The following is a 562,236-nucleotide window of genomic DNA, read 5'->3' as shown; positions in this document are numbered from 1 at the left end:
AAAAAAATCCCTAAAATTTTGAACATTTGACTGGGTTCCAGATTGGCACCACACAATTGATTTTTGAAAAGATTTTTATTTTATTTGGCAGATTAGTTAAAGCTTTTAAAAGCGTTTTAATTGTGAAATTGTGACAAAAAATGTAGCTTAAAAATATATGGAAATTTTAAGCAATGATTTCAAAATAAAATTAAGCGTTTTAATTGCAGCTGCAGTTCATTAAAAAAAATCAAAATTTGGGCTAAGGGTTCCTTAACCAAAAAAAAAGGTCATGCATTGCTGCATAAGTTTCAGTGCTTAAATATGCTTAAATTACTTTTTTCCAAATAAAAAATCGCTCTGTTTTAAGGTGACGACTTGCATCATTGCACAGATCCAGTGAAATTTTGAAGCTTTGGTGTCTCCAGAAGAGTTGTTGCAAATAAGGCGGGGCAACTTTTGGTTTGGTTGAAAATTAGGGTGTTTCACTACTAGGGTGATTTCCAATATCTAACTTTTCAACAATACTTTTGGAAATATTTTTGTCTCCTTCGAGATCGAGATTTTCCTGATTACGATCTCGGCGGAGTCGCTGGTAGGCAGTTGGACTCACAATCAAAAGGTCGTCAGTTCGAATCCCGAGTGGATGGAAGCTTAGGTGTAAAAAGAAGTTTTGCAATTGCCTCAACAATCAAGCCTTCGGACACCTAGTTTCGAGTAGGAATCTCGCAATCGAGAACGCCAAGGCAATATAGTGAATAATTTTATTTGATTTTTTTTGTCTCCTAAAAAGTTGTTAGGCTTGCCCATCCAAGCAACATTGAAGAAGACACCAAAATTTTATCTCGTAATCTACGCCTTCTAAAACCAAATTTAGAGAAAGCATCTGAGCAAACTTTCATAAATAAGTTTTTTGAGCGTAGCAATTCAGAGCCAAGTATGAGAGAAAATTGATAATCGGGGCACTTTTAGAGCTCTCACACGGTGGGTAAGAAGGAGATTATTATGCAACTTGCATGCACCTTAGAAATTCCGCCAGGATGTTGTTGTGATCTACCGCTATCCAGGCGGAAGCGTTACCACTAGGCTACTTGGCTCGTTCAACCTGGAAACCCCAAGGATTTTTATAAATTTGTCTTGACTTGGCTAAATTGTATATGCATTAGCAATTTCATCTAATATCTTACCGAATTTTATCAAAAAAAAGGGGGCAAATAAAGGTCAGGAACAAGTAAATCAAAAGAGCGGATAAATATCCTCCATTCCACTGTTTGGAGAAAAAATAATATCTGGCGAGTTATTATTTTCTCTCGTTGTTTGTGACGAAAGTGCTTACTCATTTTGAAGTTATATCATTTGTCATGCTGATTCATCAGTAACTTAAGGAGGAAGTTATCAGAGACTCTCTAGCTCTCCATCATGTGCAGCAGGGGGTCAACCACCACTCACTATAAAGTCGATAACACACGAGGAAGTGCATTCGTTATAATGCTAATGTCTAAGATTTCTAGGGTAATGAGGGTGAATGGGGCTTTAACAAGTTTGAAAATATATTATTGGAAAACTTTCCAGAGAATGATTGATCTAGTTTCAACTTTTGTTTCTCATTCCATTTTTTGTTGATTTTTTCGTGAACAGCTCTACCCTGCTGATCTTCCTGTGCAACATTCTCCCGTTGACCTACATATGTTATATGTATAACTAGCTGGCTAGTTCCTTAAACCGGTTCCCACACGTTGCATCTACGTAATCAAGACTAAATTCTATACCTTGAACTTCACGTTTGCTTCCGCTTAAAGTGCATTGCACATGCAATTGAACTGGTCGATGTAGCGTGATTTCTACTTGTATGCAAGTTTTGCAATTGTAAAGGTGATTTCATTTATGTGAACAACTTGTGTGCAAGGTTGCATTCAACTTCAGTCCAAATTCAAATTTGAAAGTCACATGGTTTAATTAATACTAATTTAATTTTTAATCATATTATATTTTCAGCGGCAAAAATACTCTTTACAAAACTGATAACGGATGGCAACCGGATACCTTGCGACAGTGGTAGCGGAGCAGATATTGAGCTCAAACTTCCTCAGTGGTACGATGAAGCAAAGTTTAAAAGGTGAGACTTTTTAAATTGTTTTCTTCAAATCACTTACAATTTGAACTTTTTGTAGGGGCCAGAAATACTTCTTCGATAACCGTTTCGGCATGATGCAGTCAAACTTTGTCGGACTCATCACACTGCTCGCCGAACCGAAGGGATTGACGATTTTGCACAACACCGGGCGATCTAGTACTCCGGAAACGGCTCGTAAACGTTACATTTCCACCACGCTGCACATGCTGTCGTGGTACGAGATTGACCTTTCACCAGGATCCAAGTGAGCATAGGGGCAGCAGTTGCGGGATGATCGGGTAACTTTGATTGAATGATTTTTTTTCACAGATCCTGGGCTTCGCTGAATCGGGTTCGTAAAATGCACAAGAACGCTTCAAATCGATCGGAGAAGAGCAAAACTGGGATAATTTCGCAAACGGAGATCGCGTTGACCACGTTTGGATTCATGGGATATGCGTTGGTTCGTCCGCATTTGCTTGGGATTAAGTACGACAGTGAGGAGGATCGAGAAGGGCTGGTTCATTTTTGGGCCGTGATTGGTTCATTATTGGGCGTAAAGGATGAATACAATATCTGTCTACCAAAGCTGGCAGTGGTGGAGATGATTTGTCAAATGTGCATTCGATATCTTTTCATACCTCTGCTTCAATTCGAATCACCACTGTTTAAGCAAATGGCATCAGCGGTTGTCGAAGGTTTAGGAGAGTTTACGCCATTCAACTCTTACGATAGTTTGATGTACTTTGTTCGGCGAGTCGCAGGGATTCCAGGTTACCAGTTCAACGTAGATATGGAGAAAGAAATTATCTGTCGTCGAATCTATAGTTTGGGAGAGCTGCACGATTTTAAAAAGCAATTTACGGATGTTGAAGGCTACGAGTACATCGAAAATGCTATTTTTGACGAAAAGGTGATGCTCTACAATGTGGTTCAAGTATCGGATATTACAGTCAACGAAGCCACACTTGCCAACGGAACCGTTACTGGGGTTTACAACGAGCTAAACGAAGATGGTAACAAAAAGAAAGCGGCTTTGGAAGATTTGCTACAGCTCAAGCACAATGAACAATTGGTGATAACTACGGTAGAAGATGAGTCCGAATGGAAAAGTTACCTCAACGACTCGAAGCTGAAACAGTTGTCCAGTAAGGATTTGGGATATTTCAAGTTCAAATGTAGATTATCCGAAAGCTGTTATTCCAAAATTGGAAATTTCATCAACGAATCAGTGCTCAGCCTGATGCTGTATCGCATGCGAAAGGCTCATGTGTAGTTGCCAAAATGTTTAGTACAATCTGACCAAAGTGGAATCTGACTAAAGTGGAATGCCTTACTTAGTAACTGTGATGAAGTCATTGTAAATGCACACGTGTTTAAAAGCAATAAAAGATTTCCTTTTTGTTTAAGTTATCAATTTTCTTTGTTTACGTTCATCCTAAAATCCTGGAAACTGATAATAATTTCTAAATAATTTTCTCTGACGTTACTTAAAAATTAACAAGAATAGAAGCCATCTGATATTTATTTGCTTATAGGGGAAATATACCCTTTCTAATCAAACACCTATCTTCGTCATATGGAGAGTTTGATGCTCGATTAAAGCTCAAAAAAAAAAAAATTAGGCTTTAAACTTACCAGCAACAGCACCGTCTCGAGTAAGCACGCAAATTTATTCCACTTACTGGCCAAAAAGATCAAATTTAATGCACTTTTGATCATGATATCTATTATGCGAGACCATTTCTCATCATTTTGTTGGCGCACACATCCTTACGCAAGATGAGAGCTTAACTGCTTAACGAAAGTCGTCATTAATATCTTTTAACTTGCGCTAACGTTTTCAAAGCGCTTAAGATATGAAATTGCTTCCAACTAACGGCAACATGTTTTTTTGCACATTAGTTGGTCACTCACTTGAAAAATAATCCCGAAACATGTAAATAATTAGCAAGCGCCATAAAAAAACAAACGCGTCAAGTCTCTTGACGTTGGAATTTTGACGACCCATTCCAATCGAAGGCTGAAGAAAACCGAGCGAGAAGCAAAGGAAAATAAAGAACAAAGGGTGGCCACCAACTCCACCATAGAGTAATCTACGTGCGTATGTATTGCGTGTACGTACACTAAAAAAAGTGAGGTTAAATTTTGTCAGCCAGCAAAATCAAATGGTGCGCTAGAGTGCGTACGCGAAACGTCATAAAGCTCTATGCAGCAGCGCCTGTTGGAGTGAGCCAGTGATGTCAGGAAATTTTCTCTATAAGTTCTACTTTTCGTGAGTGTTCGCTTAAAATTTCATCAATTTGTGCAGCACTAAGCAGACCCAAAAAAGCGCTGGAAGAAAAAAGAACTAAGCTGAAAATAGGAAAATGGGCGTGGCCCAATGCATACCTTTGGGAAATATTTTTTTTAAATGCTTGAAAAAGGAATAAAATAACTTTAAGTAAAAGTAAAAATAAACAGAAATGTTCACAAAAAGTTGCTCTAATCGTTGGTTTACTTGGTTTTAGTAAATTTCAAGAAACGCTCCAGATTATCCAGCATCATTCGAACACGACCGCTTATTAGGCTTAAAATGGGTATATTTCCCCTAGATGATACAAAATTGGAATATATAAAAGTTAGACATAGTAAGTAAACTGGTATGTTTAAGGTTCAATCATAGCCGATTTGTGTTACAATGATGAAAATTAACGAATATTGAGTATAAATTTCTAAATTAAACTTTAGATCATTACCGTAATCTGGGGTCAATTGGGTCTACAGTCTGAAAAGGGACAGCAGTTTTTAGAGCACTTAAAGCTTTTAAATTTGGAAATGGATGTACAAATCTTGTTGGCCAGAGTCTGTTCTAACCAAAACCAACCAGAAAAATCAAAATATTGTGCTCTAACATGGTTAAAACTGCTGTCCCAATTCACCCCATGTGTCCCGATTGACCCCAGTTTACGGTACTACATTTTTAACAACGAATTTAGCCTAGCAGGATTTTTTAACCGGAACGATACGATACTGTTTTTCTACACATTTATAACAGCTCCGTATTGACCTTCAATAAATTCCTCCAAAAATCGTTTCTTTCTTCATTAGGATTCCGGACCATTCGAGACGGTACATTAACCTCTAAGCAGTCAAAGTCAAATGATTCCGAATCTCGACGCACTGGTGCTACTGGATTCCACTTGAACCCAAGTTCGCTCTCATCCGGGGTTGGATCGTTGAATTTGGCAAAGTTGGTCAACAGTGTAATGTAAACTTCACGCATCTTGTTTTCGACACTATCCTTTGCTAGTTTTGGCAGAAAGTTTGGGCTGAAAAAAAAACAATATTAATATGATGTAATATGTGAAAATTTGTTCAAAACTTACGAGAACAAATAGAAAACATCATCACCATGGTCAACGCCATGCACCTCACTCATATTATAAAGAATTTTGAAAAGGTTTAAACGCCCTTCAAAGGTGAAGAAATATTTGTAATGCGTCACATTCGGTTGATATTTTGCAATCCATTCTGCGCTCAAGTTGGAAGACCCAACAAACGTTGAATCTGTCATCAAATCACTCGTCTCATCTGCAGTATTCCATCCGATCTTGCCATCGCCAACAAAGAATCGCTTTATCTGCTCGCCAACGGCTGTGCGGTCCAATTTCGCAGAATATCCCATAAATCGAGGTACCAACCAATCGACGTGTTTGTTGTAATCATCCAAATTATTTCTGTTCAGTAGCAAGGTGAGCAATCCTTCACTGCTCACATTTCCCGACATTATGGGCATTTGTAAGGAGTCGTAGCACTTTAGAATTTGTTCAGGCAATTGCGTTATGAAACAGTCCTCGACGGATTCATGTTCGATAACGGGTTTGAACAAAAACACTCGCAAAGGGTCGCCATCTTCTAGCGGGTTCTGCACTTGGGACTGGAGTCTGACCAGAGACTTGGCCGATGCTTTCATAAGTGTTTCTGAAAATATGAAAAAAATAACTGAGAACAGTCAAACACTATAAGGTTTTTTGTTTGCTATTGAATCTTTTCCAAACAAATATGTAAAGTATTAACATATTAACACAACCAAAGTTATGGTTTCGATCTGCCACCACCTTGATCTGTCATATTAATTTAAGTACGACTCCTTCCCTAACTATCATCTTGTAGTATTTTCACTTTCTTTTTTTTTCATTTTACTCGATCCATAAAGCGCAAGTAAACCCTTTCTTACACTTCAAATAACATTGGACTCGTTCGTTATCGATATTGAAGGGACCGTCGAGAAAGGGAGTTATCAAGTTATAGAACGAAAAATCAAAGCAATCTTCTTGAAGGGACTGAAAAATTTATTGACAGCTGGAGCAATATTGAAATCGAGAAGATCGACAGCCAGAGAGTTCACTGTAATATAAATTAACAGTTGAAAGGTAGTCCATATCTCATTTGATGTTATGCTAAAGCATCCCAATAAATAAAAAGAAACTTAACATTGTTTATTGAGAGTTTTTCCGTCTTTGCTAAAAATGAGCCAATATAGAAAATTTATGTTTTTTTTTGCTTGATGGATGAATATTGAGAAAATTTATTTGGTTGTGCTAGATTTTGATCACTGTAGTGTTATCATCATTTTAGATACATTCTTGTGACCACATTCGTATTGAGCGACCCACAAACAAGACGAATTTGTGTGTGTTAAATGCCTATTAAATAATCTTATTATTATTATCAGTTTCACCACCGTAAAATTGGAAGCCATACATATTCCAAAATCATTTCACTAATGTATAATGTGTGTGATTCATCGGATATTCAAACATTCATATAATCAGATAGGGGAAATATGCCCAATCTAATCACTCTAAGCCGTTTGACCAATTCTCATCACTTTTGCCGTTTTCCGCTATTAAATCAACATTTTCAGATGCATCAACAATGAAGAGTTGCTTGCTCACTTTGGTTTGAGCTAGTTATTACTTTGGAACAGTCAAAAACACTTTATGAAAGCTGTAATTCATGATCAAAGTGCTGATAGGCCGATAACAGAAATAGGCTGAGAAAGGGTATAGTTCCTCTAATATCAGTGTAAAGAGTGAAGTCTTTTAAAAAGCATAAATGGAGCCTAACATTTCAAAAGGGCACAAAACTTCGAAACAATAGTTTATCCCTTACACTCAAATGACAGTTTGCATAAGGTGTGAGAGGGATACACTCTTGTTTACAAAAGTTGTGTACCCTAATGAAATGGAAAGCACGAAATGTAGCTTGCAATCATACACAGAAAAAAAACATGGTAATATTACAACTGGGAAGGGGTACATTTTTTATGTCAGAAAAATTAAACAATTTCATAGGTTAAAATGTGTAATTTTACCACTTTTCTGGTGTAATATATCTTTTTCAGTCTAAATTGAGGCAAAATTACATCATAAAAGAGGTAATATTCAACCTTCAAAAATTACACCTTCGAAATTTACATTATTTTTTACTGTGTATATCAAATACCATATTGTATCAGTAAAAAATTTTGATTGATGTCACCAACACACAAAAAAACTTGCTGTGGAGCATTTTCTAGTTTTCATTCCATCACTTAATTACATGTTGTTACCAGTTATTAATGCAATGCAATAATTACCATATCCAGTTTTAAGCATGTTTCGTAACGTTACTTGTGATTTTCTACATCAGGTGGTGGTAATAAATGGAAACGGAACTAACTCTTTAACTCTCTAACGCCTATGGTTACTTTTGAGCACCACTTATTTGTGTCTTAAAAATTTAACTTCTCTGCATCCGTTTATTCCATTTACATTGGTTCACATACAATGATAACTTATAACCATCAAAATGTCATTCAACTTTTTCGAACTATGCACAAATTATGTAGGAAAACGTAAAAATCTAAATTTTATGCATATCGATACTTTCTAACAACTTACCTAAAACTTCCTGGTCCGTGTTTCCTCTACATCCCAGTAGTTGTGCCAGTTTCCTTGCTTTTCCCTCTGGATCAACTTGGAATGCTGCCTCCGAGCAGGAATCGCCACTTAAGCAAATTACCCGTTGGAAATATTTCCTAAAAAGTAAAGATTCATTGCTTAAATCATGCAAATTTTCGTCATAACTCGGTGAAGAGTCCTACCGTGATTTTGGCGACAAGTAGTGCAGATAAGTTGACCAGCTGCCAGCACTTTGCCCGAAAAGGGTAACATTTTCAGCATCCCCGTTGAACTGGCCAATGTTTTCGTGAACCCATTGCAGGGCGAGGCGTTGATCTTTGAGTCCCATGTTGCCACTAATTCCCGCGCTGGGCAGACTCAGAAATCCCAACGGACCAAGACGGTATGACATGCTGACCACTACAACACCCCTTCGCACAAGGGACTTGGGCTCGTACAAAAATGAAGTTGGGGATCCATAGCGGTAGCCACCCCCATGAATGAACACCATCACCGGATATTTGGTATCATTTTCGTTGGGCAATCCAGGTGTGAAAACGTTCAAGTAGAGTCCTTCTTCGGAGCCAAAAACTATCCTGTTGATGACCACGTCAGGTTGTATAAGGTCCGGCCTGTCGTAGCTACAATTGAGCACCGGCTGGCTGAACCTCTCCAGAGGAACCGGGGACTGGAAGCGAAGCTTCCCAACGGGAGGTTTCCCATAAGGAATTCCTTTAAAATAGTGATACTTTACGCCCCCAGGTAACGAACTCGTAATCCCACGCACCTTTCCTTGGCGAACTTCAACTACGGGTCGTGTAATGCCAGGCCAGAATCGAATTAGGGAATTCCCGATGCTGAACCGAATAAGAGAAAAACTAACTTTGAAAATCAAAACAATTGATTTCCACATCGTTCACGTTGGCGCGCTCACTTGTCGAAGAAAACATCAAACACGTTTTACCATCTAAACTAAACTGATCGAAACGAACAGTGTGTAGTTATATAAAGAAACGTGTGTTCTGTTGCTAACGGTTGGCGGTTGGCTCAGTTAGAATCTGGACTGTTTATTGGTAAAGGTAACTTTTGGTAGCATGGAAACTTGGCATTACAAGAATAATTCAAATTCGCTAAAGATTCGCATAATAGTGCGAATAATCTAGACATCCTAACAAATCACTGCAAATAAGAATCATCTTGATTGGTTGAGTTATGCCCGAGAACCATTGAGTTGAAGTTACAGTTCCAACTTTTTTGGAGCCTTGGGCGTTGGAATGTTAAAAGAACCGCCCATCCTCACCGCCTTTTTTGGATGCCTTGTTGGAGAAAAGTTTAAATTTCAATAAAAAGGTATTGAATAAATTTTACGAACTCAAACAAAATAATTCTGAAAAAGTAAAATTTTCAGCGAAGCAATCTCTAATTTATTAGCATCAACTTTGTTGCACGCGAAATTTTCTATACTGCACAATACAGTGAGTGATTGTAAGACTGTGATGGTATAGTGTCGGGAAAAGCCGTTTGTACGTGAGTGGGTTCATTTTCTTACTCGTTGTGTGAGCGTTATGCTCGGTGAACGATTCGCCGGTAAGTAGGTATGTTGTTGTCATTAGTTTGGTGCAGCAAACGATATTTTTGCGTGTCTGGTCAAGCGTTAAATAGTTAATGGGGTATCGATTTGTCGGTGGGTTATTAGTGCTATTTATAATGATCGTTATGCATTGTTAATTTATGTAAATTTTGTTTCTTAGATTTTACAAAGTGATAAGAAGACGGAGCATAAACGTAAAATGTGTTGTGATATTTATAAAACTGTTAAATTTCAAGAGTAGCAAAAACACTTTTAATCATTGGTTCAATTACAACAAGTTAGTGTGTTTTTTCAGCATAGCTCTCCAAAACTCTTTTCTTTCTTGGCTAGGATTTCGAACCATTCGGGGTGGTACATTCAGCTCCAAACAATCTATGTCAAACGATTCCGAGTCACGTTGCGTCGATGCAATCGGTGTCCACTTGAACCCTAGCGTTCTTTCGTCTGGAGTAGGATCGTTGAATTTGGCAAAGTTAGTAAAAACATCGATGAAAATGTTTCGCATTTTGGCCTCATCGCTAGCATCCGACAATTCGGGGAGAACCTTTGGGCTGAAATTTGAGTCGTTACACTGTGTTACTTAAAAGATCATTAATTACAAACCTAAACAAGTAAAAGTTATCATCGCCGTGGGATGCTCCGTCTACTGCGCCGACATTAAACAGGTGCTTCATTATGTTCATTCGTCCAACAAAGTTGAACAAATAGTGGAAATGCTTCACATTTGGTTGATACTTGGCGATCCATTCGGCACTCAGGTTAGTTGTCCCAACGAAAGTAAAATCCGACAAGAGAGCACATGATTCATTGATCGTCGCCCAGCAAACATCCTTATCTCCCAAGTAAAACCGTTTTACTTCCTCAACAACAGCCTTGCGATCCAATCCCTCCGAGGAACTCATAAAACGTGGAACCAGCCAGTCCTCGGCATATTTGCTAAACTTCTCCAAACAGTACTTGTTCAAATTAAGCGCAAGAACTCCCTCGGCGCTTGTAACGCCCGACATCATTGGCATTTGGAGTGTGTCGAACGATTTCAGCAACTGTTCTGGCGTTTGCGTAATGATGCTGTCCTCGGAGAGCTTTTGCTCGATCACAGGTCGGAAGATGAAGCGCATCGCGCAGCTCTTCTCTTCCGGGGTGATGACATCGTTTTGCAGCTTTGCGAGCGAGCTTGCAGGAGCCTTCATTAAGGTGTCTGGAAAGAGAGTTAATATATTTTGCATTATTTTGGAATATAGCTTATACTAGTGTATAGTATTCTTAGCATACCTACATTAGTGTGACAATAAAAAAAGACAAAAGAGACACCGCTTTTTTGGGTCGAATCGGTTAAAGTTTAGGAGTAAATTTTGGGTCAAATCGGTTAAAGTTTAGGGGTCGCTGTTAAGCGTTGAACTTTGTATGAGAAAAATCGCGAAATGTAACAGGAAAAACATTGCTTAAGAATTGTGCCATCAGGTGGCGCAGGTCGCACCCAAATTTATCCAAGTGTAAGATTCTTGTGAAAAATTAAATTTTCTACAACTTTGTTTAATAGTGCGTAACGATCCGAGTTAGTTACAGATAATATTAAAAAAAATGGATATCGTTGCATTCATTGAACATAAAGCACCATGCGTCTCCAGCGAAATGTAAGGGGGAAGATCGATGAAGAAATCATTAAACAATATTTTCTGCTGTAAGTTCTTTGATTCCGACACCTTCAAATCAACAAAAAATGTTTTCATTGTGTGTGTGTGTGTGTGTGTGTGTGTGTGTGTGTGTGTGCAACCAACCAAACGGGACCACGCGGCCGCTTCTTACAAATTGAATTGTTTCCATGTATTTTTAGATCTACATTCTATACATACAAATAACTCGCATAGGCATTTGGAAGGTGTTAGCTCTGCCGAGCTTCGGTGACCCATTTCTACGCTGGCTAGCCGAGCGCGAGGTACTTCAGCTTTATCGACAAGCCCCGCCCTGAAGAACGTTTGCACCAATCGGGTTCAAACGTTATTTAGAACTTCCGAACCCTTGTCAAATGGACAAGGACCCAGCGCGTATATAGTTGATAGATAGCAACAGTATTCCTAATTCCAGTTATAGCTCACCAAGTCGCGATGGCCTAGTGGTTAGCATTTTTGCTTACCAATCCAAAGGACGGGGGATCGAACCCCGACTCGAGCGACTTTGATTTTTCGTTCATGTTCAGAGTTTCAAGATTTATATTTCCTATACTTTCTCGTTGGGAGCAGATGGGAATCGAACCCAGGACCGCCCCAGCGAACAACGTAACCAGTCAGCCACGGCCGCTCCTCAACAAAAAATGTTTTCATTTGATCTAAATATAGCAGCATTTTTTTTTTAAGTCTTAGTATTTTTCAACGCAGCGAGTTAGAATAGGTTCAGCCGTTAAGGAGATATGATGTATGAGACATTAGGGTGCCCAGAATATAGGACTTTTCTCAAAACCTCGCTCCACAAGCTGAATATTGTTCCTTGAGCTATTTTAGGACTCTGGGCCAAATATGAGCAAAATCGGTCAACATTTACCCATTGATACTCGAAGGTGAAGTTTGTATGGGAAATTCGAAAAACTGTATGAAAAAAAACAATTTTCTTACGGTTTGGTCTGCACGTTCCGCTTTTTCCATCAAAATATTCCCTAAAAGGGAGATTCTTATTGGAAATTTAATGCTCTACAACTTTGTACAACAAACCAAAGTTGTAAAAGCTGAAAAGTTATTAGCGATTTAAAAAAGTCATTTTTGTATGAAAAACATTTTTTTCACCAACTTTTGGCTCGAGTATCAATGGGTTAATCTCAACCAATTACGCTCAAAATAACCCAATAAACCGTTTTCCGCTTGTGGAGCAGGGGGTCGTTTTTTTCTGGGCACCCTAGTGAGCACTTATAGCCTCTCGTGTCTCTTTACTTAATTTACTTAATAGGGGCTGTTTATGAGCCATAAATTTAATGCGATGGTAGGAATCTTATTTAAATAGATCGTGCTGGGCTGTATCATTTTGAAGTGTGAGTTTAACTCATAGTGTAGTGTTGATAGGCCAGTTACAGAAAATTTTGTTGAAAAATTTGGAATTGAAATAAATTAAATCTATGTCATTTTTTATATTGCATTTTAAAACGAGGTATCATATGTTACTAATTATTCTAGCACTCCATAAAATTTTCCATGCTTGACCCTACGCACACTAGTACATTCAAATTTCATGAATACGCAATGCTCGAATACATTAATATTCCTATTGGCCTTACCTAAAACATCCTGATCGGAGCTTCCCCAACATCCCAGCAATTGAGCAAGCTTTCTTGCCTTTCCTTCTGGATCTATTTGGAACGACGATTCCGTGCACGCGTCTCCACTCTGGCAAATCACGCGATGAAAGTATTTCCTGCGATTATAAAGGTTATAAAATTGAATGAAGCATTAATAATTATTCAATGTACCTAGAATTGGGTGACAAGTAGTGCAAATAAGTCGACCAACTTCCTGCACTCTCTCCAAATAGTGTAACATTATCTGCATCACCTCCAAATTTAGCGATATTTTCTTGTACCCACTGGAGAGCTAGGCGCTGATAAAAATAATGATTAATTCAAAAATATTGAGTGCACCAAGTTATGCAAATTCTCACTTGATCTTTGAGACCCATGTTACCATTGATACCAACGCTGGGTAGACACAGGAATCCCAGCGGACCAAGTCGATAGAACATGGTGACCACTATCACATTTCGTTGCACAATATGCTTGGGATCGTAGATGAAGGAACTAGCTGTTCCGAAACGAAGTCCACCTCCGTGGATGTAAACCATGACGGGATATTTGGCTGCATTTTTCTCTGTCGGTAGTCCAGGCGTGTAGACGTTCAAGTACAATCCATCTTCAGAGCCCACAACTGGCCAGTTAAGTACAATATGCGGCTGCACAAAGTCTCCCTTATCAGAGCTGCAGTTGAGCTCGGGTTGATTGAACTTCTCCAGTGGTACCGGTGGCCGGAAACGTAGCTCACCTACCGGTGGCTTTGCGTACGGAATTCCTTTGAAGTAGTGATACTTTCTTCCATTCGGAAGCTCACTGGTTACCCCTCGCACCTTTCCCTGGCGCACTTCCACAACAGGGCGTTCGAAACCGGGCCAAAAACGAATTAGTACATTCCCGATACCGTGCGATACGAACGATAAGGCTAATTTCAAGATGATAACAAGATACTCCCTAGTCGTCCACCACATTGCCACGGAACTCTCGACCGAGTACACGTTACGCCTCGAACATCAAATTCAAACTGATTATGGAAACTCCCTCCGGTTCACTTAATTACTTGAATCACAGTAGTATAATGTACTTTGTGTTTTAACTTTTAATCGTCATCGCGGCGTGCGGCGTGAACTTTGTGCTCCAGAGTAGCAACCACTGTTGCCGATAAGGTTAAGTGTATGTAATAATCGACGACAGCGCACATTGATTAACCGTTAGAACTCGAAGAACAATTTTTCGAAATGTTTCAAACTCGAAATTTGTGAATCGCTCTAACCGGATTTCACATTGCATATGCATGGGCACATTGGATAATCATAAAGCAAACTAAACTGTAAACGCAAGAAAAGTGTAATCTCGTTTCTAATGGGAAACATCAATCAATTGTTGTTAAACTTGGTTATACCTCGAAATGTAATACCTATTTGTAATGGGATGAATGTGGAACAGTTTTAAATGCTTATTTTTTAAATGAATCTTAATAATCTTATTTTAAGTTGGGCACCTACACAATCTTGCTTTCTTTATTAAAGATTAAAGATTAAAGAAAGGCTACTCAGTTCCAGAGTTTTTTTTAAAGGACCTATAAGTTATTGCATTTTATATGTTTATAGGACCAACAAAAAACTAACTTAATCCACCTATGTGGTTGATGCCTTCCTCACTATTTACCAACAATTAGTAAAATGATGGGTTTGGACACAAATTTCATCTATTTTTTAAGATCCGGAGAAAAATATACACAAATCACTTAAGTGGTCATAACTTGTGACAGGGTTGCCAGATCATCAATGTTTTGAACTCGTTGGACAGATCTTTCGATTAGCTAACCAACGATGGGTCAGATGATAGATCTGGACATAGTTTACATACATTTCATTAAGATCCGGCTTCAAAATGTACATAAATATCACTTAAGTGGTCATAACTCGGGATAGATAGATCTGGACATAGTTTACATACATTTCATTGAGATCCGGCATCTCAAAATCGGAATGAAAAAGGAACTCAAAACCAAGGCTTTTGCGAGGGCCACCTGGCCGGCCGGCCTTATCGTTCGGGAATTCGAGGACCGTACGGCTGGACAATTTTGGGATCCTTCTACCGATACGCCGACAACCTCTCCCGACCTGCTGAACTCCGTGACTACAACGCCGTTGCGTCCACAGACTTCACCGGCTGGAACGGATGCTATGTCGGAATAGGATGCATGATCAAGCACATTAAGGAAATCCCCTCTCTCTCCGCTGCGGCTTCAAATCGCTCCGCACCTGTTGTTAGTCATCCTTACCCGGCGCACGGAGATCGAGCTGGGGGTTTCCGACCTGGCTTCTCAGGCAAGTACTCATGTTGTCCCAGTAATTTCCCACTTGATAAAAGTTTGGTTTCCAGCAAATCATCCTCACGCCAGCCACTGCAGAACTCAATCCTAGGGATTCCATCAGCCCGGTCGAAGTCTGTACGCAACTTTTCGGATTACGGGGGAGCCCTTGCCCCCCCTACCACACTCCAGCTATCCGGCCCGGCTATTGTCAGCAACCTTATCGTCAGCGCGGAAGTCACCAGACGCATCTCTGTTGCACCGAATTCCATCGACGAGACTGCTTCTCCAGGACGGTTCTTGCTAAGTACCGTGGGAGCCCTCAACTCTCCCGCCGCAGCCGATACCATCGCAGAGCCAGCCATATCGAAGACCCAACATGCTGGCCATTTAAGTCGTCCTGGTGATGTGTGCGAGTACGGGGCGAGGGTCTCCCAAATCGTCAGCACGGGCAAGTACACACGTTGCGGAACCTTTTCTCTCGTTGATGATCACCCGCATTCCAGCTCCGACCGAATACATTCACCCGCTCGCGCTACTTCACTCGGGACGCGTGATACAAAGTCCTGTGGAAGCCCCCCGAACGACCCGTCGCAGTCCTGCCGCATGTCAACGCTCAGCAAAGCCGTCCCGAACCTGCGTACGGCCATCGTGAGGGGGTCTTCCAACGGCAACTCTCAGGCGAGTACCCCGTTCTTGAACATATGTCCCGCGCTGATGATCTGTTGGTTTCCAGTACCTCCCTGAGGACTACATCAGCGGCTGAAGCTCCTAATCGGTTGGACACGCAGCGCGCTCTGAGCTTTTACTATCAAAACGTAAGGGGACTTCGTACAAAAATCGACGATCTATTCCTGGCTGTGATCGATTGCGATAATGATGTCATCGTTCTTACGGAGACCTGGCTAGACGATGAAATCTTCTCGCCCCAGTTGTTCGGGACTGGCTATGTAGTCTACCGCAACGATCGAGACACTGTTCGTACTGGAAAGAAAACTGGCGGTGGAATCTGCATCGCTGTCTCGAAAAAGTTTGATTCAACCGAATTTCCTGTTCCGACGGATGCCAGCAGCCTCGAACAGCTTTGGGTTGTCATCAATGGCGTCGCAGATCAGAAGCTGTACGTCGGCTCCGTCTACATCAGCCCGGATCTTGCCAGAAATTCAGCAGTTATTGAGTCGCACTTTAACTCGGCCTCCGCTGTGGCCGAAGCGATGCGTCCGAACGATTTGCACCTGCTTCTCGGCGATTACAACCAACCTAAAATAACTTGGGCAAAATTCAACTCGAGACACGCGCACCCCAGTTCTTCGTCTGCATCTTATCCGCTTTCCAGTTCTACACTACTCGACGGCATGGCACTGCTTGGAATGAAACAGTTGAATGATGTTAGCAACAACTTAAATCGCACACTTGATTTGGTGCTCATAGATGACGATTCTGTAAACTACTGCTCTGTCACTGAGGCCCCGGAAGCGCTGCTTAGAATCGACCCGCCACATCCCCCACTGGAGGTAACTGTTTCGCTGAGGGTGCCAGTGCCGTTCATCGACGAACCTGATACTCGATCTTACAACTTCTATAAGGCGGATTTTCCCGCCCTCAATCGCGCACTTCTCGGAGTAAACTGGAATGCCCTCAATGAAACGCAGAATGTGGATGAAGCTGTGGCATTCTTCAACTCTACACTGAAAACCTTCTTCAGAGATCACGTCCCAACTCGTGCACCCCCTCGGAAACCTCCCTGGTCCAATGATCGCATGAAAAAACTGAAACGACGGCGTGCCGCTGCTTTGAGGAAGTATTCAGCTAGACGGAATCCTGTAACCCATCGCGCCTTCCGTCTCGCCAGCAAACGTTACACGCACTACAAAAGACACCGTTATGGAATCCATGTTCGCCGTACTCAAGAGAATCTGAAACGTAATCCAAAACTTTTCTGGTCTTTTGTAAACGAGAAACGCAAAGAAACCGGGCTCCCAGCTAAAATGTTCCTCGGCGAAGCTAACTCTACTTCCACGGAGGAGACGTGCAACTTGTTCGCTCAGCACTTTTTGAGCGTATTTCGTCCATCGCCTGCAACTCCGGATCAAGTGCGCAGCGCACTCCGCACTGTCCCCGCAGACGCACTTCACCTGAGCGCTGTACCAATGGCGACGTACGAATGGCGATCGCAAAGCTGAAGTCCTCATCGTCTGCCGGACCTGACGGAATCCCATCAATTGTGCTGAAATCCTGTGCTGTCGCCGTCACAAAACCGTTGCAGCGAATTTTCAACCTGTCCATACAATCCGAAACCTTCCCGAATTGCTGGAAATCATCGTACATGTTCCCAATCTTCAAGAAAGGGGATAAGCGGGACGTTTCCAATTACCGGGGAATAACATCTCTTTGTGCCGGTTCCAAACTGATGGAAATCATCGTAAACACGCTCCTGATAAACGCAACGAAGGGTTACATCTCAACAGCACAGCACGGGTTCTTTTCTGGACGCTCGACAAGTACAAACTTAGTCGACTTCATCTCATTCTGCAAACGAAACATGGAAGGCGGAGGACAAGTGGATGTTGTTTACACCGACCTTAAGGCTGCGTTCGACAGGATCGACCGCCGCATCTTACTCGCCAAGCTCGACCACCTCGGCGTTTCATGCAAAGTCGTCAACTGGGTTGCATCGTACCTGACTGGCAGAACACTCTCGGTCAAAATCGGTGTTTCCGAATCAGTGCCGTTCTGTATGACGTCTGGCGTTCCTCAAGGGAGTAATATTGGACCAAGCTTCTTCTCTGTCTACTACAACGACGTTACCTTTGTGCTCCCACCCGGAAGCAGAATTCTCTACGCCGACGACCTAAAGCTTTACCAGCCAATTCACAACGTAGACGACTGCCGGGTGCTCCAACAGCTGATTGAGTCTTTTACTCAGTGGTGTGATTCAAATTTGTTGTCAGTAAGTTTCTCTAAATGTTCTATTATCTCTTTCACACGCAAAAACACCCCATCTGCTGGCCTTACACCATCGGAGACCAACCGCTGGAGAGGGCGACCGTCGTTAAGGATCTTGGCACACTCCTCGATGAAATGCTGAGCATTTCATCGAGGAGTGTCTCTCCGCGGAGTGCCTCTCCGCCCACTACAACGCCGTTATCTCCAAAGCAAACCGCAATCTCGGGTTCATTTTTCGGATCGCAAACGAGTTTCGTGATCCTGCCTGCCTACGAGCTCTTTACTACGCACTCGTTCGTTCTCACCTCGAGACTGCTGTGGTGGCTTGGAGCCCGCACACAGATGAATGGGTGACTAGAATCGAGTCGGTACAGAGGAAGTTCACAAGATTCGCATTGCGCTTCCACTCATGGCCTGATCAAGTTGTAGCGCCATCCTACGAACAACGCTGCGAGGCTCTAGGGATGGAAACACTCTCTAAGAGAAGGCAGTTCTTACGGGCGGCTTTCGTGGGGAAACTGTTATTAGGTGCCATCGACGCTCCTAATATCCTCGCCAGGATCAACTTCAACGTCATCCCGCGGCCGCTCAGAACGTGGAACGCGCTCCGCCTAGACTTTCATCGTACTCAATATGGACAGCAGGAACCTATCCGGGCGATGTGTGACGTTTTCAATGATTTTGACGATTTATTTGATTACTCGATGTCTGTAGATTTTTTTATTTATAACTTACGCCGTACTATTTTTGTTTAGATCTAAGTTTATATTGTATCTCGTGAAATTTATTGACCATGTTTAAAAGACGGTGGGTTTTGTGCCTATTCGAAAGTGGCGAATTTAGCGATCCAACTCGAACGGGTTTTTACCACCTAGTCCATTAAGACAGATAAATGTCGGATGGACAATAAAATAAAAATAACAATAACAAATATAAATATCTAAAAGGAACATAAATGAGCATGAGCATGAGCATGAGCATGAGAGACCACCCATGGTTGAAATATCTAAAAGGAACATAAATATCACTTAAGTGGTCATAACTCGGGACAGGGTTGCCAGATCATCAATGTTTTGGATTCATTGGAAAGATCTTTTGATAACCTAACCAACGATGGGTGGGATAATGGATTCGGACATAGTTTATATACATTTATTGAGATCCGGCTTCAAAAATGTACATAAATATCACTTAAGTGGTCATAACTCGAGACAGGATTGCCAGATCGTCAATGTTTTGGACTCATAGTTTACATATATTTAAGTGAGATCCGGGTATTTGTGAAAACACAATTTTATACATAAATTTTGTAGTACTTATCAAAACTTCAAATAATTCAATAGCGACTTATGGGACCCTAAACCAAGCCGAATGCAACTGGTTTGGTCAAAATCGGTTCAGCCAGTGCTGAGAAAACTGAAAAGAATTTTGGTCACACCCATACACACACACATACACACTAGCCTGTCCCATTTTGAGGTCATGTCGAGGAATTTCAGGTGCTCACTTCTTAAATGATAGATTATGATGTTAGGAACAATGTTTTCTTAGACAAGAAAAAATAATAAAATACTTTCTCGCACCCCCTAGTCGATTTACTGAAAAAAGTCACTTTTTTGAACAAATTTTCTAAAATCGCTTGGAATCAATACAAAAACTGTTTCGATCAGGTGTGTATTATCTTCAAACGATAGGTTTTTGTCCATAGATTAAGATGCACTATCAATATTGGACCAAAATTTAAGTTTTTGGACTCTCCCAGGCGGATTTGTGTCGAAAAAATCGCATTTTTTCGAAACTTTTTTCAGAAATGTTCATTTAATTTAGGGTAGCCTATTTTTCCCAGTGAAACTAATAGATGCAGCTTGTAGGAAATTTCATGGCGAACATTTTTCCCTCTGAGAAAATGCAATTTCGACACTCCAGAGCCGAGATATTTGAGTTTTAGTGAGGAAAAAAGTGCCAATTTTCAAAATTTCTCAGAATTCAGAAGCAAGGCCTACTAATTACACGATGTAGCAAGCATATGTCTCAAAGGTCAGGGTATGCTTTTTTATAGTAATTTTGGCCGCTGAATCCGAATCTGAAATCAAATTTCGTGTAAACAGTGATGTTTTGGAGCTACACCCTTTTGGAATGTTATTTGCGTGTTTAAGAGGCAGTTTTTGTAAATATTGCTCGGTTTGTTCTAGAGGTCGTATCGAGGTGCTCCGATTTGGATGAAACTTTCAGCGTTTGTTTGTCTATACATGAGATGAACTCATGCCAAATATGAGCCCTCTACGACAAAGGGAAGTGGGGTAAAACGGGCATTGAAGTTTGAGGTCCAAAAAATATATAAAATCTTAAAATTGCTCGCATTTCCGTAAAACTTCATCATTTCCAACTCTCTTAAATGCATTCGAAAGGTCTTTTGAAGCACTTCAAAATGAGCCATAGACATCCAGGATTGGTTTAACTTTTCTCATAGCTTTTGCAAATTACTGTTAAAAATGTTTTTTTTTTAAAACCTCAATGTCTTTTTGCAACAGCCTCCAACACCCATACTTCCAGAGGTCAAAAGTTTGGTAGTTTCATAGACTATAAGCCTACGAAAATAACTTTTTGGCCAATGCAGTTTTTCTCATAGTTTTTCGATTTTTCTATAACAAACATTTTACAACGTTAGTTATTGTCCTGCATCCATAGCGGCACTTTTTAGTCTCACTTTTGTCATATTCGAAATCCTCGGAAAATTCAAACTTCAATGCCAATCCTGGATGTCTATGGCTCATTTTGAAGTGCTTCAAAAGACCTTTTGAATGCATCTAAGAGAGTTGGAATTGATGAAGTTTTACGGAAATGCGAGCAATTTTAAGATTTTATATATTTTTTGGACCTCAAACTTCAATGCCCGTTTTACCCCACTTCCCTTTGTCGTAGAGGGCTCATATTTGGCATGAGTTCATCTCATGTATAGACAAACAAACGCTGAAAGTTTCATCCAAATCGGAGCACCTCGATACGACCTCTAGAACAAACCGAGCAATATTTACAAAAACTGCCTCTTAAACACGCAAATAACATTCCAAAAGGGTGTAGCTCCAAAACATCACTGTTTACACGAAATTTGATTTCAGATTCGGATTCAGCGGCCAAAATTACTATAAAAAAGCATACCCTGACCTTTGAGACATATGCTTGCTACATCGTGTAATTAGTAGGCCTTGCTTCTGAATTCTGAGAAATTTTGAAAATTGGCACTTTTTTCCTCACTAAAACTCAAATATCTCGGCTCTGGAGTGTCGAAATTGCATTTTCTCAGAGGGAAAAATGTTCGCCATGAAATTTCCTACAAGCTGCATCTATTAGTTTCACTGGGAAAAATAGGCTACCCTAAATTAAATGAACATTTCTGAAAAAAGTTTCGAAAAAATGCGATTTTTTAGATACAAATCCGCCTGGGAGAGTCCAAAATCTTAAATTTTGGTCCAATATTGATAGTGCATCTTAATCTATGGACAAAAACCTATCGTTTGAAGATAATACACACCTGATCGAAACAGTTTTTGTATTGATTCCAAGCGATTTTAGAAAATTTGTTCAAAAAAGTGACTTTTTTCAGTAAATCGACTAGGGGGTGCGAGAAAGTATTTTATTATTTTTTCTTGTCTAAGAAAACATTGTTCCTAACATCATAATCTATCATTTAAGAAGTGAGCACCTGAAATTCCTCGACATGACCTCAAAATGGGACAGGCTAATACACACACACACATTTGTTCAGTTTTCGATTCTGAGTTGATAGGTATACATGAAGGTGGGTCTACGACGTTTCTGAAAGAAGTTCATTTTCCGAGCAGGATTATAGCCTTACCTCAGGTGTGGAAGGCAAAACTCTACAGTTGTTCTTTAAATAAACTTATTTTATCTACAAAATAATGTAAATTGGTCCAAATGGATTTGAAAACATTATTTTGCTTATGATTCAATTATCCGAAGTTCCAAAGAAAGCTTTGCATAATCGAGCTTCGGATAATCGAAACTTCGGATAATCGCGACTTCGGATGAACGAGTCTAGACTGTACTTAGGAAATTCCAAATAAATTCGACCAAAAACTTAGTGTTTCTTTGAGCCATTAGGGTGTAATAACAAAATCGATTTTCCAGCACAGCAATTTTTCAGTTCCTTTTGGGGCCCTAAACAACTCCTCAAAGTTCATCACATTCCTTTGTGGACCACCAATCAGTGAGGTACTCCTCGATATTAGCTCCTGAAAAGTGCAAAAAAGTGCAAAAAATGCCTAACGGCAAGAAAAAGAGGCGGTCCTCACTAGCAGGATCGGCAGATTTGAAGGAGCTAAAGAATGCCGAAGCGCTACCTGCAAAGCCAGGCAGTTTGAGCAAGGACGCTCAAAATTCGTCTGGAAACCAGTTCGCTACCCTCCCTGTGGACGTGAGCGAGAAAGAAGAATTTGAACGACGGGAAAAGTTGCCACCCATTTTTGTGAAAACATCGTCATCGGATTCGGTGCGAAAGTGGCTGACCGGGTTTATCAAATCTGGTGCTTTACGAGCTTCCATTCGCCTGTGTGCTGATGGACTCTAAATTCTGCTGTGGATTTTCCTGCTTTGGCGTCACCAGGAGCGGGATCTGCTCGCGTGGTTCGAAATCTGCAGCCATTGCCGTTGAATCAGCGGCAAAAAGTTGCAGAGAATACAACACCTCCAGGCTTCAGTCAGCAACCGAAGGAAAACCAACCAGCATCAACGGGCGAAGGCAGTAGTCAAGGGTTTCCAGAAGCGTTTATTACTTGCCAGTCTGCCAATTAATTACTCAAATTACTGGTCCAAAATGGTTAATTACATAAATTACTTAATTACTTTTCACTACAATAAAAACATTTAATTTAAATTCAAGTATTCATTTCTACGGCTCAAAACTAAATTCTTTATAAAAAGCTCATTCGATAGCTCTTTCAAAAATAATGCTGTTTGTTTTTTTTTTTTGTACCAATCTGGATATTGTGAATTTTGCGTATAATTTTTATTGAAAATAGCTATAGGCGATCAAACGTCAAAAATGACCCGCACTAGAGGGCGCTGAAGCTTTGGGTGATGTTTACATAATATCCTACAACGAGTTAATTGGTTTGAAATTTGGAATTGTTTTTTTTATTATAATATTGACATTAGTATTTAATTATACCATTTTCAGGTAAAAAATAAGTTGCTCAATTGATATGAACAATAATATTTGCTTTATGGCCAATTTAACCTGGTCATAATCTGATTCGAAATTCCATTATGTTTCACGTTTTAATCAATCGTACCCTTATCAATCAATTGCAAAAGATGAAAAAATACTGTACTGCTTTACTTCAATATATGAATTTTAATATAATTAATTAATAATTTAAAATTGTTTTCAGTTTATTGCAAGCCAAATGCCATTAACATATAGAAGTTGTTTGAAAAAAGGCCCCCTGATTTTTCGAGCCAAAAAAAAAGCTTTGACAAATATTTGCAGCAGCTCTTCATGAAAATTGTGAAATTCATCAAAATAACGTTAAGTTTTAAAATGTTCTTCAAACATTGGTTTGACATTACTTTGCATGTTTTTTTTCTCAAGCAAATTAAAAAAAATCCGTTACTGAAAATACGAATAATGTGAAATGTGACATTTACATTGGATTTAATTGCTGCATCGATTTTGATTTCGCTGAGTTTGATTTTTAACATTGAAACATTTGTCTCAGAAATATTAGGAAATTTTTCGGGAAAATAACATAGCTCTTAATAGAGAGATATTACAGAACTGTCAATTTCTGCAGATTATGAAAAAATATAAAATACATATTTTATTTTTATGATTTTTAAATGGCTATCACTTGAAATCTTTGTTTTTATCAATGATAATTAGGTACATTTTGGTTTTAAATATTTGATCCACATAAACTTCAAATAATTTTGACTGCCTATCAGAAGGAAAAGCATAAAAAAATAATCAATTCTAATGTAGCACCAGCAAAAAAAAAAAAAACATATTTTTATAATTACTGAATGAAAATGAATAGATTTCGGTTTCACAAAACATTTTTCGCTGGGTAATATGTCATGGCGTTGCCTTTTGTTGTTAGTCAGCTTCGATAAACAACATGATAAAAATAAATTTTAGGAGAGTTTTAGGTGAATAACGAGGGGTAGTTCACTTCCACCTTGACCGAGCGATAAAGCTGCTTTTACAAGACCTTTCAGTATTCGTTCTTCTTATTTCGCCTTCTCTGACCTTTTCTTGTGCTAACGCGCGTTAGCTCGCCTTTTCTGTTCCCTTTGGTCACCTTTTCTCATCAAACTGCTCGATTTTTTTTGACAACAAGAACTGTCAAGTGCAACTGACAGTTCTCGCTGTCAAATGATTCAAGCAGTTTGTTTGGATAGATTTTGTACCTTTTCACAACTGTATTTCGCGAAACGGATTCTTTTTCCGGAAAAAGCAACCTTTGCGTGAAGAAGCGGTTCACAAAGCGCCTCTACCGAAGAGCCCTCACACGGGGTCGCTTATATTTCATCGCAGAAGACCAACACGTTTCCGCTGGCCCTAAATGGCATAATGCCGGAGGAAAACTTAACGATTCTGAACGGAACCAGCTCTCACATCTCCGTGTCCTTGATCTGCAACAACGCAAGTTCCACAAATACGACTCCCTTGCCGATCGCGATAACATCGTCCAGCGCAACCGCTGCGGCCGTTGATACAAACTTTAAATCCTCGGGAGCAGCACCGGTGACTCTGAACGCACTTGCTCCTAAGCCCGGAATTAGACGAGCTGTCTGTTTTGAGATTCTTTCCTCCTTCTCACCCACTTTACCGGGACCACATGAGCCACTTCCGGTAAAAGTGAAATCGCAAGAAAAACGGTCCGCCAAGCGCTTCTATGTCCGGGGCTGCAGAACTGTAGCCCGGAATTGACGTGGTTTTCGAAGGATAACGTGACGATTCCAAGCAGAGCAAAACTGTTAACAGCCGGTCTCGCAGCCGGTGCTTTTTCCGGCGAAAAAAGCTCTAGGCTGAAAGGTGTCTGAATTAGCAGTTCCGCTTCATCCTCCTTCGCAGAGAGCCTCCCTCGTCGGTCAAGACGGACAGCCAGAACAGAGCGGCAGGATTCAAACCATCGAAAATAACTCCGAAACAGCGATCTGTTTTCGGCGAAGCAATCCCGGACGCCCCATTCTAGGAAAACTCGACGTTGGACGTCAAACCAGCTCCAGAACCGCATTCTGGTGCTGGAATGCGAACTTTCCCAGTAGGGTAAAGTGGACTTTTCCCGGTTGGCCCGATTGCGGACGCCACCATCACGCCAACATCCCCGCTCCAGCTTTAGTCGGCGACGCCATCAGAATATGGCAGGTGGCCAGGAATCTCCGGCTATGGTATAGTATGTGTAATTAATAACAATTGCCCAATTTCCCCTCTGTTTTCTAGTACAGTTCTTCCAGCGTCTTCGATCGGGAACCTGCCGTTAGGTCATTCGACAGGTTTCACAAATTCTCCTTCCGCACACGTCCGCGACGGAACCCCGACAACCCTAAGCAACCACACCACCGCTCATCAACGACGATACCAGCTGAATCCTCTGACGGAGCATGAAACGCTTGAGGACAAGTGCCTAAAGTGCAGGATACGACTTCGGAAATGTTATAAATAGAGAACAAAATAAAATAAAGAACAGTTTCAAACAAACATGTAATGATAAAAACAACACTTCCAGAATCATACTTGAAATCAGTTTATTTTACGATTTAAAAATAATATATATATATATATATATTGCCAAATGTGGGCAAAGGAAAGATTTCTGGTCGGTTTTGAGAGGTTAAACGGCTCCCTGACTTCCCTCACTGCGGAGTCGATACCAAGCCTCACCTGTGTCATCCTCCTATCGTTCAGGACATCAATGGCCAACAACCATAACGCCAATATCCACACCGGAAACCGCAACTTTAACCCCTCCGTAGGTCTCCGACCTGGCGTGCCACAACACGTTGCGCGCCTTCCTCAGTTTTAACCCTCACCAACTGGGCCAAGCCAAACCTGATGATCACGTAGCTCGCTATCCTTTACGACCCGACGATCAAAGTAGCCAGGAGACTGGCCAGCTGGTAGACGCTCTTTCGCATCGCATGACCGCGTCGATACTGCAAAAAGAAATTCCTTTAAATTCTACCAATTTATGCTGTTTTATCTCAAATATTTACCCTCCAAAATGGTTATCACCACCAGCATCATCCCGCGAGGGCCCCACGTCTTGGTGTGCTGTTATCATCAGCTGCTCCAAGTCGGACGTGTGGCCATTAATGTCGTAACTCCCGCTGCCTACAGGTTATCTTTAATGGAATCGGTTCCATTTTTTCCCTGCCACCGCTCTTCTGCCTACTTCCGAAACCATTCCTCTTGGACTCGACCGTCGCCGCAGTCTACACTCCGGAGGCTTGTCCACTTCGGGGACCTTTTTGGTACGCACGCACTATCGGAACTGGTCGGTCGGAACCTTTCTGGGGAACTTCCATCACATCTATCTCCCACACGGCCTCCGGAAATCGTATGTTTTTCAGCTGCACACCATCGCACTTGTTTTTGCACCTTCAGCAGAGGCCGCGGTCAACGCACCGCACCGGTTTCTGCCTACCAGTCCAGTTCCGGCACGCAAAAGCACAAGTTTTGAACACAATATTGTTTTTTTTTCGTTGTGCCCAGGTTGTGACATTTCAACTGCTTGAAAAAAATCAAAACAAACGCCGGGTTGCCAAAACTAGGGGAAAACTGCTCGATCTGTGATGACAAGGTTGCAAGATCTTATCTCGCAGCTCTTCATTCGAGCTGAAACAAGCCGCCCTATGAGCGCTAACGCGCGTTAGCTTGCCTTATCGTGCCTTCTCAAGGCGTTGTGCTGCGTTCTTGAAATTCGAGCCAGTTTTGGTGCGTTTTCTGTTTCTAACGCGAAGTGAGCTACCCCTCGGTGAATAAGGCTTTCGACATACAGAACCAGTCTTTTTTAATCTTTGTGTTTCTTTCTTATCTGAAATTAATAAAATACTGTTATAATAGATTATATCTTGACTTTTTTTTGATAAGGTCCTATAAACAAATGTAAACATTGAGTGTATCCCTTTCACACCTTATGTCAAAGTCCATCAGAGTAAGCGGGATACACTCAATGTTTACATTTGTTTATAGGACCTTATCAAAAAAAAGTCAAGATATATAAAAAGTAAATAGTTTCGTTGTAGAAGCACAATTTAAAAACTTTACTTTAATTACTCAAAAATTACTTTAAAAACCAATTTATTACTTAAAATTACTCTGATTACCATGAATTACTAAGTAATTAAAGAATTACCTAATTACCAGTTAAAAATCAAAGTAATTATTAATTACTTGCCAGTCTGAGGCTTTCCTGGAAACCCTTGGCAGTAGTGACCTGTTTTCACCACAAGAACTTCTGAACATTTTCATCGAGATGACAACAACACTGCGTGGTTGCAAAACTCGTGCGGGACAAGTAAGAACGCTTGGAGCATTCATCTTAAAATACAGTTCGTAGTTTACTCGTTCTAATGATTTTGAATATTTCAATGAATATATTTTTTTTAGTTTTAAGTTAGGATTAGTTTTCAAAGTGATTTTTTTCTTTTTTACCCAAATGTATTCGATTCAATGCAAAAATGTAAAACAATTTGAAGTAAATAAATGAATGTGAACAGTTAATAATAAAACGAAAAGTACAACACAGATGAAGAGCATTTAGCCATACCACTTAGCATGTAAAAGAAATGTAATTATTATAAGAAAGTTCAATAAAGACATATTTAATTTCAAAAATTTCAACTCCCCAAAGTTTGAGAAAGATTGGTTAAGTCCTCATATTGCGCAAAGCGATTCAATTTTCCATTCTAAAACGTGATTTTCGAGCAAAAAACACGTTTTAGACGAGTTTTGAACACGCTGTATCTTTTTTAGGAGCAAGTTAGCACCATACTCTCTTCGGGAAAGTTGTAGAGCACATTCCAGAGCAACCGAATATGAATCCGGTTTTGATATAGCGTGAAACGTGGAGTTTTAAAATATCAAAATCCAAAAAATGGTTTTCCTCATACAAATTTATATGGAAAATTGAATCGCTTTGCGCAATATGAGGACTTAACCAATCGTTCTCAAACTTTGGGGAGTTGCTTAGGACCCCAATAGGAACTGAAAAGTTGCTGTGCTCACTAAATTTGAACAACTTTTTTCCATACAACCATATTACACCCTAATGAGCCATGTACCAGTGCATTGAATTGCAAACCCCTGAAAGAAGGCCTGGACCGCAAGCGTACACAGAAAAAAAATGATGGTAATATTCATCAGGAAATGGTGACAGATTTTGTATAAAAAAAAAGATTAATTTTACCCCAGAAAATTATGAATTTTCAACAGTTTTTGATGAATATTCATCAGGTTCACATTTTTTACACATTTTTTATGTAATATTACTCAAAAAAGAAGTAATATTCAACCTACCAAATTTTCAACATTCCAAAATTCAACTTTTTTTTTCTGTGTAGGCCACGTGCTTATTTGTGTATAGGAAATCCTAAGTTTCATTTTTCGATAGCTGTTTCTCGGCAATGTTTGAGATATTCAATGATTATTATGTAAAATTTTCCGAGGAACACGATGGTGATCCGATAAAAAAAATACAAAAATAGGGAATGAGTCAAAATCACGATTTAAACATAAACGGCTAAACAATGTTGGGTGGCATTTGAGGGTAAATAATAACTTTTCAGCGAACAATGTCTTGGGAAAAGTTTTTTCCAAGTTTAATAAAGCTTCTACATCCGAGAAATGGTAGGAATTGGATAACAATGGCGCCCTCCCAGCTAAAATAAGTAAAACAGTGGCTTTTCTCCATACATTTTAACGATTTTTACCAAACAAACTTCTAGCGATTAGAGGGAGGGGTTCCCGTGGTCAGAATAAGCTCAAATTTGGAATTCAGGCATTAATGGACCAATCTTTGATTTTAGGGGTTTGTCCCGAGGAAGCCCGGATTTGGTCCACCCTAATAAATATGTTCAAAAAGGTATCCAGATCTATCATCTATCCGTCCACGAATGAAGTTATTGGAAGAATCAAAGAAATATGTATAAAAAGTGTGGTTAAATTGAAAGAAGAAATTTCAATTCTTAACTCCCCCCCCCCCCTGACTTATTATTTTGGAGTCTGAAACAAAATTCATGTTTAAGATTTATTTCTACAATTCAACAATTCAACGTCAAACCTGCAGATGACTCAACTCAAAATAATAATTAGGTTTATTTTGATACTGGGTGTTTCATCATCGTAAAAAAAGAATGGCAATAATTGTAGTCCTAGCAAAGTAAAGGTGAAAGTTTTGAGAGATTTTTGCAAAAAAGCGTATTAAGGGTCTTACCTTAAAAAAGATATTTTTGATTTTGTTCATGTTGCTATCTTTTATTAAATACAAATAAATTCAAACTGCTTGAAGGACGGGCAGTTTTGTAATCTCCTGCAAATATTTGTGAACTAAAATGTGGTAACATGATCTTAACAATGTGTTTTAATTTTTTGAATAATTTTCAGTTTCGATATTCAATCTTTGCATTTATTGAAAGTGTTGGCACATAATCGATGAGATTCTTAAGTTCCTTTAATGATGCTGTAAATTTAAGCTCAACAATGTTCTTCCTTATATTTTTGCAACAGATTCCTCCAAAAGACTGTCCGATGCTCAGAGGGATTCCTAATGACTGCTGTTTCTGTATCAATTTGCAGACAATCCAGATCGACTTTATCAGCATCAGGTCCCACAAATCGCACTTCGGGCCACATTTCTGCAGTCGCAGGTTTCGATGGAGTTGGGTATCCATATTTGGCAAAATTGGTCCACAATCGAATAAAGTTGTTTCGCACTTTGAATTCCTTGCATCCTGGTGAAACCGAGGGCAGCATTGGAGAGCTTGTTTTAGAAAAAGAAGTCATAACAGATTTAGTATTTAGTGAAGAAAGTGTATTAAACAAGACTCACTCAAAAATGTAGAAACTATCATCCCCGTGGCTAGGTCCTTCCATGTCGCTCTGGTTGAACAGCCCTTTGAACAAATTAAACTGGCCACTGAACGTGAACCGATAATGATAGTGCCGTACGTTGGGTTGATATCGGGCCAGCAGCTCAACGTTAATCATCGCCGGGGTAATGAAGGTGCAGTCCGACATGAGGTCACACATTTGCTGCTTCGTGCGTTTAGTGAAGTGCTGATCGCCAAAGTAGAACCGCTTAATTTGCCCACCAACTGCCTGGCAATCTAGCTTAGGGTTTTCCTTCAGAAAGCACGGAACAAGTCGCTCAACTTCTTCGTCAAAAGCACTCATTTGACCGTTGTGCTCCATAAAGTACAGCGAAAGACATCCTTCGCCGGTGTTGCATCCCGTGATAAGTGGCATTCGAATGGAGTCGAAATCTTTGAGAATATCTCCAGGGGATTTGGTAATTATGCTATCCACTGTTTCCACTTTTTCGATTACCGGTCTGAAGACGTAGTTCATTGCTAGTTTGTTCTCCTGGTCGCTGGCCATTTTACACTGGTGCTTCATGATCAGGTGGGCAGGAGCGCTCATAAGTGTATCTGAAATAGATTGCGAAAAACAACAAATGATTTCAATACAGGGGAACAACATCTAATTCCATACACCCTTCAATGTTGGCATATCAGCATTTAGACGTTCAATTGCAGCTCATAAAAAGCGTTTACAACTGAAATCGAGTGATAAATAGCTCAATATGAAGTGAGCAATCTATCAACAGTTTTAGAAATTTAATTATTTAAATAGTGGAAATCAGCAAATTAGATCAGGTGCTTATCCTGCCAAACATAGGACAGTTTCCCCAATTATTTTTTTTTACTAGTGCAGTGCCTTAAATATTTAAATTTCGATATAAAATAACCCTTCAATGTTTGCGTTTATTCTCCTTACAACCCACATAATTGCACTTACCTACAACACCCATATCCGAGTCTCCTCTAAATCCAAGAACCTTCGCCAACTTGCGAGCTTTGGTCGAGGGTTCCACTTGAAAGAACGACTCTGTGCAAACGACGCCACTCTGGCAGATCGCCCGATTGAAGTACTGTCTGAAATTCATTCACACACACCTTAAGAATGGTTTACAATAAGCATCAAGTACTCCGTCATACCTGGAATTTAGCGAAAGATAATGCAAATAAACAGACCAACTTCCCGCGCTCTGTCCAAACAGAGTTACGTTGTTGGGATCACCTCCGAATTGGGCAATGTTCCTCTTAACCCACTTAAGGGCCAGTAGCTGAAACAAATATATGAGGTTAAGTTTAGTTTAACTTAGTAATTTTTATTTTATTGTTACTTGATCTTTCAGCCCAGCATTTCCAGCAATTCCCATCTCGGGAAAGCTCAAAAATCCCAACGGACCCAGTCGATAGTTCATCAGAACCACTATCACATCTTCCTGCAATAAGTGGATGGGGTCATGCAGGAAGGTACTTCCGGACCCACTCTCAAAGCCACCTCCGTGAATGTAAACCATAACCGGAAACTGAGGGTTAGTGTTCTGGTCCGATGGCAGCGTTGGAGTGTACACGTTCAAACAAAGTGGTCCCTCTTCACCAATTATACGCCACCGGAAGTACAAATCTACCTGGGTACAGGGCTCACATTCCCGCGCACAATCCACTACCTCAAGGTCAAATTTTTCCACCGGGACCGGTGGAGCAAACCGAAGCTTTCCAACGGGTGCTCTTGCGTACGGAATCCCCTGAAAGCTGTGGTATTGTTTTCCATTGGGTAGATTTACAGAAATTCCGCACACTTTGCCTTCACTTAGGGTCACAGTAGGCCGATCAGATAGGTGGCCTACTTTCTTGGTTCGCTGCAGGTAAGCATACTTCGTAGTACCGACCAGTAATCGATAGACTGCTTTGATGAATTCGAACATGTTGAACACGCGCCAACTTCTCACCGCCGCTGCCGGGATCGAACTGAAAAAGAGATGCTTCTTCTTCAGATCGAACCGAATGAAACATGCATTGCTCAGTAGAATGACTCTGCAAAATTTGTATTGTATAAAATTTTTCTGTATAGTCATTTATCACACTGTATTCATTCACAGTCTTCCAGAGTTTGTATCGGGATTGAGAAGGTAAATTTTGCGCTAGTAAAAAAAAATACGCGCATCTTGGAAGACCTCAACGAAAAAATGCTATTAAAGTTGGCTGTGACAGGGGAGCAAATTTTGCCATTAATTTTAACCTTTGAGAAGTCACTTCTTTTTACTACTCACACCAATATTTTTTTATAAAAGAGCAAATCTAACACCGCAAGATTAACAAGAGTTTATAGGCAATTCAGAAATTACGTACATAATTTGATGCTGATTTTTTTCATATATTTTTGATAATTTCTGGCATGGTTGCATTTTGAATCATCTTTTAATGATATTTTTTTATTTCTCTTATTAGCTTATGATCATAATTTCATTTCATACATTTGAATCAATTAATATGTGCACAGAACTAAAAAATCAGGGTAATATTACATCTGGGAAGGGGTGACAGTGCGTGGCCGAATGGTTACGCTGTTCGCTTTGTAAGCGGATGATTCTGGGTTCGATTCCCATCAGCTCCAACCTTCCATCGGATGAGGAAGTAAAATGTCGGTCCCGGCCTTGGTTGTTAGGCCGTTAAGTCATTCCAGGTGTAGGAGTCGTCTCCATGCCATAAGTACAAACAACACACCAAACCAATTCTACTCCGGTGGAATCGCTGGCGGCGGTTGGACTCGCAATCCAAAGGTCGTCAGTTCAAACACTGGGGTGGAAGGTTCCTTGGAGTAGAAAGAGGTTTGGGTGCTCTCCCCATTCAAGCCTTCGGACTCCTAGGTTCGAGCAGAAACTTGCAATAGAGACCACAAAAGAGCTGGGGGTCGTTAACACTGGAACGCCCAACGCATGTCAAACTTACACGGACGCCCAAGCCTCCTAAAAAAGTTTGAACGGTTACTTCAACTTGGTGGTTCTCGGGCATTAATCAACCAATCGGGACGATTCTTGTTTCCAGTGATTTGTAAGAATGTCTAGATGATCCTAAAATTTTGCAGAACTTGATTTGAACAAATCTGTAATTTCTGCGACCGAAAACATCGTTCCACCTTTTTTTTAATAACTGCCTCCGCGGAATTTCCGGCGAATTTTTTTTTACACGCAAAAAAAAGGTGGAACGATGTTTTTGATCGCATAAATTACAGATTTGATCAAATTAAGTTCTGCAAAGTTCTAGAATCATCTAGACATTCTAACAAATCACTGGAAAAAAGAATCATCTTGATTGGTTGAGTAATGCCCGAGAACCAGCGAGTTGAAGTTACCGTTCCAACTTTTTTAGAGCCTTGGGCGTTGGAATGTTAATGTGGATGGTTTGATTTTTTTGATTTTTACATCTGGGAAGGGGTACATCTTTTATGTCAGAAAAAAGTGTAATTTTACCTCTGAAAATGTGTAATTTTACCACTTTTCTGTTGTAATGTCACTTCTTCAGTCTAAATTGAGGTAGAATTACTTCATAAAAGAGGTAATATTCAACCTTCCAAAGTTACACCTTTCAAATTTACACAATTTTTTACTGTTTAGCAAGCCTACATAGTTTTTCCTTTGTTTTTCTTTATTACTTAATTTCACTAAATTACAAATAGCCTTTCCTGAAAGTTTGAAGGTATCTTCGCCATAGCTGAATGCGGTTCGCGCAGGGATTTCGAATCATTTTCGGACTCACATCGATTTCTAAACAATCAACATTGAACTCCTTCGATGCACTTTCGAAAAATCCGATTGGTTTCCACTTAACAGAAAGTAGATCATCATCGACGTCTAATTCGGGAGTGGGGTCACCGTATTTGGCAAAATTGGTCCACAATCGAATCATTATGCTTCTGATCCGATATTCCTCACTGTCCATCCGTAGATTTGGTAGCATTTTAGAACTAGAAATAAGAGAAAAAATGAGGATGATTTCGTAGAATCTAAACTGTTATACATACTTAAATAAGTAGAAAATGTCGTCGCTGTGGCACGCTCCGGGCACATGACTTAAATTAAACATTCGCTTGCAAAAGCTGAGCCGTCCATCGTAGGTAAACCGATAGTGGTAATGTTTAACATTTGGCTGATATTTTGCCAACCACTCGGCGTTGATCATAGTGTTGGTGATGAAGATATTGTCCGACATCAGATCGCACATTTCATTCAGAGTGTGCTTATCGATTTTCTTATCGCCGAAATAAAACCGACGAATTTCTTTTCCAATTTTGTGTTTGTCATCCGGTGAGAGCTCTCCCATCAATTGTGGCACAAGACGTTCCACGTTTTGATTAAAACCATCCAATCGCTTCAGGATCATCCGTAGTCCCAATATGCCCTCACTGTTGGTACATCCATTTATTAGCGGCATCTGAATGGTGTCGAATGCTTTGAGAATCTTTTCGGGCGTCTCGGTTATGATGCTGGTTTCAGTAACTTCTTGCTCTATCACCGGCCGGTAGATCATTTGCAATGCAAGGCTTTTCTCGTGATCACTCATAACTTCATGACGATGCTTCATCAGTAGATTTGCTGGCGCTTTTGTTAGTGTTTCTAGATTTTGACGAATTGAAAATATTAGTTGAAGGAAATATATGTTATTATTTCAAAATGTACCTAAAACCCCGTAGTCGTCGTCACCGTTGTATCCAAGGACCTTAGCCAGCTTTCGAGTCTTATCAGCGGCATCCAATTGGAAGAAAGATTCCGAGCAAGCTACTCCACTTTGGCAAATGACGCGATGAAAGTATTTCCTACAAAATAAAGAAATGGCATGAAAACTGAATCATTTACAAAGCAACTCTTAACGGTGTTTTTCAAGAGTCATTCGGGTCTGAGAAAAATAAAATATGAAGCTTTAACAATGGAAATTTGGCTATGTTTGATTAATGTTAGCTGTTAGTTTCAAGTTTTACTCAATACTGTGGAAAAAAGTGAAAATAAACTTTATTTTTAACTTAAATACCCCGTCAAAAAAAAATTAATAAGAAATTTACATAAAGCTAAAATTTTACAAAATTTAAGTGGAAATTAAAAAATAATTGGCTATAACCGAATATTTTAATCAAGGGAAGATTCTGAAATGAATAAGAATATTACTGCTCCAACCTACCTGGAATTTGGGGAAAGATAGTGTAAATATGCGCTCATACTTCCAGCACTCTCACCAAATATTGTAATGTTTTCAGGATCACCCCCAAAATTAGAAATATTTTCCTTCACCCATTTGAAAGCCAGTTGCTGCAAAAAATACACATTTCTTAAAAAATTCCTCAAATCCCCAATCGCGAGACTCACCTGATCTTTAAGCCCTGCGTTGCCCTCAATCCCTGCTTCGGGCAAGCTGAGAAATCCGAAAAGCCCCAACCGATAGTTCATGACAACCACCACCACTCCGTCCTGGACGAGATAGATCGGATCGTAGATAAAGCTGTCCGCCGATCCGCTGATAAAGCCTCCCCCATGAATCCACACCATAACCGGGAGATTCGCGCCATTTTCTTCGCCACCGTTCGGCAGTCTTGGCGTGAAGACATTCAAAAACAGCCCAGCTTCCTTCCCGAACGTGAAGCGCCCAACCAGCGGTTGCAAACACGCACTTCTATCAACGAGACAGTCCACGATCGGGTGGTAAAACGAATCAATTGGTACCGGAGCACGAAAGCGAAGCTCCCCAACGGGTGGCTTTGCGTACGGAATGCCCTTGAAGTAGTGATACGGCGTCGTCCCGTCCGGCAATGTTGTTGTGACGCCTCGGAGTTTGCCCTGGCGTACACGTACAACTGGACGCACCGCGGGGGGAAACAACTTCAGCAACTTGGTCTTCACCAGCCCCTTGACTAGGGCCGCAAAAAACGCGGTAAGCGCTTTGATAAAATCTAACATGATACAATACAAAACTCAGCGCGTCGTTTTACGACACACGATCAGTCGCGCCGTGAATTAACAGCCGGAGCGAACGATGCGGTATAATTAAGCCACTTTAAACATCGGGCAGGTCACTGCGCGAGTGCCGGTGACAGACTAACTTAGTCGACGAGTGATTACCGAGCGAGCACTTAAACAGCGTGTAAGTGTTGCAGTAAGTGATGCTAGTAGTGTGGGAAAGTTTGATGATAAGGGAGTAGGGTAGACGGTCGATTTACGACCATTGGTAATTTACCAATAAAACAACAACTTTCCGTGCGCGGAAACGGTTCTTTTCGGAAGCTAAAAACTTTTCAGCATAAATCCTAAAAATATGGTGTCTTCGGGAAAGTGGTTCAAAATTTAATGAAGGTCCTACATATGAGAATTGATAAAGATTGGACGACAATTGCGCCCTCTACAGGTAAAAACTTGAAAGTTGAAACAGTTGCTTTTCTCCATACATTTTGACGATTTTTCCTCTACAAACTGCAAGCGATTAGAGGGAGGGGTTCCCGTGGTCAGTATGAGCTCAAGTTTGGAATTTAGCCTAGTGATGTGTCAATCTTTGATTTCAGGGGCTAGCCCCGAGAAAGCTTGGATTTGGACCACCCGAATGTGCACCTATCGATAAAGAATCAAAAACTTAACAAATTTCTGTCTGTGTGTAATATACTTTATTCAAAAATAAATTATAAAATACAAGTGAAATCGACTAAAACCGTTTTCCATATACATGATACTTGTTAAAATACGATTGTCTTCAACCGCAAAAAGTTAAATCACTCCTTGACCTTGAACAAGGGATTCAAATTCGTTACAAATTTTGTAACTGTCTGACCTGTTTTTTTTTGGTTTTGTTGCTTGAATGAATTTCTACTTAATACCTTGTTGGAGCTTATCAGCTTTTGAATAAAAATGTTGGAAAAATGTAATTTTTCCTATTTTCTAAGATTAGAAAGATGAAAATGTCCAACAAATACATGAAATTTATAAAAAAACTTCAACTGAAAGGGGTGTTTTTCTAGTCTTACACTAAAAAAAATGAGTTCGCGTAAACGTGAACAGAGTTCATGCCAACGGGAACCAGGAAGAAAACTGTTCACTTTCATGGTGCAATGCACTATAAAAGTTGAACAGTTTTCTTCCTGGTTCCCGGTGGCATGAACTCTGTTCACGTTTACGCGAACTCATTTTTTTGAGTGTATGAATGGAAATAGCGTAATTTTTTTAAATAATTTTCCACATTTGGCCCACAAGCTCATGCGAGCTTCAAATTTTGCCCGCCAATCAAATACTTTGAGCATCCCAGGTTTAGGGTCGCTATTGAATTGTTTGATGTTTCGATAGTTAGTTCATAAGTAATGTATAAAACAATGTGATTTCGCATAAAACTGGATGTAAGAAAAGTGCAGGGCTGAGCTGAACGATACAGCAACAGTACGAGTATGAATCCCCTATTCGGAAAGGTAATCAATTTTCATACAAACATATTTCATTTAAAATCAACATTTTTCTATCTCAAAATTACATTGAAAACTTTATCAAGTTAACATTACTGTACCGTCAGTTTGTGTGACTATGGGTCAAAAAACGATTCAATTCTCATTACTTCTTACGAACAAATCTAATCTAATCTATCTAATCTAATCTAATCTAATCTAATTACTTCTAACGAACAAAAGCTATTTAAATGATAGCGAAAAAGGGAGGATTGATCTTAGATAGTTTACCAACATTTTCCAAAAATATGATGGAATTTGATGAATCATTTAAAAATTGAAACTAAAATAATGCTCTAATACGAAGCAATGATCAAAACAAGTAACTCAGCAGTGTTACTCTTTCAAAGGAATCGACCCATTTCAAAGAACATATTAAAAGGTTGATTTTTTGAAAAAAACATTTTTGGTGAAAACCGTACACCTAAACGGCGGTCGCATGATTGTGATGCATGGCGGCATGAAAGTATATCAGAATCTGCATGAAAACTGTCCTCATGCATTTTTTGCGATATGGGGGTATGACATTTTTGCCCGTTACCGACAATTATCGACATTACCGACGGCTTTTTGGTTGTATTCCACAAAAAAAAAACACTTAACAAAACGAGGATTGAACCACTAACTTCTTGGTTATTGATCCGACACGCTACCACCGCGCCATGGACGCTTGATGAATAGTGAGTGAAAGAGCAGTGCTTCTCTTTGGAGTGTTGCTCGGGGACGGGCCAGCGTTATATGTGTTGGTGAGAACTGCAGATCGCTGAAATGTTTACACGCGGGCAAAAATCTTGACTTTTTTTTGATAAGGTCCTATAAACAAATGTAAACATTGAGTGTATCCCGCTGACTCCGATGGACTTTGACATAAGGTGTGAAAGGGATACACTCAATGTTTACATTTGTTTATAGGACCTTATCAAAAAAAAGTCAAGAAATGATCTAGGGGCTTGCTGCAAAAAATGTTATAAAATATGATATTTTCTGCAGCAAATCCACTGTTGCAGATTTTGAGATATATTTTTCCTTTGAGTGTACCCCACATATATAAAGCTGCCAAAATCGCGGGTTTTGTTCTTGGAATGTGACATTTTCAGCAAACGTTTTTTAGATGTATCCTACTCTATCCTTTAAACATAATTAAGTTTCATTGAAAAGACTGCAAATTCCATAGAAAAAATCACTTTGACCCGATTGCACCCCTGCTAAAGGTAATTTTATTAATGATTTGGCAAAAAATAGCTACTCCAGCCGCAATAAATTAAATCATCGCAGCGAACAAAAAATGTATATTTCAATCACAGATCAGACCCTGATATACCATAACACCGGTCATTGTATGCTAGCGATGCATAAAACGAACAGTGTGAACAGAGCGAACAGCAACGTAGCAGCATCTAGAAAAAGGAAAGAATCATCAAAACGGAACACGTTGAAGAGCACTGCTAGTTGATTCAAAACAAACGCGGCAGCGTTTCGCGGCGCAACTTGGCAAAATGCAAAGTTTCTCTTGGGCCCTGCTGAGGGCGCCAAATGGTTTAAGGAGGGCGACATTTTTGTTAAAGAACTTGTTAGTCGACGACTAACCTCGACTAACCTACAGCTCAGCCCTGGAAAAGTGGCCAGAAATTGACTCAAATACCATCATATTATAAATAGCTAAATAGGTAATTGAAAGACCATTCCAACGAGTTCAAAAGATTGAAGAACTGGAAACCCTGACTCAATTTTTTTGAGTGAAATAAAATAAACAAAAAGTATCACAAAATGTTTTAAACATTTTTACAGTTGTGCTACTGTAAAAAAAATGAAAACTTCCACTAAATTCATGAAAATATTTTTTCCACAAAATACCCATCGTTAAAGAACCGGCTATTATCCACTTTTGAATATTCCATAACTTGAATTTCACTGAAAAGTGGTTAGTTTTGGCTGCCGATGCGAAAAAACGAAAGGAGCGTTCTTTTATTACGTAACACAAAATTTGGAATTTTTGAACCCCCTCCCCCTTTTGGTAACAAATTGTAACAGATGAGCCATCCCCCACCCGCCATGTAACGCTTAACGAAAAGTCTTTTTGCTTATTTGCATGATTGCTTACATGAAAATTTAGCGTTTTTTTTATCATTCCCCACTCCCCCCATTGAAATTGCCTTGCATTGGCTGATCTTAAAATATTAATTAAATAATGTTTATATTCAGAGGGATCAATCAGAAATGATCAGGGCCCATTTCAAACTTATATTTATTCATTAAAAGATTTTATAAAAGATCATCAACAATTCAGCTGTGATTTTCCCTGCTCGTACAAATACCCATTTTTATACTTTTTGAACAGTCCTCGCCATAGCTCAACGCGTTCTCTGTTAAGATTTCGCACCATTTTGAGATTTTTATCGATCAGCAAGCAGTCCATGTCGAAACCGTCGGAGCGCCGGTCACAACTTTGAACGGGAAGCCATTTCAGCTGGCTGGGTTCAAATCCTTGCGCCGTTGGATCGTCGTACTTGGCAAAGTTGGTCAACAGTTTTATGAACGATTTTTGAATTTTCATTTCGTCGCTGTCTTCGGGGATTGTCGGCAGGAAGTAGGAGCTGTCGGCAAAGGATGGGAGATTAATCTGTGATTTCTTTTTTTGATTGTCGATGAATACTTGAACATGTAGAAAACATCCTCGATATGACAGGCTCCATCAATTTGAGGCACTCCGAGCAAATGTTTCATCAAGCTCCACCTGCCACTGAAGGAGAACAGATAGTAGTAGTGCCTAACTCTGGGTTGATTCCGAGCGATCCACTCTGCTGTAACTGCCTGATGGATCAAGAAGTCAGCATCAGTGCTGAGATCACTAAGCTGTTGAATGGTGCTTTTGTCAATGTTACGCCCTCCAAAGTAGAACTGCTTGATGAGCTTCCCGAGCCCAACTCGGTCCGGAATCTCCGCATCGTCAAGTAGAAGGGAAATAAGCCGTTCCGGATGGCGATCGAATTCCTTCATGCGACCACGCAACATGAAGGCCGTCAGGGAACCCTCGGCGGTATTGCCACCGGTCATGATGGGCATCGTCATGGTGTCGTACCGCTTGACGATATCTTCCGGACGATCGGTGATTATGGCGTCTTGGGCATGTTTTACCTCTACAACTGGTCGGAAGTAAAACTTGTACGGTTGGGATTTCTCCGCCTCGTTGTGGACAAAGTTTTGCAGTCGGACGATTCGTCGAGCAGAAGCCTTCATGAGCGTTTCTGGAAGATTTTATATTGTATAATTGGACGTTTGAAAGTTTTGGTTCTTAACATACCGTAGCAATCCTGACTAGAGCTTTCCTTACATCCTAACAAATTTGCCAACTTTTTTGCTTTCTCCTCTGGTTGAACTTGAAAGTATGGATGTGTGAAGCCACTAATACTTTGACCAATTACTCGATGGAAATATTGTCTGAAGTTTAAACGCTACTTATCAAAAATCCTGCACTAACCCAGAAGTGACCTCACCTGGACTGTTCCGACTGGTAATGCATCTGAACGGATGTACTTCCGGCACTTGCGCCAAATACTGTAACATTGTTCGGATCTCCACCGAACTGAGAAATGTTTTGCTGTACCCATCTGAATGCCATTCGCTGATCCTTCAGTCCCATGTTACCGTAGATTCCGGCTTCAGGCAAACATAGGAATCCCAAAGGACCGAGACGATAGTTAAGCGTAACGACAACTACGCCTTCCTCAAGCAACGGTAAGGGATTGTACACGAAACTATCTCCAGCTCCTTCCTGGAAAGCTCCCCCATGTACGTAGATCATCACTGGCAGTCTCTTCGTGGATTCAATTTGATCACCAGGTATCTCCGGCGTATAAACGTTCAAAAACAGTCCATCTTCCGATCCCATAACGATGTTCATGGGAAATGTCAACTGCATGCACCAACTTCGGTGAACGGAACAATCCAGCATCGGTGCGCCAAATCGCTCCAACGCAACAGGGGGCTTAAATCGTAACTCTCCGACCGGAGGCTCAGCGTACGGAATGCCTTTAAAAAAGTGGTACGGTTTCCCATTGGAAAGCCGTTGACTCAGCCCTCGCAGCTTCCCAGCATCGATCTTCACCACCGGGCGGGCAAACACGGGACAGTACTTGTGCCACAAACTTTCGATGTAGTACTGAATCAGGTGAATCGCGATCAATACACTCGCCCTGATGAAGCTCGGCGACAGAAATCGAATGCTCAAAAGGTGCTCCTTCAGAATCATTTTGGTCAACACTAAACCAGCACAGTTTTGGTGCTCTTGTTGCTGGTCATATTTCATACCAAACTTACGGAACTGTGACATGACACGTGCCCTGCTACGTGCAAATATTGTACCTTCAAAGACAAATATTTACTGTTGGCCATTTCAAACCATAGTGACAGTGATAGCCGTAAAATTATAAAAATCAAATGCTACGCTCATTAGCTGGCAGGTTGGCCGGAAAATTAGTTGAAACATGAGCTTTTGGCTGTATCGCTAGAACATCGAATCAACAACTTAAAACACCATTGTTTTTTTGGGGTCGAGAATATACCCTAAAAATTAAGACCGATTTATACAAAGCGATTTAAAAAGTTTGGAATTTGGTATACTAGGAGTAATCTACGCCTGAAATTTTTCAAGTCTATTAAACTTTTTTTTTCATTTGTTGCCCCTGACTCAAAATGGTTTTACACCCATAAAGCAAAAAAAAAAATATTTTGTTTATTTTAATTATTGAATTTCACCAAAAGTACTTTTTTGTGATGCTTATTAGGAAAAGGAACTACAAAAATTTTCGGATATTATTGCTTTTGTAGTTGAACATGTTTCATGTTATTTTTTGCCAATGTTTTGTATAGCGAGAGTTGTGAAAAATGAGTGTTTTTTTAACTTAATGTAAGCATTTCGTTGGTCAACTTCCCAAAGGTGTCGGGTTAAGGTCCAGCTTGTGATGATACACGACCTTCCCTTTACTACACAGTTAAAAAATGTGTAAATTTGGAAGGTGTAAAATAGGAAGGTTCAATATTCCCTCTTTATCATGTGATATTATATTAAGACTGAAAATGTGACATTACAACGGAAAAGTGGTAAATTTACACATTTTAATGTGTAAATTTCATTTTTCAATTTCAATGTGTGAGATTTCAAAAAAACTGTCCACGTGGTTTATGGTGGTCCAATGTTTAGAAAATTTGGAAAAAAAACTTGCAAAAACGTTCCTAACTCAAAATTTAATACACAAGGGCTCTTGTTCAAGTGTCATGTGATATCAAATAATGTTTTGTTAAAAAAACTGATATCAGTAATGTACATGCTTCTGAAAACTGGTTTTATTCATTCCCCTAAAATTTTAATAATAATATATATGTACATACGCTACATTTTGTCAACAATATTTCATTTGAATTTAGTTAACATTAACTTATTTAAATGTAAGAAAAAGCTTTTACAATACCTCGTTTCCTTCTTTATTAATATTATAAACATAAACTGGCCCTTAAGTTATTTATATAACTACTACTTTTTAACGACTCCTGGCCAAACCATGTTTCAAAATCCCTTCCTATATCGTCTCAACAAATCTCTCCACAGTGTAATTCGCTCCGGGTAAGGATTTCGAATCATGCGAGTATTGGCATCGATTTCCAAACAGTCCAGATCGAACTCGGTTGAATCTGCACTGATTTTGGCTACCGGAGCCCATCGGAACGGCACCCCGGAACCTTCGTTGGGCGTTGGTTCACCCCACTTGGCAAAGTTTGTCCACAGCTTCACAAACGTTTGTCTTACCCGACACTCTTCGCAGTCTTCGGGAAGATTCGGTAGGTATGTGGGACTGAAACAAAAGTTTGGTGGTGGTTAATCTTGGCGATTATTTAATTTTAATTTGCCCACCTGAACATATAAAACACATCGTCACCGTGGCAGGCTCCTTGCACGTGATTCTGGTTGAATAATCTTTTTGTAATACTGAACCGACCATGGTAAGTGAACCTGTAGTGGTAATGAAACACTTTGGGCTGATATTTTGCCATCCACTCAGCGTTGATCAAGGAGTTCACTAAGAAATAGGTGTCTCCGAGTGCCTCATTGATTTGATTTTCAGAACCTTTTCCTACTGGTTTATCCCCAAAATAAAACTGTTTGAGCTGCTGTCCCAGCTCGGTGCGATCGATTTCCTCCAAATCGCCCAACAATTGGGGGACCAACCGTTGGGGTTCTTTGTTCACGATACCTAATCTTTTGCTCATTAAATACAATGACAAGATTCCTTCACCACTATTGCACCCGTCAATAATTGGCATGCTCAAATCAATCGATGATTTGATAATCTCCTCCGGAGTCTGAGTGATGATGCTCTCTTCAGAAACGATATCTTCGATCACAGGCATGAATGCAAATTTGACGCCACGTTGCTTTTCTTCAGAAGTCAACACTTTGCTTTGGTTCTTTATCAATTTGGCTGGGGAAGCTTTCAGGAGAATTTCTGAAATGGTGATATTTTATATCCGAGCTCTATTAGTGGTTTTCGAAAATACTTACCAAGCGCTTCTTTGTCAGAATCGCCTTCATAGCCCAGGAGTTTAACAAGTTTTCGTGCTTTTTCATTGCCCGAGGTTTGGAAAAATGTTTCTGTGCAAGGGATTCCACTTTGGCAGATCACCCGATGGAAATATTTTCTGAAATGAGATAAATTTATTTTATTTCATATATTGTTTAGAAAATTTATTGAATGTACGGTCATAGTCAACATTCAAGGTGGGAGATAAGAGGATTATTATGCAACTTGCATAAATCTAGGAAATTTCACCTTGATGTTGTTAGGAAGACTGTTCTTAGTCAGAAAAACCGTGCCCAAAATATTCTATCAGTGAAAACTGATTTTTTATATGATCTTATTTTGAAGTTAACTCTCTAACTCCCATAGTAGAACAATGTGGCAACATTTTCAACTGCTTCAGTTTGCACGTATTTAGAAAAAAATATAACCTTATTTCTAACCAAATTTCATTAACATTGATGAAGTACGAGCCAACGTTGCCAGATTATTTTGTGGGAGATCTGTATTTTCTTGAAAATAAATCTGTATTTTATCTGTATCTTGTCGAATTCGAAGCCATAGAAGACATTTTAAAACTTTTAACAACAGATTTAAGCTTTTTAATCATATTAAAGCATAAATTAATTACTAAATTGTTGAAACTTTCAAATGGGTAATTCTCCGCCAACTCACACAGCAGTTGCCCCGACCCCTTTTCGATTTGCGTGAAACTTTGTCCTAAGGGGTAACTTTTGTCCCTGATCACGAATCCGAGGTCCGTTTTTTGATATCTCGTGACGGAGGGGCGGTACGACCCCTTCCATTTTTGATCATGCGAAAAAAGAGGTGTTTTTCAATAATTTGCAGCCTGAAACGGTGATGAGATAGAAATTTGGTGTCAAAGGGACTTTTATGTAAAATTAGACACCCGATTTGATGGCGTACTCAGAATTCCGAAAAAATGTATTTTTCATCGAAAAAACACTAAAAAAGTTTTAAAAATTTTCCCATTTTCCGTTACTCGACTGTAAAAAATTTTGGAACATGTTATTTTATGGGAAATTTAATGTACTTTTTGAATCTACATTGACCCAGAAGGGTAATTTTTTCATTTAGAACAAAATTTTTCATTTTAAAATTTCGTGTTTTTTCTAACTTTGCAGGATTATTTTTTAGAGTGTAACAATGTTCTACAAAGTTGTAGAGCAGACAATTACAAAAATTTTGATATATAGACATAAGGGGTTTGCTTATAAACATCACGAGTTATCGCGATTTTACGAAAAAAAGTTTTGATAAAGATGGTCGTCATCGATCATGGCCGTTCATGGTCACCCGCGACTAGAGCGTCCAATTTCCCGTCCCGGGAAAAAAATTCCCGGGAATTCCCGGGATTTCCCAAAAAAAATATTTCCCGTTTCCCGGGAAATTTGTAAATTTCCCGGGAATTCCCGAAATTCAAGCGGAAGTATACATTTTCTTAAATTTTTGGAACTTTTTTTTGAAATTGCTCTGAAAAAATAATAAATGAACAAACTCAACATGATTTTATTCAATTAAATTTATTGTTTGATTTATATATAATAAATCAGATTTTCAGAAATTATGATATCAGAATTATTTCTGATAATATTTATTTTTGAAGCAACTGGGAATAGATCTTGCTTAATGAGTATTAAATTATTACAATTAGGTATGCTTTTAACAGGTTAATGTTATTTCATCAAAACAATATTAACTCCTTACCTCAAAATTAAAATTGAGATTTTTTTACGTTTTTGTTTACCTTGATCAAATGAGATGAAAATCGAATTTGTGCAAAAAGAATTAATTCAATTGGTTGAATACCTAGTACTAAAGAAATTACAATTAGAAGTAAAAGAATTATGGAGCACTGGTGCAACTACAGGTGTTAGAGGGTTAAATGTGAAAAAATAGAAGACTTTTTGTGGAATGATGTTAATTTATCGTATGATTTAAATAATGTTGCATAATAATACAAAAAAATCATTGAAAAATTACTCTATATTGTTTGTTCTCAAAAAATGCAAACATATACTCAAAGCTTGCTTCAAATATTTGAAAACATTGGGTTGTTTAGAGTAAAACCAATACTAAAAAGCTTAACCATTTGTTCAAGAGCTGAAACCAGTATTTGTCATGAAAAACACATTTTCTCATTTTTTTTAATTCAATAAACTGGTCACAGAGACAAGTTTAAAATTTCTCATAAAAAATACCAAAATACATTTTCTAGTAGTTTATCCTGGCCATTACCCTTACCTACTAACAAAATCCCAAGCAGAAGTAGTTTTCCGGCACACGTGGGGGTGTGGATATCGTATAGAACCCACCCTTTGTAGCAACCTGTGCTAACTAACATTCCCGTCCCAATCCCCCGAGATCTACAAACTGACATGGCGGGCGCCGTTGGTGGCCAACGACTGTTACCTATTTGCTCCAGATCTAGTTTTAATGATCTTGATGTTTTATCTTTTCAGCGCAATCATACATGCTGTTGATAAGGGAAACACCATTAGATCGTTCAAGCGTATGGTCGGTTGTATTGATAGGATATTACGGTCCTATTCAGCAACGGAGAAGGACAACCATGGGTGGTCTCTCATGCTTATGCTCATGCTCATGCTCATGCTCATTAATGTTGATGTCATATACAATTTTGTTGCATAATATAAATTAAAACCAAGATCATAACAATTTTCAATAAATTTTAAATTTCCCGGGAATTCCTGGGATTTCCCGGGAAATTGGCTGAAAATTTCCCGTTTCCTGGGAAATTTGTTACCCCGGGAAATTGGACGCTCTACCCGCGACAGACACGGACGACGAAACAAAGAGAAACGCAAAAAGTAACTTTTTCAAAACTTTTTTTCGTAAAATCGCGATAACTCGTGATGTTTATAAGCAAACCCCTTATGTCTATATATCAAAATTTTTGTATTTGTCTGCTCTACAACTTTGTAGAACATTGTTACACTCTAAAAAACAACCCTGCAAAGTTAGAAAAAACACGAAATCTTAAAATGAAAATTTTTGTTCTAAATGAAAAAATTACCCTTGTGGGTCAATGTAGATTCGAAAAGTACATTAAATTTCCCATAAAATGACATGTTCCAAAAAATTTTACAGTCGAGTAACGGAAAATGAGAGAATTTTTTAAACTTTTTTAGTGTTTTTTTCGATGAAAAATACGTTTTTTCGGAATTCTGAGTACGCCATTAAATCGGGCGTCTAATTTTACATAAAAGTCACTTTGACACCAAATTTATATCTCATCACCGTTTCAGGCTGCAAATTATTGAAAAACACCTCTTTTTTCGCATGTTCAAAAATGGAAGGGGTCGTACCGCCCCTCCGTCACGAGATATCAAAAACGGACCTCAGATTCGTGATCAGGGACAAAAGTTACCCCTTAGGACAAAGTTTCATGCTAATCAAAGAGGGGTCGGGGCAACTTTTCCCGATTTCGTGTGAGTTGGTAGAGAATTACCCAAATATAACCATTTAAAAAAAAAATGTATATACAGATTTTTGAGGTTTTTGGGATCGAAAAATCTGTAAAATACAGATTTATCTGTATATCTGGCATGGCTGGTACGAGCTTTTTAACGGACCAAAATGTAAACAATAATCGGCGATTTTTGGGAAAATAATTAAACATTATTTTTACAACCATCACGAAAGCCTTCAAGATGAAACAAAAAATGTTCAAGAGTCATTTGGATACTTCTAAAGAGCCCTTGAATATTGAATTTAAAATTCAACCAGTTTGATTTATTTTATGATTTTTCCAAAATGATTTTCCAAATTGCGTTTAAATCAATCGTTTTGTTATGAATAAGTTCGATATAGTCAGAACTAATGAAAAGCGGGTTGGTTAGCTGGGTAATTCTCTACCAACTCATTTCATTTCATTTCATTTTTTTATTATGGTGGGCAAAAAGCCCCCTTGAGCTGTGTCAGACACATTCTCAAGAAGGCATAAAAACCACCTTATCTTAACGCATCAACAAGTTTACAAACTCCAATGATACAAGATTTCTTAAACTAATACATAGAACACAAATAAAACTTTCCCTAATCCTAACCTAAACTAAGATCACAGTTGGATATCACAAGTAGAAAGCTTCTGGTAGCGATGGGTTAAGTTTTAAAATGGTTTAGGAAAAGTTTCCGGAGTACGTTGCGAGACAAATGGAAGTCAAAGTGCTCGTAGCAATCGTTGAAGACTCTACACATGCTCGACACGGCCGCGTTGCGACCGTAGTTGGTCAATGCGCGTGGAATTCTAATGAATTGGTGAGATCTGATCGTACGGTGTTGAATGTAGACATTGACTTGCTCAAGAATCTCAGGACAGTCAATTGAAGACTTCAACAAATCAGACACGAAGATTGCTTTAGCTACGTCACGACGAACAGATAGAAGGTCAAGACCGAGGGAATGTGGGTCCACTAGGGGGATGTGGCGAAGCGCATACCTAGTGAACTTCCGTTGAACCTTTTCAATTCGCTCGATACCGTTTTGGTAGAACGGAGCCCAGACCACCGAACAATATTCTAGTGTCGAGCGAACCAGTGAGCAATAAAGTGACTTCAAACACGAAACTTGACGAAAATGTTTAGCCACACGAAAAACAAAACCAAGAACTTTGGGTGCCTTAGAGACGGTGTAGGAAATATGTTCGCTAAAGGACAATTGACAGTCTAACACAACTCCAAGGTCTTTGATAGATGACGAACGACTAAGACTAGTATTTGATAGATTATAGTCAAAGGATATTGTCGATCGCTTGCGGGTAAAGGTAATCACAGAGCATTTCGAGGCGTTAAGAACCATTCTGTTGTCGTCACACCAGTGGGCGAAGATGTTAAGTTGGTCTTGCAGCAAGAGTGCATCGTTGCTAGAGTTTATGACAGCGAAGAGCTTGATATCATCAGCATACGACAGTTTGCAACACTTTAGTAACAGGTGGACATCGTTCATGTACAACAGGTAGATGATTGGACCGAGATAACTTCCTTGTGGTACACCGGAGAAAACAGCAAAAACTGCTAACAAGACATCACCAATTTTGACACACATTTCACGGTTAGAGAGGTACTCACACGAAATCGGGAAAAGTTGCCGCGACACCTCTTCGATTTGTGTGAAACTTTGTCCTATGAGGTAACTTTTGTCCCTAATCACGAATCCGAGGTCCGTTTTTTTATTTATCGCGACTGAGGGGTGGTACGACCCCTTTCATTTTTGAATATGCGAAAAAAGAGGTGAAATTGGACGCCCGATATGATGACGTACTCAAAATTCCAAAAAAAGGTTTTTTTTAAACTCTGCCATTTTTCGTTACTCAATTGTAAAAAAATGTTGGAACATGTCATTTGAAGGGAAATTTAATGCACCGTCATTGCAGCATAATATTTTGCTTTTTTGAAGTGGTTTTGGTAAAGCCGTATCGCAGAGATGGATGTACATTTCCATACTCTATACACAACTAAATTATTTTAACTGAATTCGGTAAAGTTTTCAGGAGGTTTCGATTTAAACATTATCGATTTATCAACTATTATTTTCGGTTACCGGAGTGTGTGAATTTTGTCGTATTTAAACAATCACTCAAATCGCAAAAATAATCTTAAAAATAGAATTAAGAGGGACATTGTTGTTATCACCACCCTATTCGTTTATTGAATCACAAAGAACATGATGAAGTTTGACTAGTATTGTTTGCCGAATTATTTACAATTGAAAGGCGTTACATAGGAAAAGATGGATAATGCTTTTTTTCAAGCCTTTACCTGGGTGATGAATAGAGAGAATGCGTAACGTGATTTTCGAATGATCCCACTTTGTTTACATCTACAAAGTAGGAGGCTGTTCAAGCACAAGCATGACTTTTTTCTTATTGGTGAATGAGCAGTTTTATAATCAGTTTTATTATGCCTAGATTTTGTTTTTTTTTTTGCTGTAAAATTGTGTGTGTTTTCAAGTTTTGATCGGTTACAAGATATTTTTCTTTTTTACGGGTGACGACGAACTGCGGTGAGAGTGTCATTCTGCGATGTCGCAGATAAATTCCCTGGCTGATTTTAGATTCCTGCAGCTCTTCCTGGCCCAGCGAAAAAAAGATCGTTAATTTTAGCGAAGCTGACCCAACAAACAGAGAAGATTTTCACTAAACCGGTAAGTTTTCAAACGGAATCAAACAATTAAGACAATTTCTGAATGGATACAACCTGGGTGCTGAATAGTGGTTCGCAAAACGGCCTCAATTTTGAACTGTCAAAGTGGAACCAATTTACTGTTCGCCAAAAGTAGGGAGTATTGTTATTGATCATTAAAAATTGTTTTGTTTTTTTTTGGTTATTGAGGACCTGGAGTTGGAGTCAAGAAATCTTAAGAAAGTTGAAGGCGAGATCGTCATTTTTATAATTATTAATGAATTAATTTATGGAGTCGATGCGGTTGTATCCATTCAGAAATTGTCTTAATTGTTTGATTCCGTTTGAAAACTTACCGGTTTAGTGAAAATCTTCTCTGTTTGTTGGGTCAGCTTCGCTAAAATTAACGATCTTTTTTTCGCTGGGCCAGGAAGAGCTGCAGGAATCTAAAATCATCAGCCAGGGAATTTATCTGCGACATCGCAGAATGACACTCTCACCGCAGTTCGTCGTCACCCGTAAAAAAGAAAAATATCTTGTAACCGATCAAAACTTGAAAACACACACAATTTTACAGCAAAAAAAAAAAACAAAATCTAGGCATAATAAAACTGATTATAAAACTGCTCATTCACCAATAAGAAAAAAGTCATGCTTGTGCTTGAACAGCCTCCTACTTTGTAGATGTAAACAAAGTGGGATCATTCGAAAATCACGTTACGCATTCTCTCTATTCATCACCCAGGATACAACCGCATCGACTCCATAAATTAATTCATTAATAATTATAAAAATGACGATCTCGCCTTCAACTTTCTTAAGATTTCTTGACTCCAACTCCAGGTCCTCAATAACCAAAAAAAAAAAACAAAACAATTTTTAATGATCAATAACAATACTCCCTACTTTTGGCGAACAGTAAAATGGTTCCACTTTGACAGTTCAAAATTGAGGCCGTTTTGCGAACCACTATTCAGCACCCAGGCCTTTACCTCTCTCTCTGTTCTATGCAGCAGTTTCACTTCACACCTTCTCCGGTGATTTAATGCTATTTATGAACGATTCCTCAACGATGCGCTAATTGAATCTTAAATAGCGCTTCTGACTGAATGGGCTCAAAACAGCCCTTAAATATGACGGTGAATATTTATTATACAGTGCAATCTTTTTCACAAATTTAAAAGATGATTCAAAAAAGAAAAATTATTGTCAATGTAAATAACCAGACTGAAATCACATTTTCGTCAACAAAAATTCGGATTCATTTAACAGATTGTTGCCAGTCGTAAACGGATGCACCAAACCCCTCGACTGCACAGAAAAAAAAAACCGGATCAATGCCAATATTTGGAGTTGGGATACTGGATTTATGGTGATTTGTCAACAAATAACTTTATTTATGTTAATTTTTCAAAAGGTGTACAAACTTTTTTTGCACATTTTTTGATTTTTGTAATAGTATTTGATATATAACTTTTTATGGAAATCATCTTTTCATGAGATTTTTGTAGCAAAATGTTTGGCATGAGTTTCTGAACGCAATGTAGTACTAGGTTTCTGTCAACATCAAATTGTTTAGATGTTTCATCACAATATGTGCAAAGTGCCCAAGGGGTGTAAATACTTTTTTTACATACTGTAGCAGCGAGATAGCAGAGAGTTGGGGCGCGGATTTGGTTATCTGAATATGATTCTCGTCGGATGAGGTGATGTGCATGCTTTTGCATGTGATTTTACCATCGGTTTTTTTGCTGTGTGCGATTCTTATTCTAAAAATACTCAAGTGTTTACGCACCTGGAGTTTGGCGAAAGATAATGCAAATAAGCCGAAATGCTGCCGGCACTCTCGCCAAACAGTGTAACATTCCCGGGATCACCGCCAAATTGGGCAATGTTTTCATTAACCCATTTGAATACCAGAAGCTGAAATTTTTAATATGTATTAGGAATTGAAAAGTATTTTACCGTACGACTTTACTTGATCTTTGAGGCCTGCATTACCGGCGATTCCAGCTGCTGGGAAGCTCAGAAAGCCCAGCGGTCCCAGTCGATAGTTCATGGTGACCACGATCACTCCCTCCTGGACCAGATGGATCGGGTTGTAGAAGACACTACTTCCAGTACCGGCTAGGAAACCACCACCGTGGATGTAAACCATAATGGGGAACTTTTCCCCATTGCACTCCGGCGTGTAGATGTTCATGTACAGGCCCTTCTCCGAACCAACGACCCGATGGGTGAATAGATCTTCCTGAATGCAATCGCTTCTTTCCATGATGCACTCGACGGTCGGAGTGTCGAACCGCTCGAGTGGAACCGGTGGTCGGAACCGCAGTGGGCCCACCGGGTGTTGAGCGTACGGAACGCCCTTGAAGTAGTGATACCGATGACCATTCGGGAGGGTGTCACTGATGCCACGAAGTTTGCCCTGGCGAACGGTCACCACGGGACGATCCTCTGGCGGCCAAAGCTTCAGCAAATTCCCCTTGATGAAGTAAGTGGACACGCTGAAAACCAGCCTCGTCACGGTGAAAATAAACTCGAGCATGCTGCTGTTGATGTTGATCCGTTCAAGGTCATCAAGACAGCGATCTTCCAAACGATTCGATGTCTGCGATGATTTTACTGCGGTTATGAATGATCTAGCGCGATCGACGAACAGCGATCGTTGGAAGTAGATACACAACTGGAGGCAAAACAGACGAATGAATCCACTTAGGCGGAGTTTCATTGGAGTGGGCACGGAAAGATAGGTTGAAACAAATTTTGAATTATTTTCAGTTGTAATATTCGAATGAGAACCGGATCTTTAGAAAGTTTCTATTTAAAAAGCATAAAAAGTTTATCGAAACCACCCCTCCGCGTCTTTCCGTGCACTTTCGTTTTATTTACGTTTATGTTCCACACTACGAAACTGCACTTGAAACACGTGCTGCGGGCAGTGGTGTCACGGTTCGCTTTTGAGCGTATCATAACTACTCAATCGACGAACCTATCGGGTGAGCGCTTGTCGAACGCTCAGAGCGGCGGGTTTGAACGGTTCGCGAACCAAAATTACGATCATCATTTCTCTGCTCGCTTGCCGCTCCGCTCTGAACGGAGTAAAGAGAGCGTTCAGCGAACGGTTCGCCAACGGAAAATGTAGGCACTGATAGAAAAACTTATTTGTTTTTATTCTTCACTCCCACAAAATTCTTCAAATTTGTTAACGATAAAGTTATCAAGGGACCATTCATAAACTACGTGGACACCTTAGGGTGATGGGGGAGGGGGGGTTCTATGGCGATTAACGACGTTCCATAGATTTAATTTGAATGGAAATTGTCCACGATGGAGGGGGGGGGGGGGTTGAGATTTCCAAAAAAGTGTCCACGTTTGTGGATGGTCCCCAAGGAACCAGTGAGTCCTCTGTTGGCCCAGGACATAAAATTATAATATTAAAAAGTTTACATACTCACTGGAGCTATGCGGGTATGATCTGCAGTCATGAACCGCAGACCTCTTGCTTGTTACGGCGGTGGACCCACCGATAATAAATCCAGGGAGTCATTGGAAGACCCAGGACATCCCAATGAGTTGTTGCAGCCATACTCTGTAGCCCTCCATAGTCACCTTCTGTTGTCAAAATCATGAAATGTTTTTCTCTGAGTGCAGTTTTTTAGCTCTTCTTGCGAACCGCTCATTGATGGTCCCTCTCACTCTCATTCGTGATGAGAGAGCAAGGGTTCATGCGAACCACGGCAGGCGTTCGGATCGTGGTTCGCTCGTGCTTGGTTCGCAATCATGAGCGAACCACACTTGAGCGTCATGACGTATCGTTTGAACCACGATTCGAGTGAGCGAACCGTGACACCACTGGCTGCGGGTGAGGTTTGTGTACAAGTGCGAGTGCGCGCAAATTTGTACTGTGTGTTGCGCCCGTCGCTACGGTTGTTGTTCAGTTTTAGTGTGAGTTAGTTTGCCTGAAGCATAACGATTTGGATTTATATTATTTTATATAATGGCACATAAGAAAGTAAACATGTAAATTTGTAAAAAATAAATGATAAAAATAACAACGCAAATTTTTGATCGAGTGAATCGATTCGTTGTGTTATAAACTTTCCAAAATTTAAAACTTCCGAAGGGCAGCAGGGCCTGTTTGACTGGACAAGTTTTGGTTGCTGATCGAGTTTTTACCTTTTTAGTTACCACTGTTAAAAACGCTGCTCGTTCCAATTTTATAAACTTATTTTTGACAAAAACCATACCGTATAATCTTTATGGGTACATTATCTAATAATTAATTTCGTAAGGTAAACTGAATCATAAATTTGAACTTAGATTAACATATTGAATATGTTCAATAAATTTATAGTTGATATTTTATCCATATAAATATAACAGTTCTAATATGCAAATTATTGAGCGTTTGTAGCTTAATTGATTTAGATTTAGACCGTTGAAAATATATTTTGAGTTTTATGTTTCTAGACTTTTCCCAAGGTCCAGGAGGGACAGAGGGTCAACTAAAATATTTAAATTTAGAATTGCAACTAGAAATTGCAAGCCATGCTTTCAACGTTAAAAAAAAGTAAATCTTTCCCAGTTCCTTAGGGGAACACCCATGAAGAGTATCGGGGCCGGCATTTACAAAGCGGATTCAGTGACAGTACATTAATCAACTTAACGTTAACATGTTTGGGTTAATGTTAACATTCCATAGGTTGTCTTCCTAAGGTGTCTTGATAAGGTCCAGTTTGTGACGAAACACTACCTTTCCTTTACTAAGCAATCGAATCCAGAAGGGAAAAGATTACCAGTTGTGTTGGTCCGAGCCGGGATTTGAACCCCGATCTACCGCTTACAAGGCGGAAGCGTTACCACTGAGCTACGTGGCCTTTTACAGTTTGCAGTAAAGTCTTTGCGTGACTAAGAGTTTTCATAAAATCAAAGTATAAATACAAATAATTTGTTTATTGTGTACTGTAAAATGAAATGTTGAAATGACAGCAAACATATTTTCGAATGAGTCAAGAGATTTTTTAAATGCTACAATATTTGAAAGTCTTGATTTTTCTTTGAAAACACATTTTATATTTTATAACCAAACAAATAATCCGTATAGTTTTTTATTTATCCCCCAATCCATTGTCTACAAAGTGATTTATAAAAAAGTTATTTTTAGCGTTCAGCTATTTTGAAACAAGAGACCAAAAAACTTCCCTGGTTCCTAAATACCACTGTTTTTCAAACTATGATTGTCCAATCGAGGCTTTGAAAAATCGAGTTGTATTGCCATTTTTTGATTAACTATTACATTTGTGTTTTGTTGGTTTGCTACACTGAATTAAAAAAAAAATTCATCCCTTGTATTGGAGTCTAGGACCCCGTGGCGCTTTGGTTAGCGGCTTCGGCTGCCGATCCCTCATGTGTGCTAAGGGGCCCGGGTTTGATTCCCGACCATCTCATCTGGGTGTTCTGTGTTTAGTTTAGTAAGTAAATTCAGTCTGAAAAGGCGGTGTGATGTCTATTAACATATATATATATATATATATATATATATATATATATATATATATATATATATATATATATATATAATATATATATATATATATATATATATATATATATTATATATATATATATATATATATATATATATATATATATATATATATATATATATATATATATATATATATATATATATATATATATATATATATATATATATATATATATATATATATATATATATATACAGCAATTCCCCACGAAAACAGCATGGAAAAAAACAAAAGTGCTCGGATCGGAATTACAAAAATATTTAAAACACTTACGCCCTTCTCAAATGTCATTATCGAGTGAAACTAGCTCCATATACACAAAAATGGCTTATATAAGCGTAGGATAACATGTCTACAAAGTTTCATTGAAATCGGAGAGGGTCGAGAAAAAAGTACCTGAAAAATTCCTGTTTTTGGCTGGAATTGCTCATATATAAAAAATTTCGACGGTTTTGTTCGAACGCGAATCAGTTCAATACGGAGCGTCGTATCGAGGTGCTTTTTGTTGCATTGAGTTCGTAAAAGTCCAAGGAAGGTTCTTACGCCAAAAAGTGACAACTTTGGCCACTCTGGAACCGATTCCGGAAAATCCGCAGATTGTATGGAGAAAGCTGCGTAAAATCAAATTTTGATCACAGGAGGCTGAATTAGCAAACAAGCAAGAAACGTCAGGAAAACAAAAAAAGGCAGGACGAAGTTTGCCGGGAAGAGCTTGTTTTTTATATACATAGATAGATAGATTTCGACAGTTTTGTTCGAACACGAATCAGTTCAACACGGAGCGTCGGATCGAGGTGCTTTTTGTTGCGTTGGGTTCGTATAAGCCCAAGGAAGGTTCTTACGCTAACTAATTGACACTTTGGCCACTCTGGAACCGATTCCGGAGCATCGGAAAATTGTATGGAGAAAGTTACGTAAAATCATTTTTTGATCACAGGAGGCTGAATAAGCAAAAAATTAAAAAAACGTCAACAAACGAAAAAAAGGCAGAACGAAGTTTGTCGGGTAAGGCTTGTTTTGTATAAATTATCGATAGCGAAGTTTCTTTGGTTACCTTTATAACTGTCACCCAAACGCAATTTTTCAGTAGATTTTTAGTTCTTTTATCGGTTTAACAAAATCTATAAATGCAAATTATGATTTTCCTTAAAAAAAACTTTTATGTATATATATATATGTTTATATATATATATATATATATATATATATATATATATATATATATATATATATATATATATATATATATATATATATATATATATATATATATATATATATATACAGCAATTCCCCACGAAAACAGCATGGAAAAAAACCAAAGTGCTCGGATCGGGCTCAAAATTTTTCTGGGGGTTCCCTGGCCGAAATAATTAGACCCGTATTTTTTTGTTTGGCCATTAGGGTGACCTACGCCGTGTTAGGGTGGTCTGAAAAATGGCCATTTTCGTCGATTTTCGCAAAAACCACTTTTTTCAAAAAATCATAACTCCTCGCCATTTCAACCGATTTCAATTGTCTTATACGCAAATGAAAGGTGATAAGTTGGCATTTCAAAGAAAAATAGTAAGAAGTTTCAAAAATCGGCGTATGAAACTTTAAAATTCCGTTTTGACGGTGTCTGGACCAAAGAGCCTATGTCTGGAAATATTTTTATCGGATTCCCCGGACATTTTTACATAATATACTAAAAAATGGGAGGAGTTCATTAACAGGATTCCGAGATATGATTTTTTGAAAATAAAATCCGTGTTTTTCGACGCGCCGCGCGCAAAAACCGGAAGATGACGAAATCGGCAAAAAATCAACGTTTTTCACTAAAACTGCGATAACATAAAAATTTCAGCGATGGCCTATACATGTCTGGGTACCAAAAGTTGCGTCTTTCAATTTTCAAAAAATCATATCTCGGAATCCTGTTAATGAACTCCTCCAATTTTTTAGTATGTTATGTAAAAATGTCCGGGGAATCCGATAAAAATATTTCCAGACATAGGCTCTTTGGTCCAGACACCGTCAAAACGGCATTTTAAAGTTTCATACGCCCTTTTCATATGTTAGGCTAGATTTTTGAAACTTCTTACTATTTTTCATTAAAAGGCCAACTTATCACCTTTCATTTGCGTATAAGACAATTGAAATCGGTTAAAATGGCGAGGAGTTATGATTTTTTTAAAAAAGTGGTTTTTGCGAAAATCGACGAAAATTGCCATTTTTCAGACCACCCTAATACGGCGTAGGTCACCCTAATGGCCAAACAAAAAAATACGGGTCTAATTATTTCGGCCAGGGAACCCCCAGAAAAATTTTGAGCCCGATCCGAGCACTTTTGTTTTTTTCCATGCTGTTTTCGTGGGGAATTGCTATATATATATATATATATATATATATATATATATATATATATATATATATATATATATATATATATATATATTATATATATATATATATATATATATATATATATATATATATATATATATATATATATATATATATATATATATATATATATATATATATATATGGGACTGGGCCATTCGGCAGAAAATTATTCGGCAGAATGACATTCGGCGGAAAGCCGAACGGCAGAAAAACAATCGGCGGAATGGGTCATTCGGCAGAAAAGGTCATTCGGCAGAAAATACGTTTGGCAGAAAAGCTTGTTCAGCAGAAAATCAATTGGCAGAATGTCATTAGGCGGAATGGTACAAATGGCAGAATAACTCGTTAGGCCGAATGAGTCGTTTGGCAGAATGTCGTTGAGCGGAATAACTCATTGGACCGAATAAGTCGTTCAGCAGAAAACCATTCGGCAGAAAGCTTTGTTTGGCAGGATCTCTTCTTAGTTGGAAACGTTGGAAAACAATACACAAAACAATAATGAATTAAAAAATCAATTTGTTTACACTCAAAATCAAAGTACAAAAAGATCACATTTTCGCGGTACTTTTGTACACCTTGCTGAGTCCATCCATCGTTTGTCGTCCGTGCAACCGTACGACGTCAAAATTCAAAATATCAATATTTTTCGACATTATCAAGCGGTTTTTTAGCGACGACGCACGGTTTTGTTATTCAGGACCATTGTTGTGTGCTGTAATTTCGGTTTTCAGGTCAATTGGGTCCTAAAATGAAGCTTATATTGCTGATATTATTGTTTACAGCGATAAAGCTTATTTTTCTGAGTACAATGACCCTTTGTACGACCACAAAGAGTTTAAAATGGATTTTTAAATCAATTTTGAAAAATTTTCCTCGCGGTCCTTCTTGACAGAAAAGCTCCTACTTGACAGCTTGTTCCAAGGGGACCATAGTTAATCCATCGAAAAAATGTTGTCTTGTCAAAAAAAAAATTGCATTAAAATGAAAAAAAGTGGTCAGAAATGGTTTCTAAGCGTGTTTTTTACCGTTGTACATAAAAATTGACATAGGGCTTTAGTACCCAATTATACAAAAAAAAACAACTTGTTCGAGCTTCAGCATTGTCTTGGTGTTTCTCTATTGCGTGATTTCTACTCGAAACTAGGTGTCCACAGGTTTGAGACGGTAAAGGTGAGAACAAGATTATTCGTTTGAAGCAGTGGTGGACGCAGCACTTTGCGCCAGTTCGATTTTTCTGTGATCTGTCAGTTGAACAATCTACAGAGCATACTATGTTCAATGGTCGATGAGAGGCAGGCTATGATGACAGCCGCAAAGTTCTGCGCCTATCACTGCGTCGAACGGATCATCTGGTTCTTAGCTTGAGGTGAAGCCGTTGAACATTTTCGAAGAAAATTGATCATCACTATAAAACATTCTGTATTCAATTTTACGAATTTCAGCACCAAAAGGAATCAGCATGTGCCGGTTGTTACCTTTTTGAAGCCACTAAAAGAATTTTTGATCTAAATCAAATGTGCTTCAAAATTTATAAAATTTTGTGGCACAGTCATTGACGTCCTACTTGGCAGTCATTGATTAATGACGATTTCCATAACTTTACAAGGAATGGTATAATCGTTACCAAAAGGAATCAGCATGTGTAGGGCACTATTCTAAACAACTTATTGAAGGAATTTTGTCAAAATATTGAAAGCGACGCAAAATTTATATCTTTGAACGAAAAATCATGACAACGATGGAAGTCTTCACGTTAAGGCAATCCAAATCTCTCTTTACAATTATTTACCGCTGTCATGCTGTCTTGTCGTACGTCGTCCGAGAAAAACGAGTTTTAAAGTTTGATCTTGAATAAACAAAAACGAGAGCACGCAATGTAAACAATAACAATTACGTTTTGTTTGGTTGACCATTCTGTGCATTGCCCCGAAGTTTGGCTGAATTTGGTTGCCGGAGTCCCGAAATATAATTGAAAAGGTTTACGTAGTCGAGCTCGTATCTCTGTCAAACGCTTTCTAACCTGAAATCCCTTTGGCCAATTGGGTCCTAAAATGAAGTTTAAATTTGTGATATTATTGGTCATAACGATAAATCTTATTTTTCTGAGTACAACGACCGCAAAGGATTTAAAATGGATGTTTATTTCAATTTAAAAAAAAAACCCTTGAAAATGATATTATATATAAAAAAAAAACAAAATTTTCGTTTTACTTGCTACTGGGACTGATAAGCCGAGAACTAAATTTGAGAATTGATCCACCAGTTAAAAAATTAACTTCACGGTCCTTCTTGACAGGAACTTGACAGCCCGTTCCAAGGGGACCAGAGTTGATCCATCGAAAAAATGTTGTCTTGTCAATTTTTTTTTTTGCATTAAAATGAAAAAAAAGTGATCACAAATGGTTTTTTTATCGTGTTTTTAACAGTTGTTCATACAAATTTACATGGGGCTTTAGTACCCAATTGTCGCACTTACATCAAATTTCAGGCTGTGTCAAGATAGCACGACAAGTTTAAAACTTCTTTCATATGGAAAGTGACAAAAATGCAAGAAGTTTTTTTTTTTTGGTTTTTATGGAATATCTCAGTATTGAAAACGAATTTTGGGGGTCTGTTTCTATAGTGGTACGTTCGTTTGAGGGCTAGTTTCGCACTGAGTGCCGCACTCAGAGCTGTCAAAGTGTTTGTTTGAAGAAACTCGCGCCAGTTCCGCACGAGTTTCACCGCCATCTTGGAACTGAAACTCTAGTGCTTTTCAATATATTTTTCAGTTTCATGCTAGTTCCACGCACACTGACAAATGACGTTCGATTGAACCAAAACTGGCACCGACGAGTAGATTAGATTTTTTTTGACGTTTCATAGTGAATGAGTTGGGCTACAATGTCCTTTCATTTGGTTTGGCCAAAATTAAGAATATACCAAGAATCCAGGGCTACCTTATTGTTCCCCACTCCTTTCAGCCCATGGGTAACAATGAGACACTTTGATTTTTCTTCTTTTCAAAATCTATGTAACTAGGGCGTCCAATTTTCCCGGGTTTTGAATTTTCCTGGAAACGGGAAAAACATTTTTAAAATCCCGGGAATTCCCGGGATTCCGGGAATTTTTAATTCAATTCAATTCAATTAGTTTTTATTAGTAAATAATCAATTCACAATTTCGTAATTCTTATAACCTAATAGAGTTTTGGAGTTCCTTTCAACTATGATTTGAACTATAATTCATTTTGATGTAATTGGATATTCTAACAATGGATTTGGCAAGAGAAGGAAAAATTAAAAAAAAAACCTTCTAGATTTACTAAGGAAAATGATAGAAATAGAAAAGCTTAAAACTAAATCACAGTATGTTTTTCCATTGACGTCGAAAAACTTCGCTGCACAAGGCAGCTTATCCGTTGTAGATGTACTTCATCATCAGCTCACTGAGAGCTTGGAATTGTTCTGCCTTGTTCCGGCAGGCACGGAAGCGCGTGAGCATCTCTCCAGCAAGAGCGAAAAACTCGGGAAGCGTGAAGAGGTCATCTCCGGTGACGTCTGCTTGTCCCGGTGAAGTACCACTCCCAGAAGCGGCTACTCTAGCGTACGAACCTCCCCAACCGGGAGGGAACGCTGGGTTGGTCGATGGAACCGCTCCGCCGCCAGCTGCTGCAGCGTTCGAGCTCGATGTCTTTGGAGGTTGGCGGGACGCTGGCGCTTTCTTCTTCTTGTCCTGCTCCTCGAGGTACTTTTTCCGCGCGGCACAGCCACGGAAATTCGCCGTGTGGTTTCCACCACAGTTCGCACACTTGACGCGCGCTTTGTGCTGCTGGGCGTTTTCCCCCAGCTGGTCTTTCCGCGGAAGATTGCACCTTTCGGTGAAGTGGGTCTCACCGCACTTTACGCACCGGGGTGGAAGATTGCAATTTCTGGAACCGTGTCCGAATTTCTGACAGCGGTGGCATTGAGCTGCGTCGGCCGGATTCTTCGTATAGAATCGCCACGTCACAAAGAAGCCGTCCAGTGCTTTGATCTGCCGTAGGTCCTGGATTTTGATGGACCCGCGATCGAAGTACAGGAGGTACAAGGTGTACGTACCTGTCACCGTAGTCGATTTTGAGAGCACCTTTATCTCTCGAGGCTTTACCTTGACGCCCGTCAGGTGTTCTTCCAGGTCGGAGATCGGGCGGTCCGGATATCCCTGAAGGACGATCTTCACTGGGACCTTCTCTGCAGGATCAAATGTGAAGAATTTGAAGTTTCGCAACTTCAACTTCTTCACCACCAAGTCGAAATGCAGCTTCTTGTGGGTAATCACTTGCACAGAAGTTTTGCTGATTTTAAGACAATATTGGAGTCCCTCAAGCAACTCGTCGACATCGTCAGCCAACGTATCCAAAACAAAAATTGGAGGTGGACGTCGTTCCTTCGGAGAGTTACACTTTTTCTGCTTTCCTTGCTTGCGCGCAAGTTCATCATCATCATCGTCGTCGCCAGTACTGCTGCTTTCACTGGCGGTGTTGTTTTCTTCTCCACTCAGCATCTCAAATTCGTTGCTGGTGGGAACGTTGGAAGTGGTTGTTGTCGTAGTGCTGGTGGACTGCTGCTGCTGCTGCTGCTGGCCGGAAGTGCTTCCGGATGCCCGGGTCGATTGTCTCGTCCGTACTGGGGACTCACGTGGACGGTATGACACGTGTAAAAACGATGGATCGGTGACGTCACTGGGCACGCTCCCGTGCGCGATGGCGGTCGATGCGGCGTTGGTGTGTTTACCTTTCTGCACTCTGCCGGTAGATGAACTTCGCGGGTTTTTCGAGGCCGCACTCGAACTGCCACGGCCACGGCCGGCCCTTGGCATGCTGGAGCAGCAAACTCGCGGGTAAACACGGTTAATTACGGCGAAAAAATCGAAAAGTTTGAGGAGCTCCGAACAGTTGACTGTTGCTGGCTGGTGTTGCCAGTCCCGATGACGGGGAATTTTTAAAACATTAATAAAATCTATGTTTTCAAGCTAAAAATCATGGATTTAGCTCAATACTGTTCATTGGTGAAAATCTACTCTTCAATCTGAACAAGAATAGCCGTTTTTAGATAGCTTGAAAGATTAGTTTTTGCTCTTTGTTGTGCTTTGGTTTTTAAATGTATCAAAATTTTTAATCCAGTGTGATTCAAATTAAATAAGTCTCTTTTAAATACATATTTTTAATTTTTTATATGACATGACCAGAAAAGCTTCAACAATTTTTAAAATGTCTAAAACAACAAATAAAAAAAAAGCAAATAAAATCATACCAACAAATGTAAAATTTAAGATAAGTTTAGACATTCATGTTCTATATAGAAAATATTTATTGATTAATCTAAAACAAATAAATAACTAAAAATATTTTACAAATTATCATAATGTCCCTACCGCCAACTGGAGAAAATCTGGAGTACAAACTGAATAAGTACACGAGATTTCAGAGCAATTAATTTGGAGATCGGTGTACTAATTGTTTTGTTCTGTTTCTGTTTTAACCGAAATCAATCAGAAAAATCAAAACATTATGCAAAAAAATAAACTAAAACAGCTGTTCTGATTCGATACATTCGTCTTTGTTGCCAAAGATGTTTCATAAAAAAATATTTAAAATTACTTTTTTTCAATTTAAATTCATGAATATAAAAGTGAAGAGAAAACATTTCAAGCGCTAGGCAACTTCCACAACAAAATCTGAATTTCCAGACCAAAATTTGATATTTTTTACCGAGTTCGGGGGTTCCCGGGATAAAATATAAAAATCCCGGGATTCGGGAATTCCCGGTTTTGGAAAAATCCCGGGAATTTTGTCCCGGGAATTCCCGGGATGGACGCACTATATGTAACTCTTTCAAAATATTAATTGAAAGTGATTTTTGGCATATTTATTGAGTTTTAACTCCATTTAACAAAAATATAAAGTTTTTTGGTATAAATATATGGATTTTACAAAATTCTAATACTTTTTGGTATAACTTTTGTTAATTAAAGTTTCAAGTTGGTAAAATTGCTTTAAAATAATTAAGGCAAGTTACCTGCAACGGAACAATACAAAAACATGACATTTTATTAGAAAATAATTGATTTTCGTAGAGTGTCTCATTGTTCCTGCCAAGTGCGTCTATAATGAGACAGTTGAATAACTCGGGCTGTAGACGTAATACCGATGTCATATTGTGGTCAATGTTGGTACACATTAAAAGAAAGTACTGCATGTAAAAAAAATATTTACACCCCTTGGGCACTATGCACATTTTGTGATGAAACAGAAACTCATGCCGAACATTTTGCTATAAAAAGCTCATGAAAAGATGATTTCCATAAAAAGTTATATAACAAATACTATTACAGAAATAAAAAAAGGTGCAACAAAAGTTTGTACACCTTTCGAAAAATTAACATAAATAAAGTTATTTGTTTACAAATCACCATAATTCCAGTCTCCCAACTCCAAATAGGCATCCTTGACTGATTAAAAAAAATAATTTGGATTGAATATCAAGTTTACTACTTACTTAGTATGAAAGTTTATATAACTCTGGAAATTCTATATAAAACTTATCTAAACTTAGTTTTGCAAACTTTTAATTTAACTGAACGTCAATATATTACCATAGAATTGCTAAATAAACATTCTGGAATGGGTATAACACCGTTTTGGGGGTCTTTGTATCGATAGAATCGATTTTTCGTTGGAATTTCGTTTAAACCCGGCATCCGAACCGGTCCACGTTTCACAAGTCATTCTCTGTGGCATACAATTTCCGATCTTTTGATACCCATACATCTAGGTTTTCTATAAAACCCACGTTTTTAAATTCTTAGGCAAAAACGTTGTTATGGTTTCGTTTGAGCAATCTGCCAAAAATGTATGGACTTTCGTAATTTTTTTTCTCGTGGATCAAACTGGGCAAAAAGCCCAGGTATTTAAAAACGTGGGTTTTATAGAAAACATAGATGTATGGGTATCAGAAGATCGGAAATTTTATGCCCTTTTAAAGATTTGTCTGGTCACGCCTTCCGTCGGACGGGAAATTGAATGTTGGCCCCCGTCGGACCTACAGGTTAAGTCGTAAGCTCAGTCCAGGTTGTCTCACTGGGTCCTGTCTCGATAAAGTTGCTGGTAGGAAGTTAGACAAAAATGACTTTGTCTGCCAAATAATATTCTGCCTTATGATATATTCTGCTTAATGATCTTTTCTGCCATTTGTTTGTCTGCCTTCTGTACTTTTCTGCCATATGAACCTTTCTGCCTTATGTGCTTTTCTGCCAATCGACGTTCCGCCAAATGACCCTGTCTGCCATTTGACCTTTTCTGCCGAACATTTTTCTGCCATTCGTACTTTTCCGCCGAACCTTTTCTGCCTTTTGGTTGTCTGCCGAACGTCATTCCGCCGACCGTCATTCTGCCGAATGGCCCAGTCCCTATATATATATATATATATATATATATATATATATATATATATATATATATATATATATATATATATATATATATATATATATATATATATATATATATATATATATTATATATATATATATATATATATATATATATATATATATATATATATATATATATATATATTATATATATATATATATATATATATATATATATATATATATATATATATATATATATATATATACATAATATATATATATATATATATATATATATATATATATATATATATATATATATATATATAAACATATATATATATATATATATATAAACATATATATATATATGCATAAAAGTTTTTTTTTAAGGAAAATCATAATTTGCATTTATAGATTTTGTTAAACCGATAAAAGAACTAAAAATCTACTGAAAAATTGCGTTTGGGTGACAGTTAAAAAGGTAACCAAAGAAACTTCGCTATCGATAATTTATACAAAACAAGCCTTACCCGACAAACTTCGTTCTGCCTTTTTTTCGTTTGTTGACGTTTTTTGATTTTTTGCTTATTCAGCCTCCTGTGATCAAAATATGATTTTACGTAACTTTCTCCATACAATTTTCCGATGCTCCGGAATCGGTTCCAGAGTGGCCAAAGTGTCAATTAGTTAGCGTAAGAACCTTCCTTGGGCTTATACGAACCCAACGCAACAAAAAGCACCTCGATCCGACGCTCCGTGTTGAACTGATTCGTGTTCGAACAAAACTGTCGAAATCTATCTATCTATGTATATAAAAAACAAGCTCTTCCCGGCAAACTTCGTCCTGCCCTTTTTTGTTTTCCTGACGTTTCTTGCTTGTTTGCTAATTCAGCCTCCTGTGATCAAAATTTGATTTTACGCAGCTTTCTCCATACAATCTGCGGATTTTCCGGAATCGGTTCCAGAGTGGCCAAAGTTGTCACTTTTTGGCGTAAGAACCTTCCTTGGACTTTTACGAACTCAATGCAACAAAAAGCACCTCGATACGACGCTCCGTATTGAACTGATTCGCGTTCGAACAAAACCGTCGAAATTTTTTATATATGAGCAATTCCAGCCAAAAACAGGAATTTTTCAGGTACTTTTTTCTCGACCCTCTCCGATTTCAATGAAAATCGGAAAATTGTATGGAGAAAGTTACGTAAAATCATTTTTTGATCACAGGAGGCTGAATAAGCAAAAAATTAAAAAAACGTCAACAAACGAAAAAAAGGCAGAACGAAGTTTGTCGGGTAAGGCTTGTTTTGTATAAATTATCGATAGCGAAGTTTCTTTGGTTACCTTTATAACTGTCACCCAAACGCAATTTTTCAGTAGATTTTTAGTTCTTTTATCGGTTTAACAAAATCTATAAATGCAAATTATGATTTTCCTTAAAAAAAACTTTTATGTATATATATATATGTTTATATATATATATATATATATATATATATATATATATATATATATATATATATATATATATATATATATATATATATATATATATATATTATATATATATATATATATATATATATATATATATATACAGCAATTCCCCACGAAAACAGCATGGAAAAAAACCAAAGTGCTCGGATCGGGCTCAAAATTTTTCTGGGGGTTCCCTGGCCGAAATAATTAGACCCGTATTTTTTTGTTTGGCCATTAGGGTGACCTACGCCGTGTTAGGGTGGTCTGAAAAATGGCCATTTTCGTCGATTTTCGCAAAAACCACTTTTTTCAAAAAATCATAACTCCTCGCCATTTCAACCGATTTCAATTGTCTTATACGCAAATGAAAGGTGATAAGTTGGCATTTCAAAGAAAAATAGTAAGAAGTTTCAAAAATCGGCGTATGAAACTTTAAAATTCCGTTTTGACGGTGTCTGGACCAAAGAGCCTATGTCTGGAAATATTTTTATCGGATTCCCCGGACATTTTTACATAATATACTAAAAAATGGGAGGAGTTCATTAACAGGATTCCGAGATATGATTTTTTGAAAATAAAATCCGTGTTTTTCGACGCGCCGCGCGCAAAAACCGGAAGATGACGAAATCGGCAAAAAATCAACGTTTTTCACTAAAACTGCGATAACATAAAAATTTCAGCGATGGCCTATACATGTCTGGGTACCAAAAGTTGCGTCTTTCAATGACGTTTAAAATTTCTGTATCTCGAAGCCGTTGCATCGTATCAAAAAGTGGTCAGAGACAAACTTGTAGGAAATTTGACGGGCTTTCCGAAAAAAAAAATACACTGAAAGAAAACAACATTCTACTTTAGTGAGATTTTTCGATTTTTAAGTTTAAAAGTCAAATTTGAGGGGGAGCCCACGATTTTTTTTCGTTCAAAATTTTTGTGAAGATAGCCTAAGATGTTACAAAAAAACTCAAGAAAAATGCAGGATGGAGCAACTCACCTAAAAAAATACAAAAATCATTTACTGAAACTGTTTTTTTTAAGTGCTCTAAACGTCAAAATTTTCACAAACCGATAGTGGAAATCGATTCTTCAGACAATTTTACATAAATTCTCCATATTGACTACTGTCCTAAGTCCAATCCTTATGAAGTTACAGCGGTTTCAAAAATAAAAATGCTGAAAAAATAGGTTTTTTGATGGTTTTTTGCAATTTTATGTGACAGACTTGATTTTTCAGTCTCGTAAATATTTTTACCGAAAAGCTCGTCCAATTTCATATAAGATTGTCTTTGACCACTTTTCAAAATAACTCATTTTTTTGATGATTTAAGCTAATTTACTATCCAGGATACTATACTACACTGAAAAAATATTATGTTTTCAGTTATGAGCAATGTAATTAGCTTATATCTGTAAGCCCATACATCCAATTGAAATGTGGTCAGAGACAAACTTATGGGAAATTGGACGAGCTTTCCGGGGAAAATATTTTCGAGACTGAAAAATCAAGTTTGTCATATAGAATTTGCAAAAAACCATCAAAAAACCTTTTTTTTCAACATTTTTATTATTAAAACCACTGTAACTTCACAAGGATTGGACTTAGGACAGTAGACAATATGGAGACTTTTATGTAAAATTGTCTGGAGAATCGATTCCCGTATTCGGTTTTTGAAAATTTTGACGTTAAGAGCACTTTTCAAAAAACAGTTTCAGTAAATGATTTTTGTATTTTTTTAGGTGAGTTGCTCCATCCTGCATTTTTCTTTAGTCTTTTTGTAACATCTTAGGCTATCTTCACAAAAATTTTGAACGAAAAAAAATCGTGGGCTCCCCCTCAAATTTGACTTTTAAACTTAAAAATCGAAAAATCTCGTTAAAGTAGACTGTTGTTTTCTTTCAGTGTATTTTTTTTCGGAAAGCCCGTCAAATTTCCTACAAGTTTGTCTCTGACCACTTTTTGATACGATGCAACGGCTTCGAGATACAGAAATTTTTAAATTCCGAATTACGAAAATATTTAAAACACTTACGCCTTTCTCAAATGTCATTATCGAGTGGAACTGGCTCCATATACACAAAAATGGCTTATATAAGCGTAGGATAACATATCTACAAAGTTTCATTGAAATCGGGGAGGGTCGGGTACAACCGATTCCCTATTTGGAATGGAATTGCTCATATATAGATAAAGCATCTTTGCCAGTTTTGAGTCAAAGCAGTTAAAGTTGAAGGAATACATTACTTTAGGATTTCGATAGCAGGTTGGCTCAGTTTTTGTTCAAATACGTCCAATGGTGATATTTTTTTTTCTATTTTTCATCAAGCTTTTAAAATTAATCATAGTTATAGTTTCATGACCATCTGTGACTTTGTTTAGAAAATCAAAGTAAAGGAAACGTTGTAAGAAATAATTGCAAGGTAAAGTGGGTGAACTTGGGGTGGACTGGGTGGGGGCTGTTCGGTTATAAAAAAATTCAAGCCATTTCATTAACAAATACTGTTAAAATATCAGAAAGTGTTATGGAATCTTCTGAAAAATCCATTTTTGCATAAGGGTTTTATAACAGTTTATGTAATCATAAAAAAAGTTGTGGTCTGATATTGGTTGAAAGCCATAGCAACTTTGGAATAAAAATTTTTGTTATGGAAGAATACCTCCAACTGTTATTGGGATGATCGGATTAGTTGTTAAAATAACAAAAAATAATAACAAAGATTTGTTCGAAGAGCAACTAAAAGTGTTATTAGTCTGTTATTACAATAACAATCCAATAACAAAAAATTCATAACGACGAATAACAAATCTTTTTATTAATAACATAAAATGTTATTGGCCTAGTATTTTCAAATATCAAAAAATGTGATTCCCAAGTTATATCCGTCTGCTCGGGCTGTTCATTCACTACCTAGTCTAAATACCGCCCTAATGAATGAATTCACTTTTAATATTCGGTGATTAAATCACCAAAAATGTTGCGGCCGTTTGGTACGTGGTTTGACGACTATGTTTGTCAAAACATTTTATAAGCTTTAGATTTATGATAACCGGTATCTTTTTGTGATAACTTTAGAAGAATAATGTCACAATGCTAAGATTTAAAGTTTCTTATCTTGTACAAAACATGGCCACAGTTCGCTTTGCTCAATTGAACATGATAATTATGGATGAAATGCGTCTCAAATCACAAGAAGAACGTTGTCGCTTTGTCAAGGAAACACCAAACTCCACATTGCATTGAATGTCGAAAGATGCCCTCGACAGAGAATTGGCGATGAGCATCGTTGCCAATTAACAAGTCCCGCTGCCGCGTTTGATTAATTCGGCTGTCAGCTTCGGGGAGGACAACGGAAAAACTCTTTGTGCAAGTTTACTGATGTGTTTCAAATGCGAAAGATTTACTCGTGGAAGGCACGTGACTTCCGGCAAGATACAACAATGCAGTGGTTTAGAGAAACTAGTTTTGATTTGCAAAAGTAATGCACAAAAATGAAATTTCTTGGGTTTCATTTTCTGATAAAATTTTCGGAGCGACTGGTAAAAATGAAAATGTTATGTTTGAGAAAATGGAACGTTTATTGCAGGTCCAAACTTTATAACACTTTGCAGTAGAGTTAAACGTTGTCGGCAAAACTTTCTAAAAAATTGAAGTAATGTTGTACTTTGAAACTCTTTTATAGAAATTTATGTTCTCTTTCAGCACTGTCCCACAACTTCCCGATGATATGACGCCGAGCGGTATCTCTGTTCGTCAATCATGTTGCTTCAGCGTAAATTGAAAGTGATACAAAGTGGCTGTTACAAGAATTATATGCACTTATCACGTAATACCAAAGTACCTCATCAAAGTACACACCGACTTATTCATCCGCAGAGCTGTCTGTTGTTGGTGCTATTCAGTCACCCTCTTCGATAAAGGTCCTTCGCAAGCCGTAGCAGGCCGTGCCGGGCGTTTGGGTGGTAGTTCAATTTACGAGGCCTACTCTGACTCAGAGCCGAGGAGGGGTGAACTGTCTATATCTTCCCCTGTAAAACGGGAGAAGCCCCTATTTTACGATCCCCCACGTGTCGAGGGTTGTATTTATCGGGGGCTGATAATCGGTTTAGATTTTAACAAAACATTTAAAGTGCCTATTAACAGGAGGCAATAAATATTACCAAAAAGGGGTGCCAGTAACTGGTGCCGTTTTTGTGGTTTGGCGTCGGTCCCGGGAGTTGTGGGCGTTTGATCTGATTGAAGGTTTCACGTTACTCGCAGAAGCCACCCCCAGCAGTAATTTACGCGTGGAATATGACCCACCCAAAAATCTGCCACGAAGACGACGCATTTGATATATTTATGATTTTCAGGAGGACTCGCGAGTTAAGGATCCCTCGCGTTCAATTTAACAAAAAATAGCTATCTGCTAGAAGGAAGGGATGGTACTAGCCCTCGATCGTGAGTTGCTCGTTTTTATTTCCATAGAAAGCAATGAAGAAATGAAGATTATGCTAGCGATAAGAACGCAACGCATAGATATGTTTAAAGGTACAGTCAAACCTCTTTTTACGCGACCTCCTTTTGCGCGAAATTTTTTTTACGCGGTTTTTTTTACGCGAGGAATTCAAAATAACGCGAACTCAATTTACGCGAAAAATTCAAAATAACGCGGGCCGATTTTAAACGGTCGAAAGTCTTAACCATTATGGTCATATCTTCCTGTTCAACGGGGACCAAAATCGGGGTTTTTACCATCAGTAGCTTCAGTGACCTACGGATACTCTGCATCATATTGGGATGTTCTGGACAACTAAGAACATCTGGAAGTTACGAATTGAATATCTATCTGTTCAACGGGTGTTTGTACCGTTGTATTCACCATCGATAAAGCTCCACGTAGCTTCAGTGAGCCACGATGGACTCTCTGCGATCTGTTAGAATGTACGAGGTCATCCAGGAACTCCCGGAAGTCATGGCCTGGATATCTACCTGACCAACGGGGGTCTGTATGGCTATGTTAACCATCCGTATTGCTTCAGGTAGCTTCAGTGGACCACGATGGACACTCTGCAGCATGTTGAATTGTTTTGGGTCATCCAGGAATTTCCGGAAGTCATGGCCTGGATATCTACCTGATCAACAGGGGACTGAATGGCTATATTAACCAGCGGTATAGCATCAGGTAGCTTCAGTGGACCACGGTGAACATCCTGTGGCATGTTGGATTGTTTTGGGTCATGCATGAACGCCCGGAAGTCATGGCCTGGATATCTACCTGATCAGCGGGGGTCTATATGGATGAATTAACCATCGGTATAGCTGCAGGTAGCTTCAGTGGACCACTATGGAAACTTCGCGGCACATTGGATTGTTTTGGGTCATCCAGGAACTCCCGGATGTCATGGCCTGAATATCTACCTGATCAACGGGGGTCTGTATGGCTGTATTAACCAGCGATATAGCTTTAGGTAGCTTCAGTGGACCACGATGGACATCCTGTGGTATGTTGGATTGTTTTGGGTCATGCATGAACGCTCGGAAGTCATGGCCTGGATATCTACCTGATCAACGGGGGTCTGTATAACTGTATTAACCAGCGGTATAGCTTTAGGTAGCTTCAGTGGACCAGGATGGACATCCTGTGGCATGTTGGATTGTTTTGGGTCATGCATGAACGCCCGGAAGTCATGGCCTGGATATCTACCTGATCAACGGGGGTCTGTATGGCTGTATTAACCAGCGGTATAGCTTTAGGTAGCTTCAGTGGACCACGATGGACATCCTGTGGCATGTTGGATTGTTTTGGGTCATGCATGAACGCTTGGAAGTCATGGCCTGGGTATCTACCTGATCAACGGGGGTCTATATGGATGAATTAACCATCGGTATAGCTGCAGGTAGCTTCAGTGAACCACTATGGACACTCCACGGCATATTGGATTATTTTGGGTCATCCAGGAACTCCCGAATGTCATGGCCTGAATATCTACCTGATCAACGGGGGTCTGTATGGCTGTATTAACCAGCGATATAGCTTTAGGTAGCTTCAGTGGACCACGATGGACATCCTGTGGCATGTTGGATTGTTTTGGGTCATGCATGAACGCCCGGAAGTCATGGCCTGGATATCTACCTGATCAACGGGGGTCTGTATGGCTGTATTAACCAGCGGTATAGCTTTAGGTAGCTTCAGTGGACCACGATGGACATCCTGTGGCATGTTGGATTATTTTGGGTCATCCAGGAACTCCCGGATGTCATGGCCTGAATATCTACCTGATCAACGGGGGTCTGTATGGCTGTATTAACCAGCGGTATAGCTTCAGGTAGCTTCAGTGGACCACGATGGACATCCTGTGGCATATTGAATTGTTTTAGGTCATGCATCCAGCTACCTGAAGCTATACCGCTGGTTAATACAGCCATACAGACCCCCGTTGATCAGATAGATATTCAGGCCATGACACCGGGTGTTCCTGGATGACCCAAAACAATCCAATGTGCCGCGGAGTGTCCATAGTGGTCCACTGAAGCTACCTGCAGCTATACCGATGGTTAATTCATCTATATAGACCCCCGTTGATCAGGTAGATACCCAGGCCATGACTTCCGGGCGTTCATGCATGACCCAAAACAATCCAACATGCCACAGGATGTCCATCGTGGTCCACTGAAGCTACCTAAAGCTATATCGCTGGTTAATACAGCCATACAGACCCCCGTTGATCAGGTAGATATTCAGGCCATGACTTCCGGGAGTTCCTGGATGACCCAAAACAATCCAATATGCCGCGGAGTATCCATAGTGGTCCACTGAAGCTACCAGCAGCTATACCGATGGTTAATACAGCCATACAGACCCCCGTTGATCAGGTAGATATTCAGACCATGATATCCGGGAGTTCTTGGATGACCCAAAATAATCCAATATGCCATGGAGTGTCCATAGTGGTCCACTGAAGCTACCTGCAGCTATACCGATGGTTAATTCATCCATACAGACCCCCGTTCATCAGGTAGATATCCAGGCCATGACTTCCGGGCGTTCATGCATGACCCAAAACAATTAAACATGCCACAGGATGTCCATCGTGGTCCACTGAAGCTACCTGAAGCTATACCGCTGGTTAATACAGCCATACAGACCCCCTGATGGATAATATACTAGATATCCAGGCCATAACGTCCGGGACTTCTTGGATGACCTAGTACATTCTATCAGATCACAAGGTAACCATCGTAGGTCACGGAAGCTACCTGAAATTATCACAATGATGAATACACTGGTACAGGCCCTTATTGAACAGGTAGATAATCAGTTCATTACTTCCGGAAGTTCTTGGATAACCCATAACATCTCAACCTGCTGTAGAATATACAGCGTAGGTCACTGAAGCTATTTTGAATAACCTGGAATTACATTATTATTATTAAAAAATTATAATTCTTCATAATACTCAAAAATACTGAAAACTCTTTTACGCGAGCAATTCAAAATAGCGCGAACTTTTTTTACGCGAAAAATTCAAAATAGCGCGAACTTTTTTTACGCGATTTTTTTTTACGCGAGAACCAAAATTCGCGTAAAAAGAGGTTTGACTGTATCATAAATCCTACCACATATTCAAAACTCACACCTGCTTATTATCGGGCCGTAAATCAAAATAGCTTTTAAGCATTGTAATTCTTACATGCCACTGGTACAGTTATCGGTAATTGAAGAAAACCATACTCGTTTTTTGCTGTAGACAAATCTTCAGAACCGTAAAAATGATAAATAGCTGTTTCAAGTGTAAATTTATTTGATATATATGTTTGAATGGCCAGGACCGTGGTGTCCTGGCGTGGTTGCCTCTCACCCAGTCGGCCTGGGTTCGATCCTTGAAGGTCTCGGTGGCAAATTTTGAGACGAGATTTGTCTGATCACGCCTTCCGTCGGACGGGGAAGTAAATGTTGGCCCCGGTCTAACCTAGAGGTTAGGTCGTTAGCTCAATCCAGGTGTAGGAGTCGTCTCCCTGGGTCCTGTCTCGGTGGAGTCGCTGGTAGGCAGTTGGACTCACAATCCAAAGGTCGTCATTTTGAATCCCAGAATGGATGGAAGCTTAGGTGTAAAAAGTGGTTGGCAATTGCCTCACCAATCAAGCCTTCTTACACCTAGTTTCGAGTAGGAATCTCGCAATCGAGAACGCCGAGGCAATGCTGTAAAGCGAATAATTTGTTTTTTTTTTACATGTTTGAACTGTAGTCTCATGAAAGCATTAGTTTTTACATTTTTTCTAAGTGTAAGGGATTGACAAAATTCAATCTAACAAAGTTTCAAGTAAAAAGTGTCCTTCATCAAAATTTTATCTCAAAACATGATCAAATGTGTCAGAAAATTATGTTTTGTATTGTTTGTATTTTAGCCTCTGACAAAGAATTAGCTAAGTATTTTAAAACTATTGTAGATAAGCTTTAAAGATACTTCCATCAAACAGCATTATAGGACTGTTTTCATACAACCAAAGTTAAAGAACGAGGGGATAGCCCTCACGAAAAGAAACGTGAGGAAAGTGCTATTTTGCGAGAGTATAGTCCTCTCGCGTGTTCATTCGTTCATTGGAATAGTTCATCCTATGAGTGGCTTACATGGACAAATGTCCACCGCTTAGTCACCGAACCATGGTGGCCCATACGGCAAAGGCACGGTTCAATATGCCGAAGGTCTTGGGTTCGAGTCTCGGTACCGGTACTTTTTTTTGATAGAAGAACTTTTTTTGAAGATGAACCCATGAGTAAAGTACTCTCGGTAGTTTCGGGATTTATCCTCTCCGTCCGCAAACAGTACCATTTTACTACCGAATCGTGCTCTTTATCCTCTCGTATGCCGATGCCCAGTTCTGGGAGTACATTTCAAAAAAATACCTAACCAATGTTTCACTTATTGCAAAAATATTCAGAATACCGAACATGCATTAACATCCCGTTCCCGTTCTCGTAACCATGAACAAAAAATCACGAATTTAGCAAACAAATGTGTTCATGGAAACGTGAACAAATTCATGAAATCATGGTACAAAAATCATGAAATCAGGATATGCACTTCATGAAGTTATAAACTAGTTCACGAAGTTTCATGTTCAAAGCCAAAAAATTACGACTAGTCGACCAGTAACGCATGAAAACAAAACAGACATGTTTTGCGAGCTGGCGAGCTGATTTCCCGAGCAGGGGTAAATAACACGGGAATACCATATTTTGGTGTTACTTGGTATAATAACAAATACCAAAATGTGCCCTTGGTTGCCCAGTAATAGATGGTATAATACCATGAAATCATACCAAAAAACTGTATGGGGAAGACCAAAGCAATACCAAAACGTGCCATTGCAAGGGCAAATGAATACCAGACAAATTACAACTTTCCGGGTAAATAAAAATCTCGTTGGACAAAAAACAATGAGAATTCTCTATAGAATTACAACGGGAATTCAATTTGGCTAATCGGATTGCAATGAGAAATGGGTAGAATTTTGATGCTATATTTAAATCCTTCGAACAGGCAGGAAAACGAAGTCTTGCTTTGGAGAGCCAAAAAATATCAGGTAAAGAAAACTAGAGGAATACTGGAATCGAACTCATGACAGGTAAGGTGCAGACACCATTTTAGCTACCCGTTTACCAACTGAGCTATCAACGCTTGTTGAAAACGAGCTGCTGCTGCATCAACATGTTTTAGCTGCAGGCAAAAATATCATGAAATTCAACGAAAGAGAAACAAACTAAACCAGAACGAGAAAGGCTATAGCCCAGGCAGCGTGGCATTTTTCGTGAGATTTTTGAGGATGCATGATTCCAACTGAATAGGATTCAACATTATTGTTTTTACTATTGTTGTCGTGAAGTTAATCGTCTAAATATATAAATGTTTTTCTTATCAATTTCAAATGTATCAGCATACTTTTAAGAATGTTAAACATCATTTAAAATAGATTTTTTTATGAATCACCTTTATTTTATAATATTTTTATTTAAAATACCTTTACAATACCAATGTATGGTATTCCCTAATTTATAAAGATCATCAAATGACTTTTTTAGACCAAAATAAAATAGTTGGCTTTAATTTGGAGTAGATTTGCGTTTTTAAGTATGTAAGTAAGTAACAGTACCTAGGTCAAAATTCGGTATTTTTCTAACATTTGCTCAATAACAATACAATACCAAAATTTGGTATAATACCAGAGATTGGTATTAACTTACACTTTAGACATTTTTTCAAGGGCTCGCGAAAACCAACATTTGGTATTGATACCATTGAATGGTATTATTTTGCATTTCCCTTGTTATTTACCCATGCTCGGGTTGGCTTGTGTATTGATTTCAGAGAATTTTGAAAAAGGTTTTCTTTGCAAATAAATGTAGTTGTTTTGTGAGTTTTTTTTTGGGGAGGGGAGGGTTTAGTGAAAAATCACTTTGCTAGGAAAAAGAAGAAATTGTGTATGAACAAATGCAACGCAGGGACGGTGTAGAGGGAAGGGGGTTGGAGAGCCATTTTAAAAAAAATCGTTGCTTGTTTGCTATCTTATTTCCTTTCTTCTCACAGCATTTGGTCACAAGATAGCACACAAGCGATGATTGGAAGCATTTCGATAAATTCAAGTACATTTCAAGTACCGTCAGTGGGAGTGACTATGGGTCAAAAATCGATACACCTCTCGTAATTTCTTGATACCAAAAACAATTTAAATAACATCGAAAATCTTTCAACGTAAATTTATTCTTATACAACACTACCTTGAATGCCAATAGTTTGAAAATTGACCCAATCTCACCCCTTATAGGGGGTGAGTCAAATGAAACTAAAATGATGCTCAAATACAACGGTATGGTAAAAACAAGTCATACAACAGTGTTTTTGTTCGAGGCAGGGATGGAATAATCGCAATAAAATCAATTTCGCTTGCGAACTTTCTTCACCCGCGAAAGAGAGAGGAGGCAAATCACGCAAAAGAAAATCGCTCCCGAACTTCTCCAAGAAAATCAATCTGCTGATGATTTTTTGTGAATTTCCTTGTCAGCACCACGTAAAAATATTTATTTCACTTTGTTTACACACATTGCCCATCTACAAAATGGGACAGGTCATATTTCGACGTGTGACGTTACGTTTGCAAGTGTAGTAGTGAAAAGGATGTTCCGCCGAATAATCAAGATGATGATTTTTTTAGATCCCTTTTACCGATCTTTCGTGCACGAGAGAGGAGAGCCATGCTCCGTTCGGATTTTTTCTCTTCATGAACGTCCAATGATTTTCTTTTGATGATGATTATTCCATCGCTGGTTCGAGGGAATCGTATTGACACGCTACAATGTTTGAAGTAAAGATTTTCAAACATTTGGGTAGTTTTCGAGCAATTCCAACAAAAATATTAGAAAAATGATTTTTCGACAGGTCATTTTTAGCCAAAAACGTACCTCAACTTTAGACAACTGCCAAAATAACAGGATTTGTTCTAGGAACGAGATTTTTTCAGCGAAGTCATCTTAAGATGTCCCCTACACAACCCTTTTAACAGAATTTAGTTTCATTGAAATGGTAAAATCCGTAAAAAATCATTTGGACCCAATCTCATACCCACTGATGGTATTTCAAGTAATTCAAGGTTTTCAAGTAATTCAATTAAATCAAGTGATTCAAGTGATTCAAGTAATTCTAAAGACTTGAATTACTTGAAGATACAAAAAAATAATTTAAGTTATTCAAGTTATTCAAGTAATTTAGGTAATTGAAAAACAAAAAAAAAACAGCAAAAATTTTGTTTTAATAACAAATATTGGCCCTTTAATTTCTTACCTTTACCTATTGGTGAATTTATTCTGCTAGGTTCAAAAAGAAAACATTTACTTTTTTCACTGAAAAAAAAAATGCTGTGAGGTCCAGCTAAATATTAAAATGGGTCATTTCAAACATTAAATGCTCTTCTCCGTATGAATGATTGTATGTCAGAAAACGTTTAAATTAATTCTACAAAATACATCCACAAATTAAAGATATGCATAAACAGGGTTATAAAAGTTAAAAAGGCGACTTTACGTAAGTGTTGAACTAAAAAAAGGCTTCTCCGTCGGCTACGTACCATTAAAGTTGCCTTTCAACCACCTGTTTACCCGTGTGCTATTGTATCTAGAAAAAAAATGTGTCACTGAGACCACACAACAGTCAAGCGTGACAGATGGATCGACTTCAACGCACAAGTGGCACATAAACAAAGACTGTGCCGCTCAGTTGTACCTTCTTGCTAAAAATATGCTCCTCCATTTCAGTGGAAAAGGCTGAAAAAACGACCAAAACAACAAATAGAAGCGCAAAAAAGGATTCACGAATAATTTATGTTTGTATCAATGGGTTGCACACGATCCAGTGTGTGTGTGTTTGAGTGCAGTAGATAAGTTAGGAAAAAGCATGGTGAAAGCGAACGTGTCCCAAAACGGACAGATAGTGAAATTTTCCAACAAAGTAATCCTAGCACTACTGTGCTCTACAAAATGAGGCCGTCGAGGCTTACTATGACTATCGTCGTCGTCGTCGGGCTTCATTGAGGATGGCTAACAAACACAAACTTGCACAAGTATGCGAAAAAGGACACATCACAGCTCGCAGTGTACGTGTGCAGGACAGAAAAGCAGTAGGCCACGCCTTTATTATCATCCCTCTCCTCCTGTACAATGTTGCGCGGTGCTTCTTCACCACGTGTCTCGGCCTACTGCTGCGGTGTGGTGTAGGTTGCTTCCTCTCTGTCACACTCTCTGCGCCGGGATTCAGCGCGCAAATTCCACGTGAGTGCGCCGCCGTCGTTATGATCTTTTTGCAGGGATGTCGGCGGAGACGGCGTCTTCCAGCAAGAACAACAACAACAGCAACAGCAAGTCCTAACCGACATTCCGCAAACCCCAAAAGAGCGGATCATCTGCCGCTCCTGGTATGGTGAACGGTTCGGTCGGGCACGCTTGCCAAACGGATATCCACTTTACATCGGCCAAGGTCTTTCGGTCCGACGCTCCGGAATTCACCAATAAATGATTTGTGCCGTGGTTTCGGTGTTGTTTGGCCAAGCAAAACCAACCAACAAAAAAGTGTGTGTCCAACGAACCTGCGGTCTTGCCGTTGTCTTCACAGCCGCTGGAATCGCTGAACTGACCGTAACGGAGAAGTGATAAAAAAAACAATTCGCGGGACTCGCCGAGAAGTCGCGGTCCGGACGCTGGAAATTATGTCAAAGGTTCCCATCGCGGGAAGAACCGTGGACAAATAAAGTGCACCAGGCTATTTGTCTTTTTTCTTGCATCCCGTCGTCGAGTGCGAAGTAGGCATTGCCATCCGGGCAGGCCGGGTGCATCGCGAGTCTTGTGGCGCTTGGACCAAAACGAAGTAGGCGCACGACGGAGTCATTTGTCGCGCTACTGAATCGCGATTGCTTATCGATTGCTAATAGATTGTTCAGCTGCATGCAGCAAGTGGTTGTTGTGGTGCTCGGAGCAGACAGTAGTCCAACGGAAAGGAACGATAGATCTATGAACGGAAACAGTAGTTGGTACATGGCGCACAAGGTGCAGTGATTGTTTGGTGAGTTTTTTGAGTGAGAAAAAACAAACGGAAGTGATTCAGTGAATGTGCGCTCAATAGGAGTAGAAAATTAACACTGAAACCGAGGTTTGCACAGAGTGAATGACATCAACATTTAGTCGGCAAATTTTTTTGAAATAGAAACATTGTAAGCTGATAACACATTTTTTTGAAAATAAGGTATGTATAAAAGAATAAAAAATCTATCTTATATATATAAAAAATTTCGACGGTTTTGTTCGAACGCGAATCAGTTCAATACGGAGCGTCGGATCGAGGTGCTCTTTGTTGCGTTGGGTTCGTATAAGCCCAAGGAAGGTTCTTACGCTAAAAAGTTATAACTTTGGCCACTCTGGAACCGAATCCGGAAAATCTTCAGATTGTTTGGGAAAAGTTACGTAAAATCAAATTTAGGTCACAGGAGGCTGGAGAAGCAAAACAGTTAAAAACGTCAACAAACGAAAAAAGGCAGAACGAAGTTTGTCGGGTAAGGCTTGTTATAGAATAGAAATTTTCATATGATGAACTTGTTCCATCAATTGTAAACAATTTAGATTATTTTTACATTTTTCATTAAATTTTTAATTAAATGAGACACATATAGGCCTCATACAATGTTTTTATTTTGGGATCACAGAACAGAAATTGATGTAACATTTTGGGCTAAAAAATGTGATGAATTAATTGATGTATCGATAAATTTTCGCAGTAGGAAACCATTAATAATGTTAAATTTATTAACTTGGAAATTAGGCGTGAAATTTAAAATTTAGTTTTATCCCACTCCTTCTTGTACCATTTTTTCTGAACAGTCCTACATCTTTCTTAGAGACACTTAATCTATCAGATTTTTTGCCATATCGATGCCTCTGTGCTCTCTTATGCTAACTAGATACGATTCCTAGCAAGCTTAGAGCAGAAAAGCAGAAGAGGCATCGAAATAGAGAATGTTTCATCAAAGCATCAAAAAAATCAAAAAAGCATAGCAATCCACTTTAACGACCCCCGGGTCTTTTAAAGTCTCTGTTGCAAGTTTCTGCTCATTTCTAGGCGTCCAAAGTTTATGTGTGGTGAGTCACCCAAAACCACTTTTACGCAAATATGGACCGACGTTTTACTTCCCCATCCGATAGAAGGCCAGGAGGATAAGGCGGGAATCGAACCCGCGCCCCATAGCAATTTAGAGATCGGCAGCCGAAGCCGCTAGCCACCGCGCCACGAGGCCCTCTGCTGTGACCAAATTGGAGGATTCTTAAAACCGGTCCCGTGTGCGAAGGCTGATGTTTTTCAGATAAAAAATTGTCAGTTTTTGATTTTTATATTTTTGTTTAAAGAAAATTGGGCTTCGTGATTCACGCGGAATATGTCTTGAGAGTGTCAACCCGTATTAACGTCATGATTCGAAATAAGGACACTTAGTAGCATATCATTTTTGTTATACAGAGAAACTTCTTTTTACGCGGTGCGTTACGTTTTGCTAATTTGACGATTTCTCTGGAACAACTTTTGCAATCTTTTAAAAGCGATTTGTAGGTTTTGTTCAGATCTACAAAACGCTTTTGGAAGCTTACAAAAATATTGTATGGTCTTAGAGAAATCGACGAAATAAAAAGCGTAACGCCACCGCGTAAAATGAGGTTTCTCTGTAGCTGGCAAAAAATCATGTATTAAGTCATTGTTATCCGAGCATTCGTTGGAGAAGGTTGTCTGATTCAACATGACTCGTCGCGTCCCGGCGCAAAACGCCGGCAATATCGCCCTACCTGCGGCTCAAGCAGGCAAAAAAGTGGGAATTTCCAAAAGGAAGGTTGAGGCCTCAACTGATGGCCAAAAACCGGGGATTTCCAAGAGGAAGGTGCTTTTGGAAGTGACATCGAACAGCAAAAAGACGAAAAAGAGCGACGGTACTGTACCGATGGATGAGGAGGAGGAGAACTCTTCGTCGCACGAGGAGCAGCTTTTGAAGAACAACAAGTTCGCTGGACTGCCTGACGAGGACCAGGTAGCGGAAGCAAAGGAGAATGAAGTGAAACAGCGAAAGGAGAAACTGCCTCCTTTTTATGTGCGGCAATCAGCAGCAATGATCGACTTTCGAGCGGGGCTGGTTGAACTCATCAAGTCTGGGAAAGTCCAAGGCAACATTCGTCTGTGTCAGGACGGATTTAAGGTGCTGGTGCAATCCAGGCAGCACTATCAACTGGTCAAGGATTACTTGACCGAAAACGAGGCGGAGTACTTTACCCATGATGTCGCCATGGATAAGCCGTACAAAATCGTCGTCAGAGGTCTGTACGACATGCCAGTGGAGGAATTAGCTGCCGAGCTAAAAGTTTTGAAACTGGATGTGTTGGCCGTGCACAAAATGAGCCGACGCAACAAAGACATCAAGTACCGTGACCAGCTCTACCTGCTGCATTTGGCTAAGGGATCGACGACGCTTCCTGAGCTGAAGGCAATCCGAGCGGTTTTCAACATTATCGTGTCGTGGGAGCGATACCGACCAGTGCACCGTGACGTCACACAATGCTTCAACTGCCTGGGTTTCGGGCACGGAGGTAAGAACTGCCACCTAAAGCGTCGTTGCGCCAAATGTGGTACCGATGCGCACATCACATCCCAGTGCATCCAAGATTCGCTGGTTAAGTGCCTCAACTGCAACGGTGAGCACTCGTCAACCGACCGAAAGTGCCCCAAGAGAGCTGAGTTCGTGAAAATTCGGCAGCAAGCATCGACGAAGAATCAGCCTCAGCGTCGTAGAACTCCTCCAGCCCTGGTGGAGCAAAACTTTCCACCTCTTCAACCGCGACGCCAGGTCCCGAACTTGGCACCGTTGCCGTTGGATCCCAGGAAGAGAGCTGAGATGAATCAACCGCGGCCGGGTTCCAGCCAGGAGCCGAGACCGTCACCACCGGGCTTCAGCCAGGAGCCAAGACCAGCCCAAGAACCAGCAGTTGAGGAAAATGGTAATGATCTTTACACCTCAACCGAACTCCTCAATATTTTCAAACAGATGTCCGCTGCACTGCGTGGATGCAAAACCAAGACCCAGCAGATTGAAGTGCTGACCTCGTTCGTCATCCAGTATGGATCGTAGGTCCCTCAAGCTGCTGAATTGGAACGCTTGCTCCATTAGGAGGAAGAACTTAGAGCTGGTGGATTTTCTTCGCGAGAAGGAGATCGACGTAGCTGCCATCACGGAAACTCATCTGAAGCCCGGTGAAAAAGTTTATCTGCAAAACTACAAGATCGCGACGCAGCTCGACAGGACCACCTCTGGAGGAGGAGGTGTGCTTGTCGCTGTTCATCGTGATCTCAAGCCACGCCGGCTGCCACACTTCAAGCTGGACATCATCGAGGCCGTTGGGGTGGAAATTCCCACTTCGGTTGGCCCAGTACTCTTCATTGCTGCATACTGCCCACGTCAGGTGAATTCCAGAGATGGTTCAGCAGCAAAACTGAAGAGCGATATCCAGAAGCTGACACGGCGGAGCGCAAAGTACATCATCGCTGGTGACCTCAACGCGAAGCATGAAGTTTGGGGCAACAGCAGGAGGAATCGGAACGGAGTGATTCTGCACAACGATCTGCAAAACGGATACTACAACGTTGTGAGTCCAGATCGTCCAACGAGGGTGGCTCGGTCTGGGAATCACTCAATCATCGACTTCTTCATTACCAATATGGCTGAGAACGTGGCTCATCCTGAGGTGTTTGAAGAGTTGAGTTCTGATCACTATCCGGTGGTTGTGGAGGTTGGAGCATCCGTTACTCCGCAGCGGCAACCAACCCGGAAAGATTACCACAACGTTGACTGGCAGCGGTTTCAGCAAGTGGTCGACAGCAACATCGACTATGATCAACACCCGGAAACTTCTGCCGATATTGATCGTTCGCTGGAGGTGATCCAGCAGGCTATCAACCAAGCAGAGGCTGCCAACGTTCGGGAGGTTCCTGTTAATTTTAAGGTAACTGATATTGACGTAGATACTAAACACTTGATAAGACTAAGGAATGTTTATAGGAGACAATATCAACGGACTGGGGACTATGACAAAAAGATTTCAGTGAACAATTTGAACAAAATCATACAAGACCGACTTGACAATATCAGAAATCAAGAATTTTCAAAACATGTAAGCCAGCTTGGGAATTATTCAAAACCATTTTGGAAACTTTCTAAAGTTCTTAAAAACAAACCAAAGCCTATTCCTCCTCTTATTGTTGAGGATTCTCCCTTGATTACATCCGAGGAAAAGGCAAATGCACTTGGGCTTCATTTTGTTAGTTCTCATAATCTTGGCGCTTCCATGACCAGCCGTAAAGAAACATCAGTTGCCAATAGTATTTCAACAATTAATAACTCTACCTTTGAATTTTCTGCAGATTCCCATGTTTCTGGTGAGGAAGTCAAAGTTGCAGTAAAACAAATGAAAAATATGAAAGCTCCTGGCTTTGATAACATTTTTAATCTAGTGTTGAAAAAACAGAGTGATCAGTTCTTTCAACATCTAGCCAATATATTCAATAAATGTTTGCAACTTGGTTACTTCCCCACCAATTGGAAACTGGGCAAAGTCATACCAATTTTGAAGCCTCAAAAAGATCCAACATCGCCAACAAGTTATCGTCCCATTAGTCTTTTGAGTAGTCTGTCCAAACTCTTTGAGAAGGTCATCTATTCAAGGCTTTTGGATTTTACCAACGATAATAATATAATTTTGAATGAGCAGTTTGGCTTCCGTAAGGGACATAATACTGCTCATCAGCTTACGAGAGTAACCAAAATCATCAAGCAGAACAAGCTTGAGTCTAAATCAACTGCTATGGCTTTGTTGGATGTTGAGAAGGCTTTTGACAATGTTTGGCATGATGGTTTGATACATAAACTGTATTTGTACGGTTTTCCAATGTATCTTATCAAAATTATCCAGCACTATCTTTCGGAGAGATCGTTCAGGGTTTTTCTGAATGGGATTGCTTCTGGATTATTCAACATTGATGCTGGGGTTCCCCAAGGAAGTATTCTTGGCCCACTTCTGTACAATATTTTTACATCTGATTTGCCTACTCTTCCTGGTAATGGTGTGTTGTCACTTTTTGCTGATGACACTGCCGTTATTTATAAGGGTAAAATAACCAGATATTTAGTTGGCCGTCTTCAGAAGGGTCTTGACGTTCTTTCCGAATACTTTGGCGACTGGAAAATTCGTATAAATGCAGCAAAAACTCAAACCATCATTTTTCCTCTTTCCAAATCGGCCAGATTTGTCCCAAAGGATGATGTTTTGATAAAAATGAATGATGTTTCGATACCCTGGTCAAAGGAAGTTGTCTACTTAGGTCTCATACTTGACTCGAAACTTTTGTTTCGGCAGCATGTAAACAAAATATTGAACAAGTGCAGCATTCTCATCAGGTGCTTGTACCCTTTAATTAACAGAAAATCAAAGCTTTCTTTGAAAAATAAGCTAGCAGTTTACAAACAAATAATTTACCCCGTTATTGAGTATGCAGTACCTGTTTGGGAGTGTTGCGCTAGAACTCATAAATTGAAGCTCCAGCGTGTCCAAAACAAGGTACTCAAAATGGTTTTGAATGTTCCTGGCTGGACAAGATCAAGTGAGGTTCATGAATTAGCAGAAGTAAAAATGTTGGATCAGAAGATTCAAGAAAAATGTTTGAAATTCAGGGAAAAATGTGCTATTTCTGAATACCCCTTGATTCAAGGATTGGTTTAGTTTATTGTAAGTTTAAGTTAGTTTTAGGTTAGGTTATGTTTTCTTAACATTTTTTTTTTTCCTCATTGTACCTAGTGTTACAAAAATGATAAATCATATATTTTTAAAGTTATGAAAATGAACAGTGTTTAAATCACGAAAAGCAAATTAAAGCTGAAGAGCCACAGCTGACCACTTATTATGTAAACCAAATGTAATTATTATAAGAAAGATTCAATAAAGTAAATTTAATTCAAAAAAAAAAAAAATTAATTCATGTATTAAGTTGGAAATGTGAAAATATCATCAGGATATAGTATAAACAGTCGGTTTTAAGAGAATGCATGCAAAATATGTTTATTGTAACAAATTTTCATCAGAATTTTAAAATTAAAATGACTTATTGTGCTTCGAATCCCGGACACTGATAAAAGCTGATTCGATATCCGGACACTTTTGCTTCGAATTCGGGACACTCGATTTTGCTTATGAACCGCACAAATTTGGACTGAAATATTAGTAAATTGTAATCTTTGGGCCTCAAATAAGCTGTTAACATCAAAACAATCGATATTTTATATAAAAATTTGCTAGAATCATAAATTTCTGCTTTGCCTTCCCGGTGCATCGAACGCCTATAAAATATTTCAGTGAAATGTTTCACATTTTTGGTAAACTTATAATTTTATTTTATATAATTGTTTTGGCATTAACTACAGCGTTCAAACAAACTTAAAATGAATGTTGAATTCATCAAATGCGAACTTATATCCAAATAATTGATAAAACAAGATGACCCGAGCATGGGTAAATAACAAGGGAAATGCGTAATAATACCTTTATCTGGTATCAATACCAAATTTTGGTATTCCTGGACCCTTTAAAATTTGTCTTGAGGATTATGCAAGAGCAAAATGTGGTATCATACCAATTTAAGGTATTGTTTTGATATTGCAAAATTGCAGAATTTGTCAATGGTCGAACACCACATATTGGTATTCTTTTGGTAATACAGTGTTTTATCAAATTCCTCTGAAACTATGGGAAAATGTTGACCAATTTTGACAAAATAATTAATTTTGCGCTAAAATTATGTCTCAAAGCGAATGCTTTAATTGAAAACCGGAAATTTCAAACTTGATTTTAAACATTTTTGATATACCCCCTAAAGAAATTACTTGAAATTGTGGAAAATTTTCTAAGTCAGGATGGTACATTTTGGTATTATTTTGGTATTAAAGTGTTTTATCAAATTCCTCTGAAACTATGGGAAAATTTTGACCAATTTTGACAAAATAATTAATTTTGCACTAAAATGATGTCTCAAAGCGAATGCTTTCATTGAAAACCGGAAATTTCGAACTTGATTTTAAACATTTTTGATATACCCCCTACAGAAATGACTTGAAATTGTGGAAAATTTTCTAAGTCAGGATGGCACATTTTGGTATTATTTTGGTATTGAAAGGTTTCATCAATTTTCTCTGAAACTATGGGATTTTTTTTTACCAATTTGGACAAGATAATAAATTTTGCGCTAAAATGACTTGAAAAAAAAAACCAAATACTTTGAAAAACGAGTCAATCGAAAGATTATTGAATTTTGGTGAATTTCAATCCAGTTTTATTTTAATAACACTTATTTTTCAATCTTGTTATTTTTCAGAATCTTCAAGAACTTCATGCACAGGCCGTTCATCAATGACAAATGCATTCGGAGTGGTGAAGAATATCACTAAGAACAACATGAAATCATCAGGTGAGTAGATTTGGCTGTTGCATATGGATCATTTCCGTTTTTTCACTTACGGCAACTGCTGCACTAAAAATGGTATGAAATACCAAATTTTGGTATTACTTGTGCAAATATCAGCGACCAAAATGTGATCTTGGTTGCCCAGTAATAGATGGTAAAATACCATCAAATCATACCAAAATCATGTACGTGGAAGACCACAGGAATCCAAAATATGATTTTCCAAGGGCGCGGGAATACCTAAAATTAAACCATGGCAATACCAAGTTTTGGTATTCAAGCAATGTTCAAAAATCCAGAAGACCTCAACTTGGTATTGAAATGGTTCTATTTTGAGGTATTATTTTACCCTTGGAATAACATGGTTTGGTATTGTTGTGCCCTTCCACATACAAGACTTTGGTATGATTTCACTGTATTTTACCATCTATTACTGGGCAACCAAGGGCACATTTTGGTCGCTGTTATTTGCTCAAGTAATACCAAAATTTGGTATTCCCGTGTTATTTACCCCTGCTCGGGGAGGTGTCCGGGTTTCGAAGCGTCCGGGAATTCGAATCATGACGTTAGTTGCGCATGGCAAAATTGCAAACATAAATCGTCTGTTTCATATTTTTATAATGACATATCATCATGAAACATTCAGGAGTGATTGAAAATCACCTTTTGAAAGGATTCAATATGTTTTCGGAAATATGAAATTGTGAGATTTTCTACTTGTATGTAATCCCTTAAATAATAATCCAGCGAAGTTACAAAAAACGTGAAATTTTAAAATGATATATTTTTTATAAATATATGTACCTTTCTGGGGTAGGTTCTGAGAGCACATTAAGTTTCCCTTCTAATGACATGTCCCAAAATTTTTACAAGTTGAGTGACTAAAAATGGCATAAGCTTCAACAATGCTTTCGATGGAGAATACGTTTGTTTGGAATTTTCAGTACGCCATCAAATCGGTCGTCCAACCTTTCATAAAAGTCCTATTGACTTCTATTTTCCAAATCATCACCATTTCAGGCTGCAAAAAATTAAAAATACGTATTTTTTCGAATGTTCAAAATGCAAAGGAGTCGTATCGCCCCCCCGTCACTAGGCATCGAAAAAAGAACCTTGAATTCGGGATCAGAGTTCAAAATTACCTCTAAGGACAAAGTTTCACGCAAATCGAAGATAGGTCTGGGCAACTTTTTCCGAATTTGTGTGAGTTAGAAGAAAATGATCCATGTGAGTTAACAAAAAAACTAATCAAAGTTCCTATGAAAGGTTTTGCATAACCGCTCATACAAATTGCTTGCGCAATTTATGGTTAGTTTGCACATAAGTAAAAAATCAAATAACAATTCATGCTTTTAAAATCTTTGATTTTGATGATTTTTTTCCGGTTCTATTATGTGACGTTGCATTGATTAGATAATTAAAATCTTTTGAATACGTTAGTTTGTATTTTTAAACCAAAAAACCTTATAAAGATGTTAATTTTTCATAAGATTATCAACACGACGTGCGAAGCAATTCACACATCCATTTTTTACGATGTTTGCTTTAGTTGCCGAAAGTCAATTTGAAGCTACATCAGTTTAACAAACACATTACCTGCGCGATAACTCAAGCCAAATATTGTCACAAACGGTTAGACCCGTGCCACCGGCAATTTGGATTTGGATTTGTTTGAACGAGTACACGAAATTTATTTGTTTTGGCGACTTTGGATTTGGGATTCAGTCAAACAGCTGATCTCACCGACAAAACCCCGTGTTTTGTCACACACGCCAAATAATGACCTAGACCTCACCCGCAACTCCGACGAACCCCCCCCCCCCTTTGAAAAGGGGAAGTCCAGCGAAATCCAACATCGCACTGCTGTTCTGAGGGCACTGTTTTGCGTTTATGCGCTTAAAATTCGATTTATGTCCGGTACCGGAAATGCTCAATTGCTGCCGCTGCTGGCTCGGCAGTATTTTTTCTTGTTCGTTGCTACTCTCTGCGAGTGCTTGTTTGTTGTTGTCGGAGTTTGTATTATTGCTTCAGGTCGCAAACACGTTGTAGCACTTGTTGATGCGTTTTAGTTTGGTCTGAACCGGTGGCGTTGTAAAATATGATTTTTGTTGCTTCAATCTTATTAAGTTGTTTAAAAGTGTAACAAGAAAGAAAACCATGAGGTTAGTGACAAGGCATGTTCAGCATCTCTTAAAAAGTGGCTTAAAGTGGCCCCAACTCGACACATTAAAACAAACACGTGCGTGTATGCAAGGCCCTTCCTTCACGGATCATTTCTAGAACACACAAAAGCCTGCCACTCGGCTTGTAATCTGCATGAATATTCAAATTCTGCCGGAAGTAAAGCGTTTGATTTACGTTTACAAATCCCTCGATCCGTAAACTCCACCCCAGGGGTGGCCATATTCTCGGCACAACAGACACACATACATCGAGGTAGGGCCTTCCGCCGTCGGGCCTGGTGCAGGATGGCTCTTTACAAGATTGTATGCGTTCACTTCCGGTTTTTCGGAATATGCGTATTTCAATAATTCTGCGACTGTACAATAGCGTGGCTCACGGATATATGAAAAAGACAAAAGTGTTCAATTTCGAACGCCTCAACCGGAATTTTGTAGCAATATGGCCCCAAAACATAGCCTGAAATTTTGAGCGCATTTGGTTAAGGTTTAGAACTTCCACCATTGACCTGAAGTTATAAAGAAATTTCAATAAATTTAATTTATTTATTTTCAACTTTTTAACTCTTCTTCGAGTATATTTTCCTATGCCCTATGAATTTTTCTCAAAGTAGTGGTTTCTTATAGGTTTCGATCCGGGGAACAACTTTGTAGAACATCACAAAGCGCTAGGAATTAATCCCGGAAAGATACAGGCAAATTTTTAGAGCACGTTAAAAAAAAAATTCCTAGCTCCAAAAAATATCCTGTATCTTTTCAGGATCAATTCCTAGCGCTTTGCGATGTTCTACAAAGTTGTTCCCCGGATCAAAACCTATAAGAAACTTGAGAATAAGAAAATTTGATTGGGTTTTGGGAAACTTTATCTAAGAAGAGGTTAAAAGTGAAAATTTCCCATAGTAAATCTTTTAAAGTTCCATACTAACTTCAGGTCAATGGTGGAAGTACTAAACCGTAACCAAATGCGCTCAAAGTTTCAGGCTATGTTCTGGGGCCATATTGCTACAAAAATCCGGTCGAGGCGTTTGGAATTGAACACTTTTGTCTTTTTCATATATCCGTGAGCCACGCTACTGTACATACAACATACACAGCTCTTTGGGCTATACTGGTTCATGGACACAATAACATTATGTTGCAAAACATCGGCAGTGGAGCGAAATGAAATGATCGTGCTGGTAGGGATGATGTTACCATTAATAATTGCGTTACATTTACTACAAGGAAGAGATACTTTTTTTCTGTAATATTTATGAATGAAAAAAATATGCACCCTTAAACATATATTTGTTTCGATTAAGTTGATGTTTCAATGCAAATAGCTACATTATTGGTTTTATATAATAATGTCCATTTTTTAGTGAATTCACCAAGGTCCATAAACCAAAATTGTGCATGTGAGAAGAAAATATGTTCGTTTCCGGATGATCGTGATTGGCTTGCACCACGCAGGATAGCTCAATTAGTGAAGTGCTGGTGCACGGTCGGTGACCAAAAATCTTAATAGTTTTGTGTATTCGAAGAAGTCCTTCCTATAGCATAGTTGAACGGAAGGCACGGCGTCGTGTGAATTGTTACTTTAACTTTAACTGTTTTAAATTTTCAAAGTGATGAAACATTGTACTATTAAAAAGTAATTTCTATATCATCGTTGATCGGAAGGCACGTAGACGGTTTAGGTCGTCGTGGTAATCGTGATGCGGTTTTGAAATAACTGTGCGTCAGTGTTTTTGTGTGTTAACCAAAAAGGCCGCACTATAGCATTGTCAGGTGGCTCAGCGACGGACATATTAATAAAGTCCTCTCCATAGCATCGTAGCTCGGGAGGCACCGATAAGTCAATACTTTATCCTACTAACAGAAATTAAAGAAGCATATCTTTCACGAGTATCGTCAGGAACGGAGCGACAAACGCCATGTATGAGAAGTCTGCAAATTCAAGTGCAGAACTTGTTAACTGAACTGAACTGAACGAAAAATGCCGAGGGGTACAAAAATTCATTATATTTTCTTAATAAAATATAAAAATAAAAGTTTCTAAATATTCGTGTTCCGAGTATTTTTTCAAGCTTGAAATAAAATAAAACAAAATAAAAGTTTTATTTATTTCCCCTTGAATTTTGCATTCATTGACCCCTCGGTCATTTTGGTTAGTTTTTGTTTTTTGACCTTTGTCTGCTTTTTAAGTGGGCTACAGCCTAGCTATTGAGCGCCCAGTAAAAAAGCAGCCCACTTAAACGACGCTCAGTTACCGAACAAGTACTTGTTGGACTAACATTCCACCCTTGTTGTACTGCAGACTTCTTGGGAAGGCACCGGTATTGACGAATTAAGTAGGGATCTTCAGGGGTTAAACAGTGAACGAATTATTGGCTCCCACTAATCAGTTTTGATTCATTGTTTAACTTTAGCTGATCTGTCAATAACGAACACATATGGGTGTCAACCATGCTAATGCTAATGCTGAATAATATAAATGTTTTAATCATTTCTGAAATACTTTTTTTAAGTTGCTAAGTAAATTCTGAACTACTTTTATTTTTAGACTTTGAAGTTACAAAAATTGTTTCTGAGATTGTAAAGAACTGAATTTGAGAAAAACTATATTTCAATCTCTCGAATAAAACTATTAAAACAAATTTAAATCAAGCCTAACATTTAATAAGAGCCAAAATCTAGTTTTTAACAACCAAAAATTATGGTTATGTTTTTTTTCAAATCCCTTACATTGCTGAACATCCCTTTTTCACGACCGAAGGCAGGACACACGTGTACACTATTTCTGGGTATCTTCGTTTCATTAATCACCTTTGTTTTAATGGCGCAATACAGCCTCATAATCACACACACGCCGACATACATGGATATCTCGAAGAGAGAAGGTGATAATGGTGTACCTGTGTGCAACCCAATGTATTTTCACACAAAACAGAGCCCGCTCCATTGTCCTTCACATTAACAAAGTTGAGGGTGGCATAATTCAACTCATCTCTTCTGGTCGACACAAATTCCACGTGGGTGGTTAGCAGTTGTAAATGAATGCTGGTAAGACCGACCAGTTGGACATTGTGCTGATAAAACAGTGAAATTAATGTAAATGATAGCATAAATTATAATTATTGAACAAGGAACTCGACCGAACTGGGCACACAATAGTGGTCGGAGTGCCGCTTTATCAAACGAATGTCACGAGTGACATAATTTATTGAACGCTACAAATAATAATGGATAACTCACGGAAGGACACAAGGACAAAGAGGCTACTCGTGATGATCCTTGTGAGAATATTTCAATGTATTTATTTATTTGATCTTTAGGGAATCATTTACCGTGTTTCATTTTTATAAAATATTTATAAAAGAACAAAAATTTGAATTTCAAAAATAAGTGCATAGTATAATTTCTAACAGGATATAATGAAAATTTTATTAGTATTATATTAAAGTTTCTTATCTATTTACCAGGGTCAAACGGAAATTCGGTAGCAAGATGTATGAAAGCTCTTGCTCATATCAAACAGCCCTGGACCTGAAACGAGCTGCGTCTCCGCTGATCACCCACCAGGTCAAATCGGAGGACTGTCTCGGGTTGACCCAGTGCACCACAGATTGGGGCTCGTATCGGTTCCACCAGTCCACCTTCGAGCAGCTCAAGCAAAGTGTTGAAAAGGCCAAAGCTGCCCTGCAGGACCGGACCGCGTTCCTAGGCAGCTCCAGTGCATTCAGGTAGGTCCAGGAGGGTCCGAATTGGTCCCAAAAGAGCCACTTATCGGGAGTGCTTCATTTGACAGTTGATGTTTAAGTAACCAATAAGCTAATTTAAATTACTGATTCTTCCAGCAACTGTAAAATCAACACCCTAATAAAAATAAAAGTAACTTTTCACATAAACTAACCCACCTCCTTTACATTTCCTGCCCTTAGTGACATTTACTCCTCCCCGCGACTAACGGAATCGCTGGAAAATGTGATAACGCACAGTAGTACTAACAACAACAATAACAACACCGATAGTGGCAACAGTAACAATAACAACAGTGGTACAACAAGTAACAGTATTAACAACTCAAGTAGCACCGGAAACGGAAGTAGTGGCAGTGGTGGTGGTGGAGGAAATGGCTCTGGCGGTAGTGGGATCAGTGTGATTAATGCAACTTCCCTCGTTTCGCCAAACAATTTGCTAGTTGGGAACGGTCTCACGTCCCAAAGACATCGCAGTGATTTATTAGGGACAGGTAACCTGAGTCTTGTTTCGTCAACACAATCACCGACCACCACCTCGACACCCTCGTCGATCCTGTCCCAGAACCTGGAATCGCCTTCGCTGGACGTCAAGTCACGACAAGGTAGGTGCCAAAAACAAAAAGAATAAGAATCCTTCGAGCAAACGCCATTTTCTTAACCCACTGTTCAAAAGGGGAGAAGTAGGCGACACGTTTTGGTGAAATCTCAGCGGGGAAAAGGAATCCACCAATCGGAAAGGGATGGTGTTACCATGGTTACCGGATTGTGTTTATACGCTTTAATGAATGTGCTGCGCACACTGCGATGAGAAGACTCCTCCTTGCGGATTTTTCTTCACCTCCCACGGCTACGCGATGGGTTACATCGCCTGCTGGGAAAACGGTGTCTATGAGATTTTTCAAATGGGCAAAGAAAATTACGAGAGATAGTCTCAATGATAGTCTCATAAGTTAATTGAATCTTCTGATCAGCAAATTGTTCACTTGTTTGGTTTATTTTGTAGTTATTAGGATATAAGAAAACATTGCACTAGAGAGGACTGTCGAGTCGGAATTTGTGACAACCTGGATTTAGTTGGTGCGTTCCGAAAAATTTGAATTCATTCAAAGAACTTTTCTATGCACTGTTTTCCACTTTCATATGAATACAGAATTAGATTTTAGTGTTCTATGGGCAACTTTTTGCAGTCGAGATACGTATGTTCAAGGTCAGATATACATGGAAGATTGTTGAAGAGTAGGCCGTCCCAAAAAAATGAAAAGTTGTCAAATCTTTGGTGCTCACCCCTAGAATGATAGATTAGGATGTCAGGAACAATGTTTTCTTACAACAAAAAAATCCTAAAAATTGTTTACAACTCGCGCGCGGAGCTTGAATGAAAAAAGTGCATTTTTTGAGTATTTTTCAGAAATGCGCGTAAAAATCATACTAAAGTCATTCAAATTTGGTCGCCTTGGGATCAAAGTTATAGTTTAAAGTCCCCTGAACAAATTCCTGTACAGACATGGTCCATAAAAGCTTGTGTTTGGGCATGGCAGGGCGTTTTATGGAGAAAAATTTGTATTTTATAGCTAAAAAATTTCAAAAATCACTCCCCAAAACGAGCCAAAAAATTTTGCATCCAAAACAAATGCGTTCAGCTTACAGGAAATTTTACGGAGATCATTTTGCTTTTTTAAACATTCAATTTATGTCCACCCAAAGCCGAGATATTTGCATTTTAGTGAACAAAAAGTGACGAATTTTCAAAATTCTTAGTAAATGAGCGTTTTAGCATAAAACATGGGCTACTATGATTACAAACGGGAAGGCATATATTTTGAATATTTTTATTTTACTCGCTCAAAAACGATATTTGTTAATAAAATTTCTTGAAAAAACATGAGATTTTCTCACAATGTGACGTAAACGACAAATAATCATAAATCAAAATTAATTTCATTAAAGTTCATATCTCCAAGCTGTAAACGTGATTTTTTTGCATGTACATTCGAATGAAACAAATTCATTTATTAAAAACTTATTTTTTTCAAAAATTGTTACCCATTAGAGCTTTATTTGTTCATGTCGAGAAGATTACAGAGCGGTACTAATAAATATGTCAGTTACGTCACATTGTGAGAAAATGTTATGTTTTTTCATGAAATATTATCGTTTTTGGGAGCGATTTTTGAAATTTTTTAGCTAAAAAATACAAATTTTTCTCCCTAAAACGCCCTGCCATGCCCAAACACAAGCTTTTATGGACCATGTCTGTACAGGAATTTGTTCAGGGGACTTTAAACTATCACTTTGAGCCCAAGGCGACCAAATTTGAATGACTTTAGTATGATTTTTACGCGCATTTCTGAAAAATACTCAAAAAATGCACTTTTTTCATTCAAGCTCCGCGCGCGAGTTGTAAACAATTTTTAGGATTTTTTTGTTGTAAGAAAACATTGTTCCTGACATCCTAATCTATCATTGTAGGGGTGAGCACCAAAGATTTGACAACTTTTAATTTTTTTGGGACGCCCTATTGAAGAGTCTTTCGAGACTTATGTATGAGATATTAAATAAAAATCGCATTATTCTATCCAATTTCTGTAACTTTTCCTTGAAATTATCCTATAAAATCAATAAAAAAAATCAACTAAACAGTTGGCCACATTAGGTGAAACATACACCCAAAACTGGGTAGCTGGAAAGTCTTGTGATTAGATTACGCCGAAGCACTTCTCTTGCCATTATTAATAATTGCAGTACATTCGAGAACACCCCAAAATGCATTACAAAAATTAAAGCGGCCAGCCCTACTGGGTTGTTTTTACTACAGAGAGTCAAATACTCTAGTTTTCTTTACACCATAATATTTTTTTCAAATAAAAAAAAACCTATTGAATTATGTTCGATTTGATCGATATACTAGTATGTAACTTAAAAGGAAAGTTTGTGAACGATTGTTGAGAGGATACTATTATCCTCTCAGACAGATCCTTCTAAGACAGAAACAACAAAATTATTTTCAAATTTCAAGTTTTTGAAAATTTAGATGACAGGTCTACAATTCATGATTTCGACGTTGTCGTGCTATCTTGTCGAACTCACTATTTTGACGTTTGAGAGAAAAGGCGTTTTAAATGTTCACGCAATGTTAACAATATTTAACATAGTTTGTTTGGCTGACCGTTCCCTGCACTGTCCCGCTAAATAAGTTAAAATTAAAAATGTAAACAGAACACGTGTGAAAAACGGCAATATCGAAAATTTCCTTGGACAAGTTGTCGCACTTGCAGTGTGTGCCAAAATTGCACGATCTGATCAAATCCATTCAGTGCCCAACTAATGTTGGTTTATCAGCATTTTAACGATCAATTACAGCATTATTTAAATCACGTACGTTAGACCAAATTTTTGTTATAATTCAGCTGTAAAAAAACTGTGAACAATCTAACTCTACCTTTTTAATTTTTGTAAAAATATAAAGAAGACCTCTTCTTCATTTCTTCATATTTTTACAAAAAAAAAACAAATGTTAGGATCATCTTACTTTGTTGTGCACCCGGATAAGGATTTATAACAAGAATCTTTCTCCAAATTTACGCAGACGAGTTAAAACAAATTTTAAAGTAATTAAATTTCAAAATAGTGGGAAAACATGTTTTACCGTTTAAACATGTTAGAACTCGCCTGTGTGAATTTAGTTTTATGGCATGTATATTGAAATTCTTCATTTTTGCTGCTGTTTTTTTTTCAAGCAGTTAAACACAATCCAACCAAAATTTAACCAAAATTCTCACAATAAAAGAAAATGTGGACGAAAATCGTACAGAACATTCAGCAAATAATGGACTTAAATAAAATCTCATGGCTCCATCATTGCCCGTGACGAAAATGTACAATGTAGGGTATTTTAACCATTAGTGGACCCCCTAGTAGAGCCGAAGCACATTTTTCACAAATATTCAATATTTTAAGCACTTTTTCATAACTCTTTGTACAAACAATGAAAACTGAAGTCTTTCGAACAATTTTGACTGTTTGTTTCATCAGTTTATTTGATTTTTATCAGAAAAATAGCCATTTGAAAAAAAAGTTTTTTTTGCCCGTTATGGACCCCCTTTTCCTGTAGTGGACCCGGGTCCATAATCCGATTGTGGACCCGGGTCCACTATAGGCAAACTGTTATTTTTATACCAAATTTAACCGATATTTGATGTTTAGATGCATGGTGTAGGTCTAATGATAGATATAATGAATAAAAGATGGATTATGCTCACTTTTCATCATAAACAAATATGTTTTTTTGTAAACAGCAAAAAAAAACCTAACAGACATTTAAACACATTTATTTCCGAAAAAGATCAGAGAAAACGTTTCAAAAACCACTGTAAACATAAAAATAATTAAAAAAAAGTAATCTTGATGCAATTTTTTCCATATTAATTACATAAATGGTTGACCGAAACTAAATAATTGATTTGTTTACAGTTGCTGATAAAACCACGCATGTTTATTTAAAAAAATGTTTTGTTATTGATTTATTATTATAAAATATCATTTCAAACTGCAATTATGATGCTTCAGTTAAGTACAATTAACTATAGTTTTGATTAATTATAAATTCTTACGGCTTCAGCATTTTTGGTACTTTTAACATGAAAACAGCTATATTTATACTCATAATTGAAAAAATATGCGTTTAGGTTGATAACAACAAGCATTTATTGTATGTTTTAGAGAAACTTTTGCTTGAATACACAGTTTTCTTCATTTTTGAAGGTTAAATTAACACTGCCCACAATTGAAAAAACGGCTAATATCCACTTTTGGCAAAAACGAGATATTAGCACCAGGCGGTAGAGGATGTTCCAACGCATCTCCTGAAACTTGAATTTCACTGAAATAGTGTTTAGACTTGGCTGCCGATGCGAAAAACCAAACGGCTAATATGCCACTCTTATGGGAAATTGCCTTGACGGAGATTTTGTGACAAACACTAAAACGCGTTTTTCTCGTAATACTTGATTTGGCATAATAGCCGAATTTTCAATTATGGGCAGAACAGGGGTCCACTTTTGGAAAAGTTAGGATTTCGTTGTCCTATATTGGACCCCCCAAATTTTTGCTCGAAAATGGCAGTTCTTAGCTTTATTTTAGTAAAGATCCTTAAACTTACATTATTTCGACTTGCTGATGTTAAATAATCAGTCAAAAATGATTGGATGGTTAATTCAATCATAAAATATAAATGCAGTTTTGTTGTGAAAATGCTAGTGGCCATGGCTGATTTCAGATGTCGAACTCAAAACACTTAGTTTGGTAAAAAGGACAATTCAATGTCAGTCAACATTGTTTTAAATGATGCTGAACATGCCAAATAAATGATTTGTAGACAAAAACACGCTTGAAATTGTGATTTTATTGAATTTTTCATCGAAAACCCTTCAGAGGGTCCACTATAGGAAAGGGGTCCACTAATGGATAACGTACCCTACATTCCAGTTCAATGTTACGACCAAATGCCAAACCAAAACAGACAACCAAAGGACCAAAGGCAAGAAAAAACAGACGCAATGATTCAAGATAAAAACGTGAAGCTCTCTCTCGCGTGTGTCTTACGATGGAAGGGACGAGGTTCAAACAAAAGCCAACAACGGTTGCGTTCGGTGAAAAACGATTTTTATTGCCCAGAAGCATGATCGTCGGTCGGTCGGTCGTTTGAAAGGGGCCATGGGCGGGGGTGGCTTTCACGATGCAAATCCGGTCTACGGACTGTTGTGTGGGGTGTCTTTTTATAACCTTTGGCTTGTATCAATTCGTGGACTGCTAATGGGTCGCTGATGTGTTTATCGATAGCATAGTACCATAAAGACGCACATTTACTGCCAGTTTTTTTTCGGGGTGAATTTTCCCTCCGTTCAACATAGGTGGAAGAAAGTGTGGTCGAACACGAGGGTCGCGTAATTGATAGGGTGTAGCCTATCAAATAGCCTAATTGGCGTGAATGTACACATGTTTGCTATCACTATTACATTTCCGAATCGATGGTATAAGTTTCTCAAGAAAGTATAGTCTTAGTGCTATTATCATTGGAAAAAGACAACTTTCCGAAACTGAGGCAGAATTTTTCCGTCTGACATATCTCTTTCTGCTTTAATTCACCTCAAAGGACTCACTCTTTCTACATCGTTGTGGTGGCTGTGAACCGTACCATCTTTTGTTCACATTTTCTTTGTACTCTGCTGCTGCTGAAGACGGACGGAGAAAAAGAAAATTAACTCTCGAATAATAATGGCACCCTTTGAACGTCCGGGGGCGCAACATGCAAAGATATTTTATTCAAATTATGTATGCCCCTTTTTTATTTGTGCAATATTTTTGTCAAACTGCTCGAAGAAAAAAAGAAAAGACCAAATTCTGTGTTCCTTTGTGTGGATCTATCCACAAATACCCACAGGGTGGGGTTGACCATAACAAATGGAGAATTTTTATTATTTCAATTTTTGGCAATGTTCCTAATTTGAATACCGCAAGACAGAGAAAAAAGTCTTCCAACCAGAGTTCCAACCATCACTGCCAAACACACATTAACATTTTTAAGGCAACCAAATAGAACAAATGGAGGGATTCATTACCTCAATGAAGCCATAAATATGTTGCCGAAAGTTGGGTCAGGTAATTTGTTTGAATTATTAATGGTAGACTTTTTGAACTTTGGCAATGCTTTCGTGTCCGGTTATTAACGTTGTAACTGGAAACATGACCGTACAAAACATATAATATTTAAACATGTATATCGTTCGTAGAAAATTACAAAACAAAAAAAAAATCCGTTAAAATAGTATTGTACTTGTTTTGCACATAGTTGAACAGCCTTAATAAAAGAAAATCTTACGAAAGTGGTGAAATTTAATGACAGATCTTCAAAGTTGATGACTATTAGAAATACACCCAAAGGAAAAATATATCTTAAAATCTGCAATAGTGGATTGGCTGCAGAAAATGTCAAATTTTATAAAAAAAAATGCAGCAAACCCGTAGATCATTTTTGCCCGCGTGTAAACATTTCAGCGATCTGTAGTTCTCACCAACACTTATAATGCTGGTGCGTCCCCGAGCAACACTCCAAAGAGAAGAATATGTTGGTGCTCTTTCACTCACATTTCATCAAGCGTCCATGGCGCGGGTTTAGCGTGTCGGATCAATAACCAAGAAGTTGGTGGTTCAATCCTCGTTCTGTTAAGGTTTTTTTTTGTGAAATACAACCAAAAAGCTGTCGGTAATGTCGATAATTGTCGGTAACGGGCAAAAATGTCATACCCCTATATCGCAAAAAATGGATGAGGACAGTTTTCATGCAGATTCTTATATACTTTCATGCCGCCATGCATCACAATCATGCGACTGTCGTTTGGGAGTAGGTACCTATAATTAAAATTCATGCTGCCGATTTGCAGTACAGAGGTCATCACAAGTTAGATGATCCTTGGCTAGAGGAAGACAAGTGAGAATTCCCGGGAAAAAATCGTGAGAAATTGAACATTTTTGGACCTTTCGATTCCCGGAAACTTTTACAAATATTGAAGCAAATAAAAAAAAAAACAAAACACAGAAAAACATACAAATGACCATTTCAATTTTACCATTGCTTCTTTGTTTTGAAAATTCAAAAAGGGATAGATGGAACTTAAATAAACCCCAATATTGTTAATAGAGATATCTACGTGCACATGTATTGCGTGTACGTACACGAAAAAGATTGAGGTTAAATTTTGTCCGGACAGCAAAATCAAATGGTGCGCTAGTGTGTGTACGCGAAACGTCATAAAGCTCTATTGATGACATGACCACTACACGAGTAATATTTGAAAAGGGCGGATAGGCATTTTGACAACCGGAACTGCCTATTGTCTCGGAATTTGCAAAATAGTTACAGCTGTCAAAATGCTTCTGCGCTCTTTTCAAATGTTGCTCCTATAGTTTAGAAAAGGAAACAACATTTAATTGTTATTTAACAAAAACGATTTTTTAAATATATTTTACATATATATTTTGTACGACCAGCCCGAAAAGTTGTGTAGATACTCTATTATAAATTTAATTATGCAAAACGGTAATACATTTGTCTCTTTACTATTGTTTTGATGATGGAAAAATAGGTTGGTCATTCTCCGCCACTCAGACAACAGTTGGCCCGATCCTACTTCGATTTGATTTCAAATGCAACCAAGAGAATTGTATTTCATCAAGATTACTAAAATCCGAGCAATTTTAAGATTTTGATTTTTGGACTAGAAAACTTTAATGCCCGTTTTACTCCACGCCCCTTTGTCATAAAGGGCTAACAAACAACATTCAAATTAAGGCACCTCTATATGACCAGTGATACACTGTAGAAAAACTAGCTCTTAATGCACTTTTTGAATATCCAATAAGCCAGGAGTGTTTTTTCATCTAGAACAAACATTTTAATTTTAACATTTTGTATTTTTTGTATCGATAAATCACGATAACTCGTGATGCTTACAAGCAAACCCCTCTTTTTATACATTAGAAATTTTGAAATCATCTGTTCTACAACTTTGCAGAACATTGATGCACTCCAAAAAATAACAGAGTTACGAAAAATACGAATTTCAAAAAATAGTAATTTGGTTCTGAATGAATAAATAACACTTCTGGGTTATTACTGATTTGAAAAGTAAAATAAATATACCTCTTAAGACAAAGTTTCACGTAAATCGAAGATGGGTTATGACATCTTTTTCCGCTTTCGTGTGAGGAGGCAGAGAATGACCCAGTTATAAATGCATTTTTTCAAAATATAGATTGAAGCCCATCTGAAAGTGCGGTTCGATTGTAGAGGAGTAACATTTATGCGATTCAGTATGTTAAATCATGTTTAAAATTATGTGTTATAATCTGTTAGATTTGCTTAGTTATTCATTGCAAATGTTTAATTTTCTCTTTTGATTGTATTTTTATGTTCTTATTAAGGGGTTACATACATAAAAATTCGTAAGTTTTAAATTTTTGGATTTTTTTAAAAAACAAAATTTTAAAATCGGGCTTTGTAATGCACACGGAATATGTCTTGAGAGTCTTCACCCCAAATTTCAGCTAATTTGGTCTATCCCATCTCGGGATATCGTGGCATCCGTAAATCAACTCGGTGTTCAGAGAAAAACGCTCACAAAGTTTGACAGTCCGCTTTGCGCATGGCAAAAGTTTAAACTTAAATCGTCTTCTACTCACTTAAATCATGACATATCTTCATGAAACTGTTGCAATGTGCAACAACAAATGATACACGCGAGTGGAGACAAATAATCAAGCATTTATTGCGAATAAGTAAATTTATTAAAAAGTTATGCGTGTGTCTTCTTGAGCTCGCGGATTATGACAACCGGTTTCCGGTCGTGGATGTCAACGAGATGACGACAAGTGTCGCTCATCAAGGGTTGCATCCAGGGTTGTTCCTAGGGGTCCAACAGAAACTTTCAGGAGTGATTGGAATTTATCTTTTTAAAGGATTTAATAAATATTCGGAATTATGAAATATTGAGGTTTTCTACATGTATGTAACCCCTTAAACGTTGATTTCCTCAGGGACTATATGTAACAAACACACAATTCTACAGAGTCTGAAAAGCTACCCATCGATACCGTTCGATGGCAAGAAAAATCAATATCCCCTGTTAAAGATGGCGCTTCTCGCCCATTCAGCTATCCGTTTTCTCCTTACTTCAAAGCTACTACACGCTCCAATGGCTTCCAATGGGTAGCAGCAGCATCATCCCTTATTTTGCCTTTCTTCTTTTTCGCAAACCAACTCAACCGATTTAAATCATGCTCGTTTTGGGGTGGCTGGGGGATGAATCGTCACTGGGTGGTGGAAAACGGGCGTGCTCACGAGAAGAAGACGAAGAAGAAGCAGTAGAAGACGCTTACGATAGCGAAAATCCATTCTGGCCCCATAAATCATACTTACTAACAATGATAAATGGATGGGTCTCTCTTTGGTAGATTGCACGCTGCTCAGCAGGAACGAGTTGGTGGGAGCTTAACTGTGATGCTCAAAAAAGGGATGGAATGAGGGTGGGGGTATTTTCCACTTTCACTAATTTTGATGCGATGATTTTGGTGTTTTTTTTTTATCTGTGCTGATCGCGATAGTTTAACACTTTAGACTATGAGTTGCCAAATTTCAACGAAGTGATTTTGTAAATCACTGTTCATTTATTCGGTCAATTTAATGGGTTATCGTTAGGCATATATTGTGAATCAGTGACTAAATCATTTGTGATATTTATTACCCAATCCAACAGAAGATGTGAATTTCGGTTATCAGAGACCAAAACACGTATTTTAATTAGATATTTTTTCCCGATGAATCAAATGTTAAGCTCTAGCTCTGATCAACACCTTTTTGAATTTTTAGTGTTATTGCGTTGTGATTATGCAACTTTCAACGTATTTTTTCAAACCTTTTTTTTATAACATCACGATAATTCATGATATGTATTTGGAAGCAAACCTCATACATACAATTTAATAATACAAAATGACAGATGTTTTAAAACTTTCTCTTAACTTTCTCATCCATAAAGTATGTCACGCTCTAGGGGGGGAGCGGGGGTCTGAGCAAGTGTGACATTGCATGTTATAAGTATAGGAAAAGCGTGACAAAGGGGGGGGGGGGAGGGGGGGTAAATTTCGCGTGACGTACTTTATGGATGAAGCCTTACTTGATTGAGTATGTTATCAAATCGGATATCCAATTTTACATTAAAGTTTCTTTAACACCAAATTTCCAAATCATCATATCAAAATTCTTGACAAATAAGTAAGGCACTAGAGAAACAAATATTTATAAAATATTAACTGTAAGACTTATTAAAACACCAAATCAAAAAAAAGACTACTTCTCAAAATACTTCGGCTTCGCAAAAAAAAGAACACAAATTGTCAGTTCATTAAACCACATCCAGCATACGGTTATCACAAGGAAATCGGAAATCTCATCGCTGCACACTCCGCAATTTGCAACACTCAGCCGTGAAAAATCCACTGCTCAAAGAACCAGAACTCTCTTAATCGCTGCGGAAACATCCCCCGGGCCACACCCAACCACTTCACGATTCGCGCCGGGGCTCTCTCAACAATTTCGGTAATGCGATTAGACATGCTGCTTGTTTACATGTTTGGTGGGAAAGTTGGGATTATCGATAATTTGTGGGACCCCTTTTTTTCACTTGAAGTGGCCATGAATGCCAATCGGAGTGCATTTGCGTCGTGACGGCGGTTGTATCGATATAATGATAGCGCAGCAGCAGAGTGACAATGATGATGTTCTCATAAATTGGCCGCATGCGACCGGCGTAGGCTCATAAATTAAAGCTACTTTTAGGGCCGGGAAGTCATTCGAGAAAGGGAGCGACCCTCGACTGGTTTAGGGACTATCGCACTGGTTCCGAACTTCGACGGGAAGCCGGAAGCAAACTTCTCACGCAATGTGGGACGGCGATGGCCTTTTCGCTGGTTTCCCAGCACAGCATCCCTTTCCAGCACGGGGTTCGTCGTTTGGTTCCGATTTAGTGCAGTTCGTCGTAATGATGACGACGCGTGCTCGGAACAATACAGCTATTAATGGCAGTGATTTTAGCTTCGGTGATTGTTTGTTTACTTTTTGAGGGGCTCGAGTCGTGTGGTGGTAAAAGTATCAAAGCAAGCTGACCATTTTAGTAGAATCTACTATAAAAGTGTTACATAGTTTAAATTCTAGTACTATTCAACTGTTGCTTTGATCTCTTCTTTCCTGACTGCCACTTGATCGCTGAGTGTGGCAGAGACGAATCAAATTTCGAATGATTGGGTTAAGTCATCAATTTGCTGCGATCTGATTATTATTTTCCCCATTTAACGCCAGCAGTCATGGGTTGTTATAATCAGCGCTTGTGCACTTGACGAACGATAGCTAGTCGTGGCAATTTGAGAATAAAGACTATTCTCAGCAGTCTTATTCGTGAGGTGAAATAGGCAGCGATTAATCGCAAAATTAATCATAAAATAGTCGTCGGATATTCAACACTGCTCACAGATCATATTTTTAATATTGCTTATTAGGCTTGGCTAAATTCCAAATTTGTCCGCGCCGAAATAGTAATATTAAGGTAATAACTTTTTAGCAAAACATTCTCAAAATATGATGTCCTCGAGAAAGTTTTTTTTAATTTAATAAATATCTTTGTTCTAAGATTTGGTAAGAATTGGATAGTTAATGCGCCTTCCATGCCCAGTAATAGATGGTAAAATACCATGAAATCATACCAAAGTCTTGTATGTGAGGGGCCATGTTATTCCGAGGGTAAAATAATACCACAAAATAAAACCATTTCAATACCAAGTTGAGGTCTTCTGGATTTTTGAACATTGCTCGAATACCAAACCTGAAGAAGCCCGGATTTGGACCACCCTTCTGCTCATGCTTGAAAAATCTAACACAAAATCATTAATTGCAAAAACATGTTTATTTAATTTTATTTTTGTATGAAAATTTGTATCGGAAACTCACTTTTTTGTACTTTGATTAGGCCGATGCAAATATTTAAAAAAGTTTTTGTCCCTCGGCCCAGGCCGAGGTCAAGAGGGGGGCAAAAAAATAAAAAAATATAAAAATTTAAATAACAAGCCATAGTCTTCACATTTAAATGAAAAAAGTGTTTTAAAATGCATTTTACTCTAGTTCAGTTGTTTTGCAATCATTAGTTTTCAAAAAATCTAAGATCTGACAAAAACAAAAATTGTATCGAAAAAAAAGATTTTGCATCGAAAATTTTCAAAAAATCTTAAAATTTTTTAACAAACCCAAACATGCTTAAAATGATTTTAAACGCAGGAGAATGTATTTAAATTTGATTTCAGCTGGTTGCACTTGAATTTTCATTGAAATTTTGAAGTTTATCGTAAATTTTTTTTTTGCCCCCTGATTTTTCAGGCCATTTTTGAAGGGGGGGGTGACAAAAACTTTTAAAAATATTTGTACCAGCCTTATTGTAATTTCTATTTTGTGCAAAATTTCCGAATCAACACGATAGCGTTAACATTGAGAAAATGCTTTAAAACTTTCCCGAAAATACAGTGTTTTAAAAAGTGGCATAAAATGTGGCTTTTGCTCATAAAGCGCATTTTATACCAGTTTGAGCACGCTGTATCTTTTGACATGAGCAAGGGAGCACTTTACATTCTTCGGGAAAGTTTTAGAGATTTTTGGTTTGAGAAATTCAGTGGAAAATAACAATTATTTATAATCTAAATTTGAAAAAGTTGGTTTTCTCATACAAATTTCCATACAAAATTAAAATGCAATGCGCCAAGTGTGGCCCTGATAAATATGTTTACATTACCTAATTTCTAACTCATGATTGTGAATAACACTCAGCGCCGTACCTAGGGGTTGGCGCGGTTGGCGACCGCCAAGGGCGCCAGCCCTTGGAAGGGCGTCGAAATCGATGATTTTACAAAATTTTCATGTCATCTATAACATCCTCATTAGATATTTGAAACAGAAAGGGCGCCGAATTTTGAAATAGTATTACAAATAACTAGATAATTTGGTTCAAAATATAAATAAAAATATTTAGGGGCGCCAAAATCAATTGTATGAATATTTCTAGCGAAGTGTTATTTGAAAATTCATACTTAATGCTAAATTTATTTTTTCATCAAAGAAGGGGCGCTCAAGTGGCAGAAAGTTAAAGAATTTCTAGTAGAGCCTCTCAAAATACACGTTAAAGTTTGGACCGTTGTATATAGAAGTTTAAGTCATACCTTCCAGACTAAAAAAATGTCCAACTATACGTCATTTTCACGTTATTTTGGCTGTGAATCTCAATCATCCAAATTGTGAAAAAAATCTGGTAATATTTTGAGCTTCTTTTAAATAGGAATTATTTTAACATTAAAATATACAGTTTTCTTTTGAAATTTTAACGTTCTCGAGTAAAAAAAAGGCCTTTGAAATATTTTCAGCTCCATTTCTCCTTTTTTAATCAACTTCGTGCATAGAAATTTACATACTCTTTTTCAAAATGCTAAAGTTTTGAATGTGGAAAACTGCTGTAAATTTTCACCGATAAGACCAACATTATTTGTTCAGAGCGAGTTGTGGCGCTTTAACCACGGCAAATGTAAAAACAAAAAAATAATATTTTATCAAGGTTTAAAAACATTTGTAAAGTTTTGTGCAAAAATATTTTTTTCTGGAATATAAAATTTAATTTAACGAATTGAAAATTAATCAATGAATACTGATGAAAATAAAAATCAAGGCAAAACATAATTTAAAAAAATAAAATTATGTAATACGGGCAAATTACTCGTCAATCCTTAGAAATTTTGGAAACTTATGATTGCAAAACAACTGGACAGGTGTATAATGCATTTTAAAACACTTTTTTTTAATTCAAATGTTGGAACCGTGGCCTGTAATTTCAATTTTTAACTTTTTTTTTTTGGTCAGAGTTGAAGGACATAAACTTCAAAAAATATTTGCAAAGGCCTAAACTGATTTTGACGAAATTTTATACTTTGATGAACTAAGCTTGCTGGGATTCCTATCTAGATAGAACAAGATAGCATACGGGCATCGAGTTATTTTTTTTTTAAATTTTGAAGAAGGATTTTTGATTTTTTTTGTTGTAATTAACAAAATAATATCCAAAGCTAAATCAGCTAATAATTTTACGAATCTGGGAAAGTTCTTTGCTTATAAATCAAATACTAGATCAGATCAAATTATACAGGCTTAGAAATAAAAAATTAGCTTACAAGTTATAGCAAACTTTATTATTATTGAGCATTTAATTCTGTGCATTTATCTGAAAAATAAATTTAAAAAAAAAAACAAAATCCTGCTATCATTATCGATTTTATGAAATCTGAGAAAATATTCAGCCAACTTAACTCCTATAATAAAATTTTAATTCAATCTATCTCATATTATCTGAAAAATAAAACATAAAATAACTGTGTTTATGAATTTGACCATGTTACGGTCTCCAATTGCAATTATAAAATCAAAACTCATATTGATGCAATCATTGAAAATTAATATCAATTTATCAAAATGCTTGTAAATTTGGGAGGGGCGCCAAATTGATGCTTCGCCAAGGGCGCCGTGGACCCAAGGTACGGCTCTGTAACACTGTTTTATTATTCAATCATTTTTCAAATCTTTCACTATTAATCAAATGAAGCATAAAAATAACCCTTTCGTTACAATATTTAAATATTTCCCAGCGTCGCGTGTAATTTTTTCATCACGACCATTTACACTCTAATTAATTCAATAAAATATGCTAAAAACACCACCCAGTGCGGGGAATAAAAAAAAAGAACAGCAAAGTATTTTCCACCTTTCACTTCCGACGTTGGCTGGCAATGGATGGCTGGAAAAGACGAATTATTTTTCCGCCCATTTTCACGCTCGCTGGCCGTCTGTCATCGCACGAATATTTCCATAGTTGGACCTACCGGCCACCGACGGACGGCCCGAAACGTCAACGTTCCGACGGCCGCCGAGGAGGAGAAAAACACCTTCTTCTGCTAATACGCGAGCTCATAAACACTTTCCGGGTTGGTGCGTCCCTTAATCGCGTTTTTTTTTAAGGGTTAATATATTTGACTCTGTTGTGGTATCTTTTGACAGGAAGTTCTAAAATGTGTTTCAAAAATCCTTTCTTTTCAAGCATGTGTTGTAAATTTAAAGGCAGAATCATGAAAACATATTTTAAGTCCTAAAATTGAACGTTCATTACAACAAGATTGCATCACAACGACGATTTTCAGCTGCTAACTGGTGTAGAATTTTATTAATATTTATGTTAACACTTTTGTTGTCCTTTCAGGGGAATGAGGGACACTTTTGTGGTGCGCTAATTATTTATTCAGATCATGATCAAAATGTAAATATCGTGTCACGCGGCCACGGTGAAACCCCTTTTTTTGCTGTCGGTTCTGGTTCTGGTGGTTGTTCCAAAGAATCAAAAAAGGGGTTCAGGTCGTCGTCGCCGACGACGTTGTCGCAGGGGTTGTTGTTGTCGGAAAGGTACTCATGAGCAGCCTGACGTGGAGTTGACCTGTGTTTGAGCTCTGATTGAAAAAGTAAACACACTCGGAGTAGCGGCTCAGAACAATGTGTAATGTTGAGTTTGGTAGTTCAAGGGTTTGCGAAGGGTTGAGACACCGGGCCATCGACCACGTGTGGAGATTGTTTGGTTTTGGAGTGGATTAAGTGAATTTAAATGCACAATGACATCGGGCTAGCAACATCCTAGCCAATAACACCTAGTTTTTGTGCTCCGCGTTTTTTCACCGATTTTCTACGATTTACGGTCGTTAGTTAACCGCGAGTGTGCGCCTACGCGATGCGTAACAGAGGCCGTGGTCGTGGCCACTCGAGTTCGGCTCGTGGACGCGGCCAAAGCAGCTCTCTGCACCGCATCCAGAAGAACTCCTCGTCAGCGGCAAAAACCCCAGCTATTCACCTTACGGCTGCTGACCAGACGACGATTCCGCTACTGCCACGTAGCCCCGTCAGAACCAGAGCATCCGGCAAGAAGGTCCAGCAGTCCGAATCGACTTCCGGAAAGCCGCAAAAACCGTCGGGAGACGATGGACCTGGTCCATCCTCCAACAACTCTGGAATTACAATTCCAACAAAAAACTCGTTCGAGATGTTGTCTGATAGTGGCGACGACGACGAAAGTACACATCAGTTGGAGGACAATAACCTCGCAGCAGAAGCAAAGAAGGCAAAAATGCTCGCGTGTTCTTTGCCTAGGGTGAGAGACAGGCCACCGATGATACATGTCGTCGATACTTTGCCGTCCACTATTGATGATTTAACGTCATGATTCGAATTCCCGGACGCTTCGAAACCCGGACACTTCGTTTTGTTTTATCAATTATTTGGATATAAGTTCGCATCATGAATGTCAAAACTTTGTTATTTGATGAATTCCAACATCAAAATTCATTTAAAGTTTGTTTGAACGCTGTAGTTAATGCCAAAACAATTGAAAACAATAAAATTATAAGTTTACCAAAAATGCGAAACATTTCACTTGAAATATTTCATAGGCGTTCGAAGCACCGGGAAGGCAAAGCAGAAATTTTATGGTTTCGATTTTCTTGAATTCTAGCAAATTTTTATAAAAACTATCGATTGTTTTGATGTTAACAGCTTATTTGAGACCTAAAGAATGCCATTAGCTAACATTTCAGTCCAAATTTGTGCGATTCATAAGTAAAATCGAGTGTCCGGAATTCGAAGCAAAAGTGTCCGGATTTCGAATCAGCTTTTATCAGTGTCCGGGATTCGAAGCACAACAAGTCATTTTAATTTTAAAATTCTGATGAAAAATTGTTAGAAAAGACATATTTTGCATGCATTTTCTTGAAACTGACTGTTTATACTACATCCTTATGATGTTTCTACATTTCCAACTTATTACATGATTTTTTGCCAGCTGTAACAAAAATGATATGCTACTAAGTGTCCGGATTTCGAATCATGACGTTATTGGTACCGTCAAACGTACAATACTTCATCAAAGTGACCAAAGTCGCCGTGCAAGTGCTCGCGGTTGGCCAAGCGGACTATGCCAAGGCTTTGGATGTTTTCAAGGCCAATAACGTGAAATATTTCACGTACGACCGCCGTGACCAAAAAATGGTCAAGGTTGTGCTCCAGGGACTGGCGGAGATGGACATTTCCGAGGTCACGATGGAGCTGCAGGAACTCGACATCACGCCCCGAGAGGTAAAAGTTTTGTCGAAGAAGACCACATCGACAGGTACACATGTGTTGTACCTGTTGTATTTCGACAAAGGCAGTGTAAAAATCCAGGACCTCCGACTGGTGAAGTGCCTTTCTGGATACTTGGTGAGGTGGAGGTTCTTCACCAAGCGGCCAACCGACGCCGCACAATGCCACCGTTGCCAGAAATTTGGCCACGGATCCCGCAACTGTAACCTGCCCCCGCGATGCGTCAAGTGTGGCAAGGATCACCTCACCGAAGGCTGCCCTCTACCCCGGAAGGCGACGCTGAAGGATACCGGAAACGCTGAGCAGCACAAGCCTAGCGTGAAATGCGCTAATTGCGGCGGTAACCACACCGCCAACTTCCGTGGGTGCACGTCCCGGAAGTCGTACATCGAGCAGCAGGAGAAGAAAAGGAAGCCGCCTGCCAGTTCACCGACCACACCCGCAGCTGACCGCAGTACGGCGCATCCTCCCGGATGGTCGCGAACGTACGCAAGCGTAGCAGCAGCCAACCTAGAACCTGCCCCGGCGCAGGTCGATTCTGCCGATGGCGACCTGTTCTCGCTTTCGGAGTTCCTCATCCTCGCGAGGGACATGTTTCACCGTCTGAGTAGCTGCCGTAATAAGCAGCAACAATTCTTGGCTCTATCGGAGCTCATGATGAAATATGTCTGCATCGTTTGAGATCTCAACGACACATCGATCCACGCCGTCAACATAATGTTGACTTTATTTACTGTGATATAGTCCTAAGCTTTCCCTTCCCCTATCCCCCCTTCCTTAGTAACTGTTGCAGTTTTTTGTGAACTTTTTCTGCACTTGCTGACCCCATTACCATTGAAATAAAAGAAATCATTCGATTATTGTATTCAGCCGTAGATGAAAGGATCTCCATAACACTACATTATGTAATTAGTTAAACAAAAAATTGTACAATGATAAGCATAAAATAAAATAAATATGAAATATGAAATGCACAATGAGTTTATTCTGGGATAATTGTTTACCTGAAAATGTCTTGAATTTGAAATTTTACAATTTGAAAGTGAAATTGGAGAAATTGTATAATATTGTATTGTTCTGAAGTTTAGTTGAATTTGTTTGCTGGACTCCCGAGTTATAATAACAAATGTTAACGGTAGTTAAGCTCGTACTTATGTCAAACGCGTTCTGACCTGAAATCCCTTTGGCCAGTTGTCGTTCTTACAAGTCAAGATTGAAACTTCTTTCATATGAAAAGTGACAAAAATGCACGTAGTTTTTTCGGATTTTATTGAATATCTCAGGATTGAAATCGAATTTTGCGGATCTGTGAAGGACAAAAGAGGGAACTCAATGTGGCCCAAAATGCACGCGCGACGAGTAAGCACTACAGCAACGATATGTTCATGAAATCAATCCCAGAGAATTTGATCTTAATCACTGTAGCTAAACATATTTGTTTAAACTTTTCTTATGAAAGATTAATGGGAATTGATAGGAATATTGAAATGTTTCACAAAAATATGCAAATGATTAATTTGTTAAACCCGAGGGGGTAATATGCAACCACTACTTCACCGTTATTGCATTGCAATTTATGGACAAAAATCATAGAAACAGAAAGCTAAGCACTGCACAATAATACTGTCAAAGTTTGATCATCATAAACTAATCAATAGATTAGAAAAAAAAAGTTTGAATAGTGAGAGACAGTAATTTTCATGGAAATGGGACCAAATTAACATGAAATTCTCCTACTTCATTTACTTTCATACTAAATACATGTTGGTATAAAACGTGACAATGATGAATCTTTTCAATACATTGGACAATTCAAACAAAACAAGACTAACCTCCAAACGAAATTGTTCTAAAATGAATGAAATCTTAAAATCAAATCATTTCTATATTTTTTATAAATAGGTCCTATAAGCTATTTTTTTCTTATGATTATAGGACCTTTTAAAAAAACTCTAGATTTATTCATCCTCGTCTACGTATGGGATCTCTCTTCAAAGCGCTACCCTAGACCGTGCGTTCGATTATTTTCCCCTAGCTTACCAACGCTAGCACCGAGCTTTAATGTGAAATATTTCCATGCGTTGCCATGGAATGAGCTTTTTCGCTTCGTTTTCTTCCATTCCGTTACCAGATGGCAGTAAAATTGGAAAGAAGATATCAAATGCTTTAGCTGAATTTCAGTTTATAACAGTTTAGCTGGTGAGAATTTGTCTTTTCTTAAATAATTCCAGAAATAAATTGGTTTATTTCAGCAATAAACTTTTACAGTTTGACAAAAGAATTAAAAAAATGGTTTTTCTCCAAAGTTTGTATGAAGAATTAGGGCAGCGTGGCGCTGTTGCATACATTCCAAAAATTGCATGCAATATGTGGAAGTAGCGATCAGCACTAATTCTCCATACATACTTTGGAGAAATACCATTCTAACTATTTTTGAAAAAATCAATGTGTACGTGTTTCTGGGGACCCCAAACTTCATGCTTCCCCTCGAGTTAAGCCTGCGCAGAAATTTTGTTGGTCGGTGTAATTTATCCAAATTGACTCAAATTAAACCTAGATTATGAAGGTGTTTATCATTAATTTATATAATGCTTTGACAAATTTTCTTCTAAAAATTGTATAAAATAGTATCATTTACATCATTATTAATATTGACAGTACCTATTTTTCGTAACGAAAATAAATTGATAAATGATTGCCAACCAGGTTAGCAATGACTACGTCACACAAATTTATAAATGTTTAGCCATACCGTCATTAGGGGTGACATTGGGTCTAGGGGTGAGATTGGGTCATACAAAAATGCTGAAATGTGTATGACCCAATCTCACTCAAACACCCGATGTCACCCAGATGACGGTTTTTTAAACAAAAATTTCTTCATAGACAGAAATTCAGACAGACAGAAAAGCACATGATGATTTATTCTGGTTGAATTGAATAAATTACAGAGCACTTTTGAGTTATGAATTATTTTTCATGAAAATTATGGATGGTTTCACCTTAATATTTAACAGTATTTTTTTCTGTTCACTGATATTATTTTAACAATGTTAAAATATTCTTTTACAATCAGTGGAAAAAAACTGTTATTTTAATCATATTCACTAAGTATTGTGATATATTAAGTGAAGTACAAATTTATTGTTTATTTGCTTTGAGCTTAACACCTCCTTTTTTATTGCTAATCTCCATTACATAAAGCATAAACGGCGACGATCTGGACGCCCTCCCAGCTAAGCATTTTCCCATTGAAACTTTGCCACCCGGCGACAACGACGGGCATTTATCTTATTCCTCGTTAGGTTTTGATGTGGAAAATATGTTACTTAATATTTATGATTTTCAAACTTTACTCGACGCCTTCACACACGCTGGCTTTTTTCTCCTCTCAAATAGATGAGATAACTCTCAGTGGAATCAATTTCGCACGCGTGATCATCGCGCGTCCTTTTATTGTCGTCGGGAGGCACCCTGAGCAAACCGTATGCCACCAGCCAAAACTTGACCAGGGTGAGTCGAGAGTTGATGATAATCGCTGCAGGGGGTGAAAATAAAGTTGTTTGTGGGTTTGAAGCGCCTGGAAAACTATCCCACACTTCACTGCAAGTCACTTTGGGCGACGCAATTTTGGGTGGGAAAATTTCGGGGAGGGTGAATGGCCGTAGAAGTGCGGGGAAGGTGTGATGATTTATCTGTTTTCAGATGGCTTTTTAGGTGGTGGAGAAATGTGATACTTTCAGAAAGAAAGAATAATTAGCAGGAAGTTTTTTTTTTTTCATTTCTTTTTATTTGTCAGGGTAGAAATTTTATTCTCTCCATCTGTTCCAGATTAAAAAAAACACATATTTTGGGAAATATTTTTTTAGTGATAAATCGGATTTTTTTATATACCCATGTTTTCCCTTACGAAAGTCGATTTGCGTAGAGAATTATTCAATACTTTTAATAAAAAACAACATTCGGTTGTAGCCCGTTATCAGTTAATCAAATCAAAATCAAATTATTCGCTCTACAGCATTGCCTTGGCGTTCTCGATTGCGAGATTCCTACTCGAAACTAGGTGTCCGAAGACTTGATTGTTGAGGCAATTGCAAACCTTTTTTTACACCTTAGCTTCCATCCACCCCGGGATTCGAACTGACGACCTTTGGATTGTTAGTCCAACTGCCTACCAGCGACTCCACCGAGGCAGGACCCAGGGAGACGACTCCTACACCTGGACTGAGCTAACGACCTAACCTATTTTAGGTTAGTCCGGGGCCAAAATTTACTTCCCGTCCGACGGAAGGCGTGATCAGACAAATCTCGTCTCGAAAAATGCCACCGGGACCGTCTGGGATCGAACCCAGGCCGACTGGGTGAGAGGCAATCACGCTTACCCCTACACCACGGTCCCGGCGTTATTATCTGTTAAATAAACTTTTAATTTCCAAAGTCTAAAACAGCTTGTCAGATCACTAAACTGCCCATGATCGCATAAATGTCCCATATGCATTTTCATCGTTTTTGAGTTAATGATGCAGTTTGGTTCAAAATCATGTGCTCTTCCAGAAAAGCCTATAACATTTAGTGCTTTGTTCTAGAAATCAGGAGGCTGTTTTTTCATATGGGACATTTATACGAACATGGGCAGTAAAGTGCCCATAACCTGGGTGCTGAATAGTGGATCGTAAAACGGTCTCAATTTTGAACTGTCAAAGTGGAACCAATTTACTGTTCGCTAAAAGTAGAAAGTATTGTTATCGATCATTAAAAATTGTTATTTTTTAATGAAAAATGTGTGGCTTTTGAGGACCTAGAGTTGAAGTCATGAAATCTTATGAAAGTTGAAAGCGAGATCGTAATTTTTTATAATTATGAATGGAAGTTGTTTATGGAGTCAATGCGGTTGTATCCACCCAGAAACTGTCTTTATTGTTTGATTCCGTTTGAAAACCTGGTTTAGGGAAAATTTTCTCTGCTTGTTGGATCAGCTTCGCTAGAAGTAGCGATGTTTTTTTTTTTGCTGGACCAGGAAGAGCTGCAGGATTCCAAAATCAGTCAGGGAATTTATCTGCGACATCGCAGAATGACACTCTCGCCGCAGTTCCTCGTCACCCGTACAAAAATCTCTTCTAACCGATCGAAACGCGACAATTTTTAGCAAAAAATGTCAAAAACCAGACAAAATAAAACACATACTATTTATTATTAAACAGCTCATTTACAAGCAAGAAAAAAGTCATGCTTGTGCTTGAACAGCCTCCTACTTTAAAGATGTAAACAAAGTGAGATCATTCGAAAATCACGTTACGCATTCTCGCTATTCATCACCCAGCCCATAACGTAAGAAAGCTTTATCGATTCCTCAATATTCTTTTTATAATATTTGAAATAAAGGGTATTCTTTAAAAAAATACCTTTTTTGTATCTTGTTCTAAATCGTATCGATACTGATTTTCAAAAGGGACCAACGAGACCCAGAGGATCGATTGACAACAACCTGGCCAAGATGTGTGTAAAAATTATTAATGGAATTTAAAGGTCTGATAACACCATGCAAGGTTATAATCATAATTATTTAATTTACTCAAAAACTAACTTCGTCAGACTTTTGCTGATTACTCGCCCTGTAAAGTTTCCACTTCACTTCATAGTGCTACGACTTCAGCCCAACTAACTATGACGATGGCCTATGATCCCTAAAAGCACCGTAAACAGACGATTAATTTCAGCTCAGCTAGTCTTTCCCTCTCGAGTGTCATTGAGATAATACTTTGGGAAAACACTTCTCACCAGCGGGCGTTCCATTATTTTCGCATTATCGCATTAGCTTCTCTCATGCTCCTGCTCTGACTCCTGTTCGCGCACTTTTTCACTTTCACCGATTCTGGCTTATTTTTCCCACCCAAAAGATGATTCGCTCATACGGAATAGTTGGATCGTTCTTCACTTCCCGACGGTGGGTGATGCTAAATCTCATCACGAGAGACTAGGGTGTTGACACTCAACCTACAGTGATTTAGTCATTTAGGGGGAAAGTGCCAATTGTCAGCAGGCTTAGCTTTGATAGCAATTTTCACCAATTTTGCTGATGAAAATGGCTGGTTCTCCCCTAATTCGTGCCACGGACGGTTTGCAAATGTGCAAGGTGTTGGCAGAACAAAATGAGCAAAAGTGACATAATCTCTGTAATGATTTAATTAAAAATTTTGAGAAAACGTGGCACAAGGCGCCATTTAATAAACGCCAGCAGGGGACGATGGGTTCAGTAGGCCGTGAACGGGGGAACGACAACAAGCCAAAGTTCTGCTTATTTTGCGGATAAAAACTGCCCAAACAAAACATCATCGCAGTCGCAGCAAGCCGACGGTTTTCCACTCGACGGGAAGCAAAGTGAGCATATTTTTCACGTCGTCGCGGCCTCCTGCTTTGCCGGCAGTGGCAATAAATTCTCCGAATAATCAACTAACATAATTTAGCACGTGACCAACGGTGACGTATGAATGACACCAGCGCGCGCCCAGCCACGTGTTCCGCTCGCGGGCAGGCAGCAGACTTGCTTTGATTCGATTGCGTATTGCACTTTAACTGTTTGAATTATCATCGCTATCGAGCCGTTTTTTTATCGGACTGATTTCGATAATTTTGTTCAATTTCTTTCAACATTTAATATTTTGTAAATAAAACAGTTTTTAATTAAAAAACAGTAATTTTATCTGCATGCAATTTTCATTGAATATTCCAAATTTCAAAAATTGCGAACATAAAAAAATTACCGCAATCATCTTTTGAACTAGGAAGGATAATTGAGTTATATTCATATAAAATAATATGTGGTGATAAACTAGCTTTTCGAGGTCGTCCCTCATTTATTAGTTCACTATTGTAAATGGAATCAATGATTCATAAATTTAGAAAACATAAATATTTTAAACGCTCTTGATAAATTAATATGAATAATATTTTGTACTGTAATGGTCTTCCTGAATAAATAGGAAGATTTATTAAAGTATTATTTACTTAATCAAGGACACACCATTTTTTTAATGTTTTCGTCTCCCTTCAAAATATCCTTGAAAATTAAGGGTACACAGCACCAACTAAAATTTTTGAATTGACGGACCCAATCCTGAAATAATTTGATCATAAATATTTTCAAATTTTGTTGTAAATCTTTATAGAAATAGTAGCTTAGGGGATGAATAAAAATTCCCGTAGTTTTGAAGATACTAAAATGCCTGTTACAAAAATCTGGGTGCAAAAGCTCTGGTTGATGTGCACCGTTAAAAGACAAAAAAAAAACAATATAGCAACTTTGTTGTATATTTACTTAAGGTGACTTTAACTGAAATGTAGTCTTAAGTCACTGTGGTTGAAAAATAACAAAGTCATGAAATTGTATCGCTAAACATGATTATAAATAAATATTAATCCTTATGAACTCCTTAATTCGTAACATTTCAATTCATATTGTTCAACGCAAGGGTGGGACTTTTCCTTTAATTCCCATTTTTTCCAATTGTGCAGAGTCAACAATGCCGATTCAAAGTTCGAAATTTGATGATGAAATGGCAATTGTTTTGTTGTCTAGTCGATTAGTAACTTATGTTAACTGTGCCTTTAACGTACCATAAAAAGCAGCTTTCGAACGAAGGGTGAACCATTAACACCCTTCCCATTGTATTCCTTATTTTAGAGATGTTCAAAAATTGTAGAAGAAAACGCACACTAGGCTCTATCGAAACAATTTAAACTTTTGAGCATCCCATTTTTTGCCGTTGATGAATGTTGTGCACTATCTTTCCGCTTCCGGAATCTCGCGTGTGCCTGCGTGTGTTTGTATGTGTGTTCGTACGTGTGCTACCCGATTACCGACTTGATTATTATTTATACGCTGCACTGCTGCCAAATCACACACCAAGCCAAGTAGGGGTGCAAAAGGATAGTGTGTCGATCGTTTCTGGGAGGGGGAGAAAAGAGATAATGATTTCAAGTGTTGTGCCACTTTCGTCCCTTTGTTCGAGTTCCAGACCCTTTGGCGAATTGACTCATTGACTTGTGATTGTCTGTGCCGAAAGTCGGTAATCGTGGGAACTCGGGCGCGGAAAGTGTGCCGGTAATTTGGAGGGCATTTCGAGCGCGATTGTTCCAGCGGTAGGGAATCGGAATCGTAAAGTCAATTTAGAATGACATAACAAACAGTCAAACAGTAATTGGGTAAGAGAAAATTGTTGGATTTAGAGTGATTGATTTTTTTCATGATTCAATGATAACTGTATATATTTTACAACGTTTTTGTTGTTTAAGGCTGATTATTGAAGAAAAAGGATTAAAAAAGCATCAACAGCTCTTATTACTGAACTTTATTTAAACACGAACTAGGGGTGAAACGACACTGACATGATTTTATAGATACAAGTTAGTTTAAACCAACATTAATATGCAATCTTATCACACCGAAGGTGTTTTTCATATTTGAAAAAATATATTGTATCGTCATCAGGGTTGACATTGGGTCTAAGGGGCGAAATTGGTTCATACAAATTTCAACATAGAGCTTTATGACGATTCGCGTACGCATACTAGCGCACCATTTGATTTTGCTGGCTGACAAAATTTAACCTCACATTATTTTTGCGTACGTACACGCAATACGTACGCACTCAGAGTACTCTATTTTCATATGACCCAATCCCACCCCAGACGCAATGTCACCCCTGATCAGGGTTGCCAGGTTGCCAGATAAATCTGGGAATGCCAGATTTTTTAAGTGTCTGCCAGAATAAAGATTCGCCCGGTATGCAACTTGTTGAAATAATTGGGCTTTTTCGGCACTCATCGTATAAATCCAGATTACGGTGATAAGAAAAATTTAAAATTTGAGGAGATACACCCCTGGCTTGAGTTTTTAGATAAAAGTGAGTAACATAGTTAAAGCAAAATAAAAAATACAAAATAAATCCATTTCTAGTTTATATTTCCATACCTTTTGCTATCAGAAAAATTAAAAATATACAGGATCGTTGGATTTTTGTTTCTGATTCAGAAAAGATTGAGGTTATGTTTGTTTTCTTTTTGTATTGTTTCTAATGTATCCCCAAAATTTATCTTTAAAAAGCTTGCTTTGAAAAATTGATTTAATTGAAATCGACGTAAAATTTCAAATGAAATACGAAGTAATTATAGCATCTTTTTTATTTTTCATAATTAAATATGATTCTGTAAATTCGTTTTATATTCGTAAACCATGAATTGTGAGTAATTAACAATATTTTTGATTTTTATGTTTATTCTTGACTGAAAAATCATCCATATTCAGGTTTGCTTGATAGTTTGCGAAACATTTTTTTAAAGCAAAAGTGTTATTTAGAAAATTATTGAAACATATGAAAAAAGTTGAATTTTCAGATGTTAAAAAGGAAACTAATTCCCATGAAAAAATATGGACTCTTGTTTGGTTTCTATTGACTAAGCTATTTCGCACTTTGTGAAAGTATACTTCTGTATACAGAGTAAAAAAAAAACATAGTTATATGCATGGAAATGTTTTTTTTATGCCATAAAAATATGTAATTTTACATCTAAAAAAGTAAATTTACATCTTTTCCTATGATATGTCACAATTTCAACTTAAATTGAGGCAAAATTACTTTTCAAAAGAGGAACTAGTAACCAATCAAATTCTACACTTTCAAGATTTACAAAAAAAAAAAAATGGGAAAACTATTCAATCTTATTTTAGAAGCACAGTTTCGGAGTTAATTGAATCAACCAGTTTGTTTCCAGCTTTCATCACTTGGACTTGTGTTGACCAGCAGTAAATTTGATTTTCTTCCGTTCTACACCACGTGTCCACCAACCGGCTCCACACGTGACTCTAAGTAACTCTGAGCTGCACTCTTTTAGCAACCCACTCAATAATAATAATAAAAATCCTTCAAGACTTCTCACCCAGCTAACCAAACTCAGCACAGTTGTTCCTCCTTATCGCACCATGTCCGTCCACCGACGACAACCCGGTTCGGTCGGTCGATCCGTGTGTTTCTCTTCGGCTCGCATAAAAGTTATTTGCCGCCAGCAATCTGTCCTCAGTCGACAACAAACTGCCCCAAGGCGAGGACTCGCAACTCCAACTCTCGCAACCCAACCCGGTCACCGGGTTTTTCGTGTATTGAATTAGTAACCGGGCTTTTCTTGTATTTTTAATAAAATAGAAAACTTTGTCCACTTGCTCTGCTCCCGGGAACCATCAGGTTTGCAAAAAGTGAGAAACACACTGTTGCGCGCCCAAAAGACCACCACAAAAAACGCTTTCTTCCTGCCTCTGTCTGTCTGTCTCCTCTATCGTGTAATGACAAATATCCTTGATATGAAAGGGAAGAGGAAGGAAAAAGGAAGTGGTTCCAGGATCCGTCTCTTTTCCGCGCAATCCTTCAACCAGACTCGTGTTCGTCCCGTGTCACAGCGTTTGCCCCTTGAAAGTATGCAGCACGCACGCCGTTCCCGGTCCTGTGCGACTCATACACTTGCACCGCAGCAAACACTGCACGATTGGTGGTTGCTAGGGACTATTTATAGCTCCGCCTTCCTTGATTCGCACCAACACACAGACGAACGGAGTTGATGCGCCAAGGATAACGTTCTCGCAGTCGCGCTTTCTCCCGTTTCCACGCTCTCCCTCTCTCGCTCTCGGGGTGGGCTGCTCTCGCTTGCTCTCCCACTGCAAGGACTCAACTACAGTCGGGGCCCCAATTATCCTTGCTGTAAAACATTTCCCTTTGCAAGGGCGCACGACGAGGACCAACAAAAAAGAGGAATTAAATCGTGAAGAGCGGATAGTTTCTGTCGGCTCCGTCGTCGTAGGAGGGTGTCGATGTATGTTGTTGTTGTTGTTTTTGTTTTCGGGTGTCGATGCCGTCGCCGTCGTTGGCCAGATTGGCGATTGTGTCGATTTATACACACACTCACACAGTTAGCCAGTCGCACAATGTGCGAAGGGGAAATAAGCGGCGGATAAGGATTTTTGTTTTATCACACACACGGAACGCAATTTAGTTGTCACCGCGCGCTACGGCACATCACACACGTTTTGGGATCACCTCCGCACACGAGAAAAACTTCCGCGACCGTGAGATCGTAAGGAAGCGATAGTTGTTCCGGCGGATTGTTTGTTGGCAAGTCGCTCATCGTACCGTGGTTGTGCAGTTTCACCGGACGGAAAGAATCGCCGCTCATCCGGATACGATTTAATAGTTTTCCAATCACCGGATATAGCTCAAAAGTCGGAATTTACGCTCAACTGGTTTTTATGCAAATGTGCAGAACCGATATCGGTGACCAGTGAAACCACCGCTGGCCAGACCGGGGAAACATCGAAGGAGCCATTGGGCAGAGCAAAATCTGAAAATAAAAAAAGTTCGCATCCCAGTAGCCATTGTGTGCGCCCTCTACTGTAGTAGTGGTGTCGGAACCAGAAACAGCTGCTGTGCGATGAAAAGACCCCGGATGTACGTGTAGTCGCGCTATCATTCCTGTGGCGACCGTGAGAGTGTGTCTGTGTGGTCCCCCACCGAGATCCGGAGGTCGCTTCCCGCACCACCTTGCTCCCCACACGACACACCAATACAGACGCTGCAAACGGCCATTGCAACAGGAGCCGTCGTCGTCGTCGGTTGTGGCCAAACCCCCCACAATCCAAGCAGCCTGGTGGTGCCAAAGCCTGCTGAGAGCGAGACGGCAAGCAGGAGATTTGTGTTGTGTGCAGCGCGCGCTCCCGCACAGTGTGGATGAATAACAGTGTCCGGAAATAGAGGTGTCCGGTAACGTTAACCGGTTCCGATCGTCACTTTTCCCGTTCCTTTTCCTCTTCCGATACACAGCCACACACAAATACACAAACGCACACTTTTGGTGACCTTTTTTTCTGCGTCACCCCGACACCAGTCGACACCGGACCGGGCTGCGGTCTATTGTTTTCGGAACCAGAGAAGAGTGCAACTTCCCGGACCCGGACGAACGGTTGCCCCCTAAATAAATAATTCCCGGTTTCCCCAAGCCACAATCCGCAAGGGGAGGACGTGCTTGTGTGGAGGAATTTTTGCACCCGTCCCGGGGACCATCAACCGGTGGGCACCGTACGACGCTGGACGACACTACCCGATAGCGGGCCTTTGGGAGCAACAGAGTGCGCGAGCAGCCGGAATTGATTGTTCTCGACGCGTTTTTTGTCAACTTCTTGGCGCGCACGCCACGGGACAGACGGCGCGCGGCCGGACACGGAGAAAAAAGGAGTGAATAATTTCGATTGTTTTTCCTCTTCTTCTTTAGTGCAGAGACGTGGGGAGGTCACAACTATTGATTCGAGCGCGCGCGGGGTTTCCGGGCAAGTGAAAGTGAAATATACGCCGGAAGTGTGGCCGGTGGTCGTCGTCGCCGCGCAAGTGGAAATATAATAAGCAATGTCCGTGAGTGAGTTAGTGAGTTGTGATTGAACGAAAAGAGAGTGACAATTTCTCATAGCTGAAAATATCGGTAGAACAAACAAAGGTCTTTGAAAACGGCGCGGTTCGAGGAAACGGCCTTCAAAATTCGCCTAAAAACTGGAAAGCCACGAGAGAGCAGTCTCGACGATACAAACACCACCGGCAAAATTATGATTGACATAAAAAGCTCACCCGATTATCTGAATCGGACCAGTTCCGGAGGAACATTCGGTAACTTTTCAATGTTACTTGCTGGTAATTATAACTGTTGATAAGTAGTATTAATGTTGAAGCTTTTTAATTTATCGTTAAATACACGGATGACTGAAAGAACAAACTTGTTTATTCAAAACGAAAATTACAACAACAATTTATAAATTAGTTTGATAAAAAAATCCTAATTTTAATCCATGAAAAGGAATCATATCATATCAACCTATATCAGCCCAGCAAGTTTACTAAGTTGATTGTAAATAACCCCATCCCAGCCGTTTCTAAATTAAGTGAATTTAGATAGGGCATAATGAGTCGCACATCGCGGTAAAATCTCTTTTTACGGGGTTAATCCCGTTTAATGTTCAAGAGTGGAGCACCAGCTACTGTTACGTCCAATTAAGCTCATATTTTGGATTTGGGCTCAGTAACCCTACCGGGGCAAGTCACGGACATCCCAATAAGGGGAAATATACCCATTTTAATCACACTAAGCCGTTCGACCAATTCTCATCTCTTTTGCCGTTTTCCGCTATTAAATCACATTTTCAGATGTATCAACAAAGGAGAGTTGCTTGCTCACTTTTATTTGAGTTATTTATTACTTTTCAATTCAATTCAATTTATTTTCCGAAATAATAATTTTACAACTTGTGTGAATGGCTGGTTCATAGAGATTTGGTGTTCCTTGCAACTATTTCCTTTCCATTAGTCGCTTGGTAACAGAAGGTTCTTCAAATGCAATCAAACAAAAACTAGGGAAAATTTGGCCAAAAAAACCTAGTGAGTTTCGAAACCTATTTATTGCTTCAGAACAATCAAAAACACTTTATGAAAGCTTTAATTCATGTTCAAAGTGCTGATAGGCCGATAATAGAAACAGGCTGAGAAAGGGTATAGTTCCCCTATGTGCCCTCTGAGAAAAAGAAAGTGATGGAAATCCGAAAAACATTGCAAATTCTAGCATTGTCGTAAACTTGATGAAATCTCATTTTTTATTGTATTTCAAAGATAAATTTTCAAAGATAATTTTTGAACCATTCAAAAATTTGTCATGCAAATTCGGAATAGGTTTGAATTTTTCTCAAAGCTTTTCAAAATTACTGTTAAAAATCGATATTTTAAAAACCCAATATCTTTATGAGGATGATGGGTTCGGTTCCCATCTGCTCCAACCTTCTATCAGATGAGGAAGTAAACGTCGGTCCCGGCCTTGGTTGTTGTTAAGCTGTTTAGTCATTTCAGGTGTGGGAGTCGTCTCCCTGCTATAAAAAGACAAACAACACACCAAACTAAGCCTGCTCCGGTGGAATCGCTGGCGGCAGTTGGACTCGCAATTCAAAGGTCGGCAGTTCGAACCCTGGGTGGAAGGTTCCTTGGAGTAGAAAGAGGTTTGGGTGCTCTTCAAGTTTTTGGACTCCAACGAACGAGCAGAAACTTGCAATTCTTTGTCTTTTAGAAATGTCAGTGACGATTTTCCATAAATAAATTTCTTAAATGTAACACGCAAAATTTACGAAATAGATTAGCAAATTATTATTATTTTCAAAGCAATGTGACATGAACGTTCAAATGTATTACCTCGTTAGAAATGTTTGTGTAAACTTTAATATTTCTTTACAAAGTTTATCTGGAAACTAAACATTTGAACTGAGTTTTTGAGTAATGCTGTGGAGTCCCCGGTTTGAAGAATCTGTTTAAAAACTTAAATTATACTTGAATACCTCCAAAAAAACACTCCAGATATGTTTTGCCTTCCTCACTGAGGTAAGGCTATAATCCTGCTCTAAAATTGAACTTTTTATTTAAAGCTCGAAAACCCACCTTGATGTATACATATCGACTCAGAATCGAAAACTGAACCGATTTTGACCAAACCAGTTGCATTCGACTTGGTTTAGGGTCCCATACGGTGCTATTGAAATGTTTGAAGTTTTGATAAGTAGTTCAAACGTTATGTATAAAAATGTGTTTTCGCATATTTTTGGATGTTGAATAAATGACAGTAAACTGAACCAAACATCATTATGTTATACATCGTTAGTTAGGTAATTGAAAGACCTTTCCAACGAGTCTAAAACTTTGAAGATCTGGTAACCCTGTATCGAGTTCTGGCCACTTAAGTGATATTTCTGTACTTTTTTGTAGCCGGATCTCACTTAAATGTATGTAAACAATGTCCGGATCCATCATCCGACCAATTCACAACGAAAACAGCATGGAAAAAACAAAAGTGCTCGGATCAAAATTTTTCTGGGGGTTCCCTGGCCGAAAAAATTAGACCCGTATTTTTTTGTTTGGCCATTGGGGTGACCTACGCCGTGTTAGGGTGGTCTGAAAAATTGCTATTTTCGTCGATTTTCGAAAAAAAAAACTCTTTTCGGAAAATCATAACTCCTCGCCATTTCAACCGATTTCAATTGTCATATACGCAAATGAAAGGTGATAAGTTGGTCTTTCAAAGAAAAATAATAAGAAGTTTCAAAAATCTAGCCTAACAAATAAAAAGGGCGTATGAAACATTAAAATGCCGTTTTGACGGTGTCTGGACCAAAGAGCCTATGTCTGGAAATATTTTTAATCGGATTTCTCGAACATTTATACGTAACATACTAAAAAATGGGAGGAGTTCATTAACAGGATTCCGAGATATGATGTTTTGAAAATAAAATCCGTGTTTTTCGACGCACCGCGCGCAAAAACCGGAAAATGACGAAATCGGCAAAAAATCAATTTAATTGAATTTTAATTATAATATAATTTTAAAATTTCAGCGATGACCTATACATGTCAGGGTACAAAAATTTTCATAATTGAAAGACGCAACTTATCACCTTTCATTTGCGTATAAGACAATTGAAATCGGTTAAATTGGCGAGAATTATGATTTTTCGAAAAAAAAATGGTTTTTGCGAATATCGACGAAGATGGCAATTTTTCAGACCACCCTAACACGGCGTAGGTCACCCTAATGGCCAAACAAAAAAATACGGGAAAATTATTTCGGCCAGAGAACCCCCAGAAAAATTTTGAGCCCGATCCGAGAACTTTCTTTTTTTTCCATGCTGTTTTCGTGGGGAATTGCTGTATAATCATCTTATAACCTCTAATTTAACTAAGAAATTAATTGGACCAATTTTTTGCCAGATATACTTAATCATTAGGCTTCATCCATAAAGTACGTCACGCAAAAATCAGCCAAAATTTACCCCCCCCCTCTCTCCCCCTTTGTCACGCTTTTCCTATATTTTTAACATGCAATGTCACACTTGCTCAGACAACCCCCTCCCCCCCTAGAGCGTGACATACTTTATGGATGACGCCTTATTCAATGATTGTCAACCAGGAGGTCAATAATAGCTTCACAATTTGAGACACATTTGATTTGGATCAAATATTCCTCCAGTGCTCTTATAAGGGTAGAACTGGCGTACGCTGATTCAATTTGGTGCAGAAATTCGTTAAATTGTACCAAATACAGAGCATTTTAGAGTGATGATCACATTTTTTTGAAAATGAAAGGCGGTTCACCATAAAGATTTGTGTGCATACACATTTTTGTTTCTTTATTTTGTATCGCTCTAGGATTCGATTGCTAGTAACGGGACCTCGCGGTTGATTTGCATCGCCCTTTTATTCTTATTATCAGTGATAAAATAAGTTCTTCTTTTTTCATCGTTGATCGGAAGGCACGCCGGTTTAGTTCGTCTAATTCAGAGGTGCCCAACCTTACGGTCCTGCGGGCCATATCTGATTTTTCTGAAGCAGTGGCGGGCCGAAACTAATATTTCATAAAGGTTGAAAAAAGTAAAAAGTATATCTTGATTCTAACAATAAAACACAAAGATAACTTTCAAAAAAGCCGTCGCGGGCCGGATGAAATGGCTTCACGGGCCGGATCCGGCCCGCGGGCCGGACTTTGGGCAGGCCTGGTCTAAGTTATTGTTTTAATTTCATCACATAAGTTAACGCGATGTCCTGTTTTCTTTCGAATTCATTCCAACTAGCAGTTAAAGCATCAGTAGCACTATTGCTCGGTTGGCACGCGTTCGATTAAACAACCTGTTAAATAATTAACATTGTATCTTTCCGCAGCCGACGGCCTAAGACTTTTAAAATGTTATCCGATAACACATTGGTCGTGGTCGCATCTCCTACCACGGTGAATCCTAACCTAATACCCATCTTACTAACCCCTAAAAACCCACGTGATACTTTGTCGGAGACGCAGCCGATTTAGCGGACTCCACTCAAGTATCGGACTAACATTCCCATCCACTTCCCCATGTCTTACCACTCCGGCGCCGTGATTGATCAGCATGATAGGGGCCTTTAAAAAATGCGAAGTGGTAATGATTGGTTCCTACTTTTGATGAACAGATGTGTGGTCCATAGACCAATTTTATGAGAACCTAGTCAATAACGTAGTAGCAACGACGGGTAGACATCAAAAATGATAGGTAGCTTCACCATAAAGACATTGAAGATTGAACAAATGGAAGCAGAGATACAGCCTCTAAAAGAAATGGAAACAAGAAAAATTTTGTTTTTATACATCACCAAAATAGCATTGATTTTCAATTAAGAATGTCTGGTCCGTGTTCCCGTTTTCCGCGAAAACTTAACACGTAGCTTTATTTGTGGTAAAAATTTGACTTGCTTTTTTCTCAGCTTGCTGTTTTTACAAATGGGACATTTATGCGAACGTGAGCAGCACAGCAACTAGAAAATATTATTAAACGGGAATTCTGGTATTCCGGTACTTACTGAGGGGTTGAAAGCAAAATATATTTCAATTAAATAACTGACATTGTTTTTGATAAAAGATTACTTTTTAAGGAAAAAAATACACTTTACTCTAAAACTATTCTGTTTTTTACATTCAATGTTAAATTATTGGTTTTGTGCGTCAATAAAAAAACATAATTACCAACAAAAACTTATAGAACAAATGTTTTCTTTTTTTTTGCAGATACATCATACAAATCATCATGGGGCTCCCACAGTTCATCACAAAGCCAAGGTAATAACACAAATCCATCAATGATTTTTAATGATATGAAGATGTGAAAGAATGAAATAACTTTATCAACTGAATGAATTAAATGTATTGAAGTGTACAATTGATGAATCAAACAAGCAATGCACCGAGAAATATCATCTCACTGAATTATCACTTGAAACTCCAGTTCCTAACGATCATATTCATGTCCTCTACCGCATCAGTTTGCAAAGTGCCAATTTCGTTACCTCAAACCAGCACCAGCACCGGCAATGCATGAATGACACAAATCTCCGGAGGCAAAACTGTTGAAACGCTTGCTCGGATGACACGTTCTGTGCGGTTTTCATAATGTGCAATCAAAGCCAAGAGGGCCAATATCAAAAACAAATGTTCCGCTCGCTTGATCTCGCTTGAACATCAAAAGAACACCACCACCTCTTCTATGTGTTGATCCACTTCTCGCCTTTGGGAACTTTGTCCTCGTTGGCATGTTCCGTGTGATCCATGGAGAAGGAGCGACTTTTGGCTTTCCGCACTGCAAAGTTTTGCTGGCCGCGGGCAAAGTTGGTTCTAGCTGCTGCTCCTTGTGCAAACTGTTTTTGAAACCGACCGGGGGTTGAACGCAGATTACGTCTCGAAAATCAATAACGCGTTGACGTTTCGGGGGGTGGGGAAGGGAGACATCCAACGCCATTCGATTTTCGTGATGGTGTTACAAATTACACCCCAGAGCGTTTCTCTGACACACAGCATTAAAATTAAAGTTTAACCCGGGTGGCTCGAGGGGGGTGGTGGTTTCGCTTGGAGTAACGCAAATGGAAGCGCCCCCCTGCCGAGCGCAAAGGAAAACAGATTTTCCAAGCTAAACCCCGGCGGCGACGACGAGAAGCGAAAATTTAGAAGGGGAGATTTTCCCAAACCAACATGTGCGCGATTTTTGCTGCTGCTGCTGCGTCAAGATTTAAATTCAATTTGAATGTGATCAAAAAGTGGTTTGATGATTTGCACTGATTGTAAACAATAAAAGGCGTCGGCCGTTTGTGCGTCGGAACGAAAACACTGAGCCGAGGGGGTGCGAAGATGCTCGAGGCGATTTGAGGCAGCCCTTTTCTCTGAGTTCTAACGAGAACGGTGATTGCTCTTTTTGCTGCCGTTTTACTGATTGTGAGCTTTTCGGGTGAATGTGATTCAAGGATCTATTTGTTGGTGTATTTACACAGATTCAGATATAACTTTGTTTAAAATCAGTGAGGATTTGGGTAATTTTCATGGAAAACCACAATATAAATATTTGACTGTATTATGTTTTTTTTTATTTAAAATTGATCCTGAACTGAAAACGTTATGTTATGCATAAGCTAAGATGACGGGTTTCTTTTCCATCTAAAGTTATGAAAACCATCGTTAATTTAAAATTGTAACCGAAGAAATCAACCATTGCATCACACAATTTAATGACTATTGAAACACATTTGATTTAGAACAAATATTTCATTATTGCCTTTAATTGCAATGTACACCCAAAGGAAAAATATATCTCAAAATCTGCAACATTGGATTTGCTGCAGAAAATGTCATATTTTATAACATTTTTTGCAGCAAGCCCCTAGATCATTTTTGCCCGCGTGTAAAAATTTCAGCGATCTGCAGTTCTCACCAACACATATAAAGCTGGCCCGTCCCCGAGCAACACTCCAAAGAGAAGCATATGTTGGTGCTCTTTCACTCACTTTTCACCAAGCGTCCATGGCGCGGTGGTAGCGTGTCGGATCAATAACCAAGAAGTTGGTGGTTCAATCCTCGTTCTGCTAAGTGTTTTTTTTGTGAAATACAACCAAAAAGCCGTCGGTAATGTCGATAATTGTCGGTAACGGGCAAAAATGTCATACTCCTATATCGCAAAAAATGCATGAGGACAGATTTCATGCAGATTCTGATATACTTTCATGCCGCCATGCATCACAATCATGCGACTGCCAGTTGGGTGTAAATAATTCGTTTTTTAAATAAAAAATTACAGCTCGGAACAGAACTTATCATTCCTAAATCCTCAATCTGCATTTATATAGTTAAAAATATTTTTCAAAAGTTTATGTCGTCCCTATCATCTAAAAAGAAAAAATCATATTTTTTCAAAACATTAAAAAAATTATGGACATAGAAGTTTAATTGACTGAAAAACAATTAGAAACGTTTGCGTTTAAACACTTCTTTTCATTTAAATGTGGAAATCATGACATGAATTAACCATAACACCAACCAACAAAATTTCTGCGCAGGCACACCTCAAGGGGAAGCATGAAGTTTGAGGTCCCCAGAAACACGTGCACTTTGAATTTTTCAAAATATTTAGCTAGGGTCGAATAGTTTTTCTCAAGAGTTTGTATGGAGAATTAGTGCTGTTCGCTACTCCCACATATTGCATGCAATTTTTTGGTTGTTTGCAAGAGCGACGGACCGGAGAAAACCCATTCGACCCCAGGCTAAATATTTTTGAAAAATTCAAAGTGCACGTGTTTCTGAGGAGTCAAATAAGAATGGTTGATTGCTTTAATGATTACCATTATCTCAATATTCTATCACCGCCATCTTGGATTTGAAATTCCAAACCACTTTATAGCTGTTTAAGGATCATACTTAACGGTGCACATCAACCAGAGCTTTTGCACCCAGATTTTTGTTACAGACATTTTCGTATCTTCAAAACTACTGACACTATCGATATTTTTTTATTCATTCCCTAAAGTAAGTTTGACAATTTTGGAATAAGAAGACAACAACTTCTTTGATGGGGTTCACTCTTATAAGCTCGACAATAAAAAATAAGACAACAAAACAAAAAAATCGTGATTCAATTATTCGAAGTGAAATTTTTGCGAGACCTTCAGATAATCGAATCTGGACTGTAACTGAAATACTGAATATCAACGAAAAATCAAGGTCACTCGAGGCAGGGTTCGATTCTCCGACCTTTGGATTGGTAAGCAAAAATACTAACCACTTGTCCATGGTGACTTGTTGTACTTAGGTTATTTTAAGCATCTGTGCCAATTTTAAGCGAAATTGTTTAAAATCAACCCAATAATATCTGAGCTTGAAGTGGGTAAAAACAATGTTTTCATAAAAAAAATACTTTTTAAATCGCTAATAAATTTTCAGGATCGAGTTTGACAGCTTTGGCTTGTTCTACAAAGTTGCAGATTGCCAATTTTAAGCGAAATTGTTTAAAATCAACCCAATAATATCTGAGCTTGAAGTGGGTAAAAACAATGTTTTCATGAAAAAAAATACTTTTTAAATCGCTAATAAATTTTCAGGATCGAGTTTGACAGCTTTGGCTTGTTCTACAAAGTTGCAGAGCGTTAAATTTCCAACGAGAATCTCACTTTTGGGAATATTCGCATTCGCATTCACATGGAGATGGTGATCTTAGCGGGTTGCAGACTGGATTTCGTCATGTATATGTGATGATTGTCCATTACTGGTTGCTTAGAAATTGATTAAAGGGAATTAAAACCAATTCTACCAGAACAGAACAGGCAGCACCATGAAAGTCATCCGATTTTGCTCATATTTGGCCCAGAGTCCTAAAATAGCTCAAGGAACAATACTCAGCTTGTGGAGCGATGTTTTGAAAAAATGCCCTTTTTCTACCCTAGTGTGACCTTTTACACTTCATACACAATTTCAATCGTTATGAACTTAAAACCGCTGAACTTTTGAAGACATATGTATAATTTGCTTGCTATTTAACACAGCAAACATATATGTAAATATAAGGATTATTAGGCTACAAGTACATAAAAGGTTTGAAAAGGAATTACTCCAAAATCAACGATTCAAGTAATTATGTTCAGATCAACAATATTCTAACGTGATCAATGAAATCATTTTGATGTCTTTGATTTGCCACTATCAAGGAGAAACATCAATCAGCATCGTTTGATATTCTACCAAAAATCTTCTTTTTCACCTAAATTTGAATATTTTTCTTTCCAATTATCCCCAGGAACAGGTTTACATTTTTTCTCTGTAGCTCGTTCGGTACCACACAAAAAAAAAACTCACATTTTACTGCATGTGAACCGTAAAACAACAAAAAACAGCGAGATCAAACGATTCTGAAATCTGTACAGATTTGCTACAATTCCACCCCCTCGATCCCAACCAGCCTCGTCGACATGCCTGCTTTGATGGCTGGCTTTCGCCACCACCCATACGTCTACTGGATTGTCTCCATTTCTGTTGGTTGGCTGAGTTTTTGTTGGCTCTCGTTTTTTTTTCTCCTTCATTGGATATATTTTATTATACAAATTCGAGCAAATTTACAAATATCGAATGTCATGCGTCTCTGCGTTTGAAACATTTGTTTATCCCCCGGATGGGACTCTGAAGCGATTACGAGAGAGGGTGGGATGGCTTGTTTTTTCTTTACTCTGTTTTTTTTTGTGAACTAACATTTGTGTACCATTTTATTGATATGTGGACGCATGTTTGATTCATGACCTGTCAGGAAAGGAGTGTGGCTTTTTTTAGTTCTATTTTTGTTGAATTAGTCTCTTCCGTTCATACTTCACATTGTTCAACGATGTATTTGAATACAAAAACATAAAACAATAGATAAAAAATTTAACATAAAAGTAACATATTTCAATCAAATGGGTTTAAATAAAACTAAATAAAATAGGGTCGAAACAACATTTCACTTTAAATGTACGACACACAGACAAAAAAACGGCAACATTGATTTTCCGTTTTTCTTCTCTTTTCTCTTTTCCCCCCGATCTTTGCAGGCTACAGTTCAAATGCACTGAGCAGTGTTAGCGTCGGGAAAACTTCATTAGATGCACATTCACACTTTAGACAGCCAGGTAAATAAAATATCCCAGCAAACCCACTCGAATGAACCAAGGGTTAGATAAATTAAACGTGGAAAGTAAATCTCAATCAAGCACGCATTTTATGTTTGTTCGTTGTGTCCTGTTGATTTCTTTGGTTTGTTTTGTGTTATGTAAACTTTTTTGAAAACAAAAACATAAAACAAAACTGTTTGAAACTGTTCATACTTAGTCAGAAACCAACTGATTGGCTAAGGGATACGTCAAAGAATGTGTTTCGAGAAACTTGATTTTGGTAGTTACACAGAAAAAAATCAATTCTCGTAATCGTGAATTAAGTTCACGAATGTGAGAACCACGAAGGAATTTATTCATGAGTATGGTGCATTTGCACTATAAACGTGCATATATTCCTTCGTGGTTCTCGCATTCGTGAATTTAATTCACGATTTCGAGAATTGATTTTTTTTCGTGTACGTGGCTTTTCAATTCGTGGCATGCCCTCAGTTGCACGAAAACGGCAAATGAATCGATTTGGGAGTGTAATAAATGTGCAATATTGTAGTAGAATTTCTATAATAATTTGTTATGTAAACTTCTTTTTATAAATTTAAATAATTTCTTTTTTTACTGTATAACTTTTTAAATACAACTGGGTGTACCTTCCACACAGTTCTCTAATCGATAAACATCGCTTCAGCTGAATGAGCAGCATCCTCCGAGTTTCGCTCGTTGATTCATCCTGTGGATGTGGATGGAAAACTAGGCAAACAGAGATCAATTTTAGCTCCACTCACCAGCCACCGTTCACACAGCATCCAAATATCAGCATCAGGACCAACAGCAGCAGAGCACCAGCAAATAGTCAATAGTGTGACTTTGCTGCGAATGCTGGAAGCAAACAAGCAGACGAATAATGAAGTTGGATAGTCGGCAAACACGAAACGTAATTAAAAGCATTTTCGGTCCTAGCTTCAATAGCCAAGCGGAGGAAAGTTGGGAAATTCTCGGCCAGCAAACTGAGCTCTGTGAACCGTTTGCAGGATCGACTGACTGACACGACGCATGTTGACATGCTCCCCGAGGTCTTCTGCGAACGATGTTTGCGAAATCACCAGGACCATAATGGGCATTGGTACGAGTGGACCTTTCCAAATGGGCACTCGCAAATTGAGATTATGGCCTCTGGTTGCCGGGAGCATCGAATGACATTTTCTGAGAGCGTGAAATGTCTTTTGAATTCATTTAGTTTGATATCAATATCAATTTTACGTAATAATTCAGGCAAATGTTAAAAAAGTTTGCGGGTTGGTTGTCTTGATTTGGGTCGTTGAGCTAATCTTAGGCATCCAAAATGATGTTGCTTTTATAGCTGTCGGCCACCATTGCTAGTACCAACCACCCAACCACTAGTGTCTTCCTCTTATCTACAAGGACTTCGCCGACCTGGACCCTTAAGTGAACGAAAGTATGGTACGAAGCGATGGCGCCGAATACCAACTCTTATTTACACTTTTATTTTAGGGCGCCCGCCACGGGATTCGAACCGGTGACCTCTGGAGTGTGAGTCCAGTGGGCGGTCCGACTGATCAACACGGGTGGGACTCAAAATGTTCTATAGTGATTTGGAAATTTGAAATTCAAGATTGTGACCAAAATGATGGTGTGGAAATATTGAGTAAATGCATTTGGTAATGTAACAGGCAATACACCATTCAAATTTGACTAAAATTTAAAATTCATAAATACGATTTTTACCATGACTTGATTCTTCGAAGTTCCTTAGAAACCTTCGAATAATTCAACAGTGAAGAAAACTACATTTAAACTCGCATGCTCTTCGACAGTCTCCGTGAAACCGTCACATTTCCAGTCCTTTCGCTGGATGGAAAACTCTCAACACGGAAAAGTTTCCGAGTGTGCAGTGTACACAGGAAAAGATTAGTGAGTTAGTGGAATTTTCACACCTGTAATTCACAGCTCGTTCATGCATGCAGTGCAGATGCATTTTATTTCCTCATTTCGTTCGCCTAATGTGTGTGTGTCTGTGTGTGCACAACTCGTGGAGCACCCATTTAGCACCTGTTCTAAGGTGTGAGTGTATGATTTGCGTTGAAAACTCGAAACATTTTTTTTTCTTCTCTGCTATAGCTGTTCGAGAGACCATAATTTGACCGAAAAGTGTCCTCTTGGTGGAAAACTTGTTCGCATCTGTTGCTGGAGCCATGAATACGGAACAAAAAAAAATCCCAAGTTTTATTCATTTCTCGATTTTTGCCAAGTTTTCGGAGCGCTTGGCGACACAAGTTGGAGTGGCTCATTCAAAATAATAATAATAATAATCAGTAGGGTGGCCCAAAAGAGTGTGGGTACGTGTTAGGAGCGGACTGTTTGACAGCCCGGAGAGTTGTACTGCTTTCCGTCGTTGGACCGCCAACACGTGGAGGACAATTGTGTGGGCTGGAAAAATCTTCCAGAAACAACCAAAGCCAGCGCGCGGTTGGGTGAGGGGGAGAACATTTTCAAGCTATTGTTTAACGCTCGCCACACTCACACAAGCACGTGAGCTCTTTTTGCTGGCGTCGCGACGCAACGTTAAGAGGACTGGCTGTTGAGGGGTGGTGGTCGGAGAAATACAATGCCCTGTATTGAAAATTGTTATGAAACATTTTCTATTGTTCGTGCGAGCAACTATTGTGCTGTGCCATTTCATATTATATTTTATTTTATTTCACGTGGAGAGGAGACCTCTCTGTGTGCCATAATGATTTTGAGATTTTCATTCACGTGCAGAACATTTTCCACGTTGTTTGATGGGCGAACGTTGTGAGTGTAGGTGTGTGGGATTGTGAGTTTCAATGTATGACTGGATGTCATCGGAGTGGATACAGAAATTATAAAATAATGATGTACATTTTGCACGGTATGCTCTCTTACATGAATGAATAAGCAATGAAATGTAACAATCGCCAAATATTCAACAACAAAAAAACGCCGAGGAATATATTTCTACGGCATAAGTTTTAATTTTTTGCGAAGCAAAACTACTGACTCCTTATGAAATTATACCACCAAGACTTGTCCCAAAGTGATCTGAGAGTATGTAATCCAAGATGGTGACCAATATGGCGCTGTTGGAATACAGGCGACAGGTCTTCTAGCAGGATGAAATTCACCAGCAAAAGGGCATGACATATTGTTACTTCGCAATAAAGCCAAAGAAAATTTAATTTGAAGTTTAAATCTCCCCATGAAAACAGCAGACAACAACTAAATTTGGTTAAAAACATAGATATTTTCATGAACAAAAACATTCAACTCATATAATCAATATTTTCATACAAATAAAAACAAAATTATGTTTTTTTTTATTCAAAGTTTGTTTTAAGTCCTTTGAATAATTGAGTTTAGACTGTATGGAAAAAAAGTCACTGGTACATTTGTAATATGTACATCTTTTTTCAATTATCTTGAAATATATTTAGGTTTTCAAATAATGAATGATTTAAATTCATACACTTATTGGGTTGGTTGATGCCTTTCTTACAGTTAACAAAAAAATGTTTTGGTATCCCTAACTTAGATGGCCTTACGACTTAAAATTTCAATTGAATTTATGTCGTTGTTCGTTTAGGCATTACTTGTCAGAAGTTATTATCTTAAACAGAGAGTTGATTAATTCAAAGTTGGGAACAGATTTCACGTGCTTGAAGAATCTAGTAAATCTACCAAAAGAAAAAAAAAACTGTCTGTAAATTTTTCAGTATCTTCAAGTAGCAGAGGGTAAATTTTCAGAATTTTTGTATGACCCAATCTAAAAAAAAGTATTTTTTTTCAATTTGGATAGAATTAAGTGAATAAACATTATAAACAATAAACAAATTTGAAATTTGTAAAAATATTGCGAGTCGTCAAACATTTTTAACAAAAGATTCAGCTCTCCTCATCCGAAAAAAGAAAATCTCGGCTGGCAAATCAGCTTTCCAGCAATCAATAAGATTTCATTGAATCAATAACAAAAATCGAACAGCAAACAAAACCAAAGTCAAATAACACCACCTCGGAAGAGACACATACTGGTCAAACCGGATGCTCGCACTGCCAGACCAGTCCAGCCAAATTTTGCTCCCTAATCCGAAGGGTTGTTCATCTTTGCAGGCGGCGAAATGGCCAATAATCCCATAACCTAGACTAACTTTATTTGCGTTTGCAATCAATACCGAAATTTTCTTCTTCGTTGAGTTTATCATTTCCTCATATTGAATTTGGATTTTATTTAAACTTATTTACAAAGATTTTATTTGCATTTCAAGTTACAAAAATTCAAAATTGTGACATAATTCAAACTTCATGCCAAAACAATAGACAAAATATTTACAATGAACCTTCAACTACTTCAACAAATGCCTGCTATTGTACCCGTCTGGGGAACGCATTTTGTGACGCTCAAGTGCCCATTTTATTCGCCTACTTGGATTTAATGTTGCAAAACCGTCACCAACAACCAGTCACCAGCACGATTTGTATATATTCATTTTACGTCAACGGATTTTTTTTTCGAAAAACTTCTAGTGGTTTAATGTGTGCCATACTTGTCGCACGTGTCGTGCACCCCTTTTTTCAGCATCACCACGTTTTTTTCGCTATAAAGGAACTGTCGATGTTTGCTGAAGGACCTCTTAAGGAGGACGGTTTTTTTTCGTTTGCCGATTTACAGTCAGGTTCTTAGAAAAAACTAAATTTAAATTTAGGTAAAAATCTGCAAAAAGTACAAATTACTTTTTTTTACAAATTACTTGAAAGTATTTCTAAAGTTAAATTTGAATGTTCACAATATCAACCTACTGAGTGTATTCAAACTCTCTTCACTGGCGAAGCTCTCTTGACAGAAAACATTATAAAGTTCGCGTTGGATAGGATCTAATTGAATCTATATTTATCTTGGCAGGGAGTCCCGGGGACCATTTACTGCGATACCGAGACCACTTGGGCGTCGATTGGCACCAGTAAGTGCACTTGATGTGTCGGATTTGGCGGGAGTGCTTTCGTGTGCCGCACGCATTTCGGTTTCGACGAGATGAAAATTTAGGTTATATTCACGTGGCCTGGACAAAAAGGTGATGCTTTAATGCGGTGCACAATTGAAACCGGGAGAAGGACACTTTTTTTTGGTTTTTAATATTCCATTCATTTCATTGAAATTTTTATTATGTGAAAACTGAATGGCTGTCGCAATGCATCACTTTGAAATGTAGAGAGAAAAAAACTGCGGTGAGCCTTTGAATTATTGCCCTGAATGCAAACAAATAGCACGAGGATAATTATTTAATGGTTATTAATAGCAGTTTTCATGACCGCAGTCGCATGCCAATCCGGGCTTGGAAACAATAGCGAAATGATGATTGCCGTTAAGTCGTTAATGCAGATTTTTCTCCATACAACAGAAAAAAAAACCCAGCAACAGAACGAATCCGAATCAGCACATTCATCTCGAACAAAACTCACACAAGGGGTCAGTTTAACGATACCGTACTTAAATAATCTGGGTGATAACCACAAACTAGAGTGTGACCCTTGCGTTACAAAATGAGAGGACGCACTTGCTCCTTGCTCGAGCCGAGTGCATAATCAGCCAAGCATGCAAAAATATGCAAATTAAGCCGACATTAAAAACACACACGTATGTAACACACTCACACACAAACGCCGTAATAACATGACTTTGGCCTGTTACGCCAGAAAGGAGCATGTGAATTCATTAAAAGTTATTAAATAATTATGCTGAAGTGTTGCGGAGCAACCCACCACCGGGGTGCAACGGAGCTTAGGTCCTGCTGACGGCCGGGTCCAATTTGCGCGGCCACTACAAGAAAGTGGATCCGCGTGGAGTAATTTAATTTCACTTAAAATCTGAGGATAATTGTGGTGGCTAGCAACTGCTGCTCTAGAGCGGTAATAAATTTATGAATGTGTGACCAGTGTGTCAGAATAAATGATGATTTTTTAAAGAATTCTTATGCTTATAAAACCCAAATATAAAAAAGTAAAAATCTAATCCGTTTGGTTCTTCGATTTTCCATGAAAAAAAAATCAACCATGGTATTCAAAGGGTAAACTAATACCACAAAGTAAAACCACAGAGTAATCGTAAAACCATTTCAATACCAAGTTGAAGTATTCTGGTCTTAGGAACATTGCTTGAATACAAAAACTTGGTATTGTCATGGTTTTATTTTTTGGTATGCCCACTCCGTTCGATAGTCAGGTTTTGGTATTTCTGTGATTTTCCACATACATGATTTTGGAATGATTTCATACCAACATTTGGTATCCCGACTTTTTCAACGATTCACAATTTCTTCTTAGGGGGTATATCAATAATTTAAAAAAAAATTACCTTTGAAATTTTGATTTTCAATGAAAAAAATTACTTTGAGACATCATTTCAGCGCAAACCTAATTAAAAGTAAAGTAAATCTTTCCCAGTTCCTAAGGGGAACACCCTTGAAGAGTATCGGGGCCGGCATTGCGGATTCAGTGGCAGCTTTTTACTCAACTAATGTTAACATGTTAAGGTTAATGTTAACATTCAATAGGTCGCCTTCCTAAGGTGTCTACTAGATAAGGTATCCTTTTTTTGTAATTGACTGCTCTACAACTTTGTAGAACATTGTTACACTTTAAAAAATAACCCTGCAAAGTTAGACACACGAAATTTTAAAATGAAAAATTTTGTTCTCTGAATGAAAAAATGACCCTTCTGGGTCAATTTAGATTCGAAAAGTACATTACATTTCCCATAAAATGACATGTTCCAACTAGAGGTGGGCAAAAAAAGAGCGAGCCGCTCAAAGAGCCGATTCATTGTAAAGAGCGAACGAACCGTGGCTCACAAAAAAAACCGCGGTTCTTTTTTAAACTCCGGTTTTTTGAAAGAACCGTTTCAAGGCGGCACAATTTTGTTATGAATAAATTTATTGAATTTCAAAAAAAAAATGTTGTATTAAATTTCTTTTTGAGAATTGAAAAAAAAATCAAATATTTCAAAGCTTATAAAAATAAAATAATCTGAACAAAATGAAAAAAAAAATCATTGCACAACTGATTGTACATTAAAGTATTATCGGAATACAAATTTGAGCATAATTTGTAAAATATTACCAAAAATCTACTGAATAGTATAGAGATTTTGGAAAAAACCTTTTGTCCGATTAAACTTCAGCTTTTGTACAAAAAAGTTCACAGAATATTTCCTCCAAATAAAATATCTGCATCAGTTCAATTCTTGCAGAAATAAACGCAGTTTTAAAATTAAATGCAATTTTTCCAGCATCCTAGATTTAAGTTTGAATGACATTCAATTAATCGAATGTTCTCGACATAGAGACCACCAAGACTTATGGTTTTCAAGAGCATCTTCTCGTTTTCAGTTTTAATTTTTGTTAATTAAATAATTTACAAAAGTCCAATGTGAAATAACTTATAAAAAACCCTTTTCATCAAAATTTTGAAAAAGAGCGAAAGAGCCGTTCAAAAGAACGGCTCTTTTTAATGAACGAACGAAAATGAGCGTCTCCTAAAAAAGAGCGGTTTTGCCCACCTCTAGTTCCAACAATTGTTTACAGTTGAGTAACGGAAAATGGCAGAGTTTTAAAAACTTTTTTAGTGTTTTTTCGATGAAAAAAACGTTATTTCGGAATCACCGTTTCATCACCGTTTCAGGCTGCAAATTATTGAAAAACACCTCTTTTTTCGCATGTTCAAAAATTGAAGGGGTCGTACCGCCCCTCCGTCACGAGATATCAAAAAAAAGGACCTCGGATTCGTGATCAGGGACAAAAGTTACCCCTTAGGACAAAGTTTCACGCACACCTTTTTTATAATTAACTTTTGAACTACTTATCGGATCTTCAAACATTTTAATAGCGCAATATAAGGAACCACACCGGATCGAATGCAACTTGTTTGTTTCAAATCGGATCAGCCAGTGCCGAGAAAACTTGGCAAGTATTTTGAGCAACTCATTGGCGCGGTACGCTCACACACACACACACACACACACACACACACACACACAGACATATGTTCAGTTTTCGATTTTGAGTCGGCCTTGATTGCAATGAAAAATTTCCAATATTTGACTGGCGAATGCGTCTATGGAAATGCTATTTACCCGTGAAATAAAAAATGAAAAAAATTAAGCATGTTATATTTGCGGGCAAAAATCATTTGCAATCATAAGTTTCCAAAATATCAAAGCTTCAAAGAAAATTATTTTTTCTGCGAGAAAAAAAAATTACTGCTGCACATCGGAATTTCATAAAAATGCTAAATATAATTATCAATGCAGAAAAATGTATTTTTGATCGTTTTCAGTTGACTAGACTTCTATTTTCATTCATATTTTGAAGCTCTCTTGATTTTTTTGCCCCTTTATTTTTCACGTCAATTGGGGGGATGACATAAACTTTGAAAAATATTTGCAACATTTCTATGTAATCGATATCGATTCTTCCTTTAAACCAAATACACAATAAAGATACAAAATTCTAGTCACAATCTAAAAACCAACACATTCTTTGTCAGGTACCGTAAACTGGGGTGACTTTGATAGCCCGGGGTGACATTGATAGAAATTTGATTTGGCCACTAATTTTGATACATCCAATGTAACAGTCACATTTTTGCAAATATGTTCGATAATAAGCTATCCCTTAATGATTACATACTCAAAATTCTCAAAAATGTTTAGATATTAATTTGACGGGCATTTGAAAAACCTATCAAAGTCACCCCGGACTATCAAAGTCACCCCTGTTTACGGTATATCAAAAACGTCCACAAATTTGAATCAGAATAAAATAAACTCTAATAAAGCTAAGCTAAAAGTACCTTGATTTAAATAGGTCCTCAAACATAAAAATGTTGAAAAGTTCATTTTCTAAATAAACATTTTATTTTTTTAATAATTTATAAAACCAAACTTGAAAAATAATGTGAGATAAATGTATGCCAACTGATTTAGATTCCGACAGAAGGTCCATTTTTAATTAAATATTCATCGACTTTGTCGAACATTTTTCTTCTCACCTGCTTGTTCCTTTGCCTTTTCCGGTTCCACTCACACGCACAAACTGTGAGCAGAAGTGTGGTTATTGTACATAGATGCAATTCCAACGAACCTACCCTTACTGATGAACACAAGAATCCTGCAGCGGCGGCGGGTTAAGAAAAACGTTCGTGCGAGAGTGGAAAGTTATTATTAAATATTTTCTCAGTTTTTCTGCCTTTTCCTTCCGTAAGTCGTTAGTGCGCTGGCAGGATTCCGGAGTGACCAGGTTGGGCCATCGAACCAGCCAGCGCCAGCTTGAAGGTGTGCGTGCAATGTTATGGCCACAACCGGCACTCTGGCCATCACACGGTGGTGCCCATGTTGTTTACGGGTGTCCTCCCCTCTAACCCACCACGGTGAGGGGGACACACTGGTTGAAAAAGCCCCAAAAGGAAGGCGAATATTAGCGAGAGGCGGGCCGTTTTTGTCGCCGTTGGGTCGTTTGAATCGGTAATATAGACATTTTCAGAATAATAAAATTAAATTACACCTTTGCCGGAGAGTATGAGGTGGCTAGGTCAATTATTTTTATTTTTATGGAGTTTAAAGTTGAGTTAATAACAATCATTTTGGGATTAAAATGACTACAATTGAAATTTTAAAAATTTAATCAAATTTATTCGAAACAAACTTAAATCGAACTTTTATCCTTTTTTTTATAATTTCCAGATCCATATCAGATGTTTGGTCCCACCAGCAGTCGATTAGCTAGTTCAGGTAAGTGACATTCGATTCGAAACAAAACATGTCTAGCAGCAAAACTGCCACATGAATTTGATTGGTAACATGAATGCAATGTTGCTTCAACCGGCTATCGGGAGAACATTTCAAGGAAATTTGAAGGTACAATTCTTCCGACACCACCCTCTTGTGTGACACAAGAGACACCATGAGAATGTGAGGAAGAGAGTCAAATTGGAACTTCCTCTGTGTAGTGGTGCGGTGACAATTGCAATTCGGGATAGTAGGCATTGGAATTGTGCTTTTCCAATGGAAATCTCTATTTTTTACAAATAAAATATTTGTTTCATAACGCAAAACAAGAACAGTTGTACGGAGATGCGAATGTCTTTTTTTTTTTTCATTTTAAGGAATTTTAATGAAAGCTCTACACCAAATTGTTGTTTGTAACTTCGATTCTGGCTTTGGAGATTTAGCTACTCAAACTCAGCACTTCTTTGAAAATCTCAGAATGTTTCTAAGATTTAAATTATGTTGGAACGAATGAAATGCCATTTACTACACTACGTCAAACATAATTAAATAATGCAAACTATCAGAGCAAAACATTTCTTAAGAAAACTTTTGTTTTTTTAAATAATGCAAACTATCAGAGCAAAACATTTCTTAAGAAAACTTTTGAGTTTTGTGTAATTTATTCAGGTAAAGCTCCTAACTATCTCCCCAAAACAAACCCCAACATTTTTTCCCACTATGCACCGTCCCAAAAAAAATCGATAATTTTGCATAAAGAAACATGACCTTTATTTACGCCTTCGCGCTCCGACATTTCCGAACCAATTCCGGCCGGTTTCCTGCCCCGGTGCCGCCGTGGTCTGTGCGGTGTACGGAGAAGGGGCCCCAACAGCAGCAGAGAAAGAGTTTACCATTTTCCACCTCTCCAACCTCACCCACGTCAAGTGGAAAACGTGACCGACACTCTCACACACATACACACGAAGTTGTTGTTGATTAATTACCACTTCCTTTATGGGTTAGAAATACATTAAGCTTTCACTAGTGTTTTTTTCCTCCCTCCTTCCTTCTTAACCGTCATTCGGCTGATTTCTTCGCCGTGATTATTCATAACTTCTACCTTCCGATTTGCCGCGTAGCCATCTTGATAGGGTGTCCAAACTAGCCCCTTTCCCTCCCCCCTCGACTAAAGTCACGCCACGGTTGTCGTCGTCGTGAGTTTCGCGTGATATGACCTCAAACCTTAACCATCCTACCCTTCCACCACCCAAACTGAACAATTTTCCTCGAGGAACGCGCAAAACCAATTCCAAAAGTTTTTCCCCGAGCGTCGGCTTCCGTTTTCTTTATAGAATAATTATAATTCCGTGTTCTGGCAGGAGGGCCCTGCCCTGGCGTTTGGCCCGGGCAAAAGGAGTCCACCAGTCGTCAGAGTGGGAGAGATACTGAAACGGGGAAGAAATTAAGCCACAACCGGGGGGTTTCCGGCCGGCCGCGAGGTTTTGTGGAAAAACTATCATTAAAAGTTGTATTTTTGTTTCGTATATGTCGGGCGGTGCAATTAGCTACACTGGAATGAAAGTAGATTCTCAAGAGTGAAGTAAAAGTAAGCGAATATATATTTTGTCTTCGATGAAGTCCAATTTGTCTAAAAGGTCAGAGCTAGGATATGTTTTATTTCAAAATATTTTCAGCAAATTGTCAATTCTACAATATTTTGTTCAGAATGAGTTCTTTAAAAACAAGACAGTCACACCCTCTTTGCAGACTGAATACTAAAGTTATACGGGACAAACATTGAACGAAAAGCTCCAGAAGGTTACGGCAGGCATCGAACCCGCGCCCCATATCAACTTAGTGATCAGCAGCCGAAGCCGCTAACCACCGTGCCACGGGGTGGTTCATTATTTGCACGTTTTTATCTACATCAATATCGCAGTAAAGGTAAATGCTTGTTGAAAATTTGTCAGTTTTTTTTACAAAATTTGAAAAAAAAATAGAAGGGTAGAAAGAAATATTTTTTCACTTTAGAAAGCTATTGTGTTAACAATTGATTACATTAAATTTTTGATTGCAAAATGTTGAACGAAATCACAAAAAAGTATTTGAAATGGATGATGCCACATTGAAATCAACAGTGGTGGTGGTGAAATATATTTGCAACGGCCTTACAGTGGTCCGATAAAATTGCAATTTTCAAAAAAAAAATGCCTAGACTAGAATTTAGAAAAAAAAATATGCGAAAGCGCTAAATTTCTAATCTAAAAATCATTACAGTTATCATGGGTAAATAACAAGCATGGGTAAATAACTAGAAAATGCAAACTAATACCATTCAATGGTATCAATACCAAATTTTGGTATTCGCGAGCCCTTGAAAAAATGTCTAAAGTGCAAGTTAATACCAATCTGTGCATACTTAAAAACGCAAATCTACTCCAAATTAAAGCCAACTATTTTATTTTGGTCTAAAAAAGTTATTTAATGATCTTTTTGCAATTCCGTCGTGAAACTACTTTTTTTTCCTGTCATTCTTGAACGACGAAATAGCCTACTTTTCTGTACCAAAAATAACAGAATCGAATAGCAACACTTTTCAAAATAAATGCTGAAAAGTTCTACTTTTCAGCACTGAAATGGGTGCTGAAAAGTTGAACTTTTCAGCACTTGTTTCGAAAAGTAACACTTTTCAACATTTTTTTTGATTTATACGATTTATTGAGAAAATACATGAAAATTCGACTTAAAATTTACTCAATGGGTGTTTTTCGAAATTGCAAAAAATGTTGTATGGAACTCGTTGCAAAACTTGATTTTTTCAGCACTCGTCGTATTTATCCAACTCGGTGAACCTCGTTGGATAAATGTACGACTCGTGCTGAAAAAATCATCTTTTTGCAACTTGTTGCATAAACTACTATTATAATTTAGGGAATACTATGCATTGTTACTTTAAAGGTATTTTAGATAAAAATATTATAAAATAAAAGTGATTCATAACCAAATCTAATTTAAATGATGTTTAACATTCTTAAAAGTATGCTGAAACAATTGAAAATTATAAAAAAAAAACATTTATTTATTTAGACGATTAACTTTACGACAGTAATAGGTTTAACTTGAATTAAAATTTTAGGATGGATTTGACTTAACAATGTGTGCCTTTTTCGTCATAATCGATAAACTCAAAAAAAAAATATTGTAAATCTTTGTTAATTTGATAAAATAACTCTTCCAATGTCAAAATGTTGGTATGAATGTGGTATTCGAACTTCGTTCTAAAATCATTTTAATATTGGATTTGTGTTGAATCCTATTCAGTTGGAACCATGCATCCTCAAAAATCCCACGAAATATGCCACGCTGCCTGGGCTATGCTACAGCCTTTCTCGTTCTAGTTTAATTTGTTTTTCTTTCTTTGAATTTCCTGATATTTTTGCCTGCAGCTAGAACATTTTGATGCAGCAGCAGCTCGTTTTCAACAAGCGTTGATAGCTCAGTTGGTAAACGGGTAGCTAAAATGGTGTCTGCACCTTACCTGTCATGGGTTCGATTCCAGTATTCCTCTAGTTTACTGTACCTGATATTATTTGGCTCTCCAAGCAAGACTTCGTTTTCCTGCCTGTTCGAAGGATTTAAAAATAGCACAAAAATTCTAGCCATTTCTCATTGCAATCCTATTAGCCAAATTAAATTCCCGTGTAATCCTATACAGAATTCTCATTGTTTTTTGTCCAATGAGATTTTTATTTACCCGGAGAGTTGTTATTTGTCTGGTATTCATTTTCCCTTGCAATGGCACGTTTTGGTATTGCATTGGTCTTCCCCATACAGTTTTTTGGTATGATTTCATGGTATTATACCATCTATTACTGGGCAACCAAGGGCACATTTAGGTATTTGTTATTATGCCAAGTAATACCAAAATATGGTATGGTGTTATTTACTCCTGCTCGGGATGCTACTGAATATTTTTTCCTAAACTTTACGATTTGTTCCGTTCTGTAGTCCTAATAATAAAGATCTAACCTTTTTTTATTTTTGTAATGTACAAACCTTTGCATAGCAAATTGCTGAAAATAGTAACTATCTTGAATTTTTTTTTTGTCGGTGGCAAAATTATTCCATAGTTGTTAAGAATAGATTTCGATGTTTTTTCTGCATTTGTTCAGTCCAGATGCATAATGCGATTTATATATTTTATCTAATATTCCCAAGAATTAAAGTTTGTCTTCGTCACTCTCTTGGCCCTGCTTTGCCGCCCCCACCTCCCGATCCATTAACTCCCTTGTGTTGATTGAGCCAACAAAAGTCATTTGTACATGTAACGCTGGCCACCATCCAGCGCGCGTAATATTGCCCTCCCGAGTTAACACAGTTGATTGACGGTGCCACGTGGCCAGCCGACCGTCACGCTTATTTTCACATGGCTTTCTCTCCCTTTGCCAACAAATAACAATAAACTTATTAATATGTATTTAAAACAATTGCACGAAATCAACTATGAATCATGAATACATTGCACCTTTTTAGCCCTAAAATCCCAAAATAGAGAGGGTGTAGCAGCACTTTCCACGTGTACATGTGTCCTTCCCACCCACCCCTTGTTCAAACCGGTAAACCTTAAATTATTTGATCGAGATTTTTTAACACCCCTCCTTGGGCAAACACCTTCTCCGGGCGGTGTCTCGGGGGTTCTGTTTTCCCCCAGGGCTGTTGTGTATCACATCGACATTTAACCCCTGCTCATAATCGCTGTCCTGCACCGGTGTGGTGACCCCAAATGAATTTGAACTCAGGCCGAGGGTTAAAACGGCTTGTCGACCTGCACCCCGCAATGAGGTTGAAATTTTATTTTCGTCTGTCGAACAGATACCTTTTCTCAGCCAGACCAGACCTTGTATTGACACTGCCAAATGGGAAGGTAAACATTGTCCTCTGAAATGAAAAGCAGGCTGTGGAAATTTGGAAATTGATGTAGGAATTGAAAATGTACAATTGGGATATTCCGAGCTATTTCAAGCGTATCAATCACAATGCATGTTAAATTGTCCTAAATAAATGTTGCAAAAAGGAATGGAATATCCATTAGGATGTAACAAAAATGACTTTTTGGCGGGCATTCAGGGGTTTGTTCCGGTGGGTATACTGAGCCCAAATCCCAAATATGAACTTGATTGGATGTAACAGGATCTGGCGCTTTGCATTTGAATGTTAAAGAGGATTTAACCCGTAAAAAAAGACTTTTTCAAAAATTTCAATTTTTGAGGCACTTTGGCCACTGAAGCGTTTATTGCCAACATGTAGGCATGTAGGCCAGATCTTTTGGTATATATTACATCAGCGATTCTCAACGGGGGTACCGGGCCTACTTGATTTACACGGCAGGGGGTACCAGCCTAGAAGAAGGTTGAGAATCGCTGTATTACATTGAAGTTTGGAGCAAACTGGAGCTCGGTACAAACCTTCAAAGTTTGTCATTTTTTCGAAAAATTTGACCCCAGCAAAATCAAATGGCGTCTAGGGCGTCGCGAAGCGCGACGCATATCTTTTTCGCTGAGCCGATTTTTTGAAAAAAAAATGCCAAAATTTGAAGTTCTGTACCGAGCTCCAGGGTGCTCCAAATTTCAATGTTATATATACCAAAAGATGCGTAAGGAGCTGGCCTATACGCCAATCATGTTGAAAATAAACGCTTCAGTGGCCAAAATGCCTCAAAAAGAGACATTAAATCCAATTTAAAATTCAAATGCAAGGTGGCCAAATGCCTCAAAAATAGACGTTAAATATAATTTAAAATTCAAATGAAAAAGCGCCAGCTCCTGTTACATCCAATCAAGCTCATTTTCGGGACTTGGGCTCAATACGCTGACCGGAACAAACCCTTGAATGCCCGCCAAAAAGTCATTTTTGTTACACTCTAATATCCATACACAATTGACAAGAGAGACAAGAAGAAAAACATTTTTTACAAAATCATATTTGCCCCACTTTCTCCAAAGTTTTTTTTTCTGTGCTAAATAAATAATTAAAAAAATAAACATGCCAAACTCTGTGCAATTTTTTTTTTTTTTTTTTGAAAAAATCAGGATATTTACACCAGGTGGTAGAGGATGTTCCAATGCATGTTCTAAAACTCAAATTCATTTTTCTCGTAATACTTGATTTTGAATAGTAATCAAATCTTCAACAAAGGACAGTGTAGGCGTTGCAAGGCAAAATATGCACCTAAGTTTTACCCAAAACATTGAAAATCTTCATTTCCTGTTTTTTTTTTTGCACTTAACAAACCCCTTGCGATAGTAATCACTGTTGTTTCCGTGCCGAAATTTATGACGATGCAATATTTCACTATTCGTGAAACAAAAACAAAGCAAAAACCACAATTCTTCAACTCCGCGTCCACCCCGGGAGCGTCCTTCGGCGTCTAATTATATTTGTTGCTGGTTTCCGATCATTTCACACCTCTGTTCTCATTTTCCTCCGGTTTTCCGTTTCCTTTCCGTTTTCCTTCCCCCTCCCTCCCCTTACCACCACTCAACTTGTTGAAGGTCCTTCGCGTACCACCCACCAACCAGCTTGGGTCAAATCACGTTCTACAGGACTTCCGATCTCGACATGAAGAGTGAATAGTGCCTCCTTGTGGGACTGTGTGTGCCTCCCAAGAAGCAACAGCAGAGAGTTGTAGTGTAGTAGTTCTCGAAATCCCCAACCGCAAATGAAACGATAAAAACGAACACCAAAGGAAAAGAGTGCTTTGCTGGGCTTCCCTGAGGTGTGCTGGACTCGGCGCCAATTTTCCTTTCGTGCACTATTTTTATTTTTATTTCTTTATTATCAAACAGAAATAGAAATAACGACCCCCGGTAAAGAGAGCTTTGCCAGGTACAAGATAAGATCTACAGCCCACCGACCACAAAATACAGCCAAACACGTTCACTTTCGTTCCAACCTCCGAGCCCAGGAGTCTCCTTCTTGGGCTGAGTAGTTGTTGTAGGTGGAGAAAAGCTGTTTTTCGTGTTCGATATGGTACGGTTCGGGGTGGTGGAGAGGAACAACGCTTCTTGATGGTTCACGCTGTTGGTCGAGCGATTTCCGAGAATTATTGTTGACCGACATGCGACCGGGACATAAATTCTGGCTAGGAACTGTCTTCCACGTGTTTTCCATTACGTGATTTAAGAATTGCCTTCGGCGTCTGAAAATGATTCGAGATACAATTCTTTGTTCTATAGTAAGACAATAGAATAAATATTATTTATTCTAAATAAATTTATAATGGAAATATTCTGGTATACTATTACGAACTTTATTTTTGCAACAAAAACAAATCAATATTTTTTTCTGTTTTTTTTTGTGACAATAATAAAAGATGAACCCTGTATATTTTCCTGAATCACCATAACCAAACAATAAAATCGAAATTACAAGTCATTGCACAGTGGGAAAAATAGGCCCAAAAATTACCGCAACATGATTTCGCGCAAAACATCGATTGCTATACATCAAAAACTTCTTGATTTTGGATGGGGACATGAGTTATACATTTTTTTTTTATGAGTTATACACTCCTCATTTCAAAACATGAAGTTTGATTTGTCGCAAGGGTGGTTTCAGGAATTTGCCAAACATGATCTTCGGATGTGGCCACCGGAGAACCTGGGAACCGGTCAAGAAGGCAAAAATACATCTTAAAAATACTCTCCATCCAAAACCAAGAAGTTTGATACGTCGCACGACTAGTTTATGCTGTTTCCCACTACGGTTCCGGATGTGGCCACCGGAGATCGGTGGAACCGGTTCCGATGGGTCCTATGGTATTAATATTATTCTAGGATTGTTTTGCATGACTATTTATTGTAAAAGAAAGCGTATCAGTTTACAATTGGATAAATCAGATACTTTTTCCTAAAATCCGGAACTTCCGGTGGCCTAAACTTCGGCCACCGGTCCGTGCAGTGCGATTTTTCATCGGATTATTTCCTGGTGCAAAAACGAAGCTTTTGGTGTATGCGTTTTGTGCATTGACTGTAGAGACTATGCATTAGATTCATGCACATATTGCGATTTTACGAAAAAAAGTTTTGAATAAGTTGGTCGTCGTCGATCATGGCCGTTCATGGTCACCCGCGACAGACACGGACGACGAAACAAAGAGAACATTGTAGAACATTGTTACACTCTAAAAAATAACCCTGCAAAGTTAGAAAAAACACGAAATTTTAAAAAGAAAAATTTTGTTCGAAATGAAAAAATAACCCTTCTGGGTCAATGTAGATTCGAAAAGTACATTAAATTTCCCATAAAATGACATGTTCCAATATTTTTTACAGTCTAGTAACGGAAAATGAGAGAATTTTGAAAACTTTTTTAGTGTTTTTTTCGATGAAAAATACGGTTTTTCGGAATTCTGAGTACGCCATCAAATCGGGCGTCTAATTTTACATAAAAGTCCCTTTGACACCAAATTTCTATCTCATCACCGTTTCAGGCTGCAAATTATTGAAAAACACCTCTTTTTTCGCATGTTCAAAAATGGAAGGGGTCGTAACGTCCCTCCGTCACGAGATATTAAAAAACGGACCTCGGATTCGTGATCAGGGACAAAAGTTACCCCTTGGGACAAAGTTTCACGCAAATCGAAGAGGGGTCGGGGCAACTTTTCCCGATTTCGTGTGAGTTGGTAGAGAATTACCCCTTCAACCCCTTTTAATGCAAATTCAAATTTGAAACAAAAAGTACTCATTTAAAATGTTGATAATGTGCACCGGTATCAATTTGGATGAATGTTAAAAAACACGTTGTAGTTTTTCAATTTAAATAACTCATACTCATGTTTGTTTGTTTTTGAAACATTTTTTTTAAAGTTGGAAATCCCTACATTTTGCTTTTCAGAACATTATTGATATGGTTGCCGGGATATGGACAATTAGCTCTCGTTTAAAAAAAAACATCTTCACAGTGACTCACGCCCTCTGGATTAGAAATCCGGCACGCCGCAAGACGAAACCCATTCCCTACCGGTCAGTGTTCCCAGTGAGCTGATTTACTCTTTTAAGGGATCTGACTTTGCCGAGCGAGACTGAGACCGAACCCATCACCTTTCGATTTTAGATCACCGATATCTTGGGAACGTTTGATCCGATTTCCAACATCATAAATTAAACATTTGTGAAATATTTCTCTTTGAAAATAAATACTTTGGAAATTGTGGAGTCGAGATAGACATTTCTAATAACAGGATTGTTAGCCCTTTCTAAATGTTAGTCTTGATTCTATTTTTCAAAAAGCCAATAAACACCTTTATTAAAAAAGGCAAATCAGGCGAATCCCGCATAGAAAAAAACCGTTTGAAAATCATTTGTTAAATATTCAATCAACCTTTTACCAAATTGTATAGCAACTATTTGGTAAATATTTTTTTTAATTCCTCACTGTCTCTCAAATAGTGAACTATTCCCCATATATGTTGTTAGCAATATTCACTATTTGATTTTTTCTTCTAGCGACACTTTGTCAAGTGCTTTTTGAAAGTTCATTTTTGCGTATATATTTTAGGGATTTCACCATTTCTCAAATGGTATTTTTATGGTTTTAAATAGTTATTTCAGTGATTTTTCATGGAGCATTACATTTTGGGGAACAGTTGTAACAATTCGAATGAACATCAATTTTTCAAGGATTTTCGGAATTTTGAGCTAGAAAACATTAATTTTGCTTTGGTCAAATAGCTTATTTATTTTTTCATTTTATTTGATATATATATTATATTTTTGTCTGAATTGTCCTAATGATATATGGATTTTAAATTCAAACATGATGGAGAGTTTGCGGGATTCTAAATTGGCAACAAATTAAACTGAAGAGAAAATAACACAAAAAAAATCTTAGAATAAACTAATACAGAAGAAAAAACACAGTTCAGGGAGGTATCCGCTGTGGTAGAGTTGACCAAAGCTGTACACCACGATCAGCTCCATCTCCGTCATTCTTTGGAAATTGTTGGTCGGATGGAGGGGTCCCAGAGGTTACTTCAGCAGCCGGTTCTGAAGATTGTTCTGAAGGAAAACGGCGCAGTCGTGCAACGTCGGATAACCGAGAGTTCATCTGGTGATCTTGTTGTTCTTGAGTTCAACCTGAAAAAAAGAAAACAAACTAAATGAAAAAAAATGGTAATAAATAAACATGCAACATTTGAAGGGAGCAGTACGACATCGCTCTTACGGCCTTTCTTTTCATGTGTTGAAATGGGAAGAAGGCCTTAAGAGCAATTTCGTACCGTCCCTTTCAAATGTTGCTCCAGAATACAACTTGTTATCATCCCGAGCAGACGGAAATAACTTGGGAAGGTCAGTTTTTGATATTGTGAGAAGATCAAAATCCGTTATTGTTAAGCCCCCTTTTACGCTCTGTGAGGGAAGGGGCTAGCGTAAAGTGGTGGAGCTTTATTTGGCAATCGGGGATACATTCTTAGAAAACTTTTAGTTTGACTTACCGGAAATTTTAATACGGTCGAATTCTTTGGAGTCAATCTTTGTCTGAAGATTTGCTGATCCTGGCTCTCTTAGTTCACTCCAACCCCGAGATCGCTTTTGATTTACTGACGCACACATCTTTCTTTTTTTTCAACTAGGGCTGCCTTTTCTGTTGCTTTTGGTCCAAGTTGAGTTTCTACCTAAAATGTTGGAAATTATCACAAAGTGTCTAATTCTTTTGTAGAAAAAAATCAAGCACTTATCTGAAGGTGGTTTTGCTGGTGATATTCTTCAGCACAGAATGTTTTTATGATCAACGGCACGTGGTTAGTTGAATCTTCTTGATGATGTTGCTATCCATGCCCTTGAAAACAATTGATCGATCTGGAATGTTAGAAGCTGGAGTTAAAAGCTTTTTTTTTAAAGATAATTTTTCAAGGATTTTTTTCAAATTACCTTCTTAAGCAAGAAGCCGCTGATGTGTGCTTGCACGGAATCGAGTTCACCAATCAACTCACCAACCTAGCCTATGGGAACGACACAATCTCCGCCGGTTTTGCAGCTCACGTTCCGACTTCGGCGAATCAACTTCCTCCTCCGCTCCTTTCTGGAAAAAGAAGGAAACATTTATAATTTTAATTGATAACTCTTTTGAAAAATAAACTTACCTTCGGGAAGGTAGGGTTGGCAAGACTATTTTTTCAGCTGACAGAAAAGCAGCTTGAATCGACTCAGCCGTTTTGAAAAACATTTTTTGTGTAAGCGTCTTTTACTTTTACCTGGAAAAAGAGAACGATAAAAGTTTGAGAAGAAATCCCAAGGGGTGATAAATAATCACTTTATTCCGTCAGAATCAGTGATTTGCAGGCTGAACGTAACTAAACTTTTGGGCACCCTCAGCAAACGTCATATCAATACAAATTGCTGCCGGAACTTTTCCGGATCTCTCCCGGAAAAGATCTGGCAGCAATTTTGTATGCTTTGACGTTTGCGGAGGATACCAAAAAAAGGTACACAAATCACTTCGTGCGTCAGCCAAAACTTAACCCTCCAGCAGGTGATTTGCTAATATTTCAAGCAAAATAATGTAAATGGGCCAAAGCCAAAGTGTAAACAAACAGTCTGTCCTGCTTAATTCAACGGATGTTTACGTTAGGAACGAGCAGGACAGACTCTTTGTTTACACTTTGGCTTTGGACCATTTACATTGTTTTGCTTGATTTGTTCTCCTGGCGCACGTCTAAATCCGACCAGTTTTCACTGTTAACGGCTATTGCAAATATGTGGACCTTTTTTACGCAAAACAATGTAAATGGCACAATGTCGAAGTGTAAACAAAGAATCTATCCTGCTCGTTCATAATATAATAACTAATCAACTAACGTGAGCAGGACAGACTCTTTGTTAACACTTTGCCATTTGCATGGTTTTGATTGAACTTTCACAACAAATCTGAACGCGAAAGACAAAATCAATGAAAACAAACCTTTTGACAGCTAATTCAAGCGCAGGTTGCACATCCGGGAGTTGGACTGCCGAAAAAACGCCTTCCGGAGGTTGTTAGGCCGTCACCCACAGAAAGGAGGAAAAAACAGCTGCTGCTAACTTGTTTTGCTTCCGGAGGCCACTCAAAACACTAGACAGATTTTGTCCTCGCTTCTTCGGTGGCCAATTTGGTCACGATTGTTCTCACATACAAAATTTGTAATAATAAACACAAACAAACTCCCGCGAACGAAAACAAAACGGTGTTATCACTTGTAAACACACAGCCGGCCGCGACGACGAAAAAAACAACTGCCTGCTACGATTGAATTGTTGACGTTTGCGAGTGCGAAGACAGCAGGGGGCGTCCATAAATAACGTTTAGATACAATTTAATTTGAAAATAGAAATGCTGACGTAGGTTTGATTTTTAACTGGCGTTCATGTAAACGAACAATCAATAATTACTAAATGCACATTGTATGTAGCTATGAAAACCTTATTTTAAACACCGAATATCAAAAAAAAATTCTGTATTGCTTGGCTTGTAAATAAATGTTCTAGAGATTTATTTGACCTAGGGAATCCCTTAGAAACTATAAAAAAACACTATAGTGATCTATAGATATTAAAGTTTAGCAAGCTAAGTAAAACGTCATTTCGGGATGGCCTCTTTGAGAGATCCCGGAGATTCGTTTCCCAACGTTACCACCCACCACCCACGACTCTCGATGGCTTGGATGTAAACAAATTTTACACTCTCAAAAGAGAACAGTAGGAATCACAAAATACACTGTAACTGAAAATCGCACTTTGCTGAGTTCGTTTTCGCACTTCTTCATACGATTTTTTTTCTGTTCGACTCTGATTACCAAAAAAAATGTGGATTTTCAGTTACAGTGTAGATTGTATCCGAGGAGTTGGAGGAGTCCTGTCGAAAATAATTATTAATCGATAATCTGCATTTTTTTGAAGTTGGACTCAAAAAAAACACAAGTTCGTGAAAAATCCTTCCTGCACTGTGCATTGTGTCTTTTTTTGGCAATATAATTTGATAAGAAAGAGAATTCCCACGCTATTGGTAAGTTGCTTACAACGCTGTAATAAAAATAAAAATTAATCCCTTCCCGTTGCAGATTTTCCGAAGAAATACTACCTCGCGACAAAGGGGCAATTTTACTTCTTTATGAAGGAATTCAAGGAGAAGGAAAAAAACAGCCGTGTGTTGTTTCAGTGGCCTGGCCGATGTCACGGGAAAATCCGGTCCCCGAATGAGGGAACGGTTCACGGCTTAGAGCAAGCAGTTCAGCCAGGTTTGAGCAAATCCAGCTAGAAATCGCCAACTGGAGGTGCAGAGCTTCCGCTGGGGATGGCTTTTGATGCGATGCACAACAACTCGATCCAAACACTTCCGGTTCCGCCAGTACGTCGAGTACTCCGGAGAGATGTTTACCAGCGCCCAGTTCACTCAGCGTGCCGTGCTCAAGTTCGCGCACTACACCGAGGCCACCCTCATAGCAGGCCAGTTCACGAATCAGTTCCACCCTGCGTTCCGTGAGCCACAGCTGCTGATCGAAACCGGCCCGCTGACCGATCAGGCGTCCTATGCTGCTCAAGTTCGTCAACTTTGCCATCCTGTGCAACACCAAGTCGTCGCACTCGGTCGGTCTGATGTGGTGGCTGTTGGCCCGTGAGGAGCTGAAGCTGCGCGGAAAGATCTCCGACAAGTGGGAGCTGAAGCCAGATCTGTTTTTCTAATGTGATCCGGAGGAGGGTGAAAACTGGGGTGAGGAAGCTGCTCTGGCTGCTGCCGCGGCTGTTACGGCCGTTACTGGTGCTGTTAGCCTGAAGATGATCCAATTCGATGACTGGAACGAGGACGACGCCCAGACCATCGGATCACCCTATAGGGTGGAGCCTCGGTGAATTCCAAGGAGAAACGACGGTGCTGCTACGCGCAAAGGGCCATGTCCGAAGCTGGTCGGCTGTTTGTCGATGACTGACTACAGAATGCCTCTAATGTTGGCTTATCAACACTTTGACATTCAATTACATCTCATCATTTTTCAACTGGAATTGAGTGATAAATAGCTCGTTAGGGAAATTCTCGTATGTTTGGCAGGTTAAACACTCGCTCCTAACTCCATCCACTTTGATGATTTCCACTTTTCAAACAACTTATTTTATAAAACTGTTAATAGAACTTGCTTGCTCAGTTCTTATGGAGCAATTTATCACTCGATTTCACTTTAAAATGCTTTTATGAGCTGTAATTGAACGTCAGAGTGCTGATATGGCAACATTAGTGGCGCGATGGAGTTAGATCGACGACGTTAGATGCTGTTCCCCTACTGATAGCTGATGAAATAAAATCATTCACGTTAGTTATCGAACGATCGTAATCATCCGAGTGCGGTTGGAATTAAAAACAAAACGTTGCAAAACGTTGTGTAATGCAATTCAAAATTAACAATTATGATAACTTGTCCATCGATCCAAAAGTTTCAGAATTCTGCAAAAAGGTGAACTTGATCAATTCCATTGATACTAGAACTACAACTCAAAAATTTGTTATTGACGAATCCGTGATTAACAAATATAACAACGTTAGAGAATTTTTTGTTTTGTCCAGATTGAAGTTTAATAACTTTATTTTCAAACCGTTCTTTAAGTCAACTTGGTCAGGAAAACGAAATGAAAAAAGACCGAATAATGATTGTTTTTTTAGTATTGAAGAGGAATTTGAAATATTTTTTGGCAGAATTCATACAATTTTAAGTGACGGTGAGAAATATTATTTTTTGTTTAGACCTGTTGAAACTTGCACAATTGCACCATCTGTGGAAGAACGATTTTTGAAAGCAAAAGTAGACGTGAATAATTGTTTGTACCTAGTTCAAATCAACAACACATTGTCAAAGTACGTATCGATAGGGTGCGATGAAACTATGTATTTAACTAAAATTATGTATAAACTTCACGTAGATTAAAAAATAAGGCTTAAAACAGCATTTTTGAAAAATAGAGGAATTGAAAGAAATTATTTCATAAATAGTATAGAAATATTCGCAAAAGGTTCAAGATGGAAGGCAAAAATATATATAAATGATAATAAAAGTTCTTAAACATATGTAATTCCTAGTTTTTTTTTTCAAATTCCCTTAAAAACACATCAACTTATTCTTTTCGAAAAAAAAATTAAGAGAATCTGTCAAATAATAAATTTATGTTCAAGAATATGATCAAATTCTAGCACCATTTAAAATTTAAATTAACAATTTTGCAAATACTAACTATTTGTGAAAACATCACCACCATATTTTCGAACCAACAATTTGACAAATCGTCAACATTTCCCAAAAAGTAATTTAATGTTTCTTTATGGTCACTAAATCATCCTCGTTCATCCGGGATACCAATTCAATTGATTGCATAAGGGATTTTTGATTTTTTGATGAAAATTTAAATTTTTAACTAACGTTACCACTGATTTTTTTAGAGACATTGAAAAAGGCTGAAATAAAATTTGCGAAGGACAAATTGAAAAATAAATACCTAAATTAACGTTTTCTGAATTTATAACAAGAAACCAATGTTTGACAAATCGATGCCTCTGTGCTCTCTTGTACTTTTTAGATAAAATCTTTTTTTTACGAGTACCAGTAGCCCAACCGACTAAAACAGTTGGCGTGAATTATTTTTTGTTGTAAATTGCACATTTAGATTTTTCCTGGAAAGAAAGAATAAATTTTGCAAAAAAATAAACCAATGTCATTTTTACAGAGCTACTATCAAACAATTGGTTGTTTTTTATGCATTAAAATTCAATATAACATGAAAGAATTTGTCTCATTCAAAGTTCCTTATTTCAATCATTCATGGACAAAGAAGAACTTATATATCCTTATTCCCTTCAAGCACGTGGAACCAGGTGTAAAATTTGCATTACTACGCGGAAACCTCGAAACAAATAACAAATCATCAACTACCCCTTCGGTTTGTTCCGTTTTCAGGGGTGGCTTACTTACTGCCACTTTTCGAGAAAAAAAATAACCCTCACTCTCCACATTAATTCACTTGCACCGTGTTACAACTACACGGCCTGCTTGGACTGCTAGTTAATGCAAATCACATAATCAGAAAATTATAATACATTACTAGTGGACGACGACGACGACGAAAGGGGGCTTTATTTTTACTTCCAAATGGAGCTATATTGTTTTGCTTCCGGTAGAGCTTAACCCCCGAGACACCATATCACCTGTAACCTTTGTTGCCGCGTGATCTCCTACATTTACGATCACGTGCTCACAAACACACACACGACACCTGTTTCGTCACGGAACGTGAACACCTCAAATTGAGCGAAACCCACTCATGAATAGATTAGCGAAGCAGTATTAGCTATCTCAACATATGACTTTACTAAAATATTTAAATATTTGCTCACGAAAACAATATTTTTTACAGTGAGATCATGATTCTTGGGATGATTAGCCTACCGGAAGTGGCTTCAAGCGCTCGCGGATTGGCCATGTTGAGATTCCACCGGCTTTATCTACGAAAGTACCCTCTCGCAGCGGCTCATCGGAAGCCAGAGTGCGACCTCTATCTTAATGAGATTCTATAATTAATACTTTTAATTAGTAATGAAAAGTCTTATTTCCGTTTTCGCCAGCTTCGCTCATGTATTATGAGTTTTTTTTGCATTTTTTTAATTTTTTTTTTGCTGTTTTGTTGTTGCTTCTGGCATGTTGCTGGAATTTTTCTCTCTTTCTCTTTCAACTTCAAAACCCAAACACAGTCAACCGCACGAGCGCCATTCACAAGTGCCAACAGTGCTAATTACCAGCCCGGCAAAAGCTTTTCACGAATGACTTTTTTTTGTTTCATATTTTTTCCACTGTACTTTATTTATGTGTGTGTGTGAGAGAGTGAACCCCCCTTGAGGCAGGGGTGTCCCCATCGCCGTCCTGGCCATTTGCATGGCCGCGGTGGCGCGGCTGTCGTTCGGTCGCCGGAAATTTAATTAAACGCTTTATATTTCTTGCTCTTTTCCATTCATAAATATTAATAAATACAACAAAACATGATTTCGTAGTTTTTTTCTCTCTCCATTCAGTCAACCTGCCACTCTTCTTCCTCTTGGTGTGGTGCGTTTTCCGGAATTTTCTTTTTTTTCTGCGCGCCACGATCCTTGGAGTCGCCGTTACCAGGGCTAACGGTGATATAGTGCGCCTCTGTCACGACCTTTGCGGTTTGACGCCTCGCCTGGGTGGACCTTCTGGGCGCGTGCAAGCCGTGGTTTTCGTTGCACAACATTTTTGAAATAACTGCTGTTTGAAGCCGGACGGTAATTAGCGCGATGGCATCTTCGGGACAAGTCTTTTGACCTTTCGGCCGATTCATAAGCAAATGTTCGTCAATAAAAGAAATACATCTGATTTTTTTCTGTCCAACAAACATTTATTTTCCAAAAGCAAAAAACAAAATTTTATTAAATCACCAAATTAAATCTCAGTACAACTTTGCAAATACTTCTAAAATTTAGGCAAATTTTTGATAAGGGATCATCCACAAACCACATAGACACTTAAAAGGGATGAAAAGTGAGGTATAGATTGTTATTTTTTGTATGGACAACTGTCCATCGTGTTTTTGGGAACCAGGAATTGTAGTCTAAATATTTTTGAAATCTGGAGTTAAAGTAAGATTTGCCAGAAAAGCGGCCTGAATCCAGCCCTGTCAAAAAGACCCTAGCTTGAGATTTTCTGAATTTATTAATAGATTTTTTTTTCAAAATTAAAAACACGTCAGCTTTTGAAAATCATTATATCACATAAAATAACCCTTTTGTAATTTTAGCATTATATTTAGTTAAATTTAATGGTCAATTATAAGTTTTATGTTTATACAAGATAACTGGTAATACTTAATACTTTACTATTTTGATACTTAAAATAGGAACTTGCTTTAGTAGTGTTATCCGTTTTTCAAACATTGTCATGAATCGTTCTGAACATTTGCTAGTGTTTAGAAACAAATAGTTACGCTATAAATTCTTAGTTTAAATTCCGGGGTGACTTTGATAGTCATAGTTTTTCTTGTTAAAATCATATTTAAGATAATCAAATTTTATTTGTACGTTAAATATATCATCACTAAAGTAGTTGATAAAGTTTTTAGGAAAAAAATCAATGTTTATACTTAGTTAACTAAGTTTATATGCTTTTTAACGAAATACATATAAATTTTAGGTAAAATTGTTAAAAAGTCGGAATTTTGCCTGAAATTTCTTAAAACTAGTTTTGTTTATAAAATTATCGATTTATATTGCTTTTTATACTGAATTTGAAGCACGAATCACAAGTTTTCACATTTTACATGAAATTTGTTCAACTGAAATCGCCTATAAATTAGATTTTTTTTAAATTGTGTTTCAAAAACACACATTATTTATTATTTACAAACTTATTTAACCTTCTCCTAGTAGAAAATTGTCCAAAGAATCCGAAAATGCATTCCGTTTTCCGATTCGAAATTTCTCACTTCTCTACCGCGGTCAGTATGATTCCAAACAATTCCGTACGTATTTTAATTGTACTCTTCATTTTGCGGAAAAATCGCAAACCTATCAAAATCACCCCGGCTATCAAAGTCACCCCGTTTAACGGTATTTTACCATCTATTACTGGGCAACCAAGAGCACATTTTGGTCGCTGGTATTTGCACAAGTAATACCAAAATTTGGTACTTTCATACCATTTTTAAGTGCAGCAGTTGCAGTTAGTGAAAAAACGGAAATGATCCATATGCAACAGCCAAATCTACTCACCTGATGTTTCGATGTTGTTCATAGTGATATTCTTCACCATATCGAATGCATTTGTCATTGATGAACGGCCTGTGCTTGAAGTTCTTGAAGATTCTGAAAAAAAAGATTGAAAAATAAGTGTTATTAAAATGAAACTGGATTGAAATTTCCCAAAACTCAATAATCTGTCGATTGACTCATTTTTCAAAGTATTTGGTTATCCCAACTTAGAGAAATTTCAACGTTTTATAAAAATCTTAGTTAGTATATAAAAATAATTGAAAATCAGCTTTAACAGTTTTGGGTTTCAAGTCATTTTAGCGCAAAATAATTATCTCGTCAAGATTTATAAAAAATTTCCCATAGTTTCAGAGGAATTTGATAAAACCTTTCAATACCAAAATAATACCAAAATGTGCCATCCTGACTTAAAAATTTTTCCACAATTTCAAGTCATTTCTTTAGGGCAGGCCTGCCCAACCTTTTCGGCTCAATGTTCACATTTTTGATCGTAAACATTACAATTATTAATTTTTTCATGGTTTCTTTGATGGAATCGGTTCTCAGATGACCAGTGAACACAACTTTGATAAAAGTTTGAAAAAATATTTATACAAGTCGTTTTTATCCACATTTTACGTTAAAAATCAATCCGGCTCGCGGGCCGGACCAATTTTTCACTTGAAACTTACATAAAAACGAACTGCAAATTTTTTTTTCAAAATTTTATCAAAGTTATGTTTACTGGTCATCTGAGAACCGATTCTATCAATGAAACCATGAAAAAATTAACAATTGTAATTTTTACGATCAAAAATGTGAAAATTGAGCCGAAAAGGTTGGGCAGGCCTGCTTTAGGGGGTATATCAAAAATGTTTAAAATCAAGTTTGAAATTTCCGGTTTTCAATGAAAGCATTCGCTTTGAGACATCATTTTAGCGCCAAATTAATTATGTTGTGAAAATTGGTCAAAATTTTCCCATAGTTTCAGAGGAATTTGATAAAACACTGTAATACCAAAAGAAGACCAAAATGTGGTGTTCGACCATTGACAAATTCTGCAATTTTGCAATATCAAAACAATAACTTAAATTGGTATGATACCACATTTTACTCTTGCAAAATCCTTAAGACTAATTAAAGGGTCCAGGAATACCAAAATTTGGTATTGATACCAGAGAAAGATATTATTACGCATTTCCCTTGTTATTTACCCATGCTCGGGTAAAATCGATAAACATTTATTTCGGTTGTTCATTTTTTTATTAAAGTAAGCGTCTTCTTCTATACATATAAAAAATTTCGACGGTTTTGTTCGAACGCGAATCAGTTCAATACAGAGCGTCGGATCGAGGTGCTCTTTGTTGCGTTGGGTTCGTATAAGTCCAAGGAAGGTTTATATGCTGAAAAATTGCCACTTTGGCCACTCTGGAACCGATTCCGGAGCATCTGCAGATTGTATGGAAAAAGTTGCGTAAAATCAAATTTTGATCACAGGAGGCTGAATAAGCAAACAAGCTATACGTCAACAAACAAAAAACACAAGACGAAATTTGTCGGTTAAGGCTTGTTTTTATTAATAAAAAAGTAATTTCCCGCCAAAATTCACAAAAAAACGTCATTTTGTTCTAAAAACCGCCAAATCTGCACCATTTCGCTGAAATTAACAGGGATATGTTTTTAGATGCGTACTGCGATCGAAAATTTAACACTCGTTTTTTTATCTATTGGTTTATCAATTTTCGTACAAGGTCCCGTGCATATATTTGGCTAAAATTTTGACCATTAGCTTTTTGCATGCAAAACAATCCGTAAAACTATTTGCAAAACAGACCAGCTTAATGCTACAGGGGTAGTCTTATGATAAGAGATTTCAAAATCTTCATGAAATTATTGAAAAAGTATCAGGTTTCTAGTAACTGCCCATTGTAAATTCGAATTTTTTTATCACATTATATTTTAGTTTAAAAAAGTTTTAACGAGATTTTTTAGGACAAATTTGTTTTTAAACTGTTGAAGATAACTCAAGTAATACTACACATTTTGACAAAACAAGAGTGTTTCTACTTGTTTAAATTTTAAATCCATATATGTAATGGTAATGACCGGGACCGTGGAGTAGGGGTAAGCGTGATTGCCTCTTACCCAGTCGGCCTGGGTTCGATCCCAGACGGTCCCGGTGGCATTTTCGAGACGAGATTTGTCTGATCACGCCTTCCGTCGGACGGGAAGTAAATGTTGGCCCCGAACTAACCTAAAAAAAAGGTTAGGTCGTTAGCTCAGTCCAGGTGTAGGAGTCGTCTCCCTGGATCCTGCCTCGGTGGAGTCGCTGGTAGGCAGTTGGACTAACAATCCAAAGGTCGTCAGTTCGTATCCCGGGGTGGATGGAAGCTAAGGCGTAAAAAGAGGTTTGCAATTGCCTCAACAATCAAGCCTTCGGACACCTAGTTTCGAGTAAGAATCTCGCAATCGAGAACGCCAAGGCAAAGCTGTAGAGCGAATAATTTGATTTTTTTTTTTTGATATTTAATGGAAAACTGAAACGAACAAGGCCACGTTTTAAATAATTATTTTTTTGGAAGGAATATTTTGCTTTATAAAGATTGATGAGCATTAGGGTGCCCAGAAAAAAATGACCCTCTGCTCCACAAATTTGTTGAGATTTACCCATTGGTACCTGAGCCTAAAGTTGGTGAAAAAAATGTTTTTCATACAAAAATGACTTTTTTAAATCGCTTATAACTTTTCAGGGTCGAGTTTTACAGCTTTGGTTTGTAGAGCATTGAATTTCCAATGAGAAACTCACTTTTGGGAATATTTGGATGGAAGTAGCGCATCGTGAGCCCTAAAATAGCTCAAGGAGCAATAATCAGCTTGTGGAGCGAGGATTTGAGAAAAAGTCCCATATTCTGGGCACCCTGATGAGCATACTTATACAGTTCAAACTCGATCATTCGAAGTTTTGATTATCCGAATTTTCGATTATCCAAAGTTTTGATTATCAAAAGTTCGAAGGTTTTTGTATTGGACTACGGATAATCAAATGTTCTGTATTTTTTTATTTTCTTACTTTTAACATCAAATTACGTCTAAATTAAATAAAGACCAAAATAAAAATCTTTTTTTTAAATTAAATTATACTTTTTCAAAGTTTTTACCAATTAAAGATAAAATAAATACAAATCATTTTGAAATACGACATATACCCGAGCAGGGGTAAATAACACCGGAATACCAAATTTTGGTATTACTTGGGTAAATAACAGGGACCAAAATGTGCCCTTGGTTGCCCAGTAATAGATGGTAAAATACCATGAAATCATACCAAAATCTTGGATGTGGAAGGGCACAACAATACCAAACCATGTTATTCCAAGGGTAAAATAATACCTCAAAATAAAACCATTTCAATACCAAGTTGAGGTCTTCTGGATTTTTGAACATTGCTTGAATACCAAAACTTGGTATTGCCATGGATTAATTTTTAGGTATTCCCGCGCCCTTGGAAAATCATATTTTGGTATTCCTGTGGTCTTCCAAATACATGATATTGGTATAATTTCATGGTATTTTACCATCTATTACTGGGCAACCAAGAGCACATTTTGGTCGCTGGTATTTGCACAAGAAATACCTAAATTTGGTATTTTCATACCATTTTAGTGCAGCAGTTGCAGTTAGTGAAAAAAATGGAAATGATCCATATGCAACTGCCAAATCTACTCACCTGATGATTCCATGTTGTTCTTAGTGATATTCTTCACCACATTGAATGCATTTGTCATTGATGAACGGCCTGTGCTTGAAGTTCTTGAAGATTCTAAAAAATAACAAGATTGAAAAATAAGTGTTATTAAAATGAAACTGGATTGAAATTCACCAAAATTCTATAATCTGTCGATTAACTCGTTTTTCAAAGTATTTGGTTATCCCAACTTAGAGAAATTTCAACCTTTAAAACAGGGGTGACCAAAGTATGGCCCGCGGGCCAAACGTGGCCCGCGAGGTGATTTTTTGTGGCCCGCGGACCCATTTTGAATGATCATGTAAAATGGCCCGTAATATGATTTTATGGATTTTATACTTTTTTCAAAATTCATTTTAAACTTTTTTATTCTTATCATTTTTATTTTTTTGCAACCGTTGTAATGAACTTGAATTTGGATGTTATGTTTGAAATATGGAGGAGCGACTTAGGGTCGCTACAATAAAAAACTAATGATTTATCAATATTTTGATCCCCATCTTAGGACACAAATATTTTGTTCAAAAATCACACAATTTCACACGTTTCAATGTGATGTGAGTGAAACTAGTAAATATCGTCAAAACTTTCATCAAACATTTTTGGAAATATTTATAAAACGTTAAAATTTGACTTTAGTAGAAATCTGTAATAACTGCAAAAATATAAGTATTCTATATTCATTTCAAAGTCATAATGACCCTTTTATGAACTGACCCTCAAACTTACTTTGCACTTAGAACCTTCCTTCGGGATTCGAACTCATGACAGTTAGATAACGAATCTGATTGACTACCATCTGATTCAGGCAGACAAAATGTTGAAATCGGTTGATCAAGGCTGTTGCAAATATTTTCAAAGCTTTTGACGACCAACCCTCCCCTTCCCCATTGTTAAAATATGAGTCGCAAACCAAGAGCAAAAATATTTTTTCAAAAAAATCTATGGAAATTTAAGTGCAATCAGCTGATATCAAATAATTATGCATTCCTCTGCATTTAGAATCATTTGGCATGTTCCGGTTTATTAACATTAATTTGAATTTCAGTGAATTTTTGATAAAAAATGTTTTTTTCGCTAAAATGTTTTTTTTTTGCCGAATTTAATTTTTTTTTTTTTGAAAATAATGATTGCAGTTTAACTTTACGGGTGCTTAAAACTTCTTCTAACATTTTTTTTTCATTGAAATCTTGAAACTGTGGCTCTCAGAAAGCGTGACCACGCTTAATTTAAAGATAAAATTACGCAAATACATAAATTTTTCATTTAACATGTCACCATTTTCTAAAGATAAAAACAAAACATTAAAATTTAATTGAAAACACAAGTACATTCAGCAAAAAACTTTTTTCAAATACCTGAAACAATAAAATAAACAATACAGATAAAAAATCTGCCATTTTGCATTTCTATTATTTTTAACTAAGGAAAATGTTCAAAAAATAAAAGAAATAGAAAAAAAATCAACTTATAGATGTATTTTGCAGTCTTTTAACTAAAATAACATATTTTTTTTTTAATAACCTTTTTTGTAAATTTGGCCCGCAAGCTCATTTGAGCTTTGAATTTGGCCCGGCCTCCAAAAACTTTGAGCACCCCTGCTTTAAAAAAAAAATCTTAGTGGGTATATAAGAAAAAATTGAAAATCATTCGCTTTGAGACATCATTTTAGCGCAAAATTAATTATTTTGTTAAAATTGGTAAAAAATTTCCCATAGTTTCAGAGGAATTTAATAAAACACTTTAATACCAAAAGAATACCAAAATGTGGTGTCCAACCATTGACAAATTCTGCAATTTTGCAATATCAAAACAATACCTTAAATTGGTATGATAGCACATTTTGTTCTTGCATAATCCTTAAGACAAATTTTAAAGGGTCCAGGAATACCAAAATTTGGTATTGATACCAGAGAAAGGTATTATTACGCATTTCCCTTGTTATTTACCCATGCTCGGGATAATAAGGCTTATTAGCAAATTAATAAAATTTACTTGAGTCACCATGCGCCTCCTCCCATGGTACTTTATATGGAAAAACACGTTTTTCTCTGAAAAACGCAATTTTGACCGATAGAATATTTTGAATCGAACGACAGGCAAAACTTAATGCTGCTTTGTGATTTTCAAGTTACAGATGATGTATTGGAACATAGTTTTCCAGTTGGAGTAACAGTATCGATTTTGCCAAAAAGGATATTAACAGTATTTTCAATTATGGACAGACGTGTAAATTTAAACAAATATCAAGGGCTCAGAATTGTTAGCAAATATGTTCCTTTAGCAATCTTCCCTGTCACACCCAGAACCACCAAAGATGACCTTCTTTATCACAATTCCTTTGATCACCCGAAAAAAAGAGGACACGTTCCGCACAACTGAACGTTAATGATGAATCATAATCCACTCTCGTCGTCATCGTTCCGTCCCAATCCACGTTTGACATACTCTGATAATGCCCTGGTAATTCCCTCCGATTTACGACGCCAAAGAATGAGATTGCTCTCTCTGTCGCTACCCCTTAAATGGTCCCCGGCGAATAAGGCGCCCTTCCCTCAAATTTCGATTACGAGGGTTTAAGCGTGAACCAGAAAAAAAACATGTGTGTGTTCGAGGGGGTGTTATTATTGATGATGTTATGATAATTAGCCCTTTGTGTATTGTCGTGCCATTACTGTCGCTATTAATTTTGGCCTCCAGCAGGGTCGCACGGCAGTTCTTCCTTGGAAGGAGGGACCAGTTTAGCTGCTTGTTGAGCGGCGAGATTTATGGTTGTCAACCACTTGTTCCTGTGCTGTGCTAAATTCGCGTTTTTTTTTTATCACAAATTTTCTTCTAACCTTCTTCTTCTTCTTCTATGGCCCAACAGGTTCCGGTCAAATTCAGCTGTGGCAGTTTCTGCTCGAGCTGCTGAGCGACTCGACGAACGCGGCCTGCATCACGTGGGAGGGCACCAACGGTGAGTTCAAGCTGACCGACCCGGACGAGGTGGCGCGGCGCTGGGGCGAGCGGAAGTCCAAGCCGAACATGAACTACGACAAGCTGAGCCGGGCGTTGAGGTAAGTTTTCGGGAAGAAAGGGTTAGTTTGATGATTGTTGGGTGATGTTTAAAGAATCAATGCACTTTTAGAATAACACGAAACAAACATTTTATATAACATTTCAAAACCATGCAGGATTGAAACAAAATAGTCATCCTCAAGGAAACATTCGTATTTTGTTTCCGCAGTTTCTATTTCATGCACCATCGAAAAATTCTGGACATATTGAGAACACATATCGACACACGAAACATTCTGCCGTCATGATGATTGGCTATCACGCGTAAAAAATCTTCCACTCTCAAAGTCCAATTACCTATAGAACAGAAACAACACAAAAAACATAACATAAATGCAACGTTTTTTCGCGTTTGCTTCTATTCCTGCTCGCAGCCACAACCAAACAGAAAAAAAAATCGCTGCTTCCTCGAATCGTACGAGCATCGCGAAAATTGACGGCCACCCAACTCCCCCACCCCGAAACCCAAAACTCGAGAGGCAATTTCCCGCGCTCAGGGAAAGCTCTCTTTTGTCTACGACGATCCGATCGGCGGTGCGCCCACCGATTATGGCGTTGGGGAGCCCCGAATCCGGCCCCATCGAAAATATCCGCGTCAAATGGCACGAAAGACAGCACACGTGACGTGCATGCAAAATAAATCGACAGCAGAGAGAAAAAAATATATCCAAGCCGAACATTTCGAAACCATATTGGTGATGGCCGTCGAAACGTGAATCGACACGATCCTGGGCCGCCTGGGCACGGGTGTGATCACCTTGGAAAAATGACAAGAATTGAGAAGGTGGAAAAAAAGAATGCTGAAACTGAACATGAAGCTGACAACGGCAACGTGGGCATCATGCTAAATGTTGTGTAATTTGATAAAATTTTCTAGTATTTTCACGAAAAAAGAAAGACAGGTGTTTGGGGAGCTTTCTCTCAAAGGATTGACTCGGACTAAAAAGTAAAACTTTGTTGCAAATTGAGCAAAACGAAATTTGCTATCATAATAAATTTATTTTAGTTTTGCTTTTAAAATCAGGCCGTGACAAATAATTTTCAAAATTTCTTGTTCAGCAATATTTTTTGAATATTTAAAATGAAAGATGTATTTTCCATTCCTTCCAAAATATTTATCCTCAAGTCAAAATAACGATTTTTCTCTTCTTCGTGATCTGAGAAGCAAATTTAGCTAAAAAAAACGTTACTTAATCCACCCTTAGGTGGTTGGTGCCTTCCTCACATTTGAAGGGTAATGCTATCCAAAATAGACACAATAGGGTGTACCTCTAAATGTTCTATCAATTTGACTCATTGTTCATACCATCAGATTGGGTAGTCAGATCTTCATATTTCAGGGCACTTACGCATGATATATTTGGACGACGTTTTCATCAAAGTATCTGAGATCTGGCCTCCAAAAAGTGTATAAATAACACTTAAGTGCTTATAACTTTTGATAGGGTTGTCAGATCTTCAATGTTTTGAACGCGTTAGATAGGTCTTTTGATTAACTACCCAACATACCATCAGATTGGGTAGTCAGATCTTCATATTTCAGGGCACTTACGCATGATATATTTGGACATCGTTTTCATCAAAATATCTGAGATCCGGCCTCCAAAAAGTGCATAAATAACACTTAAGTGCTTATAACTTTTGATAGGGTTGTCAGATCTTCAATGTTTTGAACGCGTTAGATAGGTCTTTTGATTAACTACCCAACGACAGGTCGCATAATAGATCCGGACATCGTTTTCATCAAAATATCTGAGATCCGGCCTCCAAAAAGTGCATAAATAACACTTAAGTGCTTATAACTTATGATAGGGTTGTCAGATCTTCAATGTTTTGAACGCGTTAGATAGGTCTTTTGATTAACTACCCAACGACAGGTCGCATAATAGATCCGGACATCGTTTTCATCAAAATATCTGAGATCCGGCCTCCAAAAAGTGCATAAATAACACTTAAGTGCTTATAACTTTTGATAGGGTTGTCAGATCTTCAATGTTTTGAACGCGTTAGATAGGTCTTTTGATTAACTACCCAACGACAGGTCGCATAATAGGTCCGGACATCGTTTTCATCAAAATATCTGAGATCCGGCCTCCAAAAAGTGCATAAATAACACTTAAGTGCTTATAACTTTTGATAGGGTTGTCAGATCTTCAATGTATTGATCGCGTTGGAAAGATCTTTTGATTACCTATACAACGACAGGTCGCATGATAGATCCGGACAACGTTTTCATCATGATATTCGAGATCCGGCTTCCAAAAAGTACATAAATAACACTTAAGTGCTAATCACTTTTAAAAGGGTTGTCAGATCTTCAATGTTTTGGTCGCGTTGGAAAGGTCTTTTGATTACCTATCCAACGACAGGTCGCATGATAGATCCGGACAACGTTTTTATCATGATATTCGAGATCCGGCTTCCAAAAAGTACATAAATAACACTTAAGTGCTAATAACTTTTAAAAGGGATGTCAGATCTTCAATGTTTTGGTCGCGTTGGAAAGGTCTTTTAAAAACCTTTCTAAAAATGTATAACATGCCGGGGTTTCTTACAAAAACCACCCTTTTTACAATCTTCCGGACTTTTGTTAAAATCGTTTTTTTAGCATAACTTTTGAAGTACTTAACTAAACTGCATAATTTTTGATAGCGACTTATGGGACCCCAATACGGATCGAATGAGGCCAAAACGGACAAAATCGGTTCAGCCAATGTCGAGATAATCGAGTGACAATTTTTTGATCAACATCCCACCACACACACAGACATTTGCTCAGAATTTGATTCTGAGTCGATAGGTATACATGAAGGTGGGTCTAGGAGGGTCTATATATGAGCAAAACATTGGGATTCCAAAGAATCAGAATTAGTTTAGCACTCTTCTTGTCATTTATTAACATTTGTAGTGCGCCATTGCATTATAATGCATTGAAACATCACAAGCGTTAAAGCGGCCAGGCCTACTGCGTAAAGCCGTATAGCAGAGATGACTCGTAATTGGGTTGAGTTTGAGCACTGAGTGTTCGAACAACAACACTATTCTGAATCGACAGGGGAGGAAGAAGCGTGGGGACACACCACCATATGCTCCGAGATTTGGTTGTATTCGTTGGGAGCACCATGCTAAGAAGGTTTGGTACTCCGGGACCCTCTGGGATGGGACATTGTATTTCCACGAATGCCCTGGACATTATTTGCCGTGGTTATAGCGCCACAACTCGCTCTCTGTAATAGTATTCCTAATTCCAGTCTACGCTCACCAAGTCGTCATGGTCTAGTGGTTAGCATTTTTGCCTACCAATCCAAAGGACGGAGGATCGAACCCCGCCTCGAGCGACTTTGATGTTTCGTTCATATTTCATCATTTCAAATTTCTGTGTTCTTAACTTTCTCGTTGGGAGCAGCAGATGGGCATCGAACCCAGAACCATTCGCTTATAAAGCGAACTCCGTAACCAGTCAGCCACGGCCGCTCCTTCTATTTTTTTATTTCAGTGTATCTTCTAAAACTTGAATTTCACTAAAATAATGTTTAGATTTGGCTGCCGATGCGAAAAAACAAACGGCTTTGGTGACAAACACTAAAACGCGTTTTTCTCGTAATACTTGATTTGGCATAATAGCCGAATTTTCAATTATGGGAAGTTCACTTGTGTGAATATTATTATAATATATCTTTGGCTTGAAGGAAATCGATACATTTTCTAATCAGCTCGTGAAGCACACTGCCTCACCTATTTCCCTTCACAGATTCCCATAATTTGATTTCAATCCTGAGATATTCATTAAAAAACGAAAAAAAAACTCCGTGAACTGCTTTCACTCTTCATATGAAAGCAGTTCTAATCTAGGTGTGCTATCTAGACACACCTTGAAAATGTAAGTAAGTTCGACAACTGGCCAAAGGGATTTCAAGTCAGAACGCGATTGACTACCGTAAATATTTGTAATTTTAACTCTGGACTTCGGCAAACAAATTTAACTAAACTTCGGGACATTTGTTATTGTTTACCTTTCGTGCTCTATTTTTTTCGAAACGTTAAAAAGCGACGTGTGACAAGATAGCACGACAACGTCAATTTTGGACATCTACAGAAATTGTGTAAATTTTCAAATAAATAAACTACAATCCCACTACAATTTTGACATATGCATTCGCATTCAAAGGGAGACCCGGTGTAACCAAATTTGCCGACAACAATCAAAAATGATAATTGTCTGTTCTACTCATTATTTCCAAATACAAATCCTATTACCGAAGAACCTGCGTGAGCCAGTGTCAACCCAAAGACTGCACCAGAAACCAAGAGTGAATCACACCAGGGGGCACTCGCACAGCACTCCTGATTGCGGAGGAATCAACCCCACAGCAGGACACCACAAACCGGCCAAATCTGGCACATGTTTTGATACACTTTCCCAATACACACCCTCCCAATTGGGTGCTGAACGTCCTCCGACGATTTCTCGGCTGCTTGCAGATTCCTGCAGCAGTAGGCGGTGATCGTTAAAGACAATTTGATTTACTGTGATGATTTCTTTTGTTGGGCCTACTTTGCTTTACGGATTCGGGAGGATTCCGTCTTGTCGGGGATATTTATTAGGTTTGCCCAAATGTTGCTTCTTCGGGGGACTGTGGAATTTGGTCTTTTTGGTTCTGAAAAGGGATGAGCAATATTTTCCTTGGTTGAAGGGGGAAAACTGTGTCTGTGTCTTTCAATGGCTAATTCGAAACGATCAGAGTAAATTGAGTGAAAATTGCAATAAAACTGACATCAAAAGAGCATTATTTCTGAATGATAATGTGGGTCAATAGTTGTTCGGGAGGGTGCTGCCAATAGAGTAATTTACTTGAGAATAGATTCGTATCTACAAACATAAAATGTGAATTGTTAAAGTCATTTTTTTTTTCATATTAAAGATAAATAAAAGTGGGATTATATTTTGCACTTGATGTTCATTGTATTGTTTTGCCTTCCTCACCTCAATGAGGAAAGGCTATAAAATCACTCGAAAAATGAACTTCTTAATTCGACCTCGTAGACCCACCTTCACGTATACCTATCGACTCAGAAACAAATTCTTAACAAATGTCTGTGCGTGTGTATGTCTGTAAGTCCGTGCACCGAAAAACATGCACACAATTATCTCCGGACTGGCTGTACCGATTTGGACCGTTTTGATCTTATTCGATCCGTCTTGGGGTCCCACAAGTTCCTAGTAAATATTATATAGTTTAGAAAAGTACTTCAAAAGTTATGCAAAAAAAACGATTTTGACTTAAGTCCGGAAGACTGTAAGGGTGGTTTTTGAAAGAGAACCCATCATGTTATACATTGTTAGAAAGGTATTGAAAAGACCTTTCCAACGAGTTCAAGAAAACGAGGATCTGACAACCCTATCAAAAGTTATAAGCACTTAAGTGTTATTTATGCACTTTTTGGAGGCCGGATCTCATTTTGATGAGTTGTCCGGATCTATCATGCGACCTGTCGTTGGGTAAGTAATTTAAAGGCCTTTTCAACGATTTTAAAAGATTGACGATCTGACAACAATATCAAAAGTAATAAGCACATAAAAGTCCTGAATAATGAAGATCTGACTACCCAATCTGATGGTATGAATAATGAATCAAATGGATAGAACTCTGAAAGGTCTTCCCTTTTGTATCTATTTTGGATAGCATTACCCTCTAAATGTGAGGAAGGCACCAACCACCTAAGAGTGGATTAAGTAACGTTTTGCCTTCCTCACCTCAATGAGGAAAGGCTATAAAATCACTCGAAAAATGAACTTCTTTATTAGACCTCCTAGACCCACCTTCACGTATACCTATCGACTCAGAATCAAATTCTGAACAAATGTCTGTGCGTGTGTCTGGATGTGAGTCCGTGCACCCAAAAATATGCTCTCGGTTATCTCCGGACTGGCTGAACCGATTTAGACTGTTTTGGTCTCATTCGATCCGTCTTGGGGTCCCACAAGACCCTAGTAAATATTATGAAGTTTTGAAAAATACTTCAAAAGTTATGCTAAAAAAACGGTTTTAGCTAAACTTCGGAAGATTGTAAAAAGGGTGGTTTTTGTTAGAAAACCCGTCATGCTATATATTGTTAGAAAGGTATTTGAAAGACCTTTCCAACGCGTCCAAAAGATTGAAGATCTGACAACCCCATCATAAGTTATGAGCACTTAAGTGTTATTTATACACTTTTTTAAGGCCGGATCTCAAATATTTTGATGAAAAAGTTGTCCGAATCTATTATGCAACCCATCGTTGGATAGGTAATCAAAAGACCTTTCCAACGAGCCTAAAAGATTGAAGATCTGACAACCCTATCAAAAGTTATAAGTACTTTAGTGTTTTCAATACACTTTTTTTGAGGCCTGATCTCAGATATATTGATAAAAATAAGTGCTATTTATACGCTGTGTAGTGTATTCACTTTATGAATGTGAGGAAGGCACCAACCACCTAAAGGTGGATTAAGTAACGTTTTTGTTATATAGTTGCTTTTTTGACGTTAGGAAGATTAAAAATAAGTCAAATATTTAAAATCAAATTTCATCAAATTGTTCACATATCTTCTTCGCCGTGCCGACTTTCCGCACGCCTGGGAATTATATGGGAATGTGTCACGATAGCATGACGACCACGATGTGCTATTTAAAATACTGTCGTTGTAACGAGTATGAGTCAATAGAGCTGCTGTTATTGACAGCTCCATCAAGATGGCGCAGCAGAGGATTGGGGAAATATAACGATGCATGTGCGAATTGTATGCAAATGTGTCTCGCTATTTTGGCCTGAAATGGAAATGGTGTGAAAATTGGGTGTCTGGATTTGCAAAGTTGTTTGCAATATCTTGATGGTGTTTATACCAAGGAATTCAACAAATTCTAGAATAGATCGGGGAATTTTGTCTCGGTAAGAAGCAAAGAGAAAATTGTGGGTCAACTTTCCCCACAACTCTAACCTAATTCTGTGTCAATCCGTCACGGTTCCAGATCTCCAATGGCCAAATCTCAAACCACTATCGCGCCACCACAATCTGCAACATATCGCGGTTGACTGGATGTCCTCTCCCTGCTCCATTCTTACTTTGACACGTAACATACAACTTTTGTGTCAGAATGTCACATTTCGTCACAAGTGACAATGCGCCAGGCGTCGTCGCAGGCCAGCCGACGGCTTTAACTTCTTGTTCGCTTCTTTTGTGTGTCACACCACTTCTTTCCCTTCTCGCTATAAACGGGCCCTTTTTGTTATTTCGTTGCCATTCCATCAAGCACGTGGATCTTGTGACGATTGGTTGACAGCACCACAACAACCCATTTCTTGTCCGCAGGGAGTTTTCCCAAAGGGCAGCCGTGAAAACCACACCACCAGGAACCGCCCTAAACGGAGTGGAACGGGGCCAGTCAAGCGTGCCGGAGCGGCTACAATCGCCCTTTTTTTTGAAAGGAAGAAAATTAGCTCGATGTCGTGCAGCTTATCGCGACCGGGAAATCAGGACAATCGTAGTAGTCCACGGTGTACCTGGCCGAAAATGTATAGTGAAAGAGTGGCTACTCTGATTGAGACACTTTTCTTCCCTTGTGCCTTAGCCGCCTGCTGAGTTTTGACTTTAACTTTTTTTCTACTTCTTCTTTTTCTTCTTCCAGATATTACTACGATAAGAACATCATGACCAAGGTGCACGGCAAGCGTTACGCATACAAATTCGACTTCCAGGGACTGGCCGCGGCAACGCAACCGCAGACGGATCCCACGTACAAGTATCAGAGCGATCTGTTTATGTCGCCGTACCACCACGGGGCAAAGCTGAGCTCGTTTATGAGCCCCCACCACAGCATGACGTCATCTTCCGGTTAGTATTTCCCCTCTGCTTATCGATTGATGAAAATGGAATCCTTCAAATCTACAAAAAAAAATACAGTCGACTCTCTGGCTGTCGATGTTCTCGATATATTGCTCTAGCTGTCAATAAATTTTTTAGTCCCTTCAAGTAGCATGCTTTGATTTTTTGTTCTATAATTTGATATCTCCCGCTCTCGACGGTCTTTTCAATATCGAGACGAGAGAGTCCTCTATAATACAATAATTCAAAAATCATATAAATTAAACTTGACATTAGTTTGTTTTTCAATCTATACATTTGTAGGTATATAATATAATATTCATAAGAGGGGATGATCTGAAAATAAAAAAAAGTGCACATGTTTTATGGATCGCCTCTTAAGGGGAAGTTGAACGTGCTGGAATCCGTTATACACACATATTTACATACATACATTTTCATTAAAACTTAGATTTCCGGGTATCCGGGTCATTCCAGGTCAACTGGGTACACTTTTGGACTCGACCTTCACCGATTTGGACCAAACTTGGAGGGAACGTTCATTTCTACAGGTTGCATTTTATAGAAAATTGTCCAATGCCCCCTTATATTATATTTTAACGTTTTAAGTTTAAAATTCAGTTTCCTTATATTTTTATTTATTTTATTTTATCACCATCGTGTTCCCCGGACAATTTTACATACTAATCAATGTAAACCTCAAACTAAAATGAACTATTGGCGAGAAACAGTGATTTTACTGAAAAAAGTTTGATTTAACGCAGCTTTCTGTCCTAAGCATTCAAATCCGAAATAAGATTCTCACATATAAAAACGTTGCTTAATCCAGAGTTCAATATTCCACTTTTTCATATGATTTTTTGAGTTCAGGAACTACAACCAAAAAAATGATTATATGGGTTGAACTGAAAAATTCGTATGAAAAGTGGGGTATTGAACTCAGAAAATCATGATTTTTGGTTAGGGTGTTTTGATACGACTCTATTGATGCTCTGTTTACCTTTCCTACCAAACCTTGCTCCCGTATAACAGCTGTGTGTTGAAGTCAAATGATTAAACAGCATCCGTATAACAGTTTTTCTAACGTCAAACGTCGAGGCTCTTTTTGTCAACCTATTTGTAAACATTTTTTTATGTGGATGTCAAAAGACAGACTAAGACAACATAATATTTACCCTGACTGAAAAGTCCGTCGGACGTCCGTCGTTTGTCGTCCGTGCAATTGTACGACGTCGCACGACAATGTCGTGCGACTTTCGCGCGAATGTCATACGTTTTTGCACCAAAATGTCGTATTTGTCGTGCGATCGATCATCGAAATTGTTCGACATTGTCGTACGACATTCGACCGACGTCGCACGGTTTTGTTATTTAGGTTGTCGTGCCTTTGTCGTGTGCTGTTTTTTCGTTTTTATTAGGTTAGGTTGCAGTAAAAATAGACATTTTTTTTATTTTTAAATTATTTTTAGATGTATTGTATATTTTCTGTAAATTAAACTTTTTCACTAAATTTCATATACATTCATTAATTTTAGATGTTGTGTATCGCGATCTTTAAGTGGTTTTTTGGCGTTGTCTTCCAGTTGGCCTTTCAGCTCATCTCGTCACTTCGGCATCTTGGCCGGACTTTGTCAGCCATCTTTTCGAGTTTGCTTCCGTTTCTTTCCCACGGATTGATGGCCACCGGAGTACGGGACAACATCAGTTTACCGGAAGTGTCCGGTGCAGGTGTTTTTGCGATCGTTACAGCTTCCGTTCCGTGGGACAAAACGGAGACGCTGGGTTGTCAGCAGGATCTGATTGGAATGTTTTTGGTTACCTGAAAAAAGAAAAGGTCATTCGGCTGAATCATCCAAAACATAACTAAAGTTTTGTTAAAAAAATAAATCTCATGACAGATATCATACTCAAAAATTCTGCGAAAATTCATAAATTATGTAAATGTGGAATATTCGAAAACCTTTGAAGAACTGTAAATTTAATAACGTTAATTGTAAAATATAGCCAATTTAAACATGAAAATTTTTAGGAAAAAAGACAAAAAAATACTTTGAGACAAAAAAAATCAAGCATTTTAAATTTCAGATAAAAATCAACATATGTATGGAGAATCTTGTTTTTACTTAAATTAAAGTACATGTGTTTCTTGGGACACTTACGTCCTTGTAATGAAGCAATAAATTTTAAAGCTTTTGAACAATTTTGAAATGTTTGAATGTTAGAATCGTTAAAATTTAAAATATCAGAATAATTTTATAATAAAAACAAATTCTTTGATATTTTTAAAAATAGTTTATAAAATCAAGAATTTAAAGAATAATAAGTTTGAAAATGTAGGAGTTTAAGATTTGTAGAATCTAATTTAATAATTTTATAATTTTATAATTTTATAATTTTATGATGGGACCGTGGTGTAGGGGTAAGCGTGATTGCCTCTCACCCAGTCGGCCTGGGTTCGAACCCAGACGGTCCCGGTGGCATTTTTCGAGACGAGATTTGTCTGATCACGCCTTCCGTCGGAAGGGAAGTAAATGTTGGCCCCGGACTAACCTAATGGTTAGGTCGTTAGCTCAGTCCAGGTGTAGGAGTCGTCTCCCTGGGTCCTGTCTCGGTGGAGTCGCTGGTAGGCAGTTGGACTAACAATCCAAATGTCGTCAGTTCGAATCCCGGGGCGGATGGAAGCTAGGGTGTAAAAATAGGTTTGCAATTGCCTCAACAATCAAGCCTTCGAACACCTAGTTTCGAGTAGGAATCTCGCAATCGAGAACGCCAAGGCAATGCTGTAGAGCGAATAATTTGATTTGATTTTGAATTTTATAATTTTATAATTTTATAATTTTATAATTTTATAATTTTATAATTTTATAATTTTATAATTTTATAATTTTATAATTTTATAATTTTATAATTTTATAATTTTATAATTTTATAATTTTATAATTTTATAATTTTATAATTTTATAATTTTATAATTTTATAATTTTATAATTTTATAATTTTATAATTTTATAATTTTATAATTTTATAATTTTATAATTTTATAATTTTATAATTTAATAATTTTATAATTTTATAATTTTATAATTTTATAATTTTATAATTTTATAATTTTATAATTTTATAATTTTATAATTTTATAATTTTATAATTTTATAATTTTATAATTTTATAATTTTATAATTTTATAATTTTATAATTTTATAATTTTATAATTTTATAATTTTATAATTTTATAATTTTATAATTTTATAATTTTATAATTTTATAATTTTATAATTTTATAATTTTATAATTTTATAATTTTATAATTTTATAATTTTATAATTTTATAATTTTATAATTTTATAATTTTATAATTTTATAATTTTATAATTTTATAATTTTATAATTTTATAATTTTATAATTTTATAATTTTATAATTTTATAATTTTATAATTTTATAATTTTATAATTTTATAATTTTATACTTTTATAATTTTATAATTTATTATAAAAACTATTGTTAAAAGATAACCAAGATAACTAAAGAAATAAACAGAATTGAATTGTATTGAAGAAATGTAATAATTATATTATTTTAATTTTATTTTATTTTCAAGCGAAATCATACTTTATTTGTAAAATTGAAAAGTTTGAGAAATGAAAGAAAAAGAATTTTGTTGTTTAGAATTTTTGATAATTCCCCCCCCCCCTCCCCTCCTCCACGCACATTTTCATCGTCCTCATTTATTTTTCAAATGGGAGGCACACCCCCTCCATAGAGAAAGGAATTCAATACTCTTGCCCCCTCTATCGTTTCAAAAACAACTCACCGTATAAAAACCTCCGGCGGATCAGAAACGCCGCCTCATCCATTACATGCCGTTTGATCCTCCTCCTCCTTGGGTATGGCACGCACCGCCACCTCCAGCGGAAAGTTAAACGCCAATCCGCTTCCTCGATCGCAGACCGGTTCCTTTCCCTCCCGTCTTCCGGCAAGGCCCGCTGGAGCAACGATGGGACCCGTTCTCCTCCTCCTCCACCATCACGAAGGCCGAAATCAGGAAATCTGGAATATATTGTTATGATAAAGCCGCTCGCCCACTCCGACCGAAACTTTCCGGTAAAAAAGGAACACAACTTACCAATCAACCGGCCAAAATCCACACGAAACCTTACTGCAACGTAAAACTGGTTTGAATCGATTCAAAGTTTCTCTGATTTGATCAAGTCCAAACAAGTCCAACTGGAGAGAACTGTCAAACTGCGTCGACGAAAATCTTGACTTCAAATTGAAGGAAAACCGATGGAAAAAACAATGTCGGTCATGTCAAGTGTTTGTCGTACGTTTGTCGTCCTTTCGACCAATCGAAATCGAAACGGTAAAATCAAAACCGCGCGACAGCTCGTACGACGTGCGACATTTTTCAAACAGGGTAGCCGTTCAAGTTCCGAAGCCAGATTAAAGTCACCACCAAAAGATTCGGCACCGGTGGAGGCACCGGGCTCCAAATATGTAAGATGAAGTGGCCAAAGATAGCAATAACAGTAAGTGTTTCTTTTATCAAAATAATATTGTCGAGAATTGACATTGATTGATCTTATTGATAGGGTTATCAAATCTTGTTTTATGCTCATTTGAATGGTCTTTCAATTATCTGACTAACGGCGGGTTCCCAGTCACGACGTTCTAGCAGGATTCTAGCAGAGTTCTCACAGAGCTGGATATTCTTACAGCATTCTAGCAAAAATGTTCCACCGTTCTAGCAGGATTCTGGCAGAACCAGCTCTGTTAGAATATTTCGTTACTGGGTTGCATGATGGACCCCGACATCATTTTCATCAAAATTTTTAAGATCCGGCATCCAAAAAGTGTATAAATAACACTCAAGTGCTTATATCTTTTGATAGCGTAATCAGATCATGGATGTTTTAGGCTCATTTGGAAGGTCTTTCAACTATCTAATTAACGACGGGTCTCATTATGGACCCGGACTTCTTTTTCATGGAAATATATGAGATCCGGCCTCGAAAAAAATGTATAAACAACTTCGTTTTACTAAATTTTTGAATACAGAATGTGTGTTTTTTTTGCAAATATTTCAACCACGTGATACCTGCCTGACATATGGCGTCGCGATGTTCATAAAGCTTTCATAGCATGCTAAGGAAAATTTTATGCTTTTTGAGGGAAAACCGTTGATTCCGGAGACATCGGATTGTTTGCCGATGCGCCAGGTCTAGGGACAACGAATCCATATGGTCTCTTCGGGAAAAGTGTTCTCCAGACCATTCTCCATAGGCCTGACCTTACCAGAAGTTGGCGCGTGATTTTCCCAGGCCTGTAGGAGCGCTTGAACAAAAATCCAAATTTCTCATAGGGTAATTCTCTACCAACTCACACGAAATCGGGAAAAGTTGCCCCGACCCCTCTTCGATTTGCGTGAAACTTTGTCCTAAGGGGTAACTTTTGTCCCTGATCACGAATCCGAGGTTTGTTTTTTGATATCTCGTGACGGAGGGGCGGTACGACCCCTTCCATTTTTGAACATGCGAAAAAATACGTGTTTTTCAATAATTTGCAGCCTGAAACGGTGATGAGATAGAAATTTGGTGTCAAAGGGACTTTTATGTAAAATTAGACGCCCGATTTGATGGCGTACTCAGAATTCCGAAAAAACGTATTTTTCATCGAAAAAAACACTAAAAAAGTTTTAAAAATTCTCCCATTTTCCGTTACTCGACTGTAAATTTTTTTGGAACATGTCATTTTATGGGAAATTTAATGTACTTTTCGAATCTACATTGTCCCAGAAGGGTCATTTTTTCATTTAGAACAAAATTTTTCATTTTAAAATTTCGTGTTTTTTCTAACTTTGCAGGGTTATTTTTTAGAGTGTAACAATGTTCTACAAAGTTGTAGAGCAGACAATTACAAAAATTTTGATATATAGACATAAGGGGTTTGCTTATAAACATCACGAGTTATCGCGATTTTACGAAAAAAAGTTTTGAAAAAGTTACTTTTTGCGTTTCTCTTTGTTTCGTCGTCCGTGTCTGTCGCGGGTGACCATGAATGGCCATGATCGATGACGACCAACTTTTTCAAAACTTTTTTTCGTAAAATCGCGATAACTCGTGATGTTTGTAAGCAAACCCCTTATGTCTATATATCAAAATTTTTGTAATTGTCTGCTCTACAACTTTGTAGAACATTGTTACACTCTAAAAAATAACCCTGCAAAGCTAGAAAAAACACGAAATTTTAAAATGAAAATTTTTGTTCTAAATGAAAAAATGACCCTTCTGGGACAATGTAGATTCGAAAAGTACATTAAATTTCCCATAAAATGACATGTTCCAAAAAAATTTACAGTCGAGTAACGGAAAATGGGAGAATTTTTTAAACTTTTTTAGTGTTTTTTTCGATGAAAAATACGTTTATTCGGAATTCTGAGTACGCCATCAAATCGGGCGTCTAATTTTACACAAAAGTCCCTTTGACACCAAATTTCTATCTCATCACCGTTTCAGGCTGCAAACTATTGAAAAACACCTCTTTTTTCAAATGTTCAAAAATGGAAGGGGTCGTACCGCCCCTCCGTCACGAGATATCAAAAAACGGACCTCGGATTCGTGATCAGGGACAAAAGTTACCCCTTAGGACAAAGTTTCACGCAAATCGAAGAGGGGTCGGGGCAACTGCTGTGTGAGTTGGCGGAGAATTACCCCATAGTAATTCCCATGTAAACTTTAACCCTGATGCGCGCAGCTAGTTTACAACCAAATGCGCTAATATTTGGCATGAGAGCTCCTAAGGGTATGCCCTTCAAGGGGAACCATACTAAAACTTGAACGGAGAACTTTTTGAAAAACGTACCCACCCTAATCCACACAGACATTTGCTCAGAACATGATTCTGAGTCGATAGGTATACGTGAAGGTGGGTCTAGGTAGTCAAATTAAGAAGTTCATTTTTCGAGTGATTTTATAGCCTTTCCTCAGTTATGTGAGGAAGGCAAAACCAAACGATGCGGGATTCCACCCTTTGTGTTGAAAAGTACACCATGTACTTCCATGGCATCAAATTTGGGAAATTTGTCAGTTTCCCGGGAATTCCCTAAATGTATCCGGGTCATTCCAGGTCCAGGCATCTTTTCTATAGCTTTGAATATTTCAAAAGGTTTGTTTGTGTTTAGCTCATTCCCTTTTGTTTGAAATTCTTTAAATTATAAAAATTTTTGAGTTTCACTTAAAACCTTAACTTAGTCAAAATTCAAGCTGAAGTGCCCTTTTAAACTTGACAAAAATCATACCTAAGCATCAGAAAATCGATTTCCACTTTTCAACACCCATCATCGTCGTCACCCGTTATTGATTTCTACAAATTACATTTGCCAGCACCATGATTCCACCTCTAATCCTCACTCTCGGAAGGACAGCCAAACTAGACCACACTTCCCCCGGCCGACGGGTTGGCATCATATCTGGGAGATCCAAACTTGGAATAAATCGCCAACTTCCCATTCAGATTTCCCTCCCCTCCCTCCACCTCTACTTCCTCTTCCCACGACGAAAGTCACTCCCTCGTAGAAACACCCACCCACACACACATCAAATCAGTACGTCGAAAAAGGGAAAAGCGAGTTTTCCATCCAAGCAGGCATTTGCGATGATTACTGGTTGGCAGCCACCAGTCACCAACACCAAGGCAAGGCTTCCTACGATGCGAGACAACTGCGATGGCGTTTGTGTGGGTGTGTGCCAGAGCCTTCTGCGATGCCTTCTTCACGCCATCAACCCCCTTTGTCCGGAAAATGGTGGGGTTGGAACGAAACGAACGACCGGCGCAGACGGAAGACCTCAAGTATCATCTTCTTTCCTTCGCATCCTGTCTCACTCACTTTGGAAAAACTTGCGCTTCCTCGCACACACACCCATTCGCGTTGTCTCTTTTCCGCCCGCCGTCGCCGATGGGGTGGTGAAAAGACCCGAAAACCCACCACTGTCACCTACCTCAAATTTCATACCAAACACCCGAGAAGGGAACCAGCAAGGAAACGAAATCGTTCTCCTGGCTTAATTTCTGTTTCCCTAACTAGTTCCGTTTCGGAACGGCTTGTTTGTTAGACGCTTCCGAAGAGCCGTCATTTCTTCGTCAAAAAATATAAGACGGACGGAACCACCCCCCGGACACGGGACGGAACGGTTTGGGGATGAGGGGACAACCCTTCCTCCGTCCCAGTCTGGAAGGTCGTGCTAGGCAGGAGGTGCAAGGTCGGCTAGGAAAACGAAGGAAATTAATGGTAATTTTTCGTCATTTCTTTCCTATTGGTTTGGGGGGAACAATATTTGCGTTTGCAATGGAAAAAAAAATCTATCAAAAAATTATTTTTCATCCAAAAAATTTACTTGTTGAATGGATAGTGATCAAGGTATTTGAAACACATTGTTTATGATTAATTTTAGCATTCTATCTGGTACTTTTAGGTTGGATAAAATAATTCTGAGATCAGAAAGAAACTCTCACTATCGATATTTCAAACATTTTAGACCAGGGGTGACCAAAGTATGGCCCGCGGGCCAAACGTGGCCGTTTATTTTAAACTGTTATATGCTAATCTTTTTAAGTTTTTGTTAATAAAAAACTAACTTAATAAAACGGAAAATTACACGACCCAGAATTATCCAAGGTCGTGTAAAATTACATTAAACGCATTTTGGTTGATACGTATTCTAATAGGAATCTTGGAATTCTTATTGGATAAACAAAAACGTGTTTACATAATCTAAAATCAGTATTTATTTTTATTGGAGCACATCAGAATTGATCACACAATTTTCACTTATTTCGCGAAGTTTCTTGTTTTTTTCCTGCGATTTTTCAACTTATTTTGCTGTCTTGTAGTTTTTGTCCACTATCACTATTTTCTTTCGGCATGCGATTTGTACCGAGGCGGCCACCCCGCCGGAGGTGACACACCTTGCGCGTGTCGGCTTTTAGCCGGTTCGTGTTGGCCTCCAGGGACTGAAATGAGGGATGACCATTGAGTTGAACTTCAAAAGAAGATCCAAAAACGCTCGACGAGTTGGCCGAATCGTACTCGCTCCCATTCTTCCGCCTGAAATTCTGCAGCTGGAAACTGTTCAGGATGTTCGACTCGAGCAGCCCAAAGCACTTGTACTGGTCATTCCTCAGGCTTGATTTACTCCGAAAATCCCCCGAACTACTACTCCCGACTCGCAGGTGAAAGTGATCGTGGCCACCTTCCGCACCGTGGTCACACTCCGTCCCGTGGCATTCGGGTGAACTCCGCGAAATGCACGGGTCATCGTCGTCGTCATCATCTTCGCTGGGCACGCCGGAATCTCCGCCAGCCCGGAGCCGTTCCCACGAGTTAAGTGGTAATTAAGTGGTTAAAAACTCGATACAGGATTGCCAGTTCTTCAATGTTTTGGACTCGTTGGAAAGTTTTTTTGATTTCATAACCAACGATGGGTTGGATGATGGATCCGGACATCGTTTACATACATTTACGTGAGATCCGGCTTCAAAAATATACATAAATATCACTTAAGTGGTCATAACTCGAGACAGGGTTGCCAGATTTCCAATGTTGTGGACTCGTTGGAAAGGTCTTTCAATTACCAAACCAACGATGGGTCGGATGAAGGATCCCGACATCGTTTACATACATTTAAGTGAGATCCGGCATCAAAAAAGTACAAATATATCACTTAAGTGGTCATAACTCAAGACAGGGTTGCCAGATCTTTAATGCTGTGGACTCGTTGGAAAGGTCTTTCAATTACTTAACCAACGATGGGTCGGATGATGGATCCGGACATCGTTTACATGCATATAAATGAGATCCGGATATATGTGAAAACACATTTTTATACATAACTTTTGAACTAGTTATCGAAACTTCAAACAATTCAATAGCGATGTATGGGACCCTAAACCAAGTCGAATGCAACTGGTTTGGTCAAAATCGTTTCAGCCAGTGCTGAGAAAACTCAGTGAGAATTTTGGTCACATACATACATACACATACACATACACACACATACACACACACAAACATTTGTTCAGTTTTAGATTCTGAGTCGATATGTATACATGAAGGTGGGTCTTTGAACTTTTAATAAAAAGTTCATCTTTAGAGCAGGATTATAGCCTTACCTCAGTGAGGAAGGCAAAAGACTTATGATTTATCAATATTTTGATCCCCACTTTAGGATACAAAAAATTTGTTCAAATTTGTTTTATAATTAAAACAATTTCACACGTTTTAATGTGAGTGAAACTAGTAAATATCGTCAATACTTTCATCAAACATTTTTGGAAATATTAAAAAAAAAACGTTCAAGTTTGACTTAGGTAGAATTATGTAATAGTTGCAAAAATATAAGTTTTCTTTATTAATTTGCAAGTCATATATATAGCCTTTTATGAACTGACCATTGCTTTTATGAACTAAATTGCACTTGATCCGGGATTCGAACTCATCACAGTTTGATAACGAATCTGATTGACCACCAACTGATTCAGGCAGACAAAATGTGGAAATCAGTGGATCAAGTTTGTTGCAAATATTTTACAAAGCTTTCATCGATCAACCCACCCCTCCTCCATTATTAAAAAATGGCTCGAAAAACCAGGAGCAAAAATATATTTTCAAAAAACTTCAAAACTTAAAAAAATTAAATTTAAGTGCAATCAGCTGAAATAAATTAAAAATGCATTCCTTTTTATTTAGAATCATTTGAGCATGTTTGGGTTTATTAAAAATAATTTGAATTTGAGTGAATTTTCGATGAAATAAATGAATGTTTTTTTCTCTAAAATGTTTTTTTTTGTCGAACCATATTTTTTTGAAAATAATGATTAAAGTTTAACTATACGGAAGCTTAAAACATTTTTGACGTAGACTTACGTCTTTGTCGAAGGTACTGGGGTGTCATTCCAAAAAACCCGGGCCGAAGGCCCTGGAATATTGCGTCATCCGTCAATCGCTTATATCTTCCTTCCCTCAAATCGAATCGGCACGATTTTGGTTCCATTCGATTCGAAAATTATTCAGCAATTTGCTATAAAACTTTCATTGTTGGCAAAATAGTTTTACTATTGAAACAATTGAATGTTTTAAAATGTTTTCAAAAAGCAGAGATTTTGCAAGCAAAATGAGCGCTTCCCACTCACGGACGGGAATGTCAAGTACCTATTTTGAGGGGAAAATCATCCGAGCAACGCGACCGAGTGTCGGTCGCGAAAAAGGAGGGGAAGTAGCAGACCGAAATCATATATAAGAACGCGCGCTCAGCCCATTCTATCATTTACGTCTCAGACGTCGGACCGGCAGCAGCAGCAGGAAAGCTCAGCCCAGAGCAGCAGCAGCAGGAGAGAGACCAGAGCAGCAGCAGCAGGAGAGAGACCAGAGCAGCAGCAGCAGGAGAGAGAGGGACCAGAACTGCAAAAGAAGTGCGCATCGCCTTCTCGTCGTCACCGTCAGCCAGTTGCCTCTCGATGGCCGGACCGTTTGGATCGTCCCACCCGGGACGAGGCAGCAACAAGATGGGGCGCGCGCTTCACTCCCTGTTCAACTTTCGTTGGGTTTGGTCGTCTTTCGAGCTAGCTTAGCGCGTTTTTGACGGTGTTTTGTTAACTTTCGCCGACGGCCATGGCGGCGGCCGCGACGGTGGAGAGTGAGTGGACGGAGCACAGGGCTGAGAATGGAAGGACGTTCTACTGGAACGCGGCCTTGAGGAAAAGTGTGTGGGAGAAACCGGACGGGTTTCAACCCAAGACGCAGGCGGCGACGGGCATGGAGGTGGAAGACTCCGAAGGAGGAGGAGAGGACGGGGGCGAATTTCGTCCCGTGGTCAAGGTTCGCCGCAGGAAGGCTAAGGAGGAGATCAACGTCGGCGATGGCGGCAACGACGGCGATGTGGAGAAACTGCTCAGCAACAACAAGTTCAGCCCGCTAGCGGAGGAGAGCAACAACAACAACAATGCGAACCCAGCAGCAGAAAAAACCATCTCCGTGGTACCAGCAACCGGCAAGTCGGCCGGGGAGAAGAAGCAGCCGCCGCTGGTGGTGAAAGAAATGAGCTTCGCCCGCCTTGCGAAGGTGATGTCGTCATGTGATGTCCAGCCGGAACACAAACTGACGCGGTACGGCACAAAAATTACGTGCTTCTCGAGCGACGACTTCGACACGGTGCAAGCCCACCTGACGAAGAACAAGGTGCAGTTCTACACGCACGGAAAGCGCAGTGCGAGACCGCACCGGGTAGTAATGCGAGGTCTCCCGAACGTGGAACCGGATTACATCAAGGAGCTGCTCAAGACGGAACATCAGCTGGACGTCTTGGCAGTACACGCCATCAGGCGGAAGCAGCAGCTTCCCGCCATCGATGAGACGCCTTTCATCGTGCTCTTCCCCAAGGGGCACACCAGTCTGAAGGAGTTGAGTAGCAAGGTGAAGAAAGTGGGACCAGTCGTCGTCCGGTGGGTGGCCTACCGGAACAAAGAACCGCACGTGACCCAGTGCAAGAACTGCTTGCAGTTCGGTCACGGAACCAGTAACTGCCATCTCAAGCCCAGGTGCAGCAGCTGTGGGGGTCCCCACAACACAGAAAAGTGCAAAGCAGAAGAAAAGCAAGCCAAGAAATGTGTCAACTGTTCTGGATCCCACGAGGGTCTGGACCGCAGTTGTCCCAAACGTGCGCAGTTCATCCAGTCGAGGCAGCAGGCGTCCAAGCCGAAGCCGCCAGCATGGAAGAAGGACAAACAGTCTCCTGCAGGAGCCGTGTTTACCGCGGCGGATTTTCCTCCGCTACCTGGAGCGGTACCGGAAGATAAACATCCTCGTCCCGCAGGAAGAAGTCGAGAAAATACTGGCGCCGGCGCCGGTGCAACCCCGAAGGAGCAACAAGGTGAACGGAAGCTGTACAGCGAGTCGGAGCTGTGGACCATTTACCGGGAATACAGAGTTCGCTTGAGCCAGTGCAAGACACCCGAGGAACAGATTGACGTGATCGCACACTTGCTGACACATGGCACGAGAAAATAATCATCTTATTCAATTACGGTTTTTATTTTACTATTTATTATTTTTGTACTCATGATCCTCGGTCCTAACCTGGTCACAGCACCTAAAAGGACCTAATAAAAATAAGTTATGAAGAAAAAAAAAATGGGGCGCGCGCTTGCTGCCTTCCCGCCGAAAAGTTGCCTCTCGTGGGTCAAGCCGTGGTTGTGAAACTTCCAAATTCTAGTTGTTAAACTTCCCAACTCTTCGGAGTTGCCTCACTCCCCGTCCCTCGTCCCACCCGGGGCGAGGCAGCGCAATGAATAATTACAGTTTAAATTTCAGGAACAAATTTTGGTTTTCGGGGGCGACGGACTGCACAGCTTTCTGAGGCTGCTCTCGCCCCCAACTCCTAAAAACCCGGGCCGAAGGCCCTGGAATACTGCGTCATCCGTCAAACGCTTATATCTTACTTCCTTTTAATTGAATTGACACGATTTACTTCGGGGATGACGGATTGCACAGCTTTCTGAGGCGGCCCTCCCCCTCATTCTGCTACCAAACATTCATTCAGTTCGCGAAAAAATTGTTTTTCGTTCTTCTCTTTCCTTCCTCCATTCGATGCTGTCTAGTCAAAGATTTATCAACACATTCAAAGTATGTTTACATGGTAGCTGCGGTTTTGTTCGTATTAGATTTGCCATCTCTTTCTAGTAAAAGTCAATTCGAATCGTATATAAATTCTGTTTCAACAACCGGTACGTACACGGTCCGATTGAATTTACCGATCGCATTCACGATCTTATTCCGTTAATGTATTTCAAGTGTCTAGCTAATTCATCAAAATTAAGAAATGGTTCACATATCAAAACTTTACGTAGTCTACGCCATTCCGGTTATATCTGTGACATAACTACTTTGACTTTATTTAACTTTTTTTTTGCATTGGGGTAATTCTCTACCAACTCACACGAAATAGGGAAAAGTTGCCCCGACCCCTCTTCGATTTGCGCGAAACTTTGTCCTAAGGGGTAACTTTTGTCCCTGATCACGAATCCGAGGTCCGTTTTTTGATATCTCGTGACGGAGGGGCGGTACGACCCCTTCCATTTTTGAACATGCGAAAAAAGAGGTGTTTTTCAATAATTTGCAGCCTGAAACGGTGATGAGATAGAAATTTGGTGTCAAAGGGACTTTTATGTAAAATTAGATGCCCGATTTGATGGCGTACTCAGAATTCCGAAAAAACGTATTTTTCATCGAAAAAAACACAAAAAAAGTTTTAAAAATTCTCCCATTTTTCGTTACTCGACTGTAAAAACTTTTGGAACTTGTCATTTTATGGGAAATTTAATGTACTTTTCAAATCTACATTGACCCAGAAGGATCATTTTTTCATTTAGAGCAAAAGTTTTCATTTTAAAATTTCGTGTTTTTTTCTAACTTTGCAGGGTTGTTTTTTAGAGTGTAACAATGTTCTACAAAGTTATAGAGCAGACAATTACAAAAAATTTGATATATATATACAGCAATTCCCCACGAAAACAGCATGATTCGAAAAAAAAGTTCTCCGATCGGGCTCAAAATTTTTCTGGGGGATCCTTGGCCGAAATAATTAGACCCGTATTTTTTTGTTTGGCCATTAGGGTGACCTACGCCGTGTTAGGGTGGTCCAAAAAATGGCAATTTTCATCGATTTTCGCAAAAACTACTTTTTTCAAAAAATCATATCTCCGCGCCATTTCATCCGATTTTAGCTGTCCTAGACGCAAAAGAAAGGTGATTAGTTTGGCTATTTGGGAAAAATAGTAAGAAGTTTCGAAAATCTAGCTTAACATTTGAAAAGGTCATATGAAAACTTAAAATGCTGTTTTGAAGGTCTCGGGACCAAAGAGCCTATGTCTGAAAATATTTTTATCGGATTCCTCGGAAAATTTCACATAACATATTAAAAAATGGTGAAGTTATGTTTTCGATACTCTGAGATACGATTTTTTGAATATAAAAACTGTGTTTTTCGACGCGCCACGCGCAAAAATTGGAAAATGACGAAAACGGGAAAAAATCGACTTTTTTCACTAAAACTGCGATAACTTTAAAATTTCAGCGATGACCTATACATGTTAGGGTACTAAAATTTTCATAATTAAAAGACGCAACTTTTGGTACCATAACATCTATAGGTCATCGCTGAAATTTTAAAGTTATCGCAGTTTTAGTGAAAAAAGTCGATTTTTCCCCGTTTTCGTCATTTTCCAATATTTGCGCGTGGCGCGTCGAAAAACACAGTTTTTATTTTCAAAAAATCGTATCTCAGAGTGTCGAAAACATAACTTCACCATTTTTTAATATGTTATGTGAAATTTTCCGAGGAATCCGATAAAAATATTTTCAGACATAGGCTCTTTGGTCCCGAGACCTTCAAAACAGCATTTTAAGTTTTCATATGACCTTTTCAAATGTTAAGCTAGATTTTCGAAACTTCTTACTATTTTTCCCAAATAGCCAAACTAATCACCTTTCTTTTGCGTCTAGGACAGCTAAAATCGGATGAAATGGCGCGGAGATATGATTTTTTGAAAAAAGTGGTTTTTGAGAAAATCGACGAAAATTGCCATTTTTCGGACCACCCTAACACGGCGTAGGTCACCCTAATGGCCAAACAAAAAAATACGGGTCTAATTATTTCGGCCAAGGATCCCCCAGAAAAATTTTGAGCCCGATCGGAGAACTTTTTTTTCGAATCATGCTGTTTTCGTGGGGAATTGCTGTATATATATACAGCAATTCCCCACGAAAACAGCATGATTATAATTGCTGTATATATATACAGCAATTCCCCACGAAAACAGCATGATTCGAAAAAAAAGTTCTCCGATCGGGCTCAAAATTTTTCTGGGGGATCCTTGGCCGAAATAATTAGACCCGTATTTTTTTGTTTGGCCATTAGGGTGACCTACGCCGTGTTAGGGTGGTCCAAAAAATGGCAATTTTCGTCGATTTTCGCAAAAACCACTTTTTTCAAAAAATCATATCTCCGCGCCATTTCATCCGATTTTAGCTGTCCTAGACGCAAAAGAAAGGTGATTAGTTTGGCTATTTGGGAAAAATAGTAAGAAGTTTCGAAAATCTAGCTTAACATTTGAAAAGGTCATATGAAAACTTAAAATGCTGTTTTGAAGGTCTCGGGACCAAAGAGCCTATGTCTGAAAATATTTTTATCGGATTCCTCGGAAAATTTCACATAACATATCAAAAAATGGCGAAGTTATGTTTTCGATACTCTGAGATACGATTTTTTGAAAATAAAAACTGGGTTTTTCGACGCGCCACGCTCAAAAATTGGAAAATGACGAAAATGGGAAAAAATCGACATTTTTCACTAAAACTGCGATAACTTTAAAATTTCAGCGATGACCTATACATGTTAGGATACTAAAATTTTTGTAATTAAAAGACGCAACTTTTGGTACCATAACATCTATAGGTCATCGCTGAAATTTTAAAGTTATTGCAATTTTAGTGAAAAAAGTCGATTTTTTCCCGTTTTCGTCGTTTTCTGATTTTTGCGCGTGGCGCGTCGAAAAACTCAGTTTTTATTTTCAAAAAATCGTATCTCAGAGTATCGAAAACATAACTTCACCATTTTTTGATATTTAATGTGAAATTTTCCGAGGAATCCGATAAAAATATTTTCAGACATAGGCTCTTTGGTCCCGAGACCTTCAAAACAGCATTTTAAGTTTTCATATGACCTTTTCAAATGTTAAGCTAGATTTTCGAAACTTCTTACTATTTTTCCCAAATAGCCAAACTAATCACCTTTCTTTTGCGTCTAAGACAGCTAAAATCGGATGAAATGGCGCGGAGATATGATTTTTTGAAAAAAGTGGTTTTTGCGAAAATCGACGAAAATTGCCATTTTTCGGACCACCCTAACACGGCGTAGGTCACCCTAATGGCCAAACAAAAAAATACGGGTCTAATTATTTCGGCCAAGGATCCCCCAGAAAAATTTTGAGCCCGATCGGAGAACTTTTTTTTCGAATCATGCTGTTTTCGTGGGGAATTGCTGTATAGACATAAGGGGTTTGCTTATAAACATCACGAGTTATCGCGATTTTACGAAAAAAAGTTTTGAAAAAGTTGGTCGTCATCGATCATAGCCGTTCATGGTCACCCGCGACAGACACGGACGACGAAACAAAGAGAAACGCAAAAAGTAACTTTTTCAAAACTTTTTTTCGTAAAATCGCGATAACTCGTGATGTTTATAAGCAAACCCCTTATGTCTATATATCAAATTTTTTGTAATTGTCTGCTCTATAACTTTGTAGAACATGTTCAAAAATGGAAGGGGTCGTACCGCCCCTCCGTCACGAGATATCAAAAAACGGACCTCGGATTCGTGATCAGGGACAAAAGTTACCCCTTAGGACAAAGTTTCACGCAAATCGAAGAGGGGTCGGGGCAACTGCTGTGTGAGTTGGCGGAGAATTACCCATTGAAGTGTTGAAATTCTGGCTCTCAACGATTTTTCATTAGCCACAGATAAAATTACGCCTTTACATGAATTATTGAACATGTAATGACACCATTTTCGAAGTATAAAAACAATACTATTTTTTGTTTTTGTTTTTTTTTTAAACACAAGTACATTCAGCTGAGACTTTGTTTTTCAAATACCTGAAACAATAAAATCACCAATACCGAAAGAAACCCGTTATTTTGTGGTTTCTATTATTTATTTTGAATTGATTTTTTTTAAATAACAAAAAACTAAATGTTTTAAATTAAAATAACGTAATTTAACGGCAAAAAATTAAAAGTATAAAAATTGAATTAACAAGCCGTAGTCTCAACATTTGTATGCAAAAAGTGTTTTAAAATGCATTTTACACTAGTTCCGTTATTTTGCAATAATTAGTTTAAAAAAAATAGATCTGACGAAAATTAAAAAAAATCAAATAATTTTTAAATCAACCCAAATATGCAAAAAAATGATTCTTTACGCAGGGGAATGTATTTTAAATTGAATTAAGCTGATTGCGCTTAAATTTCCGTTAAAATTATGAAGTTTTTTGAGATTTTTTTTGCCCCCTGATTTTTCGGGCCAACTTTGAAGGGGGGGGGGGGGGGGGTTCACAAAAACTTTAAATGAAATTTGTAGCAGCCTTATAATATTACAAAAAAATACTTAATCCACCTTTAGGTGGATGGAGCCTTCCTGATACTTATACAGCAATTCCTCACGAAAACAGCATGGTTCGAAAAAAAGTTCTCCGAGCAGGCTATCAGGCTGAATTTTTTTTTTGGAGGTTCTTTGGCCGAAATAATTAGACCCGTATTTTTTTTTTTGGCCATCAGGGAGACATACGCCGTGTTAGGGTGGTCCAAAAAATGCCAATTTTCGTCGATTTTCACAAAAACCACATTTTTCAAACAATCATAACTCTGCACCATTTCAACCGATTGCAGATGTCTTGGACGCAAACGAAAGGGTATTAAATAAGCTTTTAAAGACAATTATTTAGAATTTTCAAATATCTAGAATAATATTTGAAAAGGTTGAATGAAAACTTAAAACCCTAACAAGGCGTAGGTCACCATACTGGTCAAACAAAAAAAAATACGGGTCTTATTATTTCGGTCAAAAACCCAGGGGGATGCTAAAGACCGCCATCTTGGGTGATTGAGATTGATAACGCGCGCAAACTGCGCACAGTGAAAACAAAAATATTTATTTTTTTAATAATTCATTTTTTGTTATAAGAAATACTGTAGTAAAAGTCAAATTACACAGTAGTTGAGTTAAACGTTTCATGTGATAAAAGTACAACTTTAAATGAGGTCATCGGTCCGATGTGTGCTTAATAATCCCAACTTTAGAAGTTTATTTGCAAATAAATTGATAAAACTCACCTCACAAACATACACTAACTTTTAAACGTACATTGCGGTAAAATTTTACATAAAAACAATAATTACTTTATTTCCATTTTATGCCTGCAGTTTTTGTACATTTTTTACAGTGCGCAGTTGCTTTGTTTTGGTTCTGTAACGAACAGCTGTTCTTTTGTGCTGGAGCCGAAGTTGACATTTCCCTTTTGTTCTGGTGCCGAAGTTGACAGCTTGTGTTGGCTACGGGCGAGCTACCTGTAGTGAGATATAGATGTCGCCTCCTTGCGAAAACCCCCAGAAAAATTTTGAGCCCGATCGGAAAACTTTTTTTTCGAATCATACTGTTTACGTGGGGAGTTGAAGTACAGTACAGTCATCCCACATATTCGGAACAGATTACAGATCGGTCAATGTTCAACAAATCAAAGAAAATCGATAAATGAACATAATGATATTCTTTTACCTTCATGTGAAAACTTTTCTTGCGATATTTCGATTGATGTATAGACCGGCTATACATTTTTACCTTTAATATCAATTTTTTGAAGAAAAACTTTGATCTTTGAAATCCACAAATTTGGAACACTTTTTTCTTACGATGTAAACAAACTTTTTTTTCTCTCCAGGAGTACATATTTTTTACAAAATAATGACTTCGCACTCTGAAACCAATAAAACTCATGCTTAGTAATGTTTTATAAATGGTCTGATAACTTTTTTTGTGAAAATATCAGTTAAATTCAGGTGTTCCACAATTGTGGGAGGCACAATAACATCCCACACTCATGGAACAGGCAACTTGGAGGCAGAGTTTGGCTGATCTGGATAAAATAGTCTTGAAATGAGGTTTTTCGTTCAAAAAGTACTACTTTTACTAGTGAAATAGCAAGAGAATGTCCAAATAAAGGCCCTAAAAATAGCAGGGTCGACAGAAAAGTTGTATTTTGCATACTATTGACAAATTACCACAAAAGTGTTCCAAATTTGTGGGTGTTCCGAATATGTGGGATGACTGTACTTGTTCTGAGAATGTAGCCCAGTCACCGAATGCTGCTCGCTAACTGGGCTTAAACTGGGATGGGATAAACAAAGAGAAAAAAACCTATTGTCAAACTAAACCACTTTCAACATGGCCGCTTCTGTCAACCTAAACCAGTCCTTTCTTATGAGGAGAAAATGAGAAGTATTGTAATTTGAGTTGAAAAAAAAATAAAACGAATTTAAATCAATTTCACAAATAATTGTAAATTGCATTAATAGATTGATTAAAATATTTTCAATTGAAAGGCATTTATTTCTATCGTACACCGAATGTTGACTTATCAGCATTTTCATTTTAAAAAACAATACATTTCATGAACCGACTATTCTTTTGCCCATTTAAAACTCTTGTTATTTTTTTGCGCGTTACATAGAAATGTCATCTAGATTGAACAATATTAAACCTGTGCTTCCCATGAAATTAAAATGTGGCGTGAAGAAACAACATTGTAGAACTGGATTTAAAAAGCAAACAAAAATAATGGCCACAGTTTAGCCTATTTGATTTTTTTCGCACTTTCAACACATTGCCACAAATTGAAAAACAAACTTTTATGCTCTTTGAAGTGAATGAATTGGTACAAATTTGAATTTTTGCAAGCCATTTCTTTCGATTCTGACACCTTAGGGCGTGCGACCTAAGGAATGTTAACTTTCTTTAAAGTTGAGTAAAAATTGCCGTTAAATTCGACGTGCTCCTCTTTGGGGAACTGGGAAAGATTTATTTACTTTCTTTGCGTAACGGGACAACGACAGGAGCAGATCAAAAAAAAATCTCCCCTCCCATTTAATGACTTGCAGGCTCGCTTGCAGGCTTTTTAGGATTTTTTTTAGATTGATGTAAGAAAACGCATTTATTGCATTTTTCACATCCAAATGAAAATGAAAAATCTTTCATATAAAAAACACATTAAAAATTGAAGAAGTGAACATTTTTTGACTCATCTTTGATTTGTCATCCATTTCAAGTAATTTGTATCCGGCAGCTCCTTATGAACGGATCCACCGTAAAACGATGGAATATAAACTCAGGATTCTCCACCCACGTCCAACCGCAAATTTTAACAGCCAAATTCAAAAAAAAAAAATCTGCGAGGAGAAACTAAACAACAAGTCATCCACATGCTTGAGCACTGAGTTGAAAAACATCATCAAGAAAATTTGAATTGTCAAGCTATCTGAATCACAGATTGCTTGATATTTGTTTTCGAACACGAATTTTCTTGCAAAAAACAGAAGAAGAATACAAACGTAAACACTCAATAAGAAGACTCTATCCAGCCGTCCCGTCCCAGGGCTTAAAGAAAAATGACGAGGGGACCATCGATGCATTATATTTTTCTGATGTTATATAAACATAAAAGTTACTCAAATTGTTTTACAATGCTTACTTTTTATATTCCTTTAATTGTGACTTGAAATTAATAAAAGTCTGAAAAAACTTTTTTTTAATTTATTGAACATGATTTTTGCATTAATGTACCCCTCGGTCATTACGGTTTGTTTTGATTTTTTGACGTTTGTCTGCTTTTAACTGGGTTGCGGCCCAGTTATCGAGCGCCCAGCTAAAAAGCAGCCCAGTTACCGAACAAGAACTGTATAATTATAGTAAATTAATCTCAAATCTAACAATGTTCTGTCTAATTTACTTCGTTAATCAACTTTTGATAGGGTTGCCAGATCTTCAATTTCTCTAAATATCTGAGATCCGGCCTCTGAAAAGTGTAGAAAAAAACACTTGCTCATAACTTCTGATAGGGTTTTCAGATCTTCAATCTTTTAGGCTCAATGGAAAGGTCTTCTGATTACCAATCCAATGATGCATGATAGATCCGGACAACATTTTCATCAAAATATCTGAGATCCGGTCTTAAAAAGTGTATAAATATCACTAAAGTGCTTATAACTTTTGAAAGGGTTGTCAGATCTTCAATCTTTAAAGTTGTGAGAGTTCAAACGGATAAAAATAAACATTGTTATGCGCGTTTCTATTGTGAAATTGACTCATGAACACGACCATGATAAAATTACCCCCAGAAAATGGGGCCTAATGGCAAAAATTTACAACCAAAATATTCACTTAAAGAAAAAGTGTCTATTTCAAGCGTTAAATTGCCTTACCAAAGCTTCATCAGCCTCAGATGGTAGTCCCAGATGTCTCCTACAAGCTCCATGTCGAATCGAGTTGATATCTGGATGGAACATTTTTTTTATTTGAGTTTGAAAATTGTGCTATTTTCACTAAAAGCCAATAACTCCCTTTAGATTCAACCATTCGTATGTTGCATTTTTTAAGCCCTTTTTAAGGTGCATTTTGCCTAAATAACAGCCTTTTACACATTTTTGACGTTTTTGAACCTTCACACTTTGTCCCGATTTGCTCTTCTTCCCGTTGACCTAGAGTGCTCATATTTGTCCCAGATGCTACACAGCAAAAAAAGTAGTAATCCAGCTACGTGTTAAAGGCTTGGGTGAAAAAAATTGTTTGCATTATTTTGGAAATTCTGGAGTTTTCTTTTTTCATTAAATTTATGAGCAAAATTACACCAGTAAAAATATTGTTTATTCTATTTTCTTATTGCAGCCTCCATCTTCCCGTCGGCCGCCTCCTGGGGCAACTGGGGCAGCCCGGCCACGAACCTCTACCCGTCGCACTCGATGTCGCACGTGACACCGTCGCACGTCGCCCCTCACCTTGGCTCGTACCCGCACTACGCATGACCATCACCGACGACGTCCTCGACTGCGGTGGCAGCGGCCGCGGCAGCCGCTTCCGTCACCTCGGGCTCGCACCACCACCACCATCATCACCACTCGCAGGTTGACTCGAACTTTGACATCTACAAGAAGTTGACCCCGTACGAATAATAGCTCCCGTCGTTCCAGCAGCAGCAGCATCAGCAGGAGTTTCAGCTGGTCCAGCAGTCGGTTCTGCAGCCAATCGAACCACCCCCACAACCACCACCAATTCTTGAATGCAACAGCAGCAGCGAACAGCAACAGTTCTACCGACGCAACCTAGATAAATGTATTTTAGATCATCTAAGCAAATGTCTCAACTTTTAAAATTTTCATCCCATAAAGGAAGAAGAAGTAAAGAGGAGAAATGATACATATTTTAAATAGTAAGATTATACAACAAAACAAACCCAGCTGAACAGAACAAGCGAGATATTCCAAGTCAGTGTATACTAGCAATATTTTTGATGTAAAGAGCAGCAAACCAAACTCTTAAACACACACATTTCACTACTAGGAAATGGTTAAAGAGGTAATAGTCTTCTGAAATAGGCCGAGTCATCGTAGTTATTCAATTATTGTGTAAGTGAGTACTTTATTGTCTGTACATAGAACGAAAACCAACAAGAAAATCTTTTTAATTGTGAATCTCTTTTGTTTAATGATTTGTGATATGAACAAACAAATTGGCAAGTATTAACAAACCAAAAAAGAAAACTAGTCATTGATTTTCATTGTAAAAAAAACAGTGCAAAACAACCAAAGTATGAAACTTCGAAACTACTCTCCTCTAAGTCATTATTTATTTTATTTATCTAAGTATTACTATTGTTTATCTATATTTTAACTAATTTAAACTAAACAAAAAAGCAAATATTCGTACATACAAAGACTGTGATAGTTAACGACACTTGTTAAAATTTCGTTCTCGCAACAGTTTTTACTCGAATTGTCTACAACTATTGAGCAAAAACTATGTTTTACAAACAAAAATTACAACAACAAAATCAACATTACCCACTTCTTTGCGAGCAAAAAGAAATGGACTCTACTCTTATTTGTACATAGTTATTTACAAAAATTTGCAAATACTCAAAAACTCTAGGTGTAGTAAACTTTAAACCACAGAAAAAATAAACAAATAATTAAACCGCGCAAAAAGTCAGAGCAATCACTGTATGGATGTGTTTTCGATATCAAAGAAACAAAAAATAAACAAATAAAAATCTAAACGTCAGCGTTTCACACCGGTTGTCGAAAAAATGCAAACTATTTGTAAATATAACGTCTAACGAGGTTCAGTTTTATCGTGCAACCGAAATATCAAGTGTATCGAGTGAAAAGCAAGCAGCAAATTTATTCTACTGATAACACACATAACTCTTCAGTGGCTGGTATTAAAGTAAAAACAAAACAAAACCAAAACAAACAAAACCAGTTGAAACGTGTAACTGAATGTCTATTTTTCAATCCCACTGAATGGTCTCGCGCGACTGGTTTGAGTCTCGTGAGCTCAAACGGGGCTAACAAGCGCAGTAAACATCAGAGTAAAACAAATGTTAAATTAAAGCAAAACAATAAAAAACGGAATCTTATATTGAACTATAAATGTGTAAATGGTGTGACAAGAAAAAAGTAACCGAAAAAACAAAACAAATAAAAAAACAAGTCTTCACTGTACATGGAAATGAACATGATAATTCCAAGGAAAACTGCAAATAAAATTCGTATAAATGTTTGAAAAATATGTTCTTGTCTTTTTATTCATTTGAAGCAATCAACTTCCAATTTCTAAGTCATCACAAACCACTGGATGTCGAGGAGTGAACACCAACCTAAATGTCCTCAAGGCCGTAAAGCATGATGTTCAACACCATGTGTTTGAAAACCTGATTCTGTCAGCTTTATTTTAATGAAAACAAATATTAATAATTTCGAGAAAAAATGGAATCCTGCCCTCCAACTATTCGCCGTAAAAAGATAACGTCGCAGTGCAATTTGTATTTGTTTACGTTTTGCTTTGCGGTTTTCATGCGCTAATATTCTCCGGCCAAAAAATCCCAAATTTTTCGTTACGTAATATAAGAACGCTCCGAAAGGGAAGGTAGTGTCATGGTATAAAATTATTTACTTTGGCGTAAGGATTGAATAAAGTTAGTTTGGATTAAAACGACATAGAACCTTGTGAGAAATTCACATAATTATTTATCTTTATCTAGAATCTAGATTTTAAATATTAAAAGGCTGACCCTAGTATTAAATAATTTAGCCAAAATAAAAAATAGCTTTTTTTTGCCCGGCACATGCTAGCGAGTTTATGTTACGCTGAGTTCTAATCACATGAATGTGAAAATAATCACAACTATTATGCCAATATTCATTCAAAAACTTCACTCATCCCTATAATCTTAAATAAACATTAAAAAACCTTTATAGCATTGCACCAATGAATTCGCGACTTAATTACAGCACGGCGTTAGATGTAAACAGTCCAGTCATGATTAGATGGGCAGATTTCGCTCACTCCCAACTATCTTTCACGTGCCAGACAGACGACCAACTCGTAAATGCCTTCAAGTGGCCGCTTATAAAGATAAGGCATCTCCTGGTCGCTGCTATAAGTAAGTGTGCGAAATTTTGACTGTGATCACTTCTGTGCTGATTTCCGGTTAGTTGAAAGAAAATGTACAGAATCGCAGTATTTCTTGTTTGTGCCTTTGAGTTTTCTTTTGGTAAAAACATACTAATTCTGTCCGGAGTTCCATCGCCAAGTCATTCAATATGGTAAGTTTTTATCGGTTATTAGTCTTACTTTTTTTTCATTTTTATAATTCTACAGGATCCGTCCACTGGCAACGGCTCTTGCCGCCGATGGGCACAATGTAACCGTAGTTAGCCCAGATATTGAGAAGAAACCTCCAGTAAATTTAACCTACGTTCATCTGGAGACTCTGTATAGTGAAATGTACAATACTAGTCAGCGTGATAACTTGCAATTTTTCGAAATGGCCGATGAAGGACCACTGAAGATGCTGTCGTTCCTGGATGAGTTCACCATCATAATGTGTAAGGCATCCATCAGATCGGTTGGTTTCAAGCATCTGATGGACTATCCGAAGGACTTTAAGTTTGATCTGTTCATGAGCGATTACATGATTGGTCCGTGTCTGGCATCACTGCTGATATACCGCTTCGGCAGTCCACCGTACATTCCGGTAGCTCCGTACAATGCGCTAGCCACGTCAGCTCCTCTCATAGGATCGTACGCATACTCGGCATCGATTCCGAACCATTCGTTCGACGTTCCCTTGAAGATGTCATTCTTGGAGCGAGTACAAAACTTTTTCTACGACAGCTACGAAGAGCTGCGGAAAGACACCTATCTCTACCCTGAAACGGATGCCATTATTCGTTCGGTCTTCCCAAATGCTCCGAGTGCTCGCGAGCTTCAAAGCAACATAAAACTTCTCTTCATCAACAACAACCCACTTATCCAGTACAAAGAACCAATGATGCCCAATGTGATTCCGGTTGGCGGAATGCAAATCCGACCACCAAAGCCACTTCCCGACGACCTAAACCGGATAGTTTCAAAAGCAAAAAATGGATTCATCCTTTTCTCACTGGGCAGCAACGCCCGAAGCGACCTCCTCGGTCCGGATCGCATCCGATGCGTCATGACCGCAATGAAAGCCTTCCCGCAGTTTCAATTCCTGTGGAAATTCGAATCCGACGAGTCCAAACTTCCGATGGCGGTTCCCGAAAACGTCTTCATTCGAGCTTGGATGCCCCAGAACGACCTCCTGGGACACCCCAACATCAAACTCTTCATGACTCACAGTGGTCTGCTCAGTACTCAGGAAGCAATCTGGAATGGAGTGCCCATACTCGGATTTCCACTCTTCGCCGATCAATTCCGAAACATTAACTACTGCTCGTCGATCGGCGTCGCCCAAAGGCAGTCAATCCAACGATGTAACGCCCAAGAGCTGATCGAAACCATCCGAGAGCTAACGGGCAATCCCAGCTATAATGCAAAAATGAAGCGGCTCTCGCAGTTGGTCCAAGATCAACCGGAAACTCCACTGCAGCGTGCCGTTTGGTGGGTCAACTGGGTGCTACGGAATCCAGATGTGTCCGTGCTGCAGTCCAGCGTTATGCAAATGGGGTGGATGCAGAAATATTTAATCGACGTGTTTCTGTTTATTGTTCTATCTACGGTTTTGATTGCTTTATTAATTATTATATTTTCCATGAAAGTCATAAAGCAGTTAGGCAAAAGTTCAACGAAGCAAAAGAGACAATAAATAAGAGATTTATTTAAAAAAAAAAATGTCGAAAATAAATATTCAATTTCGTTAGCACATACATTGAATTCTAACTTAACCTAATCTGATCATATATAACCGTTGGAAGATCAAATTTACGAGAGCATCTGCGTGTGGATACAGAAACGTGTCCTTCGAAATCAACTCATAGCTATCACAGGGAGAAAAAAGAGTTCGCAAAATCGTGAACAAGCGTTCATGAAAATGAGAACCACGAACAAAGTGTCCAAATCCCATGGTACGATTTCCGAAAACGTACCATGAAATTTGAATACTTTGATCGTGGTTCCCATTTTCATGAACGCTTGTTCACGATTTTAGGAACTCTTTTTTCTCCGTGCATAGAGTAGATTTCTCTTCCGTTCTCAAAATGACATCCACTTTGGAAATCAAAAACGAGGATTGGAGTCGATACCGTGTATCTGTGATCGGAGTATGCAGTATGAAGAGACAGTAGATATTATGGCTGATGGAAAAGTAGTGAGTAACGACGATGACGGTAAACAAACATAGAAAAGCAACCATCAAATACTTTGAAACCACCACAAATTAATCGAATAAACCACAAAATCTTTTCAATTAGCATATTGAATGACTAGGTGATGGAATACCGTGAAGGAAAAGTATATTTGCAGCACTAGCAACTCCGAAAAAGCACACCAAAAGTATAGTACCGTCATCTGGGGCGAATCGGGACTACAGTCTGAATAGGGACAGCAGTGTTTAGAGCACTTAATGGTTTTAAGTTTGGAAATGGATGTACACATTTTGTTAGTCTCAGTCTGTACTAACCGAAACCAACCAGTTGGTCTGGTCAGAAAAATCAAAATATTGTGCTCCTACATGGTTAAAACTGATGTCCCAATTCGCCCCATGTTTCCCGATTCGCCCAGTTGACGGTAACAACAATGGTTCTAGTTGACATGGTGAGCAAAATGATCAACTGCAAGCAAAAGTTGCGCTCCAAGTGTGAAGCATTTGAAATTTGAAACTAATGCAAACCACCAGTAATGGCTGATCAAAGCAGAATTTCTTATCAGTGAAGTGTGCTCACACAGTAGTTTAGAAGGCAAGTTACTTCTGAAGTGATGATACTGAATTTTGTCTTAACAATGACTATGGGAAAGAACTGATAAAAAAGAAGAGAAGCATTTTTTGCAGAGCAGGTAAATCAATATAAACCCCGTATTCATCAAGGAAATAAATACCACCAACTTGTTTGAAATTATGCTTGTTTATTCTTCAACTTTTTGCCCCCATTGTGCTTTTTACACGCAATCCTGTAAGTTACTCCGACGATAACGTGACTCGTGATCGCCACCGCCACAAACAGGAAAATCAACACATCGTACGCGTTCTTTTTCAGCCAACCGATTTCGACGGCATGCGACTGAAGGTAGGTCACGTCGGGATTCCGCAGCACCCACTCGATCCACCAGACGGCACGGTCCAGCGGTTTCTCCGGCTGGTCGCGAAACACTTTGGAAAGTCGTTGCATGTTTTGAGTGTAACTGGAAAGAAAAATCGATTGCCAATATGATTCCATCAAAGGCAAGTAGAAAACAAAGAGCTTTACCTTGCATTAGTCATCATCTCATGGATAGTAGCCTTCAACTGCTCAGCATCGATCTTCACGATCGAGAGCCTCATCGCCACGCCTACTTTGGTGCAATAGTTGATGTTCCGATACTGATCGGCAAACACCGGGAACCCTATTAAAGGAATGCCATGCCAGATTGCTTCCTGAGTGCTCAGTAGGCCACTGTGCGTTATGAACAGTTTCATGTTAGGGTGCGCCAAAAGATCATTCTGAGGGAGCCACTCTTTAATGAACACATTCTTTGGAACCGGCGCGGGAAGCGTGTCAGACTCAAACTTCCACAAAAAATGAATGTCGGGAAAAGATTTCATAGCATCTAAGATGGCCATGATGCGTTCCGTTCCCAAGGTATCACTGCGAACGTTTGATCCTAACGAGAACAAAATGGCGCCATTTTTGGCACTGTTCATCACGGTTTGAAGATCTTTCGGGAGCGGTTTAGAATCAACCACCTGAAGTCCTCCCACCGGAATTACATTCGGCATCAACGGTTCCGAAAATTGAATTGCAGCGTTCACATTCGGCATGACAACACGCGCAAGTTTGTTAAAATCGGCTACGTATGGAATCTGAGGAATCTTTTCACGCACCAGTTCGTCCATTTTGGGAAACGTGTACCACTCTTTCAGTAAATGTTCCCACGTGTTGTAGAAAAAGTTCATGACTCGATCATAGAAGCACATATCTTCCGTTGCATCAAACTCGTGGTTTGGAACCAGACCAGAGTATGCAAAAGATCCTGCGAACGGGGTCGACGTCGTGATCCCATTATAAGCCGTGACCAAAACCAAAGGTGGACGACTGAACTTGTGAAGCGCTGCTGCCGATATACAAGGTCCAAATCACGAGATCAAACTTGAAATCAGCCGGGTAGTTCATAAGCTCAGCAAATCCTTTCGATTTCAAACTAAACCGACAACAATTGACACAAAACTCTTCAAACTCAAACAGCATCCCAAATGGGCTCATCTTGCCCATGCTGAAGAAATCGGATTGCGCCGATTTTGGATCGTTGAAAATGGCCTCGTAAACACCCTCCATCTGAATAAAGTGCACATTTTCCGGAGGATTATTTTCAACTTGCAAACTCAGCGCCGTCACATTGTGACCCCGTGCTGCCAAGCCGTAGATTAAAGGTCGATTCCTAAAAGTACAAATTACAGTTAATTATCATCAAAACCCTTAACTCTTCTAACCTCACCATATGAAATGGCTCTTGGATGCAACGCCTGCAATGTACAAAATGTTTGCTCCATCAATCACGGCTGCTAGCGATAGGCCGAACAACAGAATCAAAATCGACTGCTTCATCGGACTTGTGCTTTTGATACGACGGTTATTGTATCACTAACTCGCATATTTGTCAAAAAATAAAAGTGACCACAAGCAGCACAGCCTTATCACTGAATTTTGGACAGCCGGATAGATTGGCTTTAGAGTTAGTCGTGTTGGTCTTTGTGACCAGCATTTTGAAAACATGATGAATTCAAAGGATTATTTTTTATAAGTTCACTTTTTAATATATTTATTTATACAGTGAACTCTCCCGTTGTCGATATTGAAGGGATTGTCGAGAAGGGACTAAACAATTTATTGACAGCTGGAGCAATATTGATATCGAGAAGGTGACAGCCAGAGAGTCGACTTTATACATTTTTTATTTATATTTTTTTCCACTGTCATTTTGGCCGTCCCATCTTGGATTTATAATAATCTAAATCATTTTAAAGTAATTCAATGGTCATCCAAGAAAAAGTTATTTTTAATTTTTCAATAACCTAACTGAAGATTCGATTATCCGAAATTTGCCCAAGGGTTTCGGATTATCGAATCTGGACTGTACGAGCCTAATTTAACTTTTAACATAAGCTGGCACTCGCAATTATATTCAACATCACAGGCAGGCCTGCAAAATGTTTCCAACCCAGCGTACACATGAAGCAAACCAAAATGTCAGTTCACTGCTAGCATGTGACTATAAGCCTACTGTGTCCGTTTAATCACTGCCGCCTGACTCGTGCCGGTCGGCTGCTGGAGAATGAGAGACGTGAAAAAATGAGCTACACTCACTCAATTCGTGTCGTATGACTGACTCGTAAAATCCTCTCTAAACACTATTTTGACTATTTTTAAACAATTGAATGGTTCTAGACTGTGCAAAACACTTAAAACAACCATAACTTATATTCAAAATTACATTTCCACGCATAAATACCAACTTTTTGTGTAAAAATTTATTTCTTTAAGTGTGTGCGTGCAACGTCGAATGAGCATTGGTCGACTACTGCCTCGCATTGCAGCTGCTCAGTGAGCTAGGGCACTCACGACTGAGTCGGGTTTGTTTATGTCACGGTTTTGCGGTTCAGTGAATGAATCTGAAAAAATCGTGTATGCGTCACCGATTTTCGCGTCAGGACCCCTGACATTTTCAGCTCTGATCACAGGTACGTATTGTTTCCAGATTCCCATTAGAATGAGATAATGCTGTTTGATTTTTTGCATCGGCAGCCAAAACTTTACAGTATTTTTTATGGAATTCAAGTTCCAGAAGATGCAATGCTCATTCTTTATTACTATTCAATAATATTTGCAAAGGCAATTTGTTTGTAAATTCACATCAGCAATCACACATTATTATGTAATTTTTTTTAATGCTCCGTTTCGATGATTCTTCTGCGTTTCTCTCTGAATTAGTTTTTTTAACCTCAAACGTGATCCACCCTAACATTCTAATAGTCATCTATAAATCCAAGCTGTTTCTTGAGGTAGGAAATGGACAGCAAACCATGCGTACAAATGAAATATGGTATGGCGATAAGACATCGAAACTCAAGCCCGAGTGTGATAACGAAGACAATTTTTTTTGCAAATGATAAAGATAGCTAGTGGACAATGCGCTCAGCTTTTTTGCGTTAGCAGCATTTTTGCATGCATAATGAACGTGATGCACGAACAAGATCAACTGACTTCCTAATTGTAATTTTATGCCATACTATAATTCCGTACTGTTTACCATCTCCACGTGCTATAAATTGAGTCATATAACTCGGGAATGCCGTAAACTACGAAACAAAGCAATATTATTCCTTTTTCTTCACAGCAAGAAGTTTACAAAGTTGCCTTATAACGCTTTTTGCATACTTTTTCAAAAGAATCTCACACAGTTTACGGACGCCCCCAAAGGACGACTGTCGTCTAGCCAAATACCATTAACCCATTTCGTGGACGAAGTGTAAACAGAAACCGGTCTCGGGGATGCTGTGGCAGTTATCTCTGAGCGATTACAAGATTTGCTTCTCGGGATGACCGTGGCCCGACTAGATTCCGTTACTTTGTGACTTGAAATCCGATCAACTTGTCAGTCTGCAGAACGTCGTAGTTGAAAGTGAAACTATAGTTTGTAAGCTGGTTGGTGTGATTTGAGAATGGGGCACTTGTCTGTTTTAAAGGTGTTAATTTGGCTGGAGTTTGTGATAATCGCTAGATGTTCGAATATTCTTGTGTTGATGAGTGTTCCATCGCCGAGTCATTTTATATGGTGATATTACACAATTTGGTGTAACTTGAATGAAAATTAAAATATGTGTTGTTTTCGCAGGATCAGACCAATCATGAATCAACTTGCCCAACATGGGCACAATATAACTGCACTTTCGGTGAACACTGATCCTAACGCTGTGGAGAACATTACATACATTCACTTGGAAAATACGTACAACGTGCTGTACGGTGATGGAAAAGCAAACAACAATATTCTCAAACGGTCCGAGGAAAATCCATTCCAAGCCACCATGTCGTTTTATAAATTTGGAACCCTGGGATGCATAGGTAATGTTTGTTGTTACATGCTCTTCAAAAAAAAATATCTAAAAAATAATCTTCCCAACAGGAGCAACGAGCTCAGCAGGCCTCCAAAGGCTCATGGAGTATCCCGATGATTTCCCTTTCGATCTAGTCATCTACGACTTTACCTGTGGTCCATGCGTGCTTGGATTCCTGCAAAAGTTCAACTATCCACCCCTGGTTAGCTTAACCGGGTTCAGCATTCCCCAGTTCAGCCATCATCTAGTAGGCGGACATAAGCCATCGTCATACGTTCCCCACTTTTCCCTCCGATACGATACAAAAATGGACTTTTTCCAAAGAATGATCAATTTCATTGTTCAAAACTTTGATTCCATCTACCGAGAGTGGGTGTTTTTACCCCACATGCAGAGGTTGGCACAAACTGCGTTTAATTTTACTCTGCCAAATCTTGCTGAGCTAGAGCAACGAACGCAGATTATGCTGGTGAACACAAATCCCGTGCTGGATCCTCCGGAAACGTTGCCGCAAAATGTTATCCCTGTTGGTGGATTGCAAATTGTGCAGCCAAAGCCGCTGGTGGAGGTGAGTAGGTTCAAATGGGGTGTTGTGCGCCACTTTTTGCTTCCAGTGCATTCCTGGCTAGTATCGAAATTATGGGATAGTGTAGTTTTATCAGACTTCGAATATTCTGAGACAGCTTATACAACTGAAGTTTTAGTGATAAAATAATTAGCTACAGCTTTTAAACAGTGCCAACTACGCGATATTTTAATTTAATCCTCATTTTCAGGAAATCTCCAACTTCATCGAAAGCAGCTCCAAAGGAACGGTTTTATTCGCGATGGGAACAAACTTCAAAAGCAAAATGTTCACCAGAGATCGCCAAGCCATGTTCATCGAAGCATTTGCCCTGCTGCCGGAGTACAACTTCCTGTGGAAGTTCGACGACGACAATCTGCCCATTCCGGCTCCGAAAAACCTGATGGTAAGAGCGTGGCTTCCCCAAAACGACATTCTTGCTCATCCCCGACTGAAGGCATTTATCACTCACTGCGGCCTGCTCAGCACGTACGAGGCGTCGTACCACGGAGTTCCCACGATCGGCATTCCCATCTACGTCGATCAGCACCGGAACGCTCAGCGATCGGCCCGGGCGGAAGTGGGCGTCACGTTGGATCTGAAAAATCTTTCCACGGAAGCAATTCGTCGCGCTTTGCTGCGAGTTTTGACGGGGGAAAAGTTTGCTACAAATATGGCGAAAAGAGCTCAACTTTTGCGCGATCAGACTGAAAGTCCACTAGATCGTGCCGTGTGGTGGATCGAGTGGATCCTCCGACATCCACACTCGAACCATATGCGTTCTCCGATGTTGGATTTGGGATATTTTGCCAAAGGCAATATCGATGTGTTTGTGTTTCTGTGTTTATTTTTGGCAATAGTTTTAACCGTTATTTTGAAATGCATTAAAAATCTCATAAAAAAATCTCATCAAACGGATTGTGATAAGAAGGAAAAATTGAAATAAATGATCTCATAGCCCACAACTAGTTATTTTTCTTGCTGCGATCGACACGACGTCCCTTGCAAACCAATTTCCGGACCACCAAGATCAACACGCATGGAAGCAACACCAAGAATGCAATCACATCTACAAGATTGCTTCGCAAGAATCCCAGCTTGAGCACCGGCGACTGCATAGATTCAACGTCCGGATGGCGCAGCGCCCATTCGACCCACCAAACGGCGCGCGCCAGTGGCTTTTCCGGCTGGTCCCGGAACAGGACTGAAATGCGGTCCATGTTCTTGCGATAGCTGGGTGTTTCTAGCACCTTACGGACCGTATCGCGAACCTGCTCCATGGAGAGTGTTTGGAAGACTACTCGCTCGGCGACGCCCATGCGGATGCACTTTTGGATGTTCTAAAACGAAGAGCGCAACTTTTTTCAATTATTGCAGTTTCAAAATCTGAACAGCCAAACAGTCGATTCTTGTCTTGTTTGGCTGGCTCTCACACCCTAACTGACGAACTTACCCGATGCTGATCGGCGATAAACGGAATCCCAATCATCGGCACTCCATGCCAGGACGCCTCGTGCATGCTTAATAGGCCCGCATGTGTGATGAATCCTTTCACTTTCGGATGAGCCAAAATGTCATTCTGGGGCATCCACTTCCTGATCATCACATTTTTCGGCAGTTTCAAATCCAAGTCGGACTCAAATTTCCACAAAAAGTTATAATCCGTTAGCTGTCGCATGGCTTCGATCAACAAGATCTGACGTTCCTTCCCCAACTCATCACTACGAATGTTCGTCCCAAGTGAAAACAGCACCGCTCCCTTTCTTCCCGCGTTGATGAACTTCTCCAAATCATCCGGAACTGGTTTTGCTTCCTTGATTTGAAGTCCACCTACTGGTATGAGATTCGGCGGCGCCGGTTCCGGGAAGTCTATTGAATAGTGCGCATTTACGAGAAGAACCCTTGAGAGACGGTCCAAGTCTGGAACGTAGGGTAGGTCGTCGTACTGGAAGTATTCGCGGACCATTTTGTCCAGAACCGGGTTCGAATAATAGTTGCGGTATCTAAAATAAGAAAATGATGCAGTTTTTGTTCGATAATTCATAATTCTGAATACTTACATGAAGTCTACAGTGTATAACAACGTGTTATGGACGCGTTCAAAGAACGTCATATCTGATCCGTAGCCCAGTGAGAAGAATGGAGTGTACGCGTAGAACTTGTGACCGCCGATCACTTCCGTCACATACGGTGGATTGTTGAAGGGCGTAACACTGACCAGCGGAGGATACTTGAATTTGTGCAGTAACCCATGCATACAGCCTCCACAGGTCATGTCGTAGAGCACAAGATCAAACTTATAATCATCGGGGTAGTTTTTGATTAGGGCTAAACCTTTGGATTTAAGAATTCCTTAAACAAAAATGAATGATAAATTATTGAACTTGAAAGTAACGTCTAACCTCTTCTCACCTTGGCATTCCGTTATCACAAAATCTCGATAGAATGAAATCACCGATTTGAAGACGTTCTCGTTTGCCATCTCCATCAAATCTACATTGTGTGGTCCACTGTACAATTCCGGGTACGTTTCTTCCAGCTCAATATAGTGAATATTTTCCACGGTATTCTTCTCTACATCGGGCGATACAATCGTTAGATTGTGACCTTTGGCCGCCAACGCATCGACAATTGCACGATTCCTGTTTAATGTTCAAACAAACTTGAAACAACTTCAAAGTATTTACCCAAGTTAGCAACGATTACCAAATGTGATGACTCGGGCTGGCCACTCCAAACAGGCATAGAATATTGGCACCGAACGCCACACTAACTATCTGTACTGTAAACAGTACGGCAATGAAAACGGTCCTCATATCACCGAACTTCGTGGGGCGTGTGACCACGCAGTTCAACCACCGAAAACGTACTGAATGGAGGAGCGGTTAGTCTCATCAATTGGCTTAAAAGTGAGAGCGACCAATGATAAAAATAAGCGAGTCAAGTGCTAAATTTATGCTTTTCAAGGGCAAACGGTGGTCGATGCTCTAAATTTGCCCCAAACTAATCCTATTTAAATTATGCTCAAACAGACACGATGCGCACATTCACGGATACTCAAACTGTAAAATGATAAGATTATTAAAATCAAAAATGAGCTGAGGAAAATACTGTAATGCGTTTATAATATTGCTAATTTAAATTTATATTGATTTCCGTATTCTGAAATATTTGTTGATCATTAAATTGTCTGTTAGAATCAAACTTTTGGGAATATCGAAATAATTTTCTAAATAGGGACAGTAGTATTTCGAGCACTCCAAGGTTACCCATCAATGAAATAAAGTTGTGTTAAATTTTCTTGGACGCAAGTTTCACCAATAACAATGACATCTGGTTTGCGTGGTAATTTACTTACATTGAATTTAAAATTATCAAAGCGATCAATATTATTTATACTTCTAATGTTAATTTGAAGAATCGAAAAACCGTTGAAATTTGAAAAATCTCGATCAAAATCATCAATGCTGTTATATGAAAAGTTGAACTTGTAGTGATCAAGACGTTGCTCAATATCTTCCATTCAGTTGAGTTAGTTTCCCGATACAATTACCTCTGTACTAAGTGCAGGGTCCTTCCGTCCCGTCTACTGGAAGCGCTTGTTCGTCTCGGGATGAGTGGTCCAAGTTGAGCCGTTTTAAATCCAGGGGCGTTGAAGTCCCAGCATACAAAGCTCCCAGGTTTGCCGATGCAACTCCAGCTTCTCCGGTGTCAGATGGTCTTGAACCAGAACAAATTTGTTCTGTGATCGGATGTTGAGCTCCGCCGGAGTTACAGGCCTCTTGAGAGCACGCACGCAGCCGATGAACCTTTGCTTGTCCTGAACCCGCCAGAACTTGACCAGGACAGCGTCAGTCCGCTTGTTTTGCTTGAAAACTAGCGTCCTTGGATTCCTCGAAGCCAACCAGCTTGCAAACCTTGGTGAAGGCTTCCAGATGTTGCTTGGGCTGCTCCAGTTTGAAGCCCTTGATGAGGACTTCCTTCTAAAGCTGCGCCTGCTTCAGATCTACCACTTCCTGCTTGAGCTTCCGGTTTTCCACCGTGACGGCGTCAACGCGCTGAGACAGCTTCAGCAACTTCGTCAGGAGATCCTTGTTAAGTTTCTCCAACGAGTCTAGCTTGGCCAGCTTAGCGTTGATCTCCTCGAGCTGCTGCGAGATGTTCGAATTCTGATCCGCTGCTGCTTTGTTTTCTTTCGAGGACTTGGACGTTTGAGAGCGCCGACCGGACATCCTAACCTCAACTCTTCGCCAGTGAGACGATTGGAAAAGCAAGAACTTTCCCACCGAAATGGGCCGCTACAGACCTAGGTCGTGCGAGCTGTCAGTTATGGTCAACGTACATACAAAATTATGGTATGCCAGATATTGAAGTGATATCATGTCAATTTTATCATATTTTTTTGTTTTTTTAAAGGGGCTGAATTTATTAACTATTAACTTATTTATGATCATATTTAAATGTTTTCACATAGTTGTTGTTTTTGTCCACCATTTCCAACTGATTGAATTTCGCAAAATTGAAACCACATTTAACGCAGATCACGGCCATCAATAATCTGAAACAAATCCAGATTTGATTCACAAATTACAAAAGACTAAACAAAATTAAAATAACTCACAAAACAACGATTTTTTCAAACAATCTCTTTGGTCGGTTTAGAATTGTCAAACTGAATAGCTCAAAGCTAACTCGAACCCGGTACACACACGAAGCTTGACATAAACAAATCTGACAACTTCCAATTTATAAGTATAAAATTCATTAAGAGCCTAATAAAATTGAAAAAAAAACTTTGAAAAAATATATTTTGATTTGAAAATATGCCATACCATGAGCGTTGAAAGCATTGAAACGCTGGTGCAATTTTGACAGTTTGAGCTGGTGTGAAAACGGCGACAGAGCTCGCACCACACAGCTACAGACGAACCTTCAACAGTCCCGGGACCGCAAACTCCTCAATAGCCGGAATACCGAAAAAGAAGCGAGAAAACGCACGTTAATTATTAAATAATGCGAAATTTCGCGGACGTAAACAATTCTCAACTTTCCTGTGTCAGTGCACGGAGAAAAAAGAGTTCCCAAAATCGTGAACAAGCGTTCATGAAAATGAGAAAAAAAAGTGTTCAAATCCCATGGTACGATTTTGAAAAACGTACCATGAAATTTGAACACTTTGTTCGTGGTTCCCATTGTCATGAACGCTTGTTCACGATTTTAGGAACTCTTTTTTCTCCGTTTGTTGCCAGGGATATATCCTTTCCTCAGTAAGGTGAGGAAGGCAAAAATGATCAGTACCAACAATTGACAAGCCATAATATTCAATAAAATATTTCTATATTTGTTCACTTTATGATACCCTTGACACTCAGCAGAACGATGCACGTGAATATGAAGTTGTATTATATTTGACTTGCTCACACGAGTGTGTGCTTCCGCGTCAACGCGTCGTGGCGTTGAATCAAACTCAATTAGTCAAGCTCAATGATAGCGGGACAATATTGTAGCGTTACTTAACGTTATAATAATATTACTGAACGACGAATCAAAGTTTATAAAAAAATACTACATTGGGTCTGGGGAATGAAATTGGGTCATGGCGGTAGTAAAAGTAAACTATGGTGAAATTACACCTCGGAATGGTTTTATCTTTTGTTGTCATAAAAGTAGTAATATTACGCCATCTTTTTTTACACCATAAATAAATAACTTTTGTCAGCATTAAAAAATAGTAGCACATAGAGTACATAGTCCCATAATAATCCTAAATTTACCCCATGCCCATTTTGTCTTGCAGTCACGCTTGCCCCCTACATCCAGAGCCTGTCAAGTTTCATAGGGATTAGTCTCATTTAATCAAATTTTAACTGATCTTTTACTTTTGGTTTACAATTTTATTGTTGCTTAAATAATCTTTTAGTTTATTTTTTTCTTCCTTTTAACTACACTTCCGGTAGAAAATATCCCTCGAACAGCCCGCCTTATCCCAATTACCACCAACAGTGCCACTAATACTACGAGCAATTTCACATCGTACAGTTCACTTTTCCACGGGCCCAGACGGACTGTTGGCGACCGGATGGTTTCCGCATTTGAGTGCCTTAAACACCAATCGATCCACCAGAGAGCTCGTTCGAGAGGTCTTTCCGGTTGATCACGAAACAGAGCCGATCTCGCCTTCATTCGTACTCGATAACCATCGTCTTCGAGAACCTTCCGAATAGTGGCCACAATCTTGTCAGTGCTCACTGTCCAAATGACCAACCGTTCGGCGACCCCAGCCTGGAGGGATTTTTCGAGGTTCTGAAACGATAAATGTCTGTGTTACTTGTTGTTTTAATCATAAAAAGGGGAAAAGTTACGCGGTACTGATCCGCAAAGAAAGGAATTCCAACCATGGGAACTCCATGCCAGGAGGCCTCATGCGTGCTCAGCAAACCCGAGTGCGAGATAAATAGTTTAATCTTCGGTTGAGCCAAAATATCGTTCTGTGGTAAAAACTTTTTAATCATTAAATTGTTTGGCACACGATGATTCTTCAGATCTGTTTCAAACTTCCACAGGAAATTGTACTCCGGAAACTGTCGAATTGCTTCCAAAAACATGGAAATCCGCTCATCGCTGAGGTCTGAACTCCGGACGTTGGTGCCCAAAGAAAACAGAATTGCTCCCTTGCATCCGGAATCGATAAACTTTTTGATGTGCTCGGGTAATGGTTTCGGCTCCATGATCTGCAGCCCACCAACCATAACCATGTTCTGGGGTATCGGCTCTGGGAAGTCAACTGAATGGTGGGAATTGACCATCACGAGCATTGTTTTCTCTTGTAAACTTCCGATATAAGGTATTTTGTTAAAGGCAGGAATCTGGCGGATTTGATTGTCTAATGCCGGAAGGTAAACGAAGGTACGATAGCTATTTGGAGATGAAATATGATTAGTATGGATTAGGGGGAGGGGGGGGGGGCTCGTTTGTGTTTTAGAATAAATAAATTCTTACAAGTAATCCGCTGCATAGATGAACGCATTTTCCAATCTTTGCAAAAATGTCATATCACTACCATAGTTGAGTGTATAGTATGGGATGTACGCCGGATACTTGTGTCCACCGATCAGATCGTCAGTGTAAGGAGGATTGTTAAACGCTGATACTCCAACTAGTGGTGGTTGTCCGAACTTGTGAAACAACCCCAAAATGCAAGGACCAAAAGTGAAATCATACAGCACCAAATCGAACTTGAAGTCGTTCGGATAGCTCAGGATCTGCTTCAATCCCTTCGATCTCAACGATCCTCCACACGATGCCATTCCATAGTCGTAAAAAGTCAGCATACTTTTCACCAAGCCTTCCTGGGCCATTTCGAACAAATCAATGGCGGAATCTCCTTCGTGCACTGCTTGGTACGTTTCTTCTAAGTGAATGTAAGTCAAGTTCACCTTCTGTACCTTTTCCACATCCGCCGACACGATTGTAAGATTGTACCCCTTTGCAGCCAACGCCTCCATCAGCACACGGTTCCAAATGTGGTGGCTGTAACTTGCCACCGACATCAAGCAAAGGATATTCGTCCCTTCACTGGGACTGAATACCGTTAAAGCCAAAACGAGATATTCCACGATTCGTCCCATCGTGCCGTTTAATTAATGAACTTTGTTTGAAAACTTCTTCCCTGTCTTCCGACTTTCCGTGAACGATGCGAATGTTGAATACGAACTAGTACAACTAGTCCTCCTGTGCCTGGAGAACTATCTACAAACTTTAACCCCACCTTAATATGGTTGACCATTTGCTGATAATATATTTCAAACACTCATTATAAATAGCAATTGAGAGCTGGTCGCGAATGAAAAAGGAAACACACTATGTCACTTGTAACCTGCAGCAGTAGGTCTAGCAGCTTTGGTTTACTTTTAAATTTTATTAGAATGTTTGATTTTTTTAACTGCACATCAAACGGGAGTTTTTTTTAGAAAAAAAAAAACGAAGTTGACTTTATAGCTGTCGGCCACCATTGCTAGTAGCAACCACTAGTGTCTTCCTTTTATCTACAAGGACTTCGCCGCCCTGGGCTCCTAAGTGTATGAAAGTATGGCACGGAGCGACGGCGCCGAATACTCATATTTACACAAAGAATTTTAGAGCGCCCGCCGCGGGATTCGAACCTGCGACCTCTGGATTGTGAGTCCAGTGCGCGGTCCGATTGATCCACACGGGCGGGAGTTTTTTTTAGATGTGCGTTGAATCAGGTGCAACATCTTCAAAATAACATTTGATAAACAAAGTCCTATCATCCGTGGCATCGCTTAAAAGTTCCAGCGATTCAAACTCAACCAGCTAGCAGAAAGATAGAGACGATAGTTTGTACCAAGTTTGTACTGAACATATATCATCTACCCGGTTGATAACGACTTATTCAATTGAGCAGTTCTCTACGGAATCGGTCTTTTTTCTTTAATTTTTTGTATTTTTTGTATTTTTAATCCGGCTGAAACTTTTTTGGTGCCTTCGATATGCCCAAGGAAACCATTTTGCATCATTAGTTCGTTCATATAATTTTCCATACAAATTCGGGAGGTGTCCATACAAAAATGATATGCAAAAATTTCAAAAATCTGTATTTTTTGAAGGATTTTTTTGATCGATTTGGTGTCCTCGGCAAAGTTGTTGGTATGGATATGGACTACACTAAAAAATTGATACACGGTATAAACAAAATTTGGTGATTTTTAATTTCACTTTTTGTCACTAAAACTTAATTTGCAAAAAAACACTATTTTTTCTGATATGTTTTAGAGGACTTTTCAGAAATTTCCAGAATGGGCAAAAAATCTTTAACCGAGTTATGATTTTTTGAATTAACACAGATTTAAAAAAAAAATCGAAATATTGGTCCCAAAAATTGTTCAACTTCATTTTTTAATGTAAAAAACGAATTTGCAATCAAAAAGTACTTGTGTGAAATTTTGATAAAGTGTACCGTTTGCAAGTTATAGCCATTTTTAGGTAACTTTTTTGAAAATAGTCGCAGTTATTCTTTTTTGCCTTCCTCACCTTACTGAGGAAAGGCTATAAAATCACTCGGATATTAAACTTCTTAATTTGACGTCCTAAACCCACCTTCATGTATACCTAATAGGATGTAACAAAAATGACTTTTTGGCGGGCATTCAAGGGTTTGTTCCGGTGGGCATACTAAGCCCAAATCCAAAATATGAGCTTGATTGGACGTAACAGGAGCTGGCGCTCCGGCCTTCAATTTTAAATGGGATTTAACCCGTAAAAAAAGATTTTTTCAAAAATGTCACTTTTTGAGGCATTTTGGCCACTGAAGCGTTTATTTTCAACATCATTGGCGTGTAGGCCAGATCCTTGCGCATCTTTTGGTATATATAACATTGAAATTTGGAGTACCCTGGAGCTCGGTACAGACCTTCAAAGTTTGGCATTTTTTCGAAAAATCGGTCCCGGCAAAAAAGATATGCGTCGCGCCTCGCGACGCCCTAGACGCCATTTGATTTTGCCGGGGCCGATTTTTCGAAAAAATGCCAAACTTTGAAGGTCTGTACCGAGCTCCAGAGTGCTCCAAATTTCAATGTTATATATACTAAAAGATGCGCAAGGATCTGGCCTACACGCCAATGATGTTGAAAATAAACGCTTCAGTGGCCAAAATGCCTCAAAAAGTGACATTTTTGAAAAAATCTTTTTTTACGGGTTAAATCCCATTTAAAATTGAAGGCCGGAGCGCCAACTCCTGTTACGTCCAATCAAGCTCATATTTTGGATTTGGGCTTAGTATGCCCACCGGAACAAACCCTTGAATGCCCGCCAAAAAGTCATTTTTGTTACACTCTAATACCTATCGACTCAGAATCAAATTCTGAGCAAATGCCTGTGTGTGTGGTGGGATGTTGATCAAAAAATTGTCACTCGATTATCTCGACATTCGCTGAACCGATTTTGTCCGATTTGGCCTCATTCGATCCATCTTGGGGTCCCATAAGTCGCTATTAAAAATTATGCAGTTTAGTTAATTACTTTAAAAGTTATGCTAAAAAACGATTTTAACAAAGTCCGGAAGATTGTAAAAAGGGTGGTTTTTGTAAGAAAACCCGTCATGCTATACGTTTTCAGAAATGTATTTAAAAGACCTTTCCAACGCGTCTAGGACATTGAAGATCTGACAACCCTATCAGAAGTTATAAGCACTTAAGTGTTATTTACGCACTTTTTGCATTTTGGATAGATGTGAGGAAGGCGTCAACCACCGGGTGGATTAAGTAACGTTTTTTTATTAGTGCCCATGTTTGCCCACTTTTGAAAAAAATATTTTTGAATAGCTGAGAAAATTATCTATATTTTGCTTTTTTGAACTTTGTCCATACGACCCTTAGTTGCAAGAAATTTGAATTTTATAAGTCTCACCCAAACAACCCACCATTTTCTAAAGTGAAATATGAAACATTCGTGAAATTTTCCGATCTTTTCGAAAACAATATTTTTAATAATTTAAAATCAAGACTGACATTTCAAAAGGGCGTAATATTGAATGTTTTCTCAGCTATTCAAAGCTATTTCAAAAATGGGCAAACATGGGCACTAGTTAAAAAAAAGAATAACTGCGACTATTTTCAAAAAAGTTACCTAAAAATGGCTATAACTTGCAAATGGTGCACTTTATCAAAATTTCACTGAAGTACTTTTTGATTGCAAATTTGATTTTACATCGAATAATGATATTGAAAAAATTATGCGGCCAATATTTCGATTTTTTTAATCTGTATTGATTCAAAAAATCATAACTTGGTCAAAGATTTTTTGCCCATTCTGGAAATTTCTGAAAAAATGTCCTCTAAAACATATCAGAAAAAAATTGTGTTTTTTTTTTTTGCAAATCAAGTTTTAGTGACAAAACCTGAAATTAAAAATCACCTTATTTTTTTATACCGTGTATCATTTTTTTTTCAGTGTAGTCTATATCCATACCAACAATTTTGCTAAAGACATTGATCAAAAACCTCCTTCAAATGATACAGATTTTTGAATTTTCACATATCATTTTCGTATGGACACCTGCCAAATTTGTATGGAAAATTATATGAACGAACTAATGATGCAAAATGGCTTTTTTGGGCATACCGAAGGCATCAAAAAAGTTTCAGCCGGATTAAAAAATACAAAAAAAATCGAATGACCGAAATCTCAGAGAATTGCTCAATTGTATTGGGCGTCATCCATAAAGTATGTCACGCTCTAGGGAGGAGGGGGGTCTGAGCAAGTATGACATTGCGTGTTGTAAGTATAGGAAAAGCGTGACAAAGGGGTGGAGGGGTGGGGGGGTAAATTTTGGCTGATTTTAGCGTGACGTACTTTATGGATGAAGCCTTGTGCGAACAATAGGGTTGATCAAATTTGACTTTTCGTTGTCTATTACATGACTGAATTGTATGGGTATAAGCCCAATAGGATTAAAACTAAAGTTGCCCAAGTTAATTACATTTTTCAAACGATTTGGAGAAGAAAATTGTTTAGATACAGCAATTTAAGCTTTTGGCTATTTTTCAATTAAAATTGTACTTGACATGGCCTGCTCAAGTATTCGTCAAATCAGGTCATATTCGGGGCCACCTTAGTGGAGAGAACCTTACTAGACTCGGTCGTTGAAATCCATAACTATTGCTACCGATTATAAATGTGGCGATCACAAAATAAGACTAATGAACACGTCTAATTTTTTACTCTCGAAGCTGTAAAATTTTATTTCACTGAATCAACAAATAATAACTAAATTTCTAAAATGTTTAAATGTCGGAATGTTGTATTTTAGTTATTTTTTATCTTCCTTTCAACTACACTTCCGCTCAAAAACAAACCTCGAAGAGTCCTCCTTATCCCAACTACCACCAACAGTGTCACTAGCAATAGGAATAATTTCACATCGTACAGTTCACTTTTCCACGGGCCCAGACGGACTGTTGGCGACCGGATTGTTTCCGCATTTGGGTGCCTCAAACACCAATCGATCCACCAGAGAGCTCGCTCGAGAGGTTTTTCCGGTTGATCTCGAAACAGAGCAGATTTGACCCTCATTCGTACCCGATAACCATCGTCTTCAAGGACCTTCCGAATAGTGGCCACAATCTTTTCGGTGCTTACCGTCCAAATGACCAACCGTTCGGCGACCCCAGCCTGGAGGGATTTTTCGAGGTTCTGAAACGATAAATGTTTGTGTTACTTGAACATATACCCTTTAGAGAATGGTCTTACGCGATACTGATCGGCAATGAACGGAATTCCAACCATGGGAACACCATGCCAGGTGGCCTCGTGAGTGCTCAGCAAACCCGCGTGCGTAATAAAAAGCTTAATCTTTGGTTGAGCAAGAATGTCGTTCTGTGGTAAAAATTTCTTGACCATAAGGTTTTTGGGCACACGATGGTTCTTCAAGTCTGCTTCAAACTTCCACAGGAAATTGAACTCCGGAAACTGTCGAATTGCTTCCAAAAACATGGAAATCCGCTCATCGCCGAGGTCTGAGCTCAGAACGTTGGTGCCCAAAGAAAACAGAACTGCTCCCTTGCGTCCGGAATCGATAAACTTTTTGATGTCCTCGGGTAATGGTTTCGGCTCCATGATCTGCAGCCCACCAACCATAACCATGTTCTGGGGTATCGGCTCTGGGAAGTCAACTGAATGGTGGGAATTGACCATCACGAGCATTGTTTTCTCTTGTAAACTTCCAACATAAGGCATGTTCTTGAATGCAGGAATCTGACGAATTTGCTTGTCTGTTGCTGGTAGGAAGACGTAGGTGCGATAGCTATTACGCGAAATAGATAATATAGTGATTATTATGCTGTGAAAATTTAAATAAAATATATAGTTTAATCCTGATTGTCGGCGTTTTACGTGTGTATGGGATTTGTTATGGGAAGAATAACATTATTGTGTTAATTCAAACCCTTCAACTACATGAGAACCCGCAAAAATTGCATCATGTAAAATAAACTACAGTCATCCCACATATTCGGAACACTTTTGTGGTAATTTGTCGCTAGGATGCAAAATGCAACTTTTCTGTCGCTATTTTTAGGACCTTTATTTGCTATTTAACTTGTAAAAATAGTATTTATTGAACAAAAAATCTCATTTCAAGACTATTTGATCCAGAGCAGCAAAACTCTGCCTCCAAATTGTCTGTTCCATAATTTTGGGATGTTATTGTGCCTCCCACAATTGTGGAAACCCTGAATTTAATTGATATTTTCATAAAAAAGTTTTCAGAGCATGTTTAAAACATCACTAAGCTTGAGTTTTATTGGCTTCAGAGTGTGAAGTCTTTTTTTTTTGTAAAAAATATGTACTACTGGAGAAAATAAAAGTTTGTTTACATCGTAAGAAAAAAGTGTTCCAAATTTGTGGATTTCAAGGGTCAATGTTTTTCTTTAAAAACATGATATGAAACGTAAATATGTACAGCCGGTCTATACATCAAACGAAAGATCGCAAGAACGGCTTTCAAATCAAGGAAAAAGCAAATCATTATGTTCAATTATTAATTTTCTATGATTTGTAGAACATTGGCAGATCTGTTTTTTTTTTTTTTTTTTGTAGATTTAGATTGTTCAAATTCTCATTTACAGGAGGGCAAAATGAATGAACATTTCATGTCAGTTTGTTCTGTTTTATAATTTTTAACACGCTAAATAAAACAAATTAAATACTCACAAATAGTCTGCTGCATAAATGAACGCATTTTCCAATCTTTGCAAAAATGTCATGTAACTATCATAGTTGAGCGTATAGTATGGAATGTACGCCGGATACTTGTGTCCACCGATCAGATCGTCAGTGTAAGGAGGAATATTAAACGCTGTTACTCCAACTAGTGGCGGTTGTCCGAACTTGTGAAACAATCCCAAAATGCAAGGACCAAGCGTGAAATCATACAGCACCAAATCGAACTTGAAGTCGTCCGGGTAGCTCAGAATTTGACCCAGTCCCTTCGATCTCAACGAACCTTCACACGACGCAATTCCATAATCATAAAATGTTCGCATACTTTTCAACAAGCCCTCCTGGGCCATCTCGTACAAATCAATGGCGGAATCTCCTTCGTGGACTGCATGATACGTTTCTTCCAAGTGGATGTAAGTCATGTTCACCTTCTGGACCTTTTCCACATCCGCCGACACGATTGTAAGATTGTACCCCTTTGCAGCCAACGCCTCCATCAGCACACGGTTCCAAATGTGGTGGCTGTAACTTGCCACAGACATCAAGCAAAGGATATTCGTCCCACCAGCGAAGGAACTTAAAACGGCCAATGCCGCAACGAGGTATTCTACTATGCGTCCCATCGTGCCAATTGCTGAATGAAAAGTGCATCAAAATTTCTACCGTTGTTCCGTACTGCCCAGATGATAGAAGAGGGTGGGTTATTGTGATACTTTTTTAGTTGCACCTAATGATGCACAATTGAACTAAGCACTAACGAGCCACAAGCCACCCTATAGCTGGTCACTAACTGATAATATAATAGACACATTAGAAGACTGCAATTGAGAGCTAGACACGAATGAAACACATGCGTCATGGTTTAGCACTTTGAACAAACTGCAACAAATATTAGTGACTGAAGTGAATGTCTATTTTTATATTTATAATTTGAATACGGGAGCGAATGGCCCATACGGTTAAAGTTCCCCTAATAAAATCAAGTTCGTTAAAGATGAAACATCTTAACATGCTGACTCTCCATTTGAAAAATAGCATAAGCATTATATTAATTATGGATATATCTACAACTAACTTCAACTAGAACCATTCAGCGATAACTGATACACTTAAATCTTGAAACTGTTTTAAAAAAAACTAATTGCGGCCTGTACAATTGTTAGAGCACAGTTTGAAATTTTCTTGGTTTTAATCACGTAAAGAAACAGTTCCGGAGCTTGTTTTTTTTTAAAAGATCCAATAAACCAAATTTCCAGTTTTTGCTTTTTGGGTGTTTTTGAAACCGCCTTGCGTCAGGAGTATTAACAAACACCCAAAAAGCAAAACTGAAAATTTGGTTCATTGGACCATTAAAAAAAAACTCCAGAGATTATCTTTACATTTTCTAAGCAATGCAACTTATGGAAGCCAGGTATTTAATTCTGCCAGTCATAATATATACTATAAATGTACATATGGAGGACGTCGATCTATCAAATTGACAACGATTAAGTAAAAATTCTACTCACGTGCTTCATAAACTGGCCTCATTAGCCTCATGCAGCAGCAAAACTCCGTTGCAATTTTATCCGGTGTTCATTTGCTAAACATGTGCATTACTGCAAACATTGTAGTAGTACTGTTGTCAGTACTGGTCGGACCCACCCTTGGGGCCAACATCTTGTGTCTAACGCCAGTTCCTAGTCCCAGCCACCACATCTGGTAAGTTGTGAACCCCAAGTCTAGTACAAGTTCAAATTCAAAACCCAATGTATCGAACCATCAGGAACCGAGCATGGATGGAAGCCCTGGCAGCCCGAGGACACAACTTGACCATAGTATCGGCCGACGTGGAACAGGCAGCGAGTCCCAACATGACTTACATCCATCTGGAGCAGGCGTACTCGTTCCTGGCCGAAGCCCTAGACCTGGACGAAATGGCCAACGCGAACGCCTTCGGTGGAGCTCGCAGTGTCTACGCTTGGGGCTTTGGCATGTGCAAGGGAGTGTTGAGTTCACGAGGGATGGACCAGATCATGAGCTATCCGGATAGTTTCCGCGTTGATTTGGTGGTCGCCGATGTAACTCTGGGACCGTGTATGTTCGGGTTGCTTCGAAAGTTTGGCAATCCACCGGTAGTGGGTGTGACCGCGTACAACAACCCGTCGTTCACCACGGACTTTGTCGGGGGCCACAAACATCCGTCCTACGTGCCGTACGTGATGCTAAACTACGATCATGACATGAGTTTTTTCGAGCGAATGTACAACTACATCGTTTACAGCTACGATCATTAGTGAGTATCGCTTGGCAGACAATATGTAGTTGGTATACTGTGACGAAATCAATATTTCCGAAAAAATTCTCGTAAATATCAGTACCATCATCTGGGGCGTTTTAGAACAAAAACTGAATCTAGTTTAATCGAAATCACTCAAAAATACCAAAATATTGCGATAGGACCAGCCACAAACATAGTGGACACTTTTTTGGAAATCTCAAACAACGATTTGTTGTTGTTGTAGCGCAAGAGTACTCGCCAAATAGTTCTTTCCTCTCGTTTCTTTTCGAAAGGATTATCCGCATGGACTTTAACTTTGGGTGTACAACATTTAAATCATCAATTCATATCAATTTGGTGGAGCTATTGATACCGTAAAAACAAGGAAGAATTCCGATTTTAGGACCATCCTTTCGTATATTGCACCACTTCAAAGTTTCCCATTTTTCATTTAACTCCCATTTTCACTCTCTACAAATCGTTGACGATTGATACGGAATTCACATTGAAGGAAATTAAACGTCTATTTTTGAATTAAAAATTGTGTTTAGTTTTTGTTGAGCAAATGAAAACATATTGCTTGATTTTGACATTGTCAGCATCGTGTTTCTGAGATTTTTCTCTTTTTTGTTGGATTGTCGGAATTTTTAGGATGTAGAAATTAGCTAAGCAGCGAACCACCTTAATTCTCCATATAAACTTTAAAAAAATCGACCCGGTCTGAAAAATTAAAAAAGTCACTGCTTAGTGCTTATGCTTCTGGGGACCACAAAGTTCTTGCTTTTAAGAAACCATTCATCATGCAATGTTTTTCAGCTACCGCCACAACGTTTATCTCCCCAAAATTGACGAAATGATGCATCAATATTACAAATCAGAAAACATGGAAAGTGCCTTTGACTTGGAAAAACGGATTATGCTCCTGCTAGCAAACTACCACTTCTCGGTCGACTTTCCCGAGTCGGTTCCACCGAACCACGTTCCGGTCGGTGGACTTCAGGTTCGCACCAAGCCCAAACAACTACCAGTGGATCTCAAAACTTTCATCGAAGCAGGCCAGAAGGGTTCTGTTCTCTTTTCTTTGGGAACAAACGTGCAGAGCAGTGGACTTGGGAAATCGACGATTCGGATGTTTTTGGATGTGTTTCGACAATTTCCACAGTACAACTTTTTGTGGAAGTTTGAAACAGAAATGGAGTGTGATCTTCCGAATAATGTGATGTTAAAGAAGTTTCTACCTCAAAATGATATTTTGGCACAATCAAACATCAGAGCATTTATCACGCACGGAGGAATGCTGAGTACGCACGAAGCCACGTGGCACGGCGTTCCGATGGTTGGAATTCCGTTCATTGCGGATCAATATCGGGTAAGAATCATTATTCGTCATGAATTGCAACTTTTACTAGCATTTAATCGATCTTTCAGAACCTTCACAAATCCGTTAGAGCTGGAGTGGCAATCAAACTGGATCACTCCGCATTGACTGCGGAAAAAGTTCGAACAGCTTTGGTGGACATTTTGGAAAATCCATCTTATCGACAGAACATGAAGCAACGATCCGCACTGTTCCGAGATCAACCAGAGCTGCCACTGAATCGTGCCGTATGGTGGATTGAATGGGCCCTACGTCATCCCAACTGCAAATCAATTCAATCCCCAAGCAAGTGGATGAGCTCGTGGACAAGTGAGCTGTACGATGTAAAGTGTACTTTGCTTTTCGGTTTCATTGTGGTTGTGTGGGTCTTGAAATCAGCGTTGATGAAGATTTTATCAGCGAAAACGAGGAAGCTCAGTGATAAGAAACGACAGTAGAACAGTGATGATGACGAGCAAAAAATCAAGCTTAGTTGATAACGAAACACGTGAATTTAATCTAGCTGTAAACCACCCTTTTAAGAAAAGAAGATTAAATTTCAATTGACAATAACTTCATCATCATAACAAAGCAAATAATTGTAGACAAAATATGTTGTGAATAAAATATAATTGATTTAAACCACTGAAAAATCTTTTTCCTGCAATTCTAAATATTGTTAACGAAACGCTTGTTTGACCATTCGCTTTTGTGTAAAAATAATTAAGTACAGCTGCGATTGCTGCACCGCCGATCAAGCAATGACTTTTCACGTGTGTGTCTATCACGCTACTTAGAATGCAATACAACTAATCTCAGTCAACTGCACCGTCTTTTTGTGTCGTTAATGGTGTTGGTCACTCGACTCAAAATGATAAATCAAACACGATAAACGTATTTGAAACGACGAAAAGCACAATGATGCTTGTATTCTGATATTTTTTCAATGGTATGCTGTTATGCTAACATTTTTTCAATTTAAGGATATCAAGTAAAAAGGAAAAAAAATAAAAGCAACCTGATCTCAATCTCAAAAAAAAAAAAACAAATATATAATGTTAAAATAAAAATGCTAGTTTTTTTTTATTTTGTAACGTCTTTACAGATTTGTGGTCTAAAAACTCTTTTTCTCCATATTCTTTACGCTTTTTCAGATTTTTGGTCCTAAATTCCAAATTTAATTAAAATTGCGCTAATAATTGTTGTTTTTTTTATTATTTTGTTATAACATCATAATAGATAAACCCAATTTATAATATAAACCAACGTGAAAAAAAACATCGGACTAAAATCCAGGAATTATTTTCCTAGTCTCCCTATCCAACTTCGCATATTAATTAAGATAAATAAAACCTTTTCACATTTTTATTGTAAAGCCTAAAGATGATTGTTCTATTATTCCTTTATTCCTTTTGCAAAAATACAGTCTATAAAAAATGTACATGCAGTCACATCAAAAATAAAATTATTCCCTCAACAGCATCGCCTTGGCATTCTCGATTGCGAGATTCCTACTCGAAACTAGGTGTCCGAAGGCTTGATTGTTGAGGCAATTGCAAACCTCTTTTTACACCTATGCTTCCATCCACCCCGGGATTCGAACTGACGACTTATGGATTGTTAGTCCAACTGCCTACCAGCGACTCCACCGAGGCAGGACCCAGGGTGACGACTCCTACACCTGCATTGAGCTAACGACCTAACCTTCTAAGTTAGACCGGAGCCAACATTTACTTCCCCGTCCGACGGAAGGCGTGGTCAGACAAATCTCGTCTCGAAAAATGCCACCGGGACCGTCTGGGATCGAACTCAAGCCGACTGGGTGAGAGGCAACCACGCTTAGCCCTACACCACGGTTCCCGGCTGCAGTCATATACGGATACTATATTTATTTTAAAAAAACATTCACCGAAGCACAAATCAATCAAAACTAGAGGTGGACAAAAAAGAGCGAGCCGCTCAAAGAGCCGGTTCTATAAAAAGAGCGAACGAACCGCGGCTCACAAATAAAAGAACCGCGGTTCTTTTTTATACTCCGGTTTAAGATGGCATGATTTTTGTTACACACAAAGAAAAAATACTCTAAATTTAAAAAGATCGTTCGTTGGATTAAAAGTTCGCGTTGGTGAATATTCGTAGAAAGTTCAAACTTTTCAATTTAAAAGTTGGAAAGTTTTTGATATTACAATGCATTTATGGAATAAAATCGCTGTATTGGTTAAAGTGTTTTACTTTTAATTGGAAAAGAAACCTTTTATAGCAAGAATAAACAACATTTAATACTACAGTGATAATTTCAGTACAATGAGCTTGATTCTAGGCCTGATTTTATAATTATTTTTAAAAGTTTTAAACAGTATGTTAAAAAAGACATTTTGTTATTGTATTTAACGCTTCTGGCCAAAATCCGAGTTCAAGCTGTACCGATTCTTAGGGTACGCTACCGTTCACTTCCGAAGACCCCAAGCTGGACGGTTCCGGATGGACGTTTCGACGCGCGACAGCAAAATAGAGAACAGGATGGTCACGTTGCCGGCCTTCATGAGGACAGGTTTGGAGAATTTGACTGTAGAATCGGCAAGGGTGATCGACGTTTCCCGGCTGGAAAGTGAAGTGCCTGAACGGAGAGTTCCCGATTCTGGAAGCGCATCTGGAAACGCATCCGGTTGAAACGGAATTTGATTTCGAGCACTTCATTCTCCTTCGAGAATGACACAGATTTTTTTGGCTTTTTTGACTGTCCAGGTTCATTCGGCTGGAGCTGCGCCGTCGCGAGATGAGCATTTGTGGGCGGTTAGTTGCTAAAAGAGATGGAAGTAAGTGACGTTGGCAAGCCACTGCACAAATTCTCATTACTCACCGGTGTTGTAAACCGCCGGCACCGAGTGCAACTGCCGCTCTGGCCACCTCCGATTATCCCGCTTCTCGTCGTCCTCCTCTTCGTCGGCTCCTTCTCCTCACCGTGAATATCACCTGTCTCGTACTTGGCCAAAAACCGGATGTTTATCTTCTTCAACGCAATCTCGTTGTCCATGCAACGCTTCGGCAGCGTCATCTCCTTAATGATCTCTTTCCAGTCCTCGCGAGAATTGACCTTCAATCTCCAATCCCGGGCCACCACCACCGAATACAACCGGTGCGAATCCACATTCCTACCTCCCATCCTACAAAAACAAACAAAATCAATCACAAACCCCACAAAACACCCAAGCTTCCTTCTTACCCATTCCGGTCGTGGAACAGCTGCAGTTCCTGCAGGAAGCTGGCCTTGTCCTTTTCGAGCTCTCGACCTCGTCCCGCTCCTGCACCACCCTCCTTCGAAAGCGTTCCGCTGCTGCTGTTTGGCTCACAAAGGTTTCCACGTCCGAGTCCTGGCTGCTGCCGCGGTCGGCTTTGCTTTGCGTCCTCACCAGCACCACCGGACCCACCAAAGTGTTTGTTTACATTTGCGACTTAGGCGTACACGGTTACACGAGAACGTCAAAATGAAAGAAATTTTACAGTCAAATTAAAAGTAAAAACTTTTAAATCAGTGAGCAATGAGATTTTCAAAAACTGTAGCAGTAATAGTTTTCATTTTCAAAACAAGAAAAAAACTTTTAATGTAGCAAATTTTAACAACTTTTTAATTCAAAAGTAAGTTACTTTTGTCATTACCGTAATATTTTTTTGTGTGTATGAATATAATTTATTGAATTTCCGAAAAAAGTGTAGTATTAAACTGAATTGAATTGAAAATGCATTTTCAAATATTTCAAAGCTTATGAAAATTAATCCCAAAAGTAAATGATTTTGAAACAAAACAAATAAACTTTCATTGTACAACTGATTGTACATTATAGTTTTACCGGAATACAAATTTGAGCATGTCAAATTGCAGAATTTGTAAAATATTTAAAAAAAAATCTACTGAATAGTTTAGAGATTTTGGAAAATATATATCCTTTTGTCCGATTAAACTTTAGTGTTTATAGAAAAGAGATCATACCAAGACCTATGGTTTTCGAGGGCATCTTCTCGTTTTTATATTTATTTTTTGCCAATCAAATAATTTATAAAAGTCCTATGTAAAATAACTTATAAAATCACACGATTCTTAAAAAAACCCCTTTTCATCCAAATTTTGAAAAAGAGCGAAAGAACCGTTCAAAACGAATGAAAATGAGCGGCTCCAAAAAAGAGCGATTTTGCACACCTCTAATCAAACATTGTAAAACATGAGTTTAATAAAAAAAATAAGTCGACTGGTTATCAATATCAAGTTTACAAAACGATGCCTGAAGAAGACTCCATTGCAAATTTTGCTAGACTTTTTTTTATTGAATCCTAGAAAACAAATGTAAACATTTAGTGGTTTACTTTTTTGAGCAATTAAAGTTCAAGGAACTATCGAAAGAGGGATTCGTCGAGTTAGTAAAAATATCTAGACAAGGATAGTATAAGAGTATGCAGTTTGAACGAACTAAAAAAACATCGATAGGTGGAGCAATTTTAAGATAGTGAAGATCGACAACCAAGATGTCCAAATTCGTCTAAAACAGCCCAAATTAGACAATATAGTATGAAATGCATTTCTTTAGGTTTGGAATCGAGTTTTGTGAATCTGTTAAGGTGAAACCGTTGATCATTTTCGGAGATAATTGATCATCACTCTAAAATATTCTGTACACAATTCAATTTAACGAATTTCTGCACCAAAATGAATCAGCATGTGCCTGTTGTTGCCTTCTTGAAGCCACTGAAGGAATTTTGATCTAAATCAAATGTGTCTCAAAATTTATATAATTTTGTGGAACAATCATTGACGTCCTAGTTTGCAATCATTGATTAATGACGATTTCCATAACTTCGCAAGGAATGGGATAATCGTTACCAAAAAGTATCAGCATGTGTTACAGTAGAGCACTATTCTAAACAACCTGTAGAGGAATTTTGTCAAAATATTGATAGCGACGCAAAATTTATATCATTGAACGAAAAATCATGACAATGATGGAAGTCTTCACGTTAAGGCCAAGCCAAGCCAATAAGGTGAAGCATGGTATTTTCAACTGCATCTAGCCTTGAATGTACGTGACAGATAACACTATCATGACAAATGGATAATGATGGATATTTTTTTCTGCTGGTTTTCTCAAATTAAATACAGGTTTAATTAAAAAGTGCACATTTACTAATCTCTCTTCATTTGCTTCACTCTCTTCCGACCCATCGACCCCAGCACTCCCGTGACAAGTTTGTAAGCGGCAAAAACAATCGCCACATAAAGCGCATAAACGTCCCACAAGTTTGCTCGAATTGCACCCAACTCGAGCGTCGGTGACTTCATGGTGGCCACGTTCGGATGTCGAAGTGCATACTCGATCCACCACAGGGCACGATCCAACGGTTTCGTTTCCTGATCGCGGAAAATCTGCGACCTTCGCATCATATTTTCCTTGTAGCTGGGGGTTTGCAACACTTTGAGGACAGTGGTTCGAATTCTCTCCACCGAGAGATCGTTAAAGTTGAGCCGCTCAGCCACTCCGGCACTTACTGCTCGCTGGCAATTCTGGAATTTTGTGAAATTATTAAGGTATTCGATGATCGTCATTGATACGATTTACTAACCTTGATTTGATCCATGAAGAAGGGCATTCCGATCAACGGAACCCCAAACCAGGATGCTTCTTGGGTGCTCAAACCTCCGGAATGTGTAATGAACGCCTTCGTTCTAGAATGAGCCAAAATGCTGTTCTGCGGCATCCACTTGCGGATGATCACGTTCGGCGGAAGATCAAGGTTTAGTTTCGATTCGAATTTCCACAAAAAGTGATACTGAGGTATCTGCCGGAACGCTTCAATGAACATCCGCTGACGTTCTTCGCCGATTTGGTCACTTCGCACGTTGGATCCTAAGGAAAATAACACCGCTCCATCTCGGCTGGAAGCGATGAACTTTTCCAGATCAGCCGGAAGTGGTTCGGGGTCTTTGATGTGTGCACCACCAATAGCAATAACGTTGGGTGGTAATGGTTCAAGAGCATCCAGAGCAGGGTTAGTGTTGACCAGCATCAACTGTGTCCGTTGCTCGAGGTCGGCAAGGTGAGGCATGTCTGGATACTGGAAAAAGGATCGCACCTTTCGATCTAGCTGTGGCATAATGTACCAGTTACGATAACTAAAAAAAAGTAGCTTAAGCGTTAAATATTCGATCTAGATAAGTAAAGCATACGCTGAGCTCAGAAGACAAAGCAGAGTGTTGTAAGCGCGCTGTTGGAAGTTCATCTTGCTGTCGTAGTTGAGAGCAAAGTATGGCGTGTAAGCAAATTGCTTGTGACCTCCCACGACATCGACCGAGTACGGAGGGTTGTTGAATGGCGTCAACGATACCAGCGGTGGATAATTGAACTTGTGAAGAAGTGGTAGCAGACAAGGTCCACATCCATAGTCATAGATAACGAGGTCAAACTTGAATTCCTTAGGATAAGCTCGAATCACATCCAATCCCTTAGATGCAAGCGCACCTGAATGTAATGAATTATTCAACATCAATTTATTAAACATCTCACATTACACATACCTTCACAAACGCTATCGTAATAATCTAGAAAGGAAAACACTGTTCGAAATGCACTTTCCTTAGCCATTTCCACATAGTTTGTTGCACCATCCTTGAACAACGTAGGATAAACGTTCTCCAGCAGGACATAGGTAAGATTTGCCCTTGAATTATCCTTGTCCTGGGTCACAACGGTAAGGTTATGGCCACGATCCACGAGAGCTTCCATCCACACACGATTCCTGGAAACCGATCACAACCCGTTACTTAACTCAAACCCAATAACTTCATTGAATCCAACCAAATATGATGACTCGGGCTAGGAACGGTCATGATTGCGAGTATGTTAGCTCCATCCGAAGATGGCACACACAAAACGGCCACGAGAAACAGCACCAGCACTCTGCTCCGGTCCATCGTTGAGAAACGTCTGACTGATAATTGAGAAATGTTGTATGTGCTAGCTGGGCTGTGCTAGTGTTGCCACGGGTTTGTAAATGTATGAAACTGAGTAGAATGCAATCTATTAAAACAACGTAATATTTGCAGTCTTGAAACTCTCAGTTGCATTCTAATCAAAGGCATAATAACATGTTGAAGTAAAAAAGAATACCAACTCAACTTTCAATGCTATCAAAAGATGATTTTCTTCAAATCACTGTATTAAAACTTGATAGACTCTCTTTCTTACCGACTCATTCAATAGTTAACCCTCTACGGCCCAAACTTTTTTCGAAAATTTTCATTTTGAGGTTATTTTGAGCAACTTTTATTCTACGAAGAACTTTACTTCTCTTGTTTAATGTTTTTCTTGTTTCATTTTTAAGTATTTTAATTTGCAGTTATCTTGTTTAGTACATGTTTGTTGTTGGTATTATTTGGCCTATTGTAACACCTCCTATGATGAAATTTTGCCTATATAATTTGTTTATGTTTTTAAGTCATTTTTTCAATGTTTTGCTTGTTTTTCACATTTTCTGTAATAAAATGGCACCATTATCATTAAAATTGAAAACAAATGCGTATGGCCATCGTCTGGGACACTAACAAAATTACTGCATATTTCTTTTTACTCAAAATATAGAAAATGTTAGTAAAACAACACAGCCAAAGTTGACCCTAAAAAAAATTACATTTTTCAAAACATTGGCAAAGTCACTTATTAGAAGTAAAACTTCCAACCCATAAATTTTCTAAAATTTTGAAAGTTCTTCTTTCCAATGGTTTTTAAAGATCAAAAATTGGTTGAAAATAGTAGTTTATGCAACAAGTTGCAAAAAGAGGATTTTTTCAGCACGAGTCGTACATTTATCCAACGAGGTTCACCGAGTTGGATAAATACGAAGAGTGCTGAAAAAATCAAGTTTTGCAACGAGTTCCATACAACATTTTTTGCAATTCCAAAAAAACACACACTGAGTGAAATTTTATGTCAAATTTTCATGTATTTTGTCATTAAATCGTTTAAATCAAAAAAATGTTGAAAAGTGTTACTTTTCGAAACAAGTGCTGAAAAGTTCAACTTTTCAGCACCCATCTGAGTGCTGAAAAGAACTTTTCAGCATTTATTTTGAAAAGTGTTGCTATTCGATTCTGTTATTTTTGGTACAGAAAAGTAGGCTATTTCGTCGTTCAAGAATGACAGGAAAAGTAAGTAGTTTCACGACGGAATGGCAAAAATAAAATTTTGGCTATTTTGTAAATCTAAGCCCGTCTAAAGGCGGGGTTGGGTTGTATAGAGGTTTAAACTCACAAACATTGATATTCTACTTGAACAGGATCCTCGAGTGAATAAGAACCTTTGATGATAAGAAACACGAATATTAATTTATTTAACCACCTTAGTGATTGATGCGTTCCTCACAAATTTCATTACAAACCCCTTTTGTTTGAATTTAATTACTCCTAGATACTTGCAAAAAAGCATAAGACACATTCCGACGTTGCAACGTCACTATAGTAAAGAATTTAAAAAATTATATTGATTTATGATTTTTGAAAACATATCACCCTAATTTTGATATAAATCGGACTGCACTTTTAAAACAGCGGCACAATAGTAAAACCGCTGGAAATAAATCAAGGGGTAGCTCATCGATACCTTATAACGGAAATTTATCAGACAATGTTTGCGATAAACTAATTAAAGTTAAAAATCTTGAAAAGTACTTCAAAATAAAAAATGTGAGTAAAACAGCATCAATATACACAAATTAGGGTTTGTTCCAGTTTGCCGGCTTGACAAGTACTCCGTGACAACAGTCTACGAATCAAGAGAAGACCAGACAGTGAGCGCAGGAGAGAGAAAATCAACCGGTTTCAATCTCCCGAAACACATATCTGGAGTTTTTTTTGAAAAGGACCAATAAACCAAATTTTCAGTTTTTGCTTTTTGGGTGTTTTTCAATACCCCTGACTCAAGGCGGTTCTAAAAACACCCAAAAAGCAAAAACTGGAAATTTGGTTTATTGGACCTTTTCAAAAAAAACTCCAGATATGTACAGAAACTAATATAAAAAGTAAGCCGGAGCCAGTCAATACAAATAATGTGAAATCGTCATTGTGACGGTGCCGACAGTGGAGAGCCAGTTGCAGAACCAGAGTGATTGTGGTCAACTTCTTGTCTCGCAGTACGAATCGATCTGGGTTGATTTTTGCCAAGGTTTTTGTGATACTGGAAAGAACCTTCTGGACAACATGAGCAGTGGAAAGCATTTGGCCAAAGGTAAGGAATTATTCATCATATTCGAGGGTGTAATGTTTCGAGTGTTATCGATTTTTTTAAACCAACGACACGTAAAAGTAGAGTTATGGAAAGAAAAGAAGACATAAAAGCAAACATGGAAAGATCATTTTTAACTCTGATGTCATCGTTGTCTGGCGGTGATGTAGGAGAAATGTTATGTCAAACATGATGTGCTGGAGGAAGCTTAGTGAACGGATTAGTCTCCTCTAAAACAGCATAATTGCATACAAAGAATTGCATTGTGTAATCGACCGTGCACTCCAAATCAAAGCTCTTCAAACAAAGGGGCAAATTAGATTTCACGATTAGTAAAAGATATTTAAAATGTAACAAATACTTGTTTTACGATTCATGATTTCATTTTTCTACATTATTTAATAATATAAAATAAACCAAGTGTTTCACTACCCTAAAAAAATATGTTGTTACTTTTTGCAGCACAATAAAAAATCATGCTAGACTACTGCATTAACTATACATTTTCGTTGTAGATAAAATAGTTTTCAAAAGCTCTGTTCAAACCAAGCCTGCTCCGGAGGAATCGCTGGCAGCGGCTGGACTCGCAATCCAAAGGTCGTCAGTGCGAACACTGGGCTGGAATGCTCCTTGGAGTAAAAAGAGGTTTGGATGCTCTCCCCATTCAAGCCATTGGACCTAGGAGCAGAAACTTGCAATAGAGATCACAAAAGACCTGGGGTGATGGTTTGATTTTTGAGAGATAACCTGATTTACTATTTACTTGATTTACTTACAAAATATGGTTATTTGCGAGTTTTTTTTGTATTCTACCAGGAATTAGTGGATTTCTATTTTCACTATTTTCCTATAAAATTCAATTTCTCAATTTCGAAGAAGGAAGGATTTTTTGGTCTTAATCAATGTGTTTTAAATTTTGTATAACTTTGTGGTACAATCATTGACGTCCTAGCTGGCAATCATTGATTGATGACGCTTTCCATAACTTCACAAGGAATGGCATAATCGTTACCAAAAAGTATCAACACATGTAGGGAACTATTCTGAACAACTTGTAGAAAGAATTTTGTCAAAAGATTGATAGCGACGCAAAATTTATATCTTTGAACCAAAAATCTAGGCAATGATGGAATGATGATGGCCCTCTACTTACTCCGCCCATGGGAATAGTAGAGTGTCTGATTTATCTGGTTAGATATTTTGTTTAGTTAATTCACTTCTTGTTATCATTGTTATGTTGCTATTAAGCCTTTAAGCCCATACGCGTCTATCACCCTTATTTTTTTAAGTTGTATCAGTATTTAAAGACTCAAGAGATCCCTACATATTTTTAGAAAAATCAAAAATTCAAATTAGTTGAGTTTCGACAGAAAACATGTTAGTTGAAGTTACAATGTCTAGAGATGGTCTTTAGTTGTAGAGAACTATATAGCCAGTACTGAGAAAATTGTCCGTACACTGGTAAGAAATCAAGGATTGGCTTGTGACTTTGGCCTCTATAATGGCAATTAAAGTGGCCTACACATCATGACTAATTGTAGAATGATTTTCCGATACCTTATAATTTTTTAAAATCGTCAATGACTTTGCCTGTTTTGTTTTCCTGGCTTATCAATATTAAAGGTACACACTATCACACTCAACCTTTTCTGATATGGTCTTTGGTTTCCTACTAATCATTGCTGAGATTTCTTTCTAATTCAATTGAATGCAACCAGTTCAAAGAAAACATGCTGAGAGGCATTGACATTAAAACCCGAAATAAATTGCGTTGGAATTGACACAAATTTGAGTTCAAATTTTGACAAAGGATGTTGGATGGATACATAAACGTTTTGATAAATAAAGAACATATCTGGAACAACATTTGAATAAGGCGGATAAGCATTTTGACTGCCGGAACTTTTTTGCAAATTCTTAGACAACAGGTATCTTTTTCATGAAACTTGAAGTGTAAAACAATAGCTGGCTTAAAGATATTATCTTTATTATGTATTATCAACATATTTATTTGAGCGTGTGACATTATCACTTATTAACACTTTGGATTTACGGGCCTTATCGCTATTTCTCAGTGAAATTAGTCTCTCAAATATAAGAAAAAAGAAATGAAACTGTTTACGCTTTCGCTGATTTATTTTCCGTCCTTTTCAACCTTCTCCTAAGACACTAGTCACCTATGCATCTATCAATTCTATTGTTTCTTTTTAATATTTGAGAGGTTAATTTCACCGGAAAATACCGACAAAGTTCGTACCTAATTTTAATACAATTTAAGGTGATTAAAACAATTTGTTATTTCCAAAGGATCCACCCCACCGGCACTGGGCAAAGATGGCAAGTTGCGCCTTTACTCGATGCGATTCTGCCCGTACGCCCAGCGTATCCATCTAATCTTGGACGCCAAGAACATCCCGTACCACACGATCTTCATCAACCTGACGGAGAAGCCCGAGTGGTACTTTGAGAAGAATCCGCTCGGCAAGGTTCCGGCGCTGGAAGTTCCCGACAAGGAAAACATCACCTTGTACGAGTCGCTCGTGGTGGCCGACTATATCGAGGAAGCGTACTCGGACAAGAAGCGCAAACTCTACCCGGCCGATCCGTTCCAGAAGGCGCAGGACCGCATTCTGATCGAACGCTTCAACGGAGCGGTCATCTCACCGTACTACCGGATTCTGTTCTCCAGCGACGGCATTCCACCGGGTGCCATCACCGAGTTTGGAACGGGGTTGGACATCTTCGAGAAGGAACTGAAAAGCCGAGCCACGCCGTACTTTGGAGGCGACAAACCCGGAATGCTCGACTACATGATCTGGCCGTGGTGTGAGCGGGTCGATCTGCTGAAGTTTGCCCTAGGAGACAAGTACGAGCTGGACAAAGAACGGTTCGGTAAATTGGTAAGTATCGAGTTGAGAACGTATATTATCGATAACTATAATATCGTGTTTTTATTGTAGCTTCAGTGGCGCGAACTTATGGAAAAGGACGAAGCGGTCAAGCAATCATTCCTCTCGACTGAAAGCCACACCAAGTTTCTGCAGAGCCGGAAGTCTGGAGAGAACAACTACGATATACTTTCGTAAGTTGCACACGCTCGGCTGCAGCTGCTCTCTGAATTCTCTGTTACGCATTCGTTTTCTCATCTCTATCAACGCACTCTGTACATTGGGGGCCATTATTTCCATTTACTAACCCTGCAGTGCACTAACAACAGAAGCAAAAGTATGCAATTCTAAGCATCATATTAATCTATGGAGCACATTGATCTATCCAGGTTTTTAAGCGAAGATGGCGTTCGAATGTTGAACGTCCGAAATGTCAAAATCGCGCAGTGACACCAACATTAGAAAAAAATGTGACTGTCATGCCATGGCACACTTTTTTCGTAATGTTGGTACCGTTGCGTGATTTTGACATTTCGTGCGTTCACCATACGAACGCCATTTTTGCTTAAAAAGCTGGATACGCATCACATTGGTATACAATAAAGCAAATGCAATGTCTATCTAACATGACTCTCACTTTGTAAATATTATCACATAAATTTATCTTGAACGGAGTGGGTTTTCTGTTGGTGTGGGGCAATTTTAGGTAAGACAAACTGGCCTTCAAAACCGATAGTTTTATATAGTACCGTCGACTGGGACGAATTGGGATAGCAATTTTAACCATGTTAGAGCACAATATTTTGATTTTTCTGGTTGGTTTCGGATAGAACAGACTTAGACCAACAAAATGTGTACATTCATTTCCAAATTTAAAACCTTTAAGCGCTCTAAGCACTGCTGTCCCTATTCAGACTGTAGTCCCGATTCACCACAGATGACGGTACTATAGATTTGCCGATAGATAGTCAAACAATTAATTTGGCGAAACATAATAGAAACTTGTTTGTCCATTCCCAATTATGCTTCAATCCATAGATTTCAATTGAAAACGTTTAGTAAGCCAATAATTCTCTGAGAGTTTTTTTCATAAAATTATTTTTATTAGGTCCTTTTCGGTGCTCGGTCCTGGTTGGGACCGAGTCAGCCTTTGTAATTACATTAAAGTTAAAACTAAGAGTAATTACAGGGTACTCTGAGACTTTTATAGATGATTATTTATTCTTATCTGTGCAAGATTTTGACAGATTTCGACAGACTCTCGTAAGAATCAAGGCTGTGAGACGGAGTCGAAACCGTAGTTGGTAGAGTCGGGTACTTCTTTGAACTCGGATTTGGAGTACGAAACAGCAAATTCTTAGATCCTCGAGTAGGAATCGGAACCGGAACAGGGTAATTGTCAACAATATCTGTTGGATATTGTTTTTAGAGACGGGGTCGATAAAATTTTGCAAGTCGGAGTCAAAGTCGGTTTTAAAAACAATACATTATATATAACCAACTTTGCTGTTGAATGTATTTTTAGGACTTTACACTTTCACTTTTTCAACTTTTTTTAATTTCAGAAACGATGCAAAACGACTGCGTGCCGCATAATCTCGACCTTCCCAACAGAACAAAATCACCAGCGTTTTCAAAATTTCATGAAAGGCTTTCGGATATTCATGAAAATTGCCGAGATATTTATTACTTAAAATCAAAATTTGTATTCATGGTGTTTTGCAAAAAACAACTTAGTTTTATTACAATTATGGTTTGAAAGAAACAATCCAATCATTTCCCCGTTTTTCAGTATCACTTTGAAATCCAACGGATTCCGTTCTGCAAGAAGATTTTTTGTTTCTTTGTTTCGATTCGACATATAATTGTTCAAATATGACCAAGCACAACTTAGCTTATACTTGTCCAAACGGTGTTGTACAAAAAGGAAGGTTAAACGTATCGGTATAAAAATACAAAACTACACTTACTCTTGTTTGTATTAACTGTGTGGGTGTGTGTGTTATTTTTTTCGTTTATAAAGTCTTGTTAAAAAGAGAAAACTTGAAAGTTGTTCCGTGTTGGCTCCGAGTAACTAATCTGAACCGTGGCTGTCCGGATCGCCTCCGGGAGACTGACTGCCCTGTTGGTTGTGCAGAGTTCGCATGTGCCGAAGGAGGTTGGATTTCACGTTGAAGCCTTTGTTGCAGATATCGCAGTAGAATGGTCGCTCTCCTGGAATTGTTAGAAACGTTTTTAGGTTCGTTATTATTTGGGCACTAGATTCCCAATAACCTGTGTGAGTCCGCTTGTGAATGATCATGGATGCGTACGAGGGAAAACTTTTGTTACAAATCGGACAGGCCTTCTCTTGCGATTGCTGCTGTTGCGTGGAAGTGGTCGCCAAGCTGGTCGACACCATCGGATGTTGTTCTGACGGGACGACCGGTTTCGTGCTTCTGCGAGATGTGCTGGTGGTACTACTGTTGTTTGACATTGCGAGTTCCGTTTCGGTGTGGGTACTCTGCACGTGGCGAACCCACTCGGCCGGGGTTACAAAGTACATTGCACACAGATCACACTTGAGCGCGGCGGTAATGTCGGCATCGTCGTTCTGAAAGAGATAGTTCCTTTAAGATAAGTTCTACGAGTCTAGCTTAAACTACTCACATCTTCGACACGTCTGCGTCGCTTCGCAACTGTATGTGGAGGATCGGTGTGACTCTCAATATGGCGTACCCATTCGGCCGGAACGGTGAATGTTTCACTGCACAGCTCACACGTCAACGGAGAATAGATCTGTTCCTGGTCTTGACTCCCACAATCGTCGGCAGTACTACCTGATTCCTTCATCTCGACCTTTACCATTGATAAATCTTTTCTTCCCAGTTGGATTTCTTCCGCGTTCACGTCAGACCACTCGACCGGCTCCTCTTTAACGTTCAGGAAATTCAACGCTTCCGGCATGGAACTTCCGGCCGGAACATCCTCCGCGCTCACCAGTGCGGTCCTCGACGGGGAAGCTTTATGTGTGCTGTGCTGCCTGAGATCCTGATGGTTGTTTTCCTGATTCACAGACTGAGGCAGAGACCGCTTCACTCCTGATGAGTGACCTTCGTACTGACCATCCGATCTGCTGCACCTTTCCCCAGGATCGATGGCAACGTCTTTCTTCACGTTTATCACTGGGGTACTTGAGCTGGCCGGCATCTGCGCGTTTTGGCTTATCCCATAACTCTTAACAGAGTTCGTCACAATCACCGGACTGTCATGCATGGGATTCTGCGCAAGTCGGGGCTCTTGCAGCGGAACCCGATCCACCGAGACGCGTTCCGTTCGATGCCGACCGGCCAAATTTTTCTGAACCAGCTGTTCTGCGGCCGCAGCCCCATCGGAAGACCCTCCGGCGCCCTGATTACGCCATAGGCCACGGATTTTCAGAATTTCTCCGCCCCGCAGCACCTCGTTGAGGATGTCGGCGGACACGGTCGATTCGCCGGTGTACATGTACTGGATCAGCGTCTGGATGGCGCGCCGCGTTAGTTCCGGCGGAAGGACAATGTACGTCATGGCGTGGGGTGGAGTTATGTTCTTGTCGAAGATGTTGGCAAAATACTGTGGAACAAAATGGAACATTGAATCAAGAAGATTTGCCATTTTCCCAGCAATAATTCAATCGAAGTTACTGACTACTCATCATTCAGGGTTGACATTACTACTAAGCGATTCAAGAGGGAATCTGGATCATTTGCTGATCAAATTCAAGCTTCTTGATATTTTTGGAGGATTTGACAGCTGTGAAACGATTTTGTTACAGCGGCACAACCATCTGACAGTGTGCTTAAAGACTGTACCCCGAGGTGAATCTGTATCAGTTGCACTAATGTGCCCTTAAAGTTAGTTTGTAAACAGGCAATAGACGTGGTATGCTTACCGTGCTGGAAGTTCCCAGAACCAATTTGTGAGCAGGTATCGTAAAATTTTCTTCATTGTTACAAGTTATCAACGTTACATCGGCATAGCGATCATTTCTGAAAGAAATTTGGCGTAAACAAATTGCAAATTGATACGACGAGACTAACCTGTAGAGACATGAGATGGACGAATTGAGATTCTGTTGGTGAGAATGCCACTTGAGTTGGTACTTTTCCGCTCCGGCAGCGGATGGCTGAGACATGTCACATGATTCTCCTGAAATTATTAAAGTAATAATATAAAATTCTATGATCAAAGATGAGACGAAAGGTGGCACAGTTTTGCAGTAAAAAAAAGCAACACGTACGATATATTTTGGCAATTTCAAACTCATTTGATGTAACGACTGACGTCTCCGGTCGTGTTTCAGTGGTGTCAAATTTGCAATTCATATCGGGTTCGGGCGAGTTGTCCCTCACCAGTATGGGACTACATCGCTGGACCTCGATCTCCTTCACACCCGCCGGATCGCACAGATCGAGGATGGCTGTAACGGCCTGCTGGGAGGATGCGTTTAAGGCTTCCACGTTTGGCTTAATGTCCAGCTCTTCCTCCTCGCCCGGCAGATTTGAGTCGAGAAAGTCCAGCTCCGGAATGCACTCAAGTGATTCCTCCGCTTCGCTCTCTTCGTCACTAATGTCCGACGACGTCTCCATCCAAAGCTTCAACGTTTTGCTCTTTGCCTGGTGAGACACATCCTTGGTGTGCTCGAGTGTCGCATGAGACAGCTTGTGAAATTCTGCGAATCCTCGCTTTCCCCAGGTGTCGTAATCTATCGTGTTGAACAACAAGCAGGGCCAACAGTACAGCCGTTGGTTCTTGTCACAACCCGTCATCCAATTGTAAACGTTCAAGTTCATCGAGTTTTGGCATCTTGCGTGCAGATTTGGCATCTGATTCGTTGGACGACCACTTTTGACAATCTTCTGTTGACTTTCTTTGCTCAACGAGGCAAATGGGATCTTGGTCAATGTACAAACTATACAGTGATATGCGGGAGCGTTGGCCATGGTTCTGATCGTGGGAAGCTGCATTCAGAAATAGCTTGATTAAATTTTCAACCATTTGGAAGCAAGGAAACTTTCTTCGTCGTCATTACATCTTAATGCCTTTAGAGATTGTACGTGTGTTTCAGAAACAAAAAAATAAAATAAAGATTTTCCCAAAAAAAAAGTAACAAATCGAACATACTTGCATCACTGTCTGGTTCTCGTGGATCATCTCCTTCAATCAGTTCTACCAGGACTTCCGAATGGGGAATAATCTCACAATCATCATCATCCTCATCCTCCACAGTCATAGTTTCCACAGGAGGCGCGACCAATGTCGCTGCAGCATCGAACCTTCGACGATTGCCCAAATGATGACCAGCGGTATCTGGAGTGACCAAAATTGCCTTCTCTTTCGGTGCATAGCAATTGTACTTTTCGACATTCAACAGGTGCAACTCCTGGTTCATGTGGGTCTTGACCGAGTTGCTGAAATTGCTCAACCCATCGAAGCCCTTGTAGCCCCAGGTATCGCTGGGATCCGATGAGAACACGAAGCATGGCCAGCAGAACAGCTTGTTCTCCAACTCGCAACCGGAGAGCCAATTGTAGCGCATGTAATTCTCACTTTTGAAACGCCTCGTGAAAGCCTTTCCCTTGTAGCGGCATTCCTTTGCGAGCAACGGAAGCGGCGGCGTGGGTCGGCCTCGTTCGATGACCTTTGCGATCATGGTTCCGCTGAGCGTTTCTACCGGATTCTCCCGGACCAAGCATATTGAACAGTGGTACGTGGACTGGCCCAGGTTCATCTTTTCGCGAGCTGTTGGGTTAAAGCGTGATGGTAGTGATTTTGATCTACTTTTTAGATACTTTTAAAGCATATAAATTTCAAACTTTTTATTAAAAGGAAAATACTGAGGGAAATTCTTTTCCATAAAAATATTGTTTATTTACAGCGGTACCACTGATAGCAGAAAGACCTAAACTTTTTACTTTCAGAAATTAACATGTACAAATAAAATTAACTAAAATCATGATAACATGTTTGTTTTAAAAATCAGGATACGTTAAATGTTGAATAAAAAAAATGTTAAAGTAGAAAAAGCTATTCCCTGCTAATAGAAAAAAATGTGCCTCTGTTTATCTCAAATGAGGATTATTGTACTAGAGCATAATTGGCGCTGGTTCAAGCTGTACCGATTGATTGGATTTGTAAGCGCTGAAACCACAACTCTAAAGGCATCAAATGTTGACGACGAGGAAAAGCTTCAGAGATTACCATCAATATTATCGATTTTTCTCAGCGCTCGAAAGCGAAGCGAAATCACCATCGAAGGTATACGTACATTTTTATCGTGTTTTATGATGATTTCAATAGCTTTTCGTACAAACTTTGATGCTCACTTATTTACACTGGTGAAATACTGTTTGAAGTGAACATTTTTGAACAAATTGCACTTGAAAACGCAGCGAAAATCCAAATAAATGGAGTTACAAACAAACTAGAGAGATATTCAAGTAGCTTGCACGAGTGAAAATTTATGTTTGACATCGTTGGTTTGACAGTTGCCGAGTTTTGCGCGAGTGTGCGTGATGGCGGTTGGATACATCAAATGTGTCATAGACCCTTTCGAAGCTAAAGAAATATCATACAGCTCGACAAATTGCTGTGTGGGAACAAACTTTGTACAGACTTGCATTTGTTTCAGTTGTTAATTTCACCCAGATTTGGCCCCCCTTTTGGTGCTCGTAAGATATCCTCAAATACACCAGAAATTAAATTTCTTTTCAAATCCTTTGCTCAGCAACTTCGAGTCTTGATGGTCTCCATTACAAGATTCCTACTCAGTTCTAGGCGTTCAGTGGCTTTAATGGTGAGGTAATCCAAAGCTGGTTTACACTTGGGTTTAGCATAATTTTAGGGCCCAATTGACGTCCTGACCAGCAATCACATCTAAACTTGTAGAAAGAATTTTGTCGAAATCTGGTACATTCAAACGATGGAAGTCGTTGCTCCAAGTGATATTGACATACTATTTGCGGCTAAACCATTGGACTAAGTTAGTTCTGTACTATAAATCAAGATTTTTGGCATTTAAGGGGTTACATACATGCAAATCGACAAAAAAGTAAGAGGTTGGTGTGAGCACACGCTGAATTTTATTTAAAATTTGTTTTCAGGGCATTAAAATATACATTTTCAACTATTATCAAGAAAAATTTGTAGACATTTGGTGGTATCATTGCCGAGATATAGCTATTTGAAGTTAGCAGTTTCAAAAAATGGGTGTCACGATATCTCAACACTGCCTTGACCAAGTTGGCTCAAAATTTTGGTGAAGACTCGTTAAACCAGTCCTGTGTGCATGACGTAAACCAATTTTCAAATTGTTTTTCATATAAAAAATCGTCAGTTTTTGAGTTTTGTATTTTTTTAAAAAGCAAAATTTCAAAATCGGGCTTCGTCATGCACACGGGATATGTCTTGAGAGTTTTCACCCAAAATTTCAGCCAATTTGGTCCATCCCATCTCGAGATATCGTGGCACCCGTAAATCAACTCCATTTTTAGAGAAAAACGCTCAGAAAGTTTGACAGTCCGCTTTGCGCACGGAAAAATGTTGAGCTTATAATCGTCTCTAACTCAGTTTAATCATGTAATATATTCATGAAATTTTCAGCAGTGATTGAAAATCATCTTTTTACTGGATTCAATAAATTTTCTGTAATATGCAATTTTGTGATTTTCTACATGTGTTTAACCCCTTAAAGAGTTTATTATTACTATGTAAGAGGAACAACCACTTATTAGATTAAATAAAAGAATGTGAAGTGTTGCTGTAATTGTCCTATAAAAAATAAATCAAAGCCGAAAGTATTTTACATTATTTGAATTAACAGAATTGACTTCTTAACACTTTATCAATAAAAAGGCAAAAAAGAAAAAAATAAATTGAATGTTCAGTATATTATAATTTGAGACGTCCATGACTTCAGTGTTTTTAAGAGTGTTATTAATTAGAGCTTTGAATACCGTCAACTGGGGTGAATTGGGACACATGGGGCGAATTGGGACAGCAGTTTTAACCATGTTAGAGCACAATATTTTGATTTTTCTGGTTGGTTTCGGATAGAACAGACTCAGACCAACAAAATGTGTACATCCATTTCCAAATTTAAAACCTTTAAGTGCTCTAAACACTGCTGTCCCTATTCAGACTGTAGTCCCGATTGACCCCAGATGACGGTACCTATTGAAAGTCTGCATAAAAATGTTCGTCGTCTCTAATGCTGTTTCCACTGAGTTTTTAATTAATACTATAAGTAATGTGATTCTTGGAGTGAATTAAAAAAAAGCTGTAGGCGTAAAGTCCATGCTCGCATTATTGGCAACGGCACATTTTTGAATTTATTTGTTTTGAATGTTAGCATACTTTTTAAATTCGATCTAGCGTCTATGGTTTCCCACTTAGATAAGTGGATATCAAAAATACGCGAAAATTCATGTTTGTTTCAACAACGATAAATTTCCTTGTTCCTTTATATCTTAATCATCACATGGCCTTTATTTGAGAACGGATCGAAAAATCAATAACTTATAAACGCAAGCATATTTTAGTTCATGTGTCACATTTTGAAACTGCATTTAAGGTAGTTTTTTAGTTTGTTTTATTAAATATTCTGCCATCCTTTCGTCTCAACAGATTCAGATATAAGTAATCAGTTAAATACTTACTAAGCCGCCTTTTGCACAGATCCATGTTGATAAGGGGATGCTTTAACCTCAAACCATTTAACGATGTGTGATGCTGGCAATCTCACTAAGTTCAAACTCGGTTCTAATTAATCCTCTTGATCCCACGAAACGCCATCCTCAACACTTGGTTTTCGAGAGGTGGCAGGGAAAAATCACATGAAGCACAAGCACGGGGCATGGATTTTCAACGTCTAGCCAAAAACGCGACATAAACTCTCCCTTCTTGCCCTCCGCCACGCAGTTCCTGACCAACCCTTTTCTTTCCTGGGTTTCCACTAACAACAAGTCGCTCGCAGCGCGCTCAATTTCACCAAACAATCGATAAATTGATTAACAATAATATGATTGCACGGGGGTTGTGGTCAACGTTAGTTTTTCCTCGCACAATTGATTTTATTTTATGCTTGCAGCCTAATACGTACTAACAACTATTCACCACTGTTATCTTCTCTTCAATTGATATAATTTTACCAAAACTTTTGTCAATCACCTATCGGTCTTACAAATCTTTGCCGAATATCTGTCGCGCACCAGATCGAAATTTACGTGTTTATTTCGACAACGACGCACTCCGAATGAAGATAGATCAATACAAAAGCCAACACAGAGAGAGAGAGGGAGTGAACTGAAAGAGCATAAACCCTCGAACGTCTGGAAAATTTACACAATCGAATCCATGCTGTTGTTTGGCGTCCTGGCCAGGCGAGGAAAACCCACCCACCACCCACCCGACTTCTCGCAGACAGGCAGAAAGCAACGCGTGGAATGTTGGGGTGTTCGAAAAGGGATACACGAATGTTTCGGCAGGATGGTCTGATTTTCAACGGTATTCAGGACATAATCACAAACATAACATCAATAATGAAATTGTGTTTTACCGTTTTTATCAATCGTTCAGTTTTAACCCAGCAGTTTTTGTACTTTTTTACAGTGCGCAGTTGCATTGTTTTGGTTCCGTAATAAACAGCTGTTCTTTTGTTCTGGCTTTGTTTTGGTGTCGTAAATGACAGCTCTCTTTTGTTCTGGTGCCGTAATTGAGTGCTGATTATGGCTGCAGTTGAGCTGCCTGTAGTGAGATATAGATTATATTAAGGGTTAAAAAGATAAGAAAATGTTGATCCAGATCCACCTTGAAACAATCGAAAAAAATTATTTTTAATAAAATTTAATTAAAAATGAAATATTTTTATGAACGGTTGGACTGGGTTCGATTCCAGACGGTCCCGGTGGTTTTTTTCAAGACCAGACGATCAAGCAAAAAAAAATAATAAAAAAGTTTAACAAAATAAATTGCTAGTCACGGTTTCAATATTTGAATGAAAAAAGTGTTTTGAAATATCTATCGAGCAACAGTCATCCCTCATATTCGGAACAGTTTACAGATCGGCCAATGTTCAAAAAAACATAGAAAATCGATAATTGAACATACCTTCATGTAAAAGCTTTTCTTGCGATCTTTCGATTGATGTAAATTTTAAAGTTTTACATCAAGTTTTTAAAAGAAAACCACAAATTCGGAACACTGTTTTCTTACGGAAGTAAGCAAACTTCAGAGCGAGTTTTTCACCGATGTGAAACAGGTCGTATCGAGGTGCTCCGATTTGGATGAAACTTTCAGGGTTTGTTTGTCTATACATGAGATGAACTCATGCCAAATATGAGCCCTCTACGACAAAGGGAAGTGGGGTAAAACGGGCAGTGAAGTTTGAGGTCCAAAAAACATGAAAAATCTTAAAATTGCTCGCATTTTCGTAAAACTTCATCAATTCCAACTCTCTTAGATGCATTCGAATGGTCTTTTGAAGCCCTTCAAAATGTGCTATAGACATCCAGGATTGGTTTGACTTTTCCTCATAGCTTTTGCAAATTACTGTTTAAAATGGATTTTTTAAAAACCCTTATAACTTTTGGCAACAGCCTCCAACACCCATACTCCCATAGGTCAAAAGTTAGGGAATTTCATGGACTATAAGCCTACGGTGTTTTTGGCCAATCGCAGTTTTTCTCATAGTTTTACGATTTTTCTAGAACACACATTTTACAACGTTAGTTTTTGCCCTGTAGGCCAAGAAGACGGCACTTTTTGGTCTCAATTTTGTCATATTCGGAATCCTCGGAAAATTTTACATTAGATTGAGGTGTTGGAATTTTGAATTTGATTGGAAAAAATGCCATTTAGAATTATTAAAAATATTATTTAGAATTTTGTCGGATTAGGGGTAAAACAAGTTTTCGCCTACTTGATACAGCATTTGACGTATTGATCATAGGGTAAATAAGATCTATTTCTTTTTTCATAAATGTTTTATTTAATTATATTTTAAATCAATATTACAACTCCAATACTTCTAACTCACATGAAATTGTCCGAGGATTCCGAATATGACAAAATTGAGACCAATAAGTGCCGTCTTCTTGGCCTACAGGGCAAAAACTAACGTTGTAAAATGTATGTTTTAGAAAAATCGTAAAACTATGAGAAAAACTGCGATTGGCCAAAAAGTAAATACCGTAGGCACCATCATATACAATATTTTCATAACAAAATAGCATTTCTATTTTATGATCCAATAATTGTATGACTGATTATTTCACTTCAGTAAGTCTAAATGATGTACGTTTAAGGGACTTTACTAAAATAAAACGAAGAACTGATCAATTTCGAGCAAAATTGGGGGGTCCGAATAGGACAACGAAAATCCCAACTTTTCCAAATGGATCTCTGTTAATAAAACCTACAAATATTAACACTTGTAGCACCAACGGGGTCAAAATTTACGCAAAGCACCAAGGGGTCCAAAAAGGTGGAAATGCAACTACAATCGGCTGTATCTTGGCGAAAACTCAACCGATTTGGATGATTCTTGTTGCATTCAATCCGGAAGAATGTCAAGAATCACCTCCATCAAGGTAGATCCGAAACAAATGCGTCTACCTTAAGTTATAATAAAAAAGGCACTTCCAAAAAAAATTTCCAAGGGTTGAATGAGCCAAGTGTTAAGAAATCTGTGTAGTTAAGTATATTTTTTTCTTAAAGATATAACAAATCGTCGCCGTCGTGCTAACTTGTCGTACGTGCATTTTGGGCCAAATTGAGTTAAGAACGCCATTTTGTGCATCTCACAATGCCACATCTTTTGACCTTCACAGATCCCCAAAATTCGATTTCAATCCTAAAAAAAACAATGAAAACCAAAAAAGCTCCGAAAATTTTTGTCACTTTTCATATAAAAGTAGTTTCAATCTTGTCGTGCTATCTTGTCACTCCCTGAAAATTGATGTAAGTGCGACAAAGGGCAAGGGATTTCAGGTCAGGATGCGTTTGACGCACGTACAAGCTAGACTACCATAAACATTTGTAATTATAACTCGGGACTCCAGCAACCAACATCAACCAAACATCGGGACAATAGAGTAATCTACGTGCGTATGTATTGCGTGTACGTACACGAAAATAAAGTGAGGTTAAATTTTGTCAGCCAGCAAAATCAAATGGTGCGCTAGTGTGCGTACGCGAAACGTCATAAAGCTCTATGCACAGAATGGTCAGCCAAACAAAACGTGTTTGTTATTGTTTACATTGAGTGCTCTCGGTTTTGTTTATTCAAGGTCAAACATTAAAACACGTTTTTCTCGGAACGTCAAAATGGCGGGTGCGACAAGATAGCACGACGACGTCGAAATGCTTGTGGTAATCAACCTAATTACATTTTTTTCAATCTTTACTTACTTTACTTTACTTTTACTGCTCAGACAACCTCCGGGTCATAAGCTGTCTCCAGATGCGCTGCCACTGGACTCGATCCTGGGCTGCTCTCTCCAATTCCGCTGCGGAACTCCCACCGTTTCCAGATCTTCCTCCACTTGGTTTAACCACCGTGCACGTTGCGCTCCCCTCCGCTGTGTTCCAACCGGCTACGAATTAAACACCAACTTCACCGGATTGATAGTCTGGTTCGGTTGGCGCGCATCCATTCTTGCGACGTGTCCGGCCCACCGGATTCAGCCAGCCTTGGCGACCTTCCGAATACTTGGCTTGCCGTAGAGTTGCGCCAGCTCGTGGTTCATCCTTCTCCTCCATACTGTGTTCTCACGCACGCCGCCAAAGATCGTCCTAAGCACTCGTCGTTCGAAAACTTCAAGCGCTTGCAGGTCCTCCTCGAGCATCGTCCACGTCTCGTGCCCGTAGAGGACGACGGGTCTTATCAGCATTTCGTACATAGTGCACTTTGTACGTCGGGAAAGATGACCAGACCGTAGGGTCTTGTGGAGTCCATACATTGAAAGAAACCAACATAGCAATCTCAAGTGTTTTTTCACGTGAGAGTCACCAAAAATAAACACGATTATTTCACGTGCTTTTCCTTTAACATTCACATGTTCTACATTTCGAATGGATGTGAAAATAGATTAATAACAGCTGATCGTTAGCGAGAAACCTTCCATTCTTATTTCGCATGAAGTTCACTTCAGATTTAATTGAATTTCACATCGATTTGCCCCATTCGGCATTTCCTTTGATTTTGAAGAGAAAAACACGTTAGATTGGAATGTTTAGATTTTGAATTGCGTATGGAGAAAAAATCTCCATTAGTAAGATGGCCACGGACGACGGTGGTGAAAAATTTGCGTTGCTGATCGTTTAGCCAATGAAAATTTGTTATCTAATCGTTTAGCAAACAAATTTTCTTTGGGTAACTTTTAATATTTTGAACTTGTGGTAGGTAAAATCAAGAAGATGAAAACTTGTTTGAAATTTACGCGTTTTATTTTATTTTTTTCAGAAGATCAGATTTTTGCCAGAGGTTGTCTTCGAAATCTGCTCCTGATCAAGAGCTGTTAGTCCGTACAAAAGATTGCATGCGGTGTCGGTGCTTCTCTGGATTTATCATGGACATACGGATCCGCCAGCTGTCGGTTCGAGAAATACCAACTAAAATCCGTTACCTGACCGTTGTGATTTTCCGTACCGGCAGGTTCTCGATTAGTATAGGTTGAATGAAAGTGATGTGAAATGTGTGAAAAAAGTGTGTGTGTTTTTTTTATATAAACAAAACTTGATTGCAATAAAACCGTGTAAACCTTGAAATAAATTTATATAAAAAAATAAAACTTATCTAATTGTTTTACATTCCTCAAAACCATTGGAAAACTATACGATTTTCACTACAAACTCATTAAATATTGACGAGAAAAGCATTGCAAATTTATGTGCGTCGTCACGTGAAGTTAACATGTTTTGCGATTAGATAACAAATTTTCATTGGCTAAACGATCAGCAACGCAAATTTTTCACCACCGTCGTCCGTGGCCATCTTACTAATGGAGATTTTTTCTCCATACGCAATTCAAAATCTAAACATTCCAATCTAACGTGTTTTTCTCTTCAAAATCAAAGGAAATGCCGAATGGGGCAAATCGATGTGAAATTCAATTAAATCTGAAGTGAACTTCATGCGAAATAAGAATGGAAGGTTTCTCGCTAACGATCAGCTGTTATTAATCTATTTTCACATCCATTCGAAATGTAGAACATGTGAATGTTAAAGGAAAAGCACGTGAAATAATCGTGTTTATTTTTGGTGACTCTCACGTGAAAAAACACTTGAGATTGCTATGTTGGTTTCTTTCAGTGTGATGATGCGCCTCCGAATTTCCCTGCTGCAGTTGTTGTCCGACGTCACCTACGATCCGAGGTACACAAACTCCTCCACGACCTCGAACTCGTCGCCGTCGATCGTCACGCTCGGTCCTATGCGAGTCCTGAGGGACTCGGTTCCTCCTGCCAGCAGATACTTCGTCTTCGCAACATTCACCTTCAATCCAACCTTATCTGCTTCCCGCTTCAATTCGGTGTGCCGCCTGGCCACATCCTCGAACGTTCTGCCGACAATGTCCATGTCATTAGCATAGCAGGTTGATGATCGTGCCCCGCATGTTGAAGCCCGCCCGCCTCATAACACCTTCAAGCCCAATGTTGAAACAGAGGCCGGAGATACCGTCGCCTTGTCGCAGTCCCTTGCGCGATTTGATCGGGTCGGACATTTTTTCAATAATGAGTTTTAAAATAGCCTGATTAAAGTAGTTGCTGAAACTGTTAAAATTTATAATTTATCAAAACTATCGAGAAATTAAAAAGAGAGATGTGAGCCGGTAACATGGAGTGAAACTTTCGCAGCTGTCATGGTAAACTTCATAGAAGCTTGACAGAAAGTTTAACTCCATGTTGTTCTTTTTAATTTCTCGATAGTTTATGGTACATAACTGAAGCATAATAATTGAGCTTTGAAATGGAACTTTATAATAATAAATCAATAACAAAACATTTTTTTAAATAAACATGCGTGGTTTTATCACTTCAAACAAATTTATTGTTTTTTTGCCAACAATTTTGAGCATGAGCATGAGCATGAGGGACCACCCATAGAGTTATCTACGTGCGCATGTATTGTGTGTACGTACACGAAAAAGATTGAGGTTAAATTTTGTACCCGCCAGCAAAACAAATGAGGTGCTAGTGTGCGTGAGCTTGGGCTTAGATAACTGTATAGAGTTATCTACGTGCGAATGTATTGCGTGTTTGTACACGAAGGGTTTCTAGGTTAAAATTTGTACCCGCCAGCAAAAACAAATGGTAAGCTAGTGTGCGTGAGATCGGGCTTAGATAGCTCTATGGTTGCCCCTCCGTTGCACAGTGGTCCGAAACCGAAATCTAGCGTGACAAAATTGATTGCGGCCACACGTTAAGATTTAGAGCTTTGGTGTCTTCGGGACAAATGATCAGGGTCGATTGGTGCATCTTTTGGTATGGTGGACATTAGGGTGGTCCAAATTTTAGGATGTTTCAGAATTTTTATTTTGACGGGATGACAGGGATGACGAGATAGCGCTTTGGTGTCTTGAGAAAAGTTGTAGGGGACACCAATCTGAGCAACTTTGCTCAAGAGCACAAAGCTTTATCTTCAAACGGGAAGTTTCTAGAGCAATTTTTGTAATTTAGGTTGAAGTGTTTATGAAAAAAATAGTTTTTTTTTTAATTTATCAACTCAGGCTTGTGTCGTAGCGAGTTGGTGTCTTCTAGACATTTGTAGAGCTTATCAAAACACATATTTATCTTCGAAGAGAGCGAAAATCGGGCCTTTTAAACGAAAGTTATAGCCAAAATACGACGAAAAAGACGCCATTTTGAAATCTGAATAACTCGAAAAGGTGGTGGAGTTTGACCTCGCTCTTAGAAGCATCTGAAAGAACACATTCTAGAGTACATTTGCTGAAAATATCTGGGAGGTCTTTTTTGTTTAACTTATTTAATCTCAATTTGAAAATGAGCATTTTTAAATCGTTTTTTGTGCATAACTTTTGATAGAATTGACCAAAATTTATTTTTTAAGAATAAAAATGTTCAATTTGACAAGCTCTACAATTGTCTAGGGGCCCAAACATGTACAAAAGATCTAGTGGTTGTAAAAGAAGAAACAAGTTTTGGCTGAAATATTTCAGGAATTAATAAAAAAAATAAATTTACAACTTTTCTGAAGACACCAAAGCACTATCTCGTCATCCCTCCAAATAAAAATTCTGAACCACCCTAAAATTTGGACCATCCTGATGTCCACCATACCATCAGATGCCCCAATTGACCCTGATCATTTGTCCCGAAGACACCAAAGCTCTAAATCTTAACGTGTGGCCGCTATCAATTTTGTCACGCTAGATTTCGGTTTCGGACCACTGTGCGTTGCTGAACAGAACCGTAATATCCTTTCAGCACTACTGATCATAGGCTTCGACGATCTAGTGGTTTTTCCCAACTCAAAAGCATGTATGAATGCGCCGAAAAGATAAAACACCATGATTGCTAAAACTAGATCAGTTGCGAATAGGTAACAGCAGACATGCATCGGCACTATGAGCTCTTTTTAACGGCACTCAGCTTGTTATAGATGGCATTTTCGTTTTAAGCAATGTTATGCTTGTTGCTAGGTAAAAATCTCTTGATTTTGGCTTGAATAATGTGTAGAAAACATTGGTTCATTGGAAAACCCGGTTTTAGCTATATGTTCTTCTTAAAAGCTCTTTGAGTGCAATTAAGAGTTCTTAACCTATATCTCGGTTGGGTTTCAAAATAATCTCTCAGGGTCTTCGGGAGCCTAAAAGACAAGCGTAATTAGCGTATTTTGATCACTAGCACAACATGCTGGGTATCTTCTACGTGAAATGCCAAACAAGTTCTTCTAAAAGAGGAGTTAGAGCAGATGCATGTCTGGGTAACAGTCATTGGCCACCAACGGCGCCCGCCATGTCAGTTTGTAGATTTCGATTTTAAGGGACGGGAATGTTAGTTAGCGCAGGTTGCTACTAGGGCAGCTGATTTACTCTGTGTTTACACCCCACAAGCGCCAGGAACCTGAAAATTGGTTAGTAGGATAGGGTGATTGGTCTGGATTCATCATAGAAGATGATGATGTGACCCAAAATCATAGTATTTGTTGAACGGTATTATGTATTATTCTCAAGGCAAGCAATCGGATGCTGCGGATGAGACATTTCCCGTTTATCGGTTGTTAACTTTTAGTTGAAATGGTTTAATCACGGACGAACGGACATGACACCAGCGTTTTGAATTTGAAGCTGTTCTTCTTTTTCTACTTCTTATTCTTTGTATCTGCTTGCCTTCAGAACGAGAACGCTGATGTCAAAACAAATTTTGACAGTTTGCTCCACGTGACAGTTTGCTTTATTTCTGAGTTAGGTTCGTCGGTTGATAGAACGTTTTGTAATCGTCGATTTGCGTGATTAATTTATTGAAATGGGACATAAGTGCAATGTTTCTTCGAATTTCCCCTGGATACTGCTGTGGGTGGAGTTTTGCGGGTTGCGGTCGTGCGTTGATCAGCATTCGTGCGCCCTGGAAGCCAAGTGCGGGTCGAGCAAAGAACTCAGCAGTGCCATCATCCCTGAAGCCGAAGGCGGGTTGAACTCCGGCGGCTTTTTGTACCGGCAAGCTGAAGGCGGGTCAAGCGGAAACGCCGAGAACCCGAGCGTTCTTTAGGAGACGATGACGTGGTGCGGATGAAACATGCGGTTATCCCGAGTACTCGTGCGCCCTGGCGAGAACGTACGGGTCAAGCCAAGAACTCGGAAGATTGGAGAGAACTATAATCAGTCTGAGTGGAACGGAAAGGCTGCGCGAATCTGCCTTCCACTGTAGGATTGCCCTGAGATATGCTTAATCATCATATTTGTCGAGCAAGTAATAAAAATTAAACAACATTTTGTTTTATTTAAACAAACCTAGACTTCACAAAAAAAGATTCACGCGACGGAACAACCGTTCGGTATCCTTTCGCAGCCTGCCGTGCATCTTGGCAGTCGGATCGTTAATCAAAGCTCCACTGTTAATCCACCACAGCGATGCTATTTCGATGTGATGGGAGGCCAATCCTCGAGTGGAGGAATGGAATCGTCATATTGGGTGTCTCCTGTTTACGACTCCTGGAAATTTGAAGCTGCATCTCGAGTTTAAAATAAGGAAATACTCAAATATTCAAGAAAGTTGTATGAAAAAGAGCTATACTTATTAAATTTAACATAAACTTTGCTCATTCTGCTTGTTTTGTTTATTTACATATTCATGATTTGCTCCAGATACTATTGTTGATATCAATAAAAAATGTAAAACCACCGTTCACCGCAAAAGGAACTGCGCGCAATGTGAAGCTATTGGTAGCGGATAAAGTACAGACATTTTTCAATCACCGCAGCATGACAACATTTTGACTGAAAGTGGAATAATATCAAAACAAATATAGTTCGCCAACGTAAACACAGACGGCGCTAGTGTTTCATCGCGGTTTCAACGTATTTTTATTCGGCAGATATTTGAATTTTGCCTCAGAAAAATGACTGAAATTTGTTCGTGGTGTCATGTCCGTTCGTCCGTGGTTTAATCTTATGGTACGTTCGTTTGAGGGCTAGTTCCGCACTGAGTGCCGCACTCAGAGCTGTCAAAGTGTTTGTTTGAAGAAACTCGCGCTAGTTCCGCACGAGTTTCGCCGCCATCTTGGAACTGAAACTCTAGTGCCGCACTCGATATTTTTTCAGTTTCATGCGAGTTCCATGCACACTGAAAAAGAATGTTCGTTTGAACCAAAACTGGCACCGACGAGTGTGGCACTCAGTGCCGCACTGGCTGTTCAAACGAACGTACCATTAGACAGCAGGCTGTGGAAAGAAAGAACCAAAATCATTTGTAATTAAATGATGAAGGATTTAACAGTGTAACTTTTAAATTGGGATGTTTTTATGAGTTTTACATGATTGATGTTTAGTGGGGTACTGATTAAAGCGGTATACGCACTTCGGAAGGAACCGGTCAAGAAAAAAATCAAATGGGCAGCAGCGGCAGCGCAAGCAAGTCAGAGAGGGTGAAAAAAAGCCCCAAGAAATCGCTCCCTCTCCTTTGTTCTGCTGTTCGTAAAGCTGTTTCTTGACCCCTTTCCTTCCGATCTGCATACTAGCCTTAACGAAGCGAACGACGAGTTACGATGTTTATCGAGCTGAAATGGTATGATAAGGTTTTGTTGTTATTGCACACCGACGACGAACGCGAAAAAACCCTTGCGAGAAAGAAAATACCATAAAACAAATAAAAACTAATCACATAAAACCAATCACTCCAGTCGCACAAACAGCGACACAAAAGAGGCGAAAATTATCGCGAAAAAACAAGACTGCGCGTCCCCAGAAACACTGCACCAAGCATTGAGTCTTGTATACATACTGAATAGCAAGATGATCATAAAACCACCATAAATAATAGTGATAAACTACTAACTGGGGCAATTGGGGATACATAGAACGAATAAGACCTTACAAATTTTTGGATACCCCGTTCAAATACAAATAAAATCCATTTCCGGTTTTTTTTTTCTTTTTTGGTCAGAATTTGCCATGCCGAATTTTTATTTATTTTGATGCCTTTCGATTTACGATTCGATTGAATACTAGAATCGACCCTGTATTTAACTGAGTAAAAACATGAAAGATCACTCGGATTTCCAAAAATAAAGACCAACTCTCAAAAAAACAAAACCAAATGTTGCATTTGCTAACGAATGATATATTTATCAAAAATACGAGTGACTGAAGTTACAGTTTGTTTTTTTTTTTACATATTTATTCTGCTTGCTTAACTTTTCTGTCTCTTCGATTGCCTTTCACCTCCAGTCTTGTCCTTCAATTTCAAAACGCAGTCTCCTTTATTTGTAAAAGGAAGTTTTCCTTGGCGGAACCAAAAGTTCCATTTTGTGTGAGTGTGTGTGTGTTTTAAATTATTTTCCTCGATAGTATACATTTTGAGCCACCACACCCAGATCGGGAAACTGCCCGTTTTCGATTCCTCCGCACTTCCCTTCAATCGAACACTTTACCGACCCGGCCGTGTGGCATCCCCAAAATGCGATTTGTGGTCAGTATTCCGCTCGCTTAACAGCCTCAGTCGAGCTTGGCCCGCTTCTCCGCCGGTTCTTCATCGTCTCCGTTGCCTTCCGGAGATTCTGCCTCGTGGTTTTCCTCAGGTTTCTCGTCGCCGTCTGAGACAACTGGTTCGTCCTCTTCTTTGGGTGCTTCCGCTTCTTCCGTTGGCGCGCTTTCCTCCGATTTGGTCTCCTGCTGCCTGAGCGATCGCTGGTACAGCGCGGACGTGTCCACCTTGAGGATCTCCCGCAGAGCCATCGTCGCGTACGCCGAGCTCGGGAGCCGGAAGTCCAACAGGAGCGCCTTGTGGGGGGCGTTTTCCGGCTGCGTAGGTTCCGGCACGTTGTTTAGCTTTTCCAGGTCTGACAGAATGAGCGCGCCGTTGGGGTTTTCGTACAGGACTAGCTTCCAGTCGAGATTTTCCGGTTTGATGAAGACCTTCCGGTAGGCTCCGGTCAGCGAGTGCATTTTGGTCTTTTGCTTGAGCTTCTCCGAGGACAGACCATCGGCGGCGAGGAGTTCCTCGTACCAGGTGGCGCACTCGTTTGCCGGATAGGCGATGTCATGGCCGGGCAGGGGCAGGACGATGTCGAAGATGGTGTACGAGCCGGATTCGATGTCGGCCTCGGTGAGCGGTTTCACGAGGCTTTTGAAGTGCGAGAGTTCGGGGGATTGTTCCGACTGGTCGGTTTCTTCTTTGTCTTCCTGCTGGACGGTTTCGTTCTGCTCTAAGGCGGCTTCCACGTCAAGAACGGGTTCCAGATCGACATGTTCCGCAGATTTGTCCACGAAGACGAGATCTCCCGGGACGAGACGATAGCCGAGGTCTCTTATTCGTCTGGAAGCGACTCTGTTCCAGATCACGCTTTGGTACGAGTGGCTGTACAGCAGCCGCATGTTACGAGGCAGATGTTCGAGGGCGCCTCGAAAATCGTTTTCATGCGATGCAAGCCACTTCAGAATCGTCTTCTCGATGCTCTTGTTGCTGTAAAAGAACTTTTCGAACGCAGCCTGCGCATCGCCAGTCTTTTGCCAAATCTCGCGAACCTGCTGCATGAACCACACGTCGCCCTCCCGCGGTTTCAGGATCAAGTCGCAAGCTTCTTTCCACTCGCTCTTCAAGATTTCGATGCCGACTTTGTACGTCGGAATGGACGCACAGTTACCGAACCGCTGCAGGCCGAAGTAGTTGATGAAACCCTTCTCGCGGAAACTCTCCAGCGAGCTTCGCAGCACGTCTTCACTGGCCGTGACCTGGCGGAGCACGATCCGGAACCGGTTGCCACGCAGCTGGCCCAACTTGAGCTGCGCTGGTTTGAAGCAAAAGTTTCCGATCTTGATGTTTCTGAGCTTGGCCGCGGCGGATGCAATCCGAACCGGATCGCCGTGCCGTATGCTGACCCACTGCGTCGTCTTGGCCCGTCGATCCTTCGTTCCGGCGTACGCAAACGCCGACGGCGAGCATCGCAGGTTCTCCGTTAACATCGTCGTCGCCTGAATCGTGTCGATATTCTCTTTGTACAGCATGAAATGCGTAAACTCCTCCGGCCACAGCCACTTTTCGCGCCGATCGCGAACTTTCTTCTTGTCAAACTGCGTGAAAGTGACAAACTTCCGGTCGTCCTTCGTCACGGTCGATCCAATAATGGCACTGCCAAACAATCCCTTGGCACCGTTGTGAATCTTTCCACGGTCTTCCTTGGACATTTCGGTGACATCGATTTCAACAACATCGCTGCATTTGACCTTCGATTCCGCAACCTTCCGAATCTGATCCAATGTCTCCTGCGTGATCAACGCCACCAGCTCCTGTTCGCTATTGCTCGTGTCCTCCTTGGGCTGTTCCGGCAATTTCAACTCCGTCAACACAGCCTCGTTTCCTTCGCAATCAATCTCGTTCACATGAAAGTCGGAAAACCTAAAAAAAGCAATTTATTCACCTTCACATTCAACCAACCTTCCCAAAAACACTCACCTCGACTTCAAAATCCCCCGGAATCCTTCCCCCGGCGTTACGTACTCCGTCACAAACACCTGTTCCTCCTTCAGCTCGGACAGCACCGCCCCGTCGCGTCGATTCCGGTCCTTGCCACCCGCTTGCTTGTTCCGGTTGAACGGTGGCCGGTTCTGATGACCACCTCTACCTCGTCCTCCTCCGCCGCCGCCACCGCCACGATTTTTAAACGGATTGTTCCGATGACCTCCGCCGCGGCCGCCTCCACCACCACGGCCACCGCGATGCTGAAAGTTGTTACGGCCCATGATCGGAGGGCGCTTGTCTGGATGGGTATCAAGGAACTGGGACCACTCGCGGGATTTCGGAAGGAGTTGGAATCTACCAGCGGGAAGGGTAGAAACTTGCACGTGTTTGCCGGGCCGACGGAGAGAGAGAATGCACGAGCGAGAATGACAGTTGAAGAATCGCGAGGAAAAGGAGTGCACGTATATTTTGGAAGAGTCAAAATGGGGGTTACACACGCTGCATGAAAAGTAGTAAATTTCAGCAAAACTTCAGCCTGAGCGAACGGAGCGAACACGGAAAAAACTAGTTTGTTTATTGAACATTGAGCGTATTCACCAAAAAGACATGCGACAAAATCTTCTTCTTCGAATTGGGTACTAAAGCCCTATGTCAATTTTTATGTACAACGGTAAATAACACGATTAAAAACAATTTCTGATCACTTATTTTCATTTTAATGCAAACATTTTTTTTGACTAGACAACATTTTTTCGATGGATCAACTATGGTCCCCTTGGAACGAGCTGTCAAGTAGGAACTTTTCTGTCAAGAAGGACCGCGAGGTTAATTTTTCAAAATTGATTTAAAAATCCATTTTAAACTCTTTGTCGTCGTACAAAGGTTCATTGTACTCAGAAAAATAAGCTTTATCGCTGTAAACAATAATATCAGCAATCTAAGCTTCATTTTAGGACCCAATTGCTTGGCATTGTTTGCCAGGTGTGTATTTTATTGCACTAAAATTTCAGAAAACGCCGTTTATGCGGTTGCCAAAGATCGGAGGTCGGGAGGAAAATTTGCACCGGATGTGTTCGGTGGTGGTGGCCCGGGCGGGTTAGGTGGTTGAAGGTCAATTCCGACGAAGACTGGGATGAGATCTACATAATAAATATTATAGTTTTTGGACAAGTAAGAAAAAGTTTATTTTCACGTTGAGGAGAAGAATCCTACGAAGAGGAGTTCGACGAGAAGTGGCATAATCGGATGTTGCACCCGGTGCCGGCGGTTTACATCACGGGTAAGTATTGAGAATGTGTTCAACTAAGAAAAATCCGGAGTTTGAAAGTTGTAGGTTCAAAATTCACAGAATTGCAGACCTTCAAAGGCGAAAATGGTAAGAAAAAACATGTTTTTTGACAAAAAAATGATTATTTTTCATAGTTGTACTGTGTAGCTGTTTATGTATTTTTTCCTGCATCATTATATATATTCAGAAAGGTAATTGATTCAACTTTTCAATAACATTTTACAAACACACTTTTACAGGCTAAAAAAAATAATAAAAATCAAAAAAGATGGATTTTTATTCAAAATTTAGTTTTTTTCAACTTTGTTAATGGAGTACTTTTTTTGTGTGCATTTGTGCGATCTGAAAATTTTGCAGCTTAAAATTTGAACTATGTCCTAACTTGTCTCCAAATTTCAAAGTGCACTTATGTGCACTTTTTGAGTTATGCCATTTTGAACATTTTGATTCATGCAAGAAAATTAATGATTTCGCGTATACGCTTGGTTAAAATCACATTATTTACCTGCGGAGGCAGAAATGACGTACCTGCTATGTATGTTTTGAAATTGATTTGATATTCATGACTTTGTTGGTACTTAGGTACGTTTAATAAAATTAGAAATTCCTATTCTAAGTATTTTACAGAAACGATTCGTCGAATATTCATATCAGTTCGTTGTTGTGTTCTTTTGAAAGTATGGATAATAATACCGTAGTGTCCCTGTACGATATAACGAAGCACTATTCTGAAAACGTGAGAACTGCTTTCGAGTATATTTGTAAGAATTACAACATTGCAGAACCATCACATGATCAACTCAGGAAAAACCCACAGAGGAAAAACTACGCATGCTGTTCTGTAGCTTCAAAACGAGGTATACAAAAGCCCATAGAAGAAGCGGTGGAAGAAGTTCATATTTGAAGTAATCTAACGACAATCGGTTACATAGTGATTTTGATTTAGAAGAATTTATCGTGGAAAACGTGAATTTTGCTAGTGGATCAACCAAAAACGTGGACGAGAATCCATACAATGTTCCATAAAATAAACCGTCTAAAATTCTAAAACACCGCAAAAATCAAATTTTAATTGGAGAAGGATGGGGGGGGGGTCTTCAAAGAGAGGTGGATTTAAACTCAAGAAAAAGAGGAGGGAGATTGAACGTAAATCAGAAACATTAACATAGCATAAACCGCCATTCCGTGCATCAAATAGCCAGAGCAAGAATATTAAAATTCACCACTTTAATGCATGTGGCCTCAAATATATGAAAAAATCGAAAATTAAACTTTTTTTTTGGAAAAATATCAAAATTCATTTGTTTTCATTATACTAAGTACAAACAGCAGAAAAAAGTCACAAAAAAGCAAAAAAATATTTTTGGCCGCTCGCTTATATGGAAATACCCCATAGTGCAACTCCTCCAAGCCTGTCCTGATGAAGGCCGGTAACGAGACTACCCTGTTCTCTACATCGCTGTTGCACTCCAAACTGAAGGCCACGATGTTGCTGCCCAAACAAACGTCCATCCGTAACCTGCTCAGCCTGGGGTCTTCAGACGTGACCGGTGGCGTACCGTATGAATCGGTACAGTTCGGACGCGGAACCAAAAGCAGATGCGTTTAATACAATAAAAAAATGAAAACATACTGTTTTTATTTTGGAATTTTGAAATACAATTCATCACATTTTTTGAAAATCATCACTGTAATGTTACAGTGATGGTTTTCAAAAAATGTGAAGAATTGTATTTGAAAATTCCAAATTAAAAACAGTATGTTTTCATTTTGTTTAATTTTTATGCTATTTATTCTTGCCATAAAAAGTTTCTTCTTATATTAAATGTATAAAATTTTAACCGATACAACTATATTGTTCTATAAATGCATGATAGTATCAAAAACTTTACAACTTTTCTAAATTAAAAAGTGTTCTACGAATATTCACCAACGCGAACTTTTAATCCAACGAACGATCTTTTCAAATTAAAGGCATCTTTTCTTTGTGTGTAATATCCAGATTACCGAGTACGCGCCCCAACCATCTTAGCTACCTCACCGGCTTGAAATTGATATGTTCAAAGCTGATGAACCATTAGTTTTCGTGTACGTCGTACACTGTGTCAACTGTATCGAGAAATTAAAAGTGAGAGTGTGTGCAACATGGAGTTAAAGTTTCTGTGCAGTTGCTGTGAAGGTTCCCATGGCACTTCGAAAAGTTTAACTCCATGTTGCACGCACACACTCTCACTTTTAATTTCTCGATACGATGTATAGAGTTATCTACGTGCGCACGTATTGCATGTACAACGCGAAAATGATTGAGGTTAATTTTTTTTACCAGCCAGCAAAACAAATGGCATGCTAGTGTGCGTGAAAGCAGGCTTAGATAACTCTATGGGGAACTTACAGCTACATCGAGGTTGATCCAACTAATTTCACAGCGGTGAAATAGCCGAGGTGGTTGGGGCGCGGATTTGGTAATTTGGATATGACTCTCTCACCAGATTGATGTTAGTTTTGGAGTGTGCAAATCTTTTTTTCTTGTGTACATGCTTTTTGTGTACACGTTTTCTCGTACAATGTTACATGCTTTTACTCACGAGGGTGATGTGCTTGCGATTTACACAATATTTTTTATTTTTTCGTCTGGAGATCAAGATGGTGAAATTTAATTCAAAATTTAATTAATTTTCAGTTGACCGAACCTTTCATCATCGGTAAACTTTATCATATTCGTTAGTGGAGGAGCCGATAATACGCTGGGAAATGTTACATGTTTGTGGGATGACTGTATTTTACTCTATCCTAACAGGTCTCACCTTACCTTCAATCGTTTTGGCAGTAAAACCGGTTTTTGTTTATTTCACAAACACAATCCCAGCTCACAACTACTACGATCACTGGAAACCGGTTTCATTCAAATGTATGGCCAAGTAAAAGCATAAAAATATTTACATTCATACTGCTTTTTGTTGTGTATTTTCTTCATTCTTGCTTTCCACTCTCATTCTGTTTCATTCGAGGTGAGGTTGCCAGCAGCGTCGATTTCTCTCAGTTTCGCTCTTTTGCACGCAACACCGGCCGCCATGGCCTGCTGGCAACGCTGCTACAGTGACTATGAGAGAGGGTGGAGGAGAGGATAGGGAGAAGCATAGAATGGGGTGGCTGACGAACGATGCGATGGCTTGGGTTGTTCGACTCGGCCTGCTATGCTCAGGTCAGTAGTGAGTTAACGCTGTATGTGAGCTGTACGCCACACGGACTGCTTTGTTGACCGTTGTTGATCCGCGTTGAGGAGCAGCGCATAGTTTATTACTCTTGGACTACTTGGATTGCGAGCTTGGTGGATTATATTTTGGTTTTAGTTTAAACTTAAACTGTTGGATGTTTTCAGTGAATTTTTAGTGAAACATAAGTGGCAAAGAAGTTCAAAAAAGTCGTGATTTTTTTGGATATCCTGCATTGGTTTAACAGTGACTGAAGTTAAGTCACTTTTGACCTAAGAAAACGAAGGAAAACTGAAACGGAATGAAACGTGAATAATAAAAGCCCGCACACAGGAGTGTAGTGTTTTGTATGTTTATCTAGACAGAAGGGAGAGAAGCGCAAGAGAATTAGACGAACGAACCTCAAAGGAGAAGAGAAGCATAATGGTCGAGTACGCCTGAACGAAGGAAATACGCCTGAAGAAAAAAACGTGATGAATTGATTCATACGCGCGCAACTTGGGCATAAAAAGTGAATAAATTTTGAAGAAATGCGCGCGAGCACCTTCAATTGCAAAATGATCGATAATTTAAATTGAATGTGAATTCGTTACTTTTCATCGGTTTGACATGTGTACGGCTTTATTGAGTTAAAAAAACGCAATGAATAAATAGTCAAAGTACTCGTTCGTGCCTTAGGAAAAAAAAAGCAAAACAGCTTCAAACAAATTCAATGTTTGTGTACAAAACATGTTTATTGTGATGAGCAAATGCAAAGCAGTGATTGTCTGAGCCCGGAATTACGACACATGCAATTCGTAGGAAATAATTATTTATGAGCAGTGAAGTAAAAGTGAATCCTTTCTATTGAGCTTTGTGGCGGGTTTTATTTTCGACTGCAATTTGGATATTCATGACTGGTGGGTAGCCTTCGTTCGCGCCGCTGATCAAAGCAAGCGCGTGAGTTTGCACACGGAAGAAGCGCGCAAATAAATTCGTTGTTTTCGCAAAGCCTACTCGAGCGGCACATTGGAAGACATTTGGAGAGTGGCAATTTCAATCAACAAGGTAAGTTTTGGGGAATTTTCATGGTTTGGTTTGTTATGTAAAGATTTTATCTTATGCAACGGGGTTTTTATACATTTATTCCTTAAATATCAAATTTAAGTTCTGATTGGGTCCTTAAATCAAGTTTGAATTGCGGATTTAATTTCACACAACAATAATGGTTATTTTTTTAGCACAATGCAACTTTGAACAAAAAAAAAGTTTAAAAATGATCTTTAAATCTATTTTATAATATGTTTATTTGCAACCTTTCTTGACAGAAAGTATCTTGCATGACAGGTCGTTCTATGGAGTCATCGAATCCAAGTTGATATTTTATTTGTTGATATTTTACATGAATCGTTTTTAATCAAAAATATTTCTAATGCGTCTTAAATCACATTCCGTCAATCCTAAAAAAAGCACTACAGTCCAGACTCGATTATTCAAAGTCCTCGGAAAAAAATCGAAGACCTCAAATTATTTAGGCTTCGTATAATGTAGTCTGAACTGAATTAGAGAGAAAAAATATGTACAGAACCGTATTAACAAGCTTCGTAGATCATTTCTACAAATAACATTTAAAATATAACTCGTTGAATCAGCTGGAAGTCAGCTGCGGAAATAGAAAAACATCTTTTGATTGAAGTAAATTGTGAAGCAATGCAAATTAAGACATGACTGAGACGAAGAATGATGCCATTTACGACCTTCAAATGACTAAGGTTGATTATTTCTGAAAGATTTTCATATTTAAAAAATATTGTTTCTCGCCCTTAAGGCCGATGCAAATATTTAAAAAAGTTTTTGTCCCTCGGCCCTGGCCGAGGTCAAGGGGGGGGGGGCAAAAAAATAAAAAAATATAAAAATTTAAATAACAAGCCATAGTCTTCACATTTAAATGAAAAAAGTGTTTTAAAATGCATTTTACACTAGTTCAGTTGTTTTGCAATCATTAGTTTTCAAAATATCTAAGATCTGACAAAAACAAAAATTGTATCGAAAAAAAAGATTTTGCATCGAAAATTTTCAAAAAATCTTAAGATTTTTTAATGAACCCAAACATGCTAAAAATGATTTTAAACGCAGGAGAATGAGCATGAGCATGAGAGACCACCCATGGTTGTCCTTCTCCGTTGCTGAGCAGGACCATAATATCCCATCAGCACAACCGGTCACACGCTTCAACGATCAAATGATGTTTCCCTTATCAACATCACGATCATCAAAACTAGAGCCGGTGCAAATAGGAAACAGTCGTTGGCCACCAACGGCGCCCGCCATGTCAGTTTGTAGATCTCGAAGGAATGGGACGGGAATGTTAGTTAGCACAGGCTGCTACCAAGGGTGGGTTCTATACGATATCCACACCCCCGCGTGTGCCGGAAAACTACTTCTACTTGGGATTTTGTTAGTGGGTAAGGGTAATGGCCAGGATTCAACAGAGAGGATGATGATGCGACCCAATAATCAATAAATTTTGTTTAATGGTGTGATGTATTATGCATTCTCAAGGCAAACAGTCGGAGTATGCGGATGAGACTATTCCCGGTTATTTGGTGTTGAGTTTAGCATAAATGATTTAATCTTAGACAGCCGGCTGTGGAAAGATAAAACCAACTAAAATGCGAAAACGCGAAACCGCCCGAATTGAAATACACACACAATCGGGGGAACAACAAAGACGGAAACGGCAACGAAAATCCTGCGCGAGGACCGCGACGCACACCGTTCAAATTCTCCAACGCAACTGTCAAACATCCCGAAACCGCCCGGATCGAAATACACACACAATCGGGGGAACAACAAAGACGGAAACGGCAACGAAAATCCTGCGCGAGGACCGCGACGCACACCGTTCAAATTCTACAACGCAACTCAGTTTCGCAACTGATTTCAGTTGGTTGCACTTGAATTTTCATTGAAATTTTGAAGTTTATTGTAAAAATATTTTTTTTGCCCCCTGATTTTTCGGACCAATTTTGAAGGGGGGGGGGGGGGGGGGTGACAAAAACTTTTAAAAATATTTGTACCAGCCTAATTGAAAATATTATAATCCCATGAAATTAAATATTAGCACTTAAATTTTGTTTTTATTGTCTTTGCCTGAAATATAAACTTCTACATGGAATGTTTTGACATCAAGCACATTTTATGGGTTAAAAAATGCTTTTTTGGGAATTTAAAATTATCAACAGTCAACTTCCCGAGCTAATGAGCCGACACTCAACACACAAAGCCGCCACACTCGTTGTGTCTCCGCAAGCAAGGATCGTAAAGCGCAATCAACCCAAATTTTTATTTTTACTTCCATTCAGAAAAAAAAGCGTTTCACTATACGACGCGAGTGCTTGGCTTTTTGTTGTTGTTGATGGGGCTGAGAAAATGTGTAAATACACACCGGTTGCCAACCACAACCAGTGATGATCTGACAAATACGCGAAAAACTGTCATCTTCATCAACATTTTTGAGATTCGTTAGCTCGTAAAAACCGCCACAGATAAGCGGAATTAATCCTGGCTTCATTATAAGAGTTATTTTGAATTTCAAAATATTCACATCCAACAATCAGAAAACTAAATGATGATGACACAAAAATTTGCGTTAGAAAAGGTTCTCGTTGACAGTTATGACGTTAAGATTAACTTCTGATTCACATGCCCTCTCACCTTAAATAAGGAAATCCAAAGCCTACTACGCTTCTCGTTGGCCAAATCACCTTCGAACGTGCATGTTTAGTGTCGATGTTTAGCTTAACGAGATGTGAAAATATACTGAAATAAATCCACGCATTCTGCAATTTATCTGCGCTGTGTTTATATTTACACAACCCTCGCGTTTAGACGCCACTACCGCCACGTGGTAGCAGATTTTCCACCCTTCCGACGACTCAGAAGGTGGCCACTTGCGGGATTTGTTTACTTTTGGCACACGTACGCGTCAGCATCGGCGTCGCTGGGAAATTTGGATGAGGTTTTCCGCGCGCGCTCTCAGGGAAAATCCCAACCTTTCTCCGCCACAGACAGTGGCGTCGTGCGCGGGTGGGTGTAACTTGGCGTCATTCGACTAACCAGCTCCAGGAATAATGGGGAAGAAGGAGTTGGCTCCTCAGATACCACTCACCACACACGCACACGATTTCCGATGATTATAAACCTATTTGGCTGAATTATACGGTTAGCTCACCACTCGAGAGCGCGATCCGGAATCCAGAAAAGTAGGCTGCGATTTGGGAGGATCTCGTATGCGTCGTCATGATGGGTTTGGGTTACTTGGATCGGGATCGGAACACGTTGTCGAGCGAAGAAAAAAGGAAGTCAACGATTGCTGCGTCCGTTCGTTTTTCAGTCCAAGTTGGCCACGAAATCTGGGCCAACTTGGATTGGTGTGGGAATCGGGGGATCGACACATATCCTGTTCAAATTGCTTACATAGAAAATCCTCAGTAGTATGACACTTTTTAGTTTGTATGCCGCAAGTGAAACAATTCTGGAGCGTGGATTTTGTCTCACAACTTTGGAAGCGGCCAGACCTACTGCGTGAAGTTGATCGTAGAGGTCATTCGTCGAATTGAATTAATCAGCACGAATGTTAACGAATAAAACAGTTTAAATATTCGAGAGGAGAAAAAAATGCTTTTTGTATGCATTTTATCTATAAATCTGCACAGGGCTAACTGAATACAATTGTGATCCATAGTCAACATCATTTTACTCTGAACCGTGTTGCCATATCAATTTGAGATAAGATACTCTGTTAGATTATTTCCCGCTAGCAAACTACAATCCCACGGAGTCCACCCAAGTCCCCACAGTTCAATGCGCTCCGATTCCAACTTTGTTGTGCCCTTCCGTGGTTGGAAAGAGTTGTCACCAACAGCGTTTACAGATAAAGAAATGGATGCTGGTGGCAATGGCAGTTTCGAGATTCTGTTCAGATTCCTCCCGTATAAAGACCCGGCGGCGGCGTATAAATTGAAACATGAACACGACCGAGGGGAGGGACACTCACCGATGGTGAGGTGCACGTCGTTTGCTGCTTATGTGGTGACTATTTATTCATATGACATTAGCAACCAACACACACAAACATAATGGAGCCCGGTCATAAGTTGATGGGAACAACGACGTTATAAATTTTTAATACGATTCAAGAACATCGATTTATAGCGACGTGGAAGCCCCCGGCCCCTTGCCAGCGCTGCAGAAGGGCAAGAGAAAGGAAAGAGAAACTAGAAAACATGTTTCTCCTCCCGACGACGATGACGACGACGACTAGGAGGCCTCCGGGGGCTCAACCCGTGCCCAATCCGCCTGTGACACACGGGCCTAGGCAACTTAATAGGCTCATCCATCGCCGCGCGGCCGGGCCAGTAAAATACCATTCCGAGGCCGGATGGCTTGCTACCGAATGAATCGAACCGCTTTTCTACTTTCATTTCTCCATCCTACCGGCTCCCCCCTTCCGCGCATTTAAAATGGGACACCGACCGGTCCAAGCGCACCAACCATTCCATCACGGAGGATTTCTGAGGCACGAACGATCGATCGATCTGGTTTTGTTTGGACGGCGCGCGGCATTGCACGGGACATCAACCCGGGGCCCAACCAGGTTACGCTTTTATAATAATTTATATCGTTCTTTTTTCTCTTTTTTATAATAATCATGTTCTCTGATTTAATGTAAGAGATAATTACTATAACGAGGAAGGCCGGACAGGGGCAGTGGCGGAATCTCCTCGAAAATCTATTTTCTCAGCATCCTGATGAAACGCCATTATTAGACCATCCACCAACTGGTGCCGCGTGTGCGTCCGAAGAAGACGCGTCTTAGCAGACGTACGGAGAAGATCGCCGATGGGTAGAACAGAATAGGCGTTGAGCTACCAAAGAACGCCTCGCCTACCGCGATCAGCAGGGTAGGGTTAGGGTCCATCAAAAAAGATGATTTTCATAAAAAACCGATTCCATCAAACCGTTGGAACGCTCTGTCTAGGACGTTGAAAGAGGCTTTATTTACATTTATAAATTACACTTTTCTTTGTTGTCACTTTTCTCCGCAACATTATAAGTAAAGGGCCAATAAATTGAACTTGTTTTCCATTATTGATTTTTTCTGTCCCGTGGTGGAGATCGCGGGGGAATGAATATTCCCGAGACGAGCGATAAAAATAAATCTGCTGAATCCTGTTTTTTCCATTCTTTCTCTCTCTTTCAATAAAATATGGCTGTGAAAGAGCAAACACACTGAATAAAGTAAGCAATAGCAGCAGCAAAAAAAAAGAGCTGCGGTGGGCAAACGACCGGTTTTCTTCGCGGCCAAACCCGTTCGCTTTTCTCCCTCCGTTAGCCTGGTCGTACGGGAGACGAAACTGTCCCTATACTGGGACTATTGATTTAGTAAAATCACAATGAATGATTATCGTACTTAGCAAAAAATGTTATGATATCTGAAGATACAATACAGTCCATACTTAATTATCAGACGGTTTATTAGGGACTTCGGATTAAAATTAGAATTCTGCGAACTAATTTTAGTCAAATTTTACTAGTTGATTGCCTATTAAATTACAAAATGCATTTTTTTTTTAATTTTTCATCGTCTCCATTTTGGCCGCCATCGTGTATTTTAAGATTTTAAATCACAATTTAGATTCGATTATCCGAAGTGAATTTTTTTCAAGGCCCTCGGATAATCAAGTCTGAACTGTATTTCATCACCAACATTTTGGGCGCTATCTTGGATTAAAAAAATATAAATCACTTTAGAGTAGTTTCGGGGACAACGAAAGATTTTTTTTCGTGATTCGACTATCCGATTATTCGATTTTCTAATGTGAAATTGGTAAAAGGCCTCCGGATAATCGAGTCTGGACTGTACTTCAAAGGTTCTGGAATAAATGTATCGCTTTTGGTTGAATTTTTCAAAAAAACTTTGATAAAAGTTTCTTTTAATTGTTTTTTTTACGGAAACAATGTTTTCAGATTTTTTATTTTGCATCATAAATTAAAAAAAACGTTACTTAATCCACCCTTAGGTGGTTGGCGCCTTCCTCACATTTAAAGGGTGCTATCCAAAATGCAAAAAATGCGTAAATAACACTTAAGTGCTTATAACTTTTGATAGGGTTGCCAGATCTTCAATGTTTTGGACGCGTTAGAAAGGTCTTTTGAATACCCATCCTACGATTGGTCGCATGAGAGATCCGGACAACGTTTCCATCAAAATATCTGAGATCCGGCCTCCAAAATGTGCGTAAATAACACTTAAGTGCTTTTAACTTTCGATAGGGTTGTCAGATCTTCAATGTTTTGGAGGCGTTGGAAAGGTCTTTTGGATACATATCCAACGATAAGTCGCATGAGAGATCCGGACTAGAGAGCCTATATGGAGAGGCGAAATGTTACTCTCAGGGTTCCAATCGAACTGTCAAATCGGGGTTCCAATCGAGCAACAAGACCATGCAAGAACAAGGTCAGAATCAATTTAAAATAATTTTGGGCAGAAAAATGAGATTAATAACATTTACAAACATTTTAAAACTGTTGTTTTTATTAAAATGATAGTTTTTGTTAAGTTTGTGCTAGTTCGGTACAAGAAACGTGCCAGCACAAAAAAAAATACTACAAGTTTTTCAACCTTAAATTTGAATGACTTTGGATGTTTAGAATTTCTCTTAGAACATTTCATTTCCCTATGTAGGTCCCTAATCCGGACAGCATTTTCATCAAAATATCTGAGATCCGGCCTCGAAAAAGTGCGTAGATAACACTTAAGTGCTTATAACTTTTTATAGGGTTGTCAGATCTTCAATGTTTTGGACGCGTTGGAAAGGTCTTTTAAATACCTTTCTGAAAATGTATAGCATGACGGGTTCTTTCAAAAACCACCCTATTTACAATCTTCCGGACTTTTTCTAAAATCGTTTTTTAGCATAACTTTTGAAGTACTTAACTAAACTGCATAATTTTTAATAGCAACTTATGGGACCTCAAGAAGGATCGAATGACGGATCGAAATAGACTTCTCGAACAACGTTTAGTTAGGACAAGATAATTAACATAAAGTATTCTAATGACATGCATTTGGTGTAATCAATTTCACTTTGTTGCGGCATGGCACACCATTCATCCTCATTTAAACGACCTGAAAAGTTAGGTTAGAATTTTGAACTGGTCTGACCTCCCGTTCGAACAACACTTTACATTGCAAAAAGCGATTTAATCGAGGCACGTTCTTCGTTTGACTTGGATTTATTGCCAGCACTATATGAGCTCAAAACGGGGTACTTGACAAATCGTTGAACTCTGCGGAAAATATTTACAAATATAAACATGTAGTGCCGACCATTTTTCGACAAACTGTCCCATTTGCCCTTCACACATGGTTCCACCAGGATGACGTGGCCACTATCGCCACATCTAGGAACCGGCTCCAGACCCTGGCGGGAATGCTGGCGAAAAAAAACTCAACCCTCGCGGTTCATTATACTCATTCACGATGGGTTTGTTTGGTAGCTCGGCAAAAAAAAACATCATGATGATAGCTTTTGCAAATGGCACAGCATCTTCGGCGTCGCGACGACATTTCGCATGAGTCGGCTCCGTGGATGTGACTTTTTCGCAATCCGTTCGGGATGTGTTGTGCTGCCATTCTTTTTGCTTCAACAAACACGTCTAGTGCTTGTCTAACCCTAGTCGAGAGATTCGGAGAGCGCTGATGAGTTTTTTTTTGCTGTTGTTTGGCTTAAGCTTCGCTCAGGACGATTGCGATTGGTACACCCAAACAAGAAAGGGCTGGCAGAAAATGTCGTACCATGGGAGCAGCACACGCACATTTTTGCTATCCTCACTAGGGTGTACCACAGCAGTCTGTACATCACTGAATTTATCTGAACCAATCTCGCGCACGTCAGCGGTTTTTGGGGCCTGACGTTCGCGAGACGCGGGATCAGAATGAATTGGAATGAATTAAAAAATGTTTACGAGTAAAAATAAATCTTCTGCCTTTCTGCCAGGGCCGGACGACGTGGCGGTGCTGACTGTGGCCAGACAGACAGACGGTCGTCGGCCAGACGGTGGGGAGAAGCGGTCAGGCCGGCAATGTGTGGCTTAGAAGAGGAGACACCTCTAAATCTTCTCCCAGAAGCCAAACAAAATTCACCGATCGAATGGAAACCATTTGGCATTTTATCACACTCGACTGTTTTCATGCTTTTGGCTTTTGTGTTTCGATAATTTTTCATCATCTGGTCCCGATACGATCCGCGCGCCGTGCCATGGTAATAACCCTTCACCGACTGGCTACGGGGGGGGAATGTGTGCTCCGAAAATAGAGAATCTTTCGGCAAGATTCCGGAGACCGTGTGCGCGGCTCTCGAGTGTGGTGAATCTGTCTAATGATAGATTGGGTTCGCCCTATGCGCGCCGAACTTTAAAAAACCGTACACTCTCAACGTAGCAGGCCATCAACTCTGGTGATGGTGGTCTGACGATCGTTCGTTAGGATGATCTAGTAGGCAGGGCTGCTAAGACCTTTGATCGTGAGATGGTTTGTCGTAAGAAAACGAAGCCAGCTTCGATGGTTACGCAAATACCGCACGACGAATCCTCTAGTTGCAAATGATTACAAATTCTCAAAGAATCCTTCTAGGAAGCTGGAATACAAGCAATTTATTGCGTCATTCGCGCGTTGGAATTCCACCGGTGGGTTTGCAAATCACCTGCATTTTTACTGTCAATGTTGATTGCATACTGATTAGCACCTTGTCATCCTTTGCAGAGCAATTATCTCCTGCTTGGAGGTGCTCGCAGTTTCACCGGAATCAACCGTGACCGATCTTCAAAGCGAGTATCGATTACTGCGTGAATTAATGGCACCGTGAGTGGGTGCCGTGATTAAAAATGCGGTGCACGATTGTAATTGTTGTACTCTGTTGAAGGGCAGTTAAGTAGTGCCATCTGCATATTTTAATCATTACGTGTTCGCTGGAATTCCTCCAGTTCTATATAACAAGTCGATGAGCCATCAGCGTGGACTAATTGAACTTGATTCGACTTATCACTTTGTTTTGTATCGCGTGATTCATGGCACGATCACTGGAATCGATGTTACTTTATCGCAAATATTCAATCGTGTGTGACCTACAACAAGCTTAACATCTTAAAAGTCGCTAGCCCGACAATAAAATCGCTTATCCAGCAATCGTGCAAATAAAAAAAACCTTTATATTTAGCGGTATTGGACGCCGTGGTCAAAATGGCTAAAAAATCACGGTTAATTACACGGTCAACCAGCAGGCGCTGGGGCAGGTGCAAACCCCCTTAAAAGTTCGATCACGTTCCCCGCGCCTACTGCCTACTGCTATCTATCCGTACACAATCGACCCCGTTTCGAGCACTTTTCGGCGTCCCGTCCCACCTGTTGCACTGCTCGTCTCCGCGATTTGTTCTAGGCCTGCCTGATGGTCGTGGCCGTCTTGGTTTGCTTTTTTCGCGTCTATTTACCGTCGTTCCGACGGGGCTGTCTGGCGGCAGTTTGAAGAAGACGAATGCATTTCGTTGGCCACGGCGGGCAGACTCTTATTGTTTGTTTATTTATGTCTTGGGGAAGAGCAGAATTTTGAATTAGGCAGGTACACTGCTCGTTGACGAGACACGGAACGTGAAGGGAAAGTATAAGATAAACCATGTTTTTTCCACCTTGCGCTGTAAGGTTTCGAGATTTCGTGGAGTTTTGTTTAGAAAAATAGGTAGAGAGAGAGAAATCTCAGCACAATGAAACGGTGTTAACCGGCACGCTCGGGAACATCTGTCCCGTTCTGACAGGTTTCTGTCTGGTTTCCCGTGATGTTAAGTAGTATTTGATTAGCGTTTAGCTAATTGGATTGTATAACTTTTGATGACTCGAATTCTGTTGTTTGAAATAGCAGAAGATGTAGGACTTCAAACATGACACTTTTTGTGAAATTGTTTAAGTTTCATATCTTTAAAGCACAAGCTAAAGTAGGTTATCTGTTCAACATCAGCCGTAAACAAAGCAACCAAGGGGGTGCCCAGTCAGCAGTATGCTTGTTGATACACACATTCACCAAAAGTCGGTGCATCCTAGATCGCCCTTCCGGGAACGAACGGTCCGAAGTGCGTTTTTCTCCGCCAGCAGAAGCGAAAACCACGATTGCTCAATGTTTACAATGAGAAAATGCACAATTACGAAAATTGTTGAATGTTTATTTTTCGCGTCGCAACAAGCATGCTTGTGTGAGTTACGTACTTCAGCCATGTGTTGAGTTGAATACTGCGAGGGGAAAAAACAGCCAACTCGAGAGGAAGACAAGAAACATTCAAAGTATAAACAGGTATCTTACCATATCATAAGGCGAATGCAAAAGTCCGACTCCTTTAGTGGCGGTATGCAACTGGTACAAGATCATTTACGTCACCGCTGCATTTAAGTCTGCGTCGATTGCGAGAGGCCTGCTACGATTGGCTTGCAGCTTACTTGGATCGCGTTGGTTCTTTGGAACTGGGAGTGCCGCGCACCAATTCTCGCCAGTCGTAAAACTTAGATTAATTTTCTGCTCCTACGACCCGATCGATTAAAATGGAGCACGAGCCTTAAAACGCCTAAAAGTCTCCCCAGATTTTGAAGGTCCGATAAAAACTCGTTTTTTTTACGATTCCCGCTGTCCACTCTCATGTCTTTGGATATGAATATTTAAAAACCGTTTCGCATGGGATCTCCGCCGCTTCTGCAATCCCGGTTGATGTGCCACGTAGTCGGTCAACAACGGGGCCGCCTCCGGGGGTTGTTGTCATCGTCATTATCTTTTGGTGTAATCATTCGCAGCATCTCTTTGGTCCTTTGGTCCAGCGAACTGATACCGAGAACTGGTCCCAGGATAAACGAAACAAAAAGTTGTCTTGCCCCATCGGGGGGCAACTTTTTGGTCACAGGTTGGTCTCGGGGCTGAGATTCAAGTTGTGGCTTTTGCGCGTTGTTTCCTCCTGCTATGATGTCTTGTTCCAGGAGTGGCGTAACACCGAATCAAAATTGACCGCTGGAACGGAGAACGTTCTCTCGTTGATTTTATGGAGCCCGTCGGGGATCATTATCGAGTGCTCCTTAATCCCTGAAACTGGTTTCTGGTCACCCGGTGTTGGCCCAGCCAGTGGGCACTCCCGCTGAGTAGCTGTTGAAGTGTTTTATCTTTATTTCTGAGCACAAAGAGCTGTTTTGATCCTAGTTAACGTCAACTACTCAATTCAGATTTATTTTACGAGCATAATTAAAGTTTTGTGATATTTTTCTATAAATGAAAGCAAAATACTCTCAATTCTTTTTTTAATGGTCATCCATGCGTCGTCAAACGCAAACATCGGAACAAATCTCGCGTCAGATCATCGAATGTAAACAATTCAAACCCAAAACAATCACTCTACGTCGTCGCTTCGATTGTGATTGTCTTCCCTGTTCATTTTATTATCGAGGGATTTTATGCGCATACGTTACCATTAAACCTCAGAGAGTTTCTTTGTATGGTAATGAAACGTTCTACCTTTTTGTGTATGGGGTAGAAGGTGTACCCAGCAAAATAAACATTTAATTAGTCTGTACCTCGCGGTACACCCAACGACTAAAACCGTCGAATGAAACTGTCCGAACAATTAAGCCCGCTGAAAACATTTGTAAAAATGAACCGGCTCGTTCTGTCGACGAATGTTTTATTGACAAAAGCACCCTTAATGTTGCATTGTTTACTAATTATCTCCAGTCAATGAAGTAATGGAAACGGTAATTTCCTTGTGTTTTGTTGTCTTCGCCATGTGTTTGCTCACGTGGTCAATCGGTGCATGCACGCGCCAGCAAAATTCTGCATCAATCTCATGTGCCTTGGAATGTCAAAGGGCACGCGGAGCGCTTCCCTGATGAATGGCACAGTGTGTCACAGACAAATGAACCTTGTTCTGGGGACGATGACGACAACGAAGTCGACGACAGTTGTAAGGATTAATTTACGATTATTTCGTCGTTTTTCAACGCGCTGGATTCTTTCGTGACGGCGGGCTTGGATTTCATTTTAATGACCTGCGCGTCCCCAAACAAAGAACTAATTTTAGTAAATCACAGCAGGCCTGAGCAGGGTTACCAGGTCAAAATATGAAAAATCTGGCAAAGTATCGATTGAAAATCTGGAAAAATCTGGCAGACGAAAATCTAACAATTTTGAATGATGAAGGGGAGGGAGGACATTCATTAATTCAAAAGTTTGTAGAATTCAGATGGTTTAACTGATTTTATGGCCTCAAAAATATTGTATTTGCAATTTCTTTAAGAAAAATGCATTCATTTTTTTTAATTTTCAATTAAATTCGTCCTTTTTTATCAAAAAGTTGTTCAAAATGGGCATAAAGTGAAAAATCTGGCAAAATCTGTCAAAATCTGGCACAGAGAAGGGTGAATCTTTATTCTGGCAGACACTTGAAAAATCTGGCATTCCCAGATTTATCTGGCAACCTGGCAACCCTGGGCCTGAGTAAACAATAACCACCAACACCAGCTCAAAACAATGAATGCAACCTCTTTATGAATGTGTGTCGGCGGTCGGTTGATACCGCTATCCAGTGGCGTAGAGAGTGAAGGCCGCGGCCATAGAATCTGGATCGACCCTTTCGCTTGGACTATTTCTCAAAATAGCTGTTTGTTGTGGCGGGAAATGGTGCAACGCGCAGCGCATATTAAGAAAACAGAGAAGGGGAGATAGTTCACAGCATTATCAAATCTTTCAATTGTATGAAAAATGGCCTTCCCCAGAGGATAGTTTATATTCTTTTCTCAAGGGTTACTTAGATGACCTGTTTTGGACTCTGGATAGCGATAGTCACAGCCTGCTTGATCGCTGTCATGAGTGAGGCCTGCTTAGATCTCGAAGAGTGATAAAAACTAGTTAAAAATGAATTCCTTACAAAAATAAGCAGGAAGAAAACTTCATCCCCAGGATACCTGCCAAGGTGTTGTCCTCTGTGTGATGATTAATGCGTGTAAACAGTCAACCTCTCGGGTGTACCTGGAATCGGGAGAAAACGGAAAGTGTCTTAGGCAAACATGAGGTTATTTATTAGAACAACAAAACTCGGTATAATCCCATAACAAAGCATCACGTGTTCGGGGAAAAGGGCACGACTTCCTCTTCCTCGAGACCGAATCTTTCTCGCGTAGTTCGAAACTTGTACTGGAAACAAAATCAGAACCTCCAAATCCAGTGTTTGAAGCTGCAGGCACGGAATAGAAATTATATGCTGCGGTTGTGCTAGATAACCCCCGAGAACTCCGAGAGAGAGAGCGGTACTAGGTTATTGAGAATCGCTGTGCTCAATCTTATGATTTACAGGCGAAATTTATGAATATGATAACTGAGCAGCTTAAAATCTTAAAGTATCGAGCTCGCAGTGTGCAGCGCGGGCCACAGAAACCAGCCAGCCAGCCAACACAGATTTTATGGGAGTTGTTGTGTGTCCCCTCTTCAGGCCTCTCCACGGGGTGCCTGCGCAGCGCAGTGTCAGGCCTCTGAGCGCACAGAGAGAATGATAGAGGTTAAGACACGCTGCTCATGTGTGGCACGATTTGGTTGTGGTTGTGGCTTGATTAGGGTTGTTCAGTTTTACAATGATTCAATGGTTATCAGAAGTACTCGTTAAGAAATCTGTAGATTTTTTGCTTGCAGGGCCTGCTATATTTCTGTGAGTCGCTTGATTTTCGAGTTTTAAAAAAATGATTAAGGAAATCAATGTTACAAAGCAAACCATGAAGGCAAAAGAACTACTAAATAAAGTGCTTTTAGTTTTGAACATCCCAGTAGGTTGTAGGTTTAAGTCGTACTCTCTTTCTCTCCTTCGTACGACAACGAGACGCAGTTAGCATAAAATGAAAATAAAATTCAACCAAGAAGACTAACCCAAGAAGCGGAGAAGACAACCAAAACAAAAGGAACGAAGAAAAGCTTTAAAACCGGTTATTTCAGTTTGTTTTTACTTCGAGTTTTCTTGCTTCGCCCTCACTCTCTTGTACTGCACACTTTATCCTGTCCTATCCTATACACACAACTTCCATCTGATATAACATAAAACTTGATTCTCGGAGCTCCCACAAAGTTCGTTGAAACACACGGACTGGCAACACCGGCCTAACCAACAGTTGGGTCACCTCACTCTCCCTGGTTTCCCGAAGCATTGGTAGCTATTGAAAAGGGGGGAAATTGGTTGATCGAGGGTCCTAAACATAATTGATTCGTCAATTTTCTAATTCTTGACTTACAAAACACCAGGGAAAGGCAATCAAAAGTCAAGAGCATTAGGTGTTCTTTGGAAATTTAAAAGCCGACCCTCCTTATTTGTATTGGGACGCCTCTGGTCAGTAGCACAGAACTTGTTTCGCTGGAAACCGTTGAGTTTTACCTCTTTGTCTTGTCAGAGCGTCGCTCACTTTCTTCTAAAGGCCCTTACACACTGATATGTGACCGCGCGGGAACGAACGGTTTGTGACTCTGATGAATATTACATTACCAAGTGAGCGGTACATTCCGTGTCAGAGCCTTCTGGGACCGCGTCGTCGCCGCCTTAGTTCACGGACCCTAACATTTGCTCCGACCAAAACACGCGTCGAGCCCTGCTGAGGTTTTGATTTGTTTTACCACACGTGTGTTTTTGGGAATCGCGCGAGCGCAGCAAGCAGTCCAAATGGAATTGACCTTTTTTGTTGGTTTCGGTCGCATGTGACCTGGTTTAAAGAAAATCCACTTTTTGAGAGCGATTGCATAAAATTGTCTCTCGAAGCAGCTCAAAGTTGTTACAGATTGAAACTGGAAACCAGACCGTTGCGGTTGACAGTTCGATTCGCGGTTTCCTGCTCGACAACATCTCAAGTATCGGTTACTTGCGAAAAGTCTCCTCTCCGCTCACTCGCGGTCTCTCTCTCTCTCTCTGTACGGACGGTTCCGTCGCCCCTCCAGTCCGATCTTTGGAACCGGTATCAGATTGCATGTGGCTTAACTCTCCGAGAAGACCCCTGAAGGTATAAAAAACTGCACTGGATAATAAATCCATTTGACTGTCGTAAGCCTGCATGGATCCGCTCCGGGGGACGACGCTCCAGAACCAGACACTTTCCTTCCGTTTGGGCCGATCGTCGTGATACGCTTGGGAGACGCCTGGACGGGAAAGACAATGAAAATTGGATAAACGATTGGGTGAGCCCGGAAGGGGTCACTGAACCGGTGTCGCGAGACGTTTTGCGATCGCCCTAAGGGGTTGGTGTCCTCGCTTGACCGCACTTGAAGTTCCCTACATGAGTGGGAACGCGCTGTTGCCGAGTTGTCATTTCCCACCGTAAGCCAAGCTGTCAACACATTACACGCTCACGAAGATAACCCAAATCTTGAGTTCAATCTGCTTTTGCTGCATGGGCGTTGAGCGCCTTTTAGAGAACGCTCTTGAGAGCAACCGTTCTCAAGCGCCAATTTTGCGTGCAACAATTTGGCTAACAGTTATAGTAATTTTCGGTAGCTCGGAAGAGCTTTATCTAAATCATGGTTTGATGTGCAAATTGAAACGAACAGCCAAAAAACAACAACAAAGATTAACCCAAAAGTGGGAGAGTATAATCAAGCACTTAATCATAGAGGCGTTCGTGTCGCTGTGCTGGCGGAAAAAGGCGAAAGAAAACACGGGGTTAAGTATCATCCATCTGTCTGTCTGTCTGGTTGACTGACTGTTTGGTTCGATTGTGTCTGGCAATTACGGGGTTTAGGCCATTGTAGGTGGATCAGTGCGAACACGGCGCGGGGAAGCTCTCTAAGTCGCCAACGGAATTTTACAACGTAGCGTTTGGTAAATCAAATAGACAAGCCCCAAAAACAGTCACTTCAAGTAAATATTTTGGTACATGTCTCTGTCTGTTTCAAGTAGCAAAGCACCGATTACTTGCCAATTAAGGATCGATGGTTTAAGCGGAGATGACACGTCACTAATTACGCTGCCGATTAACGGATTCTTGTTTTTTTTGCGCATCATTCGTCATTTTTAAAAGCGCATTTTGCTTGGAATTTTGTTTAAAAGCACATCCCTACATCTGACAGCTTTCTTTTGCAGTTTATCTTACCTTTGACATTCACTACCTTAAAAAAAATTAACCGTAGCTTAATCAATGTAGATAAACTTAAGGCAAAGTCAGATGTTGATTTAAAACTCCGGATTGTTTTCTCTGTTTACCCATGAATGAAATATCAACAACCTGATCAAATTATTCAAAATAATGAATCACTTCCGCGTCGGTTGGGATCCATTTCTGTTCAATTTCCGAACGATACCGCGTTGATATCACGTTGCTGCTGTGCATAAATTCATGAAAATCAGAAAAAATGGTAATTGCGGCAATTGGTCTTTGAAAAACTCGCCTCTCTGTTCATTGGCACGCGGTTACACTTCGGTCGAAATCTTGACCACTTTCTAGCTTGCATCACATTTTTGTTTCGGTGTTATCCAATTGGTTGTTCACCGTTTTTTGAACGGCTTGTTGTTGTTTTTTTTCTTGGTGCATCGTATTTGTTTCAGCGCGTTTTCGTTAATTTGGACTTGATTTTACAAAATTTCCAATCCGACACTTTGTTATCACTTGGCGAAGAAAGAAGCGTTATGTCAGCGTTGAACGTCTTTATCACCTGCCATGATCGTTTGCAAATGTTATATCACTGCAATCGGGCGGAGAAAATGTGAACTAATCGAATGAACTGACGGTGTAAATCCTAATTTAGGTTTTACACCGTGACGTCATTTGACAGCTTGTGTGCACTGTTTACATGGTCTTCGTCGATTGTCGACGAATTTCCCCTAACAAAATCGACGACCGCATCGAACTGTGCTAAGTCCATGTAAACAGTGCACTCCTTTCTAACCTCCAAATCGAGTCGGCGTAAAACCTAATACGTAATCTGCCCATGTTCGCATAAATGTCCCATATGCAAAAACAGCAAGCTGAGAAAAACGCAAAACAAGTTTGTCCCACACATAAGGCTACGTGTTAAGTTTTCACGAAAAAACTGGATTTCCTCCTGATTTCTAGAACAAAGTACTGGATGTTATAGGCTCTTTTGAAAGAGCACACGATTTTGAACCAAACTGCATCAATAGCTCGAAATCGATGAAAATGCATATGGGACATTTATGTAATCAGGGGCAGTAATGCAATGAGCTGTACCGAGATTTGCCCTACCTTTACTGATGTTAGCTTTGTTGTGTCAAGGCTTACTATTCAAGAGGTGAGCACCTGTCAACCACAAAGCTGGAACCTCTCGCATAAAACTTCAATTTTCTGGAACTAATCTCAGCATCCAAAGCTGGATTAAAACGTGCCTCTACGTTTCAGACCTGTACTACTTAAGTGAGTCGAAATTAACTTCAAGTCGTTCAAGACCTGTTCAAAAACAATTACAGATCCTCACTCTTCCTGCAGTCGTGATCCCCGGGGATCAACTCCTTCCTGGCTGAATTCTGTAGCATCATCTCAACCTTAAGCGTAGTTTTAAATACCCTCGCTCTCTCTCTCTTGGCCGATCTGGATCGTGGCGTTTTAATGCACCTCCCTTCACCATCATCCCGGTCGAGCACTTAATTTCAATATTCATGAAGTCTTTCCGGTGTAACCCGCTCCTCCGTCTAGCTCCCGCGGGCCCTTTCGCAGCCATGAAAAACACGTTTTTTATCCTCCACGATCGAGCGTGCGCGCGCTCCCCCCAAGAAGAGTGTCGGGAGTGTGCTTGGGGAGGGCCGTACCAGATCTAGAGCGCTCTCAAGATCCGACCAGCATACACCCATTATGATCCAATTTTTTCCACTCGTTCACCTCGAGATCCGAGCACAGAGAGTCGGTGGTACCATTACCTGGAGTGGTGGGATGCTGGACCGTGCAAGAAGTTTAAGAAAGAAACGTTGAGCAGCGTGGCGAGCAGAACACGGCAGTGTGTGGTTGATCTGAATCAATAAATTTAAAAATACATCCACACACAGGTGCGATGGAAGGGAGGTTTGGGGCGGGTGCCCGTCACTGCCAAGGGGAAGCGTTGTAATCGATCGTTTGTTGCAAATTGAACTATTTTTAGCGGTAAGTCTGTGTAATTTCAAGAAATAGTGCGAAAGATCGTTGCGTACAAGGCGGGAATAAGTGGCAGAAAAGGTTTGGAAATAATAATTTTCTCATAACTTCGTAGCCGGCCTACCGGATTGGATTGGTTGACCACCGAAACGTTTGGACTATTATTGCCGAAACAATAAAGTACAGCTTTTAAACACAGGAAGTACCCAACAAACCTCCCCAAACCCAAGCCAATTTATTATCTTAGTTCTGTACGATTTTTTTGGGATCTCAGCTGGTCACGATCCGGTCTGGTTTAATAGCCCTTGTGCCAATAAAGCTGCGCGTGCACAGAACAAGTACCATTCCACTTAACAACTATCATCTGGAGGATCTTGTCGCCGCGACTAAATTAGTGTGTCCTTGCAACCATGTGCGGGTAATTTGTTGACCAGTCTGGCTAGGAGGCTGGCTGTTAATGGAGTTTCGTGGGGCTTTAACACCCTTCGATCCAAGTAGGCAGATACAGAGTAGTTTTACTTGTATACACGATGAAAACTCGGGTTGAATCCGCAAAATCCCAAGAATCATCCAAAGCTTTAAAAAAATCCTACCTGCGAACTTTATTTCGCTGAGTAGGCTATGACTAATGCTGTCCACAAGCCGGCCAATCCGGGCAACGCTTCCTTTGTTTCAGCGTTCTGCTTTGCGCGCCCGCGCCCGATCGAAAAGCCATCCAATTTGGAGCACCTCTCCCGCTGGACGACGACTCGGGAGTTTCGGAGCTTGATGAGTAAGCAAAGTTGCGCTTTTATTTGCTTGCGCAGATCGAGAGCACGAAAGTGTGCTTAAAGCTTAGCGCGAGGGTGCCCTCGATCGTGAGATAGATGTTACTGACTTTTAGCGATTGTGCGGGGTCCATAGATGGAGTTCAGGGTGAACTTTTCCGAAGCGGAAGGCGAGTCACGCTTCTCGCGAGAACCCCACTGTCACTTTCTATTTTCTTGAAGATGCTAGCGCACGACGACGCGACTAGTCATGGGATAAGTTCTTCCATCAACCGCAGACGACTTCATGGTCGAAGCCGAATTTGATTTAAGACCCGTGATAAATTTTAGTACGGCTCAAGCCAAAAAAAATTACACGAGCTTTAATGTTATTCTTTTTTCTCTCTCTCTCTTTCCAGGTAAGTCCAAGGACTCGATTTGTGAACAACGATGACGCACCGTGTTCTACGCGAGCGCAAAAAAAATCGCGTTGGCTGCTCCGGTGGCAGTTGGCGGAGAGAATATGATTTGCAAACGGTGCTGGTGCTGGTGAACGCTTGCGTGGGACTCGAGGGTTTGCCTTTTTTGTGGACCCGTGGCGTGGAGCAGGTTTTTTGCCCGTCAAATCACCAGCTTGGCCGGCTGCAACAGGTAGTAGTTTGCCATATTTGGTGATCGTGACCATAACCGATTTTTGTTCAGTTTGGGGCAGTTTCCGTTACGCTCTAAGCCCAATTTATGATAAATGGGTCTCTTTCAACAGTCAGTACCGCGGCGGAACATGTCAGAAAACACTTTCACTTTTGCCGATCCAAGCAATCTGGTACTTAGCATATCGGCGATTGCTACGATTTGGTGGCAGTAGCCAATAATCTCAGGTGGCCATGAGCGCCAATGGATAAAGAAAGTGATGATAATTTCTAATAATGCCAGGCCTTCAACTCGTGATCTTCGCGTAACCGGTTGCGCTCAAGTGTTCACTTATTTCCGGGTGAGCTGCTGTAATATAGCGCAAGAATAGGGTGGATTTGTTGAAGATGAGCCGGGTAATTCCTATAATTAACGCAGGGTTGTAATTTCTTGAAGATCAATTGAGCGTAAATTATGCAAGTACGGTAGCATTGTGCTGTCTAAAATGTGTTTACGATAATCATCAGTGTAAGAAAGGATGTTTCCATCCCTTTTTCAGGGTGATTTGATCTAGAAAGAATAGTCATTTCCTATCTTGATCTTTTTTACTCTATTCCAACCCTGCTTTTGACAAGCAGCTTACCTTACCTTGAATATATTGAGCTTCAAGCAAAACCAAAGTTATAGTATGCTGCCAAAACAACAGAAAATTACTCAATTCATATTAATTATTTTCGTACAAAAATATGTGGACATTGTGGACAAAAGCAAAAATTCACTCAAATATGATTTAAAAACAATTTCCTTATTCGTCACGCAATTTCTCGCTCGCATCCAACATTGCCACAACAAGACACAATTCAAGATGGCTGCAGTAGATAATGGTCACCTACATGTACAAAAACCCCTAATGACATCTGTCGGGCCACCATTTGTACCTGATGTCTTTTGATGTCCCTTAAAATGTAAAGTGAAAACATTTGTTCCCGATCTCAACCCCGTAATTGTCCACCTTTGGCTCTATCACATGCGTTAAAAAATCCTCTTTTGTACAAAGAACGGAGGTAGGAGAAGAAGTATACACGAGCAAAAGTTGAACAAAGCTGCCAAAATTGCTGTTTTGTGGCAACCTCTCAACTCTAAAGCCCCTTGTTTAGTAAATGGTGGCGGTGCTACGAGGTTCAACTTGCGAACAAATAATAACACATGTACGTTGATTTGCCAACTGACCAGCGCGAGGCTGTGTGCTAGGTCCGTGCAACCCAAGGGTCACTTCAAGAGGTCGGTTTATGTTGGTAACGCGAGAGGTGTGTACACACATGCAGACCACAATGGTTCACGACGCCCGTGGGTATGACGCAACAGATGGTTCTGCGATATGAGCGAGTTGTGAAACTTGCAAAATTGTAAGCTCTGGCATTCACAAGAAAGGCAAACTAAAATTCTTTGCTTTTCCCGAGGATTGCAATACTGAAAACTACACAGAAAAAAATAATGTAAATTTGGAAGCTGTAATTTTTGAAGGTTGAATATTACCTCTTTTATGATGTAATTTTAGCTCAATTTAGACTGAAAAAGTGACATTACACCAGAAAAGTGGTAAAATTACACATTTCCAGAGGTAAAATTACACCTATTTTCTGACATAAAAGATGTACCCCTTCCCAGATGTAATATTACCATGATTTTTTTTTCTGTGTATCAAATTCTAAAAATATCTGGAGAAGACAAATCGTTTAGAAAAAGTTCAACTTTGCATAGATAACCGTCATAGCACAGGGATCAAAACAAAACACTTCGTTCGACCGTAGATTAACAAATCATAAAATCCATTAAAATTAAACGACCCAATTTATATTTCCATTCGTCGTCGACACACGACCACGTTTGGGCCACGAGGATCGAAGATTTACCACACGAACGGCCCAAACATCGTATATCATCGTCGTCGTCGTCATCATCTTTGTCACTACGTATTAGGCGATCACCCTAAGCCCCTCCAACTTTCGCGGAACACACTCCGCCGGTTAAGTAACCGTTTTGGGGCATAAACATATGGACGCGTGACTGTGCGGAGGAGTTCGCGCGCAAGTTTAGAGGGCGCTCGTTTCCCGCCTACTATACGGCCTGGGTCGTCTTCAATTCCGTTCGTCGTAAATAGTCGACTTAAAGTCGACATCAGCCGCTGGCGCCTGCCTTTCTCGATTAACTTCTTTCTACCAACTCCCACGGAATATTGGAGTCTGCGGCGATGAGTATCAGTGCCATTTGAATACTGGAATGAGATAAGATGGACAGTTTTAAAAAGCGATATCAATTAGCCGAGAGTTTTGCGGCTGCCTTGTTAGAACGTTGAGAAACGGGCGCCTACCGCCAAGGCGGAAGTCGACGAACCTCCCAAGACGCTGGTGCCTACGGAGCCCTTTTGTCGGCACAAGCGCTGCCAAAGATCAAGGCGAAGAAATAGCAAGAATCGAAGATAAATATTGTTATTACACCCTATCTTTTATTGTTTGATAATCGGGTCTAGCCATGTGTCTTCCGATCCTCCTGCCTCTTCTTTTGGTTGCCGGCAGCACCCGGTTTGTTTGTTATTGCGCCGCCCAACACGTTCCAATTTGACATAATTTACAATATCCTGTGTTTACCCGGGGTCGAAGCAAGCCACGGCAAGCAAGTGAGCAAATATGTTGGTGTGTCCCCATGGAATATCAATCCAAGGCGGCGTGGCGTCAACCGCCTCAATACACGGTAGTCGACATCGAAGGTGGATAAGAAAGCAAATAATGTATAAATAAAACAAAACCGATTATCGTTCATGAGCGGTTCCCGCGAGCACTGACCGACGGTTTGGTTCATGCTTTATGCATGAGACGCGGACTCTCTTTCTTCGCGTCACTATTACTGATAAGTGACGTGACGCGTTGACAGTCGAGCTGCATTGTGTGGCGCGGCGCGGCTTCCTTGGATGCGTTCTGGAGTTTGAAGGACCCGATTATCGCCCGTGTTTGCTTGGACTGCATTTCTTGACTTTTTTTTGATAAGGTCCTATAAACAAATGTAAACATTGAGTGTATCCCTTTCACACCTTATGTCAAAGTCCATCGGAGTAAGCGGGATACACTCAATGTTTACTTTTGTTTATCGGACCTTATCAAAAAAAAGTCAAGATTTGTTTACCGCAGGAAATCGTGCATTGGACGAGATTATATGCCATAACGTTTCCGCAAATGAGTCACTTAGCGGGCACGGGCTACTGCGTTTAACGAAGACACCTCGTGACGCCGGCTTCTGGACAGTTTGCGACGTCTAAAACAACAACATCAAGCCTAGTTTACACAAATTGCACACTAAAATCAACATCTTTGCGTGCTTGAAACCAAGGTTCCGATCAATGCACTGCTCAGAATTGGGTTGTTTAGTTAGACAAAATACACTTCCCCGCGGGGGGTCGACTCATTAGCGAGGCACAATTTGCGCGCAAATCAATATTTAAAGAGCTGACCCAAAATCATTGAACTCGCGGAGCGGGCGTCCAAACATCGCAGACTAATTAACATACACAGAAAAAAAAATCATGGTAATATTACATCTGGGAAGGGGTACATCTTTTATGTCAGAAAAAAGGTGTAATTTTACCTCTGGAAATGTGTAATTTTACCACTTTTCTGGTGTAATGTCACTTTTTCAGTCTACATTGAGGTAAAATTACATCATAAAAGAGGTAATATTCAACCTTCCAAAATTAAAGCTTCCAAATTTACATTATTTTTTTCTGTGTAATTAACCAGATAGCGAGTCGTAAATCATTCAGCTGCAGGTTGATTGTCTACCTGGTTTGCCGAACAAGCTCGGCATCGACCTACACCTCCGTCGCGTCGTCATCCCATAAAACATTCATAGAGAGGTGGCGGGCACCACAATGAGTCCCACACAATACTTGTTGTGTTGTGTACACGATGCCCTGGCTCGGGGGACACTGGGCAGCATCTGCACAAAGGTAGTGGATTCGTTGTTTAATTAATGTCAGCGATGGCAAAACAACTTCCCAAATATTTCATGCCTTTAGTATTTTAAACCTCGATCACGCGTTTGACATTTAGCGCTTCAAGATTTGCGATATTAAAGGTAAACGAATGTCAAATGCAGGGGTGGAATAACACAAACTGAGAGAAAGAGTATTCCCATCACTGCTCCAACGCATGTGGTTTCACAGGTTCTAAAATCGTCCGGTAACACCTAAACCCCTCCCGTCACAAACCGTTCGTTTACGCTCCATCGGCCGCGAGTCTTAATTTCATTCATAGTTTATCATTTTCATTCACTAAATTATTCACACTGGATTGGCGTATTTTTTATTATCGTTCGCTCCATGGCACAGTGGTCCAGATCGCAAAATTAAGTGGAAAATGGATTTTTCGAAAAATGGTTAAGTTTTGGAGCTTTGGTGTCTTCAGAAGAGTTGTTGCATATGGAAAGGGGCAACTTTTGGTTTGGTTGAAAATTAGGGTGGTTCACGATTAGGGTGATTTTGGAAATCTAACTTTACAGGAATATTTTTGGGATTTTTTTTGTCTTCTAGAAAGTTGTTGGGCTTGCCATTTCAAGCAACTTTGTCGAAGACACCAAAATTTTATCTCGTAATCTACGCCTTCTATGACCAAATTTATAGAAAGCATCTGAGCAAACCTTCAAAAATCAGTTTTTTGAACGTGGCAATTCAGGGTTAAGTTTTAGAGAAAAGTGATGTTCTGAGCACTTTTAGAGCTCTAAAAAACGAACATTTTTATTTGTTGACATGCCAATTTGGACTTAAGGGTCAAAAGTTACAGCCATTTTAAGGTAAAAAAGATGCAAATTTAAAACTTAAATATCTCAAAATGGCGCAAGCCAAATTTTAAGCACTAGGTTGCATTTGAAAGAGGAGATCTAGCACTACAAACGCTGAAAAAATCTCAGAGGTGTTTTTCTTTAAACTCGAGATATCTTCATTTGAAAAAGTCTAATTTTCAAGGGAAAATCATATGGGACCACCCTAACGAAATTCGAAAAATGTCCAAATATATGTTTTTCCATGTAATTTTGCCCGCTGAATCCGAATCTGCCCTCAGAATTGAGCCAAAGTATCGAATAACCGAGTTTTGGTCATTTTTTGGGTTTCCATGTAAAATTATCATTTATGACCAAATTATGACCAAAACTCGGTTTTTCGATACTTTGGCTCAATTCTGAGGGCAGATTCGGATTCAGCGGGCAAAATTACATGGAAAAACATATATTTGGACATTTTTCGAATTTCGTTAGGGTGGTCCCATATGATTTTCCCTTGAAAATTAGACTTTTTCAAATGAAGATATCTCGAGTTTAAAGAAAAACACCTCTGAGATTTTTTCAGCGTTTGTAGTGCTAGATCTCCTCTTTCAAATGCAACCTAGTGCTTAAAATTTGGCTTGCGCCATTTTGAGATATTTAAGTTTTAAATTTGCATCTTTTTTACCTTAAAATGGCTGTAACTTTTGACCCTTAAGTCCAAATTGGCATGTCAACAAATAAAAATGTTCGTTTTTTAGAGCTCTAAAAGTGCTCAGAACATCACTTTTCTCTAAAACTTAACCCTGAATTGCCACGTTCAAAAAACTGATTTTTGAAGGTTTGCTCAGATGCTTTCTATAAATTTGGTCATAGAAGGCGTAGATTACGAGATAAAATTTTGGTGTCTTCGACAAAGTTGCTTGAAATGGCAAGCCCAACAACTTTCTAGAAGACAAAAAAAATCCCAAAAATATTCCTGTAAAGTTAGATTTCCAAAATCACCCTAATCGTGAACCACCCTAATTTTCAACCAAACCAAAAGTTGCCCCTTTCCATATGCAACAACTCTTCTGAAGACACCAAAGCTCCAAAACTTAACCATTTTTCGAAAAATCCATTTTCCACTTAATTTTGCGATCTGGACCACTGTGCATGGGAAGCTCGCACCCCCGAAAGATAGAGAGTGAGAGAGCGCGAGAGTGCAATTTTCTACGCCTCCGGGGGTGCATCTCGCGGCGCTTCCTGGCTCCGGGGAAACATCGCTAATGAATCATGATAATTTGAGCACATGCTCCGCTGCATGCTTACAATAATTTCGCTTTGATCGCCGATATGAGCGATGATGATGAGTAACGGCCTACTGATAGCACTCTGTGGCGCGTTGCGAGGGCCATGCGTAGAGGTTCCGTTCCGAACGAGAGTGTGGAAAAATCGGACAAGTGGATATTGGATTTCGCCAAGAAGGTGTGCCCGGACTCGGTGCCGACACAACCATCATTCGACGTTGTTGATGGGAGCGATGCTAATCCTCCCTTCTCGATGGTAGAGCTCTCCATAGCACTATTGACGGGCAACAATACTGCTCCTGGTCCGGATAAGATCAAGTTCAGCTTGCTGAAGAATCTTCCGGACGTCGCCAAGCAGCGTCTGTTGAAACTGTTCAACACGTTGGTGGAGCAGAACGTAATTCCACACGAATGGCGACAGGTCCGGGTGGTTGCCATTCAAAAGCCCGGTAAGCCGGCGTCCGACCACAACTCGTATCGTCCAATCAGCTTGCTGTCGTGTCTACGCAAGTTGCTGGAGAAGATGATCCTCGACCGCCTCGAACCATGGATGGAACGAGAGCACTTGCTGTCTGACACGCAGTATGGCTTCCGGAGAGGCAAGGGAACAAGCGACTGTCTAGCCTTGCTGGCCACAGGGATCGACATAGCCCGTGGTAAGAAACAGCAAATGGCTTCTGTCTTCTTAGACATCAAGGGTGCATTCGATTCAGTCTCCATCGAGGTGTTGGGAGTAAAGCTGCGGCGGAGCGGTCTCAATCCGACGATGTGCAACTTCCTCATCAACCTGTTGTCAGAAAAACACATGCACTTTGTGCAAGGTGATCTGGCAATCACCCGGATAAGTTACATGGGTTTGGCACAAGGCTCACGCCTTAGTCCATCCATGTATAACTTCTACGTCAGCGACATCGATGATTGCTTGACCGGAGACTGCACCCTTATACAGTACGCAGATGACGCAGTGGTTTCAATCGCTGCCAAGAAGGAAGTCGATCTGCTAGAACCCTTGCAAGATACCCTGAACAACTTGGCCCATTGGGCAGTTGGAAAGGGTATTGAATTCTCTCCGGAGAAGACGGAGCTGGTCGTTTTTACGGGGAAGCATGAACCGCCGCAGCTCAATCTTTCTCTGTCGGGAAAGACTATCGAGCAGTCGGACCACTTCATGTACATGGGTACCATCTTTGATCAGAAGGGAACATGGGGGAAGCACATTAACTACCTGAAGCAAAAGTGCCTGCAAAGAACTAATTTTCTGCGCAGTGTCTCTGGCAACCGGTGGGGTGCTCATCCTTCTGACCTGCTTCGACTGTACAAGACAACGATACTCTCGGTGCTGGAATATGGCAGTTTCTGCTTCCAAACAGCTGCGAAATCACGCTTGTTGGTTCTCCAGCGGATACAGTACCGAAGTCTTCGCATTGTCTTGGGATGCATGCACTCAACTCACAACATGACCCTCGAGGTCTTGGCGGGAGTGTTGCCTCTGCGAACTCGTTACTACGAACTGTCTTACCGGTTCCTGATCCGGTGTGATTACAGGAATAAACTGGTAATTGACAATTTTGAAACGTTGCTGAACCTTCACGTTGAGTCTCGGCGCATGCTTTTATATTATGACTTTATGTCATCGTGGGAATGGAGCCCGAGCACAACGGTACAGCGCACGCCTCCGTTAACCAGCAGCACCCTGATTGGCTTCGACACGTCCATGAAAGCCGATACTCGCGGTATCCCAAACCATCTTCTGCGGGGAGTTGTACCGTCGATCTTCGCATCAAAGTACAGCCATGTTCCTCCAAACAACAGATTCTTCACCGATGGCTCCAAGCTCGACGGCTGTACGGGCTTCGGTGTTCATCATGAATCTCATCAGCTGTTCTTTAAGCTGAAGGACCCGAGTTCGGTTTACGTCGCAGAGTTAGCCGCGGTTTACTGCGCACTGCGAATCATCGAGACCATGCCACCTGACCACTACTTCATCTTCACCGATAGCTTTAGCTCTGTTGAGGCTATCCGGTCTCTGAAGCCGACCAGGGAGTCTGCGTTTTTCCTCACGGAAATACGCAAGACTTTAAACAACCTGGCGGCTCAGTCCTTCAGCATCACGGTGGTATGGGTCCGCGCTCATTGCTCGATTCCGGGTAATGAGAAAGCGGACTTGCTCGCCAAGAAGGGTGCTGAGAGTGGAGACATTTTTGAAAGGCCAATCAGCCTACAAGAATGCTACGGTTTTCCGAGGCAGCGTGCGCTTCTGGATTGGCAAAATCAATGGGACGACGACACCAAAGGACGTTGGATGTATTCCATACAACCTAAGGTGCAAAGAAAAGCCTGGTTCAAGGGAATGGACTTGACGCGTGGATTCATCAGAACGATGTCCCGCCTTATGTCGAACCATTACTTGTCCAAGGCTCATCTGTACCGTATCAACATGAGTGATACGAACTTATGCGACTGTGGGCAGGGTTATCAGGACATCGACCATCTCGTATGGGCGTGTCCAGATCACCAGGCTCACAGAATTAAGTTGAAAGTTACCCTCAGGGCCCGAGGAAGACCACCAGAAATTCCGATGCGAGACGCGTTATCTCAACTAGACCTTGATGTTCTCTATCCAATCTATCAGTTCCTCTTAGATTCCAATATATCTATTTAGTTTTTCTTCCAGTTAGTTTTCCTTCAGTTAGTTTTCCTTCAGTTAGTATAACTCGCCTTCACACAAAGCCGTCGTTTCTGGTTGCACCGGAAGCAAAGCAAGAACGCCCCAGCAGCTGGACACCGAGTTGCGGCTGAGGACAAAACGCAAAGGCCAGCAGAGCCAACCAAGACCCCTACACAATCCCCCTTCCCTTCCCACGCCTTGTCTTTAACATCAATCCCTTCCCTACTAACCCCGAGTAGGCCGCGGGTAATCGGCTCCCCTCCCACTAACATTTACACACAAGATCCTCTGTAATTATTAAGCCAAATGTAATTACAAAAGCCGACTCGGTCCTAACCAGGTCCCAGTACCGAAAAGGACCTAATAAAAATAATTTTATGAAAAAAAAAAAAAAAAAAAAAAAACGGCCTACTGATCTGGGGAAGATTAATACAACGTGTTTCGCTACGGTTTCGGAGGAGGAATTTGGCAGCGCGAGGCGCCAAGTGAAGCATTTTATATGAATTTTTCAACGCTTTGCTAAATGATTTGTTTACCGGCATGCAAATTAACCGCTCTGTTGAAGCTTGTTGGAAGATGCGTGTACAATGTTGAACCAGGTAAGCTGGTGAATCAGCCTGTGAGTGAATGAATCACAGATCCGAGTAGTCAGCGTCACTTGGAAGCTGAGATTCAGGTTGCTGCGATCTATTTTCGTGGAATCGTGTCAAAACTTGGTACGAGTCACTTAATGTCCGGATGACTCAAATTTAAGAGAATCTTCACGATAACGTCTCATCGGAAACAATTACCTGCTCTCATCTCGTAATATGTAACACAGAGTCCGGTTTGTATGCAAACTAGTAACGGTACCGGGCACATCCAGGAGCATTCCAAGCTGCAATTACCCTCATCGCCGCCGTCGTGGTGTCGTGAAACAGATCGCTTCCTCGCGCGTATCGTGTAATGTATCAAGCCGCTCTTTACGACTTCCTCACAGCCTCATTATTATCGGCCTGTGTCTCCGTCGGGCGTTGTCCACGGCCCGCGACGACGACTGCAAGATTCTAATCTGTTTGTTCCAAGACCGGAAATAGTGCCGGGAAGCTCATCTGTTTACGAGATCATTTGTTTATACTAACTGCTTAGCAATAACAAACTATTACGGAGAGATTCCTGGTAGTCGATTGGTCCTTGAACGTGGGCTCCAAAAAGGACCGGACGAAAGTTCGTGACTTCTTGCCCAGTCGGCGGTGAGCGGTTCCTGTCGGTGGGAAAATGTTCGATCTTGCTTGTGTTGACAGAGTTAATCACCTTCTGGCTCATTTGCTACGCGCGCGTAACTGCCATGTCCTTCGTACGTGCGTCGTCGACGACTACGAAGACAGCAGCAGCAGGTAATCCGTGCTGGAAGAATGCGTAGAGACCTCGGGTTCGGTCCCAAGCTGGTGTGGACAGGCACAAATACGCAGGTACGTGATCAGGTAGTAGAGGAATTTTAATTTATTTCTCCTCTTCCATTCATCTGGGCCTGGGCAGAATCGAAAGGTGGCTGTGAAGAATTTCCTTTTGTAATCTAGTTACCTGAGACATTCTGCTCGTTCCGTTTCTTCGTACACGAACACGGAGAGATCCCGTGGGTCCAACAAAACGGAAAGAAATCGAATGGTTGTTTCTTTGTAAATGACATCAACAAAGTGTAAAACTCCGCAAGCGGGCGATTCGTGTTGGTCTCCCATGGAATGCTAGAGCAGCAAGCTTCAAGGTGACCTGGCTTGCGGGCACGTACCGCAGTGACTGAGCGTGAATGAATCCCGGGCTCCGGGAGTATAGAAAAATAATTAAACCGTTTACCGCCCCACGTAATACACTTTCCTGTCGCTGCCACGATCCGCTGGACCACCACGTTCCGGCCTCGAGACGGCAAGGGAGACGGCGATAATCTCCAATCGTCGCTAATTTGAGCGTTCATTCTTCTGCCTCGAACCATGGGAAATGCACGATTTTCTAAATTTGGACAATGTGGGAATTCGATTCTACGTTTTACGAGAGACGAATTTTCGGCAAAAGTTCGTCGGCACTAACCGGGGGCCACTTGGGAAAGGAACGGACATAAATCATATTGGTAATTATTCAAAGCGACTCAACTGTGCTTAAATTTAACGCTTCATTATGGGAGCTCCCGGTCACTTTTATTGGATTGAATGAGTTTTTTTCTCATTCCACCATTTCCTTGACGTGAGAATCAGCTAGAATTTAGCATGTTCACAAGAATCGTCCAAAAGTTCTCGTCAAAATATGCAAACTATTATCGTCATAAATTTATCTCCGTTCGACGATCCTACACACAGTAGGCTGCTTGCCTTTATTGCCGTCATATGGCAGTCATGCCGGGATTGTCCAAGTTGGCTTTGCAACCCAGCAAAAAGTGACTCACTGTAGAGAACTCGATAACTATTTATTGACGTGCGGTACAACTTTTCTCCCATAGCATACTATGATTGTACACGCAAAAAAGTCCGTTCGCGTAAACGTGAACAACGTACCATGAAAATAGGAAACAAAGCAAATTTTATGATAAGATTTTGCACCGTGAACAAATGCATGATTGCAACCGATTTCCATGAACGTTTGTTCACGAAAAACCGTAACGCCAGGTCTGGTTACGTTTTTCCTGATCTCGTATTCATAAACTTCGTTCATGGTAATGGGAAACAAATCATACATTTGTTCACGCTCATGCGAACAAAAAGCATGAAATTTTTCTTCGGGGGAATTTTGTGGGCGTTGCCACAGCTTTGAAACAGAGGCGAAGAACGTTCAGAAATCCTTATACGGAAAAGTGACAGTTGCGGGGTATCATTCAATTATTACGTGATGAACTATTTAATTTTGGCCCGGGTACGGATATATTTAGCTGCAATCAGTTATTCGCATACCAAAATTAGATAATTTAACCGATTTTGGATTTTTTGGTCGCAGACGAAAGATACTAAGAACCTGCTTTATTGGAGCAATGCCGACGGAACCTGGTCCAACCTGGCCACTCCGGAACGGGTCACCGGTAACCGGTGACCATTTGGGGACACTTCGGAATTTGCAAGGAACCATGTCATGTGACATATCAAAATTCATCAAATTAAAAACTACGACCATTACAAGTGATGCCAACGTCCTCCGGCCAAACCTGGCCACTCCGGAACGGGTCACCGGTAACCGGTGGCCACTTGGGGACACTTCGGAATTTTCAAGGAACTATGTCATGTGACATATTAAAATTCATCAAATCAAAAACTATGACCATTACAAGTGATGCCAACGTCCTCTGGCCCAACCTGGCCACTCTGGAACGGGTCACCGGTAACCGGTGGCCACTTGGGGACACTTCGGAAATTTAAAAAACTTCATCATCCCGGTACGAGAATCGAACTCACGACCTCTGGATTGGAAACCCAGCACGCCGCTAGTCGAAACCCATCCCCTACCGGTCAGTATTCCCAGTGAGCAAATTTACTCTTTTAAGGGATCTGACTTTGCTGAGCCAGACAGGAATCGAACCCATCACCTTCCGCTTATAAGGCGAAACCCGTAACCTCACGGCCACGGAAGCTCGGCTGCAAGGAACCATGTCATGTGACATATCAAAATTCATCAAATTAAAAACTATGACCATTTTAAGTGATGCCAACGTCCTCTGGACCAACCTGGCCACTCCGAAACGGGTCACCGGTAACCGGTGGCCACTTGGGGACACTTCGGAATTTGCAAGGAACCATGTCATGTGACATATTAAAATTCATCAAATCAAAAACTATGACCATTACAAGTGATGCCAACGTCCTCTGGCCCAACCTGGCCACTCCGGAACGGGTCACCGGTATCCGGTGGCCACTTGGGGACACTTCGGAATTTGCAAGGAACCATGTCATGTGACATATTAAAATTCATCAAATTAAAAACTATGACCATTTTAAGTGATGCCAACGTCCTCTGGACCAACCTGGCCACTCCGAAACGGGTCACCGGTAACCGGTGGCCACTTGGGGACACTTCGGAATTTGCAAGGAACCATGTCATGTGACATATTAAAATTCATCAAATCAAAAACTATGACCATTACAAGTGATGCCAACGTCCTCTGGCCCAACCTGGCCACTCCGGAACGGGTCACCGGTATCCGGTGGCCACTTGGGGACACTTCGGAATTTGCAAGGAACCATGTCATGTGACATATTAAAATTCATCAAATTAAAAACTATGACCATTTTAAGTGATGCCAACGTCCTCTGGACCAAACTGGCCACTTCGGAACGGGTCACCGGTAACCGGTGGCCACTTGGGGACACTTCGGAAATTGCAAGGAACCATGTCATGTGACATATCAAAATTCATCAAATTAAAAACTATGACCATTACAAGTGATGCCAACGTTCTCTGGTTCAACCTAGCCACTTCGGAACGGGTCACCGGTAACCGGTGGCCATTTGGAGACACTTAGGAATTTGCAAGGAACCATGTCATGTGACATATCAAAATTCATCAAATTAAAAACTATGGCCATTTTAAGTGATGCCAACGTCCTCTGGCCCAACCTGGCCACTCCGGAACGGGTCACCGGTCACCGGTGGCCACTTGGGGATACTTCGGAATTTGCAAGGAACCATGTCATGTGACATATCAAAATTCATCAAATTAAAAACTATGGCCATTTTAAGTGATGCCAACGTCCTCTGGCCCAACCTGGCCACTCCGGAACGGGTCACCGGTAACCGGTGGCCACTTGGGGATACTTCGGAATTTGCAAGGAACCATGTCATGTGACATATCAAAATTCATCAAATTAAAAACTATGACCATTACAAGTGATGCCAACGTTCTCTGGTCCAACCTATCCACTTCAAAACGGGTCACCGGTAACCGGTGACCATTTGGGGACACTTCAGAATTTGCAAGGAACCATGTCATGTGACATATCAAAATTCATCAAATTAAAAACTATGGCCATTTTAAGTGATGCCAACGTCCTCTGGCCCAACCTGGCCACTCCGGAACGGGTCACCGGTAACCGGTGGCCACTTGGGGACACTTCGGAATTTTCAAGGAACCATGGCATGTGACATATCAAAATTCATCAAATCAAATGACCATTACAAGTGATGCCAACGTCCTCTGGTCCAACCTGGCCACTTCGGAACGGGTCACCGGTAACCGGTGACCATTTGGGGACATTACGGAATTTACAAGGAACCATGGCATGTGACATATCAAAATTCATCAAAATAAAAACTATGACCATTTTATGTGATACCAACGTTCTCTGGTTCAACCTGGCCACTTCGGAACGGATCACCGGTAACCAGTGGCCATTTGGGGACACTTCGGAATTTGCAAGGAGCCATGACATGTGACAAATCAAAATTCATCAAATACAAAAATACAAAAATACAAAAATACAAAAATACAAAAATACAAAAATACAAAAATACAAAAATACAAAAATACAAAAATACAAAAATACAAAAATACAAAAATACAAAAATACAAAAATACAAAAATACAAAAATACAAAAATACAAAAATACAAAAATACAAAAATACAAAAATACAAAAATACAAAAATACAAAAATACAAAATACAAAAATACAAAAATACAAAAATACAAAAATACAAAAATACAAAAATACAAAAATACAAAAATACAAAAATACAAAAATACAAAAATACAAAAATACAAAAATACAAAAATACAAAAATACAAAAATACAAAAATACAAAAATACAAAAATACAAAAATACAAAAATACAAAAATACAAAAATACAAAAATACAAAAATACAAAAATACAAAAATACAAAAATACAAAAATACAAAAATACAAAAATACAAAAATACAAAAATACAAAAATACAAAAATACAAAAATACAAAAATACAAAAATACAAAAATACAAAAATACAAAAATACAAAAATACAAAAATACAAAAATACAAAAATACAAAAATACAAAAATACAAAAATACAAAAATACAAAAATACAAAAATACAAAAATACAAAAATACAAAAATACAAAAATACAAAAATACAAAAATACAAAAATACAAAAATACAAAAATACAAAAATACAAAAATACAAAAATACAAAAATACAAAAATACAAAAATACAAAAATACAAAAATACAAAAATACAAAAATACAAAAATACAAAAATACAAAAATACAAAAATACAAAAATACAAAAATACAAAAATACAAAAATACAAAAATACAAAAATACAAAAATACAAAAATACAAAAATACAAAAATACAAAAATACAAAAATACAAAAATACAAAAATACAAAAATACAAAAATACAAAAATACAAAAATACAAAAATACAAAAATACAAAAATACAAAAATACAAAAATACAAAAATACAAAAATACAAAAATACAAAAATACAAAAATACAAAATACAAAAATACAAAAATACAAAAATACAAAAATACAAAAATACAAAAATACAAAAATACAAAAATACAAAAATACAAAAATACAAAAATACAAAATACAAAAATACAAAAATACAAAAATACAAAAATACAAAAATACAAAAATACAAAAATACAAAAATACAAAAATACAAAAATACAAAAATACAAAAATACAAAAATACAAAAATACAAAAATACAAAAATACAAAAATACAAAAATACAAAAATACAAAAAAATACAAAAATACAAAAATACAAAAATACAAAAATACAAAAATACAAAAATACAAAAATACAAAAATACAAAAATACAAAAATACAAAAATACAAAAATACAAAAATACAAAAATACAAAAATACAAAAATACAAAAATACAAAAATACAAAAATACAAAAATACAAAAATACAAAAATACAAAAATACAAAAATACAAAAATACAAAAATACAAAAATACAAAAATACAAAAATACAAAAATACAAAAATACAAAAATACAAAAATACAAAAATACAAAAATACAAAAATACAAAAATACAAAAATACAAAAATACAAAAATACAAAAATACAAAAATACAAAAATACAAAAATACAAAAATACAAAAATACAAAAATACAAAAATACAAAAATACAAAAATACAAAAATACAAAAATACAAAAATACAAAAATACAAAAATACAAAAATACAAAATACAAAAATACAAAAATACAAAAATACAAAAATACAAAAATACAAAAATACAAAAATACAAAAATACAAAAATACAAAAATACAAAAATACAAAATACAAAAATACAAAAATACAAAAATACAAAAATACAAAAATACAAAAATACAAAAATACAAAAATACAAAAATACAAAAATACAAAAATACAAAAATACAAAAATACAAAAATACAAAAATACAAAAATACAAAAATACAAAAATACAAAAATACAAAAATACAAAAATACAAAAATACAAAAATACAAAAATACAAAAATACAAAAATACAAAAATACAAAAATACAAAAATACAAAAATACAAAAATACAAAAATACAAAAATACAAAAATACAAAAATACAAAAATACAAAAATACAAAAATACAAAAATACAAAAATACAAAAATACAAAAATACAAAAATACAAAAATACAAAAATACAAAAATACAAAAATACAAAAATACAAAAATACAAAAATACAAAAATACAAAAATACAAAAATACAAAAATACAAAAATACAAAAATACAAAAATACAAAAATACAAAAATACAAAAATACAAAAATACAAAAATACAAAAATACAAAAAAAAAAAAACAAAAATACAAATATACAAAAATACAAAAATACAAAAATACAAAAATACAAAAATACAAAAATACAAAAATACAAAAATACAAAAATACAAAAATACAAAAATACAAAATCAAAGAAATATTTGAAATATTTGAAATATTTGAAATATTTGAAATATTTGAAATATTTGAAATATTTGAAATATTTGAAATATTTGAAATATTTGAAATATTTGAAATATTTGAAATATTTGAAATATTTGAAATATTTGAAATATTTGAAATATTTGAAATATTTGAAATATTTGAAATATTTGAAATATTTGAAATATTTGAAATATTTGAAATATTTGAAATATTTGAAATATTTGAAATATTTGAAATATTAGAAATATTTGAAATATTTGAAATATTTGAAATATTTGAAATATTTGAAATATGAAATATTTGAAATATTTCAAATATTTCTTTGATTTAAAAAAAATATAATTTTTATTTTATTTTTTTGAATGATTGCAACAACCACAACAACTCCCCCCCTTCCCTTGACCACGGCCAGAGCCGAGGGACAAAAACTTTGAATTTTTTTGCATCGGCCTTTCTTGAATTCTATAATTACTTGAAATGCTTGAATTACTGAAATTATTGAAAAAACTTGAATACCCTGAATTACTTGAAATACATTACATGTACTTGAATTTATCGAAATACCCATCCAACCCTAACGTTGCTTTTCACTTTACACAAAATTTCAACTTTTTCTTTGGAACGTGATTTTTCGCTAGATTCTCCCCTCCCCCAAAAAGCCACGGGCTTTATGCATGAGCCATTCTGGCCATTTCCCCCTGACGAAACTTACCTGGACTACCTGTCCCCAGAAGTCGAACGATCGAAAATTCACTCAACAAACACAAACATTTATTAGCAAAGAAAACTTCAAATCTCTCTAAAATTCAATACCCAAGCAAATTCCGCCAATCAGCTGGCCAGCACGTCAAAACATGTCTGTTTTGTTTCCAAGCGTTACGGTCGACTTTAAAAAAATAACGCAACTTTTCGGCTTTAAACAGGGATCACAACTTCGTGAACTAGTTCATAACTTCATAAAGTGCACATCATGATTTCATGATTTTCGTACCATGATTTCATGAATTTGTTCACGTTTCCATGAACACGCTTGTTTGCTAAATTCGTGATTTTTTGTTCATGGCTACGGGAACGCTTTTTTCGCTTTTTTTCAAAACTTCCCCAAAAGTCCTCAGCAGTGCTTCGCGTCCTAAATTAAGGCCAATTTGCCCTATTCATGTAGGTATTTTCCATTTTGCGGTAGCTTTGGGTTGCGTGTTTGTGGCGTTTCCGCTGACTTTCCTCCAGTTCTTTACGCTACCGTATGCTGAATTAAACATCCTTCCGTCGAGTCAACGTAAAATACCGAAAAAAAACTGCATGCTAAACAAACTTTAAACCGGCCAGTCACGCATGCGACAATGAATAAAATTATGTTATTAAGGCAACATGCAAGCTCTTACAGCGTTTTTTTTGCGATTTTTAGGTTATTACCACCGCAACAACTCAGAAGTGGCATTAGAGCACCCAAACCGGTGGGACCACACATCGGCTGCCCACCCCACGTATAGGGTGAACCTGTCGTACGTGTTTTTACCTTGATTTTCAGCAAAGGCGTCTCTGAATGGCACGGTGACCTACAACATCGAATTACTGTTAGTAAAAAAACGTGTCAAACTAGAGACTCAAACCGGAAACGTGCGGTGTCGGTGTGTTTTTCAAGTGCACCACGTGTCAACCGGACGGAATCGAGCCGCGGTCGGCGGAACGAACCGGTTAATGGGGCTGCTACTGAAAACCGTGTCGCCGATGTCACATGAGTGCATTCATTTGCGGGCCCCACAACTTCCGGTCACACTTTTTCCCATTGTTGTGCGAGCGAGGTCGCGTATTGTGGTAATTAAGATGAATTGGGTTAGAAATGGACGCTAGAATTCCGGGTTTTACAATGTCGGCCAAAATGTGGAACAAAATAAGTTTCGTTCAGTGAATGGCGCTTTATTGGGATTCAAACCATTGGGGTTTCACTGAATGGACACTTTTCGCGAGGAGATTTACGTGCCCAATTTGATTTTAATCAACATGAGAGCAACAAAAAGTTTATTGCGCTAACTACCTATACACATTTATTGAAGCATGCCTGCAAAAGGATCTACGGACCTTTTTTAGAGTGTTTTATTTGACATTTTCCAGTTTGAATTAAGATAAAGTCATGCAATCAAACCAATTTCTACCCTCGAAAACAAGCCGCCCTATGACCTTAGTAGATTTGGCTTAGCCCGGTTTAGGACCGAAATTTCTAGGTTAGGTCCAGCATGCAGCAACACCATAAAGTGGATGTTGGTCATCTCTTACTTAGTAAAATCATTGTACTTAGGCAATATTCAAATTAAACGATGCCTTCAAGGTGTTGCTAAATCTTAAATCGGCACCCACAGAGGCCAAACAAATCCCACTGAGCATTACCATAAATTAGCAACACTTAAGTATCGTTTAGTGAGCCACGCAAGAATAGAAATTAGAGTAATTTTATAACCCTCACGCGGGCGCTAAGCCTTGTGCGGGGCTGTTAAACCTTTGTCCACGTCCAGTGAATCGACAGAAACGGAGAGAGGGGGTACCTCGAACCGTCTTGGTCGTGTTCAATTCAATGCCAAAGGTTCCGAAAAAAAACAACAACAAAATGAAACCCGAGAGTCGATTGTTGCGATCTCTTTACGATCCGGCGGTCCCATGGCCGCAACCGTGGGTCCAAACTAGAACGGACGGGCGCGCGGGTGCACCGGGCATTAATTGAGAAACTAGCTGCTGCTTTTTTTCGGTGGTCGTGGTCAAGTGAGGGAATTATTTCATTAATCGAGAGCAATTGGGGCTCGCGATGCTGCACTGAAAGGAAGTTGGATCAATTATTTCGATACTCTTCTGTGCGCGCGTGATCGCGCAAACAAATGCGCCATCTCTTCGCAGCGGGTGGATGTGAAAATTACTAGTTTCGGATCGCCGAGCTCCACAATGGCACCGTCAATTAATCTACGTACTATGACGACGACAAGGCTTCGCAGTCGTAGCAAGCGAGTTGAGCGAGTTGCCGTGGTGATGTGTGGAGAATAAGCTTTCAGGGACGGATTGATCGTAATCGTGCCGATTTGGCCCGGAGGGAGCAGTCTGGAGCAAATTTAGGCGTCAATCGAAGTTGATGTCATTCATGCGTGTTCGCCTTGTGTCGATCCAAGTCATAACGCAGCCTACTTTGATTGGCACTATCCAGAGTGCCGGGCGCAGGGTAGCCACCTTGGATCAGCGCCTCCTACGTTCACCCTCAGGTCAGGATGTCCGTTCGCTCGAGCGACTCAAGGGACCGTTTCGCGATGGATCGTTACACAATGTGGCGGTCTCGATCGCCGAGTTACGAAACCTTCCTCCCCTATATTTTGCGCAGCATCGATGTACTTTTAACGGAGTAATCCGCGACGGCGGCGGTGGCGGCAGCCATTAGAGATGCACTGGTGGTACCATTTCTCCAATGTCATTCATTAGATTTAAAAGCTTTTTCGGAGACCGCGCGCAGTCTGGGGCAGCCGAATTCGCGATCTTACGCGGAGCATATCTCAAAACATGAGTCATCTCCCCGCACCAATCAATCGCTTTACTTTCGCTTCTTGGTACACACCGCAAGGCGCAACGGCCACGCGCGGCCAATGCTCTTTCGGATTGTGCAAACCAAGTGTCTCGGCGGAGTCGCCGGACGGACCACGTGGGCAGACCAACCGTTCCAAGAGTTATTACTGCAGCAGAAATGGCATCGGCGGTGCTAGGCGAATCTGGTCTCTTTTTTGTAGCCCTTGGTGGTGGTGCCATGTTTATTTGTTTCTTTGTTGTGTGTTGCACACTTTTTCGTCGTCTGCGCGGAGGACAGATTGGGGTAGGTTGGGGTTCGCCCTGGCAAGCAATCAGAGTTGGCTGTACATGCAATTGCTTTGTACTTTGTCAACTGGAAGCTTTGATTTAACCACCCGAAAGTGTGACGATCCTTTCGTTACATTGAGCGGAGTTGTTAAAGTGACAGAATAGCAAACCCAAGCAGCAAAAATTAAGACTTAAACTCTAAAGTGGGTTAATTTTCGAGAGCGTGTAACGTGCAGGAATGGTCTTATGGTGAGAACGTAATAAAAACCAAAAGTCCATGCAATTTTACACTCTACCAAGTAAATGTGGCCGTTGGTCTGGGACAAATTTCGTTGTGCACAGCTGACCGTTTCCGCTGCTGCCGCAGGTTAATCGCAGTACAAACCGAAATTTGATACCCCTCCCGTTCATGGGTGTTTTATGCTTTCTAAAATGTGTGAAATTTATCGCTTAACGCAAACCATACATCATGCCCACCGCACGGCAACATTACTACATTACACGCATCATCATGCCAAGTCGGTGGACTCTCCGTGCCGTTGACCACGAAGGTTCCAAAGAACTCGAGTACCGCTGAAAATTTAAAAACAACGCGTTCCACGGTTTAATGCTAATCACCTCTCACCACTCACTTGCAGCGGGTACGGCCCAAAAGAAGGTGAAAACTATTTATATTGAAGAAATGGAATCGAAATGCGAAGCACAAAGGCACATACATATGCCGTGCATAACGCGATGGGAGGAGCAGGGCACTGGTATGTCGGCGCCATACCGGTTCGATGCATGTTAGGTTAGGTTGTTTTTTCTGTTTCCAAAGGGACTAGCAAATGTGTCTCAAGAAGTTCGACTTGTTAGTTTGTTGCAGATTGGCTCAAAAGAACTTTAAATAAACGAATTTGAAATCTTGCATTTCAGCGTAACATCCAAAGATTGTCAGTTTTATTGTATTGACAGTACCTCGAATGAAGCTTAAAAAGAACAGTTATCATTTTTAATTTGTTTAAGTAACTGTTTTTACATGTTAATAAATGTTTTGTTGAATAAGAACACAGAAGTTTTGTAACAGTCAATAAGCCGATTACGAAAGAAAAGATTTCATCAAATTGTACACTGCACGCTTGAAGCTGACAGTGAGTGTTTGAAAATTAAAACATAATTGAACCACTTTTTTCACCCCTTCCAAGTCGCTTTATTAGCCCCTTTGGCAGCAACACACCTCGCCGGACCGGACTACTTTGATGATAATGATGCCCATCAGGCCCAGGCGTATCCAATCCCGGCTACTGCAATCAATGGCCCGCTAAGCGTATCGATTGTTGACCGCGACAGCCCATTGTACTGGCCGGTGGGAAGTCGAAGATTAATCTTCATCTACTTGGGCCCCACTGTGCCGCGCCCGGCCATGTTCTGGGTCCCGCGAGTCCCGCCGTACAATGTAATGTCGACGAAATCTCGGGATGCTGTTTTGTTATACATTAGCCGGAATTGGCCTTTTGTGTGCCGTTTGCGCCAGATCCGAGGCAGATTGCGCCTCGAGGGATCGGCGGCTGGAAAAGGTCACTCACCAGCACCAAACTGTATGCGTGCATGATGCAACATCTGATCGAAACCATCCTGTTTGCGCGATCACATGTGTCATTTTGACAGAATTAATTGTCCCTCGAGAGAGCTAACACTTCATCTTTCATATTCGTAAATGACCCGTTGACATTTGTGTCGTTTCCCCGCGCGTGTTTGCGTACGCAAACGAGCATCGTGGAGGTGCGATAGCGGTTGCATAAGCCACGATGATGGCCTGCTTCGATGAGCATCTTCTTCTGCAACCAGTTTATATGGGAGTGTGAAGAACAGAGTCGTGCTTGGCGCGTTTTCTTTATTCGTGTAATTTTGGTTAACAAATTTCAATCAATCTAACGCAAACTCACGGCTTGCTAGATGAATGAAGCCATCTCGTGACGCCACGGCTCATAGATAAATCAATTTGTCCTCGTGAACTGAGTGTCCAGCGGCGTGGTGTGTTCTATCGACAGGGTCGCGACAAGTGCTTATGTTGGACGCAACACCGAAGGCGTGATCGGTCGAGTCAAGTGGACACAACACCACAGCGCGCACACATGATGAGGTAATTTTATTAATGCTCGCCACCTTTGACATTAATTATGGCGTCTCATTCAGACGCGCCAACTGCTGTCACATGCGCTCAGATGGCTGCTGCAAGATAGCATCGTTCGTTGGCGCTCAAACTCTCTGCATTTTGGAGAGACTTTCGTGGTAGGACAACTCCGACGGCGGTGGTATGTGCTGGAAAGTGTGTCAAATAGGAATTTCACTTTCTGCTAGGAGGACCGGTTTAGTCGGTGGACATGTAGTTTGAATATGTTCCTTTTGGTCGATGGCACTGGGGTCCAATGAGGTGTTAGGCAAAACTCATATTTTGACTCAATAAAAAAAAAACTTTGCATAAGTTTAAACTAAATAACTAAATTTACAGTAAAATGATGATCGGATTCCATACAGAGATTCAAAATTACTTAAACAACCTGCAAGATTTTCGTATTTGAATGCTGCTGCTTTCTATAATATCGACACTGTAGTGCTATCTTGTCGCACGTCGCTTTCTGACGTTGAACTTGGTTGCCGGAGTCCCGAGTTATAAAAATGTTTACAGTAGTGGGGCATGTACGTGTGTCAAACGCGTTCTGACTAAAATCTCTTTGGCTAGTTGTCGAATTTGCAGCAATTTTCACAATCAGCTTGAAACTTCTTTCGTATTAAGAGTGACAACAATGCACGGAGTTTTTTGAAGTTTTGTTGAATATCTTCGGATTGAACTTGAATTTTAGGGATCTGTGAAGGTCGAAAAGTAAAAAAAACGACATGCGACAAGATAGCAGAATACGATGACATGGTGATAAGCAGTACGAAATTTAAAGCAAATCTGTAACTGCTGCCAACGTAACGAGGTCATCGCTCCACGGGGTGTTTGTAGGGAAATTGACCAGATCACGTTTCCCAACCTGTACAACTCTCGTGGTCTCAATGGTTATACAGCCCCGTAACAAGCAGCCAATGAGACCATCTAAGCTAAACGAGTCCAAAACGTGGGTAATTATTGTGTTCCTTCGTGTACGCCGGTGAAAGAGAGCACCATTGCGGCTTTGTTCCCGTGCGGAACGAAAGAGACAGTATACGGTTGAGATCGGCCAACATCATGTGGTGAATTTAGTTTACGCGGTAGCAATTTTGTGCAGTATAAAATAGAGTATCTCGTTCGTCTCATTTATGGTCCTCTATTATAAACATACAAAATGAGAGCATTTTGCGCCGCGCGCATAGGCCACAATGAGTTCGAGCTCGTGTGTGATCTTATGCAAGATCTTTCCGTACGGCGGGACAGGACGGGATCGGATTGGACCAGCAGCACTTGGCTTCTCGGACAGACTTAAACACTGACTAAATTTAGGAATGTGGACCGTAATTCATACAATAAAAAAGCTTTTCTCTGACGCGCATTTGCTCCACTCTTTAGTGGAGCTAAATGAAGGTGGGCCGTCAGGGATCGTTTCAATTTCGCTTTCTTGATTACAATCATCAGCGCAGTCTAGATCTTGGCCAAGCCAGCGGCAGAATGACGCGTTCCATTTCTCAGCATCGGTGCTACTTTCCCTAAATTTCGTCTGCCCAATCTCCGAAATCGACGAAACTATCGGTACCTCCGCGGAGCAACCTGTCGCGTGAGGTGGCCCCGTCGAGATCTCGAGTACGCATCAAGGTTCACCGGTAAGCCTTATAAGGAATCTTCCATCAGCATCGTGGAGGTCCTTTCGAACACAAAAGAGCGCAGACGACACGAAATTTACGCAACTCAATTCATCATGGACTTAAGACCGCCGAACCTTGCCGCACCTCCTCGCGGTAGGAGGGCCATGCCAAGTTTCGTAAATTAATTTTCGGATACCTGATCCGAGCATCAAATTATCTGAAAATTAGAAGTAATTATCCCGTACGCGAAAGAGCTCGTTTTGGCGTTCGCCGTTAGTTGGTTGCTGAAACCGACCGGTTCGAGGTCTTCTAGTATATACAAAATATCTATTTATACGGTTACGTAAAAAACAGCAGCTCCAAGGGGCACATTCTCGCAGAAAATATTATACCCCCTTAGATTGGTTGACTTTACTCACTTGTCGCATCTGCGAGCGAGAGTTGCTGCAGCAGCAGCACAGCTTCATTCATCGCGTACCATGTTTTTCATTCATTCTTCCAATTTGTCCACAACTACTGGCCCCGGGGCAATCGACCGCGGCGACCGGTTCCAAATTGGGCGGCCAGAGCCGGTTCATGCTCCCATTGAATGCTCCTTTTGTACGCCGCCAGTGCGATCACATGTGGTGAGTGTATGTAATACACACTGTTCACGAAATATGTGATCTAGTCGGCAATGAGACGAGCTCGCCTGAGTGATACCGCAGTGCTTACTTGGATGCAGGCGAGATTTCCCACCACCGCGCAGCGCATACTTTCATGCTTGCTCGTTTAATGCACTTAATAATACTCTTTTGTCGCGAATTGTGCCCCCCAGCGGTGGCGGCGGCGGCGACGGTGTCCAAGTACTGACCACGTAAGTACCCAAATAAAAGTAAGAGTACCTATGTTTACGTTGCGGGGTTTAATGTCTTGTGACACAATGACGAAATTCGAGAGCGGTCGAGGAGGTACTTTGTGCAATGACAGTTTGACTGCTATATTTATTGTTTACCCTTATGGGTAAGCTATGGTACCCGAGAAGACCTTGTGTTGTTTGTGGTTTGACCCTTTGGGTCATGTTGCAGAGTGAGTTTTAACTGGTTGTTAATGTTTGTTAGGTTAAAATGCTGACATTGAGGAATTTCTAGACAAATTTTGAAAGACGTTAACACGTATGTTTATCAAAAACAACTTTTTTTTTTTAATTTGAATGCAAAATGAATTGCTTTAACCCGTATAGGCCTGGGTGAAATTGGAATCACTAAAATGGCCATAACTCAGCGAAAACTCAACCAATTTACATACTTCTTTATTAGTTGGACTCGTTAGAATGTCTATTTTCCGAAAATGACCCGCAGAACCCGGAAATGTTCCGGTGGCCGGAGATATTCCGGTGGGTCACTGGGTCAAACAGGGTCAAAAATGGCCATTTTTGGGTCCCGCACTATTTTGTTGATAGAAATCTTGGAAAAAACACATTTTTTCATGTTACGATCTTTGTTCTGCCAACAGACAATACTGACCAATGATTTTGCACCACCGGGGATGTTCCGGATTGAGCGGGCAGGTTCCCTACCCCGGGGGAACCGGTCAAGGGACGGTCAGAAATAAAACTATTTCTATCATGGCAATATGGGTGTCAAAGTTCATCATTTTCAAAATCAAGCTCATCTTTGATCCCCAAAACCACTTTTGGACCGATCTGGCCACTTTGGGACCGGTTCCCGGTACTCCAGTGAAATCCGGAATAAGGCAAATTACGGGAATATTTCTGAACAATTTTTGACTGGGCAATATGGGAGTCAAAGTTCATCATTTTCAAAACAAAGCTCATCCATGATCCCCAGAACCACTTTTGGATCGATCTGGCCACTTTGGGACCGGTTCCCGGTACTCCGGTGGAACCCTGAATATGGCAAATTACGGGATTATTTCTGTATAATTTTTGACTGGGCAATATGGGTGTCAAAGTTCATCATTTTCAAAACAAAGCTCATCCATGATCACCAAAACCACTTTTGGACCGATCTGGCCACTTCGGGACCGGTTCCCGGTACTCCGGTGGAACTCGGAATATGGCAAATTACGGGATTATTTCTGTATCATTTTTGGCATGGCAATATGGATGTCAAAGTTCATCATTTTCAAAATCAGGCTCATCTATGATCCCCAAAACCACTTTTGGACCGATCTGGCCACTTTGGGACCGGTTCCCGGTACTCCAGTGAAATCCGGAATATGGCAAATTACGGGATTATTTCTGAACAATTTTTGACTGGGCAATATGGGTGTCAAAGTTCATCATTTTCAAAATTTAGCTCATCCATGATCCCCAGAACCACTTTTGGATCGATCTGGCCACTTTGGGACCGGTTCCCGGTACTCCGGTGGAACTCGGAATATGGCAAATTACGGGATTATTCCTGAATAATTTTTGACAGGGATATATGGATGTCAATGTTCATCATTTTCAAAATCAAGCTCATTTATGATCCCCAAAACCACTTTTGGACCGATCTGGCCACTTTGGGACCGGTTCCCGGTACTCCGGTGGAACTCGGAATATGGCAAATTACGGGATTATTCCTGAATAATTTTTGACAGGGCAATATGGATGTCAATGTTCATCATTTTCAAAATCAAGCTCATTTATGATCCCCAAAACCACTTTTGGACCGATCTGGCCACTTTGGGACCGGTTCCCGGTACTCCGGTGGAACTCGGAATATGGCAAATTACGGGATTATTCCTGAATAATTTTTGACAGGGCAATATGGATGTCAATGTTCATCATTTTCAAAATCAAGCTCATTTATGATCCCCAAAACCACTTTTTGACCGATCTGGCCACTTTGGGACCGGTTCCCGGTACTCCGGTGGAACTCGGAATATGGCAAATTACGGGATTATTCCTGAATAATTTTTGACAGGGCAATATGGATGTCAAAGTTGATAATTTTCAAAACCAAGCTCATACATAATTTCCAAAACCACTTTTGGATCGATCTGGCCACATTGGGACCGGTTCCCGGTACTCCGGTGGATCTCGGAATATGGCAAATTACGGGATTATTTCTGAATAATTTTTGACAGGGCAATATGGATGTCAAAGTTCATCATTTTCAAAATCAAGCTCATTTATGATCCCCAAAACCACTTTTGGACCGATCTGGCCACTTTGGGACCGGTTCCCGGTACTCCGGTGGAACTCGGAATATGGAAAATTACGGGATTATTCCTGAATAATTTTTGACAGGGCAATATGGATGTCAATGTTCATTATTTTCATAATTTAGCTCATCTATGATCCCCAAAACCACTTTTGGACCGATCTGGCCACTTTGAGGCCGGTTCCCGGTACTCCGGTGGAACCCGGAATATGGCAAATTAGGGGATTATTTCTGAATAATGATGAACTTTGACATCCATATTGCCATGCCATAAATTATACAGAAAAAATCCCGTAATTTGCCTTATTCCGGGTTCCACCGGAGTACCGGGAACCGGTCCCAAAGTGGCCAGATCGGTCCAAAAGTGGTTTTGGGGATCATGGATGAGCTTGATTTTGAAAATGATGAACTTTGACATCCATATTGCCCAGACAAAAAATATTCAGAAATCATCCCGTAATTTGCCATATTCCGGATTTCACTGGATGGAGTACCGGGAACCGGTCCCAAAGTGGCCAGATCGGTCTAAAAGTGGTTTTGGTGATCATGGATGAGCTTTGTTTTGAAAATGATGAACTTTGACTTCCATATTGCCCAGTCAAAAATTGTTCAGAAATAATCCCATAATTTGCCTTGTTCCGGGTTCCACCGGAGTACCGGGAGCCGGTCCCAAAGTGGCCAGATCGGTCCAAAAGTGGTTTTGGGGATCATAGATGAGCTTGATTTCGAAAATGATGTACTTTGACATCCATATTGCCCTGTCAAAAATTATTCAGAAATAATCCCGTAATTTGCCATATTCCGAGATCCACCGGAGTACCGGGAACCGGTCCCAATGTGGCCAGATCGGTCAAAAAGTGGTTTTGGGGATCATAAATGAGCTTTGTTTTGAAAATGATGAACTTTGACATCCATATTGCCCTGTCAAAAATTATTCAGAAATAATCCCGTAATTTGCCATATTCCGAGTTCCACTGGAGTACCGGGAACCGGACCCAAAGTGGCCAGATCGGTCCAAAAGTGGTTTTGGGGATCATAGATGAGCTAAATTATGAAAATGATGAACATTGACATCCATATTGCCCTGACAAAAATTATTCAGGAATAATCCCGTAATTTGCCATATTCCGAGTTCCACCGGAGTACCGGGAACCGGTCCCAAAGTGGCCAGATCGGTCCAAAAGTGGTTTTGGGGATCATAAATGAGCTTGATTTTGAAAATGATGAACATTGACATCCATATTGCCCTGTCAAAAATTATTCAGGAATAATCCCGTAATTTGCCATATTCCGAGTTCCACCGGAGTACCGGGAACCGGTCCCAAAGTGGCCAGATCGTTTCAAAAGTGGTTTTGGGGATCATAAATGAGCTTGATTTTGAAAATGATGAACTTTGACATCCATATTGCCCTGTCAAAAATTATTCAGGAATAATCCCGTAATTTGCCATATTCCGGATTTCACTGGAGTACCGGGAACCGGTCCCAAAGTGGCCAGATCGGTCCAAAAATGGTTTTGGGGATCATAAATGAGCTTGATTTTGAAAATGATGAACTTTGACATCCATATTGCCCTGTCAAAAATTATTCAGAAATAATCCCGTAATTTGCCATATTCCGGATTTCACTGGGTACCGGGAACCGGTCCCAAAGTGGCCAGATCGGTCTAAAAGTGGTTTTGGGGATCATAAATGAGCTTTGTTTTGAAAATGATGAACTTTGGCTTCCATATTGCCCTGTCAAAAATTATTCAGGAATAATCCCGTAATTTGCCATATTTCGGGTTCCACCGGAGTACCGGGAACCGGTCCCAAAGTGGCCAGATCGGTCCAAAAGTGGTTTTGGGGATCATAAATGAGCTAAATTATGAAAATGATGAACATTGACATCCATATTGCCCTGTCAAAAATTATTCAGGAATAATCCCGTAATTTTCCATAATCCGGGTTCCACCGGAGTACCGGGAACCGGTCCCAAAGTGGCCAGATCGATCCAAAAGTGGTTCTGGGGATCATGGACGAGCTAAATTTTGAAAATGATGAACTTTGACACCCATATTGCCCAGTCAAAAATTGTTCAGAAATAATCCCGTAATTTGCCATATTCCGGATTTCACTGGAGTACCGGGAACCGGTCCCAAAGTGGCCAGATCGATCCAAAAGTGGTTTTGGGGATCATAGATGAGCTTGATTTTGAAAATAATGAACTTTGACATCCATATTGCCATGCCAAAAATTATACAGAAATAATCCCGTAATTTGCCATATTCCGAGTTCCACCGGAGTACCGGGAACCGGTCACGAAGTGGCCAGATCGGTCCAAAAGTGGTTTTGGTGATCATGGATGAGCTTTGTTTTGAAAATGATGAACTTTGACACCCATATTGTCCAGTCAAAAATTATACAGAAATAATCCCCTAATTTGCCATATTCCGGGTTCCACCGGAGTACCGGGAACCGGTCCCAAAGTGGCCAGATCGATCCAAAAGTGGTTCTGGGGATCATTGATGAGCTTTGTTTTGAAAATGATGAACTTTGACTCCCATATTGCCCAGTCAAAAATTGTTCAGAAATATTCCCGTAATTTGCCTTATTCCGGATTTCACTGGAGTACCGGGAACCGGTCCCAAAGTGGCCAGATCGGTCCAAAAGTGGTTTTGGGGATCAAAGATGAGCTTGATTTTGAAAATGATGAACTTTGACACCCATATTGCCATGATAGAAATAGTTTTATTTCTGACCGTCCCTTGACCGGTTCCCCCGGGGTAGGGAACCTGCCCGTTCAATCCGGAACATCCCCGGAGGTGCAAAATCATTGGTCAGTATTGTCTGTTGGTAGAACAAAGATCGTAACATGAAAAAAATGTGTTTTTTTTCCAAGATTTCTATCAACAAAATAGTGCGGGACCCAAAAATGGCCATTTTTGACCCTGTTTGACCCAGTGACCCACCGGAATATCTCCGGCCACCGGAACATTTCCGGGTTCTGCGGGTCATTTTCGGAAAATAGACATTCTAACGAGTCCAACTAATAAAGAAGTATGCAAATTGGTTGAGTTTTCGCTGAGTTATGGCCATTTTAGTGATTCCAATTTCACCCAGGCCTATACGGGTTAATTGTTTTCCTGCATTAGTTTGCAGAAACGAAACACGAAAAAGTGCGAGTTTGTTTTGTCAAAGTCTAATATACCGTTAACACATACTGATAATATTTCTTATTTTCAAAATCTCACCTTTTAAACTAACATACGGACAAGAATCTTTATAATTCGAGTTATTTTAAGAGGCAGTATTTGTAATTATTGCTCGGTTTGTTCTAGAGGTCGTATCGAGGTGCTCCGATTTGGATTAAACTTTCAGCGTTTGTTTGTCTATACATGAGATGAACTCATGTCAAATATGAACCCTCTATGACAAAGGGAAGTGGGGTAAAACGGGCTTTGAAGTTTGAGGTCGAAAAATCATAAAAAATCTTAAAATTGCTCGCATTTCCGTAAAACTTCATCAATTCCAACTCTCTTAATTGCATTCGGAAGGTCTTTTGAAACCCTTTAAAATGCGCCATAGACATCCAGGATTGGTTTGACTTTTTCTCATAGCTTTTGCAAATTACTGTTAAAAATGGATTTTTTTAAAACCATTATATCTTCTTGCAACAGCCTCCAACACCCATACTCCCATGGATCAAAAGATAGGTAAATTCATGGACTATAAGCCTACGGTATTAACTTTTTGGCCGATCGCAGTTTTTCTCATAGTTTTTCGATTTTTCTATAACAAACATTTCACAACGTTAGTTTTTGCCCTGTACACAGAAAAAAAAGTTGAATTTTGGAATGTTGAAAATTTGATAGGTTGAATATTACCTCTTTTTTTGAGTTATATTACATAAAAAATGTGTAAAAATGTGAACCTGATGAATATTCATCTAAAACTGATGAAAATTCATCATTTTCTGGGGTAAAATTCATCATTTTTTTAGCCACAAAATCTGTCATTATTTCCTGATGAATATTACCATCATTTTTTTTTTCTGTGTAGGCCGCCATAGCTGCACTTTTTGGTCTCAATTTTGTCATATTCGGAATCCTCGGACAATTTCACGTAAGTTAGAAGTATTGGAGTTGTAAATTTGATTTAAAAAATAATTAAATAAAACATTTTTGAAAAAGGAAATAGATCTTCTTCACCCTGTGATCAATACGTCAAATGCTGTATCAAGTAGGCGAATATCTGTTTTACCCCTAATCCAACAAATTGCTTAAAAATATTTAAATTCATTCTAAATGGCAATTTTTTTCAATCAAATTTACAACTCCAATACTTCTAACTTACGTGAAATTGTCCGAGGATTCCGAATATGACAAAATTGAGACCAAAAAGTGCAGCTATGGCGGCCTACAGGGCAAAAACTAACGTTGTGAAATGTTTGTTATAGAAAAATCGAAAAACTATGAGAAAAACTGCGATCGGCCAAAAAGTTAATACCGTAGGCTTATAGTCCATGAATTTACCTATCTTTTGATCTATGGGAGTATGGGTGTTGGAGGCTGTTGCAAAAAGATATAATGGTTTAAAAAAAATCCATTTTTAACAGTAATTTGCAAAAGCTATGAGAAAAAGTCAAACCAATCCTGGATGTCTATGGCGCATTTTAAAGGGTTTCAAAAGACCTTCCGAATGCAACTAAGAGAGTTGGAATAGATGAAGTTTTACGGAAATGCGAGCAATTTTAAGATTTTTTATGATTTTTCGACCTCAAGCCCGTTTTACCCCACTTCCCTTTGTCATAGAGGGCTCATATTTGGCATGAGTTCATCTCATGTATAGACAAACAAACGCTGAAAGTTTCATCCAAATCGGATCACCTCGATACGACCTGTTACACATTGGTGAAAAACTCGCTCTTAAACAAGTTAAAAAAGCTAAATCTTTTATGGATGCCACAACATCAAATATTATTTGTTCCCTCCGGAATAACCATTACAACACACGAAAGTGTCGCCCCTAAACACAGCCAGGTCCAGAATCATGGCACTCCTTGATGATGCGCGCGTGTGCCATTTAATTGAGCCACAGCAAAATTAAGCCAATGTGTTTTTAACTCAGCGTGTGTGAGCGTGCGCGCGCAATCAAAGCAAACTTTGTAGTTGAAGTCACACCACCCACCGCGTGTTTGAACAAGCCCGTTAGTCGCCGTTGTTGCGTTGAACTTAATTCTCGCTCTTTCTCGCTGATGTACATCACAGTTGAAGCCTTCAGGGCAAAATTTGCATACGTGCGTGGCTCAGTTACTGTCGCCACTTGTGGAGAAAGATGATTGAAATGGCCCGGTTTTTTTTTGCAAACTGCTTGAAATTGTTTGCTTTTGTAGAAAGTTGGAATATTTCTATTTTGCTGGAGAAAGGGTTTCAAAATAGAAGCACTTAAACTTCGCAATACTCTACAAAAACTTTTATGAAAATGTAAAATTCCATGCTATTCTATGCTATGCCACGCAATATGCTCAAATCGGAAAGTTCATGTTAGAAGAATATTACTATCATTACGAATCAATTGAGTCTCGAACCATTATAACGATTTGTAACCAACCCCTTCTGCTTGCCATAAAACCTGTCCTGAAGAAAGGTCGACGCGGTTTCTCCTCTGAGAAATATAGGCGTGAATAAATAAACATTAGGGTGGTTCCCAGCTATGTTAAAAATCAACTTTGCATAGAACTCGGTAAATTCGAGCTTCTTAAAAAAAACTCACAGCCTACTATCGTGAACGCTGAACAAAGTAGCTTTATTTCCGCTCTATATTGTACATATTAACTTCACTGATGATCGATTTAATCGCCGTTTTGACAGGTCAACAACCAACCACCCTACCGCCGATCATCGCCATTTTCTTCGCGCCTCTTTTTATCACACGCTGGGGGGCGCGCGGACGCACATAACGCGGTCAAGACCCGCACCGGGGACGTGGCAGTGGCGAATCTTCATATGTGGTTTGCTCCTTCTCCCGTTCACCGTTCGTCGTCGTCGTCGTCACAGCTTCTTCGCGGAGGTCGGTCCAACGGGATAACGGCACTTGGGACGATGACGATGATCGCGCGCGAATGGGCTTTGGAGAAGCGATCTGCGATCGTCACGGGCTTGACCGCACGACCACAAGGGATAGAAGATCAATAAAAATCAGCTAATTTGGACACAATCAAGTCGGCGATAAATCGTAGGTTTAATCTGCCGCGCGCACTAGTTTGCCAGAGTTGAGGGGGACCCCGTGTTCCAAATCGTTGGAATTTACATTTTTGATTGTCCTTCGGTTTGGGTGTTCTCACCTTCGGGTCACGGAACGGGATGAATGATTCACCTGTGGGGATCGCTCCATAAACACACGCAGGTGCATAATAAATCCATAAATTTTTGGAGCTAATTTGGCTTAGCCTACTGCGATGATAACCGGGCCGGCGGAAAGGATTAGAGATTCCTTCTGAAACGAGCCAATTTACACTCCCATAGACAAGAATTCCACGCACGTTCCACTTGAAAGCACCATTCAGCGCCGACACCTCGATCGTTAGTGGTTGCAAATCGGATAGCTTCTCCGCTCTTTATGTTCGATCGTTACGCCTCAACGCCGACCGTACCAGCAATCGCAGGTTCCGATCAGGCAGTGCTAATTAGCCGACTAATTCGCTGTTAATTCAATTATCGTGTATCCAACCGTTGCGCACAGCTATCGAAGCCCCAAAATTAACCCTATTTTTCTCTTTTCTCCTTTCTCCTCCACAGGTAAGCTGGCTGCAATTCACTCGCAATTCGATTAGCCAAAAACGGCGCAATTTAATTTGGGAACCGTGCCCCGAGAGAGTACCTGCTGCTGTCGGCGGCATTCCGACGCGCCGCTTACTACGATTCCCGGACAATGCGCCATTGTTCTGTGCGGCGGACCAGAAGATCGCGACTTTCGATGCCTTGATTTTGGTCGCCGCCGCCAAACGTATCGGATTTAATTTGTGTCATTTTCACACATCAATTGAAACAATTGAACGCCCCCCGGCAGCTGCCGACTTGATTAGGTCAGTTTCGCCACTACTAACCCAGTTCCGGAAGACGACGCCGTCGGACGCCACTTTTTCGGCTAATTGTCTCCGGTTTATGGGCGAGTTAGCCGCGGTTCGCGTGGCCGGCCACCACCTAGTTGGTGGTTTTTATGGTCTTGGGGTGAGGCCCCCAAGCCGTTGAAGTTAAGGTCAGCGGATGTGCCTGATCTCTTTGTGGTGTGGTGTGGTCTATTGTAGGAGGCCAGGAGGAGTTTGAATGCTGTGAACCAGGAAAGGTCAAGTGCGAGATGATTGTGTGTCGGGCCAGGACGCTGGGGCCTTTAATATGTGCATTGTTTTGGAACCGGTCAGATGAATGTGACCTACAAACTAAACAATAGTCCAATGATGATACCTTTAGGCGGAATACGGAAACCTTTGGTATGTATAAACTTAACGCTGCTGAGTCGAGTATTTTTTCAGCGACCCCAAGATTAAGATTTGGCGACTCTGACTCCGTTTTCTGGAGATTAAAAGACTCCAACTCCCACTCCAGCTCTCCAAAAACACCCGTCTTCACCAAAGAGTCTCTGTCTTCACTGATTCCGACTCCAACAAAAATTCCCCAACAAACTTGTTAAAAGTTATTCGACTTCAACGCGGACTCCGACTCTAGATTTTCAGAATCAGGAATAAGTCGTCTCCGACTCCGTTTGGATCCGCTCAAATACAGTATGTAAAAAAAGTATTTACACCCCTTGGGCACTATGCACATTTTGTGATGAAACATGTAAAAAATTTAAAGTTTGACAGGAACCTAGTACTACGTTTTGTTCAGAAACTCATGCCAAACATTTTGCTACAAAAAGCTCATGAAAAGATGATTTCTATAAAAAGTTATATAACAAATACTATTACGAAAATAAAAAAGGTGCAAAGAAAGTATGTACACCTTTCGAAAAATTAACATAAATAATGTTATTTGTTGACAAATCACCATAAATCCAGTCTCCCAACTCCAAATAGGCATCCTTGGCTGATTAAAAAAAGAATTTGGATTGAATATAAAGTTTACTAACTACTTAGTATAAAAGTTTATATAACTCTGGAAATTCTATATAAAACTTCTCTAAACTTAATTTTGCAAACTTTTAATTTAACTAAATGTCAATATATTAGCATATAATTGCTAAATAAACATTTTGGAGTGGGTATAACACCGTTTTGGGGGTATTTGTATCGATAGAATAGATTTTTCGTTGGAATTTCGTACCAACCCGGAATTACGTCGTAGGAAAATCCGCCGGCATCCGAACCGGTCCACGATTCACAAGTCAACCTACGTGGAATCGGAAAGGGCATACAATTTCCGATCTTTTGATACCCAAACATCTAGGTTTTCTTTAAAACCTACGTTTTTAAATACCTAAGCAAAAACGTTGTTATGGTTTCGTTTGAGCAACCTGCCAAAAATGTATGGAATTTCGTAATTTTTGTTCTCGTGGATCAAACTTACTTTTTGCCCAGGTATTTAAAAACGTTTTTTTATTTTCGTAATAGTATTTGTTATATAACTTTTTATAGAAATCATCTTTTCATGAGCTTTTTGTAGCAAAATGTTTGGCATGAGTTTTTGAACAAAACGTAGTACTAGGTTCCTGTCAAACTTAAAATTTTTTACATGTTTCATCACAAAATGTGCATAGTGCCCAAGGGGTGTAAATACTTTTTTTACATACTGTAACTCAAATTTCAGCACATTTTATACTTAAATACAAGAAGCGTAACAAAATCGTTGCTACAATTGGATATCAGAAATCTTTAGTTTGGGCGTAACAACAAAACAAAGAGAACAATCTTCTTGGATAATTGCTGCGAATACCGTGAAATTTGAACCGTAAATGGCTTGTTAAAAAACCTCCATTTACTAATCACAGCATTGCGTAGAGTCCATTGATGTCTTTTTTTAAGAACGCGATAATAATAAAACGCTGGAAGAAATCTAATCAACATGCTTAACTATTTCGATATTTCATCAACGGCTCATAAACCGGTCATCATCTACATAGCTAGCTCGTCATCCCAGAATCACCTTCTTCGCACCTTTTCTTTCGCTATTTCGCCTCACAAGTTTCTTCGCTATTGAGGAAGCGCGTCGTTTGCGTCGCGACCGACAAGATTAAGTACCTTTCGTCGCTCGCCTTTTTGTGGACCCGATAATTGCTTTATAATAGGTGTAAAATCAAACCAAAGCGCATCACAGCTCAGCAGGCTGCGCCGGCGGATGTTATCAAAACGCCATTTGCCACGCCACCTTCGCGTTGAAGCGTCGTCAGTTTCGGTAAGACTCAGCGCCGCCTCCGACAACGCTGATTGTTGAGCCCTCTAAGCAGGCCGATCGTCGCGGATGATGATGGTTGCTCTATTTTAGCCATCAGCGGAGGTGAATGTGCAAATTTTGTGCCGGAGCAATTTAGCGGCCATGTAATCCATCTCTGTCATCGTTAAGCGCTGCTAACGCACTTTGAGAACACTATCTTCTGCGAGTATGGCGATGGCCGGGGCTAGGTCGTCGTCCATTTGTGTGTAATTTTCTTGGCCTGGCCTTGTTGACACGTTTCTAAGCGAATCGTGCGCTGAGTGGAGAACTAGATCATTTCTTGGTGTAATACTGTTACAAGGTTCGTTATGTTACTGAATCCATTAAGTCATATTTGATTGATGAAAGTCTCCCTTATCCTCATAAAAAGGTGGATCGCCAACACTTTCCGTCATCCAAATCCGTTTTTCAATAGATGGCTGTCATTGTCAATCCAACGCTGGCGCACCAAATCTTTCGAAAGCATTTTGGAACCATCTTCTTCTCAATGGGCAAGCCTACTGCGTAAAGTTAACCGCAAAGATGATTCGTTGAATTGGAAGGATCAATTGCTAGGTTTGGTAGATTATCTTTTCAAGTCATCAAATTAAATTATAGCACATATTTAGTTAATCTAGAAATTTGTACAATCAATCACAGCGTTTATGACGTCAATTTTTAACCACATTATAGTCACACCAAACGTGACTCTCCCCCCGGTAGTGATAACAGCCAATCAATCATGAATGAAATCCAGTTCGCACCTTTCGTTCATTGATGGCGATAGTGATAATAAGTATTTCTGCTGTGTGAGCGTGTCTTGCTGATCCAGTTCTCAGAAGCCTTCATTTGGAAAAGTGACTTACTTAAAACGCGCGCGCCCGCTCTCGGTCAACTTGTTTTTATTTTAGAAAGTTGATGGATGAAAAAACAGAGTCGGTATCAATACTTGACCGACTTTTGTGGGACGGGAGCGCCACCGCATCGGTTTGTGACTGCTGCATTTCGACGGTTCCAAATCCGTCCAATCCTGCACTCAGCCAATCAACTTTCGGCTGGCTGCATCGGCAGATCTGGTTCGGTGGCGATTATGCAATTATCGAGAGCCGATTGGCTTAATGCCATATTGGGTACGCAGCAGACAGACCACGCTAAGCCCCAGCATCAACCAGTGCGCCAGATGGGCGCAAAATAAAGGAAGATCAGAAAGAGGGTGGGGGGCAAAACAACCAATATTTCGTTTCTCATCTTAAGTTCGTTTCCCAGAAATCCAAACAGGTTTGCGAGCAAGCAAACCCACTTGGCAAATATCAGCCAAATGGATCCATCTCCACAAGAGCCGGCCCGGTCCCAAGATGTTGGACATATTTTGATTGCTGTTGTTGTTTAATTTTGTTTAATTGGCACTTTGAAGCATAGGTTTTCGAAACTTGGCCACTCTCTCCTCTTGACTCTGGCTTGCCTCATACGACAAAGTCGTTGCCCCAGGGCGATCGGTTGACACAGTGCCGAGAGAAACTGCGGCTGCGGCGCGGCGCGGGGAGAAATGCCAAACAGGTCAACCTGTCTCTGATGGCGAAAACAGGTATTCTCGGTGTCAGAGAGTGAATAAATAAATATATGCTGAGAAGCGGGCAGCGCTGGCCGGACGACAGCGATAAACTGGAAAGACGACTAATAAGCTAGGGTTGAGGAGTTACAACTTGGCAATCAAAAATTGCCAGAGAATCCTCCATTCAGATCTCAGTTGGCTGTGCTGACAAGATTTAAATCCCGCCGATGCAGCGATCAGCCAGACTACTTGATCGTCGCATAACTCAATGATATCGACCGCGATAGTCATGGCATGCTGCGTGTGACTGCTACATTGCGTGCAAACTGGTCATCTAACAAATCGAGCTGAATATACTGCGTCAAGATGAGATTACACGAGCCACTTGAAGTGCGAATACTTCCCGATCTTTGACACAATCTGGTTTGCGTTCCCGATCACTCCCGAGTCCCGTTCTGTAGCGAAACATGCAATGGCGCGGCGAAATTATCCCCGCGGAAGACTTGAAGCTGTTCTGGGCCGAGATAATCCGTAAATTATGTACCATTTAGCGGAGGAATCTCCTCGAGCAGGAATAAGCGATGCGCAAACGCATGCACCACTTTGGCATAGGGGTAACCGTTAGTATACGGCGGACATAAACCCACACACTCGGTCGCGGTGTAGCGGGATCAGAACTATGAACAAACATGCATTTTGCATTAGGCGCAAAAACGGACTGCTGAATTTAATGAGTTTGTTCCTATGTTTTTCTAGTTTGTAGCTGAGAGCGAGCCTAAATCTGTTGCGATAAATCTTGGGCGGTTGAATCTTGCTGTACAAGTTGGTGATCGTGGGCGATTTAGAACCATGTTACGCCTTGGTGCAGTTCATTCCGTTACATTTCAGGTTTTTTGGCGGGACTCCAGTTGTACCGTATCAACTTCAGGTTCAACCTACAAGAAATCACACGGTCAGCTTCGAAACGTTAACCTCGATTTCACCGCCGATTTCGACGAAGCAAAAAAAAACGACACAATTGATAATTGTTTTAAAGCTTGCGCCTTATCTTCAGCTTGTAAATTTGCTTTATCTGTTATTTATGTGCCCCACGGGGTCTTGAGCCTGCCGCGATCCACCCCGAGGACACTTAACCTGTTTCGCGTCAAACTGGACCACCACTTGTGCGCGATCGCTCTGTCGGTGCGATGAAATGCGATATTTGACCAACGCAAACACACGAGACTTTTCGTAAATCGCCCCAATGTGTTTCCCTCGGGGCAAGACAGTGAGCAAAGGAGTTACTCTGGTTGCTCCCGTTTGCTCCGCTTTGCTCCCGTTTGCTCTGAAAAATCACTTTTGATCGTTTTCAGCTCATTCTTCTCGGTTGCTCTACATTCCTCCGGATTCCTCCCGATTGCTCCCGTTTACTCTCGGTTGCTCCGATTATTTTAAGAGAGATCTCTTTAAAGAGAGCAAAAAAAGAGAGAAGAGCGAAACATGTTTATTTACTTTGAACAGATTGTGCCGCACCAAGTTATTTTTACCGAACGCTGACTCCAGAATCTGGCCTGGTCTAGGGCCTGGTTCCCTGGCATGATTGGCCATGTTAAATGCACTCGGAGTGTCGGTTGTCAGCAGGACAGGTCGAAGTTGGCAACCGAAATGAGTCACGACGGCGCTTCTAGAATGGAAAACTCAAACACAACCTGTGCGTCAAACGACGAATAATCCGGCGGTAGGAACCACGTCGTCCACGGCCACTTATTCGTTATTGTCTTGAGGAGGATGTAAATAGTAATGTAACCCCGCCAAGGGTTCGGTTCCAAGTCGCCTGTTAGTACATATGCAAGAAGAAAAATGGGACTAAGTGATCCGCACCGGAAGTTCGTTACAGTTCCGGATCGACTTGGAGAAGATTATCGACGCGACTCTGGACCGATCTCACAATCGAATTATGAGTCACTTCCGTAATTTCTTGAGCTTAGTTGCCTATTAACGCTCTCGCTGACCCCCGAATACTGGGGACCGATGGCTGTGGCTGCCAACTATCAGCGCGCGCTGTTTCAGTCCATTTGCCCGGAGATAATATGCCTCAGATTCTTTTCAATCCGTGTCTGACAATGCTCGCCACAATCCTCTCGGAATGCGCAATTTGCTAAAGTAGGGAAGCGGAGGTGCCGCAGCGACCATCTTGTGGGACTACTTCTTCAACTTGCTGTCCTGGTACTACCGGGAACAGAACCCCGGTTCCAAGACAGTTTATCGCAGTTGAGCCTTGATTAGAAACATCAACCCGCAGAAGATCGTAGGATTGCAAGCAGTCCTGCTAGTGATCCGTGCTGTGGTTACCAACAGAGAGGTGACCCGTGTTGCCCTCTACGACCACTCGAACTGGGCGAAACTGTACGTCCTACTCAGCCTCATCCGCTGCTCTGTCCCGATTGCCCTGAAAGCGTTTAAACCATGGTCTTCAAGCAGACGGCAATTCCCGACGACTAGGAACAGAACAATTACAACCTGCTAAGATGGCAATCGACTTCACGTGGGAAAGAAGTTTGACGTTGAAGTGATTTGTCTCGAAGAGATTCAGCCCATGCTGCAGCAAACCGCTGACCGGCGACAAGAGACCGACCTCCATGACGTAGCACCACCTACCTACCTGTTGCTGCTTCCCGGGAATGACGAAACACACGAAAAGCCAAGAAAAGATCCGCTTGCCGAACTGGACATTAACATCCCGTACTGCCGAAGACCGCTCAAAATCCCGACGGTGCTAATTGGGATGCCCCCCACACCCCATCCCTCCTCCCATGGAAATTAATGTTTATTTATTAACACAAAAATACAATAAATAATGACTATCCTATAAACTACAACAAACCCCAAAATAAACCCTGCCAGCATATGGCCACGGTGACATATTGTCGTGGAAACCTTTTCGTATCTTCAAACACGTCCTCAATTGATGATTAATCTGTCCTTGGCCTTGGTTAGTAGTCATGTTGGTCCATCGGAGTCTCTAGCTTCTGTCAACTGACACGTACCGGTCCATGACCTCGTACTAAGACTTGGTGTGCTTCTTCCGGAATAGCTGGTTATGGCTTTCACCAGCGCACGGAACCAGATCCCCAAGCAAATTCTTTCACACGATCTGGGGGAGGAGGAAATTACCAATCTTAGACATGTTGGAGTTGGACTGTGAGGCAGTTTCCTTCCGGAGGTTTCCCAACTCGGTTGAAGACTTCCCGTTAATACTTACCGGAGCCATGGTACTTGGAGTGGGTCGCAGCCAATTTAGTTATAAAACAACACAATTTACTTGTTTTTTTTTCTGCAAAAATGGTAATTGGCGCGAAGAGAAGTCAACATTCAAAAGGCAAAATCAAAACGGTAAAAATGACATCAGAAGAGAAACGTCAGCAATGTCAAAAGTGACATTTCTGAAGACAAGAGAGGGGTTACTCTCATTTCTCCGAATTTCTCTCGATTCCTCCCGTTTGCTCCCGGAGTAACTCTCGTTTGTTCTGGTTTCTTCACTGTCTTGCCCCGAGGTGTTTCCTATAATTAAGATAGGGGAACTATACCCTTTTTCAGCCTATTTCTATTATCGGCCTATCAGCACTTTGTTCATGAATTACGGCTTTCAAAAAGTGTGTTTGACTGTTCCAAAGTTATAAATAGCTCGAATTAAAGTGAGCAAGCAACTCTCCATTGTTGAAATATCTGTAAATGTTGATTTAATAGCGGAAAACGGCAAAGTGATGAGAATTGGTCGAACGGCTTAGAGTGATTAAAATGGGTATATTTCCCCTAAATCGTTATCGTTGTGTTTATATTTTCGTGTTGTGACAAGTGAGCAACACACACACATACTCAATAGAGGCGTCTGTTCTGTTGCCCAAGTCCACCCCGGCGGCCAAAACCAAAACCAAAGCCAATCTGATGGCCACAGCAAGTCTGGCTTGATCGCGGATCGACGTCAGCAGAACCGGAAAGATACCCTCGATCAAAATGTTGCTGAACCGGCTTTTTAAGTTGTGCGCCCGTGGTCAAATCGAAGACCAATTACGCGCTCGATCCCTCCGGGCTGGACTAATAAATATTTATACAATTTATTAGCCAGCTTGGCCGCGTGGAGTTACAAGGGGGTACGCGATTAAGGATTCATGAGATTTTTTCGCTTTCATCTGACACACCGACCAGGGGAGAGGGGAAGCACCTATGAGGAAGACAATTACGGTCTTGACCAGTGGAACCATTATGAATAATTCTGTTCATTAACGCGCGCGCGGACTAAGCCGTTCAGCGCGCAGCATTCCTCCTGGTGACGAGCGGTCTGGTGGCCATTTGGATTTCACTTGCCACAGAGTCGAGCACGCGAAAGAAAAACAGACACAGTTCAAGAATTTCAAATTGCCGCCGCATAACTCACGCCGCGGCGTAGAGATGATCGCGAGACAGAACGTCGCCGCGCGCGCGATCAATTCTTCTTCAACCTTAGAGGTCGCGCCATCTAGTAGGCTGAATTATACGGCGTAAGTTTACATATTTAGCGATGACAACGCAAGCGCGCGATGTTGACCTTCGACCGCGAGGCCTACTCACGTTGACCGTATCGGTTAATGTCTATATGAGCAGGCACGCTTGGCAAACACCGACTATGATTGCTCATTCACGGCATCGGGACCAAAGTATGCCACGATTAATTGATATGGACACGTACGCGCACCATCATGGGTGACTTGATTGAAACGAGCAGGCTGTGATTATCAGCGGTGAACATAATTGTCGCTGTACGCGGTGATCTAAGTGTGCCTGGGGTGAGTCATTGGTGATTAATTTGCAATCATTTTTTACATTGAGCAATTAATTTGAAAAAAACTGACATTTTGATTAGCTTATCATAATATTTCAAACAATTGATATTTAAATTAATTTTAGAAGTGCTCGCATGATAGACCAGATGAATCCTCTAGTATCCTCCTTTTTACGTTTATAATTCCCGGGTTCAATGTCATTTTGAAGTTTTTAGCTTTAAAAAATCTTGTCATTTATTGTTTTTTGTTTTTTTTTTTCTTTTCCAGTATATTTTTATGCACTTATTATCCTTGCTTTTCTTTTTTTTAACTTAATCTACAGCCTATACTCAATAGCTTTTGCTTGTTTGGGGGTTATCATATTTGACCCATTGGACTTTTATCACAACCACAAAATCTTGCTTTAACTCATCATATAGAGCTCCCATCACTTTGGTGTGTTGGACAAAGTTGTTTGTTTTGATAATATTGACAACTTTTCTGATCATTGTAATCGTCTAAAATCAATGTTTTACATCGTTTCAGACAAAAAACTGTTTTTGGGAATGTTTATGAAAAGGTCCCAAAACAAACATTCAATAACAAGATAAAGCATTGGCATATTTCACAAAATTTGTGAAAATTGTCTGCCCTACAACTTTGCCGAAGACACCAATGCTTTATCTCTTAACCTTCCTACGGTATTGGGGTCCTTTTCGGCCTTTTTGAAAATGGAACCGGTTCCCGGCTACCCGATGAACGGTCAACTTGATTTTTTTTTCTGGAACCAGTTTCAGAATGGATCAGCGAACAATGGCATAACCGTAGATTGACAAATCTTTCAATTTCATGAAGTATGATATGTCGGATGATAGGGTGTCTCTCATATTCCGGAAGTGTCCCCAAGGGGCCACCGGTAACCGGTTCTAGATTGACCAGAATGGCTCAGCGAATTAATGTTTTTTTCTTTCAATTTCATGAAGTTTGATATGCAACATGATGGGTTTCCAACAAAAAAAAAACAAGTTGGCCGTTCATTGGGTACCCGGGAACCGGTTCCAGGTTACCCCGAAGTGGCCACTAACAGAGGTTCTGGCAATCGTGTATTGTGTTTTTAGTAAGTTTTATGGATCAATTTCAACTATCATGAGAGTATTGGTATCACATATACGTGAACAACAGTAAAATATGAACTTTTCGGATGTTCCGGATATCCGGAACCGGTAGATCACCTGGCCAAAGTACACATATTTTACACAATATTACACATTTTTTTCGACACAAAATCTGTCACCATTTCCTGATGAGTATTACCATCATGTTTTTTCTATGTAGTGTACAGATTTCAATTATTCTTTGAGTGTAGATCATTTAAAATTTGGAACTTTAATTCGAATCAGTTCTACAATAAAAATCATAATTTGTACAGAAATGTTTTATTTGGTTTTAAATGTGTGACTAGTATGTGAACCAATAAATAATAATGCGAACATTATTCACAAAACCTCAGTCGTATTTTCCTGCTTCTCCAATAAACATGTCATTCGACCGTGGTTTTCCCAGCCACAACGGCGTTCCCAGTGGCGAAGGTTCAACTATTGAGCGTCCCATCGAAAGGAAATTGCGCGCGCATAGTACAAATACAATACCGAGAGCGGCGAGAATGCAAGCAAGCACATATATCGAATTCGCGCCATTTAAAAAGGTATCACATTTCGCTTAATAGCTCCCGTTGCCGGCATTATTGTCTTGCAATTCAAGCGCTTATAAAAAAGACCTTTTAATATATTTTGAGAAGAACTCGGGCCAATTGTTCCCCTCGCACCTGCACAAACTGCTGACTACGAGGAAATGATGACATAAACGTCCGACTGGCCTTTGAATTTCAAGCTAAACTTGTGCGGGCAAATTGGTCGTTTTTGCTTGAAGTATTGCGAAAAAATCGTAAAGTTGGCAGTTTACGAGGGCAATCAAACCGTCAGCAGTTGCGCTCTGTACGCTGTGTACATTACATTGCATACTGATAGGAATTGGCTGAAGAAACTGGAAAATGGACTATTTCAGACCACCGGTCAACTTAAATGGTGAAAGGCAAGTGACATTCGCACCATCTATTAGCGGGTGGACAAAGTGTGGAAACGTCGTTTTGCCGGAAAAGCGGCCCCCTAACTAGAGGAGCACAATCGAACAATCAGTCAGCGGAAAGCAATGACCAAGGGGAGAATACCGTTAACCTCTTCCGAATTGTCCCCGCGCGGCGATCGCAACGCTCTCTATAATTAAGCTTCATTTTCTCCATTCATGGCTGCTGCAGCGATGCACTTTTTCGCAGAAAGTTTCTCTTTCGCCGTACGCGATGCATCGCTTTTATCTGTCCAGTGGCCAATTTTCGTGGTAGCTAGCCATGGTTGTTCTCTGTTGCAGAAATAACCGTTGGATGGCCTACTACAGCGACGACTTGCATGCATGTGGAAGTGCAGATTTAACGCGCGTTGATTCCCGCGCGCACTCCCAATCGCAGCAGCCCGTTTTCTTGTCACCAACCTCGGCACATGTTGCTGAATGAGTGGTCCAAGCAGGGTTTGCGTTGCTGAAAGAGAGCGAAGGAGGCGGCGTCCGTTTGGTTTGTTGTAGTATAATTAAGCCATGTTTTACGCGTTTTGCGCGACTATGTAGAGTTGCGGCTACCGATTGCCGCGAGATGGTTGATGGAACGGTGACATCTGGAGGAAAATGGTTCCCAGCCGTTGCGAAGGAGGTCACCTACTGCTGTTTATACCGTTGCAAGGGTATTAGGTTCTCACGCATGGTGGAAAAATAACAAAGCTGGTGCGAAGTTATTGGTTGGGGATCTTGGATTCGCTCTGAGCAGGTGATACGACCATCCCGGTTTGAAATCATGTTTATCTCATTCTCGAATATTATTTACAATGGTTTGAAAGATTTCTTTTTTTTTCAATTCCCGTTTTTTAAGGGTATAAACAAAATTCTCCATAGTATCCCGAAACAAGTTATACACAGAAAAAAATATGTGAATTTACTCGGCACGTAAAAAATGAATTACATGTAAACTCAGTTGATGTAAACGTGAGATTCGACGTAAACGGTTGAATCGCACGTAAAATCATGTTTTTACGTATAATTTGTTTCAAATTTACATCAAATTGCATTTAAATTTAAATGTTAAATGACGTGCAAAAGTGTTACATCATAAATGATGTAACATTCGCAAATATTTTTTTGTGTGTAGGACAAGATTTTTTTTCTATTTAAATAAATGTCACTCGCTATCAAGTACCTACTTAAAAGAACCCCTACCAATATTTCTGTCGATCAAAAATGCAATATCAACATGTCATGTTTACGTGTCTGCTCAATTCTATAAATGTGCACCACCAAAAATGAACACCACAGGGGTTCGCTCCCGAAAGCATAAACCCGCAATATATGAACTGTTCCCCCTGTATCCTATTCCCGGACCTCACCACCAGAAACTATTATCCTGCAATTTTCCTATTATTTAATCGATACAGTTTTTGGCGCGGCGCAACCCCGTTCAAAGTACTGAGATCTTTTCGCGCTCTTCTCGGCCAATCTTTTTGATTTCACTCTCTATTTGTAGGCCAACACAATAGCGGTCGGTGGCGCAGAAATTGTTATTGATATAGCGGATGTTAATTGAATGAAATGATTGCATTTTCACTCGGTGGCGAGTTTGAGGTTAGGCCGGGCTCGAGGTCTGGCCTGGAAAGGTAAGAAGGTGGATCAGTTTCATGCTGCAGCGAGCAATTACTTCCAATAGGTTCGAATTATTTAATTCTCTTACCGAACAGTTTCGCGGGGGGAAAACAGTGCGAAATGCATTGCGAGGAATTTCAAAGTGTTGCCGATGCCTGTTGATGCTACACCCAGCAGAGGATTGAATGAAATGTATGTGAACCTTCTAGATTTTGAAGCTTTCTTAATATAGACCTGTTTTGTCAAGTCCTAGTCTATGGTTTCATTGATTTATGCATTATTTGATCGAATTTAACAGTTTTTTTTTTTAATTTAAAACCATACTTTTAGTCTGCCATTTGGATACACCCACAGGAAAGAATTGCTGCCAAAGTCGTCACCATGGTCTTGCTTTGTTGAATGAGGCCCTTTCATTAAACCTACACAGAAAAAAATATGTGAATTTACTCGACACGGAAAAAATGAATCGCATGTAATCTCAGTTGATGTAAACTTGAGATTCGACGTAAACGGTTGAATCACACGTAAAATCATGTTTTTACGTATAATTTGTCGCAAATTTACATTAAATTGCATTTCAATTTAATTGTTTAATGACGTGCAAATGTGTTACATCATAAATGATGTAACATTCGGAAATATTTCCGAATGTTACATCATTTATGTGTTAAATCATTTATGTCAGAGTTCTCTAATTTGGGCGTATTAGTAAAGTATTTCTTCTTTTGATTGATTATGTTCGTTGATTAGCATAGACAAATTAGAGTTCAAGGATAGTTTTTGATGAACATATTTCTAAGAAACTATTTACAAACTCAACCCGGTTGGCATTTACTAAACCGGTTCAAGTTGATTGAAGGTACCCGTTTAACTAGTAGCAACTCGCTGTGTTTACGCCTCACATTAGCAGAAACAAATCAAAACATCGCTCAAGAACTCACGGTACTACCGACCCCAAAAACCCGTCCGGAGGCCAGTTTATTTCCTTCTCTTGTGGTTTTACTGCGCACACGCTTAGAGTAAAATTTAATGCTTTAAACGTGATTATTTAGTATGTGCGCAGTAAGCCTGCGTCCTAGAACAGATTTTAATTGATTTTCCAAATTAAACTTTTATGGCAATGGCGCACAGACTATCGGACAGGAATATTTTATTATCGCGATTGCTCACTGTCGCCATCTCGAACCTAGTCACTGAACTGGCAAAATGATTCAAAATGGCGCCAAAAATCTAGAAAATTTGATATAAAATCTAATGTACGAATTTAATCTCGGAACATCACAAGTTCAAATCAAACCAGCGACTATAATTTGTCCTAAAATAACAATAATGTGTTCGCACGACTTGCCGCTCAAAGCCCAACGAAGAACCCGTCACACAAGACGAATGACCCTGTCGTTTACACTTGAGAACTCCGCCGCGGCTCTATCAGCTTGGTTTAATCTGCCTGCTGGAACATGCCGCTCTGTCACACTGCTGCCAGAGCGTGATAACTTTGTTTTGGATTAGCAAAAAACCTGCCAGTAATCAATCAGGCGTGCTGATTCTGCGAAACTTTTTCATGTTGAGTATGAGGAAGTATTTAAGTCGCACACATAAACACTCGATGTAATCTACCACTTGAGGGCGCTCTGCTCGCTGGGGCGGTTTAGCTCAAACTTCGCACGATCAACAATCCATCAGCGGTGATGAACACTTCTTAATCTTTTTTTTTTTTTGCTGTTGCCAATTTGTTAAGTGACATACTCGGCAGGGGGGCTGGAAGGTGACCCGCGATGAATTATTCATTCTTCATCATCGATTTGGGGAGGGAAACGCGCCGACAGTGTATCGAGAAATTAAAAGTGAGAGTGTGTGCGTGCAACATGGAGTTAAACTTTTCGAAGTGCCATGGAAACCTTCACAGCAACTGCACAGAAAGTTTAACTCCATGTTGCACACACTCTCACTTTTAATTTCTCGATTAGCACTTGCGATCCGGAGAGAGATCTCTCGTCAGGAACCGGTCCGCACTCTCGGCGCGGCAGGTACCGGTTCCCGTCAAAAGATGGCGTGGTCACTTGTAGGTCAAAGCTGACGTCCGACGCGAAGCGTCGCAAAGAGCTTTCATTTATCAATTGACACTTTTTGCGCAGTTGGATTAAAACTAATCGCGCAGAAATGAATAATCAGCGTCATCCGGTGTCCCACACGACACGGGCAGGCAACAAGCGAGACACGGTGTCTCCAGTCGAGAACCGAACCCGGGCTTGGGCGGATCGGGTGACGTGGTTGTGTAACGACACTCTGCGGGATCGTATATCTGCTGGGAGACAACCCCGGGGATTAGTAATTAACCAGTTCTGCGGGACGTTTGTCAATCGATTCTTCGCCGATACTCCAGTTATGATGGGATTGAGAGCTGTGGTTTCTTGCGCGCCTACACGAGAACCGCTGGGAACGCTCCGCTCGCGATATTTGTCATCCATCGCTCCAAACAGGGTTCGTTCCAGTGCAGTTCTCCTCCCGCCTTGCACGTTTCTTCAGGCCATGTATATGAATTTCTAATTCGTATTATTAAAGGACCCCGCACTAATCGCGTGGTCGTTTCCGAGAACAAAGCGGGAGCGGTTCCAGTTCTGGCCGTGATTGAAGGTTTCGACCACGCGCGGAAACTTGTAACAGGTTCCACGTAATTGCTTTCAAAGCTTTGCACTTATGCAAAACCTCTATCGGCACCCAATCTTGGCCGCGCACTCCCTCCTAATCGATTCGAACGCCTTTCTGGGCTGGTGACACCGCGTCTCGCGGAGCTGGAGGGTGTCTCGCGCAGTTTTTGCGTCGTAGATTAAATGAGAGCAATTCACTTTTCATTGAAAGGCGCAATACTATCGAACTTGAAGTATTTTGATCACAGTAGTCTGTTTGGATCTCGAAAGCGTAACGGTTGGATGCACAATTTTTAGCCTACTTTGATTTTAAAATCAAATATTGTAAATCGTGTAGAGTTCACACCGCAGAAACGCCACAATTCGTCCCATAGTCCAAGTAAGTACCTGTTATGCACACATATTAAGCTTCACAATAATTTATTGTGTATTTACATCGATCACGGTCAGCGCTGAGCAAAGTCCAAGCCGAGATTTTGCTTCACCTACTCCCGCATATGTGAATAACTCCCGCTCTACCTGTTACATCGCAACATTTGATCCTGCCAGAACCGGTTAACCTTGTTGGTAGGAATTTTTCAAATAAATTACAATATACGACGACTCTGCGACGTGCGCTGCTCGATTGGCACGTTTTGTAGTACACAAGCGGTGCGCACCACCGCGGCTACTTGGATTTTTGCGGAGTTTGCGCGCTTTGCTGGAAAATGCAGATCTGGCGTTCGAGGTACAGCAAAACCGCGACAGTTTGACAGCGACTTCAAGGGGGGTCCCCTGATGTCGAACAACCATGGTTTCACGGTATTTTTACGAACAACGCCTTCAAGTGTGCGAAAAGTGCTTTTTGCAAAATTTAATCTGCCAAACATCGAGTGCCTTAAGAACCCTTGCCATTCTTTGCTCGAAACGGCTCGAGTTTCGAGCTATATAAACACCGTAACACCGCGCTAAACTCGTTCGGGCAAACATTGTTGTCCATTCCCGCGGCAAGTTGTAAAACTCCCGCGTCCTCTCCGACCGCCTACCCCCCTCACGGATCATGTACGATATGTGTGTTTGAAATAATTGCCAGATGAGATAAGTCAAGTGATTGAAGGCGTACATTTTGCGATTTGTTCGGCCGTATATTTGAACAAAACACCATAGACTGGTGTCCAAGACATCCAAAACAGTTTGACAACACTATGAATCAAAATTTATCGTCATAACTTGTCCAATGAGCTTCTTAAATGTTTAGAAAATATGAGTGATTTTGTTGGAACGTGTATTGTTTTGACAGATTCTTTTGTCACTTTGACATATTCGCAACCAGTCTAGAAAACTCATCTATGATTCCAAGCAAATTTGCGTACATGTTAGCCGCGGCCAAAACCTGTTCTGCTCTTGAAATGTTCTAAACCGTTCGCGTAAGAGGCCACCTTCGCCACCTGCACCACTACGTTCGATCGTTCGCGGGGGATTTATTCAAATTCTGTCTCATATGACTCTACAGTTCTACCCATTGAGCGATCAGGTTTTGCCTTGACTGCCAAACCGATTTCTCCGTGCCGCGAGCGCGAGTCGCGGTCAAGCGGTGGTTCAGTGCTAGCTCAGCCGGGTGACAATAGACAGCGCGGAGTTGTTTTTTCCCGCGCGCGCGATCGCCCTCGAAATCTTGAACTCTCGGACGGTCAGATCCCCATCAGTGTTGATTGATTTTAAAACTGACGTTTTTTGCTTTGTTTTGGTCGGAAATACAATCCCCTTCGAGGTGACCACCAAAAAATTACCGCCTCCCGGTTGATCCAAGCAAGCGCGTCTCAATTTATCCACCAACATCGGATCGTGGGTGCCTTCAACTTTTGATCCAAGTGACCTTAGCGGGCGGTTTAAGTGCGAAGATAAGCACTACGCGTCATACGCGAGCACGGCCTACTGCGAGTGATGAACAAATTGCGCGGCGTACGTGTCGCGATTACGACGCGCTCCAGCGTGTAACGACCGGAACGGGTGCGCGCGAAAGTGATTTTTGTATTAGGAAAGGTAATTGGTCTGATGCCCTCTGGTGCGGTACTTGAAGCCGACAAGTGACTGAGTGATATAATGGTGGTTTAACTCAATTTGCGGTAATAAATCAGTTCGTTTACACCGCGGTGAGCAGGGTTCCGAGCAAGGATTTACGCACTTGCGTGGATGGAACGGGCTGTGAGTTAAAAAGATATAAAAAGCTTAATGTTCAAAATATCAACGCAAATCCATGTAAAACAACTTTTATTTCTCAAATAATCCTTTAATGCCTGAAAAAACATCTGGAATATGAATAATTTTAGTTAAGTATGTATTTTGCTGTCAAAAACACACGCTTATTCTATATTGAGTACATTTGTTGGTTGTTATCTAGTTACATCAAATCTTACGAAGAAAATAAGTTTAACACAGTAACTGTAACAAACTAGAAAATTTCACTAAAGTTTGTCAAAAATGCCTCACAAGATTTTGGTGACTGCAAAAAAACAAACAAACAAAGTTGACACCGCGCGAAATGGAAGTGGAAACACATTTCGCGCACACTTTCTTAGCGACAAAGATGGCGGCCGTGGCACGCGACAAGCGAGGCCCATCAAAGCAAACATGCGTTTTGACACACTTTACACTCACGTTGCAGTCATAACAAACAGTAGGCAGGAAAACATGCGCTTCAAATCTCTGGCAAAGCCTGCTGTCTGTCTGACTCTGCGTCGACGACTTGCCAGGCCTGCTAAGTGCGCGCTCGCGCGCCATTTGTAAAACGCCTTAGTATGAATTATGAAGAGACAACTTCCCACCATGCACTCACTACTCCCCGGGTTCAAGCTGCGTGATGGTTTCTCATAATCGGTGTGGCTTTTAGAAAGTACCCGGCGAGGAGGGGTGCCGCGCGAGGGAAACTTGGTATTCATCTTTGCAAAAGTGGCAATTTCCGGAAGTGAACGTTCGACGTTTTATGTGTTTCTAGAGCAACTACCGAGCTGGGATGGCGGATTTTTTGCTCTCTCTATCCACCAAACATCTATTTGCTGGAACCGATGTGAATCCGGCTGTCCGCAACCGCAGCTGTACCGGCTACTCGCGGAGACCCCCTTTCGATGTGGCAAAGGTATTAATTGAATGATTAAGCTGTTACAATTGCGGCTTGAACGTCGCGCGCACTTGAGTGCGCTCCAATTGCCGCCATCAAATTCGTAATTAAAGTGGTTTGTGGGGACGGCCCTTGCAGCAGTACCAAGGGTTGAATGGTATCTCAAGAATTCTGTTGGATTGCGTGTTTTGTGGTCGCGGACACGATGTGAGATATATGAACCAGTACGGTTCCCGCCAGTTGGAAACGCGATTGTTAGTCGTATCGAGATTCCCCTTTGCTCCATAATTTTCGCGCATTTGCGCTGTCAAGAACACTTCAAAGAAAGAACAAACTCGAAAGGTGCAGCATACTTGCAGAACAACAACGACAACGATCAGATAAGTGCAGGCACGCGACCAAAATATCGAATTACGCACATCGACGCGCCACACCTTTACGGAACCATACTACAAGAGATAGCCATCATCATCAGTTTGAGCATCGTACAGCTTCACCCTCCAAACGGCACACCACTTATGTTGGGTGCAGCTTTCCAGCGAGAACGAAAGCTGAACGGGCAGATGTCAACTGCTAATTTCCAGAACGTGTGGCGTGTGCCAGGTTCAATTTTGTTTTCGCAAACTCGTGGAGGTAGCCCCATGAGTGTGACTCACTTCATCGCGGGGAAACCTTCGGCGAAATTCCTCATCCCTATTATTTATGATAAGCTTCGTGACTCAGTGTGGTTTTGTGGCTTTGAAACATTAAATTCCTAATTTCCTCAAACATAATATGACGTCAATGTTACGAGTCGATTTTTCCCAGTGCATTCAGAACAAACGCTACCAAACGCAGCTTGATGTGGAATCGCGCAACCACCTGCCTGCTGCGACGATCCAGGTGCGTCAAGGGCAGGGTCGTCCCAATCGAAGACGGCCATGATGAACGCACGCTGTTTATCCTTAAACGTAATAAAGTTGCACGAAAGCCCGAAATACGATTATGGCATGGCAGTAAATATTCTTCCACTCTGAAGTAAACACACAGCAAAAGGACCAGGGTTCACATTTCATAAAACATTAAGGGGACAAACAGAAATATGTTGTCCCCGTTGCGTGTTTTCGGGGTTTAGCTTAACACGACTTCTTAAGTTATAGACGCCTCATCGTCATTCCAAGCACGTTCGACTAACAGTTTTATTCTCTATGTTTCTTCCAGATTTCGGATCCAGAGCACAGCGGACAGCATCCATTTTTCCAACACAAGTGAGTTTATCGGGCCAGATATCGGTATCGTGTTTGAATATAGGTCATATATATGAGCTTTTATCTCTTGGTTCTGATTCACACCCCGAAAAATAGTTTGCTCGAGAGTCGTGATTGCGGCAATAAAGCGGATCAAGCGATGGAAACATCGAAAATTCAATCTGTGAGGTCAATTAAGATATCAGCTTGCAACCGACCGAACTTTTTCGAGTGTTATTAGTTATTAGTCTCATTGAAATTAGGTTGTTTTTCCAAACCGTTCATCATCGTTCAACTTTGGATGATTTCGTTACAACACCATCGATTTGGGTAAGCTCACCTTTTTCTCATTACCTTGATGGTTTCTACCCTTTGTTTTTGCCGCCAACTCGATTCAGATGTAACAATATAATTAGACGTGTAGCGGCTGCCAATGGTCGCTTCATTATGCCTAATTATCGACGGTTGGGTAATTTATAAACAAATTTCGCTTCATTATTCGCACTTGCTCGTTGGCACTTTTTTTTCTCGTCATTTTCGATGTGCTAAGCCGAACAATTTAGTTTCATTATTCAGCCCTAAGACTCGTGCTCTTTCAAAATGCCAGCCGCTTTGATTGAGCCTTGAAAGAACGGGTCGTTTTGTAAGCCCCCTAAAAACACTTTGGGAAGATTAAGTTCAAGAACGCACATGGCGCGCGGTACTAATAGATTTGAAATTTTACTATACATGACGCGGGCTGCACCGCGTTGATGATCTCACGAAGGGGGCGTGCAAAGTGGGAACAAAACATGAAAACTCAATCACTGATCGCGCTTCGGCGTTAACAGCGTGATTATCTTCATTGTGTTTGCACCTTATCGAAGGGGTAGTTTAAGTTTTTTGTAGGAGAAGGCACATGTTGTTCTTTTAAACTTAAACTAATACAGAATTCCCCTTTTACAAGGTGAAAATCGACGCAATTTTTGGATACCGTCCGGTTTCCCCTTAACAAGTTTGCTTCATTTGACAGTTCACACTGAAACAAATCTTGTCGACAATATCGTTAACCTGCATTGACGAATTCAAAGTGCCGAAAAATCGATTGCATCTCTTGTAATAAAGATCTAGACAAAATGCATTCCTTTCTTCTTTCGTAATACAATGAATAACTATTGGCAAAGACTCAAAATTTCAGCTCAGCTCGCACGAGTTTGATCGCAAGCGGCGCATTTAACTGCACCATTGACGTCACGTCCATTCACAGAAAAATCCATTCTAATCCGCTACTATTTTTAAACTAGCGCCTTTCGAACAAACAAAAAATTTAACTGTTTCTAGCGGCACCACAAGCAACAATTATACGCAAATTAAACAACAGTACATTGTGCTAATTATGTCATCAAACACAATTGAAAACGGGCACCATAAAAGTTGAAAAAAGCGTCGCTTTTTCACACGCGCCCATCGCAGCAGGCTTGACAGTGACACTGAAAAACACAACACCGAATGATGATAGGCTCATTCACAATTTTCTGGTGGCTCATTAGAGGCGTTTTATAGCCCCGTGATCTCTTCGGACGACCACCACATCGGGGAGCTCACCTTGAATTTGAAGCTTCATTACCATGCACACAATACAGATGGCGTGACAGATAGTTTAACGGGGGGCTGCACCTGTTTAGCTGTCAAAACGACTTGCCGTGGCGACAAGTGAAACTAATATTGAAATCATCACGCAGTTTGGTGAATAAATATTGCTCTAGGTTTTCTCTCCCCTCCGCGTGCGCGGTACCCTTTTATGCTAATATGGGGAGTCACAACATTCGTAGAATAATGCATAAACAAACTTAATAGAAAAAAAATAAAACAAAAGCCAATAACAAACGGGGCGGGTTCCCTCTAGTAGAGGTTTGTAGTTGGGTATTCTGTCCATTTCGCCCTCAAAACGTCCTCATTTGCATTCAAATGACGTTGCAGATATGCTGATGTTGTTTTCTTCATCTTTTAATAACTGTGCGTTTTTTTTTTTGAGCCACCGGCAACATGAAGTAACAATACTAAAACAGTTATAAAATTACCTAAATTAAAGGCTTTGAGACATTTTCACAGGCAATTTCGAAAAGAGTGGTTCGTCTTCAGCGTTACTCTATGGCGCCCTTTGACGAAATTGACGTCGCGCTGACAGCTAAAGTAGGCGATGTCACTCGAAGTTTTTTGAATTTCCACTCATGTAGGTACATACTGACCAGGCCATGTAGTAATCCCGCTCGGCGTGTCACATGGCCTGCTTGGACCTGGCGGGGTTGAAGCTAGGCCCGGTAATGTGTTCAATGGTCATGACTTTTGCTCCTATCAGCCGCCGTGCACTGGCTTCTCGATTGGAAATTACCGATAATCCGTGACCGCGTGACGGACAATCTGTAGGGTAGGGGAAGGTATTTTGACGTGTACGGGCCTGCGCGCGCGCCATGTTCCCTTCGAAGGTCAGTCCGTGTCTTGCTTACAACGTAGGCTACAGAGCGAAAGGACTAATTTTAGCGCTCTCGGTGGACATGCTCATGTTTTCCGTGGCGTAATTTGAGCCCGGCGCTATGCATATCGAGCATGCTGGCCGAAAGTTCCGTGTGTCTTCGTACTAAAGCCGTTGTAGGGCTTCTGTATTATTATTGAAGTGTTAGCACTTAACGTTTTGTCACACCTAGCAAGGTGCGGATTACTTTTAGTGTTATCGTGGATTTTGGATTAGTCGTAATCGATTAATCTGTTAGCAAAGATTCTTTACTAAATATGATCAACCGAGTGACAGTTGCGTAGTTCAATCTAATGTCGCTCTGTTTTTGGTGGCGCCACTGTTTAATGACGGTGTTTCATCGAAGTTGAAGAGAGCGTGATTTTACACACTAAGTTTCTCCCCTTTTTATGAAGTTTTACTCTGATTAACCTAGTTCTTTCAATTTTCACGGACAGAAATTTATTGCCAGATTTGGCCATGGCGGATAAGTCCAACAATCTTCGTTTAATTTCGGACCCACCTTACGCAAGCACTCAAAAAAGTAAACACGCTATTTTATTGCAGTTGGTACTTTAGATGGCACTACCGTACGCCACTTTTTACGATTCTCACCGTCAGAATTCGGTTGGCTTATTTGGTCGCCCAAAGGAAGTTTAATTAAGATAAGGTGTTTAAGGGGGCGCATCAACCACTCACTTCCTCACGGACAGCCGTTACTTCAATCAACAAGTCTGCGTGTGGAAAGGTGTACGAAAAGGAAAAATACATTACACTAGCGTACATACATAAATCATTAACTTCAATTTTTCGCTTTTTATAGCCCCTTTATAGTTTCATACATTCATCATTATTATTGCTCACCCGCACACCGCTCCGCAACTCCCCCTATATCTGATGGCTTTGCCTGACGCGTCCCGCGCCCTATTCCCCCCTAATTTCACCATTAGCGCCCCCTAATTCACGTAGGTTCGGGGCGTTTGCGGACGACGCTCGAAAATATATTGTTGTTGACGTAACCATCATTTCACGCCAAACTGCAGGCGAAAATCACCCGCCAAAAGAAACCCCGGAACCGAGGTGGACCATTTCTCCACGTCGCAGTACCATTAGCGCTCGTTCACTGGGGCGGGGCACTTTTATCTTTTTCCGATCGGGCGGGGGCGGTAACGAGAGCAGATTCGCGTCCAAAGCCAAACAAACACTCGAAAGCATGGTTGAAACATCGCGGAGGGGCACTTGTGGCATCTTGGGGCCAATCAGGCCTGGGAATGCACAAAAAGTAGGCTTTGACAAATTTGGATCTCCGCTTTAAATCGAGTCTACCATCTCCGGGTTTTACAAAGCCTACTGAGATGAAGACGGTGATTTACTAAGTCTGCCACCATTTCACTAAAGTGAGGGCTTTTTGAAAAGGCGCACATTTGTCAGGGTACACGCGGAAGAGCCAACCAGGAAAAAGGAACAACACTTACGGGCCGCCAACAACGACGAAAGCTTTTAAATTCGTATACTAGGGCCAAATATTGTAATTACTGCCTAATGGAGGCAGTACCGGTGCCTTCTGGGCGGTTTGGTCCCTTCACTGTACGTACCATAAAAGGTGCTCGAGTGTGGTTCGCCCGATTAGATCTTCCTTGGAAGTAGTCGCCGTCCGACAATGCCCGAGTGTGGCAAATAGATCAAGCCACACGGTTTCAGTTTTCACCTCGCATAGATATGCATCTTTCGCGGCATAAAGAGGCGTTCCTCGGCGCGGAAGGTTTACTTTGCGGTTGTGCTTTGGAGGAGGACTAAACGTGGTCGAGCATCGAAATCCAAGCAACTTTCGGTGAAACCTTGTCTCCGGAAACCGCTAACCCACCGGGCACGTGTTGATCATACCCGCTAGAATTGGGAAATCGCAGCTTGCCATGGTTTTGTTGTAAACACATAATCACCCCCTTCGAAACCGACGCTTGTAACGAGCTTAGTGACCTACGAGTCAACTGGCTCGAAGCTTGTTGGACGGTGGATCCAAGTAGCCCGAAGTGCAGGTGACAAGAACTGTAACTCTTTCATCCCCATTAGAGTGTAACAAAAATGACTTTTTGGTGGGCATTCAGGGGTTTGTTCCGGTGGGCATACTGAGCCTAAATCCCAAATATGAGCTTGATTGGACGTAACAGGAGCTGGCGCTCCGCTCATCAATTTTAAATGGCATTCTGGAGCTCGGTACAGACCTTCGAAGTTTGGCATTTTTTCGAAAAATCGGCCCCGGCAAAAAAGATATGCGTCGCACCTCGCGACGCCCGAGACGCCATTTGATTTTGCTGGGACCGATTTTTCGAAAAAATGCCAAACTTCGAAGGTCTGTACCGAGCTCCAGAATGCTCCAAACTTCAATGTTATATATACCAAAAGATGCGCAAGGATCTGGCCTACACGCCAGTGATGTTTTTGGTAAACGCATTAGTGGCCAAAATGCCTCAAAAAGTGACATTTTTGAAAAAATCTTTTTTTACGGGTTAAATCCCATTTAAAATTGAAGAGCGGAGCGCCAGCTCCTGTTACGTCCAATCAAGCTCATATTTGGGATTTAAGCTCAGTATGCTCACCGGAACAAACCCCTGAATGCCCGCCAAAAAGTCATTTTTGTTACATCCTAATCCCCATATAAAGACATGTGTCACTCTCACGTGGTGCACAACTCGACCGTGAAATAGAAGTTACAATTTTTATAACATTACATGTTGGCACGAAGCAGGCTGTGCGCTTTGCCTTCCTTCCAGACATGCAACTCGCTTTGTTGGTCTTGGCTTGCTGTGTGAGCGAGCGTTTGCATAATGCACTTTTAGGGTGCAGCAGCAGCTTACTGCGTTTGACATCGTCACCTCCTGCGGTTCTTGAAGGGAAGCGTTTGACGAAAGTGTACACGAAACTCGATATTTTGTCGAGGGGTTCAGGGTTAATTGTACTGTTTGGAGTGCTTTATCGAACGGTTTTTGGTAATTTGAGATGATTTAGCATAGAATAACAATTTAAGTATTTCAATAATGAGAAACACTGAAAAAAATTGTGAACGTCAGTAATCATTAAACTTCCAAAAGGTCTAAACAATCAAGTGGCAGCCCTACTAAGCCACGTTAACCGCAAAGATGATTCTTTAAAATGAGATGAGTCATTCAAATCTGCTTACATTTTCAACTGTGTTGACATGTAAAATTAATGAGTGATTGAGCACTTGGCAATACATTATTCATGTGTTTATTCCACTAGTTTGTTTTACTTGTTCTGCGACGTAGTGCTTGGGCGAAAGTGGCACTTCTCGAGCACCCAAAACAAGTCAAAGGGTCTAATTCATTCACGAGAGCTTGTGTCCAAAACCCATCCAAGGGGGAAATCGTTCCAACTCACAAAAAACACAAGGTTCAACATGCTTATAGTTGTGTGTATCGAATCACTAGATTATGCATTCGAGAGAGAAAGAAAGAGCATAGAAATATAAATAACATCCAGAAACAAGGGAGCGAAAGGGGCGCCTAAACTAGGGTATTCCCGACACGTTAGCCCCTTTGGCACCGTAAAGTTGTTGGCAGGGGAAGTGCATTTTTAATTAGAATGTAAAATTTGATATTAATGTTTATTACAATGGGGATTAGCTTCGGCTGCACTTGCTGGTGCACACCGGCGACGGCCGTGTCTGTCCGGGTTCAAAGAAATGGGTGCCCCTCGGAACGAGAACGCAGGGGTCATGATGAGTTACGATGAGAATGGTGCAAACTGGGGTTTGAATTATTGTATGTAAATTTGATAGTGTCAGGAGACTTAACCCCTTTTTGTTGTTTGAGCTCATCGAACGGAAAATTAAGAGGAGGGTCATGTTGAACTCGCTGTCTAACGAAGAATTGAATTTTTAAATCTTCTTTATGTGTACGACTTCCCTAACAAGAATTACAAGATAATGGGGAACGACAATCACTAGTCACTTTTAGCAGCAACTGCTAAAAGCTTTCGGTAATAAATTAATTGCGAGTTGTTTAAAACAAAAGCGATCATAGCAGGCCACTCGCCGAAATCGCACGTTCAATAAAATAACAAAAAAGCGTAGATGGCCGTGAGCACCGCAATCAAGGATAATGGATTCTCGTGCTCGATTCTCAGCCTACTAGATCAAGTCCAAGCCGAAGCTGATCGTCGTCGATCTTTTAACTAATGCCCCACCATAAAAAGCGTAATAACTATTGATTCGGTCGTAAATCTACGACACAACACCCAAATTGGGCAGCCCGCGGCGAAAATTGCTAATTGGTCGTAGAAATAATGTATCTTTATTTTCTTCTCTGTCTCGTTGCTTACAGGTCGTGAACCAAGCGGGAAAATGATGCGTTCGGGCGGTGCTGATCTACACCAAGAAGTGCACCAACAACGAGTAGCTCGACGGTAGCGATCAGGTTACCGGCAATTAACAGTGATCGCGTGGAGCCTGTTAGCAAAATGTCCAACACGTCACTCTTGGCCGTACATCATTAGACGCAGCGTGGTCGCCCCGAGCGATTCCAAGATATTCAGAGAAATATAGCTATATTTACAAATAGTCAATTAAACTGCTGAAAATGCACCAAGTGTAACGCGACGCGAGTGCAACCTGTGCTCCGAAAAAGTGCCCCCGAAAGCCAAGTAACCGAATAGCTGAGTCGTAAAAAATACAGGGAAGTTGAGCCACAATGGAATCAACCAGCAGCAGAACCTGCAGCGTCATGCTGAGGAGGAGGAGACCCGAGGTGCACCTGAGCCGCTTCTCGATCGTCCTGATAGTGTTAGTTAGCTGCTGCTTAGATAGGATCTTCGGTTGGACGCCAGATGTCCTGACCAAGTCATACATTACATACGGTAAGTGGATGATGCTACACGCTAATAAATATCAAGAGGGAAATCCTCCCTTCTTTTTTGAGAGCGAAAGTAGGGAGGACCCTCATAAATCTTCCCTTCACTCGCAACGGGAAGTGGTCGTGTGGCTTAAAGTGGTGACATTCGATACCTTTTGTTTTGTTAATAATTTTTATTGCATACCCTGATCTCTCGAGCCACTTCCGATCATCGGTGACGATCTGAAGATTGCCTTATGGTTTGAGACACTTCCGTTCAGAACATTGCAAGCTGGCTTTGTAGGGCTTCCCGGTCTGAAGTTTTGCAATTTGATCCTTACTTCAAATTTTGCTCTTCTTCACATTTAAAGACAAAAGCAACAGAGATCAATTCTTGAGTTTTTTTTGAAAAGGACCAATAAACATATGAAAGACAATAGCTTATTGGTCCTTTTCAAAAAAAACTCCAGAATTCGACTTCGTTTAAAACTCAAACGAAGGTCCAATACACGCCTTAAGCTAACAACAATGCGCCAATGTTTACCTTACGGAACACTCTTGCAAACACAAACAAACTCTCCTCAACGACTTCAACCTTTCTTCAACAGTCCAAACGCGCAAAGTCAAGACCGCACCATTCATCGATTCGCGAGTGTCAGGTGCCAAAAGTAAACACGCCGCGGTCAAGTTTTGCGCCGATCGCTTATCTCTATCCGTCGTTGCAATTTGAGTGCAAATTTCACGGAACGACAAAACCAGCGTCAAGTGCAAAGATAAACGCCGTGCCACTCCCTGTGTGCTGTGCAAAAAAGCTTATCAAATAAATTTGAAGTGCTGATTTCCTCAGGTGTGGGGGCCATCTTATCGCAGCAAGCCGCGAGGTGATCATAGCTTCCGGCCTTGAAGACGTTCAGAGCGCGCGCGCGCTTCAGCTCTGAGATCGTAGATGGCTTTGCCAAGAGTTATGCAATGCCTACTTATCATTCTGATGGTGCGATGAATTCTACGCAAGCTTGGATGTTGTTGGTTATCTCTCACGAATGTGGGCCAGAGGGAGGTGGTGGGCCCCGCCCCATGCCATAGATAACAACACTAATGGCTAATTGAATATGCAAAGGTTCTGCCGCGAAGAAGGTTGAGACTTCTTCTCACACCGACACCGGTTCAGGCCGACCCCCCGATGCAGGTGTGATGAAAAAATGATAATGACGGAAATCTGCGTTTTTTCACACATGACAAAGTAAACGGAGATTGCTTGTTTAGTCTCATCGCCGCCCTGGTGGGACTTTACCTATGCAAATTGTGGATAACCAGGACAGATTTGCGTAGATATGAGCTGAGGCTTGAACCAATGTTTGTCTTTTGAGAAAAGTATTGTTGATGTTGTATTAACTTAAAATCGTAAAAAATATTGTCTCATGTCAATTATTACATTGACATTCAATTCAAGTGTAAAAAATCACCAAATCAGCCACTCGGAAGTGGCAATGCAAAAGTATCAGCACCCCATGAAGAATTTAAAGGTCGTTTCCAAAAAAAAGTATCAATCTCGCAATAAAGGTGCAGCACGCTTGTTTCACACATCTTGAGCCGAGATCAAGAAAGCACAAAAAAAGCAACCTGACCTTGTCGTTGCCAGGGCAACGAATCCACGATCCACTCGCGCGGAATCTCATCAAAATAATACATTGCGCGTTTTTACGACGGTGACTTGGATGGCGATGTTATTTTTTCGGCGCGTACACGCAAAAGGTCATTTTCCTTGAGCAAATATTTATCCGTCCTCCCCGCGGAATACGTTGCACTTGCGGCAAACAACAACACATTGGGCAACGGGTGGTGCTCAGATTCGAATTCCTCACATTTTCGATTCGAGTGCGATGGTGATGAAGATCCCCGTCGAAGAGGACATTACCGCGCCGCAGAACCATTTCATCTGTCAAAACACTTTAATGCGTGCGCCCACTTGAGTCGAACTTTTTCGGGTGTCAAGACCTGCTGAGGTCGCCGAAGCCCTCGCGAGCGGCACTTAAGGCAGTATGGCCTACTGCTGTGATCTGCATGCAGCGAAGAGATGAGTCGAGGGTGAGAGATGCGGCGATCCGTGGCTGCCATTTTGAAACATGGCCGGAGGACGCGCGAGATCAAGTGTTGGACACATTAGTCAACGACGAGGATCGTGATCGTGGTTGATGATGGTCGAGTCGAAGATGATCTTGAGGTGCGCGCAGGCAAAGGTCGTCACTGATCGTTTGATTAGTGTGTGGTGCATAAAGAGTTGATAAGCATGACGACAATAATTGAGCAATCAAGTAGATCGGATTGCATTTGAGAGGAGTAATTGATTGGCTGACAAAAATGTGGTTTATCAGATATTACTTAGGATCAAAAATACAAGACTTCATTTCCTATGTAGACTTTGATCTGTCTAATAAATTCAATGTTAACTATGCTTAAGGTATAGTATACATATCTTCAAAAGCTCTACACAAAATACTAATTTATTGTCAATATTTCACCTACCACTTAAGGTGACCTCTTGCGAATATAGCCAAAAAAAATGTTCCCACCGTCGTCCGAGCCCAAAATAGCACCGAATAGAAAAAAAGAGACACAAAAAGATTCATTTTATCACCTCTCAACTATATCCCACCCGTCGTCGCTGCTCGACTCTTCGCGAGACGAAACGATGCCATCTATGCTCGTACGGGTTCCATATCTATATGTTTTATCGATACTAATGTATTCGGATGTCGTTTCTGAGTGCCACCATACAAGACACACACTTGACCCCCGTTGATCCACCCGTTCGTTCCATCTGTACCACCACCGTTTCGAACGCAATCACGATTATTAATTGATTAAATTTGAATTTCTAAATTCAACCGTGAACGCGCCCGCGGGTATCTCGTAGTTCTGATCTTTACCCTGTTTTGTGTGCTTTCTCTCCTTCCAGATAACACGATACCAGCCTTTTTCGGCAACAGTACTGATTACTTTAAGTTGCTGGACCAGGACGAGGGTTCGATCCTGATCGGGGCCCGTAATGCCCTGTACAACATCAGTCTCGATCGGTTGATCGAGAACCCGAACCAACGGGTCATGTGGTCGTCCTCGGACGCGCACCGGGAGCTGTGCACGCTCAAGGGTAAACTTGATCAAGACTGCCAGAACTACATCCGAGTGTACGCTCGGGTCGGCGCTAATCGAGTTATGCTCTGCGGAACCAACTCGTACAAGCCGCTTTGCCGGTACTACAACGTACTGCCGAGCGATGGATCGATTGTGTACGATAACAATGAAATGGAAGCTCTAGGACGGTGTCCTTACAATCCGCTCCATAACAGCACTTATGTGTTTACTGGTAAGTTCTTGAAACCAAACGCATTTTACCAAATTCTAACCCGGACTCCTTTCTCAGACGGTCATCTGTACTCGGCAACGGTAGCCGATTTCTCCGGTGCGGATCCCCTGATCTACCGGGAACCTCAGCGAACGGAGCAGTATGACAGCAAACAGCTGAACCAGCCGGCCTTTGTGAGTGCCGTCGAGCACAACGGATACGTGCTGTTCTTCTTCCGGGAGATTGCTGTCGAGTACATGAACTGTGGCAAAGCGATCTACTCGCGCGTGAGCCGAGTTTGCAAAAACGACAAGGGTGGACCGCACCCGCTGAACGATCGCTGGACCTCGTTTGTGAAGGCTCGCCTTAACTGTTCGATTCCCGGCGAATATCCGTTTTATTTCGACGAAATCCGTAAGTTTAGTTTGATTGTTGCAACTTGTTCAAAATTTAACTCATTTAATTCAATTGCAGAATCCACCACAAAAACGATCGAGGGATTGTACGGCGGCGTTCGGAATCAGATCATTTACGCGATCATGACGACTCCGGACAACGCCATCGGAGGGTCGGCAGTTTGCGCCTTTTCCATCCAGGACATCCTGGACACCTTCGAGGGTCCGTTTAAATCGCAGCGTGACATGCACTCCAACTGGATGCAGGTGCCGCAGAGCCAGGTTCCGGAACCGCGGCCCGGTAAGTGCGTCGACGACAGTCGAACACTGCCAAAAGCATCGGTAAACTTTGTCAAGATGAACACCCTGATGGACATGTCCGTGCAGTCGCTGCACTCGCGACCTCTCTTCACCCGGGTCAGTCTGCTGTACCGTTTGTCGGCGATCACCGTCGATCCTCAGGTGGAAGCTCTTGACGGCACCACATACGATGTGGTGTTTGTCGGAACCAACGACGGAAAGGTGATCAAGTTCGTAAACGTGTTGTCGTCGAACACGACGGAAGAAGTCAAGACGGTAATTCTCAGTGAAACTCAAGCGTTCCCGCTGGGAACAAAGGTCAACGAAATTACAATTTCGAAAAAGAATAAGAAACTGATTGTGATCAGCAACGGAAAGATCATTTCACTTCCGCTCAGCAATTGCAACGAGCACGAGTTTAAATCTTGCCGGAAGTGTCTGGAACTTCAAGATCCGTACTGTGCCTGGGACGATGTGAACCGGGAGTGCCGTACGGTGGGAGAGGTTACTGGCAGTTCGGACAAGTTGTTCCAGCGACTGGACGGAAGCAACGTGAACGATATCTGCAAAAAGTACGACCAGCGGGACCAGCGCCAGCACAAGGTCGAAGATAACGACCTGTACACACGGGTTGATGGGTCCGGATCGGCGGAGAAGGAGAAAACCAGCAGCGAGCCCAAGAACGTGGTGATTATCCAATCGACGCGGGGAACGGTTTCGTCGGTTGGCCCGATCGACATTGATAACGAGATTTCGATGACTTCGATCGAGGGCAACGATCTGACGAACAAGATCGGATCGCACCAGTATCACCATAAGACAGGTGAGGAATTGTGGATGGTTTTCTTTATTGTTACATTTCGATTTTGAGTGTGAGTCTAAAAGCTCTAAAAGTGTTTCTACTTAGCACATTGTTCATAAATGTCATTTAACTTACATTTTGTTCTGCTCGTATAGTTTGTTCTCCAATTTACTTACAACTTCGGTGTTTTTACACAACAGAACACGTGTTTGATTGCCGTTTTCAAAATGACCGCATCGCAAACTGTCAAAATGACAAGGAAGTTTACACGTTAAACACAGTGTAGATAAATTCAAACAGAAAAATTGAAATGTGTTCATTACCTATTTTTGATAACATATTTTAAAATATTTGAAATTTATATCAAGTCTTTGATCTTTTTTTAGATCCCCTCGTCAAGGACGACATCTCCGTGGCTTCGCTTGGTTGGAAGCTCTACATCATTATTATGGTGTCTTCGATAATAGTTGGCATGATCCTGGGCTACTTTATCACGCAACACGTAATGAAAAAGCAGTCATTTCATGGCAAAGAGCACCGAAATCAGCTGAACTGGTACGTTGAGCGAGTATGTTTTGTTTGAGAACTTTGAATTAACGTTTTGTTTCTTTCGAAATAGGCATCACGCGAAAAACTTGAGCATGCTTTCACAGAACAGAACCAGCGGAAAGGACGTAAATCTGCTGATGAACACCACGAATCAGTACGCTACGCAGCAGCAAGCGATCGTGCAGCAACTGCAACAGCACCATCAGAACAACATGAAGGACAACATCGACTTCGACTTTAAGGATCGAAGCGTCGAGTGTAAAAACTCAACGGAGAACCTCGAGAAGGACATCAGCAAAGGCATGGGGACGCTGCAGAAGGTGAAGAAGACGTATATTTGATAGTAAGACTGCTTTCGGTGATTGGGATTAATAACTGCTCGAAACGCTGCTAGTGCCGCGCACTACATACTATATTTTTCGGTTTATCTACTACTATGCAATCGAAAAAAAAGTTGCAATAATCGTCACCACTCCGGATAATCACCGCAATGGGTCGCAAAATTCTCTCTCACCTCTCTCTGCCTGTGGATGTCTCTTCTACTTCAACTAAGCGAAACAAGGTACAGGGATGATTAATGTCTATTCTGTGTTAATTATGTTAATAATTGCAAACTTTCAAATTGACCATCAAGTACTTCACACATTTTTGGCCAACGTTTCATTCGTAACTTTTAAACGCCATATAAACAAACCAACAAAACGCTTCCAACAAACTACACAAAGCACGACTAGAACCCCGCAATGAAAACCGGCATGTAATCGCAACAAGATTTTCTTTTCCCAACAGACTCGTCAGTTGAAGACGTTCAAGCCTTAGAAGAAGATTGTGAATAAAACAGGTTGGTGTGAAAGAGTAAAAATGTGAACAAAACGGAGTGTGATTTGCTGCGCGCGCGTGCGTGAATGATTGCCACGAGTGTCACAGTATGCACGGAGGGAAAAAAAGCAACTACAGTCGAATGATATTTGTAGCAAAACGTTCCGCGATAGACTGCGTGCCTAGCACAACCCCAGCCCCGAAATGCCTGCCTATCCGCGCTTATCTACTGAAATTAGTTAAAACGAGGCCTTAACAATGAAAAACCCAAACATGTGCCCATTTCAGACTGGTCGAAAATCCGCGGTTAGAGAACCTCAAGCCATGGCTTGCTTCGACCTCAGACTTATTTTTTAACTACAAATAAAAAAAAACACAGAAACCCGATCAAGTCGACGCCTTTCACGAAGCAAGTAATACATTTTACACAGACTAGAGAATACGGCTTAACAAACGAACAAAACTTTCCAGTAGCGAGAAGCGAATCAACAATATATTTACAACACGGTGCAGCAACAGTGGTGTCAACTTTTCCAAACAAAAAAAAAGCGCTTCGTTCTTCCACGCTTGTGAAGTGCGAGCCAAGCTCGCGGTTGCCTTTATAGTAAAAACAAAAAAAAAATAACTCATCCGGAAGCGGAAAATTTGGCACCACTTGTGTGCACGCACTTTGGCATCCTTCATTACATTAATGACTTAGCGATTAGTTCGTACATTTTAAAGAAGAAAAAAAAGAATCCGCCGCACCCACGCGTACGAACAGAAACGAACATTCGATGCAAGGCGCATATCTTATTCATATTCGATCACAATATTTTTTGTTTTAGTTCGTTACAATTGCTCAAGAATCTCAAGCGAAAATACTCTGCAAAATGTATTTTAAACAGCGAAACAGAAGGCAATTATATTTTCCAGTTAGGTATTTTTAGTTCATAATTGACCCACCTTTTCCAGACAACAAATCGAGCGAACAAACGAAAGCAATATATGCTGGATCAGTATGAACAAAACAAAAAAACAACGTCCATCCAATTAGCAATTGTATGATTTATCTTCTTTGTTACTTGACGTACTCATTTCCCGAGCTCATATCATTTCAACCAGATTTAGGCTATGTCACAGTAAAGAGCATGTGAGGACAGATTTTTAACATATTTATGCTTAGTTTAATGAACAAAAAATGTGATATTCTTGAGTATTTTTTTGTATTATTTTAGAAAACTCTAGCAATTTATAGGATAGCGGTTAGATAGACATTAGTGCAAGCAAGAATGATCGACATTAGATTTTACGCATTATGTTCGCTGTAAGAGCGGTTTTGTCACGAATTTTAATCTAAGCAAATTTAGTTGGCAAATAGACAAATTATTTTCTAAATTTATCTGATTGTGTAAAATTTGGAAACGCGCAGGTGAAGATTTAAATTCTGCGCAAAAAGCAGTATGTTTCACGTTTTAGGTTAACTTAACGTATAAAATGACGTAACTATGGATATGTAAAATTGTTATGATTGTAAATATATGGATACAAAAATTTACATAATAAACATTTTAAAAGTTACACTATTTGTTGTTTCAACCTAGAACAAAAAGAAACATTTCCATTCCGTTAGCACAACCAAAGAGGTTTTACTGCCCCATCCGATAGAAGGCTAGGAGGATAAGGCGGGAATCGAACCCGCGCCCCATAGCAACTTAGGGATCGGCAGCCGAAGCCGTTAATCACCGCGCCACGAGGCCCTCATGGTAATAAATTGTAAAAAAAACATTGGTGATTTATTTTCAATATTCTTCTTCCAAGACTGCGAAGCGCTCTGAAGAATTTGAACGAATTTATTGTTCCCTAAAACTCCAACATATTTATTTTTGCTGTTTAGTAGAGCGTCCAATTTCCAGTCCCGGTAAAAAACTTCCCGAGAATTCCCGGAATTTCCCGAAATAAAATATTTCCCGAAATTAAAGCGGAATTATACATTTGCCTAACTTCTTGGCACAATTTTTACAAAAAATAATAACGAAAAAACTCAATTTTGTTTTATTCAATTCCTGAGTCTGAGCAAGCGTGACATTGCATGTTAAAAGTATCGAGATGTTGTTAGTGCAACATGGAGTTAAACCACTTCGTCAGTGATTAAACTTTTTGTCAAGGTTCTGTAAAGTTTACCATGACAGATGCCAAAGTTTCACTCTATGTTACCGGCTCACATCTCTGTTTTTTTATCTCTCATCTAATCTAATCTAATCAGACCCTAGCGCAGCCAATCTTTCGAAGGGATCCTGGAGAGTGCCTTAGGTTAGATGACGCCTAGCACTCTTCTTGTCATTTATTAACATTTATAGTGCGCCATTGCATAAGAAATGCATTGAAACATCACAAGCGTTAAAGCGGCCAGGCCTACTGCGTAAAGCCGTATCGCAGAGACATGATTCGTTTTGAAGTGGGTTGAGTTTGAGCACAGAGTGTTCGAACAACAACACAATTCTGAATCGACAGGGGAGGAAGAAGCGTGGGGACACACCACCATACGCTCCGAGATTTGGTTGTATTCGTTGGGAGTACCATGCTAAGAAGGTTTGGTACTCCGGGACTCTCTGGGATGGGACATTATATTTCCATGAATGCCCATGACACTATTTCCCGTGGTTATAGCGCCATAACTCGCTCTTCACATCTCTGTTTTTAATCTCTAAATGAAAAAAAACTGTATTTTTTCTTTTATGCTGAAATGTTAAATCAGTAGGTACCAATGCAGTTACTCGTTGAATCAACGTCAACGCTGTCGTTGATCGTTGAACCCAACGCAACAAAGAGCTGAACTGATTCGCGTTCGAACAAACCAAACATTTAAATGAAAAAAGTGTTTTAAAGTGCATTTTACACCTGCCTAGTTGTTTTGCTATCATTAGTTTTCAAAATATCCAAGTATTGAAGAGATTTTTTCTTGCCACACAGCCGATTATCGATATCAACGCATTGATCAAAGCGTTCTTTTTAAGTTTTCTAGTGTTTTATGAGGAAAGAAAGATTTTTTCATAAATGTACGTATTAAGAAACTTCTCAAACAGATTTACTGGCCTTCATCAGGACAGTCTTGGAGTTGGCCGTTGATTCGGGAAGGGTGGTCGACGTTTCCCGACTAGGAAGTGATGTGCCTGAACGGGGAGTTCCCGATCCTGGAAGCGCATCCGGAACATGGGGTTGATGAGGCCCTAGGAACAGAATTCGATTTTGAGCACTTCATCCTCCTTCGAGAATGACAGATTTTACGGCTGCGCCGTCGCGAGGTGAGCGTTTGTGGGCGGAAAGTTGCTAAAAGAGATGGAAGTTAGTGAAGTTGGCTAACCACTGCACACATTCTCAATACTCACCGGTGTTGTAAACCGCCGGCACCGGGTGCAACATCTGCGCTGACCACCTTCGATTATGCCGCTTCTCGTCGTCCTCGTCGGATCTCAGACGTTAATTTTCTTGAACGTAAACTCGTTGTTCATGCGACGCTTCGGTAGCGCCATCTCCTCGATAATCTCGCCCCAGTCATCGCGGGAATTGACCACCAATCCCGGGCCACTACCACCGAATACAACCGGTGCGAATCCACATTCCTACCTCCCATCCTACAAAAACAAACACAATCAATCACAAACCCCACAAAACACCCAAGCTTCCTTCTTACCCATTCCGGAGTTGGAACAGCTGCAGTTCCTGCAGGAAGCTGGCCTCGTCCTTTTCGAGCACACGATCTCGCCCCGCACCCACACCACCCTCTTTCGATGGTGCTGCTGTTTGGTTCACAAAGGTTTCCGCGTCGGCTTTGCTTTGCGTCCTAGACTCATCAGCACCATCGCGGTGCACCGTACCCACCAAAGTGTTATAACTTTTAAATCAGTTAGTAAGGAGATTAAAAAATCTTTACCAGTAAAAGTTTTCATTTTTAACACAAGATAAAAACTTTCCCTCGAGCAAATTTTAGCAACTTTTTAAATAAAAAATAAGTTACTTTTGTCAATACAGTAATATTTTTTTGTGTGTGGTTGTTTGGGAAGGCGTGTGGACCAAGAGGACAGAAGTGGCCGAATTTTAAACGTATTCTAAGCCCTGGCTAATTTCTGGTCACTTTTATCTCTACTTTAGTTCCCAAGTCCAACCCGGATTTTTCAATTTTCTAGGATGGACCATATGAAGCCGAGACATTGTCTGATTTTAACCGGAAACTTCAATCCTGATGATTTAAAAAATGTCTTGAGTGTTGCCCAACTGGCTAAATATCGTCAGAATTAGTTAAAAAATCTAGTACCAACTTCGCGGCCCATCTTGACAGAAAAGGTCCTACTGGTCCTAATGTTGGACTGTCATTTTTTTTTTTTTGCATTAAAATAAAGTGATAAACGTGAGAAGAAATAATTTTTAATCGTGTTTTTTACCTTTAAGGCTAGTACGCTGATCGGAAGGAAAGGGGTCAAGAAATGGCTTCACGAACAGCAGAACAAAGGAGAGGGAGTGATTTCTTGGGGTTTTTCTTCACCCTCTCTGGCTTGCTTTAGCTGCCGCTGCTGCCCATTTGATTTTTTTCTTGACCGGTTTCTTCCGAAGTGCGTATACCGCTTTACGTTGTACCGTAAACTGGGGTGACTTTGATAGCCCGGGGTGACATTGATAGAAATTTGATTTGGCCACTAATTTTGATACATCCAATGTAACAGTCACATTTTTGCATATATGTTCGATAATAAGCTATCCCTTAATGCTTACATACTCAAAATTCTCAAAAATGTTTAGATATTAATTTGACGGGCATTTGAAAAACCTATCAAAGTCACCCCGGGCTATCAAAGTCACCCCAGTTTACGGTACATGGAAATTTACATTGGTCTTTAGGACCCTATTCCTTTAGGGAGCGTTCTTTTATTACGTAACGCGAAAAATCGGACTTTTAGACCCCCTCCCCCCCCCCTCGTAACAAAATTTCCATACAAATTTTAAAAAAATTGTATGGAGCGTAACACGGCCTCCGACCCCCCCCCCTCCCCCCCTACTGCGTTACGTAATAAAAGAACGCTCCCTTTTCACATAATTCAACTCAAAATTGGGTACAACCCGTTCCAAAACGATTTTGTCTTTGACTACTTTTTGCTGACCGTGCAATGTGTGCGTGAAGTAAGCCCGCTTCTGTTTCAAACGTCATAAATGTTTGTAAACAGTAAAAAATAGTTGGAGTGTTTCAGTGAAAAAATCGTAACTTTATTGAAGAATTTAATTGTAAAAAAATGGTGTACATTCATTTCCCGTCGAATTTAACAGAGGAGGAGTTAATGCTCCAAGCTAAATACGCCAAACTGAAAAAGAAGGTTTGTTGTTTAATTATCGTCACCGGCTTTCGTTGCAATATTTTTCTTGTTTTCACCTTCAACAGAAAAAGGCCCTCCAAGCTCTGAAAGCGCCCAAACAGGAAACGGAAAAGAATCTCATTCCAAAACGACCGGCCGATGCTCGGGACGCACGCGAAGTGGCACGAAAGCTCCTCAAAAGTGGTGCCATCCAAGCTATTCAAAAACCGCAAATCAAGCAGGAAAGTTCATTCAAACGTCCGAAGGGTCAGGAGCGAAAGCGGTCTCACCAGGAATCCAGTCCTGGTGCTCAGTATCAGTCGTTCTCGTCCGTGGAAACTCCTCCGGCTACGAATCCGGTTAGTCCGTCGGTCATCTCGACGCCGACCACACCGACCGCTGCAAACCCGTCGTCCAGTCCGGACACCCCGGTCGAGAAGGAACCGCCGCGGGTGCAGAATCTGTACCAACAGTTTGCCAACGAGCGCGACCGCGAGGAGCAATCCCTGAAGGCCGGAGATTCACCTCGGGATAAGCCCCGCTCCGGAAATACGGTTTACGTGTCCGGAAACAAGGTGACGGAGGACTTTTTGAAGAAACACTTTGGCGAGTTTGGGGAAATTTTGAACATTTCAATGGAAATTGAAAAGGGTCGCGGGTTTATAACGTTCTCTAAGACGGAGTCGGCCGACCGCGCTATCTCGGACCTTCACAGCAAAACGGTCGGTGGCATTCAGCTGCAGGTGCAGCTGGCCCGCAGACAGCCCCAGATCAACCCGATCAACGATGCCGGTTCGTCGGCTGCGTGGTCTGCGCTGGGTAAGTTTTGCAACTTGTTGCAGTTATTTGCATGATAAATTGCATCTTTTCTTTTTTACAGCTACAAATCGATCCCAGAAAGGCAAGCACAAGGATAATCGTGAGCTGGTTTGTTACGATCACGATGACATTTTCTAATTACATGAATGGTATGTAGATATACACTTTATCTTGAAACAAATGTATTTCCCTTACTGTGAAGGAAGCAATGCTGCGAGGGGATTTTTTTCCGGTGAAATATCACGGCCTCATGGGAGATCAGGCAGCTGAAAAACAATGGGGTTGTCGTCAAGGATTGTTCACTTGGCGAGGGCAAAAAAATTTAAATTTAAAGGGAACGTTGTTCATGCACGAGCCCTTGTCTATCTTCGAAAAATAAAAAATAAAAACTGTTTTTTGTGGGTTTCCAATATTCGAAAAGAATTAATAACACAATTTGTTGTCAAAAATCATTTATTCACTTTTTCTAGATGTGATTATGATACAAAAACAAATAAATTAACAGTGAAGGCCGGATTCGCGCAGATCTTCGATTTTTTTTAAATGGTTTTTATAAAATTGTATTGACTAGTACTGTAACTCGTGGTTTTCGACTTCTTCTTTTTCTTCATGTTTCCTGTGTTCTTGCTGATCTTGCTTTCGACACTACATTCTACTGTACAAAGATTTTGCAAAAAAAATTCGATTACTGTTCTCGACTGCCGAATGAGATTCTGTGTGCGGGATTCTCCGGAAAAAAGATTACAGTTAGGTTAAGTAACAAAGTGCTGGCATTAGTAGGATGCGGGGCTTGAATGAAGATGACGTTTGAACATCTTAAGATCAAATTCTACTGTTTAGAAATCGTTAAAATGCAGATTGTAGTAATTGATAAATTAAATCGTAACGGCCTAAGTTTCAACAAGAGTTAACAATTGTCCACTAATAGCTACTGTATTCGTAATGATGATAAAAAGCGACTTCTAAAAAATGTTTCCACCAAAATCTACAAGTTTAATGATATTTCCGGCTTAGGCCCGTCCGTTACCGGGCGGATTGAAGTAATCCCAATGGTGGTGATGGACGTCCCTCTCGGCACTCATCCCGAGTGCCATCAGTCCGGCCACGATGACGATCAGGATGATGAGGGCAATGTGCAGATCGCGTTTGTTTTCATCCTTGCTGCTGGCACGCAGAATCGTCATCAGCTCGTCGCCGGTTTCGCGGATCGAGTTTCCGCAGGCACGGATCAGCTGACCGCCCAGAGCCGGAATCGTCGGTTCTGGCGAGCGTGTTCCGTGGCGTTGTTTGCGCTGATCACGCTGGAACTCTTCCTCCGAGGTAGATTCCCGTCGTGAACGGTGCTGGCGCCGGCGTCTGTGTGGGGCCTGCGGAAGGCCTGCGCCCTCATCGTCGGAATAGTTTCGGCCGGAGAAGAACGGTGTAGGCTGGGGCGAAAGAGAGTACGGCATGTATTCCTGGTACGGGAACTGTTGGGTCGGCGTCATCGGAGGTTGGGGACTTATCCGCGGTGGTGGAGGTCTTGCTGGTGGTTGTGCTTCCTTCGGTTCTTCGCTGGCTGCGTTGGATGGTTCTTGAGCTTCTGAAACAGTGACGGTTGTTGATTCCGCTGGAGGTGCTGCCTCTCCTTCTTCCTTCGGCTCGACTGGTTTCGCTTTTAGCAACTCTACTTCACGGGCTCTCAACAGATCAGCCTCTCTTGCTCTCAGCATTTCGGCTTCCATTGCTCGGAGCATCTCAGCTTCCTTCGCTCGCAACAACTCTGCCTCCTTCGCTCTCAGCAGTTCAGCTTCCTTGGCTCTGAGAAGTTCCGCTTCGCGCGCCCGCTGCATCTCGAGCTCATGAATCCGCTGAGTTTCACGTATTCTCTGCTGCTCCAGCTCCTTTGCCAGTTGTTGCTCCAGTTCTCGGGCATGTTCGCGTTCCTTTTCCTGCTGCTGAAGGATAAGCTGCTGATGTTGCAGTTCAAGCATTCTCTGCTGTTCGAGTTCCTTGGCTCTTTGTTGGGCTTGCTCGCGGGCGTATTCACGCTCTTTTTCCTGTTGCTGCAGCTGCAAAAGCAGTTCCTTTTGCTGTTCTTGTTGTTGCTGGATTTGTTCCTTGAGCTGTTGCGTTTCCTGTAGTTGCTGGTTCTGTTGCTCCATGAGCTGCTTCTGTTGCTCTTCGAGTTTCTGATCGTGCAGTCGCTGCTGTTCCTCTTGCTGTCTTTTCATTTCTTCCATTTGCTGTTGCTGCAGTTGTTGCAACTCGGCGATATGTTGCTGCTCGTTCGTTCTCAAGCGTTCGACGATTTCCTCTATCACGTTGGGAGAAATTTCGACGCTTCTGGAAAGATCTTGACTGGAGGCTACCAGAGACCTTCGTCGTGGCGGTGCAGCTGGCTCAGACTGAACAACTCGGAACTCTTCCCGTTCAACCCGCTCGTTTACAATCATGGCTTCTATTTCCCTAAGTTTTTCAGCGTCGATTTCCTGTGATGCAGGCGCTGCTCTCTGTTGTCTCTTTGCACTCTCAGTTGGGACGACCTTCTCTTCCGATACGTACTTCTTCACCAGCTCCGCAATGTACTTGTCGTCTTCGGCGTGCGCCAGGTCCTGCTCGGAGAGGTTCTCGTTGCTGAGAGGACGAACGTCGTTGCGCATGCTGGATGCGGTAGGGACCGAGACACGGCGTTCCAAGATGCTGGCGGCAGCTGCTGGAGTTTCTGGTCGACTACCATGCTGCGAGAGCGATGATGTAGAATCTCTGAACTTTTGAATGTCTCTCATCAGGCTGGTGGCTTCCGCGAGTTGGCGGGCACGAGCCTGCTCTGCCTGTTGTTCTTCCTTGAGAATCTCCCGAAGTGTCTTCGCGGGTGCTTCTTCCTCCGCATATCCAAGCGTTTCCTCAACCTCAATGTCCAGCTCGTAGTCTTCCGGTAGCGGGTCAGTTTGGATTGCGATTTCGACCTCTTCGACCCTTTCAAACGGTTTCGTTGCGACGATCTTCTCCGCTCCTCCATCAAAGTCGTGCCGGTCATCGTGGTCCGGTTTCGGCTTGGGCTTCTTGTGGTCCCTCGGCGGACGTGGCGGCGGTGGAAGCGGACGGTCCTTCATCTTGCTCACGACCGCTCCCGTGTCCAGCGATTGGTGCATTCGGGCTTGCTCCTCCAACTGCTCGATATCTTCGTACTCGGTGAAGTCATTTTTGCTGACGCTCGCTGATCTCCTGCAAAGAAACGGAAGTCAACATTGAGTTAGAATGTTTGAGGATCATCAGCTTTTAGACCTCAACTTACATCGATTCTTGGTCCAGATTGGTGTTGGACTTCATACGCGGTGGTCGGTTCGGGTTGATGGTGCTGTAGTTGCGCGACGGACGTTGCGGTGAAACCGAATGGAAGTTGGGCAGTGTGCTGAACTGACGTTGATCTCCCAAAGAGTGCGTTGACCGCCTACGACGGATCGGAGCCGGTGGACGTGGCGGTGGATCCTTACGCACGGTAGCATAGCTGAAACGTGAAAGAGGTGATGCTGTAGGACTTGGTTTGCTACATAACTCCGACACTTACCCGTTGGATTCCGACAGATCCATGCTGCGTTTCACCATGGCACTGTCTACGGCTCCGAAGATGTAGGACTCTGCTCCCCGAGAGGTGCGGTCGTCATCGAACGCCTTCGAGATTTGGGATCGCGAACGGGATCGCCGCGGAGTTGGCAGCGGAGTCGTGAAGCTTTCCTCGCGTGCCAGCGGAACTTCGGCGTTGAACAAGTGCTAAAAGATAACATGGAGTCAAGTTTTATTCGATTCTAAAAAAATAGAGCAGTTTTGGATGTACCGTTTCTGGTCCTAAGGTATAGCTATTGTAAATGGGTTTGGATGTCAAACCATTGGCAAATGGTTCTAGTTCAGATGGGGTGACATCACGGAAGCGCTTCTTGCGGCGTCTCGGTGGCGTAGGTGGCACAGCCGCTCCCGTGCGTGAGAATCCGTTGCCGAGACTTTCCTCGTCCATGTAGCGCTCGTCTTCAGCAGCCAGCTGTCTTGGCTCCTCGCTAGCATACTTACGATCGCGTCCGTAAAACTCCAGATCTTCCTCTTCCTGTTGGTACGAGTCGTACGGTACCTTCTGTCCATCATCCTCGTACTGTTCCTCGTTGTAGGACTTCTTGTGCTTCCTGTTGGGACGATCCGGCGGGAACGTCTTGAACATGTCGGCATTCCGACGGAACTCATCGTTGAAGCTCATCTCACCACGATATTCCATGCTCATTCGCTCGCTGGCATCCATGTCCTGGTCGTACGAGTCGTAGCGTCCCATTTCTGCCAGAGCATTGACCGGAGTTCCCAGTCCTTCCTTAATGGCGGAACTGATGTACTCTCCCATTTGGATGTTGTCCTTGGATATTCCCTTTTGGCGCAGGAAGAATTCATCGTCGTCGATTTCCTCCAGAACACCCTTGCGTCTGCGGATTCCGGAACTTCCGGTCGATGATTGGCACTCCTTGTTCGAGTACGGAGTCGTAGATCGCAGCTCGTAATCTTCTGCCTGTTCGATAGGCTCTCCCAAGAATCTAGCACGATCACGTGCACTCAGCCCCATGGCTTCATTTTCGCGAGCAACGCGCAGCCGCTCGTCTTCATCGAGAAAGTCAAAGTCGTTGCTGTTCATGTCGATATTCTGTCTGATTTTCTGGCCCAGCGAACTCGCCCAGAACTGCTTCTCCTCTTCAGAGGCCAGGTCGGACTCTTGCCGTTCCATCGGCGGTTTCCGCTTCATGAACTCGTCGTGTCTGGCCGCGGACACGAGGTGAATCTCTCGATTCTCCTTGTCGTACTCCTCCAGCTGCTTCTGTTCGGCAGTGATGGGCAGCTCGGGAGTATCAAAGTCAGCCCGATCTAGCCGTTGACGCATGCGCTTCTCAACCGAGGACTCTCGCTCGCCCAGTTCGCTACCGGTGAAGAAGAGACTTGTGCTTCCGGCACCTTCCGATGACTTCTCGGCCCATCGTGAAATGAACGTTTTGCCCTTGGGACGGGTCGTCTTGCCTGCTTTGGTGAACTCCAGCGGTGGTGGCGTTGATGCACGGACACTTGCGTTACCCGGAGCGGACTTCTGGCGCTTGAATTTGTCCAGCAGCCGTGGGAACGTGCTAAAGTCAGTATAGTTGACCTTCTTCTTTGCGGCATCGTCACCGACAACTGACGCGTCGGATGGCGAGGCAGCACTAGCTACATCCGATGGTTCCTTCATCGACTTGCTACGCTGCAGTTTGATTGTGCCGATTTTCTCCGGCATCTTGAGCTTGGAAAAGTCGGGCTTTTCCGTCAGGAACTTTGGCATTTCAGGACGCTTGAACTTTGACATGTTCGGCATTTTCGGTTTAGTGATCTTGGTAAACTCTGGACGTTTAAACTCTGGCTTTTGAAGTTTCGGCATGTGAATGTTCTTGAGCTTGGAGAATTCCGGAGCTTTGAACTTCTTCTTCGACGCACCAGCTTCCGCCGCAGCTTCTTCCTGTTCAATTTCGTTGGTGTCCTCCACGGTAACCGTGACTTCGGGTTGAATGTTCTCTTCTTGATCCGGCTTTGGCTCAGCAAGCGTAAAGTCAAACTTCTCCAACTCCGGAGTGGTGACAACTTCCGGTGACGCCAGCGGGGCACCGTCCTTGTCCTTCTTGATGTTTATGTTGGACATTTTGGTTTTGAATTTGTCCGTTTGCTTGCGCAGCTTCTGCTGCAAGCTCTTTCCACCTTCCTGGGCCTTGCTCATGGCATTCTTGCTGCTCTCCTGTGCCCTCGCCATCGCCTTCTTACCACTCTCTTGAGCACGTGACATCACGGCCTTCATTTTGCTCGTCTTCTCCTGCGTCGCGTCGGCCGACGGTTCGGCAGTGGCCTCCTCGAGAGTTTCTTCCTCAGCGGCACGGTTAAAGTAGCGATCCTCAATGTCCTTCTGCAGCTCGTTCATGCTCAATGTGTCGGCGTCATCTCCCGGCACTCGCAGCGATGCGCTCGAAAGCTTACGCTGCTGGGCGTCCGTAGGTGGCGCCAAGCTGGAGGCTCCGCTCGGCTTGCTGTCAACGGGTTCTCCAATTGGCTCGTACTCGTGGTCGCTGAAAGTGTGGGAATAAGGAGTTTGTTATGAGATTCGATAGGTGGAAAAAAGGATTTAAAAATGACGATCTCTTTGATTGTTGGAATAGTTTCGTAAGTCCCAATTTTAAAAATAGATTTGTGACATTTCCGGCTTACCGATAATCAAAAGTAGCATGCTTAACAGGTTTCTTTGGCGCGAACACCACCGCACCCATTCGTTGATCCGCTTCCACGGATTCTTCCTTTGGTTTGTACCGCTGCAACAACGATGACTTTTCGATGCGGTTCTTGTCCAGGCTAACCTGGCTTGTCGAGCGAGGTGTCGAAGGTGGTACCGCTGCTTGTCCAGCTGTCGCACTTGACGCGCTCAATGGCTTCGGTGTGTACCGCTGGAGAAGTGATGATCGTGGCGCACGCTGCTCCAGGCTGCCCTGACTGCGGTGCACGTCCTTGACAAACTGTTGCATCCCGTCGTGATGAGTGAAATCTTGCGAACCGCTCCGTTTTGCGTACCGCTGTAACATTTTCGATTGCATTCCGCTGCCTCGGTCAAGACTCTGCTGACTGCCGTACATTGGCTTGGATACTCCCGGCAGGGTTTGCCTGTTTAAAGCTCCTTGACTGCCGCGTGGAGTTCCGCTGGATCTTGGTCGCCCGGGTGCTGATGTGCTTCTTGGCTGTACCGAAACGCTGTAATGGTCCAAGTGACTTGCAAGATCGATGGTTTCTTCTTCTGCTGGGGCTGCTGGCTCCGGTTCTACTGGAGCTGTCTTTTGTGTGGATGCCTTCTTCTTCTCTTCTTTCTGCTTCTTCTTTTCCTCTTCCTTTTTCCGCTTTTCATCCTCTTTCAGTCGTTTTTCTTCCTCTTTCGCCATCTTTTCCTCGTCTTTCCTGCGCTTATCGTCTTCCGCCTTGTGTCTTTTCTCTTCCTCTTTCATTCGCTTTTCCTCCTCCTTTCGCATCTTTTCACCTTCCTTGCGCATTCTTTCGTTCTCCTTCTTCACTCTCTCTTCCTCTTTTCTTCGCTCCTGCTCTTGCTTGTGGACCTCTTGTTTGGCCTTTTCTTCTTGCTTTTTCCTCTCTTCCTCCTCCAACTTGGCCTGTTTGGGCACAAACGACGGATGGTACGTGTGATCGCGCTTCTTGAGCTTTCGATCCGGAGGGAGCTCTTCAATCCTCTCGCGCTCCTCGAACGCATCCGACACCTGCGGTACGGACAGTACCGCTATTTGTTCGAACGCCGACGCAAGCGTGTTTTTGACGGGATCCTTCTTCTTGGCGATCACGCGCAGATCGTTCCGATCGCTGGCTTCGTCAATGTCCAGTGCGAACGCGCTGGTGTCTTCTTGCTTCGTTTGGCGCAGATCGGTCATGCTTCGGCGACTGCTGAGGTCACTGATCGGCATCAGCAGGTTCTTGTTCGTTGGCGTGGCAGCTAATGTTGGTGCCGGCTTGAGTGGTTGTGCTTTTAGGGATGATTGTGAGGGGTTTGAAGCGCTTCCGTAATGGTCCATGCGATCCCTATTACTGAACAATGGCGGTGAAGGGTCTTTCGGTACGACTGGAGCATCCAACTTTTTGGTGGCGGTGGGGATGAGAGCCTTCGGTGGATCGATTTTGGCGATGGTTGTCGTGATGGTAGGAATGGGAATACTCACGGTCGCCGAAGCAGCTAGATCTTTGCGGGGTGGCTTGACCGGTTCCTTACGTTTTGGTGTCTCCACTTCGGTTGGCTGCGGTTGTTGTTGTTGTGGTACCGTGACTGGAGATGGAGCCACAGGTTGGAGCTTGTTGGTGTCTACAGACAGTGCTGGTTTGCTCGTTTCCACCATCGGAGTAGGCGGGATTACCCCAAACGTTGGCATTGGGAGTGCAGATGCAATGACTCCCACAACTGGTTCCGTCGTTGCGACAATCGGCAGGGTTTCCGCCGTGATCGGCTCCGTCGGCACGTTTTCCTTGTCCATCTCAATGTTCATCGGCCCCAGCTCCCGTTGCATACTGCGGCTGTTCAAACCACGAGCCAAACTAGTCGAACGACTGCGCAGATTCCGTGAATCGTACTGATCAAAATGGTCGCTCCCATAATCGGCAAACGTTTGCGACTGGGTCATGTTCTGATCGAGACTTTGCTGACTGCTGTAGTTGCTGTAGCTTCCCGCACCTCCGACTGGCGGCTTGTTCCTATCGAGTGACTTGCCAAATCTTGGCGTGTACTTTGACAGCAGCGACGACCTAACCGTCCGATCCTGGTCCAGACTGCCGCTGCGTTGGAACCTCGCAACGGGAGTGCTCTCCCTGGCCCCCAGACCGGTAAACTCCTGCGAGTGGTTCGCCTGTGGACCGTACTTTTGCAAAAGCTTGGAATTCTCCAAGTTCTTCTGGCTGCTGTACTGCTGCTGCTGTTGCTGTTGCTGCGGCGCCGTCGGTTGACTTGAACCATCCTGTGAGTCCTGTGAGTTTTGCTTGTAATAGCGCTGCAGTAGCTTAGATTGGTCCAAACTGCGCTGACTGCTGGTCTTGGAGGGTTGTTGCTGCTGCTGCTGGAGATTTGTTGATGGAGTTGGTTCACCGAGTGGCAAGTCCTGGGAGGTCGTTTTCGAGTAGCGTCGTTGCAGTAGGGTAGAATTTTGCAAACTTCGTTGGCTGGTGGATTTCGACATTGGTGCGGTGCTCATCGGTTGGTTTAGCGGGTCCTGTGATTCGGCATTGCGCTGGTAGCGTTGAAGCAAGGTCGACTTGCGACCTCGTAGATCTTGGGTGGACATGATTGTCTGTTTATATTCACTTTAAATTCATGTATGTCTTCTACTGGTAGCTGGTTTCACGGTAATTACAAGTTTTCTGTTTTTAAAACATCAGGAAAATAAAGTACGTTGCTCGGCAAAAATTTTATGGTAGTATTTGCGTAATTGTGCTTTCTTTTGTGGTTGAATCCAGTGAAAATGTCAAATATGAAGGAAACGTCACGATCCCCGAATATCCGAAGTCCTCGGAATAATTTCACTTCGGATAATCGAACCCCAATAAAAAAATCAAACCATACATTCCTTTTAGTGATTTGGAATTTTTAGATCTAAGATGGCGGTGATGAAATATTGAGAAAATGCAAAAAAAAAATCGACAAAGTTTTAAAGTTATTAATTCGAACCATAAGGTTGGATGCTTTGGACCACCTCGTTTTGTACCCCTTTTAAATGTAAAATCTTCTGAAGGATCTGGAAAAAATGTTATTTTTTTTCAATGGTTTAACTAGGTTTAAACAGTTCATTCTATTCGTCGTGTAATCCGATCATAAAATTTACCTTTTTTGACAAGAGTGAGGTGTGGTCGTGGGCAATTGAAACGCTACACCACCACACGAATATCAAAAGTGGTTAATATTATGATTGGATTACTAGACGAATTGCCTCTTATCAAACTTACCTGAAAATTTATAACTTCGTTTAAAACTATGAAAAAACCAAGATTCCTGAATTATTTTTTTGCAATTCCGTCGTGAAACTACTTACTTTTCCTGTCATTCTTGAACGACGAAATAGCCTACTTTTCTGTATCAAAAATAACAGAATCGAATAGCAATACTTTTCAGCACTTGTTTCGAAAAGTAACACTTTTCAATTTTTTTTTGATTTTAACGATTTATTGACAAAATACATGAAAATTTGACATAAAATTTCACTTAGTGTGTGTTTTTTGAAATTGCAAAAAATGTTGTATGGAACTCGTTACAAAACTTGATTTTTTCAGCACTCTTCGTATTTATCCAACTCGGTGAACCTCGTTGGATAAATGTACGACTCGTGCTGAAAAAAATCCTCTTTTTGCAACTTGTTGCATAAACTACTATTTAGGTGCGCAATTTAAAAGTGCTTTTAAACATTTAAACGATTGCCGTGATTTCCAAATTCAACTCGTCAAAAGTGTGAGAAACAGGGCAGACAAAATCCAATTTGGAGTACCGGGATCAATATTTTTTTAAATTGTAATGTAGAGTACCGTAAACTGTGGTGAAATTGAAAAGTCAAAAAACTAAGCTTGGTAAAAGAGGGTTAAAGTCTCAAAAAGTAGGTTCAACAAATTTTGAAATGTTTAAATTAAGATAACTATAATTATGAAAACTTAGAAAAGAAAAGGATTATAAAATACTCTCAAAGTGGCATGTTTTTCTCAATAAAAAATTAGTTCGTTTGCATTATCGAGTTTTTTGGACAATTTCAAACTAAGAACAGTAAAATATTTGTTTGTAAGTTAGGCCATTGCTTATATTTTTTGAAGTTTATGTGAAGTTTAAGTGGAGCAGTGCGTGGCCGAATGGTTACGCTGTCCGCTTTGTAAGCGGATGATTCTGGGTTCGATTCCCATCTGCTGCAACCTTCCATCGGATGAGGAAGTAAAATGTCGGTCCCGGCCTTGGTTGTTAGGCCGTTAAGTCATTCCAGGTGTAGGAGTCGTCTCCATGCCATAAGTACAAACAACACACCAAACCAAGCCTACTCCGGTGGAATCGCTGGCGGCGGTTGGACTCGCAATCCAAAGGTCGTCAGTTAAAACACTGGGGTGGAAGGTTCCTTGGAGTAGAAAGAGGTTTGGGTGCTCTCCTCATTCAAGCCTTCGGACTCCTAGGTTCGAGCAGAAACTTGCAATAGAGACCACAAAAGACCCGGGGGTCGTCAATGTGGATGGTTTGATTTTTTTTTGTGAAGTTTTAGTCGTTTCAGAAGCAAATTTAGCGGCAAAAAATATGTCTGCTTCGGGGAAGCTTTTTGGAGCTTTGCTTTCGAAAGAACTTTTTTTCAGTAGAGAAATTTACGGCTTTTTGCAATATTGATATTAGGGTGGTCCCGAGTATTAATTTTTGAAATAAAAACACTTTTTAGAAGGGTAACCCTAGTGCTTATCAAATAAAATGCTGTAGAATGAACAGATACAGAGCATTTGGTGTCTTTAGCAAAGTTGTTTAGAATGGCTAGCATTCAGGTTATTTCAGGGTATAGAGATAGTTTTCAAAATAATATGAATATTTAGAAGCACCCTAGTACCAATATTTTGGAAAATAAATTTTACTGAACAACATTTCTTTTGACACTAAAGCTCCAATTTGCTTCCCAGAAGCAGACATATTTTTTTCCTGCTAAATTTGCTTCTCAGACCACTGCACTGTGCGACGATAACTTTTTGCAGGGCACTTCAAACTAAACTTAAAGGACCATGCGTCTCCAGCAAAATACAATGGCAACAAATTCTTAGTTAGTTTTCTTTATTCACGAGCCTTTCAGCCGTAAAGATGACAAATTCTTATCAAAACACAAAAAAAAAATCTTCTCTCAGAATCATGTCTGTCTGTTAAACAGCGATGGAAAAAGCTCCATCAAAAGATTTCTTTTATGTAGGTGAACATTTTTGGAGATATTCTTCACCTTCTTCCAGATCACTAGCAATACACCCAAAACTGGCAGCGCTAGTACGAGAGAATGATGGTCTCGAGTCGAGAGAATAGTGGTACCATTCACGGACGCAGAGAACACAGCTCGAGATGGGCGATAGAACTATTTTCTCGAGGTCCATTTGCAAAAAAAGTTCATCCGTCAAACAAAAAACCAAAAGTGTCGACAACGGGAATCGAACCAGAGACCTTTGACAAACCAATCCAATGACTTAGCTGCCTCGGCCACCACAGCTTGGTGACCAAGGAGAAGTCAGAAGTCGATGTATGACACTTGTTGGAGATTTATTGATTCAACTAACGAATGAACTCATTTGTTATGATTGTGTGAGTTGGTACCATTATTCTATCGATTTTGGCACTGAGCCCTCAATAAATTTTGAGAGAACGATTATCTCGACTCTGAATTTTGGGTGTATGTAAATGGATTTTTTTGAAACATTTGAGTGAAAAGTAACATAATGTTCTTTGTATATCATTACAGTTTTGCTTCTGTTACAGATTTGCAGAATAAGAATGAATTTATGAAAACATTATGTTTCTTTCAGACCCACGTCTTTTTCCGATCTGAGGTCACAAAATTCAAAATAAAAAAAAAACGTTAAAAAGCCTTTGTTCAGCCAGGGACCGACTTTGAATTCCCTACGTTGTGTTTTACTTGTCCAGGCGCGTAGAATCTTCCACATTGATTGAAATAAAACAACTAGTTTGTGGTGACTACCGAGCCAACCGTCTCGGACGGTGGTCAGCGCGCGAAGAGGCAGAAATGCTTTATTGTTCTGATCAGTACAAAGGTATCACAGAAGTAAACATACAGGGGACGGACACAAATACCGTCTTGCACGAACACCTTTATTTGATTGAAAATTCATAAAAAAGCGTAATTCAATGTGTTCTGAATTGTTAACAAGCCATTTTAGTGCAATAATTATTTTTGCTGCCTCTTGATTTTTTTGGGGGAATTTTAGGAACACCATCTCCCCCGCCCCCAAACTTTCAAAAAACTTGAAATTACATTTATTTATTCATTTATTTATTCGTCAAACAAACGTAGACTACATTGATCAATGCTTAATTGCTAATTACAGGTGGGTAATTCTCTACCAACTCACACAAAATCGGAAAATTTGCCCCGATCCCTCTTCGATTTGCGTGATACTTTGTCCTAAGGGGTATCTTTTGTCCCTGATCACGAATCCGAGGTCCGTTTTTTGATACCTCGTGACGGAGGGGCGGTACGACCCCTTCCATTTTTGAACATGCGAAAAAGAGGTGTTTTTCAATAATTTGCAGCCTGAAACGGTGATGAGATAGAAATTTGGTGTCAAAGGGACTTTTATGTAAAATTAGACGCCCGATTTGATGGCGTACTCAGAATTCCGGAAAAACGTATTTTTCATCGAAAAAACACATTTAAAAAAAAACTCTGCCATTTTCCGTTACTCGACTTTAAAATTTTTTGGAGCATGTCATTTTATGGAAAATTTATCGTACTTTTCGAATCTACGTTGACCCAGAAGTGTCATGTTTTCATTTAGAACATAATTTTTCATTTTACAATTTCGTGTTTTTTTCTAACTTTGCAGGGTTATTTTTTAGAGTGTAACAATGTTCTACAAAGTTGTAGAGCAGACAATTACAAAAATTTTGATGTATAAACATCACGAGTAATCGAGATTTTACGAAAAAAAAGTTTAAAAAAAATTGCTTTTTTGCGTTTCTCTTTGTTTTGTCGTCCGTGTCTGTCGCGGGTGACGATGAACGGCCATGATGAACGACGACCAACTTTTTCCAAACTTTTTTTCGTAAAATCGCGATAACTCGTGGTATTTATTAGAAAACCCCTCATGTTTATATATCTTTTTTTGTAGTTGTCTGCTCTACAACTTTGTAAAACATTGTTACACTCTAAAAAATAACCCAGCAAAGTTAGAAAAAACACGAAATTTTAAAATGAAAAATTTTGTTCTGAATGAAAAAATGACCCTCCTGGGTCAATATAGATTCGAAAAGTACATTAAATTTCCCATAAAATGACATGTTCAAAAAAAAATTACAGTCAAGTAACGGAAAATGGCAGAGTTAAAAAAAATCGATGAAAAATACGTTTTTTTCTGAGTAAGCCATCAAATCGGGCGTCTAATTTTACATAAAAGTCCCTTTGACACCAAATTTCTATCTCATCACCGTTTGAGGCTGCAAATTATTGAAAAACACCTCTTTTTTCGCATGTACAAAAATTGAAGGGGTCGTACCGCGTCTCCGTCACGAGGTATCAAAAAACGTGATCAGGAACCCTTAGGACAAAGTAATACGCAAATCGAAGAGGGGGAGAATTACCCAGGTGAAAATTATTTAAGTTATCAACTATCTTCTTTCATAAAAAGTGCATAAAAGCATTGGCCTATTTTTTGGAAAAATTAACTTTTATAGGCATTTTCAGAAAATCGTTTGAAAATGCTGCTTTATTTATGGATTGCGCCAAATCAAGATTTGATAACAAGTTTGGCTTAAGAGCGAGTTTTTCACCAATGTGTAAGGCTGGTACAAATATTTTTAAAAGTTTTTGTCACCCCCCCCCTTCAAAATTGGCCCGAAAAATCAGGGGGCAAAAAAATATTTTTACAATAAACTTCAAAATTTCAATGAAAATTCAAGTGCAACCAGCTGAAATCAAATTAAAATACATTCTTCTGCGTTTAAAATCATTTTTAGCATGTTTGGGTTTATTAAAAAATCTTAAGATTTTTTGAAAATTTTCGATGCAAAATCTTTTTTTTCGATACAATTTTTGTTTTTGTCAGATCTTAGATTTTTTGAAAACTAATGATTGCAAAACAACTGAACTAGTGTAAAATGCATTTTTAAACACTTTTTTCATTTAAATGTGAAGACAATGGCTTGTTATTTAATTTTTTTTATGTTTTTATTTTTTTGCCCCCCCCTTGACCTCGGCCAGGGCCGAGGGACAAAAACTTTTTTAAATATTTGCATCGGCCTAACAGGTCGTATCGAGTTGCTCCGATTTGGATGAAACTTTCAGCGTTTGTTTGTCTATACATGAGATGAACTCATGTCAAATATGAGCCCTCTACGACAAAGGGAAGTGGGGTAAAACTGGTCCAAACACCATGAAAAATCTTAAAATTGCTCGCATTTCCGTAAAACTTCACCAATTCCTACTCTCTTAGATGCATTTTAAATGACTTTTGAAGCACTTTAAAATGTGCCATAAACATCCTGGATTGGTTTGACTTTTTCTCATAGCTTTTGCAAATTACTGTTAAAAATTGTTTTTTTTTTAAACCAACACCCATACTCCCATAGGTCAAAAGTTTGGGAATGTCATGGACTATAAGCCTACGGTATTAACTTTTTGGCAAATCGCGGTTTTCTCATAGTTTTTCGATTTTTCTATAACAAACATTTTACAACTTTAGTTTTTGCCGTGTAAGCTTCCATAACGGCACTTTTTGGTCTCAATTTTGTCCTATTTGGAATCCTCGGAAAATTTCACGTTAAGTAGAAGTATTGGAGTAGTAAATTGAATTGAAAATAATGCCATTTAGATTGAATTAAAATATTTTGTAACAATTTGTTGAATTAGCGGTAAAACAGGGTTTCGCCTACTTGATAAAGCATTTGACGTTCACAGGGGAAATAAGATCTTACTTTTTTTTACGAAAATGTTTAATTTAATTAATTTTTAAATCAAATTTACTAATCCAATACTTCTACCTAACGTGACATTTTCCGAGGATTCTGAATATATACCCAATATACCAAAAAGTGTCGTTATGGAAGCTAACAGGGCAAAAACTAAAGTTGTAAAATGTTTGTTATAGAAAAATCGAAAAACTATGAGAAAAACCGCGATTGGCCAAAAAGTTAATACCGTAGGCCATGAAATCACCTATCTTTTGACCTATGGGAGTATGGGTGTTGGAGGCTGTTGCAAAAAGATATTAAGGGTTAAAAAAAATCCATTTTTGACAGTAATTTGCAAAAGCTATGAGAAAAAGTCAAACCAATCCTGGATGTCTATAGCACAATTGAAGTGCTTCAAAAGACCATTCGAATGCATCTACGAGAGTTGGAATTGATGAAGTTTTACGGAAATGCTAGCAATTTTAAGATTTTATATGGGTCATTCCATCTGAAGCGGAACAGCATTTGAAAATTACCCTCTCCGATCCTGCTCAAATTTGGCAGGGCTGTTGATACTATCAAAACATGCAAGAATCCCGAATTTCATCCAAATCGGACCACCCCCTCAAATTTTGTACCTCCCCAAAAAATCGACTTTTTGGCGATTTTTGACCAAACCTCCTAGTTTCAAACGACGATAACTCAGGAACCGCAAATCTTAGAGGGTCGGTCTTAGACTCAATTTTGAAGAAAATTGGACGTAGAATCCATTTCCGTGATCAAAATTTTGATTAATTTATGTTTTCTACCTGTATTGCGCAATTGAAAACTTCAAACGGTCGTATCTCAAAACACCCCAACTTATTTTTTTTATTTGACCTCACCATTGTGTTCCTTGCCCAATTTTACATAAGAATCACCTATCGACAAAAATGAAAATGTTTCGTTCCAGATATATCGAATTTTAAAGTTTTGTGTTTTCGAGATTACCTACATCAGCTTCATTCGCCGCATCTGCTAGAAGCACACAGGCGGGCCTATCAATAATTGCTACCTGGTATTTTATTGAAATAATATTTCATCATAAATAATCTTTATCAAATTGGGCAAAAATTAACTGTATAACACTGTAGGAAACTGGAGTTTAACCGAGAAAATTTATCTGCTTAAAAAATGAACGAAGTGAATTTCTGTGTTAACCCACAGGACAGAGCAATTACGACACACAGTAAAGGGCAGAATTGGATTCCGACGGAGCGAGCAGGAAAATGCAATTAATCTTGTTAGTAACACTGAACAATAAGTGCACGATACATTATTGAGTAAAATATGAATCAAAATGAATAAAATTTGTTGATACGTTGTACTCTTGTGAAGGAAAGTATAAAACTTAAAAATGTAAGAAAATCACAAAGTTTGATCTGCGAATTTAGTTGCGATGATTTTGACACCGTCCGAACAACAGTGTTTTTTTTCTTCTATCATTCTTGGATTCTTGGAACACAATACGGCTGCTGGCCTCACGTATAAGGATTTTTTTTAATTAAATGTACCTTGACCAAAATCATCTTTTAATCAAATGAAGCTGGTTCACAATATAAAAATTGACTTAATATGATCAATCTTTTAAACCATGAATCAGATTTGCCAAATCAAAGTGTCAATAATAAACTAAAAAAACTAAAACTAAAAATAAAAATAAAGCAGGTTTTGGGGTTTTTGCTGAATGGCACTATTTTGCTACTGCCCATGATAAAGGCCCTAGTCATGGCCTCGCAGGTACTCTAAAACGGTTAGCAACACGTAAAAAACGGTGCATAAAAAATATCCCAATAAATATTTCTTTCACAAAAATAGATTGATCTAGGTAGGGGAACAGCACCTAATTCCAGCGTTCCTCTAATGTTGCCATATCAGAGCTTTGGCATTCAATTACAGCTGATTAAAATCGTTTTCAACTGAAATCGAGTGATAAATAACTCAATAAGAAGTGAACAAGCAAGTTTCTATCAAAAAATTTGCAAAATTTGTTGTTTAAATAGTGAAAATGAGCAAATTGGACGAAACTAGGAGCGAGGACTTAACCTGTCAAACATACGAGAATTTTTCCTATTAGCCATTTGCACAAATATTTGCGTAAAATATAAAAATAAAAATTATAAAAAAGCCACTTGAATAAAAATTTGCAAAAAAAAGTAAAAATATAAATTAAATTAATCATCTCCCAGAACAGCAGGTAGCAGTTATTGATAAGCCCGCCTGTGTGCTTCTAGCAGATGCGGCGAATGAAGCTGATGTAGGTAATCTCGAAAAAAAACTTTAACATTCGATATCTCTGGAACGAAACATATTCATTTTTGTCGATAGGTGATTCTTATGTAAAATTGGGCAAGGAACACAATGGTGAGGTCAAATAAAAAAAATAAGTTGGGGTGTTTTGAGATACGGCCGCTTAAAGTTTTCAATTGCGCAATACAGGTAGAAAAAATAAATTATTCAACATTTTGATCACGGAAATGGATTCTACGTCCAATTTTCTTCAAAATTGAGTCTAAGACCGACCCTCTAAGATTTGTGGTTCCTGAGCTATCGCCGTTTGAAACTAGGAGGTTTGGTCAAAAATCGCCAAAAAGTCGAATTTTTGGGGAGGTACAAAAATGGAGGGGGTGGTCCGATTTGGATGAAATTCGGGATTCTTGTATGTTTTGATAGTATCAACAGCCCTGCCAAATTTGAGCAGGATCGGAGAGGGTAATTTTCAAATTTGGACTTTTTCGTGCACAGTTGAGATGGAATGACCCATATGTGTTTTGGACCTCAAACCCCGTTTTACCCCACTTCCCTTTGTCGTAGAGGGCTCATATTTGGCATGAGTTCATCTCATGTATAGACAAACAAACGCTGAAAGTTTCATCCAAATAGGTGCACCTCGATACGACCTCTAGAATAAAACGAGCAATATTTACAAAAACTGCCTCTTAAAAAAGTTTGCTCCAATAAGGTGGGAAAAAAAGATGAATTGAATATTTACATATCGAAGCCCGTGTACTCGTTAACAATAAACTCCCAAGCTTGAGAAAAAGGGGGAATTTGTATGGAAACTACCCCTTTTTTCTCGAGCTTGGGAGGTGAGAAATTAGGAAAATGATTTGTTACAGCCTTTTTAAATATTTTGTTTGGTTCTTCAACTTTTCTACAATAGAAAGGTTGGCTTTTGAACCGAATGAAATAGATCATGTCATAGATTTATGGGGACGCATGGTGATTTATTGGTTTACAAAAATTCTTGCCATGCAAATCACCATCTGCATACAGCGCACGTGACCAATTATGAAACTACTCTGAATGCTTCAATATATGATTCACAGTTCACTGTCATGTAAAATTTTAGTTCTGCATCGAAAGCCTCTATGATTCTTCTTCTTTTCAAGACAAATGAAGAGGATATCTTTTTTTCGACACGAGCAGGTTTTATTAATGAGCAGCAAAAAAAACCTGTTCTGTTCGGAAACAGTTCGTTTTGTAAACGAGCCAACTATTTGTCGGTTCACACTTGTGCAAAAATTTTCACAAGACCCCCCGACGAATGATTCATGTAGGCGCAATTTCTGGCGGCGGTTGATGCATGTTGCAAGATCCTTTATCCTTGCAGTTCGCTGGACGTTCAATCAACCTGGCGAGGAGGATAGCTCAACTGGTCGCAAAAAAGAAACCCATCAACCCGTGGTCATCGGACTCGGCTCGCTTTGAACCAACCGGCTCTCTTGACCGGACGCACCGCCGCCGGTGAAACGGGACGAATTATTTTTGGATTTTTTAGCAGCTCTTGAGTCTTATTTTTAAGCGAGAGGTGCTTGCTTTTTTGCCACTATAAAATTTGCATATATTTCAAAACTTTGTGTTTGTCTTGGCGCGGCGGAGAAACTGAGCGATGCACTTTCATTTTCTGGACCAAATTTGCTTTCGTTGGCCAATTGGCGCAAAAGGTTGGCGCTAAATCTGGAACACTTTGAGGGCACAAGTACACGAATACTATCACACTTGGTAGCTGAGCGCAATTCTACTCGATGTTTTTTTTAATTCGTTTGTTGTATTGTCTTTCGAGGATCTGGGAACACACTTTGTTCAGTCGAAACTGTCGTCGATATCCACCGTCGGTGTCGTCGTCGTCGTAGAAAAATATTTTAAAAATGGTTCAAGACCATCAAATCAAGTGACGAACAAAGAAAAAAAACTCGAAAACGAAAAGAAAATTCACGGTCGCGCGCGTATATTTCCGAAGCATCCGCGGTTTATCGTTTGATTTATCAATTTAAGTCGGATTCAGATTCGATTGGATTGCAGTTTGCAACTAATACTGTGTGCGCGAAGGAGGGAAAACTCAACGGAAAGAGGGAAAATAAAGGGGGAAAAGTACGCGAAGCAAAAAGAAAAAAAAACGCCACCGGAGACACCGCCGCTACTGTGCGACCGCCAACATTTTCAAGCAAACACTAAGATCGCGGCGATGATCGAGTTTTCCCCACCAAAAAATTTTCCCGAACGACACACAGAGAGAGGGAGAGAGCAACAGAGAAAGAGAGAGTGCTAAATTTAATGGTTTGACTGTGTGTACAACACAGTGTGCATTGACAAACCGAAAGGAAGACGACGAAGTCCGTAAAACATGCACGAGAGAGCGACTTTCGGGCAAAAATAAAAGGCAATGACGACAAATAGTGAATGATCATCACACGCTACAAGAACGAACTTGGTGCGCTGATTGGTCCCATCACAAGAAAAGAGACAATTCACGGCCTCGGTTGTTTATTAAATAACCAATTCAAAGTACGATATCGTGGTGTTAATATCAAGTGGACGATGACACGACGACGTGAAGGACTTTACAGGATGAAAATTTATGAGAATCTTGCCATTGTGAAATGTTTTGGAGAAGGCACAAATATGTGTCTTGAAAATGTTTTGAATCAAGTTGAGCTTTAGTGTCATCCTCAACAATCTGTCTTTTTACCTTAAGAAAAAGTAATTCTGGCATTAATCTTACACGGTGTATTTGGTTCTTGAAGTGAATGTCTGAAAGTCAAATACATTTTTTTCATACGGTACCAATGGACTTTGACAGCCAACATTTGTATATTAAAAGGATAAATCAAAAGAAAAATATCAAATTAATACCATTTGCATAAATTTAATAACATTAACATTTAACACAATATTTCTATAATATCGATGTTTCAATAACTTTGTGTAAAAGTTGTAGTTTTTCGTGTAAAAGTTTTTACTTATTGAAAAAGTTGTGTTTCAAATATACGAGTACAAGTTTAATTTGATGGCTTGTTTGAACTCCAAACTGCACAGATTTTTTTTCGATTTCAAATTCTATCTGAATTTCTTGCGTCTTGAATCTTTCTGTGTAAGTCGCATTAGCCACAAACTTGTTGATTGATTTTTGTGGTCAACATAAGCTTAAAGAATTGCTTCAATATTAATTTCCATGATCGGGGATCGCACTGTTAATTTGATGTATTCTCAAAGGGGCACTATGTGGGGGGGGGGGCGTTGGAATTTCGTACCAACTCGGAACTACGTTTTAGGAAAATCCGCCGGCATCTGAACCGTTCCACAATTCACAAGTCAATCTATGTGGCATCAGAAAGGGCATAAAATTTGCGATCTTTTGATACCCATACATCCAGGTTTTCTATAAAACCCACGTTTTTAAATAACTAAGCAAAAACGTTGTTATGGTTTCGTTTGAGCAACCTGCCAAAAATGTATTGAATTTCGTAATTTTTGTTCTCGTGGATCAAACTTACTTTTTGCCCAGGTATTTAAAAACGTAGGTTTTAAAGAAAACCTAGATGTTTGGGTATCAAAAGATCGGAAATTTTGTGCTCTTTCCGATGCCACATAGGTTGACTTGTGAATCGTGGACCGGTTGGGATGACAAATAGCCTAATATTACATCTGGGAAGGAATACATAGTTTTACCTCTGAAAATGTGTAATTTTACCACTATTCTTGTGTAATGGAACTTTTTCTGTCAAAATTGAGGTAAAATTACATCATAGAGGTAATATTAAACCTTATAAAATTACACCTTCCAAATTTTCACAATTTTTTGCTGTGTCGTAAAACATAAAAATGCAGGTTTTAGTAGAATAATTACACTGACCTACACAATTTACAAAAATGACTGCGCAAAGCTCAACTCGAGGGGAAGCATGCAGTTTGGGGTCCCCAGAAACACGTGCACTTTAATTTTTTCAAAAATATTTAGACAGGGAAAAATGGGTTTTCTCCAAATTTTATGGAGAATTGTTGCGGTTCGTCGCTGTTGCATACAATCAAAAAATTGCATGCAAAATGTGGGAGTAGCGAACAGCACTAATTTTCCATACATACTTTGGAGAAAAACCATTCGGCCCTTTCTAAATATTAACAAATTTCTAGGGCCCCAAACTGCATGCTTCCGGTTGGTCGGTGTTATTGATTATTGGTTTCATCAATGTCTTTAATTAAAGTTTTTGGGATTTTTACTAGTTTTTTTTCTATGTATGGTTGTGGAAGTTTTTTAATTCCACAACTGTGCCAAAAACGCCCTCGTTATTTCTTAACTGTCAAAAAAGGTCTTTATCCTACTGTGATGAGTTGTTTGCTGTATAAATTTTATCAAAGTTTACTTTGATCTTTAAGAAAAGAACAACGTTCAGGTAAATAAATACAATACAACTTAAAACATCATGCGTCTCCACGAAAGTTGTGTTTTGTCATCATATCCATGGAGACGTTTTGTTTGACGAACCCAAATATAACAAAGGTAAGATTTGACTAACAAAATCTGGTTGACAGTTTATGGATGGATTGAATTTTCTAAGCAAAATGGAAACTGGCAAACTGGAATATATATAAAAAAAATATTCCGGAAGTCTCTTTTAATTTGACATTTCTCATATCTCTGCTAATGGACAGAAGCGGACGTTGTTATTGTAGAACTTGTTCTGCAAACTATTTTATTCATTCTGAAAGCATCGGTAATGTTAGAAATGGTGTAATCTGCCAAGAGGAATTAACAACAGGTGCAAATTCTAATGGGTTTCTTGACATTTTCAATTGAAATTCTTTGATTTGAACATTGTTTAAGGTAAATCATAAGTGGTTATCACATCCCCAAGTACACGACCAATCAAATTTCTGCACTTTCCCTATAATGGATCATAAACGTTAGGGTCTCCAGAAAAACGTGCATTTGTCTTTTTAAATGGCAGAGCAAACTAGTTTTTTCTAATATTTGTATATAAGAATTAGGACGGTTCAATTCTCAAAGCAATTTGTGGCTTGCGTGACCAATATGACCAAAATCAATATTGGGTAATTCTCCGCCAACTCACACAGCAGTTGCCCCGACCCCTCTTCGATTTGCGTGAAACTTTGTCCTAAGGGGTAACTTTTGTCCCTGATCACGAATCCGAGGTCCGTTTTTTGATATCTCGTGACGGAGGGGCGGTACGACCCCTTCCATTTTTGAACATGCGAAAAAAGAGGTGTTTTTCAATAATTTGCAGCCTGAAACGGTGATGAGATAGAAATTTGGTGTCAAAGGGACTTTTATGTAAAATTAGACGCCCGATTTGATGGCGTACTCAGAATTCCGAAAAAACGTATTTTTCATCGAAAAAAACACTAAAAAAGTTTTAAAAATTCTCCCATTTTCCGTTACTCGACTGTAAAAAATTTTGGAACATGTCATTTTATGGGAAATTTAATGTACTTTTCGAATCTACATTGTCCCAGAAGGGTCATTTTTTCATTTAGAACAAAATTTTTCATTTTAAAATTTCGTGTTTTTTCTAACTTTGCAGGGTTATTTTTTAGAGTGTAACAATGTTCTACAAAGTTGTAGAGCAGACAATTACAAAAATTTTAATATATATACATAAGGGTTTTGCTTATAAACATCACAAGTTATCACGATTTTACGAAAAAAAGTTTTAAAAAAGTTGGTCGTCATCGATCATGGCCGTTCATGGTCACCCGCGACAGACACGGACGACGAAACAAAGAGAAACGCAAAAAGTAACTTTTTCAAAACTTTTTTTCGTAAAATCGCGATAACTTGTGATGTTTATAAGCAAACCCCTTATGTCTGTATATCAAATTTTTTGTAATTGTCTGCTCTACAACTTTGTAGAACATTGTTACACTCTAAAAAATAACCCTGCAAAGTTAGAAAAAACACGAAATTTTAAAATGAAAAATTTTGTTCTAAATGAAAAAATGACCCTTCTGGGACAATGTAGATTCGAAAAGTACATTAAATTTCCCATAAAATGACATGTTTCAAATTTTTTTACAGTCGAGTAACGGAAAATGGGAGAATTTTTAAAACTTTTTTAGTGTTTTTTTCGATGAAAAATACGTTTTTTCGGAATTCTGAGTACGCCATCAAATCGGGCGTCTAATTTTACATAAAAGTCCCTTTGACACCAAATTTCTATCTCATCACCGTTTCAGGCTGCAAATTATTGAAAAACACCTCTTTTTTCGCATGTTCAAAAATGGAAGGGATCGTACCGCCCCTCCGTCACGAGATATCAAAAAACGGACCTCGGATTCGTGATCAGGGACAAAAGTTACCCCTTAGGACAAAGTTTCACGCAAATCGAAGAGGGGTCGGGGCAACTTTTCCCGATTTCGTGTGAGTTGGTAGAGAATTACCCTATTTTGACACTTTGATTAAATTCTGAGTGCAGATAACGATTCAGCCGTCAAAATTACACGGAAAAACGTTTAGTCGGAAAATTTCGTTATGGTGCTATACTTTCCCTTGAAAATGAGACATTTTCAAACTGAGATATCTTAAGCTTAAATAAAAAAAAATCCTTATTTTTCAGCATTTGTATTGGATATTTTTACCTTTAAAAAAAACTCTTGACCCTTGAGTCCAAATTTAATTATCAAACCCGAAAATTATAGCTCTAAAAGTGCTCGGATCATTAACACGAAGTTAGTCGTAGAAAGCGTAGATTGCGAGACAAAAATGTTGTGCCGTGTTCAAAGTTGGTTGAATTGGCATTTTCCACTCAATTTTCCGCTTAATTTTGTCAATTCGACCGCAATTGAGGTTCGATTATAACAACGATAACGCCCGCCCGTGTGGATCAATCACTGGACTCACAATCCAGAGATCGCCGGTTCGAATCCCGCGGCGGGCGCTTTGAAATTCTTTGTGTAAATATGGGTATTCGGCGCCGTTGCTCCGTGCCATACTCTCGTACACTAAGGAGCCTAGGGCGGCGAAGTCCTTGTAGTTGAAAGGATGACACTAGTGGTTGGTACTAGCAATGGTGGCCGACAGCTATAAAGTCAACTTCGTTTTTATAACAAATTTAAAATTGAATAACGATGTGATCGATATCGTGTATGTTTATTTGTTTAATTCAACATGTTTTGGACAGAAAACTCAACCAAATCTGGTTCTCACTCATTCTTCTGCTAGAACCAGTAAGCGTTGGCTTTGGCGACCACAACAAACTCGTTGAAGAAGCCGTGTGTGAACGTGAAAATCACTCGTTGTGAAAATAGATTTTCATTCTCTGTATTATTAGACCGTTCGTTAATGCTCGACGTGAATGACAGTTTTAGCTGCAGTCCTCAAAATGCGGTTGAAAATCATAGAGGTGTCAATTATTTTCAAAACATCGCTGCTTCTGCATACATAAGCTTTTATTTTATAGAATTTTGACTTAGTTTTTCACTTATTAAAACAACACATGCCTCAAGATTTGCACAATACTGAGAGGAAACCAGAGCCGTTAAGTGTTTGAACCACGGCCAAAACGCGTCGTTAGCAGACGGAGTTAGACGACGACGTCCGGTCGTAAATAAAAAACAACAGACAATAATAGGTGCGTCATTCAGCGCTTTCGGTAATCGATGCTGTCATTTTGTTGGGTACCAAACATTTCCGTCATGAAATCTGCCGATGCGGATTTTCTATTTTCGAGCGTTGGACTACGAAACTATTCATTTATCGTCATTTTTCTCGGGAATTTGAGGGAGAGGGTTAAGTAACTTACCTCATCTTAGACCATCGTTCGTCGATGACCGCTTTGGTTTCCACAACTGGGCTCGCATCCGTGTTGAGGGGCTTCTGTTCCGCTTCGGCCAACATGCGCTCCTCTGCCGGGGTCAGTTCGAGTTGCTTGTCAGCAGTAGCTTGTTGTGCCAGCAGGTTCTCTTCCGCCGGGGTTAGCTCCTCCTCTTTGTGATCCTCCTCGACCTTGGACAAATCGCCGACAGGCTTCTTGGGTTGTTCCGGCTTCTTGGTAACCTGGGTACTGTTGTCGATGCTTCCCGTGTCACTTTCTTCCGCCAGGGTGGACAGATGCGTTCGTCGAGCTTCCTCGTCGGAGGACGTCGAATCGATCGAGGAAATGGGCGCTAGGAGACCAAGGCTTGGGATTTTATCCTTTTCCTTTTCGTCCTCGGATGAATGCTGAAGGATCTCATCGAGTCGCTTCTTCTTGCTGAGCATGTCGTTGGCAATTTGCTGATCCTGCAGCTGGAGAGATATTTTGATCTTGTCGTTGCCAAGCATCTCTCCGATGATCGGATCAAACCCGTCGATCTCGTGCTGTCGGACGAGCTTAGCTTCCGACGTGGTACTGGCAGCAGCTTGCTCCTTTGGAGGCACGTAATCGTCGATGTCCTCGTAGTGATGTTCCTTCTTCTTGCGAGGAGCCTTCGGCGGAGGTTGAGCCTTTACTTCTGGTTCTTTGGGTGGCTCTATGATCTCGTATCGTTCTTCCTCGACCTCCATTTTATCCACCTTTGGGGCTTCTACCACTTGAGTGGATTCAACTTCGACCTCCATTTTTTCCACTTTTGGGACTTCTTCCGGGAGCTTCTCTACCTCCTGAGTGGATTCAACTACCTTTGCAGCATCTTCCAAAACCTTCTCAACGGTTTCTTCAACAATCTTTACAGCTTCTTCTGATGCTTTCTCTAGGGTTTCTCCGACCATTTTCTGTGCTTCCTCGCGAACCATCTCTTCTTCAGCAGATTCCATCGATGGCTGTGAAGGTATCTCAATGATTTCATCCGGAACCACTGTGGAAGCTTCCACCGTTGATTCTTCCGTGAAGGGCAGCTCTTCTTCGGTGTCCGTAACGTCCATGGCATCGTCACTTGGCTGTCTTACCACGTAGGCGGGGATATCGCGACTTCCGCAAAGTCTGGGTGATTCCCGAAGGTTCAGGATCTTGTGCTCTGGTAAATCCCTCGGTGGTTCGGACGCCGCTTTCCTCCTTCTAAGCGTGCTCACCTGGACCTTAGCCTTATCGATTTGCTTGTCAGCCATGGACTTTGCACGCTCCAGTGATCGACTGACGAATGCTCTGGTACTCTTGCCCTTCCTGGTTAGGCTGTTGCTGAAGCTTCGGATGCTGGGATGTTCATCCAAAAAGTGCTTGGCGTGCGCCTTAAACTCCGACTTGAACCCGTGTGGTTCGTGGGAAGCTGCCCGGGCTCTACTCCTTCTTGGAGAGTCTGAATGCCCGTTGCTGGTGCTTGCCACAGCTGTCGCGTCAGTTTCGGTCCTTCCATTGGTCTCCTCAGAGCCGGGAGCATCACAACCATTTTCGGTTTTCGCTTTCTTCTCTGCTCCCTCGATGAGCTGCTCTTCGACCTTGCGACGTCGACTCACCGGAGAGTGAGAGTATCGCATGATGATTTCCGGTTCGTCGTCTGGTCCCAGGGGATTCTTGTACAGGTGGGTCCACGGATAGCCGCCCTGTGGAAGAAGGTATGCAAAAAATTTGTGTTAAGAAACATTATTTATATCAAACAAAAGTTAAGCATAAAACATAAGCACAGCTGTTAGCATTAAGCTTCTGTACTTTTCATGATTGATATAATGAATACAGTGAGTCAAATATTTGTCCGTACCCCCCCCGTACGGAAAATGTTTGTGATATAAAAGTACATAAAATTCGACTAAAGTGCCATGTTTTATACATCAATCGACGCGGCAGAATGTCCTCTTTAAAATACTGTCATTGGATTTGCAAAAAAAAAATCTTGAAAAATACAAAAATAATTTACTGAAAAAAAAAGAGGTCAAACAATTGTCCGTACCCCTAGTAAAAGTACAAAATCTGATTGATTTAAAAGTGAATTCATTTATGAAATGTTGTTTCAGTGTCAAATACTAGTACCTTTAGCCAGTTTGTGACAACTTTGAACTTCTGATAACTTTGTTTAGTTAATTTATATTGAAAATTGGTTTAAATTTAGTTTTTTTTAAGTAAAACTTATCAAAACATTAGTTTATAAACAACTATTTTTATAAAATTGCTATTTTATGTTGTAAGAGTCTCTATTGAACAAGTTTCAACAATATTTGTTCAATATACATTGTTTTCATCTTTTATATTGACATTTTTCGACCAAAAATACTGTTTCGGAACAATACCGTTAAACAATCCGGATTGTCCCGGAACCGGGTTAACCCCTCGGGGGGAAATTCTGTGGTGGTCAGATAAAGGACAAAAAAACTCACCAGCAATTTAAAGCATCCAATTTCGTCCACTACAGCCCGATTACGAGTCCCTAGTCTGAAATTTGAAATTTTCACTTTCCGTACTGAGAATTTTTGTACCGTCCTGGGACAGAATGTTTTGCTTGGGGAATTTGAAAATTTCAAATTTCAGACTAGGGACTCGTAATCGGGCTGTAGTGGACGAAATTGGATGCTTCAAATTGCAAGAGGTGGGTTTTTTTGTCCTCTATCTGATCACCACAAAATTTCCCTCCGAGGGGTTGAACCGGTTCCGGGACAATCTGGATTGATTAACGGTATTGTTCCGAAACAGTATTTTTGGTCGAAAAATGTCAATAAAAAGATGAAAACAATGTATATTTTGAACAAATATTGTTGAAGTTGGTCAATAGAGACTCTTACAACAAGAAATAGCAATTTTATTAAAATAGTTGTTTATAAACTAATGTTTTGATAAGTTTTACTTTAAAAAACTAAATTTAATCCAATTTTTAATATAAATTAATTAAACAAAGTTATCAGAAGTTCAAAGTTGTCACAAACTGGCTAGAGGTACTAGTATTTGACACAGAAACAACATTTCATAAATAAATTCACTCAAATCGATCAGATTTTGTACTTTTACTAGGGGTACGGACAATTATTTGACCTTTTTTTGACTTTTTTCAGTAAACAATTTTTGTATTTTTTAAGAAAAAGTTTTTTGCAAATCAAATGACAGTGTCTTAAAGAGGACATTCTGCCGCGTCGATTGATGTATAAAACATGGCAATTTAGTCGAATTTTATGTACTTATATATCACAAACATTTCCCGTACGGGGGGGTACGGACAAATATTTGACTCACTGTATCTTGTATTTTTACTCTACACTCAGAAAATCAAACAAGATTAACCTTCTCTTGCATCGATTTTTTCATTACTGAAGTCTTTTTTTTAAGGTCCAATAAACTTTTTTTTTGGTTTTAGAGTGATTTGAATATCCCTGACTCAAGGCGGTTTCAAACACACAAACAGGAAAAAATAGCTCTTTTTGAAAGTAATTAAAGAGTGTTTTTGTATGCTAATCTACACCCACAACAGACGGTGATTTCAGCCTACTTTATATTTTTCTTACTTTATACCACATATTAGTTGCAATTGCGCGGCCATTATCAAAGCAACGAAATTGGCCGATACCTTACTTCACTTACCTGTTCCTTGGATTTTTTAACCTCCTCCCATAGGTAGGTTTGTGGTGGAACAGAGGGTTTGTCCCCATGATCATGATGATGTTGTGAATTCTCCTGAACGACGGAAGCTCCTTCTGCAGTAGTTTCAGTCAGTTCAAGGCTCGGGGCTTGGGATGGTTCGTCTTTTGACTCTGTTTCTTTGGCGCTTTGATCTGCGACAGCAGCAGCTGTTGCGTCAGCATCTTCGGTTGCCGCTGAAGACTTTGTCTCTTCAACAAGTGGTTCCGTTTCCTCCACTTTAGGGCTTTCAGCAGGTCCCTGCTCTACGACTGGAGCGGGTTCCTCCTTCACCACCTGCGTTTTCTCTACTTCTTTTACCTCTTCCTCAGACTCTTCCTCCTCCTCCTCTTCTTCCTCTTCCTCTTCTTCAACTTCCTCCTCAACCTCCTCTTCCTCGACCTCTTCCTCCTCCACGATCTCCTCCGACTCGGTCGAGAGTTGCTTTGTGGGCTTGTCTGCGGGGGCGGATGGCTCCTTTTCCGACTTTAGCAGTTGTTCCGTCGCTGCCGCCGACTGGACCTTGGCCGCTTGGGTTGGCGTGGCCACGCCGAGCATTTGCTGCTCGAGCACGGTGGATTCCACCTCGCCGGCGCTTCGTAGGGACACTGAAAGGAGAAGCGTGGCGAGAATGGGAATTAGTTAGATGTTTTCATTTAATTTTGGTGTTTCAACTTTTTGTTAGCACTAGGAGTTTTTAAAACTGGAGGTTTTTTCAGAAAGTTTTAGATAATGTTTCTGTAATGATGGGAAAATAAGAAAAGGTGATTTTTTTAGCAGGAGTTAAAGGAACATGATTTTGTCAGTTTAGAATGACAGAAAATAGTAGTGGTTTCAGCACGAGTTAAACTTTTTTTTTCTAACGAGATTCGCCATATTTAGTCAATCCACCGCTTAAGTCAAAAAATGTTGAAAAGTATTTCAGTTCAATTTTCAACATCCATTTCAGTGCTGATAAGTAGAACTTTTTATCTTTTGTTTTGAAAAGTGTTTCTATTCGATTTTGTTATTTTTGGTAGGGAAACGTAGGCTGTTTGTCGTTGGAGAATAACAGTGAAAGTACGTAGTTTCACGACGGAATTGCAAAAAATATGTATTTTCGAAGCGGAATTGCAAAAAACAACGTTTCGATAGTTCAAAACTCTTGGTGATTGTGCAACTTTGAGCAAAATATAAGTGTGTCAAAAAGCTAACCCATTTGATAATCCTTTTCATAAATTCGATATATCATCTCAGTTTAAATGTTTTGCTTTGTCATAGTGTTGGTTTTAAATGGCGCTCAAACGTGTCTTGAAAAAAAAAAACTAAGCAATATCCGATGTGCACTTCGGATATCTGCTCTTGAACAATTAAAAAATAGGTCAGCATATAAAATTAGGATCATGCAGTAAAATTGTTTCATTTTGTTGATCAACAGAAACAACTCTAAACAAATCAAACTTTTCTTTTCACCAACTTGATCGCGTTGACATTGATTCAATCTCGAAGCAAACTATTTTCGAACCATTTTTAACGATTGGGCATGGTTCATTTCATGACTCAAACATTAAAATTCTCGCGCTACTTTTCCTGCCACAAATACCGGACATCTGCCAAACTGCACTGCACTATGGCTGGCAGCATTTGGGCCAACCTCCACCGCTCATCACATCGAAGCCGACAAAATTTTCCACCGGATGCTTTCAATGTCAGTAAACTTGAATAAAATATCGCGCGTATTTTCCCACCAAAATCTTGCCATTACCATTTCGTATTCCAAACAAACGAAACACTCGATGCTTGATATTGGGAGCCATTTCAGGGGAGTGAAAAATGACCAATTTTCCACGATTGTCTAGACACTATTTTGATGGCACCAATCTGGAAGGGTTGGTTAGTGTGCACTTTATGTGGGATGAATCTGCGGAGGAAATTGCATTTTGCGCATGATTCCAAAATTACCGTAGTTTGCCATCACACTGAAAAACACAACGATCATCTCATGCTATTTCTTAACGATGGCACTCTGATGCTGAAAATTCTGCCTTACGATGAAAACACACACGCACACTTTTTAACTCTAACGTTAGTTTGAAAATTATTAAACAATCCGGTTGAAATTTGAGTGAATACTGCTTTTTGTAACTACATCAGAATATCGCTCTGCTGTGGATTATGGATAACTTCTTTACAGCACCAAATCGGTCTTTGTACTATTTACATTGTGATAAGCCGCTCAGGGTGGCCAAAAACGCGCCGTTTCAGTTGAAACGCTAATTACGTACTATAACGCCTAGGCTAGGCAAGGAATGGATGGTTGTGGTTGAACTTGAAACGCTTCTCTCCCACACACCCAGGCGGCCAGGGTGGTATCTTGACTTGGGAAAACTGGAATGATAACTTTAACGAGCTTATTTTTATTCTCCTTAACAGCGTTTTGCTGTATTGAATAATATGAAAATATTACGTTTTTTGTTTAGATATTCAAAAAACGTTTCCATAGTTTATCAAAACACCTTAGTTTTAGTATGAAAAACTTCAAGTTCAGTGCAGATAATATGAAGTTTTGTTAAAATTGTTTAACTCTTTAACTAAACTGACTGAATTTAAATAAGTGAATTCGGTGCAGACTTGATTATCACAAATATGCGCAAAAATTTCACTTCGGATAATCGAATCACAAAAAAATGTTGTCTTATTTTCGATTCGTTAAGCTAATAATGGCACCAAAAATGCTTTTCGAATATTGGTAATATTCAACCACTCGAATCTGTGTTATTTAATGCCCCATTCGTACAGGCCCTTTAGCCGGTTTTAAATTTGAAAAAGATTTTATCCAAGAGGGTGGTGTCAGAGCAAAGTGACAGTAGACACGGCCGTCACCAAAACCTTGCTAGCCCACGCAGTTGTATTCGTGAGTAGCCCCTGTCTAAAACTAGTCCTTGCATTAGTATTTCTGGACTTTTTTTTTGCTAAGGTCCAATAAACCAAATACCCCTGACTTAAGGCGGTTTGAAAAACACTTCACAAGCAAAAACTGGAAATTTGGTTTATTGGACCTTTAAAAAGTGTTGGTAATGTTTTTGTTTCATTAAGATGGCAACCTTAGCAGATACCTGGTTTTACCCGATACATTTTTGACAGTTCGATGCTTCTGTGCTCTCTTGTACTTGTACTGCTGGTTTTCCTATTTAGTTAGCATAAGAGAGCACAGAGGCATCGAGTTATGGCCTTCAATCACTTAACTTAGAAAAATTGAATCCGTTAAAAGAAATCTGACCTTCTACAATGGAAAAGTAAGCTAAGTAGTTACTTGACTTAAGATTTTAAACGCAGTCCAGACTTGATTTACCATAATTCTTATAATAACTTTACTATGGATAATCAAATCCAGAGTTAGTTTTTTGTTAAGGTCCAATAAACCACATTTTCATTTATTTTTATTTTTTTTGGTGTTATTAAATACCCCTGACTCAAGGCGGTTCTAAATGTACCTGAAAAGCAAAAATTGAAAATTTGATTTATAGAACCTTTTCAAAAATAAACCTTCATTGGATAATCAATCCAAAAGATGGAAATTTTGCTCCACTATAAACTCGACGATCCTAAAAAGTAAGCGTGTTTCCATCAACGGTTGTATAGAAATTAATTTTCAATTGTGAAAATTTTACACATTATTCGAAAAATGAACACAAAATCAACACGAGGCCGTGCCTTTCGATCAACGAGAAAGGGCATTACAAATCACAAAACAAAGAATCTAGATTAAAACAAAAACCACGTGGTTTCGCTCCTTCCTCAGAACTAAAGAAAATCAATTTCAATTAGCACAATGACACAATGATATTTTTCGCTAGGGTTAGGTTAGGTTAGGTTAGGTTAGATCTCTGGCAACAACATATTTTTTTATTAGCTTATTTTTTTTAATTGATTAAAATGGAAAAATGAACATTTTGAAATGTACAGATTACAATCGATTTTTTCTCAATCAAACTTTTTTTAAATATTTCCTATCCATCTCTCTAGTTTGTTGGTACATTTTGAGGGTATTTAAAAGTTCAAATAAAATGATTAATTGCCTTATTTTGTGATTTAAGCATGATTGTGTTGCAGTTACTACACTATGGGTTAGCTTTCAGTAATTTTCCATCTCAAGTTCAATAAAAAAATACTAAAGTGTATTAGAAGCACTAAATCGTGTCCAGCAAAAAGTTTCTTTTGTTTGTACTTTATGTTGAAATTTGATTAAAAAACACTAAAATGTGATTTGATCAGCCACCCTGCCACTTCTCTCCCACACATACCAAGTGATCGAACCAAGCCAGGCATGAAAATCTGAATGAGTGGCGCAAATAATCTTCCGTTTTTTTTTCGTGAAAATAAACCGCTTTTGCCTCATTCAAAGGCGAATTTTCGGCTACAACATGTGTGTATTCGTTGCTGTCTCTGGCCGTAGCCAACTTTTTTTTCTTTTTCGTTATGCAACAACGTGTTTTATTATTAGAATATTTCGGAACCGGCTACCGTTTGGTTCGCGTACAACGTCTGCCAAATACACACCACTACCGTACATAATAACGTAAGCCATATATACTTGACTACTTACTGACGGACGGGTTGTTCAGCTGCTGCTAACGAGCATGGCTGGCAAAGTGTCCACGTTCAAATAGATGCTTCACGCCGGACACGTGAGACACTCGTTAAAAAACGAATTATCACCTTACAAACTGGTGGTGATTTGCACCTTGTAAACGATCGTGATTACAGTGGTGATGCACACCACTTTTTTAGCCATTCCAGAGTTCCAGTTTGAACCACTACACTAGCGAAAGACAACTGTTGAATGTCTCCCAGCAGGAGGAGGTCGAGCTGACGACTTCCTGGGAATTGTTTGGGACCAATCGGGCGTAAGATTTGAGCTCTGGCCAGTGAACCGTGACATTGTGTCTCACAGTTTTGGGTTTACGAAGCGAAGGTGCAGTTCTTAAAGTTATGCCTGGCATTAGTCATTGAACTTGTGTGTTTCTGTTGTGAGTACACATTGATGGCTTCCATGAGAAATTTATTTTGATTGTGCGAAGGTGACAAGACAATTCAAAAAGATTTTAAGCAATTCACAAAACCTTGAAGATACAAGGAATAGTGATCTTGTTCTATAAGCCGACAAATATCGATGCCTCTGTGCTCTCTTATGCTAACTAGATAGGAAAACCAGCAAGCTTAGAACAAGAGAGCACAGAGGCATCGATATATATAATTTTTTTTTTAAAAAGCTATGATTTTTGGCAAGACGATACTAATTTGGCCTCGTTTAAAAAAAATTATAAAACTCCTCCTCTCTCGACCTAATTCATGTAACTTTTTTAGGGGCGATTGAAAAGGCCTACCAATGTCCCCTAAAAAACTGACTAGTCAATTTCAATTTCTCGCTGTGATTGATATCAATTACAGTGTTTTCTTCTGAATAGAGAATAAACAAAATTTCACCTGAATCAACAGTCTGGTGTTAAAGTGACTTGATCATAGTTATATATTATCAGTAATAAATCAACAGCAACAAACGTCTTCTGATATATAATAGTTGCAGCGCACTATTTAAATAATATCGCTCGATATAAACCAGATCATTGCTAATCTTGAACGTAGTTTGAGAAAATGTTTTGTTTTGACAGTACAACTTTTCTTGTGATAATTCTCTTCAAAATTCTGACGACAATTACACTAGCCCAACAAACTCCTGATTACTGTGTTAAAGGATTATGTCCAAAGGACACTTATCATCACGTAGGATGTAACACAACTCGAGTAAGATTAAGTTGTAACGACTTTTTAAAAGCTCCAAATACTAAACCAATTTCGCAGGCTTTTAACAGCACCTGTGTGAAACCCAAGATGGTGCCAATGTCAACGAAACGTAAGAACCTTCTAATGATGATGCATAACCGGCTTAGGAATCATTTGGCGTCCGGAAAGCTGGACCGCTATCAAAAGGCTTCAAATATGTCACTGATGGATTGGGACGATGAGCTGGCTTATTTGGCCGAACTGAACGTAAAACAGTGCGTTATGGAACACGACGAATGCCGGAGTACAGGTTGTTTCGAGTCAGGATCAACGTTTTACAAGTTAATCAATGTTTTGCTTTATCGATTCAGTGAAATTTTTCTGGGCGGGGCAGAATTTGGCAAACCGCTTTCAGTACCCAAAATTGGAAACGTATAACTTGATTCTGAAGGCTTTTGTCAAAGCATGGTTCAAGGAGCATGTTGATGCATCTATGGAATACATTCGTTCGTACAAGGAACCCCCGAAAGAGATAATGTGAGTTCGTTGTGCGCTTGAAAACTGCCTAATATTTCCACCCTCTATTACAGGATTGGCCATTTTACGGCTCTTGTTCGAGATGTCTCAACTCATATGGGTTGTGCGATAGCGGTTCAAACTAAAACCATGTATTCAAAGCAGCACAGTCGGCACCTTACTGGACCGCAGATTTTCCTGGCCTGTAACTATGCAAACACCAACTTGTTGGGACAGGCAATTTATAGAGAAGGGCAGCCGTGTAGTCAATGTTCTGGAAAGTGTCACAAGGTTTACACAGCACTGTGTGATTACAGATAAATAGTTTTCTTCTATAGTTCAATAAAATTCAATGAAACCGCAATTTGTAGAGTAAATCGATTTTTAAAGTTTGAGGTTGAATATTTTCACAACAATAAGCATAAGCATAGGTGCCCACCGCAGTTGCTACTCCGTTATTGACCAGGACCTCCAGAAGTTACATCCACGAGCCGAGGAAGATGAGTGGGAGCTATTTTTCCTCGCTTCGCAACTTCTCAAAGGCCCCTATCATGCTGATCAATACCGGCGCCGGCCACGACCAGTTGTAGGATCACGGGAAAGTGGATGCACGGAGAAAATAGAGTTCCCAAAATCGTGAACAAGCGTTCATGAAAATGAGAACCTCGAACAATTCACGATTTTGGGAACTCTTTTTTCCCCGTGTGGGAATGTTAGTCCGATACTTGAATAATAGAGACCGCCCAATCGAGTGCATCTCCGACAAAGTAACGTCATGATTCGAATTCCCGGACGCTTCGAAAGCCGGACACTTCGTCTTGTTTTATCAATTATTAGGATATAAGTTCGCATTATGAATGTCAAAACTGTTTTATTTGATGAATTCCAACATGAACTTTCATTTAAAGTTTGTTTGAACGCTGTAGTTAATGCCAAAACAATTTAATACAATAAAATTATAAGTTTACCAAAAATGCGAAACATTTCACTTGAAATATTTCATAGGCGTCCGAAGCACCGGGAAGGCAAAGTAGAAATTTATGGTTTTGATTTCCTTTAATTCTAGCAAATTTTTATATAAACTATCGATTGTTTTGATGTTAACAGCTTATTGGAGACCTAAAGAATGCCATTCACTAACATTTCAGTCCAAATTTGTGCGATTCATAAGTAAAATCGAGTGTCCGGAATTCGAAGCAAAAGTGTCCGGATTTCGAATCAGCTTTTATCAGTGTCCGGGATTCGAAGCACAACAAGTCATTTTAATTTTAAAATTCTGATGAAAAATTGTTACAAAAGACATATTTTGCATGCATTTTCTTGAAACTGACTGTTTATACTACATCCTGACAGACATGCATCGGCACGGCACGCGTGTCGCTCGCGTTCTCCTAATGGTGGTTTTAATCAAAGTACGCGAACATTATGTTCAAACTGATCTTAGTACCCCCGTGTCAGAACGTAAGTTGAAATTTTTTATCAGATCGCGTTTGATTGTCACCGACGAAAGATGTCTCTGCCATCAACTTCTGCGGTCCACAAAAGGACTCGCAGTGTGTGTCCTCAAACACCTATCATCAAGAACCAGTTTGAAGAAGGAGAAGACGGATCGGCAAGGTGCAAGTTATGCAAAACCGTGTTGAAGAGCAGCAAAACCAGCAATTTGAAGCGGCACCTCGAAACGATCCATGTAGAAGAATACGGAGCTATTTTTGAAGAGCCACCCCCAACGCCCAGGAAAATGCGGAAGATTCAAATTGAAATGGACGAAGCGCTTTTCTACGAGTCATGCGTGAAGATGACGACCGTCGCGGGTATGCCCCTCAACGTGTTTGAGGCCCCTGGGGTCCAGGATGTCTTTTCGCGGATTGAGAGCGGTCTTGGGATAAACCACGTGAACCGGAACAACGTAACTGGTAATATATTTTGTCAATTCTGTTAAATTGTTATTTATTGATTATTTGTTTCACTTTCAGAAAGGATAGAGCATGTGGCGAAGCAGTTCCGGTCGTTCGTCAGAAGTGAGCTCAAAGGGAAGAGGGTCTGCTTGAAAATGGACGAGGCATCGAGACGCGGCAGGAGTGTTCTTGGGATTAATGTCCAGTTCCTCCACCAGAAGAAGCTGGTCATCCGCACACTCGGTCTAATCGATCTGGAAGTGGCCCACACGGCGGAGAACATCAAAGCTGAAGTGATCAAGCTCATTTCAGAGTATGGTTTGAGCCTTCGGCAGATATATACGATCACGACGGATAACGGAGCGAACTTTGTAAAAGCGGTCGAGTTGCTGAAGCAGGAAATAGCGCGCTACATGCAGATGAGGGCCACAGGAAGCGATCACGAGTCTGACGATGAAGAGCTCGAAGACGAAGGTGAGGACCAAAATGAGGAAATCCACAGCGACGACGACGGCCAGGAGAACTCGGACGAAACAGCGGGAAATATTGAAGATGAGGACGACGAAATCGACAAAGCGCGTGTTCTGCTTGGAGGAGTGAGGTGTGCAGCACACACTCTGCAGCTCACCGTGCACGATTGTATAAAAGAATGCAATCTCAAGAAGCACCTCGTCAACGTTCGCTCGGCCGTGAAGGTTTTGAGAAAGTTTCCGTTTAAGGCGTCTTTCAAAATGGAAAAGAAGAAACTGCCATTCCTCGACGTCGAAACGAGGTGGAATTCAGCGTTCGAGATGGTTAGTATAATATCGTCTTTCCATTTGGCTCTATCTATTTTTTTCTTTCATTTTTTTAGGTATCGTACTTCAAAGAGAACGAGACTTTCATCAAGGATCTGCTTAAGTCAAACCAAAAGGAAGCGCTGATCAGCAAATCCACGTGGACGTTCATTTGGTCGTTTACGGCGGTGTTCCAGCCTGTGTTTATCGCGACAAAAAAACTGCAGGAGGAGAACATGACGATGGGCGATTTCCTATTCGCTTGGGAAACCTGCCGGCTCGAGCTTGAGGATTCAACGAGCAACATGGCAAAGTGTTTGATCAGACACATGGACCGTCGACGAGTGAAACTGTTTTCACCTCCGGTTGTTGCTGCTCTTTATTTGGACCCGAGAGTAAATTTCCATGGATCAGAGTTGTTGACCGATGTTGATCGAAAAGTGGCAGTAGATCATCTGTTGGAACTTTGGAATAGCCTGAAGGACGACCAAGAAAGCCAACCAAACGCACCTCCAAAGGATAAACGAACCACAGTGACCACCAGCTCACCCTCTACTACCAGCCAACCTTCGAAAATGGAACTGTTTTTGCGACGCAAGTCTCCAACAAAATCACCGGAATGCTTGAATATTGAACAAAAACTTCACGAGCTTTCGCTGCAACCTACACAGAAAAAAATATGTGAATTTACTCGAAACGGAAAAAATGAATCACATGTAAACTCAGTTCATGTAAACTTGAGATTCGACGTAAACGGTTGAATCAAACGTAAAATCATGTTTTTACGTATAATTTGTCGCAAATTTACATCAAATTGCATTTAAATTTAAATGTTTAATGACGTGCAAAAGTGTTACATCATAAATGATGTAACATTCGGAAATATTTTTTTGTGTGTAGGGTGAGTTGTGATGACGACGTTCTCGAGTTTTGGGACTGCAAGAAAAAACTTGAGCAGGTTGCATTAGCAGTTCCTTGTACGCAGGTATCCGTGGAGAGATCGTTCAACTCGCTTGCGTTGATACTAAGTGACAGGAGATTGCGCTTGGGAAACGAAAATTTGACTAACATTCTTCTTGTGAAGCTCAATGCTGTATTGTTCGAGTTGATTGATTTGAAGTTTTGATTTTTTTACATTATTTTGATTTCAATTGCGTTCAATGTTGCTGATGTTATTTGGTAGAGGAAATACATGATATTCAACCCTCTTAAATAAGTGTTTGTTTACTATCTGCAGAATAAAATTATGATATTCATCCCAAAATATATAACAAGACTTTTAATTTCAAGAAAACTAAATCAAATACCATAAGAGCCGTTAAAAGAACGGCTCGCGTTCTCGTAAGCGAGTTCAGAACATTGTTCTGAACCATTCAAAGCATGCTTTGCACATTAAAGCTCGAGTACTTTGACGTACGTTCTTTTAAAGAAGTGCAAGAGCCGAGCGTTCAAATGCATGTCTGCATCCTGATGATGTTTCTATATTTCCAACTTATTACATGATTTTTTGCCAGCTATAACAAAAATTATATGTAACTAAGTGTCCGGATTTCGAATCATGACGTTATCACATGAGTTTTGAGGGGGTTGGTAGATAGGTATGGATCAGGATTCACGAGTGGCAGTGTTGTAACCATGAGCATTTTGTTTATCGGTTGAAAATTTGAAATCATAGGCAGCCGGCTGCGGAAAGATACATAATTGATTATATAAAAAGTTTTTGAATCGAACGCGTGTCAACCGAGCAGTAGTGCTATGGGCTGGACCTATCAGTATATTTTTACTGTTTGTACAATTTAGATAACGCGAGCAAATTCCAAAAATAGTAAATTTAAGACGCTTTACTCTTCATAAAATCGATTTTTTGATGAGTAAACACTAAAACTGCCAATTGGAATAAATTATCACGACCAACGAATATAAACGAAAAGAAAACAGGACACCACGTAACCGATTTTAATGAAATCAAAACAATAACTTAAATGAACTAAACCGGCGGCGTGCCTTCCGATCAACGATTCATTATTGGTAGATGATATGACCAGAAAGTGAAACATAATCGTTGCCTTCCGATCGTCGACGCTTTGGGAAGGACTTAATTATATACTCAATCCCGTTATTTTTTACTTCTTACCGTCGGCGTGCCATCCGAACAACGATGCTATGGGAAGGGCTTTCAAAACGAAATGAAATTTTAGGTAACGTATTATTCATTATCATGGCAAGGCAATCCACTTTAATGACATATGGAATCAACGTAACACCTTATAATGTGGCCCTCTTAAACATTGCGGTTTCGTCAACGGATCCACAGGTGTGTATCGTTCTTTTTGCGACAAGACTCCGCCTCCCGGGTCTCCTAAGTGTGAAGGTATGGCACGGGGAGAGTGCACCGAATACCTATATTTTACACTTAGAATTTTTTGCGTCCGCCTCGGGATTCGAACCAGCGACCTCTGGATTGTGAGTCCAGTGCGCGGTCCGATTGATCCACACAGGCAGACAGACTTTAACTTTAACGACCCCCGGGTCTTTTGTGGGCTCTGTTGCAAGTTTCTGCTCATTTCTAGGCATCCGAAGGTTTATGTGGTGAGTCACCCAAAACCTCTTTTACGCAAATGGACCGACGTTTTACTTCCCCATCCGATAGAAGGCCAGGAGGATAAAGCGGGAATCGAACCTACGCCCCATAGCAACTTAGGGATCGGCAGCCGAAGCCGCTAACCACCGTGCCACGAGGCCCTCGTTATCATGTAAACCTCAAATAGTGCTGATACACTGAACTGTTTCAATCGATTTCATGAAATTCTTCGCCCACGATTGCTTTGCAACAAACTTCACCACGAATTTGTCCAGTCCGGACCAAGAACAACTGGCTTAACTACAGAAATTCAATATATACACGAGGACGCGATGCCTTCTATCAATAAATTCAAGAAGCTTCCACTTCTTTCTTGCGCATTTGCCCCCGGGTGTCGATTCGCCCACCGATCTCCCCCACGAACACCACACGACTCTTGAATATTTTTTTTTATGAACTAATTTAGTGACACCTACTAGGAATTACAGTACCGTAATCTGGGGTGAATCGGGACTTCAGTCTAAATAGCGACAGCAGTTTCTAGAGCACTTAAAGCTTTAAAATTTGGAAATGGATGTGCACATTTTGTTGGCCGAAACCAACCAGGAAAATCAAAATATTGCACTCCAACATGGTTAAAACTGCTGTCCCAATTCGCCCCATGTGTCACGATTGACCCCAGTTTACGGTATACAATGTAACTAAAAACAGAAAAGCAGGCGTCACAAGTGTTTTTTGAAAGTAAAAACTAACTTAATCCACCTATGTGGTTAGTGCCTTCCTTACTTTTTACCAACATTTGTTGATATGATGATTTGGACACAAATTTCATCTATTTCTCAATAAAAAAATACACAAATGTCAATAATTTGAGACTGAGCTTTGCCAGATCTTCAATGTTTTGGACTCATGGGATAGGCTCATTACCTAACCAACGATGGGTCGGATGATGGATCCGGACAAAGCTTGGGCATTAAAAAAGTACAAAAATATCACTTAAGTTGTCATATCTCGAGACAGGGTTGCCAGATGGGCTCATTGGAAAGGATGACCTAATCAACGATGAGTTGGATGATGGATTCGGACATAGATTACATACACTTTTAAGTGAAATCCGGCTTCAAAAAAGTTCATGAATATCACTTAAGTGGCCATAACTTGAGACAGGGTTGCCAGGTCTTCAATGTTTTGGACGCATTGGAAAGGTCTTTTGATTACCTAACCAACGATTGGTCGGATGATAGATTCGGACATAGTTTACACATAGATAAGTGAGATCCGGCTTCAAAATTCCAGCATCCGATTCTCAACTCTGACACTTTTTTATACGTAACTTTTGAACTACTTATCGGATCATCAAACAATTCTTGTTTGACTCAAATCGGATCAGCCAGTGCCGAAAAAACTTGGCAAGAATTTTGAGCACCAATGGGACTACGCACACACACACACACACACACACACACACACACACACACACACACACACACACACACACACATTTGTTCAGTTTTCGATTCTGAGTCGATAGGTATGCATGAATATAGGTCTACGAACTGTTTTAAAATAGTTCATTTTTCGAGTAGGATTATAGCTTTACCTCAGTGAGGAAGGCAAAATGTACTACGTGTCACAAGTGTGCAATTCACATACAAACTAAAATAAGCTCAAATCAATGGTTTAACCGACTTAATCAGTATATTTTCGAAAACAACAGGTGGAATTGCTAATAAAAAATATGTATCAACAAAAATTTGTGGAAAATTAAACAAAATCACATTTTTCAACAACATGTATGACGTGTCACAAGTGTAAGTAAATCTTTCCATGTTCCTGAAGAGAACACCCGTGAAGAGTATCGGGGCCGGCATTTACAAAGCGGATTCAGTGACAGTTTACTAATCAATTTCGGCAATGTCGGGTTAACAAAATCAACAATTGATTGTTGAAAAAAAGCTGTTAAATCAACCAAGACTTTCTTAGATTTGCCCTGGCCGTTCTCTCCGTGTTGCACAACATCGCCCACACGGTGGCGGGTGTGTGGCAAACTACGACCTGGATTTTCTTTTATGTTCAATGGAGCCGCACGATGATTTGTGGACAACAGTTAAAATCTTTTAGCGCCAGCATTGCCAACGCCTGGTGAGGTTGATTTGTTGATGATGTACCGGAGAGCAGCAGCAGAGAGAACAAACAAAAAATGAGTAATTTTAGAACATCGAGAGAAATATGACGACGGTGATGGGCAAAGGAACCAACAAATCGAACGTTACGCGATATATATTTACCCACAACAGGTGCCACGTACAGAAGCATCTGAGCTAGGGAGGCTTTTCTGCAGGTGGCCTCGAATCTACTCATCTTGGATGGGGTTTTTATTTTTCGTGGGAGGACTTTGGAGAATAGCTGGGAAGCTTAGGAAGGAAAAACTAAACTTTTTGCGGTAGGATAGTTAGAGTTGGAACTAGATTGCGAATTGTGCGGGTCTGATCTTTCGACTTACCTTTTCCAGTGTCGGTTTTGTCCTTGTCCATCGTGTGTTAGTCAGGGTCAGATGATCATAACATAAAGTTTTGCTGCAGTTTTCTGTACAGACACCGGTCTCTTCCCTTCGACTTATGTACTATCACGCTTATTTATAGCAAAATTTTCGTTGACGCATTCCTCCTCTCGTTAGCCGCACTAAGTAAAAATTCTCTTCTGTAGAATTTTTCTCGTGGACGAGCACAATTTTCGGTTTTTATTCGCTTTCTTTCACAGATTTTTTCTTCCCTCAAACTCACTCACTTGCTCAATGTCAAAAATATCTCATTTTACCATCCCGTCTGACAAATGGATCTTTTCCTTTTTTCCTCGAACTAAACTAGGCTAAACCGCCTAACCGTTGTCACTGAGAAGCCGCGTTTTTGGGCCCAAATCAAAATGCACCTGCACTTGGATGCTGCAGCTGGTCTGGTCCAGAGCTGACTCGCGATCGAGAGCACTTGTTACGCGTATGTTCCGCGCGGGATCATGCGATGCGTGCGCGACGGCCAATTAATCGCCAAAGTGTGTGGCGCGAAGGAAAATCGTACAGGACCACGGCAGAACGAAACGTGGAAAAGGAAAACAAGGATTAAACCCAACAAAAGGAGCAGCAACAGCAAAAAAAAAAATCTTGTGAAAACGAAAAATTCTGAACACAAAAACACGTTTTGTGTGCAAATCTCAACGCTCGAAGAAACAGAGTAAAATATATCGCATTGGACTTGGTCGCGAACGACGACGACTTGGGGATTTCGGCTCACAGTTTTCGTGTGTTTCGTGAGATTCGGGTTGGTTGGTGAGCTAGTGTCTGTGGCCCGGAACAGCTACTACTGGCTACTAGCAACGTAGTTGTTGGTGTTTGAATTTGAGTTTTCCTCACACGAAGCGCGCGCAGCTTTTTTTTCTCGTTTTCCTCTCTTTCTCTCGATGATCTCTTTTGAATTTTTCCACCCGCGTTTTTCCTTCTGCTTCTTTTGGTTGTTTAATGGTTCCGTCGCAACGTCGTCATCTATCTATTGGTTGACGGATTTTTCAGCTTCAGTGGAGTTGGTGGTACGTTTGGCAGGACTCGTAATTCGTCTCACGGTCAATGGTTACTAGTATTCGAGAATGATTTCGAAGATAAGTCGAAAAGGGATGCTTTTATGATCCAATTTAATTTCTGAATGAATCCTACTTAGCGGTTTACAAGCTTTTACAAAGTTGTTTCTTGTCTTATTTTATACATTTAGATGAGAATTGACGCATAAATTTAAATGTTTCCAATAAATAATACAGGAATTTAGAATAAAAACATAAAAATTTATATCTCAAAAATTTTCTAGATGAAACGTTTCCTGGAGCGTTTCGCACTTTGAAGCATAGAAAAGCCTTAAAAAATTCATTTGAAAGTAACGATGACTATTTTTTTATGTTAAAGTCTGCCCAGAAAGCACGCCGTGTTATAGGCTAGTATGGATTTGTGATTCAAAATGTTCTTTTAGTCATGCCAAACGTATGAAAAAAATCACTTAAAACCTCTACAGATATACAAAAAAAAATAACAAATATTTTATAAATTTGAAATACAAAATCAATTTACTAAAACTGCACTGCCTATGATCGCATAAATGTCCCATATGCATTTTCATCGTTTTTGAGTTAATGATGCAGTTTGGTTCAAAATCGTGTGCTCTTTCAGAAAAGCCTATAATATCCAGTACTTTTTTGAAATTTGAAATTAAATATGTCTTTATTGAACATTCTTATAATAATTACATTTCTTTTACATGATAAGTGGTATGGCCTAATGCTCTTCATCTTTGTTGTATTTTTCGTTTTATTATTAACTGATCACATTTATTTATTTGCTTCAAATTGTTTTACATTATTGCATTGAATTGAATACATTTGGGTAAAAAAGAAAAAAAAATCACTTTAACGCTAATCCTAACCTAAAACTGAAAAAAAATCCATTGAAATATTCAAAATCACTAGAACGAGTAAACTACGAACTGTATTTTAAGATGAATGCTCCAAGAGTTCTTTCTTGTTCCTGGCGAGTTTTGCACCCACGCAGAGTTGTTGTCATCTCGATGAAAATGTTCAGAAGTTCTTGTGGTGAAAACAGGTCACTACTGCCTTCACCCGTTGATGTTGGTTGGTTTTCCCTCGGTTGCTGACTGAAGCCTGGAGGTGTTGTATGCTCTGTAACTCTTTGCCGCTGATTCAACGGCAATGGCTGCAGATTTGGAACCACTCGAGTAGATCCTGCTCCTGGTGACGCAAAAGCAGGAAAATCCACGTCCGTGTATGCTGGTGGTGTTTTGCGACGATTTCGTTGGTGCCTCGTCGTCGCTTGCTGCCGAATTTTTACAAACTCAGCACGTTTTGGGCAGCTTCGATTCTTGGTAGAATGGTCGCCGCCGCAATTGAAGCATTTAGCTTCGATGTTCTCGTTGATTGTTTCGCATGCTTGAGTTTTGTGCTCACCTCCGCAGGTTGCACAACGACTCTTGATGAAACAGTTCCTTCCACCGTGTCCAAACTGCAAACAGTTCGAACACTGTGTCACGTCACGGTGCACTGGACGATAACGTTCCCAAGTCACGATGATGTTGAAAATTGCCCGAACTGCTTTCAGCTCAGACGGCGCTGTCGATCCTTTCTCGAGATGAACCAGGTACAGTTGATCACGATACTTGATGTCCTTGTTGTGTCTCGTCATCTTGAAGACTTCGATCACGTTCAACTTAAGAGATTTGAGCTCTTCTTTCAACACAATCACATCCATGACGTACAGGCCTCGGAGGACCTGTTTCATGGGGCGTTTACCTGGATCGTCATGGCTGTAGTATTCAATCTTTGTGTTGTTCAGGAAATCCCGAACGTAGTTGTAATCCTTTCTGGTAGGTAGCAGAATTTTGAGTCCATCAGCACACAAGCGAATGGAAGCTCGTAAAGCACCAGATTTGATAAATCCGGTCAGCCACTTTCGCACCGAGTCCGATGACGATGTTTTCACAAAAATGGGTGGCAACTTTTCCCGTCGTTCAAATTCTTCCTTCTCGCTCACGTCCACAGGGAGGGTAGCGAACTGGTTTCCAGACAATTTTTGAGCGTCCTTGCTCAAACTGCCTGGCTTTGCAGGTAGCGCTTCGGCATTCTTTAGCTTCTTCAAATCTGCCGATCCTGCTGGTGAGGACCGCCTCTTTTTCTTGCCCTGAGGCATTTTTGCACTTTTTAAGCACTTTTCAGGAGCTAAAATCCAGGAGTACCTCACTGAATGATGGTCCACAAAGGAATGATATCCAGTACTTTATTCTAGAAATCAGGAGGAAATCCAGTTTTTTCACGAAAACTTAACACGTAGCCTTATGTGTGGGACAAACTTCTCAGCATGCTGTTTTTGCATATGGGACATTTATGCGAACATGGGCAGTGCAATACTCGTTAAATTTAAGCGATCATTAGATTAGACGCAACTTAAACTTTGAAGTTTAATTTAACATTCCCAACCATTCGTGCATTACGAATAATGTTTTGAAAAAAAAGGTGCAGTGTTAATGCCATGAGGATAACAAGCATGGCGAAGGACTTTACATACTTGAATAGCCCGTCCCGAGATGGATTTGGATTGCTACTCTGTTTAGAGCCTTAAGACGAAGTTCTTCGTCAAAAGTATATTATTTTCCACACAAATCAAAACAAAGAATAAAAATTTCTTGGATGTTTTGGAGCTTTACTACAAATCCTTAACTAAAACTTTTAAGCCAATAAGTCAACATTAGATATATTTCTGTGTCTTTTCTTAGTTAGACTTAGACTGTATGGTTCAATGCGATCGAATTGGTTGAGTTGACCTGAACAATTGTCAATTTTTGCAGGTTGTGTAATGTGACTCACATTGCTTACCCAATTCTCAACAAAATCTCGAACGCAATCTAGCTTTTCATGTGCATTTTCCCCTCCCCTACTCAAATCGCTCATCATTCGAGCTGTGCCAATCCCTATCAAACGCATCTAAATTACTGACAACGCGTAAACAGAAGTGCGGACGTTTTATTTATATCTTCTCAGAATGAATGAAGCTAAACGGTTCAGCATTGCACTTTACAGCTTCCCGTGCAGGATAAATAACACGGGAATACCACATTTTGGTATTACTTGGGCAAATAACAGAGACCAAAATGTGCCCTTGGTTGCCCAGCAATATACGAATTCTTGTGTGTGGAAGATCACAACAATACCAAAACAATTATTTTAAGAGTAAAATAAGACCTAAAAATTAAACCATTGCAATACCAAGTTAGGGTAATCCAGATTTTTAAACATTGCTTGAATACCAAACTTTGGTATTTATTTTTGGGTTGTATTCCCACGCCCTTGGAACACCAGATTTTGGTATTCCTGTGGTCTTCCACATACATGATTCTGGTATGAATTCATGGTATTTTACCATCTATTACTAGGCAAACAAGAGTTTTTTAGTGCAGCAGTTACAGTTAGTGAAAAAACTAACTTAATCCACCTATGTTGTAGATGCCTTCTTCACTTTACCTTTACCAATAATGGGTAATATAATAGTGGTTTGGACACAAATTTCAGCTATTTTTTAGATCTTGAGCAAAACAGTACACACATAAAACTTCAGTGATAATAACTCGAGGCAAGGTTGCCAGAATTTTTATTGTTTTGGACTATTTAGAAAGGTCTTTCAATTACTTCACCAACGATGGGTTGGATGATGGATCAGGACATCGTTTACATGCATTTAAGTGAATGTGAGATCCGGATATATGTGAAAACCCATTTTCAAACATAACTTTTGAACTACTTATTGAAACTTCAAACAATTCAATAGCGATGTATGGGACCCTAAACCAAGTCGAATGCAACAGGTTTCATCAAAATCGGTTCAGGCAGTTCTGAAAACACTCAGTGAGAATTTTGGTCACACACACACACACACACACACACACACACACACACACACACACACACACACACACACACACACACACACACACACACACACACACACACACACACACACACACACACACACACACACAACACTGTGATACCAAAAAAAAAATTACCAAAATGTGGTGTCCGATCATTGACAAATTTTACAATTTGGCAATATCAAAACAATACCTTAATTTGGTATGACAGCAAATTTTGTTCGTGCATAATCTTTAAGAAAATTTGGTATTGATACCAGAGAAAGGTGTTATTTACCCATGCTCGGGTTCAGCACCACAAGAGTTTTCGGAGTGCTTTATTTTCACTATCAGCGCTGCCATACACGCATTGCTGGCATTCATCCGGGCCCCTCGCGGTCCATTAATTTATTTACTCTATCGCGCTTTATTTGTGTTTAATTCCCCCGTATCTGATGGGAACTTTTCGGAAATAGCTTATGGGACGCACTAATTCGTCTCAATGTTAGCCGTGGGTTTCTATTTTCCTTGACACACAGAGTGTTGGAAAGTGATGCAACTTGGCTAATTATAGTATGAAATGGACCAAAAAGAATATTGAAAAGAAGATGGTTTTCAACTTCTTGATTGTTGTTACTTGTATCAACTCGAGATATTGTTTTGTTTTTATTTCTGCTGCCACAATCATAGGAAGGCAGGATTTTTTTAAATTAAATGTATTGACTGTCATGGCATAATAACATTTTTTTTCATGTTTTTTTTCAAATACAAAGATAGGATCCAACAGTGTTAATTGTCCGAAGGAATCGTATCGACATGCTACAATGTTGGAAAAGGATTTTTTTTTAAATTTTGGTACTTTTCGAGCTATTTTAACAAATAAATTAAAGCGTTGTGTTTTTGAGAGGTGAAAAACGTACCGAAAATTTAGACAGCTGCCAAAATTACAGGATTTGTTCTATAGGAACGTGATGTCCACTACACAACCCTTTAAACAGAATTTAGTTTTATTGATAAGAACCTGAGAAATTGTGAAATCCGTAAAATTAGCTTTAACCCAATCTCACCCGCCAGACCCAATGTCACCCCCACTGACTTTACATCTATTCTATCTATCTTCTTCTTCTATATATTATATAATATAAATCGAATATTATATAATATTATATAAAAAATCGACGGGTTTGTTCGAACGCGAATCAGTTCAATACGGAGCGTCGGATCGAATGCTCTTTGTTACGTTGAGTTCGTATAAGTCCAAGGAAGGTTCTTACGCCAAAAAGTTACAGCTTTGGCCATCCTGGAACCGATTCCGGAAAATCTGCCGATTGTATGGGAAAAGTTACGAGTATTCAAATTTTGATCTCAGGAGGCTGAATAAGCAAAAGAGCTAAAAACGTCAACAAACAAACAAAAAAAGGCAGAACGAAGTTTGTAGGGTATCACAGCAAAAAATCCGATGGTAAAATCGCATGCAAAAGCATGCACATCACCTTCGTCAAAATAAACACTTAATATTACACACTTCATGTACATTTTTTGCAAACACAAAAAAAAAGTTGCAACCGACGGGATTCAAACCCAGCACCAACAGTAAGGACTGGCGCCTTAGCCCACTCGTCCATCAGAACGATGAAAAGCTGTAAGGATAAACACATATATGAGCTTGACATTTCAGTCAAGTAGGATTCCCATAGTGACGGGCTACATATTTCAGGGTGTAAAACAGTGATTCTCAACCTTTATTGATCCATTCCCCCCTTGGCTGAATTTCAGGAACATCATTCCCCCCCCAACTAATGGGTATCATTGCGCAAATTTTTTCACAACTTTTAATTTTTTCTTCACTCGCAACAATTTACACATACTTGCAGCATTTTTAAAATGCATTTTCATTATCTGTTCATATTTAATGGAATGCAAAAGCTCACGAAAAATCTTTTTATTATAATCTTTTATAAATGTTCCTGTATATGTTTATAATATTGCAACATTATAAACACTAACAGTTTTAGGTTTTATCAATCACAGACAGAATTCATGACTGATATTTTATTTAAAGAAAAAGACAAAATAGACTTCATATAATTTTTACAAAAACTAATATTTGATGCTCGATTATTTTTCAAAGTAATGGAATTTTGCCCAAAACGATGCAAAAACTCCCAGGAATTAATTTGAATAATGTTCAAAAAAAAAACGAATCAACGCAAAACTTCATAAATATATTTCATAAAAAGCTTCCCAGATGAAAAAAAAAATAAACTTAATAAAACCAAAGCAAAATTGACATAAAATAAAAATATGTTTAAAACATTCTCATTTTGAAAGTAAATGAAATTTAGCTTGAATCTATTTAAAAAAATATTAGTAAAGCTAATTTTTGAAATTTAAAACAAAATATGCTCATGTTTAAAATAATGTTATTATTTATAAAATTATTTATGAAATTCCATTCTTCAAAAAATGCTCATGTTTGAGGAACGTAAATATTTTAAAAAATTATGGTATTATTCAGAACAATTTCAAGGAATAAACTTTTTTGAATTTTAGGTTTTGTTAGCTATATTTTTGAAACACCTGCAAAGATAAAATAAAATAAAAAATGCTGTTGTATTTTATCACGGAAATTCCCATACATTTAAAATATATTGTGAACTTCACAGGTTATTTAAATACAACCAAAGATTTATATTTTTTACAAATACGCATTGGATTTCTATTATGAGTAGTGCGGTGCCTGTGTGGACGCTCAGTCCTGTTTTTTCGTGTTATTTTCCGTCTCTTTTGTGTCGCTGTTCGAGTGCATGGGGTGATTGGATTTCTTCTTCTTCTTTTTTCATTTATTTTTTGTTCGCGCGTTCGTTGGTCGATGAATTTTATTTTTGTTCTCTTTATATAGTTTTCAATAGAAACGATCCGATTTTTGTTTTTTGAGACAAGCAAGTCGTATTGCTGGATTAAGTCCTTTCCATATCATCGAGGATCGGAAGGCACGTCGACGGATATGTTTTAAGGCTTATGATATAAAATAATTTTTATGAATGAAGCCCTTCCTACATCACCGTTGATCGGAAGGCACGCCGACGGCGAATTTCTGGTCGCGGTCGAATTAATACTATATTTAAATCCCTAGATAGGTATCTTTCCGCAGCCGGCTGCCTAAGATTTTTAAAATTTCAACCGATAAACAAATTGCTCATGGTCGCATCACCTACCACAGTGAATCCTGACCTCATACCCATCTTACTAACCCCTCAAAACTCATGTGATAGTTTGTCGGAGACGCAGTCGATTTGGCGGTCCCATCACTCAAGTATCGGACTAACATTCCCATCCACTTCCCCGTGTCTTACCACTGGTCGTGGCCGGCGTCGGTATTGATCAGCACGAAGGGACCTTTGAAAATTGCGAAGGGGTGATGATTGGTTCCTACTTTTCATCTGTGGTCCACGGAGCAATGTTTGGGGGTCCTGGTCAATAACGAAGTAGCAGCTACGGGTAGACACCAATGCTATGCTATGCTAATACGCATTGGATTTCTATTACATCGTCATTCCCCCCCAAGAATGGCCAAATTCCCCCCAGGGGGGAATTCCTCACCGGTTGAGAAACACTGGTGTAAAATTACATAAAATTGCATAAAATAATGCAATATTTATTTTACACCCAGGTCTTTTACACGCAGCTGGATTACTACTTTTTTAGCTGTGTAAGGCTTGTCTAATATAAAAAAAATATCTTGAGAAGAGACCCCGTAATGTTATGCAGCAGATTCAAATCAATTTGTTAACCATAATGGGATAACGGTTTCGAATAAAGATATGTATGATCACGTCAACTCTTGTTCACGTGATACAGTATACAGATTAGAGTGTAACAAAAATGACTTTTTGGCGGGCATTCAGGGGCTTGTTCCGGTAGGATTAGTGCGCTGACCACGGGGACGCGCTGTCTTGTTTTTGCATGCTCATTTTCATTTCTTTTGTGTCGCTGTTTGTGTGCTTGGGTGCGTGGTTATTATATATAGGTGAAGGGATTTTATTAAATGATCATTATATTGCATTATTATATTTAATTGATTATAAAACCACACTATATTTTACACTTAACACATTATACAAAACACATATGAAACTGTAAACAGGAGCGTTTGGTACGGTATGTCCACGCATCCTTCCTCCCCTGTAGATTCTGTGAAATGTGCTCCGTTCACAGAATCTGTCTCTGCGGTTAATGCAACGCAGTAGGCCTGGCCGCTTTAATTTATGCAATACATCTTCGGGGTTACTCAAGTGTACTGCAATAATTAATATTGACAAGAAAGATCTTGGGGCGTAATCTAACCCCAAGTTTTTCCAGGATGCTTTCTTTGGACTTGTGTTCGATTAGATTAGATTAGATTAGATTAGCATTCAGGGGTTTGTTCCGGTGGGCATACTGAGCCCAAATCCCAAATATGAGTAGAGGGTGACGATTCTCGAGATTTTCAACTTCCCGGGAATCGATAGTAGAATTTGGACATTTCCCGGGAATTCCCGGGACACGGGAGTTTTTTTGACTATGCCAATAGTGCCAAAAATTAAAATGTAAAGTAATAAATTTGTTTGTTTTCAATGAATCCAGTTACAATTCATTCATACTAATTCTATGAAACGTTAATTTAAGTAGCATCATTATTTTGAGGAATTATATAAAACCTTTTGATTTTTTTCTAAATCTTCAAATAAAAAATCGTTTCTTGAGCATTTTAAGGCTCGAAATTGTAGTTAAAATATTTACAAATCTTAATTCGCTCTTAGTGATTTTTCAAAATTTGCACAAACTTGTTATTAGATTTTTGTAAAAAAATAACTAATACAGCTTATATATAATATCCCAATATCAGGAACTCGGCAATATGATAAACAACGATTCAAAACAACAAATTAAACTGTTTTTTTATTTTTAAGGTGAACTGTTCACAAAAAATGTTCACAAAAAATAGATTATGAGGATTGATATTCTCGAGAGATGATATGGAAATCGAACTTAACTTGAAAACTTAGAAATAATTTAAAAAAATAATATTTGAAAATAAAACATTTGATTTCTTTTCTGGGTGTTTTTTTTTTTTTGCTTCTTTCAGTAAAAGTTATTGGAATTTTCAACAAGTTAAAATTTACACTTTCTGAATAAGAAAATTAGAGATGCATTGGTTTATTCGAACTTGAACATCGAACATTGATCATTCAATGTTCTAAACAATTTTGAATTTTTCAAATAATTTTCTGAATAGTTTATATGATTTTGCTTCGATGTTTAAATATTTAAAATTTCCCGGGAGTCTCGACCGAATTTCCCGGGAATCGAGAGGTCCAAAAATAGTCGGTTTCCCGGGAAATTTTTCCCGGGAATTTCTGCTCGTCACCCTCTAAATATGAGTTTTGTGGCCTTAGAGGAGTGGACTGTACTTTTCGCGGCGACCGGACGTTTCGGATAGGAGCAAAAATGCGACCGCTCGATTCAACGTGTAAAACTCGACTCAACTCTTGTTTATTCTGTGTAAAAGTGTGTATGTGTGTGTGATTGTGTAAGTGTATCTCTGTCATCTCTTGTTGTTCGCACAGGCAGACTTGGGATGCTCAATTCTGTACAACAAGTTTGCTTGGACGTATCAGGAGCTGGCGCTTTGCATTTGAATTTTAAATGGGTAAACCCGTAAAAAAAAATCAAATATGTCAACTTTTGAAGTTTGGAGCAATCTGGAGCTCGGTACAGACCTTCAAAGTTTGTCATTTTTTCGAAAAATCGGTCCCGGCAAAATCAAATGGCGTCTTGGGCGTCGCGAGGTGCTTTTCAGCACTTGTCTCCAAATGTTTTACTTTTCGAAACTGGTTGATTTTGTAGACTCATTTTGAATTGAATTGAATTAATCACATGGACGTTTCACTTAAAACCTATTCAAAGAGTGTAAAAACGTGTGCAATCGTTGCAAAACTCGATTTTTTCAGCACTGGTTTTATTCATCCAAGTGCTGAAAAAATATCATTTGCAACTTGTTACATGAACTACTAATGCTTTAATTCTTTAAACTACTAAGCAATAATATTTTTTTAAAATAAATCTGAATCAGTCTTATACGAGGGGTATTTCCTCATCTTATAGTTTCATTCACCACACGGCGCAGTGGCGTGCTTCTACGGGGAGGGTGAACATGCGCGTGGTGAATTTAGTGAATTCTTATTGGATTCATTTGGGTTTACGATCCGTCATTTGGGTGCACTTTGTTGTTTTCCTTACTGTCAGTAACACCAGACACCTACTGTGTTGTCATGCACAAAGATTGTAAACATTTTGGGTTGTGTGTACTGCAAACATGATGAAGCCGTGACTTTGTGAACAAAGTGCACCAGTTTACAAAATTTAATTCAATAAGAATAGGTTTAACTCATAACGGATTCGTTCCTTTGACGGTTTTCACGTTTAACGACGACTATCAAACTTATTGACTGACATGTCTCTGTACAAAATACGGTGAGTGAAGGAGCAGTTTGATTAAATTAATTGAAAGTGATTAACTTTCTTCTTTGAACTTTTTCTTTAGAGTGGCTGGCCTCGAAGACATTTTGCAGCAGGATGAAATAGACTTAAAAGAGCTAAGAAACTTTTGCTTTTACGGTAAACAAGCGTGAACAATACGCCCACTTTTGTGTTGAAATCAACCTGTTGGAATTGTAATTTGTGTTGTATTTTAGGCATTCCGGATTGTAGCGGGCTACGGTCGACATGTTGGAAGCTTTTGCTTGGTTATTTGGGTCCGAAGAGAGACACTTGGTCTGCAACGTTGGCTAAAAAGAGGGAGCTTTACAAGCAGTTTATTGGTTTGTACCGTCTTGGGTTCGATGTGGATGAATCATCTTGACTGTGATATGGTTACTTTTTAGAGGAAATGGTCATTCCGCCGGGAGAGCAGAACGGTGCCGCGTGTGTTGACCATCCGCTGAGTGATGGACCGGAGAGCAACTGGAACACATTCTTCAAAGACAACGAAGTGCTTCTGCAAATCGATAAGGATGTTCGGCGCCTCTGTCCGGATATTTCGTTCTTTCAGCAAGCTACCGAGTTCCCATGCGAATCTGTCGTGAGTCATAATCGGGAACGGAAGTTGCACGTGCGGGTGGCTCCTTCAACACTAAGCTCTGCAAATGTGGAACGGAAGGGCTTGGGAATGACCAAGGTTGGTACACAAATCACATTTATCTAATCCACTAATAATTCTCATCGCTGATTTAATTCGACTAACAATCATCATTCGATGGATGATAGCAAGTAAGTTAGTAGACATGACTCAAAAAAAAAAAGTTTCAATAATAATGCCACTTTCCCAGATAAATCTCATAACAAAACGAGCCATCGAAAACTACCAAGCGATGGACGCAGGCCAGGAAGCCCACTGGGAGGTCGTAGAACGGATACTGTTCCTGTACGCCAAGCTTAACCCCGGTCAGGGTTACGTCCAGGGTATGAACGAAATAATTGGACCAATTTACTACGTGCTCGCGTCCGACCCGAACGTCGAGTATCGCCAGTACGCGGAAGCCGACTGCTTCTTTTGCTTCACGGCGCTGATGGGAGAAATCAGGGACTTTTTCATCAAAACGCTGGACGAGTCCGAGGGTGGTATCAAATTTATGATGGCCAGGTTGTCCAACATGTTGAAAGATAAAGACCCGGAAGTGTGGAATCGGCTCAGGGATCAGGAACTATACCCACAGTACTACAGCTTCCGGTGGCTGACACTGCTGCTGTCGCAGGAATTTCCACTGCCAGATGTGCTGCGAATCTGGGATTCGGTTTTTGCCGACGAAAAGAGATACGACTTTTTAGTGAAAGTCTGCTGCGCTATGATAATGTGAGTTGACTATGCCTATCATAACAAGACAATGCATTAAGTTTCATGCTTCTTTCTAGTTTACTCCGGGAACAAATACTAGATAATGACTTTGCTTGCAACGTGAAACTTTTGCAGAACTTCCCTCCAATGGATATCAAAGTTGTACTAAGGAAAGCAACGAGCCTTGAATAGAGTTTTTTTAAGCAAAAATACTGCGTGTACTATCTTTCTCAGCATCACAACAATGCATTTTAGAGCACGAAGAGCAAATCTTGTTTTTATTCTGTTTATCGAGAGCCAGATCAGCGAAAATTGTATATCACGAATGCATGATCATAGTTTAAGGAATTCTTTTTTTCTGAATATATTCGCATTTTATATTTCCCTAACTATTTGTGTTTTATTTGAAACATTCAGGGATCAAATCTCGGTTGGTCTCCTTGAAAATGTGACTTCGGGAAAGATTCTAGAACATGAACAAAAAAACGACTTAAATCAGGTTGGATTCGAACTCGCACCATCCAAGTAGGGAACTGGGACGAACACGCCGGATGGTACACGCCGTGGCTTTTCAGAATGAGCCTAAGACATTATTGCCAGCAATTTTTTGCACTATTATTGCAATAGAAAACGTACCTGGTAGCACTTGGCATTGAAGAAGAAGACAGCGTGAATTTGCCGAAAGTGCGGCGCTCCGTTCGAGGCTGGTTTGCCGCTTGTATTTCGGGCCAAAACGGTCAATATTGATCGAGGAACCTAGCACCAGCACAATCCCCAACGACCTTGGAGTTTAGCCCTTAGCTTTGCTATCATTCTGAAACGAGTAGTTGGAAGCAGCTCAAATCGATACCCGTGTGCTTTTTTATACTATCTAGATAGGAATTCCAGCAAGCTTCGTTCAAAAAAGTACACCGACTAATACAGGCTTCTACTCGGAACTGAGATATTTAAGTTGTATCGGCATAAACCAGGTCTGATCCAAACTGTACTTTCCGATAATATCACTGCCGGCCAGCCTGTTAACTCCTGTTAAACATTTCTTTTCAAGTTATAAATTTTTAATATTTTTTTTAAATTAGCAGCATACATTTCTCATTATCAGCACATGCAGGTTTAAAGCTTTTAAGGGTCCTCAACAAATCAGCAAAAATAGGGAGCTTATGGTTAAAACCTCAATTTGCGCAAGCAATTGAAGTTTACATATAAAATTCCATAAGATTTTTTATGTTTTGGGTATGGAAAATATAACAATTTTCGTATAGCCTATCGGCCTATCTTCATCACTTTTGCAGTTTTCCGATAATCTAACAACATTTTCAAACACATCAAAAATGGAGAGTTGTGTGCTTAATTAAAGTGGGCTATTTATTACTTAGTAATAATCAAAAATTCCTTATGAAAGCTTTAATTAATGATCAAAGTGCTGATCGGCTTGTTTTGAATTTTGCTTCCTCCGAGTTGTTAAATCACAGTACCGTCATTTGGGGCGAAACAGAACACATGGGGCGAAATGGGACAGCTGTTTTAGCCTTGTTTCTCTTGTGATCGTACAATATTTGGATATTTTTGATTAGTTTCGGATGAAACAGACACAGAACATTTGAAGTTGTGCATCGTTTTCCAAATTTCAAGCTTTTAGGTGCTTTAAAAAATGCTCTCACTATTCAGACTGTAGTCCCGAAAATAACACGTACAATTTCCATACAAAAATATGTTTTTGTATGAAAATTGAGGGTTGAGATTTCCAAAAAAAAGTGTCCACGTGGTTCATGGATGATCCCGTTGAAGATTTAGGTATATTTTGATGCCTTAAATAGATTTATCTGTGTGTTTTACATCTTCTTAGACAAAATTTCCCAAAACCTTATCCAAATTTCGTATTCTAAGGTTTCTTATTGGGTTTGATTCGAAGAACAACTTTGTAGAACATTGCAAAGCGCTAGGAATTAATCCCGGAAAGATGCAGGATGCTTTTTGGAGTTTACATTTTTCGGCAAAATTTCAAAACATGTTCCAAAAATTAACCAGTACTTTTTCGGGATCCATTCCTAGTTTTTGCGATGTTCTACAAAGTGTTCTTCGGATCAAAACTTATAAGAAATCTCTAAGACGAGAAAACTGTATCAGGTTGAGGACAAATTTCTAGAAGAAGAGTTAAAAAGTGAAAAATAGATCAATTTTTTATTTAAATTTCATTCTAACTCCAGATCAGAACTATAACAACTAAACCTTAACCAAATAAGCTTAAATTTTCTGGCTAAAGTGCTTGAAAATTCCGGTTGATGCGTTCGAAATTAAACATTTTTGTGATTTTAATATATCTGTGAACCACGCCAGTGCTCATAAAATCCCTTGAAGCCGATTTTTATTGAAATGCATAATTAACTTAAAAGTAATGAAAATGCTCCCATAATGCGAAAAACGAAAAATCATAGATCAGTTGTACGTTAGGGATGTGTCATCAAACTAAATTAAACCACAATTATGCTCTGCTAGTTCGACCATCTCCCGTATATATGCAATATATAGTTACCGTTCTCATCCATAATTTAAATATATAATAATACATCTCTATCTGCAATGCAACATTGTTAATTGTAATAAGTCTTTCAATATTATTTTTGAAGTTTTGCATTTGCTTTTTTTTCTATTACCCTCGCAACACGACTTGGCTATAATTATATATTTTTCACATATTCACAAACTTTTCCTCCAAGTGTGTTTCTCCAAGAAAAGAAAACAATGAAAGTTTGATCAATTTCGACAGACATTGGGCTCTAGAAGCATATTTTCTCCACCACGTTTTCTGCGTGCAGTTATTTGCTGTTATTGTTACTCTATCGATTCTGCTTCCTGCGGCTCCCCCGTGGCATTGAATCTGTTGAATTTGTAAGCGGTCTAAACTGTGTAACCGTCAGACGAAATTGCCTGGTTGCATGAAACGTCGTACAGCGCTTAATTTGATTCGATCGTCGTGTGTGTGTGTGTGTGTGATTGAAAGATCTATCTAAACTGACAAATTGTTATCCTGCATCGTTTCTTGTTTTTCGGTGCCTAAAAGTAGTGTGGTAGGTTGAGAAAGAGGGGATTACATGTATTTATTTCTTTTTTGTTGAGGTGCATCGATTTAATGTTAGTTAAGTGGTTTCTTGTGCTTGTTACCTTGCCTTTTTGGATTGTTCGGAACGATTGACCAACGAAAAGGTTGTTAGTGTTTTTTTGAGCAAATCTCTGACGTTTCGCTTAACAATTGTTAAATTTTGATATATACGTTAGGATTTTGAGAGTTTACTTTTTTTTTGTTTAATCGCAACAATGTTTAGGTATATTGAACACTGTAAAGTTTCCTATACAATATGTGTTTCACTACTGAATCCATTCATTTCTGTTGTTAGCTTTCCAGTTAGTTTTGTTTGATTCATACTTCTCATCGGTTCAATGTGGTTGCTTACATGGTAGAACTTTTTGTTAGGGAATTAGTAATGGGTGTTTGTGTATATATTTCGAACCTGGGTAAAAAGGAGTAGATGTGTAAAATTGAATATAACATTCTCGTCTAAAAGGAGTCATAGAATGGGTTTTTACTGTTTAACTCTACGGGATTAAATATGTATATACGATTTGCCTACCTATACTGTAGCCACACTGTTTCCACTACATAGTTTGTGTTTGTGCAACGTGTTCTGCATTGAAAGTGCAATATTTGTTAATTTTTGATTTCCTCTGTTGTTGTAATACGTCCATATCACTACTCTATGTAATTGGTGGGATTGAAGAAGGGTGCTAAACTTGTCGGAATAATGTTAGGTAAATAACAAGTTTTATATAGTTGGTTAGTAACAAGGGAAGGGTGATGGTTTGAAGGCTGCTGCAAATGGCACCGGAAGAGGAAAGCAATTTGCCATGCTAATAATGGTATCATCAATGCACGGATGTGAGCTTTCATCACAAGCCGATATTAATCATTCTCGATGGACTCAAAACCTGTTCATGTTGAATCCCCTGATTTTAGTAACAATTTTGAAGGGTTATAGTTTATAATTTTGCCGTTTTTAATTGTTAGTCTTGAAATAACAGTTTTCAATAGATTATTCAAAAAGAAAAAAAAACACAATCGTTTCTGCGGCAATCGATCTCTGATTTTTCGATAAATCTTCCTGTTACGATGAATTCGTTAATCCCTTCAAACCGCATACTATGATCATTTAATTCCACACAGCAAAAAAAAAAAAATGATGGTAACAATACATCTTGAATTGATCACAGATTTCGTGTAGAGACCATCCATACTTTTTACTTGGATACTTTTTTGGAAATCTGTGTGTCTGTGTGTTACCAAAATTATCACTCAGCTTTCTCAGCACTGGCTGAACCGATTTAGACCACACCAGTTGCACTCAGTTTAGGGTCCCATAGATCGAGTTTCAAAAATATTTAAGTTTCGATAAGTAGTTATGTATAACAATGTGCTTTCGAAATTACCTGAAATCGTACCAAATATCCCCATGTTATATATCGTTGGATAGGTAATTGAAAGACCTTTCCAATGAATCCTAAACATTAAGATCTAGCAACCCTGTCTCAAGTTGTGACCACTTAAGTGATATTTATGTACTTTTTTGAAGCCGGATCTTGCTAATTTGATGTAAACTATGTCTGGATCCATCATCCGGCCCATCTTTGGTTAGGTAATCGGAAGACCTTTCCAACGAGTCTTGAATTGTAAATATCTATGAGCAGCGCCGTACCTAGGGGTTGGCGCAGTTGGCGACCGCCAAGGGCGCCAGCCCTTGGGGGGCGCCGAAATCGATGATAGTACAAAATTTTCATGTCAGTTATAAAATTCTTAATTGGTATTTGCAACAGAATGGGTGCCAAATTATAAAGTAGAACTATAAATAACTAGATAATTTGGTTTAAATTATAAAACAATATGATTTGGGTGCGTTAAAATCAATTATATGAATATTTCTACCGAAGTGTTTTTGAAAATTTATTTTTTTATTTTTTGCTCAAGTGGCAAAAAGTTCAAGGAGTTCTAAAAGAGCTTCTCAAAATGAAAACAGCATTAAAGTTTGGAACATTGTATAAAGGAGTTTAAGTAATACCTTCCAGACTACAAAAATTTACAACTATATGTTATTTTAATTTGGATGTAAATCACAATCAGCCAAAAATGATGGTCATATTTCGAGCTTCTTTGAAATTGGAATTATTTTTACATTTTAGGCCGTTGCAAATATTTTTCAAAGTTTATGTCGCCCCCCCTCAGCTTTACGAACAGTAGAACAAAGGAAAGGGAGCGTTTTTTTTTTTGGGCTCTTATTCACCCTCTCTGGCTTGCTTTCGCTGCCGCTGCTGCCCATTTGAAATTTTTCTTGACCGATTCCTTCCGAAGTGCATACACCGCTTTTAAATGCAAATTCGTGCATTGAAATTTGCCTACGCTTTTTTCAAAATACTAGTGTTTTGAAATAGGAAAACTGCTTTAAATTTTCACTACACTCAAACCCCGATGGTTTGACACCAACTGTTGTCAAACGAACGGGGTCACTTTTTAGTTTGACACCCTCTTTACACGGAGTTCACACACACTATCAGACGTTTGTTTTGACAGTGTGCGTGAGCGCCGTGTAAAGAGTGACAGTTCGTCACTTTTTAGTTTGACTTTGACCAACCAACGGGGTACAAACTAAAAAAGTGTCAAACGAAAAAGTGACCAACCACCGGGGGTTGAGTGTAATAAGACCAACATTATTTTTTCAAGAAAAAAAATATTTTACAGAGCACACAAAATGATCTAAACATCACTTTTTCAGTTTTAGCTTAACCGGTGTTGTTTACTTTTTTAATCGTCTAAAAAGCTTTGATAATGAGAAACGATTCAAACTTGTTTTTTCAGTTAAAAACAAAAAAAAATATATTTTTTCAAGGTTTGAAAACATTGATATAGCTTTGCTCAAAAAAATAATTTTCTGAAACATAAAATTTGATATCACGAATTAAAAATATACCGATCAAAAAAATCAATGCAAAATATAATTATAAATATAAAATTATGATAAATATTCTCAAGCCTCGTATGGGCGAATCACTTAAAATGAATAAAAATTTCTTATCTTGATATTTTTGCCCAAATATTAAAATAAGTTTCATCATGAATTGCGCTGGATTTTGAATGATCTTTAATTGATTTTGACGAAATATGGTTCTGCCGCTGCATGTTGAAAAATTATACTTCGATGCCGGTTTGCTCTTTTGTACTAAGCTTGCTGGGATCTAGATAAAACAAAAGAGGACACGGGCATCGACTAATTATTTTTTTATTTTGAAGAAAGATTTTTTTCTTTTTTCTAATTGCACCAAAATGAAATCCAAAGCCAAATCAACTAATTATTTTACGAATCCGGTTAAGTTCTTTGCTTATACAATAAATTTAATACTAGATCAGATTTATACAGGCTTAGAAAAAAAGATCAAATTTGCCAACAAATTAAAGCAACATTTATAGTTCAATTCTGTGCATTTATCTGAAAAATAAATTAATAAAAAACAAAACCTAGCTTTCATTATCGTGTTATGAAATCTGAGAAAGATTCAGCCAACGCAATTCCCACAATGAATTTTTAAATCAACCTGTCTAATATTATTTAAAAATTAAACATAAAAATTAATAAATAACTGTGTTTCTGAATTTAACCATATTAAGGTCTCCAATTGCAATTATAAAATCAAAACTCATTGAAGCAATCATTGAAAATTAACCTCAATTTCAAATTTCTTGTAAACTTGGGAGCGGGCGCCAAATTGATGCTTCGCCAAGGGCGCCGTGGACCCAAGGTACGGCTCTGTCTATGAGAATCTTTTAGTAAGGAATGAAGAAGGCTCCAACCACATAGGTGGATTAAGTTAGTTTTTTTCTTCAAAATTTCATAAAATGTAATATGTTGAAAAAATCATGCTACATGCTGCATAAACTATTATTTTGGGACAAAGAAAGCGAGTAGTAAAAATTATTGCTTTTCGAATCAAGTGATGAAAAGTTGAACTGTTCAATACTCAAATGGATACTGAAAAGTACTTTTTGCAATTCCGACGTGAAACGAAATAGCCTACTTTTCTGTACCAAAAATAACAGAATCGAATAGCAACACTTTTCAAAATAAATGCTGAAAAGTTCTACTTTTCAGCACTCAAATGGGTGCTGAAAAGTTGAACTTTTCAGCACTTGTTTCGAAAAGTAACACTTTTCAAAATTTTTTTGATTTAAACGATTTATTGACAAAATACATGAAAATTTGACATAAAATTTCACTCAGTGTGTGTTTTTTGGAATTGCACTCGTTGCAAAACTTGATTTTTTCAGCACTCTTCGTATTTATCCAACTCGGTGAACCTCGTTGGATAAATGTACGACTCGTGCTGAAAAAATTCTCTTTTTGCAACTTGTTGCATAAACTACTATTAGAGTACTATTTTTGGAGTTTTGTTATTCGAGAATGACAGTAATAGTTAGTAGTTTTGCAACGGCTGAAGTCAAAGAAATTTCATTACATAAATAAATTATTAGTTTTTTTTGGGTTTAGAACCACTGCGACCATTGAGTTGATCTATTGCGGTATACCCATTTTGTTATCGCAAATTTCAGGATGACAAGTTACCATTTTGGGTTATGGTCATTGGCTGACACTGCGATGTACCCTAGTTTGGCAAGATTTCTAGGATGAAATCGCTGCATTCGCAAATCAAATGTTTTGATGGTTCAGTCTCACAGTTACAAATCCGACAGATATCAATTGGACCATTTTTTCAAGTGATTATTACTTTTGAAAATTTATGCATTTGTTCATCTGGTAATGTTTTATTAAATATTAACTGTTAATTAAAAAAAATTCTAAACCTTATCAAAAAGCTCAATAATCTACAAACAAAATGAAAACTAAAAACATAAAAAAATGATTAAATTTGCTTTTTTTAAGCGTTCTGGTTCAACGAATGAAAATATACAAAATGCATCGAAACTATTAAAACATATTTTTATCAAAAACCCATCGAAAAAAAAAATCCAGAAAATTCTTTGACAAATATTTTTAAGAACAACTCATGAATGCAACCATGTTAAAACTTACAGAAGTGAAACTTTTCAATTTAAAAAAAACTGCAAAAACGAATAGTGAATTGTCCCGTCCGTGTGGATCAATCGGACCGCGCACTGGACTCACAATCCAGAGGTTGCTGGTTCAAATCCCGCGGCGGGCGCTCTCAAGTTCAAAGTGTAAAAATGGGTATCCGGCGCCGTCGGCGAAGTCCTTGTAATTAAAAGGAAGACACTAGTGGTTGGCACTAGCAATAGTGGCCGACAGCTATAAAGTCAACTTCGTAAAAACGAATAAAAATAAGTGGTTGAATCGCGATTTTTTTTTTGTGTACTCTGATCATGAAACTTTTAAAGAACGTCAGATAAGAATAATTTTTCTGCACGCCTGTATGAAGACATCGGATTTCTTTTGCATCCTCATTCCCCCTAAAAATTGGTCAAATTCCCCCCCAGGGGGGAATTCCTCACCGGTTGAGAAACGCTGGTCTAATCGTTACAATTCTACGCATAATTTTAATTTTTTTAACTCATTCACGGAGTCATTAGTTGCCAAATCGGCTCAAAATTTTGGTGAAGACTCACTAAACAGGTCCGTGTGCATGACGAAGGCCGATTCTCAAAAAAGTTTATTTTGAAAAAACATAAATTTTTTTTTCTGTTTTTCATATGAAAAATCAACAATTTTTGATTTTTGTAATTTTTTAAAAACTTAAATTTCAAAATCGAGCTTTGTCATGCACACTAGCGTGGTTCACGTTTCTATGAAAAAGACAAAAGTTGTTATTTTGTCTTGCATCAACCGGAATTTCGTTCTTTTATGTCCCCAGAAGCACTCCTGAAAATTTGAGCCCATTTGGTAAGGTCTAGGAGCTCCAGTTTTAATTTGAAATTTATATGGGATTTTGATTTATTTTCCATGGGAAACTATCTTTTTTTACATTGTATTAGGATTTTTTTTATAAATCGATGAAATGACTTGATTCTTATAGTAGGAGATAGGTTTTAAACTGGGGAACAACTTTGTAGAACATACCAACATGCTAGGAAGTGACCCTTTAAAAATACAGATACTTTTAGATGGTGGCTTTTGAAGGGGCTTTACTTCAAAAGCCACCATCTAAAAGTATCTGTATCTTTAAAGGGTCACTTCCTAGCATGTTGGTATGTTCTACAAAGTTGTTCCCCAGTTCAAAACCTATCTCCTACTATAAGAATCAAGTCATTTCATCGATTTATAAAAAAAAAATCCTAATACAATGTAAAAAAAGATAGTTTCCCATGGAAAATAAATCAAAATCCCATATAAATTTCAAATTAAAACTGGAGCTCCTATACCTTACCAAATGGGCTCAAATTTTCAGGAGTGGTTCTGGGGACATAAAAGAACGAAATTCCGGTTGATGCAAGACAAAATAACAACTTTTGTCTTTTTCATAGAAACGTGAACCACGCTAATGCACACGGGATATGTCTTGAGAGTCCTCACTCCAAATTTGGTCCATCCCGTCTCGAGATATCGTGGCACCCGCAAATCAACTCGGTGTTTTGAGAAAAACGCTCACAAAGTTTGACAGTTCGCTTTGTGCATGGCAAAACTTTAAACTTAAATCGTCTTCGATTCACTTAAATCATAAAATAACTTCATGAAACTTTGAGGAGTGATTGGAAATCATCTTTTGAAAGGATTTAATAAATAATCGGGAATATGATTTTTTTGTGATTTTTTACATGTACAACCCCTTAAATTAACCCTCTACAACCTAACCCCGCCTTTAGACGCGTTTCGATCTAAAAAATCGTCAACAAACTATTTTCCAACCGATTTTTGATCTTTAAAAAGCATTGGAAAGGAGAACTATTAAAATTTTAGAAAATTTCAGGGTTGGAAGTTTAACTTCTGGAGTTTTTTTTGAAAAGGTCCTATAAACCAAATTTTCATTTTTTGCTTGTCAAGTCTTGTTTTATGTGACTTTGCCAATGTTTTTTAAAATGTCATTTTTTTAGGGGTCAACTGTGTTTTTCACTAACATTTTCTATATTTTCAGTAAAAAGAAGTATGCAGTAATTTTTGTAGTGTCGCAGACTATGCCTCTACGCATTTTTTTGCAATTTATATGATGATGGTGCGATTCTATACCAGAAAATGTGAAAAACTTGCAAAAAATTGAAAAAGTGACTGTAAAAACATGAAAAAATTAGACAGGCGAAATGTAATTATATTAGGTGGTAGAGTAGGCCAAATACTACCAAAATCAAACATAAACAAACAAAACAAGATAAATGCAAATTAAAATACTAAAAATGAAACAAGAAAAACATAAAACAAGAGAAGTAAAGTTTTTCGTAGAACAAAAGTTGCTCAAAATGACCTCCTAAACACGGGAAAAATAAATATTTTCGAAAAAAAATTGGGCAGTAGAGGGTTAACATAGTCTGGAAGAAGCAGATAATTGTTTGTTTTTTTCAGTTAGTCATTCAAAAATCTGCCATGTCTCTATCTGAAAAACGACCAACTTGACTACTTGGATGAAACTCCATCATGGTGGAGGCATCAAATGACCAAGAATGGTAAAGTTGGCTGAAATAAATGCTGGGACCACTGGTAACCAGTGCAATAGTGGTCGATGACTTCAATAAATCGCTACTGCGATGCCATTTTTTGCAGCCCCAAACCAACTAGTCTAAACCAAATCGGAGCAAAAGTGTGAGGTTTACTCCCTTTGAAATCTAATCTTCCTGAAAGGCTACGGAATAACAAGAGAGTGAGAGAGCCAAGTGCAATCGTGCACATAAAACGGGCAAAACCTGCGGTCGACTGCCAATTATTTCTTGTTAGCGAAAGGTGTTGAATTTACTTCTTTCTGATTATACGTTTTTGGGGGCCATTGCAGGACCAAAGCCAATATTCTGTTTTTTTTTATTTTGTTGTTGTTTTTTGGAAAGGTGATAGCAACGTTTTGTAGCGCGAGAGGTGCATTTAATTTGTTTGTCCGAGTGTTTGAATCTCCTTAAGATGTTAACTTTTTCCCGTGATTCTAGCGTGTTTGTGGCAATATTGTACCGAATCAAGCGTTGGCAATTCAAAATTGGCATTTGTTTTCTTAAACTTTGTCTTAAATCGAGTTCAACGCGCCTTTTAGCAACCATTAAACTATAAAAAATCTAAACACAGCGTTTGATAACATTTTACATTTGCTTTTTCTCCTATGTATACCGTGATGAGTATAGCCGTAGTTAACATTGAACATCTGTGAACGAGATCACAAAATGGTAGTAATCTGTGCCGACCCGGTGATGTAGTTACCGTCCCCGTTGGCAATGCAGGTAATTCGTTCCGGGACAATGTCCTCCTCAAAGTCGTGGCTCCCGTAGTAGGATTTCTCCCCACCACCTCGCCGATCACAGCCACTCCGGTGGCTGGACGAATAGCTGGCAGCTCGTCCAACGGAGTTGTTTCTATCTTTGGAGGTTGAACCACCACTAACCTGCTGCTGCTGTTGTCCTTGGACGTGGTGGGAGTTCTGTTGGTTATGGTGGTGGTACGATGACGACGAGGACGACACGGGATAATTGTGGTAATGTCCGCCTCCCGATTGCTAGGTGTGGGTCGAATGCGAATGGGCCACTGATATAGAGGTAGTCATGGCAAATGGGCCGTCCTCCTTGCGTCGCTTGTCCAGCGAGTCGTACAGCGGAAACTCGCAGCACAGGATGAACTTGAGCGCCCGGGGAACCTCGGAGTAGATGGCCGGTGGGATCGGAATCAGCGGCGACGTGCACGCTTTATACTTTCGATATTCCAGGTCACTGTGGAGGGGAAAAGTGGATAGAGAGTAGGCAACAGGTCAGGTCAATCAATCGCTATAGCTGTAGCTGGGGGTGTCGTGTTATTGGGTAGTAAGTGAAACGCTAAACTAATTACGACCTCCCCATATGATGAGACGTGGAACTCGACGGAGCTATACAATTTTCTGATTAGTTTTCGCTCCCAGCTGTTGATGGGTTACTAGCAGTGCAACAGTTTGAAAAACCAATTATAAAAAGTTTCGCAAAGTATGCCATGCCTGCGAAAATTATTCGTTTCATGCTCCCTGAGACAGTTACTCTGCCCAGCAGCCGATTTCATCGGAAATCATCAAGGTGAAACGGGACACTGTTTCTTGGACAATTTTTGTTCAACTTTAATCAATGGCTGAACTCGACAGATTGTTTGCTTGAAACAGACAGATTTAGACCGATTTTAGCGTGACATACTTTATGGATGACGCCTTAGTTGAAGACAAAAAACTGGCAAAAAACAGATTTAGTAGGTTGAACCTGGTTACTTCTTCTTCAAATTAACATTTCGCAACTGCGTCAGATCGGTCCATGAAGCCGATAAATCCGTTAAAACCATCAATAAATAAACAGTCACACAAAAGCTTCGATACACAAAACCATGTTACCTATAGTCAAACTTTTTTTCTATACGCAATAATGCTAAAAAAAAAAAAATAACATGCCATTAAATTGCAAACTTACTCTCGGTACTTTTCGTCCGCGGACCGTTCCCGCACGGGGATGCCGGACAGGAACAGGATGATGAGGGTGGTGAAAATTGGCGACATAATTGCCACCCACTCGATGCCGTCGATGACGTTCAGCGAGATGACGAAGATTCCCCACCAAATAACGATCTCGCCGAAATAGTTGGGATGCCTCGACATCCGCCAGAGTCCTGTTTTTTGTCGGTAGCGGCAGGGTGAGGGAAAGAGAGAAAGAGAACGAAAGTGTCAGAACGAGAAGGCGCGCACATTATTGAGAGATAAACTCTTCCGAGTGCCGAAGCCGAGACGAGCCACGAGCCATATTCGGTAATCAAATTTATGAATAAATCATCGATTCGTGTGTACGTGTGAAAATAAGCGAAAGCGCGCGCTCTGCCAACTGTAAAAGTGCTATAAAAATTCAATAAACATCACATCTTTATGTGTGGTTTGCCACACTTTGGGCTGTGAAAACGGGAAAGAAGGGATGTTTGCGATTTGGATAACTTTTCGGATGGGCTGGTTGGATTGACATATTAAAAATTTATCCCATTTGAGGATTCACTCAAGACGGGTTTCATGCTTCGTTAGATCGAATTCGCAAAAATTGTCCGTTTGGTGTCTAGGTTTCTCAATTTCGGGTATTCCTAGCTGGGTTATTTTCCGCCATCTCACATTGCAGCAGGGATGCCAGATGATTTTTTAAAATGTCTGTGAAAAAGTCTGTGTATGTCTGTGTCTTTGTCTAAAATTCAAATAAATCAATTTACAGTCATAGAAATCTATCAAAAATTGTGTTTTTAAGCATTTGAAGACTAACAAAATAAGTTTCGATTGATATTTTAACAAAATAACAATTAAATGAAGTTTTTAAAAAGTCTGTGTACATCAAAAAATGTCTGACACGAGCTCAAATGTCTGTGAAACACAGACAAATCTGTGTATCTGGCATCCCTGCATTGCAGTTCCCCGACCATTTAAACATTTAAAAAATAAATAGTTTAAAAAAAATGCATCTCGATCTGGAGGTAAAGTAGAATATGAATGTTGAAGAACCGTCCCACGATTTGTAGTAAAAAACACAGCCAAAGTTTTGCAAGTTAAAAAATAGCCCTAAAAAAGTATTTTTTAACATCAGCCAAGTCATATAATAAATAGAAAATATGTACGACATATACAAATTTATTTATTTGCGGAATTAAAAAAAAAATCTTCAATTGATGATTTCGAATTTGGCAGAGATTTGCTCACAACCAGGCCTGCAAAATGTTTCCAACCCATCGTACACATGAAGCAAACTTAAATGTCAGTTCACTGCTAGCATCTGACTGTAAGCCTACTGTGTCCGTTCAACCACTGCCGCCTGACTCGTGCCGGTCGGCTGCTGGAGAATGAGAGACGTGAAAAAATGAGCTACACTCACTCAATTCGTGCCGTATGACTGACTCGTAAAATCCTCTCTAAACACTATTTTGACTATTTTTAAACAAATGAATGGTTCTAGACTGTGCAAAACACTTAAAACAACCATAACTTATATTCAAAATTACATTTCCACGCATAAATACCAATTTTTTGTGTAAAAACTTGTTCTTTATGTGTGTGCGTGCAACGTCGAATGAGCGTTGGTCGACTACTGCCTCGCATTGCAGCTGCTCATTGAGCTAGGGCACTCACGACTGAGTCGGGTTTGTTTATGTCACGGTTTTGCGGTTCAGTGAATGGATCTGAAAAAATCGTGTATGCGTCGCCGATTTTCGCGTCAGGACCCCTGACATTTTCAGCTCTGCTCACAACTTCTTCACCCGTAAAGGTTCGTGTAACGAGAAAGGTCAGCTTGTAAGTTTGTAAGTGGAGAAGAGACTCTTGAGAATGCTCTGCAATCAATTGTCACTCTTATTCATCTCAAGAGCATAACTATCTCTTTGGAATAATGATGTCGTTTGTCACGTTACCGTATCGTGCTGAACCCTCCCCTGATATTTTTTGCAACATTGTTGCTGTCGAATGATGTTGTCTTGTTGAAAGAAAATTTGTTTGCCATTCTGAATCAGATGGGTGGAAATTGTTGATTGCAAAACTAACAACTGAACTTTAAACTTCAAATATCAAACGGGGGAAATAGTGCCACTCTCAAGCCAAACATTGCAAATTGGAAAGCACTGTAGCGTACGGAAATATGTTCTTGAATGTAAGAGTGAAAAAAATAAAGAGGAAGAAAAGATTTCGACTGTCTTTCCGGAAAGCTGAGCTGCTCCTTTCCGGGATTGCAAACCAAACAAACAAACAAACAATGAGAGCATCAGCAGCAGCACAGAAGCACTCTCCTGTCTGATTTCTCCCATTCATGGCTACAATCGAGGGGGCCCACTCATGCGATTTGCGAGTTATCAAATACCCCTTCCCCTCCTTTCTGCCCACGTGCTCAGCGTTTATACAGCTACTAAATAGCACACGCTTCAGTTGGAAAACAGTTGGTCCAAATAATCCGATTACGAATTGAAAGATAAATATTGTAGTGGATCAAAGAGCAAGCATTCGTTCTTTGTCGGTACACTGGTGGAAGGAGGTTGATTTTTAAGACTCTTGCTAGATTTGGAACTCTCAGCGATAGTTTTTGAATATTTTTAATTTAAAAAAACAAAATGAGACTCAAAAAATAAATGTTCTGAATCAAAGAAAGATAAAATGATCAATAATGTATTGTAAATTTGAACTGAGGCCAAAAATTACCCAAAATGATACTGCACTTTACAAGCTGTCAGTCATAAGCTAGCCTCCATTTGGTGGTTATGAAATTGTATAATAATACCAACCCATAAACATCCATCAACATTTCTTCCGCCGGAAGAATCGAGAAAGAATACGCCAAATTGCGTGCAAGAAATTTGAGCCAGCAAAAAAAAGCAACCACTAAATGATGTAAAGAAAAAAAAATTAGGGCAAAGAACGAATGCTGCTGTTCTTTGGTTGGACTTCCAACGAGAAGATGTGATAAGATTAATGATTGACATTAGCCAAGATGATGACAATGACACATAAAGGCAATGTTAATGAAGGCAGCAAAAATGTTATGACTTACGTCCCATCATGGGCGGGTTGGGCAAAAAGCAAAGGACATCAAAACTAAAAATAGAACATAAAATATTTTGTTGTGCAACGTTGATAGCAGCAAAAAAAATGTGGATAAGTTGGAACCCAAAAACGTGAAGACATATTTGTCAGTTTCAATTACAATCCCAGTACTAAATAGTAAATATTGTTTTTTTTTATCTTAAATGCGCGATAACTCGCGATGGTTACAAACAAACACATTGTTTGAAATTGTCTACTCTACAACTTTGTAAACATTATTATACTCTAAAAAATAACCCTAAAAAGTTAAAAAAAACAAGACATTTTTAAATGAAAATTTTTGTACTAAATGGAAAAATCACCCTTCTGGGTTATTGCAGGTTCGAAAAGTACATTCAATTTTCCATAAGATTTCATGTGCGAATTTTGTATACAGTTGAGTAATGTAAAATGGCACAATTTTTTTAAATCATCACCATCACCGTTTATTGAAAATACGTATTTTTCAAATGTTCAAAATTGGAAGTAGTTGTACCACCTCACCGTAACGAGATATCGAAAAATGGAGCTTGAAATCGTGATCAGAGGCAAAAATAAACCACTAGGACAAATTATTATGCAAATCGAAGAGGGGTCGGGTCAACTTTCATGCGATTTCGTCTGAGTTGGTGGAGAATTAATTTTTTTTAAAGGAAAGTGATTTTGGATACCTCCTTTTTGAACGTTTCTGAACAGTTTATTTTTAATTTGTATCTGGATGTAAATTCTTTTAATTCGACTTTTCATACCAACAATAACTGCGGAATGGTTATTTTTCTAATGTAACTTTTTTTCTGAGAAGTCTTAAGCAATACCTACAAATTTGCCGAATGCACCAAAATTATGGATGGATGAACGCAGAATGTCTTCTTTTTTTATAAGAAAAGAAAAGTTGAATCGAATAAAAAATCTTTGTCCGAAGCCTCACAGAACTGCACCCCTACAATTCAGCCCTTCAATGGACGATGAAATTCCTAATTTGAACCATTCTTATGCGTATGTGCTACACAGTAAAAAATAATGTAAATTTGGAAGCTGTAATTTTGGAAGGTTGAATATTACCTCTTTTATGATGTAATTTTACCTCAATTTTGACTGAATAAGTGATATTACACCAGAAAAGAGGTAAAATTACACATTTCCAGAGTTAAAATTATATCTTTTTTATGACGTAAAAGAGGTACCCCTTTCCAGATGTAATATTACCGTGATTTTTTTTTTCTGTGTATAAGCAATCAAATTGCAGGGTTGTTACGGACGGCGCGGATCGCGCGGATGGCGCGTATCGCGCGGATCTGGCGCGGATTTGCTGGCTAATTTTGCTCAGGCGCGGATTTCGCGCGGATAGCAATTTTGATTAACAAAATAATTGAGAACGATAGAATTTCTTTCAAATTACAAAGGAAAATATTATTAGTAATTAAATAAATTCAATCTTTTTCGTTGAGTGCGAAAAAATCAATTTCTAAGAAGTTGTTAATGAAGAAAATTTTCTTCTAAAAATTATTGATTGTTTTTTTTTTAATACAAAACTTTGGAATAATCTTCAAGGAGCGATTTTTTTAATGTATTGAGATTTGTTATATTAATTTAACATAACATTACAACTCATTATTTTTAAAACATCAAGTAGTAAATCCCTAGTATTTATTCAAATAAATACCAATTTTATTAAAATCAAATAAACAAAATTCAAAAAACCACAGAATTTTAAAAAATTGAAGCTATGAAACTTTTTAGATTTTTGTGTTTTTTCAATATAAAAATTTAAATTTTTAGATTTTTGGTTTATTGAAAAAATTAAAAAATTCTGTTGCCACTCTGATTCTGAACTCTGAATCTCCGTCTAAAAGCGAAATGTAATGTTAAAATTAAAAAATAAGAAATCTGGAATTCAACAATTTGGAATAAAAAAGAAACAGAATTCATGATTTGAAATTGTCAAAACTTACCGACTCAAAAACGTGAAAAAGTACGAATTATTAAATTGAAAAATGAGAATATTGCAATTGATTTTTTTGTTTATTTTTATTTTTTTAAGAAAGTTCTTAAGTTTCCAAATTATTAAATTATTAAATTATTAAATTATTAAATTATTAAATTATTAAATTATTAAATTATTAAATTATTAAATTATTAAATTATTAAATTATTAAATTATTAAATTATTAAATTATTAAATTATTAAATTATTAAATTATTAAATTATTAAATTACTAAATTATTAAATTTTTAAATTATTAAATTATTAAATTATTAAATTATTAAATTATTAAATTATTAAATTATTAAATTATTAAATTATTAAATTATTAAATTATTAAATTATTAAATTATTAAATTATTAAATTATTAAATTATTAAATTATTAAATTATTAAATTATTAAATTATTAAATTATTAAATTATTAAATTATTAAATTATTAAATTATTAAATTATTAAATTATTAAATTATTAAATTATTAAATTATTAAATTATTAAATTATTAAATTATTAAATTATTAAATTATTAAATTATTAAATTATTAAATTATTAAATTATTAAATTATTAAATTATTAAATTATTAAATTATTAAATTATTAAATTATTAAATTATTAAATTATTAAATTATTAAATTATTAAATTATTAAATTATTAAATTATTAAATTATTAAATTATTAAATTATTAAATTATTAAATTATTAAATTATTAAATTATTAAATTATTAAATTATTAAATTATTAAATTATTAAATTATTAAATTATTAAATTATTAAATTATTAAATTATTAAATTATTAAATTATTAAATTATTAAATTATTAAATTATTAAATTATTAAATTATTAAATTATTAAATTATTAAATTATTAAATTATTAAATTATTAAATTATTAAATTATTAAATTATTAAATTATTAAATTATTAAATTATTAAATTATTAAATTATTAAATTATTAAATTATTAAATTATTAAATTATTAAATTATTAAATTATTAAATTATTAAATTATTAAATTATTAAATTATTAAATTATTAAATTATTAAATTATTAAATTATTAAATTATTAAATTATTAAATTATTAAATTATTAAATTATTAAATTATTAAATTATTAAATTATTAAATTATTAAATTATTAAATTATTAAATTATTAAATTATTAAATTATTAAATTATTAAATTATTAAATTATTAAATTATTAAATTATTAAATTATTAAATTATTAAATTATTAAATTATTAAATTATTAAATTATTAAATTATTAAATTATTAAATTATTAAATTATTAAATTATTAAATTATTAAATTATTAAATTATTAAATTATTAAATTATTAAATTATTAAATTATTAAATTATTAAATTATTAAATTATTAAATTATTGAATTATTAAATTATTAAATTATTAAATTATTAAATTATTAAATTATTAAATTATTAAATTATTAAATTATTAAATTATTAAATTATTAAATTATTAAATTATTAAATTATTAAATTATTAAATTATTAAATTTTTAAATTATTAAATTATTAAATTATTAAATTATTAAATTATTAAATTATTAAATTATTAAATTATTAAATTATTAAATTATAAAATTATAAAATTATAAAATTATAAAATTATTAAATTATTAAATTATTAAATTATTAAATTATTAAATTAATAAATTATTAAATTATTAAATTATAAAATTATTAAATTATTAAATTATTAAATTATTAAATTATTAAATTATTAAATTATTAAATTATTAAATTATTAAATTATTAAATTATTAAATTATTAAATTATTAAATTATTAAATTATTAAATTATTAAATTATTAAATTATTAAATTATTAAATTATTAAATTATTAAATTATTAAATTATTAAATTATTAAATTATTAAATTATTAAATTATTAAATTATTAAATTATTAAATTATTAAATTATTAAATTATTAAATTATTAAATTATTAAATTATTAAATTATTAAATTATTAAATTATTAAATTATTAAATTATTAAATTTTTAAATTATTAAATTATTAAATTATTAAATTATTAAATTATTAAATTATTAAATTATTAAATTATTAAATTATTAAATTATTAAATTATTAAATTATTAAATTATTAAATTATTAAATTATTAAATTATTAAATTATTAAATTATTAAATTATTAAATTATTAAATTATTAAATTATTAAATTATTAAATTATTAAATTATTAAATTATTAAATTATTAAATTATTAAATTATTAAATTATTAAATTATTAAATTATTAAATTATTAAATTATTAAATTATTAAATTATTAAATTATTAAATTATTAAATTATTAAATTATTAAATTATTAAATTATTAAATTATTAAATTATTAAATTATTAAATTATTAAATTATTAAATTATTAAATTATTAAATTATTAAATTATTAAATTATTAAATTATTAAATTATTAAATTATTAAATTATTAAATTATTAAATTATTAAATTATTAAATTATTAAATTATTAAATTATTAAATTATTAAATTATTAAATTATTAAATTATTAAATTATTAAATTATTAAATTATTAAATTATTAAATTATTAAATTATTAAATTATTAAATTATTAAATTATTAAATTATTAAATTATTAAATTATTAAATTATTAAATTATTAAATTATTAAATTATTAAATTATTAAATTATTAAATTATTAAATTATTAAATTATTAAATTATTAAATTATTAAATTATTAAATTATTAAATTATTAAATTATTAAATTATTAAATTATTAAATTATTAAATTATTAAATTATTAAATTATTAAATTATTAAATTATTAAATTATTAAATTATTAAATTATTAAATTATTAAATTATTAAATTATTAAATTATTAAATTATTAAATTATTAAATTATTAAATTATTAAATTATTAAATTATTAAATTATTAAATTATTAAATTATTAAATTATTAAATTATTAAATTATTAAATTATTAAATTATTAAATTATTAAATTATTAAATTATTAAATTATTAAATTATTAAATTATTAAATTATTAAATTATTAAATTATTAAATTATTAAATTATTAAATTATTAAATTATTAAATTATTAAATTATTAAATTATTAAATTATTAAATTATTAAATTACTAAATTATTAAATTATTAAATTATTAAATTATTAAATTATTAAATTATTAAATTATTAAATTATTAAATTATTAAATTATTAAATTATTAAATTATTAAATTATTAAATTATTAAATTATTAAATTATTAAATTATTAAATTATTAAATTATTAAATTATTAAATTATTAAATTATTAAATTATTAAATTATTAAATTATTAAATTATTAAATTATTAAATTGTTAAATTATTAAATTATTAAATTATTAAATTATTAAATTATTAAATTATTAAATTATTAAATTATTAAATTATTAAATTATTAAATTATTAAATTATTAAATTATTAAATTATTAAATTATTAAATTATTAAATTATTAAATTATTAAATTATTAAATTATTAAATTATTAAATTATTAAATTATTAAATTATTAAATTATTAAATTATTAAATTATTAAATTATTAAATTATTAAATTATTAAATTATTAAATTATTAAATTATTAAATCATTAAATTAATCAATTAATAAATTATTAAACTATTAAAAAAAAATTGCCGTTTTTTAGTTCGGATCATTTTTGGAGTCATATTTTTGTTAAGAGAAATTTAGAGAAGAAAATAGTAGAAATTTCGTGTTTCGATTTTCCACAGTGTAGAGTTTTGGCGAGAATTATCAAGTAGTAAAGCCCTAGATTTTATAATTTGTTGATTTTTTTATAGTTTAATTTTTTTTTAAATTTTCGAATTATATTTTTTTACTGAATTTGTTTTTAAAGCAACGATATTAAAAGTGTTGCAAAAAATGCTAATATTGTTTCAGAAATGGCAAAAATGGTTTTATTTGGTACAGGTGGGATATGAATCCACAACTGATCATCGGTACTGATCAAAATGTCTTCTGTATTATTCGTTTTTGTTTAAAAATTTCATTCATTATGTTACTCCTAGTGTTACTCTCTTCTTTGTTTGTCGCGATTTTTTTTTATATGGCGCGGATTTCGCGCGGATTGGGTTTTGGGGTCGGCGCGGATCTGGCGCGGATTTTTTCTCGACTTTTCCGTAACAACCCTGAAATTGTAACATCTCGCTTTTAAAAAAATAGCCACAATACTCACCATCGTTGCAGAATTTGCCCTGATTAACCGGGTCCTGGCGGAACGAAAACTTTTGCAGGTCGGCGTACGTTTCGGCCAGCAGCCCCGTGATGAACATGCCGGTCCCGGCCGAGTCCAGCGTGGTCATCGTGCGGGGCGCGTGCGGTATCGAGTGCCGCGGGGAATTGATGATAATAACTGGCAGCGATACGACAAACACCCAGACGGCCTGCGGGTTCGGAAAGACAAGAGCAAAAACACGGGGTTGTATGATAAGAAGCTTCCTGGGTAAGCTCTGCTGTGGGGAGTAAGGTTCTTCTTCTATAGAGGTGGGTTTGCATGTGCGAGTGTCATAAGTTATATTAGTTTAAATTAAGGTCAGGTAGTTTCATTTTATCGACTCCCTTAATTTGCATTTTCGATGGGTCTTCGAGCAGCAGGTGCCGTCAGGTGTTGAAATAAAGTTGGAAACTTATCTAAAAAATGTTGTTCTTATGACACAAATGTTTATGATAAAAAATGTTCTGGGATGTTCGACTACACACATTTTTTTAAATAGTTTAAAATTTTATAAAATCAATTTGAAACAATAAAAAAAAAAACATTTTTCACCTTAAAACTGAATTCTTTGTAGATTTGAGCCCATCTTGAATTACTTTTTGAGTTTTTTAATTAAGATTGTTCATCGTTCATCAGTAATCATGTAACAATACATTTGCGTTTGTATTTTCAAATTATTAGAACGCAGTCATCCCACATTTAAAGAACACTCACAATCTTAAAATACTTCTTCGGTATGTTGGTATTAGCAACGATAAACAAAGCATCTTAAGAGGCAGTTTTTGTAAATATTGCTCAGTTTGTTCTAGAGGTCGTATCGAGGTGCTCCGATTTGGATGAAACTTTCAGCGTTTGTTTGTCTATACATGAGATGAACTCATGTCAAACATGAGCCCTCTACGACAAAGGGAAGTGGGGTAAAACTGGTTGGAGGTCCAAAAACCATGAAAAATCTTAAAATTGCTCGCATTTCCGTAAAAAATCACCAATTCCAACTCTCTTAGATGCATTTTAAAGGACTTTTGAAGCACTTTAAAATGTGCCATAAACATCCAGGATTGGTTTAACTTTTTCTCATAGCTTTTGCAAATTACTGTTAAAAATTTATTTTTTTAAACCTTAATATTGTTTTGCAACAGCCTCCAACACCCATACTCCTTTAGGTCAAAAGTTAGGGATTTCATGGACTATAAGCCTACAGAATTAACTTTTTGGCCAATCGCAGTTTTTCTCATAGATTTACGATTTTCTCTAACAAACTTTTTACATCGTTAACTTTTGCCCTGTAGCCCAAGGAGACGGCACTTTTTGGTCAAAATTATTATATATTTGAATTCCTTAGGAATTTCACGTATGTTTGAAGGTAAAAAGTTGTTAATTTGATTTAAAAAATGTCATTTAGAATGAATTAAAATATTTTTTAGCATTTTGTCCGATTAGGGATAAAACAGATATTTGATTCATCATTTAGTTGCCATTTTGTGCATCTCACAATGCCTCTTTTGACCTTCACAGATCCCCAAAATTCGATTTCAATCCTAAGATATTCAATGAAAACCAAAAAAGCTCCGAAATTTGTTGTCACTTTTCATATAAAAGTAAGTGACGAATTGCCTCTCTAGGTTAAAGTCACGTTAATAAAATAAACAACAACATATAATAGTAGTTTATGCAACAAGTTGCAAAAAGAGGATTTTTTCAGCACGAGTCGTACATTTATCCAACGAGGTTCACCGAGTTGGATAAATACGAAGAGTGCTGAAAAAATCAAGTTTTGCAACAAGTTCCATACAACATTTTTTGCAATTCCAAAAAACACACACTGAGTCAAATTTTATGTCAAATTTTCAAGTATTTTGTCAATAAATCGTTTAAATCACCGATTCTCAACCTTCTTCTAGGTCGGTACCCCCTGCCATATGAAAAAAGTAGGCCCGGCACCCCCGTTGAGAATCGCTGGTTTAAATTAAAAAAATGTTGAAAAGTGTTACTTTTCGAAACAAGTGCTGAAAAGTTCAACTTTTAAGCACCCATTTGAGTGCTGAAAAGTAGTACTTTTCAGCATTTATTTTGAAAAGTGTTGCTATTCGATTCTGTTATTTTTGGTACAGAAAAGTAGGCTATTTCGTCTTTCAAGAATGACAGGAAAAGTAAGTTGTTTCACGACGGAATTGCAAAATAGTAGTTTCAATCTTGTCGTGCTATCTTGTCACTCCCTGAAAATTGATGTAAGTGCGACAAAAGGCCAAAGGGATTTCAAGTCAGGATGCGTTTGTCGCACGTACAAGCTAGACTACCGTAAACATGTGTAATTATAACTCGGGACTCCAGCAACCATTTCAACCAAACTTCGGGACAATGCACAGAATGGTCGGTCAAACAAAACGTGTTTGTTATTGTTCACATTGCTCTCATTTTTATTTATTCAAGGTCAAACATTAAAACGCGTTTTTCTCGGAACGTCAAAATGGTGGGTGCGACAAGATAGCACGACGATGTCTATTTTACGTATAAATCACAGGGTAAACCAAATATAACTTTTTTTTTCAAAAATGTTTGATTTAATTATTTTTCAATATCAAAATTACGCTAAAATTTGTTCCATGATTTCAATTGAATTTCTCATGTTTTCAGACAAAATGCTTTCTTGGGTTTATGAATTTTTGTTCATGTCTATTGCGAGTATTTGAACATATCTCCATTTGTTACTATTGCTATTTCTGTTCTTTGTTTAAAATAGATTATTAAACATAGTTATACATTTTTTAATAAAAAAAATTAAAATTGATTTTTGTTGAACAGAAGTTGTCTAAAAACTGCCGTTTCAATTTAAGTAGGGTAGAGTAGTCATCAATGAGACACTTTTGGTTTTCAACTTTCAATGATTTTTCTATTTTTTCATCGGCATGTTTTAATGAGCTTTTTGTTCCATTTTCTTTCTTTAAGTGTGTTCTAACATTGACCAAAATATGAGATCGATCCGACATCTACAGCCAGAGTTATTCAACTGTCTCATTGTAGACGCACTTGGCAGGAACAATGAGACAGCTGGGGAACAAGGAGACACTCTACGAAAATCAACATTTTTCTAGCAAAAAATCATGTTTTTGTATTGTTCCATTGCAGGTGACTTGCCTTGGACATTTTAGAGCAATTTTGTCAACATGAAACTTTTAATAACAAAAGTTTCACTAAAAAGTATTTTAATTTTGTAAAATCCATATATTAATACCAAATAACTTTGTATTTTTGGCTAAATGAAGTTTAAACTCTATAAATATGCCAAAAATCACTTTTAATTCATGTTTTGAAAGATTTCCATCGATTTTGAAAAGTTTATTGAAGAAAAATCAAAGTGTCTCATTGTTACCCATGGGCCTAAAAGAGTGGGGAACAATGAGACAGTCCTGGATTCTGGGTGTATTCTAAATTTTGGCCAAATCTAATGAAAGGACATTGTAGCCCAACTTAATCCCTATGGAACGTCGAAAGACATTTGAAGAAATATTAGTTTTGGTGTAAATGGCAGCCTACGAGCGAAATAGTAGTTTATGCAACAAGTTGCAAAAAGAGGATTTTTTCAGCACGAGTCGTACATTTATCCAACGAGGTTCACCGAGTTGGATAAATACGAAGAGTGCTGAAAAATCAAGTTTTGCAACGAGTCCCATACAACATTTTTTGCAAATCCGAAAAACACCCATTAAGTGAAATTTAAGTCAAATTTTGATGCATTTTGTCAATAAATCGTTTAAATCAAAACAATGTTGAAAAGTGTTACTTTTCGAAACAAGTGCTGAAAAGTTCAACTTTTCAGCACCCATTTCAGTGCTGAAAAGTAGAACTTTTCAGCATTTATTTTGAAAAGTGTTGCTATTCGATTCTGTTATTTTTGGTACAGAAAAGTAGGCTATTTCGTCGTTCAAGAATGACAGGAAAAGTAAGTAGATTTACTTTTACACCCCAGAATCAAACATTTATGAATTACTTTTCAAGGGAGCGTCCATAACCGAAGTCACTTATATGGCAGACGTGTATCCAGTAGACACACCTTTCCCCCAAATATGAGCCTGATTGGTTAAAACTACGACTTGTGAGAGCCATTTTATCATTGTTCCCCGTGTCTCATTGATGACTACTCTACCCTACTACTTTTTCCAGAAAATATTCCGTTTCATTTGCCAACGTTGGTCCAACAGCCTGTCCCATTTTGAAGTCATGTCGAGGAATTTCAGGTGCTCTCTTCTTAAATGACAGATTTTGATGTGAGGAACAATGTTTTCTTTGACAAGAAAAAAAAATAATAAAATAACTTTCTCGCACCCCCTATTCGATTTACTGAAAAAAATCACTTTTTTGAACAAATTTTCTAAAATCGCTTGGAATCAATACAAAAACTCCTTCGATCAGGTGTGTATTATCTTTAACCGAAAGGTTTTTGTCCAGAGATTAAGATGCACGATTAATATCGGACCAAAATGTAAGTTTTTGGACCTTCCCAGGCGGATTTATGTCGAAAAAATCGCATTTTTTCGATTTTTTTCTTTAGAAATGCTCATTTTATTTAGGGTAGCCTATTTTTCTCAGTAAAACAAATGCATGCATCTTGTAGGAAATTTCATGGCGAACATTTTTCCCTCTTAGAAAATTCAATTTCGACACTCCAGAGCCGAAATATTTGAGTTTTAGTGAGAATACCCATATTTGCCAAATCACAAAATGCGATTATACAATATTCTTAAGATAATCGGAACATAAGAAAACTTTAAACTAAAATAGTTCTGTGAGTAAAACATCAATCAAAATGGAATGAAAACCGAGATATGACCGAACTTGCAAGAGATTTAAATGGCATCTAATACACGCAAATAACATTCCAAAAGGGCGTAGCTCCAAAATATCACTGTTTACACAAAATTAGATTCCAGATTCGGATTCAGCGGCCAAAATTACTAAAAGAAAGCATACCCTGACCTTTAAGACATATGCTTGCAACGTCGTGTAATTAGTAGGCCTTGCTTCTGTATTCTGAGAAATTTTGACAATTTTCACTTTTTTTCTAACTAAACCTTAAATATCTCACCACTTGAGTGTCGACATTGAATTTTCTCTGAAGGAAAAATGTTCGCCATGAAATTTCCTACAAGCTGCATGCATTGGTTTTGCTGGTAAAAAATAGGCTACCCTAAATTAAATGAGCATTTTTGAGAAAAGTTTCGAAAAAATGCGATTTTTTCGACATAAATCCGCCTGGGATAGTCCAAAAACATAAATTTTGGTCCAATATTGATAGTGCATCTTAATTTCTGGACAACAACCTATCGTTTGAAGATAATACACACCTGATCGAAGGAGTTTTTGTATTGATTCCAAGCGATTTTAGAAAATTTGTTCAAAAAAGTGACTTTTGTCAGTAAATCGAATAGGGGGTGCGAGAAAGTATTTTATTATTTTTTCTTGTCTAAGAAAACATTGTTTCTGACATCATAATCTATCATTTAGGAAGAGAGCACCTGAAATTCTTCGACATGACCTCAAAATTGGACAGGCTATTGGTCCAAATATTGGTAGCAAAGATGTGATCTATTATTTTTAATGAAAGTCATTTAAATTGTGTAAATGAAATTTCGCAACTTGTTGACAACATTATCACAAATATTTTTATAGCACTTCGTTAACAATTTTACCGTTCTTCAACAATTCGATTGAATGCAAATGAAAGTGACTATGGTCATTGAACCATGCGTCTCCTTCAAACTTGTTCGGCTTAAACAGTTCGATGGAGCCGCATGGTGGATTTCTTTTGGAGTGCATATTTAAAGCACATCATCCTGTACTGCTGCTCAGAGTGCATCGGGTTGATTCGGTTGATACTTTTAAAGCTCTAACGCGTCGGTCTCCCTTACGAGCAGGTTAGAGAAACAACATTATGCAGCCAAACAGAGGGGTGGGGACGGACACCTTCAAATTGGCCACGTGGGGCGGAGTGGGGCTGCATCCGGCAGCAGCGGTGTTAAACCAAACACCACACCTGACTTGCACGTGCGGTTGTGCTTGCTTCCCCGTCATAAACGTGAAGCGAGCCTCCATCGTCGTCGACTTTATGAAAGCCATTAAGGATCACATTCGCCGCGTGGTTTACAGTATGGTTGTGTGTGTGTGTGTTTTTGTATTCATACTCTCTTGCTTAAAGCAACACTAAAGTTGTGTGTGTTTGTATGTTTGTGTGTTTTTTGACTCAAGAGCCGGATCATGTCTAATTTACATTCCACAATGGGGTATGTAAATTGCCCATTTTACCCCTTAACTTGGACACCGATGGGACGGCAAGATAACCATCTGTTATATTAAAGTGATTATTGTACAAAATTTAATCAAAATTTCAACTTGAATCCACTAGTTGTAGGTCTATAAAACCAGTAAAATAAAAAAAAGTATCGCATTTTGTTTCCGCTTGGGCGTTATGGTGCCCCCCTCGTTGTGAGGCAGTTTTGGAGGCGGATTTAATTGGATCCCAAAGGACCGTGGGACTGTTACAACGACCTGTCAATAAACTTTGCATCAACTCATTGGATGTACCCTACGGATGTGATGAAATTGTAAACAGGTGAGGACGTGCGTTGGTTGATTTTCGTTTGAAAATGTCACAAAATAACACACTAGCTTCGAATTGTTAGCTACTGAAAACATGTTGTTTTCAAAAACAAACCCACAATTTTAGCAAAGCACCTCCAACGATTTGGATTCATGTTACATACCTGGAAGGTCCAGAACACGGCAAACCGGATGACGTTCCGGCGGTTGTCCTCAAACTGTTTGTCGCGTCCGATTTTCACAATCCGATAGAACAGATATCCCGACAGCCTCGCACCCCATAAGCACACAAACACCGTCACCATGAGCTGTCGACTATCGTAAGGCTGAAAAGGAGAAGAAAAAAATACACATTTTTTTATATAGATTGGCGCTGTCTCCACACCCTCGGCGGAAGGCTTTTCAATAGAATACTGTCTAGTCTTTGCTCGTAAAGAAAGAACAAGACGATCACGTTATATGAATAACCGGAAGACAAATATCGTCCATGGTTAAGAGGGTGAATGCATCTATTTTTGACACATTTGAAGTGAAGCTACAATTAGTATTAACTTGCTAAAACCGACTTTCTTTGTATTTTTTTTTTGAATTAAATATACTTTATTGAATCTTTCTTATAATAATTACATTTGGTTTACATAATAAGTGGTCAGCTGTGGCTCTTCAGCTTTAGTTTGCTTTTCGTGATTTAAACACTGTTCATTTTCTTAACTTTAAAAGTATATGATTTATCATTTTTGTAACACTAAGTACAATGAGGAAAAAAAAAATTTAAGAAAACATAACCTAACCTAAAACTAACTTAATCTTACCATAAACTAAACCAATCCTTGAATCAAGGGGTATTCAGATATAGCACATTTTTCCCTGAATTTCAAACATTTTTCTTGAATCTTCTGATCCAACATTTTTACTTCTGCTAATTCATGAACCTCACTTGATCTTGTCCAGCCAGGAACATTCAAAACCATTTTGAGTACCTTGTTTTGGACACGCTGGAGCTTCAATTTATGAGTTCTAGCGCAACACTCCCAAACAGGTACTGCATACTCAATAACGGGGTAAATTATTTGTTTGTAAACTGCTAGCTTATTTTTCAAAGATAGCTTTGATTTTCTGTTAATTAAAGGATACAAACACCTGATGAGAATGCTACACTTGTTCAATATTTTATCTACATGCTGCCGAAACAATAGTTTCGAGTCAAGTATGAGACCTAAATAGAAAACTTCCTTCGACCAGGGTATCGAAACATCATTCATTTTTATCAAAACATCATCCTTTGGGGCAAATCTGGCCGATTTTGAAAGTGGAAAAATGATGGTTTGAGTTTTGGCTGCATTAATGCGAATTTTCCAGTCGCCAAAGTATTCGGAAAGAACGTCAAGACCCTTCTGAAGGCGGCCAACTAAATATCTGGTTATTTTACCCTTATAAATAACGGCAGTGTCATCAGCAAAAAGTGACAACACACTGTGTGGAGTGATACACCCTATTGCGATGTATGTGAGCGTGCTCCACTGGATCGAGTCGAATAGGCCCCTCGTACGATTGGCAAGACGCAACCATGCACTGACAAAGCATGGACGCAACCACATGGACGGTTCGGTGACAGCTGCCAAAGCAAGCCCAGCTCGCGTCCTTTTTCCTCGTGTGACGCTCGGCCGGATCAGACGTGAGTCCGCACCGATTCCCTCGGCGGGCGATTTCCCGAGTGGGATTATCGACCCACACATTGGCGACCGTGACGGAGTTGAAATTTTATTTTCAACTTCAAAGAACCCTCGGGAAATCGCCTGCCGACGTGTTTTTGGTGCAGATTTGTTTTGTTTGTTTTGGTGCTGTTGGTTGGTGAAAAAAAAAAGATTGGTTTGTTTTTTTTTTATGGAGAAAGGATTGGAGTGGAACAAAGGCGCTAGCGTGATTATTTGATTTGACCAAGTTGTTCGGAGCGCACCGTAAAAAGAAGTAAAATCAAAGTGTTGCGAAGGATTTAAAAAATGCTTTTGTTGTGGAAAAGGCTTGTTCGGTGGGTGAGTAAAGTGAAACTGAGTTTGACAGAATTGAATTTGATTGAATCGCGTTGGGCACGGAGGTCAGATGGGCCTGCCGTGGTAAGTAGCCTGGAAGGCCGCGATTAATGGAACATTTTGTCGCGTTGGGCACGGTGGGTCAGATTGGCCCGCCGTGGTAAATAGCCTGGAAGGCCGCGATAGTTCCAAGAAAAAAAAGAATCGCGTTGGGCACGGAGGTCAGATGGGCCTGCCGTGGGAAATAGTCTGGAAGGCCGCGATTGGTGGAATATTTTGTCGCGTTGGGCACGGTGGGTCAGATTGGCCCGCCGTGGTAAATAGCCTGGAAGGCCGCGATAGTTCCAAGAAAAAAGAATCGCGTTGGGCACGGAGGTCAGATGGGCCTGCCGTGGGAAATAGTCTGGAAGGCCGCGATTGGTGGAACATTTTGTCGCGTTGGGCACGGTGGGTCAGATTGGCCCGCCGTGGTAAATAGCCTGGAAGACCGCGATAGTTCCAAGAAAAAAATGAATCGCGTTGGGCACGGAGGTCAGATGGGCCTGCCGTGGGAAATAGTCTGGAAGACCGCGATTGGTGGAACATTTTGTCGCGTTGGGCACGGTGGGTCAGATTGGCCCGCCGTGGTAAATAGCCTGGAAGGCCGCGATCGAGGGGTGAGACACAAGCTCTAATCAACGATAATTAATCGGTTAGTTGATTAAAATTTACAGTTAGTTGATTAGCATTATTGCTAATCAATTAGCGTATCCCTCCTTTTAACTTTTATCTTGGGCTGACGAACAAACGTCAAAGCATCAAACAAAACAAAAAAATCTTCTCGGCTTGCGGGTGTTTTGCAAACGTATGCAACGAAAGTGGCCTACCTGGTTCCGGAACCGATAAAACCACCTCCAGGACAATCGCCGATTGAAGAGCTTTCCTAGCGTAGATGTTTTCCGAACAACCCATATTTTTAGAGAAGCTGGAACCAGTCAGGTTAGGTGCAAGTGGCTACCGAGAGCAGAGGAGGGAAGCCGATGAGAGCATAGGTCGTTTCCGTCGTAAGAACCGACTGCCAAAAGAGGCCAAGGAAATTCTTTCTCTGAAGTTTCAACTTGCAACAAATCTTCCAACAGCCGAAGCCGTTGCCGCAGTTTAGGGTGGAGAATAGGTTCGCGGTCAAGATCCTACCGGTGCGTAGCCGAATGGAATCGTAACGGCGTCCTTACGGACAGGTTATTCGTGTCGTAATCGGAACAACAAACCACGGCGCAGGTCCCGGAGTTAATCTTAACGTTCACGTTCAACCGGTTTCCCGACTGTCCTCTATCCCAAAACAGCTCGCATCCTGCTGAAGTCTTGCCACAGGGTTCACAGATTTGTGGCATTTGGGATTGAGTAAAATTAAAACTTCATTTAGAAAATTTTCTCATTTTTATTCGAACCTAAAGTTTATTCATTACGGTCGCTTTCAGATTTTTCAAAATACATTTCTATTTGTCGTCGATTAAATCGTCCATCTCGGAGTCATACTTGGTGTCGGTGTCCACAATTACGAGCGGTGCTAGCCCTGGACGTCGGGAGAGGAAAACTAATTCGTCTGTTGGATGTTCGCCGGGAGAATGGGCGAGATTTGGGCTGGCCGTTAATGGTAGCGAGGAGGATTTGCCGGGAGTTGAATTTGAGAGTGGCGAGGGAAACGGATCTTGAGGGAGCAACGAAGCGCTGTTTTCCAGGTTCAGAAGATGAAGTTATAGTGGCAAGGTTGTAGGTTTGCTGGTGGAAGTGACCGGGCAGCTGGTTTATAGGTTGCGGAACTGAGCTTCGGAATGTGGGCGTTCCCAGCCATGATGTTAACTGGTTTGGCCGCGTCAGTAGCTTTTCTTAACAGCCTAGGCTCTGATGAATCTAGCTGCTTCTGCTCGGCCAGCTTAAGCAACGTGACAAAATCCGGTGGAGGAGGTCCCTTACGGCCGTTTAGCACTTTTCTTTGCGGCTTCCTCTTATGTTTTTGCACCCGTTTTCTCCCGACTTTCTTCACACGGATTGTACCGATCTGGATTGACCAGCTTGCGAATATTTCCGGCCGTTTCCTCTCTTGTGCTATAGTTTCCACTCCGGTCCCGTTTTTCTTTCTGGTTCTTGGTACATTTTCCTCCTTCTCCAGCTCTCGGCGTGCCTCTTCTCCTTTTTAAGCTCTTCTAGCATTGCGTTGGGCCACGCTCAGCGGCTTGCCGTAATCCATGCTACGGCGGAGCCCGTAACCTGCCTGCACCGGATGGAACCGCACTCGGGCATAGATTTTACAGATAATTGGGCGAAATAAATGTTTTTTTCTGATGCAGTTCTGTTTCCTCCGTCTTATGCAAAACACGTTTTCAAACTGTCAAAATGGCTCGTCTCCAGATGTCAAGGTTATTTGATGTGGGATAGGAACGAGATATCAGATCAGCGCTAATCAATTAGCTAATTGACTAAAATCAGCTCTAATTAACTAGTGTAAAAATAGTCGATTAACTGTGTCCTGCCCCTCGGCCGCGATAGTTCCAAGAAAAAAAAAAGAATCGCGTTGAGCACGGAGGTCACATGGGCCTGCCGTGGGAAATAGTCTGGAAGGCCGCGATTGGTGGAATATTTTGTCGCGTTGGGCACGGTGGGTCAGATTGGCCCGCCGTGGTAAATAGCCTGGAAGGCCGCGATAGTTCCAAGAAAAAAAATGAATCGCGTTGGGCACGGAGGTCAGATGGGCCTGCCGTGGGAAATAGTCTGGAAGACCGCGATTGGTGGAACATTTTGTCGCGTTGGGCACGGTGGGTCAGATTGGCCCGCCGTGGTAAATAGCCTGGAAGGCCGCGATAGTTCCAAGAAAAAAAGAATCGCGTTGGGCACGGAGGTCAGATGGGCCTGCCGTGGGAAATAGTCTGGAAGGCCGCGATTGGTGGAACATTTTGTCGCGTTGGGCACGGTGGGTCAGATTGGCCCGCCGTGGTAAATAGCCTGGAAGGCCGCGATAGTTCCAAGAAAAAAAGAATCGTGTTTAGCACGGATGTCAGATAGGCCTGCCGTGGAAAATAGCCTAGAAGGCCGCGAATGTTCCGGAAAAAAAATGATTCGCGTTGGGCACGGAGGGTCAGATGGGCCCGCCGTGGTTAATATCCTGGAAGGCCGCGTTTGGTCCAATGAAAAGGTGGCATCAAGTGCTGCGTTTGACGTTACTGGAAACGCTAGAGGTATGGTAGGTCAGTTTTTCCAACCGTAGTTTACAAAATAGTGGTTCAGACTGACTCTCTATGGTTGAATAGTTTGAAACGGGCAAAAGGCGAGAGGTGTAGGTGTAGGTTATTGAGATTTCTATGGGAAATTGTTAAAATATAGTCACGAGTGCTCTCGTAATAAATTTTGTGACAAAGCTATGAACAGACGATGGTGCTAGGCATAATGATTAAAGTTAATTTAATAAAAAAAAATGCAAGGAATATTGAAAAGTTTTCAAATTTTCAGGGATTTTTGTATGTAGTGCTGTGTTTCCCAGAATGTATGTCAATTAAGAGAGTGTAAAATAAGGCTTGAATCATTTGGTAGTGTACTGTTAGCAAGACCTAAACATAAGTACAATAAAGTAGGTTATAGGCCAGAATGGTTTACAGAAACCAAGATAGTAAAAGAGAGGGAGGGAGTTAGATAGAGAGAGAGAGTTAGATAGAGAAAGAGATAGAGAGTTAGATAGAGAAAGAGATAGAGAGTTAGAGAGAGATTTAGATAGAGAGTTAGAGAGAGATTTAGATAGAGAGAGAGAGAGAGAGAGAGAGAGAGAGTGAGATAGAGTGAGAGAGAGTTAGAGATAGATAGAGAGACAGAAAATCGCGAAAAATAACAATCCATACTTAGAAAAAGAAAATTAGCTCATTTCAAATGGTTTGAAACAAACACAAATCTATGCATCTGGCATCCTTGCTGTAGGTTTTGGAATGAATGTTTATGTTGGGTTAAGTTTAAAAATTACGACACCACAATCATTCGTGATCTAGCTCCTATGGGAAAGATCTAGATTTAGTCAAAGCTGAGATTGACTAACAGTGGGCCGAGCCATGAACTAGTAGTTTAGTTCGAAGCGCTAAGTGATATGCTTGTTAGAAATTCTAACGTATCCTTTTTTTCTTTGATCAATGTTGTCAATAGATCCAAAGGTTACTGGAGATTTGGTTATTTGGTTTTAATGAAAACTGTTGCATAGGAATGCCGTTATTTAGTCGTGGTATTTGTTTCATAGTTCAATTGTTTCAACAACATTTTTTTATGGAGAAGAGGAGAGATGTGTGGAGTGATACACCCTATTGCGATGTATGTGAGCGTGCTCCACTGGATCGAGTCGAATAGGCCCCTCGTACGATTGGCAAGACGCAACCATGCACTGACAAAGCATGGACGCAACCACATGGACGGTTCGGTGACAGCTGCCAAAGCAAGCTCAGCTCGCGTCCTCTTTCCTCGTGTGACGCTCGGCCGGATCGGACGTGAGTCCGCACCGATTCCCTCGGCGGGCGATTTCCCGAGTGGGATTATCGACCCACACACACACCATTACCAGGAAGAGTAGGCAAATCAGATGTAAAAATATTGTACAGAAGTGGGCCAAGAATACTTCCTTGGGGAACCCCAGCATCAATGTTGAATAATCCAGAAGCAATCCCATTCAGAAAAACCCTGAACGATCTCTCCGAAAGATAGTGCTGGATAATTTTGATAAGATACATTGGAAAACCGTATAAATACAGTTTATGTATCAAACCATCATGCCAAACATTGTCAAAAGCCTTCTCAACATCCAACAAAGCCATAGCAGTTGATTTAGACTCAAGCTTGTTCTGCTTGATGATTTTAGTTACTCTCGTAAGCTGATGAGCAGTATTATGCCCCTTTCGGAAGCCAAACTGCTCATTCAAAATTATATTATTATCGTTGGTAAAATCCAAAAGCCTTGAATAGATGACTTTCTCAAAGAGTTTGGACAGACTACTCAAAAGACTAATGGGACGATAACTTGTTGGCGATGTTGGATCTTTTTGAGGCTTCAAAATTGGTATGACTTTGCCCAGTTTCCAATTGGTGGGGAAGTAACCAAGTTGCAAACATTTATTGAAAATATTGGCTAGATGTTGAAAGAACTGATCACTCTGTTTTTTCAACACTAGATTAAAAATGTTATCAAAGCCTGGAGCTTTCATATTTTTCATTTGTTTAACTGCAACTTTGACTTCCTCACCAGAAACATGGGAATCTGCTGGAAATTCAAAGGTAGAGTCATTGATTGTTGAAATACTATTGGCAACTGATGTCTCTTTACGGCTGGTCATGGAAGCGCCAAGATTATGTGAACTAACAAAATGAAGCCCAAGTGCATTTGCCTTTTCCTCGGATGTAATCAAAGGAGAATCCTCAACAATAAGAGGAGGAATAGGCTTCGGTTTGTTTTTAAGAACTTTTGAAAGTTTCCAAAATGGTTTTGAATAATTCCCAAGCTGGCTTACATGTTTTGAAAATTCTTGATTTCTGATATTGTCAAGTCGGTCTTGTATGATTTTGTTCAAATTGTTCACTGAAATCTTTTTGTCATAGTCCCCAGTCCGTTGATATTGTCTCCTATAAACATTCCTAAGTCTAATCAAGTGTTTAGTATCTACGTCAATATCAGTTACCTTAAAATTAACAGGAACCTCCCGAACGTTGGCAGCCTCTGCTTGGTTGATAGCCTGCTGGATCACCTCCAGCGAACGATCAATATCAGCAGAAGTTTCCGGGTGTTGATCATAGTCGATGATGCTGTCTACCACTTGCTGAAACTGCTGCCAGTCAACGTTGTGGTAATCTTTCCGGGTTGGTTGCCGCTGTGGAGTAACGGAAGCTCCAACCTCCACAACCACCGGATAGTGATCAGAACTCAACTCTTCAAACACCTCAGGATGAGCCACGTTCTCAGCCATATTGGTAATGAAGAAGTCGATGATTGAGTGATTCCCAGACCGAGCCACCCTCGTTGGACGATCCGGACTCACAACGTTGTAGAATCCGTTTTGCAGATCGTTGTGCAGAATCACTCCGTTCCGATTCCTCCTGCTGTTGCCCCAAACTTCATGCTTCGCGTTGAGGTCACCAGCAATGATGTACTTTGCGCTCCGCCGTGTTAGCTTCTGGATATCGCCCTTCAGTTTTGCTGCTGAACCATCTCTGGAATTCACCTGACGAGGGCAGTATGCAGCAATGAAGAGTACTGGGCCAACCGAAGTGGGAATTTCCACCCCAACGGCCTCGATGATGTCCAGCTTGAAGTGTGGCAGCCGGCGTGGCTTGAGATCACGATGAACAGCGACAAGCACACCTCCTCCTCCAGAGGTGGTCCTATCGAGCTGCGTCGCGATCTTGTAGTTTTGCAGATAAACTTTTTCACCGGGCTTCAGATGAGTTTCCGTGATGGCAGCTACGTCAATCTCCTTCTCGCGAAGAAAATCCACCAGCTCTAAGTTCTTCCTCCTAATGGAGCAAGCGTTCCAATTCAGCAGCTTGAGGGACCTACGATCCATACTGAATGACGAACGAGGTCAGCACTTCAATCTGCTGGGTCTTGGTTTTGCATCCACGCAGTGCAGCGGACATCTGTTTGAAAATATTGAGGAGTTCGGTTGAGGTGTAAAGATCATTACCATTTTCCTCAACTGCTGGTTCTTGGGTTGGTCTTGGCTCCTGGCTGAAGCCCGGTGGTGGCGGTCTCGGCTCCTGGCTGGAACCCGGCCGTGGATGATTCATCTCAGCTCTCTTCCTGGGATCCAACGGCAACGGTGCCAAGTTCGGGACCTGGCGTCGCGGTTGAAGAGGTGGAAAATGTTGCTCCACCAGGGCTGGAGGAGTTCTACGACGCTGAGGCTGATTCTTCGTCGATGCTTGCTGCCGAATTTTCACGAACTCAGCTCTCTTGGGGCACTTTCGGTCGGTTGACGAGTGCTCACCGTTGCAGTTGAGGCACTTCACCAGCGAATCTTGGATGCACTGGGATGTGATGTGCGCATCGGTACCACATTTGGCGCAACGACGCTTTAGGTGGCAGTTCTTACCTCCGTGCCCGAAACCCAGGCAGTTGAAGCATTGTGTAACGTCACGATGCACTTGTCGGTATCGCTCCCACGACACGATAATGTTGAAAACCGCTCGGATTGCCTTCAGCTCAGGAAGCGTCGTCGATCCCTTAGCCAAATGCAGCAGGTAGAGCTGGTCTCGGTACTTGATGTCTTTGTTGCGTCGGCTCATTTTGTGCACGGCCAACACATCCAGTTTCAAAACTTTTAGCTCGGCAGCTAATTCCTCCACTGGCATGTCGTACAGACCTCTGACGACGATTTTGTACGGCTTATCCATGACGACATCATGGGTAAAGTACTCCGCCTCGTTTTCGGTCAAGTAATCCTTGACCAGTTGATAGTGCTGCCTGGATTGCACCAGCACCTTAAATCCGTCCTGACACAGACGAATGTTGCCTAGGACTTTCCCAGACTTGATGAGTTCAACCAGCCCCGCTCGAAAGTCGATCGTTGCTGCTGATTGCCGCACATAGAAAGGAGGCAGTTTCTCCTTTCGCTGTTTCACTTCATTCTCTTTTGCTTCCGCTACCTGGTCCTCGTCAGGCAGTCCAGCGAACTTGTTGTTCTTCAAAAGCTGCTCCTCGTGCGATGAAGAGTTCTCCTCCTCCTCATCCATCGGTACAGTACCGTCGCTCTTTTTCGTCTTTTTGCTGTTCGATGTCACTTCCAAAAGCACCTTCCTTTTGGAAATTCCCGGTTTTTGGCCATCAGTTGAGGCCTCAACCTTCCTTTTGGAAATTCCCACTTTTTTGCCTGCTTGAGCCGCAGGTAGGGCAATATTGCCGGCGTTTTGCGCCGGGACGCGACGAGTCATGTTGATTCAGACAACCTTCACCAACGAATGCTCGGATAACAATGACTTTCTTTGTAGTTTACATCGTATCAACAGAACCTCTCCTTAAAATTGTATAAAGTTGCTTATTTCAACAGGATGAAAGGTAATCACAGTGGAATAAATTGCCTCCACAGTTTTGTATTTTCTCGACGATAATAATGGGATGAAATATGGGCATATTTTATCGTACCACCATCGAGGTAAGATCCATCCTTTAATCATTCGCTTAGGAACGTGACAAAAATAACGTAGACATTCTGCGATTGTGCCCAATCGTATAATTTTGCAACAAAGGCAAACAAATCTCCTCAACTTGTTATGATTTCGGTGAGGAGAATGACGCTTCACTTAACGGCAAATAAATTTCAAGCCGGGAACTAACATTTTACTGAAATCTACATAGAAAAAATTCATGGTAATATTACATCTGGGAATGGGTACATCTTTTATGTCAGAAATAAGGTGTAATTTTACCTCTGGAAATGTGTAATTTTACCACTTTTCTGGTGTAATGTCACTTTTTGAGTCAAAATTGAGGTAAAATTACATTATAAAAGAGGTTATATTCAACCATCCAAAATTACAGCTTCCAAATTTACATTATTTTTTACTGTGTGCCTCACCTTTTGACCTTCACAGATCCCTAAAATTCGATTTCAATCCTGAGATATTCAATAAAAACCAAAAAAGCTCCACGAATGTTTGCCACTTTTCATATGAAAAAAGTTTCAACCTTGTCGTGCTATCTTGACACAGCCTGAAATTGAAGTAAGTGCGACAGCTGGGCAAGAGGATTTCAGGTCAGAACGCGTTTGACGCACGTACAAGTTAGACAACACAGCAAAAAATTGTGTTAATTTTAGATGCTTGAATATTACATCTTTTATGAAGAAATTTTACCTCGATTTAGACTGAAAAAGTGACATTACACCAGAAAAGTTGTAAAATTACACATTTTTCTGACATAAAAGATGTACCCCTTCCCAGATGTAATATTATCATGATTTTTGCTGTGTACCGTAAACATTTGCAATTATAACTCGGGACTCCGGCAACCCAATTCAACCAAACTTCGGGGCAATGCACAAAATGGCCAACGATTGTTTCGTGTTTGTTATTGTTTACATTGCGTGCTCTCGTTTTTGTTTATTCAAGGACAAACATTAGAACGCGTTTTTCTCGGAACGTCAAAAAGCAACATACGACATGATAGCACGACAGCGTCGACTTGTATCTAAACTTTTTTCCAGTTATTTGTTTGGTTTTTGAGTTAAAAACTCTAATATAATCATTAGGGTGGGTACGGATTTTAAAAAGTTCTCAGATCAAGTTCTGGTGTGGTACCCCTAGTAGGACATAACCAAAGGGACTCTCACGCCAAATTTCAGCTCATTTGGTTGAAAACTGGCTTGTCTCAAGCGAGTTCAAGTTTACATGGGATTTACTATGGGAAATTTTGAATTTTCGTTCATTCGCTCCTACAGGCTTAGGTTAAACATGTAAAAACTTCTAGGATGGCTAGAAATGAGCGGAATCGTCTGGAGAACAACTTTCCCTAAGAGACCAGGTCGATTCGTTCAACCCCCATCGAGCTCAACGGCAATACATCCGGAGTTTTCGGAACCAAAGGTTTTCCCCAGAAAAGCATCAAATTTTCCTTAGCATGCTATGAATGCTTGATGATAACTGCGACGCCACGTGTCAAAGAGCTACCACGTGATTTTAAAATTTGCACCATGATAGTTTTTTTTACTTATTTAGAGGTTCAGAATACAGCTGAATAGTATCCTGATCACCATGAATGATAATTCTATGGTTCAAAAAAGAAAAAAAAAAGATTTTTTTTATAGGCGATGCTAGTCCACGTGGTAGCTGCTTGACATGTGGCGTCGCGGTGTTCATCAAGCATTCATAGCATGCTAAGGAAAATTGGATGCTTTTCTGCGGAAAACCGTTGGTTCCGAAAGCCCCGGATGTATTGCCGTTGAGCTCGATGGGGGTTGAACGAATCGACCTGGTCTCTTAGGAAAAGTTGTTCTCCAGACGATTCCGCTCATTTCTGGCCATCCTAGAAGTTTCTACATGTTTAACCTAAGCCTGTAGGAGCGAATGAACGAAAATTCAAAATTTCCCATAGTAAATCCCATGTAAACTTGAACTCGCTTGAGACAAGCCAGTTTTCAACCAAAAGAGCTGAAATTTGGCGTGAGAGTCCCTATGGGTATGCCCTACAAGGGGAACCACACCAGAACTTGATCTGAGAACTTTTCCAAATCCGTACCCACCCTAATAATCATAATCATATAATCAAAATTGAAGTGGTATTTATTTTAAGAGCTAATGTAGATACCTATCTAACACAGAAAAGTTTCCTGAGCGTATGGTGATGTGTTCCTCCCCTGTATGTTAAGAAATAAGTTGTTGTTTGAACACCCTGAGCTCAAACTCAACCTACATGATTGAATCATATTTGCGGTTAATTTTACGCAGTAGGCCTGGCCGATTCATCGTTTGTGAAACAGTCCAGACTCGATTAAATTTCACTTCGGATAATCGAATCACGGTTTTTTTATTCGTTGTTTAATTTTTGATTGCCAAGTTTAAGTATGGCTTCTAAGCTATGCTAAAGTGATTTAAAAAAATTAAATCCAAGATGGTGACCTATATGGTGGTGACGAAATATTGTATAAGTGCAGTTTATTATTTACTAGGCAATTAACTATTCAAATTTAACTAAAATGGGGTTGCAGAACTCGAATTTGATGTTTAAAGCAAGAAAAAAATAAAACACGAAAAAATATTGTGCTTCCATTATCCGAGCTCCCATACAAACCTTCGGATAATCAAACTTGGGATATAGAAACTAAGGCATCCAAAAGAAAAAGCGAACCGTACCCACTCTCCATACTTTGGAAACTTTGGAGCAAACCCATTCGGCCCTGTCTAAATATTAATAAAATTAAGTTCAAGTGTTTCTGGGGACCTCAAAGTACATGCAACGCCTTGAGTTTTGCCTGCGCAGTAATTTTGTTGATCGGTGTTATGGATCACACTAATTGAAATGTTAAAAATTAGTTCGAGTTCTGGGAGAAAAGCTTAAACATTTTTAAAAGTTGGTTGTAAGCAAATGGAACGTTTCTTTTTGGTAATTTAGTAAATGTGGCACGGTGTGTTTTCTGGGCAACCTTAAGGAGAAAAATAGTCATCGCTACTTTCAAATGTGTCTTATAGGAAAATTTCTCAGCTTTCCAATGCTTCTAAGAGCGAAATGTTTCATCGAGAAATTTCTGAGATATCATTATTTTAAGTTTCTTGTTTTAAAATCCATCATCATTTATTGGAAACTTTTTAATAACAGTTTAGGAAACTTGTCAAATGAAGTGTTATATGTGTCATTTACTCATAAAAATGTGCAAAAATTATACAATAAACAACTTTGTTAAATTGCAACCTATTGCTAAATATTTTAAAAATTAAGTTTAATTTGAGTTTCTGAATATACGGGATTTATTTAGAAATTAAAATCAGAAACGAAACTATTGGCACTACGCCCCCCGGGGCATGGCCTTCCTCTAACGTGGGATTTCTGCTCCAGCGCCTCTGACGAGACAGGAGAAACCGGGACCGACGTTTTACTTCACCATCCGATAGAAGCTCAGTGGATAAGGCGGGAATCGAACCCGCGTCTTATAGCATCATCGGGATCGGCAGCCGAAGCCGCTACCCCTGCGCCACGAGACCCACTAAATCAGAACAATAACAGAAATCAGAAAACCGTATTTGAATATACGTTTACAAGAATTAGGCCGATGCAAATATTTAAAAAAGTTTTTGTCCCTCGGCCCTGGCCGAGGCCAAGGGGGGGGGGGGGGGGGCAAAAAAATATAAAAATTTAAATAACAAACCATAGTCTTCACATTTAAATGAAAAAAGTGTTTTAAAATGCATTTTACACTAGTTCAGTTGTTTTGCAATCATTAGTTTTCAAAAAATCTAAGATCTGACAAAAACAAAAATTGTATCGAAAAAAAAAGATTTTGCATCGAAAATTTTCAAAAAATCTTAAGGTTTTTTAATAAACCCAAATATGCTAAAAATGATTTTAAACGCAGGAGAATGTATTTTAATTTGATTTCAGCTGGTTGCACTTGAATTTTCATTGAAATTTTGAAGTTTATTGTAAAAATATTTTTTTTGCCCCCTGATTTTTCGGGCCAATTTTGAAGGGGGGGGGGGGGCTGACAAAAACTTTTAAAAATATTTGTACCAGCCTTAATAGATTATTACAAAATGTTTGTGTACAAATATCAGCCGTCTGCTCTGATTTAGCTTGGATTTAGCTGATCCAGTCGAAATTTTTGCAGGTTTGAGATTGTTAAGGGTATTTAGATTTTCATGAATAAATATCATATTTCCTTAACCAAACATAAACCAGTTGCATGGATACCAAAACATGTTATTTACTTGAAATTGAACTACAAATTACTGTGTAGAGTTTCAGGAGAAATACTTTTCTTAAGTATGAAAGATTTTTTTTGTATGAAAAGATCTAGTAATCAGCAAAGGTATAGAAGTCTTATCTGTTTTAAAAACGTTTAACAAGTATCCTGAGTTTTGTTCAAATAGCTTAAAAGCTTAAAATAGCTTAAAATTAATATTTTTTTTTGTTTCAACCAAATAAATGTTTATAAAGGTGTTTACAACATTCTCAGATGAACCACAACATTTTAATGATACTTTCAACAGTAAAAAAAAATAAAAAATACTTATATCTACAGTTATTTGTAGTACATTTCCGATTCTAAATCATTTTTTTTTCTATCTATGTTCCTGATTAATAATTAAATCCTAGTGATATTTTCTTAAACAAAGGAAATATAATATTTATTCATAAAAATGCAATAACAATCTTACACCTGCAAAAAATTGGTAGTATCAGCTAAATCAGAGCAGAAACGTGATATATGATCACAAACATTTTGTAATAATAATTTGTAATAATAATTAATTGTAGTAAAATTTTCATTTAAATACGGTTTTATAATTCTAATTACTGAATAAATTCCACAAGCTCAAAATTCAGTTAAAATATAATTTTAAAAATGTTTATCGGTTTGCAACATTCTACAAATTTGTTTCTTGTCTTATTTTGCCTATTTTGATGAGTAAAAGACACATAAAACACATCATTTGACTAGTTTTCTGAACTGTTATTAAAAAGTTTTCAATAAATGATAAAGGATTTTTGAACAAAAAACTTAAAATAAAGATATCTCAGAAATTTTTCGATGAAACATTTCGCTCTTAGTAGCATTGGAAAGCTGAGAAAATTTCCTATAAGACACATTTGAAAGTAGCGATGACTATTTTTTCCTGATAAGGTTGTTCTAGAAAACACGCCGTGGTGGTCTTCTTTCCTCAGCTTTAACTATTTGTTTCTCGAAATACATACTGGAATTATTTAAGTATACTGATAAGTTAATTTTTTTATAGAATGTCGGCAAGAATTGAATAAACCAGAATATTCCATCACTAAAAGTGGTATCACTTATGGATGACCCTAAAGAGGAACACGCCCGCCACCAGGCAAAAATGGATCATGCAATCATCGAGCGTTGTTCTGAACCGCCAAGCCAACATCACTTTGGCCACGAACTGAGCCACTATTTGGACCGTGGCCAAGATGCTAGACGACGACGACGACTCGCCTAATATATTCCACTCAAAATTATTTCCATCCTCTTCTCGTGGTCGGGTTTTTATCGGGTCGTTTTGGCGGTACACCATCATCATTCTTTTTTTTTTGCTTCCATCACTTCCGCTTGGCACTCGGAAATTGCATCCTCCCCCACTTTAGAATGCACGTCACGCGTCTTCCCGGCCCACGTACGGTTGGGTCGAAAAAAAAGTAAAAGATTGACACCAAATTGAGATGCACGTGGGAAACTTTTTTTCACTTTGAAATATCCGTTTCACTTGTTTGAGCGTCAGGCTTATTTGTACCTGGATCGTGCAAAAATTGATAAAATAAACAGTTTTTTGAGGACAACATTGTTGATCGCAATGTTTCATATTTATTTGCCAACAGGTGGTTAAAGTTCACGAGGTTTATTTCTGGACAGAGTTTATTAAAATTAAACAAGCTCCAATCCAAATACTTCTCTTGCTCCTGCCGACTCGTTCATTGCATGAGGTGGGTAGGGAAGCAAAAGTTTTCCTCTGCAAAACAAAATTAATGTTGGTCCCTTATGAGTCTCGCACATCGTTAAGCTCGTACTAAAAGTTCTCGGCGCTGAAAGTTTGCCTGTTTGTGTTCAATATTGAAAAGAAAAAGGGAACCTATTGGACCTGGAAGAGCCTCTCAGGCAGGCACATGGCAGGAAAATTAGAAGCAGAGTTGAAATTTTCATTCGATTAATTATGTATTCCACAGACACTGCTGTTCGAAAAGATATGCAACACATGGGCACTGTATCATATGAAGCAACATGTTACTTCAAACAAAATTGCAAAATTGGCATAAGCACCGTCAACTGGGGTTAATTGGGACTAACGACTCCCTGTTTAGATTGTAGATTGATTATAATTTCTGGAAAACAAACTTTTTCATTTGTCGAGTTCAGTTGAAATACGAGGATTTCCTACAGCACAAAGTAATGGCACTTCCGTCACTATTACCATTCCTAAAATGTTTGTGGTAATGTTTCTTCCGGTTCCTGTACGTTACAGTATGTACGGCAGCCACCACCAAAGAAAGGCATGAGATACCAGAACGGATGCCGCTGCCGAGCACATCGAGCACAGTCAGCAAAGTATAATGGGTAATTCTCTACCAACTCACACGAAATCGGGAAAAGTTGCCCCGACCCCTCTTCGATTTGCGTGAAACTTTGTCCTAAGGGGTAACTTTTGTCCCTGATCACGAATCCGAGGTCCGTTTTTTGATATCTCGTGACGGAGGGGCGGTACGACCCCTTCCATTTTTGAACATGCGAAAAAAGAGGTGTTTTTCAATAATTTGCAGCCTGAAACGGTGATGAGATAGAAATTTGGTGTCAAAGGGACTTTTATGTAAAATTAGACGCCCGATTTGATGGCGTACTCAGAATTCCGAAAAAACGTATTTTTCATCGAAAAAAACACTAAAAAAGTTTTAAAAATTCTCCCATTTTCCGTTACTCGACTGTAAAAAATTTTGGAACATGTCATTTTATGGGAAATTTAATGTACTTTTCGAATCTACATTGTCCCAGAAGGGTCATTTTTTCATTTAGAACAAAATTTTTCATTTTAAAATTTCGTGTTTTTTCTAACTTTGCAGGGTTATTTTTTAGAGTGTAACAATGTTCTACAAAGTTGTAGAGCAGACAATTACAAAAATTTTGATATATAGACATATGGGGGTTGCTTATAAACATCACAAGTTATCGCGATTTTACGAAAAAACGTTTTGAAAAAGTTACTTTTTGCGTTTCTCTTTGTTTCGTCGTCCGTGTCTGTCGCGGGTGACCATGAACGGCCATGATCGATGACGACCAACTTTTTCAAAACTTTTTTTCGTAAAATCGCGATAACTCGTGATGTTTATAAGCAAACCCCTTATGTTTATATATCAAAATTTTTGTAATTGTCTGCTCTACAATTTTGTAGAACATTGTTACACTCTAAAAAATAACCCTGCAAAGTTAGAAAAAACACGAAATTTTAAAATGAAAAATTTTGTTCTAAATGAAAAAATGACCCTTCTGGGACAATGTAGATTCGAAAAGTACATTAAATTTCCCATAAAATGACATGTTCCAAAATTTTTTACAGTCGAGTAACGGAAAATGGGAGAATTTTTAAAACTTTTTTAGTGTTTTTTTCGATGAAAAATACGTTTTTTCGGAATTCTGAGTACGCCATCAAATCGGGCGTCTAATTTTACATAAAAGTCCCTTTGACACCAAATTTCTATCTCATCACCGTTTCAGGCTGCAAATTATTGAAAAACACCTCTTTTTTCGCATGTTTAAAAATGGAAGGGGTCGTACCGCCCCTCCGTCACGAGATATCAAAAAACGGACCTCGGATTCGTGATCAGGGACAAAAGTTACCCCTTAGGACAAAGTTTCACGCAAATCGAAGAGGGGTCGGGGCAACTGCTGTGTGAGTTGGCGGAGAATTACCCTAATACGAAAGGGACAGCGGCGTCGTCGTGCCACTTAGCCTTCCGACGGAGCAGATGGAGCGAAATAAAACTCAAAACTTGACTGTAACAGGTTGCGGAAAATTACGGGTATACTTAATTGAATATTTACGACATATTAAACGGGTGACTTGGAACGTGCTGATTTGGAACCTGGCAAAGAACCGTGACGGAGTTGGGCTGCGGGTTTTTGGCAAACATAATCACACCAAAATCTACTTACAAGGAGTGGGGTTAGAGTTGATATATACACTCAAAAAAATGAGTTCGCGTGAACGTGAACAGCGCTCATGCAAACAGGAACCAGGAAGAAAACTGTTCACTTTCGTGGTGCAATGCACTATAAAAGTTGAACAGTTTTCTTCCTGGTTCCCGGTGGCATGAACTCTGTTCACGTTTACGCGAACTTATTTTTTTGAGTGTAGGGAGTGGTATTTTTCTTAGATGGCAGTTTCCATAAAATTTCTCAGTAGTGCAATAATCGTATTTGAAAGTTGGGAGTAACCGACTCAATCAGGACAAAAATATTTACAAAAATTTCAGAATCTGGGTCATTCCAGGTCAACTGTACACTTTTGGACTCGACCTTCACCGATTTGGACCAAACTTGGAGAAAACGTTAATCTATCGATAGTTAATAGTAATCCGAAGATTGGTCCTGATTGGATATTCCTCTATTGTTAGCTCCGCCCTCTTTTTGGCGATTTTCTAAAAAAACCTTTTTTTTTCTTCTAATCATAACTTTGCATTTATTTAAGCAAAAGACTTTCTACAAGTTGCATTTTGTAGAAAATTTTCTATGGAATTCGATAAAAATAAAGTTTTATCCCTTAAATACACAGAAAAAAAGTTGAATTTTGGAATGTTGAAAATTTGGTAGGTTGAATATTACACTCAACCCCCGGTGGTTGGTCACTTTTTCGTTTGACACTATTTTGGTTTGTACCCTGTTGGTTGGTCAAAGTCAAACTAAAAAGAGACGAACTGTCACTTTTTACACGGCGCTCACGCACACTATCAAAACAAAGGTTTATTAGTGTGTGTGAACTCCGTGTAAAAGGGGTGTCAAACTAAAAATTGAACCAGTTCGTTTGACAACAGTTAGTGTCAAACCTTCGGGGTTTGAGTGTACCTCTTTTTTGAGTAATATTACATAAAAAATGTGTAAAAATGTGAACCTGATGAATATTCATCAAAAACTGATGAAAATTCATAATTTTCTGGGGTAAAATTAATAATTTTTTTTGTCACAAAATCTGTCACCATTTCCTGACGCATATTACCATCATTTTTGCTTTCCTCACCTCAATCAGGAAAGGCTATAAAATCACTCGAAAAATGACTTCTTTGTTTGACCTCGTCGTGACCTATCGACTCAGAATCAAATTCTGAACAAATGTCTGTGCGTGTGTGTGTCTGTAAGTCCGTGCACAGAAAAATATGCACACGATTATCTCCGGACTGGCTGAACCGATTTGGACCGTTTTGGTCTCATTTGATCCGTCTTGGGGTACTACAAGACCCTAGTTAATATTATGAAGTTTAGAAAAGTACTTCAAACGTTATGCAAAAAAAAAAACGATTTGGCTGTAGTTTGAAATATTGTAAAAAAGGGTGGTTTTTGTAAGAAAACCTGTCATGCTATATATTGTTTCCGGGTCTGTCATGCGACCCATCGTTGGATAGGTAATCAAAAGACCTTTCCAACAAGCCCAAAAGATTGAAGATCTGGCAACCCTATCAATAGCTATAAATGCTTATGTTTTTTTTTATAAACTTTTTTTTGAGGCCGGATCACAGATATTTTGATAAAAATATGCGAGGAAGGCATCAACCACCATAGGTGGATTAAGTAACGTTTTTTCTGTGTACCCACTTATGTTATATTTTAACGTTTTAAGTATTAAAATTCAGTTTTGACCAATGTATTATATTTTTATTATTTTTTTTTTTTTATCACCATTGTGTTTCCCGGACAATTTTACAAAATAATCAATTTAAACCTCAAACTAAAATGAACTATTGGTGAGAAACAGCGATTTTACTGAAAAAAAGTTTGATTTTGCGCAGCACGCTGTCCTATGAATTCAAATCCGAAATAAGTTTCTCACATATAAAAACCCGAGCTATGCGGAATTCATACCTTTTTGTTGAAAAGTGCACACTTTTTTCACTAAAATAGCTGTTTCTCGCTAATAGTTCATTTTAGTTTGAGGTGTACATTGATTATTATGTAAAATTGTCCGGGGAACACGATGGTGATCAAATAAAATAAATAAAAATATAAGGAAATAATATTAGTGGGCATTTAAGGGTTAAAACGTTCCTTTTATCGAATTCCTTGGGCAATTTTCTACAAAATGCAACCTGTAGAAAGTCTTATGCTCAAATAGTTGCAAAGTTATGATTAAAAGAAAATTTTTTTTTCAAAAAATCGTCAAAAAAGAGGGCGGTGCCAAAAATAGAGGGAAGGTCCAATCAGCACCAAACTTGAGATTTCTGTTAACGATCGATAGATGAACGTTCCCTGCAAGTTTGGTCTAAATCGGTGAAGGTCGAGTTTCGCGAAAACGCGTTTCTCAGAAAATATGTAGTCCTGACTGTATTATCCGGAGTCCTCGTTAAAAATAACTTTTGAATAATCGAATAAATTTAATTCAATTCGGTTTTATTGATGACTAATCAAGATAGGCCGTTGAAAATATTTTTCATACCAACCTCTGACATTTTTTGCCGATTTATATTTACCTATTTAAAATGCAAAACGTGTAAATGTAACTTTTGACCGGCTCCGTGGCTTAATGGTTGCGGCTTCTGCCTCGAAAACAGAAGGTTCAGGGATCAAATCCCAGTCGGTTACCTTGAAATTTTGAATCAGGAATTGAACTTTGAATATGAACAAAAAAAAAACCTTTAAGAATCAGGTGGGATTCGAACTCACACCTTTGAATTGATGGTCAGGGACGCTAACCAGTCGGCCATCATGGAGTTATTAATGCTCTAGAACTGAATTGATCCGTAGTGGCGAAATAATGTCACAAGGTACATATCAAACCATTATATAACTACTAACACCGTCTCAAAAACAGCCCAGGGCCATCTCATATACTCATGAACTGGACGAGGGAGTCGTGGATTGCCTGGCCCGAGTCATCTGCATTACCGATACTATGTCTGTACAATTTCAGAAGAAATCGTTAGCCAGAGAAAGGTATTCGTTTCAAAGGTTCTTGAATTATATGGTGGTTACTAACCGAACCGTCTCAGTTGAAATATACTGTGGTCATGGCCAAGTCCTGCCAAGACGGGGGTTCAAATACATACATACATACATACATACAAAATGTGTAAATATTACTTTTTATATTTACTTTATGGCTTGTAATTTTAATCATTATTTTTTTGATGTACAAATCCACATTGGCCCATTCAGGGAAGGGTGGGGAGACTTGATTCCCTTTTTTGTGTAGCACATACTGCTCATGATTGCATAAATGTCCCATATGGGTAATTCTCCGCCAACTCACAGCAGTTGGCCCGTCCCCCCTTCGATTTGCGTAAAACTTTGTCCTAGTGGGTAATTTTTGTCTCTGATCATGAATCCGAGGTCCGTTTTTTGATATCTTGTGACGACCCTTACCATTTTTGAACATGTGAAAAAAGACCCTTTTTTCAATAATTTGCAGCCTGAAACGGTGATGAGATAGAAATTTGGTGTCAAAGACACTTTTATGTAAAATTTGGCAGAGCCTCGTTGGTCAAATGTACGGCTGCACAAACTTTTTTTTAAGATGGAGTCATAGAATCGGTAATTATACTTTTGAAATCTTGTTAATTTATCCGTTTGGGTTCGGCTATCGTGACAAATAATGTAAAATACAAAACCATAACTTTCATCCAGCACCGTCATCTGTGCTGACGAAGATTGACGCAATCGGACACTTGCTATCGGTACTGATTTTCACGACACACACACACAATCACTTTCTTTCCGCAGCGCAACAGATTATAATCTGCCACTCTATCACTGTCGGTCGTCCTGCTGCTGCTGATGTAGCACATCATCAAATGACCGACCGACCGTGTTCAATTTCGCTTTATTGTTTCACACTTTTCATTGGGCCTCTCCTTACCAGAGTGAAATAAAAAGGCTCGTCGCTCAAGTACCTATCGGGTGACCTTTCGCTCTTTAATCCTCCCTCGGCACTTGAGCAACGATCTGACGCGTGGCGCGGCGTACCACGGAATACGTGACACGTTGCCGGAAGGGCAAACGCAAACACGTGTCCTACAAGGCTCGTTACATTGTTACTGAAAAGCCTCTAGCCGACCATGTATTACAGCGTCGAGAAGCAATCACGCTAAAAAAATGACTCTTGCTCTGGCATCTCTACTGCCGGTGAGCACATGGGAAACGTCCGGTTTGATGGGCTAAAAATAATTTTGCGAAATCAATAAGCTATTTTGCTTCTTTGATTCTAATTGGGTCTCCGTTTTCAGTTTATGGTAGGACGACAGAATGCTATTGCAACAAAGTTGCAAAAAATAGATGTTTAAGAGCGAGTCCACGAACAAGGCAATGTTATGGTTATCGTCAACAGGAAGTGGGGCAAATCGGGACACATAGCTTTTCTACTCTAAGCCTACTATGATGTTGGTGAAAATTTCAATAAAATCTTTGCTCATACTTGTTATTTTGGCTACATTGTGTTTGAGACACCATTTTGTGCAGCTTCCAATGCCTCACGTTTTGACTCGATTTTAACTCGATGTAGAATTGTATTCGAGCGAAGTCAATAATTTGTTCAGTGTTTGTTTCTGAGTCCTTAGAATGTTATTTCCGAGCAGGCTTATATTTCTCAGAGGAAAAGACAAAATGGTTTGGATAAAGAATATTTCGCTCTATTCTTTATTCCTCAGCTTTAAAGTAGAGCATAAACCATACAAAGCTAAAAAAAACATTTTTAGCAACATTTTCACGCTGACAGACACACGTGTCTTCTATTCGTTCTTGTTAAACTTTCTTCATGTTACAGAAAAAATAAGTCAAAATCGATCAAATTTAGATCCCAACTTGTATAGAACCAGCAAACACACACTCACACGGCACACCCACTCACTAAATTGAATTTGTGATCGGAAGCAAAACTGTCTGATGGTAACCTTTTACGTGACTACGCCATCGCATTTTAAGTGCTCTCCATTCCATTCGACCTTTGTTCCCATCTCCACTCGTTCCAAAAATGAAGCACTTTATGATTATTGTTGAGGAAAAAGCCTGCACGTCCACGGAGCAGTCTCGACTTGGGCGGGACGAATGATTCCGAGGACATCATGATGACGGTCGAATCGAGATGAAAACTGGGTCAATGGCGCTGTCAATCTTTAATTTATGCTAAACGCTACAGAAATGTAATTTTACTCTGACGTCGTCACCGTCGTCATCGTCTTCGTCGACCTCTCTCTCTTTTCGTTTGGGCTACGTTTATGGAAGCACCCACTTTATTAGGGCACCCGCCGCCCCTCCACCCTTTTACTCTAAACCCCTCCGTTTGATGGGTGTCAAGAAAGAAGACACAGTCACAACATGACAAAATTCTTATCACGAGACCACCCCCCAGCAGGAGGGATGAGGCTCATGCGACAGATAACTGCGGGCGAATGCGGCACGACCGAGGAGATTTTCCTCTTACTTTATTTCCACTGTTGTTTACTTCTGTGGAAGGTCACACGCATGTGCACAGTGAAAAATATTGAAGTGGGCAGGAAAATAATTTAAACTTTTGTTTTCGATTTCCGATTTTGATTCGATTCAGTTTTTGATGTAAATGCAGGGTTGCCCAACGTGAATCTATGAAATTTCCCCGTAACCCACTTTCCCGACGAGACACTTCCCCGAAATGTTATATACCCGAAAACCATTTCCCTGAACAATCCATTTCTCTGAAAGACCTCCCCGAATGGCGATTTCCCCAAAAAAAAACATTTTCCCAAATGGCCACTTCCCCTAATATGCGCGCGCGCGGTTCTGGATAACCGGGTTCGGGAAAGTGGCGATCAATATCAGTATCATGTCCACAATTGAACGATCAAAAATTCAGTTTATTCCAGCTTCAATCGAATTTAGAATATTTTCCAAGTTTGTGGAGTTATAAAGACTCTGACTCCGGTTTCTGAGATTTAGTGACTCAAACTGCTATCCAACTCTTCAAAAAGAACTGACTCCAACGAATACAACAAAAACTTCAACTCTGACTTCATTTCCAAAAATAATTATGTAGAGAGGGTGAACATCATGAGCAAATAGGGTATTTGTGCCTATGTTGGGCCTACTAAGCCGAGCGCACTTTTTATTTGATGTATTCTCAAAGGCTGCAGCCTTGCTTTTGTTACATGAATAAGTTGGCTTTTTAATGCTAATGCGTTTACTTAATCACATTTTTGACGAAAATACTTTATATTTCTGTATAAGCCCGAGAAACTGAAACATTTTTTGTCCCTATTTTGGGGATATTGCTTCTAGCATACGACCTTTTTTGTACATATTTTCGGCCTACCTTCGGATTGGTTGAAATCTCGAAGCACGTGGCGAACTTTTTTGACGTACGGTTCAGCCCCAGCTCGTACAGTACAGCCGCACAAATTCGGTCGACTAACATGCTCAACCATTGTGATGTTTTTAACCACAAATCAACTTTAGAACGATTGATTTCACTTGTATTACGTGCATAATTAGCTTGGACATGATTTTTATCATTCTTTACGAGTTTTAAACATAATAACATATTTATTGCGTAACCAAACAACAAGCCCGTAATATGCAAGAAACACTGTAACTTGTGAAAAGTGCACACACACTGTCACAATTTGTAGAAGTGTCAAATGGACCGAATATAGAGTCATACTCTTCGAAATGGACGAAGTTATTAATCAGTTATTTTATTGATTTGGTGGCAGTTTGGTGATTGTTTTTTCAAATGGATTGTGCACCCCACCAAAAAAAAAAACATATTGCCGGTGGTTGGAGATTCGGGGGACGGCTCTCATTCGTGTGCTGAGCGATGAAAGCCGGGCGCTGAGTGTCAACAAGCGGTAAGCAAAAGTGGTGAAAATTTTCGCCCTAATGGGCAATTAGCGATTTGCCAAGAAAAAAGTGAAGAGTGCTATTTTTATTGCTTAATTTCTAATTTAGAAGGAAAAAGTAAATTATTCTTGTCCACCAAAATGAAGATAATGACTGCACGTATCATTATCAAGTGGCAGATTCCTGCCAGATTTGGTGAAATGCTCAATTTCGTTGAATTAAGTTTGGTAGACCCAAAATAGGGACAAATACCCTACATATTTCTTATTGACAAATCTAAAAAGCAGCGTTCCACTTAAACAGTTAACTTTTTTTCACATTTGAAGTGACACTTTAGGGGAAATGGCACATTCGGGGATGTGGAATTTTCGGGGATATGGGTTTAGGGAAAGTGGGATTCGGCGATTTGGGATCAAGCCGAACCGCGCGCGCTTCTGGGCAACGGGTATACCCGCCTGACCGGGTTCGGGGAAGTGGTCATTCGATATGGTCTTTCTGGAAAATGATTTTCAGGGATTAGAGGAAGTGGCCATTCGGAAAATGGTTTTTAGCGGAAATCGCCACTCGGGGATGCGGTCTTTCAGGAAAAGGGATTATTCGGGGAAAAGATTTTCGGGTATATGTGTCATTTCGGGGATGTGGCATTCGGGGAAATGTCTTTTCGGGAACGTGGATTTCGGGGAAATGTCATAGATTTCGTACTGGGTGCTTTGAATCTGCAAAAATCAGTAAATCAGTACGTTGTTCTAGAAATCGGTAGGTATATCTTAGCAACCAGTTGTAGAGGTCCAATCATCATTGTTTCTTAGACAAAATTGTAGGAAATTTTCTGAACATGAAAAAAAATATTTTCAGTAATGGACATTCATGGACACTATTTTATTAAAATCAAAAAAACCGGAATTTTTCGGACAAAATTTAACTTTGAATGGCTGTATATTGAAAACTGTAATCAAACAAAATGTAATGTACTTTCAAATTATAACTCGTCGGCAAAATTTTGGTCCATACTTTTGAATGACTTTGGAGATGGGGGTTTTGTCCCCTGAAACATATAAAAAGATTTAAAAATAAACAATGATTGTATGGAAATTTGTATGGGTAAACCAATGACACGAAATGGCTTCTTTGGTGATGGGGAATGCCCCCACAAAGTTTGAGCCAAATCAAAAAATACAAAAAAAATAATAGAATTGCTCAACCGTTCCTTTGAGAAATACAGTGGACTCTCTGGCTGTCGATCTTCTCGATATCAATATTGCTCCAGCTGTCAATAAATTTGTCAGTCCCTTCAAATAGATTGTTTGATTTTTTGTTCTATAATTTGATAACTCCCGCTCTCGACAGACCCTTCAATATCATTTATTTCTTTGATTTTTTATACTCTTCGTCATTATCAAATGCAAAAAAACTCATCTAATACAACGGAATGCTGGGGGAGGTAACCCATCAAGAGAAAACCGCACTCGACTTGGGGGATGCCACAGCCCCTCTCCATGTTCTTCTCGGCGTTCGTCGTCCGTCCAGTCTAGTCTGTCTCGTGGCGCAGAATGCACATTCGTTCAACTTTTGCGAGCTTTTTTTCTTCCTTCCTTCCTTGCTTTCTTTCATTGCCCTAAGGCTGCCTTTCCTCATGACTTTGCTATGTATGAAAATTGATGCATCCCCTTCTGAATAAATATTAAATCCATCTCTATCTGCCGGCTGCTGGCTGCTCTAAGCTTCTCGAAGTAAAGGCACTCAGTCTCTTTCCCCTTCAGAGCCAGCAGAGTGGCAGATTTCTTCGTAGACTGGAAGGCAGCTGCTGCGAGAAGAATTAAAATTTCAAATCTAAACGAGAAAACAACAAAAAAGCTTCCACGAGCCCTGGGGAAAACCACCAGCGTTTTCCCTCTCGCCTGTGACTGTGACTTCCGTCGACCAAAAAAGAAAGAAAGAATGGATGGATGGGACGGAAAATGGACGACGAAAGTGCGCGTGGGCAAAAAAAAAGTGCAAAACAAAAGCGAACGTTTTTGTTGCCGCGTGAAGATTCACACAAATATCACTTCCACGCCGAGAAGAGTAATATCTTTCGGGCTAGAAGAGCTTTAGACTAATAAATGAATTCCTCACCAACAATGGGGAACCATTCTTTTTTTTTGCCTGTGGTGTGCAAATAGGAAGCAAATTTCATTATAAAGTCAGAAAGGGAGAAAGGAAAAAAAACTGGGCGACCATAAGTTTATTATCTTTTGGTACCGCAAAATAGAGTGGAGCTTGAGTGCGGTTGGTATTAGTTAGCTGACTCTATTTTGAGAGCTTTTGTGTGGAAATTTTGTTACAAAACTAAAACCACGGATATCCGGCTGATAAGCCAAACAAACCGAAAATGTGTCTTTTAAATAGAAGACAAACTAATATCCATTAGAGTAGACTATGATCTTTTCCTTTCTGCATTCGATTACTTATCGAAGGGAAGGTAGTATATCATCACAAGCTGGACCTTATCACGATACCTAAGGGAAGGCGACCTATGGAATGTTAACATTAAGTTAAGAAATAGTTACTAAATCCGCCCGATACCCTTCATAGGTCATATGAAAAATTTACTTTATACTATCTTGAAAGTTTCCTAAAGTGTAAGAGTAAATAATAGTCCTAAAGTGACCACGTGATTTTTTTAAGTTTACTTTTTTTAATTTCTTTCTGTTTCATCTAAATGTGGGCCGTTTTGGTTAGTGCAGTGATTAGATACCGATACTAATCTTTGATTACCTGAGCCAGAACTTTAACAAATGTGTATAAATTTAAACCGATTAATTTTCCACGAAATTGGGCGATTACATGATTTTTTTTTATTTGGCTATTTCTTTTCGAATGACCAAAATAGTAGTTCATGCAACAAGTTGCAAAAAGAGGATTTTTTCAGCACGAGTCGTACATTTATCCAACGAGGTTCACCGAGTTGGATAAATACGAAGAGTGCTGAAAAAATCAAGTTTTGCAACGAGTTCCATACAACATTTTTTGCAGTTCCGAAAACACCCATTGAGTGAAATTTTAAATAAAATTTTCATGTATTTCGTCAATAAATCGTTTAAATAAAAAAAATGTTGAAAAGTGTTACTTTTCGAAACAAGTGCTGAAAAGTTCAACCTTTCAGCACCCATTTCAGTGCTGAAAAGTAGAACTTTTCAGCATTTATTTTTAAAAGTGTTGCTATTCGATTCTGTTATGTTTGGTACAGAAAAGTAGGCTATTTCGTCATTCAAGAATGACAGAAAAAGTAAGTAGTTTCACGATGGAATTGCAAAAAATAGCTTTTTGCAATTCCATCGTGAAACTACTTACTTTTCCTGTCATTCTTGAACGACGAAATAGCCTACTTTTCTGTACCAAAAATAACAGAATCGAATAGCAACACTTTTCAAAAAAAAAACGCTGAAAGGATCAAATGGGTGCTGAAAAGTTGAACTTTTCAACATTTTTTTGATTTAAACGATTTATTGACAAAATACATGAAAATTTGACATAAAACTTCACTCAGTGTGTGTTTTTTTAGAATTGCGAAAAATTTTGTATGCAACTCGTTGCAAAACTTGATTTTTTCAGCACTCTTCGTATTTATCCAACTCGGTGAACCTCGTTGGATAAATGTACAACTCGTGCTGAAAAAATCCTCTTTTTGCAACTTGTTGCATAAACTACTATTACAGCATTAGTTTCCCTAATAGCGTGATTCGTGGATATATGAAAAAGACAAAAGTGTTCAATTTCGATTGCATCAATCGGAATTTTAAAGTACTAGGACCCCATAAGCTAGCCTGAAAATTTGACCTCATTTGGTTAAGGCTTAGTTGCTTCAGATTGACTGATTTATTTTTCACTTCTTAACTCTTCTTCAAGAAAGTTTGCCTCAAACGGATAAAATGTTCTCGTCTAAGAGATTTCTTATAGGTTTTGACCCGGGTATCAACTTTGTAGAACATCACAAAGTGCTAGAAATTGATCCCGAAAAGATACAGAATGATTTTTGGATTTTTCTTTTTTTCGGAAAAATGTCAAAATATGCTTTAAAAACTAACCTTTATCTGTTTGGGATCAACTCCTAGCGCTTTGCGTTGTTCAACAAAATTGCTTCTCTTTAGAAAACTTCACAAAATTCAATTTTCAAAAATTAATTGACAGATGGAGCAATATTGATCTCGAGAAGATTGACTGCCAGAGAGTTGACTTTCTTCTTCTTTATCTTTATGAAAATCATAATTAAGCAATGAATGTCAACCTGGAAGTAAATGATTGCTTCACAAAATTATATAACTTGTGAGACATTTGGTTTTGAATAGAGGTGGGCAAAACCGCTCTTTTTCAGGAGCCGCTCATTCTCGCTCGCTCTTTAAAATGAGCCACTCTTTTGAACGGTTCTTTCGCTCTTTATCAAAAACTTTGTGATTTTTGATGATTTTTATTAGATTTTATTAGACATTATTTTTTAAAAAAAGCTAAAAACTAGAAGAAAATCATAGATCTAAACGTTCGAATAATTGGATTTGAAAAGCATCCAAACTTAAATCTAGAGATTTGGAGAACATGCTCTTAATTTTACAAAATTGCGCTTATTTCTGATAATATTGATAAATTTTTATCATGAAAAAATGTACTGTAAACTATTTTCTACATTCTTATTTAATCAAAAAGTATAAAAATGCCAAAGTTAAATCGGACAAGAGGAGTTAAGATATGGTTATTTAGTAGTTTTTGGGCAACATTTTCCAAATGAAGCATTTTGAATTACTCAAATCTGTACTTCGGTACATAGTTCTGACAAATTTGACAAAATTTAAAAGCGTTGAAATATTAAAATCATGTTTTTAATCCTCAATAGATGGATTGAAATTAAATTAATGATATTTATAAATTTAAAAATAGACAAAAGTTTCAAAATGATTCCATCTTGGAACGGATCTTTAAAAAGACCAGAGTTTCAAAAAGAACCACGGCTCTTTTTTGTGAACCGGCTCTTTGAGCGGCTCGCTCTTTTTTGCCCACCTCTAGTTTTGATCAACATTTTTTTTTAAGCTCTTCAATAAAATGTTTTTGGAAGGCGATTAATCAACTATCAAAATAAGGTTGTTGCCGTTGAATCAAACTATACAAATTTCTGCATGTGTTATGTTTTCGCGAAAATGCTACACAACAAAAAATTCGATGGTAAAATCACATGCAAAAGCATGCACATCACCTTTGTGAGAAAAAGCATGAAATATTGTATGAGAAAACGTGTACACAAAAAGCATGTACCAAAGAAAAAAAAATCAGGTCTGCTCACCCCAAAAATAACATCAAACCGGTAAGAGTCATATTCAGATTACCAAGGCCGCGCCCCAACCCACTCGGCTATCTCGCCGCTATGAAAATAATCGGATCTTCACCGATGTAGCTATAGGTTCTCCACACATCGTATGCAGTTAACACAGTATACGAAGTACGGAAAACTTACCTGCATTTAATCTAACTATTTTCATAGCGACGAGATAGCCGAGTGAGTTGGGGCGCGGACTTGGTAATCTGAATATGACTCTCGCCGGATTGATGTTATTTTTGGGGTGAGCAGACCCGAGGGCTTTTGTTAATTTGATTTGGTTAACCGCGGTGGATTTTCTTGAAATAATTCGAACTGTAAAAAATCTACCAAAGCATCTACCACATTGATCGCACAAAAATCTGTGGTAGAAAAGTATCCACCGGTAGATGCTTTGGTGGATTTTTGACCGTTCGAATTATTTGAAGAAAATCCACCGCGGTTAACCAAATCAAATTAACAAAAGCCCTCTGATGTTTTTTCTTTGGTACATGCTTTTTGTGTACACGTTTTCTCATACAATATTTCATACTTTTTCTCACAAAGGTGATGTGCATGTTTTTGCATGCGATTTTACACAGAATTTTTTTGCTGTGTAGCCCACTCGGCCATCAGACCGAAGAAAAGCTGTAAGGATAAACGCATATATCAGCTTGACATTCGGTCAAGTAGGTTTCCCATACTGATGGGCTACATATTTGAGGGCGTAAAATTACCTAAAATTGCATAAAATAATGCAATATTTATTTTACACCCCTCACTTTTACACGCCGTTGTATTACTACTTTTTAGCTGTGTAAATTTTCTCCAAATTTCTAGAACAAAGTACGGGACCTGTGATTTTTCACGCTCGACTTCCTCTATTTCAAAACACTAAATTTCACGCAAATTTCGCGGAACGTGAAAAATGTTAAAATAACTCTGAAAATATTGTGTTTAACTAACAGAAACTACTTTTTATGCTTCATTATATATTATTCTTCAATAAAATAAAAAAATCTTCACTAGATTTGAACGTCACACAAAAATTCTCCTAATTTTCAAAAAAGTTTATAACTGTTTTATGGATGGGCTATATATATTTTTTGAAACCAAATGTAGGGCATACGTATTCTCATTTACTGAACTGCTTTTTTAATATTCGACTGATATAGCTAAAAAGCTGGGTGCTTAAAAGTGGTTCGCAAAAGGGCCTCAATTTTGAACTGTCAAAGTGGAACCAATTTACTGTTCGCCAAAAGTAGTGAGTATTGTTATCGAGAATTGAAAATTGTTTTTTTTTTTTGCAAGAATGATAAATGTGTGGCTTTTGAGAACCTGGAATTGAAGTCAAACAATTTGTAGAAAGTTGAAGGCGAGATCGTAATTTTTTATAATAATGAATGGATGCTGTTTATTGAGTCGATGCGGATGTATCCAACCAGAAGCTGTCTTTATTGTTTGATTTCGTTTGAAACCCTGGTTTATTGAAAATCTTCTCATCTTCTCTGGTTGTTGGATCAGCTTAGCTACTTTTTTTCGCTGGACCAGGAAGAGCTAAAAAATCTAAAAAAGAGGTAAAAAATCCCAAATTTTGCGTTATGTAATAAAAGAACGCTCCCAAGCCACAAACCTATTTTTTCTTTTTTATTTTTAAATGTTTTTCCTTGCAACTCCTCAGGGTCTACAATGTCTAAGTCTAGTTTTCTAGTTACAGTTGATTTTGCGCTATTCCAAACTAATCTACTACACGGAGAAAAAAGAGTTCCCAAAATCGTGAACAAGCGTTCATGAAAATGGGAACCACGAACAAAGTGTTCAAATGCCATGGTACGTTTTTCAAAATCGTACCATGGGATTTGAACACTTTGTTCGTGGTTCCCATTTTCATGAACGCTTGTTCACGATTTTGGGAACTCTTTTTTCTCCGTGTACTGCTACATAACTTTATACGATGCTTTGATGTATCTAACCTATTACAATATTCACACACTTTGAAGTAGATGTACTCGATTCTTTGAGAACCCGAAAATTATGTCCCTAAGTTTGAATTAATCAGCTGTTGAAAGGTGATCCAGATCTCAGCTTAGAGTAGTAATTTCACACAAGTAATGCTTGAACAGCGAAATAGATTACATGAACTGTATCTAGCCACCTATCTCGAAGGGTAAGCAGATCAAACCGTTCCATTTACATTAATCCTAGGAGACAATTGTAGTAGAGAAGTAGTTTTTAGTTGTTGAATCTGAGTGCAGCTCAATTCGTACAACAGATCAATGCCCGAAAAATGTCAATATTGTTACTTGGTTTTAACATCCTTATTTAAATGTTTTGATATAGGTTTTTTGTGACAAGACAATTTCACATTCAATGCCAAAATTTGATGCTTTCACTTTATTTACGACGATAGAATATGCAAATAAAACAGATATAATAGACTGAAACTCACCTTTAGTGTTCTATCAATCTGACCCAGGAAGAAGGTCAGCAAGGCAATGATAATAAAGTTTACTCCACCGGCGAAATCCGTCAGTTTGTCCAGCTGAAAGATCGCCGCGATCAGGAAGAATATGATTTGCATCGAAACCGTCACGATCGCACTGATCGCAAAGTGATCCACGTCCAGAATGTGCACGGCCATCGCTAATTCTGGCATTCAACGGTGTGCAATTCGGCAGCAAAATTTCACTAAATGCACTTGCCCAATTCGTCGGTCCGTCCCGCCCACGCACACTTGGTCCGATGCCAATTTCGGCCAACTTCCGGTTTTTTTCCTTCCCCGTCCCCAAATTGGTTCAGGGTCGTTCTTCTCTTCACACACTACCCACTATTACGGCTAGCACCTTCGACTAGAATCTTCCACCCGTGGTTTCGTTTGGCATCACTTTTCCCGTGGCACGAACCGACCTGGACCAGCATCAACGGCAGCATCTGGCACGGGCAACATCAATATCGACGCCGAATGCATTTTCGCCTCTTTTTTTTTGCTCTCTCGGCACGATCTGGCACTGGCGCAGTTCAATTTATGAGCTTCCAACCGTGTTTACATTGCTTATTTATACCTCTCTGAATATTGGCGGTGTGCTGTTAATCGAGGCGATTTATTTTATTTTTATTTTTGCTGTGCTATTCGGAAAGAGGGAAGTTTGTAGGAAAGCACAAAAAAAACTGTCGTAGAAACGTCGGAACTACATAATTTACGCTTGATTGAGTATGCTGGAGATCAAACATGCATTTGGAAAATATATATTTCATGCTGCAATATCCTATGGTTTCGATTGGATATATTGTTTATCGAAGTGTTGATTAAGCAACTACTAAAAACTTGAAGAGATGTTAAAAGTATAACCATTACAACCACAGCACGCAAAAGAGGTTTCTTGCAATAATGGAGACGCGTGGTGTTCAACGAGATGCACATGAATTTTGGTTGTGGCAACATTTAGTGCTTCGACTGAGTAGAACCGTCTCAAAGTGTTATTTAGAATAAATTTACAACTTTCCTGCTGAAATCCCAACTGGTGTTACACTACTATTATTATTACTTAGTAAGTGTTTCGGTGTGTTGTTTGAGCATAAAAAAATTAAATAAGAATTCTATTTAAACTCAAAATTGGAGTCAAAGCGTTGCTGAGCTCCGTGATGTTCTATGCTCATTTGAAAGGTCTTTCGATTATCTAACAAACGACAGGTCGCGTGATGGACCCGGACACCATCTTCATTGAAATATCTGAGAACCGGCCTCCAAAAAGTGTATAAATAACACTTAAGTGCTAATAACTTTTGATAGGGTTGTCAGACCACCCTTTTTACAATCTTCCGGACATACGTCAAAATCGTTTTTTTTAGCATAACTTTTGAAGTGCTTAACTAAACTTGCTGATGTTAAATAGAGATCTATGGGACCCCAAGACGAATCGAATGAGACTAATACGGTCAAAATCCGTTAATCCAGTCCGAAGATAATCGAGTGACAATTTTTTTGTCCACCCACCTACACACATCCGCACAGACATTTGCTCAGGACATGATTCTGAGTTGATATGAATACGTGAAGGTGGGTCTACGAGGTCAAATTAAAAAGTTCATTTTTCGAGTGATTTTATAGCCTTTCCTCAGTAAGGTGAGGAAGGCAAAACTGAATTATTTTTTTTTTTTGAGTAAATTTCTATTTTTCAAAAAAAAACACCTTTTTTCCAAAAAAATATAAGTTGGCGGCAAAAATTTTGGCAGTTGGAAAGACTTTTCCGTTTACTATTTTTTCTGAATAGTCCTCTCCTGGGTGATGAATAGAGAGAATGCGTAACGTGATTTTCGAATGATCCCACTTTGTTTATATCTACAAATAGGTGGCTGTTCAAGCACAAGCATGACTTTTTTCATACTGGTAAATGAGCTGTTTTATAATCAGTAGTATGTGTTTATACTGTCTACTTTTTGAAATTTTTTGCTGACGAATTGTGTGTGTATTCGAGTTTCGATCGGTTAGAAGTGGTTTTTCTTTTTTACGGGTGACGAAGAACTGCGGCGAGAGTGTCATTCTGCGAAGCTGATCTAACTAACAGAGAAGATTTTTACTAAACCAGTAGGTCTTCAAACGGAATCAAACAATAAAGTCAGCTTCTGGACGGATACAACCGCATCGACTCCATAAACAACTTTTATTCATGATTAATAATAAAAAAAGATCTCGCCTTCAACTTTATTAAGATTTGATACAGATTTCAACTCCAGGTCCTTTAACACACATTTCTCCACAAATTTTTCATTCTTGCATCAATTTTTAATGATCGATAATAATACTCTCTACTTTTGGCGAACAGTAAATTGGTCCCACTTTGACAGTTCAAAATTGAGGCCGTTTTGCGAACCACTATTCAGCACCCAGGTCCTCTCAAATAAAACAACTCCTAATAAAACAATTCCTTCAAAAGTTACAGATTTTCAAATATTTACGTGCTATTCATGCTACCAAAATTGTATGCATTCGTGTATGGGTGAACCAATGACAAAAAAATTGCCAATTCTAAAAATATATATAAAATCCATTTTAGGTTTTGGTAGAAAATAGCTCACTTTTGAGAGTTAACAAAATATATTATCATAGAGAAATCAAAGAAAACCAAACTAAATCATGTTTAATTTTCCGGATTCTCGGAAAATTGAAAAACTCGAGTATCGTCACAATTTAACATGGCTCCTTAGAGATGTAAATATTAAGGAAAACAAAAACTTTTTCAACTTTCTTAAACACATTTTTATCATTTTTATGAACAAACAAATAATTAAAGCTTTACAACGTTGGTTTCAAAAATGTATACTATTGGAGAAGAAAATCTAAATGCAATATTCGCCAAAAACTTTTAAGGCCAACTTTGTCCCATTTTAAAATTTTGAGTTGATTTTTATATGAAATTACTGTATAACAATGTATTAAACATTTTGCTTAAAACTTAATACATTGTTATACAGCAATTCCATATAAAGCAACTCAAAATGTTTAATGTTTTATTAATTGAAAATTAGTCTGAAAATATCTGAATTTCGGGATATCATTCAAACTCAAAAGAAAAAGTATTTTCGATATTCACAAATCATAAAGTTGAACCTACCTAAAAACCGGATAAATTGAAGAAATTAATACATCTTGCTTTATTACTGATTCAAAACTTAAAACTTTTTATCCTAAACCATTCGGTACATGCATCAAGCCGGACCTTAAATTTCTCCATGCCTTAAGCTTCTAAGCAGTCTTATTTTCTTTTCGAGAATTATGATAATGATATGTTTGCGGAGCAAACAATGAATGCTTGCATGCTCTGGACACCACCACGCGCCAACAAATTCAGTAGGAGAAAGCAGTTTCCACCAACTACACCCAAAACTGCGGTGTTGGGAATAGTAATTTTGGTTGAACATTTGCCGCTAGACGCTTGAGTAGTATTCTCACTACTTATATTTCTAATGACCTCGCTTCGCAAAAGTTTGTGTAATTTTGCAATTTAACAGTAATTTTCTAAAGATTTTAGTAAGAAACATTAAAAAAACGAATCCTAGTTTCACAGCCCCCCATCGCGAACGGATCCTCTCGCTGTGCTCCTCCTGCTGGGATCGTTAGTGCCGCTTCACTGCATGCTTTTGCCAGTAAAATGGTGAGAGAAAAACTAAGCAAAAGCTTAGAAGACAAGTACTATTCGCTTCAAGGTTCTTCCTGTGCTGCCTGCCTGCACACACGTCTTCCTTCTTTCACCTGCACCGAGTATCTACATACCAAGTTTACGGGGGAGTTTAGTTAGTTCCCAGGGTGAATCAGTATTGTGTTTATGCCTACACTGGAACCCATCCTCTCTTCCTGCACACGGCAGCTAAATGGCTAAATTAGCCCTGTCTCGTGTGTAGTCCTGGCTGCTACTCGTGTATCGTGTAGCTTTTCAGCGTCACTTGATGTCCCATTCTTGGTGGAGCACACTTCCTGAACGAGATGGGGGTAGTCACTGTACGTGTGTCTGTATCGCATCGGTGTAAATAAACATATATTTGGCGAAGCACACACACATACACACACCCTCTACGAATGGGGTCGCGACACCAGCGAGAGAGAAGGGGGTGGAGGTTTGCGAGATTGATCTTTTGGTGTGCAGCAGCATCCAAAAAGTATCACTTTCCCTAACCGCGAGTCCCACTTTGAGCTCACTGAAACTGAACCAAATTACAAGTACAAGGGCATCCAGCTCCGGATCCGGATTCTGCCGCAGCATCCACTAAACACTCTCCCACTACTGCTTAATCCTTGTAGCTTTGCTCTGCCTCTGAAAACTCACTCACTGACACTGACGGTGGGCCAGACCAAAGGGCCAGGTAGCAGCGACTTCAACCAACCAACCCAACCAAAAACAAGATGAAAGGACTAGCAGGTTGGTGGGTGGTTGCTTGGCTGGACCAGAAGCAGCAACAAATCCACCCAGCCAAGAATGAGGAAAGGGCAGGTAAACGCCCGCGCCCGTGATTTTCGTTTCTGCTCCCTGGAAAAGCGTCTCAAATGCGCGGCGTCTCGGTGTGAACTGGTGTGCTGCTGGTGCTCGTGAGGAAAAAGCGCGTGCGAGCTGGGAAAACTCGCCGAGGACTGCGTTTTCTTGAGTTGCGAGAAAAAGAGAGAAGGGGAGAGAACGCAGAGAGCAGATGGGAAAATTTCGTCAGAGACGTCGCTCCTCGCTGTGTTCGACACAAATTTCAGATATATTTAATCATTTTGTTTCAATCACACTTGAAACTTGTAACAAAGAAACTAATTTTAATTATTTATAAGGTAAAATTGTCCGAAGAAACCAATAAAGTCCATTTTTCGATTTGAGCTCATTTTTAATAATGGTGAAATGGGACGCCAGGCATTAAACAGCTTAGTTCAATGCAAATCAATTTCTTAACTTGGTAGATTGCTTGCTAGCGACCTATTTATCACAGCAAATACAGAACTTCGTAGTTTACTGTATTTTCCTTAAAATTGTTTCTAAAAACTCGACTTGTGGTGTCAATATGGTGGTGCCTTCCTGTTTCACTTCATGCAATTCCTGAAACTTGTAGTTTTTAAATAATACTTTTTATCAAGGATGGCCTAATCTAACTTCTAAAACTCCCTGGGCTTTGTCATAATGAGTATCCCGAACAGACGGTAATAACTAAATTCATGCCATTTCAATAACAAAAACTGTTAAAATAACAGAAAGTGCTATGGAATATTCTTGCAAAATCCATTTTTGCATAATAGTTCAATAACAGTTTATGTTATCGTAACAAAATTTGTTATCGGTCTGATATTGATTGAAAGCCAGAACAACTTGGGAATAACATTTTTTGTTATGGAAGAATACCTCAAACTGTAATTGGGATGATCGGATTAGTTGTTAAAATAACAAAAAAAATATAAAAAAGATTTGTTCGAAGAATAACTTAAAATGTTATTAGTCTGTTATAGAGCAGTTCTCTAGGATTTCGGTCATTCGATTTTTTTTTGTATTTTTTAATCCAACTGAAACTTTTTTGGTGCCTTCGGTATGCCCAACGAAACCATTTTGCATCATTAGTTTGTCCATATAATTGTCCATACAAATTTGGCAGCTGTCCATACAAAAATGATGTAGGAAAATTCAAAAATCTGTATCTTTTGAAGGAATTTTTTGATCGATTTGGTGTCTTCCGCAAAGTTGTAGGTATGGATACGAACTACACTGGAAAAAAATGATACACGGTAAAAAAAATTTGGTGATTTTTTTTAACTTTTTATCACTAAAACTTGATTTACAATAAAAACACAATTTCTAATTTTTTTATTTTTTGATATGTTTTAGAGAACATAAAATGCCAACTTTTCAGAAATTTCCAGGTTGTGCAAAAAATCATTGACCGAGTTATAAATTTTTTAATCAATACTGATTTTTTCGAAAAATCGAAATTTTGGTCGCAAAATTTTTTCATTTTCATTTTTCGATGTAAAATTGAATTTGCAATCAAAAAGTACTTTAGTGAAATTTTGATAAAGTGCACCGTTTTCAAGTTATAGCCATTTTTATGTGACTTTTTTGAAAATAGTTGCAGTTTTTCATTTTTTTAAATTCGTGCACATGTTTGCCCACTTTTGAAAATAATATTTTTGAAAAGCTGAGAAAATATGGACAAACTAATGATGCAAAATGGCTTTTTTGGGCATACCGAAGGCACCAAAAAAGTTTCAGCCGGATTAAAAAATACAAAATTAAAATTGACGAAAAAAGACCGATTCCGTAGAGAACTGCTCTATAACAATAACAATCCAATAACAAAAAAATCATATCGGCGAATAACAAATCTTGTTATAAATAACGTAAAATGTTATTGTCCTAGTATTTTCTAATATCAAAAAATGTTAATCCCAAGTTATTTCCGTCTGCTCGGGATCATAGGTTTGATGCTTGTTTGGCAAGGAGTATGATTTGATCCGACGTGGTATTAAAATCGAAGTTTTCAGTGTATTGCTGAAGCTTTTTTTTTACACATTGACACCACTTTATGCTACGAGAACCCACTTTGATGCAGTCTCAGGGCTTAATCGATGGCCGGTAAGCTGTCATCGAGAACAAGGAGGTTCTCCGATAGTGGGAATATCACATTTGTACATTGAACCGCTACATATGTGATTTCCCTATCTTAATGTGGGTGTCAGGCTAGGATGCGGGTTTTTTAAACTTTAGTTTTTTGTAGAATTTAGGATTTTAACTGTAAATATCAACTTTTTATGCTTTGCGTTTAGTTATTTAGAGACAAAATTATTAATAGTGAATATAGTAATTCTATCAGAATCGGTGATTTTCATTCAAGTAGCATAAAAACTATTCTGATTTGTCAAAATTTTCATAGAAGTTCGATCAATCAATAGTGAAATGATATCGTACTAAATTCGTTGATCTGTTTAACTAACGGTTGTTGGATTATGATTGTATTGACCATTGTTACGAATCAAGGATTTACTGGAATTCTGACGATCAAATGGTCGTTTCTTTTTCAATTCACGACTTGTAAAATAAAAATTGTTTATCTATTTTTTTAATGAAGCCCAGACAGGTTTTAAAAGAAACGTACTAGAATTTTTGGCTATTCAATAAATTTTCGGGGATTTGAGATAAAGGTAGCTTTCGGATAGGTTACTTTAAATCTTGTTTTCAATTCAAGTTAGGTAGTTATCCGCAAATAAATAATTGGACTTATACGAGTAATTGAACATTTTGGACTTATTAATAACACACAACTTTATTCTAGACTCAGATCCATACAGCGTCAGTGTTTATTTGGTCGAAGTGTACTAATTCATTGGCAGATCTGGTTCTAGTTTTAATGTAGGGTAGAGTAGTCATCAATGAGACACGGGGAACAATGATAAAATGCATCTCACAAGTCGTAGTTTCAATCAATCAGGCTCATATTTTGAGGAAAGGTGTGTCTACTAGATACACATCTGCCACAATAGTGGCTTTGTTTATGGACGCTCCCTTGAAAAATTATTCATAAATGTTTGATTCTGGGGTGTAAAAGTAAATTATGGTCAAAAAAATACTTTTTCGCTCGTAGGCTGCCATTTGCACCAAAACTAATATTTCTACAAATTTCTTTCAACGTTCCATTGGGATTGAGTTGGGCTGCAATGTCTTTTCATTAGGTTTGATCAAAATTTAGAATATACCCAGAATCCAGGGCTGTCTCATTGTTCCCCACTCATTTTAGCCCATGAGTAACAATGAGACACTTTGATTTTTCTTCATTAAACATTTCAAAATCCATGTAAATCTTTCAAAACATGAATTGAAAGTGATTTTTGGCATATTTATAGAGTTTTAACTTCATTTAATCAAACATACAAAGTTATTTGGTATAAATATATGGATTTTATAAAATTTAAATACTTTTCAGTATACCTTTTGTTAATTAAAGTTTCATGTTGGCAAAATTGCTCTAAAATGTTCAAGGCAAGTCACCTGTAATGAGACAAAACAAAAACATGATGTTTTACTAGAAAAGTATTGATTTTCGTAGAATGTCTCATTGTTCCCCAGCTGTCTCATTGTTCCTGCCAAGTGCGTCTACAATGAGACAGTTAAATAACTCTGGATGTAGATGTCGGATCGATCTCATATTATGGTCAATGATAGAACTCACTAAAAGAAAGAAAAAGCAACAAAAAGCTCATTAAAACATGCTGATGAAAAAAATAGAAAAATTGTTGAAAGTTGAAAACCAAAAGTGTCTCATTGATGACTACCCTACCCTACGACAAGACTACTGACGGACAGCATATTTTAGAGCACTTAAAAGCTTCAAATTTTGGAATGAATGAACACATTCTGTTGCTCTGAATCAGGTCTAATCGAAACCAGTTCAAAAAAGCAAAATATTATACTGCAACATTGCTAAAACTGCTGTCCCAATTCGCCCCATGTGTCCCAAATCGCCCAGATGAGGCCACCATATTTCTCCAGCTAAATGTACTGGGAACACAGTTCGATGGAGGTGCATGGTACTTTTAGTCGGATTGATAGTGTATACTAAAACCCGACCATTTTTTTTCGTGACCAAATTCGTGCGCGGCGAGGAGTTGTCCCAGAAAAAAAATCCTATTACTAAATTTAAGGTTTAAATGCGCTATTTCGATTGAATTTTGGCCCGAAACCCGGAACTCAAAGTCTGAATTTTGAGAGCTCTTTTTCTGAAATACTTGAGTGATGTCTGTATCCGCTCTTAAAAATCTTCCATCATTGGAAAACCGCTCATAAAACCCACATGTTTTATATTTCAGATTTGTAGCCGTGGGGTCGGAGACGAACATTTTATTTTTCGATTCACAATTTTCGACCAATAAATGTTGTCAAAGCCATTTTCAGAGGTATTTTTTGGACTATTTTACAGAAAACACTATCAAATTAAAAGAATTCAGTTTCAAACAAAAAGCCATTTGAAAACATGCGCAATTAACTGCTTGGGCCCAAAATTTGAAGCTTTTCCAAAATGTATTTCCAGAGTCGTCAAGTCGAAGCATAAACGCCAGCACATTTACGCTTGCGCGTTTTACGCTGCGCGTGAAAGTGTTCTTTTTGGCTTCTCATAATAGATCGACAAAGTGCAATAGCGATACATATTTTTATAAGTTAATCATAGACTTACATTAAAGACTGAATACCCTTAATATTTTTCTAATAATATCAATCCAATATGTTTTTCTTAATTAAATTTTAATACTTTGCGACCCATAATGTACCTCTGAAATTTAAAAAATTATGGTATTCGAGGTTTAGCCCGAAAATATTCGAAGCTTTAGGTCAAATTCTATTTCACCTCTGGTGATATTAAATCGGGTTTTTCGGACCACCCTCATCGTAAAAAAAACTGGTGGAATTATTTTGGCTCAGGACCTCGCATGCTAAATTTTAGCCAAATAGGAGCGCTTTTGGTTTGGTTCCTACTAGTTTGACGTGGAATAATTTTCACAATATTGCAGCAAAAAATATTGCAAAGTGATGCAAATGATGTATGATCTGAAAATGCAATAAAATATTATTCGCAATTTTCTTAACTGTTTCTACGAGATTTTGCAAAAGTTTAGTTGTAACGAAATGTATGTATAGCCTTGAAAAAAAAAGGATCGAGAGACACAAACCCCCTAAAAGATCAAATTTGGCCGAACAACAAAATTTCGAGGGCGCAAAATCCCCCCACATCACAGCCCTGCACTGGCTCAGCGAGAGAGCGAAAATCGCTTTCCCACCGACTGAGAATGTGAGCGAGAGAATTAGTAGAAGAGGAAAAACTTGAAAGGATGAGCTTGAAAGATACCTGTTTACTATACGACAGAGTACATGTATTTGTACAATTAGAGGTAAGACTCTCTCTCTCTTCACAGCGTATCAACAGCAGGACTTGCAGCTTTGAACTTGAATCGCTGTTGCTCGAGCCCCCACCAGGTGAGGGTGCACGAGCTTTGTCTGTAGTTTATGATACAAAAATGCAGAATTTATTGGCGTTTAATGATTCAATTTACGAGCCAAAACCAGAACCGTGGTTAATCGATTTCATGTGGCGTATGATATACACGCCACATATCTTCGGGAGAAGGAAGTATAAATATCACACCACTCGACCTCGAACTAACCAGGTTAAGAAAATTAAGCAGTACTAATTAGGAAAGTTTGTGAACAACAAGTGTGTAGTGTATACGGTAGAGTTTGTAGTAGGAACAGAGAACTTTAAATTGTCTTTTTACCATTTATTGGTTGAGAAACTTTGAAGTGTCTCGTTATGTTGAGTAGCGGGGTTAATGCTGTGCGGGTATCTATTTCAACCATGGATTTTTTTCGGTTGGGCTAAATGGCGTCGGTGGCGGTATGTACTTATCGTGTTGCTGGGATTTTTTTAACCTTGAATATCATAAAAATATCATAATAATTATGAATACTCGACTCTGATAACGACATGACTAGCAAAGTAATCAAACAGTGACATTTCTAAAAAAGTCACTTATGCAACTAGCTGAAAATAAAGATTTATTATAATATCTTCATTTGTAACGAAATTTCGCAAATATCTTTTGAGTTGAATTTTTCATTGATGCAAACGTATTTCCATTCAATGATTGTTGAACAACCGCAATTTATTATTTGAGCAATAGCAAGGCATTCAAATTTTTTGTCTGATTTTAATTATTGTGGATTTAGTTGGTAGCTGGCATCTTCTCACGGTCGTGGATAGAACTAGGGGTTCTCATTTGGAGTGAAAAAGTTCAAGTTATTGAAAAAAATATGAATTAAAATTTTGATTTTTAATCGCTTCTCCGACATTAGGAATAATTGTTTGAACATGCTCGCAAATTTTTTAGTCAGTCGGAAAAATATTATTTTTCGCTTTATAAATGCGGCCCCGATACTCTTCATGGGTCATGGGAAAAAAAACTTTTTTTAGCGCTAGGGGTTAGTCACTTCGAGTATATCGCAAATGGCATATCATACGCGCGTAACGTCGTTTCAAATAAAAGCGTAAATATCATACGCGCCTAATATTCACGTAGTACGCCTAGGGATGGATATGGATTGGACTGTAGTCCCGATTCACCCCAGATTACGGTTCCAAAATCGTAAACAAGCGTTAATGGAATTGTGAACCATTCATGGTACGTGGGTCTCGTGGCGCAGGGGTAGCGGCTTCGGCTGCCGATCCCGATGATGCTATGAGACGCGGGTTCGATTCCCGCCTTATCCACTGAGCTTCTATCGGATGGTGAAGTAAAACGTCGGTCCCGGTTTCTCCTGTCTCGTCAGAGGCGCTGGAGCAGAAATCCCACGTTAGAGGAAGGCCATGCCCCGGGGGGCGTAGTGCCAATAGTTTCGTTTTTCATGGTACGTTGAATAACGATACGTTTTTATAACCGTACTGTAAAATTTTGCAACGAATGGCCAAGAAGTTTAAAGCTACCAGAAATTGATGAATTAACAACAACTACGGAATTTGAATACTTTGTTAACTGGTTTGGTTCCTAATTTTATGAACACTTTTTCACTGTTTTGGGAACTGACATAACATGAACAAACATATCTGTATTTGTGAGACTTATTTTTTGATGTCTTGATTTTTTACTCAGGAAGGCATACAATTTGAAAATCCAGAGTTTTTTTTATTTTATAAACATATTTAGAGTTTTTTGGAAAGGTCCTATTAGCTATTGTGTTTTATATGTTTATAGGGCCTATTAAAAAAAAAAACTTATCGAGATATTAAAAGTGAGAGTACATGGAGTTAAACTTTTTGAAAAGCCTTGGTTACCTTCACAGCAACTGCATAGAAAGTTTAACTCAACTCCATGTTGCGATTTGACAGCTCGATAGGACCTTTAAAAAAAAAATTAGAAATCAAAGGGCAATTCATTTCTGATACTGCACCAATATGAAGCAAATATTGGAGTCGATACGGTATACAACCTAGAAATACTGCGCGAGTATTATGCGCGTATGATATCCACGCTGATATTTGGGTAGATATAACCTCATATGCGACGAATATAGGGTCTATATCGTCAATACGGTATGCAGACAATGAGAATATTATGTGCGTATGATACGCGTATGCAGTATACTCGAAGGGATTAACCCCTAGCTAGAAATCTAGTTTTTAGAAGCGACATGATTTTGGCATGGATTTTTGCCTTCCTCGCCTCACTGAGGAAAGGCTATAAAATCACTCGAAAAATGAACTTCTTAAATAGGCCTCGTAGACCCACTTTCACGTATGCATATCGACTCAGAATAAAGCACGAATTGGATTGGAGATCTGACTACCCTATCACAAGTTGTAAGCACATAAGTGCCTTGGATAGCACCCTTTAAATTAGAGGAAGGCATCATCCACCTAAAGGTGGATTAAGTAACGTTTTTTACATTAAATCCAAATTAAATCAGCGCAGACTCCAATGTAACTGTACAGACTTTACAACGAAAATTCAACAGACGTTTTAGCGTACACTTACAGATTATTGGAAAAGGAAAAAAAAAATCAATCCAAGAAACGTCAAACCGGACCAAAACATTTTCCGATCGTTCGATAGTCGTCTCGTCTCGGCCTGCTCGATTTGTTATTAACCCGCGCGCGACGACAGACAGTGGCCGTGTGAAAATGATGTAATTCGAACGCAAAGTTTTTGTTTCAACCGGTTCCCCGAAAATGTCCCTAACCATGCTGCGGAGTATCTGCCGGCAGCAGAACCTGAGACAAGCACCGGCACTCGTGTGCAGTCGGTTTTGCCACGGGCAGGTTCCGAAGGGTGACGGCGACGGCGGCGGGTAAGTGTCCTCCTCCCTTGAATCCCGATCCCGATCAGCTGATTTGTTGACTTTCTAATTATCGATGCAGCGGCGACAAACAGCAGCCGAATGCGAAGGAGAAGCTTGCGGTCAAGTACAGCCGGGAGAATGTTAAGCGAAACGTTCAGGGATACGTGTTTTCCCGGTTCTTCGACTATGTTAAGAACTATGATAAGGTGTTGGAGAAGCAGTTTCCCTCGGCCATGCACGTGTACCGGGTGTTTCTGGTCGGGGTGAAGGAATTCTTCAACGATATGAAAAAGCTAGTCAAAATAACAAAGATTGTCTACACCCACGACAACGATCTGCGCTGTTTGACGCGGAAGGAGATCGAGCTTTACTACCAAATGCCGCGGGACATGAAGAAGGTGGCGCCGGTGCTGCTTGTTTCGGCGCTTCCGTTTGCCAACTATGTGGTGTTTCCACTGGCGTAAGTTGCATTGAGCCTTTCGACAAATGGATTCGATTAATTCTTCCTCCGCTTCTAGTTACATGTATCCTCGAACATTTCTGACGTCCCACTTCTGGTCGATCCAGCAAAAGGGAGATTTCGCCCAGCAGGAACTCAAGCAAAGGCTGCAATACAACCGGCGCGTATTTCGCTGCATGCAGGCCAAACTGGACTCGATGCGGAAGACGAAAGATCCGCAGTTCGATAAGTGCAGCTACATTCTCGGTCTGCTGGGCAGCGGCCTGCACCCGACCTCGGCCGAGCTCCTCGACGTCAAGGACCTGTTCACGAGGGCTCCCTTCGGCCTCCGACATCTTTCATCCGTACATCTAAAATATCTCTGCCGGTTGCACGACCTACGGCCGGGTCTGATGCGCCGGTATCGTCTGTCGGAACGGGCGTACGTCGTGCATCACATGGATTTGGCCATCAAGCGCGAGGGTGGCGTTCACAACATGCCAATCGAGTCCCTGAAGCACGCTTGCTTCCTTCGCGGGCTGAACGCGACCAATTTGAGCGCCGAAAGTATGATCGCGTGGTTGAACGAGTGGGTGGAAGTGTCCTTAATTATCAACCAAGACAACATCAGTCTCTTTCTCCATCTGCCGATCCTGCTGTCCTACAATCACCCCAACAATTGGATTTTAAAGGGGTGAACCTTTTTATTTTGCGTACTCCAGACTATATCAAGCGGCTTTTGGTGTTATTTCCAAACGATATGTTAACGTTTTATTTTGAAATAAAAGTTGTTTCGGATATTCAAGGCTGATGCGTTTCTTCGTTTTACGCATAAACATCGATTGTTTCTTTTTGCAATTCCGTCTTGAAACTTCCTACTTTTCCTGTCATTCTCGCGTGACGAAACAGCCTACTTTTATCTACTTATAATAACAGTATCGAATAGAAACACATTTCAAAACAAATGCTGAAAAGTTCTACTTTTCAGCACTGAAATGGTTGCTGAAAAGTTGAACTTTTCAGCACTAGTTTTGAAAAGTAATACTTTTCAAAAAAAAATGATTTAAACGATTTATTGACAAAATACATGAACATTCGACTTATAATTTCATTCAATGGGTGTTTTTTCAGAAATGCAAAAAATGTTGTATGGAACTCGTTGCAAACCTTGATTTTTTCAGCACTTGTCGTATTTATCCAACTCGGTGAACCTCGTTGGATAAATGTACGACACGTGCTGAAAAAATCTTCTTTTTGCAACTTGTTGCATAAACTACTATTTCAATAATCTCGAAAATATAACGTAAAAGTTAACAAAACGCAGAGAGATATTGGAGACTTTGGAAGTAATTATAAGCAAACACCGACGGAAAGGTCAAGTATCTAGAATGCACAAAATTGGCCATCGAAAAAGCGCTTCCCTAACACGGATGTGAACTTCAAGTTAATGTAATGCATTACAATTTCTTCGCTCGAAGGGGTGACCAAAGAATATCTTAACGTCAATTGACGACTTAATCATTCGCTTATATGGGAGACGGAAGGTATCGTTCCAGGGCAGGCGGCGCAGGGCAATGGAGTTCGATGTTGTGGAATGAGTGTGCACACGATGAAGATTGATTGCTTAAAGAGACATATCTCTTAGTTTTTGGTTTAACATTTTCAGTTGGTACTCTCCCTAGCGTCTTCTTAAAGCAACGGACGACATGGTCTAGCAGATTTGCGACAGACAAACTATCTCGAGGCTGATTGAGTGCTTGCAGTTTGACAGACAGCAGTTGGTGGTAGCGTTTCTTAACCTCGTCGCTAGTTTTGAGCAGGTTCACGTTGATTTAGCGGGTGCGCCTCTGGCATAAATTTGCTAGAAAAAAGAAAAAGGGATTAAAATGGGTTTAAGTAATTGGAACATAATAATTACATTCAGAAGCCAAAACAGCATGAGGAACGGGCACACGAACATAACGACGTTTAACTCTCAACAACAAAAGTCGATGATCAGAGAAACCTGAAACTGGCTCAATGCAGCGGCACTGCGGATTTCCGAAGCGCGGAATGATCGGCATCACAATATGATCGATCTGAAACAAAAACTAGGAGTTGGGAGGGCATTGTTAAAAAGTAATAAACAACCTGTGAGCGACTGCTACCCCGACTCCAGGTGCGCAACACACTCTCGTTGGGACCGAATGAGCTGCACAAGCATAATCCAAGAAATGAAATCTTTAAGGCTCTCCCCGTTGCCGTTACTCCAAGGATGGTACAAATATCGTCCAACATAACGCTTATCAGCATCAAGCAGATCCCGGTAACCAACCAGTGAAGATAGTTAGATCGTCATCAAATATTCGCAATCGAACATAACAAATATTGGCAGAAACTCTTAGAAAAAAAATAGCCATGCAGTTGAGAACGACGAACGACAACAGAAGTGCCACCGCCCATCCGAAGAGCCGCGTCAACTAGGGAGTTAACATTGAATCAGTCATAGTCGGCAGTCCGAGCAGTGCAGGTGGCCATTCGGGTCTCCTGCAGACAAGCTACTTGTATGTGGTTACGCGACAAAATGAGGTCAACGGTATCCCGATCAGCCTCGCCGGAACATCCGGAAACGTTCCAGGTGCAAACACTGAACATGTTGTTACGAGAAGCGGGAGGCGGAGTATCACCGATAATGGCTGAAGCGGGAGTGAGAAGAGGCTCGTACGGATCGGAAGTGACGAGACGGAGTTCATGAATAGCACGTATGCCTGACATCGGTAGATGGGCTGGCGATGGTTCAGGAGATGGTGACGAACCTGTAAACGGCAGTATTAATTGTCAGTAGATTAATGGCCAAGAAGTTACCTGTAGGCGTGGGCGCTGGACAGGCGGTTGCAGGTCCAAGTGATTCTGGCACAGCTTCGCAAAAGTCTGGAGTGATGACACGATGTGTTGACAGGATGCTGGTGCCCGATGATGGAAGAACGGCTGAAGGTAGATTCGGAACTGTTTGAGAAGCTAGGCGAAGACGGTATAAGAGGTTAGTGGAATGACGTGCGATTACAACCGGATGGCATACTAACTCGCCCAGAAGTAGAGCAACCAAAGGAAGCTGGAGCGGCAGCACGCAAGTCCGGGGAAGTCGCTGTTACACCTCCTGGGAACGGGGGATTTCCATTGGAAAGTGAAAGGTCACATCCAGGTGTAGGTGGAGAAGTCTCCAGGAAGTGAAGGCGAGTGACTCCTTCCTACAAACGGCATGTAATTAATAACCAGGAAATTCAATTTAAATATGTTTTTACCTGATTGGAACGCAAGAATACTGTCATAATGGGTGTATTCGCCAACCACATTCAGACGGTGAATAATCCGCAATCGATCGTCCGCCCCCTCATTCAGCTCTGATCTCTCAGAGTTCTCGCGGAAAACATGGATCGCATAATTATGCAATTGGGAAATTGCACGCAGTGACTCCTCGCCACCCCACACTCCGGGTTTCGAGAGATCGGTCAAGAAATAATCAACCAACTCCACACTGCTCATGGAACCAGCAAATTCCTCACCGTAGGTGTACAATGCCTGAGCACAAAGGGGCTCCATCCAGTACTCTAGGAAGGAACGGTAGAAGCTAACCACATCTGATCGCAGTCGTAGGGTGGTAGGGCGATGCTCGACGCTACCGACCGGATGAAAAAACATTTCTGGAGTTTTTTTTTAAAAGGTCCAATAAACCAAATTTCCAGTTTTTGCTTTTTGGGTGTTTTTGAAACCGCCTTGAGTCAGGGGTATCAAAAAACACCCAAAAAGCAAAAACTGAAAATTTGGTTTATTGGACCTTTTCAAAAAAAACTCCAGATTTGGTGCGCTAAAGCGGCAAAAAGGCAATTGCCATCACCGGGAATGACCCTCGCAACAACGACACTTTCAACAACATCGATGTAATCCAGATTAAAGTAAAGTGCCTATAGAGCTTAATGACGTTTCGCGTACGCACACTAGCGCACCATTTGATTTTGCTGGCCGGACAAAATTTAACCTCAATTTTGTTCGCAGGGAATTCTGATGAAATGTTTTCATTTGTGCAACGGCATGGCTTTTTGAGCAAAAACCACCGCGATGTGTAGAATCAACACATCCATTCCAAAACAACGCGGTGTACACATTCGATGTGTCAGATCGACACATTTTGGGCGTAATTTTAATCTTCAGTGTGGTTTTTGACTTCAATGTCATGCCAGTGGTACCTGATTTGGGGACAATCCAACACTTCCTGCAGCAGCAGATTAAGCTGGACCTGTCGTCGGTACGTAACCTGCAGGTGAACGTGTCGAGGAACCAGGTCATCATCGAGACAACAACGCCGGATCAAGCTTTTGCTATCGCCAGGGACCACAATTCCAAGCACTTCATCGTGCATGCGAAGAAGCGGTTCCTGATTCCCATTTACGTGGAGGATGGCGCCATCGAGGTCAAAGTCCACGATCTGCCACCTCGAATGCCAAATCACATCATCGAAGAACACCTTCAACAATACGGGGAGATAATCTCAATCCACAACGAGGTATGGCGCGACTTCTTCCCCGGTATCCCGAACGGGGTTAGAGTCGCGCGAATGAAAATTAAAAAGCCGATTCCCTCATTCGTCCAGATCGAGGGTCTGTCGGCGTACATTGTTCACAAAGACCAAATAAAAACGTGTCGCTATTGTTCGCAAAAAAATACACGCGGGACAAAAATGCAACGTTACTAAACAAAACAACAACACCAAATCAGACGAAGAAGATGAAGATAACACCGTGAAGACATCAGAGCCAGCAAAACAGTTCACCAATGACAACACTCCCGATCTCTCTTTTTTTTTAGAGAATTGAAAACACAGCTACACTACACATCAGCAACGATCAAGGAAATCCACTTCAAATTCGCAATTCGCAATTTTCAGTGTAAGAACGGGCCTTGACCGATCTTATGCACTAGGTTCCCGACGAACACGCACTGCCCTTACACCTACATCTCACCCTTGCTCTGAGTCAGTACGAGCAACACGCTAGAACACGCTTTGAGTGTTCGTGCCAGGCATGCACACCTTCTTTTCCGGTTACGCATTTTAACTCGGCCGGGGGTGGTACATTACGTAGGGTTTGATGTAAGTATAAGCGCCTAACCATTCAAAGTGTGCCTATCAACTTTCATTAAAGCAAAATCTGTTATATTTTTAGTTTGAATTCAAAAACTAATTGTTATTTACTGTGTTTTGTTTTCTCCTGAAATCTTTCCTAGTGTTGAGTCGTGTTTATATGTTGCTATTTCTTTTGTCGCGGTGTTTTGTTACAATATTTTGGTCCTAAGCATTTTACAAAAGTTTTTCAAAAGTACAATAGTAATACAGTAGTTGTTCGGTAACTGGGCGTTGTTTAACTGGGCTGCTTTTTAACTGGGCGCTCGATAACTGGGCCGTAGCCCAGTTAAAAAGCAGACAAAACAAACCGAAATCACCGAGGGGTTAATGGATGCAAAAATCATGGTCAATAATGTTATTTTAAGTCACAATTAAAGAAATATGAAAAGTAATTATTGTAAATAAATTTATGTTTTGTTTATTTTTATATTTCATCAAATAAATATTATGCATCGGTAGTCCCCTCGTTTTTTTTTTCGTTCAGCCCAGTTAGCGAACAGCATTCGATGACTGGGCTACGTTCTCAGCCCAGTTACCGAACAACTACTGTATTTGTGATAATTCTTTAATCATTCCAAAAATTGAGTAAGGGCTCGAACCTCACTTGCTTATGAAAAAGGTGAAGTTTCAAAACAATGTACAGTGAAGGAAATATACTATGTAAAGAATCAATAGTAAAAGAAAGATAGTAATTTATGAAGTACATAAAGAAATTAACAATAGTTAATAAATAGAGGTAACAAACAAGCTTAGATTGTATTGAGGACAATTTACAGGGAAAATGAGAAATTATTCAAATAGATAAATAAAGAAAAGGCACATGATAAACAAAATTGACATCGCTGCCAAATTAAGGGAAAGCAGGCAGTTTGTTACAGCAGCATCAATTGGTAAAATAGAGTGGAAAAGCGTTGAGAAATAAAAGAATCAAATTAGTAAAATCAAAATCAAATGGAGGATAGTAAACAGAAGCTACGTTAGAGAATCAGTGAAATAAAATTAACAGAATATAGATGTTAGATAAAAACGGAAAGAAGAGAAACCCCGTTGTGTGATGTTTCAGGTACATCCACAGCAGTTGACTCAACATACTGCGAATCAAAACAATACCGTCTACAATCACAAATTACTTCCCTTTCCCACATTGACACGCCCCTTTCTTCTAGCCGTCTCTACTCTGACCCTCGCTGGTCAAAGGTTTACGAGTCGTTTCCACAGGCCACCAGCTAGGTTACACCTTGTCATCATGATGACTAAACCAAGCCAACGTGGAGGTAAGAAAATAGGACACTTGCAAGGAACCAGGGCCATGCTGTTTTGTCCAAACAGCACTACGAATGTAGTTGGGCTCCTTCCAGGATGTTCCTCGCCTAGGTGTGTCAAACGACGAGTAGGGTAGAGTAGTCATCAATGAGACACGGGGAACAATGATAAAATGGCTCTCACAAGTCGAAGTTTCAACCAATCAGGCTCATATTTGGGGGAAAGGTGTGTCTACTGGATACACGTCTGCCATATTAGTGGCTTTGGATATGGACGCTCCCTTGAAAAGTTATTCATAAATGTTTGATTCTGGGGTGTAAAAGTAAATTATGGACAAAAATTACTTTTTCGCTCGTAGGCTGCCATTTACACCAAAACTAATATTTCTTCAAATTTCTTTCGACGTTCCATAGGGATTAAGTTGGGCTACAATGTCCTTTCATTAGATTTGGCCAAAATTTAGAATAAACTCAGAATCCAGGGCTGTCTCATTGTTCCCCACTCATTTCAGCCCATGGGTAACAATGAGACACTTTGATTTTTCTTCAATAAACTTTTCAAAATCGATGGAAATCTTTCAAAACATGAATTAAAAGTGATTTTTGGCATATTTATAGAGTTTAAACTTCATTAAACCAAAAATACAAGGTTATTTGGTATTAATATATGGATTTTACAAAATTGAAATACTTTTTAGTGTAACTTTTGTTATTAAAAGTTTCATGTTGGCAAAATTGCTCTAAAATGTTCAAGGCAAGTCACCTGCAATGGAACAATACAAAAACATGATGTTTTACTAGAAAAGTATTGATTTTCGTAAAGTATCTCATTGTTCCCCACCTGTCTCATTGTTCCTGGCAAGTGCGTCTACAACGAGACAGTTGAATAACTCTGGCTGTAGATGTCGGATCGATCTCATATTTTTGTCAATGATAGAACACATTAAAAGAAAGATAATGCAGCTACAAGCTCATTAAGACATGCTGATGAAAAAATTAGAAAAATCGTTGAAAGTTGAAAACCAAAAGTGTCTCATTGATGACTACCCTACCCTATCATCAGTATCATGCACCCTTGGCCTGCATCAAGGAAATCCACTTCAAATAACAAAAAAATCTAGCATTGCCCAGCATTGTACAGGAAGCTTTCAGGAAAAGAAAAAAAAGATTCGAAGATTAAATCTGGCACAAAAATGTGTAAACAAGAAGCCAAATAAATATTTTTAAGATAAAAAAATGGCATAAAATTAGTGTGCTTACTCGAGGTGGTATTGTTGCTGGTAAGTTTATGGCCTGAAAAGATATTTTAGAGCTTAAATCAAGCAACAAACTCTTAATATTCGGAAGATATATGTTTGATAAGAATAGGTTTATTTCCCGTACTTGTCGACATTGATAAGGTTACCATAAGAAATCACATCTGACCACGTTTGGAATCTGTAAAAACACTCGAAAAACGAACTTCTAACACTGATGAGCTGACGTGCCACCAGGAACAAATTTCTCGATCATTTATAACCTTCAATTTTTGGGCTCGATGGAAATATATTTCGATCATCCATTCAAGAGTTAGCCGCATGGAAGATCCGGACAACGTTTTCATCAAAATATCTGAGATCCGGCCTGCAAAAAGTGTGAAAAATAACACTTAATTTCTTAAAACTTATGCTAGGGTTGTCAGATCATCAATCTTTTAGGCTCGTTGGAAAGGTCCTTTCTATATTTTGATATTTTGATGAAAGCGATGTCCAAATCTGTAAAGAAACCGGAGTGCAACGGAATATTTAATGTAATAAATTCTATTTTATTGTACTAATTCAATGCACCAAATTATGATGCTTACACTGAAATCAACTTAATTAATTTAGTTTTCACTTAATCACTAACTGCAGCCGCTTTTATTGGTTTCTATTTTCACGATTTCACTTCGTTTTTTCGGTTTAGAACTTAAACTAAAAGTTTTTTTTAAATCATGTCTTAATCAATTATTAAAATTTCAACTAGATTTTTCGCCAAAACAATGTTAAAAGCAATGAAACACTTGTGACAACCAATCACGCTCACATTTCAAATCACAACATCACTAGAAATTCAAATCGGTATAAACGACGGCAACGGTCCCAGCTTGGCTCGCTTCATGATCGGCGGCCTGTGGTCTCCGTCGTCGTCGTCTTCAACGTCACCACTATTATTCTCTTTAGCTTCCCCAACTTCACTCGGCTCTGAAATCACTTCACCACCATCTTCCACGTGACCTTGCTTCATTTTGTCCACCTTGCCGAGCAGTCGCTTCAGCTGCGACTTTTGCTCCGCACTGAGCTCGTCACTTTCGCCCGTAGCTTCAACCTCCCGATCGAGGTAATATCTCTTCACGGGTGGCACTTGCAAACTTCCCGCCTTCGTCGGCGCGGATTCCACCGGTTTGCTCTTTGCAATCATCTTGCTCCGACCGCCGTGCGGGTAGGGACACTTGGGCCGATCGCACACCCCCAGTCGATCGTACTCCGGACAGACAAACTCGTGGCGGCGTTTGCACTTGAAAGAAACAGGGAAAAATTAGACAACCCGGAACACGGGTGGCGCTGTGAGCGCTGCGTTATTACCTTAGCGGCGAGCGGACAGTAGCCGCGGAGAAAGTCCTCGCAGATCCGTTCCGTCTCGCTGACCTTCTTGTGCAGGTAGGGACAGTCGTTTTTGACGCAGCGACCCTCGAGGAAGAACCGACAGACGGGCATCTTTTCCAGGGAAACGTCGTGCGAGAGAAGGCATCCGGCGGCCAGCGCGCACTCGCCCTTGAGGAAGCGAGGACAAATGATGACGTGTTTGGGGTCGTGCAAACGCGGACATTTGCCCTTGAGTTGGGCGGAACACTTGCCCAGGCGGCGATAGATCTGGCACGGAATGTTGCACTTTCGCAGCTTGTTTGTGAGCACTTGGATGCTTTTGTGCTTGGCCAAACTGGAATTAGAAGGAAAAGCATGAGATTCATTCATAAATTTGCATCTTTCCAACTCACCTCAAATGAGTCCTCGTCCGGTGTACATCTGTCCGCACGAACGTCCCGTCCTTGCCCGGTTTGTACGTAAGTCCTCCGATGTCAATCCGTCCCAATCGAGCCTCGCCCATCGTCGCGTCCTCCGTCATCGACGGCACCTTCCTTAACTTAGTCCCACTGGAATCGAGCAAAAACCGCGTCCCCCGAATGGTCAAACTGCGTTCCCGACAGTCACCGGAACGCGACGGCGCCGGGTTGGCCGACTGAACCTGCAACTTGTTCGTCGACGATCGGTAAAGAACTCCGTTTATATTCAGCATGACCAGCTTCTTGTTAGGCGACGCAAACGAAATGCTCGGCAAGGTACGGGCCGCTGAACTTTTCCCCACGGACTTGGTCCGCCTCAGCTTGAGCAACCTCCGGTCCGTAACGACGACCTTGCGCGGGCTGATCGAGTTGGTTGTCCGCACGAGCGAGTATCGACGGATCGACGACGGCCTAACCTTGGGAACCACCCTCGACATCACACCCGGTCTTCGGTCAAGCCTATAACTAGCCGGCTTAGTCGAGATCACCACCGGAGCAACCGCCGGAACCGGAGTCGATCGCACTAGCTTGTTTTTGCTTATTTTCACCAACGGTGCCAACAAGGGCGCACGAGGACCACTCCCCAAAACAGGCACGCTCGACGAAGCACGAATCAGCTTCCGCATCGTGTGTTTGATGATTGGATTCGGTGGTGGCCTCGGTGGGACAACTGTTGCTTCCGCTGGACGCTGGGTCAAGGTCAGCTCCCGCAGCAACAGTTCCTCCTGCTGTTGTTCCCGTTGACGGTGAAGCTTTTCTAAAAAGGCAGGGTTAAAGTGAACCCTCGGGACTGTCGACGAAGTTGGGGTGGCCACTTCCTCCGGAACTGGAATGGATTGCATCGCAGCAGGCTGGGGCAGAAAATTCCTGTTGAAATGGGCCTTCTTGAAGTTGGGATTGATGAATATCTTAGCTCGTGGTTCCGTTGGGTCGTCCATCGTTGGCTTGCGACTTGTTGAGATCCGAAAAAAAAACAACTCAAAAACTCAAATTCTTGCAATCACGTAAAAAGTTCTTTGCATGCACTAATCACCGTGTTTACTTTTTTCTTTGCTTTGCCAAAGTGACACATGACGAAATTGAAGGTTTCTGGCAATTCAGCAACGCTTGCTGTGACATCTGCTTTCGTATTGTGGAGGCGGTTTTTGTCTGAACTAAAAGCAAACGCGATCTATTGGCGATTGTGGCAACTGTTGGAAACATTCGACAAAAGATGTCGCTGTTGCGGTTATGAGGAAATTTTGACCACAGACAACAGACGGCTAACTCTTTTAAAATCAAATCAACTAAAAGGCGGAGCTTTAATAAAACGGTCTTTATTGTAACAGGTTTGAGGTAGGAATGAACATTATTTCAGGTGACACCTTGCCGATGTCCTATGATCGTTGTCATGCAGTTGTTAGCGGTTGCCACCAAGCTGCTCGCGGTTGCCACCTAACACCCCCGCTCAATCGCGGAGTCCGAGCTTGGTCCAGAGTGCTTCGAACTGTTCGCGTGCTCGTCGGCACATGGATCGCCTTCTTGATTGGCTACCGGTCCACGTTGTAGACCTCGCCCCGCTCGACTCCAACTCACTGTTGATGCCGTTCTTCGCTTCAAAACTTCAATCGTCGACGCCAGGTTCTTCACGACTGCCTCAGTGTTCCGTGCGTAGACAATCAAGACGTCCTCGTTGGAATCTGTAATACGTCCACCAACAGTATTTCTGCCAAACTGTGTACAATGGTCAGGGAACTTACCCGGGGTTCTGCGCTCCCGTTCGCTGCGCCTCGTGAACCCTTCTGCTGGGCAGTGGTCACGTTCTGGTTGCGAAGGGAGCGCGCCGGAATGTTCCTCCTCGCCCTCGTCATCCGTCAGCTCAGCAACGACCGGCTGTCGTCCAGACGAATCCTCCACGGCCTCGTCCTGGTCTTCCGTCAGCTTTGCAACGACGTGTTGTAGCTCTGACGGACCAGCGATGAGTTCCACGACACTCTCGCCATCTGGAACAGCAGCAAAAGGCTCCTCCTCAACCGATTCAACCACAGCAGGTTTCTCGTCTCGGAACATCGGCACCACAGGCCAATTAGGTGCCTCCGCTGTTTTCTGATGATCTTGTCGGTGCTCGTCCAGCACCATGTCGCGTTTCCCGTTCGACTTCCTTATCACGGTTCTCTTCTGCTTCGCAGCTAGACTCACCCCGCACGTGCATCGCCTTGGCCAGTTCTTGATCTTGGGAAAGCTCTCCACCATCTCGTCCCTCCAGAGGTTTCTCATGTTCGCCTCCTCAAGATGGCCAAACCGACGATGCCACAACTCGTAATCGTCGTTCTTGGATGCCATCGCAGTAGCACGTGTGCCACCAGTTCCGTCGTTCCGATAAACATCCAGCGCGTACAATTGGTCAGATCGCCGACCGCGGCACACCACGCGTCCACCTTTTTCGATGGAAACGACGCCACCGGCGATCTTCACCTCCATGCCGATGTCCTCGAGCCGCCGCACCGAGAACAGATTGCACTGCAACTCCGGCACGTACAACACGTCGTTGACTACTGCATGTAGCCACTTCCCGTTCAGTAGCATCTTCACCCGCACGGTGCCGGCCGACTCTGCAACCAGCGATTGGCCAGATTTGGCCACAGCAATCCGCACGTTCCGATCCAATGGTCGCAGCTCCGCAAAGAGCGACTTGTCTCGCACCATGTGAGCCGTTGCTCCGGAATCCAGGTACCACTCAATTCGTCCGTTCATCGCAGCAGGCGACGTCGAAAAAAAACAAGCGTTGTCCGTAGCAACACCAAACGCGATCTCGTTTTCGGTAGTCGCGTTGGCTCCGCTTCTCGGGTTTCGCGCAAACCTGCCGGACTTGAATTCTGGCTCCCTTTCGTCCGATCGTCCATCGGGGCAGTCTGCTCGCTTGTGACCGGGCCGGCCGCAGCCGAAACACCTTATCTCTCGTCTCTTGCTGGCGAACGCAGACTCACCCGACTCGCCTTCACATTGATCCTCCGGGGCAGCTTGCGCGTTCCGCTTGACCTGCTCGTCCAGGATCCTTTTCTTGACGTACTCGAGCGTCAAGTCCTTTGGCTCGATCGTCTCCACCGCTGTGATAAGCGCGTTGAACGATCGTGGGAGAGCCAACAGCAGTTGGCAAACGACATCTTCCTTTTCCAGCTTGACTCCGGCCGCCTTCAGTTCGCGTAGCACCTTCTCAAATCGCTGCAAGAACGGCGGAACATCGCCTCCCTCGGCCAATCGTAGCTCTTGAAACTGCTTCTTCAAGAAGAGCTTCCCCGCGATCCCAACGCGCTCGAACACGTCGCGCAGCGCGTCCCAGGTCTCCTTGGCCGTTCGCGCATCCTTCACGTGGTCGAGCTGGTCCTCAGCGATTCGGTTGACCAGCAGATTTCGGCAGCTTCGATCCTTGGCCACCCGTTCCACCCGCAGCGCTCGCTTCCTCTGCTTCTCGTTCGCCGAGTCCGATTCCAACTCCGCCAGACCCGCCAGGTCCAAGGGCGCTTTAACGCAGTTCAGCAGACCCTTGTCCTCAAGCAGGACCTCCATGCGGAACTTCCAGTTCCCGTAGTTCTTCCCTTCCAGGAGCCAGACTTTTTCTTCAGCCATCTTCCGCTTCCGCCAAGGAAAATTTCTTCAGAAAACTTCAATCTTCTTGAACGTAATCTGGGCCCATAACCTAAAAGGCGGAGCTTTAATAAAACGGTCTTTATTGTAACAGGTTTGAGGTAGGAATGAACATTATTTCAGGTGACACCTTGCCGGTGTCCTATGATCGTTGTCATGCAGTTGTTAGCGGTTGCCACCAAGCTGCTCGCGGTTGCCACCTAACATCAACCACATGCAGAAATTGAATCCTGATTTATCAAATCGATGAATAAATGATATCAAAACGATATAATAAATTATCGGTTGGCAAACAATAATTTATCTTATCAAATTCGATAAGCTTGTTTATCACTTTGATAATTTTTATTTATGACTTTGACAACTATAATTATTGACTTGATAAACACATAAACATCATTGGTGAGACGTCAAAACGAAAACAATCATTGCATAGTTGTCCAAGTCGCAAAATGAAATGGAAAATGGATTTTCCGAAAAAATGTGAAATTTTGGAGCATTGTTTGTCACGTTTTAGACGAGTTTTGAACACGCTGTGTCTTTTTTTAGGAGCAAGTTAGTACCATTTTTTTAGTACCATACTCTCTTCGGAAAAGTTGTAGAGCACCTCCCAGAGCTTCCGAATATGGTTTTAGTACAGCGTGAAACGTGGATTTTGTAAATATCAAAATCCAAAAAAAAAAATCCCTTACAAATTTCCATTGAATCGCTTTGCGTGAAGTGAGGACTTAACCAATCGTTCCCAAACGTTGGGAAGTTGTTTAGGACCCCAAAAGGAACTAAAAAGTTGCTGTGCTCGCTAAATTTGATCAACTTTATTTTTTTCCATACAACCATATAACACCCTATTGTCCCATGTTCAAAAAAAGGCAACTGAGAAAAACACGATTGAAATTTTCAACCGATTTCTCTGTTTCTACGCATAATTGTCCCTATATGTCCCTAATCACCCCGGTTAACATGTTGTCACTCTTATTTGTAATCCGCTTGATATACAATCGATAAACAAGATGCAATGCTTTGTAAAAGAAGGAAATGATTTTATTGACAGTAAATACTTGGTGGGACAATTATGCGTAGAAATTCAACGATGGGACAAACAGACTTGGTGTTGTTTTCAATGAGTTTCTTAACAAAGTACCTACTATATTTTATGAGTTTTTAGAAAGTATACGTCAAACTTCACTTAAAAATGATAAAAATTCAGAATCGTCCAAAAATGTTATGGGACAATTATGCGTAGAACAGCGGTGGCGTTCATCTGATCATCAGAAGAGTTGTGGCAAATGGGGCAACTTTTGGTATGGTTGAAAATTAGGGTGGTTCATGTTTAGGGTGATTTCAAAATCTCTTCAGGAATATTTTTGGGTTTTTTTTTGTTTTCTTGAAAGTTGTTGGGCTTGCCAATTAAAGCAACTTTGTAGAAGACACCAACATTTTATCTTGCAATCTACTCCGACCAAGTTCATAGGAAGCATTTGAGCAAACCTTCACCCAAAATTCAGAATCGAGATAATCGTTCTCTCAAAATTTATTAAGGGCTCAGTGCCAAAATCGATAGAATAATGGTACCAACTCACACCATCATAACAAATGAGTTCATTCGTTAGTTGAATCAATAAATCTCCAACAAGTGTCATACATCGACTTCTGACTTCTCCTTGGTCACCAAGCTGTGGTGACCGAGGCAGCTAAGTCATTGGATTGGTTTGTCAAAGGTCTCTGGTTCGATTCCCGTTGTCGACACTTTTGGTTTTTTGTTTGACGGATGAACTTTTTTTGCAAATGAACCTCGAGAGAATAGTTCTATCGCCCATCTCGAGCTGTGGTCTCTGCGTCCGTGAATGGTCCCACTATTCTCTCGACTCGAGACCATCATTCTCTCGGACTAGCGCTGCCAGTTTTGGGTGTTTAAAAAATCCGGCTTTTTTGGAAGTAGCAATTCATATGGAACATTTACACGATCAGGGGTTTTTAAAATGAATTAAAAATCAATTTTGAATCCTTTTCCGTAGAGAGCCTTGAGCTCATTATAATAAGCTCCTAATCTCAGAGGTGTTTTTCTTTAAACTCAAGATATCTCTTGAGTTATCTTCAGGTGAAAATGTCTAATTTGCAAAGGTATATTTTATGGTCCACCCTAACGAATTCGAAAATTGAACAATTATATATTTTTCTATGTAATTTGCATCACGTGAATGTGGATAATTAAAACAGGCATTAGAGAAATAATTTATTTTATTTTTGAAAGTTGATCATCTAAATTGTTTCGAAATTTCTTACACAATAATGAGTCAGCTGGAATGAAAATACACTGTAAAATTCGTCGATAAAGCATAACATCACTCTCCTTCGCCGGGACCGGCCACCGCGGTTCAATGCACCTCGGTGTGCTTGTGGACGTGGACGGTTCCGCTTCCCGATCCAGACTTGTTGTTCAAAAACTGGTTCACCGCACTCAAGGTCGAGATGGGAATCTGCAAAAGGACAATAACGGTTCAAGTTCTTGTAAAAGTGAAGGGATGCAAGATGACTCACGTTGAAGATATCATTCCAGAAGTTCGAGTTGAGAGTGGCGCCGGCGTTGACCGTCGAGGTTTGGGTTTGGGTCGATCCTCCTCCGCTGTGGCCGTTGGAGTCGAAGCGGGTCTTGACGTGAACCTGAATTGTAGAGGTCGTAGTTAAATTTATGATTTTAAGTTACGTTTACTCTGAATCCTATGAGCTACAGTGGATCATCACCAATAATTGCTGAATGAAAGTGCCAATTTTGTACCTCTTTTTGAATTTCGGAATCGTGGTGATGTTCCTGCTCTACAAAGACCGACGAAGATGGGCTCGGAATCGGGGCCGGATGTGCAAAGCTTGCAGCAATGTTTGTGAAAGCTTGGAAATCGAAGAATCGATTCAGATCTACACTGTTGGACACCGAACCTCCGGCCTGAACACCCTGTTCGTACGAGCTATCAACTACTGCTACCTGTTGTGTGAGTTTTAATGTGAGTGAGGTGTGTGTTTTTTAATCATTAGTAACAAGATACATTTAAGCCGGTTAGTTTTTGTTCTACAGAAGGCTAAAGTGGCTTATCATTCAATATCCAACTCACCTTATGCGGGCGCGTGATGACCTTCTTTTTGTAGATGGTTTTTGTGCGGGTTTGGACGGGCTGTTGGACCGCCGGAGGCGCCTCCAGATCGGTGTGAACCTCCTTGACAAAGGTTTTGGTTCTGGTGTTGGAGTCGTACTCCTGGTGGTTGAAGCGCGTGTTGATCGATTGGGGTGCTGGCGGAACCTCATGAACCAGGATAGTCTGGAAATCAATCCAGTCCTCAATATCTCAAAGTCTTCAAAAGTCATCTTGAAATTACCTCACTCGGTGGCGCGGCTCCATTAGTTTGGCCCAGCTTGACCACCTTCCGGCTGATTCCTCCGGCGTGGGCTTCCGCTCCGGTTCCACCTGCTCCACCTTCGCCGTTCAGGCCTCCTCCAAGGGCGGCACTGGCGCCGACTCCGTTGCCGGCTGTCGCCCCAGCGTACAGACCGCCAGCGGTGCGAGCTGTGTAACAAAAGTTATCAATTTTATGAGTTTCATTTTCGATGGTCAAATTTCCGCGAATTTATTGAAATTTAGGTATTACTTACAGGTTAGTTGATTGCAAACGGGATTGTTAGGGGACATGGACAAGCAAAACATTCAGCTTATAATGTAATTAATTACTAAATATGTATGTGAAATACAGACGTGCATTGGCACGCTCTGCACTAGCACATCAAATTTAGCACTCACACCATGTTCAAAGCATGCTGCTCTAGCCCAGTGCCAGCGCTATTATTTAGCACTCATAGGATTTTTTCCATTTTAGGAGCGAGTCCACGAACAGGGCATACCCCTTTGTATGGGGCGTCGTTTGGACCTCACCAATCTGCCTGAAATTTTCAGGGGTTGTTTGTACATATAAAACTAGCATCTGGCCAAAATATGAGCACTCTAGGTCAACGGGAAATGGGGCAAATCGGGACACAAAGTTTGAAGGTTCAAACACGTAAAAAATCTTAAAAAGGCTATAACTTAGGCAAAATTCAATTTAATTTCAAAATTCAAAATGCATCTTAAAGGGCTTCAAAAATGCAACAAAATGCAGGTTAGAGCATCTCAATTGGTTAATTCTAAAGGGAGTTATTGGCATTTTAGTGAAAAAATAGCATAATTTTCAAACTGAAATAAAAAAGTGTTCCATCCAGATATCAACTCGGTTCGACCTGCAGCTTGTAGGGGACATCTGGGACTACCATCTGAGACTGAGACCACTTTGGGTAAGGCAGTTTAACATATTGAATAGACACTTTTACTTTTAGTGAATTTTTTGGTTGTGAATTTATGCTCGGGGGACCCCTTAGATCCCATTTTCTGGTGATAATTTTATCATATTCGTGTTCATGAGACAATTTCACAATAGAAACATACATAAAAATGTATATTATCATCCATTTTAAACCTTTAAAAAATGAAAGATAAAAAAATTAAGAAGCTGCTTTTTTTCTGGTGTCATCTAGTATCCTTGGAAACGAACTTGATTGTCAATAAATGTGAATCAAAGTTTTTTTTTTAACTTTCATTTTTTAAAGGGTTAAAATGGATGAAAACAAACATTTTTATGCATGTTTCCAATGTGAAATTATCTCAGGAACACGATTATGATAAAATTATCACCAGAAAATAGGATCTAAGGGGTCATCTGAGCAAAAATTTACTACCAAAAAAATCACTAAAAGTAAAAGTGTCTATTTGATATGTTAAACTGCCTTACCCAAAGCGGTCTCAGTCTCAGATGGTAGTCCCAGATGTCCCCTACAAGCTGCAGGTCGAACCGAGTTGATATCTGGATGGAACACTTTTTTATTTCAGTTTGAAAATTATGCTATTTTTTCACTAAAATGCCAATAACTCCCTTTAGAATTAACCAATTGAGATGCTCTAACCTGCATTTTGTTGCATTTTTGAAGCCCTTTAAGATGCATTTTGAATTTTGAAATTAAATTGAATTTTGCCTAAGTTATAGCCTTTTTAAGATTTTTTACGTTTTTGAACCTTCAAACTTTGTGTCCCGATTTGCCCCACTTCCCGTTGACCTAGAGTGCTCATATTTTGGCCAGATGCTAGTTTTATATGTACAAACAACCCCTGAATATTTCAGGCAGATTGGTGAGGTCGATGCGAGATGGGTATGCTTTGCTCGTGGACTCGCTCTTAGGGTCTTTTTTTCATGCAAATTTGATCACCGGCCGATGGGAATCTATTACAAATGTAACATACCTTTTTCAAGGTTTTTCCATAACAGTTAAATCTCAGGGCCCGCCATATCTTCAAAGAATTGAAATTAATATTCTAAACCCATTCAAATGCCAGCCAGGCCACGTCCTTTAAGTCTCCAGGTATCCTGGAACTGATTTTCGGGTACTTTGCAACGATTAGCTTATTCCATGCAAACTGTTATTTTGATTTCTGGACAATAATCTGCGTTGATTATTGCGCATTTTGCACTTTACTAGAGTCTTGCGCAATTATTTTCATCACAGTATTTTTTCATCACAGTGATTTTTCTTCACAGTGATGACGACGATATCCGTTGCTATGGCAGGCTGTTTATTTATTTGTTTATTTTTGGAAGTTCAGAAAGCTCGTCCAGCTCAGAAAAAGTGTTTGGACCGGCTAAGTGGAGGGACAACGACTTGTTTCGACTGTGGAATCGTGGTCTTCGGTACCGGGATGCAGCGGTGTTGCGCCGGCATCTTGGCTTACGGTGAATCTTTGTCTTTTTGCTGGGCGGATGGTGGACAACCAGCGAACGTCTTCACTACTTGTTGGATCGGTACAACATCCGGCTGATCCGGCGCTGCTAAGAGGGGTCCCTTCATCGCGATGAAGTTATCGTCCTCTATGGTCCTGGAGAAGGGGATGGGAAGGTGACAGACGGCGGCGGTAAGAAGCAACTGCCCGGGATTCAAGCTACCCATGCGGATCAATCCGAGATAGACGGATGTCCGGAGTTTCGCCGTCGGAGAGGGCGATGTTATCATTGGCTACCCTGGAGTTTGTTCAAACTTTTTACCAATGCTATTTAGGACATGTAATCCTGTGTAATAAAGTCTTTCGAAAAAAATGTTCTTCCCGGTTCTACCATAAATACGGTAGTTAAGAGTATTTAGTACTGTTTTCACTGAAAAATAGAAAAAGGCTTCTTTCGTCTACAATCCATTGGTTTTTAGCCAGGTTTTTTTTCTGGAGATGGTCGATAGAATTATGCCCTCGAACTCATTAGAAAAAAATAATCCACCAAAAAACCCAACAGTGGCAACCACAAGAATCGATCCAGGAACCTTTAACAGACCATCTCAATGACTTATCTGCCTCGGCCACCACAGCTTGATGACTAGATTGTGGTCAGAAGTCGATGTAGTACACTTGTTTTGTTTTGATGGTGTGATGGAAATTCGGTTTGCCAACTGCGATGAAAATTTTCCCGCAGCACTCTACTGAGGTGCAAAGTGCGCAAAGTTGTCAGTTCTCAGCAGGCCTGCAAAATGTTTCCAACCCAGCGTACACTAGAGACCCTAAATAGGGAGACTGGTCTAAGCTGGCTAAATCGATCTGGCAACGTATGTTTTGAGCTTGGCAACACTGATAAGTTTTGCTGGGCGTAAAGGCAAATGCTCGTTTGGATACGTCAAATTCGTGTCTGTTTGGTTACGTCAAACTCACTTCGACCAGTCTCCCTATTAAGGATCTCTAGCGTACACATGAAGCAAACCAAAATGTCAGTTCACTGCTAGCATCTGACTGTAAGCCTACTGTGTCCGTTCAACCACTGCCGCCTGACTCGTGCCGGTCGGCTGCTGGAGAATGAGAGACGTGAAAAAATGAGCTACACTCACTCAATTCGTGTCGTATGACTGACTCGTAAATTCCTCTCTAAACACTATTTTGACTATTTTAAAACAATTGAATTGTTCTAGGCTGTGCAAAACACTTAAAACAACCATAACTTATATTCAAAATTACATTTCCACGAATAAATACCAACTTTTTGTGTAAAAACGTGTTTCTTTATGTGTGTGCGTGCAACGTCGAATGAGCGTTGGTCGACTACTGCCTCGCATTGCAGCTGCTCAGTGAGCTAGGGCACTCACGACTGAGTCGGGTTTGTTTATGTCACGGTTTTGCGGTTCAGAGAATGGATCTGAAAAAAACGTGTATGCGTCGCCGATTTTCGCGTCAGGATCCCTGAAATTTTCAGCTCTGGTTCTCAGTCCTGCAAAGCAGTGTGATGAAAAAATCTAGGCCTAGCACGATTGACACAAAACTCTAGAAATTGCTGCAAGGCGCAATAAAAACATTGTTACGCTTTTCGCAAAAAGCTAAAAAAAAGTTTACCTTGAGGAGATCAGAACCATGGATCTTCTGCTTACATTTCATGAACACTAGCACTGCACTAAATCTACAGACAAATGTGATTGTTGTTAGATCCATCACATTCTAGACAATGATGACAGCAAATTTTAAACCAACAAATGAAAAATCAACCTGGTTACCATTTTTGTTCGAGTGCCAGGGCGAGTGCTATGATTGAAAGCGCAGTGCTAACGGTTCAAATAGCACGCGTGCTAACCGCGTGCTGCGCCAATGCTAATACATTTTTAAAGACATCATTAACAGCTTTTCACGTAAATTCACATAAAGTACACTAAAATGCACAACATTTTAAATCACAGGAGCGGCCGTGGCTGACTGGTTACGGTGTTTGCTTTGTAAGCGAATGGTTCTGGGTTCGATTCCCATCTGCTCCCAACGAGAAAAGTTAAGAACACAGAAATTTGAAATGATGAATATGAACGAAAAACCAAAGTCACCCGAGGCGGGGTTCGATCCCCCGTCCTTTGGATTGGTAAGAAAAAATGCTAACCACTAGGCCATGACGACTTGGTGAGCAAAGATTGGAATTTGGAATACTGTTACAACCAACCCGCAATGCCTTTCGAGGTGTATCCTAGGGTTCTACCTCTCCTACTAACATTGAGTCCAAAACCTCCCCACAAACATCTATACCACTAAGGTGACGTAGGGGTCCTTGCGCACTTTAGATAGGTGTTTACTAACGATCCTCCCCATTCCTGAGGATAGCTTGGACCCGGCCAGGACCCCCTTATACCCTGGGTTGTATTACACACTCATCAAAAGATGAAGACATGGTATCTCCCGTGTTGGATTATTGTTCCGGATGAGGGTCTAACACAACCACACCAAACAGTGGGATAAGCGTTGTGGAGCCTTCCGGTGGTGGGGCGTCCTCCAAAATGCTAATGCTAATGTTATGCTAATGCTAAAATGCACAACATTTTAAATCACTTTTTAATCGGAAATACTGTTTTATTTAAGCAAGCATAATTTTAGCAAAATTATTTAGAATATTCAAAGATTTAAAATAATTCCAGTATGAACCTGAGCTCTTCTCGGCTTTGGATAAGTTTATTTATGTTTAGCGTCAATATTAACTTAACATTAGGTGACTGCTTAAGTCACCTAATGGACCTAAATCGCAACAGATTATACATTATTCCAGACTTGAATTTCACTTTGGATAGTCGAATAATATTTTTTTTATTTTTTTATTGTAAGCTCGATTAGTAAACTAGTGATGATATTATTTTTGAATGAATGAAATGCTGATTTGATTAGACTTTTTTATGAACGATAAAAATGTAATTCGGTAAATACTTGAACATGAAACGGACAAAAATTGATCATTTCTAGCGCATCAACTGTAATTTTATAATACGATGGCCCTAGATGCTCGCCTGAGAACATGAGCTCATTTGGTTAAGGTTTAGTGGGTCTACCCGAATGCTTAAAGGAGATTTTGAGCTATTCATGGTTTTCATGTTCAACATACCTTAGGAAACGATTGTTAATTCTAGATTAAATTTTCAAAAGGTACTATCTGCACAGGAAACCCATGATTCATAGGTTGTTTTGATAATTGACTCTAGAATTGATTGAATTGCATACTTCAAAATTTTATTTCCCCAATTTCTGAAATTTCACAAAAATTTCTTTGGCTTGTTGTTAGTTTTGCCCTGGGTGATGAATAGAGCGAATGCGTAACGTGATTTTCGAATGATCCCACTTTGGTTACGTCTACAAAGTAGGGAGATGTTCAAGCACAAGCATGACTTTTTTCTTACTTGTAAATGAGCTGTTTTATAATCAGTTGTTTGTGTTTCATTTTGGCTAGTTTTTGATATTTTTGCTGGAAAATTGTGTGTGTTTTTTCAAGTTTGGATCGGTTAGAAGAGGTTTTTCTTTTTTACGGATGACGAAGAACTGCGGCGAAAGTGTCATTCTGGGATGTCGCTGATTTTGGATTCCTACAGCTCTTCCTGGTCCAATAAAACACATCACTAATTCTAGCGAAGCTGATCCAACAAACAGAGAAGATTCTCACTAAACCAGTAGGTTTTCAAACGGAATCAAATTAAGATTAAGACAGCTTCTGGATGGATACAACCGCATCGACTGCATAAACAACATCCATTCATAATTATGAAAAAGTCACAATCTCGCCTTCAATTTTTTATAGATTTCTTGACATCAACTCCAGGTCCTCAAAAGCCACAAATTTATCATTCTTGAAAAAAAAAAACAATTTTTAATAAATTGGTTCCACTTTGACAGTTCAAAATTGAGGCCGTTTTGCGAACCACTATTCAGCACCCAGGTTTTGCCTACTTTGAAACTCAGGCTTGAAATATAATAGTAAGTCTGTTTTATTTTTGTTTTTTGTTGTTAAAACAAATTTTCAATAAAGATTCTTTTACCTGTCCTCAATTCCATTTTATAAATAAGATTCTAATATACAGTGAAACCCCGATGGTTTGACACCAATCTTTGTTAAACGAACGGGGTGACCGTCCATCGAGGGGTCTTAACGGCCCATGTCACTTCCACAGATGGTAGAGTGATTTGATAACACAATTTCCTGCCAATCAATTAAATTGCAAATTTTGGACATAAATGCTACAGAATTATCTCAACCACCCATGCGCACTCTCGTGTATCGAGTACCGTAAACTGGGGTCAATCGGGACACATGGGGCGAATTGGGACAGCAGTTTTTACCATGTTGGAGCACAATATTTTGATTTTTTTTCTGCTGGCTTCGGTTAGAACAGACTCAGGCCAACAAAATGTGTACATCCATTTCCAAATTTAAAAGCTTTAAGTGCTCTGAAAACTGCTGTCCCTATTCCTGTAGTCCCGATTCACCCCAGATTACGGTATGCAAAAATGAGGCGGTGTGCAGGGAGTCCAAATCTATCATACCTAGACGAAACTGTAGCGTTTACTCACATCAGCTTGAAAATATCAATTCGTCTCACCCGTGTGGATCAATCAGACCGTGTCTTGAACTCACAATGCAGAGATCGCTGGTTCGAAAAGCGTGGTAGGTAGATGCCCTAAAATTCTAAGTCTATGAAAAAAAAAATAATTCCCGTAATAGTGAATTGTGTTCATGAATTTGAGAACCACGAAGGATTTTATTCATTAGTATGGTGCATTTGCACTATGAACGTGAATATAATCGTGGTACTCAAATTCATGAACACAATTCACGATTTTGAGAATTGACTTTTTTCATGGTTGGTACCAGCAATAGTGGCAGACAGCTATAAAGTCAACTTCGTCTTCAACATTTAAATAGAAACAATTTTTTTCAAAGGTTTTTTGTTGATGCTTGAAAATAGAATCTTTTTCTTAAAAAAAAGAAGCACAACTATTCTATCTGAGTTATTCGTATTTTGAAGACTTTATAATACAGAACTAAATGTTCCAAGTTGAGTTAGGCTTTGAAAATTGATGTCTGATTTTTTTTACGAGATTACGTTCTTCAATAAAGTAATGTTCACTTCAGGTTATGTAGTAAAATTCACAGTTGATTTAGAATTGGTAAACATTATTTTCACAAATTATGCACGATTCACAGGGTTCGTCCCTTATGCACTGTTGAAGTCACTCAAATCGTTAGAATACACAGCGAAACCGGTTTGTCTGAAATTAGTCACAAGTAAGACTCCACAATTGCAATCACTACCGTCCTTTGGGCGATCGCAGCACATATAATTAGTTGGGCCGACCCATCACTCTTCACATTACTTAATTGTTAACAAGCAAAAAAAAAAAACGAATGTTAGGGAGGGGGATGATCAATGAAGCAGTTAGTTGTGTTTTTTTTTCGTTTCTCGTCTTTGAGTGTTTTTATTTCACCAACTCTGCTGCCGTGAATCCTGTTTTTGATATTTTGATTAGTTTCCGCAAGTCATGGATCGGAGGTTTGTTTTGCGTCAGCAGAGCACAACAAAAAAAAAATGGGTAAATCCAATTATTTTCGCCCCGGTGACCTAGCAAAAGCTCCCAGGAAGCCACCCAAGCCATTACCGTTGCCGTCCAGAATTCCACCGAGGCCTGCGCCGGCCTGCTGTCCGTGGGGCGTTCCGGCCGATGCCGAGAGTCCTCCGTGGGCGGCATTTCCGGTCAGTAGACCACCAAGTCCTGCCTCGGCATGGTAACCGCCAAAGTTTACTCCGAATTTGCCGTCCTTAAAGGTGAGGAACTGCGCGGGAAACAGAAATAAGTCAAGGTGGATTAGTTGAGGGAAGTGTGACTTAAGTGAACATTGAAGGTTGAAGGGCTGTCGTAAAGTCGAATCCATTTTACGCTGCTTAATCAGTGTGTGTTAGAAGTTTGATGGTCAAGTTCAAGGCGATGCTTCAAAATTGTCATTAACTAAGAGCTTCCTGAAGCGTTCGAAATTTCAAACAAGTCAAAGCCGCACCATTATCGCTAATTGGAATGTCGTTTTCTAACGCCATTCCACGAGTGTCACGAGTGAGTAAGCCGATGAATCGCAGATGAGCATACAAATTTTCCTTAGAACAATTCCGCCGGACTCAGTCACGCCTCGGCGACTTAGGCGCCGGTACAATTCCGTTAAATCTGGTACCTGATCAAGCCGTTTTTCTCTCTCTCTCTCTAGCTTTATATGATAATTACCCTTTTTTATCATTACTATTCCCCTTTTGCGATCGCAACTATTCAATGTCAACTGCTGCAGCTGGTGAGGTAGCTTTCAGTTTTTGCTTCCTCGACTGCAACCATACAACATGATTGACTTGTTACTGAACTTGTTTTTTACCCCCCCTGCCATCATCTGAGTGGCCGAGTGTGTGGAGGAGAGCAATTTGCACCACTCTCAGCAGTAGTAGCAAACAGAAGCAGTTATTGTTTGATAATTTTAAATCGTGAAGGCGAGTAAGAATTAGAAAGTTGGCTATTTTTGGCCAAAAGCAAACAAAGAAACCGATTTTGAGGTTATCAAAAATTCAATATTCCACCGGCAGTCAAATGCGCAAAACGCGCACTACGCGATGATAATTCCAATTTTAGGTGCTTTCAGAACAAAAGCTTAAGATTTGTATGATTAATATTCATTTCGTGCACGTTTGGACAATGCGCAAAACATGTTTGTTGAACAACGTAGGACAAAAAGGAGTTGGAAGAAAAATCCGGTTGGGTGGCAATAGTATTTTGCAGCATTATTTTTGTTTTTGTCATTGAAGAATCCGATGATTGTAAAATTATGAGGAATTTCTGGCCCATTATATGTCATAGAATCGTTCAAGAAATTGAGTAAAAGTAGATCATAGTCTTAAAAATTTCATTGTCAACAACTGTTTAAATGATCGTTCATTTCCGTCCGAAAAATATTAAAAACTCAAATTTTGGAAATTAACCTAGTGGAAAAAATAATTTATTAAGAAACCATGCGCCTCCATTGTTTTTTCCTACAAAGGGAGATTCGAAGGAGACGCTTGATGTCTTAGAACTATTCTAAAGGATTTATTAACGACATTTAAGAGATTGTTTTTTTGGCCGTTAAATAAGAAACAATATATTTCAAAATTTGCAAATTATGCTCTAATGGCCTACAATTCTATATATTAACAATACAAGCTAAAAGCAATAATGAGCTTTCCCGCTTGTTGGTCGAAATTCATAGTGCAGTAGGTATGTTCTGAAACTTAAACCTTGTAAATTCGAGATCTTGAGAACTATTGAAATACAGCTCGTGTAAGTCCCAAAGTTAATTCTACCATATAATAATTTTTTGTTTTCAAATTTGTATGCACAAGAACAAAAAAACAAATAATGTTTCCTTCCAGATAATGATTATTTTGAGTATTTGCTATAAAGGGACGACCCACAAATCACGTGGAAAATTTTAGACCTCCTCCCGTCATTGTGAAAAATTTCCCATACAACAACATTAAAATTTTTGGATCGTGGACAATCATCAAAAATACTTGAGTGGTCTCTTGGAAACACGTTCCACATTTCACAACAATCACTGCTTATAAATTCCCAGTGCAAAAAAGTAAAAATGCAATGATTGTATCCTTTTAAATTAACACTTCTCCAAAATTTTCGTTTTTTTTAGGTAATCTTTTTGTGAATTTTGCAAACTGATTTGGGTTGCGCTTTTTATTTAGCTTGAAGTATTGTTGGACTGTTGGACTCAACATATAATCTGTTTAATATACAGTTTATTTCAATTTCAATTTAAGAAAAATAAAAATTAACTTATGTTCCGAATAATCTGTATTTTATTCTTTAACTAGAAACGATTACTTGTATTTCCTTAATAATTGTCTAGCTGAACCTAGCTGAAAAAAAACAAAACCTTTTTTTCGGTAGATGAATACTCCAGCTTTATCTTGTTCTGATTTTTTTATTAGAAATATTTTTGTGAGTAAGATATTTTAATACAGAATGTTAATTGATGTCTTTGTTTTATAGTTACCAAATTATTAATCAAAAAGATTTTACTTTTTTTGAATGAAAATTTGTGTCTCTTGATTTACAGATAGTATTGATACCAAATAGAAAACATTTATCGTGTTATTGTTTGCAAAATAATGAAATCAATTCAATTAATTGTAATTTTGAAAGGTGAAAATTTGTATAACCTCTTTTATGATATAATATCACCTCAATTAAGACTGATAAGGGGACTTTATACCGGAAAAGAGGATTACCTAAACATTTTTAGTGGTAAAATCACACATCTTTCTGACATAAAAGATGTACCTAGTAGAGCTTTGGAGTTACCTTCAACTATGATTTGCAAATCTATAGTTCATTATTATGTGTTTGGTTATTTCTAAAATTAATTTGGCAAGGGATTGTTTTATTTTTATTTAGCTCCTTTGGTAGGTATATTAAAATTGTTATTTTTCTTTTTTTGAAAATGATTCCATGAAAGTGCAGTACGTTCATGTTTTTTTAAATAAATATCGTATTGTTTCGCCACAATTTATCTCGACCTATGAAGTTCAAATATTTGATGGTTTGATATAAATTTAGCTTCGTACATCTGCAGAAATATCTGTTGTGGTTCACAAAAACAACGTGGTGGTTTCCATGTTTTTAAGATTTTCTTTGTTTGTACACAATTATTCTTAGAATCAAAGTTTTAGTCAGGGAAATGAAAGTAGAGGAAATTTGGCAGACAAACACAAAAAGACAAAAACTTTAAATGAAATTTGTACCAGCCTTATTACAAATGCAAAAACGATTCTTTTGCTCCTTGAACTGAACGAATTGGTTGAAATTTGAGGTTTTACCAGCCATTTCTTTGCGTGGCGAGACAACGAAAGGAGCAACACCTCTTCCATTCAATGGCTTGCGTTTCTCATTTGGTCAATATTGTTGGCGTTTGAAGTAAGATAACGCATTTAAAACACATTTCAACTATTGAGCAATTCTCCACGAAATCGGCCTTTTTTTGGAATTTTAATTTTTGTATTTTTTAATCCGACTGAAACTTTTTTGGTGCCTTCAGTATGACCAAAAAAGCCATTTTGCATCATTAGATTCTCCATATAATTTTCCATACAAATTTGGCAGCTGTCCATACAAAAATGATGTATGAAAATTGAAAAATCGGTATCTTTTGGAGGAATGTTTTGATCGATTTGGTGTCTTCGGCAAAGTTGTAGGTATGGATATGGACTACACTGAAAAACACTGATACACGGTAATAAAATTTTTGGTGATTTTTTGTTTAACTTTTTGTCACTAAAACTTGATTTGCAAAAAAAACACTATTTTTATTTTTTTTTATTTTTTGATATGTTTTAGAGGACATCAAATGCCAACTTTTCAGAAATTTCCAAGTTGTGCAAAAAATCTTTGACCGAATTATGATTTTTTTATCAATACTAATTTTTCCAAAAATTCAAAATATTGGTCGTAAAAAATTCAATATTACGCCCTTTTGAAATGTTTGTCTTGGTTTAAAATTTTTTAAAATATTTTTTTCGAAGAGATCGAAAAATTTCACGATTGTTTCATATTTGAACATTGTAAATCGGACCATTAGTTGCTGAGATATCGACATTAGAAAATAGTGGGCTGTTAGGGTGAGACTTAGAAAACATCAATTTTCCTGTTTTTAAACACTTGCATGGCAATATCTCATCAACTAAGGGTCGTATTAACAATGTTCAAAAAAGCAAAATATAGAGAATTTTCTCAACTTTTCAAAAATATTTTTTTAAAAAGTGGGCAAACATGTGCACTAATTTAAAATAAAATGAAAAACTGCGACTATTTTCAAAAAAGTCACTTGAAAATGGATATAACTTGAAAACGGTGCACTTTATCAAAAATTCACTAAAGCACTTTTTGGTTGCAAATTTGATTTTACATCGAAAAATGAAGTTGAAAAATTTTTACGAGCAATATTTCGTTTTTTTGAAAAAATCAGTATTGATTCAAAAATTCATAACTCGCTCAAAGATTTTTTGCACAACCTGGAAATTTCTGAAAAGTTGGCATTTGATGTCCTCTAAAACATATCAAAAAATAAAAAAAAATTAAAAATAGTGTTTTTGCAAATCAAGTTTTAGTGACAAAAAGTTAAATAAAAAATCACCATAAAATGTTACCGTGTATCATTTTTTTTTCAGTGTAGTCCATATCCATACCTACAACTTTGCCGAAGACACCAAAACGATCAAAAAATTCCTTCAAAAGATACAGATTTTTGAATTTTCATAAATCATTTTTGTATGGACAGCTGCCAAATTTGTATGGAAAATTATATGGAGAATTTAATGAATGACAGAAATCTGAGAGAACTGCTATATTGATTCATAAAAAAACTTCAATTTTAAAAATCACACAGAAAATTGAAAAAGTGACATTTTGTTGTATCTTTGCTAAAAATCGGTCTATTAATGGTACTTCAATTCCAAACTTAAACTTTCTGTAGGAATCACACAGTTTCTGAAACAAGCGTGATTGTTCCGGCGGTTAAAAACTGATGCATCATCTTGACATTATTCCATTCAGTTTGCTTACTTCACTCTATTGAACTGATGTTTTAAACATATTATTCATAAACGCGATTTTTTTCTTCTCGTCAACCTACATGCTTTCAAGTCACTCACGCCTTCAAATGTTTCACGATTCCACTTTCTATCCAACACCACAACTTTACATATTAAATTCAGAATATTAAATCAGTCCTGAAATTTCTTCCCTTTTGCTTGTTTCACTTTTGCATAATTTACTGGCCATTTCGCCGAAATCTACTCGTGGCAACAGTTTCAACCACGGACACGGCTAGAATTTTATCACTTTTTACCTGGGGAGCCGCCGCGCTCAGGCTAATCTGAGCCAGCACTACTGTCACAGCCAAAACCACAGCTAATCCCTTCGAGATCATCTTGCCGGTTGTGCAATATGAAACTTTCCGCCCCTCTGGAGACTGATTAACGATTCTGATTAAAATTTACAATCACACACACACGCCCACACACGTGTGATAATCACTGGCGATCGCGTCACAATTCTTGGATGAACGAGAGACTTAAGCCACCTTGCTAAGCTGTTGCGCGCTCGACTGATCGACTCGCACTGAACGGTGGCGATAGCGACGCCAGCTTCTTTAATGTTTTTTTTTGTCACGATGCCGGTGGTTGGTTGATTGGGCAGAGCAATTGAGAATATCATGCTCATAAGCTGCCCAGTTTTGCAGGACTGACGTAGGATATCGATTCAAGTGCAGCGAATGATCCAGGGAAGAAACAGGTTGTTGGAAGGCTTGGTTTTTTTTATTCGTTATTTTTTGCGTATTTTTCCTGATCATCATCGCACGCAAATAGGACTAGAAATACGAACAAGAGGATGAACTAAAGAGAACGGTTAATACATGTTAATAGGGTTCTGACCTGTTTACGGGGGAGCTTCAGGTGCGTGGACTGTGGAGATCTTTAAAAGGGTTGAGATTATTCCAGACACCATTCGCTTTTGATAGCCAAATTTAGTTCCTGGTAAGAATCGTTCTCAATTGTGTTTGAAATCCGAAAAAAAACTTGCATCATCAAACCATTTTTTTAAATGACCTATAAAAAACTGAAATGTTCTGACAGAAATAGAAATTCAAAAATAGGCATGCACATTTTTTAACTTTTTGCTCAATTTATCATGAGATATTAGTGAATTTTCATCGAATTGAATTGAATATAAACGATGTAATTTAAGTGATCGTGTAGTCATTGATATTTGATATTATGTTCACATTTTATCATCATTCACAGGTCATGTGTTATTAGTATAGGAAATAAACTAAACATTTCGAAGCGAAAATTTTATATACTTGAAAACCCGTTTCAAGCACCAAGCGCCTCCAGCAAATAAAAATCAGCTTTTATGGAGACGAATTGTTTTTTAACCGTCGTGTCAAGTAAAATGCGTCAAAACCATAGAAAAACATTTAAATTTATGAAGTCAGTGTAGTAGGCTTATGCTTTGGGATATTCCCTTCAATGTTGTATGCTTGGTTCATGAAAAAATAACTTTAAACTATTTTTGATGCATTTTTTTTTAATGTTTTTCGCTGCTCCCGATAACATTTTTCAACCTATCAGAAGCTTATTTAAGAACCTCCAAATATCAGAATTTCTGTGGTTATGTAAAGGAATTTCAATTTTTGCTCATAATTCCAAAAATACAATGAAATGCTATGAATGACACAACTTAAAATTAAAAAAAAAACAATAAAGGCATTATTTTTTTGTCGCGATCTGTTGGGTTTGGACGAAAGCCGTTTCAATTGACTGAGTTGAAACATTTAATTTCTCGGATAAGTTATCAAAATGACTTTAGCACCAGTTGTAAACAGAGACATTTTTTGAACGGTTCTCGATCAATTTAGGAATTATCAAATTCAAAAATACTTTGAATTGTTAATCTACTCGTCCTGTAAGTGCCCTTTACTGAAAAACAATCAAAACTTTTCACCAAATTCTCCACCTGTGCAAATAATAACTGCACACAAAATATTTGCACACCGAAAATCATACCCCTGCTCCCCCCGCTCGCCTAGAGTGGTGCGTGTCTCGACTGAGCTTTGATGCTTTCGACAACTTTAGATCAGGTTCAAACTAGTGAGTGTGTCTTAGATTGTTTTTTTTTTTGCTGCTGTAGTTCGAGGTGTGCACTTTGTTGAAGAGCTTTTTACAACTTTCACGATTGTTGCAAAATATCTGAAATGCGCAATATGAAGAGTGACAGTAATGCACTGAAGTTGAACCAGTTGAACGGTTTTTGTTGAATATCTCTAAATTGAAATCGAATTTTGGAAATCTGAGGAGGTCAAAAGGTTAACGTGTTTAACCAAATACGCTCAAATTTTTAGGCTGGCATCTGGGGCCATAGTGCTTATTTAGGCGCCCGAAATAAGACACTTTTGTCTTTTTCATATATCCGTGGGCCACACTTTTGATCGCGAATCCGATATCTATATTTCGAGTCCGTTTTGCGATGCCTGTCCGTCGGGTCGCATGTTTTTTTCGCGTCGTTCGTCGTCGGTGAGTTTGTCGGGTGAGTGCGCGCGTGTGTGTGTGAAGGTGCGGCTGGCTCTGGTTGAAAAATGACAGTTGAGCCAGTCCGTTTTGCGATGCCTGTCCGTCGGGTCGCATGTTTTTTTCGCGTCGTTCGTCGTCGGTGATTTTATCGGGTGAGTGCGCGCGTGTGTGTGTGTGAATGTGCGGCTTGCTCTGGTTGTCACGATGACAGTCGAGGCAGTCCGTTTTGTGATTACCTGTATGTTTGTCTATTCCTTTCTATTGACGTGGCTTTTTTTCTTCTTAGTTAGATTGTAAAGTTCAAATATCGCGATCGTCTTTCTCGTTAGTCAGTCGGGTTTCTTTGTTCTATGATTCGCGATTGTTTCATGGGAAGATTCGTTCTTAATTGCGACCTTTCGTTTCCCGCGAAATCACCTTTTAGCATTATAGCTCGTAAAGCACGGTGACAAATATTGTTTCAACGCGATTGTTCAAGTCCTTCAGATAACTCATAACTCATCAGTAATTAATTGGTCGCTCATCTTATAAAAACTTAAAAGTATAAATAGTCTCAGGTCAACTCTACGTAAATGTGTTACGCTGAGTATAATATTTCACCTTTTAATTACACACAATTTTGATTCTATCTTTCCACAGCCGGCTGTCTAAGATTAAATCATTTGTGCTAAACTCAACACCAAATAACCGGGAATGGTCTCATCCGCATCATCCGATTGTTTGCCTTGAGAATACATAATACATCACCCTATCACTCAACGAAATTCATTGATTATTGGGCCACATCATCATCCTCTATGATGAATCCTGGCCATTACCCTTTCCCACTAACAAAATCCCAAGTAGAAGTAGTTTTCCGGCACACGCGGGGGTGTGGATATCGTATAGAACCCACCCTTGGTAGCAGCCTGTGCTAACTAACATTCCCGTCCCGTTCCCTCGAGATCTACAAACTGACATGGCGGGCGCCGTTGGTGGCCAATGACTGTTTCCTATTAGCAACGGCTCTAGTTTTGATGATCGTGATGTTTTATCTTTTCAGCGCATTCATGCATGCTGTTGATAAGGGAAATATTATTTGATCGTTGAAGCGTATGACCAGTTGTGTTGATAGGATATTACGGTTCTGTTCAGTAACGGAGAAGGACAACCATGGGTGGTCTCTCATGCTCATGCTCATGCTCGAATCCGATATCTATATTTCGATATCTCGTGACGGTGGTGAGGTAGAACCCGTTCTATTTTTCAGGATTTACACTAAGCCACGTTTCTCAAAGAAACTCGAGACAGCAGAGAGATTGAAGTTCAATTGAAGTTAGTATCAAAGGGACAAAATTGCAGGCTCGATTTGGTAGTATACTCAAAACCACCCCATATTTGTAGCGAGTTGTGGCGCTATAACCACGGAAAATAGTGACCAGGGCATTTGTAGCAATACAATGTCCCATCCCCGAGGGTCCCGGAGCACCAAAACTTTTTAGCATGGTGCTCCCAACGATTAATTGCCCAAACAAACAGGAACGTGAGCGGGGGATCCCCACGTTTCTTCCTCCCCTGTAGATTCAGAAATGTATTGTGGTTTGAACATTCATGCTCAAACTCAACCCACTTCAACGAATCATCTTTGCGGTAAACTTTACGCAGTTGGCCTGGCCGCTTGAACGTTTGTGATGTTTCAAAGTAATTTATTGTATTGGGGCACTGCCATTGTTAATAATGACAAGAGGATGCTAGGCATTTTCCAGGATGCCCTCGAAAGACTGGCTGCGCTAAGGTTAGATTAGATTATATTAGATACTCAAAACCACCCCATATTTTTAAGCATAAGCATAAGCATAGGTGCCCACCCGCAGTTGCTACTCCGTTATTGACCAGGACCTCCAGAAGTTACATCCACGAACCGTGGAAGATGAGTGAGAGCTATCTTTCCTCGCTTCGCAACTTCTCAAATGCCCCTATCATGCTGATCAATACCGGCGCCGGCCACGACCAGTGGTAGGGTCACGGGGAAGTGGATGGGAATAAATAATACTTGAGTGATAGAGACCTCAAAACCACCCTGTATTTTTCATAAAAAGCAAAAAAAGGTTTATGCGTAAATTATGTACGAAATTTATTCCAAAATAGACCCATCTCTCCTAGTCAAAATTCGACTCCAGGTGGCAGCACAATCGTCATGGGGATTGTCTCCCCTTCCCAGCGCTCAGCGACATCTAGCGGTCAAAACAATGGGAGCATGCTTTTATTACGTAACGCAGTTGGGTAAAAATCCCATTTTTTTGTTACGTAATAAAAGAACGCTCTTAAACTGACAGTTTGCTGAATTGCGAAACCGACCAGAATTCAGTTGGTTTGAGTTGTTTCCAACAGTTTTTTGTTGAGTGAAAATCATTTTTGTGCAAAATAGTGTCTATTCTAGCCCGAAATGGACGAAATAACCCAGTTCAAACTGTGGGCCTCCAAGCTGGGCTGCCCGCTGGACAAAATTCCAGCCGATGAAACGCTCAAAAAGTGAGTAGTTTTTTTTTTATTTAAATTTGAGATTATTAAATATCCGGTGCCTCATTCCAGATACATCCGCGGCAAGCAGAGTGTCGTGTTCCGGCACATTATGGACCAGGTCCGGCCGCGGCAGGAGATCGTGCACATGCGGAACAACGTTCTCGTGGCCAAGCTGCAGCAGTTCCAGGAGCTGGGAGGAGTGCTGGCGGTATGATTTGAAATGGGCTGCTTGGATTAAATTTACTTGAATTTGTTAATTATGTTTTTTTAACTTTTAGAAATCGAAATTGAATCAAATGCCTGAAGAATTGCAGCGGTTTCAAAAAGTCAGAAAGTTGGATGCAAAAATTGCGGAAACTAAACAGCGAATTCATAATTCGAAGAATGTGCTTGAGTCGGTTACGGGCAAAATAAGAGAAAAGAGTAAGTTAGATAAAGAAAAACGTTAGCTTTAATAACATTTTTTCTATTTTAGATGTTCAAAAGGTCCAGACAAATGAAAAGCTGCATGAGATGAACGACAAGCTGGCCTATTATCGAGCAATCGAAGGCTTTCTAACGAAACAGTCCGAGAAGGAGGTAGAAATCAAGCAAACAATAGAGCAGTTGATGCCAGCCCGGATGGTCGAATCGTCCAAAACCAAGGCCAACGCTGTAGATGCGATCCAGTTGTGCTTGAAGGCATTGGAGGAGTTTTATGCAAAGTTCAGCGAACTCAAGCAAGAAGGTAGCAAACAGGCCCAGCAGGTTCTATGGGCTACGATGAGATCGGCCGTCAAGGGAATCCCAAACTATCTTCTGTGGAGTGTTCTCATGGAGATTAAGGAGAAACAGCTGGCTGAAATATCCGAGGCGGATCGCAAGCAGAACGAGCTGGAGAAGAATGGAACGTTGTCCGATCACGACATGCTACAGGTCAACATTGCCAAGCTATGCGGGTCGCACATCAATCAGTTTGTCGATTTGGTGGCGATGAAGAAATCCGTTCAAGCCATGAAGGATGACTATCTGGCCAAGTACACACCATTTGCGCAGATGCTGGAGACCAAAATGAACCTGTTGAATGTGATGGACGACGAGTCGGATGACGTACTGGAGGATTACATGCTGCAGTCGACCTCGAAGGACTTCAACCAGGGTCAGTTGGATTTTATGCTTAAGGAAATCGAACGCAAGAAGCAAGAAATCAAAATACAAACTCAAAGGCTCGACAACCACGAGCAGTTGTTGGCTCAACTGAGAGAGATTTACAGCGAAATTGATTCGTACTCCGAGCGCATGCAGGACGACATCCAGCAGCTGAACCAAATCAAAGAGAAGATTTCCTATTTCAAGCGCTTCAGCCGTTACACCGTTCACAACATGCGTCAAAAGACAAACCCCAACCAGACGATGAATCTCAGCGAGCAATCAATGAACATGACTCGCATCGAAAACAGCACCACAACCACAAACGGTCCCGTCTACTCCCCCGCAGCCCTTCCCCCCTACGCCAACGAACTAACCCTCCTCGCCCAAACTCCCTTCCTCAAGTTCAACAAATCCTCCAAAATGCCAATCTTCTCCCTCGAAACGCACATCTGCCTGTCGTCCTCCTCCGCCGAACCCAACTCGATCCTGTCTCTCCTCCCAGGCTGCTTCTCGTCCGCCGAACAGTCCCTGCGCGAAGCGCGCAACCTCCAAAAGTTCGACGACCACATCAAATCGTTCGCCAGCGACACCAAGCCGGAACTGGACACGGCGTCCGTCGACGGGGACCTGTACCGCCGGCTGTGGGCGGCAAATCACGAGCGGATCTGCGAACAGCTGGACGAAATCGATGCCATCTCGGGCAACACGAGACAAATCATTGAGAAGAGTCGCGTTTACTACGATTTTGTGCTGGCAAATCCGCTGCGGAAGTACGTTCCGCCGAAGAAGCTGTTCAATGGGCGCAATTATCGCGAGTATGAGAGTGAATATTTGATGTACTATCGGATGATCAATGGGACGATGGGGGGAAAGTGAGTGTGATTAAAAATAAGATATTTTAGCATAAGAGCAGAAATAAATGTATTCAGTATTCAACCCGAATCTTAATTATTTTACGTTCCATTAATCTGGAAATATGTTATCCAAGAAGGCGTGGATGGAGTACATACAGTCCGCACTTGCTACTCCTGCAGAAAAGATTGAGGCAGGCGTCGCGAGCACGTGCTTTTGACAGCTGTTAGTTGATCCAATTTGAACTAGCGAATCCACGCTGTACTTAGAAATCTCGTTTGGTACATAAAGTTAAAAACTTCATCCTGGTACGAGAATCGAACTCACGACCTCTGGATTAGAAATCCAGCACGCCGCCAGTCGAAACCCGTCCCCTACCCCAGTGAGCAGATTTACTCTTTGAAGGGATCTGACATTGCCGAGCCAGACAGGAATCGAACCCATCACCTTCCGCCTGCAAGGCGAAACCCGTAACCTTACGGCCACGGTAGCTTTGCAAGTTTTGCCAGTTCAGAAAAAAAATGCCGCTCAAGTTTTATGATTTTTGCCAATTTAAAACTTCTATTTCTAAATGGCCATATTTTGGAAAATAAAACAAAAACGACAGAACAAAACTCGTCTGCTATAATTTAAGGAAAAAAGACGCTAATGAGTCAAAGATGGGTTTATTTTGCGCAATTGAAAACATTACATGCAATTTTCTCAATATGTATAGGTACACAAAATTCAATTTAAAATTTATCCCCATCATCGTGTTCTCCAGAAAATTTTACATAAGAAACATTTATTTTCTTGTTGAGCAAGTTGAACTCTTTTGAGATAACGATTTTTTTTTATCTCAATAGATTTCAATTTGCCCAACAACAAAAAAAGGGATTATTATGTAAAATCGTCTGGGGATCAAAACGATGACTTTTAATTTTAAATTTAATCGCATAGATATTGAGAAAATTGCATGTAAACTTTGTTATTTCAGTTTTATTCCAATAGAAATCTGATGAAGCTGACGAAATTAATCCAGAATTATACAGTATGGCAATTTGAAACAAGAGATTTTTTGAAAAAATAGCGAAAATTGCATAACTTTTAAGTGCGAGTCCACGAGCAAAAAAGACAGAACAAAACTCGTCTGATATTATTAAAGGAACATAGACGTAAAGTTTCCATTTCAGGGCATGATCCCCTAGGTGTACTGAGCCCGAATCGCAAATTTGAGCTTGATTGGTTGCGATAGGACCTGGCGCTTTAACTTTGAATTTTAAATTATATTTAACCCGTAAAATCGTAAATCTCATAAACCGTGTTCCAGGGAACAACTTTGCCGAAGAGTGCGAAAAGATTCGTCCACTATTTAAAATGTTACGGAATTTATCACCGCCGATGAAAACATCATTTTTTTCTTCCTTGTCTTGCACTTGCTGCCCCTGCAGAAAAGATTGAGGCAGGCGTCGCGACTAGGGACCTACATAGGGAAATGAAATGTTCTGGGAGAAATTTCAAACACCCAAAGTCATTCAAATGTAAGGTTGAAAAACTTGTAGTTTTTCTTTGGTGCTGGCACTTTTATTGTACCGAACAAGCAAAAACGTAATAAAAACTATCAGATTATTATCAACGACAGTTTTACAATACTTGTAATTGGGTCCTAAAATGAAGCTTAGATTGCTGATATTATTGTTTACAGCGATAAAGCTTATTTCTCTGAGTACAATGACCCTTTGTACGACCACAAAGAGTTTAAAATGGATTTTTAAATCAATTTTGGAAAATTAACCTCATGGTCCTTCTTGACAGAAAAGCTCCTACTTGACAGCTCGTTCCAAGGGGACCATAGTTGATCCATCGAAAAAATGGTGGCTGGTCAAAAAACCTTTTTGCACTAATATGAAAAGAAAGTGATCAGAAATGGTTTTTAATCGTGTTTTTTACCGTTGTACATAAAAATTTACATAGGGCTTTAGTACCCAATTGTTATAAGTCTCGTTTTTTACCAAAATTATTTTAAATTGATTCCAACCTTGTTCTTGCATGATCTTGTTGCTCGATTGGAACCCCGTTTTGACAGTTCGGTTGGAACCCTGAGAGTGACATTTCGCCTCTCCATATAGGCTCTCTAGTCGCGACGCCCATGTAACCAAGCAAGCAAGATGGGTTTGCCGTCCTCACCTTGCTAAGGAAAGGCTATAAAATCACTCGAGAAATGAACTTTTCAATTAGACCTCCTAGACCTAACGTCATTTATACATATCGACTCAAAATCACCAGCTAAGCAAATGCCTGTGTGTTTGGCTGTATGTAGACATGTGTACTAAATCAATGTCACTGGAATATCTCGTCACTGACTGAGCCGATTTTGACCGTATTGGCCTCATTCGATTCATCTTGGCGTCCCATAAGTCCCTTTTGAAATTTATAAGATTTAGTAAAGCACATCAAAAGTTATGCTTACAAAACTGCTGCATATAAATTTCACAGTTTGCAAAAAAGGGCGGTTTTTGCATGGAAACCTGCCACATGATATATTTTTAGAAAGGTTCGGAAATAACCTTCCTTGTGGATTAAGAATTTTCAAAATATGAATTACCTATCTAAAATTACAAGCAGTTTAAAAAATGCTCTGAATTTACATAACCTCAATCTATTTTCCCACGGCGGTGTATGTACAATCTTGACAAAAAGTCTGCAGGCAGTCTGTTTTTTTACTCATTACATATTTTTATTATGGCCTCTTTGGTGCTGCGATCACATTAGAGACTATCCATAAACCATGTGGACACTTTAGGGGGGTTGGAATTACTCTATAATGAGACCAACCACCTTAACCAAAAAATAGAAGATCTAGTAAAATTTTCTGAGAAAAATGATTCTTATTGGAGTATACCGTGGAGAATTTCCCTTATCCTCTTAAAAAACTAGAGCGTCAATAATTCCCGTTTTCCAAAAAAAAAAAAAAAAATCAAATTATGCGCTCTACAGCGTTGCCTTGGCGTTCTCGATTGCGAGATTCCTACTCGAAACTAGGTGTCCGAAGGTTTTATTGTTGAGGCAATTGCAAACCTCTTTTTACACCTGAGCTTTCCATCCACCCCGGGATGCGAACTGACGACCTTTGGATTGTTAGTCCAACTGCCTACCAGTGACTCCACCGAGAGAGGACCCAGGGAGAAGCCTCCTACACCTGGACTGAGCTAACGACCTAATCTTTAGGTTAGTCCGAAGGCGTGATCAGACAAATCTCGTATCGAAAAATGCCACCGGGACCGTCTGGGATCGAACCCAGGCCGACTGGGTGAGAGGCAATCACGATTACCCCTACACCACAGTCCCGGTCCCGTTTTCCAAAACCCCTAATTTTATTCCCTGGTTTACGATGGAGATTGTAAGCGGCTAGATATGGATGGTTCGATGGTTTTTCTCTCAATTATGAAATTGGACTACGTCATTTGATTCTACGTCCAATTTTTTTTTATTAATTGAGTCCTGGATCTATGGTTTGTGGTGCAAGGAAAATATATTCCACTGATTTCTTGAAAAGCAAGACTAACAATAATGAAACGGGGGGAAATTAAAAAAGAAAAATCAGAAAATATCAATTGAAAACTGTGTTAAACTGTGAATCGTTTACGATGCTTTTCTTTCTATTCAAAACAAAATTGCCTTTATTTTCAAATCATTTATTGACTAGATAACTTAAAACTATAAGAAAAATGTATGTACACAAAACAATCCCGTTCTTAAGCTAGGTAAATTAAGCTACAACCAAACCTTCACTTCCTCGAAAGGAGTCGGAAAATGAGAGCGTGAGAAATACTGTTTCATCTATCTGCGCTGCCGCAAAAATGCTATATTTTAAGAATTGTGTTCTGATTGGTACGATTGTTGTTTGCTGGCGAACCAGCTTAAGTCGGTTCGAGTGATGAAGTAACAATACAACATTGGGGAGACACTTTGGAAGTCAGCTATAGAGTGGTAACTACTTTACTAGATAATCAAATGGTTTATGTTTTATAATGCATTGTCTGAATATATATATAATTATATATTTTTATAAAAAGAGTATAACGTGTTTTGGGCTAACTGATAATTTCGCTTATAATCTAGCACTAATTGAGGATCGAATGAGAGGGGGCGGGGCATGGGTCTACAAGCTCATGGCTCTGGCCAGCCGCACCCGGAAGTCACGGTAGAGCATTTTGCCGCCGACCGGAACCCGGCTGAGATACATGTCCAGACTCATCAGGCAGAGTGCCTTGCCGTTCATCGGGAACTTCTGGGCCAGCTCAGGGCTGATGTCTAGGCCTTCGGATTGGGCCAGGTTGATCAGCCAGGTCCACACGTTGGCGCGGGTCCAGTCGCGGGGGTCGATGGGCAGTCCGTCGGCACCGTAGTGGATCTTCTTGCTGGAGGGAACCGCCGTTGGTGGGGTGACCATCGTGGTGGGCACCGCCTGATGATGACTCTGACTGTGGTGGTGATGGTGATGGAGGCCGTGGGCGTGCGCCCACCGGCGGTCACTTTCGTTGGCCAGCACACTGACCGCGGACAGATCCAGCGGCGGGACGCGCCATTTGGTTGCGCTTTCTACCTGCATCGTGGTTTTAATTTTGGCCGGAATCTGGAAGGGAAAAAAGAGAAAGAGAAAAAACTCGTTATTAAATTGCTTCAATTTTTCATCGGCTCGGAAATGAAAAGCACTATTCAACGCGCAGAACGCAATTTTCCGCCGGGCCGTGGCCGTTAGGAATGTGGTGCGGTGGCAGCCGGAGGCCAAATTATAACATCCGATCGCGGTGGGATTTCCGGTGCACCGCGGCGCGCTCGTTGAAATGATCCACATTTTGCGCAATCGGAACCGGCGACCTTGTAACTGCAAGTTTTTCCGTTATTTGTTTGAATGTGAAGCATTTTCCCCGGATGTTGGGGTAAAACGGGCAGAATGTAACCTATTTTGATTTTTTTTGCTCAAACTTTATTTTTCATGTTTTTGAGTAATGACTTGAAATTGATCATAATACGATCCTAAAAATTGCGATTTTTGTTCATTTTACCACCAAATTAGCACTGCTCTTGCCGCTAAGCTGGGTGGCTTAGTGTGACCGGATGAGAGTATAGGCCACAAACTGCTGGTGGAATAATAGCGGTGAACGAGAACGTTATGTCAACGGCGCGAGCTCTTTTATCACGATGGGCGCCGAACGCCACGTGGTTTTCCGGACGGAGAGATGTTGGCTTTGCAGAAAATTGCGGATTTCCTTCTTTTTTTTATCGCTTTGTCTGGCTGAGAGGTCAATGAAGTTGCTATATTTGGCTGATTGAAAAAGTCAAATTTGTTAAATTCAATTTCCTGAACAAGAAACATATTATTTAATACTTGGAAATAGAGTTCAATGCAATTTTGAGATTGGCATATTGTGAACAATCTACGACGTGATCGTGTTATATTGTAGAATGTTGAATTTGGACGTTTTGATGTTTGACCTTGAGTAAACAAAAACTAGAGAACGCAATGTAAACAATAACAAACATGCCTTGTTAGGCTGATCGTTCTATACATTTTCCTGAAATTTGGTTGAATTCGGTTGCCGGAGTTCCGAGTTGTAACCAAAAAAAAAGTAAACAGCAGGCGTGCATGCAAGAGTGACAAAACAGCATCTGACTAAAATTCCCTTTGTCCAGCTGTCACAATTGCAGCGTCTACTTTGCATTTTTTTTTGTTTTCTTATTGAATATGTCAGGATTGAAATCAAATTTGAGGATCAAAAATGTCAAAATGACATTGAAAGCTACACAAATTATCAACTTAATTTTGCCCAAAATGCACGTGCGGCAAGATAGCACACATTCAATTTATGCAACTCGTCAATGACCGTTACCATCATTTCTTTTTCCAAAAACCGCGTGAGTTCAATCCGACCCACAACAAACCCACATGAATGGACTTTTATCCATTCATTGAGCGAGTATTTTCCTGTTCTTACAATGTGTCATGAAATGAGATGAAAATAAAAACAGTCGCTCACGCACAGTGGGAATTCAACAATTAGATTCCATCTGGCGGTGGTTCCACAAAACCGTCATACGCGGTGTGGGAACAATACTGCCATCACGTCATCCGAAGCCACATAAACTGGATCATCGCCGCCGCCGTCATTGCTGTGTTGTGTGGGAAATTATCGCATCGAAACACACAAACCTCCGGGAAGACCGAGTCTCTCTCTCTAAAGGATTTCCGTTTTGTTTTTGTATTTTTTCATTCGTGTTTTTGTTCGATCATTTCCCCCTTCACAAACTGCCAAAGTGAAAGAACGCGCACGTGACGGCGTAGTAGGCCGGGATGCGCGCCCGCCTTCTGCGATGGGTCTGAAGAGTTGCCGGAAAACGTGTGTTTTTCCCGCGCGCCAACCGCCATGGCGCCCCAGAGATGAAAATTCTCGCAAAGTGCACACGCTATTTTCGGTTCTTCCCGAAATGTTTTGCCGATGTCGCGCGGATAAATAGTAGCGTGTTTGTTGTTGGCTCCATTTGGCGCAGACAGGAAATTACATCTCCAGGCAGCTTGTTTTTAGTGCTGATGGACAACCCGGTGAGTGCGGCAATGAATGATTGGATTCAAAAACTTGGCGGATGTGACGATCTCACCAAAGTCTTTGAAGTTTGAACGCGCTCAAACGCATACATCCTGTCTGTCACGAAACGAATCGAAGCAGGCTGCCTCCAAATTTGTTCAAAACGATTATCCGGTAGCGAACCAAAAAAAAAACGCAGTGGACGCCGTCATTAATAGCCTCGAAACCACCAAATTGAATAAAAAATATGATGAAATTAACCCAATACCGTCCTAAATGTAACCACCTAATGAAATGAAAACATAAAACCTAATGAATGAAAACATACTCTGAGTTGTATGGTTGAAAAGGGGGAAAAAAAACTCCAAAGAATCGGGAGAAGAAAGAACATCCAAAAAGATACAACCGAAGAGGAGCAGAAAAAATAGGTACGGGAAGCGACGCTTTTTAATAGGATAATTATATAACGATCGACCTGTTTAGAATCGACCGCGGAGAGGAAACCCCGTGGTCGCAACATTGAAAAGAAGCACACTAGTGGAAGTTGATCGTAGTAGGCCAATTTGTGGCGAAGACGTTTGATCGACGGATCTTCTACCAACGGGCGATCGCGCAACGCAGGAGCGGAAATCGCTGTCGCAGTGTACAGGTCTGGCGCTCGCCTACTTGGAACGGATCGATGCAGACTTTATGAATGAATTGAAAAGTTTGGCGTAGATTTGACATCACTGTTTAGGTCTTGCAGAATCAACATTTTGCCAGCAGCAAAGATGTCAAGTCACTCACACATCAACCAGGCAAATCTACCCGCCCCGTTGCACGTCTCCGCTCTACTGTCCGCCCAACCAACCGCATTGGTGTCGACCGTCCAAGACGCTCTCTGCGGGAGGAAGAAGCGCGACGGGCGGAAACGCCGAATGCTCATTCATTCCGCGGCGGCCAACCGTGGAGAATCCCACCGGAATAATTGTTTGTAATGAAACCCCCTCCTGCTACGAAGTCTTGTTGTACATGTACGGGGAATTACGACCCCGGCACAATAGATCCCGTCTGCGGGCAAAAGGAACAAGAAGGAACGGACGACAACGCCAGCTCAATGCGGTCAAAGGAAGTGGGAAAGACGCTGGCAGTAATACAGTAGTTAATAAGGAAATCCAGCTTGGTTTTGTGTGTATTTATTTTCTAATTTATAAGCGTTTTAATTATCTTCCTGGAAGTCCCCCTTGGACAACAATGTCGGCGTGCCGGATGCATTACGCCCGGGACCATACTTCGAGAATTAGATCGTAACTCCTAGCTGGAGGAAGTGCGTCCAACGCCACAGTGGCTTACTGCGATCTCCGGATGTCACAGGCTGCTGGTTGTTTCTTGAACTCGTTCCTTCCCGGCTACGCCGGATTCGATTAGGTCGAAAGGCGGAAATCTATTAAAATACCGGCCATAAATCAAATGCAGCAGCCAGGCCCTATTAAAGGTGATCATCATCTGTCTGGGTCTGGCTGCCTGACGACGAGACAGTAGACAGATAAAATCGGATGCAGTCGACGATGACGACGACGCGCTACTGGCGATGCTCTGCGCAAGATCAATTCTCGAGCGCGCGCGCACACACACACCCAAGATCATCAGAACGGAACCGATCTTCTTCGGTGCGAAGCGAAGATGCGAAAGATGTTATTAATATCACACGATGCTTATTATCGGTCGGTGTGTTTTGTTTATGCGTTCAATCCACCGCACACACACTCGCCGTCATATTCAAATTAGATTTCCTGTTTCCCTAATTGCTTAATTTTATTAGCCCAACATCTCCACTGCCACGCCGAGATTGCTCGCGACGCGATCTTTACAAGTTCTGCCGAGCTTCCGTTCTCCGCGCGCGTGATCCCAAGAGAGCCACTTTGGGCTTCCGGCTCGCAACGATGGGATGGGACAATTGTCGGACATAGACCAGACTGCGCGAGTGGGCGGCTGAGATTACTCCGAATTAAGGGAATGGAGTGTGGAACGTCCGAGATTTCACGATCGCTTGACTTTGTAGAGCGGGTGAAAAAATCAAATCAAAGCAGTCCAGCGCAAGCTGCCCATGCAGCAAAAGGAGCTTAAACTCAGAAATGGATACACTTTCTCGTGAGCGTGTATTGATTGCGGGTAGATATATTTAGCTATCTTTACTTGGAAGACGTGTTACGTAGCAAAATCGTGACCTGAAAAATTACGAAAATATCAGAATGATACTGACGACATAAGCGAAGCGACAATGATAAGAGCCTTGGTGGTCTTATCTGTTTGTATTACTCATGTTGCAATGAACCTTTCCCGGTTCAACGCTGGCGGTGTCTATTTTTAGGAGGAGGAATGAATCACGTGGCATTAGCACTTCCTAAATTTGTGTGCAGTGTTTTTGAGTTTTTTTTTCCTTTCTTAGAAGTTCAATTCAAACGATTTCTCGTCCATCAAAACAAACCGCTTTGACGAAAACTTTCGCTTGCCGCCGATTAATCGCCGGCTTTGAAATTGATTTTCCACAGTTTCCAGCTGAAAATGATCCAATTTCCTCGTGACGCCACCGATCGGTGACTGCGCCGCCAAAGTGCGCGCTCATTCAAGAAAACGGTGAAATTAGAAATCGATTTCCCCCACCGGGCTTCTTTCCGGGCGGATCTGGCGTGACGATTTTGGGCGGTTTCCGTGGCCGATGGCGGGAAAAGATTACAGAAAAGGTGTTGACTTGACGGATTTCAGATAAAGGAAATTGAGGTGACTATTGATTGCTGTTATTAAGGATGATCTTCAAAAATGAAACTGTTGTCAACCTCTACACCCCAATCAAACACGGTCTGACAGTCAACGTGGCATCGACGATTTTTGTTGGCATGCCCAACTACTCCAAGTACACCCAACCCACAATAACAGTAGGCCGCGCAAGCTTCCGAATCGGTGCTTCAAACAACATCCGCCAAAAAAGAGTGGCAGCAAGCACTGAAAAACGATCATCAACCAAAAAAAAAACTCTCTTCCAAAGGTTTTGGCGCGTCGCGCGACGTTCGGTGGCAGTTTGGCTTGCTTGGATGACGACTACCGACGGAGGCGGTGTGGGAAACCCGCACATTGTAAACCCAGCGGAAACGCGAGGTAGTGGTGGCGGCGGATGATGCGTTGTGGAAATGAGTCAACAAACAAACCATTCAGAAGAGAGATGTGGGGAAGTGAAAAAATAATATGTACACAACAGAAGAAAAAAATACAACCGCCGCCGGAGAGCATTATTTGTATCGGAGAATAACCACCGAAATCCGCGCGCGCGGCTTAAACCCGCCGTAAGTAAGGTTGTTTCGGAAATTAATAATAGATTTCCGGCTCATCAAAAGTATGTTTTTGGAGTCACGGTGCGAATTGGCCGCGAATGACTGGAGGGTTTGGCTTTGGTTTATTGTCTCGGGACGAGCTGGGGGAGGAGGTTATTTTTTTGCGAACGAAATCTGATTTTTAGGTATGGCATTAGTTAAAACATTGAAAATAAAACATTTAATTTTGAAAAACAACTCACTAAATAATTGATTTATTTTGGCAAATCATTACCGTCCTATAGGTGGATTGGGACAGTTAGTTTAACAGAATTTTACTCAATCATTGAATTTCTAGGTTGGTTTAGATTAGAATAGTTATAGAACTAAGCAAATTTGTAGCATATAAGAAGTTTTGAAACTCCTGTCAGGGTGGCCACTTAAATCCCATATTAAAATTTTATACTTATTCCCGACTTTCCCAGAACCACAAATAATACGCATTTCTTACCTAAAGAATGATAGCAAATAGCAAAAAAAAAACAATATAAACCATAGAAAAAAAATTAAAATTAATTAAAAAAACGTTACTCAATCCTTCTTAAGGTGGTAAGTGCCTTCCTCACATTTATATAGTGAATACTTTCAGTCAGAACTGAATCATCTTACAATCTTTCATCTGATCTTTAATCTTTTGGATGCATTGGTAAGGTCTTTTCATAAATCATCTAACTGTGGGTCGGATGACAGATCCGGACAACGTTTTCATCCAAATATTTGAGATCCAGCTTCTGTTAAGTGAATAAATAACTTGTGCTTGTAACATATGATTGTCAAGGTTTTGGACTTGTTTGAAAGGTCTTTTAAATACCATTCTAAAAATATATAACATAACGGAGTTTATTACAAAAAACACCCTTTCAACAATCTTCCGCACTTTTTAATACTTTATTTAAATTCATAATATTCAATATGATCTTATGGAAACCCAAGGTGGTTCGAAAGAGACGGTTGACACACACAGTAATTTTTTTCAGTTTTTGATTCTGAGTTATTGAGTTTGAGATGATATGTATAGGTGGGTCTAGGATGTCGAATTAAGAAGTTCATTTTTTGAGTGATTTTAAAGCCTTTCCTCAGTAAGGTAAGGAAGGCAAAAAATCTAATTGTTGAAGATTACAGTGAAAATATAAACTAAATAACAATAACCTCTCATTATTTTGATTCTTAAGAAAACTGAACCAGTTTTCAATAAAATAACCAAAAGTTTAAAATTACTTAAAATTTCATTTGAAAATAATCAAATACAGTCCAGACTCGATTATCCGAAGGCCTCGGAAAAGTACTTCGGAACTTGGGTTAATCGTTGTCTTAATTTGATTACTATGCTTAAGTAGCTACTCTAAAGTGGTTTAGAATTTTAAAATTGAAGATGGCGGCCAAATTTTTTAAGGCAATTAACTACTCAAATTTGACTAAAATGGAGTCGCAGAATTCGAATTTGATGTTAAAAGCAAGAAAATAAAATCTTTTTTGTTCATGATTCGATTATCCAAAGTCCTATACAAACCTTCGTATAATCTAACTTCGGAGAATCGAAACTTTGGATAATCGAGGCTTCGGATAATCGAGTCTAGACTGTATAAACATTCCAATATCTTGGTTTAAAATGTAAATTGCAAAAGGTTAAGGATTAATAGTTTTGTTTAGTCTGGTGCAATCAGCTGAAATCAATTAAAAATGCATTCCCCAGCATTTAAAATCATGTTTAGTATGTATGGGATTGTTAAAAATTCTTTAGATTTTTGTAAATTTTTGATGTACAGTACCGCAAAAAAAATCTCTTTTTTAATTTTCGTCAAATCTTAAATTTTTTAAAAAGTAATGTTCGCAAAACAACTGGGCAGGTGTAAAATGCATTTTAAAACATTTTTTTTTCATTCAAGTGTTGAGGCTAAGGCTTCTATTTAATTTTTAAATATATTTTTTTTTATTAAATAGTACCACAAAACGATAATGGTTGGTTGTTCATAAATGCTTATCATAAAAAACTTCAAGAAATCATAAAAAAACGCATTGACTCAAAATTTGACGAAAAAAAAAAAGAAAATGTATGCAATGTTTTATTTCTATTTTGTCACGACTTCACAATCATTTTTGTTTGTTTGTTTTAAACAAGTATCAAAATGTTTTACCTGTAAGTTACGAGTTAGTAATTCATTCAATGTCAAAACCCAAACTGATTACAATCATTACCGCTACCATTTACGTGCGTGCTAGACCATAACCCAGCCCATTGTCACCATAACCAAATCGATGTCATTTGTAACAAATTTTTCGGCAATGGGCCGTCTCCGTCTTCCGGGGTTGCACGTCCGGCCTCGGTTTCCCTCGTAGCAAAGAAGCGACAGCGGACGGAAAGAAAACATCAAAATCAATGACTTAGCCGACCGGCTTAAGCCACTAATACTGGCTGCACTCTCTGCTACGCTGGCTGGCGAGGAAGCCGTCATCCGACATATGGCGCGTTCCGCTCGTTTTCCCCCTCTTATTTTGAACTCTCTGTTATCGTTTTTTTTTCTGTTTTTCCTCCCCATTTTTCGGATGTGAAATTTTAGGGTTTTTTTTTTCTAGTCGAACGAGGTAGCGTGTGGAGAAAATTTGTTTCTCACAGCGGATTTTCTACAAATGCTGGGAAAATCGTCCCCCACCCCGCTGGGGGTCGTCGTCTCTTTCGTGAGTAACTCGCGCGTTTGATGGAAAAACGAAGATCACGTCGACTAGGTTGATGATGATGGTGATGACGCCGGAATGACGTACGGGAAGTGCTAATTGAGGCAATCTTGTGTGTAGTTGGGGCTCTTGGTGCACGCATCATAGCGGTGGTCACCACCACAGTGAGAACCATTCCGGTTGTTTCCGGGGGGTCACTTCCGATTGGACAGAGACCGTGTGGTGATGGAAAGTGGTTTTATTTGGTTTTAATTGCGAGGTGTGCTTTTTCGGGAAGATTTTCTATAGTTGATGGTATTATTTTCTAACAGAAAAAAGAAATAATTCATTGGTTTAAAAAAAGCCGATAATGCAGTTCACTTTTGATTTTCAAAAAATTTACCAATATCTAAAAAATCAATTCTAGAAGTCATGTTGCACCAACAGTTCTACTTTTTAAAGAAACGCAGATGCTATCACACGAAAATGCTTCGCTGCGAAATCGTTCATGATTTATCAACTTTATTGCAAGACGTGTAAAACTCTGACAAAACAATAACTCCACCTCGCAAGCAGCCAGGGCCTATTTCATGGCAGCCAAAGCTGAAGCTTTATGGACCATAACGTGAAACGCCGAGCAAAACGAATCCAGGGCACCGTTAGGCGCCCCAACTTCAATTACTGTGCTGGGCCACGTTCACAGAGTGTGAGAGAGCAAGAGAGACGTTTGCAAAGTACCTCGACAAGAGGTGAATGAATTAATAACCCATCTCCATTACCATCAATCAGCACAAGGTGGTTTCAAGTAGAGGCACGAACATAGCTACTTTTTGGAGTGAAGAATCTGCGAACGGAACCTCGGAACAGATCGCTCACAATCGTGGAATGAAGGAATCCGCATCTAATTCAATTCAATTATTTGGGGGAATCCAATTTAGGCTCGAACCCATCTCATCTGCGAATATGGGCCCGTTGGCAAATTAGGCCCCCAACTCCCTTCCCTCCCAGAGTGGTATCCATTTCTCCAACATTCCGTAGAGATCGCATCGTGATCGCTTTCTCCCAGATGTTCTCGAGCAATCTGCTGGCGAGAGAGAGTGGGTAATACCGAGGTGGTGCAACAATTAACGCATCGCCCCAATATGGTGAGAGAATTTTCCCAACCGGGATGAGATTTCCCGTCGCCCACCGGATTGTGGAAAAAAAGCGCAGGGAAGAAAAATTGAATTCTCCACGCGCAGCATCAACGTGCTGTAAATTTTTAATAATTCCATCCGCTTTCCCAGAGCGCAGCGGCGGCGAGCTCCGAAGAAATGGTTCAAATGAAACCGGCGGCGTGGTACTGTTATGGGAGCCGCCGGAATCCCATTTCCCGCCGGTCTGGAGCGCATATGCGATTAGATCCCACTCACAGCTGATGGTGATGAAGATGATGATGGGGCAGATGATTAACTGGAAGTGGATTAGCGAAAAAAGAAAATCTCCCCGTCGGAAAGGGAAACAAACGCTTCCACCACTACACGCACCTCCCATCCAGAGGTAAAACAATGGACCATTGTTACGGTTGGTCACTTCGGGAAGAGCAGGTGAGATTTGTTGAAGAAGTACGCGGGGAGAAAATAATAGACAACGTAGTTCAACGTGATAGAGAAGGGAACAGAAGCCTCAAAAAGCCCAGCACAATGGTGGGAAATTCTCTCGGCGAATGCGAATGACCCGTTCCGTTGGTCACTGGAGCATGACCACGGGTGGCCGTCGACCTGTAAGAATCTTCAAGGAGGATCTTGCCTGATGAACTATTTTTAATTTGATTAAATCGTGCCTATTTAAGTAAACTTTTTTTTCATTTTTATTTTAGTTTAAAGATACTTGACCGTATTTTGATATTAATAAGTCACATAAACTCTTTCCTCTAAAACTATCTTGAACAATTCTCTACCAAAACCGGGAAGTGGATTTTATTTGTATTTTTTTATTTGTCACAAACTTTGTGGGGGCCTTCCCTATGACCAAATTAGCTATTTTGTGTCATTGGTTCACCCATACAAGTCTCCATACAATTTTGGCTGCTGTCCATACAAAAATGGTATGTAAATATTCAAACAGCTGTAATTTTTGAGTGAATTTTCTGATCATATTGGTGACTTCGGCAAAGTTGTAGGTATTGTTGAGGAATATTGGGAAAAAAATCTGCCGCCAAGTTATGAATCAGCGTGCTGTAATTTCGAAAATCGAAGTTTCATGCAAAAACAAGTTTGACATTATTAGCCTAACATTGAATATTACGCACATTTAAAATGCTAGTTTTGATTTATTTATTTTTTTCAAAATATTTTTTTCGAAAAGATCGGAAAATTTCACGAATGTTTCATGTAAATTCATTGAAAATTGGACCATTAGTTGCTGAGATATCGTCATTAGAAAATGGTGGGTTGTTTTGGTGAGATTTAGAAAACTTCAATTTTCGTGTTTCGTTTTCTTAAAGCCGCTCTATCTCAGCAACCCATGGTCCAATCTTCAATGTCTGTTAGACAATTTTATAGCAAATTTTCTGAACTTTTCAAAAAAATATTTTTAGAAGTGGTCACTTATGGTCAGTATTTTTAAAAATCGAAAAACTGCAAATATTTCGCTAAAATCAAACTTTCAGTGGCTATATCTTGAAAACGGAGCCCTTTATCAAAAAATCTGTGGAGTACTTTTCGATTGAAAATTCAATTTTGCATTAAAAAATAATGTCGAACTTCGATTTTTTTTCCAAAAATGACTATTTAAAAAAAAAATCATAACTCGGCGGCAGATTTTTGGACCATGTTTCTCTATGGCTCAAAAGTTGCGGATTTTTGTCCCCTAAAACATATAAAAAAATCTCGAAAATCAAAAAATACGTATTTTGGGAAATTGAGTTTTAGTGAAAAAAAGGTTGATTGAATAATCTGTATTTTTTTTTCCGTGTATCTATTTTTTCTCAAAAGTCCTCAACAATACCTACAAATTTGCCGAAGACTCCAAATTGATAAAAAAATTCAGTCAAAAGTTACAGCAGTTTGAATATTTACATACCATTTTTGTATGGACAGCAGCGAAAATTGTATGGAGACTTGTATGGGTGAACCAATGACGCAAACTAGCTTATTTGGTCATAGGGAAGGCCCCCACAAATTTTGTATCAAATAAAAAAATACAAAAAATAAAAATCGGCCGATTTCGTAGAGTGTTGGAAGGATTTTGGAATATTGTTTGCATCTCTTGAACAATTTAATCACAAACAACTTAATCACAAATCACAAATAACACTTGTAAATTTCAAAACAGCGATATGAGTAAAATTTACAGTGCACATAATTTGAAGAAATAAATAAATACACTAAATCATTAGAATTATTCTTCTGTTATTTCCTCTAATTACTAAAAACATCTAAGTTAACATTTCAAACATGAAATCTTATTCTTTGATTATTTATTTGTTCCTTCTCATATTTCTCTCTCTTTCTTTCCGCCTTCTACTAAGGCTGGTACAAATATTTTTAAAAGTTTTTGTCACCCCCCCCCCCCCCCCCCCTTCAAAATTGGCCCGAAAAATCAGGGGGCAAAAAAAATATTTTTACAATAAACTTCAAAATTTTAATGAAAATTCAAGTGCAACCAGCTGAAATCAAATTAAAATACATTCTCCTGCGTTTAAAATCATTTTTAGTATGTTTGGGTTTATTAAAAAACCTTAAGATTTTTTGAAAATTTTCGATGCAAAATCTTTTTTTTCGATGAAATTTTTGTTTTTGTCAGATCTTAGATTTTTTGAAAACTAATGATTGCAAAACAACTGAACTAGTGTAAAATGCATTTTAGAACACTTTTTTCATTTAAATGTTAAGACTATGGCTTGTTATTTAAATTTTTATATTTTTTTATTTTTTTGCCCCCCCCCCCCTTGACCTCGACCGAGGGACAAAAACTTTTTTAAATATTTGCATTGGCCTAATAAAAAAGAGAATCCAATAAAAAAAAAATGCTATCATTATTATTCACAAATATTTAATATGAAAATATGTGCAACGGCCTAACACCAGTTTAATTTTATTAAATAATTAATAAAATTAAAATATTATTTAACAGTTACAATGAAACTTAAAGGTAGATCCTTAAGCCGTATGCCTCCTTAAAAAGGGTGATTAGAATTTAAAACTAAAGTTGTACAAAATAAATCCTGCATTCCACATAAATTAAAATATCTTAGAAAAAACTTAGCCAGATCGTTGCAGCTGATCGTTAAAATATTGCAATTATTTATATACAGCAATTCCATTTGAAAAGGGTCTAAACCGAAAAAAAAGTTCTCCGGTCGAGCTTAACATTTAGCGTGCTAGGGTGATCCCAAAAATGGCAATTTTCGTCAAATTTCTCAAGAAACACTTTAAAACCGATTTTAGCTGTCTTGGACCCAAATTAAAGGTGATTAATTTGCCTTTGAAGAAAAAATAACGTGAGTTCCGAAAAAAAGTAGCCAAACATTTGAAAAAGTTGCGTCGAAAAATCAAGTGTTTTTTTTTTCATCTACGGGTACGGGTGCTATGCTATTCCAAATCAAATAAAATTTTTCGCTTGCCAGCATTGCCTTGGCGTTCTCGATTGCGAGATTCCTACTCGAAACTTGGTGTCCAAAGGCTTGATTGTTGAGGCAATTGCAAACCTCTTTTTAAACCTTAGCTTCCATTCACCTTCGGGATTCGAACTGACGACCTTTGGATTGTGAGTCCAATTGCCTACCAGCGACTCCACCGAGGCAGGACCCAGGGAGACGACTCCTACACCTGGATTGAGCTAATGACCTAACCTCTAGGTTAGATCGGGGCCAACATTTACTTCCCCATCCGACGGAAGGCGTGATCATACAAATCTCGTCTTGAAAAATGCCACCGGGACCGTCTGGGATCGAGCCCAAGCCGACTGGGTGAGAGGCGACCACGCTTACCCCTATACCACGGTCCCGGATGCTATTCCACTAGATGGTAAAAACATCGTCTTATTTTATCTGATGCCTTTTACTTATGTAAAATTTCAGATTATTTAAGCTATTTTAAAACTGCAAGATGTATAATAAGTTAATTTGTTGAAGACATGTTTTTTTTTATGTTTCTCCTAAATAGTTTAATTACTTTTAAACCAAATAAGACTCGAATTCAAGATTAAATTTTCAAAGGTCCCATCTGCATAGGAAACCCATGAGGGATAGGTTGTTTTGAAAATTTTATCTAGAATTTACCAAAGATTTTATCGTTCAACTGCAATGCAAAAAAGTTAAATATTTGAATTCTATTTTTTTCTGAAAGCAATTCTGCCATTGACTCATTCTAACTGCCCGTTTCAGTTCATGTCGATTTACAAATTAGTACAATATTTAACACGTTTGTTTAAGATTCATTCAAAAAAGCTTAACAGAGCCGAATCAACTTGGCAGAAGCAGCCAAGAGGAAAGGTAGTTGAACTACTTTGCCGTGCTTGACTACAGAACGTGAACGAGCAAGTGCATTCGGATGGAACGGGCATTAGAACATTGACTTGCTGGAAAATCTCCACGGTATGAGCTTAGGCTAAGTTAGCTCTGGTTTGCCTTTAAAGCATCATCCAACAACCTGACGAAAACCGTACTGTCATCGTCTGCCCACTATATTGTTGTCGTCAAGACGCGACCACCGGTAGTCACACTTCCTGTGCTCAGGTAATTATCTATCGCAGCAGTGCTTCTCCCACTCTCTCCCACCGCAACGCAAGTCGTCGTGTGTCGTGTTCAGTTCACCCGTGATGCCCTTCGACGTGCTCTTTATCAGTTTGTCTTTTGCGTAAGTTCCAAGCGCGCGCCGATAAGGCACCTGCCTGCGAGTTGTGGAATTACACGTCGTTCAGTACGTACAGGCATACAATGTGTACGAGCGGGAAAAACCTTTGGCCGTTTTCTCGATGGTGCACTTCCTGTCGGTCGGTCGGCCGGCAGACGTTCAGTTAGGTCAGTGCGGGCCACTTCCCGGCAGCTGATCGTTAACCCAAACTGCACACCTCCCCAGCCTGGTAATTAACCATCCATTCCGCGCTACCGTTGCTGGCTACTTTTGCGCGTTGACCTAGATTTCGCATTTCATGATCTCTTTCGAAAGCCAGTTTCGACGGCCCAATTCTGGTCTCCACGCCACGAAAGTCAACGAGAAGAGAGCGAGAGATTGAAAACTGTCGCAAGAAGCGGTTGACACCGTTCTGCTCGATTCGATCCGTCGTCGAAGTCGTGGCGATCATTACCATAATCAATAAGACTCTGCTCATAATTTGAGTTTGTGCGAGCTGCCAACATGAATTGACTAACCTCAAAACTGGTTTCAATTGCAGGCGCTGGCGGCGGCGCGTTCTTTTGAAACACACCTATCAACGGGCCGCGTGTCGTGAGTTGACGACTCAACACTGCCGACTGTCGACAGCAATTGGAGTGTGAAAAACGAACGACGAGTACGGGGCTGCACCATGTGAGGTGGGGTGCGTCGTCGCTTTACTGGAGCAGAAGAACTGAGTCTGGCTAGTCTTTTGTCTGAGCGCATCATCGCGTTTGTCTGAAAGGTCTTCTTTTCACCTTGGGTTGGGAATTGGTGCAATCAAACGGTGTTCACACGTTAGTCGGGCATTTAATCCATGACAAAGCAGATGAGTAGTGTCATTTACAGTCTGATGTCAATGATCACTAAAGGTGTTTTCTTTTTGTTATTTAAAGCGTATTATTTATTTGTAAACTGTGTCTTGAAAATATTGAATTTCAAATTTTTTTTGCAACAGCCTAATTTAATTTTAAATTGAATGATTATTTTTTTACATTTCAATGAAAAAATATTGTAAAATGCATAGATACAGTTGTTTTACAATCATTAGTTTTCAAAAAACCAGTCTTTTGGGTTCAAAAAAAAAACACTTCGAAATATTTTTAAACTGTTTTAATCATGCTCAAAGCTATTATCAACGCTGGAAAATGCAATTTATTGTTTTTTTTTTTTCAGATGATTGTGCGCTTAATTTGTAACCAAACAGCTTGAAAAATATAAATCTAATGTCTGGTTTGGAAAATGAAAGCAATTATAGATTACAAAGCAAATTTAATTTGTTTTGTTTTGTTTTTGCCCCTCAGCTGTAGTCAAGGTCAAGTGGGAGGAAAAAAACTTAATTTTAAAATTCAAGCCTTTTTTCAGAGTTATGATCGAGAAGTAATGCTACAATCACAAAATATCAATAAATTTATGAAAGATTCGTTTCCGATTTACGGTCCCAATGATTAAAATGTTGTAAAATATAAAAAAAGCTTACTTGACTAAAAACGCATAAAATAGTAGTTTATGCAACAAGTTGCAAAAAGAAGATTTTTGCAGCACGAGTCATACATTTATCCAACGAGGTTAACCGAGTTGGGTAAATATAACAAGTGCTGAAAAAGTCAATTTTTGCAACGAGTTCCATACAACATTTCTTGCAATTCCGAAAAACACCCTTTGAATGGAATTATAAGTCAAATGCTCATGTATTTTGTCAATTAACCGTTTAAAACAAAATAATGTTGAAAAGTATTACTTTTCGAAACAAGTGCTGAAAAGTTCAACTTTTCAGCATCCATTTCAGTGCTGAAAAGTACAACTTTTTAGCATTTATTTTGAAAAATGTTACTATTCGATTCTATTATTTTTGGTACAGAAAAGTAGGCTTTTTCATCGTTCAAAATGACAGGAAAAGTAAGTAGTTTCACGACGGAATTGCAAAAAAAAAAACCTTTTTCAATATATACTTTATAGGGGAACAGCATATTATTCCAGCGTGCCTCTAATGTTGCCATATCAGCACTTTGACCGTCAATTACAGCTCATTAAATGCGTTTTCAACTGAAATCGAGTGATAAATTGCTCAAAAGAAGTGAGCAAGCAAGTTTCTATCAAAAGTTTTGCAAAATAAGTTGTTTAAATATTGAAAATCAGCAAATTGGATGGAGTTAGGAGCGAGTGCTTAACCTGCCAAACATACGAGAATTTCCCCTAGATAAAATTGAAGTTTTCATGAACTTTGAATTGAATTTTAAGCTCAAGATTTTGAAATATATAATGTTTTGGTCCTAATATTTTAGCCAAGGCATTAAATTGTGTATGTACCCGTGCTAATTGTTCCACAAACATCCACCACGTACGCCCGGAAGCCTTTGATTATCGCAGTGATAAAAAGGCATAAAATCTATTCGATCGATACCCACCAACACACAGGAAACGCAAGAAACCCTTCAAGCTGGGCCGCAATGATCCCGCAAACAAAAAGAAGGAAATGAATAATTCATTACCCTAACCTGGTCGAAAAAACGAAACGGAAGGTGCATCCCTTCAAATCCTGCCCATTTGTAAATAAATATCGCCAGCAATCGTGGAACATGAATCCTTACCTTCGACTGTGTGTTTGCTCACGGACGAGGACGTTTCGTCACACGTGCGCTGCTCTGCTCTGCCCTGCGCTGTTAGAGTAGGTCGTAAACCGACTGACGCGCTCTGGCTCTTTTCCGGTGGTGTGCTCCGATGTTTACGTTTCCTGGGGCAGATGTTCTTGCTTTGCTGGTTCGCTTTGCTCTGCTTCACACTTCCTTGCTCAAGAGACGAGTTTGTTCTTCTCCTTCGCTCACGAATATCTCGAGAAAACAAGCTGATTATAGCTTCCGGTGTTTCGCTTAATAATTTTCACGAATAAATATGTAATTATGACGCACTCTGGTGAGCAGCAGACACCTCTCCGGGTTGGCGAATTCAGTGTCCGGCGCGATCAAATTAATTCAAAGGAATTCCTCTTTTCTTCTCGTGCACAGACAGTCAGTCGAGTGCAATCACCTTCAGAGTTTCCTGGCTCCAAACGCGCGCGCTGATTTGCTCTGGTTCACAAATTCCGTTCTCAACCGTTGCACACTCAACAACGACGCAAAGAGCTATGAATAATTCAATTCACTGCCAATCAATTAGTTCAACTAGAGACTTAGGGCCTAAACATCTGTCGCTTGCCGATTCACTTCCAAAGTATCACTGATTATCTTCCCTCACACACAGTTTCAATTTGAATCACTCACTGAAGACCTTCCATATGTCACGAAATCCAGTTTCAATATCTTTTGTAACACGAGACCAGACCGCAGCCAATTTGAGTGTGTGCCTCTCGATCTCTCCCCGTGTACGACGGCTGCTGGATGACGATGATGCGTTGGATTTCCTTGAGTCCCTCTCCTTCTAATCTGCTGACCTTCTTTTCGTTGCCTGCGTTCAACACACGCAGCAGACACCAATCTTGCAGCTGTCCTTCACCTTAAACGGGGGCTGCTGTTGTTGCACGCGATTTGTACAGAAAAGCTCAAAAAACGATGCCCTACAGAACTGAACGAGGAGTTTGACCGGTTCGGTTGTCTCGACACGACTGAAACCTGTATTCGATTGCTGGTTGGTTTTGTTGAAGGAAGAAGAGACCCCGACTCGTTGAAGGTTCGGCGATCGTTTCGGGTTTGCTTCGGGAAGTGTTCGGGTTCTGTTTGTTAGCACACATATGCTGAAACAGCTGATGGTGAAAAAAACAGAGATGAACTAAGGGGCTTCCATGCTTAAGTTTCTTTAATCTGACTAAGAAAGCTAGTCCAAAGGAGTATATCTGGAGTTTTTTTTGAAAAGGTCCTATAAACAAAATTTCAATTTTTTGCTTATTGGGTGTTTTTAGAACCGCCTTGAGTCAGGGGTATTCAAAAACACCCAAAAAGCAAAAAATGAAAATTTTGTTTATAGGACCTTTTCAAAAAAAACTCCAGATATCTTTATGAATTACATTATAATTATTAAACTTTCTTATAGCAAATTATATTCCTTTAATATGTCAAGTGATTGGCTTAAATGCTCTTCATCTTTGTTGTAAAAAAGGATATCTAAAGAAACTTCCATAGCAATATTGAAAATTAAAAAACATCTGCAGTAGGTTCCCAGCAGCCACTTTGACCATCATGCGTCTCCGTTACCAAGGAGACGGATGGTTTCAGGGTTGTTAACAATTGAATCGGCATATATTTTATTTGTATTTTTAATAGTTTGACGATTTTCTTCAATAGACACACCTCAGCTATTTGATTATGATGATTATACACTGAAACAATAGAAAGTATATTATTAAACCTCACTCAAATTTCAACTCACTAGTATTCACTTGTGTTACAACTACATTTTGCAGAAACAAGTGTTTAAAAACGTATAGTTTTGCATTTGCAACGAATTTCGATGCCCATTACCTGCTTAGCCTTTTTCATTACCTGACGTCTTGGACTACAAATTCCTCGTTAATTTTATATCATTTTTGGAGACTCATCGAATCAAAATAAATCATAAAAAATCGTGATTCGATTATCCGGAGTGAAATTTTTCCAAAGACTTTAATTTTTCGAGTCTGGACTGTAATAGTAATTAAAATAGACATTTTATTTGATAACGATATACTGTTAGTTAAAATTTGTGCGAAGTTCGATTATCGGAAGTTCGATTATGTTGAATAATCGAATCACGTAGAAAAACCTTTTTTTCGTTTGTTTTTTTTTTCATTTTCTTGTTTTTAAAATCAAATTCGAGTTCTGCGCTCCCATTTTAGTCAAATTTACAAAGGCATTTTTTATTTTTTTTCAATATGTCGTCAACAATATGGCGTAGTTTACTGCCCATGTCCGCATAAATGTCCAATGCAAAAACAGCAAGCTGAGAAAAACGCAAGGTAAGTTTGTCCCACACATAAGGCTACGACGGCGAAAACTTAATCGCTTTAAAAAAATAATTTCTCCTGATTTTTAGAACAAAGTACTGGATGTTATAGGCTTTTCTGAAAGAGTACACGATTTTGAACCAAACTGCATCAATAACTCAAAAGTGATGAAAATGTATATGCACCCAAAGTTAAAGAACGAGGAGATAGTCCTCACGAAAAGAAACGTGAGGAAAGTGCTATTTTGCGAGAGTATAGTCCTCTCGCGTGTTCATTCGTTCATTGGAACAGTTCATCCTATTGAGTAGCTTATATGGACAAATGACCGCCACTTAGTTACCGAACCATGGTGGCCCAAACGGCAAAGGCACTGTTCAATATGTTTAAGGTCTTGGGTTCGAGTCTCGGTACCGGTACTTTTTTTTTTTTTTTGATAGATGAACTTTTTTTTGAAGATGAACCATGAGTAAAGTACTCTCGGTAATTTCGGGATTTATCCTCTCTGTCCGCACACAGTGCCATTTTACTACCGAATCTTGCTCTTTATCCTCTCGTATGCCGATACCCAGTTCTGGGTGGGTCATGGGTCCCAGGACCCATGGAACCCATTATGCGATCAGGGGCAGTTTAGGGGTCATAGGCTTCATCCATAAAGTACGTACGCTCTTAGGGGGGAAAAGGGGGGGAGGGGGGGTTTGAGAGACTGTGACGTCACGCTAGGTTGTTTTTTTATGATTGCATAATATTAATTCGAAATGTACACAATTAAATTAAATCCTCGTTTCTAAAATTGTTTGCTTACTATTATTTAGAAGTACCGTCATCAGGGGTGACATTGGGTCTGGGGGATGAGATTGGGTCATACAAATTTCTGCATTTTTGTATGACCCATACTCACCCCCAGACCCAATGTCACCCCTGATGACTTTATCACATTATAATTTATTATAAAGTCATATTTTTTTTCAGCTGGAACTTCAATATTTTGCAAATTATTGCTTGACAAAAATAAATGCTTTGAAAGCAGGATCCCGGATAAAAAATTACCATTTGATTACCATATTGGATCATACAATGACACTTTGAGAAATGGTAACTATTTGTGAAATCGTTTTTTCAATTTCCCAAAATTAAAATTTAACTATATTAAACTATTTGTGAACTGTTTGATTTAAGGTTACTTTTTGCCAAATAGTACTTAAACCATTTATTTACCATACAACAAACAGTTTTTTGACGAAAATAGTACTGAGTTTTTTAAGGTTACCATTGCTAACCACCCTTATGCCAGATGGTTAAACCATTTGTGAGATAGTAAAAATTCATGCCAACCATATAAATACCATTTTTAAAATAGTAGTCAAACATTTTTGGAAATGGTAGTAACAATATAGTTTAAAGTTCAATTACCATATGAAAAAAAGTTTTTATATGGTACTTTTTTATGCGGGATGTTCATAAGAACACTGCTATAAATGGTTTGAACTTATTAGATACAAAGCTGTGAGAAACAGTTTTCAAGATTTTTTAATACTTGAATGTTATACCAGGTCTTTGGCAAAAATATCAAAATTATGAGAGTATAAAGATATTAAAAATATAAAAAATATTGAAAACAAGGGGGGGGGGGGCTCTGGCAAAATGTGACGTACTTTTTGAGACGGGGTTCAACCTTGGGTGACACAAAGTGTGACATAGGGGGAGGGGGGGGGGGTTAATTTTGGCCGATTTTTGCGTGACATACTTTATGGATGACGCCATACTAAGCTCGACAATAAAAAATAAGGCAACGAAAAAAAAATCTTTTTTCGTGATTCGGTAATCCGAAGTTTCGATTATCCTAAGTGAATTTTTTCCCGAGGACTTAGGGTAATCGAGTCTGTACTGGAATTGCAAAATCATGTTTTTTTTCAGCACTAGTCGAACACTTTGTTTTGCTTTTATTCAACAAGATTAATCAATTTATTTCAAAACTGCTTTCAAACTAAAAAATAAATTGTAAAAAAATGGTCAAATTTAAGATTCAAAGGATGCCTTCAAACTAAATAATAAATTGTAAACAATGGTCAAATTTAAGATTCAAAGGACCACCTGGTGTAAAAAATGGCAGTTGTCATTAAAAACATTCAAGAAAAAAATTAAAGTAAAACGTCTTCAAATTAGAAACTGTTAATCCCTCTTTCATGTTGGGTAGGTCTTCGAAAAAAAAAATCGAATTTATAAACAATATATATTGTTTTCTATAATTAACAAGTTTCTCAATTATAGAAATCATTCAACACAAGCAAATTTGTAGTACAGAGAAACCTCTTTTTACGCGGTGCGTTAAGTTTTTTTAATTTGTCGATTTCTCTGGAACGACGCATCATTTTTGCAATCTTTTAAAAGTAATTTGAAAGTAAAAGTAATTTGTACAAAACGCTTTTTGAAGCTCTGTATTGATTTGTTTTGAACGTGTACTTCTCTGCGTCTATCAGTTTAAAGACAACTTATAACAGATCAGCATAAAAAAAATGAAAATAATGCAATAGAAACCCATTTTGGTTTCAAACCACCAATTGAGATAAGAAGTTTTTAAAGTTCAATAATGAAATTTAATCTAAATCTGAATCTATTCCTTGTATCTGTTATATGGGTCATTCCATCTGAAGCGGAACAGCATTTGAAAATTACCATCTCCGATTCTGCTCAAATTTGGCAGAGCTGTTGAGACTATCAAAACATGCAAAAATCCCGAATTTCATCCAAATCGGAACACCCCCTCCATTTTTTTACCCTCCCAAAAAATCGACTTTTTGGCGATTTTTGAGCGAAACCTCTATCTTCAAACGACGATAACTCAGGAACCACACATCTTAGAGGGTCGGTCTTAGACTCAATTTTGAAGGAAATCGGACGTTAAATCCATCATTTCCGTGATCAAAATGTAGATTAAAATATTTTTTCTACCTGTATTGCGCAATTGAAAACTGTAAATGGCCGTATCTCAAAACAGCCCTATTTATTTTTCAAATTTGACCTCACCATCGTATTCCCCGTCCAATTTTACATAAGAATCACTTATCGGCAGAAAGGAATATGTTTCGTTCCAGAGATATCGAATTTTAAAGTTTTGAGTATTTGAGATTACCTAAATTAGCTACACTCGCCGCATATGCTAGAAGCACTCAGTCGTGCTGATCAATAATTACTACCTGGTGTTCTGTAAGATGAATTATTTTTATAATTTTATACGATTTTGAGATAATCAATTTGTAGAATTGATTTGTTTTGAACGTGTATTTCTCTGCCTCTATCAGTTTAAAGACAACTTACAACAGATCAGCATAAAAGTTTAAAAATAATGCAATAGAAACCAATTTTGTTTCAAACCACCAATTGAGATTCAATAATAAAATTTAATCTAAATCTGAATCTATTCCTTGTATCTGTTATATGTCATCAAGATAATAAGAAGGCATAGGAATACTCAACACATAATCCAAAGCCGAAAAATTTCCCCAAATCTTCTTCTTAAAGGCAGTCCTGCTAAAAACGGACCGGAATAATTAATAGTCATAATTTTTTTTTGCTCTGCACATGTCACCATCAGCGTGTCGTTGGCTGGTTTGCTATCAGCTTTCAGCATCAGCAACATGCCCAAAAAACCAATGTATGCAGTTGAACGTGTGCCGGATACGTTTTGTTATGTTGCATCCTCTCGGGTTCTGCCGAGCATCCAGCATCCAGGATGATGTTCTTGTCTACAGCACATGATGCTTTACGCTCGTGTTCACTCTGCGGCTCTGACTCTAAAGGCTGAGCGAGCATCCTTGTTTCATTCTCTCTTCTTCCTGAAACAGTGAGCAAGTAACTAAAATGTGCGTCACTTTTTTCACTCCTTCCTCTAGTTTTTATGGGGTACAGAATGGAACGGACGCAGTTTATAATCTTTTCATCGTCCTTTGCCTCTTTTTGGTTTTTAGCTGCTGGCTTAAAGACAATTCAACGGAACGGGATGTTTTTTCCTGTTCGTACAACATTTTCTCGAATAAAATATAACAGGAAGAGATTTTTTTCATCTGGTTTAATCCTCGTTTCCTTCTCTCATTGTGAGCGACGAGGCTTAAGCATAGTAATTATAATCGCACAACAATGATTACCGGGGCAAGGTGCTTTCTTTTCCGTTTTCAGTCCTGAATTTTCTTTTGTGTCCTTTTTTCGCCTATGTCATTGGGCAAAGGTAGAAAACCGACTAATTATAACGAGTGTTGGCACTGCAAATGCCTCCGGTGATTATGGGGGAAGACCTTCTTTTCCATTCTTCCTCAGGTTGCCATCGGCATCGGTCGTGCGTAAGTGGTTTGATTTAGGGCCGACGATGACGCTTAATCCATTCGTCGTCCCGTCCTGAGGAAGTGACTGTGTCCTGTGAAATCCAATGTTTTGGATTTCACCTTCTTCAAGAACGGAACAAGTGTGGGAAAACGCCTACGCGCGCTACGTTGATGACAAGGTTCGTTCGTCATATCAGACCTTCTTTTGTATCTTTTCTGTAACTGGCAGGAAGTCTCGGACAGGATGTAATTCAAACAGGAAATATCAGTATCGTTAACAAAGGATGAAATGTTTACAGCCCTCCAACTTTATTAGGTTCCGTCCCAGTAGGGTAATAGACTTCATCAAAAAAGTCGACCCTAACTGGGACAAAATGCAGTAAACAGGAGCTGCCCCTCACCGTTCCATGGTGATGGGTTAACCTGATTTGCTATAAAAAATGGGTCACACCACAATATTCCTATAATTGGTCGCAGTGGTATTAAGGCTCTACAAAAAAAAAAAAAAAGGATGAAATGTGTCTACCATTGCGAAGTGCGACTGAGACAAGTTGTAGGGATTCGAAGGATTGTTGTAGTTGTTATTAAATTTAAAAGAATTGGTTGCGAAAACGATGCAAAATATCCAAAATAAAAAAAATGATAAGATTAAAAACAAGCTCAAATATACATTATTCATTCAAACCATAGCACAATAGATGTATGAAGATTTTCCCGAGCTTAAATATATTGAATATTTGAAGCATTGCAATACTTGTTCATGCTAAAAAAAAATTTACCCTATTTATTTTTTCAAAAATCTTTATGGAGGATACAGTTGAGCAGTTTTCTAGAATTTCTAGAAGTTTCCATACTATAGAAACCATAGAAAAGTGCTATGCAAATGTTCGAAAACCTGTATCTTAAGAAATGATTTTCTGATCGAACTGGGATCTTCGGCAAAGTTGTTTGTTATGAGTATTCGGAAAAATTAGTAAATGGGAACATTCTTTATCTATTAATTTTTTATTGCAAAACTAATTTTACGAACATAGATTTTTTATTTTTTTATTTTGTTGTGGTCAAAAAGTGCCAACTTTTGAGTTATAGGGATTGACAGACGTTGGTTTTTGAAATAAAATAGTGAATTTTTAAATGTATCGACATTTGCTCAAAAATGCTTCAAAAAATCATTTTTGACTTAAAATTGGATTTGGAATCAAATAGTACTTGTTTGGTGTTGCGTAAAAGAGGTTTTGGGTGACTCACCACACATAACATTCGGACGCCTAGAAATGAGCAGAAACTTGCAACAGAGACCACAAAAGACCCGGGGGTTATTAAAGTGGAATGCTTTGCTTTTTTTTTTGTTTGTTATTACCATTTTAATGTATTCAAAAGCTGAAAAAATTCAATACAATTTTCTTCTTTGAACATTGTTGATTCGATGTTTGATAGTTTTTTAAGGTGAAAAGTGAAGGCAATCTTGACTTCATATGTATTAGTGCAATTTAATAGTGTTAGTTTGATGATCATCATCGATGACTTCACTGATGAATTAGTATTCATTAATTTTATAAACTTTTTACGACATTTAGCAAGACAAAGTATCAACCAATATCAGTATCAAAATAATTAATTATCAAATAAATACCGTAATACAATTTCTGGCAACACGATGTGATTCGAATCATGATGATAACCAATACTAATGTAACTGATGGTTGTGTTAAATCGTGTCAAGAAATTAATCGTGTTAAATCGTGTCGCAGAAATTTTCAACTCGCAAGTTTAGGAGGACGGTTTTCGCGAAATTGTCCGTTTTGGTGAAATTTGTGGTGATCAGCAGACGCTCCTGGCTGCAGCACGTTTGGGGATCAACAATTTATTGAGGTTAAGTGAATAAAATGGACGTGTAATTTTTGTATGGGAAATAGGCAAAATGTGTGGAAAAAATACCCGTTTTGGACGTGATTGCTTGTGTTTTTGATTCTCACAATTGTTCTGTTAACGATGATTAATATACTTTATATGCTGCGTGCCTCATTTGGGATTAATTTTCGATTTTCTCAAAGGTACCAGATTTCCACTGGTTAACGGTACACATCAACCATAGCTTTTGCACCCAGATTTCTGTTCCAGACATTTTATTATCTTCAATACTACGGGAACTATCGATATAATTTTTTATTCATCCCCTAAATTACTGTCTTCGTAGTTATTTACAACAAAGTTTGACTATTTTTACTATCAGATTCTTGCAGGATTGGGTCCGTAAGTTTGACAATTTTTGAAAAAGAAGACAACAACTTCCTTGGTTGCTGTGCACCCTTAAGGGGAAACAAAAAAACCCATCATTTTAAAGGTGGAACAGGGCAGTTCATCAACCATGTTTATTCGCCATATTTGATGATGGCACGTTACACCTTAAGCGCTGCACATTCGGCCTTCAATTTTCAATCTATTATATCCTGGAAACTATTGATCCAATTTTCATTTTAGAAAGTGGAACTCATGTGAAATTCTCTCAATAAAATTAAATAAAATATTTCCGGATTTTATAATCACGAATACATTTCAAAAGGGCAACATAATTCGGGCTTAACCCTTTTGAAATGTAAGTCTGAATATTTTTTCAACATGTTGACAATTTACTTAGAATAAAATATCTGGACAAATTTGGCAAAATCAGTTTAACCGATAAAATCATTTTGTTTGAAAAGGCGATAAATCGATCCTTTTGGCGCGAAAATCCCGGAGGTGGGAACCGGGACACATGGGGCTGTCCCAAAAGCTTTTTAAACCTTGTTACTACACAATATTTTGATATTTTTAATTAGTTCCGGATAGAACAGACTTAGGAAACAAAAATAGAGAATCATTATCCAAATTTCAAGTTTTTAAGTGCATTAAAAACTGCTGTCCCGACTCGCTCCAGTTAACGAAGTCTATTTTAGCACTTCAAAAAATTGAGTCTGGGGTGTAATACTGATCTTTTTAAAAAATTGCTAAACAAAACTTACATGATTTATCAGGGTTTTGAAAACCTTAATGCAACCTATATAGACTTTTATCGCCTACTTAAAACCTAAAATGTTACTAGGGTAATTATCCTTGAGGTATTTTAGGCTTCTGAGCTGATATTAATCCAGGTTGATGTTTATATGGAGAAAATGTCAAAATGTACACGAAAAAAAAAAAATCATTTTTGTTACAATTTTGTCAGCTGGGTGCGCTATTTCCATTCTATTATTCTCAAAAGTGATATTCTCAGAAGAACTTTAATAAATTTGGGAAACTTTCAAAAAACAATGTTCTGCTTGAGGTAAATTTTATAGTCAATTGTCAGACATTAAATTGAAAAAAGGACAATGCTTTGCTTTGGTGGAAACTGCTACTCAGAAAATGGCAATTAAATTTAAAATTCTTTTGCAACCAATCAATTGAATTAACTGAATCTTTTTCTTGATTGATCAAACAAACCATGACATTTTGTCAACCTCGATCATTCCTAGCTAACAATTCACATTACTGATCCCATCCGATGTATTGTTGGCATGGTCAAAGCAAAATAGAAACCCAAATTGATCTTTTCAATTCCAACTTCCCGTGTTGATACTTCCGTTTTATTCTCCACGGCAATATCAATCTGTCGGGATAGTTTTTTTTTCATTTCTTTTTTAAGGCTTAGCTTTTACAACAATTGACCTTTTTGTGACAGTTCAATCTGCCGCCAAGAAGTGAACGCATGGAAACCGGAAATGGTGAATCTTTCAATACTCTATCAGCATCCGTTTTCAGTGTTGGTTTGGTCCTTAGATGGATATCGATGCAACAAGAAAAAAAACTAAACGAGGAAGTTAATTTCACACCAACGTACGGCATTGCCGGAAAAATTACAAACTCTGGTAAAGTCCCAAATGTATTGTTTTTATGCAAATTTGGCAGGATCCTTCATCTCGGAGTTCGAGACCCAAAGGAAGTGTCAATTTGATTGTTTCGCTCTAAGCCACCCTGGGGTCGTCGGTCACATGGAGGCATAAAAGAGCCGAAACCCTAAACGGAAACCAATCAGCAATCACCGCATGGTGCTGTAAATCGAAAAATAAACATTCAGTATCCTGGAAAATAGGCCTCCGACTAGGGCATCCAATTTTCCCGGGTTTTGAATTTCCCGGGAAACGGGAAAAATATTTTTGAAATCCCGGGAATTCCCGGGATCCCGGGAAATTTTTGAAGCAGTCATAAAATGTATGTTTTCATAATATTTGATATGTTTTCAAGCTCAATAATAATAATTGGTGACAATCTACACTTCAATCTAAACAAGGACGACAGTTTTTAAATAACTTAAAAGAAATTAAAATTGTTTTTTTTATTTAAAAAAAGTTCAAATTTAAATTTTCAATGTCATTCAAATTAAATAAGTGTTTTATAAATAAATTTCTTCTATATATTTTAATATATGCCATAACTAGAAAAGCTAGACAAATTTCTTTGAAAATATCTACAAAAACGAGAAGCGACAACAAAACAAGAGTTTTTTTTTTGAAAAAAAAGGTCCTATAAGCTATTGTCCTTCATATTAAAAAAAAACAGTCAATGCAAAATTTTAGATAACTTTTGAATGTTTTATTTTATATAAAACATATTTTAATAATTCTCTTTAAGTTACTACCGTCAACTAGGGAAAATCAGGAATACAGGCTGAAAAGGTACAGGAGATTTCAGAGCAATACATTTGGAAATCGGTGTACTAAATTTTTTTTCTGTTCCTGTTTTAACCAAAGTTATTCAAAACACGATGCAATTTTTTTTTCTTAAATAGCTGTCTTATTTCGTTACTTGCCCCAAAATCCGGAGTTTGATGAAAAATAATTTAAGATGATAATTTTCAATTTTAATATCATAAATATAAATATGATAAATAGTCTTAAAAATACGTAAAATTAAATAGAACATATTTATTGCGCCAGGCATTTTGCGGATCTATGACTAAATTATAATCAATTTTCCCTTATCAGTCAAATTAAAGCTGATATATGCCGAATACAAATTTTAATGCTTTAAAGTTCGTATCGATTACTATGTATTTTACTGTTCATCTATTTCTACAACAAAATTTGAATTTTCAGACCAAAATTTGATTTTTTTTTCAATTTCGGGAATTCCCGGGACAAATTATGAAAATTCCCGGGATTCGGGAATTCCCGGTTTTGGAAAAATCCCGGGATTTTTGTCCCGGGAATTCCCGGGATGGACGCACTACCTCCGACCATGTTCCTTCTGGTTTTTCTGTTCGTTCGTTTGGGCCGGTTTTTTTTGTGCGTATCGCAGAAAGGACGTGATTTTATGAATGAAACCAGTGCACACAGCATTCAGTTGTAAAAATTATCATAATAACAACACAAGTGAAGAAAGGATGGCAGAAAGCAAAAAGGTAAAGGATATCCTTTCATTTGTTCGTCGTTCTTAAACGACCGGGAACAGGAAACAAAGCGGGACGTTTTGGGTTTGTTTGGATTTCTTTCCTGTGGAATGGTCCAAGGATATTTTTAATTAGACTGGAGGAAAAAATGGCGAAATTTTTAGATGCAGCATCTTTTTCAAGGATGATTGTAGTCAACCTGGTCGAAGTTGACTGAGCAGAAGATAGTACAATGAAAAAGAAACAGAAACTTTTCAATTATGCCATTTCTATAAAATGCATTTAAGGAAGGTTTCCTTCCCTTAACAATGAAAAAGCTAGTCATGGTGAGTTGCCAGACATGACTTCCATTTAAGAACAGGAAGCGACTCGAGACACGGTTCCAACCTGAAATACCATTTTCATTCGTTTCTCGTCCATCCTAATTTAATCTCCAATTAACTGCCACATTAGGCAAGCGTCTCCGATTAGCCGGAGATTCAAAGTTTCGTTTCCAGGAACCATGAATGGCCAAAACAAGGATACAGCTGCAAGTTAAACAAAACTCATCTTCATCATCTTTTTTCTTTCTAGCGGAAGGACTCGGCCGAACACATTCTATTTACATAATCCCTTCTTTTCTTCGATTGTCAACGGAAATCTGCCGCATCCCGTCGAAAGGATACTTTTTTGAATATCTTTGAGCGGCTGAACCAACCGACGAGTGACGAGGATGTTGGGAGAAAAAAAGTGCATCGTAAAC

At 39.3% G+C, this 562,236-nt stretch overlaps 30 protein-coding genes, 2 long non-coding RNA genes and 1 pseudogene across 53 annotated transcripts in view; 14 read left to right on the top strand and 19 right to left on the bottom strand.

The window, feature by feature from the left end:
• Positions 1–3,509, top strand: part of LOC120421932 (uncharacterized) — a 6,918-nt gene extending 3,409 nt beyond the window's left edge. For both annotated transcript variants that reach the window (XM_052711176.1, XM_052711177.1), the window contains exons 2-4: positions 1,975–2,095; positions 2,151–2,357; positions 2,423–3,509. In XM_052711176.1, the coding sequence (XP_052567136.1) occupies positions 1,975–2,095; positions 2,151–2,357; positions 2,423–3,368 (1,274 nt within the window). In that variant the 3' untranslated portion in view covers positions 3,369–3,509. The remainder of the gene's footprint in view (positions 1–1,974; positions 2,096–2,150; positions 2,358–2,422) is intronic.
• A 138-nt stretch (positions 3,510–3,647) lies between these two features.
• LOC120421924 (venom carboxylesterase-6-like) lies at positions 3,648–9,014 on the bottom strand. Its single transcript, XM_039585225.2, has 4 exons — positions 8,223–9,014; positions 8,020–8,156; positions 5,461–6,055; positions 3,648–5,403 (listed from the first exon to the last, which is right to left on the bottom strand). Exons 1-4 carry the CDS (start codon positions 8,930–8,932, stop codon positions 5,121–5,123), a joined length of 1,725 nt encoding a protein of 574 aa, XP_039441159.1. The 5' UTR covers positions 8,933–9,014; the 3' UTR covers positions 3,648–5,120.
• An 825-nt stretch (positions 9,015–9,839) lies between these two features.
• Positions 9,840–14,011, bottom strand: LOC120421923 (esterase E4-like). The gene is made up of 5 exons (XM_039585224.2): positions 13,253–14,011; positions 13,065–13,192; positions 12,873–13,009; positions 10,214–10,808; positions 9,840–10,161 (listed from the first exon to the last, which is right to left on the bottom strand). Exons 1-5 carry the CDS (start codon positions 13,847–13,849, stop codon positions 9,879–9,881), a joined length of 1,740 nt encoding a protein of 579 aa, XP_039441158.1. The 5' UTR covers positions 13,850–14,011; the 3' UTR covers positions 9,840–9,878.
• A 15,584-nt stretch (positions 14,012–29,595) lies between these two features.
• On the bottom strand, positions 29,596–41,966 carry LOC120421915 (uncharacterized). The gene is made up of 9 exons (XM_052709933.1): positions 41,197–41,966; positions 41,004–41,140; positions 40,356–40,947; positions 39,983–40,296; positions 35,592–36,193; positions 31,384–31,511; positions 31,184–31,320; positions 30,216–30,813; positions 29,596–30,146 (listed from the first exon to the last, which is right to left on the bottom strand). The coding sequence occupies exons 1-9, from the start codon at positions 41,949–41,951 to the stop codon at positions 29,861–29,863; spliced, it is 3,549 nt and encodes a 1,182-aa protein (XP_052565893.1). The 5' UTR covers positions 41,952–41,966; the 3' UTR covers positions 29,596–29,860.
• A 1,046-nt stretch (positions 41,967–43,012) lies between these two features.
• LOC120421933 (esterase B1-like) lies at positions 43,013–53,135 on the bottom strand. Its single transcript, XM_039585238.2, has 5 exons — positions 52,417–53,135; positions 52,234–52,361; positions 44,259–44,395; positions 43,611–44,202; positions 43,013–43,551 (listed from the first exon to the last, which is right to left on the bottom strand). The coding sequence occupies exons 1-5, from the start codon at positions 52,984–52,986 to the stop codon at positions 43,266–43,268; spliced, it is 1,713 nt and encodes a 570-aa protein (XP_039441172.1). The 5' UTR covers positions 52,987–53,135; the 3' UTR covers positions 43,013–43,265.
• Positions 53,136–80,211: 27,076 nt separating this feature from the next.
• LOC120421903 (DNA-binding protein D-ETS-3) lies at positions 80,212–201,647 on the top strand. Of its 9 annotated transcripts, none has more exons than XR_005606042.2 (10): positions 90,336–90,469; positions 93,952–94,212; positions 94,411–94,832; positions 129,695–129,745; positions 134,521–134,598; positions 144,347–144,394; positions 169,762–169,951; positions 177,619–177,824; positions 200,359–200,594; positions 200,661–201,647. XR_005606042.2 is itself a non-coding variant. In XM_039585202.2 (9 exons), the coding sequence occupies exons 2-9, from the start codon at positions 93,977–93,979 to the stop codon at positions 200,493–200,495; spliced, it is 1,368 nt and encodes a 455-aa protein (XP_039441136.1). In that variant the 5' UTR covers positions 80,212–81,014; positions 93,952–93,976; the 3' UTR covers positions 200,496–201,647. The 9 variants fall into 9 exon arrangements, 7 of the variants coding, with proteins under 7 accessions (XP_039441136.1, XP_039441135.1, XP_039441137.1 ...); XR_005606041.2 differs by having other exon boundaries at positions 90,337–90,469; positions 200,664–201,647; XM_039585202.2 differs by lacking the exon at positions 90,336–90,469 and adding an exon at positions 80,212–81,014 and having other exon boundaries at positions 200,359–201,647.
• LOC120421905 (40S ribosomal protein SA-like) lies at positions 156,051–159,455 on the top strand (annotated as a pseudogene).
• Positions 179,006–182,104, bottom strand: LOC120421907 (uncharacterized). The gene is made up of 3 exons (XR_005606043.2): positions 181,941–182,104; positions 181,629–181,864; positions 179,006–179,634 (listed from the first exon to the last, which is right to left on the bottom strand). It is a non-coding gene; the product is annotated as an uncharacterized LOC120421907 (long non-coding RNA).
• A 1,504-nt stretch (positions 201,648–203,151) lies between the features above and the next one.
• LOC120421901 (UDP-glucosyltransferase 2-like) lies at positions 203,152–204,879 on the top strand. The gene is made up of 2 exons (XM_039585199.2): positions 203,152–203,297; positions 203,353–204,879. The coding sequence occupies exons 1-2, from the start codon at positions 203,197–203,199 to the stop codon at positions 204,818–204,820; spliced, it is 1,569 nt and encodes a 522-aa protein (XP_039441133.1). The 5' UTR covers positions 203,152–203,196; the 3' UTR covers positions 204,821–204,879.
• On the bottom strand, positions 204,840–208,313 carry LOC120421902 (UDP-glucosyltransferase 2-like). Its single transcript, XM_039585200.2, is given in 4 exon segments — positions 204,840–206,352; positions 206,418–207,281; positions 207,283–207,585; positions 207,643–208,313. Coding segments are annotated over 4 exon segments (1,563 nt in total). The 5' UTR covers positions 207,753–208,313; the 3' UTR covers positions 204,840–206,066.
• Positions 208,314–209,166: 853 nt separating this feature from the next.
• Positions 209,167–228,883, top strand: LOC120421900 (uncharacterized). The gene is made up of 8 exons (XM_039585198.2): positions 209,167–209,979; positions 210,040–210,269; positions 210,331–210,830; positions 211,039–211,763; positions 226,098–226,265; positions 226,330–226,839; positions 227,641–228,193; positions 228,253–228,883. The coding sequence occupies exons 1-8, from the start codon at positions 209,867–209,869 to the stop codon at positions 228,637–228,639; spliced, it is 3,186 nt and encodes a 1,061-aa protein (XP_039441132.2). The 5' UTR covers positions 209,167–209,866; the 3' UTR covers positions 228,640–228,883.
• LOC120421906 (uncharacterized) lies at positions 211,780–218,508 on the bottom strand. The gene is given in 10 exon segments (XM_039585208.2): positions 211,780–212,167; positions 212,281–212,830; positions 212,888–213,179; positions 213,240–213,469; positions 213,534–213,604; positions 214,381–214,777; positions 214,854–215,029; positions 216,822–217,130; positions 217,190–217,742; positions 217,827–218,508. Coding segments are annotated over 10 exon segments (3,582 nt in total). The 5' UTR covers positions 218,456–218,508; the 3' UTR covers positions 211,780–211,792.
• Positions 222,617–225,400, bottom strand: LOC128093540 (UDP-glucosyltransferase 2-like). Its single transcript, XM_052710771.1, has 3 exons — positions 224,556–225,400; positions 223,095–223,647; positions 222,617–223,037 (listed from the first exon to the last, which is right to left on the bottom strand). The coding sequence occupies exons 1-3, from the start codon at positions 225,185–225,187 to the stop codon at positions 222,651–222,653; spliced, it is 1,572 nt and encodes a 523-aa protein (XP_052566731.1). The 5' UTR covers positions 225,188–225,400; the 3' UTR covers positions 222,617–222,650.
• A 2,042-nt stretch (positions 228,884–230,925) lies between the features above and the next one.
• LOC120421892 (AT-rich interactive domain-containing protein 2-like) lies at positions 230,926–233,184 on the bottom strand. The gene is made up of 3 exons (XM_039585185.2): positions 231,405–233,184; positions 231,042–231,345; positions 230,926–230,982 (listed from the first exon to the last, which is right to left on the bottom strand). Exons 2-3 carry the CDS (start codon positions 231,342–231,344, stop codon positions 230,929–230,931), a joined length of 357 nt encoding a protein of 118 aa, XP_039441119.1. The 5' UTR covers position 231,345; positions 231,405–233,184; the 3' UTR covers positions 230,926–230,928.
• Positions 233,185–233,331: 147 nt separating this feature from the next.
• On the bottom strand, positions 233,332–235,199 carry LOC120421916 (UDP-glucosyltransferase 2-like). The gene is made up of 5 exons (XM_039585217.2): positions 235,024–235,199; positions 234,744–234,964; positions 234,396–234,687; positions 233,792–234,341; positions 233,332–233,732 (listed from the first exon to the last, which is right to left on the bottom strand). Exons 1-5 carry the CDS (start codon positions 235,137–235,139, stop codon positions 233,355–233,357), a joined length of 1,557 nt encoding a protein of 518 aa, XP_039441151.2. The 5' UTR covers positions 235,140–235,199; the 3' UTR covers positions 233,332–233,354.
• A 2,057-nt stretch (positions 235,200–237,256) lies between these two features.
• On the top strand, positions 237,257–242,038 carry LOC120421894 (pyrimidodiazepine synthase-like). The gene is made up of 4 exons (XM_039585189.2): positions 237,257–237,447; positions 239,752–240,344; positions 240,405–240,526; positions 241,898–242,038. Exons 1-4 carry the CDS (start codon positions 237,420–237,422, stop codon positions 241,926–241,928), a joined length of 774 nt encoding a protein of 257 aa, XP_039441123.1. The 5' UTR covers positions 237,257–237,419; the 3' UTR covers positions 241,929–242,038.
• On the bottom strand, positions 242,015–249,697 carry LOC120421893 (GDNF-inducible zinc finger protein 1). 3 transcript variants are annotated; one of them, XM_039585187.2, is made up of 7 exons: positions 249,011–249,697; positions 245,478–246,095; positions 244,394–244,502; positions 244,246–244,342; positions 242,982–243,926; positions 242,607–242,925; positions 242,015–242,546 (listed from the first exon to the last, which is right to left on the bottom strand). In XM_039585187.2, exons 1-7 carry the CDS (start codon positions 249,033–249,035, stop codon positions 242,407–242,409), a joined length of 2,253 nt encoding a protein of 750 aa, XP_039441121.1. In that variant the 5' UTR covers positions 249,036–249,697; the 3' UTR covers positions 242,015–242,406. The 3 variants fall into 3 exon arrangements, with proteins under 3 accessions (XP_039441121.1, XP_039441122.1, XP_039441120.1); XM_039585188.2 differs by lacking the exon at positions 249,011–249,697 and adding an exon at positions 246,622–246,831; XM_039585186.2 differs by lacking the exons at positions 245,478–246,095; positions 249,011–249,697 and adding exons at positions 244,594–245,314; positions 246,622–246,830.
• A 10,435-nt stretch (positions 249,698–260,132) lies between these two features.
• LOC120421914 (pseudouridylate synthase 7 homolog) lies at positions 260,133–262,922 on the bottom strand. Its single transcript, XM_039585215.2, has 2 exons — positions 262,485–262,922; positions 260,133–262,427 (listed from the first exon to the last, which is right to left on the bottom strand). The coding sequence occupies exons 1-2, from the start codon at positions 262,769–262,771 to the stop codon at positions 260,528–260,530; spliced, it is 2,187 nt and encodes a 728-aa protein (XP_039441149.1). The 5' UTR covers positions 262,772–262,922; the 3' UTR covers positions 260,133–260,527.
• Positions 262,923–266,975: 4,053 nt separating this feature from the next.
• LOC120421937 (semaphorin-1A) lies at positions 266,976–356,464 on the top strand. Of its 4 annotated transcripts, none has more exons than XR_005606048.2 (9): positions 266,976–268,037; positions 341,331–341,377; positions 348,188–348,719; positions 351,651–352,058; positions 352,116–352,451; positions 352,512–353,555; positions 353,921–354,089; positions 354,154–354,645; positions 354,873–356,464. XR_005606048.2 is itself a non-coding variant. In XM_039585246.2 (9 exons), the coding sequence occupies exons 3-9, from the start codon at positions 348,554–348,556 to the stop codon at positions 354,900–354,902; spliced, it is 2,403 nt and encodes an 800-aa protein (XP_039441180.1). In that variant the 5' UTR covers positions 266,976–268,037; positions 341,331–341,377; positions 348,188–348,553; the 3' UTR covers positions 354,903–356,464. The 4 variants fall into 4 exon arrangements, 3 of the variants coding, with proteins under 3 accessions (XP_039441180.1, XP_039441179.1, XP_039441178.1); XM_039585246.2 differs by having other exon boundaries at positions 354,154–354,403; XM_039585244.2 differs by lacking the exon at positions 266,976–268,037 and adding an exon at positions 338,558–339,055 and having other exon boundaries at positions 354,154–354,403.
• Positions 356,465–360,077: 3,613 nt separating this feature from the next.
• On the top strand, positions 360,078–361,259 carry LOC120421898 (negative elongation factor E). The gene is made up of 3 exons (XM_039585196.2): positions 360,078–360,247; positions 360,313–361,045; positions 361,107–361,259. The coding sequence occupies exons 1-3, from the start codon at positions 360,167–360,169 to the stop codon at positions 361,181–361,183; spliced, it is 891 nt and encodes a 296-aa protein (XP_039441130.1). The 5' UTR covers positions 360,078–360,166; the 3' UTR covers positions 361,184–361,259.
• A 221-nt stretch (positions 361,260–361,480) lies between these two features.
• Positions 361,481–392,076, bottom strand: LOC120421896 (titin homolog). 4 transcript variants are annotated; one of them, XM_039585195.2, is made up of 7 exons: positions 391,949–392,076; positions 389,963–390,615; positions 386,297–388,011; positions 364,863–367,140; positions 364,596–364,798; positions 364,323–364,535; positions 361,481–364,252 (listed from the first exon to the last, which is right to left on the bottom strand). In XM_039585195.2, the coding sequence occupies exons 1-7, from the start codon at positions 391,983–391,985 to the stop codon at positions 362,056–362,058; spliced, it is 7,296 nt and encodes a 2,431-aa protein (XP_039441129.1). In that variant the 5' UTR covers positions 391,986–392,076; the 3' UTR covers positions 361,481–362,055. The 4 variants fall into 4 exon arrangements, with proteins under 4 accessions (XP_039441129.1, XP_039441128.1, XP_039441127.1 ...); XM_039585194.1 differs by lacking the exon at positions 391,949–392,076 and adding an exon at positions 391,752–391,887; XM_039585193.2 differs by lacking the exons at positions 386,297–388,011; positions 389,963–390,615; positions 391,949–392,076 and adding exons at positions 367,280–369,967; positions 380,338–380,713.
• A 3,516-nt stretch (positions 392,077–395,592) lies between these two features.
• LOC120421899 (antigen 5 like allergen Cul n 1-like) lies at positions 395,593–396,644 on the top strand. Its single transcript, XM_039585197.2, has 4 exons — positions 395,593–395,791; positions 395,849–396,080; positions 396,142–396,307; positions 396,361–396,644. Exons 1-4 carry the CDS (start codon positions 395,642–395,644, stop codon positions 396,605–396,607), a joined length of 795 nt encoding a protein of 264 aa, XP_039441131.1. The 5' UTR covers positions 395,593–395,641; the 3' UTR covers positions 396,608–396,644.
• Positions 396,645–397,712: 1,068 nt separating this feature from the next.
• On the top strand, positions 397,713–403,861 carry LOC120421917 (uncharacterized). The gene is made up of 4 exons (XM_039585218.2): positions 397,713–398,202; positions 398,263–398,978; positions 399,038–399,641; positions 403,839–403,861. Exons 1-4 carry the CDS (start codon positions 397,797–397,799, stop codon positions 403,859–403,861), a joined length of 1,749 nt encoding a protein of 582 aa, XP_039441152.1. The 5' UTR covers positions 397,713–397,796.
• Positions 403,862–415,254: 11,393 nt separating this feature from the next.
• On the top strand, positions 415,255–417,257 carry LOC120421936 (TBC1 domain family member 13). Its single transcript, XM_039585243.2, has 6 exons — positions 415,255–415,508; positions 415,579–415,652; positions 415,730–415,855; positions 415,919–416,211; positions 416,363–416,886; positions 416,946–417,257. The coding sequence occupies exons 1-6, from the start codon at positions 415,489–415,491 to the stop codon at positions 417,058–417,060; spliced, it is 1,152 nt and encodes a 383-aa protein (XP_039441177.1). The 5' UTR covers positions 415,255–415,488; the 3' UTR covers positions 417,061–417,257.
• Positions 417,258–427,449: 10,192 nt separating this feature from the next.
• LOC120421929 (uncharacterized) lies at positions 427,450–483,123 on the bottom strand. 4 transcript variants are annotated; one of them, XM_039585228.2, is made up of 6 exons: positions 482,879–483,123; positions 478,507–479,183; positions 445,650–445,811; positions 438,853–439,060; positions 429,488–429,683; positions 427,450–428,773 (listed from the first exon to the last, which is right to left on the bottom strand). In XM_039585228.2, the coding sequence occupies exons 2-6, from the start codon at positions 478,711–478,713 to the stop codon at positions 428,563–428,565; spliced, it is 984 nt and encodes a 327-aa protein (XP_039441162.1). In that variant the 5' UTR covers positions 478,714–479,183; positions 482,879–483,123; the 3' UTR covers positions 427,450–428,562. The 4 variants fall into 4 exon arrangements, with proteins under 4 accessions (XP_039441162.1, XP_039441165.1, XP_039441163.1 ...); XM_039585231.2 differs by having other exon boundaries at positions 478,507–479,141; XM_039585229.2 differs by having other exon boundaries at positions 482,883–483,123.
• Positions 483,124–491,136: 8,013 nt separating this feature from the next.
• On the top strand, positions 491,137–492,637 carry LOC120421934 (LETM1 domain-containing protein 1). The gene is made up of 3 exons (XM_039585240.2): positions 491,137–491,404; positions 491,475–491,855; positions 491,914–492,637. Exons 1-3 carry the CDS (start codon positions 491,286–491,288, stop codon positions 492,530–492,532), a joined length of 1,119 nt encoding a protein of 372 aa, XP_039441174.1. The 5' UTR covers positions 491,137–491,285; the 3' UTR covers positions 492,533–492,637.
• A 152-nt stretch (positions 492,638–492,789) lies between these two features.
• LOC120421925 (uncharacterized) lies at positions 492,790–495,474 on the bottom strand. The gene is made up of 3 exons (XR_005606047.2): positions 493,965–495,474; positions 493,753–493,912; positions 492,790–493,695 (listed from the first exon to the last, which is right to left on the bottom strand). It is a non-coding gene; the product is annotated as an uncharacterized LOC120421925 (long non-coding RNA).
• Positions 495,475–495,879: 405 nt separating this feature from the next.
• Positions 495,880–497,277, top strand: LOC120421918 (uncharacterized; the record flags this gene model as incomplete). Its single annotated transcript, XM_039585219.2, has 1 exon — positions 495,880–497,277. A coding segment is annotated over one exon (684 nt), but the record flags the coding sequence as incomplete, so codon positions are not given.
• A 2,998-nt stretch (positions 497,278–500,275) lies between these two features.
• On the bottom strand, positions 500,276–502,355 carry LOC120421931 (zinc finger CCCH domain-containing protein 3). Its single transcript, XM_039585236.2, has 3 exons — positions 501,271–502,355; positions 500,858–501,212; positions 500,276–500,789 (listed from the first exon to the last, which is right to left on the bottom strand). The coding sequence occupies exons 1-3, from the start codon at positions 502,272–502,274 to the stop codon at positions 500,346–500,348; spliced, it is 1,803 nt and encodes a 600-aa protein (XP_039441170.1). The 5' UTR covers positions 502,275–502,355; the 3' UTR covers positions 500,276–500,345.
• Positions 502,356–502,726: 371 nt separating this feature from the next.
• Positions 502,727–505,023, bottom strand: LOC128093499 (uncharacterized). The gene is made up of 2 exons (XM_052710495.1): positions 503,928–505,023; positions 502,727–503,711 (listed from the first exon to the last, which is right to left on the bottom strand). The coding sequence occupies exons 1-2, from the start codon at positions 504,940–504,942 to the stop codon at positions 502,771–502,773; spliced, it is 1,956 nt and encodes a 651-aa protein (XP_052566455.1). The 5' UTR covers positions 504,943–505,023; the 3' UTR covers positions 502,727–502,770.
• Positions 505,024–507,180: 2,157 nt separating this feature from the next.
• On the bottom strand, positions 507,181–522,010 carry LOC120421928 (keratin, type II cytoskeletal 1). 2 transcript variants are annotated; one of them, XM_039585227.1, is made up of 7 exons: positions 521,725–522,010; positions 516,453–516,627; positions 508,330–508,517; positions 508,068–508,271; positions 507,737–507,940; positions 507,499–507,621; positions 507,181–507,437 (listed from the first exon to the last, which is right to left on the bottom strand). In XM_039585227.1, the coding sequence occupies exons 1-7, from the start codon at positions 521,803–521,805 to the stop codon at positions 507,336–507,338; spliced, it is 1,077 nt and encodes a 358-aa protein (XP_039441161.1). In that variant the 5' UTR covers positions 521,806–522,010; the 3' UTR covers positions 507,181–507,335. The 2 variants fall into 2 exon arrangements, with proteins under 2 accessions (XP_039441161.1, XP_039441160.1); XM_039585226.1 differs by lacking the exon at positions 507,737–507,940 and having other exon boundaries at positions 521,725–522,008.
• Positions 522,011–526,256: 4,246 nt separating this feature from the next.
• Positions 526,257–528,517, top strand: LOC120421935 (augmin complex subunit dgt5-like). Its single transcript, XM_039585241.2, has 4 exons — positions 526,257–526,459; positions 526,520–526,658; positions 526,729–526,873; positions 526,926–528,517. Exons 1-4 carry the CDS (start codon positions 526,374–526,376, stop codon positions 528,455–528,457), a joined length of 1,902 nt encoding a protein of 633 aa, XP_039441175.1. The 5' UTR covers positions 526,257–526,373; the 3' UTR covers positions 528,458–528,517.
• A 3,574-nt stretch (positions 528,518–532,091) lies between these two features.
• On the bottom strand, positions 532,092–550,448 carry LOC120421930 (uncharacterized). The gene is made up of 2 exons (XM_039585235.2): positions 549,448–550,448; positions 532,092–533,048 (listed from the first exon to the last, which is right to left on the bottom strand). The coding sequence occupies exon 2, from the start codon at positions 533,022–533,024 to the stop codon at positions 532,575–532,577; it is 450 nt and encodes a 149-aa protein (XP_039441169.1). The 5' UTR covers positions 533,025–533,048; positions 549,448–550,448; the 3' UTR covers positions 532,092–532,574.
• Between the last annotated feature and the right edge of the window lie 11,788 nt (positions 550,449–562,236).

Source organism: Culex pipiens, chromosome 3 (genome assembly GCF_016801865.2).
Source record: "Culex pipiens pallens isolate TS chromosome 3, TS_CPP_V2, whole genome shotgun sequence".
NCBI classification, from domain to species: domain Eukaryota; kingdom Metazoa; phylum Arthropoda; class Insecta; order Diptera; family Culicidae; genus Culex; species Culex pipiens.
The sequence above is the reverse complement of the archived record's forward strand: the minus strand, read 5'-3'. Positions and strand labels throughout refer to the sequence as shown.

What these genes read in the sequence shown, in the direction of transcription:
- LOC120421929 (XM_039585228.2), bottom strand. Translation starts at nt 478,713, where the DNA reads ATGCCAGAATTAGCGATGGCCGTGCACATTCTGGACGTGGATCACTTT. An exon ending in CCGTGTTCTGGACCTTCCAG is followed by an intron (nt 439,061 to 445,649) that starts GTATGTAACATG and finishes CCGAACCCGCAG; the next exon opens with GCCGTCTGGGTGTTTGTCGT. An exon ending in GCGGACGAAAAGTACCGAGA is followed by an intron (nt 428,774 to 429,487) that starts GTAAGTTTGCAA and finishes TCCCCTCCACAG; the next exon opens with TGACCTGGAATATCGAAAGT.
- LOC120421901 (XM_039585199.2), top strand. Translation starts at nt 203,197, where the DNA reads ATGTACAGAATCGCAGTATTTCTTGTTTGTGCCTTTGAGTTTTCTTTT. An exon ending in TCGCCAAGTCATTCAATATG is followed by an intron (nt 203,298 to 203,352) that starts GTAAGTTTTTAT and finishes ATAATTCTACAG; the next exon opens with GATCCGTCCACTGGCAACGG.
- LOC120421934 (XM_039585240.2), top strand. Translation starts at nt 491,286, where the DNA reads ATGTCCCTAACCATGCTGCGGAGTATCTGCCGGCAGCAGAACCTGAGA. An exon ending in GGTGACGGCGACGGCGGCGG is followed by an intron (nt 491,405 to 491,474) that starts GTAAGTGTCCTC and finishes TTATCGATGCAG; the next exon opens with CGGCGACAAACAGCAGCCGA. An exon ending in TATGTGGTGTTTCCACTGGC is followed by an intron (nt 491,856 to 491,913) that starts GTAAGTTGCATT and finishes CTCCGCTTCTAG; the next exon opens with TTACATGTATCCTCGAACAT.
- LOC120421936 (XM_039585243.2), top strand. Translation starts at nt 415,489, where the DNA reads ATGTCTCTGTACAAAATACG. An exon ending in GCTTTACAAGCAGTTTATTG is followed by an intron (nt 415,856 to 415,918) that starts GTTTGTACCGTC and finishes GTTACTTTTTAG; the next exon opens with AGGAAATGGTCATTCCGCCG. An exon ending in GTCTGCTGCGCTATGATAAT is followed by an intron (nt 416,887 to 416,945) that starts GTGAGTTGACTA and finishes GCTTCTTTCTAG; the next exon opens with TTTACTCCGGGAACAAATAC.
- LOC128093540 (XM_052710771.1), bottom strand. Translation starts at nt 225,187, where the DNA reads ATGGGACGCATAGTAGAATACCTCGTTGCGGCATTGGCCGTTTTAAGT. An exon ending in ATTTATGCAGCAGACTATTT is followed by an intron (nt 223,648 to 224,555) that starts GTGAGTATTTAA and finishes TTCGCGTAATAG; the next exon opens with CTATCGCACCTACGTCTTCC. An exon ending in TCATTGCCGATCAGTATCGC is followed by an intron (nt 223,038 to 223,094) that starts GTAAGACCATTC and finishes TTATCGTTTCAG; the next exon opens with AACCTCGAAAAATCCCTCCA.
- LOC120421933 (XM_039585238.2), bottom strand. Translation starts at nt 52,986, where the DNA reads ATGCTCGAGTTTATTTTCACCGTGACGAGGCTGGTTTTCAGCGTGTCC. An exon ending in ATGCAGGCCTCAAAGATCAA is followed by an intron (nt 52,362 to 52,416) that starts GTAAAGTCGTAC and finishes TAAAAATTTCAG; the next exon opens with CTTCTGGTATTCAAATGGGT. An exon ending in GATGTGTTTTATATGTTCAG is followed by an intron (nt 43,552 to 43,610) that starts GTGGGCAAATTA and finishes CTTTTGTTTCAG; the next exon opens with TCCCACATACCTACCGAATC.
- LOC120421930 (XM_039585235.2), bottom strand. Translation starts at nt 533,024, where the DNA reads ATGCAGGTAGAAAGCGCAACCAAATGGCGCGTCCCGCCGCTGGATCTG.
- LOC120421923 (XM_039585224.2), bottom strand. Translation starts at nt 13,849, where the DNA reads ATGTGGTGGACGACTAGGGAGTATCTTGTTATCATCTTGAAATTAGCC. An exon ending in TACTTGTCACCCAATTCTAG is followed by an intron (nt 13,010 to 13,064) that starts GTACATTGAATA and finishes TTATAATCGCAG; the next exon opens with GAAATACTTTCATCGCGTGA. An exon ending in GATAACTTTTACTTGTTTAG is followed by an intron (nt 10,162 to 10,213) that starts GTTTGTAATTAA and finishes CTCAAATTTCAG; the next exon opens with CCCAAAGGTTCTCCCCGAAT.
- LOC128093499 (XM_052710495.1), bottom strand. Translation starts at nt 504,942, where the DNA reads ATGGCTGAAGAAAAAGTCTGGCTCCTGGAAGGGAAGAACTACGGGAAC. An exon ending in TGGCCAATCGCTGGTTGCAG is followed by an intron (nt 503,712 to 503,927) that starts AGTCGGCCGGCA and finishes CTGACCAATTGT; the next exon opens with ACGCGCTGGATGTTTATCGG.
- LOC120421916 (XM_039585217.2), bottom strand. Translation starts at nt 235,139, where the DNA reads ATGGACCGGAGCAGAGTGCTGGTGCTGTTTCTCGTGGCCGTTTTGTGT. An exon ending in TTACGATAGCGTTTGTGAAG is followed by an intron (nt 234,688 to 234,743) that starts GTATGTGTAATG and finishes CATTACATTCAG; the next exon opens with GTGCGCTTGCATCTAAGGGA. An exon ending in TCTTCATGGATCAAATCAAG is followed by an intron (nt 233,733 to 233,791) that starts GTTAGTAAATCG and finishes ACAAAATTCCAG; the next exon opens with AATTGCCAGCGAGCAGTAAG.
- LOC120421935 (XM_039585241.2), top strand. Translation starts at nt 526,374, where the DNA reads ATGGACGAAATAACCCAGTTCAAACTGTGGGCCTCCAAGCTGGGCTGC. An exon ending in AGCTGGGAGGAGTGCTGGCG is followed by an intron (nt 526,659 to 526,728) that starts GTATGATTTGAA and finishes TTTAACTTTTAG; the next exon opens with AAATCGAAATTGAATCAAAT. An exon ending in GGGCAAAATAAGAGAAAAGA is followed by an intron (nt 526,874 to 526,925) that starts GTAAGTTAGATA and finishes TTTCTATTTTAG; the next exon opens with ATGTTCAAAAGGTCCAGACA.
- LOC120421892 (XM_039585185.2), bottom strand. Translation starts at nt 231,344, where the DNA reads ATGGGAGGTAGGAATGTGGATTCGCACCGGTTGTATTCGGTGGTGGTG. An exon ending in GCCGGCGGTTTACAACACCG is followed by an intron (nt 230,983 to 231,041) that starts GTGAGTAATGAG and finishes CATCTCTTTTAG; the next exon opens with CAACTAACCGCCCACAAATG.
- LOC120421903 (XM_039585201.2), top strand. An exon ending in CAGTCGATTAGCTAGTTCAG is followed by an intron (nt 144,395 to 169,761) that starts GTAAGTGACATT and finishes ATGGCCCAACAG; the next exon opens with GTTCCGGTCAAATTCAGCTG. An exon ending in AAGCTGAGCCGGGCGTTGAG is followed by an intron (nt 169,952 to 177,618) that starts GTAAGTTTTCGG and finishes TTCTTCTTCCAG; the next exon opens with ATATTACTACGATAAGAACA.
- LOC120421937 (XM_039585245.2), top strand. Translation starts at nt 348,554, where the DNA reads ATGGAATCAACCAGCAGCAGAACCTGCAGCGTCATGCTGAGGAGGAGG. An exon ending in CAGCACTTATGTGTTTACTG is followed by an intron (nt 352,059 to 352,115) that starts GTAAGTTCTTGA and finishes CTCCTTTCTCAG; the next exon opens with ACGGTCATCTGTACTCGGCA. An exon ending in CCAGTATCACCATAAGACAG is followed by an intron (nt 353,556 to 353,920) that starts GTGAGGAATTGT and finishes ATCTTTTTTTAG; the next exon opens with ATCCCCTCGTCAAGGACGAC.
- LOC120421894 (XM_039585189.2), top strand. Translation starts at nt 237,420, where the DNA reads ATGAGCAGTGGAAAGCATTTGGCCAAAG. An exon ending in AAGAACGGTTCGGTAAATTG is followed by an intron (nt 240,345 to 240,404) that starts GTAAGTATCGAG and finishes TTTTTATTGTAG; the next exon opens with CTTCAGTGGCGCGAACTTAT. An exon ending in AACAACTACGATATACTTTC is followed by an intron (nt 240,527 to 241,897) that starts GTAAGTTGCACA and finishes TTTTAATTTCAG; the next exon opens with AAACGATGCAAAACGACTGC.
- LOC120421914 (XM_039585215.2), bottom strand. Translation starts at nt 262,771, where the DNA reads ATGGGCCGTAACAACTTTCAGCATCGCGGTGGCCGTGGTGGTGGAGGC. An exon ending in CGGGGGATTTTGAAGTCGAG is followed by an intron (nt 262,428 to 262,484) that starts GTGAGTGTTTTT and finishes TGCTTTTTTTAG; the next exon opens with GTTTTCCGACTTTCATGTGA.
- LOC120421931 (XM_039585236.2), bottom strand. Translation starts at nt 502,274, where the DNA reads ATGGACGACCCAACGGAACCACGAGCTAAGATATTCATCAATCCCAAC. An exon ending in CGGACGAGGACTCATTTGAG is followed by an intron (nt 501,213 to 501,270) that starts GTGAGTTGGAAA and finishes TTCTAATTCCAG; the next exon opens with TTTGGCCAAGCACAAAAGCA. An exon ending in ACTGTCCGCTCGCCGCTAAG is followed by an intron (nt 500,790 to 500,857) that starts GTAATAACGCAG and finishes GTTTCTTTCAAG; the next exon opens with TGCAAACGCCGCCACGAGTT.
- LOC120421917 (XM_039585218.2), top strand. Translation starts at nt 397,797, where the DNA reads ATGTCTCTGCCATCAACTTCTGCGGTCCACAAAAGGACTCGCAGTGTG. An exon ending in GAACCGGAACAACGTAACTG is followed by an intron (nt 398,203 to 398,262) that starts GTAATATATTTT and finishes TTTCACTTTCAG; the next exon opens with AAAGGATAGAGCATGTGGCG. An exon ending in GGAATTCAGCGTTCGAGATG is followed by an intron (nt 398,979 to 399,037) that starts GTTAGTATAATA and finishes TCATTTTTTTAG; the next exon opens with GTATCGTACTTCAAAGAGAA.
- LOC120421896 (XM_039585193.2), bottom strand. Translation starts at nt 369,891, where the DNA reads ATGTCCACCCAAGATCTACGAGGTCGCAAGTCGACCTTGCTTCAACGC. An exon ending in CATGCTACTTTTGATTATCG is followed by an intron (nt 367,141 to 367,279) that starts GTAAGCCGGAAA and finishes CCACACTTTCAG; the next exon opens with CGACCACGAGTACGAGCCAA. An exon ending in AATCTGGACCAAGAATCGAT is followed by an intron (nt 364,253 to 364,322) that starts GTAAGTTGAGGT and finishes GTTTCTTTGCAG; the next exon opens with GAGATCAGCGAGCGTCAGCA.
- LOC120421893 (XM_039585186.2), bottom strand. Translation starts at nt 245,296, where the DNA reads ATGGCCAACGCTCCCGCATATCACTGTATAGTTTGTACATTGACCAAG. An exon ending in TGAAATTGCCAAAATATATC is followed by an intron (nt 244,503 to 244,593) that starts GTACGTGTTGCT and finishes TAATAATTTCAG; the next exon opens with GAGAATCATGTGACATGTCT. An exon ending in TCCATCTCATGTCTCTACAG is followed by an intron (nt 244,343 to 244,393) that starts GTTAGTCTCGTC and finishes AATTTCTTTCAG; the next exon opens with AAATGATCGCTATGCCGATG.
- LOC120421924 (XM_039585225.2), bottom strand. Translation starts at nt 8,932, where the DNA reads ATGTGGAAATCAATTGTTTTGATTTTCAAAGTTAGTTTTTCTCTTATT. An exon ending in TACTTGTCGCCAAAATCACG is followed by an intron (nt 8,157 to 8,222) that starts GTAGGACTCTTC and finishes TTTACTTTTTAG; the next exon opens with GAAATATTTCCAACGGGTAA. An exon ending in CACGGACCAGGAAGTTTTAG is followed by an intron (nt 6,056 to 8,019) that starts GTAAGTTGTTAG and finishes TCATATTTTCAG; the next exon opens with AAACACTTATGAAAGCATCG.
- LOC120421898 (XM_039585196.2), top strand. Translation starts at nt 360,167, where the DNA reads ATGGTGTACATTCATTTCCCGTCGAATTTAACAGAGGAGGAGTTAATG. An exon ending in ACGCCAAACTGAAAAAGAAG is followed by an intron (nt 360,248 to 360,312) that starts GTTTGTTGTTTA and finishes CACCTTCAACAG; the next exon opens with AAAAAGGCCCTCCAAGCTCT. An exon ending in GGCTGCGTGGTCTGCGCTGG is followed by an intron (nt 361,046 to 361,106) that starts GTAAGTTTTGCA and finishes TCTTTTTTACAG; the next exon opens with CTACAAATCGATCCCAGAAA.
- LOC120421928 (XM_039585227.1), bottom strand. Translation starts at nt 521,805, where the DNA reads ATGATCTCGAAGGGATTAGCTGTGGTTTTGGCTGTGACAGTAGTGCTG. An exon ending in TGAGCGCGGCGGCTCCCCAG is followed by an intron (nt 516,628 to 521,724) that starts GTAAAAAGTGAT and finishes TTTCCCGCGCAG; the next exon opens with TTCCTCACCTTTAAGGACGG. An exon ending in TGGAATTCTGGACGGCAACG is followed by an intron (nt 508,518 to 516,452) that starts GTAATGGCTTGG and finishes TTTGTTACACAG; the next exon opens with CTCGCACCGCTGGCGGTCTG.
- LOC120421915 (XM_052709933.1), bottom strand. Translation starts at nt 41,951, where the DNA reads ATGATTCTGAAGGAGCACCTTTTGAGCATTCGATTTCTGTCGCCGAGC. An exon ending in TATCTTTCGCTAAATTCCAG is followed by an intron (nt 31,321 to 31,383) that starts GTATGACGGAGT and finishes AATGAATTTCAG; the next exon opens with ACAGTACTTCAATCGGGCGA. An exon ending in GATAGTTTCTACATTTTTGA is followed by an intron (nt 30,147 to 30,215) that starts GTGAGTCTTGTT and finishes TTCTAAAACAAG; the next exon opens with CTCTCCAATGCTGCCCTCGG.
- LOC120421899 (XM_039585197.2), top strand. Translation starts at nt 395,642, where the DNA reads ATGTTTTGTTTTGACAGTACAACTTTTCTTGTGATAATTCTCTTCAAA. An exon ending in TAGGATGTAACACAACTCGA is followed by an intron (nt 395,792 to 395,848) that starts GTAAGATTAAGT and finishes CCAATTTCGCAG; the next exon opens with GCTTTTAACAGCACCTGTGT. An exon ending in GAACCCCCGAAAGAGATAAT is followed by an intron (nt 396,308 to 396,360) that starts GTGAGTTCGTTG and finishes CCTCTATTACAG; the next exon opens with GATTGGCCATTTTACGGCTC.
- LOC120421900 (XM_039585198.2), top strand. Translation starts at nt 209,867, where the DNA reads ATGGGGCACTTGTCTGTTTTAAAGGTGTTAATTTGGCTGGAGTTTGTG. An exon ending in TGGAACCCTGGGATGCATAG is followed by an intron (nt 210,270 to 210,330) that starts GTAATGTTTGTT and finishes TCTTCCCAACAG; the next exon opens with GAGCAACGAGCTCAGCAGGC. An exon ending in AGCCAAAGCCGCTGGTGGAG is followed by an intron (nt 210,831 to 211,038) that starts GTGAGTAGGTTC and finishes CCTCATTTTCAG; the next exon opens with GAAATCTCCAACTTCATCGA.